Source organism: Lissotriton helveticus, chromosome 5_1, assembly GCF_964261635.1.
Source record: "Lissotriton helveticus chromosome 5_1, aLisHel1.1, whole genome shotgun sequence".
Classification (NCBI taxonomy): domain Eukaryota; kingdom Metazoa; phylum Chordata; class Amphibia; order Caudata; family Salamandridae; genus Lissotriton; species Lissotriton helveticus.
In genome coordinates this window covers 1,361,841,960-1,362,418,675 of record NC_136065.1, presented here as the reverse complement: position 1 = coordinate 1,362,418,675, position 576,716 = coordinate 1,361,841,960, and the positions used below count along the sequence as shown (strand labels likewise).

The window sequence follows — 576,716 nt, the reverse complement described above, 5'->3', positions numbered from 1 at the left end:
CCACCGAGCGCTAAGGTCAGTTGTGGCAAAGCGCATGAAGCAGCTTCTCCGCCTCGATGGTGGGTGAGGTGCTCTTATTGTAGATACATGTGACTGCTTTATTATATTGAACATATGCGCATTTCCTGTTTTTTATTGTCTATTGTATTTTCCATCCATATGTGTCCTGCCTGTAGGGTGCCTTTTGTGTTTGGGAGCTCTTATGGCTCTTTGTTGTCTTGCAGGAGGGTTGGGAACTATATATCCCATCATCCTTGGGGGGAGTTGCTTGGAGAGCGTGGCAGCGATGACATCATCAGCCACACCCCTTCCTCCGTGCTCACTATTCAGAGGAATTTCCCGAGAGCAGAGCTTGTGCTGCTGGTTCCGGCTTTCTTCCCCTTCTGGCACTGGTAGGCATTGGTATTTCACTCTGAGGCTTTAGAGTGGACGCCTCATTTTCGTTCAAGTTCCGGGATCCTTGGTTTGGATCCATTTTGCGCTGGGCTCCTTTCTGCACTTCGCTGGTTGGTGTTGGCTCCCGCAGGTCCCGCCTGGACTCCCGCTGCTTTTCACGGATCCGTGCTGGCTCCCGCAGTGTTTCCTGGCAGTGGGCAGCTAAAGTGCAACTTAGCAGAGTAGGTCCTACTCTGCAGGTAAGAGTTACGATTTGGTTACTCATGAACCATCGGGTTTTTGTTTTGTCATTGCAAACTATCGTTTGAACAACTACACCATCTGGGCAATGTTATTTTCGTTTGGGCAAATGCTTCACCAGGGCAATGTTGTTTGAATGTTTCTCATTGAAGAGATTTGGAGTCTTAGAAACACTGGTACATTACGAGAGCATTTGCATATTTATTTGTTTATAGTGGCACAGGACAAAATAGCGCAGAAAGGAGTTATTAAGAAGTGCCCTTCAGTTCCTTTGGTGTGGGTGTGTTGTTAACTCATGTGCAACAGATTACAAAGTTCGTGAGTGCAGTAAAACTTACGTCTAATAGCGCAAGATACGTGTGAGACAAAACTCAAGGGAGTTTTTGCAGTATTGTTACTTTTGTTTAAGTTGCTTTTGTGTTTTTAACCTTTTCCTTTACAGATCTCCTTCCCAGCTATTCCCATCCTAAGTACCCTCCTCCCCGCTTGATCACTTCAATACTCTGTTATACTAAGTCAGATTTGAAGGTATCGAGAGGTGGGTTCATTGTAGCTTCACGTCCAGATCCCGAGGAAGGAAGCTCACCCTGACAGTGTTGCAGAACAAGGTAGGTGCCCTTTTGGGTTGGCCGAGTGTTATAACGTGCGATAGATGAAAACGGAAGGGAATGAGGAAGTGGTCTGACCAGTCTACATGGACAGGGGGAGCAATAGTGAGCAGGTCTGCTTTAGATATAACAAGGTCCAGAATTGAGCCCTTAGAGTGTGTAATTTCCAAGCAATGTTGGAAAAGATCATTGGCTGAGAGAAAGGTGGCAAGCTTGTTGGCAGCTGATGGAGCAGGGGAGAGACATAACGTTTTGTGTACCCCTTGTAAAGTCAGACTCTCATAACTATAACGAAAACATAGCAGTGTGAAGCATGTAAGCTAACCAACAAAATGCACTTAGAAAATTTACATTACATGTGGGAAACCCATGGCCATTTGCAAAAATAATATAATATACTAATAATTGTAAACAGCTACAATCATATATATTAAATCAAATAAGCATGTGTATTTATGCTTTAAATAGTGTAATTATATGTTGTGGCAAGAGAAGAAAAATGCATTTGGTAAGTAAAATGACGCTACCTGTGATGCTGCTGCTAGGTAACAACTAACTGGGAACATTAGAATGGTGGGAGGTAAACAGAAGGGCTATAATTCTAAACTAATTTCTGCTATGTTTATTTTTGCATTAGTTCTCATTGAGGCCTATGCGGCCTGTCTGTGGAAAATGGCTGATATTTAAAATGTTGACATCAGTTTGAGAGAAAAGGCCTCCACGCTTGCACGTTGTGAAAACAGAAGTAAATACAATGGCCTATACCCGAAGCGAATGACGTTAAGGTCAGCTTGGCCTGGGGCACAGAAGTGTGCCAAAGGATGCCTGCATCTAAAACCGATTGAAAGGAACAGTGATGGAGAAAAATATTAAATTGTGTAACAAACGAAGAATGACAGGCATAAATCGGGGATGAATGCCATGAGAACGTTTGAAAGATGACTTTGCTAAAAAGTAAACTGGTTTAAGCGAGGATTGAATGAGGTGATCATCACCACCCCTCTAATGGACCAATCAGAATGAACTGTGGACCCTAAAAGTTTCAATTTTAAGTTAGTTAGTTAGAGAAAAAGGGTATAAAAGGGCTAGTTCGAGAGAGTGAAAAAAGCTTGCTCCACGGATTTTATTTTGCACCACGACATGCTGTCGGTTTGGACAAATGTTATGTTATGCTGCGTGTTGTTCCCTCCTGAGGCGGAAGCCGGGAGGTGGTGTGCTGAATGCTAAGCCTTCTCGGCTTTTATGTTTTATGTGCCTGACTGGAAAGCCAATACTTTTAAATTCTTGGTGTTTTTAAGATTTACTTTAAAAACGATTTAGTAATGCCACTTACTGACCTGCCCTGCTATTGACCAGCCAGCTCCCTAAACCGCTAATCCATCGATTCTCACTACTGGTGCCCAGCCGATTTAGGGCTGAGGCACACAAACTCTCTGATTAGCGGCGGCCATCTTAGGTGGGTGGGAGGATTCCCCCTGCAGCACTCTAGTCGCGAGCCCATAAAAGTAATGGCAATGCCTCCGCGCAGCGGACGCGCGGTGCGGGCGCGCCGGATCACCGCCGGAGTCACGCCAGAGTCCAGCCCGTCTGCGCCCGTCCGCGCTGAGGACGGGCTGCAGGGCGGGCAGGACGGTCTATACCACTCACCCACTATTTAGGAGTCGGGTATACTTATCACCCTGCTTTCACAACGACCTCCTCCCTTGCTGTGTCACCATACCATCCTGTCAGAGGGTATACCTCTCCACAAATGTGGCTGTAATCCTCCCCCATCTGTATATCCTAGACCACCTAGGAAACGCCAGACTAAGGCTAAGTCCACCGACCCTCCGACAAGTCTAGCTGGCTTTCTCATCAACGCCAGATCGCTGATTAAAAACAAGACAGCATTCAATGAATTTGTAACACAGAGGAAGCCCTCTTGGGTTTTTATAACAGAGACCTGGGGCTCGGTTTCATCTGGCCCTGATCTGGTCGAGGCTATTCCTGATGGCTATGCCCTGACCAGAATGGACCGTACTAGGTGCAGGGGTGGAGGACTGGGAATTATGTGTAGGGATGGCTTTACTTGCCGTATCGACCCCCTTTCATCCTCCACGGAGAACTATGAGGCACTGCACTTTACCATACAGTTAGATCCCTCTGCTTCCTTTGTTGGTATTCTTTGTTATAGGCCCCCTTGCCCTAGGACCAATTTTAGTCATAATTTATTCACATTACTAGAACCGTTCATTAGTAGGTCTAATCTTACTCTCCTCAGTGACTTCAACTTTTATTTGGAATCACTCGAGGATAATAACACCAAAGCTCTTCTCGAGGGACTTGCATCCTGTGGGCTAAACCAACTTGTCGGAGGCCCCACTCATACTGCTGGACATACCTTAGATGGTATCTTTTCAAATGACACCAGACTGACCATCGGATCTTCGATCCCTCTGTCCTGGTCTGACCATAGGGCAATTCCTTTCTTTCTTAAGTTGACTTCCTTTGGTCCTGATCAAGCCAACAGGAAAGGTTGGGAGAACAGAAGAAATTACAACATGATCTCTAACACTACACTCTCCCCCTTCCTGACTGACTTTCTCCCTCTCTCTCTGTCCGATGTAAATGAAGCTGCCCTAGGCCTGTCAGCTGCTCTCTCTAATGCTGTGGACTTGTTAGCACCCCCTAAAAAACACTACTCGGCCCGTAAACGTCCCTCGTCACCCTGGTTCTCGGGAACATCTTGGATCACTACGGCAGAAATGTAGACAGAAGGAGAGAGCCTGGTATGCCTGTCCTGACCTCCAAGGGAAAAATCTACATAAGTCAGCCCTGAAAAAATATAAAAAGGCCATAGCTGAAGAAAAAAAGAACTACTTCAGCAAGATTACCACCTCACTTAAATCATCCAGAGAGCTTTTTAAAGTCATTGATACCCTATCAGCACCTAAAGCTATTGAATCAGTGAACGAGTCCCAGGAGCTTTGCGACGATATCACAAGCTTCTTCCTTACCAAAATCTCTGACATTCATGTCTCTCTAACATCCCTTAACATTGAACTGGATGCCAATAGGGCACTCCTGTCCCTTCCCTCTCTCTTTCCTCACAATGAAACCGCTGAATTAGGCCTGTCGTCTAATTTCTCTAAATTTCCCCATCTGACACAGGATGGCCTAAATCGCCTCCTTGATTCCATCAAATCATGTTCGCCGCTTGATCCATGCCCCTTAAAGATAATGAAGTCATGTAGAGAGACGGTTCTTCCTTCTCTTCTGCAGGTTATGAACATGGCCATAGATGAGGGGTCCTTTCCAACCCCGTGGAAATCAGCGGTTGTTAAGCCCCTTCTAAAGAAACCTTCCCTAAACCCTGAAATTTTAAAAAACCTCCGGCCAATATCTCTGCTTCCTGCCCCGGCAAAGATACTCGAGGCCCATCTTAATTCTCATATTACTACCTATCTGGAGACGATGGGGCTTCTTGACATCTCCCAGCATGGGTTTCGTGCGGCCCATAGCACCGAGTCTGCCCTCACTGTCGTAGTTAATAACATCCGCTCTGAAGTGAACAGAGGGCAGACCCCATTACTGGTGCTACTTGATCTTACAGCAGCATTTGATACCCTATCCCCTTCTATCCTGGTAGACCTGCTGAAGGGGATAGGGGTAGGGGGAACTGCTTTGAGTTTTCTATCTTCTTTCCTCTCTCAGAGACAACAAAGGGTCCAGCTTGGTAGTTTTCTGTCCCTCTCCCAGGCCGTGCAATGTGGGGTTCCTCAGGGATCCTCCCTGAGCCCCCTGTTATTCAACATCTACGTAACCCCACTTGCTGAGGTAATAAGATCTTTTGGGTATCAAATACTGTCCTATGCAGACGATACCCAAATTATCATTTCCACCACCTCACCGGCCACTGAGGCTGCCTCCAAATTTCGATCTTGTATGGAGGCAGTGTCGCAATGGATGGTGCGAAACTGCTTAAAGCTCAATGGGGAGAAGACGGAGGTCCTAGTCTTTGGAGGAAACCACGACATCTGGTCCGTAGACTGGTGGCCCCCTTCTCTGGGAGACTGCCCTAAACCTTCCAACTCGGCCAGAAACCTTGGTGTCCTCATAGACTCGGCCCTCTCTTTCGACCTTTAGGTCAACAGAACAGTATCCACCTGCTGCAATACCATCCGCATGCTGAAAAAGATCGCCCCTACTTGTCATTTGATGCCCGTAAGCAGGCAACAGTCGCCCTGGTATCCTCCAGGCTCGACTACTGTAATGCGTTGTATGGGGGCATAAATAAGAAATCCCTCCATCGTCTTCAGATGGTTCAAAACTCTGCTGCTAGGATGGTCCTAAATCTACCCAGGCTTACTTCTGCAACACAAGCCAGGAACGATCTCCATTGGCTTCCCATGCATGCCAGGATTTCCTTCAAACTCATCTGTTTGACCCACAGGGCTGTGTTTGGCTCTGCCCCCGAAGGTATAAAGACTCTTGTTAGTCTTTATTCTCCCAAAAGATCCCTACGTTCATCCTCACGAAATCTGCTCGTCGTCCCCAGATTTAAAAAGGTCAGATGGGGTGGAAGAGCCTTTTCTACTCTGGCTCCCAAATTGTGGAACAATCTCCCCCCGAACTCTCCAACCAACCCTCTTTGGCCACTTTCCGGAAGCTTCTGAAGACTTGGCTCTTCTCTCAGGCTTATCATTAAAATCCTTCTGTATTTGTATAAATGTTTACGTGTTGACTGCGCCTTGATGCCCGCTCGGCTAAGTTTGCGCAATACAAATTAACTTTCATTCTTCATTCATTCATGGTGCTAGAGACTTTGAAATATTTTGGGACTTTAACTTTTGATGGAGCAAATAAGATTATCGAATGCAGAATTTTTACTTTGGAAGGGAGGCATTGAGGAGAATAGAGAGACAGTTTGGCAACCTGGGTGAATCTGTTTTTTTCATATAACAGACGGGTAGTACATTTTTCTAAATTTCATTTTCTACATCATGTACTAAATAAATTGCTTAACTTTGCTTGTCATAATAAACTTTAAAAGTTTGTTTCCTTAAATGGAGTAGATAAAATTTAATTCAATCTTAAACTCGAGTCTGATTATGTTATTTTTATTTTGAATAAATGTCATGACAGAATAGTAAATGTTAAATGTTTACAGGACTATTATGATTGAGCTGGTCTTAATCGCCATCAAATTACTTCTACTAGCTTTTTCTATTGACCAAATTGGCGGAGTACTTTGATGTATATGTGTCCTATTTTCAAGTTAGCATGATTGATCAAAACTTTATAAATGTATATATTGTATAAAGTGTAGAATCTAGGTACCCTGCTAACCAGCAGCTCGCCTTCTTTTTCACTGACTTTGGAGCAGTGTGATGTGTGTGTATGTGTGACTCGTGGTGTTATGGGCCCAACGATGAGTATGAAAAGTTGCTCCTGAGTTAAGTGGCATGAATATAGAGGGTTGTTGGGGAGCTCCGCTGGATCAGGTTTATTGGTAGTAAAGGTCTGGTTGCTACAGGTCAGTTTAGAGTTTATTGATGTTTTATGTTTAACACTATATGTTGGGTTAGTATAACGTTATATGTAGTCAAAAAGTTTGAAGCTTCTGAGAAGTAGGAAGTTGGTTACCCTGTATACAGGCAGGGGGTAGTGTGTGGCAAGTGAAGTCACACTTTACATTGTCTGATTTCAAGGTGGTAACATTGTCGTGTGTTATCGTTAGGGACATTTTCCGTGTGAAAGAGGTGAATGTATAGCGAAGGCAACCTGTGAAATTTCAGCCTTAAGCACAGGAGTCAATTGTGTACTCTGCCTAAAACTGATCCCTGGGAGAGTAACAGGTTTTCCCCTATGCTTGAAATCAATCAATCAATCAATCAATCAATCAATCAATCAAAGTACTTTTAAAGCGCGCTACTTACCCGTGAGGGTCCCAAGGTGCTGAGGGGAGGGGGGGGTTGCTGCTACTGCTCGAAGAGCCAGGTCTTGAGGAGCTTTCTGAAGGCGAGAAGGTCTTGGGTCTGCCGTATGTGGGTAGGGAGGGTGTTCCGGGTCTTGGTGGCGAGGTAGGAGAAGGATCTGCCTCCGGAGGTCGTTCGTTGGATGCGGGGGACAGCTGCGAGGCTGGTGGAGCGGAGCTGGCGGGTGGGGGTGTGGAAGCTGAGTCTGCTGTTCAGGTAGGCTGGTCCGGCGTTGTAGAGTGCTTAGTGTGCGTGGGTGAGGAGCTTGAAGGTGATCCTCTTGTCGACTGGGAGCCAGTGTAGGTCTCTCAAGTGGGGGGTGATGTGGCTGCGTCGGGGGACGTTGACGATCAGTCGGGTGGAGGCGTTTTGGATGCGTTGTAGTCATAGTAGGTGTTTGGCTGATATTCCTGCATAGAGTGCGTTGCCGTAGTCCAGTCTGCTGCTGACGAAGGCCTGTGTCACTGGTCTTCTTGTTTCGGTCGGGATCCACTTGTAGATCCTGCGGAGCATACGGAGGGTATTGTAGCAGGAGGAGGAGACGGCGTTGACCTGCTTTGACATGGAGAGGGAGGAGTCGAGGATGAATCCTAGATTGTGTGTATGGTCGGTGGGTGTTGGTGCTGTTCCCAGTGTGGTCTACCACCAGAAGTCGTCCCAGGCTGAGGGGGTGGGTCCGAGGATGAGGACCTCCGTCTTGTCCGAGTTCAGCTTCAGACGGCTGCTCCTCATCCAGTCGGCGACGGCCTTCATTCCCTCGTGGAGGTTGGTTTTGGCGGTGTGTGGGTCCTTGGTGAGGGAGAGGATGATCTGGGTGTCGTCGGCGTAGGAGATGATGTCGAGGTCGTGAGGGCGTGCCACTTGGGCGAGGGGGGCCATGTAGACGTTGAACAACGTCGGGCTGAGGGATGAGCCATGGGGATGCCGCAGATGATGTCGGTGGCTTCGGATCGGAAGGGTGGGAGGCGGACGCTCTGGGTTCTGCCGGAGAGGAAGGATGTGGTCCAGTCAAGAGCCTTCTCTTGGATTACGGCTTCTAGGAGGCGTGTCTTTAGAGTGCGATGGCAGACCGTGTCGAAGGCGGCTGACAGGTCCAGGAGGATGAGGTCTGATGTTTCGCCGTTGTCTAGTTGGCGCCTGATGTCGTCTGTGGCGGCGATGAGGGCTGTCTCGGTGTTGTGGTTTTGTCTGAATCCGGACTGGGACGGGTCCAAGATGTTGTTGTCTTCCAGGTGGCGGGCCAGTGAAAGAAGGGTAAAGTAGAGGCAAGTGTTACGTTATCAGCGAAACTAAATTCTGTAGTAGAGAAGAGGTAAGCGCTGTCTACTGGAAATACAGACTTCTTGTGAGTTTGAGCAAACTATCTCTTTGGTTTTAGTGAAATAGACAATGGAAATGTTTTGTGTTGTAACTAACTGATTTAAGTTGTATAAAAAATATACATATTGTACCGATAAATTTTGTAAGGAGGGGGTCATTCGAAGCAGGAGCGAAGCTGACATCAGCAAAAGTCACGCTAGGATAGGTACACGTGACTGTGACGTAAATTGTTCTAATCGGTGCGTTAGTGTAAGATGCGCTGGGATTGGTCAGAAATTGTGTGACGTATTTTGCGCTGATTGATGGGTTAGTGTGAGACGCGCTGGGATTGGTCAGAATAACGGTACGGATTGAAGGAAGTACGCGATCGTATATAGAGAGAGAAATCCGTGAAAATTGTGGAGAAGTGTGGCCCAATGGTTAGATCGGCAGACCCTGATGCAGAGGTCTGGCCGGGACTAGGGTTCAATTCCCGCCTCGGCGGGTCTTGGGCTCAATTTCCTCGGACCTGATAATTCTCGCCTCGGTGCCTATTCTAATCATGGGTCCCACTCTGCAACTCTGGGCAATAGCTTGCTTAATCTCCACAACGGCCCCAACAGCGCTGGGATGCCTGGCTTCACCTTGGGGGTGCCCAGGAGTGGACATTTCACAGGGAAAAGCCAGGAAGGGTTCCACAGCGGTATGCGTTACAGCGCCAAGACACCCATGGGTATTAGTGCGCTTTACAAGTACAAATTACATTTACATTTACAAAAATTGATTATTATTATGAACAAGATAAAGAAAAACCTTCATGGTTTAAGAAAATAAAGAATTTGTTTAAAAAGGACAAGAAAATAGTAACATGAGAGGGAAAATTGCTTCATCCACCGAAAACGCCAGCATCATATATGATGACAAAATATGGCTATCATACTTGTATATGGTTGGAAAACTGGGCGAAATACACTAAAAATGATGGAGTATTGTTATTTCCAGAAACAGGTTCATTTAGCACAGCATTGTTACGCATTCTAGGAGAAAAAAATTATGAAACTTGAGCCGAGACCTAGGCCAACACAATTTAAGGCTCTAATGGAATGGGAGGTTGAAATGTAAAAAAAAGAGAGAGAAATATTCCAAGATGTAAGAGAAAGTAGAGGTAGTTCAAGAGGATTATGGGGAACGACTCATGAGAGTAGAATGAGAAGATGCTGATATGTGGGATGATATGTATCCAATGCGAACAGTAGAAGAGTATGTAGGTAGAAAATGCAATGAAAAGAGAAAAAAATCAGGTTTCAGAGGGAAGTGGATATGGAATGAGTGATACAGAGGACGAGGTGCTGGAAAGCATTCTGAATAGAAGATCCCCGCAATATCAGTCAACTTCTGCAGGGGTGACTCCAAATGCACCGCCAATGGAGAATGACATAACAGAAACCCCGAAAAGACACTTAGAAGAGAAACATATTTATGAAAAGTCAGAATTTATACAGGTTGAAAAAACAAGTACATCAGAATTAGAGAGATCAACAAAAGAATTAGCTGAGAAAATTAAGGAATTACCTAAAAATGTAGAAGCTGTAAAGGTACCAGTAACTATAGGCCCTGTAATACCAGTTTTTGAAAATCAGAAAATAGATGAACATTTGTTAACTATTCCTTTAAATTCAAGTATGCAAAAAGTCGGGAACAGATATACCCAGATCTGAATGAAACTAGGAATACAACTAGGATGACACCACTTAATTTAACTATGAATCGGAGATTGGATAAAATCACTACAACAAAAAGATTTGGAATCTAAAGTTTTAGATATGATTAGATTAAAGATAGATATGGAAGAACTAATAATTGGAACAATTGGAACAGAAAAATTAAAAACATACCAAGATGAAGAATTAATGTTTATGAGTAAAAGTATAACATGGAGAGCTAAAAATCTACATGATAGATTGGAAGAACTTGAAAATGAATTAGGTATAGAATTTGCAAAGGTAAAAATGTTACAAAAACCATACAAGTGGATTTTACTGAGAAGGACACAGATAATATGAACACAGCAGGAAGATTGACCTAAATAAAATAACTAATTGTATTATTGAGAAAATGGGGAGATGTAGATCGATGGAGAAGTAGATGGACAAAGAAAAAGGAAGAAGCCGGTGACAAAACAACATTAGCATCCCTGTTAAAGAAAAAGAACCAGTGGTAACAACAGAATACCCTATGAGAGAGATACCAGGAGGAGGATATGTACATGTGCCCTGGAGTAGACAGGATATATTGGGCCATATGTATCAAGCTAATTTTTAGTTGCAAACGCAGTGAATCACAAAACACAGCATTTGCTACTAAAAATGTGCTATTCCCAATGTATGAAGCACAATCGCATTGCAAAATGAGAAATCGCTAAAATAGCGATTCCTTACGTTGCGAGACCCTGAATTCTGCGATTTCCCTAGCGATTCCTTATTTTGCGATTACCTTAGTTAGCGAAAATCGCAAATGGGGTAATCGCAAAACAAGGAATCGCTATGGAATGTATGAGAAAATCGCAATTAGCGATTTCACGAAATTGGCATTTTAGATAATCGCAATTAACACCAAGTAGGAGCAGGTGGTAACCAGGTGCAAACTATATAAGGAGTCCCACAATGCACCAGAGTTTTTTCCACAATGGCTGGGCTTTACGTGATAGCCAGGAGGCTGCGACTCAGAGCTGCTGCACAGAGGAGGAGACGCCAGGAGAAGATATTCCGTGCATGCATTACCATCTTCCAGCGCATTGAGGAGGACATCCATACACACTACAGGCTGGATGAAGAGAGCATCCTTAATTTAATTCATGAACTCAAACCCTTCCTTGTACATCCCATACGCAGGACACACTCCATCCCCACCCACATCCAGGTCCTGTGCTAACTCCACCTCTTGACATCTGGTAGTTTCCAGGGGGTGATTGCCTCTGTAGGAGGGGTGTCACAGAGTGCACTTTCGCGTTTTTTCCACGCATTCCTTCATGCCATGGTACAGAGGCTGCATCACCACATTCACTTCCCAAGCACCCCACAGGCACTAGACCAGACTAAACAGGACTTCTATCAAATAGCCCAATTTCCCCACGTCATCGGATGCATAGATGGGACACACGTTGCAATATCCCCCCCTTCCCAGAATGAGTACGTGTTCAGGAATCGCAAATCCTACCATTCCCTGAACATACAGGTGGTGTGTGATGCCAAACAAATCATCACGGACATTGTTGCCAAATACCCTGGCAGCACACACGACTCATCTTCCGTCACAGTGGGATACACCGTAGACTCACAAGTGGGGACTTTGGCGAGGGCTATCTACTAGGTAAATTCATTTGAACAGAGGCCACACTTTTTAAGGACAGCATGTGCAGGACAGTTTTTAACCATATTCCTCCCACCCCACAGGTGACAGTGCATATGCGGTCCGTGACTTCATACTGACACCCTACCTGAATCCAGCCAACGCAACGGAGCGGTGGTACAACAGCGCCCACATAGCAACTAGAGGCACCATTGAGAGGACATTTGGGATACTCAAGAGCAGATACAGACGCCTACACAAGAGTGGAGGGGCACTACAATGCAGCCCACAGACCTGTTGCAAGATAGTGGTAGCATGTGCCATGCTGCACAACATCGCCACCAGGAAAAGGCACACCGGTGGAGCTCAGTGAATCAGACTCATCAGATGTGGAGGGGCCAGCTCCAGGACGCATGCCAGCCGGTGTAGTTGGTGCAGCTGCTGGGCGCCAGAGGCGAGATGAGATTACACGCAACTATTTCTAGGTAAGAGAAAATGACACAATGCTAGATATCAATTGTCAGACTGTTTTATTCCTTAACATCAGGATTATTAACGTCACACAGGCTGAGTGACACACAATGTCCATCCATATGTTCAGCACATGTTCCTGCACAGTGCAAGTCTCCCATCAGGGACAAGTGTCCATGTGAAGTGGGTAGCTGCACCCATCCTGTGGTCCCATGTACTACTCCTCACAAGCGGCGCTGTCGGGAGGAAGACCCTTTTTAGGGATGCACAGTGCCCCCCTCACTTGGGCCACTAGGCCTACTGTTACGGCCACTACGGCGCCTATCCATGGTGGGTGGGGGGGTGACGCTGCTCCTTCCTGATAGGGCGTCCTCATTAGTGGGAGTCAGGACTCCTGGCCCAGTAGTTCGGACTGCCCGCAGCTCATCCACAGCCGTAGTAATTTGGAGCAGGGCCCTTGCCATGTCCTGGCTGTTGTACGCCACCTCACGCTGCATGCAGATGCTGCGCCTTGATAAAACATTGGTGGCAGAGATCAGGCGGTTCACCGCCCGTGTGTACAAGTCTAGGCGCTGCATCTCCCTGCGCCTAGCTGCACGGTCGGCCTTGAGTTCAGTACAGAGTGCCTCCATGGCACTTGTCATGCCCCTGAAGCCTGCCCTGACTTCCCTTTGTAGTGACTTTATATTTTGTGCTTGCAGGCGCTGTACCTGCAACATATGCAGCTCCAGTCCGCCAAACACAGACCCATCCCCTGGATCTGCAGCACTGATGGAAGCATGCGCCTGGTTGGGACTACTGGTATCGGATCTGCACGTGGGCGGTGTTGTGGTTCTGGCTGTGTAGTGTCAGTTTGGACATCGCCATCAGTGTCCTGGCCCTTGTCCTCCAATAGGGGTAGTGGTAGCACAACTTTCCTCCTGCGGCGCTTGGGAGGGTTCACTGGGCTAGCCTCCTCCTCTGTTTCATCCTCCTGCCCTGCCGCTGGTCTGGTAGGGGAATCGCCCTGTCTCCCACTGCCTGTTGCCTTTGCAGTTGGTGCTGTGGATCTAAAAGCACACATTAATTTACTGTTCTGACTTGCACTTGACAATTATTAAATATCACTTGTTGGGATTACATATATCTTGTTTTTTCCTTTCCTGATGTGCACATACATTTGGGGATTGGCTGGGTGTAAATGCAACACTGTAATGTGCATGTGACTACATCTCCCATAATGCATTGCAGTGTGTGCTTGTGTACCTGCACTGGACTTCTAGTTTTGTCCTGCCCCTGGGTCGCTGCTGGGTGTGTGGGGGTATTTTGGGGGGGGTCCGGGATGTGATGGCATGCTTCTTACCTTGTCCTGGTCCCGGGGGGTCGGAGCTGTCCAGGTTGGCCACGCCCATGACGCTTTCGGGAAGTAGGGTTCCCTCCACCAGTTTCTCCAAAGATGTTGAGTCAGTGGCAGTGGAGGTCCCTCCACCAGTCTTCCTGGCTTGCTCCAACCTGGCAGCCACCTTCTCCTTGGAGCGCTAGCGCATGTGGTACCAGCGCTTCCTTAAGTCTTCCACGCTCCTGTGTGTTACCCCAACAGCATTCACCTTCTGCTGGATGTCTGCCCATATGCGCCGCGTCCGTGTCTCAGGCACCCTGAGTGATTTCTTTCCAAAAAGGGGCTCATGGCTTGTAACCATTTCTTGAATGAGCACCTCCAGCCCAGCTTCTGAAAACTTTTGCTTCCTCTTCCTCTGGTTTTCACCCTGCTGGTGCTGGGGGGTGTCCTGGCTGGGCATGTCTCCTGTGTCCTGCATTCTTTTCTCCACTGCAGAGTTACCTCTCCACCACTCCTTCTCTCTGTCTGTGATTCAGAAACTCAGGTACAGCATGGGTAGTCACACTTCCTGGTTGTGATGTCATCAAGCTGCACCTGAGTTTCCGATTCTCAGATTTGCGAAATGCGCTAATTTGCAAATTTTTCCGTTAAGGAATCGCTATTTCAGATATCGCAATGAAAATAGCGATTTTTGGGGGAATCGCAATTTTTTTGCGATTTCTTACATGCGATTCTGATTGTGCAATTCGCGAAAAATCGCTAATTCAGAATCGCAAAACGGGACCTTGATACAAAAGGCCCATTGTCATTTACAAATGATTTTCTAAGACTACGAGAAAAACCAGTGGAATGGTACAGGCAAGTGGATAGGTTTGTAAAGGTTTCAAAAGTATTGTGGGAAGATTTAGATGGATTGTTTGATATAGTTGTACCAGCTGATTTATGGACTGAATGTAAAATTACTGTAGATTGGCCAAAAGAAGAATAACCAAGAGATGTGAAAACAGGTGCTCCAGGTCCAGAAGTAATGAGAAAATATGACCAAGTAGTAACGTTTTTGAAAAATAAAATTCCACCAAAAGAAACGGATTGGTTAAAAATTGATAGAACTACACAATAACCTAAAGAATCTGTACATGCTTATTATGAAAGATTGCTTTTATTTTTTAAACAATATAGTGGTTATGAGAATCTAAGTGAAAAAGATATGAGTCATTTCGTGTATAGGTTTGTGTTTGGTTTAAGACCAGAAATAGGAGATATGATAAGACATCACATGATGTGCTGGTAGTCCAGCTCAGTGGATGATGTTTTGAGATATGCAAAGTACTGCAGTGATGATATAGAAGCTAGTCAGCATAGGTTGAAAGAAAAGGCAATGTGGGCACAAGTAAAGGTCGCAGAACAACAAGAAGCACAGATTATTAATCAGAATAATGATGGGAGTCAGGTGAAATTTAAAAATATGAATAAGGGAAAAGGACAAATGAATATTGATGAGGCTAAAATGAAATGGCCATGTCATAATTGCGGAAAAATAGGGCATTGGAGAAATGAGTGTAAATTGCCCCCAAAGGTTAATCCGGAAAATAAATTATTGAATCCACAGGTGCAGAATGAGGTAAATCAACAGTCTCCACCACAGCAGCAGGTAGTCACACAGCAGATTCAGGTGCCACTACCACCTCTCCCACAGAGTGTAAATCTTCAGAAATACAGTGCAGAGACAGGATTCTACGGAAGAGAGCAGGTAAAAAGATCACCGCATGTGACTGCTGTTCCACAGTTTTGGTTAAGATTGGATGGAAATTAATCAGATGAAAGCTTCTGACGGTGCCTAGGAGAGGAAGGGGAGTGCGTGCTTGGTGCAATTCTGGAGGTAGATCAATCTGGTCCTTTTGAGAATGGAAAGGTGAATGGTGTAAATGTTACTTTCCTAGTGGACACAGGTGCTACCCGCTCTACAGTTAGATCAGTAGAAATTCAAAACCTTCCTCTCTCAGGAGAAGTAATCCAAGTTGTAGGTGTGACAAACAGATAGATTAAAACCCCACTAACACAACCTGTAGACGTGGAAATTGGTACTTTCAAAGAAATGCATCGTTTTGTAGAATGTGACAGAAGTCCTGTAAATCTACTTGGACGTGATATATTTTGCAAGATGAACTGTGCCATTCATTGTTCACCAGATGGCATAGCTTTCCAAACAGCTGATGATGATAGTCTGTACAAAATGACCATGTCAATAATTGAATCAGAAAGAAGTGAAACTTCCCCGATGTTTGACAAAGAGAAAATTCCTATTGAATTAAAAGAAAAAGTTAAGGAAGAAGTGTGACACTCACAGGAGAAGAAATAGGACTAGTGAAAGGAGTAAGTTCTGTAAAAATAACGGTAAAAGAAGTTGCCATACATCCAAATGTTCCACAATTTAAATTGACACGCAAAATAATTGAAGGAGTAACAAATCAATAACTGTAGAATTTGATATAATATTACTGCTGGATTTGGTACAATTGGACAACATGGGACAACTATTTTGTTTTCTTTTCTGAAATCTTGTACTATTCTAAAATTGCCATTCGGCTTTTTCAAACCCATAATTGGTGAATTACATGGACAGCTCATAATTTTTGTTAGAATTCCTTGCTCAATCATTTTATCATATGAGAAGTAACAAAAAGTCGAAACACGATTGGTAAGAAATCCAAGTGAGTATAAACTCATGTATGTGTATCCGGATAAAAGTAGTGTTTATATGTCGAGCCATGATGTGGTGAGCGCGCTCATAAGCGGCTGATAAGTCTGCTGTAAATATCCCGAAAGTCCTATAAACATGCTAAACGGGTAACGAGCAGAGTGGGTGGACCACTGATTGGAATACGTGTTATCCGCACGAGCAAGTGTGAGATAGATAAAGAGGTGAACTTACTGGTGTGTGGTCAGAAAGATAGAAACACGGCGTGGTAAAATCATGTGGATCAACGATCCCAATTAGCGGTACTGAAAGAAGATATAAAGGGGAAAAGTCTAAAAACCAGTAAGAACGAAATATCCCAACTATCACATCTGCGAGTACACCGGCCGGTGTATCTCAAACTGGAGGACTTACCAAGGTTCTGGAGGGGTGCGTCAGAAAGCAGTGTCTCTTCTGTGCGCCGGATATGGTCACAGAAAGTTACCTCCGGATGCGAGAATAAGTGCCCCGCCCAGTGGGCGTGGTGCTGACCTGAATCGGGAGAGTTAGACTACTAGTCGAGAGGAGTGTACACAACTTCCGTTGCCCACGTCATAAAACTAGAACGTGAACCTGAAATGTCGTATGGTGTAATAATAGGACTTGAGTACGTGCTGCGAGCGCTAGGAATGACAACAGTCACTAGCAAGTTGAAACGAAAATGAAAACACAAGAAAACTATTATGTACGCAGAGTTGTAACGGGTCAAAGACTCAGACGAGAAAGGACAACTACAGACAGAAACTGAGATCAGGCAACATCAGGAAGTAACAGAGCCCACTAACAGTGAGGTACAGGTTATCAACCTCTCATCCAAAACCCTTTCACCAGATATGATTTCCCTCTTGAGTAAAGGTCTTTCTTTTAATCCTTAGTCTATTGGTGATGTCTGCCGGCTAAAGATTGATTTATTCAAATTTATCAGAAACTTGAAACTGAAAAGACATTTTGCTTGTAATCTGTCTTCTAATAAAGCAGCTAAAAACATTCCCATTCTAGTTGACTCTGATGTGCTCACCATCAAGGATGTGCAAGCCACACAACTTCTTTGTCCATTGCAGAACAAGAGCATACACCATATGACATGGAACTTTTATTGGAAGAACTAGACATAGGGGTTGACCGGTCTATAGCTAGTGGTCTTAGGTCCAAATCTAGGTGGATTCCCACTCTTCCGGGAGGGTATCCCATTGACAACTTTTACAAAAGAGTGTTGGAGGACATTGACAGACCGAATCAGCATCGTAGCAAGAACATCTTCAAATACAAAGATAATCTTACCAAAAGCGAAAGAATTGCACTATCCTCACTAACTAATGACCATAATGTGATCATAAGAGAAGCCGACAAAGGAGGCAACGTAGTAGTTATGGATAGAGCAGCCTATCAGGCAGAAATACTGACGCAGTTGAGTGATGAAACATGCTATGAACATCTTACACACAACACTATTGGACCCCTCACGATTGAAATTAACAGACAATTAGGTACTTGGAAAGAAGCGGGACTTTTAGATAATGATGAATATTTATATCTCAAGGTGTCACGACCCACTTACCCATGGCTTTACACACTACCTAAGGTACACAAAAACATGCCATTTCCAGCGGGTAGACCAATCGTATCGGGAATAGAGGGCCCCACAGAAAGGTTAGCTGAGTACGTAGACCTTTTTCTTGGACCTCTGGTCCGTAACTTACCTTCCTATATACAGGACACAAAGCACATTCTCAGCACTCTGGCAGACCTACAATGGCAACCGGGTACTATTTTAGCAACCCTCGACGTGGTTGCTCTATATACGAGCATTGACCCAGAGCTAGGCTTGAATGCTATCAAACAGACACTTTTTAACAGACCAGCCTCCATGTGGCAGCACACCACCATGCTTATCTCAATGATGGAAATTATTTTAAACAACAATTTCTTCATCTTTGATAAAACCTGGTACAGGCAAACCAAAGGGGTGGCTATGGGATCCAAATACTCACCCTCTTTCGCTAATCTTTTCATGGGGACCCTAGAAGCAGATCTGATCTGGGGACCCAGAGGATCTGAATATATCGATTCCATCATTTTCTGGGGCAGGTACATAGACGATTGCATTCACATATGGTCTGGCACACAGAGTCACCTACAGAGATTCTTCGAATATCTCAACAGCAACCACTGGCAAATGAGCTTCACAATGAAATCTAGTACTGAGAAATTAGAATTACTGGACATAGAACTATATGTCAAATACAACAAACTGTACAGTAGACTATTTAGAAAAGAGACAGCTTGCAATGCAGTACTGCACGCCACTAGCTCGCACCCCTCACATCAAATACAATCAATTCCGTACAGAGAATTCATAAGAGTCAGGAGAAACTGCAGTGAAGATGATGAATTTGCATATCACCTGTCCGACACACGAACTAGGTTCTCCAAAAGGGGATACTCATCAACGACAATTCACAAAGCTGAAGAACGAATTAAAAAAGTACAAAGGGCCGACACTCTTCTGACACAACCTAAATCACAATCCTCACCCAACACTGTATGTATGATCACAGATTGTAACAGCCTACATCGCAATATCCACAGGAGTTTCTTGCAACATTGGGAGATATTTAAGGCGGACAAAGGTCTCAGTGACTATATTTCCAGCCATTCCCAAATCACATACAGGAAGGGACGCACGCTGAGGAACAGGCTTAGTCCCACAATTTATTTATTTATTTATTTATGGGTTTCTATAGCGCTGGAATCGACTCCAACCGGAGTATCTCTGCGCTGTGATACCAGATAGAGTCCAACACTATGCAGATGAGAGAATGGGTCTAGATTTTATCGGTGAATAGCAGAGTTTTGAGTTGCTTCCTAAACTTTAAATGATCTGTGCAGAGCCTAAGGGTCAGGGGCAGTTTGTTCCACAGTGTGGGCCCCGCAACAGATAGGGCTTTCCCTCCATGTCTAGTTTTTTTTACACGAGGTACAGTCAGCAGAAAATTCTCACTAGATCTCCAATGCCACGGGGAACAACCACCAGCAGTTGGTTGACTACACACAGTATTGGTTTTTATAAGTGCGGGTTTTGCTCTATGTGTAGATGGGCAAAACAAAACACCAAAGATTTCATTAGCCCCAACGGAGAGAAACACACGATCAAAAATAACATCAACTGCACCAGTAGATTTGTCACATACGTAATTGAGTGTACCTGTGGTAAAATGTATGTAGGCAGCACAATCAGACCGTTGAAAGACAGGATCACCGAACACATACGTGCAATACAAAAACAAGATCCAAGATACCCGGTTGCTTTGCATGCGGCTGCATGTCAGGCATCCAGTGATGATCACCCAAAGGTCAAGTTCTTTGGCATAGACATCACCCCTCCCAACATTCGGGGCGGCAACAGAGAATTACAACTAAGACAGAATGAGGCCATGTGGATCATGCGCATTCGTTCAGTTGAGTGCGGTCTTAATTTTGATCATGAACTTCAGTACTTCCTAGGGGATTAAAATACGTGTTACTGATGATGTCATTTTCGTTTCTCGCATATTTTGTATTTTAAAGAAATGCTGCCAGTCTTCCTTAAACTACCAGTAATTACCTACAATCGTTCTAAAACTGTATGTGTTATCTACTGTACATATTGAACATACTTCTATGCCCACTTTGTTACACTGTTCACTTGTATATGCATTCATAAACGAGCGTCATGAATATCCTAGGTTAAAGGCGACCATGCAATATATATAACTGTGTTGTGGGGCACATATTGTTTGAACTGTTCACGTATTCCGTCCAATGATTGAATAAGGTATGCATAAACATTTAGCTCAACCTGTTGAATATTTGCCATGTGAATACGATGAGGTTGGCTACTATATTGTCCGCTTATAACATGAACAATTTGTGGTTGCGCATGCTCACTTTACACTAGGGTGTCTTCGCAGCCTCTTCACAACCTTTTGTTCTGAAAATGCACGTAATCTTCCCCGTCTCCACCAATCCCCTTTTCTTTCACCACCACCCCCCCCTTTGTGTATTACTTTCACTCGTATCGGTACCTTTAAACTTTTATTTTTGTCTCCTTTCTCGTCTGAGTCTTTGACCCGTTACAACTCTGCGTACATAATAGTTTTCTTGTGTTTTCATTTTCGTTTCAGCTTACTAGTGACTGTTGTCACTCCTAGCGCTCGCAGCACGTACTCAAGTCCTAGTATTACACCATACGACATTTCAGGTTCACATTCTAGTTTTATAACGTGGGCACTGGAAGTTGTTTACACTCCTCTCGACTAGTAGTCTAACTCTCCCGATTCAGGTCAGCACCACGCCCACTGGGACCATCCGGAGGTAACTTTCTGTGACCATGACCGGCGCACAGAAGAGACACTGCTTTTGGACGCACCCGTCCAGGACCTTGGTAAGTCCTCCAACTTGAGATACACCGGCCGGTGTACTCGCAGATGTGATAGTTGGGACATGCCGTTCTAACTGGTTTTTAGACTTTTCCCTTTTATATCTTGTTTCAGTACCGCTAATTGGGATCGTTGATCCACGTGCTTTTACCACGCTGTGTTTCTATTTTTCTGACCACACACCAGTAAGTTCTCCTCTTTATCTATCTCACACTTGCTCGTACTGATAACACGTATTCCAATCAGTGGTCCACCCACTCTGCTCGTTACCCGTTTCGCATGTTTATAGGACTTTCGGGATATTTACAGCAGACTTATCAGCCGCTTATGAGCGCGCTCACCACATCATGGCTCGACATATAAACACTACTTTTATGCTGATACACATACGTGAGTTTATACTCACTTGGATTTCTTACCGGTCATGTTTCGACTTTTTGTTACTTCTCAAGTACTACATCACATAGCGAGCTCATCGTGGGCTTAGCACCCCACTCCCCCCACACGGCTCGTCCCTTTCTAATTAGCATAAGATTGGTTGTCTCTTTTCACCATCATAGCCAATGTTGGTTGTCACACTATTGACAGTGTTAGCAGAGTTGTTCTTCTCGGCTTTTCCGCTTTTAATTCTGCCTTTCCTCCCTTTCTGTTCTTTCTAGAATTGAACGCTAAAACTAAAATATATCGTTTTTTATGACCCTACTGGATAACTAATAGGACACTTCCTTTCTGGTAAGCGGTCACAATTGTGCTACATCTCAACCCAGTAAGAGGGCTGTTTGACCTGTACACCTTAGCTAGGTGTAATTCTGTACTTACTTTCGTTTGTATTATTTAGGTATTTATCTATCGTCAAGACAATTATTATCCGGTCCATGGCCCTGTCGGGTCGGAATTATCACCGACAGAGCGGTGAGATATTCTATGATTTATTTTCCGCTCACTCAATAACATATCTTAACTGACCTACACTCCACTATTAGCCATCTGGTTATAGTAGTTCACCTTTGTGTTTTACAGACCTTCTCATCCCAAACTCTCTTTGTACAGGTACGATCGGCCATTGGCAACACGCCTCAGGCACACGGGCATTGTTTGGTCTAGTTTATTCACAGCACTGTTTTTGACTCCCTTGGTCCCCATCCTGACTATGTCACTATTTATCACCCTCACCACTGTATACTGTTGTTTAATTCACAACGTTCGTCATAACTCACCTCAGTTGCCCTGGGGTGATTTCCAACATTTACCCAGGGACACTCCACATGGTTCCCTAATCCGACCACGCCCTTCACCAACACGTATCGTGATTTTTTCGTTTGGCATCTCCGGTTTATACAGTAATTATAATATTACAAAGTATTAGTTTAACAATGCTGTTATATATCCCAAAATGTTCCTCCTTGTATCCTCACCCAGCCCCGAAGAGTCGCAGGCTGATTGTGCCACACGCGACGAAACACGTGTCGGCTGGATTTTCCGTGTCTGAACATTAAAAAACACTTCACATCAACGCCTGAATCGTCTAAATATTCAATCATTATTGTGTGTTTTCTCAGGCCTTTGTCTCTGTAATGGTTCACAAGCCGATACTGATATTACTGTCTAACTTATTTTAGAGTGTATGGGTATTTTGTTTTGAGTTGTCCCATGTTGTCCAATTTTACCAAATCCAGCAGTAATATTATATCAAATTCCACATGATGCAGAATGGTATACAGTTATTGATTTGTGCAATGCATTTTTTACAGTTCCATTACATCCAGATAATCAACCGATTTTTGCATTTCGGTTTGGAGACCATATTTAGCATGGTGCCGAATTCCTTAAGGGTGTACTGAGAGTTCTTCGATTTTCAATCAGATACTTAAAAAATCATTAGAAAGTTTGAACATGCCAGAAAAATCAGTATTAGTGCAACATGTTGATGACCTATTAGTGGCATCAAAGACCAAAGAAGGTTGTATTTCAGATACTATTGCACTGCTGAACCATTTGGCAGAAGGAAGACATAAGGTGTCGCCATCAAAATTGCAATTTTGTCAACAAGAAGTACAATATCTAGGTCATAAGATTGGAAAGGGAGTAAGAAAAGTGACCTCAGAAAGAATTACAATTACCAGAGGGATGAATCCACCAAAAACACAGAAACAAGTAAGAATGTTTTTGGGTATGGTTGGTTACTGTCGACAATGGATAAGTGTTTTTTCATTAATTGTAAAACTGTTAAAAATAGCAATGTGTATGTACATAAGCGGCGTTCATTTGTGTTCATAGCACCCCTTGTTGTAAGCAGAACGGATATCGCGAAAACACTGAGTGTGTTATTCCGCCAGCATAGATCCATGCACACATGTACATGACAGCCATTTTAGGTACCATGGTCTCCCTGTTCACGATCGCTCATCAGCGCACTTCCCTGACCCTGCAAGCATTCCGCCATGCACCCTGACTGCCCCTCTCCCACATGCGCGAGTCATGAGCCCACCCCTCCCGCATGACTCTGTCCCTAAGAATCGCACCCCGCGCCTGACCAACACCTCCTGCCCCTCCGTGAATACCCCTCCTTTGATGACCTCTTCCTCCGAGCCTGAATGTTTGCACGGACCGCTGGTCATCCCTTAGCCCGAGGATGCGGTTTATTGCCCACTACTTTATGCACTCGTCTCTCTTGGAAGAAGCTACTATTGATCATGGCCACCCCACCCCCTGAGACTCGATTAGGCACACACATTCCAATGGAATCAGCAGAACACTCAACCGCATGATAGCCCCCTCCTATTGCATGGAGAATAAGGGCCCTACTGTAGCCACGTGTTGGAATACCTCCATACTATACAATGTGTTGATTGTAATAAAGGATGCCTGTGTGCCATAAACCTGTGTATAAAAGACGAAGCCTCAGAGAAACTTGTTAGAGCACCTCCCGAAGACACCATGCGAGTGTCCCAAAGGACATGCTCTCCTCATGAGTAATAAACTCTGTTCTTGTTTTCCTACTTCCAGTGCCCGTCTCCTTATTTGGTAATTATTCAAGGTGAGAACGAAGAGTCACCCTGCACCAGCAGCCTGGGCATCGGGTGCGATAGGGGCTGACTTTTTACAATTGGCGCCCAAAACGCGGGGCCCATCAGCGACATAAGGTCCGGTAAGAGAGGTCCAGACAATGGGGTGAACATCTAAATGATTGGAGTATACCTGCCTTGAGAGGGCCCTCGTCCGGCTGCCGATTGAATGAGCTTCACCGATTCCGAACGGACCTCTCTCAAGCGACCTATTGTCCTGACTGGAATCCCACAGGAATGCTGCGGTAAAAACATGGAGAAAGAGAACGATCGGGCGCTGGAAAACGGAAGGCGAAGAACTGTCCACATAGTCCAGTCCGGGTAAGGTCGTGACACACGACAAATTGCGAAATTGATTGATTGTTTGAAAATACTAGTATTGCCTATTGATTGCTTCTGGGAGATTCTCTATTTGCAAACAAACACAGAGTCGCCATACTCTGTTTAATCTTTGCAGATAGTGAAGGGTAGGCAACGCAAAACTTTAACACGTCGTGCCTATTTTTTCCTCCCCATTGATTGATTGATTGAATCGAGCATTAAATTGTTCGAAGTTGGTTCTCTTAAGGATCTTCTCTGCCTACAAACGGGGAAGAATAGGAATATTCTCTCTCCCTTTGCCGACAGTGAAGGGTAGGTAACGCAAACCTTTAACACGTCGTACCTATTTCGTTCCTCATTGATTGATTGTATGTCCAAACATTGACTGTTTGGAATTGGTTCTTTTTGGAGGTATTCTCTATTTTTGCAAACAAGCACAGAAGTCACCATACTCTAGTCTTTGCAAGTAGTGAAGGGTAGGTAATGCGGACCTTTGTCCCCCGTTGTAATCTGTCATACCTATCTACTCCCCACTGGCTGATACGCCAGTCTCACCCGGACCATTTACTGGAGGTAGGTCACCTGGCCTGACCAGAGAACACCCCTAGTAAAAAGGACATATACAATAATAACGAAGTGATCACTGTAACCTGTTAACAGAAAAACTTTAGCATGAAACAACCTGGAAAGAAGGGAATAGGAAAACGAATTCAGTAGGCCACTGATGAAAAACGAACTTTTTATTAAATAACGAACAAGGAAAACGATAACAATACTTAATGGTAAAACCTATTCAGTAACCCGTAATAAGAAACCTGAAAACAATAAGAACGATAAACTGGGGAAAATGCAAGTCAGCAGAACATCCGCCCCCACTCTAGAAACTTCCAAAGTGGAGCAGGGTTGCGGCCACGCCCAGCCGGAAGCAACCCATATAAGGCGGGTCCTGCTGCCAACAGTCGGCCAGGAGATCGTAACGTAGGGTGTAGCCGGAGGAGAGGCCGAGGCCAGCGGGATCCGGTCAGGGGATTGCCTTGACAATGCCGGAGAGTTGCAGGGGGGGGAATGTCTATGTCCTCGACCCTCCCCTCTCTCTCCCAGTCCGGCCGCGGTGGCCCTTGAGAGTTGCAGGTAGTCCCGCCACATTCTCTCCCGGCCACCAACGACCGGGGGCCGGGGCCGACGAGATCCGGCTGCAGCCGATGAGCCAAGGAGCCCGTTCATGGGGCCAGAGCAAGGGGCGTCCGGCCGACATCCACCGGAGGCCCGGCCCAAAGACGGACGGGACATTGTTTCTTTTCTCCTTCGTAATGGCAGCGACAACACGCCAGACATTTCTTCTTTCTTCAATAATTGCTGCGACAACTCTGGGGGGGGATGTCTTGCACATGCCTCCGACCCCCCCCGTCCTCATCGCCTGGTCCGGCCATAACAAATGTCAAACGAGACGCCGTGGGGTGCACTGGGAGGGAGAGACGGTGCGAACAGGCCTCTCCCGCCTCCCCAGGTGGAGGCTTCCCAACTGCACCCTCAGCGCTCCAGGCGCCCGGAAAAGGGTTCTTCCACTGTGGCAATGCTGCAACGCCTCGCCCGGCAGGTAGGAGCCCGTCCGCTCATTTGACCCCGCGATCGCCGGTAGCTGCCGAACTCTCAAAATGGCGATCGACCTGGCAAGAGCGGGCCCAGCATGAAGGAATGGCCCGGTCACTTGTTGACTCCACCGTCATAGTTCTCCACAACCTCGAAGATTCTAGAGGAGCCACGGGAGTCCCCGACTCCCGCAAATACCCCCGATGGGGAGTGACTGCCATGATTGCCCACGGAACGATGGAAACGTAGCCGCAGGACGTCGGCGCTCCCATGCTGGCGCCAGTCTCAGTTTGAATGACTAGAGTCCTATAGACCACAGTTCGGATCAGTTCCGGTGGAAGCACAGTATGACCCGGTAGGAACATTGTTGCCTCCCTCCCCCTCTTTTTGACTGATGGTTCAAACCACCGATCCCTTCTTTTTCCCTTTAACGGAACTTTGGACTGCCAAAGGAAGCTCTGGGCCAACCATGACTTAGTAGAGATTTAGACTATGCCTGAATCTGCCTGACTGCACTCAAAAATGGCGCCGATGCAAATGAAACTTTCAACTCCTTGTTGTACCCCGATTGTTCGGCCCTGGTGTCATGAGATATGTATGAAGGTTTTTTTTTAACCACATGAATTGATATAGGATGTGTACAGATTATATGTTCGGACAATTAATGGATTCAGGATGTATACTGTCAGTTCGGGAAATGAATTGATATGGGATGGGTACTGGTTATAGGTTCGGACAATGAAGTGATATTGGATGGGTACTGATTATGTGTTCAGACGGCGAATTGACATCACATGGGTATTGATTGAACATTCAGACAATGAATTGTTGTTTAAAATTTTGCACATCATGATTATTGAAAGTTGGAAGCCCAACACTTATGACACTCGCTCACACTGAAGTCTCGACATGATTTTATTGCGCTTTTCGCACTTTTATTGTGAAATAAACGACCACCGACTCCGCTCCAGCCTGCTCCGTGGCCGGTCCACGGGGTTGTAGGCCCGTATTTATACATCGACATTCTTATTAAAGATTTTTTGAGAAAGCAACTATAGTTGTCCGTGTAAATTGATAAAGTCTTGAATGAATAATCCCTATTTTTCGATATAACTGAAATGTAGGTGGAATGACTAAGCTCGGTTAGATAAAGGGCTGAAAAAGGTATAACGCGTAGAAATATTACAAATATGAAGGGTCGAATTTTAGTTGTGTATTTTTCCTTTTTATACAGCCAAAGGCAACCGCTGGAGATCCAGGTATTTAGCCCACACTTTATATGCTACCTGTATAAGAAAAATCACACTAACAGTCCACCTGGGCTTAAACGCCCCAGTTGGCAGTGACTGCATCCTGTGGAAATAGGCCGAGTACGCAGTAAGTAAAAACCTTTCTGGGTTTATGCGCGCGAGTGCGTATCAATATAGCTTGCTCTCCCTTCCCTCCTTTTCTCTCTCTCTCTGCAGGTCACCTCGGAATGCCGACGAAAACGGCGATCCAACAGACGAAGAGACGGGAAAAGGGGTCTGATTATAGTACCTAACCACGACAAACCCCGAATAAAGTAAAGAAGAATAATGTACACACATGATTAAGCGTTCTTACGTTTGACTAAGTAGGGAAAAGTTTAGGGTATTTCGAGGTAGGGGTTACACAAGTATCCTCCGCCGAGAGGACTAGGGATATTGCCAATATTTGAAAACCTACTACCTCCTTTTCCACATCCTCATAGGCATATAACTAAAAGCTGCCCCATTGCTCTCCAATTGACACCAACTGTTGTCTCAGCCTGAAAATGCACTTGCCGTGAGCATTAGCCCGACCAGGTTAGTCCATGACCAGTTGCCAAAGGCGTAAGTGTGTACAATCAAAGTCACCAGCAAGAGGCAGCCAACGAATAAAAGATAAGAAAAAGGTAAAAAGAACTTAGGATGTTAAAGATGCTCAGCTCACAGAAAAGGATAATTGTGGCCAATAACTGTTTTATGTTTTGTCTTGGATCTTTTTATGTAATACCTGTACTGTCTCCCCGTCTGAGTTTGTGTGTACGTGATGTATGGATCTACGTCGTCCCTCCACTTGTGTTTACGCATTACTTAACCCCTGCCGTTCTAAGTTGTGTGCGCACTGAATGGACCATTATTGTACACGTCTCTCTCTCCTCACGGCATACGAGTACCGAATGGTTCGTTTAGAGTACGACTCTCTCTCTCTCTCTCTCTCTCTCTCTCTCTCTCTCTCTCTCTCTCTCTATCTCTCCCTCTCTCCAGAAGCCCCCCGTTTCCTCTTTTCCTTGTATGATGGCATTGTGTCCCTCCGACACAAACATAATTGGGTTTCCTCGAACGCAAAGGTGTTCAGCAAAATTGACCAAACCCAAAACGATTGAGACTTACCATATTACTACCTCTCCCTTCTACAAACAATAGAACCCGAGTTGGTAATGAAGGAAAGGACGGGTAAGACGACGGATGTCCCCTAATCTGGCCTTTTATAGGGGAACTATAACGTCAATGGTCTTCTGTTTCTCAGTTCGTTAGAAAATGCGATCCCCAATGTCCCGATTGCCCCACCCCCTTGCACCTAAGTGCGGATGTCCAGAGTACCCCACTTCCCCCGATCGACCCTAGCTCTCTGTCCAAAAGCACCCACTCGCCCCCGATCAACCCTATGATAATGCCCCTGCTTGCAAGAATTAGCCGACCCCGAAAGGAGATGTGATATTGTCGATACTTGGGTTAAAGGGAAGAACGAGTCTCTCCATAAGGACTCGATTTTTTGTAACGTAATACATTGTGTACAAAAGTTCAATTTCTCTTATCATATATCGCGAATGAACGCCAAACAAGTCTATGAATTCAATATGCAATGCCCTTCTACAGACTCCATAAATAACGACCTCTGACTGTGACCGATGAACCTATCCCCCACCTACTCAGGAATAGGGAAGGAATTGAGATGTATATCTGTTCTCCCGACCAGTTTGTCTAACAACTTGTTTTTCACCCATTCAAAGATACAATCGCCAAAGGAGAGGAGCTGGACGTGACGCACAGCCTGGCCACAGATCATGGAGCACGTGTGACGACCAAAGGTGGAGCCGCAGAGCAACGAGACGCGGGACGAGGCACAACTTTCAAGTTCAGCTGATGAAGGAATAAGGGGCTGCCTTGAAGCCCTCGACTTGCTGACCCACTCGTGCCTGAAGTCCCCGTCCCTTTTTCCGACTGATGGGCCTGCCTGCTCATTGTCCTTTGCTCCCTTGGTCCCTTGGTGTGTTCGAAGATCTGGCCCCACTCCGCCCTCTCCTCCCTCGATTGTTCAACAAACTCTTTCATATAAAATTTGACTATGGACTGGGATTTTGTCACGGAAAAGGAAAGACACGCAGGTGCCCAGCATAAGGCACCCCTAAGACAATAAGTTAGGAAACAGGACTGTGATCTAACAGCAGAGGACTAATCGCACCCTGCAACGTGTAAGGACGAATCCGAGCTGGACCTATAGCTCCACCGCCGGTGCTCAGCAGCGCCAACAAAAGAAGACGGACTATGTTAAAAGACATTGCGACAAAGACCCTCCCCCCTTTCCAGAACTTTCTATTCGCCCCTTGACTAAATTACTTGTATCAAATTGAATACCTCCCTCAACCATTTTGTATTGCCTTTTAAGAAATGTTTCGTCGGTCACTCATGTGGTTAGTTTTCCAAAATCCCCTATAGTACTGACAAGTCGGAAGGTATCAGAGCGTTCTTCCTGTATGTTGATGTCACTAGAGAGAAAATGTGAAGCTGATTTTTATGTATCGGAACATTTTTCTTGGTTCTACACCGACTAAACATTATGCCGATCTCTAGGCTTGTATGAAGAACCCGACAGGTGTAAATTAACATGTATTGCATTCCGCTAATCACATCGACTAGGTAGAAATTGTACTTGCTTATGTAAAAAGCGGCGACTGTTAAAAATAGCAATGTGTATGTACATAAGCGGCGTTCATTTGTGTTCATAGCACCCCTTGTTGTAAGCAGAACGGATATCGCGAAAACACTGAGTGTGTTATTCCGCCAGCATAGATCCATGCACACATGTACATGACAGCCATTTTAGGTACCATGGTCTCCCTGTTCACGATCGCTCATCAGCGCACTTCCCTGACCCTGCAAGCATTCCCCCATGCACCCTGACTGCCCCTCTCCCACATGCGCGAGTCATGAGCCCACCCCTCCCGCATGACTCTGTCCCTAAGAATCGCACCCCGCGCCTGACCAACACCTCCTGTCCCTCCGTGAATACCCCTCCTTTGATGACCTCTTCCTCCGAGCCTGAATGCTTGCATGGACCGCTGGTCATCCCTTAGCCCGAGGATACGGTTTATTGCCCACTACTTTATGCACTTGTCTCTCTTGGAAGAAGCTACTATTGATCATGGCCACCCCACCCCCTGAGACTCGATTAGGCACACACATTCCAATGGAATCAGCAGAACACTCAACCGCATGATAGCCCCCTCCTATTGCATGGAGAATAAGGGCCCTACTGTAGCCACGTGTTGGAATACCTCCATACTATACAATGTGTTGATTGTAATAAAGGATGCCTGTGTGCCATAAACCTGTGTATAAAAGACGAAGCCTCAGAGAAACTTGTTAGAGCACCTCCCGAAGACACCATGCGAGTGTCCCAAAGGACATGCTCTCCTCATGAGTAATAAACTCTGTTCTTGTTTTCCTACTTCCAGTGCCCGTCTCCTCATTTGGTAATTATTCAAGGTGAGAACGAAGAGTCACCCTGCACCAGCAGCCTGGGCATCGGGTGCGATAGGGGCTGACTTTTTACAAAACCTTTCCAAAGATTAACAAAAGGAGATGTAAAAGATCCTATAGTTTTGAATGAAAAAGAAATGGAAGCATTTGAAAAAATGAAAAACAGCCTATGCGAAGCACCAGCATTAGGTATGCCTGACTATGAAAAAGAATGTGAACTGTATTGCAGTGAGAGAGAAGGATATGCATTATCGGTTCTGATTCAGAGACATGGAAGAATGAGAAGACCTATTGCATATTTTTCAGCAGTGTTGGATCCCGTTGCAAGAGCATTGCCTGGGTGTCTGAAAGCTGTTGCAGCTACAAGAGTGAGTTTGGAACAAAGTGAAGGTATTGTGATGGGATGTCCGGTTAAGGTGTATGTGCCGCATTCAGTGGAGATACTCCTTACCCGGACCAAAACACAATACACACCAATAATCGTCTGACCAGGTATGAAAAGGTAATTTTGGGTGCAGACAATGTGACAGTTGCCAGATGTGTCAATGTGAATCCTTCCCCTTATTAACTAATACTTTTTATATGAAAGTGAAAGATGATATTGATCACAAAAGTTTGGATGTGCTTGAATATTGTACCAAACCAAGGACTGATATTAAAGATGAACCTTTGGAGGAATCAGATTTTGTGCTGTTTGTGGATGGTTCCTGTTTAAGAACAGATTAAAGAAATTTGAGTGCTGCATATGCTGTATGTACAGTGTCAGATGTCATGGAAGCATCTTGTCTGAAAGGAATACGTTCTGCCCAAGTGGCTGAGCTGATTGCTTTGATTCGAGCATGCAAATTGGGAAAGCATGTCCGAGTTACCATAGTGACTGATAGTCAGTATGGATTCGGAGTTGTCCATGATTATGGACAACTGTGGTCTCAAAGAGACTACATGACCTCTGGGGGATCGCCCATTAAAAATGGTGAGTTTGTGAAAATGTTGCTTGAAGCGATACAGCTGCCTAAAAGTATTGCAGTGGTGAAATGCGCTGCACATAAAAATGGAGATGATTACGTCACTGAAGGTAACTGATTTGCTGATGCAATAGCTCAATATTGCGCCAGAAATTTAGCTTCAATTAATCGGGACAGAGAAAAAGAACATATTTCAAGTCCTTTGATGCTCACTAATATAGTTGAAACTTGGCAGGAAGTAAAAGAATTGCAGGATGAGGCCAGTGATGAGGAAAAGGATAGATGGATAAAATAAGGTTGCAGACAAAGAGAGTAAGATGGAATTTGGGTATACAAGGATGAAAGACCAGTTATGCCAGATAGCATAATCTAAAATATGGCCCGAATGTACCATTGTCAAGCACACATAGGTAGGGAGCGCCATGATTAGGTTCTCAAGCAAACTTGGTATAATCCCAAGTTCAGTGTAATTGCCGAAAATTTGTGTCAACGATGTCTGACTTGCCAGCAATTGAAAGCAGAAAGAAAAACTGTTGAAAGCTTGGGAACCATAGGACGGGAGGGTAGTCCTTTCACACGAATGCAGTTAGACTTTATTGAGATGCAATAAACTGTGATATGTCCTGGTGATCATTTGTTTTCAAGATGGGTAGAGGCTTTCCCAACAAGGAGAAATGATGGAGTGACTGTAGCAAAACTCTTGTTAAGAGAAGTGATACCGCGCTTTGGATTTCCAGTAACAATTGAAACAGACAGAGGGAGCCACTTCCAGAATGAATTGATACAATTGATTTGTGAAGCACTAGATATTCATCAACAATTACATTATGCTTACAGACCAGAGGCATCTGGGGTAGTTGAACAAGTAAATGGAACAATTAAAAACAGGCTTGGGAAAATGTGTTTGGACTAAAATGGCCTAATGCTTTGCTACTTGTTTTAATGACCTTAAGAAGCATTCCAGACAGAAAGACTGGCTTAAGTCCACATGAGATACTGATGGGACGAGTAATGAGACAAGCATTTGTACCTGTCAACAAACTGCTAGCTATAAATGATGATATCATATTGGATTACTGCAAAGGCCTGTCTGACGCCGTCAATTCTGTGTTTCACCAGGTTAGAACTGATGCGTGTACTCAGGAAAAACCTCCAACTCACGATTTGAGTCCTGGAGACTGGGTCCGAATAAAAGTACACAGAAGGAGAAATTGCCTGGTCCCTCGTTGGGATAAAGCAAGACAAGTGATTCTGGTCAGCACTACTGCAGTGAAATGAGCAGGCGTTAAAAGATGGGTTCATGCAAGCCACACCATCCGAGTACCAGAACCTGAGAATCAGCATTTGGAAGAAGGAGATACCAGTTCAGATTTTCATGCGGAAGGGGCGCTAGAGGGCGCACTGCAATATGGCCGCACATAAGTGAGGCTCTTGCTGCCTGGATTTCTAATCCTTCTTTTATCCTACCTTAACCACCGGCTGGAGTGCTGGCGTCCATGTGTTCCGAAACGGGACGATCTGCTGTGCTGCTGGCTGCAGTTTGACTGTGCTCTGCCGCCCCTGCCCGGAGATACACGCGGCTGGAGTTCCGACCGTCCATGGGCCTGGAGTGCCCGGATTCGCTGGCCGGCTTGCTGTGGTGCTGGGGGCCGCGGCGCACCACGAGGCGTCTAGGCCCTTCCTGACCGCGCTGCTGCTGAGCTGCCGGGTGAGCCCCCTCTACCCTCAGGGTTCCAGCTGCTGGTGGCGAACTGCTGCGGCCTCCAGACTGTAGTGCGGGCTGTTCTGGATCCTCGCCGGACATTGAGGAGCCACACCGACCTGCCCAGCTGCCGAATTGCCCTGCGACGCCCTCTTACCGCCGGCGGCCCTACCGGCGATATCAGCTGCAGCTGCGGAGTGCCACAGGTGAGGCGGGGTTGTCCCTCTACCTGCTCGTGCCCCTGGTCACTGTCATGGACCGTGGTTCCTCTTATCCTGCCCAGTATCATTCTGTGGGACCGGCCGACCTGGGGCCCTGAGAGCGGACGCTGCCTGCTGCACTGCGGGGCTGCCGGTAAGCCGTATTGAGCTGCAGAGTCCGATGGTGAGTGGCGGCTGCGGTGGCTGAAGGTGCTGGGGCCTTGTGGGGATCATTCCTGACTCTGGATGGCTCACTGCAGACGTCTCTTGCTTGGCGTCTGGTGAAGTGGCGGCTGGAATTGTGGTGGGGCTACAGACTGTGCTTTTGGGAGCTGTGCCCCTCATTTACAACTTTGCTGCCTGCTGTGGCCCCCCCTTGCTGTGGAGACCTGCCTGCTGCCTCCTGAGTGCTTGCTCGCTGACGAAGGGGGGCTACACTACCTGCGCTTCGCTACACTTCGCTGCACTTCGGCGCTACTGGCGCTCTACCACTTGGTGCTGGGGACGGGTCCCTGCACTGTGCGACTGGCCTGCTTCAACCGTGCCTTTGTCTTCTGCTACCTATCTTGTTCATAGCGACCCGGGGGTCATACCTCAGCGGTGCGGAGACGTCTTTACTTCTGCCGACTCTCCGGCTAGCCTTCCTGCAGGGGGTGTCTGCTGCGTGGCTGCGGAGGCAATCCTACAACTGCCTGGACTAGACCTTGCGGGGCGATTTTGAGTTGCGATACTGTGCCGGAGACTGGGTGCGATTGCTTCTGGTGTTAAGCCATGGGTAAGCCGGATAACAAACAACCAAAGCTATCTTTTGACTCCTCTGCGTCTAGGAGAACCTCCCGGGTTGTACAGGATGCGGGGGCGTCCCGATCCCCCCCTGTGGTGCATGATTCTGCTATTCAGCCTGCTGCCCCTGACTTCCAGCAAATGCTGCAGGAAATGCGACAGGGTTTCGCGACCATAGTGGATAAGGTGGATAAGCTATCGTCACGTATGGACACAGTGGTACAAAAATTGGACGTTCATGAGGAACGACTCACGGCGGTGGAACAACGCGTTTCTGATCATGACGATACGGCTGCTACCCATACTACTCAACTGGCACGGATGGATAATGTCCTCCGAGTAATCGCAGCGAAGAATGAGGAGTTGGAGGCCAGAAGTAGGCGTAATAACATACGCGTGATTGGCGTGCCAGAGACGACCAACGTGGGTAGGATGGAAACCTATGTGGAGAAGATACTCATCGGAGCGATTGGTGAGGAAGCCTTCTCTAAGCAGTTCATCGTGGAGAGAGCGCACCTATCTCTTGGTCCGCGACCGGCCACTGGGACACCGCCGCGACCGATAATCGCTCGTCTCCTCAACTATCGGGACCGGGATACGGCCCTGCGAGCGGCACGCACGGCTCGCACGCTTTCTTATGACGGAGTCAATTTCACCATCTTCCCGGACTTCACGCCTGTAGTACAGGAGCAGCGGCGTAAATTTCTGGATGTGAAGAAGAAGCTCAGGGATCTTCAGGTGGACTACGCCCTACTGTACCCTGCCAAATTGCGAGTGACGCATCAGGCGAAACAACTTTTCTTTACTAACCCACAGCAGGCAGAGGACTTCGTGAAACGGCTTAGGAGAGAACGGGCTGCTGACCGACGCGGTGGAGATGATGGCCAGGAGGGGATCCAATCCGCCAATGAAGATGAGTGATATAGCAAGGTCCTTGGTTGTGATGTCTGCTGGGTGCGCATGGGGGACTGATGTGAACTGGTCCCATATCCTATAGACTTCTGCTTAGCTGCTCCCCCCAGCAGAGAACTGCGAGGTGGGATTTTTTTTCTCCTGTCTAACTGTCACATGACGCATGCGGACGCTGGACGTGCTCCGGACCTTGGTGGTTAATTAATCCAGGCGCCCTCCCCCCGCTGCCTGGGCCGCGCCTCCTTGAACTATGCGGGCCGATGGTGAGGCATGGGGGGTAGTTCTGTGCGCCCCTAGACTGCACCCTGAAGGGTATTCCCCATGCACTTTGCTCTTATTGGTGCTACTGTTTTGGTTGGGGATGTATATTGTGGGAGGGGGGTGGGTGAGGGGTCCTGGCAGGTTGGGATTGCTCAGGTGGGTGGTGGGAGGGGGTACAAGTACTCGTGAGCGGCTGGCTCCTTTGCTTGTTGTCTTATTGTTTGCTATTGGTATTGTTGCTGTGCTTTTGTTTGGGGTCCTGCTTCACAGTATTATACTCTACAGCGCGCTAACGGGCCTCTACTACTGTAGGTCCCTGTTGCATGGTTCTGCATTTTTGGCGCTACTCCGGTTAGTTTGCCAGGGTTGTTGTTGGATGCTTGCTGTGAGTGGGGGTACAGGTTTCTGCAAGGGGGAATGTACGACGTTTGCACGGATGCTTAGCGGCTGCTACGCGCGTAGTTACTGCGATTATGGGATGTGTTGCCGCCCCTGTTTGCTGACGGGATTGGGGTGGGATGCGGGGGAAGGAGAAAAAGGCGAGTTGGGGTGGCCTGTGTGGGGAGTTGGGGGGGGGGCTGGGGGGATGTTTGGGGGTTGCATGTACTAGTTGAGTGCGATATGCAAGAGCGGAAAGACGAGATGGCATGTTGGAGTGCCGGCAGCGGAAGACATGATTATGCTTCATTGAAGATCTCGGTGGCGCACTTTTGCGTCCTACAGCTGGTTCGACTGGCCTTGTATAGGCGCAGGGGACGTTAACAAGTGTAATTTCATGTCGTGGAATGTACGAGGGCTTAAAGATGCGCGTAAATGTAGACAGCTCATGGCCTACTGGGACAGGCATGACGTTCAGGTGGTCATGCTACAGGAGACCCACAACCCACCGTCGACTGCCCCTGTGTTCGGGGGGCGGTGGGCGGGAATACGGGTCTTTTCAAATTATTCCTCTTATGCTAGAGGGACGGCCATCCTTGTACATCGGGCTCTCCCGTTTACACTACAGGGTCAACGCATAGATAGAGAGGGGAGGTATGTGATTCTGTGGGGGAGGATGGGTGGGGTGTCAGTTACCCTGGCCAATTGTTACGCACCTAATGTTGATGACCCTGATTTCTTCTCTGCACTATGGGGAGCTGTGATGGATGTGGGCTCTAGTTATCTAATCTGGGGTGGAGATTTTAATGTTGCTTTGAACCCGAGGTTGGATAGGGCTGATGGATGTTCAACATATCACCCCAGGGCAAGAGATACCCTTCGTGGGATAGTGGAAGAGGGAGGCCTAGTCGATGGCTGGAGACACCTGCACCCTGAACACTGTGACGGCACACATTTTACATCTTATACGGGTACTTGGGCGAGAATTGATTACATATTTGTGTCTAAGAACTTAGCACCGTCTGTCCTGAATGCCCAGCACCTGCCCAAGACGCACTCAGACCACTGCCCGGTTTTGTTAACCTTAGATATGCCCGGGTTTGCTAAACCACGTCCACCTTGGCGACTACACCCTAACATTCTGGTGGACATGGTCTTCCGCGAGGAACTCAGGGGCGATATTGAGGAGTTCTTTCCCCGTAACAAGGATACCGTGGATAGTGTGGAAACAGTGTGGGAGGCCTTCAAGGTTACGGTGAGGGGTTGGTGCATTGCTAAAAGTTCCGGGGTCCTCAGAGACATACAGCGTACACTCCATAGGTTAGAGGGGGACCTTAGGGCCCTTGAGGGGAGCATGGTGCAGGGGGATGGGGGGGAGGCACAGCGGGAATTCAGAGCTAAACTGTCAGAATATGAAGCTGAGGCGCAGAGGGAGATGCACTTCAAGGGAAAGCATTGGAAGGCCCGCGTCTACAATGAAGGGGGGAGGCCTGGTAAGGCACTGTCAACGATAGTCCGGGAGGCACGCGGTTCGAACACTATTTTAGAACTCACGACACCTGAAGGAGAGGTACGAAGAGACTCAGCTGGTGTACTGAGCACTCTTCGAACACACTATGAACAACTATACACTTCTCGGGCGGGCGGTGACGTGGATTTGGATGGCTTCCTGGGGGATGTTGCGCTTTGCTGGATAAGCGATACCCACAGGCAGTTCCTAGGGGCGCCACTCGAGCTGGACGAGGTACGGGATGCCATCATGTCCCTGAGCAACGGGAAGGCGCCGGGCCATGATGGGCTTCCCGCCGAATTTTACAAGTGCTATGTGGATATTATGGCTCCGGTTTTGCGGGAGGTATTTGAGGATGCCTTAGAGGTGGGAGTGCTGCCACGCTCCATGAGAGAGGTGGTAATCACATCTTTACTTAAGCCTGGTAAACCCGCCATGCACTGTGATTCTTATCGCCCGCTGTCGCTCCTGAATTGCGATGCCAAGATACTGGCCAAAGTGCTCGCCACGAGGCTCTCCTTACTCATGACCACACTTATTCTCCCCGATCAGTCGGGATTTGTCCCTACGCGTTCTACCTCACACAATCTCCGTACGGTGTTCTCCCTGATACAGACGTAAGCCCCGGAATACCTCTTGCCGCGATTTTTTGGGACGCATCAAAGGCCTTTGATTCTGTGGAGTGGGAGTTCTTATTCACGGTATTGCAGAGGATGGGCTTTCCCCCGATTTTTGTGAGCTGGGTGCGGTTATTATATACTGCTCCGACGGCGAGGGTGCTAGCGAATGGCTGTCTGTCTGATGCGTTTACTATCACGAGGGGTACCCGCCAGGGGTGTCCCCTCTCCCCATTACTCTTCGCCATCGCGATAGAACCGCTGGCTTGCCGCATCCGCCAGCTACACAAAGACAGCGCCTTTAATTGCTTTCGGCGACAACTATCTATTTCCCTCTATGCGGATGATGTCACACTGTACGTTAAAGAACCCCAGACCACCTTGAATGCCTTACTGAGGGAATTTGTCGCCTTTGGGGGCCTGTCTGGCGTCACTATAAACTGGGGAAAATCCCAACTTTTCCCCCTAACACCTGCTGTGTCTGAGTTCCCACTTGACTATCCTCTGGAATGGTGTTCCTCGGAAGTGCGCTACTTGGGGATACAGATATCACGAGATCGGGAAGAAACGCTACGAATGAACTACGGCGTAGCTGTGTCGAAACTGTCTGATTCGGTGACACGATGGATCGCGCTGCCCCTCTCCATGGCGGCTAGAGTCTCCCTCATAAAGATGGTGGTCTTGCCGCGCTTCCTGTATCTCTTCCTCAATATTCCCTATCATCCGGGTGCCTTCTTTTTCAAAACCTTACGCTCTGAACTTATACGACTAGTATGGGGGGGCAAACAGGCGCGACTCCGCTGGGCTGTTATGGCGCAACCTTACAACGTGGGGGGGTTCAATGTCCCCGATTTCGAGGTGTACTATTTGAGTGCCCAGGCTCATTACTTGTACCATTGGGTAAAACCCGCTCCTTTTATGCCACAGGTTGCAGCGGAGGACTGGATAGCGCGTCCACTGCCATTAACTGGAGTGATTCATGCCCCCGTATCGGCATTGGAAATGCACGCTAATACAGTGACGTGTACAATGGATGCTTGGCATAGAATTGGGAAGCGGTTGAGTGCCTCATTATTGTACACGGCCAGATTGCCACTGTCGTATCACCCACGGATGACGCTTTTCCAGGAGGCGGGATTCCGCCGCATGTGTCTTCGGCTGAAGATACTAACTTGGGGCGACTTATTCCAAGACGGCGTGTTTCGGTCTCGTGACAATTTCTTTGGGGAATTTACGCCCAACCCCCTGGAATTGTTCTATTACATACGGCTGCGAGAGGGCTTGAAAGCCTTGCTACCTGAATACCCTCAGGAGCCGCCCACTATAGCCCCGCTTGCGGTTGTGTTGAATAGCACGGATGGTGCACATCTAGTGTCCAACATCTATAAATGTCTTCGGAGGGAACTACCTGTAGTGGAGAGTGCGGCTAGAGCACACTGGTCCTTGGATCTTGGTAGTGAGATCACGGAGGACCAATGGGGGTACTGTTGTGACCTATCCGGAACTGTGATGTCTAGCTGTCGCTTCAAAATGATACACTACAAATTCCTCCATAGGCTTTATTACACGCCGGTCAAGAAGGTCAAATTTGGCCTGGCGGACTCGGATAGATGCGACAGGTGTGGACACGAGGGGGCGGATTTCTTCCACTTGTCGTGGGGTTGTCCGCAAGTTCATGAATATTGGTTACAGGTCTGCAGGGGTCTCTCCCTCATGATAGGGGTTACTCTAGATTTGGATCCACTGCTGTTCCTACTGGGTTATACCGCACAACTGGCGCGGACGATACGGAAATTCACGAATGTTGCGCTCTTATTAGCAAGGCGACATCTGGCTTGCAGGTGGGGTCGAGGCCGGGCCCCGAAATTCAAAGATTGGGTGCAAGACATGTTATATTGTCAGGAACAGTATGGAATATTCGTAGAACTGCTGCCTCCCGGCTCTAGGCCTGCTGATATCTGGGGCCCTCTGCAGATATACCTTCTCACACCTACAGTTCAGGGGGAGGGGGAGACCGACGCTGCTGGCCTATCCATGGCTTCGGACTCGGAATAGATACATGTGCTTTGGGTGGAGCGATGGCGGAGGAGGGGCAGTGTAGAGACATTACACTGACATTGCCCTAGGGGTGGTGAGGACTCCCCTCCCCTGACCGATGTCTCTACGTGCTGGTGTGGACATGCAGGTGTGATCAACTTTCAGGGTTCTGCTGGTTAGCTGTTGAGCACTGTGTTACTGATACGTCCGGAGGCCTACCTGGCAGCTGTGCATCAGCCCTGCGCTGTCGCTCCTCCTTGGGGAAACTGTGGTGAGTTGGGCCTGAGGACTGCGGTGCTGACTACCCTCTGTATTGTACTGACCTTGCTGATGTTTGTGCTGTTCCGCATGCTGTGTCCCCGCTACCCATCGCCCAGTTACAGATGGGCAGGCTGTAAGAACTGTCGTATCTTTGCCCAAATACAATATTATGCTAATGGATGTTCCCGATGACTGCCCCTATGCTAATCTTTGAAGACTTTCCTGTTGCGTTATTGATTGTGTATCGCTGCCGGCCTAAATATGGTTGTAGGCACACTGCTGTGTATATTCGCACGAATGACAATAAAAAACTTTTTAAAAAAAACAAAAAAAAAGATTTTCATGCGGAAGAAATAAAAGACAAAGTTCCAGATGAGAAAGATCGACCTGTGAGGCGACATTTGGAAATATCAGATACAAGTTCAGCATCAGAAAGAGAATGTGAGCAAGATAAAGCTGGTAAAAGTGAAAATTCTGAAAGTCAAGTAGAAAGTTCTAAAAGAAGGAATATTGATCTTGAAACTGGAGAAAAGGAAGTAACTCATGATAAGGATGAGATTCCAAGTACCAGTTACGGAGAAATTCCTTGCAAAAGAACTGAATTGATAAGAGAAAAACAAGACTCAGAAGCTGAACCAGAAATAATAAAGTTTAAAATAAGAGGAAGTGGAAAGAGATTCGAAACTGAGTCTGACGAAAGTGACCGAGAACTGAGAAGGAGTCCCAGAAAAAGGGCTTGGAAAGTTGAAAGTGAAATAGTTGAACATGTGATTAAAAAGCCCAAAAAGGCAGGAGCCACGTGCGAGACCAAGATGGCCGCATGAGTGCTCGGCTCCGCCGACCTCCGTTACCAGCCTCCACATCCTGGCATTGATCCTGTAACACAGCCCCGCTCCCGGAAAGCTTTGGCGAAGCGACGACTCCCGCTGTTTCTCCGGGCCACCTACGGTGCTCGTAACTGGAGTTACGCCGTGCTGCGGTCTGCGGCCTACCAGCATCTGAAGCAGGGGGCTCGAGTAGGTGAGGAGCCGCCGCCAAGTGTACAAACATCGGGCCGCAGACCGGAAGTCACCGGTCCGGCCCCGTGAAGTACCCAAAATGCGCATCCGACACTGCGGCAGACCCAGCGGAGGTGGAGTGGGGGCGGTGCGGGTGTGGCCGCGGTGAGGCCATGACGCCGTGAAATTCTTCTGGCCTGCCCTGTGAAGCACATGAGAGGGGCCGCCCGGCGTGGATACAAAGCACCGCGCTGCGGGGAGACGAGCCGGGGCCGGCAGTGTTTCAGCGCGATGCAGAGGGAGAGAGGAATCGAGCACTGAGGCTCCAGTGGGCAGTGTGTTGGTGGTGCTGGTCCTCCTTGCGGCACATACAAAAGCCCCGTGCTGCCCGTGTACGTGGAGGAGCCGATGAGGAGAGCAGGTTACAAGCAGGTGGTGCCCATTATACTGACTGCGTGGCGAGTTGTGGTGGCCAAGTCGGTGCCCTGTTCGGGTGTTAAGAACTGCGGACTGTGGGAAAGTGGCGCCCCGGGGAAGTTCTTGCAGGCAATGCCCTACCTTATCGCTGTGTGTCTACCCTGCCAATAATGACATAGGGTGAGGCGAGTGGCTGATTGGAGCCGTGGCACATGTACAACCCCCAGTGATCCATCCGGTCCTAGGTGCTGGCCGTGGGGGTCAAGTGAGAGGTCGTGCTGCTGTTGAGGAGAAGGTACGTCTGAAACAGTGTGGCCCTGTTAAATTGGCACTGTCTGCGCCCAGCATCTGGACAAGTGACTCAAGCGGCCCGCTCTGTGGGAGGAGGGGTGGGAGCTGGTGATTGGTGATTTGTCCTTTGTGTGCTGGCTGCCCAGTGGTTGTGCACGATGCCCCACCTGCCTGTTGACTAACAGAGCTGGATATTGATCTGTTGAGACTCCTGGGGGCACTGCGAATGGCCAGGTAGTCCTGGAGTGACCGGACAGCGCGCAGGGGGCCCCGGGACCCTAGACATCGAGGGTACTCCTTTTGCCATTGATAGCCAGCGACGCAGTAGCGGCGTTAGGATGGCAATTAAGCCAGAAACCGAAAAATCCTCCTTTAGGTCCTCCAAGGGGTCCAGAAACATTCAAACCAATAAGTTTGACCGATATACCATGCCTAAAGGGTCCCCCACAGAAACACAGAGAGCTCAATCGGCGGGGGAGACGCTACAGGCCCTCCCACTGAATCAACTTTGACAGATGTTATGGCAGCTATAAATGGGGTCCAGGCATCCTTGGGCCAAAAAATGGAAGCTTTAGACGATAAGTTGGACACGGTCACAATTGAGGTGAACTTGATACGGGCAGATCTATCAAAGGCGAGTGAGAAGGTCAAATCGCTTGAGCTCAAGACTACTAGTCTGATTGATGACGTGGCATAGTTGCAGCAAGAGGTGAGGGACCTGAAGACCTCAAGAACCCTGATGGATCGCAAGCTTGCGAATATGAGGGGAGGGCTAGGCGTAACAACATTCGCATTCTTGGGGTGCCCGAAAAATCAGAAGGCCCAACCCCGGACCTGTTTGTTGAGGATATTGTCCTTAATCACCTTCAGCCCAAGGGACTGAGTAATCTTTTCACAGTCAAACGCGCACACAGAGTGCCGGGGGAAGACCAAGGCCTGGGCCCCCCCCCACTAGCCCGATGATCGCAAGGGTCCTGAATTTTCGAGACAGGGACGCGATCCTCCAGGCGGCACGATTGGGATCCTCCTTGCGGTATGAAAATGCGACGCTCTCCTTTTTTCCGGACTTTACTCAAATGGTGCAGAAACAACGACAGAGCTTCCTGCCGGTAAAGAAGAAACTCAGGGACAAGGGACTGAAATACGCTATGATGTTCCCAGCCCACCTGCGGGTGGAACTCAAAGGAAAGGCCTGTTTTTTTTATAACCCTGAGGTGGCATTAGACCGGTTGGACAGCAAGCACCCGAGCGAATCGGAGGATCGAGATCGTGGTGGAGAAGACGAGCAACAGGAACGAGAATAGATACAGCTATGGGAGCTATTGTGCAGTATTGTACATCGGGGGTGTGGTGGCTCCACAGCCAACTTTTTGTTTAGACCTGTTTGACTGAAATTAGTGTAGAATGACCCAGATTCGAATAAGTGTTTTGGGAGACGGGGGGGGGGGGGTTCTCTGGCCCTCCTTCCATTTTCTACCTTTAGTTAATTTGTAGATTAGTGTTTGGGCGACGGGCACAATGCTAGTTGGGGATGGCCGTCAGCCATATGCATGGGTGCAGGGAGGGGGAGGAGGGTTAGGAGCGAAGGGGGGTTTTGGTATTGGGATTGCCTTGTATGCAGTTATATTTGCAAGTCTTTTCCATTTTTTTCTTGCATCCGGTGACATAGCTATGATTGAATTGATTCCGTACCATTATAATGTCTGTTGTTAAACGGGGATCAGGGATAAATGTGCTCAGTTGGAATGTAAACGGTCTAGGGGATAAAATTAAGAGGAGAATGGTAAACCAGCTGATTAGGAGACATTCCCCAGATGTGGTGCTACTGCAGGAGACGCATTTGGTTGGTAATCGTTGCATGGCCTTACACAAGGGGGGGTTACAAATTAATGGCTCATGCCAGATTCACTACGGGATCTAGAGGGACGTGCATCTTAGTTAAAAACTCCTTTCCCCTGACCATCCAGGCCAGATGGGCTGATCATCGAGGCAGATACATTAGCATATCGGGGCTGTGGGAGGAGAGAGCCGTTACTTTTATGTCTATATATGTTCCAAAGGGTCTGCAGGCAGACACTTTCCGAGACCTGAGTGCGATCTTTCTGACGCTGCCCGTGGGCCTACTGATGATGGGTGGAGACTTCAATGCGATGATAGATGGTGAGAGAAATAGACACCCTTCCCGAACTCTAAGGCCGTCCCAGAAGTGGCTTTCAGACTTCCTAGAAACAACTGGGCTTACCGATGGTTGGAGGTCGAAAAACCCAAACGGGGTGCACCACACGCACCACACCCTCTCTAGAATAGATTATGTACTGATACCGGCGGCTCAGGCGGTGACGGTCCGGGAGGTGTGTCACCTGGGGCATGGAATCTCTGACCATTCGCCGATTTGGTTCCGGGTGGAGGTTGGCCAATCTGATGTGGGTAGAATAGCCCCCATTAATGCATGGCATCTAAGGGACCACGCCACCAAGAAGGAAATCGTCACATGTACGGAAAGGTACTTTCATGAGAATGCGGGATCTGTCGACTCTGCTCAGACCCTGTTGGAGGCGTACAAGACGGTTATTTGAGGGGAGGTTTTATCATTAGTAACGGGAAATAAGAGGAAGAGTCGAGCCGAAGTAGACAGGGCAGAGGCGGAGGTGACCAAGATGGAGATTGAGGTGTCTAGTGATGTGTCCCCTGAGGGTACACACTGGTTGAAACTCCTTCAAGATGAATACAGGGACCTAGCTAGGGATAGGCCCAAAGCACAACATGCAGATACTCAGAGTAGGATATATGAACATGGTGATAAAGCAAGTTAACTGATAGCATGGCTGGAGAGGAGAGAATGGGCGTTGAGGCTGGTGCCAGAGTTGCAGAACAGTGATTTGGATAGGATAACTGACCCAAAAATTATAGCTAATGAGTTCTCTGACTACTATAGTTCAGTGTATACGTCAGCAGTGGTCTACACTGAGGCAGACAGTGCGGACATGATACACAACATTCATATGCCCACACTATCGGAAGATGATCGGAACTATTTAGATTCCACTCTCACAAATGATGAACTGGCACAGGCCATCAGAGGTGTGCACTCCGGGAAGGCCTCGGGCCCGAACGGAATCCCTTTAGAGTTGTATAAACTGAGTGCGAATAAACTTGCTCCGTTCCTTCGCGCCATGTTTGTAGATAGTACGGAGGGGGGTCAGCTCCCCTATGATCAGCGAGTAGCTAATATTGTCGTTGTCCACAAAGCGGGAAAGCCCAGGACGCTCTTCTCCTCATATAGGCCCATTTCGCTACTAAATGCTGAGCCTAAAGTGCTGGCGAAGCTCCTGGCAACGAGACTAGCTAAAGTCATTACCACCCTGGTTCACCCGGACCAATCTGGCAAACGGCCCTTAACTTACGAAGGCTACATGGTATACTGGGCGGCACCCAGAAGATACACGAACCGGCGGTCCTGGTGTCATTGGATGCCACCATGGCCTTCGACAGGATTGAATGGCCCTTCTTGTTCGCAGTTTTGGGAAAGATGGATATCGGCCCTGAGTTCATCAACTGGGTCAGGTGACTTCCTTCTGGGCAGAGGCACTAGACAGGGGTGTCCCCTGTCCTCACATCTTTTTGCTCTGGCTCTTCAGCTGTTGGCGGCGTGGGTCCGGTGGGACAGGTCTATCAGAGGGCTGCGTTGGACGCCGGAGTGGGAGGACAAGATCTCGCTCTACGCAGACGATATCCTGCTTTACCTTACCTCTCCGAAAGAATCTCCTATTTGTTTTCTCGATGTACTAGCTATATTTGGGAGGTACTCTGGTTTCGCAATTAACTGGTCGAAATCAGTACTCTTTGTTCTTAGTGGTGATCCTCCAGTGGTTTGAAGTTCCTGCCAGGTACAAATTGAAACGCAAATAACTTTAGGAATGATTGGGCGAGATGGAAGGCTACCGCTCTCCCTCCTGGGTAGGGCGGTGCTCTTCAAGATGATGGCCCTTCCCCGATTCCTATACGTGCTTCAGAATGCAATGGACCCGGTGCCGTTGTCCTACTTTAAGGAAATTGAGGCCCTTCAACGGCAGCTTCTTTGGGAGGGCAAGCCTTGCATCGCCTTCTCTAAACTTTCTCTCCCCTGGTATGATGGGGGAATCGGTTTGCTGGATCTGCGGAAGTACTACTGGGCCTCCTAACTAGCGGCGGTAAACCACACTATTTACGGGTTTCCCGGAGACCCCGGATATGCAATGGACTGCGGGCAGGTGCCAGGGGGCGACTTTACGAGGGCACTATATTCCAGGGCCGGCCGATTTCCCCTTGTTGGCCCACCGGCCCATGCAGTACAGGTGTGGCACGCGGCTACTGGACATCTTAAGTGGGGAGGTAAACTCACCCTTGTGACCCCATTATGGAACTCGGAGAGATTGGGTAGCTTGTGGAAAACATACAGTTTTGATAAATGGGACCTCATCAGGATCTCACAGATTAGGGACATTTGGGGGACAGACACTGTGCTCACATTTCGGTGCTCTTCAAGAAAAGTATCAGCTACAAGAGAGTGAGCATTATCGATACCTCCAAGTTAGACACGCCCTACTCACCATATTCCCAGAGGCACCGCGCTCCCAGACACCTCCCCCCTGGAAGATCGAGTGTTAGATGGTCACCTCTCGGAAAAAACCATATCGTTGATATATACAAAACTAATAAATAATATGGGAGACCCGCTGGCAACCATTAGGGCACAATGGAGAGCCGTTGGCTTGGAATTAGATGATGAGGACTGGAGGGAGGCTGCCTCCTCTCCAAAAGTAGTGGCTATTCAAATGAGACTCATGCTTGTGCAATTAAAGATTCTCCACAGGTCATATGTCATGGGGCCCCAACTAGTGCACATGGGTCGGGCGGAGAGTGGGGAGTGCCGGAGGGGGTGCGGGGAGATTGGAACCCTATTGCAGACTTTGTGGCATTGTTCAGAAATACAGGAATACTGGGTCAAAATTCATGATAAGATGCGAGAGGTGTTGGGAGTGGAGTTACCACTGGAGGCTCAAAGATGTATCCTAAATGTCTGGGAGCCAACAGATTTGAGTGTGTATGGGAGACAGTGCGTGACCATTGTGTGTATGATTGCTAAGCGTAACATTGCTCAGTTGTGGGGCGCCTGTCAACCGCCCCGGGTTGAGAAGTGGATGGAGGACCTGGATTGGTGAGTGTATAGGGAGAGGACGGTCTACATAGCTAGGGGCTGTCCTGCGAAGGGGGGGAAGGTTTGGGGAGCCTGGAACAGTTATCGTGGGGATATATGTGTTAGGGACGAAGAGGCAGCGCATGAGTCCCTGTGACCCCGAAAAATGCTATCCTGTATGTATTATCCTGTAGTACGGAAATGTATGTATGACAAATGTGGAAGCGGTAAATGTCACCTGATGCCTTTTCTTTTTGATTTTGTTAATAAAAAGATTTTCACAAAAAAAAGCCCAAAAGGGAGATAATTGGCCAACAGAAACAAAGGGACTAAAGTTCAAATTGATAAATATAAATGGAGAACAACAGAACTAATAAACAAGCCAAGGAAGTAAAGAAGAGAATAATAAAGACATTTTACAAAGACCTAAAAGAGTAAGAAGACCAAATCAAAAATACAAATCACCTAAGAGGGTGTACATTTCATTACCTGACATACCAGAAGTTGAAAGTAACTTAGAAAATCAAAGTGACTCTGGTGAGAGAAAAAGGCAGAGGAAAAGAAAAGAATTGTGTTAAAATTGAAAAGGTAACAGTGAAAACTGAAAGAAAATTTGAAACTGAACAAAGATAAAGAAACATAATTAAATAACAGATATAATGGACATATATTCTCGTGTGGAAAGTAGCAAAGAGACAGTATAGAAAAAAAATGCCTGCAAGTAATATGTCCAAATGTGGTATGTTACGTAAATGGTGTAGAATGTGGTTAACATGTACTGCTTTATTAATGCTTATATAGATTATTTTAGCAATGTTGATTCCATTTCATTCAAGTTATGAGTATTCATATAGAAATCAAGGTAATAATAATAGTGAAAAGATACATAATACAAAGAATGATGTAGAGTTAGTAGATAACACTGAATTACATAAAGATAAATCTATTAATGATTTTTCAAAGAATGTTTTTTCTAGACTGTTAAAAGAATATGTAGAAACTATGGATGTCCAAGACTGCTACGTCTGTATGCAGTTGCCTGGGCCTGTATCAGATTGGGTAACCTACCATCACCTTCCTTTGACTTATGGGATGACTTGTAGTGTAATAGCTAGTTTGTTTTACAAAACTGGGAAATTAGAGTATTATTATTCAGATGTTGATGACATTTTTGCTAAGGGTCCTGTAGTACATAGAATGAACAAAATGAAACCTGCTAAAGTTTTAGGTGAATTTTTCTTAGAAATTAATGAATTGACAATAGACTATGGGGAAGATTTACAAGCCCCTTGCGCCACTTTTGCGTCACTTTTCCCATGTTAAAATGACGGAAAAGTGGCACAAGGGGTTTGTAAATCTGCCCCTGTGTGTTTAAGAACAAGTTGACATGTAAATTGAAGAAAGAAGAAAAAGCATTTTTAGAAATGGCAGAAGACAGGAGATTAGTTTATCAAAGAAAAGCCACAGCAAGTGAAGTGAAACCATCCTCACTGAATTATGATGAAGAAAATTTTGTAAAAAATGATGCTAATGTTGCGTTAGGTATAGATCTTCCCCAACAGGGAAAACGTTGTATTCAACGAGATAATACAGTGTAGGATAATTAATTTGTGGGAGCAAGTAATTGCAAAGACACTATCAGAATTATTGGGGGATGGGGATTTAAAGGGAGAAATGATCCTGTTTTTTCATGGATTGTATTTTATACGTGGTAACAAAGCTGATTATAGGTTGCCTGACCATTGGTATGGGACATGTTATGTAGGTTTGGTCTTTCCTAAAAATTTTCAAGTAGATAGAGGTACTAATGGAATTCATGAGATAGGTAAACCATTAATATGTAGGAGAAGGGAAAGTTTTCTAGAAATAGTAGGTGATATTTTTGGAGCACTGATACCAGAAGTGGGTATATCATTTAATGCAAACAAAATTCTAAAATTGTCAACGATAGTAGATCGTTTATCGACAAGTACAGCTGGAGGATTTTTAATGGTAAATACAGACATGGTTGCCATGAGAGCTATGATATTGCAAAATAGACTTGCTCTTGATATTTTATTGGCAAAAGAAGGAGGAGTCTGTGGAATATTGAAAGTAAGACATTGTTGTACTTACATTCCTGATAAGAGTCAGAATATTCAAAGATATATTACAAATATTACTGAATTGCATAAAGAAATTATTCCACTGGAGGTTGATGGTGTTCTAGAGAAACTTGGTAAGAGGTTTTCTAAGGTAAAGAATTGGTTTGCTGAAATAGGTAATGTTGTAGTTATGCTTGAGTTGGTACGTTCCGACCACCCCTTCCTTTCCCCTCCCATAGGTATCACCTGTGAGAGCTCACGTCAGAATGTTGTGAGCGAAGAGTTGTTGGAGACCAGGATGGTTAAAAAAGTCACATCATAAGACTCCTGCTCTTGTCATTTTTCAACTTCCAACACTGGCGACGGCTACTGCATAGGGGGCAGTTGTGACCATCTCCCCTCTGTATATTTCTCCAAACCCCCTTGCTGCCAGATTCTTCGTGTACATTTAATCCAGAAAACCGCGTGGGACCCTCATTCATCGTTCGTGACCTTGGTGGGAAGTGACCCATGTCTATGTGAGCGATGCTCTGCCGGCAGTAGAAGAATAATTTACATTGGAGCACAACGTGAGCAGGATAGCTCCTGTGCAAGCTCATCGGTTGATGTAGGTTTCAGTCAGAGTGCTGTCACGGAGTGTGTTGTGCCTTCCGCACAAGCAGTGAAAAAACAGCGGCTACGTCGGGATAATATTACTGAAAGCATCTAGTCAGGCGGATTGAAGAGGTCATATGTGTCGAGAGCTGCAGCTGCACATGCTAATTGGGCTGTCAACGCTATGGCATATAGCAAATCCTGACTTTAGGGGCAGAGTGCGCCGGAGCTGCACTCCGCAGCAACCGTGAGGGAAGGTGCGCTGCATTCTTGTTCCTCGAGCGAGACATCAATCCTGACTCTCTGGGGTGAGTGCGCTGGAGCTGTTCCCCTCAGAAGTGTATGTCCGTGAGGGAAAGTGTGCCACATTTTGGTTCCTCGTGTGAGATGGACCGGATCGCCTCAGCGTTATCCTGGCAGCTAAGAGGTTTCGTCAGACATCATTCCAGCAAACTGGGCTAATCTGATGACCGGCGGCTGTCTGGATTTTTAGTGTACACCATGTTTTGAGGCGTTTGCAGTCCACACATCCTGTCAGCGATACCGGAATCTCCTGTCAGAAAGGGAAGGTACGTCAGTTTCACCTTCCCTGAGTCCACGGACTAGGTGCAGTTCCAATTTCAACCTGATAGTGGGAGTGCTTTACTTCGTTGGGTTTCCGTTCCCACACGGACCGTTTACTTGGAAATCTCCTCAGTACAGTACATGGCGGAGAGTACTAATTTTGACTGGTTTGTTCTGCAGTGGCCCTTAAACATAGTATATAGCCTTTGCTATTGTGTACATCGTAGTAAGGTACTGTGTGCTAACATCTCATATCTCCACGTTTAGACTACTGGGCAGTTCACATTCCTTCCCGGCTATTTTAATATCTTCTCACCTCCTGTAACATTTCCCTATGTTTCAATATTAGTTCTCTATCAGTGTTATCTGGTGGGTTTTAGCCAGTTTCTTCAGAATCCTCCACTCTCTGTGGGTGGTAGCTCCACCCTCCCACTCCAGCTTATTTACTCCTGTAAGGTTACACCTGGTTGGTGGGGGGGGGTGTTGGTGTGTATCTTGATACCCCTGGTAACTTTCGTGGGTCCAGAGTTTCCACCTGGGACCAGCTGAATTGAATTGAATTGGTATTTATATAGCGCATGGCTACCCGGAGGCATCCCAGCACTTTACAGTGACAGAGGCAGATGAACAGGGCGAATTAAGGGAACAGCCACGTCTTAAGGGATCTGCGGAAGGAGAGGTGGTTGGGTACGGCCCGGAGATGGTGAGGGAGAGAATTCCAGAGTTTGGCAGTGTGCAGGGAGAATTGACGGCCTCCACTTCTGGCTTTTTTTGATTTTAGGAATGGATGCCAGGTTTAGAGACTTGGATCGGAGTGCTCTGTTGGGCTCATACCGCTGGGCTACACAGCTATACCCTACCATCCTCATGATGGCGGCTGCAAGCATGAGCCAACCACCCCCTTTCCTAAATGAAATAGGTGAACCGGAAATCTGTTGGAAGGAATGGTTCAAATTATTTGAATCATACATTATAGCCATTGTGGGAGAACATTTCACACCCTTGCGTAAGCAACATATACTTCTCCACAATTTGGGAATACATGGAAGAAAAATCTATGAAACTTTACCTGAACCTGCTGGCGGAGGGGAAGGGGAAAATATAGATGTGTTTATGTGTACTGTGGAAAAATTAGAAACGCATTTTGGAGATAAAATAAATGTGTTCCTGGAACGCCATAAATTCTTTAACATGGCACAAGGTAAACAAGAATCAGTCCAGAATTACATTGCTGCTTTGTGGGGCCTTACACAACTGTGAAAGTTTGGCAACCTAACAGATTCACTCATAAGGGACCAGTTGGTGCATTGCACTAATAATACACGCATCCAAGAGAAACTTTTAGCAAAGAACCCCTGCTTAAGAGAAGCTGTGGAGATTGCCAAATCCATTAACCACACTGCCAAGTGCAAAAAAAAAAATGAAGCCTAGCAGCGAAGTAGTAGCAAATGTCAAGGAGAAAGACGAAGAGGGTGGAGTGTACAAAGTAAAATTTAAGGAAAATTTGAACAGCAGAGCAGCTGAGACAGAAAGTAATTTAAAGTGCTACAGGTGCGGTAGTAGTAACCATTTTGCTAATAACCTTAAGTGACCTGCGAGAAGCATAACATGTAAAAAATTTAACAAGAGGCAGCATTTTGCAAGAGTATGCAGGGAAGGGGAACCCCATATAAGAAACAGTGAGAAAGAAGGAGTTAGAGCCCAGATTAAGGAGGTAAATTGTGTGTCACCTAGCGAGAAGAAGTATGTCCTGCAACTTAAAAGTAATGCAGGATCGAATAACGCCATCTACCCTAAATGTGAAGTACTATTGAACAACAAGAATGTCACCATGTACGCAGATTCATGCTCTCTTTTCACACTAATAAGCAAAGAAGACTTTGAGAAACTAGGGGAAGAATCTATAACATCCTTACAGGAACCTGACATCTCTCCCACGGGGTACAGCAAGGAACCTATACCCCTGATGGGGATGAAGGAGATGAAAATCCAATTCAAAAACAGGAGAGCAGTTGGAAAAATATACATCATAGAGTCTGGTTCAAATCTATTAGGGTGGCATCACCAGAAGGCACTAGGTATCATTCTGGACCCCAATAGCAAAGAGCAAGTTCTACTCACTGGGGAAACCAGCAAGGGTGACACCATCTGTGAAGAGTTTCCCGAATTGTTCAAAGAAGAATTAGGCTGCCTCCATGAATTCCAACACAAGATTAAACTCAAATCTAGCGCGAAACCTGTAGTCCACAAACTGCGCCCAGTGCCACAACTAATGAGGGAACCCTTAGAGGAAGAACTGAATAAGCTGTGTGACATGGGAATCATACAACCTGTAGATTGCATGGAATGGTTGGCCCCTGTGGTCATCGCAGCCAAAGCCAATGGGGAAGGTATCCGCTTATGTGTGGACTTACGCAGTCTCAACGAAAACATTTGGGTGGAGACTCACCCTCTACCCAACATAAACGAAATGCTCAGCACCATGGGACGGGCAAAATTCTTCAGGGTGATCGATCTGTCAATGGCGTATCACCAGGTGGATCTGCACCCAGAGTCAAGGCCTCTCACTGTGTTCATAACCCCCCATGGGGCGTTCATGTTCAAGAGGATGCTTTTCGGACTAGCGTCAGCTGTGGTGGTCTTCCAGAAAATAATGCAGCAGATCTTAAATGGAGTTGACCAGTCGATGAGTTTCCAAGACGACATCTTGGTCTATGGACGCAGCGTAGAGGAACATGATAACACCCTTAGATTGGTATTCAAGAAGTTAACAAGTGCTGGACTAACGGTACGAAGGAACAAATGCAGAATAAGAGTGGATACCGTTGATTATTTGGGACACTCAATTTCAGAGGATGAGTTCAGGCCAAAAAACAACTTACTCAAGGCAGTAAAATATGCACCTTACCCAAAGAACAAAGAGGAACTCAAGTCCTTCCTCTGGCTCATTGAGTACATGACCAAATACATCGAAAATGTTGTGTCAAAATGTGAGCCGATACGTGACATATTGAAAAAGAACAGGGAGTTTGTATGGGAAGAGGAACACAAAGGTGGTATGGACGGACTAAAGGAGGAAATCCTGAACTCACCGGCATTAGGTACTTTCGACACCAGGAAGAAGACCATCCTAGCAACAGACGCATCAAACAAGGGTTTAGGGGCAACCCTCATACAAAGAGAAGGAAAAGAAGAGAAGATAGTTGCGTTTGCTTCCCGTTGCCTTACTAGCGCAGAACACAATTACTCCGTAATTGAGAAAGAAGCGCTGGCATGTTTCTGGGCGGTGAGATTCAGATTCTTCTTGTGGTGTTTGCCATTCACCATCAGGACGGACCACAAGCCTCTCACCTTAATCTTTACTGGGAGAGGAATGGAGAACTGTACTCCTCGCATAAGTAGATGGATATTAGGGCTTGAGAACTTCAATTTCTGAGTGGAGTACTTACCAGGAGAAGAAAACAAAATTGCTGACTACTTATCGAGGTCACCCCTGCATACAGAGGTGCAAGAAGAAATACTGGATAACCCCGTTATGGTGGTAGATGGCCCGGCCATCTCAGAAGGAGAATGGGACAAGTCTATGGAAGAAGATAAGGAGCTACAGAGGCTCAGAAGCAAGTAAGTAAGCAAGTAAAGGGATGGCCAGAAATGAAAAAAGAGCTCGAGGAGGAACTCAGGGAATACTGGGAAATCAGAAACGAGCTGAGCATCATGGGGAACAGAGTGTACCGCCAAGGCAGAGTGATACCACCAGCAGGGATCCGCAAAAGGATTATAAAATTGGCGCACAAAGGACACTTGGGGCGCAGCATCACGAAGCAGAGAGTCAGGGTGACATTTTGGTTCCCCAAGATGGACACCATGACAGAACAGGAAGTCAAGGAATGTGTAAGCTGTGCCAAAAGTGACAAGTCCAAGAAAGTACATAAAGCACCATTATCTCCAGTCAGGATACCGACAGAACCATGGAACAAACTAGCTATGGACATCATTGGACCAATGGACAACCTGGGTATTCAAAGGCGGTTCATGATCGTCCTAATCAACTACACCTCACATTGGATCACCCAGAAGTTTGTGCATCGTGCCGATACTCATACAGTGCTGGAATTCCTGAAAGATGCATTCTCTAAGGAGGGCATACCTTCAACTCTTATCACAGACAATGGGGTGCAGTTCACCTCACTAGCCATGAAGGAGTTTTTAGACAACTTGAACATAAAATATGAATTGACAGCACTCTATTTCCCAAAAGCCAATGGCCTTGTGGAACAAGCTAACAGGATGATAAAAGAACACATTCAATTAGCTGTGGCCAACAATCACGATGTAGAACGCCACTTGGGGAATTGCTTGTGGGCCTACCACTCCTCCCCTAACCCAGTGTCAGGTGTTTCCCCATTTGCCTCACTCCGTAGGTGAGAACTATGCACCAAGCTCAACCCGGGTTGGCTGGAGGGAGGCAGGGAGGCAGCTCTTGACCAGGAAGAAATCAGTAGGAAGGTAGAGCTGCATCTAACAAAATACTAAAGGTGGTATGATCAGAAGCACGTGGTAAAATTACCAAGGTGGGAAGCCGGCGATGTGGTACAGGTTAAAAGAGATACTAAGGACCGGCACACCCAGAGTAAGTTCTATCCCCGTGCCGCATTGTCAAAGTTTTTAACAACGTCGTACAACTCGAGAATGGGCAGTTGTGGAGCTGCGATAAAATTGTAAGATCTGTATTGTGACTGTAATGTTCTCCTTTCTCATATTCTCTGATGTATATGTTCCTGTGCTTCCTGCTTTCCCCTGCCAACTCTAGCAAGGTTACGCTTTATGTACATCCCCTTCATTGTATAGGAAAAAAGGTGTGTTGTAGTTATGCTCGAGTTGGTACGTTCCGACCACCCCTTCCTTTCCCCTCCCATTGGTATTACCTGTGAGAGCTCACCTCAGAACGTTGTGAGTGAAGAGTTGTTGGAGACCAGGATGGTTAATAAAGTAGCATCATTAGACTCCTGCTCTTGTCATTTTTCAACTTCCAACAGGTAATTCATTGATAGGGAAAACATTAATACTAGCAACAATAATAGTAATGATAGCATTAATGATAATATTAGGATGTGTCTGTATTAGAAGAAAAAGAGCTAAGAGAAAAAGAAAAAGAAATATAGAAAAAAGTAAGCAAAGAGAACGTGAAATGGAAGAAATTGAGTTGGAGTAGTTAAAGGAGAAAATGTATAATAATTCAAGAGGTCAAATCATAAACGATACTAAAGTTTAAAACAGAAGACCCCGAAATATGTTCTTAAAGAACATTTAGGTGTGATGAACGGGGAAGTTGATGGAGCAGGGGAGAGACAAAAAGTTTTGTGTAGTCTTGTAAAGTCAGACTCTGATAACTATAACGAAAACATAACAGTGTGAAGCATGTAAGCTAACCAACAAAATGCACTTAGACATTTTACATTACATGTGGGAAACTAATGGCTATTTGCAAAAATAATATACTAATAATTGTAAACGGGTCATACTAATATAGAGCTATAATCATATATATTTAATTAAATAAGCATGTGTATTTATGCTTTAATTAGTGTAATTATATGTCCTGGCAAGAGAAGAAAAATGCATTTGGTAAGTAAAATGACGCTACCTGTGACGCTTATGCTAGGTTACAACTAACTGGGAACATTAGAATGGTGGGAGGTAAACAAAAGGGCTATAATTCTATACCTAATTTCTGTTATGTTTATTTTCGCATTAGTTCTCATTGAGGCCTATGCGGCCTGTCTGTGGAAAATGGCTGATATTTGAAACGTTGACATCAGTTTGAGAGAAAAGGCCTCCGAGCATGCGTGTTGTGAAAACAGAAGTAAATAGAATGGCATGTACCCGAAGCGAATGATGTCAAGGTCAGCTTGGCCTAGGGCACGGAACTGTGCCAAAGGATGCCTGCATCTAAAACCGTGTGAAAGGAACAGTGTTGGAGAAAAATATCAAATTGTGTAACAAACGTAGAATGACCAGCATAAATCGGAGATGAATGCCATGAGAACGTTTTTAAGATGACTTCGCTAAAAAGTAAACTGGTTTAAGCGAGAATTGAATGAGGTGATCATCACCACCCTCTAATGGACCAATCAGAATGAACGGTGGACCCTAAAAGTTTCAATTTTAAGTTAGTTAGTTAGAGAAAAAGGGTATAAAAGGGCTAGTTCGAGACAGTGAAAAAAGTTTGCTCCAAGGATTTCATTTTGCACCACGACATGCTGTCGGTTTGGACACATTTTATGGTGCTAGAGATTGTGAAATATTTTGGGACTTTAACTTTTGATGGAGCAAATAAGATGATCGAATGCAGAATTTTTATTTTGGAAGGGAGGCATTGAGGAGAATAGAGAGACAGTTTGGGAACCTGCGTGAATCTGTTATTTTCATATAACAGACGGGTAATATATTTTTCTAAATTTCATTTTCTATAACATGTACAAAATAAATTGCTTAAACTTTGCTTGTCATAATAAACTTTAAAAGTTCCTTTCCTTAAATGGAGTAGATAAAATGTAATTCAATCTTAAACTCCAGTCTGATTATTTTATATTTTATTTTATTTTATAAATGTCATGACAGAATAATAAATGTTAAATGTTTATAGGACTATTATGATTGAGCTAGTCTTAATCGCCATCAACTGACTTCTACTAGCTTGGTCTATCGACCAGATTTGCGGAGTACCTTGATGTATATGTGTCCTATTTTCAAGTTAGCATGATGATCAAAACTTTATAAATGTATATAATGTATAAAGTGTAGAATCTAGGTACCCCGCTAACTAGCATCTCGCCTTCTTTTCGCTGACTTGGGAGCAGTGTGATGTGTGTGTATGTGTGACTCGCGATGAGTAAGAAAAGTTGCTCCTAAGTTAAGTGACATGAATATAGAGGGTTGTTGGGGAGCTCCACTGGATCACAGTCAAGTCTTCCAAAGAGCACCAGAGTAGATTGAAGTCACCCAGGAAGATCTGTCTGTCACTTTGAGACAATTAGTTACTGATAAAGTCGGTGAGTTCCTCCAAAAAGGGAGAGCCATTACCGGGTGGATGGTAGATGACATGGAACCTGAAAGGTGAGCCATGATGTGCTAGAAGTTCTAGGGTTAGGCATTCGAATGTACGGAAGAGGATGGTAGAAAGGGCTTTAATTTGAAGGAGTTTCTGAAGATGATGGCGACACCTCCCCCAATTTAATCAGTTCTGTCGTTTCTGAGGATAGAGTAGTCGGTAGGTATTAGAAGATCGAACAAAGTATGAGAGGAGTGATTAAACCAGGTCTCAGTGAGGAAGAGCATGTCAAGATTGTGGTGGGTGATAGTGTCGGATATTTCCAGTTTGTGCTTTATTGCAGATCTGTAGTTGTGGAGCAAACAATGCAGCTCTGACACAACTGTTTTGGTGATGGGGTGTTTGGGCTATTAAGGGAGATAGGGATAAGATTCTTGTTTGAGGGTGCCAGCGAAGAAGAGGGAGGCTGGTTAGATCTGAGAGAAGAGATGGTCTGAATAGAGAACTGAGTAGGATTATTAGGAAGGGAAAGTAGAGAGGGATTGACGTTGGTAGTCTTGTAGCTAGCCAGTAAGTTGGCGATGTCTGTAGAGGACAGACTGTGGTTGGCTTTATTGGGGCGCAGGAGCAAGGAACTCCTCGGGAGGTTGTTAGGGAAGTGGGATATCTTAGCACTTAGTAGTGAGATGGAGGCTACAAGCTAGGAAATGGAAGAGATGAGAGAATCAAGTTTATTTTCCAGGGAGAGGAGAGCTGAGCACGAAGTGTTGGGCGGCTCGCTGGTTAAGGGAGGGAGTGCAGTAGACGAGGGAGGACAGGGAAAATGGGGAATGGGGGTTTTGGGGTGCAGGGGTAGAAGATAAGGAAGGATGGTGGTGGAGAGATGTGGATGGTGTTACAGTGATATTTTTACTGGGGTTAAGCATAGGGGTAGAGTAGAGATCAAAAGTAGGAGGGGGCAGTTTAGGAGTGGAGAGGAAGAGCGGGGGGAAGGAGGGTGGTCAAAGGAAGGCCGGAGATATGGGAGGATGAGAGAGTTGGGGGCATTGGGCTAGTTGGGGGAGGAGTATGGGACTGTAGGGTCAGAGGGAGGGAAGAGGGTGGAATTACCGATAGGGGAGACAGGGTTGTGAAGCATAGGAGGAGTTAGGGGAGGTAGAAGAGAGATGGAAGGTGAAGGAGAATAATTGAGGATAGGAGGGAAAGGGAAGAGCGGAAAGGGATGAGGAGAAGGAAAAGGGAGGAAGAAAGAGGGACGGTTGGGAAAGTTGACCGGTAAACCAGGTTGTAAGAAAAGTGGATTAAGTAGGGGGAGATGGGTAAGATTAGGGGGATTAGAGGGCTGGAGATGGAATTGGAATATTGGCAAGATGCAGGGTGGGGAGGGGGAGCCGGAGGTAAAGCAGATGAGATGGGGGGAAAGGTCAGATTGGGAAGGGGGGAGAATGGGAGAGGAGGGAGCAAGAGAAGGGGGAAACAAGAGGTAGACCTGTGTCTCCCGGGAGAACGGCCTGAAGGAAGAACTACATTTCCCAGTGGGTCATGTACACTCACATGATTTGAGCCACCGTGGCCATCTTGGAACTTCTGGTATAACTTTCTTTGTTGTGCTTAGAGTACTTCTAGGCAATTGTGCTGGAACTGGACCTGGCTACATGGATGTGAGTATTGAAGCATCAAGACCTCTCAATCATAAAGGGTTACATTATGGACATTAGGATTTATACAGAAATATCCTGAAGTTGTGTGTGGTTTGAAAATTAACTTTCAACTGTTCTTATCACACTTATCTGAAATGTAAAGACTGGGTTTGTATGTTCCGAAACAGTTCCCCATCCCAACTAGGATGGATTCTTAAAAGGAAATTTCACATGTCTAGACATGTTAATTACCATTATGTATAAGATATTACATTTCCAGACTGTGTATATATTGTTAACTGTAGGGAATCACAGAATGTTAATGATGTTCCTTGGAGGGCATTATTTGCGCATTTCCATACTCTACTTCAGGCAGTACCGGGGACAATGTTCAGTTTGATGGCTAAACGCATAAGTGACATTCTAACAGAGTCTCTTTTCTATGGATTCCTGAACTACTGACATCATATCCAGGTTATTATCTCTACGACACCTTTTCCCTGTAGCTGGAATGTATGGGTATGGAGAATATGCACCAACCTAACGCTATCATAAAATATCTTGTGTTTTATGGACCTCTTTTCCTGAGTGTTCCACACCCTTGCTTCTTCCCATACTGCATCCTACACCCAACAACCAAATGATGTCCCATTCATATACATCCCTTCTATTTTTCAGGTAGAGATCAGAACCTAAGGGTGGGCGTGGGTATACGGGGGACAGATACATTTCATGAGTACTGACATCCTTCCATTGAAGGTGCAGCAGCGCAGAGGGACTACTACTCCGGAACACCCAGGACCGCCTCCCTCGTGCCCCAGTCTTCTTCCTTGTCCGGGTAACACATATTCACAAGTAATAGGAAAGGGACTGTGGAGTTGGTTCATATCGTCTCTTATGATGCCACATCGCAGGCTTAAGGTAAGGTTCGCGGTGGCTTGACAATGAAAGACTGAAACTTTGTTGAAGCTTCCTAGGGGCCATTCATGTTCTGTATGATGATGCCAAAGGATCATCATTTCATCACAGATGAAACTTTGCATCTGGCCAATCTGAAGCCTAGGACTTCTTCTCAGAGAGCACTGATTCCAGTCTATCCGTAGAGTAACTCTTATATCTAGCTTGAGGTAACACCCTGCTAAATTTCTTTAGACTGACTCTCCACCTCATTACCATCAGCGAAGATGACCAATCAGAGACATCTACAACCAGATCTGAGGAGAAATCTTGGGCCACAAAGTAACTCTATCAGAAGGTCACATAGGCTCCTGCAAAAGAGAACATGCATTTCACCTCCAGAAGACTACTTGGGTCAGCAAGCATGTTGCGTTGAGAGACTGCAGAGGCTTCTTTGAAATAGTGCACATCTCCACTGCTCCCAAATGTAACAAACCGCGTGCTCACGTGGCATACAATGAGGGAGGAATTTCAGCAAAAAAACAACAAGCATATATAATGATCGACAATGAGCTTTCGAACTGCACAAATAATTGACAGAGACCTGCACCATAGACCCTAAATAAATTGAAGGAAGTGCTTATCAAAACTGGTTGGTAATATCAGAACTGAACACGAGACACAAAATGTAAATAAAGTGAGTAAGTAGAGCTGATACACTTAGCACAAAGTCCTGTGTCCAATATGGGGATATTTTTAATTTGTGTATAGGTAGAACAGATTGTGTCCTGAAGAAGTTTTTGTCAATTATTGAAAAAACATATATATGTTGACATTTCTCAAAACCTGGTGTAGCAAGCACTTTGTTAGGTGCAGAAGAGTCCATTGACATAAAACCCATTGGAGGAGACTGTGCAAACAACACACTTGTAGCTAATGTGATGGGATAAAGTGAAAAAGTGGCTCACAGAAGAACGGCTCCTCCGTTGAGGTGGAGGAGAGTGGCCCTACTGCCTTTCAGCACGGCAAAAAAGGAAAAATAAAATGAAATACTTCCGTGATGTTATCATTTTATTTTTCTGTGCTGAGGCAGTTTTGTGGGCTGGGCTGGGCAGCAAAGGGGGGAAGAGTAGTGGCAACCTCATAAGTGCACATGAATGTTTGCTCGCCCTCTGGGTCCGTCCGAACATTCGTGCACATTTTGCATGTTCTCCACCCAGGCTGCATTACAGCCTGGGTGGAGAACATGCCCAGGCTCCCATTCCCCATATGAGCGTCAAACCATGGCACTCAGAATAATCACACTGCTGCATGGCAGCATTGTGATTGATTAGGGGAGTCCTGGGTCGAGAGCCTGCTGCTCTCTGGGGCCTGAAACAATGCACATCCTGAGACGAGGTGCCAAGCCTCCTCCCCAGGATGGGCAGGGTTCATGAAGGGGAAGCTTCAAAGGCTTGCAGCCTTTGTGAGCTTGCCCAGGCTACTTGCTGCTCTCAGCAACTGGTCCCTACTGGTTCTGACCCCCACTTTGGGCGGGAGAACCGGCGGGAAAAACAAGTGAGGAAGAGAGGTGTGCCCACCTCTGCCAACTTCGCTCCTCAGGTGGGGGAGGCGAGGTGAGGCACAACTCTCAGTCCACGCCGTCTTCAAGACGGGGGACTCAGCCAACCAGGGATAGGCTCTTGACTCCCTCTCACTGGAGGGTGGCATAATAGGGGGTGTACCCACCCCAGGGGAAGGGACCCATTGGTCCCTGCCTTTTACCTACCTGTAACGCCCCTAAATCTAGTATTTAGGGGCACCCCTGAACCTTGCTTGCTCAGACAAGAACTTGCAAGAAGAAGGAGAAGGACAGAACATCCGTGCAGGAGCTAACAAGACGAAGACGCCCACTGACTTGGCCCCAGCCCTACCGGCCTGTCTCCACCTCGAACCTGCTCCTGGGAAATCCCAGTGTGTCCTGCATCCAGCAACCTCAAAAACCCCGGAGGACCAGCCTGCCTTCAACTCCAAAGACCGAGCTCGAGTGGGCAAACACCACGAGGAGGTCACCCCGGTGATCCTGACCCAAGATCCGGCAACCCCTGACATGCCTCCAGTCGATGCCTGCAGCCTAAATCCAGAAGGCCCCCCTAACCGTGACCAGGAGCTGGTAAGAAGATCCGACCCCAAAAGGCACCCCTGCACCCGCGGCCCCACAGCCTTGTGTGCCCAAACCAATGGTGCCTAGCCAACCCCTAACTTCCCAACTTATCTCTCGAAGTGGTCATCGCACCCAGAAGAACTTCGTCTCCCTGCCTGCAGTGCTTTTGCAAACTGGAGGTTCTCTATTGAAACCAACAGGGCGTCCAACGTCAAAACAGCACCCTGCACCCGGCCGCCCTAGTGCCGCTGAGGTTGCACCTTTGGTGCTAATTTGTTTCCCATTTGCCCTGAGCTAAAGTCCAGGAGCTTTGCTCCCACAACCTAGTGGTCTGCTTGCCAGCAGCCACCAAACGGATGCCCCCTATACCCCATTGGATAACATTGGGCCTCAGCACTCTGCACCTGCCCATCCTAGTGCCGCTGAGGGTATAACAAGAATGCATCCTCAACCCTGGGGGACCCCTGAGTCTACCACCAGAACCTCAACTCCCACTACCAAATACTTATTTCAAAACCGATAACACTATTTTCCTCCATAGGATAACATTGACTATTTTTCTGTGAAAAGTTTCGAAGTGTCGAGTTTAAGATACTAAAGAAATTCTTTATAATTGCATAATTTAACAAAAACGATTTTACTTACCTGTTTTCAGGAAATGTCCCACAGTAGTATCTAGGTATACTACTCTGTGTAAGCCTAGTAATCTCAAAAGTTACTTACCTGCTATTTTACTAAAAACCTATTCAAGTCTATGAACTGGATTTACTAAGTATTGCATTTCTCTGCATCCAAACTGTAAATCAAATCAAAGTGCATATACAATTATCATTCAAACTGTATTTCAATTGCGTTACTATTGTAAAGTACTTATTGCTTATGTGTGCCAGGCTTGCTTGGTTCCAGAAAATAAAATAACTACAAGAATATTTTTATACAAAAACAATTGGTCTGAAGTTCAGTATTTGAGTGTGTGAATTTATTTGCTGACTGAGTGTGTACAACAAATCCTTAACACTGTCCTCTGATACTGCCTTACAGCTCGACCACACTATCACAAATAGAGAGTAAGGTTCTAACTAACTGTACCTCTGCCTACCTTTGAAATTTCACTGGACTATGTGCACATTCTACTTCACTTTCGTGTAATATATACAGAGCCAGCTTCCTACACAGTGAGCATGGACTCCCGTATGCGCATACCTGTCGTACTGAGCATATTGCACTGAAAGACACAAGAGGTGATGCGTTGAATTCTTGAAATAACTTTAGCCATTGGTAATTACTTGGGGTCAAATACCAGTTCATTGTTGTTTTACCCACCACGCCACCTAAGACTGGAATCAGTCATATACAAACCCGCCTTGCTCCTGCTGCAATAGGAACAGTGCAACTTCCTTTCGGATTGGAAGCCCAAGCAACCCCTGACCAGTTTAGGCCTAGTTAGGCCTCATCAGTGAGGTATAGGTTGAGTCCAATGGCACAGTGAGGAAGGGACCCACATCGGGGCATATCCAAAAATGGCTTAAAAAAGGTTTTAAGGGTAATCAAAAAAAGGTGTTTTTTGTGAAAACCCTGTAGTACAGCTATGAGACTCTGCTCATTTTAATCTTCTACATTTTCCTTTCGGTAGGAGCATTACTTAAGACCAAGTGTTCAGATCTCCGTCTCCCGGCTGACATGTTGAGAACTGAATTATGCTCTGCGTTACATTGTTTGTGAAAAACTAGCTAATTTCCAACACCAAGTTGAAAGATTCCGCAGCCTGGTCAATGACACTGATAGAAGGAAACAGTTCAGTATTGTATGATCTTTAAGCAGTTAAGATAGAATTAAAGAGGATTTTTGATTGAAGGACATTCACCCAAGGGGCTGATCATGAATTACTAGACCCTAGGCAAGGTAAAAGAGATTTTTTTAAAGCATGTGACAATTCCAGAAATTGATTGCTGAAACTAGTCGGCCTGAAGAAAAAAGAGCTACCATTTTTATAGGGGTCTAAATGACAAATTAAAGGGCATCTTGTCTCCGAATCCAGACATCCCGAAAAGTGTAAAGGACCTAATTGACTTAAATGTAAGAATAGATGAAAGATTTACATATAGATAATTTGATAGGAAAAGATCCACATTTAGAACAGGAATGGTCAAGAGAAGTTCCAAGACAGTTAGAACCACCCTTTCCCCTCTTGAACCTATGCAAATAGGCACAGCACATCCACCCTTATCTAAGGAAGAAAAGATCAGCCAAAGCCTTAACAACTAGACAGATGTAGTGGTCATTTTTGTCTCAGACTATACTTTTGTTCTGTCTTTCAGACCAAGGCAACACAATCAGAATGCTGTCTCATAGAAGTTGTGACAGTGATGAGAAGGAACAACCAGTTTATCCAATAATGTCAAAAGAAACAAAAAAGTGTTATCCATTTCAGAGAGTATTGAGAGAAATATGTCAGTGTCAGAAAAGGTGGATTGGGTAGACAAGGATGAGAACTGAAAATCAATTACCATGGTTTGACCAATGTCTATAATGAACTACGGTGGAAATTGGAATTCAGGCACTGAAGAAAGTACATGATTCAAAGTACATGATTATCTTTTTTTTTTTTTTTTTTTTTATTTTATTAAACTTTTGACATTTTTCCCCAAGAATCCAATGAATGTTACAGCACACTTATACAAAATATATCATTTTGGTCATGACACATAAATTTACAAGTTGCTACAAGTTAGTTCATTGCACAAAGAGAGAAGAATTACATTTCCCCCCCCCCAGGTCTGTATGACAGGTGTATTGGCACTAGCGCCAGTGGTCTCCTACCGGTTAGTCAGCACATTTTTCCATTTTGCTATAGGTTGCCATATCTTCCTGCCCAGAATTCTAGCTCTTCTTCCCTTTCTATCATATATTGCTTTTTCCAAATTATAAGTTGATAATAGCCTAGCAATCCAAGTTTGGAAGGTTGGTGGTACCCTGTCAAGCCATGATGTGGCTATACATATTGGAAACACTGCGGTTACCATAAACATAAACTCCGTATGGATATCGGCTGTCCCTATCTGCACCCCCAGCAATAATAACTCATCTGAAAGCTTAATTTTTAAGCCCAGTGATCCATCAATAAAATGCTCAATATCATTTTTTAAAGAATACAATTGCGGGCATTGTGAGAACATATGAACAATGTCTGCATTCGTTGAGTCACAACGCGGGCAAGTTATTCCCGTATTTCCTCCCCATTGTGCAATCCTAGCAGGGGTATAGTATAGTGAGTACAGGGTCTTATAATGTTGTGACTGTAGAGTTGCTGAGCATAACACTGTACGGCCCAAGTCTAGGGAAATCTGAAATCCCTCTGGCTGTAATCCCACTTTTTCGTCCCACTTCGTGGCAAATTTAGCCGTGTCATCGCTTTTGTATACATAGAGTTCTGCGTACAACTGCCGAATTGTGCAGTGAGTGCAGCGCTCTATGTAATCCATTACGCGACATGTGCCGAAGCCAAGTGCACCCCCCTGTTTATTTAATAAATAGCTTCTTATTTGAAGATATTTAAAGAAGCTATTACTTGCTAACTTAAATTTTATTTGGAGCTCCTGGAACTGCAGGATTCCCCCCTGTTGGTCCATGAGATTCCCAATCTTCTTAATCCCTTTATTGTCCCAGTCCCTCATAACCGAGTCCCTAAAAATATCTCCAGGTAGGGAATGATTCGTGAACAAGCGTGTATAACTGTTGTGCCTACCTAGGCCCAGTTTTTTTTATATCGCCTTCCAGATGTTATACGCAGCTCGTAAAGTTTTGAATCTTGTGTGTTTGAAGTAACTAAAATCGATTGTGTTCAAAAACCCGTTCTTAGCCCCGTGCCCCAACAGTGCAATATATACATTAGTGAGTCCAGGTGTGACGTCCCCTTGCTCTGTTCCCTCGCTCCCGATTAGCCCCTGAAAATACTGCATAGCTACAGCCCAATAATAGAGCCTAAAATCCGGTGCCCCCCAGCCCCCCTTTTCCCTTGGAAGTGTAAGGTGTCGATAGGCTCTCCTGGTCTTACCCTGTGCCCAAATAAATGTATTAACTATTGCTTCTATTTTGTTGAACCATGAATGGTCAAAGAACAATGGAATGGCTCTAAATAAATACAAAAACTTTGGGAATGTGATCATTTTAACCACATTTATGCGTCCCATCAGGGTTAGATGTAATTTATGTATCCTTTCGGTGTTTTCTTTTACTTTATTTAGTAATGGTCTCATATTAAGCTCTACTAAGTTGTCTAAAACTGCCGTGACTTTTATTCCCAGATATGTTGCTTCATCTACCACTCTGGTGTCATGATGTATCGTAGCGCTATTCTGAACTATTTGGGCTTTCTCTCTATTGATCCAAAACCCTGAGATTGCTCCAAAGCATACTGCCTCCCTCTCTATCTCCTGGAGAGCCCTTTCTGGGTTGTTTGTAATGATGGCCACATCGTCCGCATACGAGAATACTTTATAGCTTATACCATGTAGTTTAACTGGTGAGATCATAAAATTCTTTTTAAATCTACGCAGAATAGGGTCAATATACAGGGCAAACAGAAGCGGTGATGCTGGGCATCCCTGTCTTGTTCCGCGTTTAATCTGGACTGCCTCAGTGTAGCCTTTATTAATTCTTATTCTAGCAGAAGGGTCTAGGTATAATGCCTGAATTGCCCTAATATAGCCATTGCCAATACCAAACCACTCCATTACCTCCCGCAGGTAGTTCTAGGAGACCCTGTCAAAGGCCTTCTCCGCATCCAGGAATACAGCCGCGACAGGGTCCCCTGCAGCCCCCATGGCGTCCAAAATAGTGATCATTTGCCTCGTGTGCTGTGTGGTCCCCTTCCCTGGGATGAACCCGTGTTGCGAAGTACTAACTACTTGCTCTATGACCCGACTTAATCTTTGTGCCAGTGTTTTCGAGTAGATTTTTGCATCTGCGTTCATAAGCGTTATCGGTCTATAGGACCCTGGTTCTAGCGGGGGTTTGTTCTTCTTGAGTATCACAATGATATCAGCCCCTGCCCATGAATGTGGGACTGATTTTCCTGCCTGTGCCTGGACGAGAGTCTCATGCATATCCTTTCCCAATATATCCCAAAAAGTTCTATAAAATTCTGCAGGGATTTGGTCTGGGCCTGTGGCTTTCCCCAAGGGAAGGTTTTTCACCGCTTCCTGCACTTCATGTGCTGTAAATATAAGGTCTAACTTTTCCTTCTCTTCGCCCTGTAGCAATACGTGTGGTATGTCCTTCAAATACTCCATAATTTCTAGTTTTGTGTTACTAAGGGTCTGTTCATAAAGCGTGACGTAGAATTTCCTAAAAACCTCCTGTATATCGTCTACCTTATTTACCATTGTTTATTTCCTTTATTTCCCCTGCCGCTATATTTTGTTTAGTCCGGATTGCTAAGAGATGGCCTATTCTCTCGTTATACTCGTAACTTTTCTCCCTTTTGGCTAGATAATTAGCTGCCGTTCTCCTGACTATGCTCTCCCCAGCCTCTGCTTTATTCACCTCTATATCTAATAATAGATCTTCTATTGGGTCTTGATTGGAGATGGCTAAAATTAAGCGGTCTTCTAATTCTGCTAGGTCCCTTATCTTTCTAGCCATTTCGTCTTTCTCCCTCTTAGTCCTTTGAAGTGTGTAGCATAGGGTCTCCCCCCTGATACCAGCCTTAAAGGCATCCCAGACAACACCCGCTGAGGTTGAGCCTCTATTAGACTCCCAGAATTGTCTGATCCAGGTACGCATTCTCTTCAGATACTTTTCATCTTTTAGAAGCCCTCTTTCGAAAGTCCAGATATAAGGCTTTCTTTCCCCCCCAGTGAGCTGCGGGAGAGTTAATACGAGCGGATTATGGTCCGATAAAATCTTAGGGAGCCTCTCCAGCTGACTAGCACCTAGCAGAGAGCTAGATATCAGAAAGTAATCCAATCTAGCCACCATCCTGTGTGGCGCCGAATAATATGTGCTCCCCGTCCCAAGTGGGTTTTTCTGAGCGCACACATCAACTAGTGCGTTATGCTGCGCTAAATTACATATAGCTGTGCAAAATTTCTTCTTTCTTCCCGCATATATCCCCCCTCCCGTCATACCAAAGCCCGTCAAACCGTTAATATTAAAATCCCCACAACAAATAATTGGTTCCGGCCACAACGATAGCTCCTGGTCTAAAAATTCAAAAGTCTCTGGATCATCATCTGTGGAGCCGTAAACAGAAACAATAGTACAACATCCTGCCGCTGATTCTCCCTCAATCATAACCCATCTCCCCCATTGATCCTCTTTTTTTCTTTTAATTTTGAAAACCCCCTTCTTGGCTAATATAGCAACCCCCCTTCTTCTAGAATCTTGTCTAGTGTATGCAAGTACCTCAAAGCCCATTTGATCTAACACATATTTGTTTTTTCCCTCTATGTGCATCTCTTGAAGACAAGCTATGTCTAATTTCAGCAATCTTAGCATAGTAGCCACTTTCTGTCTCTTCCCCCCATCATTTAGCCCGCAGATATTTATAGAGGCGATCCTTAATGCCATTTAGATTTGTTATGCCTTCCCTTTCTAATATGCCAGTTGCTCCTCTCGTCACCCATTGTGTGCAATACTTTACCCTCGAAGACCTTGTGTCTGTGTAGTTCCTCCCCACGTGCTGTTTTTACCAAACAATCATCCATATTCCCCTGCCCCCTCCTGTTCTCCCCCCTCCCTCTAGACTCCCCCCCTTTCTACGGGCAAATAGGTCAATTATGACCTATGTGTAGCCTCTATGTCGCTGTAGTGTCGCCCCTCTCTCCTACCCATTCCTCTGTGTTTCCCATTTACGCTGGTAAGACTGTATGTACCCTATGGTGTTTTGGCTGGGCTTCTCCCTCTATTATTCCTCCCCCTATGCTGTTCTGTAAGTTCCGCCAGGAGCTCCCCAGCCTTGATTTCCGAGAAAAACATCCTGGTCACCCCCCCATTAATAATCTTTAATCTTGCAGGGTACAAAAGGTATGCCTCCACGCCTACTTTCTGGAAAGGGGTGATCAGTTGTCTTAACTTCCATCTTCTCTCAACTGTTACGTGACAGAAGTCAGGCCTAGCAAAAAACGTAACACCGTCATGTGTTTTCCTCGAGTCCGGCCTGGCTCTGTCCATGATCTCCTGCCTTGCGAGGAAGTTCCCTAGAAACACAAGCATTGCCCTAGGTAGTGCATCTTGCTGGCCCCCTCGTTTCTTCTTCAGTGTTAGTAGGAATCTATGGGCTCTCTGGACTTCCATCTCCCACTGCCACTGGGACTCAGGAAAAGCCCCCTTCCGGAGCTTGATGACATACCCGCTCGGATCTTGCCCTTCGACCCCTTCTTCTAGGCCAAGGAGTCTCACATTGTTCCGCCTCTGGCGGTTTTCAAAGTCTTCAATCTTCCATTGGAGATCTTCCCCAATCTTTCCTTGCTCGGTTTTGAACTCCTGCCAATCCGTTGTCTCGTCTTCCAACATCCTAGTACGCTCTTCCACTTGGGTAACCCTCTCCTCAATGTAGCATCGTGCTACAAGTAAACACAGACACTTCTGGTTGTATGACTGGAGCTTTATTCTATACATCCAGTACCTTCCCTGTCCCTACTCTAACTGACCCTCATCCTGTCCTGACCCTCCTCTTCCCCACAGCCCACCTAGCTCCGCCCCCCTAACTACTAGACTGTTAACTTCATTACATCTCCCCTTTTCTTAATCAACAAACGAACATGGTTTCAGTCCATCTCTTCAATGAGTCTCTTTGGTGGCTGGATATCACGACGTGGTCGCAGAGACATGGCTGCTGTGGACGCTGTCGGCGAAAGTCCAGTCCGATGGTCTCTGCTGTCTGTATCGCAAGAATCACGTTCCTCAGGTGCAGGTGAACCAATGGGGCTCATCAGTGGCTCATCCGTGTCTCGAAGGCACCTCTTGAAGTGAGAGACATTCCTGGTGATTCGACGTCGGTCAGATTCGGCAGTCAGCATGGTGCCCTTTTGTTGGGTGACCAGTAGTGGCTCATCACGAAATCTGCTGTTCCTGCTTGACGAGGACATAGTCTCCTTCATGTACGGATGGAGACCTCGCCCTCCTTTTGGCATCGGCGTATGACTTCATTCTGTCCTTATTGTGTTTGTCTGTTGCAGCCAGTTCATGGTGGTCGTGACTCGGCGACACAGTTTGCAAGGCTCCTTCCCATGTTGGGATGCGATTTCTCATTGGTCGCCCTAGCATGAGGGTTGCAGGGCATTGTCCTGTCGTAGAGTGTGGGGTCGTCCTGTACGCTCTGAGGACCTCGTTCAAGGCAACCTGCAGCTCCTTCTTCTCAGCTGTGGCGTGCTGAAATGTCTTTTTGATTGTCGCCATAAACCTTTCGACTGTGCCATTCGCTTGTGGCCAGAGCGGGGTGACCTTCCTGTGCTTGAAGTCCATGTGCTTCGCAAAAGCACTGAATTCGTGCCCATTGAATGGGGGACCATTGTCTGTCTTAACCTCTTTGGGGACACCCCACGTTCCAAATACTTCATCCAGTACTTTGAGAGTGCAAGAAGCACTTGTAGACGACACTATTTTCGCAATGGGAAATCTAGAATATTCATCGATTATGGCAACTACATATTTTCCGGACTGCAGCGGTCCGTAGAAGTCCATGGCGATTTCTTGCCACACTCCGCTGGGCAGGTTGGTCATCTGTAGTGGTGCCGGTGGATTGCTCTTGTTAGTCAATTGGCAGAGATGACAATCCTTTAGAGTCGACTCTACCATCTGGTCAAGAAAAGGAAACCAAACGCGTTCCCGTAAGGCTCGTTTTGTGGATACTACTCCTCTGTGGCCTTCATGGGCTAGGTTGACAACTCCCTGCCGGAGTTGGCTAGGGATCACGAGCCGTTGACCTCTCAGGATGACTCCGTCATCAGTGACTGACAGTTCGTCACATACATGCCGAAATGCCTGTATCTCTTTCCGGACTGTGGGGTCGGTGTCTTCTTCATGGGGGTTGTGCCTCCACCGATTGGTTTGAATCCGGCGGCGTACCATTTGCAGAACAGTGTCTTGCGCAGTGACCTCCCGGATGTCGTTCATGGGAATGGCAGGTGGTAACGCCTGGTCAGCCACAAAGTGGATATATTCCTCAGCAATCGATGGTTTGGATCCAGATGACGGTTGAGGGTGGCGGGACATGTAGTCGGCCGGGTTCTCTGCCTTCCCCGGTTTGTGAACTATGGTGAAAGTGTACTCCTGGAGCCTGAGACCCCACCTCTCAATTCTCGGGGGCATTTTGGATCTTGGGTTGCCGTAGATGGTAACCAGCGCCTGATGATCTGTGATCAAGGTAAAGTGCTTGCCATATACAAAGACGTGAAAGTGTTCACACGCCCAGACCACAGCGAGACTTTCCTTTTCAGGTTGAGAGTACTTCTTCTCAGGATCGGACAGGCTGCGACTGGCATAAGCAACAATCCGTCTCTGGTCAGAGTCATTATCGTATTGAGCCAAGATGGCCCCCAAACCAACGGGGCTGGCGTCCACTGTGATCTCGGTTTTCCTGTGAGGGTTGAAGTACGAGAGGCTGTCGGCCGATTCTACGGCGCGCTTGATGTCTTTGAATGCTCGTTCGCACTGAGGGGTCCAGTCGAATGGCTGGCCGAGTTTGGTGAGGATCCGAAGAGGGTGGCTGACGGTCGCATAGTCACGAATGTAGCGGGCACAGTAGCTGGCCATCCCCAAGAAGGATCTCAAGTCGTTGACGTCTTGTGGACTCTTGGTATTGTTCAGAGTTGCAATCTTTTCCGGATCCGGCTTCATACCCTCATCAGAGAAAATGTGGCCAAAGAATTTCAGGGTGGCCTGATGAAACTCACATTTTTCCTTGTTCAATGTCAGGTTGGCGTCCAACAGTGCGTGACAGACGCGATCAAGAGCGATGTCGTGTTCACGAACATCCGACCCATAGACCAAGATGTCGTCGCTATAGTTCAGAGTGTTGGGGATGTGCTGGATTATCTGCCGGATCGCTTCCTGGAAGATTTCAGCAGCGGATGAGACACCAAAGCTCAACCGTTTGTACCTGAAAAGACCTAGGTGCGTTGCAAACGTGGTGATGTAGCGGGATTTGGTGTCCAATTCCAGCTGGTGATAGCCCTTGTTTAAGTCCAGTTTTGAGAATACTTTGGCACCATTCAGTGCAGCGATCATGTCACTCAGGTGTGGACCAGGGTGCCGCTCCCTTTCAATCGCAGTTTTGGGTAGGCGCATGTCAACGCACAGTCTCACTTTGTTGGGAGTCCCTTTCTTAGGTACAATGACCACCGGTGACACCCACAGGGTCGGGCCATCTGTGCGCTCTATGATGTCTGCTGCTAGGAGCTCCTGAAGCTCGTCCTCGATGGCACTTTGAAGTTGGAATGGAACCCGTCGTGGGTGCTGCGCAACGGGTCTGACTTGTTCGTCAATGTGCAGATGGATTGGACGCCCTTTTAGCTTGCCTAGGCCTTGGAACAGTTTGGGAAATTTACTGACACAGTCTTGGTTGTCAGAGACTTTGAATAAAACGTTCACCAGACGAAGACGTTCCGCGGTGGGGAGGCTGAGCAGGCAGTCAGCTTCCGGCCCCTTGATGACGTGTATGACCGTAGGTATGGTGATGTTGTCATGAGTGAGTGTCGTGTGGAATTTGCCCAGACACTGGAGTGTTTTTTTGGACATCCACGTGAAAACACGGACTGGTGCAAAAGTCAATTGGGGCTTCGGGATCATTTTTTCGTGTTCTGTGACTGGGATGTAGTTCAGCGAAGCCCCGCTGTCCATTACGAATTTAGTGACATGGTTTCCCACATTAATGTCTAGGCGTGGGTACCTTTTGAGTTGATCAGGATCCGCAATCATGTTTAAATATTCTACGGTGTAGGCAGAGTCCCTGGACGAAGATGATCTCGAGTCACGCGACGGGGATCTGCGTTCCCACCGCCACCTGCGTGATTCTCGGCTGGAATGCGATGAGTTTTGGGACCGCATGGGCTCTCCTTGAACAGCTCGTATGTGATGCTTCCTGGTATCAGAGCGAGACGGCCTTGAAGTTTCACTTCGCCTTTCTTTGTGATAGTCTCCACACATTGCTTCGAAGTGATTCGACCGCCCACATTTCCTGCAGCGTTGACCCATTGCCGGACAAGCATCTATGTGAGGATAGTCATATCCACAACGATAGCATCGTCTGGTTCTTTCTGGCTTTCGGTCCTGTCGCCCTGGATCTCTCCTCCTATGTTCCGAGCGTCGTTGGCGAGATGACTGCCTTGGCTTCCACTGTTTTCGTGCGAGTATTTGCGTCTGCTACTGTGTCGCTCTTGAACACGGTGTGCTTGTTCGTGACTTACACTGTGACCGGTTTCAATGGTAGCAGCGTGTTCCTCCGCTTGGTCGTAGACGCGAGTCATTTCTTCTATTTCTTCCAGTTCATGGGGCTTCCTCAGCAGTCGCCTCCTGAGCGTTTCAGAGTGACAGCCGGTTATGATTTGCGATTTGATGGCAGCGTCAGGCAAAAAGGTTTCAAATTCGCAGTGTCTCGACAGCCGTCGTAACCGGGTAATGAATGCACACATTGCTTCCTCTTTCCCCTGACGTGCCTGGTGAAACGCATGGCGTTCATAGTCCACGTTCCTTTTATGGAGGAACTTCTTGTTTAACGCCTCACGTACTTTGTCGTATGTTCCCGCATCTGCAGGCGGAAGGTCCTTGATAATTTTGCTTATTTCTCGGCCCGCTAGGTTGCGGAGGGCAATTAGCTTGTCCTTGTCTACTGTCACTTTGGATCCCTCAACGTAGTCCTCGAAGTCTTCTAGCCATTCCTGCCACTTGGGGCCCATGCTCCCTCCCGTGGTCACAGTCAGGGGCTCTGGAGCTCGTAGGTGTGATCCTCCCGCCACAAGGGGCTTGACTTCATTCCGCTGCAGTGACACGTCGGGGGTCACCATCGTTTTGCTATTTCTTTCTCGCTTTTCCCTCTGCCAATGCTTGTTTATTTGCGTTTGTCAATGCTTGTTTGTTCCTTTCCGCCAATGCTTGTTTATTTGCTTGTGCCAATGCTGGTTTGTTTATTTTCGCCAATGCTTGTTTGTTCGCTTTTATCAATGCTTGTTTATTTGCTTTTATCACTGCTTGATTATTTATTTTCGCCAAGGCTTGTTTGTTCGCTTTTGTCAATGCTTGTTTGCTTCTTTCTGCCAATGCTTGTTTGCTTGTACTTGTCAGTGTTTGTTGAAATTGCAGAATGCCTGACTTCAAGATGGCCGCCCTACTCTGCAGGTTCCCGCACTTCTACGCCGATAGCATGCCACAACTCACGCATCGGGGGTGAGGTTTTCACCGTCGGGGAATGCTCGAGCCCCGATTTCAGCGCTCTCAGCGGCGCTTGTCAGCAGCACTTCCCGGACGTTGTCCACTGCTCTGGGGGCGCTTCTTCCTCAGTCTTGGGCGCCACACAGGGTCGGAGTGGGCTCCCGATCTCTGTATTCGTGCCACTCACCCGGGGCACACGCTTCCAGCGTGAGACGCGCTTCGGCGCGATCGGCTCCTTTTCTCTCGAGCGGTTCAGCGCTCGGTCATGCGGCCCCTCTCAGCTTCCTCCCGGTCTCTGGAGGAGCAGGGTCACCGGCTGCTGGCCTCGTCTCATCAGGCGGCAGCTGGGCTCCACTCGGCAGCGTTTTCTTCGATGCTGCCTGGGGACAGGTGTTCACTCAGGGTGCTGCAGGCAGTGAATTCAGCATCCCACCCTCGTCGCCAGTTGTAGCATCGTGCTACAAGTAAACACAGACACTTCTGGATGTATGACTGGAGCTTTATTCTATACATCCAGTACCTTCCCTGTCACTACTCTAACTGACCCTCATCCTGTCCTGACCCCTCCTCTTCCCCTCAGCCCACCTAGCTCCGCCCCCTAACTACTAGACTGTTAACTTCATTACACTCAACTTCTTCATATTTTTTGTTTAGCTTTCTGAGTGATGCTTGTATTATTTTTGTATCTCGCCTTGCTCTCCGGCTTTCTGTCCTAGCCTCAGACTGTATCTGCTTTAATGTGCTAAACATCAGGTCCATTGTTACAATCTGCTGTGTAGGCCTTAATGTCGGCCCTCCACTTACCCCTTCTTCATGACCGCTTTCTTGGTATACCCCTGAGGTGGCTGAATAATTCCATGATAATTTTTTGTTCATACTGCTCGGGGCCCCCCTCCGTTACGCCTTGCCACAAACTTCTTTTTCTTCTGTGTGCCTTTATCCCTAGAGCTTCTGCTCACATCTGAGTCTGTGGAAGCGTCCATGGAGCTTTCTCCCTCCTGGTCACTTATGACGGTGGAGTCCGACCCTTCATTCACAGTATAGAATTCGGAAGAGCCTCCTCTAGTTCCCTTGCTCCCAGCTTCGACTGACAACAAGGCATCTAGCATTTGCGTATTATTCTGCCTTTCCAGTTCCTCCCCAATCCCCCCCCTGCACTCCCCCGCTCACCGTGGGTATAGTCCTCTCTTTTCCTGCAGAACCGGCGTTCTCCGCGTGTTGCGTGATGGCATTGGACGTCTCTGCCGGTTGCCCGGCAACCGTGATGCTTGCGTCCTCGAGGCCGGCTATCTCTGCTTCCGCGTTCAACGCGGGTAGGTGATTCTTGCCGCCGGCTGTCTCCTCATCCAGAGTCGGGGGTTGGGGAGTATCTTGACCGAAAAAGTCTCTGCTAAGGTAGGCTGCCTCATAGTGACTATGTCCTTGTTAGGAGGGGAGGGTGTTCGCCCGCTGGGATCTATCTGTTTCTTTCCCAGATAAGGCACCGTCCTGCTGTATCTGCATCTCTTTTTGTGCCTTGCTCACTCCGGTCGCGGTCAGCCTTGTCTCGGGTTTCCTTTCGGCTCTCTCTGCTTTCTTCTGCTGAGCCTTCGAAAGTACGCTGGATGCAGGGTTCTGCTTCTTGTTCGTACCTGGCATCTTTGGTATAGCTCCCGGGCATGAGCCGTCTCGCAGTACTGGGCCTTTAGTCGTCCCGGTTGCGGTCATCAATTTCTCCTTCTCCTTCTCATGCTTTGAGCGCTGTGACATCGCGCCGATTGTTATAGCGGCTCTGAGTAAACTCCTCCAGTAGTTCCTCCAATCTTGCACTACTGATAGAACCACTCGTTTAAACCGGGACTCTGTTCCACTGGTACCACTTCCTCCTGTAGAAATGAGGGTTAATCCACCATGTAGCTGCATATCATCGTTCAGGATACCAGCATCTTAATCTTTAAGCAGGAGAGAGAGTGATGTGCGACTTCACTCTACAGCGCTGTAGCGGCCATCTTGCCTCAAGAAGATCATTTTCCAAAGTACATGATTCTCTAATGTCAGGTCATCCAGGTGTTACCAAAACAGCCAAATTAATCAAGAGACAATTTTGGTGGGTAAACATGAATATAGATATAAAAGAGTATATTTCCACTTGTGACATTTGCTACAGAAACAAGAATTATCATAATACGCCAATGGGATTGTTACAACCATTGGAAGTCTCCAAACAACTCTGGCAAGTTATTTCTATTGACTTTATTGTAGATTTTCCATCAGACAAAGGATCACAGTAATTGTTGATTCCTTTTCATAGATGGTTCATTGCATACGCACCTAACAATTGCCATCACAGTTGGAGACTAGTCTTCTGTTTTTACAACATGTAGCAAAACTTCATGGTGTACCCCCATTAGTGGTTTCTGATTGTGAGCTCAGTTCCTCTCAAAATTATGGCAATCATTTTTGTAAAACATTGAAATTGGAGACCAGGCTGTCATCTGCATATTACCACCAGACAATTGGTTAAACTAATAAAGTTAACCAAGAGTTTGGAACATATTTAAGATGTTTATTCCAAGATCAGAAATCATGATTGGATCATTTGTGGTAGGCTGAATTTTGTCACAATATGTCAGAAATCTAGCAAGTTCAGGATTATCTGTCAAGAACACTAGCAGAGTTCAGAATAAGGATCCTCAATCTGCTCCCTCTTACAGCTTCAGCAGGTCTCCTGGACTCTGCCTGCTGGCTTTTGCATCTGCGCTGTGTGGCATTGTTTCTCCTTTGCGGCGCATCCTTTTGCTGCCTGTGTTTTGTTCATTTTATTGACTGCCTCTAATTTTGCATGATTGCTGCCTGTAAGTGTGCTACCTGTACATTTACACATTTATTTAGACTTACTGTTTATCCTGTAAGTGTGCTACCTGTAAATGTATTCAAACCAATTGATTAGCTAGCCTCATTGTTTAGTTAGCCTCACTGTTTAGTCAGCCGTAATGTATATTTAGCCTGATTGTAATTGTACTATTATTGTGCACACCCTGTTGTAACCACGCCATTTACAATGTGCCGTATTTACCCAGTAGCTGGCCCACCTCGCTGTATGCTCCTTTCCTGCCGCTTCCACATCCTACCACCCAGCGCCCCGCCCTTCCCCGGCCATGACCTACTTAATGGAGGCCGCAGCATGTTGCGCAGCGGACGTGTGCAACGGCTGCGCTGCCACTCCTGGACCGCACCCAGCACCAGGAACCCTGGCCCTCCTACCACCCACATATACTTTGCCGCAGAGATACTAGCCCTGGTCCCCAGATACCACAACAACAACTGCTGTCTCACAGCTCCTCGATCAATGGAAGGACCTTTTACCTGCTGCCTCGGCCTCTTCACCTTCAACGCAAGACCTTTTGCCATCATGGAAACCCTCACCACACCCACCACGACCGCTCCAGACTCATACACAATGCCAAATAACTCTGCAAACTCTGCCACTGAAATCTGGGGCACCTTCGCCACCCTTGCCCCGACATCATCTTCATCACAGAGACCTCGTTCAACCCCAAATCCACCCCCGACATCACCACTGCGATGTCCAATGGCTACAAGATGATTCGCCAGGACCACAACAACAAACACGGAGGAGGCATCACCATCATCCAAAAAGAAACCATCCACTGCACCACCACCAAAGACGACATTACACCAATCATGTAACACCTCAACTTCCAACTCCAAACCAACGACAGAACTACCATCAGAGGCACCCCCCTCTACAGACCCGATGACCATCCCCTGGCCAATGGTTCAGCGATCAGCTGCCCCTCAACATCAACATAAGCCCACTCTACTAAGGTGAGATATTTTTCTAGACTTTTATGGCTACCCATCACTGCCTGTTTGCAATGTCCCCGGACCACTACCTTCAGTGCTTCCCATTCTACTGACTTCGAGGAGGCCGAGCCATCGATATTATTAAAATAGCCATTGACCTGGGTAGCATGAGTGTCCTGGGATACCAAATCCTCAAGCATTGAGGACGGGAGACGGTAGGTGGCGATGGGCAGGAGGAACTGCCCAAGTCTATGAGAAGCATTATGGAATTGTGATCAGAAATATTTCTGTCTAGGTAGCCTGAGGAAGTAACATGCAAGCAGAGTTTCAAAGAAAATACCACCCTATCTAAGCAAACGTACTAGGCATGCATGGAAGAGTAAAAGGAATAAAGGCGAAAGGAAGGGCTGTGGAGTCTCCACACATCCAATGGTAGAGCCAGTGTGATAGAATTTCTGCATTTTAAATTGTTGGAGCCCCTGAAAGCAGAGGTGGCTCAATCCATGATTACATCAATGAAACAATTGAAGGATACACATTATCCCAGTAGCCAGGATATGTGTATCCAAGCTGCAGGTGAACAATTGGTTCAGGAAAGCCTGCTGGTTGGTGTGTGGGGAGTAGACACTACCTATGAGCGATGGGTCACTCTCCAGCCTGCCCTCCAAAAGTACACAACTGCCTTCAGTATCCAATATGGCTGTGGTTGCTATGAAAGAGACACCAGATTTAAGCCAGATCAAAGGCTCTGTGGTGCTCAGCAAGTAGTCAGTGGTGGAAACTTGAAATCTCCAAAGCTTTTGAGGTTTAACACTTTTACATGCTATGTGGGACTCCTGAAAGAGGGTTATTTGGATACCCTTATGTTTAAGGAGGGCATGAATCCTAAATAGCTTAGCTGAGTTTGCGCATTTCCCTAATATTCCAAATAATGAAGGCGTAGCTATTTAATGATGCATGAGTGACTATGGTGTAAGGACTATATCTCATGGGTTAAAATTCTCTCTCAAAATTCCCCCCTCCTGCCTCCAGTTCCAACCATGCCATATTTCATTGTTAAGGTGGCGGAGCGATCCATATTTCCAACTTGCAAAGAGAGGAAAAAAAGGAATCAAAATTACCAGTTGAACTTGAGGGGCAGACTACAAATGGCTGTCCGTCCAAATATTCTGAAGCTGCAAAATGCTTTTTCAGGGTGTGTAAGCTGCAAAGTCCAAAACAATAGAGGGTAAAATGGTTTCTCAGCTCTCTTAAGGCACAATAATAGATCAACAAGTTACTCGAGAAAACCGGTTTTTATCTCTGGGGGCAACGGGACCCTCAACGAACCGCGGCACAAACGAAATGAGGGAGGGAGGAACAGATGGTATGGAAACAGGTCAAAGGACCAATGTGTTTAACTTTTTATGATAAAGGCCTCCTCATTATATCCAACTGTCGGGACCACAAACCTGGGCAGATCCCAGGCCATTTAATTTGTAGTTCCAGCTAAATTGGAGGTTTGTGTGTGTTGTCAGGACAACTGGGCACCTACAAGAGGACACCTGCAGTTTTGGGATTTACTCAAGGGGTCATCCTATAAGGTCTGCAATGGGACCAGCATTGGTGAGGTTTCTTTGTCTTCCAATGATTCTGACAAGGTTATCATTATTTCCCTGGGAGAAGGATCAAAGTTATTAATGTTCACTTCCTTTCATCCTGGGTCTGCTCCTGTGATGGCGGTATTGCACTGGATTTTGATTTTCCATGCTTTCTAGTGCGGCGATGATTTATCCAGGCCTCATATTTCATCTATCTGGATCGATCCTCGAGCTGCAAAGGCAGTTGTAGTAACCACAAAGAGAATCACACGAAATTATGGTGGAAAGTATCCTTTACTGGAGCAATCCAAGAAGCATCCAAACAAGTCATTATCCAGTATTCAAGTGCCTAACTGTAATTCAGAATGTACATGCACCAACATACTAAACACTCTAAGAACACTATTACATACTAAACATTCTGTACTAATTAAATAATGAATACATCTTACCCAATACTACACATCTTCCCCTTTATATAAAAAAACAAGAAAAGAAAGAGAAAGAGAAAAAAATTAAAAAAAATAAAACATTAATAACACACAAATTCAGTATACCTCTCAGGTCTTTTAACAATTCTTCCACTGGACGTTTGAACAATATGTGGTTGAATACCAGGTTCACAAGAAGGAATTACATTAGAATTTTCTAAATCATAATCCCTAATAGTACTTCCTTTATCATGACACCAAAACGGAGAAACATTGATGAGCTGATGAAATTGAGTCACTCATATTTGAATTTGCCAACGCTAAGCGACTCATGTGCCATGTTTCTCCATTATCTAGAGTAACAGTTTTATGATGAATTTTAGAGATTTTCCTAGGTTGAGAAAATTTACTAAAACCCTTAGGGACCTTGCGAGGATTTCTAATACAAACAAATTGACCAATTTTCAAATCAGCAGGACGAGTTCCATGCTTAATATCATAATACAGTCTATTCTTCTATTGAGAACAAGATAGGGTATCCTTAACTTCACCAAGATCACAAAAGGACATACCTCCCCTCTTCATCCATCCTGGGTTGGTTTTAGAATAAGGAATCCTGCAACGCATTAAAGAAAAAGGACTTTTACCTAAAGAAGGATGGATAGTAACACGATATGACCACAACATTTTTTTAAATTCATCATCCCAAGACAAATTGGACTTCCTACACAACTGCACCGTATCTTTTACAATCCTGTTTAGTCTTTCCACCACACCATTGCAAGATGGATGATATAATGGAGTGAAATTCTGCTTGATACCATATTTAGAAAGAAACTGTAACATTTCATGTGATTTAAATTGTACACCATTGTCTGTTAGTACAGATGATGGAACACCTTCTTGAAGAAAAATTGATTCTAAAAATCCAATCACTGATTTAGTATCCACCTTATCTACAACTTTAAGTTCAAACCAACGTGAAAACACATCTACAAGAACAATAATACATTTATTAAAATCATCAAACCAAGTCATGGGACCCATAATATCCAAAGCAACCTCATCCCAAGGTAAATCTGGAGAATGCACAACTCCTAAAGGAGGATTAAACGTCTTCTTGGACTTATCAGAAGTCTCACAATTAATACAATTTCTCACTTTAATCTCCACAGATTTATCTAAACCCGGCCACCAATAAGAATCTTTCACCCTAGACTTAGTGCTTGAAATACCCGGGTGTCCTTCATGGGAAAGTAGAATTATTTGTTCTCTCAAAGACACAGGCGGAATTACTTTGTCACCTCTTAAAACAAAATGATCATCAACAGTAACTTCATCCCTCACTTTCCAATAAGGTTTCAAATTGTCAGAAAGATTCTTTTTATGAAGTAAGGACCAACCATCAATAATTCTAGACTTTACCTCAGACAATACTAAATCTGAAGAATCTGCCTCCAACCACTGTTCTTTAGAAATGCAACTTCCTGAATTTCCATTGAAAACAATATTAGCAACAGAAAAGTCATTCCAAGAGCTAGAATCAATTTTGGTAATAGGTAAAGAAAGTCTACTTAAGCAATCAGCTACCACATTCTTTGCACCGGGTACATACTGAATATCAAATATGAAATCTTGTAGTCTCATAGAGATTCTAGCAATTCTTGCAGTCGCTCTATATAATCCATCTGTAGTTAATAATTTAGTAAGAGGCTTATGGTCAGTTCTAACACAAAATTGCTTACCCCATAAAAATTTCCTGAAATGCTCTAAACTCCATACCACCGCTAAAGTTTCTCTTTCAATTACTGAGTATTTTTGTTCAGACGGAGTAAGGGACCTGGATGCAAAGGCAACAATAACTTCACCATTATCTTCCGTAACTTGAGTTAATACACTACCTAAACCGTTAGCACTTGCATCAGTGGTCACACAAGTAGGAGACATGGGATTAAAACCCTGCAGATTTGGAGCATTGCAAACAGCTTTCTTGATCAAGTCGAAGGCAAACTGACACTCATTAGACCAAGAAAAGGAAACCTTACTCTTGAGCAAATCTCTCATAGGTTGTGTTTTGCTTGAAAAATTATTTACAAACTTTGAATAAAATTCGGCTAAACCAAGAAATGATCTTAATTCATCCTTAGTTTTTGGCGAAGGAGCATCTAAAATTGCTCTAACAAGTTTAGTCTTTGACCTGATACCAGATTCCCCAGTTTAATGGCCTAAATAAACAACTTTTGTTTCTGAAAATTTACACTTAGAAGCTTCTGCTGTTAAACCATATTTATCAAGAATTCTCATTACATCTCTAAGTCTCAAATTATGTTGCGTAACATCTTTACCCATAATAAGGATATTGTCTTGAAAAAATGTAATGCCAGGCATATCACCAAAAAGTTGTGTCATCAATCGCTGAAATACTGCAGCCGCAGACGCAAGGCCAAACGGCATACGTTTAAAAAGAAAGCAACCAAATGGTGTACAAAAAGTAGTTAAACTACGACTGGAGCGATGCAAAACAATTTGGTGATAAGCTGACGACAAGTCAACTGTAGAAAAATACTTATAACCTCTAGTTAACGATAACATTTCATCTATTCTCGGCAAAGGAAACTAGTCAATAATTATGTTGTTATTTAAATTTCTCAGATCAACGCATAGACGGGTTTTCCCATTGGCACGCCTCGCTACCACCAATGGAGAAATCCACTCTGATGCCTCGACTGGTTCAATAATACCACATTCTTGCAACTTGAGAAGTTCTTTCTTAACTTCATCTCTTACAATAAGAGGCACATGCCTTACTTTGTGTATTTTAGAGACAGCATTGTGTTTAAGTCTAATACGGTAAGATAATCCATCAAGTTTGCCAATTTGCCCTGAAAAAACATTAGGAAATTCCTTCACAACCCAACTTTTAGTGGTTTCACTATCACATGCCACAAGAACTTGTTCAGGGCTATTGGGGTCGAGTATGATATTCAACGCTCTTTGGTCTTTCCAGCCTAAGACAGAGGGACCATCCTGGGCTATATACAATTTACAAATGGCAAAGCGACTTTTAAAGTAAAAAACCAAGGAGCGAAACCCTAATAAATCAATTTTGGCCCCCGTGAAACTTTCAGGAAGAACATCAGGAGGTTCTAAATGAGGACCAAGATCCTTGACTAGTTTAGTTTCCCAAATATCTTTAGCTATGATAGTGAAAGGGGATCCAGAATCTGCTGCAACTTGTAAAGGAATCCCACCAAATTTAATAATACATAAAGGCTTTCTACTCTTTTTGCTATTGATATTTAACACAATGTTACATTTTCTTTGATCTTGGACATCAGAATCACAAGAAGAAGTGTCAGAATCACTTTCATTTAAACATGAAACCTTAGGAATCTGAACAGATTTCCTTTTGCATGACTTTGAAAAATGTCCCACAATACCACAATTGGAACATTTCGTTAACCTAGCAGGACACTTATCTGAACTAGCATTATGTGATTTACTTCCACACCGAAAACAGGCAAATGATGTAACATCAAACGTATTAAATTTAGGCGTATTGTAATTTTTAAAATTTTGCGTGTTATTTGAAAATTATTTCTTCTTCAAGTGATAATCTTTTTCCTTTTTTAGATTCAGAAACATTGTTCACAGAAGTAGAGGTTGAAGATTCATTTTGTTCAGAAATTGCTTTATTGCTCCTTTCTGATAACTCAGCTTTCTTAACTAGAGCAATAACATCCTTAAGGTTGGAATCACCCTCAATCCATAGTCGGTCCTGTATTCCTTTGTTCTTAGAACATACAACAATGATCCCTTATCAATTCATCATGAAGAGTGCCGAATTTGCAATGAGCTGCTAGGATTTTTAATGCGGCCACAAACTCCAGTAAAGGATACTTTCCACCATAATTTTGTGTGATTCTCTTTGTGATTACTACAAAGAATTTGGCGACGAGGATGGGATGACATTGGAATTGGATGCTGACGCTGTAGCACTTTCAGTCATGTTGAATCAAAAAGAAAAAAATGTAAATACACTACTGGGTAACAAAATATCTTACTTGAATACCGCTTACTGTTAATTCCAAAATATGTAAAAAATGTGAAGTGTAAAACCATGAAAATTTGAAGTGTAAAACCAAGTGTAATACCAGGATTGATCGGTGCTGTCTCCGGTAAATAAAGCACAACACAAAATGGCGCCTTTCGTGGGTCACGTAGCATGACCTTACGCGATGACTCAGCGCGTATGATCAATGACGTTCAATGGCGTCATTCACAGCACGAAGCCAGCCACAGCAACAGAGCGTGACACGAGCCAGGAACGCCCGTGCAATGGAGTGTGCCTCGCGACGGATGCCTGCTCAACGCCCACTCAACTTCAAATGATGCACAGTAAGTTGTGATGAGGCGCTAGGCCCCCAATCAATGCCGCGGTGGATAGAAATCCCACACCGTAACTCAAATCGAAAACTGATACTCACAGAAAGTAATCCGTACTTCGAGCAGCACTGCGATTTTTATCCTTGAAATCCTACGATCTCACATAAAACACGCAGAAGTTCCTTTAAAAGATCCATATCTTCATAAAAATGAAGGACGAAGCAAAAAAAATATAAATATATATCCCAAAACGTCGCCAAATTCTTTGTTGTAATCACAAAGACAATCACACGAAATTATGGTGGAAAGTATCCTTTACTGGAGCAATCCAAGAAGCATCCAAACAAGTCATTATCCAGTATTCAAGTGCCTAACTGTAATTCAGAATGTACATGCACCAACATACTAAATACTCTAAGAACACTATTACATACTAAACATTCTGTACTAAATAAATAATTAATACATCTTACCCAATACTACAGGGGTCCTGTCTCTCAGCCCGGTCCCAAGCATCTGTCAGGTTTGTGAAGAGATAAGTCTTCTGGATCATCAAGACTTTTCCGTGGCTGGAAATAACAAGGAATACTGTAAGCCCAGGTTGAGCAATTTCTTTTTGACCCCTATGATGGCGGCCTGTTGCCGCTGGATCCCCAGTGTATTGCCTGGAATTGTAAAAATTAGATGACTGTCCTTTTGAAGCATCGCCACCTATCGGGCTTCTCTAAGAATGGCGTCTCGGAAGTGAAGTATTCTGGAAAGTATTTGTTTTGGGTGGGCCCTGGGGGGTGGCCGGAAAAGATGGGATGGGCCCTTTCTATCCAGAAGGACAACAGGCAATGAGCTGCAGTAAAGCCTTTGATCCAGAATTCACGTCAGTCAATAATGTCTTACACCTTTGCTCCCCCATTTATCCCGATGACACAAAACTTCTTCTTTCTAGAATGTCCCTCTGCGTCCTACACCTTACCCTTAAGAAAATGCAACCACTCTGTCAAATTCTGCATTTGTTGGTGAATGTTCGCTGCACGGGGCTTTAGCTTGATTATAGTCTTCTCCATGTCAGTTAACCTGTCTACCAATTTGTGGTGTTTATAGCGCAATAGATTCAATTACGTCACAATGAGGCCCACTTTGGTCTCCAGGAATGTTGTGGAACTGTTGACAGCCAGCAATATTTGGTCTAATTTGTCAGTTTCTGTTTTCATGGAAGTTACTGCCCCAATATTTGTTCTTCCCTGTGGCAGCGTGATGGCTGTTTCTGTTTGTCTCATTCACCCAAAGATAGTGACTTCTATGAACTGGCAGGACTGAAGGGACCATGCAATTGTTTCATAGTGAATCAGGAAGGGAACAGTATCCCTGTGGGTATTGGTGTTAGCAAGCCTGTAGTGATTTCAAAGTCCTCAGAGTTTAGAGCCTTCACAATGGCAACATTTGATCTACTGATGTAGAGGAAGGGCTGGGCCTTCTCCCTTAGCTTCTTGACCAGTCCTGTGGTTCTTTTCTTAGGGAGACAATTGCATCCACCGAAATGCTGGGCAGCACAAAGGTAGGAATCTGGACCTGTATCTACTATACCAAAGTGAGGCATAGTGTGCACAGAGTCCAGTGGAACCCCAAAGGTAGGCAGAGGTAAAAGTAGATAGCACCTTACTCTCTATTTGTGGTAGTGTGGTTGAGCGGAGGGTAGTGTTAAGCATTTGTTGTACACACTCAATCAGCAAATGATATCACACACTCAAAGACTGAACTTCAGACCAATTGGTTTTGTATAAAAATATTCTTTCAGTTATTTTATTTTCTAGAACCAAGCAAGCCTGTCACATGTAAGCAATAAATACTTTACAGTAGTAATGCAGTTTGTAAACAGTTTGAATTGCAATTGTATATGTACTTTGATTTGATAACAGTAGAGATACTAAGTAATGCAATGCTTTTGATATACTGTACATATACCTTGTATTGGCTTTTTAGTAGAATGTCTAGTAGATTACTGTACAGATTACCTTTCTTACACAGTGCAGTATACCTGGATACTGCACTGGTATATTTCCTGTAAACAGGTAAGTAAAAGTGTTTTTGCTATTTAGTTACACTTTTAAAGGGTTTCTTAGATTTCCAACTCCACACTTCAAAACTTTTCACTGAAAAACAGTTAATGTTATCCTATGGAGGAAAATAGGGTTATCGGTTCAAAGGTAAGTATTCGGTTTGGGAGTTGGTATTCTGGGGGTAGACTCGGGGGTCCCCCAGGGTCAAGGATGCACTCTTGTTACACCCTTAGCTGCACTAGGGCAGCCGGAGGCAGAGTGCTGAGGTCCAATGTTATCCAGGGGGGGATAGGGAGCCTCCAGTTGGTGACTGCTGACAAGCAGGCCACTGGGTTGTGGGAGCAAAGCTCCTAGACTTAAGCTCAGGGCAAATGGGGGTTCAAGCCAGAACAAAAGGTGCACCCTCAACGGCACTAGGGCGGCCGGATGCAGAGTGATATTTTGGCGTTGGGCGCCCTGTTCGCTTTCAATGGGGAGTCTCTGCTTTGCAAACACACTGCAGGCTCGGGAACGAAGGTCTTCTGGCTGTGACCACCACTTAGAGAGGTAAGCTGGGATGCTGGGGATTGGTTAGGCACCATCGGTTGGGCCACCCAAAGCCGTAGGGAGTCGGGTGCAGGGGTGCCTTTAAGGGTCGATCTTCGTACCAGCTCCTGGTCGCGGTTGGGGGGACCTTCCGGTTTGATGCTGGTCTGGGGTTACCGGATCTCTGGTCAGGATCGCTGGGGAGGCCTCCTCTTGGTGTTGGGCCACTCAAACTTGGGCCAAGGGCATCGGGTGCAGAGTGGTGCAGACTGCCGGAGCTGGAGTCTGTTGGTAAACAAATCAATCAATCATATCATTTGTAAAGCGCACTAGTCACCCGTAAGGGTCTCAAGGCTCTGGGGTGGGGAATGCTGCTACTGCTCGAAAAGCCAGGTCTTGAGGAGTTTTCTTAAGGTCAGCAGGTCTTGGGTCTGCCGTAGGTGGATGGGGAGGGTGTTCCAGGTCTTGGCGGCGAGGTAGGAGAACGATCTGCTGCCAGAGGTCACTCTTCGGAAGCGGGAGACTGTGGCGAGGGCGAGGTCGGCGGAGCGAAGCTGGCGGGTGGGGGTGTAGAAGCGGAGTCGTCTGTTGAGGTACATTGGTCCGGTTTTGTGGAGTGCCTTGTGTGCGTGGGTGAGGAGCTTGAAGGTTATCCTCTTGTATTTAGCGCTTGGACGCCTCCGGGCAGCAATTCGGGCTCTATAAATCTACATCTAAATCTAAATCTAAATCTTGTTGACCGGGAGCCAGTGCAGGCCTCTCAGGTGGGGTGTGATATGGCTGCAGCAAGGGATGTCGAGGATCAGGCGTGCAGAGGTGTTCTGGATGCGTTGGAACCGTCTCAGGAGTTTGGCCGAGGCTCCTGTATAGAGGGGGTTTCCATAGTCCAACCTGCAGCTGACGAGGGCCTGGGTGGCCGTTCTTCTCGTTTCAGTGGGGATCCACTTGTAGATCCTGTGGAGCATGCGGAGGGTGTTGAAGCAGGAGGAGGAGACGGCGTTGACCTGTTTAGTCAAGGAGAGGGTGGAGTCGAGGATGACCCCTAGGTTGCGAGCGTGGTTGGTGGGTGTTAGAGCGGTTCCCAGTGCGGTCGGCCACCAGGAGTTGTCCCAGGCAGAAGGGGTGGATCCGAGGATGAGGACCTCCATCTTGTCTGAGTTCAGCTTCAGTCGGCTGTTCCTCATCCATTCAGCGACGGGCTTCATTCCTTCGTGAAGGTTGGTTTTGGCGGTGTGGGGGTCCTTGGTGAGGGAGAGGATTAGCTCGGTGTCATCGGCGTAGGAGAGGATGTTGAGGTCATGCAGACGGGCGACGTGGGCGAGTGGTGCCATGTAGATGTTAAACAGAGTTGGGCTGAGGGATAAGCCCTGGGGTACGCCGCAGATGATTTCGGTGACTTCGGAGAGGAAGGGGGGAAGGCAGACGCTCTGTGTTCTGCTGGAGAGGAAGGAGGTGGTCCAGTCCAGGGCCTTCTCTTGGATGCCGTTGTTGTGGAGGCGTGTTCGTAGTGTGTGGTGGCAGACCGTGTCGAAGGCGGCTGACAGGTTCAGGAGGATGAAGGCCGCCGTTTCTCCATTGTCCAGCAGGGACTTGATGTCATCGGTGGCGGCAATGTGGGCAGTCTCGGTGCTGTGGTAGCTGCAGAACCCGGACTGGGAAGAGTCCAGGATGTTGATGTTCTCGAGGTAGTGGGTCAGTTGTTCGTTGACGGTCTTCTCGATGACCTTTGCCGGGAACGGGAGCAGGGAGATGGGCCGGAAGTTCTTGAGGTCCTTGGGGTCCGCCTTGGGTTTCTTGAGTAAAGCGTTGATCTCGGCGTGCTTCCAGCTCTCCGGGAAGGTTGCTGTCTCGAAGGATGTGTTGATGACTTTCCGGAGATGGGGTGCGATGGATGTGCTGGCTTTGTTGAAGATGTGGTGTGGGTATGGGTCTGACGGAGATCCGGAGTGGATGGTGTTCATGATCTTGATGTTGGTCCAGGAGAGCAGGCGGTTGGTGCGGATGGTGGTCGTGAGGGCGGAGGTCTCAGTGGTTGTCGGGTGGGCGTGGCGTTAAAGCTATCGTGGATGTCTGCGATCTTGCGGTGGAAATAGGTGGCCAGCGAGTCGCACAGGTCTTGCGAGGGTGGGACGTCGTTGGTGTTGGATCTGGGGTTGGAAAGTTCCTTCATGATGTTGAAAAGCTCTTTGCTGTTGTGCGCATTGTTGTCTAGGAGGTCCTTTTGGCGGATCTGAAGAGGTGAAGGTGTCTGTGGGAGGCGTTCTTGTGGACTGTGTGGCCGTCTGGTGTTCGTTCACAGAGCCAGATCTTCTCCAGCTTTCGGCAGGTTGGCTTGGAGGCCCGTAGGTCTTCAGTGAACCAGCTGGCTTTCTTGTTGGTGTGACTGTTGGAGGGTTTCTTGATCGGGGCGAGGGTGTTGGCGCAGTTGTTGATCCACTGTCTGAGGTTGCGGGCAGCGAAGTCGGTGGGGTCGGCGGGTAGGCTCTGGGCGAGAGTGGTGGTTAGCTGTTCTTCAGTGACTTTGCTCCAGCAGCGGCAAGGCATCTGTTGAATGCGGTGGTGCGTGGTGGGTTTCTTGAAGGTGAAGTGGATGCAGCGATGGTCGGTCCAGTGGAGTTCGGTGGTGTGGTTGAAGGAGACGTGGGGGCTTGCGGAGAAGATGGGGTCAAACGTGTGACCGGCGGAGTGGGTGGGTGTTGTGACGAGTTGTCTGAGTCCAAGGTTGGTTAGGTTGTCGATCAGGTTGGTGGAGTTGGTGTCGTTGTTGTTCTCAAGGTGGAAGTTCAGGTCCCCGAGGAGGATGTAGTCCGTGGAGACGAGGGCGTGTGTGCTGACGAAGTCGGCGATGGAGTCGCTGAACTGTGGTCAGGGTCCGGGGAGTCTGTAGATGAGGGTTCCTCTGAGGGTGGTGTTGGGGTCGGTGTGGATCTAGAAGTGCAGGTGTTCGGCGGTGCTGAGGGTGTCGTCGGTGTTGGTCGAGACTCTGAGAGTGTTCCTGTGGACGATGGCGATTCCTCCTCCTGCTCCATTGGTGCGGTCCCTGCGGGTGATCTTGTAGCCTTCCGGGACGGCTATGGCTATGTCGGGGCCTGAGGCGGGGTTCAGCCAGGTCTCTGTCAGGAAGGTGCCGTCTGGGGAGGTTGAATCGAGTAGGTCCCACAGTTCAATGGCGTGTTTGCGAGCGGAGCGGTGTTCACGGGAGACAGAGTCTTTTCTTTTGAAGGCAGGGCAGGCTAGATCGTTTCAGTGTAGATAGGGTCCACTTACCCCTGAGCCATATGCTCACATTTTTTGCAGTTGTCAGGGACATTTAAATGTTGGATGGAAGGAGTCAGGCCCTGGTATGTATGTGACAATCGGGACAGGCACAGGGTTCCAAAGGGACTACGTGCACTAAGGATCGGTGTGCAGTTTCCCAGAGGGGGAATCTGAAGGAGAGTGTAGAAATGGGAATTTTGCGTATCCCACCGGTACAGGGACACCCTCAGTTTATGGGTTCACAAATGAGGATCGACACTGTAGTGAAAACAAAGTACAATTTTATTACACTCATGAGCGGGCTGCGTCTTACAGACACTGCAAATGTCTGAGCGGGAACTGTTAAGCATACATTTCAATGCCACGTTTATACAGTTACTTCAAGCCTTAGTGCAGCATGACACTCACTGGAACTTTCCTGTCCTGCCCAAATGCAAAGCTGCTAACTCTTGATAAACCCCCACCCATGGTTTTTCCATAGATAGATAAGGAACGTTTACAGGCGTTGGTGGTTAGGAACATCTGCGTGCTCGGGCATTTCAACAGGGCCAAGCCTTTATTCTTGCACGCAAGTATGTTGGTACAACCAGTTCTTGGAAGACACGTGATTACCTGGAAAGTCCCTATCTTCGCAAAATCCCTCATAGAAACACACAATGGGTGTCCGTAGGCAAAATGGATGGCAGCATAGGCTAACTTAGCATGATACATAATATACTGCTTAACAGACCCTCATTTTAGACGATGCTAAACACATTTTGTCTAATCAGGTGGCAAGGCAGTACGATAAGAGGATTGGGCAAGTGAAAGCATGCAAGCATAAGAAGCATCGGTACGGGTGGCAAGTGAGGTAAGAGTGTGTGGTTGTACTGCGATAACTTGGGCCACTTCCCCGGCCTCATCATATTGACTTCCTATATCTATATTCATAAAATCGTCTACCTTTTGCTGAAGCATAAGCTGTCTGTTAACATCAGGGATATTTATTTTCTTAGGGATACAGGGCATACACAAAGAGGTGGAGAGGGAGCAAAGGATGGGCATACCATGAATACAGAGGCAACTGCCTAGGATACAACCAATAGCGCAGGCTTCCATAATGAGTCATTTCCACCCCCAGGATGTAAGGATACCCCAGAACCAACTGGACCAGGTCCATGTTCCGGTGTCTTGGTGTATTTCGGCCACCATCATATGTAACTTGGAGATAGCCTGGTAAAGGGAAGGTGCGTTATCAGATAAATAAACACAACAATTGACCCCTATAATGCGTTATGCACCACCACGATCCGCAAGGATGACATCTAGAACTATGCGGTTCTGCAAAGCCACGAGTCTAGTAGCTTGGAGTTCCTCAATAATGTTGCTGAGAGCTGTTGTTGTCTGGTTAACTGCTGCTTCAACTACCCTGGTGAGTCTTCGTATGTTCCTTTTATTAAGAGGCGGGCCAACAAAGAAAAAGATACCTACATTTATATCAATGTACTCGTGTAACGAAGTGTCAGTCTGATCTACTGCACTGACATCTATCATTCTTTTGGACCTGGCTAAGGAAGGACTGGGAGGCTGTAGTCGGGTTCTGTGATAAGAAGCAGGGGCCAGATAGACCGGAGGGACGAGAAAAGACACACAGCATGTCCCCGACCACCCCTGTGGTAGTAAAAAATAACCCTTATTTCCGCAAATAAAATATGTATTATGAGATGCCAGAATACTACTATTGTTGGGGCCTGTCAACATCAAAATGGTGCTGCAGTTGCTATTACCTATGGGAATGATGCTGACATTCCTTACACACAGGGGGTCCACGTTTCTGTTACTGTTATAACCGGGAACCCTTTCCCTAATTTAGTTTGTATCTTTCGTGGTGCAAAAACGTATTTGGTGGTAGAGTTATGGCCAGCGCATTCCTCAACCTCTAGGTCTGATCACCTGGCCTGTGGATTGCCCTCTCCATCTGGGTAGCAATGCGTATTGAGCGGTTTGTTGAGGCCCCATACATCAAAAATAGAAACGTTGTTCACAAATGCCGCCCACAGGACCCCAAACCCGTTATAAGAGGTGTTCCCCCTTTTTCCTGGTGTGCAGGTAGCATTCCACACACCCAACAGTTCGAAATATTGACAATGCTGTGGGCATAATGCAATATTTGGATGAATGAGTTGTTTACGTAAGAAAGCCTATGCCTTCCCTCTAGCGGCGGAAAGGTGGATTGGTGATGTTCTGGGGTGTGGGTGTTGGGGGTATAAGTCTGTGCACAGGGAATTTTGCATGCAAAAACCAAGCTATCACAAAAATACATACGACACAAAGGGGAGATGTTATCAAACAAATAATTGTCCGCTTATGCTTGAGCCACCTAGATGTAGGGTGTCGGATAATCAGGCGATCTTCCTCCATGGTGGACAACTGCAATGTTGAGTTGGAATGTCTCTAACCAGTTTGTTACTTACGACTTGTAGAATAAATCTGTAGATGTCCCTTCTCAACCTTTGCAGTCGGTGCCCAACATATATGGCATTCAGTGGGAAAGATGAGAAGAAAAATTAATCATTGAAACAGACAGACGCAATTTTGTTTTGTGGCGGACTTCCAGGCCAGGAGCCAAACAAAGTCGTTGGAACTTGCGGCCCAGGGGTGTCTATGGTAATGTAGATGTATATTCTATCTGGTGTCCATTTGGCAGTATTGGTCAATATCTGGGTCATTTGGAACGTTTATTCAGGAAAGGTCTTCCACAAGTTCATCTGCAACAGCCCAAAGGACCGTCAGGTATATTGCACTCTTCAAAGGGTGCAATTCGGGCCCTGTATAATATCCAGTCAGGTCCGGTATGGGAACTGATGATGGGGTCCGAGGCAGGCAACGGCTATTTTACTATACACTGGATTCCTTGGCCAAGTAGTTGAAACTGTACATTCTATTTCCAGTCCTGGACAGAGTATTGTAATGCGAACACCGATTGTGCCAGTAGTGTTCTGCATTGTGAATCTTCTTATTCTTTCCATTCAGATACTGCAGGACGGATACCACAAGTCTGGGGATGGAAATGCTGAGAATCAGGGTATCTCATGGTTTCGGGATGCTCAGGTCACAAACCGCACCGAACCTACTTCGGCTGCTTCCGTGGTGCAGAGTTTCCTGTCAAGTAGGCCCTCTAACTGGACCAGACTCGCCGGACCCTTTTTCCCTGATGTCTCTGTTTAGTTGCTGTCCCGCGATCTCAGGTTGTACCTGTCTCTTCCGATTGTTGTCAGATCTGCGAAGAGTAGTTCACCGGGTGTGGCAAGGTAGTGGTCCGTCTTTTCCTTGTTGCTAAGAACGATATGTGTAATTTCTGCGTTCTCAGTTTCCTTTGTCTGAACCAGGTCCATTGGCACTATTTTGCAGTGCGAGGCGTGGACCCAATTTCTTCTGTTGGTGACTCGAAGTGCCGTCCGTGTGGCCAATAGGACCTGCTCGGGCACCTTCCAGGAAGGCTCCAGGTTCTTTGAGCGCTGAAAGTTCCGGGTCAGGACCCAGTCCCCGGATTGTAACAGGTGCCTAGGACCTTCAGATTTGTCAGGCAGTGAATCGTGTACCTGTATGTGAATCAAAGAAAGATTGCCTGTCAGTTCCTTCATATGATCTAGCAAAATAGGATAATCAAAGTTATTTTATTTTCTTGGGACGTGGAGGACCCCATACGTTCATTGTTCTTCCAAAAACGATTTTCATAGTGCGTGAGGCCAGATCTACTATGTGCAACAGCGCAGGTCGACATGAGTGCTAGGGGTAGAGCATCTGGCCATTTAAGTCCTGTTGATGCCTGTATTTTGGCTAGTTTGAGTTTCAGAGTTTCAACATGTCTTTCCACCAATCCCGCAGATTGTAGATGGTTAGCAGCGTGAAACTTCTGATGAATGCCTAAACTCTCAGTAATCACTTTGATGACCTGTCCAATAAAATGAGGTCCATTATCACTCCCTAAAATTCTACAAATTCCAAATCCTGGGAAATATTCTTTCAAGAGTATTTTGGATGTGGTGAGTGCAGTGTTATCTTTTGTAGGATAATCCTTGACCCATTTGCTGAAAGCACACACTATTACCAAAACATATTTCTGATTATTACATCTTTCGAGTTCAATGAAATCCATCTGTAGGACCTCAAATGGTGCACTGGGTGGGGAGAACGCTTTTGGGGTGGCTACTCCTTTTCCCGGATTGTGTTGCAAACAGACCATGCAATTTTTAACATAATGTTTAGCTGTCCTTTTGATGTCTGGGTGTTCCCATACCCACTCTAATTGTGTGACTATGCTTTTTGCACTAACGTGGGCTGGACCGTGCTCCAAGGTTACGAATGGCAATACGTAGGAGCTAGGTAAATTCCACCTGTTCCCATCCGGGCCTTTTCTCCAACAATTTTCACTATCCAATATCCCTGTCTTCAGGGCCGGACTGACAACCGGGCAATTTGGAATGCTGCCGAGATGGGGGCTGATTTCACTGTGGTGGGGGCTGATTTTGTTCATGGAGACCTGCGTGTGCTTCGAAATAATTAAAGCTAAACGAATTTCGTTTAGCACATGCAGGTCTCCATGAAGGTAATCAGACCCCAGCTCAGCAGCATTCCAAACTGCCCGATTGCCAGTCTGGCCTTGACTGTCTTATCGCACTGTTCTATTTCTTTTCCTGTTGCCATCTGTTGGATCTCCCTGACTTCTTCGTTCACATTAGTAACTTTCTCTACGGTAGAGTACATCACATACATTTTTTCTGTTGGCTGCGTGCTGTTTCTTTTGCTGTACTGTTAGCAAAGGCATTGCCTCTGCCTACATCAGCTACTATTTTCTGGTGAGCACTACACTTAATGATGGTCACTTGTTTCAGTAATGTAGTTAACAAGTTTTGAACTAATTCCCCATGTTGTATCTTGGTGCCATGTGATGTCAAGAACCCCCTCTCCTACCATAGGCGTCTGAAAATGTGTGCTACTCCAAAGGCATACTGGCTGTCTGTGTAGATGTTTACAGTTAAACCTTGACTGAGCTCACAAGCCCTCAAGAGTGCAATGAGTTCTGCTGCTTGCGCAGATTTGTAGGGGATAAGAGCTGTCTCCACAATTGTTTGCAATGTAGCGATAGCATAAGCTTCTGCGGAGGTGCCGTCAGGTAACTTAAATCAGGATCCATCTACATATAGGTCACCTTGGGCATCAGGCAGAGGGGTATCAGTAAGGTCCACTTGACCCTTCATTTGCTCCTCAGTGGTAAAAATGCAGTCATGTATGTCACTAGGTTGTTTGGAGGGTAATGGCAACAAGGTAGCTGGATTCAGGGTCAGATAGCGTTTAAGTGTGATGTGTGGTGCTAGCAAGGTGAGTTCGTACCCAGTGAGGCTAGCACTTGTCAGGTGTTGTGTCTTTGTCTGGTTTAGCAACACATCACCCGAGTGGGGAACCAGAGCTGTCAATTTGTGGTCCAGTACAAGTCCTACTGAATGCCTGATTGAAATGGCAACCGCAGCCACAGCCCTCAGGCAACCAGTGAGCGCCCTGGCCACGGGGTCCAAAACTGCGGACAAATATGCACAGGGGCGTTGTTTATCCCCATGTGACTGCGTTAGGACGGACAATGTGCAACCTTTGCCTTCATGAACGTAGACAAAAAATGGTTTAGTGTAATCAGGTTTTCCTAGTACAGGGGCAGAACATAGTGCTGCTCGGAGTTGTTGGTAGGCACTTTGACACTCTAAGGACCAAGGCAAAGGGAATGGGATATTTTTAGTCGTGAGGGCAAGAAGGGACTTGATAATGAGGGAGAAATTCGGAATCCAGTGTCGACAATAAGATGTTATGCCGTAAAATGCCCTAACCTCTTTTTGTGTTCCAGGAATGGGTGTGTGTAGGATGGCTTTGATTCTGTCTTTAGTCAATGTTCTCCCCTCCTTCGACAAGAGGCGACCTCTGCTTGACAAAACTGTAACTTTTCTTTGACACTTTGTGGCCCAATTTGGAAAGGTGATGTAATAACATCATCGTAACCTTGGTACACATTTCTGTGTTGTTGGCTGCTATGGGTAGATCATCGACATATTGCAACAAGGAAGCGCCTGGTGGTAACTGTAAGCTATCAAGTTGACATTTGAGGGCTTGGCTGTAGATGCTTGGGCTCTCTGTATAGCTTTGGGGAGCGTGACAGAAGTGAAAGGACCGTCCTTTTGAGAGAACCCAAACAAATACCTGCTGAAGGGCGCAATGGGGATGGAAAATAATGCATTTTTGAGATCAATGACAGAAAAATTGCACGCTGTTGGTGGGATCATTGTCAATAGTGTAATAATGTCTGGGACTACTGGAAACTGTGGCACTACTATTTTATTTATTTCGCACAGGTCAGTAACAAATCTATAAACTTTATCCTTCGTTTTATCTGAGGTGGAACATTTTAAGAATAGTAAATTAGGACTATTACAAATATTGCTGTCTGTTTCTTCTACCACCCCTCTGGCAATTAGTTCTTTTATTATTTGGACTAATGCACTTTCACCGTCCTGTGATATCTTGTACTGTTGTATTCGAGGCAAAATGACATTTTATTTAACCTGTATGTGTACGGGTTCAATTGATAATAGGCCAACATTAGGATCACCATCTACCCACACAGATGGTGGCACGGTGGACAGTTTGTGTGGTAATTCATTGGTAACGTACCACAGCCAGGCTTACCAAACATGATATAAACACCATCCGGTGAACCATAAATGCGTGCATGGAAATGTTTGAGTAAGACTAATACCAGCAGATTGTCAGGCCAATTTGGTGCGAGAAGGAATGGTGTGTTGGTGGTGAAAGGACCAATAGTAATATCTAAGGGCTTGAATACGCGACTAAGAATTGGTTTTCCAGTGAAACCTAAAGACAAGTTGTTATAGCCAGACAAGGGAGTCCCAGGGATCAGTTGTTGGGAAATTGCACTTTGTGTAGCCCCAGTATCTACCAGAAACTGTTGCAAGGTCCCCAATATTTCAGCAGTAACATATGGGCCCGCCTGATCTACCGGTATAGGAACTGATCCCTCCTCTTGTCCTACGCTGTGGTACTTAAAATACATGCCTGTGACATCTGAGTTATTAAAGTAATCTGCATAATAAATCATTGTCGGGACAGTATTGTCAAAGTAATTTCATATGCCACTAACAAGAGGTCGTTGTAGTGGACCTCTTGTCATTTCTCTTCCCATTCCTCTGCCTTGTTGGCGCAGTAATGGGCATTCGGAGCGCTAATTTCCTTCCTTTTTACAGTATGTACATTGGTTTGGCCCTAGTGGGTCAGCTGTCAGGGAGTCTTGCATGAACCTTCTCGGGGGGTCAGCCTTGGAAGCCCCTCAGCCCCTACCTCTCTGCAATCCATAGGCTTGTTGTGATAATATTTTTGCCTTTAGTTCCATAGTTTTACCTTCCTTTTTGTCTCGTTTGTCATTAATTCGATTTTCATTATACAAAGCCATGTCCAGAATTCCAGTTGGAGTGGAAGTGGCCCATGTACTCTCGGCCAATCGTACATTTTGTGAAATATCAGGCAACAGGTTGGCTACAAATTTGTCTACGAATAGGTGTTTGCCTGTGTCAGAGGCGGTGTCCTGACCACTCTAGTCATGGAAAGTCCCCTCGAACCTGGTAAAGAAATCAGGGACCTACTCATCTTTCCTCTGCTTACAAGCTACTAATTTTGCCACTGATATCTTCTTCGGGGACACTACCGTCTTCATTTGGGTAATTATCTTATCTGGTAAATGTAGTATGACCTGTGGTGGTTTCTCCCCTGGTTTCCTATCGGCATCAGCGGCTTCTAGTTGTGTCCAAGCGCCACCGAAGTCTGTGTGGTCCTGTCTTCGAACCATATGCCAGAGGTCAGGGGGCAATGTGAGTCCGAAAAAGATGTTAATGTCTGCCAGGGTCATGACACAAGAGGTCAATGCAACACTCATTTCTTCATAGAATGCTCTTGTGTTTTTCCTAGAGTTGGGCAAGGAAGCTTTAAGGGTCAATACGTCCGATCTCTTCCAAGGGGAGTAGATCCATTGAAACAAAAACCAGGCCGCATTACCACCCTGACCATCTCCTGAGGCTGGCTGAAACACAGGAGTCGCTTCCTGTATAGGGAAGGCTCTGGTTGTACCCAACATGATTTTCTTTAGCCTCTTTTATGAGTAAAAATATTCTCCACCGCTTGTTGTAAGGGAACAGTAGTCAACGTGCCTTCATTCGACATTCTCCATATTTTACTCAAAACTTTAGGGGCCTCCTCACCAGTAGTGGTCCGCCAGCCCCCTATTATTGCAGTGGCCATTTCTCCTATGATATATTGCTGAGCCATTTTTGGGTGTTGTGTCAGGGACATGAGAACCCCATCCAGACGTATGTCATCATCTGGGACCCAGTCATGGGCCCGAGTCGCCAATATTAATGTGTCGTTTTCTGTAAGGGCGGATCTATGACTTCGTCTATGGGTGGTGGGTGTAAGTCCTGGTGTGGTAATCCTACTTTCGGACACGAGAGTTGCGTCAGGAGTAGTGGGTAATAGGGAATACATTGGTGGTATTTGGATTGGCGGAAAAGGTGCTGTCGGGCCGCAAAATCCCTGTTGGGATTTGGTGCATAAGGGGGCGGAGATGGTTGACAGACTAATTCTTCAAATTCCGAGTCTTCATCGTCTAGACCCTGATTCACATTCTATATTTTCTTCTTCTTTTTATTTCAATCCTCTAATGTTCTGTAAAATTCTTTGTTCTTCGGACTTCTTCCTATCTCTTTCTTCCTTAGTTTGTTTCTGTTTAATTTGTTTTCTCCACAATCCAAGGGTGTCAAACATACTTCGTCTACTCTTTCTCTTAAAGAGTTCTTCTTCATATTATTGTAATTTATTTAAGTCAAAAGTACCATAAAGTGGCCACTGTAAGCTTTTATCTGCTTTTGTATATTTGTTCCATAATGTACTGAACAATATGGGAGAAATACCGTGTTTAAGATACATTTCATGATTTGGAGTACCTTCTATAGGCGCCGGCTGTCTTTCTTCAAATATTCTATTTTTACTACAACAACAACACAATGTACTAACTTTACTAAAAATAGGCATGTTTGTCGACCCCTTATTAACAATATTGTCCAGAGAATCTTATATCAAAACAAAACGCGAAATAAATTCCTCACATTACCTGCCTAAAACATTTGCAAATGTTTTATCAAGACAAAGTCAAAAAGACAACCAATATGATCCTACCTGATCTCAATTCTTCAACTCCCACCTGTCAATCCTCTGATCAATAGATCACCATCAGATTTCAACCGAAGAGCCTCAGTTGAAACCCACAGCCGCCACGAAGGTTAGGTCGATTGGCTGAAAAATCACCTCAACCGTGAGAACAAGTCTCCTTTTGCGGGGCACCCCTCGGTGTTTCTGTCCTTTCGAAACAACCTCTTTCTGGTCCAGCCGCGGTCTTCAGTGGGGCCCCGGTTGGGTGCCAATTGTAGAAATGGAAATGTTGCGTATCCCACCGGTGCACCCTCAGTCTACGGGTTCACAAATGAGGAACGACACTGGAGTGAAAACAAAATACAAGTTTATTACACTCATGAGCAGGCTCCATCTTACAAACACTGCAAGTGTCTGAGAGGGAACTGTTAAGCATACATATCAATAAAGCATTTATACAGTTACTTCAAGCCTTGGTGCAACACTCACTGGAAATTCTCTGTCCCGCCCAAATGCAAAGCTGCTAACTCTTGATAAACCCCCACTCACGTTGTTTCCATAGATAGATAAGGAACGTTTACAGGCGTTGGTGGTTTTGTGGTTAGGAACATCTGCATGCTCGGGGCATTTCAACAGGGCCAAGCCTTTATTCTCGCACGCAAGTATGTCGGTACAACCAGTTCTTGGAAGACACGTGATTACCTGGAAAGTCCCTATCTTCGCAAGATCCCTCATAGAAACACAAAATGGGTGTCCGTAGACTAAATGGATGGCAGCATAGGCAACCTTAGCATGATACATATTTTACCATTTAACAAGAGCTCCACTGTGGGTATGTAGGAGAGGTCCAAATCCCACCAGATCGGCCACCTATAGGCCCCTCAGAGCTCTGTACCCCAGTCAGTACCACTCACTTGCCTCTGCTTTACAGGAACGTTTGTTGGCTTGTTGTTACTAGTGGGGCGCCAGGTTCTGTATTCAGGGCTGGCCGTGATGGGATCAGTCCATGAACAAAGTCACCTGTTGATCTTGCCTGCAATCAGTATGAGGACGTGGTCAGATTCATCAGGATATCAGATATAATGAACTTCAGCCAGGAGCTTATCATAATTGCATCCCCCATGTTGGTCTACTTGACCACTCCTTCTGCCCATCCCACATCTCTTGATTTGTAGATATGTAAGACAATAGGATTATTAATTTGCTAGTATAGCCAATCTACTCAATAGTAGGAACTGATCAAGATGAAACTCTATTTATTTTACTTGAACTAGTTCCTCTTGTAACGATTGTATCTGATTCTGCAAACATCTGTTTTATCATGTTGCAGCTGTTGAGAAGATATTAAACTCAACTATGTCCTTATCGGAATTACTTGCATTAAAAAAACACATCTCAGTGGTATGTGATATTTGTATGGCTATGCAGGATGATTTGTAATTATATGTCAATTAGCAACTTTATTTTCCTGGTCCTATTGTTGGTATTTTTTGCATGTTTCTATTTTCCAGGCTGAAAAGTGACTAGTGTTGCAAACCATGTCAGCTGCATTTTTAGATTTGTATATTTTTTTGAATTAACTGTATACAACATGCACAAATTACTTTATATGTTTGGTGAGATCCATTGGAATAAAAGCCATTTTAGAAAACTGCAGAACGAAGTCCACTTAAATAATCCATACGAAACAGGAAAGCAACTTCATTTGTCAAATGAATTTGGGCAAAATAAGAAATTAAATCTTATTTCTACTATAAAGAATTACTGTGAATCTGTAAGGAAATATTCTCTTCATTACAACTGTTGGTGCCTTAAAACTTTTGTAAGTAATCTCAATCTAAACTTGAGCCAGGGCGGTAATTGGCTCATTTTAGAGCCTGATATGTAGTTAGGTGAATGGGTTACAAATGGGGCGGATATCCATTCTGCTGTATTACAAGTGCATTGTAGGCAATGGCACTTGTAATAAGGCGAACATGGATATTCTCATGTTTTGGAGGAGTAATCTGTACAACAAACTCTAAATCATACTCTTAATTGCCCTGATTACATTGGATTTCTTAGACTGTATTCGTTTGATATAGTTTCATCTTATTACCAATAAATATTTTCAGATAAACTGGTTGACCTTGCACTGGCCTTATTTAAGATATTGATCACCATGATTTGGAAGGCTGCTCGACCACCCACAGCACTTAACTGGCTTAAAGTGACATGTAAATAGGCGCTGGCCGAAGTGGACAGCATGGTGTCTGCTGTTCAGCTACGATGGGGTGTCGAAAGTGTCGCCACTCTTTGGGACACCTATGTCCTTAAATTGTTTGATAAAGTAAATCCACCTCCCCCTTTAATGCATGTCCTAAAAATGAAATGGTCCTGTCGATGACTACACTGCCTGGTCAGGGTAGACCTGCTCCGATACCACCTGACTTGGTACTTACACTTTTCTCCATGTTAATTCCCATAGGAAACTTTAGACATGGCTACAGTCCGGGTGAGAGGAGGTCTATCACAAGGATGATGTCATCAGTGATGTCATTTGAGATGTCATCAGTGATGTCATGAGTGATGTCACTGACCATGTCATGAGTGATGCAACATGTGACATCATCAGCAGTGCATTGCGGGTGCGCGAGTTATAGTTAGCTGAACTAACTATAACGGGGAAATTTCTCTGGTTTTGTACGAGTAAAATGTCCAACTAACTATAACACCCCTGAAACCTATGTTTTTTTCAGTGCATTTCTAAGGTTTTTTAAATGCTCATTTCTAACTATAACGTGCCTGAAACCTATGGTTTTTTAAGTGGAAAAAATATATATATATATATATATATATATATATATATATATATATATATATATATATCAACGCTCCTGCACACCAATTACGAGTCACTCCTGCAGCGGGTGCCGTTTTTCGCGGTGGTGCGCCGCGATCGAAAATGCTTGCTCCACTCACTCCAAATTCTCCCAGCCGGGATTGAAGATAAAGTAAGGCACTCACGGGTTCATTTAGCTCAGCAGCAGTATTTATTTTGCAGACGCGTTTCGGGAGAACGCTCCCTTCGTCAGTGTTTTACAAAAAGCGCGCGCAGTGGCAGCATATTATATCATTTCATTTCCGGTTTACAGGCATAGACAAAAACATAGGACAAGCTTCGAATCTAATCGTGCGCTCCATCTTGTAATGTCCAATGTTATCTTTTGCAATAGTGGGTGTGTGGCTTCACGGCGAGATTATGACAGGTAGACCGGTTGGTCTGCAGTCGCTTTGCACTATGTCGGTGCTTGTAAATACTGGCAGCTTTATTGCTGCCATAGCCGATCCACGGCCACATTATGACCACCTATTTAATTAGAGGGTCACAAAACACGCATTATGGCGTTCTTAAAGTGTTCACAATTTTAACTTGTGAATTACCAGTAAGCATCATGGCCATACACATTGAATAAGATGAATAATAATTTTCATTTAGGCAATTTGGTTGGATGAAGCCACACACCCACTATTGCAAAAGATGACATTGGACATTACAAGATGGAGCGCACAATTAGATTCGAAGCTTGTCCTATGTTTTTGTCTATGCCTGTAAACCGGAAATGAAATGATATAATATGCTGCCACTGCGCGCGCTTTTTGTAAAACACTGACGAAGGGAGCGTTCTCCCGAAAGGCGTCTGCAAAATAAATACTGCTGCTGAGCTAAATGAACCCCGTGAGTGCCTTACTTTATCTTCAATCCCGGCTGGGAGAATTTGGAGTGAGTGGAGCAAGCATATATATATATATATATATATTATGCCCGGGCTTTATGAGTGCTGGGTCCCTCCAGTAATAATTAGAAACGGGCACTGAAACGGGTCCCTATCTTGTCCTTTCTGTCATGACCTTAACTGCAATGGCAAAAAATATTGGTCTATTTTTGAACAACGGATGTGAACAACGTTTAGGTCAAAGATTTGTATTTGGTTTATATTTTCCATTTTACTTAATAGCATATTCCCTGAATGTGTTAGCTATTACCAGGATGTTGTGTTTCGGGATTTTGTTTTGTTTAGCATATTACACTTGTATAGGTCATACTATAAACTGCTCCTACTCCATGTATTTAGAACTGCCACAACTGAGCGCTCTGTAGTTGAGGCTAAAAGCAGAGCCAGTTTCTCACAATGGGTCAAAACGGTGTTCAGAATTTCAGAATAGATGGTCATCCAATCCTTGGCCTCTCTGCACAGGGCACAGAGCAATGGTCACGTATTCAGATGCAATTCTACTACTATGAGGATGTGTGTGAAGGCCGTGTTAGACCTGTCAACTTTTGGGTGGTCTCCCCCTATTTTTTTCTCTCTTTCTGCCTCACATTTTTCCCACCAATTTTTTTTGTGTGGCCTTAGGTCTCCGTGCGCCTTGCCACTGCCAATCAGTGCTGAGGCGCAGGTGCGCCTTTCTAAAATGGTGGAATGGGTGAGCTTCGTAAAATGGTCGCATGTCAGAAATTACCTCAGAGCTCTAGCCCATAGGATAGCATTAGGGGGTTCCAGAACCTTCCAGACCACTCTAGTGACCTGGGCCCAGCCTATATAAGGGAGGGTACTGGGCGGCCATTTTGTCACACTGCTGGGTTGGCTGGAATGCGGACTACAGCGTCAGGGGGATTGTGTCACAGGCTAAACTGACTGCTCCCAGGGGCTGCGGGTTGGTCTGAGGGTGCTGCCCTCCTACCTGTTGATCTGTCCCTGTCTTAGAGAAGAATAGAGAGAACAACGCCCCAGTGTGTCCACATATTAAGCGGACTGCTCCTTTTGGACAGCTGGTGAGAGAGACCTTGACCCGGCCCCGGGAACCTAGGAGGATAGGCGCTGTGTGCTGAGGGGGCATTGGACTGTCCAGAAGGGGGAGGGTGAACGCTGTGCAGGGTTCCCTTTCTGCAACCACTGAAGTGAGGCTGGGACCCAACTTTCACCCTTGCCTCCTGTCTGCCCCTTGACGTTAGTGCGCTGTCATTGCGCTGCGTGTAAGCCGCCAGCCTGATGTCCTGTCAGCACACCTTATCGCCAGCGCTGCACTGTTCAGCACCCCCCCCCCGAGCGCTGAAGCGCAGAGACTGGTAATTACTTCACCACCGCTGGCCAGGGTGCTGTGAGGGGCCGAGCCGTGTGGTAGAGGAACGACACGAAGTCTGAGGGAGACGCTGGGCGGGGCCGCTTAGCAACCGGAATCCCGCCTAGCGCATCACCTCCCCTGTCTCTGAGCCGGAGCTTCCTCCCTTCAGGAGGCCGGTCCAACTGCCCTCCGAGGGCTCCGGAGGGCAGGAGAAAGAGTGAGAGGAGGCCCACAGGCAGTGGGGTCTCCATTGGCAGCGGCGACACAGCTTCACTGCAGCCCCTACCCCCGCCTCAGGCGAAGTGCTGTAAGGCCTGAGCAGGAGGACATGGGAACATTGGCCCTTCAAACTCACCCCGAGAAGATTAACAGAAGAGCCGGACGGGCGCAAAGGTATCGGGGAAGGCCTGGCTGAGGGTGGGGTTGGAGAAGCTGAGTTCCTCAGAGAGAAGGGGTAACTGCTATGGACGGGGCTACTAAGAACTGAGCCCCTAAGTCGATCCACTCTCCCCTATGGTAGCGTGACCGAATCTTATGAAGAGAGTGGGTACCTGACCCCACCGAAAATTAAGCAACCTTGAGCACTTTCTTGCGCAGGAGCTGGGTGAATACAGCGCACCCTGACTAGAGAACCACTGATGAACTAAGCTTAATGTATTCCCTGCTTGGTCTAATCTATTGCATATACCTGCTAATTCAATATTTAATGTATTTACCTGCTTGGTTTAAACTGCTGCATGTACCTGTTGATTTATGCTTAATGTACTTACATGCTAATTGCCTATTTAATATATTTAAATACCTATTTTCTTTGACTACTGCGAGGTAATGCAATGCAATGAACTGATTAATTGATGCAGTGAATCCAATAATGAAATGACCGAAGTCCTAATTTATTAATTATTGGAAACTTCACCCCCTTTTTAATGCAAAAGGATAAAGCCTCTCTATTCTCTATTTAACTAAGATGGTGTGGTGTCATTTTTGGTGGGTTTGCACTGGGGTGTTGTAGTGTGTACTCCGCAAGTATGTCACAATTGCCTTCTGGATTTAGCCTTCCCACTCTGTGCCATGCTGCCCTAAGTGGGCGTTGGTCCCGGTTCCAACATTTGGTGCTCAGCGGTGGGATGGGATTTGTGCTTGCGTACACCCTACAGCAACTGAGTGTGCACCACGCACCTTACACCTAATTTTTGTTCTTTCTCTGACTGGCAATTTTGTTTTCCTAGAGTTAGTCTCTTCAATTGGTATTTGTGGTTTTTCCAAATTTCTCCCTGCAGTGGTGGTTGTAGGTAGCTCCTATTTAACGCCTTTTTATCAAGTGTCCCATCAACCCATTGCAAATGTCTGAGGGCCCATCTGGCAAGATGGAGTTTGCACTGGCTTAGATGGAAACCTACTCAGTGACGCAGCTAGGAGAATTTTGCCAGGAAAAAGGGGTGTTCTTTAAGTGTGGCGCAAAGAAGGCGGAACTTCAAGCCAGCTTGAGAGCATGGGTAGCAGCCCACCCGTACGAGGGAAGAGATGAGGGAGGACTGGAGCCTAACACCACTGAAGAATTAGACCCACTGTTCCAAACTGAAGGTAGCAACCTGCTAGCAGGGCCTGGGACACCTTCTAGGGCGGACAGTAGTGTTTCCGGGAGGAGCCTGTCCTCAGTAGAGTTAGCGGACAGGAGGGAGAAGAGACAGCTAAAATTGGAGCTAGCACGGTTGGAGAAGGAGCGGGAGGAGAGGAGGTTTGTCCATGAGCTTACTTTAAGAGAACTGGATCTTAAAGCCCTGCAGATAGGGACCCCCAGCAATCCCACTGGTGGCAGCATACCTAAGAAAGTTACCAGGGAGTCCAGACTCTACCTGCCCAAAGATGTAGTAGCCAGTTTTAGAGTAGGGGACGACATTCGCAAGTGGTTGGCTGCCTATGAGGTCTCGTTGAGAGCCCATGGGGTCCCTGAAAGTCATGGGGGGGTGGCCTGTATAAGTACATGCCCCCGGTGGGGAGGGACGCCCTTCTGGCCCTAGAACAGGAGGAACAGACCAATTACCCCATAATGAAGATTGCCTTAGTCAGGAAGTTTGGGCTGACCCCTGAAAAATACCGGCAGAAATTCTGGAACAGCCACAAGCTTCCCAAGCAAAACTGGGTGGATTTCTTGGACTACGCTGGTAAGGCATTAGAGGGCTGGGTGCGGGGCAGTGAGGTTACTGATTACGAGGGGCTGTACAATCAGTTCCTAAGGGAGTACCTCCTCGAGAAATGTTTTCCGAGCTGCGCCAACACCTGGTGGACCGCAAGCTGACTAGCCCTAGGAAGCTTGCAGAGGAGGTGGACACCTGGGCTAGTACCAGGGTGTCTTCTAAGGGATCTGGGGGAGACTCCCAAATGGCTGGTCAAGGTTCTTCCCAGAAGAAAGATGGGGGAGATAAAAAGAAGGAGTTCTACAAAGGCCCCCAAAATAGCTCGCATGGGAAGGAGTCAGGTTCCCCATCCAAATCTGGCCACCAAAAACCCACTTATCCTGACCGTAGTCAGCAGCCCAGAATTGTCCGGTGCTACGAGTGCGGCGAAGTTGGACACTATAAAGGAGATCCCAAGTGTCCAAAGAAAGCGCACCCTCCCACTGGAGGAAAACCCCCCGGGGTGGCGAGTGTGGTGCTTGGGGAGGAGCTGCCCCTAGATAAGGGGGGTGAGTGGGCAGGGCTGACCCTAGTGTTCCTAAGACCCATGTGCCCCCAAATACTACCAAGTATAGGCAGTGGGTCACCATCAACGGCCAGAGGGGGAGGCTCTGATGGACACAGGTGCCAGTAAGACTATGGTAAGAAGACAGCTGGTGTCCCCAGAGCAGGTGGTTCCCAACGTACTCCACTCAATTGTGATGGCTGACAACAGAGAGGGTCACTATCCCGTGGCTGAGGTTCCCTTTGAGTGGGGAGGGGTCGCAGGCCTTCTACAAGTTGCGGTGAGCCCTGCCATGCCAGTCGACTGTCTGTTAGGGAACGACCTTTAGCACAATGCCTGGACAGTGGTAGAGTTCAAGGCACATATGGAAATGTTGGGATCACCTGACTGGACCTATGCGAACACGCGGTCTGTGACTGCCCGGAGGGGGAGTTCACAAGGGCTGGAGCCTGGAACAAAGGCCCAGCCAGCTGCCAACAAGGGGAAGATCCGGGGACGGTTGAAACCTGCCCCGGCATCCATACCCCATGAGATAGATGGGGCACCTGAGGTGGTGGTCCCGGAGTCCACGGAGGGGGATGTTGTCTCCCTGGAGGACTTACCTACCCCTGCGGAGTGGCAGGTGGAGGGAGGACCTACCAGGGAGGAGTTTTGTCGGGCACAGAAGGAGTGCCCTACCCTTGAGGGCCTGAGGTGACAGGCCGAAGCCCAGGCAGCAGGTAATGCTTCAGGAAACTTTCATATCTACTGGGAGGATGACCTCCTCTACAGTGAGCCCAAGGCTCCGGTGCATGGTTCGTCCCGGGCCTTGGTAGTCCCTCAGCGTTAACGAGCCTTCCTTTTGGAGTTGGCTCACGAAATTCCTTTGGCAGGACACCTGGGCCAGGACAAGATCTTTGCCCGGCTTGTTCCACACTTTTTTTTTCTTGTCAAGCCAGTGGGAAAACAGGGGTTAAGCTGAAGGCTCCCCTGGAACCACTACCCGTCGTTAGCACCCCCTTTGAAAGGGTGGGCATCGACATTGTTGGGCCATTGGATCCACCAACTTCTGCCGGTCACAGGTTTATCCTGGTTCTGGTGGATCATGCCACCCGGTACCCAGAGGCTATTCCTCTGAGGACCATCACTGCACCTGCGGTGGCCCGGGCCCTGATGGGGATTTTTACCTGAGTGGGTTTCCCCAAAGAAGTTGTGTCCGACAGGGGCGCCAACTTCATGTCGGCATACATGCAGGCTATGTGGAAGGAGTGTGGAGTTACTTACAGGGTCTCCATCCCTTATCACGCCCAGACCAATGGTCTGGTGGAAAGGTTTAACAAAACCCTGAAGGGCATGATCAGAAGTCTGCCTGAGAGCCTGCGGAGGAAATGGGACAACCTCCTACCCTGCTTGTTGTTCTCCTACAGGGAAGTGCCGCAGAAGGGGGTGGGCTTCAGCCCCTTCGCTCTTCTGTATGGGCACCCTGTTAGAGGACCACTCAGCCTGGTGAAAGACGGATAGGAAAAGACTCCCAGGAGGCTCCCCCAGGATGTGGTGAGCTACATGCTGCCCTTCCGGAGCCAAATGGCTAAGTTGTGGAAGCAAGCTTCTGACAACCCCGAATACGGCCAGGTGGTATGACCAAAACACTCACCCCGTGGAGCTAGAGCCTGGACAGAAGGTGTGGGTCATAGAGCCTGGAGAGCTTAGTGCCCTCCAGGATTGCTGGACAGGCCCCTTTGAAGTGGTTGAGAAGAAGGGCAAGGTCACTTACTTGGTGGACCTTAGACCCCCAGGCAGCCCCACCGGGTGCTCCATGTCAACCGCCTCAAGCCCCACCATGAGAGGTCCGAAGTCACTTTGATGATGGTGACTGATGGGGCAGAGGAAGAGGAAAGCGAGCCTCTCCCTGACCTCTTTGCGTCCCAGGAGAAGGATGGTTGGTGGAAAGAGTGGTCCTCTCACCATCCCTTTCTTCCGAGCAGCAGAGGGACTGTCGCCAAATCTTGGAGCAGCACTCCTCGCTGTTCTCCCTTATCCCGGGGAGGACCCACCTGTGTACCCACGACGTGGACACAGGGGACAGCCCACCTGTGAAGTCCAAGTCCTACCGGCAGGCAGATAAGGTGAAGGCCAGCATCCACAGTGAGGTCACCAAGATGCTGGAGTTGGGAGTGATTGAACCTTCCGACAGCCCCTGCTCCAGTCCGGTGGTACTGGTACCAAAAGCTGCCCCACCGGGCACCACACTGGAACTCAGGTTCTGTGTGGATTACAGGGGGCTGAACTCGGTGACAAAGACTGACGCTCATCCCATCCCAAGGGCGGATGAGCTCATTGACCGGCTGGGAGCTGCCCAATACCTGAGTACCTTCGACCTCACGTCGGGGTACTGGCAGATCTCTCTGACAGATGGGGCGAAGGAGAGGTCCGCCTTCTCCACCCCTGAGGGCCACTACCAGTTCCGAGTGATGCTCTTTGGGCTCAAGAACGCCCCTGCTACCTTCCAGCGGCTGGTGAACCAGGTCCTCTCCGGTTTGGAGGCCTTTTCTGCTGCCTACCTTGATGACATCGCTGTCTTCAGCAGCAGCTGGGTGGACCATCTGTGTCACCTTCGGGAAGTACTTCAGCACCTGCAGCAGGCAGGCCTGACGATCAAGGCCAGCAAGTGCCAGATCGGGCAGGGGTCGGTAGTGTACCTAGGCCACTTGGTGAGTCGGGGTAAGGTGCAGCCCCTCCAGGCCAAGATTGAAACCATCATGGCCTGGGAACCCCCCCAAGACATAGACTGAGGTCCAAGCTTTTCTGGGCCTCACCGGCTACTACCGTCGCTTTGTCAAGGGATATGGTACCATCGTGGCTCCCTTGACTGAGCTTATATCCAAGAAACACTCTCGACAGGTAGTCTGGAACGAGACGTGCCAAAGAGCCTTTGCCACCTTAAAGCAAGCCATGTGCACGGTCCCTGTGCTCAGGGCCCCAGACTTTTCCAAAGAATTCATCGTCCAAACAGACGTGTCTGAACATGGCATTGGGGCAGTGCTATCGCAACTCAATGAAGAGGTTCTGGACCAACCAGTGGTTTTCCTTTCCAGGAGGCTACTCCCCCAGGAACAGTGGTGGAGTGCGATAGAGTGGGAAGCCTTTGCGGGGGTTTGGGCCCTGAAGAAGTTGCAGCCATAACTGTTTGGTTCGCACTTCCTTGTTCAGACCGACCACCGGCCCCTCCGGTGGCTTATGCAAATGAGGGGCGAGAATCCCAAGTTGCTAAGCTGGTCCATCTCCCTACAGGCAATGGACTTTAGGGTGGAACACTGGCCTGGAGTGGACCATGCCAATGCTGACGGTCTCTCGAGGTTTTTTAGGTCTCGCCTGTCGATGCGCATGCGCATCGAGCAAGGCGAGAGTATTGGCACTTATCCGCTCTTTATCCACACTGCAAGGAATCGTGGCGATTCCTTGCAGTGCACGATAAATTTAAGCTCAATGCGCATGCGCATTGAGCTTAAATGCGCGTGCACATGCCCCCAGCCGCCTACTCTCTCTCTCAGCATTCCCACAACTCCGCCCCCTCACTACTTGATTGCACGGCCGCTAGGCCGTGCCTCCCCTACTCTCCTCCCCCCTCCTCCTCTCCTCCCATGCCTGCCTGCCTGCCTCAACTCTCCGCCTCCCGATCTTTTCCTAGCTCCTGATCTTCTCCTGCCGGGGTTCCGATTTCCCTTGCACCCCCGATCGTCCCCTGATTTCCTCTTGTCTCTGCCCTCGCCGGATCCTCGGTTTCCTACTTCCTGGCTCCCTTTTCCCGGCTTCCTGGTTGCGCCTCACCGAACCCGGGGCATCTCCCGGGCGTTGCACCCTCCGGTCGGCGGAGCCTGAAAGTGAAACCACGCGGGCTCTTCCTCCTGACGCTGCTTTCGGTTCTGAAGGAACACGTGTGCAGACTACAGATGAAAGCCATCTGCCCCGCGCCCCCTCCCCCTAGCACCCCCAGCCCGAGGCAGCTTCCCCTGCACAGACCTGCTCTCGGAGGTTCAATTATCGATCCTGTTTCCGGTGCCTTTGTGTGTCTCCGAAAGTGGGAATTGTACTGAACGTGAGAAAAACACACACAGCTACTGCTGCCTTGGAAGACTGCCAAAAGGGCGCTGACGCTGGCCACAAACTTGTTTGTTTTTGTTTTTACAAAGTACTTGTCGCGTAAGTATTGACGCCTCCACAGGTTATTTTGTTCAGTGTTAACTTTGTGTACCAATCACCGTTAGTGCCCCTATCTTTCGCGTCGGCATCTTATTTATTGACCGTCCTTCCATTCTACAATGCCACTAACTGCATTTAGTGCTCTGGCGAAATGGCCAACTCGATTCGGATGTACATCAGCGTAATTCTTCTTTTTACTGCTTACTGAGATTAATCTATTTTGCCCTTTCCCTCTGCTAAATTGTAAGGTGGTGAATGTTTACTGTTCAACCCCAACATTGTTTTCATTAAGGCCAACCCAGAATTTGTTACAAAGGTATCCGTAAATAAACCAGTGGTTTGTGCTGGCACATTACGTAGTGAGTTTTTATTTCGATACATTTTGGTGTTATAGCACGTGTGCCTAAATAATAGCAATTTCCTTTTGCTTGCATTGGTGTAGTGCCCTTTCGGTGTTTGATGTATCCCTGAAGCACACACTTTTCACGTGGTTCTGAAGTTAATATTACAAACCTGAGTACTATCAATTTTGTAGAGCAAGTATCTCAACTTCTCCCAGAACATTCTACCGTTACCGTAACCCATCCTTCTCCCTCTCAATACTCTGGTAAACCCCCTTGATACATTTCAAACACACGTTTTGGTATCAGCCACCAGTCAGCCTTCCTCCTCAGGGCCTCCACACCATTGTTGCTGCGTAGCAGGATCGGTACAGCGCTGCCACCTCACCTCTCAATGCTGTAGGTCAGGGCGCAAGGTGCGTGTCCCAGCGGCCACTCCAGCATTCAGCACCTCCTCGCCTCACCGCCTCGGTCTGCCTCTCACCTTCGCCGGCATCAGGCCTCCGCCCGCATCCCATAACTGCCATCTTGGGAGCGTAGTGCACCACAGGAAGGTTAAGGCGATCTCGCCCTCCAGACTTCTCCCCCAGGACTGCCGCCTCCGCAGTTTTCCGCTGTGAGTCTGCACGCCGAATCGCCTCCCAGCCGCTCACAAACAGAGTGCACATCTCCCGTTGCCGCAGCCGGTGGAAGTCTCCCCCGCAGTGCGCTGCCGTCATTTTAGATGCGCAGCGCCCAGTGCTCAATCGGGTGATTTTGCTGCACTTACACCCTTGTAACAGCACCAATGCGCCCCAGCAGCAGTCCAGCTCATGCACCAGGATTTCCGCAACCAGTTTTGCAGTAAGGGGCCACCTTACAATCGCCAACCCCTCACCCTCAACCCCTCACCCTCACTCACTCACCCTCAACCCCTCACCCTCACTCACCCACCCTCAACCCCTCACCCTCACTCACTCACCCTCAACCCCTCACTCTCACTCACTCACCCTCACTCACCCTCAACCCCTCCCCCTCGACCCCTCCCCCTCAACCCCTCACCCTCACCCTCACTCACCCTCAACCCCTCACTCACCCTCAACACCTCACTCACCCTCAACACCTCACTCACCCTCAACTCCTCACTCACCCTCACCCTCACTCACCCTCAACACCTCACCCTCACACAGTGCAATAGGTCTCAGAGGATTTTTAGTTAAAGCTTTTACAATTGTTTATTGCTTTTTTGATTTGTAATTCTTTAGCATTGGCTACAAAAAATAAAAATGCAAAAGATTTACAACAAAAAACCCATAAACAATTCTAAACGCACTAACTCTAATGCTGCGAGACCTATTGCATTTCTAATGCTTGTCTGCCTTGGTGACGAGAACCCCCAAGGGATTGGGTAGCTCTCCCCACTTTCAGCTGGGGGGGGGGGACGCATGTTAGACCTGTCAGCTTTTGGGTGGTCTCCCCTATTTTTTCTCTCTTTCTGCCTCACATTTTTCCCTCCAATTTTTTTTGTGTGGCCTAGGTCTCCGGGCGCCTCGCCACTGCCAATCAGTGCTGAGGCGCAGGTGCGCCTTTCTAAAATGGTGGAATGGGTGAGCTTCGTAAAATGGTCGCATGTCAGAAATTTTCCTCAGAGCTCTAGCCCATAGGATAGCATTAGGGGGTTCCAGAACCTTCCAGACCACTCTAGTGACCTGGACCCAGCCTATATAAGGGAGGGTACTGGGCGGCCATTTTGTCACACTGCTGGGTTGGCTGGAGTGCGGACTACAGCGTCAGGGGGATTGTGTCACAGGCTAAACTGATTGCTCCCAGGGGCTGTGGGTTGGTCTGAGGGTGCTGCCCTCCTACCTGTTGATCTGTCCCTGTCTTAGAGAAGAACAGTGAGAACAACGCCCCAGTGTGTCCACATATTAAGCGGACTGCTCCTTTTGGTCAGCTGGTGAGAGAGACCTTGACCCGGCCCCGGGAACCTAGGAGGATAGGCACTGTGTGCTGAGGGGGCATTGGACTGTCCAGAAGGGGAGGGTGAACGCTGTGCAGGGTTCCCTTTCTGCGACCACTGAAGTGAGGCTGGGACCCAACTTTTACCCTTGCCTCCTGTCTGCCCCTTGATGTTAGTGCGCTGTCATTGCCCTGCGTGTCAGTCGCCAGCCTGGTGTCCTGTCAGCACACCTTATCACGAGCGCTGCACTGTTCAGCCCCCCCCTCTCCTAAGCGCTGAAGCGCAGAGACTGTTAATTACTAAACCGCCGCTGGCCAGGGTGCTGTGAGGGGCCGAGCCGTGTGGTAGAGTAACGACGAGAGGTCTGAGGGAGACGCTGGGCGGGGTCGCTTAGCAACCGGAATCCCGCCTAGCACATCACCTCCTCTGTCTCTGAGCCGGAGCTTCCTCGGGAGAGGGGAAACCACCGGGGCCCTTCAGGAGGCCGGTCCAACTGCCCTCCGAGGGTTCCGGAGGGCAGGAGAAAGAGCAAGAGGAGGCCCACAGGCAATGGGGTCTCCATTGGCAGCGGCGACACGGCTTCACTGCAGCCCCTACCCCCGCCTCAGGCGAAGTGCTGTAAGGCCCGAGCGGGAGGACAGGGGAACATTGGCCCTTCAAACTCACCTCGAGAAGATTAACAGAAGCGCCGGACGGGCGCAAAGGTATCGGGGAAGGCCTGGCTGAGGGTGAGGTTGAAGAAGCTAAGTTTCTCAGAGAGAAGGGGGAACTGCTATGGAAGGGGCTACTAAGAACTGAGCCCCTAAGTCGATCCTCTCTCCCCTATGGTAGAGTAAGCGAATCTTATAAAGAGAGTGGGTACCTGACCCCCCTGAAATTAAGCAACTTTGAGCACTTTCTTGCGCAGGAGCTGGGTGAAGATAGCGCACCCTGACTAGAGAACCACTGATGAACTAAGCTTAATGTAATTACCTGCTTGGTCTAATCTGTTGCATATACCTGCTAATTCAATATTTAATGTATTTACCTGCTTAGTTTAAACTGCTGCATGTACCTGTTGATTATGCTTAATGTACTTACCTGCTAATTGCCTATTTAATGTATTTAAATACCTGTTTTCTTTGACTACTGCGAGGTAATGCAATGCAATGTACTGATTAATTGATGCAGTTAATCCAATAATGAAATGCCCGCAGTCCTAATTTATTAACTATTGGAATCTTCACCCCCTTTTTAATGCAAAAGGATAAAGCCTCTCTATTTTCTATTTAACTAAGATGGTGTGGTGTCATTTTTGGTGGGTTTGTGCTGGGGTGTTGTAGTGTGTGCTGCGCAAGTACGTCACAATTGCCTTCTGGATTTAGCCTTCCCACTCTGTGCCATGCTACCCTAAGTGGGCCAGTGGTCCCGGTTCCAACAGGCGGTACCAGCGAATTTCCCATGTTATCGCCGCCTAAAACAGAACCAAATACTTACCATGAAAGTTGGGACATAGCGTGGCATACTATCCAGAGCCGCCGACTTCAGAGCAGGGGAACCAGGTTTGAGTCTTGGGGCCGACTCAACATCCTGTGATTCTGGGAAAATCACTTAATCTCAGCGTAAATGAATGTGTCCTTAACTTGTGCTCATGAAAAGCACCGGTGTTGATGATTAGGTACGGGTGCTGAGCACTGGAAATCACTGGCTCAAATTAAGCACTACGCATGTCACTTTAGTCGGTTGTCTTGCGACAGCCAGCCTTAAATGTGCATATTAAACACTCAAATCCAAGCTGCCTTAGACGTCTGGGTGGAGAGAATGCACAGGCCCACATTGCTTCAAGGAGCATCGAACCAGTGCACTCCAGCCAATCCTGTCACTTCTTTCATGCATGAGCAGCATGAGAGAAGCAGCAGAATTGGTATAGAAGAGTTGGCTGGCGTGAGCTCTGGGAGCCTGTGCTGCTGAGATGAAGAGGTTCACCGAACACGAGGCACTAGGTAAGTTAATATTTTTTTTTATCATTTAACTCCCTGACAGGCACTGTGGTAAACTCGCAGTGACTTCAGTCTGAACTCCAGAGCTTTCAATCGTGGCCTTTTATATACACTGTTTAAAACAGTCCACAATTGAGAGCTTTGGCTTGCGCCTAAGGGGACTGCTGGTTTTTATTAGTGCCTGCCAGTGGGTTAATATTTGGCCTAACTATTCTTATTACAGCTGGCCGCCACTCCATAGACCACAAGCCCATCCATAGGACTCAGTAATATTTAATTCACAGTATCCCTTTTCCAGAATTTAAACATTTTCAATATTAATTATTTTATACGAAATTGTTGTTGTTATTTATTTTATACAGCTAACTACCATTGAAAAAGCCAGTAGTCCGGGCTAATTTTAAGTGTGTGTTCGTTGTTGCGTTATATATATCTGGATGCAATAACAGGAGCACAGCAGGGAGCCAAAATACTGGTTGAGTGGCACTAGTGCTTTATATGGGAAGGTACTGTCCGGTACTGAATACCTGCACTTCTTTCATTTGGAAGGGAGATTACCTACACTTCTGCAATATTTTCAATGGGAGAATACCGGCACTTTTCAGTGCAAACAGGTACTTTAAAGAGTGAGTACCTGCACTTCTATATTTCTATTTAGAGCACTGGCTGATGGCACACTACGGGAATCATAGAAATTTAGTTAACGTGTTTAAGCCAGGCACTTAAATACATAGGCTTCTGTAGTATTAGGCATGTTATGCATTAATAAGTTCGAATTTAGACTGCAGAATGTGTTAGAATGTCGGTCGGTTAAGTTCTTATACATATTGTGGGGTTGGAATGTTAGGGTAGTTGGAGAGCTGGTGTTCAATCTGTAGGGATCTGCTTCTACAATCCTTCTTGAGGTTGTTCACAATAAAGAATCTTGAACTTTACCTGGATTTAAGTCGTTACTACAGCAATTTGACAATGAGCTGAAACAACCTCTGGAACTCACAGACTCGTATTTGGCAACCTTCATTTGGAGGCTACCGTTGATCAGATGAAGAACCATCACATGTATTGGTGAACTTTCTCCAATTACTACTGTTATTGGCAGATCTGGAGAACTTGTGAGAAACAGAATCATCAGATTTTACATCAGGCCATAACCAATGTGGAATTTTGACAATGTTGGACATATTCCACACATTACCATCAGATAATTCCACAACCTGACGTCCAACTCGTAGAACTCTCAATGGATCTCAAAATTTAGATTCACCGGATTTAACAAACCTACCTTTTTTTACTCTAACCCAGTCATTGACATTGATAAGAGTGGTTTTCACATTTCCACACTCAACAACTCTACCCCTCTTATCTTTATCTTCAAGAAACAGGTCTTTCATCCAAGATTGATACGTGTTGGATATACATTTCCTACCTCTCATTTTTCAAAAGGGGTTAGATCATTCATACTTCTAGGAGTATTTCTGTAGCACCACAATATTTCACTCAAAGTTTGTTTACAATCCTTCCCATGAGACATTGCCAATTGTAGACCTTCTTTAAATACTCTAATCCACTTTTCCGCAATACCATTACTTTGTGGGTAATAAACTGATGCACGTTTGTGAATGATCCCATGACGTTGTAAAAATTCTTTCATTTCCAAAGAAACAAATTGTACCCCATTTTCACTTGTGATGGATTCAGGAAAACCTTCTTTTTCAAACATTTTGTTTACAAATTGTATAACAACCTTGGAAGTCACGTTAGATACAATTTTTACTTCAGGCCACTGAGACATCTGATCAACAAGAATGATGGCATAGACTGAGTTCTTGTTTAAACACAAAGGACCTGCAATATCCAATGAAATGGATTGCCATGCACGATAAGGCCTTGACACTGGTGGATGCTCATGAGTAACAGTTTTCTGGGATTTATCACTTAGGCAACACTCCATGCAATCTCTGACTTTATGTTCTATTGTTTTATCCATGGCTGGCCACCAAAATTCACTCCTAATTTTCCTTTTCATACTTGACATTCCTGTATGCCCTTCATGAGCCATTTCTAAAATGTCCTGCTGCAAATTACATGGTACTATTAATTGTAACCCCCTAACCAAAAGTTCATTTTTTAGAGATAATTCATGTGCAACCCGAAAGAAAGGAAGAATATCTTCTGTCAAATCAGCCTTCCTAGGCCAAGATGATTTTACATATTCAATCACTTTCTTCAAGATTAAGTCATTATCGCATGACAATCTCCATTCTTTTTCCTGAATACAACCCTTAGACACTTCACATATCGAAATCACATTATCCAAATCGTCATCTTCTTCAACCACATTGTCATCAGGGAATGGTAATCTTGATAAACAATCTGCCAAAATATTTTGTATCCCTGGAAGATATTCAATTTTAAAATAAAAATCTTGCAATTTATATTGCCATTGTGCAATCCTAGATGTAGCTTTACCACACCCCTTTGTCGTGAATAGATCAACCAGAGGGCGATGGTCTGATCTTACCTTGAAAATGGTACCATAAACATATTTTCGGAAACACTCAATTCCCCACCAGCATGCAAGTGTTTCCTTTTCCAATGTGGAGTATTTAAATTCTGCTCCCCTTAATGGCCTGGATGCACAACGAATGTTAACCAAATGACCTTTTTGAACTTGCATCAACACCGCCCCTATGCCTACATTACTAACATCCGATACAATTATTGAACTATACGCAGTGTTAAATGTAGCTAATGCAGGAGCAGCAGAAATACACTTTTTCAGTTCACCAAATTCTTTTATAGAGTTATCATCCCACAAAAATGATGAGTTTTTTTGTCATGAGATTTCTCATATGTACTGTCTGTCAGAAAACAAAGGTATAAATTTCGCATAATATTCTGCAAGTCCTAAAAAGGATCTAAGGTGATCCTTGTTCTCGGGATCAGGAGCAGATTCAATGGCCCTAATCAAATTTTGCTTCGGAGAAATGCCATTTTTGTCAATCGAATGGCCCAAATAATCAACTGACGAAACCCCAAATTTACATTTCACTTTGGTAAGCTTTAAACCATTGTCTTGTAAAATACCAAGAACCTTGTGTAAAATATCTGTGTGCTCAGATGTATTAGCAGCAAAAATGAAGATGTCATCTTGAAAATATAGAAAATTTTTAACATTTTTGAATAAATTATGCATCACTCTTTGAAAAACAGATGATGCAGATAATAAGCCGAAGGGCATTCTTTTATATCCAAAAGCACCTTCGGACGTAATAAAAGAAGTGAGATGTTTACTTTCTTGATGCAACGCAATCTGATGGTAGGCATTAGATAAGTCAAGGGTTGAAAAAATGGATGCACCATTTAATTTAGTAAACATCTCATTAATGTTGGGTAATGGATGTCTATCGACCCACACACAGTTGTTCAGATGCCTTAAATCGACACATAACCTAACTTTGCCATTGGGTTTGTGAGCGACTACAACTGGAGATAGCCATTCTGAAGATTCTATCTCCTCTATGATATCTAGGTCACACAGTCTTTGAAGTTCAGACTTAACTGCTTCTCTAAGATGTAAAGGGACATTTCTCACTTTATGAACTTTGGGAATTACATTTTGCTTGAGAATGATTTTATGTACAAAATTTTTTAGTAAACCCAGTTTAGATGACGAAAATACATTAGGAAACCTTTTTACCCATTCTGCAGCTGGATCACTCTCTATGTGTAAAATTAGATCAGAATACCCTAACACTTGGTCTGGATAATTAGGATCCAACTTAATCATTAACTCTCTTTGTTGAGGCCAACCTAAAAGACATGAACCATCCTTCACTACATAGACTTTAGAAGTAATTGTTTTGCCTTTAAAAGTCAAAGTAGTAACAAAAAATCCTAAAACATCAATGGTTTTTTTTTCCATAGCCAACTAATCTAATATCGGGAGGTGATAAAGAAATGCTAGAAAACTCTTTTAACCACTCTTCCCCAATGAGAGTATGCCTAGCTCCAGAGTCAGTCATTATCTTTACATCAATGCCACCAATTTTCACAGTACAATAGGTGCATCTTTAGGATCAGTATAAATTTCATATACAGTCAAAAGATATTCATCATCATCACAATTGACTTCTCTTATGCTTTTATCGTTTTCACTTCTGCGATCAAAATTCTTATTCTTAAACCTGTTCTTGTTTCTCAACATTCTGGTGTAATGTCCTTTCAATCTACAGTATCGACATACTTGACCTATAGCAGGACATTTTTTGTCATTGGATAAATGACCTGGAATCCCACATTTGAAACATATATAATCTTTTTTATCATGAGTGAACTGACTTTTGTACTTTGCTTTACTAGCATTAGATTCATCAGAGTTGCTTTTTTTATTGCATTAACTTCAGACACTTTTTGTTCAGCTAATTCTTTCAAACCCAATTTCATGTCTTCAAATTTATGAGCTATATCCAAAGCTTTGTCGAGAGTTAAATCCTCCGCATCTAGTAATTTAGCTTGAAGTTTGACATCAGCCACTTTATGCACCATTTGATCCCGAAGCATTTGATCGTGAAATGTAGAATAGTTACATTTTGATGCTAGAATTCTCAAATTGTTCATGAATGAATCAATAGACTCATTGACGAGTTGATCCCTACTGAGAAATTTGTGACGTAACACAACTTCATTAATTTTTTTTATGTAACGTTTGTCCATTTGTTTAATAGCTTCTAGAAACACATCCAGCTCATCATCGGTTTGATTACTAATTGGTGGAAGGTGCTTCAAAATGTGTCTTCCTTCTGCACCCAGACAATGTTTCAAAATAGCAAGCTTTCGTTTGTCTGTAAAGTCATCGCCACCAATAGCTTCCAAATAAGCAAAGAATCCTTCCTTCCAACGTTTCCATTCCAATATTGGTTCCCCAGGAGAAGACAGAAAAGCTGCAGGCGCAGTTAGACTCTCCATATTTGTGTTTGAATAATATACACAACTGTTAGCAGGAATATTTGATCACAGGTTTGAACGGTGAGTAAAACTAGCAAATAATATAGTGTAAATAAAATGAACTTGGCATGAGAAGTGTATTTAACTTTTTTAAAATAAAATATCAAGCAAAAGAAACAATTTGTCACGTTTTTGTAAAGTTTCCACTATAAATACCGATATTTGCGTAAAAAGGAACAATTTGCCAAGATTTTAACAATTTTCTTGCAAAAGAAACAATTTGTCACGTTTTTATAAAGTTTCCACTATAAATACTGATATTTGCGCAAAAAGGAACAATTTGCCAAGATTTTAACAATTTTCTTCCATAGATGCTGATCGCGCGCTAATTCCCGTTTTTTTTTAATCCAAATTGGCCGCGACGTTGCGTGACGTTTTTCCCAATTCAAAATGGCCACCACGTTTCAATATTGAGACATTCTTTCTTCCCAATTCAAAATGGCCGCCGCGTATAAGCGTGATGACGTCATGCGTCCTCACGCATGCGCACTGAATGTCAAAAACGCCGATACCGGGAAAAACTGCTAAATTGTTAAAGTCTCTCACTGTCTTATCCCATAACACGGGGTTTTCACGAGGAGTGTTTAGGAAACACTGCCTACACTCCGAATTACCCCTCACCAGGAAATGATGCTTCAGAGGAATGGATTCCACGATCTGCACTCCACAGGACTCCAGGCTTTGACGCTCCGTTTTTGTCAGATTTCCTCCACAGGATCCAGTTGTTGAATCAATGGTTCCACCTCCAAATGTCACCAACACCCTGATACTACATACAAGGTGTTCGAGCCATTAGGTGAGGGAAAAAATAAAAAAAAAAGAACGGGAAGGGAAAGGAAGGGGTCAGCAGGGAAGGGAAATCTGAAATGACAAAAGGACACCTTCATAAACACCACTGATATACATAAATGCTACACTCATATATTCTCGCTAATAGGAGCCATGTATACCTGTTTAAAGAAAGAGAACCAGGCCCTTCAATGAAGCAACAATCTTCACTCTCCACTACTGCCTTAGTAATTCGTAGGGGAACATAAACGAGAAGCATATAGATATATTGTCACGTGCATTTATATGGAACATCTAAGCAAGTACTCAAGTGTGGGTCTATCACTGTTTAGGACCTACCGCTGAGCAGCATGGAGACATGTTAAATAAGGGATTCTGTAGAAATTAAAAGGAATGAACTCAGAATAGAACAATGCCAATAGTCAGACTTGCAAGATCAGGACACGGTAGTGTGTAGGAGGCAAAAACCACAACACTCCGCTCCTCTCGGTCCAGATAAAGTAACTACTTATCAGACACTGAATTAGACCCCAAAATAAGGGACGCTACAGCAACGCGTAGTTGCATCCACTACTGCGCTCTGCTCCCTTCACCCAATACACAAAAGTCATGCAAAACACAGCAGCACGTAGTTCCTCTCACCACAGCGCTCCGCTTTTGCTATTTGTAATCCAATGGTGATTAACTGTCCCAAAACACGGCAGCGCGTAGTTCCTTTCACCACAGCGCTCCGCTTTTGCCTAACATTAGCATATCCTCGACTTCGCTGTATATTCAAACGAGAGAAAGCACACTTTGCCAGGAAACTCTAACGAAACAGAACGCCAAAGAAACAGTCACGCCGCCTCTTTCATCAGAAGCGATAAATCAATTAGTACAACACCACAGACACCCGCTGTACTAGCAAACGGGTTCCGTGAAGGTACAGTTCCAGCAATTACCGGAGAATAATCCCGGAACTTCCGAACAGGGAAAGCACGAGCCGGTGAGTATCCAGGGGATTCCTACCTCGAATAAGGAAATCGACGGTAGCCCCGAACTTGCTTGGAAACCAGGAATCGACGTGCAGAGCAGCTGCTCTCACGCCCGGGGAAGAAACAGGAACCAGAATAACACGCACCAGGAAGCGTGTTCCATTCACTAAAGTAACTTCCTGGCTGCGCCTCAAAGGATCATGGGCAATGTAGTTTGAACAGTGTTTTTCCGTGATGCAGGCGCAGTTGAGGCAGAACCTGACAGTATGTCCCCCTTCCTAGCGCCTACCAGGCCTAGGCCACAAAGGAAAACGGCGATGGTAAGAGCGAATTGCAGCAGGAGCATGCACATTCCCCACAGGCTCCCATGAATTGTCCTCAGCCGAGTAGCCCTTCCAAGAGACCAGGTACCACAACACGCCCCTTTTTATCCTCGAGTCCTTTATACTCCAGACCTCATACTCAGACCCAGCATCACAGACCACAGGCAGAGGCGCACGCCTTCTAGCAGAATGAGCAGGCTTCAAAAGGTTGCAATGAAACACAGGATGTATTCTGAGCGTACCGGGCAACTTCAGTTTGTAAGCCACCGGGTTGATCTGCTTCACTATGGTGTAGGGCCCTATGTATCTGGGATGAAACACACTGCGTAGTTTGAACCTGATGTTGCGAGTTGATAACCACACTCTGTCTCCCACATGATAAACTGGACCCTTAATCCGGCGTCTATCCTCCCATTTCTTGTATTCCTTCTTCGCATGTAGCAGATGAACCCTGATCTTCCTGTGAATGTGGTGCAGTTTTTGCATCTGACCCAAGACGGTAGGTTGCCTAGACACCTCCTCAGGGATACGAACCGGAAGGATTCGTGCATCAAAACCATAGGTAGCAAGGAAAGGAGAAACCCCCACAGAACAATGCCACGCGTTGTTATAAGCCACTTCGGCCATCCACAACATAGAAACCCATGAATCCTGAACGTCAGTAGCGTAACAACGGAGATACTTTTTCAGCGTCTAGTTCAAACGCTGTGTCTGCCCATCAGTCTGCGGATGGAAGCTGGTGGAGAGCGAGGATTGGATCCGCAAAGCCTGGCACCATATCTTCCCAAATCTGGCAACAAATTGTGGGCCTCTATCCGAAACAATAACCTCAGGTACTCCATGCAGTCGGATAACATTGGTCAGTAGTAATTGTGCCGTTTGGCTTGCTGTAGGGAGATTCACACAGGGGATGAAATGCCCCAATTTAGTGAGACCGTCTATGACCACAAGAATGGCCGACTTACCCTGGTCAGGGGGTAGTCCGGTAATGAAGTCTAGACTGATATTCTGCCACGGTCTTATTGGTGAAGGCAAAGGCATCAATAGGCCTTTCTTTTTTCCAGTTAAATTTTTGGCTTGTGCACAGGCCTCGCACTGCTCTATCCATTTGGCTACATCGGTCTTTTCATTTTCCCACCAGAAATGACGTTTCATGAGTTGTAAGGTCTTTTGTACGCCCTGGTGACCAGCCAACGGGGAGTCATGGCACCAAGCAAATGCCTTCTTTTGCAACGCTGTAGTCGGGAGATACAGCCGGTTGTCCTGAAAAGGCAATCCTTGTTTCAAAGAGCGATTGGTACCCTTTGTAGCCCAAAGAACCCAGGCATTCTTATCCTTTGTTTTGCGAACAATCTCCAAAAAAGAGTCTGCCTGAATCACGCAAACCACTTTTCCTGGGTCGACGATGGCCACCATGGCATCGTTATTCTCCTCTTCCTCACCCTGATCTCGTCGGGAGAGGGAGTCTGCTTTCAGGTTATCCACCCCTGGCCAGTAAGTGATGGTGAAATCATACTCTGAGAAGAATAGCATCCATCTCATCTGTCCCTGTGTGAGATGACGGGCTGTCTTCATGAACTGAAGGTTTCTATGGTCTGTGAAGACTGTGACTGGGAATCTAGCCCCCCATAGATACTGACGCCGTTCTTGGAACGCCCTTTTTATGGCTAACAGGTCCTTCTCAGCTATGGTAAAATTCTTCTCTGGCGGGCTCAACTTTTTAGAAAGGTAAGCTACAGGGTGGAGTTGTCCTGTGTCTTTATCCCTCTGGGACCGGATGGCCCCTATGGCCTCATCCGATGCGTCAGCTTCTACAATATACGGATGTTCTGGCTTTGGGTGGGCAAGAATAGGAGCGGTGGTAAAAGCTTTCTTCAAATACTCGAAGGCTTCCGCTGCTTCTGTCGACCACTGGAATTTAACCCCTTTCCGGAGCAACCTTGTCAGGGGCACAGCCACCTGTGAGAACCGCAGAATAAATCTGCGGTAATAATTGGCAAAGCCTAAGAAGCTCTGTACTTCTTTCACACAGGTGGGGGTAGACCATTCCTGAACTGCCTGTATCTTTCTTTCAGACATTTGCAATCCCTCCTGACTTAGCATAACGCCCAAGAACTCAACAGTGGACACGCTGAATTCACATTTGCTGATTTTGCAAAACAATTTGTGTTCTCTTAACTTCTGCAGTACCTCCACCACATGTTGTTGATGCAATGAGGTGTCCTCAGAATATATCAGAATATCGTCTATGTACACCACTGCACTGATGTCCACAAACTCCTTCAGAACGTCGTTCAAGAAATACTGGAATGCCGCCGGAGCATTACACAGTCCGACCGGCATTACAGTATACTCGAACAAACCGTATCTGGTCTTAAAGGCGGTCTTCCATTCGTCCCCCTCTGGTACGCGAACCAAATGGTACGCGCCTCTCAGGTCCAGTCTGGTGAAAACCTTGGCATATCTTACTTGATCCAATAAAACAGCGATAAGGGGTAGAGGGTATCTATTTCTAATCGTGTTTTTATCTAGCATGCGATAGTCCACACAGGCTCTCAGATCCCCATTAGCTTTTTTGATGAAAAACAGAGGAGAAGCTACAGGAGATCTGGATGGCCTGATGAATCCTATGTCCACGTAATGGTCTAAATACTCTTTCAAGTGGGTTGTCTCTGGAACGGACAATGCATATACTCTGCATGACGGAATGGTGGCCCCCTCTATTAAATCTATTCGGCAGTCATAGAGCCTGTGCGGGAGGAGCTGCTCAGCCTTGCTCTCGCTGAAGACATCCCTGTAACTGCAATACTCATTAGGTAAGCACACTGTTTTCTCAGCTGCTGTGGACACCAACAAAGGTATCAGCATAGGGGATGACTGAGCAATCTTATGCCCCTCCATATGTGCCGTACATTCCGTGGACAAAAACTGTACTGTTTTTTCCTTCCAGTTTATCGTAGGGTTGTGATGACTAAGCCAAGGCATCCCTAAGATCACCTCATACTGGGGGGCTTCAATAATATTAAAAGACAACTCTTCCTTGTGTCTGCCTTCCTTTACCTCCACCGACAACGTTATCATCTCGGTTTGCTCCGTAATAAGACCCGAAGATAAAGGTTTCGCATCTACTGCTAGGACCTCTTCCGGAGTGTTTCGGGGCACTCTGTCCAAGGATAGAGAAGACACCAACCCACTGTCAATAAAGTTGCCTGTGACCCCGGAATCTATCATGACCATCACTGGATGAACCTGTAGTTCACACTCTAACCTCATGGGCAACAAGATATGTGACTCTGATTCCAACAATGCGAATATAGGGAGAGAAGGAACTTTGTAAATGTAAATGTAAATGTAAATGTACCGGTATTTATAGAGCGCACAGCTACTTCCCTGAGGTAGTGTCCCGGCGCTGTCCGTATACCGCTTAGGAACCCTTCCTGGTTTTTCCCTGTGAGTGTCCACTCCTGGGCACCCCCAGGGTGAAGCCAGGCATCCCAGCGCTTTTGGGGCCGTTGTGGAGATTAAGTAAGCTATTGCCCAGAGTCGCAGAGTGGGACCCATGGTTAGAATAGGCACCGAGGCGAGAATTATCAGGTCAGAGGAAATTGAGCCCAAGACCCGCCGAGGCAGGTATTGAACCCTGGTCCCGGGCCAGACCTCTGCATCAGGGTCTGCCGCTCTAACCATTTGAGCCACACTTCTCCACACTTTCCAGGGTTGAGCTTCATTCTGGTTAATTTTGGATATCCCGCTCGCCTCGTCCTGTGCCCCCACCACTGTGGTGGCTACTCTTTTGTTTCTATTCCATCCCCCTGAAGTTTTAGGTTTGGAGGGGCATTCTCTGACATAGTGACCCTTCTTGCCACAGTACATGCATAGCCCGGCCACCCTACGGCTTTCTTTTTCTTCTCTGGTGAGGGGAGCCCTAACCGCACCTATCTCCATGGGCTCTGAAGTATTCTCGGTGGAAGGCAAGGCCCTGCGGGGAGTCCAATCAGTTCTAGAAGGACCCCTATCCCATCTTCTCCTATCTCCCCCTCGGTCAGCCATTCTACCATCCAATCTCAGTGTCAAATTAACCATATCAATACAATTGGATGGTTGGGGATCAATCTGGGCGATCACATCTTTTAGACCATCTCTTAATCCCTGCTAAAAAAGAGACATTCTTTTCTCTTCCGGCCAGGAGGTCTCAGCCACTAATCTATTGAACTTGGTTAGATAGGTAATTAAATCGCTTCAGCCCTGCCTCAATTCTAACAGTTCCCTATCTGCGCTGAAGGTAGTGGCCCGTCTATCAAACACCCTTTCGAATTCTGTGCGGAAAGCCGACCAATCTGAGAGCACAGGATCGTCATTTCTTACCAAGGGTACTGCCCGATTGGCGGCGTCACCTGACAGATAAGAAATGGCAAACGCCACACGAGAGTGATTATTAGGGAAAGAGGCTGGCTTACATGAAAAGTGAAGCAGGATTTGAGTCAGGAATACTTGCGTTTTGGCAGGGTCTCCTGAATACCTCTCCGGACTAGCCAGAGGGATAGGAGGAGGGACAGTGACATGTATCTGTGGCGAGGAGGCATCAAAAGGATTTCTAGATAATCTGTCTACCTTTTCCCTTAAGGCCGCTGCTTCGGTTTTAGAGGAGGCTAACTCCTGTTGTACCAAAACCAGTGCCTGCATTACGTCCTCCATGGTAGCCATAGTCGAACAACTGGATCGGGTAGAGTAAATTTCTTGGGCATGTTATTCTGTCAGATTTCCTCCACAGGATCCAGTTGTTGAATCAATGGTTCCACCTCCAAATGTCACCAACACCCTGATAGTACATACAAGGTGTTCGAGCCATTAGGTGAGGAAAAAACAAAAAAAACAAAAAAAACAAAAAAAGAACGGGAAGGGAAAGCAAGGGGTCAGCAGGGAAGGGAAATCTGAAATGACAAAAGTACACCTTCATAAACACCACTGATATACATAAATGCTACACTCATATATTCTCGCTAATAGGAGCCATGTATACCTGTTTAAAGAAAGAGAACCAGACCCTTCAATGAAGCAACAATCTTCACTCTCCACTACTGCCTTAGTAATTCCTAGGGGAACATAAACGAGAAGCATATAGATATATTGTCACGTGCATTTATATGGAACATCTAAGCAAGTACTCAAGTGTGGGTCTATCACTGTTTAGGACCTACCGCTGAGCAGCATGGAGACATGTGAAATAAGGTATTCTATAGAAATTAAAAGGAATGAACTCAGGATAGAACAATGCCAATAGTCAGACTTGCAAGATCAGGACACGGTAGTGTGTAGGAGGCAAAAACCACAACACTCCGCTCCTCTCGGTCCAGATAAAGTAACTACTTATCAGACACTAAATTAGACTCCAAAATAAGGGACGCTACAGCAACGCGTAGTTGCGTCCACTACTGCGCTCTGCTCCCTTCACCCTATACACAAAAGTCATGCAAAACACGACAGTGCGTAGTTCCTCTCACCACAGCGCTCCGCTTTTGCTATTTGTAATCCAATGGTGATTAACTGTCCCAAAACACGGCAGCGCGTAGTTCCTTTCACCACAGCGCTCCGCTTTTGCCTAACATTAGCATATCCTCGACTTCGCTGTATATTCAAACGAGAGAAAGCACACTTTGCCAGGAAACTCTATCGAAACAGAACGCCAAAGAAACAGTCACGCCGCCTCTTTCATCAGAAGCGATAAATCAATTATCGACACTCCTGAGGCGGAAGCCGGGAGAGTCACTCGTGATTTTAAAAACTGTAAACTTTCATATGTTGTTTTTACCTGTATGCTTGTAGTTTTCTGGGCACTTTTCACTTTAAATTCCATGTGGCGAACCCCGCGCAGCAGATGTAAACGCTGCCGCGGGTCGGGATTTCAGTCATCGCCGCCATCACTAGAACAGCCCACAGGCCACGCCCACTGACGTGAGGCCACACCCCTTTTTACCTATTTAAGCCGCGCTGAGTACAAGCCCGTGCTTGAGGTTATCGACACTCCTAAGGCGGAAGCCGGGAGAGGCACTCGTGATTTTAAAAACTGTAAACTTTCATATGTTGTTTTTACCTGTATGCTTGTAGTTTTCTGGGCACTTTTCACTTTAAATTCCATCTGGCGAACCCCGCGCAGCGGATGTAAACGCTGCCGCGGGTTGGAATTTCAGTCATCGCCGCCATCACTAGAACAGCCCACAGGCCACGCCCACTGATGTGAGGCCACGCCCCTTTTTACCTATTTAAGCCGCGCTGAGTTCAAGCCCGTGCTTGAGGTTATCGACAGTCCTGAGGCGGAAGCCGGGAGAGGCACTCGTGATTTTAAAAACTGTAAACTTTCATATGTTGTTTTTACCTGTATGCTTGTAGTTTTCTGGGCACTTTTCACTTTAAATTCCATCTGGCGAACCCCGCGCAGCGGATGTAAACGCTGCCGCGGGTTGGGATTTCAGTCATCGCCGCCATCACTAGAACAGCCCACAGGCCACGCCCACTGATGTGAGGCCACGCCCCTTTTTTTACCTATTTAAGCCGCGCTGAGTACAAGCCCGTGCTTGAGGATATCGACACTCCTGAGGCGGAAGCCGGGAGAGGCACTCGTGATTTTAAAAACTGTAAACTTTCATATGTTGCTTTTACCTGTATGCTTGTAGTTTTCTGGGCACTTTTCACTTTAAATTCCACCTGGCGAACCCCGCGCAGCGGATGTAAACGCTGCCGCGGGTTGGGATTTCAGTCATCGCCGCCATCACTAGAACAGCCCACAGGCCACGCCCACTGACGTGAGGCCACGCCTATCTCCTCACCCTACAAAAATGTGCACATTTCGGGCGCGCCGCCAGCGCGCCAAAGGCGCGCCTAAGGCAAGCCCGTCTGCGCCCGTCCGCGACCGGACGGGGCCAGGGGCACAGCACTATGCCCATTCTGTTTCTTATTCCCCTGAAACACTGTGCGCATACCAAGGCCCTTGGGACCTAAACCAGGTAGCACTGGAACATATCATTGACGCTGGGATTTTAAGCTCTCATCCCCATTCTCCAACCCCACCCAATCGGCCTCAATCAGTTCGACCTCCCATTTGTCCTAGGTCTTCCACCTCTCAAACAACTGACTCATCAACCATCTCAGCCTTCTTACTAAACACCCGGTCGGCTGTAAAACACCATCTCGACCTGTTTATCTTCCTGGACACTCAGAAACCCAACCTACTATTCCTCACGGAAACCTGGTTTTGCCAGGACTCCCTGCCCAACTTGCTTGCAGCCCTGCCCTCATCCTATTATGCTCTTCGAGCAGACCGACCCCCCGGCTCTAATTATCTGCTCTGACCTACACTTTCAAGTATTATCCCACCCTCCAATTCCAGCAGTGGACTATCTAGTTGTACGTTCTAACTCTTTTCAGACACCCATTACATGTGTTTTGATGTATCGTCCCCCCAAAAATATGCCGCACTTTCTACCAGCTTTCCAGGACTTGCTAGCCACATTAGCTGTAAACAACTCGGCGGTCCTGGTACTTGGTGACTTCAATTTTTGGCCATCTGACCCAGCTGAAGACGCCCCCTCCAGAGATTTCACGGAATCACTCCAGAGTTTGAACTTTATATCTCATATTCACACCCCTACCCATGTCCAGGGTCACACCTTGGACCAAGTCTGGTCCCTCAATATCCCCATCCTTGCTCCTACTGTGACCCCCTGTTTGTGGTCCGACCACCACTGGATTTCCTTTTCCTTGAATTTAAGTCTGTCCACAAAACCCTCACTGCCCAAAAACACCTGGGCTCGTAACTGGGGCAAAGTTGACATCCCATCACTCTGCTCCTCCTTATTAACCTCTTGCCCAGCCACAGAGGAACAAGCCACACTGTTTCAAGCTGAAACTCTAAACAAATGGCTGTCCAACGCCTGCGATCAAGTGGCCCCCCTGAGACGCATTAGGGTAAGACGTGCCCACGACGTCAACAAATGGTTTAGTCCTGAGCTTAAGGAAAAAAAACTAGCTGTCCGCCGTGCAGAACGCGCTTGGAGACGCACCTACTGCACCGCCTCTAAATCATTGTACTCCTCCATCCAGGCCGAGTACAAGAAAGCCTTCCTAGATGCAAAAACCTGCTATTTTTCGAATAAAATCCTCCGGGCAGAGAACCAACCAAGAGAAATTTTCGCCCCAGTTTTCGAATTGGCCTCTTCGGACAGGACCACCTCTAAGCCTTTACCCTCCCAGTCCCTGTGTGACTCGTTGAATAACTTTTTTATCAACAAAATTGCAGATATTAAGGTCAACATCCCCTCTCCCTCCCCAGTTTTCGTAAACCCCGACTCGTCACCCAACACCCATCACCTTGATCAAATAGTCCCCTTGTCTAAAGAAACCTTTCTCTCCCTGCTCCCTTGCGTCAAATCTGGTTTTCCTTCTGACATCTGCCCAGCCTACATCTTGCGCGACATTTTTCTAACCTGCCCTTTCCCTGCCCTCACCTTTCTCAACGAGACCCTTAAGTCAGGCACTGTCCCCCCTTGTCACAAATCTGCCACCAACCTCCCAATCCTAAAAAAACCAGGCGCAGACCCAACAGCGCTAGCAAATTATCGGCCCATTTCTCTTCTTCTCTATCTGGCCAAAGTCCTCGAACGCCACTTCACTAAAGTCCTCAGCTCTTTCATCGAGGACAGCGGCTTCCTCGCTCCTTGCCAAGCAGGGTTCCGCCCCCTCTATTCCACCGAAAAAGTGGTGGTCTCGGTTTTAGACACACTTAGAGAGGGGCTAGACGCTAACCTCCCACAGGCACTGGTTCTTATTGACTTGTCGGCCGCCTTCGACACGGTGGACCACACCTTCCTCCTTTCCCGTGTCGAGGTGGCAGGCATCGGAGGTTCAGCCCTGGCCTGGCTCAGCTCATTTTTCAGTGATCGCTCCCAGGCAGTCCATCTGGCGAATTTCTCCTCCCAAGCTCGCAAAGTGCAATGTGGCGTCCCTCAGGGATCTTCTCTTTCCCCTCTTCTTTTTAATCTGTATATCTTTCCACTCATTTCTGCCTTACAGAGGATGGAGGTCACGGTGTTTAACTACGCCGATGACCTCCAGCTCATCTTTAACCTCTCTAATTCTTCTGACTCTATTTATAATTTTCAGTCGGTGATGGTCTTCATCAGAGATTGGATGAGCTCCAACCACCTCAAGCTCAACCCTGACAAGACTGAACTTCTCCTCACTGGCGGTAAACTCAACCCTTGGTCTCCCATCTTTTGGCCCCCCTCTTTTGGTTCACCCCCTTCTCCTTCTTCCTCTGTTAAGACACTGGGAATCACCCTCAATCAACAACTCACCTTACACTCTCAGATCAGCACGGTGGTTTCTTCCTGTTTCTTTACTTTGCGCACTATCCGGAAGATCTCACGTTTTTTTTCCTTCTCTGCTCTTAAATTGATTCTGATGGCCATGGTCCTTTCCCGTTTAGATTACGGGAATGTCCTGTACAACGGTGCCCCCGCGTACGCCATCTGATGGCTCCAACTGGTGCAAAACCAAGCTGCCCGCCTGGCCTACGGCTTACCCAAATCAAACCATGCTCCTCCCCTCCTAAGATCCCTCCATTGGCTCCCTATCAGAGAAAGGGCCCTCTTCAAGATAGGTTGCATTACTTTCCAGGCTCTTGCAGGAACAGCTCCAGCGTTCATCCAGTCCAAAATTAAACCTTATATCCCCAGCAGACAACTGCGTTCTTCTTCTTTGTCTCTCTTGGTGGTACCCAGGTTCAAGAAGAGCAGAATGGGAGGTTCCAATTTCTCCGTCCTTGCTCCACAATTTTGGAACTCTCTTCCTCTCCACATGAGATCTAAAACATTCTACTTGGAGTTCCGCACCACCCTGAAAACCTTTCTGTTCTCACAGGCTTTTTAAAATCTAAACCATCTCTCCATCCAACTCAGGAACCATTTTCCTCAACAGCGCCATGAAACCGCCTGGTGAACGTGCGCTCAATAAATACCTTTAAATTCAAATTCAAGTACAACACCACAGACACCCGCTGTACTAGCAAACGGGTTCCGTGAAGGTACAGTTCCAGCAATTACCGGAGAATAATCCCGGAACTGCCGAACAGGGAAAACACGAGCCGGTGAGTGTCCAGGGGATTCCTACCTCGAATAAGGAAATCGACGGTAGCCCCGAACTTGCTTGGAAACCAGAAATCGACGTGCAGAGCAGCCGCTCTCACGCCCGGGGAAGAAACAGGAACCAGAATAGAGCCCTTGCTTTTGCCACGGCTGATTTTAGTTCCAAATCCGGCTATTGGAAAGTGGGTTATTGGCAGGGGTATGTATGCATCTACTACTAGTAATAAGACCACTAACACAGTAGAAGGTCCAGTAAAGGTCTCAGTAAATTAGCCCTTTCCTCAACCCTTGGTAGCTGACCACGAACAGTCAGGCCTAACTTTAGGAGACAGGAGTGCAAAGCACGTAAAAAAACCAATACATCAAATAAGTAATACACAACACACAAAAAAAATCCAATGTAGGGAACCAGAGATATTATTTTTACAGATTAACCACTTCATAGTGCTTAAAAGACTATAGCGCCACTCTGGGACATCTGGTTGCGCTTGACAGGGACATATTCAAAGTTTGAGGCTGACCACGATGGAGCCCTGCTCGGATACACCAAGTGGGAGTCCCCAGACAAAATTTTACCTTCACACTTAGAAACTTTTCTGGAGCTTTTTCTTCTGATGTCAAATCCTGTAAGTCTGGAGCTTTCAGCGGTATGAACCTGAAATTCTGGCCAAGTGGCGGATGAAGGTGGCCGGCCTGACTCTTGACGTCAGGTCGGTCACCTTAAGGAGCTTTTCCCCAAAAGTTCTCCAAACTTAAGGAGGTGCTTCCTTAAGGTCTCCTTGTAGGTTTAACGTGTCCACATCATCAATCTAAAGGTCTGGAATCTCCTAGATCAGTGGTTCCCAAACTTTTGACTCCTGAGGACCCCCAATGAGTCACCACTGGAAGCGGGGGACCCCCAAGCAATTTGTAGGATTTAAATTTCAAACATTAAACAGTAATTCGGAAAAAATTAACACACGTGTGCACACAAAATGAATACTCGAATTACTAATGATTTTAGAGCATATTTACAAGCGCCTATCACGATGGGAACATCACTTTTTGAGACGTTCTCGTGGTGATAGGGGCTTCGCCTTATTTACAAGGCAACATTTGTGATGTATTCCTATAGGTTCTGAATCGATCCCCCTATTCCTGACCCTATTCTGGTTAAACAAACCAACAAGTTAACTAGCAGTCAGCCCATGAGGCAGAAAACCCCCATGATGCAGATACCGTTATCTGACGCAGTCACACTACGGCACAGGAACGTGTTATCTGATTAGGTCATAACGCTTGCGATCTAATTAGACAAGCGATATTCCTCCAGCCCCTGATAAGGCATACGGAGTTCTCATAACAAATCAAACCTATGACAACCTGGGCAAAACCCTGCGGCCATTGTTTTGATTTCACCGAGAACTTCAGCAAAAGAATGTGCTAACGAGCAAGTCGTATGACATCCTTATTGACGTATCTATGTCCATCCTTACGTCAATCTCGGCACCTTAAAGGTATAAATATTACCGATATTGCCCTAGGCAAATACACGCGGTGGTGACGAGACGGAGCAGCCATACTTGCCGAAGCCCAGAGCAGAGCAGACCCCGCTGGCACAGCCCCGCCTTCCTGACGCGCTGAGAACGAGACGCGCTGCTTTCTCCTGCCGAGAGATCCAGCACCGGCGCTTCCGGGTAGCCCTCGCAGGCAGCCTGGAATATCGAGACCAGAGAGAGAGATACCATCCCTCATTCATCCTTAATTCCAGGTACAGAACTGAACAACCCCTCGCAGAGAATTCTTTAGTTATTCACTTGGCAAAAACAAACGTAACTTAAACTGTAACTTTCTATTCCCGCCCACGTATTAGGCTTAGGTCAGGTACACGGGGTAGGCGTATTTAGAAACACTAGTGGAGTACGTTTAGTCAAATGTATATGTGTATATAATATATTTTATTCATTTTAAAACATCTTATGGCTTAGAAACCATATCAATGTTTTTACAGTATTATTTTATACTTCTGCTTTTAATGTATGCACTTTACTTAACTATAAGTATTGCAATAATATCGATCCATTTCTCTTGTATGAGAAAAGAGACTGATCAATAAAATAACACCTTTTTATTGAACACGCCCGTCTTTTCCTTTTCTCTACATTCTGATGAGACTAAGAATGCACGTACTGACTGAGTAAAATAAATTGCCTTTTGTTCACACGACTCTCGAGATACACTCTTGATTAGGGGAGAGCAAAGTTGTCATGTTCTATGGTTGTCAGAAACTAAATCCCTTCTTGTCTAATCAGGGAAGTTAATTCCTTCCTGAACATCCGAGAAAGTTTCTAGTGAACTCTGAGCTAGCTGGCAAACCCAAAACTTTAAGTCTAATATCGTCAGTAGTAGACCTAGTTAACGTCTGGTCTAGGCCTTTACTATTGAAGGTATTATTCCAATGCGCAGAGCCTATTGGGATAATAGGAACTACACTACATGGCGCCCAACGCGTTTGGAAAGGGCGATAAAACTAACTTAAGACATTTAAAGTAACTCAGTCGTGCTTTCTCACTCAGACCCCTTTCTCCCATAATACTCCAAAGACGTCTGGAGTGGGTAAAAGGTCATATCCGCCAGACCTCGCAGGAGGGAACTCCTATGTATGGTTCTTGGTATAGTCAACGTTGAAGGATACACTGTTCCAAAATATTGTGCATCTAATCTTTGTTTCCATAAGAAACCTGATCTGCAAACAAACAAAATAACCATCCTGTCGGTAAAATGGTAGACAGTGATGAAGAAAGAGAGGCAGTTAGATTAGCAACTGAACTCGCAGCAGCTGATGCTACCATACAGGAAGCAGACCCGGATATAATACTCATCCCGGTCATTAAAAGGAAATCTATAACCATAAAACTTATAGAAAATGGACTGACACCTAGAGGTGGTACAGTCATATTCGTAATTGAGGCACTCGAATATCGGCAGACAGAGGTATACTATTCATGGATACATTTTCCAGCAGCAAATCCTGTAACAAAGTACTTCCACTATTACAAAATAGAGGAACCTCCTGAAAATTACACTCCTTTCGAGGAGGTGGAAGTACCACTCAAATTTCAAGAGCATTTGCTCTTATTTGATGGCGCCCTAAAACATAATAATCACATCACCAGGCTCGGTCCTTTAGGTAGACCAGGAGCAACGTGGCCGGTCCTAGCCGGATACACACCACATCCAGACATCGACGGGATGTCTGCAGCTAACCTATTAACACAGCTAAAACAATTAATAAAAATACATAGACAATTAGTCCAGTATGTGATGCGGACTTCAACAATTCAGCCAGCGATTAAACTCCCACAGCTGACCCCTCACCAGGGGAACACAAATAAAATTACACCACAGAACATCCAGTCCTGCCTAGGTAAAGTACCGGCTAAACGGGAACAAATACCATTCTGGCTAGCGCAGAAAATCACCCAAATAGAGGCGGTGTTTCCAGACACCACCCAGCTAGAAAAGCACAGGATTCTGACTATCTGTCTTCCAATGGGAATCGCACCACACATTGAGGACTGTGACACTTGGGGTACAGTCTTTGCTTCCATCTACACAAAAACGCACGGTGTTCCATCCATTTCGGTAATACCAGATGTGCTAAAACAAATTCAAGACGAATACAGTCCAGAACCCGCTTTAACTCTTGGTATGAAATTACTAAAAGACTTCAAGCAGGTCTCGGCTATATTATTAGCCAACATAAAGGGAGAAGCAGCAAATCTGGCGATCCGCCAGAGGTTAAAGGAAACAGATATAGCAGACCAACCAGCTGAAATTGCCAGAATCATAGAAAAATCCTATGAGGAACTAGGTAGAGATAGTTTAGGTGGAATACCAGTAAAACCACAACTAATTGAAAGTCCTGAAAAAATATTTTTTTATAATAATTCAACATCACAGAAAAAGAGCTGGGATGGAAACAAACAATCCAATCCCAAAGAAAAGAAATTCCAGTCCAGAGGAAGGTCTCCTAGGCGAAGAGAGAAATCTCTGAACCAAAGACACAGGTCACCCCATAGTGACCCCTCTGGGAAAAGATATAACCTTAAAAATAGGGATAATATAAAAAAGCCTGATAGATATCAAGACATTGATACACGTCCCTCTCAATCTTTTCAGACTTCCTCGCAGAAATCGGAAAGAAGAGGACGATCAGAACAAAGAGAAGAGCACGCCAAGTCCAAAGACAAGGAACCTGCTCAGCTAAAAAAGAAATTACAATTTCCAAAGAAGAAGGTAGCCAGCATTAAAATAGTTAACAATGCCGAGAATTCTGAGGACACAACTGAAAAACGGGGAATGGGCTCAGACAATGCTAGACAGCGCAGCAGAAGTGAGCATAGCTCGCAAAGTCCTTATGAATCATCTGGAGACAGTGGACACGAATGAATATCTTCAAGTGGAAACTGCAGACACCAGAGTTAGCAAACCTCACAAAATATACGAAATAACATTACGTATAGAGGGAGATAAGACTAGGAAAATAAGGGGACTATTTTGGGATAATCTCTCCAAGGGCTATGATATCCTTCTAGCTGAAAAAGACTGGCCACCAGAGTTTGTCAGGGATTGCCCTCATGGCGAAGAAGTAATTATGCCTGCCTTCTCAAATCATATCCCAATTCATAAAAAATACACACTTGCTAGAAAGTGGGCAGTGGCTCTAGCTCCTGCTTTATATAAAAATCACGTGGGATGGGATGAGGACTCTCCTCCTCACAAAATCCAGTTAAAATCACAACCTACTGCACAAAGGCAGTACCCAATTAAGCAAGAAGCTAAAAAACAGGTAAAAGAAATACTAGATCAGCTAGAATACCAGGGGGTGATTGAAACTTGCACCTCACAAATGAACAACCCTTTGTTTCCGGTCTCCAAACCAGACAATTCATATCGTCTAGTTTTGGATTACCGACACCTTAACACATGTTGCAAAACTTTTGCAGTGCAAAATTCGCATAGTGCTGCACTAATGAATAACATAGTGCGCAAAAAATACAAAACAACATTAGACATCTCTAATGGATTCTTTTGTCAAAACATAGCACCAGAGAGCAGATATTTGTCTGCGTTCTCAATAAATGGCACTCAAAAACAATTCTGTCGGTTAGCCCAGGGGTACAAGAACAGCCCGGGAGTATTCTCAGCGAGAGTAACAGAATTACTACAAATATATGATGATGAAGCATTATCTTATGTCGACGACATTTACTTAACAGATGATGACTTGGAGACTCACTTGATGAGAGTTAACACCATAATACTTGGGTTCGCAGCAGAGGGTTACAAATTCAACTTTAAAAAATCCAGAATTGCCCATCTGACAGTTCTGTTCTTAGGATATGAATTATCAAATATAGCCTGGCTGACAATTTTCTAGAAAAATGTGCCGTACTCCAGAACTAGAAGAATTAAAAAATCTAGAATATGAGAAAACATTCCCTCTGCCAATCGACATTCTGCCTTTACGACATTACGCCTGTGTAATTTATACAGACGGACATGCTCAACCCCCCGTTTGGGGAGAACAGGCATACAACCCCACATGTGGGATTACAAAAGAAGTGTGGCGCGGAGGTAAACTAAAACCTCTATTAACAAAAACACACTCAGTAGAAACTAATTCAGAACAATAAACTGAAATACTAGCATTGAAAATGGCGCTAGATAATGCGGATCGCGAATTCCCGACACTTATAGTGTCAGATTCATATTACTGCGTCAAATCATATAACAAGGATTTGCAGACATGGATTCAAAAAGGTTACAAAGATGACACAGATGCACCAATAAAGCAGAAACTGCTCTGGGAACAAATAGCTCTTTTACAAAAAGAGCTACCAATGGCTCACGTGACACACTCACTGAGTCATCAGCGTGATGGCGTTCACGTTGCAGGGAATTCATTGGCTGACACAGCCGCAGCCACTAAATCAGCTCCCGTAGTTCGAAAAAAGCGTACATTAAAATACATTGACGGTGAAACAGTGCTGGCGGTGAAAACGTCATCAAAAGGCGACTGCTCAGCGCTACCGATCAACTATCCACTCAATTATACATACATAATCGATGCAAACTCCGTCCCTTTTGCTCGAATCCCTGGAGTGGGGGATAGAGTGATTCCAAACATGGACAGGAGAAACTTGTTAATCGCAGACGCACATATGGGCGAGGGTCTCAGACACCTCAAACTAAAAGATTCTCTGGAAGAATTACAATCACGGTACTGGTGGCCAGGCATGAGCCTGCGTCACACCATGTTTGTAAAAAATTGCCCAAACTGCAACAGAGATCGCAGTGGGGAGAGAAACAGTTTAATACCTCGTCGTTTTACTCCAGAAAAAATCAAGAGTAAAAAGGAAGGCTTGCGATTAACATATACAGGCTAGTTTCCACTTATAATGTAGATCACCAGCACTCGGCTGACGTCTGGACTGTTATACAAAGATTTGCGAGTCTAAATGGCATATACGCTAAGAGCATGCTACGTTTGACCATTGTTTTCACTCTAGCCCTCCAGCCTGATGGGAAACATGGCCAAATGAGCATAGCACAGCGGGAATCTTCTCACTTCCTTCCTGAGGGATACGGGATGGTGTAAAGAAAAAACCAAGGCATAAAGCAATCTATAACGGAAAGGATATTAGGTTCGGGAGCTGGGTGGGTCAAACATCTAATAAGTGTCCAACGTAGTCTAAATAACTTGCCAAGAAATTCTCTGAAGGGATTCAGTGCGTACGAATTATTATTTGGAACTAGGATGTTGATCTCTGACATTGATAGTCAGACTTCAGTGGTGAAAGAAAAAAGCTTTGATATCAAAGACCGTTTGGCTATTTTGCAGGACTTAAACAAAACAAGAAAAGACCTGAGCAACATAAAGTTGAAACAACAGCCAACAACCACTGAAGAACCACCACCTGTCCCAGCAAGACCTGTCTGGATTCCAAAAGTCGGGGATCTAGTCAGGGAAAAGATCGCGGTAAAGAAGGAATTTGGGCCTTCTTACAGGAAAGCAGTTCCTGTCTTGTCTATCAACGGGACAAGATCTGTTGTACTACCGCCACTTGCTGGTAAAAAGGAGAACCGAGTTGTATCCATCGACCTGGTAAAACCACAATCATGTGGCCGATAACAAACAGTAGGCCAAGTGGACTCCCAATAAGTAGCCGAACACCAAGGTTTGCTACCAGTACAGAGGTCCTAACGAAGAGGCTCATCACATTCGAAACGCCTACAGAAGAACAACAAGGACTATGCAACAATGCAATAGAACTCAGACCTCTGAAAACCCAAATAAAAACTTTTGGCAGAGACACACCAATCTACAATGAAGTACCAAGCGAAAATTCAGGAAACAGTAATCCTGAAGCAATTGGAACAATTGACAGAACTGCATCCGGCTACTTCATAAACTTCGATGATTCCTCTGAAGGCTTCAGTGAATCAAAGACACAGACATCATCAAAAACCTTTAAAGATAAAGCTAAAGAACTTTTGAAACAACTGAAAGAAACATATCTGATTTCTCCATGGATCGAATTTTGGGTGGGTTTTGGTGCATTTATCCTCATACTTTGGCTCATCATGGTACTTACTTTGGGACGCTTCATTGAGGGAAAATATGCTAAAATGGACACAGCAAGTCAGAAAATCAACTTGATCCTCAAACCACACACATCGTCACACGTCGAGAAAAGAGAACTTTCTTCAGTCAACTTCACAGCCAATCCGATACCGGGTGGGGTAGCCTGGGACAACACTGACTATGAAATTTATGGTCCGGTCGAAATCCTTAAATATCCACACCAAATTAAGATCTCATTGAGTGACTTTGCAAAACCAAGCTCATTTGCTGATGATTGGGACTTCGAAAGCATTAATAATATGATGTCTGACTTAGTAATGTCTGCTAAATTTACCAAACATGATTATTTGCAGGGTTCTACAAATTATGAAAGTATGTACTGTTATAACCACTATGGTAACCATTTTCTACATAGATCTGCACAACCTAGAAATGTTTTAAATTATAATCAATGGGAACATTGTGCAACCCCTCCAAAAGGAAGCTCAAGAACCTTCTATGACAAATATTCATACTTTTCAGGTTTTAACATAAGTAATGCTGAAGCATTTTATTTCAAATTGTCAAACAAGACAGGAACTAAGACCATGATAACAAACACAAAATTGATATATTCGGACTCATTTTTTGAAAAAATGAATACTTTCGGTTTTGATTATTGGGACAAAAATGTGGAATTGAAAAGTGTTTGGGGTACAAAAGAATGGCAAGTACAGGGTATAGAATCTTTGTTTAGAGCCTGCATGATCCCAGAACAAATGATATTTTTAAACGACACTGTTCAACAAACTACCTGTCTTGGCCTTGCCAAAATCAAAGACTTAAATAAACCGTCTATTCCAAAACCAACAATGTACAGCAATAGCACTATAGATGAAGAGATAGACGTAAATTATGTATTAAACCAAAACAGAACACATCCAGATTGGAAACAGTGGTTGATCTGGCCCACAGATACTAATAACTGTCAAGACAGATTCCTGAACAGAACACAGGGGTTCAAAATGACCAGGCCAGACCCTAGATATCCCCAAAGACATCACCCAGGGATAATAACCACCTACAGTGTGGGCAAATTATGCCTTCAGTGGCTACAAACTTCCACACTGACAGAGATTAAGCAACACCTAACTTTACTTACTGATGGTGCTGACTTGCGTGATTTCATTTTGGGACCACGCAAACAGCGTCAGAAACGTTTCATAGCAGCCTCTGTATATGCAGCATACAATGAGGCCTGGAAGGTTACTCAAATTGAAACAGCAGAGAGAATACGGGAAATTGACCGTATTAATTTGGAAAAATCACTTTCTATAGTGGACAATGGGTTAATGACTCTGTCCTCCAGAATGTTTTCTTTGGACAGCATTGAGTCTTCAGCAATCGACATATTATCGCAAGACTTACTGTTATTACAACACGGTCAGTCTCAATTGCGTTCTATTGTACAGCTTGGCTGGACGTTACAAAATCTGCGTTCAGGATATGTGCCTTGGCGTTTAATCAACACAACGTCACTATTCCAAATCTTTAACCTTACTGATAGACAAATCAGTATGGCACAAAAGGGTGCTGATTATACAATCTTGAGCATTGAAAAACTCGAAAGATTACCAGTGACAATGTCAGAACGACCTGTCAATGAATGGATAATACATGGGATAATAAATATTCCAATCTCAACCTTCAGGTTTCAATACTGCCAAAAATATATACAGGCTGGCATGTACGAGAAATTGGGAAAGGGGTACATTAAAACAACATGGAACCTGCCCTATTCACATGCATGTGTCAGTAATAAAGGACAGAAAGTGTTTCTTAGTCGCAATAATTGTGCGATGTCACTAAGCGGCACGCTTCTGTGTAACGGAATTAGTTTGCATGGAGCCTGTGAAGGGAATTCATACAACCTTTCATGTCACCAGCAAGGCGCACCTGCAACAGAGATAGAACCATTCTTTCAAAGACTCTATAATGGGAGTTACATTCTAATTGTAGTTTGCAGATGTTGTAGTCTTATGCCCGGGACTCCTTATCTCGTAACTACGACTGCGAAGGTCAAGTGCTGTGGACGCTTACTGTTCCCCAGCTCCTTTCCAGACAGGGAGGCAAGGGCATGGCCCAACTTGAAAATTACTTCTATTCGAATAGATACTTTAAGCAGAATGAAAACAGTGCTTCTTCAGACGCCTACAAGGCTCACGTCATCAAAGGAAGAGTATGATCTACAAGTCGCAAGGACGACTGCAGAGATACATTCATTGTTATCGACTAATTCCCCCTTACATTTCGCAGAAATCCTGAATGAAATCTTAAATATTTCTGATACCAATGGGGTCTCAAAGGTATTTAAGACAGTATTTTCGATGGCATTAACACCATTCAAAGCCATACTGGGTATTTTTCCAGATTTCGTCCATTCGATTTTTGGCGGACTTCCCCTGATCTTGGGACTAATTGCAGGAATACTATTCTTGGTCCTTATTTTTCGTTATGGCAACCCATGTCACAGACCAAACTCTTGCGACAAGGGAAGAAACAATCCTAGCCATTGGATACCGGGACCGGATATCAAAAATCCTGGGACTCTCCCGGCTTAGAGACCTGAACATGACTTGGTTTCTATCATTTCGACCAATGTGGCAAAGATGTGTTTTACCTGTATTAAGGTGTCTGCTATGCGGAGAAGAATGCGTGTTAGACACCTGTCTAACGCTACAATCGGATGCGCCAATGGATGCAGAAACATTGTTGAGCCCGATCAAGGTTCACGCTTTGTGCTGCCCTCAAAGGCTACCAATCCTGATGACGGCATTCGTGGAAGCTTCACCACTACGATTAAGGGGTAGTGAAGTTCAAGATGAAAGCAGCATCGAACAGGTACGACCTTCTGTCAGCAATGCGAATCAGAATGTCAATGGAGAAAATCATGCGCACGAATGCATGGTTACACCTTTTTCCGAGTTAGTGGAACTTTCCCAGGAAGCTGTTGACAGCTTTTTCGAAAGCCTAAATGATATGATGTTCTCACCAGAGCAGAAATAGAGACTTTTGAGCAAGCTCGCACACGGCGTTCCCTGAATTCGGCCTTCAACTTTAAAAATAAAGTCACATGAACAATTTTACCTCCAGTTCACGGACAGCAATTTTTCAGCAGCCCCAAAATATTTTTGCATATTTTTCGGGACACTATCTTCTGCTTAAAGTAAGAACTATTCTTAGAGAACTAAGGTTTCTAAATTTTAGATAGCTTATAGACATTAGCTGCCCGCTGGTATGTTCATAAATATTTTATTGTGTGATGGAATGGTCTCGAATTTTTTTTCTGTATTAAGAGCCATTTCATGTGTAAATTCTCATATAACCAAATAGCAATAATGTATACAAATGCGTGATTACTTTGGCATTATTCTACAGCTTGAGTGCATACAATACATATGATTGCAATTCTTCCGTATATTTGAAAAATTTCAAAATGCATTTATGTATTTTGGGGTGGTAAGGTATACACTATACTCTTTAGTATGTTTTTACTATGGATAGATTAGTAAATATGTCCATAGTTAGCGTGGAGTGGGTGTGATGTATTCCTATAGGTTCTGAATCGATCCCCCTATTCCTGACCCTATTCTGGTTAAACAAACCAACAAGTTAACTAGCAGTCAGCCCATGAGGCAGAAAACCCCCATGATGCAGATACCGTTATCTGACGCAGTCACACTACGGCACAGGAACGTGTTATCTGATTAGGTCATAACGCTTGCGATCTAATTAGACAAGCGATATTCCTCCAGCCCCTGATAAGGCATACGGAGTTCTCATAACAAATCAAACCTATGACAACCTGGGCAAAACCCTGCGGCCATTGTTTTGATTTCACCGAGAACTTCAGCAAAAGAATGTGCTAACGAGCAAGTCGTATGACATCCTTATTGACGTATCTATGTCCATCCTTACGTCAATCTCGGCACCTTAAAGGTATAAATATTACCGATATTGCCCTATGCAAACACACGCGGTGGTGACGAGACGGAGCAGCCATACTTGCCGAAGCCCAGAGCAGAGCAGACCCCGCTGGCACAGCCCCGCCTTCCTGACGCGCTGAGAACGAGATGCGCTGCTTTCTCCTGCCGAGAGATCCAGCACCGGCGCTTCCGGGTAGCCCTCGTAGGCAGCCTGGAATATCGAGACCAGAGAGAGAGATACCATCCCTCATTCATCCTTAATTCCAGGTACAGAACTGAACAACCCCTCGCAGAGAATTCTTTAGTTATTCACTTGGCAAAAACAAACTTAACTTAAACTGTAACTTTCTATTCCCGCCCACGTATTAGGCTTAGGTCAGGTACACGGGGTAGGCGTATTTAGAAACACCAGTTGAGTACGTTTAGTCAAATGTATATGTGTATATAATATATTTTATTCATTTTAAAACATCTTATGGCTTAGAAACCATATCAATGTTTTTACAGTATTATTTTATACTTCTGCTTTTAATGTATGCACTTTACTTAACTATAAGTATTGCAATAATATCGATCCATTTCTCTTGTATGAGAAAAGAGACTGATCAATAAAATAACACCTTTTTATTGAACACGCCCGTCTTTTCCTTTTCTCTACATTCTGATGAGACTAAGAATGCACGTACTGACTGAGTAAAATAAATTGCCTTTTGTTCACACGACTCTCGAGATACACTCTTGATTAGGGGAGAGCAAAGTTGTCATGTTCTATGGTTGTCAGAAACTAAATCCCTTCTTGTCTAATCAGGGAAGTTAATTCCTTCCTGAACATTCGAGAAAGTTTCTAGTGAACTCTGAGCTAGCTGGCAAACCCAAAACTTTAAGTCTAATATCGTCAGTAGTAGACCTAGTTAACGTCTGGTCTAGGCCTTTACTATTGAAGGTATTATTCCAATGCGCAGAGCCTATTGGGATAATAGGAACTACACTACACATTAAGCCACTTAACGTGGCTTAATGTTGCCTTGTAAATAAGACCCCCTTTCACCCAATGCTTGGCGTGAAAGGGGTGGGCAGTGGGTGTTGCGATGGGTGTTTCCCCTGCAACACCCATTGATTTTGACGCTGCCCCCTATTTTCAAGGGCAGCGTAAATTGGAGGCAGCGCCAAAATTACGCCCAGGGAAAACCTGGTCTTAACTTGGCGAAACAAGGAGAAATGCTTCATTTCTCCTCGCTTTTGCAAAACGCCTTGGATTGTTCATCAACGATCTTTAAAACAAAAATTATATTTAGTACTTCCATCTGTGCTGCATTAAGCAGCACATATAGTGACAAAACGACATTTCAAGATTGTTTATGTGCAGGAAGGGGACCTTCCTGTACATAAACAATCTTCCCCTGGGAAACACAGGGAAACACAGGGCTGCACCATATTCTTGTAAATATGGTGCAGCCCTGCATTTCTGAAGTGGCGGAGTGTGTTGTTAAGCCAAGGAGGCTAACAACACCCTTCTGTTGTATTTTATATTGAAAGAATTTGCGAGAAAACAAACAAAGTTGATGGAAAGGTTGGTGCTGCATCTCCGTGACTAACTTTTCGATGGTTGGTTTTATTTCGCAGTACGAGGTTCCTGCTCCTGCCAGGGCCAGACTGGAAACCCAAAGCAGCCCTGGCAAATGATTTCAGACCAGTCCCCATATGGTGCACACCATGTGCAGTGAGTGAGCCTGACCACTACAAAGGGGGATTTGGGAGGCTCTCCCCCCAAGAAAATTAGGAAACAATGGTGCGGTCTACAACACATTTATCATTATGTCTTGAAGTGTATTAGCTTTTAATGAATAGTAAATGAAGACCTGACTATGCACAAGAATATGACAATCTTTCTGGGGTTTCTTCAATGATTCCCCCACTATCACCCTCCAACAGTGTTTCTCATCTCCCCATAGCCTCTCTGTCACGTGTATTAAAATTTTATAACATCTCTCATACCATTTTAGGGTGTCAGAGCACTTTACATCACACACATATAGAGACAGTGAATCATACGTGTAAATCAGTGTATAGAAAATGTTACATAAGGCAAAGGGGACTATAAGGAGTAGCATTCACATGTCATTCATACTGGTTGGCATTTGTAAACAGGGCTTGGTCTGGAGAAGCACAAACTCAGGATACAGAACATAACACAGTGGTTAGCATTGACTTTAACAATAACAATGTATTTCCACCCAAATAAAGCTTTTTAGCAGCATCAGGATAATGAAAGACTAGGAAAAAACATAAGTCACCAACTTGTACCTTGCAGTTTGCAAGCAGCTGTTTGATGACAGTTTATAGGTCACTGTGCTAGATTACGATTGACACTTATAAACTGCATTGTAACACAAGAATCTCTCTGACAAAGGCAGTAACCCACTGACCTATGCATATAAAATACTGTTTTATAAAAATGCATGGTACACTGTTCTTTGCAGTAGGCACATTAACCCTCTGTGCTACATTAGATAAGTCAAAGCTGCCACTGGACAAAACTCTCATGTCTCTCCAGCAGGGACATTAATCACTGGTGTTATCTTGTCACTTTTATTGTTCTTTGAAAACTGCTAATTAAACAAGATACTTTGCAGTGCTTTTAAAACTGCTGCCTGCGGACCCCCTGGGAATGTGTCAGGGACCCCTGGGGGTCCGCGGACCACAGTTTGGGAAACACTGTCCTAGATGGTCTCTGGAATGCTTGGACCACAATTCCTACTATGCACCAGGTCAAATCCTTTAAAGTCCAATGGATACAATCCAAGGTGAGGACTCTTGGTGGAGATGATGCATATGGGCTCAGTTAACCAGTCATTCAGAGTGCCGGCTTTTGGGTGCAGATCCAGATTCCAGGAGGGCAGTCTTTCTTTTCGTTGCATTTTCAGGCAGCAGATCTGATAACTATTTTTTATTTATTTTTTTATTTATAAAGTTTTATATAGCATGAACTTGATCCCGAAGGATATCAGAGCACTTTACAATTTGAGGCAAAGGTAACAAATCAGAACATTAGTCTAACATTGGGAATCTAATGGGCATTGAATCAACTAGAACAAACCTAAGCAAACACCCGATTCTTCCAAGAAATGGGAAAATAAACAAAACAATAAGGCAAAGCTCAAGAACCCCACAATGGCAGTACATATTTCCATTTCAATCAGAGTCATGCTTGAAGCTCTCATGAGGTCTTAAAAAGTGGAGGCTATTCGGTCGGGCGACTGAACCCGTACCCCAAGGGCAAGGTCATGCTTCTGTGCAACTGAAGGAGAGAGCGCACATCCCTGCAATAAAGTAGAAGAAAAGGCCATGGCGAATCCTAAATCTGCACAAGCCTCCCATAAAACTGTCTATTGTGCTCCAGAAACCAGCCCAGTGGCTGGCCACATTCCACAATGGCCAGTAAGCCTGGTGACGGTGCCACAATCAAGTTCACTGCAGATTTTGACAAAACAATGCCTCGAGAACGTATAACTCTTGGTGAAAGGAACTGAAGGGTCTGAACTTTCCCAGGACGTGAAGTGATGCTTTCACTCTTTCCACAACCTGGTCAGTGGTACAGCTCTCCTCTTAGTGCTGCCAGGGAAAGAAAAGGTTTCCTTGCAACACTAACTACCACCCTAGGTTAGAAAGCGCTAGCAATGAGTCCAGCCATCCCCACCCACAAAGGTATGGCCAAATCGGAGATGGTTAGTTTGGTATCTGGACTGAGTAAGCATAGCCAACTAGGCACTGGTTAGTCTTTTGAAAAGCGGTATCTACCACCCGTAAAGGGACCCAACAGTACCAAAGATCCATCTGCAATGGGAAAGGCACCACCCTTTTTCTGCTAGGAAGCTCAGAAGACTGGACTACATGGCCACTGTATGTGACAGAATACAAATCCCATCCTCATACATTTCTTCTTTCCCTAACCACTCTTAAATCAGTGTCATGTTACTGTTGCTTGTAACAATTCATTCGGAAAAGGCCGGAAAAATACATTTAAGTGGGTTATACAGTGAATTTCTTCTACTAGAAGTAACATGTTCACAAACCAAATAAAAAGTAAGCAGCAAAACCTACTAGGGCGATTCTTTGGATGCAGGAGTGGTCAAAAATCAGGACTGTTGAGAAATGTAATGCCTGTCATTAAATTTTTTTTTTAATCAAACACCTGTTAGGGTGAATGCACATCAGTGGTGAAGGAGAGTGGGGTGTGAATGTTGCAGAGGTGCCATATATGGACGAGTGGTTAGCTGTGCCCCTTGGAAGGAATGGATTGGTCAAGGAAGGAATAGATTCAAATGGAAGGAAGAGCTTTCCGATGACTGAGTCCAAAAATAGGTGGGACAACTGGGAGGTGCCCTGTGGGGATCATGTTTGGAGCATGGGCAGAATGACATGGCACTGCCTAGGTCAGCAGTGGCAGGTGCTGTGCCCAATTTAAGAAACCAAGAGTGCAGAGTTGAAAAATCCTTACTGATCTGCTCTCTGTTTGAGAGTTTGATGTACCCAACCCTATCTACAGGACCCTTCCTCCCCAGCTGCAGAGCTCTCTCCATCTGCTCAGGCCAGGCCATTTGTCACCTAATCAAAGAAGCCTGGCTAAGCCTGACCAATCAGCAGAGACCACTAGAAGGCTGGATGTTGGCATACAGAAGAGAAAGTTCCATAACTTCTATTCTGTACTAGTTAGGATAAATTCAACAGTGGCAAGTTGTTGCAATTATGAACACCAATCTTTTAAATCCTGGAATGATATTTACTCCTTTCCTAGCAAAAGTTACATCTACATGAAATATTGCAATGTTTTCTGATTGAGCATAGTATCTACAATGGGCAGTTTTTCCTCGCCAGGGCATATACAACATATTTTATAATGTACCTGCTTATAGTTACAATTCCCCCCACCAACACACACACTCATCCCTGGTATACCTAGAGGAGACCAGGGGGTGCCTAATATGTAAAAATAAGGAAGATTATCACTTTTAAAGTACTATACGCCAAAGTCGAGTTTGCTCACAATTTACTTTTAAAGACAGTCTGCAAAGCCAGGCTTCCTTTAAAATGACAGCAAGCACTCAGCAGCGCACACAAGTGCAGGATATCTGCTGGGCTTCTAAACCTCCATGCCCCATTATATACTAGAGACTTATAGGTAGATTGCATCCCTGGGCCTATTATCTACTAGAGACTTAAAGGGTCTGTGTTTGCCAATTGGAAGAATACCCCATTACATGTACTTTTTTACGCAAAAGCAATGGCCCCACGCCTTGTTAGCAGAGCCCAGGGTACAGTCGAGTCAGTTAACAATAGTATCATTCATAACTGAATCATGGTTGGGAGATAATACGGCACCAGTCCTACATGAAGCCGTTCGTCTAGGCAATCAAACAATCACCCAAAAACGTATGGGCAAAAAAGGAGGTGGCCTAGCTGTTGTGTTCAGGCAAACATTACTTATCACTAAGGTTGACGACGTCTCCATAAAATATTGTTAGGCCCTTTTCACCAGATGCAATCTTACACCGTCTTCCTCCTGTAACTTCCTGCTCCTTTACAGACCTCCACCTAGCAATGCAACATTCCCAGACACACTTCCAGACACAGTTTCAAACCTGATAACACTACACTCCAACATATACGTTCTGGGTGACCTCAACATTTGGTTTGACAAACCCAATATGCCCCATCCCAAAACAATCACCGCTGGCCTAGATGCACTGTACCTGTATCAGGTCGTCCACAAACATCGCTGGACACATCCTAGATGTCATTTTTGCTAATACAGAACTAGTTATCTTTCAAACAATGACTTCAGTCACATGGTCGGACCACCATTTGCTTGCCTTCCAACATAAAACAACCCTAAGGGACGCACCTAAAACCACCTTACGCTCACCAACTATTGACCTTGGAACAAACTCAATTTGGAACACTTAGAAACACAATTAACACCCAGTACCGATCTAGAAACAATAAATGATGTTAAAAACTATATGAGTAGCTACAGGAACCTTTTGATATCCTGGTACCACTAAAAAGCACACAACAGAACAAAAGAAAACAAGCACCTTGGAGATATACAGAGATAAAACAACAAATTAGAAAGCTGAAATGTGCCTGGCTCAAAACAAACGCAAATCAAGACAAACTTTGCCTACAAAGAATTAATAGATGATACAAAAAGCAAAGAAAAGATACTATTAAGACAGAATTCAAAATGCTAAATGTGCAAATAAAGAATTCTATCAAATTCTCAATGAATTTCGTAAACCAAATTGCCTAGAAGGAGCTCATCCCATTACTTAAGATTCCACAGACAAACTGGAAATCATTACACAGACAAAGCAGACACGGTGGACTCATACTTAAAACAAAGACAAAGCCTCAGCATAGATTTTTTTACAAAAGAACAATCCAAGAATACTCTAACCCTGCCTCTCCGTTCTTTCCAACACATTTCACACAATTAATTTATGGACCTAGTCAAAGCAAGCAGGCCTGCAATCAGCCCTTCTGACTTGTGTCTACCGCAAACCTTCAAGACAATTCTTCTAACAACCTCTGCTGCCCCTTCAGTAAGAGGAATCATCAACAACTCCTTAACTACCGGAATATTTCAAGAAGAACTCAGAAAGTCATACATATGCCCATTAATGAAGAAAACAAACCTGGACCCGCTAAACACTGACACCTACAGACCGATTACAAATGGACCTTTCCTGGGCAACCTGATAGAAAAAGCAGCGTTCGTCCAGATGTCACAATTCATGGAAGAGAATGCCATACTTTCAGTCTTCCAAGCAGGATTCCATCCAAGAAGAGGCACACAATCTGCCCTCCTTGCTATCTGGGATAACCTGAAGAACACAGTTGACCGAAACGGTGTTGCTGCGTTACTTCTCTTGGACCTCTAGGCTGCCTTTGACAAGGTTGACCATAACACTCTGATACAAAGACTCTACAGTGTTGGCATAGAGGGGACTGCTCTAGACTGGAGCACACCCTACCTTCGCAACAGAACTAAAGCCATCCATACCCCTCCTTTCTCCTCCAAACCGTACTTCACAAAAACAGGGGTCCCTCAAGGCTCTAGAATCTCGCCCATGCTTTTCAACATCTACATGAAGTCATTACCTGCACTGATCAATCAGTTTCACCTCACATGCTATAACTATGCAGATGACATACAAATGCTCCTTCAACTGGAATGCCCCCAAGACATTGAATTTCAGAATGTATTTCATTTGCATAGTTACTAAAAACCATTGCAATACAGAAACTTCAATTAAAACGTAAGAACATAATAATATATAAGGTGCATATTTATAGTATCCATAAGCATTAAAAACTTTAAATAAGTTGGATTACTAAAAGTTCAAAAAAAGCACTTTGGTGCTAGTGCAGATTGTTGCTGGTGTAAGGAATGCAGTCAATGCAGTGTTTGTTGCAAAATCAATCACTGCAATCAGTGCAAAAAGGTACTTTAGGGTGTTTCTAAGCTGCTAACCACAATAGGGGCTTCCCAGTTCTCCCTTAGTTGGAGCGGTCTCTTTTCTTTAGTTGAGTAGATGGTGCTAGGATCGCCAGTGTATAAAGCTGGCGACAATTCTTAATAACTAGGCCTACGTAGAGTGATTACTGGTAGGTTTGCTCTGAATCCCAGGTAAGGCGTGATCTTTTGGTGACATTTTTAGCTAAACTAATGCAAAAAATCTTACTCGTCTGCAATTTAGTTGTGGTGTTCCTGGATCAAAGCATGCCAGAACTGCTTGCCTCCTTTAGCGAATTCCCCTGTGTTTGAAGGGGATTTTTAGCAGCTGTCTCCTTTCCTGCCCCATCTCCGTACAGGAGCATAGTAGATGGATGATATCTCCCTGGCCATTTTTGCACAGGATGCAAGAAGTTGGGGATGAAGCCCGCAGCCACGGTTGAAGGTTCTGAGTGCATGGGAGAATGCCAAGGCAAAATTTTAAGAATTTTATTTTCTGTGATTTTGGATATCCCAGGTTATTCAAACTCATCCATGCATGAGATCTGGCTAAAAAGGCGGCTTTATCCCCCACCAATGACAGTTGTTTTAGGGATTTCCAGACCAGCTTTTTAAAGCATGGGTGATGGATCTGCGTGTTCCAGAGAACATAGATCCCAGTGCTTGCCAGAGCCTCCTGGAGGTAGCTTCTTGCAGGGGAATTCTCCCTCTGTTGGATGTCTTGCCATAAGAGCTGTTTAGAGTGTTTGAGGCTGATAATCTGATCTTATTCCAGCAGATGATGTGTGTACCGTACCTGGCCCATGATTGCTTCAATAGGCCAAACTCGAGCCTTAGTTGCGCCGGGGAGGTGTAGTTTGGGAGGCTGACCATGATTCTGAATGCTTGACTAGAGTTTTGTCCAGTAACTTGGTGTTTCTGTCTCGCCTTATTTCGCTGCCATAGGATACAGTGGGTAGAATTTTTGCCTGTGCTACTTTCAGGAGGGGCTTTGAGTTGGACCAGTCAGTTTTGATGTTAGATTTTTTTATGTTAGTGCTAGCACCTGCCCTTTTCTTTTAATCTCTTCTTGATGTCATGCGAAGGATCCTTCTTTATCTATGTAAACGCCTAGGTACTTGTAAACCGCTGCTGGTTCTATTTGTGTGCCTCCCAGGTGCCAGGATCTTTCTTGTTTCCTCTTCTTATTAATGGTCCTTATCCTTGTTTTTTTAAGATTAATTGTCAATTTGTTTCCTTTGGCGTAGTCCTGCATTTCATTAAGATGGTGTTGCATGCCAACTGCAGTGTGGCTTAGCAGAATTACGTTGTCGGCTTAAAGGAGATTGGAAACAATTGTGGCCCCCCCAGCCTGGGCATGTGAGAATGGTTTGAGTTGATTGTTTGTGGGAGATCTGCCATAAATACATTGAATGAGGTAGGCGCCAGCACACAGCCCTGTTTCAGGCATTTGGTTGTTGTTACTCTTCTCGAAAGGTGGGTCCCTGTTCCCAGTTTCACCTGTACCCAGGTGTCTGTATAAAGAAGTGTTAACATTTTTAAGAGGGCTTGTGGAATTCCCAGTGGGCTAGCTACCCCACAGTCTTGCCCTATCAACATTATCGAATGCAGCGCTCAAGTCAATAAAACAAAGGTGCAGGTGCATTATCTTGAATATTGTAGAGAAATTGATAGGATGTTGGTTGTTGTGCCTGTTTTTTTGCAGAAGCCTGTTTGGTTTAGTGGTATTATGTTGCTGGCATCAACCCAGGCTGTGAGTTCCTCCAACACAGTTCCCGCAAAGTATTTGGCCTTTTTGTCAATCAGTGCCACCAGTCGGTAATTACCAGCCATGGCCTTGTCACCGCTTTTGTTGATTGGGACAATTGTGCAGTCTTTCCAAGAGTTTGGTATTATTCCCAGTGATCTCACTTCCGAGAACAGTGGTTGAAGAATGCTTGTCCCCACTGCCGCCCTCTGTTTGAACAGGGCCGGCGGAATTCTGTTCGGGTCCGGGGTCCCATCCTTTCTACCCCTTGCGATCTGCGGCCTAACTCGGAGCATCCCTACAGCATTTGCTCCTCCTCTGGCAGTTGATCTATGTCGGAAGATGTTTGTAGGACGCCCTCCTTAGTTGGAGTGCCTTCCGAAAGAACACCCAATAAGGCCCTGTTTTGGGAAATTGATAAGGAACCCGCAATTCTGTGATTGAAATGATCATATAAGAAACTGGCCCAGGTTTCCTCTAGTATGTGGGAAGAAGTGCCTCTATGCTACGGGTGCATAATAGTATTTACCATTTTCCAAAAGCGGGTGCTATTGTTATGGTTTATGTTGTTGAGGAGCTTTGCCCAAATGTCATCTTCGATATTTTTGTTGATGTCCCATTTCAGTTTCTTTAGCTTTGTTCTCTGTTGTCTCAGAGAAGAGAGGAGATTTGTGTTCCCTGGGTAGTGTCACAGGTATCTAATCGAGCCGTTTATAGTTCTTTTGAGGCCCTTTATTTTGACCAATTGTGCTGTTAGCCGTTTATCCTGCTTGGGTGCCAGGATGGTTCATTTTAATTTGCGAGGCATGAAGTTCTGTAAATGTGTCTGTAAACCGTTTCCAATTTGGTATATGACTCTTTGCTGACAGTGCGAGATTTATTGCTGATCCTGACAGGGACTCAATATTTTTCACCGCAAATGTAATTCTCTTGCAGTTTGATAGGTAGCTGGAGACCCAGAGTGGTGCTGGCTGAATGCAAGTAGTTACAATTGCAGCTATGGAGATTTCTTGTGGGCGATGATCACTGTCCCCTTTTGTCTCCGATTCTGAAGCAGAGTATGAAAGGAAACAGTGAGAGACTGACGAACGTATAGTCCAAAATCAAGCCAGTTCATCAACTTGAATAATGACTCGGTACGGGGGAGGGGTCATTGGCAAATCTTCCATTTAAGGCCCTGAGGTTAAGATGTTCTAGGTCCTCTAGAAGGCGTCTGCTTTTTTTGTTGTGCTTTCCATGGGTAGAGCCACATTGAGTTGGTATGTTAGAGTTTGAGGATTGGAAGCTTGTTTCATTGCCTTCTGACATGCCGAAGAGATAATGGTTCAAGTCCCCTGACAGAATGACGCTGGGTGTTTCTACACTACTTAATTAAGTTGTTATTTGGGCAATTTGCTTTGCAGAATCAGTTTCTTTATGTTTTGGATGATGTATGCATTAATAATCACTGCATCATCTTGTGCCCCTTGCAGAGAAAGAGTAAATGCAACTGCTGGAGCAACCTCTGTGGCAGGTCTCACTGTTGCTGCTAACACTATGGTAGTTGTAGATGTATAAGTTGCCAGCCGCCTGAGAGATGCCCATATTTCCCACCCTTTGTTGCTGGTGTGGCAAAGCATAGGAACCCTTGTAATTGTAGTGGTTCTATAAGCCATGTTTCCTGCAGCAAGATTATATCGAACGAATTGAGGTAGTGCAGGAATTCCAAGTCTGAGATTTTTGTTACCAAGCCATTGACGTTCCATGAACAGAGGCGGACCTCAGACATTGGAAACTCACTAATTTTCAGTTGTCTCAGAACCGTGAATCAATGCATGACGTGGAGCCATCTCAAATTGAGTGCTTCCAAAAAAGAAATACTCACGTGTGGCGATTGGAAACATTCTAACCCACTCGCCACGTGGCCTGAAGATCTGGGAACAATGCCTAAAGTATCGAAGGAACTAAGGAACCTTGGAATGACCATGGACTTTAAGCCTTCGATGAATGCCCAAGTGGAAAAACTAGCAAGATCAAGCTTTGTTACTAAAAATCTCTGCAATGAATCTTCCCCCATTTGGGATTTCGACACAAGGTCAGGCTACCATCTGCCTTGTCCTGTCCAAACTTGATTACACCAATAGCCCCTACTATGGATCACCTTTAACGACCATGAAAAGACTACAATGGATACAGAACTCGGCTGCCAGACGACTCTTATATATGGTCCGCAAGGCCACATCTCTCCTGCCTTGAAAGCCCTGCATTGGTTACTGGTTGCTAGAAGATCCACGCTCAAGCTCCTTTGTATCACCCAAAAAGCGATACATGGAACGGGACCACACCTCACCAGGAATCAAACCACTAAACATATTCAACAAAGGAACCTACGCACTAGAGTGGCACCTCGCCTCAAAATCTCAAGATACAAGAAAAAATCATGGGTGGCACAGCCATCTCTGTTCAAGCAGCCAAACTATGCAACTCTTTACCTCCCCCATCAGAAGATCCACAGATAACTACCTTATCTTCAGAAAACTACTCAAGAATTGGCTCTTACCCACATCACCACCATATGCAAACAGAAATATACCGCATATCTCCCTGTATATAAGCATTTATTTGTACTATAGATATGGACCTATATATGTGCATTGCTTTGTATAAACATGTAGAATAATAATGTTTTTTGAAAGTAGATATTCATTCACTCTGCTTAACAAATGTACTTATTACTGATAGTTACATTATTCTGTTTTTAACATGTATACGAGTGACTGCATAAATAAGAAAATCTTTTATCATAACTATTTATCTACAATTGGTGCACTAGTGATTTATAAATATATATATATATATATATATATATGAGTAAAATTAATTTTAAGTACAACACTTGATTTATTTAATGCATCTTTAATCTACGCATGTTACCTTCTTTTATGCAGCTATACACCTTCCATGCACTTATGGATCTATATATTTATTACTTTTTTTTTTCTTCTAATTCAGCATATGCAATGCACCACCCTATTTTTCACCCTATACCCCTCTCAATATATCATCTACCTCAACTCTCTGACTTATCTCAAACCTTTTCTACTACTCTTTCCAATACACTACCCTATACCTCTATCAAGATTTCCTCTACCTCCACTCTCTCATTCATTCCAAACCCCATACCACTACTATGATCCCCAAAATAACCTTTATAGACTCTTTCCTACTCTATTCCTCCTTGATTCATCGCTTACTGCTTTTACTATTCCAAGCTCCCAAAACAAGCCTTTCTAAACCCTTCATTCTGACTCTTCCCCTCCACATCCCTTTTACTCATCCCATGCCTCTCATACTTCTATGAGCTCCAAAACAAACAAAAACAAAATTCGAAATCCTTCCCTCTTCTATCCATCCACTATCCTTTTCAATCCAAATAACAGACTAACATATCCACCCCTCAAATTACTTTCATATTTTTACCATACTCATTCACCACTAATCCTTTATGGGTTCAGTTCAGGGGTAACATGCTAATCGCCAAAAAAGCACTTCACAACACCTCATCAGGGGTAGCAATCACTATATAAATGCAAACTTTTATCCCTCCACTATCCTTCTCAATCGAAAAAACTGACCAACATATCCAACACTCAAATTACTTTCATATTTCACTATACTAATTCTTCAAACTTCACTTTTGTTAACTATGCCCCATAGGCTCTCAGCCATTCTCATCTCAGAGTTGTGATTAGGAATCTGGTTTCCGTAATTAAATCTATGTGACAGAGTATCCGAGCAGCTCTGTTTCACGTTTATGCATCAGTATTCTCGCTGCTATATACGTTACTTTCGTGCGCTTTTCTTATTGTTTTCGCTCAACGAACCGCTCCCTCTACGTCGCCTCCGAGAATGCATTTAACGCATTCTCTCCATAGAGACGTCACTGTCCCTCCTCCCGGCTGCGTATTTGTAGTAAATCCTCCTGTCATATGATCAGCGTAGTCACTCACCCTGCGCCAAAGGCGTTACTACTTGTATTCTATAAGCTAGTTTGCGGCGCTGGGAGTGCGCGGCCGGGGCATGCGCCTTCTGTACTGCGGTAGTGAACTACGCACGTAGCGGGAAGACTACGATTCTCTGCAGCTGCGGCAGGCATTCTTCCCGTCAGCTGCCTTCATCGGATATGCGTGTTTTACGTAGCGCGACCCAAGATGGCGGGTTTGAGCGAGGAGGAACGGGCGGAGGAGACCAGGCGGCGGCTTAGGCAGCGTTAAGAGCGGTAAAGCCGGAGAGAGAGCAGCAAGGAGGGCCGAGCCTGACCTAGCGCCCCCGGGGCCTTCAGGCCTCCCCGTGGGGCTCCAGTGAGGTACTACCACCTGTCCGGTCCCAGTGCTCCCCCGGCGGCTCCTACCCCCTCCCTCGGCCTGTCGCCACCCACTGGGTCGTCCCCGCCTACAGTGAACCCCCTTAACCTGTTACTACTTCGTGCTCCCTCTGACCTGTCACCCTTATTACGGCATTCGTTGCCCAAGGCCTGAGTCTGCACTCGCCCGTTAATCAACACAGCACTGCCCTTCTACGTGGTTTACGACCCCCACACCCTAATCTAGTGCCAGCGTCTGTCCCATTTTTATTTTGGTTGCCACCCTTCCCGACCTTGTGCCTGCTTCTGTAACCGCCCCATTCAGCCCCTGGAGCTCCATACCCATCCTCCCTGTCCTGTTTATAACGGCCTACTCGTCTCCAGACCGCCTTCCTGTCTTTGCTGTCGGCCCTTTCTCTTTAAACCCGCGCCCCTAGAACGCCCTGCCCGTGTTCCCTTGGACTGCCAGTTCACACCAGCCTGTGCCCCGCCGCTAGAGAATGATGAAGCTGAAGTCCAACCAGACGCGCACCTACGATGGGGACGGCTACAAGAAACGCGCGGCCTGTCTGTGCTTCAGGAGCGAGAGCGAAGAGGAGGTGAGAGGTCACATGGGGCGGAGGGTATGATGGTGCTATAGGGCAATATATGGAGGGGAGAAAGGGTCCAGGATAACCAAGAGCTTCGGATAACCTCTAAAAAAGGGTGGGGCGATGGGGGCGGGAGAGGGGCCGTCAGTTCACTAGGGGAAGGTGTAAATGTAGCATGGAGAAAAAGTGGTCAGATGATGGTGTACCTGTAGGTGCGAGGGAAGGGGTGGGCGATAAGGTGAAGTGAACTGAAATGTATGTACATTTTGGGATGTTATGAGAGATCATTGTAAACGAGGAGACGGGGGAGCAGAGGGCAGTGGGCTGGGCTTGAGCTAGACATAAAGCATTGGTGCCCCAAGAGATGGAGGTGGAATGCCCCAAGAGATGGAGGTGGATAGTTGCGGAGGCGCTCTGACGGTGACACGTTTCCGTCGATTATGATGAAGTTGGTAGAGGAGCCTGGAAACAGATTCGTTGGTCTTGAAGAGTGGAAAAGATTTTACAGCGGTTGCAAGAACAGAGGGATAAATAAGTAAGGCCTTCCTGTGAAGAATCCTATGGTAGTCAATGGACTTATGTAAAAGTCCCCTAAAGGGAAAAGTGAAGCCTTAAAACATCTCCGATGAGAACAGAGAACGAAGCTGAAGGAAATAACAGTAAGTATGTAAAGGAATGCTCAGACAGTAGTTTAAGAGAAGGACCTATCTGGTGCTGTGATTACTTTGTGAAGGGAGTTGGGTAGTCAAACATTCATGGTTAGATCAAGAGAATCGGAGCTGGCACTAGGAGCTGATGAGTACCTTTGAGGGAGGGTACAATAATGCCAAAATAATTGTGCTGAACAAGGAGATCTTTCTCTGGTATGACCTAATGATATTAACTTCCCCCAGCGTCAACAAAATCTAATGTCCACGTTTTGCTACTGCTATTTGTCCAATGAGATGTAGGTCTATCTAGCAAGTGAAAGTAGATTCCCTTGCCCTCCATTTAACCCTTGCCCTCGATAATCAGACACGAGCGTTGAGATTTCAAAGGAATCTAAGTAGATAATAAGGTGATTAAATGTATGGAGTAGATTCATGTTTAAGGGAGATGTACATAAAAGGGATGCCAAGGAGATATGCCATGGTGCTCCTGAAACAATTGTATTTATAATTTGTGCCACATAGGTTCACCCATTTAGTGATGGTTTACATGGAACCTTGCTTTCTGTTATCTATATATTTTTTTTACACTGGTGTCGTTTTTCCTTCAGGTATTTAATGATTTACTTTTTATTACGTATGATAAATTTAGGGCAGATAATGTTTGCCATGTCAAATTATTTTACACTTTGCCCTACCTATTTTTAATACCACATGCCTGCCATGGAGTCAACATGTATCAGGTTTTTACTTTACCCATGTTTCTATCCTTCGCTTTATTGCTTCTTTAAAAAATGTTCTCTTCTTCAGACAGCTTCTTCTCTGATTTGTTAGCCTTTCTTAGACTCTATATACAGGGCGTTAGTATAACCGTAGGTCATCGGGGAGGAGACTTGCATGCCCCCTTAGGTTTACATATGAAAGTAATTGATTCTATCGTTGTTAAAAAAAAAAAAAAAAAAAAAAAGATATATCTATCCGTAGTTCCACTCTTAATTGTAAATGTCCAGGATGTTTGATCATTTTACAGTACTAAAAAAGGTACTGCAGCTATCTTGGCTTCAGTGGCATTGTTTTGCGGCGATGTCGGCATAATTGTTTGCAGATATGAAGCCTCTAAATTAATGTTAGCTTTACGACTAATGCATGTGCCCAGTAGCTGCAACCAAAACGGTGCTGAATCTCTGCATCGTACTTCTTTCGCTACCAGTTTTGTACAAAATGAAGCATTTTAACTCTGCATTTTGTGAAAGGTGGTTTCTACTAGGATAAGTTGTGGTACTGTCACATGATGACTGATAAAACCAATGTTTTACATTTGCCATTAATTACGCTTAGCATATTGACTTGTAGATTGCAGTACCCTACTGTGTACAAATCCCAGATGAAAATTCCCCAGTTTGTTTACGAATTTTGCCACACAACAGTAATCTATCTATTTGAAGCGAAACACTTTGCCACTCTTATTATTTTCTCCACTCTGATTTTTAGGCCTAGCCTAGACAGCTTGCATGCAGCGTCTACAAGACATTCTGTAATCACTGTATGGGCTTTCATCCTGCCTATTGGCTCTTTTATTGGTTGCTTGCATTGTATTTTAGAAAGCTTTGCTTTCTATTGGTTAATCTTTCGTTTTTTGTCCTCCCTTGGGTGCTTTGTTCCCTCCCAGCGGATTTTACTCATTGTACTTTTTTGTTTGCCACCTCAACGCGTTCACGGTTTCTCCTGGCGCAGCAGTAGTGTTTCACCCATTGTTCCTTTTTGTTCTTATAGTAAGTGTTTGTGTTTACGAGCTTCAATGCCTTTTAGAAATGTATTGAACTATTTCAGTGCATTTGTGTGGAATGGAAGTCCTCCCGCAGTCTTTTGTATGAATTCATGTTTCGCGGAGATGAAAGGCAGCATGTTTTTTTTAAAACTTTCATTTGCTTACATGTGCGCTACATTATTTAAAACATTTCTTCAAAGGCTGCGTTTGTGCAGTGATATAAAGTACTGGGTTATTTTACAGTGGTTTCTTACTTTTTAAACCGAGCATATTGGCACATTAGTTGAAAAACAGTTGCTACAATAGAGTTGCTCTCTTTGGTGATTGCTTTTGAGCATTTAATTATGGAAGTCGGCCCACAGTCTTTTGTATGAATTCATGTTTTACGTGCTTAGCGCAACCAGGTATCAATTTTGTTCTATAACACTTACTGCAGATTTGTGGCTTCGTAGCGCTGTAAATAGCAGGCGTGCTATTACCTGAACTAGCAACAATAATTATATCAACTTATGAATTTTTAGGCTGCGTCAGTCGTAATGCAAATCAACCCAGGAGCCATTCAAATGTGCATGCTTTTAGCTGACGTGCGACTTGCCCACCGAGTTATAAGACGAAATGACATTCCTTGTGAACCTTCCACATCACTTGTATGGGCACAGTAATGTATTTAGATTAAGTGAGTGAATAACAGTGTTGACATAGTACATATCGCAAACTGAATTGTTTCAAGGTGGTTATATAATGAGTATTGTAATTTTCAAATCGTGCAACCAGAAGTACAGCAAGGGTTTGGGAGGCTTTCGAGATTTGTACGTGTTACTTCTGTTTTGTGACCTTGTACACTATCCAAATGGGTTTTGAGCCCTGGATGATGAATACACATGCCTAGGTAGCCAATGGCAGCGCTTCATAAAGATAGATGTGACAGGTTGTGTCTGTGGGCGACTGTGTTTCACACCTGTAGAGTCATGTGTGAATATATGGCACAAGATTTATTCTTCGGAAATTACCAGATTGTGTCACTGGAGTGTGATGTCACCCACAGCCTGCAGCTCGTCTGTGTGCTACCAACTTACTTTTGTGAGTGAGTGTGCAAACTCCATGTTCATTCAGGCCACTGTCAGTGAATGTGCTGCTGAATGCCACTTTGGTGGTAGTTAATGCAAAACAACACCTGCCAGGCTGAATCTTTAAAGGAACAATCCAGTGTAGAGACAGATAACAGTAGTGTTATATATAGGCAATAGGCATTCCAGAATGTTCATTTGTTTGATGTCAGCTGGGGTTTTGAGACAAATTGTGACAATAATCATGTGTTGCCCTTTTGATATAATTTCAGAGTACTGAAAAATATCAACATTGCTAATGATGAATATAACTCATATTCGTATATGGTGTTTCCTGCTGCAGCCTTTGTAGTTCATAACTGCTGAGTACCATATTAGGCAATTGGCTGCATTGAACATATTAACTGCAGAATGAGCCCTGTTATGGTTCAATAAGGTGACCTAGTCTGAGCTCCCAGATATATGCAGATGTGCAACCGGAGCACTTTTCACATAATTATTAATTTGTCACACTTTCTACATAATCAACCATCTGTCACATATGTTGAAGAGTTGAACAAGTAGTTTCGAGCTCAAAGGTATCATAATATATTAGTATTCACAGCACATAGGTTCAGATACTGTGCCTGACAGTTTTTAAAGTTAACTGGTCGCCTTCCAGATGTTGATTGATGTAATTAGCCATTTAAAGAGGTGACAGTTTTGCCCAGATAGCAGGAACTTCTCCAATTTGATGATCTGGGAAAATGATGTTTGTCTCTCCAAACAGGATACAAAAAAACGAAAACAATGAAATATTTTGGTAAAAACAATCATTCCTTCTTAATGGTTACATCATGCACAGTTAACCTTAGACCGTGCTGATGCCGTCCTCTCGCCTGTGGGCAGTATATGGTAGGGCAATCCATGCACAATGGCAGGGACACATTGTGCTGATTTTTCATCGACTGCACACATTGGCCATTCATAGGCTTCTTACAAAGAGACCGCGCCTCAGCGTAGCGCTGCACCACCGGCCTCAGCGTGGCGCAGCACCACCGGCCTCACTGTCCCTCAGCATCGCCTGAGCCACACCTTAGCACCACTTCAGCATTAGCGCAGCATCACCTCACCTCAGCACCGCACCAACTCAACATCACTCCAACAGTGCAGCACCATCCACCTCAGCACCACAACATCACTCAGCATCATCTCCGCACCAGCTCAGCATTACTCGGCACCGCCTCCGCACCAGCTCAGCATTACTCGGCACCGCCTCAGTCTGCCCTTGGAATCTGGCATCTGTTGATTCTCCCCTAATGTTCATCCATTGATCATGTTGTAATTCAGGTAAGGTTTCCCAACTTCTACCCCCATAACAAAAAAACAAAGAAACTTAATCAAACGAGCACTAGAACAGGCAGGAAGAAGTTACTGGCATTAAAAGGACAAAAAAAGTAGAAGACATTTTTGTTAATTATTTTTTTAAAGGGGTCGTTCAGTTGTACATAATGTCTTTTTGGTTATATATAAGATAACACAAATCCCAATGACACTTTTTTATTGTACTTTTTCAACATAGCCACACTGCTCTGCAACATAGCTTAACCACTTGGCTGCTAAGGGTGTTCGATGAGCTCCATTGACTTTCCATTGAAATCAATGGAAAGTCCATGACGAGTTACCCTTGTCATTAGCGCTGAAGGGGTTAAAACATTGGCAAAGCCAATAGATCTGGCTAAACACTTATAAGGTCCCAAAGGCAAGACCTTTTGGCTATGCTAAAGCTTTTTTTTTTTTGGCAGAGAATGACAATTGTCTGTATGAAAAGTGTCAAGTATTTCACATTGGGTTAATGGACTTTCTGCAGTGGTTGGAGTGCAATTAAAAATATCACAGGTTCAGTTTGGAGATGGACAGGCCCAGCTTTTCACCCTTGAAATGAATACAATTACGATTTGGGCGCGTAATAGTTACATTTGTTTACCTTATAACTAGCATCATGCGGTGAGAGTGACTTTTGTTTACAGTGGCAACAGGCGCGCGCGTGCTGTACACAACACATTGGTTATTAATCATCGTGGCAGTGCTGTCAATACAGCCGAAATCTCCTTTACTGCATGGTAGAGCACTAGAGCACCGAAATGAGCAATGCCATACATTTGTACTGTGCACAGAAGACTGCGTCTTACCCTGCTTTCTTTGCTAAGTCTCAATGTATAGAAGTCGTTGTAGCCTTTGTCTTTCAGATGTTAACATTACCGGTGAGCTGTTCATTAGATGTTTGTGGTGAGCGCCCTTCTCACTTCCTGTTGAGGGGAAAGTCTCATAATTGAATATTTATTGTTATATCTTTGCTTCCTTTCCACCATTTACCGTGTTACCCTTAAGAAACACTGTTAACCAGCGATTCCAGTGCTCCATTTCTAGTCGTTTGTCTCGATATTCTCTAGTTTCATGTGCCTCCCACCGACACCCTGATGCAGCAATATTGTAGGCGATTTACTATTGATGTTCAAGGATTATGCCAATGTCTTCTAGTGATGTAACCAGTATTTTTTCTTCGTGTTATACATTACCCATAGGACCCACACCCAGTATTCATTTTCTCTCCACTCTGTCAAATGGCCCTCTTCTGCTTGATGTTTTGATAACATTTCAAAGTTATAACTTGCATTCTGTGCCACTTTTGATTTTTGCACTAAGCTGAATTTAAAATTGGTTTCCAACTTTTTATATTGCGTTGGCAGTTTTTTTCTTCAACTTTGTATGCGGCTTTTGCTTATGGCAGGTTTATTTTTTCTCTGAAAACCGTTATGACTTCCAACCCATACACTTACATAAATCACATCACGTAGGAAAGAACTCGTGACCCCTGAACCCTAGACTAAATTCTACTTGTACCCCACTTGTCACCTCGTTTATGAAATGGCTCGATTTCCCTGCACCTGTTGCCAGCTGTCATTGAGTCAGCACAATATTCGGTTTACCTCACTACCTTTCATCCCAAGGCTGCTCACGTACATACACGACCGTTCTCTGCAAACAGTTTCAAAGTTCGCGTTGTAGTCTGACTATAACACTCCAATTTCTGAGGCTTGTACCAATCTCCTAGTTTTACAGCCACAAAAAACACTGGGTTTGACCAGTACGGCTTTCTCGCTGGGAACCCTTGCTATTGTGCAGCCTCTAACTCCCTGATCTTACATTATTTGATTTTCCTTTTCTTTGCAAATGAGTCCGTTATTTTCCACAGCAATATTATCAGTTTGGTGGGACTATAGTGCTGCTTCCTCTATGCTCCCTGTTTTGTTATGGAGTACGTTTTCCGGTCCTGCACAAACTCTCCTCTCCCATATGAAAGCTGTATCCGCTTTATCTGTGGTTCCATGGCAGCTCTGCAAATAACTACCGCAAGCTCCCGCTGCCCTCTTTATTCGGCGTCGGCCTGCTTAATCGGAACCTCTCTAATGATTGATCATGGCGTTCTGGTGTAAACACTGAATAAAATGTATTGGTTCAACTGCTGTGTGTGTGTGTGTGTGTGTGTGTGTGTATGTATTTATTGTGTGTGTGTTTGTAATTGTTTGTTTATTTTTGTGGGAGGGACTTCTGAATGTGTTATCACAGCCTCAGTTTTGTCCCTCGACTTTCCACTTTCATTGATTTGACCAGTTTCCACATGTTTTTTTACTTATTTGTGTATTTTATAGAGCGAAATCAACAACAAGAGAGTCAGGGTTGTTAGTCACTCCTGTACCCCTAAGTATATCATAAACAACCAAAGAGTGACTATAGTGATTAATAAAACAAATTTTTAACACATTTAAAAAAAAAAAAAAATTTTGGGGGATTTTTTTAGACGGTGTGAACAGCTCACCCCACAGGCGAGTTATTCCTACTGGCAATATAATAATTAAACTAGACTATGGCAAAAAAAAACAAGAGGCATACCATGCCCTTGTGAAAAGGAAAAGCATTTCTTTTAAAAGAACCCTCACTCACCACTATTTGGTGACATGCTTCATCTCTGGGTTCCGGCTGGGGAGACCGAATGTCCCCCCCCCAGCGTGCTACTACGCCTGGTTACAGCGGAGCTGGTTCGTGTTGGTTCGTGTTGTGTGCAAACAGTGAAACGACTAATAAGTGATTCCAAACTGTATGTGCCCGATGGCCCGAACCGTTCGGGCCATCGGCAATGCTGCACTCAGGTATTCTGTGGGGAGTCGCTTGTGTAAAAATTGAGCACGGCGTGAAGGTTACCCTAGCCGCTTGAGCCCAGGTAGCGTGAATACGCTTCAGAAACGGTAACGGGCCCCAGAGAAGTCTGGTGAGCCACCACGGGTAATATCCGTGAGTAAATCTTTTCACATTAAGATCCTCACGGTAGGGTGCACCTTAGCGCGTGCATACCACCCACCGGTGGATCGTTTTTTAGGTCCTGACGAATGCTGAGCGAATATGAAAAAAATAAAGCAGAAACATGTTGACCAATCACGTAGGAGGACACGTGTTTCAACTAAGAGAACCCTGTATATTCCGTTTTTCACTGTTTTTAATCTAGTGCTGGTTGGCCTTTATTAAAATTTATACAGGTTACAGCGACGCATTTTTTAACATCACACACAGTTTAGAATCACTTATTAGTTGTTTCACTGTTTGCACACAACACGAACCAGCTCCGCTGTAACCAGGCGTAGTAGCACACTGGGGGGACATTCGGTCACCCCAGCGGAAACCCAGTGATGAAGCATGTCACCAAATAGTGGTGAGTGAGGGTTCTTTTAAAAGAAATACTTTTCCTTTTCACGTGGGCATGGTATGCCTCTTTTTTTTTTTGCCTTAGTCTAGTTTAATTATTATATTGCCAGTAGGAATAACTCGCCTGTGGGGTGAGCTGTTCACACTGTATAAAAAAAATCCCCAAAAATGTTTAAAAGAAAATGTTGTTACATTTTTTTTTTATTAATCACTATAGTCACTCTTTGGTTGTTTGATATATTTTATAGAGCGCGCAGCTACCCCAACGGGGTGTCCCGGCGCCATTGCTCAGACTACTAGATCGTACCAGAGGAAGCAAATTAACAAAAGAGGAAGGTTTTCAGGGATTTACGGAATGCCGGTTCATCTTGAATTTGGCGTAGAGAGATCGGTAGTTTATTCCACCGGGAGGAAGCACACACTTGGAATGTCTTTCCACCCGTGTGCACTTTTTTGAATCTAGGGATGACAAGGAGCAGCTTGAAATTAGAGCGCAGAGTTTGGGAGCTACAGTAGGGTCGGAGACTCGATTAGAGGTAGGCTGACCCGATACCTTTTGTGGCCCGGTAAGCCAGTGTCATGGCTTTAAACTCAACCCTTTTGTGGACCGGAAGCCAATGTAACGTTCGCAAATAAGGAGAAATATGTTCTCTGAGTGAAATGCCACAGACTAGCCGAGCTGCGGCATTTTGGACTATCTGAAGTCTGTGGCACAAGCCTGGTGCTAAACCAAGGTACAGGCTGTTGGCATAGTCCAGGTGAGATGTAATAAGAGCCTGGACTAATTTTTTCCTGGTGTTACTAGGCAAATAATTGATACCTTTTTTTATCTTTCTAATTTTTGAGAAACAGGCAGCCGAGACTGTGTGGATTTGGTTATGGAAGGAGAGACACTTGTCCCATCTGACACCCAGATTTCTAACTGAATCCTTGGGGAGGGGGGTGGGGCTCAGTTCTACCGGCCACCAGAGGTTCGAATTCAAAGGGGAGGGTTGATTGAAAAAGAGAACCTCAGTCTTTCCCGCATTCAATCTCAAAAAATTAAGATCCATCCAGTTTGCAATATCTCTGAGACAGTTTTTCAGTGGGTCAAAGGTGGCCAGATTGGAATCGTCGTAAGAGAAAAGGAGCTGGATGTCGTCCGCATATGATGTCATCTTAATTCCCGTCTGGGATATTAATTCGGCCAGGGGGGTAAAATAAACATTAAAGAGCAAAGGGCTCAGTGAAGAGCCCTGCGGCACTCCCCAATTAAGTGGGCGACTGGAAGAAGTGTAGTTAGGGGTATACACTTGTTGTGTACGGTTAGTCAGAAAGGAGGCGATCCATTTAAGTGCTGTGCCCTGAAGGCCTATGGCTCGAAGGCGGATGAGAAGGATCGGGTGGGAGACGGTGTCGAATGCTGCCGAAAGATCCAGCAGCACCAACACCGCCCTCGATCCCCGGTCCAAAGTCCACCGCACGGAGTCTGCCATTTCTATCAGGGCTGACTCAGTGCTATAGCCAGACCGAAACCCGTGTTGGGAATTATGGAGTAGGTCATTAGATTCAATGAAGCTAGCAAGCTGTTGGTGTGCAAGTCTTTCGAGAATCTTGGCCGGGGCTGAGAGTAAATAAATGGGCCTGTAGTTAGCCGAATTCTCGGGGTCGGCATTGACCTTCTTCAGAATGGGAACCAGAAGAGCGTGTTTCCACATCTCGGGGTAAATGCCAGAGCTCAGGGAAGCATTCCAAATGCTATTAAGGTAGGGGTTGAGAAATGCTGCTAAAGCTTTAACAGGCAGATGCATCAAAGAAAATACCGGGAGCAAACGGGCAGATTCTCAGAATCTGGCCATTTGCTCCCGGTATTTTTGCATTTGGGATGCATCATCACAAATGCAGAAATCGCAATTTAAGGAATCTCTAAATAGCGATTCCTTAAATTGCTCTTGCATTTAAGGAATCCCAAAATGAGATTCCTTAAATGCAATGCATGAAACCCAAAATAAAAGCGAATTCGCTAATAGGGGGAGCAAATTACCATGAAGTTGAACTTCGTGGTAATTTGCTAAAACTTTGAAAAATGCACTTTTGTGCATTTTTCAAAGTTACATGTTGCGCACACACATTCCCTTAGGGCATGTGTGTGTGTAACATTTGTGCACAGGTCCATTTCAGGGGTGCAACAGGGTGTCCTTTGGACACCCTGGCATCCTTGAAATAGCAGAACATTAGCGATTCGGTAATCGCTAATAAGGAATGGCATTCCCATTCATTCCTATGGGCTTAGGCCCATAGGAATGAATGGGAATGCCATTCCTTATTAGCGATTAGCTATTACCGAATCGCTAATAAGGAATTTTTAGGAATCGCTAATAACATTGCGATTCCTACATGCATCCCGTTTTGCGAGTCTTTAATAGCGATTCCTTAAAATTCGCTATTAAGGACTCGCAAAACATAACTGATGCATCTGCCAGTAAATTCTTTAGCCGGCCAAGGGTCGTTAGGTGACCCTGACTTGCATTTAAGTAATTCCTGGAGGGAACAATCTGCTGGGATATCCTGCAAGTATGCAAAAACGGGGAGCAATGTTGGGGTGACTGGGAGTATTTCCCCAGTGTCATGACCATCAGAGGTGGGAAAAGAATCCGAAAAAATCGGAGAGCTGATTACAGAGGGTCTGAGAGACTGGTGGGCGTCGATTTTAAGGGCCTGTGGGTCAGTAAAAGTTTTAACCATATTGAATATCTCCCTGGAGGAGCCATGAGCTTTGTTAATTCTTTCTGAGAGATGGCATCTTTTATAGTTTATGATCATTTTCCGATAATCTTTAAGGGCTGCTCTGTATTTAAGTTTACTTTCCGCCGAATAAGTCTGTCTCCATCGGCGTTCAAAAGATTTACAGACAGACTTATATTGTCGAAGGTCATCCGAATACCATGGTGCAGCAGGAGCTGAGCGATAAGTTTTGATGGGTCGGAGGGGGGCAATGGATTCGATGGCTGAGGTCACCCATTTGTAAAAATGGGATATTCGTAAATCTAGGTCCGGGGCTCCTGGGGGATCAGCAGAGGAAAGGTGTTCCTTCAGGCATTCCGGGGAGATCTTACTCCAGTTTCTCCCGTATTCTTTAGCTAATATCGTGGGTCTGTCCTGATGAGACATTTGGATAGCAAAAGGAATAATATAGTGGTCAGACCATACCACTGGGCTAGGGTCCCTGACTGTAATACCCGAAAGATTAGAACAAATGAGGTCCAACGTATGGCCAGCTCTGTGCGTGGGGAGAGTGACCAATTGAATCAATCCACAGTCAGCCAGAGAAGATATGAAATTAGTACTAGACGAGCAGGTTTCATCTTCCGCTTGAAGATTAAAATCACCTAGTAGAGTAAAGTTTGCATAGCGAGAGCTGGCTTGAAGAATGAAGTCCATAAGGCTGGCCAAGTGCGATGGGCTAGATTTAGGGGGGCAGTAAACCAATAGGCCTGAGCATGTAATAGTGGCGGAAAGTTTAATGCAAAATGGGAGCGCCTCAATAGTATCAATTTGCTTGTAATGGAATGAAGAGATTGTCCAAAGGGATTTATAAATAATGGCGATTCCGCCACCATGTCTGCCACTCTGACGGTTGGCACATAGGATGTTATATCCCGTGGGAATGGCCAAACACAGTGCTGGATTGGATTCTTCATCTAGCCACGTTTCAGTTAGGAATACTAAATCCCAGTCATTATCACTGAGACTGAAAAATGTCCAAGGAATGTTTTACTAAAGAGCGGCAGTTAATTAATCCAGCATTTAGTGTAAGTGTTACTTGAGGGGTCTGGGGTGCAGGAGGAGCAATCTACAATGGGCGTGTCTGTATAGAGAGATTGCGATTCCGCAGAGGATCACAGGCTTTACATTGGTAGTTACTAATAAACAATTCTGGAGAAAGTGACTGCATGTGGAGACACCCCGGAGGTCTGAGAGACAATAGTTCCCGCTGGCAATAAGTAATATTTCCGGAGGTGCTGAGACAAGCAGCGTCTCTGGCCCTGGTCGCAGGGAGGTCGCGGACGGGCGCAGATGGGCTTGCCTTAGGCGCGCTGTCGGCGCGCCCGCTGAGCGGTTGGCGCGCCCGCTGAGCGGTTGGCGCGCCCGCTGCGCGGTCGGAGAGAGGTGGCCGTTTGAAGCGGATGAGGGCGGGAGGGGACAGGCTACTGCACCGCTACCCGACCGATTCCCCCCCAAGATGGCAGCTAAAATCGATTAAAACCCCGTGTCAGCTCCTGAATCTGCTGCGGGGGGCCAGATGGGAGGAAATCAGGCTAACACTCCAGCAGGTGCTGGTGAAAGCAAAAGAGGTAATATACACTAAATAAAAATTCACACAATGTTAAAAACGTCCTCTAACCTTCCCGGCTTTCCGCCTCAGGAAGGGTCATCTTGCACCCCAGGCCTCCTTTACGTTTCTTGCCACGTTAGATATACATTTGTTCATCAGCTACTGTTGTTGTTTGGACTACCGAATGTTCTTTTCTTTTTGCTGATGATTATTTTAATATCCTTAAAACAATGCTGTAAAGCGCTCCGATGCCCACGGGTCTGGTCAGCGCTATACAAAACTCCTAAAATAAATACATTACTGCCAAATACCATAATACCGTGATGGCTTTTCAGCATTGATTTAATTGAACAACTTGGCAGACATTTTTGATCTTCTACACTGATTCATTTTTCCGAACGATTCAGGCCTTAATCCTGTAAAATCATTTAGATAGTTACTCATGTTTGAAATGTAAGTTGTGTTGCAATTAAGCCTTTCATTATGTTACCCATTTTATAAACTCTTAAACAAAGATTTCCCCGCTGAAAACGACACCCGCTTTTTTTTAATATGCAAGTCAATTCGCAGAGGAACATCAAGTATTATGTTGTTTACAGAAAGCTAGATGACCTCCATTTGCCTGGATTTATTGGTGTATTCCACAAATGTGCAGATGTGACTGCAAGGTCTAACGCACCCAAAATATCTAGCTGGTGAGAATCTGGAATTGCCAGCAATATTTCTTCAAAAGATTTGTTTGACTAATTGAGTATAGAATATTATCTTCAATATTCGGAAAGAAGGTCAGAATGAATGGCAGTTTCAGCACAGTACATAGTGCTGCAAACTGTGCATTTGACAACGGGAAGCCACTGGAGTATGCAGGAATTGGTATAACGAAATTGTGGCCGCTGAAATCAGTTGGGCGTCGTCCTTCTTGAAATTGCTCAAGTTTTTGAGCTAGCCGGGCTGCCTGAATACTTACATTTGTAGTAGACCAGTTTAGATGTATTCTTAGTTGAAGTCTGCTCCTCTCTCAGAACATGACAAGCGTGGATCTACTTCTAAGCATTTTCAGCTAAAAATGCAAGTTTAATACAGCATTCTTCTGAGAAGTAAAGAAAAGCTGACTTAAAAGAAATATATGGGCTGCATTCTTTAATTAAGCGGAGGTGGTGTGTGGTCCCCTTCCCCAGGTCATTTCCAGCCCTCGAGACCCCACCCCCCAGGGTCCAATTTATGCATAAGGGGAGGGAGGGGCCCCCCTTCCTAGCTTTCTTGTGGCTCCGGGGACCCATTCTTTGGTGCCCACAGTATATTTTAAGGGGAGGCACGCTCCCTGAGCCTTTTAGTCTGCTCCCAGGAAACAGCAGTTTCCTTGCCTGCACCAGCGCAGGCAGGTAAACTGGTCTTTGCTCCTGCCTGGTGGTAGCATTTTTAAAACCCCTGCCAAACGGGAAAAGCATAGTCTGCTCCTCACGGGACAGGAGCTTTAAAAAATGCTCCCGACTGGTAGGAGCAGACTTCAGAGCGGTTTCCCTGCCCTCACTGAAGCAGGCAGGGAAACAGATCAACTTATTGATACTGTTCGGAGGGAGCAGCTTAAATAATTGCTTCCTGCAGGCGGGAGCAGTGCTGGCATATCTCAGCATGCAGGGAAACGGCTGGGGCCTCAAAGGTCCTGGTACTACACCCCCCACGTAGTGAATGGTGGGTGCCCTGGGGGGCACCCACCTTGAAACAACGTGGGCACTTGGGTCCCCAGGGGCAATAGTAGGGTCATGGAGGGGGCCGCGCATGCAGGGAACCAGCTGGGGCCATGAGGGTCCTGGGCTTCCCCTGTGCCCCTCCCCAAGATTGTGCATGGTGGGAGCCCTGGCTGGGCACCCACATTGAAACAATGTGAGCACTAGGTATGGGGTCTCCAGGGCCATAATAGGGTGAGTGAGGGTGGCCGCGTGGCCCCCCTCTCCTTTAAAGGAGCTACTGATTGAAAAGTTGAGTCTAAGTAGAAAAGTAGGTACTGTACTGTAAACAGTGTTCTCTCTATGGAGATTTTACTTGGTACCACACAGTTTGCAGACAGTAAAACTTTCATGAAAAATACACCACAGAGTATTGCAAAATATCTACTAAGAACAGTTTACACTCTATGCAACAATTGTCAAAAATGACAGTATTCGCTTAAAATAACCAAGGTCTGACGGTGCTAAAGATTATACTACCTGCAGCCTTATAGTGTGGTGAAATCTTTACAAAAAGCCCATCATCTGAAGCAAATTTTATAGGTTAGTACCTGGTGTGCACATTCTTGCATGTTATGTAAAAATTGACGTGCTGTGACAATTCTGCCTAATAACTCAAGGCTGCTAACAGTACTTAGTATGTAGTACGTAAACCTATGTGAAACATGCTGAACACAAGTCTACTGCCCCCTACACACAGAGTTACTCTTTAATGCAAACATTAATAACAACATAGGCTGTACAAAATTAGGTATAAAAGTAATGTGGTAGCTAATCTAATTGATTATTTGTATTTGTATGTGTATGTGTGTGATATATATATATATATATATTCAGTCAGATTACATTTAATTTAGATATTTGTGCTGTATTTGACTTTCAGCCAGAACAAAGAAGACTGTCAGTCACCATTTGACTTGTGTTGATATGCATCTAATTTGCCTAAGTTTTATTGATGTATTCATTGTTCAGCGAACAAAATTCAGCATTTATGGTTTGCAGAGTGCACTCCATGCATGCCATAACTTGTGCCATGTGTTCCTCTCGAAAGCCTACCTTTTCCTGTGCCATGGGCAAAAGGCATATACAGGCATTGTGGCAGTGTGAGTTATGATGTGCATAGTTAACCATAATTTGCGAATTTCAGAGGTTTTGTACATCTCCATTCACTGAACCATAGCTAACCTAGAACAGTATTTTTATTGAATATTTTTTTAATTAAATATTTACTTCTCCTGCCATGATCCCATTTGTCCAGGTTCTGCGCTCAACCTGTAGTGGGTGCCGAATCCCAGTGTGCTATTTGGCTGCAGATCCTGGCCTTTGGCTAGGCCCTTCGCCCAACCTACAGTAAGCTTCTCAACCTTGTTGTGCAGCGGGACTTGAATGTAGGGCCTGAGATTTGGCCAGTCTCTGAGTCCAACCCCTGCTAAACACTGCCTTTGGCTTTGCACTGTAGGAGTTGCCCTCAATGTCTGGCTTTCTGGCCTTGCAGCATCTGCGGACTTATTTTTGGTATCTGTCATCCATAGACTTCTTGAATAGTGTTTGTGCTTCATGATCCCTTACTCTGAGCCATTTTGGGTAATGTGAGTCTGCAAACCATTTTCCAGATCTCCTGCCCTAAAACAACCAGGATGGTGCTTGGGATTTGTGGTCGTTTCAGGTGTTTGGGGCCACAAACCTGGTCAATATGTGGCAGACCCATTGAAACTGGCATTTGTCCTTCCCAACTGAGGCCTGAAGGTCGGGGTGTGCTAAACCTGCCCTCTTATATGGCCTGGCCTTTTACCTTTTGTTTCAGGATGCGTGGATTAAGCGCCGTGTCCCGGAGTGTGCCGCCAAAATGGAAATTAGCTTAGTTGACAGACTACACTAAGCGAGTGGCAAATATGGTGTAGAAATATCCGTGGGACAAAGTTTAACAGGAATACAAAAACCCCTTTTCACTGGAAAGTGCGTCTGAACAAGAACAACACAGTGATGGTATATTTATTATGAACTCTGCAACATTTCACATTGTTGCACCTCCCTTATTTTAATATTTCTTTTTGATGTTTTGCATAGCCAAGCAAGCACTATTTTTGGCCATGTTGGAGCACTTCGAAACTTCATAGTTTAAGAAGTGAAACAAATGGATGTAAAGTGACAAAAAGGCAAGACCAGTGATGTATTCCCATCTACTTTGTGCTCCACTGTTGCCTGGGGCATGTTGCATAACATATAGGGTGACAAATGAGCTAAACCGGTGTATACTCTGGTATAGTATTGTGTAGTGATGTTGCAGTGCAAATGACTGTTGTGTGATTGGTGCTGCAGACTAGTGTTATGTAGAGTATTCTATAGGCGTGATAATGTTGCTTGTTTGTGTATAGTTTGGTGAATTATATGGGATATGCTTGGGGTTAAGGTTTTGAACACTTTGGGGCCTATTACGATGTATTTCCTAAAGGCCTCCAACTTCAGGCGGAATTTAAACTGGTCGGTCATTCCGGCTGGCAACTGACTGGCTCATGGAGCCCGTTGGCCAGTCGAAACCAGCATGTAATCCAAATGGATGGCAGTTTATTCAATCTGGATTACGATGCATGGTTTCTGGCAGGGTTTTCCTGCCGGCCTTTCTGACACGTAAACCCTGTCGGAAAGAGTGTTTGGGGGGCCTCCTTGCAGGAGCCCTTTTCCCTTGCGCCCTCCGGTTGGGGGCTGTGGGGACACCTATGGTGCCCCCCTGTTAATCTCTGCACCCAGTGGCAGACACCATAAGGTACCTGCACGGTGTGCTGTGATTAACACCACCTCCCATTTCCCTATGGGAGCATGTACTACGACCGGTTTACGGCCGTAACACATGCTTCCATGGGGAAATGCAGGAATGCGACCGAACAGTGTTCGGTCTCCTCCTAATCAGGCGGTCCGGACCGCTGACCAGAGGTCGCCTGGTCCTGTTTTCGAGACTGTGTCAGGTAGGCGCACGTTAGCCCGACATTGTAATGGGCACCTAAACGTTGGGATTACCTATTCAATATTTTGCAGTATTTTGAAATGGAGTACCCTTTCCTTCCTTTCTTAAATTATGGAGTACAGTTGCATTTTTACATCTCTTCTACCACACAGCTTTTTTCATGTGTGCTCTTTTTGTGCAAATCCTCCTATTCATTTTATACTCTACTGGTGCAATTTTCTTCATTCTTGCGTTTTTCATGCATTTCTCTTTCTCCCTGAACTCGCCACAATTTCTTTAAATGTTAAGCATAGCTGGAAGAGAGGTATTGGTGTTGCAGCTACGTTATTTGTGCAACCAGCAACTGGATGAGCCACTTTCAAAATAAAGAGAAAGGCAGGAGTGCTACGTTGCTGCTGCAGAACTTATTGTTGTACTTGGCACTCGCCCTTAATATTGGACCCGCCATATTCTGGTTGGACCAGGTCTTCCGTTCTACAATACTTCAATCTGTATATGTCAGAACCACTAGACCTTTGGCACGTGTGGTTAATGCGGTCTATACCTATTCGAAAACAAGCTGGAACAGGAGAAGCGGAAAATCCACAAAAGATCGCACTTGGAGTGCTTTGCTGCAAAAGAGGAGTTCTAAGATGGCCGTCACGGTATAACGCGGTAGCGGTCTAGTTTTTATCCCCACACCTGTGTGTAGCCTTGGTGGAACGCACTCTCTAACAAGTGCACACTTCACCGAAGCGTCGCCCGAGTTCAGAGCTGAACTTCACTCGTTCCTGAAAAACCTTAGTAATTCCCTAACAGCAACTCCCAGGCTATAGCTGAATTACCTTGCACGTTGTTAGTGTTGTTTACCTCACTCCTTGCCCGATGTTATTTCTCCCTGTCTGGAAGCAGCAAGACATAATTTGAGGAATTCTCCACAACGTAACTCCTCCCGCTTCAGTGACTCATGATAGGAGTTAACCCTAGCGGTCGAGAGAAGAGGGAAAACGGAATCAGCATTTGAAAGCTAAGTTACATTTTTGTTTATCGTAGAAAATAACATAGAAGGTTACTTGAGAAATAAAAAACATAGTCACAGAAATAAGAAAGAACTTACCTGACTATTAAGAGGCTCTGCTTATAACCAAGCTGAAAAAGAAAACAAAGAATTAATAAATAAACGAAACTACTCGAAGACAAGAAAATTGTTGAAATAATAATCGCTAGAAAATCAATTCTAGTAAAGATAAGAAGACTAATATTACAACAAGTTGTCGCATTTAAAAAGAGAAGAATAGAAGATACTTCAATTAAAAAATACTGGTAGGTGAGCTGGTAAATATAATAATAATAATAATAATAATAATTAGGTTAGGCTTAACTTAATTAAATCATTGTATGCTCGTATACAGAACACCAGACTGCAAAACTTAACCACAACGAAGAGAGGCTAGTTCAAAAGGATTTAGGGGTACGTCATTTCCAAGGGTACACATATTAATATCTATAGGGTTTTAAATATATATATAGTAGACTAAGGTACTAAGTAATTGTGCTCTGTTAGCTTCCTCAGGTATCTTTCGAGAGATAGTCTATAGAACGGACTGACCAGAAAAGGGTGCTGAGGAGGAAATCTGGAGGTCCAGAGACAGCCTCTTCTGTTTGTTATTTTATCCACTCCCCCTTTGGAGTTGTTTGGAGACGTGATTTTTGTCGGTCTCTGAGGAATCCTAGAGAGGGAGTTGGGAACAAGCATCTCTGTTCCTGTGCAAGTATACGGTAAGGGTCCTCTGTTTTTAGTATCCTGACAATACGTGTTGACAACCTGAGTGAAGATTGTTCCGCTCACCTGAAAGAAAAGGGAAGTGGATGTGATTCACAATTTCACCAGTTGCTCTAATATGATGTGGTCAGATTGACGTTATTCGCATATGTTATCTAGTTATGCCCTGAAAAAGTCCATGTTGATGGACGAAACGCGTCGGCTGTTTTATGCATCTTGATCTTATTTAACCTGAAATGAATAAAAGAAGGATTTAAAAGAACACGTCATTGAACATAGATATGATTTTTTCCTTGTTGAAGTTATAGTGGTGCACCTTTGTTTTTGTTTGATGCTGAACTTATTGCTCAGAAGTTAACGTCCTCCTTGCACTGCCATGTCTGAAAATACGTTTTTTAAAAGTCTTATTGTGGACTTATCAAGAACATTGGAGGTCATGGAGCACACCCATTGCTTACCATTGGTTGGCTATTTTGTCCCTTTTATTTACCTTCTTATTGGTGTCCCAGATGGTCAATCTTATGTTTCTCCCAATGAGCGCAACCTCTTTACCATCTCATTTGATTACCTACCTGCTATGCTTCTACTGCTTGTTTTTCGAGCACTGCTATTTTTTGTATGTTTTTTTTCGAGATGAGTACTATATAGGAGGGAAGCCACAATCGAAGAGGGCAGGACCGTGAGGCATGGCGTGCCCCTCCTTTTAAAATTGAATAGAATCCGTACGGCAGAAATAGCCAGGCCTAGAGATAAGGCTCAGCAGTTTGTGGCCGATTGGGGACCGGCGGGGTGGGCAGAGAAGGAAAAGGACTCTTTTTCTTTCTTACCCAGGGAAGACCAGGACAGTGTCCACTTCTGCTGGCTGCCTCCCCCTCCCGTTTTTCCTCATCCTCTTATTCCCTCTATTTCTGATTCTGTTTTGCTCCTCCTCACTTGCTAAATGAAATCAGAGACTTCAAAAAACTGCTCTTACCCTCTCTTTCCTCTCCTTTCCTTCATGCGTTCCCCTGTGAAACGGATCCAAAAAAGAAAAACTCTTTTGCTGGATATTTTTATATTCCAAAGTGCAGCCTCGAGACAAAGAAGGAAAAAGATTTGAAAATTAGCTAAATAAAGCAAGACAGAGTGGTTGCAAAGTGACCAGATTGGTTTTATTCACACTCAAACATAATAGCGCCACTTTACAGAGTTTACCAGTGAAACATTACTTTTGTTTACTCTCTTCTTTCAACAACATTGTTTCCCCCGGTGGGAAAGTGCACCATTCCTGGAGGTACTCAATACCTGGTTGATGCATGTAGTGAAAAACGTTTAATGGGATCTTTATCAGCTGTTTTCCCTATTTTAGATTATAAAATGCGTAGAGCGGCTCTGTGTACAGTGTTTAGGTCTCGCCTACGTAGCGCATGCGCTATCTCTTTGAGACATGCTGTATTCAAAATATGGCATGGAGCACCGCCCTTCTTTTTAATTGGTTCCTCTTTCTGTCCTTTGGAAATGCCGGCTTTTGTTTGGTGGATAGGCTTAGTTATCCCTCCTTTTGGACTTTTGTATCCTCCCATGAGGATTGCCCCAATTATGTGTGCTTTTACTCGTCAGGGGTGTTTAGAGAACTTTGATTTCACTCTTTGCTTTTGTGTGCATGCCTCTGCTCCTTAAGTGTTCTGGCAGCTTCATTTGCCACACCCCCACCCTTCTACTCCTCCCACAACACTGCTTGCCCACCCCCACCACCTCTCGAATGTCTGCTTAGTTTTAAAAAAAATGTAAATACTGCTTCACACTTAATCTACCTGTGCTGTGTCTCCCCACCCTCACCCCACAACACTGCTTGACTGCTCCTCTGTGATCAGTTTTTATTTAATTTAATTCAAATTAGGAGTGCTTGTGCAGGAGATGAAGTGATTTGCCGACAATCACAGAATGTTGAGCCGATGCAGAGGTTCGAATACAGATCCCTAGCTCCTGAGTCAACCGCTCTAACTACACCACATTCTCTCCTTCTGGGGATAGCCTGCTACAGAATAACAGCTCTGAGCCTGAACAGAAATAAAACCTGTTTTCTATAGCTTACCTTGCTCCTCTTCTCTTTTTTTTTCCCCCAAGAGATTGCTTTTTTCCATTTAATTTAAAATACTGCTTCACACTTAATCTCAATGTGTCTCTCCCATCCCCCTCATCCCTCCCATAACACTGCTTGTCCGCCCCTCTGAGTTAGCTATTTTTAATTCTTTATTTTAAATTAGTAGAGTGCAGTCACGTGGAGAGATTGTAGAGGTGACGCTGTGTACACAGTTGGCTTTGCAATAAACAATGTATTTTAAAACTGTGCTGCACACGTACATTCAGTGTGTTTATAAATTCTTCTGTAAATGTGCTAGTTTCTCGGCGTACCTCTTTACACTTCATATCCTTGTGCTGTGTCTCCGAACCCCCTCCCTCAACATTGCTTGCCCATCCCTACGAGATCGTTTTATTTAGAACTGGTTCTTTCTATTGTAGTGTGTTTATCTAGGTACCTATATTGATACTCCTATTTCTGACCCTTGTCCGGTTATTAATTCACTAATGTCCATACAACGGCACAGAAACCCGTTTTCGGATTAGGTCATAGCGCATGCTGTCACATTAAGCAAGCACTATCCCTCCAGCCCCCTAGAAAGCACACCGAGTTCTCAAAACAAACCAAACCTCCAGCAGACCTGGGAAATCCCCCGCAGCTATTGTTTTGATTTTGCTCGAGAACTCCTGAAAAGAATGTAAGAACGACCAGTCCTTATGACATTCTTACTGACGTCTTATGTCCATCCTTACGTCAAACTCGGCACCTTTCGGGTATAAATATACCAACGCTGCCCTAAGCAAACACACAGTGGTGACGAGCTTGGAGCAGCGCTACTTGCCGGAGAGCCCAGCTGATGCAGAAAAGCCCACGGACGCTGCCCCTCCCTTTTGACGCGCTGAGAGAGACGCTGCCTTTTCTCCTGCCGAGAAATCCAGCCTCCGGCGTTTCCAGCCGCCCTCGCGGGTAACTGGGATATCGAGTCCTGAGACAGAGATACCAACCCTCCAGCCTTCTAAATCCCAGGTACTGAACTCACTAACCCCTTACAGAGAATTCTTGAGTCAGATTCTTGGCAAAACAAACTTAACTTAAACTGCTACTTATTAGGCTTAGGTCAGGTACACCGGGGTAGGCGTAGTTAGAAGCACCAGTTGAGTACGATTAGTCAATGTATATATGTATGCATATCTTTTATCCATTTTAAAGTATCATATGGCTAAGAAACCATATCAATGCTTTTACAGTATTATTTTATAATCCTGCTTTTTCTGTATGCACTTTACTTAACCTTAAGTATTGCTACTGTAGCGATTCATTTCTCTTGTATGAGAAAAAGAGACTGATCAATAAATAACACCTTTTATTGAACACGCCCATCTCTTCTATCTCTACAAACTGGTGGAACTAAGTATGCCCGTACTGACTGAGTAAAATGATTGTCTTTTGTTTTCACACAACTCTAGAGATATACTCTTGATTAGGGGGGAGCAAAGTTGTCATGTTCTATGGTTGTCAGAAACTAAATCCCTTCTTGTCTATCCAGGGAGGTTAAACTCCTCCTTGCCTATTCGAGAAAGTTTCTAGTGAACTCTGAGCTAGCTGGCACACATAACTTTAAGTCTAATATCGTCAGTAGAAGACCTAGTTAACCACAGTCCTACGTCTATACTATTGAAGATATTATTCCAATGCGCAGAGCCTATTGGGATAATAGGAACTACACTACATGGCGCCCAACGTTTGGTAAGGCGATAAAACTAACGCAAGGCATTAGAGTAACTCAGTCGTGCTTTTCCACACAGACCCTTTTTTCCCATAAAACTCCAAAGACGTCTGAAGTGGGTGAAAGGTTAAAATCCGCCAAACTTAGTAGGAGGAGACTCCTATGTATGGGTTTTGGTTTATTCAACGTTGAAGGATACAGTGTTCCAAAATATTGTGCATCTAATCTTTGTTTCCGTGGAAACCTGATCTGCAACAAAAACCGTTCTTGACAGTAAAATGTCAGAAACTGAAGAAGAAAGGGAGACAGCTAGAGTAGCAGCTCAACTCCTAGCGGAAGACACAAGTCTCCTACAGCAAGACCCGGATGCAATACTCATCCCGGTCAGCATAAGAAAAACTATAACTTTAAAACTTATAGAAAATGGACTAACACCAAGAGGTGGTACAGTCATATTCGTAATTGAGGCACACGAATATCGGCAGACAGAGGTATTCTATTCATGGATAAATTTTCCAGCAGCAAACGCTGTAACAAAGGAGTTCCACTATTACAAGATAGAGGAACCTCCGGATGAGTACACCCCTTCAGGGCTCGAAAAATTCACTCGACCGCTCGCATTTGCGAGTGAGATTGATTAAGGACGAGATATTTTAGGTCCTACTCGCCCTTCCTGGCGAGTAGGAATACAAACTTGACACTTGACCTCTGCCTCTGAAAGCAGAGGAAATGTGACAAGATAGCAAGATTTAAAGGCATCTTTATTGCTCATAAAGTAAATGAGCAATAAAAATGCTTTTAAATCTTGTTAACTTGTCACATTTGCTCAGTTTTCAGAGTTTGAGGTCAAGTTCATTTAAGTTCGGTCGAGGAGATTTTGTAGTCTACTAGACCTGCAGGTCTAGAGCATTTTTTATGATTTGTCGAGCCCTGCCCTTTCGAGGAGGTGGAAATACCACTCAAATACCAAGAGCACCTGCGCTGGTTTAAAGGCACCCTAAAACATAATGATCACATCACCAGGCTCGGTCCACTAGGAAGACCAGGAGCAACGTGGCCGGTTCTAGCCAGCTACACACCACATCCAGACATTGAAAAAATTTCAATACCAGAACTTTTAGTACAACTAAAACAACTGATTAAAATACACAGACAATTAGTCCAATATGTAATGCGGACTTCAACAGTCCAACCAGCTATTAAAATTCCACAGCTGACCCCTCATCAGGGGAACACAAATAAGATCACACCACAGAACATACAGTCCTGTCTAGGTAAAGTACCCATTAAAAGGGAACAAATTCCACTCTGGTTAGCACAGAAAATCACTCAAATCGAGGCGGTATTTCCAGATACCACCCCTGTTGAGAAACACAGGATTCTGACTATCTGCCTTCCAATGGGGATCGCACCACATGTGGAGGACTGTGACACTTGGGGTACAGTCTTTGCTTCCATTTACACAAAAACACATGGTGTACCGTCCATGTCGGTAATACCAGAAGTGCTAAAACAGATTCAAAATGAATACGGTCCAGAACCTGCTTTAACTCTGGGTATGAAATTACTGAAAGACTTTAAGCAGGTCTCGGCAATATTACTAGCAAACATAAAGGGGGAAGCAGCAAATGTGGCAATCCGCCAAAGATTGAAGGAAACAGATATAGCAGAACAACCATTTGAACTTGCCAGAATCATAGAAAAATCCTATGAAGAGCTAGGAAGAGAGAGTTTGGGTGGGAAACCAGTGAAACCCCAACTAATAGAAAATCCTGAAAAGGTATTTATTAAAAATAATCTAAACACTTCAAAAAAGAACTGGGATGGAAATAAACAATCCACTCCCAAAGAAAAAAGATTCCAGTCCAGAGGAAGGTCTCCTCGGCGGAGAGAAAGATCTCCGGACCAAGGACACAAGTCTCCCCAGAGGGAGCCCTCTGAGAAAAAATACAACCTTAGAAATAGGGATAATTTGAAGAAACCTGATCGATATCAAGATATTGATACACGTCCCTCTCGATCTTTTCAGACTTCCTCGCAGAAATCGGAAAGAAGAGGACGGTCAGAACAAAGGGAAGAGCACGTCAAGTCCAAAGACAAAGAACCTGCTCATCAAAGTAAAAAGTTACAATTTCCAAAGAAGAAGGTAGCCAGCATTAAAATAATCAAACATGCAGAGGATCCTGAGGACTCAGTTGTAAAACGGAGAGTGGGCTCAGACAATGCTAGACAGCGCAGCAGAAGTGAGCATAGCTCGCAAGATCCTGATGAATCATCTGGAGACAATGGACACGAATGAATACATTCAAGTGGAAACTGCAGATACCAGAGTTAGCAAACCTCATAAAATATATGAAATAACTTTACGTATAGAGGGAGATAAGACTAGGAAAATAAGGGGTCTGTTTTGGGATAACCTCTCCAAAGGCTATGACATCCTTTTAGCTGAAAAAGACTGGCCACCAGAGTTTGTCAGGGAATGCCCTCATGGCGAAGAGATGATTATGCCTGCCTTCTCAAATCATATTCCAATTCATAAAAAATATACACTTGCAAGAAAGTGGGCAGTAGCCCAAGCTCCTGCACTATATAAAAATCATGTGGGATGGGATGAGGACTCTCCTCCTCACAAGATCCAGTTAAAATCTCAACCAACTGCACAGAGGCAGTACCCAATTAAGCAAGAAGCTAAAAAACAGGTCAGGGAGATCTTAGATCAACTTGAATACCAGGGGGTGATTGAAACATGCACTTCACAAATGAACAATCCTTTGTTTCCTGTCTCCAAACCAGATGATACATATCGTCTAGTTTTGGACTACAGACACCTTAACTCATGTTGCAAAACCTTTGCAGTACAAAACTCATACAGTGCAGCACTAATGAATAGCATAGTGCGCAAAAAATACAAAACATTAGACCTCTCTAATGGATTCTTTTGTCAAAATATAGCACCTGAAAGCAGAGATTTTAAAAGAATCAATTGGACTCAAAAACACACAGAAATTTTGAGATCTTTACAAACAGACATGTTAGTTAAAACAAAACTGCAAACACGCGATAACACACGCAACCTTGTAATCCGAGTCATCTCAGGAAGATGCGGATTCACATACCTAACCTCTAATGAGGGAGAAACGGTACCAATAGCTTACAAATCACACTTGTACACAGAAGCGGAAAAAACATTCAGCATTAAGGAAAACATTTTTCATGCGGTTCAAACATCTGTAGCAAGAGAAAGATACCAAGCTGACGGCAGACAGATTACAGTCAGAACAGCAGAATCGGCCATTGAGGCATTACAAGCCCATGTAATTTACCTACTATGGCACTAAATCCAAAATGGATACAATGGGAAGATTCTCTTGCTACAGACAGAGTGAAATACTATTTTGACCTGGAAATGGAAAAATTAAAAAATCTAGAATATGAAAGAGAATATCCTCTGCCTAGCGACATTCTGCAGATTACAACAGTACGCCTGTGTAATATATACAGACGGACATGCTCAGCCCTCAGTGTGGGGAGAGCAAGCTTATAACGCCACATGCGAAATTACAAAAGACGTGTGGCGCGAAGGTAAATTGAAACCTCTATTTACAAAAACACACTCAGTGGAAAATAATTCAGAACAGACTGAAATAATAGCATTAAAAATGGCGCTAGATAATGCCGATCGCGAATTCCCGACACTAATAGTGTGCGATTCATATTACTGCGTCAAATCATCCAATAACAACTTGCAGAAATGGGTTGAAAACGGTTACAAAGATGACACAGGTGCCACAATAAAGCAAAAATCGCTTTGGGAACAAGTAGTTCTTTTACAGAAAGAACTACCAAAGACTCACGTGATACATTCATTGAGTCATCAGCGTGATGGCGTTCACGCTGCAGGGAATTTATTGGCTAAAACAGCCACAGCGGAGGCAACTAAATCGGCTTCCGTAGCTACAAAAAAGCGTTCAGGAAAAAACATAGACGGGGAAACCATGCTGGCGGTAAAAACGTCATCAAAAGGAGACTGCTCAGCGCTACCCATCAACTATCCACTCAATTATACATACATAATAGATGCAAACTCCGTTCCTTTTGCTCAAATCCCTGGAGTGGGGGATAGGGTAATTCCAAACAGGAACAGGAGAGGCTTCTTAATACAAGAAGCACATATGGGATTAGGTTTAAGGCATCAGACCAAAGAATCTTTGACAGAATTAAAATCAGAATACTGGTGGCCGGGGATGAGCGTGGATAATCACAAATTTGCAAAAAATTGTGAAAACTGCAACAGAGATCGCAGTGGCGAACCGGCCGAGGTAGTGCCAGAACACATAATAGAAAGCATAAAGCGATCTATTCGCATGATTAAACAAGAAACATGCGTCCCAATGTATATTGTTTAAGACTATCATCACTTAAAATGTAGACCCCAGCTCTCGGCTGACGTCTGAACTGTTATATAAAGATTTGCGAGTCTATAATGGCATATACGCATGGGGCATGCTACATTCTGACCATTGCCCTGCTTTTAGCTCTCGAGCTTATGAGGGGGCGTATGGCCAGCATGGGCATTGCATTGCGGGACTCTTATCACTTCCTTCCCGAGGGAGACGGGATGGTGTAAAGAAAAAACCAAGGCATAGAGCAATCTGTAACGGCAAAGGTATTAGGTTCGGGAGCTGGGTGGGTCAAACATTTAATAAGTGTCCAACGTAGTCTTAACAATCTACCAAGAAATTCTCTGAAAGGTGTCAGTCCGTACGAACTATTGTTTGGGACTAGAATGTTAATCCAGGACCTCGACAGTCAAACTTGAGTGGTTAAAGAAAAATGCTTTGATATCAAAGATCGTTTGGCTATTTTACAGGACTTAAACGAAACAAGAAAAGACCTGAGCAACATAAAGTTGAAACAGCAGCCAATAACCACTGAGGAGAAACCACCTGTCCCAGCAAGGCCTGTCTGGATTCCAAAAATCGGGGATCTGGTCAGAGAGAAGATCGCGGTGAAGAAGGAATTTGGGCCTTCTTACAGAAAAGCAGTTCCTGTCTTGTCTGTCAACGGGACAAGATCAGTAGTACTACCGCCCCTTGCTGGTAAAAAGGAGAACCGAGTTGTATCCATCGACCTGGTTAAACCACAATCATGTGGCCAATAACAAGTAGTAGGCCAAGTGCACTCCCAAGAAGTAGCAGAACACCAAAGTTTGCTACAAACACAGAGGTTCAAACTGAAAGACTAATCACAATTGATAAACCTACAGTAAAACAACAAGGACTGTGCAACAAAGCCATGGAACTTAAACCTCTTGTAACCCAAATTAAAATCTTAAATCAAGAAACACCAGTCTACAATGATGTAACCACAGACTATGCTAATGAAACAAAGAAAATTCCAAAAACAAAAAGGAATCCAGAAGCAATTGAAACAATTGACAGAACAGCATCAGGCTACTTCATCAACTTCGATGATTTTTCTGAGGATCTGAGTGAACCTGAGGAACAACCAACAACAAAAACTTTAAAAACAAAGAAAAGGAACTCTTTTATCAACTAAAAGAAACCTATCTGATTTCTCCATGGATTGAACTTTGGGTGGCACTAGGAGTATTCATCCTCATACTTTGGCTCATCATGGTACTATGCTTGGGACATTTCATTGAGGGAAAATATGCTACAATGGACACAGCAAGTCAGAATATCAACTTGGTCCTGAAACCACACAAGTCTTCACACATCGAGAAAAGAGAACTTTCTTCAGTAAACTTCACAGCCAATCCTATACCCGGTGGGGTAGCATGGGACAAAACTGATTACGAAATATATGGTCCGGTTGAGCTCCTGAAGTATCCTCATCAATTCAAGATTTCATTGAGTGACTTTGTAAAACCGAGCACATTCGCTGATGATTGGGACTTTGAAAGTATTAATGATATGATGTCTGATCTAGTAATGTCAGCTAAATTTACAGAACATGATTATTTGCAAGGTTCATCTAATTAGGATCAAATGTTTTGTTACAACCATTATGGTAACCATTATCTGCATAAATCTACTCAACCTAGAAATGTTTTAAATTTTAACCAATGGGAGCATTGTGCAACTCCACCAAAAGGCAGTTCAAAGACATTTTTTGACAAATATTCATACTTTTCAGGGTTTAACACAAGTAATGCAGAATCATTTTATTTCAAATTGTTAAATAAGACAGGAGTGAAAACCATGCTTACAAACACAAAATTGATATATTCTGACTAATTTTTTTGAAAAAATGAATACATTCGGTTTTGATTTCTGGAACAATAACATTGAAACAAAAACGATCTGGGGCACAAAAGATTGGCAAGTGCAAGGTATAGAATCATTATTTAGAGCCTGCATGATCCCTGAACAAATTATATTTTTGAATGACACAATTCAACAGACTACCTGTCTTGGACTAGCAAAAATCAAAGACTTAAATAAACAGTCTATTCCAAAACCAACACCTAACAGTAATAGCACTACGGATGTTGAAATAGACATTTCCTATATTTTAAACCAAAACAGAACACATCCTGATTGGAAAGAATGGTTAATCTGGCCCACAGACACAAACAACTGTCAAGACAGATTCCTGAACAAAATACAGGGGTTCACACTGACCAGGCCAGGCCCAAGATACTCCCAGAGACAACATCCAGGGATTGTAACTACTTACAGTGTGGGGAAACTCTGCCTTCAATGGCTACATACATCCACACTGTCAGAAATTAAGCAACACTTAACTTTACTTAAAGAAGGTGCTGACTTGCGTGATTTCATCATGGGACCACGCAAACAGCGTCAAAAACGTTTCATAGCGGCCTCTATATATGCAGCTTACAACGAAGCGTGGAAAGTAACTCAAATTGAGACAGCAGAAAAAATACGGGAAATTGACCGTGTTAATTTGGAAAAATCACTTTCTGTTGTAGACAATGGGTTAATGACTCTGTCTTCCAGAATATATTCACTGGACAGTATTGTATCTTCTGCAATCGATATAATAGAACAAGAATTACTGATGTTGCAACACGGTCAGTCTCAATTGCGTTCTATTGTACAGCTTGGCTGGCCGTTACAAAATCTGCGTTCAGGCTATGTGCCTTGGCGTTTAATCAACACGTCACTATTTAATATCTTTAACCTTACTGATAAACAAATCAGGTTGGCACAAAAGGGTGCTGACTATACAATTCTGAGCATTGAAAAACTTGAGAGATTACCATTGCCAATGTCAGAACGACCTGTCATTGAATGGATAATACATGGGATAATAAATATTCCGATAACAACTTTCCAGTTTCAATACTGCCAAAAATATATACAGGCAGGCCAGTATGAAAGGTTGGGTAAAGGATACGTTAAGTCAACATGGAACTTGCCCTATACACACACATGTGTCAGTAATAAAGGACAGAGTGTATTTCTTAGTGGTAATAATTGTGAAAAATCACTAAGTGGCATACTTCTGTGTCAGGGTATTAGTTTGCATGGGGCCTGTGAAGGGACTTCGAATAACCTTTCGTGTCACCAGTTAGGCACACCTGCAACACAAATAGAACCATTCTTTAGAAGACTTTCGAACGGGAGTTACATTCTAATTGTGGATCACAGATGTTGTGGCTTGCTGCCAGGAAAACCTTATCTTGTAAGCGTGACTTCCTGGGTCATGTGCTGTGAAAGAGTATTGTTCCCGAATGATGCTCCAGACAGGGAGGGAAGGTTATGGCCCAGTTTAAAAATCTCTTCTATTCGAATTTATACTTTAAGCAGAATGAAGACTGTGCTTCTACAGACGCCAACCCAGTTGACGTCATCAAAAGAAACGTATGACCTCCAAGTTGCAAGGACAACGGCAGAGATTCATTCAATGTTATCAACAAATTGCCCCCTACACTTCGCAGAAATGCTGAACGAAATCTTAAATATTTCTGATACAAGTGGTATCGCAAGTGTATTTAAGACAGTTTTTTAGGGGTTAGAGCTTTAACCCCATTCAAAGCGATCCTGGGTATTTTTCCAAATTTCGTCCATTCCATCTTTGGTGGACTTCCACTCCTGTTGGGACTCGTAGCAGGCATTTTATTCTTGCTACTCTTGCTTCGTTATGGCAAGCCATGTCACAGACAAGACTCCAGCAACAATGGAAGAAACAATCCTAGCTATCCGCTACCGGGACCGCATAACTAAAAGTCCTTGGCTTAGCCCGGCTACGAGATCTAAATATGACCTGGTTTCTTTCATTCAGACCCATCTGGCAGAATTGTGTTATGCCTGTATTAAGGTGCATGCTATGCGGCGAAGAATGCGTGTTGGACACCTGTCTTACACTACAATCAGACGTACCATTGGATGCAGATACTTTGTGGGTCCAGTAAAGGCTCATGCATTGTGCTGTCCCCAGCGGCTACCTATCCTGATGACGGCATTCGTGGAGACTTCACCACTACGATTGAAGGGTAGTGAAGTACAAGATGAAAGCAGCATCGACCAGGTACGACCTTCTATAAGCAGTTCTGATCGAACCATCATTGAAAGCAATCATGCGCATGACTGCATGATAGCGACATTTTCCAACCTAGTCGAACTTTCACCAGAAGCTGTAGACTGTTTTTTCGAGAGTCTGTCTGAAATGATGTTTTCACCGGAACAGAGAGAATGACTTTAAACAAACTTGCACACTGCGTTCCCTGAACTCTGAATTTGGCCTTCAGTCTTTTGAAAACAAAGTGACTGTGAACTATTTTTCTCTTCTCCCCTGAAAAGCGAAAACTTTTTTCTAATTCCAAAATATTTACCTTTTTGCACTGATCTTCTGCTTAAAGTAAAACTATTCTTAGAGAACAGAGCTTCTATTCTTAGGAATTCTAGAAACGTTGCATTACCTCAACCTCTAGCTTATATGCAATTCACTGTGTTTATATGTGATGAGATGGTCTCGCAATTTTTTCTGTATCAAGAGCCATTTCATGTGTAATTTCGCAAATCATTCATGCTGATATAAAATGTGCATCTCCTTTTTGAATGATTATACTGCTTGAATGCATACAGTACCTATACTCATTTCGTGCATTTCGCATACGCCATTTTTCAAATACAAAAAAAAAAAAATGTTTTTGGGGTGGTTCGGTATACACATGCACTGCACTGTTAGTTATGTTTACTATTGCTTAGGTTAGTAAATATGTACATAAAATCGTGGAGTGGGTGTAGTGTGTTTATCTAGGTACCTATATTGATACTCCTATTTCTGACCCTTGTCCGGTTATTAATTCACTAATGTCCATACAACGGCACAGAAACCCGTTTTCGGATTAGGTCATAGCGCATGCTGTCACATTAAGCAAGCACTATCCCTCCAGCCCCCTAGAAAGCACACCGAGTTCTCAAAACAAACCAAACCTCCAGCAGACCTGGGAAATCCCCCGCTGCTATTGTTTTGATTTCGCTCGAGAACTCCTGAAAAGAATGTAAGAACGACCAGTCCTTATGACATTCTTACTGACGTCTTATGTCCATCCTTACGTCAAACTCGGCACCTTTCAGGTATAAATATACCAACGCTGCCCTAAGCAAACACACGGTGGTGACAAGCTTGGAGCAGCGCTACTTGCCGGAGAGCCCAGCTGATGCAGAAAAGCCCACGGACGCTGCCCCTCCCTTTTGACGCGCTGAGAGAGACGCTGCCTTTTCTCCTGCCGAGAAATCCAGCCTCCGGCGTTTCCAGCCGCCCTCGCGGGTAACTGGGATATCGAGTCCTGAGACAGAGATACCAACCCTCCAGCCTTCTAAATCCCAGGTACTGAACTCACTAACCCCTTACAGAGAATTCTTGAGTCAGATTCTTGGCAAAACAAACTTAACTTAAACTGCTACTTACTTACTCCCACGTATTAGGCTTAGGTCAGGTACACCGGGGTAGGCGTAGTTAGAAGCACCAGTTGAGTACGATTAGTCAATGTATATATGTATGTATATCTTTTATCCATTTTAAAGTATCATATGGCTAAGAAACCATATCAATGCTTTTACAGTATTATTTTATAATCCTGCTTTTTCTGTATGCACTTTACTTAACCTTAAGTATTGCTACTGTAGCGATTCATTTCTCTTGTATGAGAAAAAGAGACTGATCAATAAATAACACCTTTTATTGAACACGCCCATCTCTTCTATCTCTACAAACTGGTGGAACTAAGTATGCCCGTACTGACTGAGTAAAATGATTGTCTTTTGTTTTCACACAACTCTAGAGATATACTCTTGATTAGGGGGGAGCAAAGTTGTCATGTTCTATGGTTGTCAGAAACTAAATCCCTTCTTGTCTATCCAGGGAGGTTAAACTCCTCCTTGCCTATTCGAGAAAGTTTCTAGTGAACTCTGAGCTAGCTGGCACACATAACTTTAAGTCTAATATCGTCAGTAGAAGACCTAGTTAACCACAGTCCTACGTCTATACTATTGAAGATATTATTCCAATGCGCAGAGCCTATTGGGATAATAGGAACTACACTACACTATAAGGGAACGTGTTTTGTTCTGTCTCAGTGCTGTGCCTGTTTTACTAACGGCGCACATTCTCTTTACAAAAACGAATTTGTGTTGCTTTTTTTTTTTTTAGGTGCTCTGGAAGGGTGTCACGCTTTCGCAGTTTTTTTTTTTTTGCTTCGCCAGCTGCTACTGCTTGCTTCAGTCGATGCCCGGCCCCTCCTGAATTGAAAGTGATCACATCTAGCAGTTTTGTGGTGCCATTTTAGGCTCCCACGCCATCACCTGAAGAGGCAAAGTAGCCGCTGTGTATCACTTCTACCACCTCACTATAACATCTGCTAATGGAGGACCTCTGAGTCTCATCCCTCATTTCTTTTCAATGATGTCTACAGTTATATGTATGATCTGGTCATGTTGTTGCCGTCATTTTCCAGTCATTCTAGAATATACTACGTCTGAAAGTATCTCCCTAATCCAATATTGGGCAATGTACCCTTATTTTGCCATACATAGGCTGACCGCATTGGATGCGAGAGTCAACAAAACACAGAGGGATACAAGTCTTTATATGTACCACTCACAGATTAGTTAGCAGTTTTAATTAACACAGATTATACTGTGTGTAAACAATGCATTTCTGTTTCCCTTTGTTTCTGACTGCTGTGTGTGTTTTCTATGCTGGGGAATGCTTACATTTAAATAACTGTGCCACGGTCGCAGTTTTTCTTCTAGGTTTGTGGCATATCTTGATTTTTCATTTTCAAAATTTGCTCATCGTTAACCCTGGGCGGTGAACTCCGCTTGCAGAGTTTGTGGAGTTTCCCCGCGCACTGCGTTACGCAGAGCTTGCGGAGTTCCGAAAAACTCCGCTTTGCAGAGTGGAGTTTTTTTCCCTCGCTCATGTTCACCAATGTCAAGTTGGCGAGCGCGAGCGAGCAAAATCCCCCTCCCGGCGAGATTTTTCCTTGTTTACGATCATCAACATGAAGTTGGCGAGCGTGGAAAATAAATCTCCCGGGGAGATTTCTCAACGTGGGGTGATCCGGTTTCTCATTGCGAGTGGTTGCGTATGCTCGCTACCGCTCGCATTGAGAAACTGCCCGTTCGTGTTGAGAAAGTAAAAATCCACGCGAGCAGCAGAAAAGGTACGCCTGCGCTGTTCATGGTCCTGTACGCAATGATTTCACAGTGCGGACAAGCATCCGGCACCGTGCAAACATAATTTTTCTACTGCACGCCCCCGCTCGCGGAGCGCCGCGTAGTGCGACAGAGGTTTTTTGCACTTTGCGTAGATTTCAGTAGTGCAACTCCGCGAACTCAGCCCAGAGGTACGCATCGTATCCTGTCACCATGATGAGATTTTCTTGCAGATATTGTCCTTTTGATAATCAATACTTCAGTGTTACAACACATCAGGAAGGGACCGCAGGTTTTGTAATTGACTTGCACTAAAGGTTTACCAACGTGCTCGCTACGAGTTATAAGCTGCATATTGATCTGCTTGCTATTACGGCAGAGTTTGTTTATTCTACATTTGCAAAATGAATAGTTCTCTTTTTCGTAAGTCGGTGCTGGAAATTAAGAATTGTTCGATAATGCTCTAGCTGTAGTGTAGCAAAGGCACCATAGGCCTTAATTCAGGAAATCAACCATGATTTGATAGGAAAAAACCCACTAATTTGATCAAAATAGGCACCTCAGGTCCATTTGCCCCGGTGTCACTCCACCTGCTACACCGTTGATAATGACATAATATAAAATAAATGAAATTAAATACAAACTTTACCTCCCCTATTCAAAAAGAAAAAAGCCTGGAACCCAAACAAAAATACTTTTTGGACGAGTAGATTAGCGATAGGGCTACTCAGTGTGTCCGTTGACATGAAGTACCTCATTTCTTTTATTGTTGAATAATAAATAGTAGTTAGTAGGTGACAGATATAAACGAAGTACAGGTAAATACAAGGATGTATTTACTGACTTTATACCTCACAGGCAATATGAAATTTTGTTGCTTATCATATAATACAAGTTACTGATGAATTAATCTGCATTTATTTATATTATTACTTGTGGACGTGTAACAAAATTCATAAGGAGAGATGAGCCAGAACAAGGCAAGGGTTTGACTTGGACCTAAGGGCCAACGTCCGAACTATCGCGTAAACCACACAAAATGTGACATGTAAAAATATGGCAAGACCACTTGGTGGCCCTCCCTCTTCAGTGTTCTCTCTCGCTCTTGTAGGTGTATTCCCTCCAAGTAACCAAAGGCTATTTATCTCCCCATTCCTGTGTTCCCTCTCTTTCTTGTAGGTGTTCACGCTTCCTTACAGGTGTCCCATATCTATCCACCCCTCTCCCGGCCCAGTGTTCACTCTCTACCTGACAAATTTTCAAGGGCTCCCTCTCACTGCATGCTGCCTGGTGGCCCCTTTGTTTTCCGGGTGTTCTCTCTCCGTATCTGGTGTCCAACGTTGGCCGCTTTATCTCCCCATTCCTTGTGTTTTCTCTCTCTAATGGCATTCACTCTCCCTTGAAGGTATCCCATACAGATTTCCTTTCCTTCCCTTCCCTCCCCCTTCCCTCGTGTTCATTCTCACTTACATATGTCCCATATTGAGCCACTTCACCCCGTGCCAGGTCTTCTGACAATCATTCATGATCTGCCTATCTCCTTGTGTTTGGTGTTCATTCTCTCTTCAGATTCCGTGATAAGTGCCCGAGGTCTGCCTGTTTATCTCCCCATGCCTTCTGTTCTCTCTATCTCTCTTCCAGTTGATCTCCCTGGCAGGTGCCCCCTGTTCTCACCCTAAGAGGTGTTTTCTTTCTTCTTATCATGCTCTCTCTTTCTGTCAGCTTTAGCCCCCAGCCCCTCGTGTCCTCTCTCCCTGGCATGTGCCACAGATTTAGTTCTATCTTTCCATATCATTTTTGCCAACCCTTCTCTTTCCTCTACCAGATTTCTCTTTTACACACTATGTTCTCTACTAATGATCACAGGCCCCTCTCTCTTTCCTCTGTCAACTGCCCTAAACCGCTCCGGCCAGATGTTCTCTCTCTTATATACAAGTGTTCTCTCTACCTCTTTCCTTCACACAGTAAGTGTCCTCTCTCCCACTCCAGGTTTCCCCAGTGTTTGCCAGGTACTGTCTCTTCATACCAAGTACCTAGGCATACCCATCTCTCTTTCTCTTCATGGCAACACTTTCAGCATGGTTCTGTCTTTCCACACCAAGTAGTTATCATAGCTAACTCTCTCTTCACATCCGAGGTGCTCTTTCTCTGTTGCTAGAGATCTCCGATTAGCTCCCTCCCTTTCTGCTAGGAACACTCCTCAACCTATGCCAGTGAATCCCTCCCCGATAGACGTATCAAGTCTCTCTGACTTGCCAGGTGCCATAAGTCTAGTTATTTCGCTGTGTCCATTGCTGTCTCTCTCTGCATCTTAGGGTCTGTGTCTCCTAGTATCTCTGATTCACTATGTCTGCACCTCCCAAGGTCTGTCTTTCCCAGTGTCTGCGGGTTCTGTGGTCCATCACTTTCATTGTCTCCCGGTGTTTGTGATTCTCGTGTGTCTGCCTCTCTCATGTGTATCTTCTATGTGTCTGCATTTCCCAAGGTCTGTCTAGGATTCTGTGGCCCGTCTCTCTATCTCTCGTAGTGTCTCCCATTGCCTGTGATTTCCAAATGCCCATCTCTTCCATATGCTTGTATCTCCCAAGCGCTTGTCTCTCCCATGTACCTGTATCTCCTGTTGTCTCTCTCCCCCAGTGTCTGCGGGTTCTGTGGTCCATCTCAGTGTCTCTGCATACCACTCCACAACATACCATTCCACATAAATACACTCCATAATACACAATCCTACTCCACATAATTCCAGTACACTCAGTACCATATTACTATCCACATATCACTGCATACCATACCTCATAATTCCACTACACAAATCCACTCCATTTCACAACTAACCATTCCAATACAAGCCATATAATTCCAGTACACACCACATACTTGCACATCATATCACTTGGGTAAAAGACATTGTCATTTACAGCTCCAATAGCTCTAACTAAAGCAAATGTGAGACAGATTGCATTGCAAATGCTTGTTAAACCATACTGCTTACCTTTTGTAAGGATATGAGCAATGGACATTGCAACAGTTCCCTTCCGGGCCCTGTAGTCAAGCCCTTAACTTTTCAGCCAAAAACGCTCTTTGATTTCTGAAAAATGAGTGTAAAAGCGTGAAGGTAACAAAGTTGTTCCTGCTTACGTTTCACATGCTTTACTTACTCTTTTATTCCCTATGAGTGTTTGCTTTTTCCAGGGTGTTCTTTCTTTTTTTTTTTTTTCAATCTACATATTACTCCGGTCTAGTGTATAATTTGAATTGAGTCGCATCCAGGTGTTTATAGTGGGATACAATTGTGTTGTTCCTGAAATTCAGAACAAGTTTTTCTCAGTGGGGCAGTATTGTGTTCATTGGGGGAGAGGATGTGGCACTATGGCCAATTTTGCAACTGGAGAACCAGGTTCTGCCTTCATGACCAGTCCACCAGACCACACTCCTGAGGCAGCACATTCCTGTGCTAGACCTTAGAAGACCCAGCAAGACCTTAGAATCCCTGATGTCTTAGCACCAACAGGTGTACTCTTGTGTTGGAACGTGTGGGTTAACCTTGAAGGCCTGTCCACCACTATCTATACTGATGCTCACTACCTTGTGGGCAGGCCTACGAAGCAGCACACCCTGGAGCGACAGTGACTCAGTCAATGTGAACACTGGACCCTTGAGGCCAGTCTGCCTCACCCATTGGTACCTCTGTTGGCCTTGTTTCAGCAGTAGTAGTGTAACTCACCAGGGATCGGCAATGCAGGATTTGCATGCAAAGTTCATGGGATCTCTGCTCCTTGTACAAACACTTTTTAACTTGTTCTGCCTGCTTTGGGGCAACTGAAATTATGCCGCAATGGGGGGCAAAATTATGTCGCAGTGTTGACTAAATTGTGCAACAAAAGAAGGCTGAAGCGTAATGTAGTTCATTTTCTGATACTTAATTGTTTTGAAATTTGTACTCTACTAACAGTCTGTGCAAAGAGTTTTCCTCCGTATCAGTGTACCATGCAAATGCAGCAGTGAAAAAGGTCCCCAGTTAACCTTTGCAAAGAGCTTTCCACTTCGTAGGAACATAAGTTACATTTTTTTCAATTTTAGTTGAAATTGTCAGATTGTGCAGTAGGTGATGAATTATGTGGTAAATATGACAGAGCCATAATTATGTGGAAAACGTTTGCAAACTAGGATATATTGCCATTAGTGTTTGAACTGGTCTTGTGAAAAAAAGGGAAAAGTGCTGATGATGGCATGGCTCGGATTCCACTTTTAAGCATACTTGGGACATTCTGAAATAGGAAACATAATCCACTTTGTGAATGTAATTTAATGTCCATTACTTATATTAAACCTTAAACATGTGTATCCCATTGGTTGAATTAAATAACATAATAAGCTGTAACTTGTCAGTGAAATGCCAAACAAATGATAAAAATTGGCATGTTTTGCTCTTTTCGGCCACACCTCTAACTCCGCCTACTGACCCAATCCTCCGGTTATTCCCACACTCTGATTCTTCCTCCTACTTTCTTCCCCCTACTTTCATCCCCCCACTATGACCACTGTGTTGTGCAGCTGTCTCCCTTGAGTACTTCTCTCCCCCCCTGCAGTGTTGCTCACTGTCACCAGTGTGCTTCTCCCTTCCCCCTGCATTTTGTGTACCCTTTTGTGTCTTTCGGTGTTTCCCTGCTCGTGTACTTCTCCGTGCTTCATGTTGCTCTCACATGTTGCTTCTCCTCCCCACCCCTGTCCTCTGTTACTTCCGCCCCCCCCTCCCGCCTGCCTTCTGTCTCCCCTCCTCACCCAGGGCGAGAAAGCAAAAGACAAACAATTGATGGACTGAATGCAGAACAAGTCAAAACATTCACCCCTAGTCAAGAGATCTGGGTTAATTCCATCATTATTTTGCTTACCATGCCACTCCAGTTTGGACCTCGCCATATGCAAATCAGTCTTGACCCTGTTCGTCATGGGAACAGTCCAGCCCGAACTACCAATCCAGATCCTCCCTGGACTGGAAACAAGCATCCTAGGACCGGTTTCGGAGTTTCACGCCTCATCAGCCAAGATAGCGTGAATCCAGTGGCACAGTGAGCCCATCTTTCTTTTGCTCACCATGCCACCCCAGTTTAGACCTGGCGATATGCAAATCAGTCTTGACCCGGTGCCCTCTTTTTCTGTTGCTTTTCCACCTCACCCCCCATGTTGCACTCCTCTCTCCCCATCCAACTATGCTCGGCAAAAAAAAAAGAACAAAAAAAGTAGCTGCATAATTTTGTAGGTGCTCGCATGCATGTTGACTACATGCAAAATGATGCTCCTGGCCACGTGATAGACATTTTTTCATATTTAGCCACGCAGAACAGCAACAGGGAAACTGTAAGGCATTGCTAAAAAACCATTGACCAAGCCAATAGGCCTCAGTTTAGACCTGTTGGCTTTGCCAATGTTTTTCTTTTCGCGCATAGACTTAATGGAAGTGCATGTGGTTTTTTAGGTCTCGCCTTTTCCATTCCGAAGGAATGGGAAATGGAGAGAATTCAAGTGCTCAAAATCCTCGTGAAACCAAGGGCTTTTTGGTGCGGTTTTCTTTGAGTTCACGTGAATCACGTGACCAAACAAGCACGCGCATCAGCCTCCCTCCCTCCCTCCCTCCTAATTGCATTTTTTCACGGCCGCACAGCACATCAAAGGGCTTCTCCCAGCGTGTGCTGTGCGGCTTCTCCTCCCCTAATTATTCATGGCTGGCCGGTGGCCGGCCGTACTTTCAGTTTCCCGGCCGCTCTTGTTTCACTCTTATCTTGGACACACACAGACCGTGACAGACATCACGAAGTTCTATCATGTTTCGAAGGCCTACACATTTTGCTATGCTTGACACACAGACACTTGAGTAGTGCTCAGAGAAATTACTTAAAAGTTTAATTACCAAAACTGCTTGAGTGACGTTTCAATGAACTTGTGTGTCAGCCCAGTGAGAGATGATGGCTGGGATGTATTAATTATATTACCTATTTAAAAAAATGTATGAATACATGAAAAAACAGTGAATGTACCAATGAAACATTTGAGCTGCAGCAGAACATTAATTATGAATGTTAAATATTTAATACAGCTTATCTGATCCTCAGAGAGTCAATGAATGCAAGCACCACATGACTTAATGAATGAGCGACATGTTGTGATTTCCATGCATTCAACAATGCCAAAGTTAACGACTATAGACATCTTTGGCCCGGGCCAGAATGGATACGTTGCAAGGCATAGGCTGTAGTAGGAAGATAAGCTATCGCTAGGGCTGCAGTGAAGCTCCGTTTCTTTGTTATGGTATGCCTGTTTGAGCATTCCAAACCCCCACCCCTCCAGCCTCCTACCGGGAACCTCTTGTGTGTGTGTATTGGTGGAGGGCTTCATCTAACTGGAGTGTAAGTGCTGTTTGAAGTGTATTGAAGTAGCTCTGCCTGTTCGAATTTTGCTCTTTTTTGTGCCCAGTTCAGAGGCCAGGGAGGGGGGGGGGGAAGAGGTCATTTGGTGCCCTGTTGCATTGAAGACGACACATATCATGCATGGGGGCACACTTTCCATTTAAAGCCTTTCTTATGTCTGGCAATTGGTTCCCTTAAAAACAAGCATTGGCATAGCCAATAGGTCTCGCTTTTGGGACCTTATAAGTATTTAGTTTTTCAGCACAATATCCTTGGTGCAACAACATCAGCTGTTGCATGGCTAAACCTTGTACCTTATAAGTGTTTAGCCAGGCAACAGTTGATGTTGTTGTTGCACCAAGGATATTGTGCTGCATAACTAAATACTTATAAGGTCCCAAAAGCGAGACCTATTGGCAATGCCAATGCTTGTTTTCCTTTGTCTCCCTTGTATTCCATGTTGCTTGAGGGGCCTGTGTGCGTGCTTCTCCCACTCCCTGCCATGATGCCATCGCCCTCATGTCGTTTCCACCCTGACTTCCTTTTGCTTTCTCACCTGTGTGCTCCCCAGCCCATCCCAAGTTGCTTTTGCCCATTGATTCTTCTCCCTATTCTCTTCCTTCTTTCTGCCCCCGTCCTCCTTCCCATTTCTTCTCTTCCCCACCCATGCCATTCGTGTTGCTTCACCCCACTCGCCTTCTGTCACCTTTTGCTTCGTCTCCCCATTACTGCCCTTTGTTGCTTCTGTCTCCCCTAGTGTCTACTGCTTTTGCACTTTTTTTTAAATTCACGGATGCAACTCGATTAAAACAAGCACTTGTCATTTTGTAGGCAGGTGCATGCGTGGCGCGACCCCTGTGACATAGCGTCTTTTTATATATATTTTAGTTCCGTTTTTTTAGCCATGCTTCACAGCATATGGGATGCTGTGCATTTAGGCTTAGAACTATTGGCAAAGCAAATAGGTCCCAAAGGTGGGACATATTGGCTTGTCAGTGCTTGTTGTGGCATGGTGCAGCATCCAGTTTCAGGAGAATAATTGAGCAACACGAGAGTCCTCAGCAGTTGTGTAGTAATGGCAGTTTCGATGGTGTAGCACTTGCTGTACAATTTACACATTTTAGAGGCAGTGTGTCGTTGTAGGATATTGATTCATTGTGATTGGTTGGTAGATTATTGGTTTAGCACAGTGTGTAGCGTGACCTGTTGTAAAGTTTTAGCTTAATAGCATGGACTGACTTATCGTGTAAAAGTATGCACAATCCGGGGTTGATAGGGTGGCACATTACGAATGATTAGTTGTCAGTCTGGTAAAATCCAATTGCATGGGTATTGCACAAAGGGTTATATCTTTTATCTCCGTTTATAGAGCAATGTATTGACTGACTGCCTGAATGAGAATATACAATATATGGTCAACCGCACCAAAAGGTTTTCCCTGTGTTACCATGAACGTACTAAGTTTATTGAAGTATTAGCACATCGTGTACGTACGGTATGCAGTTATTTGTTTTCTCCCAGTTGTTGTTAAATAGTGCAAACTCGACCGAGTTATTGGAGCGCTTCATAGGAGCACCAATTACATTACACTAGGACACATTCATTTTTTTGTAGGCACAGGAAGATCAAGTGATATCCCCAGGATCACATGTTAAGCTGACGCTGAGACTCGAAGCAGCAGCATAGTCTGCAGCTCTGGTCGTAACGCCACATCCTCTCCCTGTAAATATTGTTTGGGATAGGTTCTATGTATGTTGTTATGGACGTTCATATGAACGTTTTCCATCTCATCTTATAGGGCATTCTGTCCCCTTTCATTACACGAACATTTCAAGCAAAAATTATATGAAAGCTACTGTAGTGATATAAATCTACTAAATATGTATTTATGCCAATTCCTCGATTCGCGCATTGTGCAGATCAGTATGCACATAAGGCCCGGTTCCAGGAATTTTTATCTGGATGGGCCAAGGGTTCGTTCAGGTGGGCCAATGTGGGCCCAATTTTTTGTTGATTCTGTAGGTAGCCTAGAAGCCCAAGATTACATCACATCTTGTTCCAAACCGGCATATAGAGCACCCAGAAAGTTATTGGAGAGCAAGAGCTGATGCCTATACTCAACAGCCAAACTCTTATAATTTCCAGGAGGCTAGGCTTTAGCACTAGGATTCCAAGCAGATTGAATAGTAGTTCAAGATTAAGGAGATCCCTTTTCCACACTTAAGCCTTGGCATTTCGCCCTACGAAGACTGGCACTGAAATCTGGAGCCTGAAGCATGGCTCTGGCTCAGCTTGAAGTCCTGTTGGAACTTCGAGCCCATAATGAGCTGAGCGTTCATTTAGCTTCTGCCTGCCACCCTCAATCTGCCCAGGATGTGGCGTTAGGGCGAGAGCTTCCAACTTTGGAACTGAACAAGCTAGGTTAGAGTGTCCGTGTTGGCTCAAATATCCTGTGACGCTGGGCAAATCTCCAGTGCCTAAAAGAAATTGTGACCTTGTATAATGTAACTGGTGTTAATGTAAAGCTCTTCAATATCTCCAGGTCGAGTTCACACTATATAAAAACAGCAGAAAACCGCACAAAGAGGTAAAAACAAAGTACTAACATAAAAGGCAGAAACCAATAGAGAGCCATTTAGTAGCGGATGTGTATGAAGTGAAAACATAAAACCTGGATAAATTGCAGATTGTGTGAGCCTGGTCAAATATTTTATTTCACCAAAACTCATTTTTCTTCATATTTGCACATGAAAGGACATTCAAATACATGAAACAGAAATCCAATTTACAAAAACCTGTTGTGTTTGATTAAATAGACTAATGTTGCTCTATATTAATCTGGGGTGGCATGGTGAGCAAAAGAACGATGGATTTAACCCAGATCTCTTGACAGGGGGTGAATGTATGATTTATTCAGCATTCTGTCCATTATTTGTTTGCATAGCACTTTTAACCCTAAGTGGGATGGGTATGCCCAGACGTAGTCCCTTGCTCACTGTGCCACTGGATTCAAGCTAGCCTGGCTGATGAAGGGTAATACCCAGAAACCGGTCCCAGGATGCCTGTTTCTGGTCCAGGGAGGACCTGGCTTGGCAGTTCGGTCTGGACTGTTCCCATGAGGCCCAGGTTCAAGACTGATTTACATATGGCTGTATCTAAACTAGGGTGGCATGGTGAGTAAAAGAACAATGTATTTAACCCAGATCTCTTGACTCTGGGTGAATATAGCATTTATTCAGCATTGCATCCATCATTTGTTTGCATAGCATTTTTCACCCTAAGTGGGATGGGTATGCCCAGACATGGGTCCCCTGCTCACTGTGCCACTGGATTCTAGCTAGCCTGGCTGATGAAGGGTGACATACCCAGAAACCCGTCCCAGGTTTCTTGTTTCCAGTCCAGGGAGCACTTGGATTGGCAGTTTCGGTCTGGACTGTTCCCATGAGGCCCAGGTTCAAGACTGATTTACATATGGCTGGGTCCAAACTGGGGTGGCATGGTGAGCAAAAGAATGGATTTAACCCAGATGTCTTGACTGGGGGTAAATGTTTGATTTATTCAGCATTCTCTCCATCATTTGTTTGCGTAGCACTATAATATTCTGGGCCACATACAACGTCCACGTGGCAACTGCCTTACCTGTTGGTTCACTAATGCCACTGCCACCAGTGTGAGTCCGGGGCAGGAATGACTCTAGGCTCACGTTTAAAAAAACTATCATTTAGAATAAATACTTTTTAGTGCAGCGCTATATTGTCACATATAAAAGTCAAAGCTTCCATGTGTTAAAAGAAATACACTTTTTTGAATTTTGAAGAGACTATCATTTTGTACGTGATGTTTGTTGTATATTTTACGTAGCAAACATTTTCAGGGCTCGGCATGTACATGAGCTCAAAGAATCCAGCCAGAGCCCTACCTCGGCTCTCCAGGTTAATGTATTTGCTCTTCCACCTCTACCCCTAAAACCCAGCGCCCAATTTCAGAGATTCAAGAAGCACTTAACAAGTGTTTTCTCCGTGGCCGTTTCTGCAGTGACTGGGTGGGCCAAAGGTCATATTTGGGGGGCCTGGCCTACCCACTCCCCCCTGCTAGAACCGGGCCTGCTGCACATTCCAGAATAGTCACAGTAAGGTTTGTTCTTTGTGTGTAGTCTTTTACAATCAAGCAGTGGTACTGTAGGCCATATGCAGTGAAGGACGGATTGGTTGCATTTGTAGTAACGCGGCTTGAGCGAATGAGGGCAGTAAGCTGATTGGTAAAGTTAAATCTCCACAGCAAGTTGAGCGATGCTAAAGAATGTCACTGTGAAAAGCCGGTTTCTTTAACAGTGGAATTTATCTTAAATGCCATTGCCTGCAGTTAAGGAAAATAATCCTTTAGCGCTGACTTGCGTACTATAAAGACGTTTTCTATTTGCGTAGTTACAGGAAGAATGAAGTAGGAACACTAGACTGTGCTTTTATTTGGCTCTACCTAGATTGTAGTGCAATGAGTCAAGTGGGTGTAACGCTTCTTAAACGTTGTTTTGGAAACCGTATCATTTTAAAGTGCAAAATATTTGAAGCACCTCCGCCAGACCTTGGCCCTTGTATAAAGTTAATGATATTGTCTCTTCCGACGTGAGAACTTAAAAACCCCGCAATGAAGAATGGGCACTCGGCACTCCAAACAAAGGCACAAACTTTGATCTAGATATTCTTAGTCCTTAGCTAACTAGACACGTGGTAGACTTCTTCATATAATAAGGTGGGAAATGCTTTGAAATAAGAATATTCCTTATTTCTGTTCAAGAGCAAGCTTATTTCTGTCCGCCGTTTAAGAATATTACAACATTTATTAGGTCTCGCACCTGGCGATTACAGTGCAAAGCGCTGTCTCGCCTGTGAGACCTATAGTCACCGGCTATGCTTTCAAGGAGACAGGAGATGGGCACACGGTGCGTGCCGGAATTGGATCAGGTCGCGCACTTGAATACGCACTCCAACTGAACTGTTGCTGTTAGCTTTGTAGCTTTCAGTTTCGTTCACGCGCCTCCTAAAACTGGCTCCCTGGCATGACCAAGAAGCCACCCGCCCACCCGGCCAGAGGAAACTGGCCCCGTCAACGCGCACCATACACGCGCCTCCTAAAACCGGCTCCCTGGCACACCCACGACCCGCCCGCCCAGAGGAAACGTGCAAACTTCTGCCAGCATGCAACCCCAGTCATGGGGCTGCTGTGCAGACTGTTCTTGGCGGCCTGCTCGGGGTGCCAATGCGACGCTCTGCAGGGCTCCCTCAGCATACTGGAGCCCTGCAGAAACACACCCCACCTCTCGGACTTCTGAAGACTTTCATCGATACCGCTGGGCTCTCCCTTCCTCGTGGGAGCCCTGCGTGAACGAGCACGGCCAGACTCTTCCGGCCGCATCACAGGCCCTGCCCATGTCACGGGCAAGGATGCCTGACTTCCTGCTTTTGCCCCCGGGCCGCAACGGTGAATTATTGCTTGTTTTAAACTTCTCATCGTTTTCTTAGTAGGTTGGTCTACTTATATCACCTCTACTAAGTCATTAGGACGGCTGCTCTACAGTACGCACTCTTTCAGAGCTGTCTTGAATGGTGACAGAAAAGTTACAGCCCATGTGTCAATGAAAAGAAATATGCCGTATAAGGGCCCCAGCAACAACACAAACCAAAATATGCATAACGCGTTTAGTGGTTTAGCGAAGTAGGGCTACATTTTATGCTATTTAACCATTGATTGGTTAGTATTTTGCATCCGGTTGGGCAAACACAAATGTACATTTTTCCACTGCAATCTAGTCGGAAGTGGAATTCTTCTCTGTGTCCTATAAATACAGGCACAAACGTTCTAAGAATTCTTCCAGGCGGGACTGGCTCATGTAGGAAATATTTTGTGGGACTCATCGCCTCAAACCAGTCTCCTCATGGCATTTTGCAACTTTGAACACAAGGTATGCCTGCCCTTCCGGCGCCCGTCTGACCCTCGCACACCCCGCAGAGCAGCGCCAGAGCAGCCCCTGGTGGCAGAGAGGAGCCATGGAGCCCCCGGCAGGCAGCGCGTGGCCCGGGCATGGCCTGCGGAGCGACCCTCAAAGCGGACTCTGGACTTTGACCCTCTACACAGCCCGGGGTCCCCCAAGTGCAGGCGCTGCGCCCCTCTCTCCGCGCCCAGCACCCCCTCATCCTCTGGGGCCTCTGCACAGAAGTACCTCCGCGTGCAGCAGCCCTCGCCCTTTGGAGAGGTGTTGGCTAAGCCTACCACAGGTGAGATCTTGGCAGTAGGGGTCTGGAGAGGGTCGCACGCTAAAGGCTCCTGGATTGATAATCTCATTGTTTCTTCCTATGAGTTGTAGACAATCTCAGACTATTACATGTCAATCTTCTTGTTTCTTCCAACGGGTTTGTAGACAATCTCAGACAATCGAATGCCCATCTCCTTGTTTCTTCCTGGTGGTTTGTAGGCAGTATCACACTATTGTATGTCTTAGATGAGAGCAGGGCATGTGCAGCTGTAGAATGCCACCGGGCGTTAGTGGTGCTCTGCGTCTCTTGTGCAGAGGGTTGTCTTTTACTGACCCGTTTAGCGCTTAGATTGGCGGATGCTGTGCAATTTCATCTAATCAAGCCCTTTTCCCGAAGCTGTGAAGTTAACCAGGCCCCTACATAGTTATTGCCAAACTGAGAGTGGTGTGACCAGTATGTCATGCTTCTCACCAGGGCTGTCTGCAAAATTATAGCACTTCGCCGAAACCATCAATTTGCCAGATTGATTTATGCAGGGAGAGAACCTCCTTCTCTGCACATGTCCCACTTCGACTTTTCGATCAATTATGATGATGTTTCGGTAATTGTGTGAAACAAGTGCAGTGTCACGCACCCTTATGTGCTTGTTGATGCATCACCGTAGAGCGTACACTTTTGTTACACCCTGCTATGTTGCATCACTGAATTGCACGCACAAAACAGATCCCGTGGGACTCTTGTCGGAAGCGGTTGCACCTATGACAAGCATTTGCAATGCAATAGGTCTCGCATTACTGAATGTGTGAGCTATTGGCGTTGCATTATTATTAGCAATGCCAATAGCTCAAACTTTAATAATGCGAGACCTATTGCATTGCAAATGCTTGTCTCCAAAAGGCACCTAACTTAGGACATTCCACAGCCCCTCTTGTACACTGAGCATTACAAGACCCTTTCATGTCCCCTTCCCCCAGCCCCGAACCTCCACTTGCCCCAGTTCTCGTTAGTGTGTGGTTAGCACTTCTGTGCAACCTACCTTAACCCTCTCGTGTGGACTGCTGCCTTTTGAAGCGCACATAGAAAACGAGAATCGGCAAAGCCAAAAGCAGGGCTACTGGAATTATGCGGCAGGAGAGGACCAAATTATGCGGCAGAGCTGAGTAAATTATGTGGCAAGAAAAGCCATGTTATGCGAAATGTTGCAGTACATTTTGTAATAGTATCGCTTCATAATTTTTAAAATGTTTGCACTTGGTAACACTATGGACATTGGTTGCAAAACTATGGACCTTGGTTACCACCCAAGTATAGCAATGAGCAACAGAATGGTGACCAGTCCAGCTTTACAAAGGGCCTTCCACTGCACGGCACCATGTTTTGCTGCATTGTTAGTAACTTTTGAACCGTTTGAGCTAGAAACTGTTTTTCTTTGTGAAAATCAGCGCATTGTGCAGCAGATGATGGCTTATGGGGCAAATGTTGGAAATCTATACTTATGCAAAAATAGCCGTACCATACAACTGCATAATTCCATTGGCCCTGGACAGAAGTTCTCACCGCTATAATGCGAGTGCCAACCTCTTGGCTTTGCCAATGTTTGTCTGTAACTTATTCTTTAAAAAAGTAAAAAGAAAGTTTGAAAATGCTGGCGGAAGAGAAAACGCGTATCTTATTATATTATAATATCTCAAAACTGTATAGTAAATGTAATGCTTTAAATCTTTATTAGTAGCATGGTTTCTGTTTCAAACAAATGCATTCTAATAGATTGCTGAATGACAGAAAAAGTTCCTTAAATGTGAGAAGTAGGAGGATACATGTGTTTCAGTCAAAAGGATCTTAACCAAGCAATGCTCCAGGTCATTGACAATCGCAAGAAGAAGTAAAGCCATCCAATAAGAAGCAAGGCAATCAAGGTGACAACAAAGGCAACCAATGATGAGCAATAAGTGGACTTGAAAGCTCATTACCGAGGCAAGACCTATTGGCTGTGCCAGCCTGTGTTTGTCTATTGTAACTCTGGTGCCTTTTTGCTGTAGTGAAAAAATCATGAATCGAATGAGCACTAAGCTAAACAGAAGCTCATCATAACCAGCTTGCAGCAGAAGTTCAGTCCATCACTGTGGTGACATTGTGGTTCATGATCTGATGACTTGTTTGAAATACCGAAAAAGTTAGTGATGAGCTAACTAAATGCCATTACACTGCAGCTGTCACATAAGCTCATTCTTCAGACCCTACATAAGAAACTTTAGTCACTATAAAACACTGTGACAGCACAGCAGCCAGACAGATATCAGAACTGTAAAAGAGAAACCTTTATTACCCTGGCCACAAGCAACCTGGGAAAGTACACCAAAGTCAAGACTTAACAAGCATTGGCAAAGCCATAGGTCTCGGCAACCAGGAAGCTGTTAACCAGGTCATTGTCTTTTTGCCATGTTGTATAGCAGCATGGCTGGTGTTCATCATGACAGTCATAAAATAAAAGCACTAGGACTCGGCCAGTTCTTACCGAATTATGAGATAGGGCTGCCATTACCACATGTTTGATTATATGTCACTATGCAATAGTGCAGTATGACTGTAGATATGCTTCAACTTTGAAAATGTCAGCATTCACTGAAATGTAAATTAATGGTAGATTGCATGAGTTACTTTACTGACCTGAGGCTTGAAAGAGTGGGCAAGTTGATCTTTGGCAATGCTTATGTCTATTATGAACAAGCATTTGCAATGCAATAGGTATCGCATTAGGAAAGTGTGAGCTATTGGTATTGTAAATGACAATTTTTTTTAATGTGTTGACTTTGAAAATATATAAATTAATAGCATTGTTATTCACAAAGCCAATAGCTTACACTGTCCTTATGCGAGTCCTATGGCAATGCTTATTGGAAGCAAGCAAGGACAGTGCTGTTGTGGTTCTGAGTGATGATGTGGTTGGGCTGAGTGATGATGTGGTTGGGCTGAGTGATGATGTGGTTGGGCTGAGTGATGATGTGGTTGGGCTGAGTGATGATGTGGTTGGGCTGAGTGATGATGTGGTTGGGCTGAGTGATGATGTGGTTGGGCTGAGTGATGATGTGGTTGGGCTGAGTGATGATGTGGTGGTGTCCCTGAGTGATGTGGTGGTGTCCCTGAGTGATGTGGTGGTGTCCCCGAGTGATGTGGTGGTGTCCCCGAGTGATGTGGTGGTATCCCAGAGTGGTGCCCTGAGTGATGTGGTGGTGTTCCCGAGTGATGCCCCTGAGTGATGTGGTGGTGTCCCCGAGTGATGCCCCTGAGTGATGGGGTGGTGTCCCTGAGTGATGTCCCTGAGGGATGGGGTGGTGTCCCTGAGGGATGGGGTGGTGTCCCTGAGGGATGGGGTGGTGTCCCTGCGTGATGGGGTGGTGTCCCTGCGTGATGGGGTGGTGTCCCTGCGTGATGGGGTGGTGTCCCTGCGTGATGGGGTGGTGTCCCTGCGTGATGGGGTGGTGTCCCTGAGTGATGGGGTGGTGTCCCTGAGTGATGTCCCTGAGTGATGGGGTGGTGTCCCCGAGTGATGGGGTGGTGTCCCCGAGTGATGGGGTGGTGTCCCCGAGTGATGGGGTGGTGTCCCCGAGTGATGGGGTGGTGTCCCCGAGTGATGGGGTGGTGCCCCCGAGTGATGGGGTGGTGCCCCCGAGTGATGGGGTGGTGCCCCCGAGTGATGGGGTGCAGCATTACAGAGACTGAAGCTAAGAACACGCAGGGTTGAGTGCTACAAAGCGCGTTCAGTTTATCAAAGCACAGAATGATGGAGCCGGGAAAAAGCAAGGGCAAACAGGAAAACAATGGGAGAGTGTATAATGATAGAGGCAGCGAGAGCTGGGGCTTGGACAGCAATCAAGTACGGGGTCGAGAAGGCGCTGAATGGGAGAACATGGAAAACACCCAGGGCCAAGGGAGGAAGATGCAAGCACACGGGAGAGCAGGCGGAGACCAGAGGGCAAGGAGTAGCAAGCAAAACAAGTTCTCTGCATTGCTGTGGCAGGGGGGTGGGGGAGCGGGAGCGCATTCCTTTGAAGTCTGATGCGGGGGCGCGGCAGCCGTTGAATTCTGATTGGGGGGAGCGGCAGCGTTTGAAGTCTGATGCGAGGCACAGACAAATGGTGGTGTGTGACGTGGCTGGCGCTGTGCACGCGCATAGATCACATGAACTGTGTCTAATCCGCCGTTTTGGTAGACTGTTCTTTTCCCCTTACTATAATCTCGCCGGAGCAATGCGCAAGCGCATTGGCTCAGGCGAGACCTAAAAATGGTATTCATTGGAAGTGATCAAGAAAGAGAGCATTAACCCCTTAGCTGCTGACCCCCTCCAGTGCTGAGCCCTTTTTTTGACTATTTGGGGTGGTTCGTGCTCGGGCCTCCATAACTTTTTGTCCACATAAGGTTTCCAGGGCAGGCATGTGTCCTTTTTTCCAACATCCTGAACATTTTTAAAGGTATCGCAGGGTTTGCGGATTCTCCTGAAGGTGACCGAAAAAATAACCAAAATATAGGGAAAGTTTAAGTGTTTTTTGGGGGGAAAAATAGGAAAAAGTGCTCTGGATAAAAGTGTCTGGTTTTTCTCATAAAAATGGCATCAACAAACTGTTTGCTGTGCTAAAGTCACCATCTCACCAGCTTTCAGGAACATGCAGAACTAAAACCTTTTTTTTTTTTTATAACCACAATTTTGAAAGAGGTAGCCTTTTTTCCCCTATTTTTGTGCTACTACTACTAGTTTGTGGTGAAAATCAGTGTGAAACCTATGGGTGATCCAGGAAAGCTATGTATATTTGAAAAGTGGACACATTTCTGAATCCAGCAAGGGGTCATCTGTGTAGATCCCTCAAGGTTTTCCCAAAGAAACTACGTTTTGAGCTAAATGAATATTGAAAACTAGTAGGAAAAAACAGCCGTTTGTGACAGTGTTTTAATCTGTAACTTTGTGTCACAATGGCTGATTTACAAAAACAATATACCATTATGTTGGCTAGACCCTTCTGGTTATAAGGATATATAGTGTTTGTTGGTTCTCCAAGAACCCGCGGTACCCAGAGCCAACTGACCTGCACTATACAATGGTTTTTCACAGAGTGTAGACCAATTCTTATGAAGAAATATGTAGAGTGAAAAATAGGTACCAAGGTAACCTATGTATTTCTGAAATGGGCACAAGATATGGAATTTAGGAGCAGTGATTATTTGTAAATCGCTGACTTTGTGAGTACACATAGGAGCACATGATTTAGAGGGTTTTATTCAAAATGTCTTCTTTCTTACACACTGGCTTACATTTGAAAGGCACAAATGCAGCCAAATGTAATTGTCAAGGCCAAATATCCTACTGTTCTTTGCTCCCATAAGTCTTTTGGTAAAAAGTGGTACCTCACTTGTCTAGGTAGGCCTAGTGCCTGTGACAGAAAACAGCCCAAAACACAACAGGACTACATCACAATTTTCCACTCAAAACAGACCTTTTTTTTGCAAAGCGGGTCGCAGTGGATTTTGGGCCCTAGCTAATCCGGCACCTAGGGAAACGTAGCAAGCCTGTACATTTTTGAAAACTAGACCCCCTAGGGGAATCCACAATCGTGTTGACTTGCTTGACTCTCACCAAGTTGTTTTTCCCAGAATCCCATGCAAACCTCAAACTTTGACTTAAACAATTTTTCCTCAAATTTCTGGGGTGGGAAATACTGGCATCTGCGGGGAGGCGCAAAATTCCGTCCTCTCAGAATTCCCCTAAGTCTTTCTATAAACATGGTACTTCGCTTCCTAACGCTCATGACAGGAAACGACCCAAAACGCAACATGGATACATCACATTTTTACCCTCAAACTGACCTTTTTTGCAAAGTGGGTAGCTGCAGATTTTGGGCCCTACTTAGCTGGCACCAAAGGAAACCTAGCAAACCTGCCATTTAAAAAAAACTAGACACCTAGTGAAATTCTGGATGGGGTGACTTGTGTGGATCCCCTATTTTTTAAATTATTTTATACTGTACTGCCAATGCCCTTGAAACCTTACTTGAAATCACAAATTTTTCTTACATTTCTGGGATGGAAACTTCCAAAACCCTCAAGAGTCCATAAAATTCGTACCACCCAGCATCACCCCACTTGTGCCGATAAAAATGCTGCCCCACTTCTGTGGTTGGGCCTAGTGCCAGTGATAGGAATAGATCAAATCAAGGTCAGTGGAAGCCCTTGTGTGACCTTTATTTTGTTACTGTCGCGGCACTATGCTCAATCACACAAGTGGCACAGTGTTTTTATCCGCACACGTGGGCAGTACTGGGTTGTAAGAATTTTGTGGCTTCCTGTGGATTCCAGAAGGTTCCATCACAGAAATGTTAGGTAAATGCGTGATTCCAGCAAAGTTTGAGGTTTGCGGGGCTTTATGGGTAATAAAATGGTGTGGTATACATGCAAAACACACCACCCTTGACTCTCCCAGAGGTCTAGTTTTCAGGACTGTTTGGGTCCGGTAGGTTTCTCCAGGTGGCAGCCTACCCAATCCCAAATAGTTCAGCTGTTCACCATTGTAAGTGGGATGATACTGGGAGTTAGCCAGACTCTCTTGGCCCATATGTAAAAACACCCAAAAGGATCAAATGTCCTCTTGCTTGCCATTGTAATGGGATGCTTTAGTCCACGGGGGAGCAGAAAGACTGATGAAGTTTTATGGGTGAGGGTAGGGCCTGATGTAAGGATGGGAAAGGCCCACCCCAATATTTTACTAAGTATATATATATTGCCCCCCACAGGAACAGATTGTGGGTAATTTCCCCCATGTGCCCCCTAGGGGGCAGAAAGTTTTGACCCCTTTAGTTGTAGTTGAGGCATGGCCATGCCCATGTGGGCATTCCCCACCAATCTATTTTTTTTTTTTTTTTAATCCCTGGTGTTTAGTGGGCCTTCTGCCATGCAACCCCCCCCCCCCGCCGGGTGGCATATCAGTGACAATTGCCACATCTGTCCCCCAGGATCGTAGAAAGACTATTTACACTTTAATTAGGGGTAGGAGGCATGGCTGTGCCTATTCTAGGCAGCTCCCATACTTCTATTTTTAATTTGAAAATACATCCCTGGAGCCTAGTGGACTTTCTGCCCCTGAGGGTCAGATCAGGAGCAGTCGCCCCCCCCCCCAATGGTGGCAGAAAGACTCTTAACCCTTTTATTAGGGGTGGGGGCATTTTGGGCAAGCCCCATCCATCTATTCTATTTTAAAAGTAAATCTCTGTTGCTTAGTGGGCTTTATTCCACACCCCCCCCCCCCTGAGGGGCAGACCGGGGGGGGCAGGCGGGCAGAGAGGCTGAAATAAAAAAAAAATGCCCAGGGGAAGCACAAACCCTTGTCCTAGGGGCTGCCCTACCATTTATGGTGGGTAGTTGGTCGCTACCCTGCTTGGGGAGAGTGCTCTTCTGGCCATTCCCCCTAGCAGGGATCCACTGGGCAGAGGTACCTTTGGAAAGGGGAGATTCTCCCATTTGCAATGATACCGCTTCCATCACAATCTGTGCGGAGAGAGCCCGAGCACCTATTCAGTGAAAGTAAAACAAGCCCATTGTCTTGTTTTACTGCAGTGACGTCCACCCCCCTGTGCACCGATCATCATTTGTAGAAGAAAGAAAAAGGATCAGACTGCTCAGGGAGCTTTTCCTGAGCAGCCAGGTAAAAAAAAAGTCATTTGCAATGCAATAGGTCCTGCGAGTTTAAGCTATTTGCATTGTAAATGACAATGCCTTTTATAAGTAAAAGCCATTGTCATTTACAATGCCAATAGCTTAACTTGCTATTCGAAACCTATTGCATTGCAGAAATACATGTTTAAGTTTAAAACTGAGCGCAGCGCTGCTTCAAGGGCACTTCGCTCGGTTTCTTTTTTAGTTGTTGTAACTTTAACCCTGAGCACGGTGTCCTTAAAGCGGGCGCCGCGCTCAGTTTAAAAGTAAAAAAGTTTCAAAATAAAGAATCAGAGCGCGATGTCCTTGAAGCGGCGCTGCGCTCAGTTTTAGAGTTAGAAAAATAAATAAACCGAGCGCAGTGTCCGTGAAGCGAGCGCCACACTCGTCCATAAAGTTAAAAAAAGAAACAAAACGGAGCACGGTGTCCCTGAAACGGGCGCTGCACAAAACATTGTAGTTAAAATTAAATGAAACTGAGTGCAGTGTCCCTAAATCGGGCGCCGCGCTCAGCATGCGATTCCTCCCAAAATCAATAGTCTAAAACAAAAAGCGCCCGCCATTGTCCTGTGTGGACACGCTGCGAATGCAGGAAGCAGCTGCTGTTGTCCATATCGGTAAGTTACAAACAAAATAGTGCTCAGAGACTTAAAACGGAGAACATGTAACCAGCGAAGTAAAAGGTCCAGTCGTCATGGGCAGTAACTATGGCGACAAGGCGGTAACAAGGAGGGACTAACAAGCCTCATAATGAATCGGAAGCCAGCATTTACCACGGACAATGACACCAGCCAATGACAAATATGGGCGGAGAGGGGGGCGAGGCTTCCACAGCATACTCTACTACAGCATGTCTTACAGAGCGAGCTGTGCATGCGCGCTGCTGCTAGGCTCGACCTAAAAAGTACTCGGCACCAGAAGGGGCTTTAAGTGCCTCCCCAGTGTCAGCAATGGCTGACTCACGCACTAGGGAGGTAGTGCGGCTATCATTGGCCGACCCCCGTAACAAAGGGTTAAGGACAACTTTTCTTGAAAGCAATCTCAGAAGGATGGATGGAGGAGACTGCCTTTCTGAAGAGTGGAAATCTGAGACCATGCTGGCAGGATTTGAATTTATGACCTTCAAATCACAGCTGGTGTCGGCAGCAAGCGTTTAACTCAAAGCCTTTGAACCAGCATAAAAATAATGTGGTTTTTACATTCTGCTTCATATTGCACTTCAGTCACCTCGAACTACTATAAAGAACATGTTTTACTATTATGCAGTATAATAGCACTCCCTGGACCGACCATAAAAAGATTGAAGGCAGCTTTAAGCTTGACGTGACTTCTCGTTGCATTATAAGACGCAAGCCTTGTTTCAGTTCAATCATGCTATAAAGAAATGTGGTTGCTACTCACTCAGGACCATCTAGAGCACAACCTGTTGACTGTCGCTTTAAATTCTCATGTTCCGCTCCTGTGCATACATCTTTTTATTTGATTAACCAGTACAACGCAATAGCTTGTTAGATCTCGACTGGCTGCATGTCTTTTATTTTTTTTTTGTTTTAGATATTTATCGCCTTCCTCGCAGCCTTCCAGAGCGATGAAGGAGTGAACAACTGGTGGGCCTATAAGCGGACTGAAGCTTACTGAATTGTAAACAGCGTGTTACTTTGCGACAGCGCATGGGCGTCTAGCCGAGACCTAATAACTTTGGGAAAGGCGTAGATGCATTTTCCTTTTTTGCATTAGGGAGATTGTCATCCTGCTACTCGGATACCTAATGCATATTTATTTTATTAATCAGAATATATTTCTCGTTATTGGCTCATGCATTGCTTCTCTACATAGATAATGGAGTGCTGGGGGCTGGGTCTATTTTATAGTGGTGTTTCGGGAGCTGCAGACTGGAGGCGGGCACCGTGGGAGTGTGCATGTAAAGTGGAAGACTAGTATGGGCTCAGGAAGACGCAGGGTGTATTTGTCATGCCTGGCGGCACTGCACCTGTGGCCCACCCACTTGTCACCACTGGTGGTATTAGTAGCGCACATTATCTCATCATTCTGTCGGTACTTGGGATACCCTCAGCGGCTGCTCGTACTAGGCTGGGAACTGTACTGCCAGTTTTGTCATGAGGCCGCCTTAAAGACCGCCTTGTTGCCTCCCTCAGAAAGCTCATTATTTCCTATAATAAGAAATATCACGAAGGAACCTGCATCAAGGAAATAGTGAAGTTTGTCTAAAGTTATTGAGAAAGCGTCCTAAATAATTTTGTATCAGTGACTTACTGCACTCCCCTAATAACCGCAATGATACAGGGCACTAGATATAAGAATACTGGGTGACAGTAATGTCTGCAAATTACAGTGATTAGAAGCTGCTGGAGTGCTTTTTGAAGTACTATACACCAAAAAAGTATTACTATTATAGGCTCCGGAGCACGGATCGCGAGTGACAGTCTTACTGAAAACTCAGTGTCGTATATTTCTTTTTCTTAAGCGATCACTCTCTGCCAAACTTAAAGCTTAAATGAATCTGACTGGGTGTGAACATGATAGTTGTGAGAATGACTGGGGGTACCAGTGAAATCCTCAGGCACATGCTTGTTGCCAACTTGCTTGCAAAATACATTTCCTTTTTATGTTCAATTTACCAGCAACAGATATCATTTGTACAGCGCTTTAACCTCACTAAGACTTCCAAATATTGTATACCTCTTTCGTGGCAGCCTTTTTTTCCAGTTGCATGAAATATTAAGTTTTTGGGGGTGCTCTTGTGACAGACGAGGGACTAAACTAAAATGCAGGTGGGATCGGGGGCAAAGCAATGGAAAAGAATACCCGGAAAAGTCGAAGCTCGGCAGAAGTGGATATTGTCTTTTATTTTTCCCAAAAAGAGATGTTTGAAGAGCTGCCCTAGGAAGAGCCAGTTAACCAAGTAAAAATAAGCGTTGGGTCATTCAAGCTACGACAGGTGAGGGAGGGCGGAGAAACAAGAAGAATAAAAAGCAAGACCGATGAAGTACAACAATTAAGCAAATGAGCAAGATCAGTTCAGCACAAGCACTTACTTGTGTGTAGTGCCTAAAGACAAAGAAGAAAGTAGCTCCTGAAACTGGAGTAGTGAATATACACAAGTACTTGGTCCATGCTCTGGGTGATGGCCAAACTCATTCATGCTATGGACAAACAGAAATGCAGGATATGAGAGCGGCGAAGTAATGAGTAAATGATAAGCCTAGGGATTGGCTGAAGCCCACTGAATTGGAAACATGTCTCTTCAAGACTGCGCATGCTCTGTTTAGCCGAGACCTAAAAATTAGAATATGCATGTCTTTTTGGGGAAAATACATTTAAATGTTTTTTCGCAATCTGTTGCAGACCCAAAGATTTGTAAATCAAAATGCACTGTCACAAAGCAGACCAAAACGTACTTCTACTTTCCAAAGGTAAATTCCTAGAATATAAGTGAATAGTTGGGTCAGATGCTTTTGAGGTCCGAGCTTTGAGACAACTGTTGCTGCCTTTACCAGACTATTTGTTTTCCCCCAGAAAATAATACTATGTATCTGTGTATGTATATGTAAATGTGTATGTGTGTATATGTATGTATGTGTATATGTATGTGTGTGTATATGTATGTATGTGTGTGTATATGTATGTATGTATGTGTGTATATGTATGTATGTGTATATGTATGTATGTGTGTATATGTATGTGTGTGTATATGTATGTATGTGTGTGTGTGTGTGTGTGTGTGTATATGTATGTATGTGTGTATGTGTGTGTGTGTGTGTGTGTGTGTGTGTATGTATGTATGGGTGTGTGTATGTGTATATATAAATGTGTCATCCGACACCCTAAACAAACGTCCGTGCATCACTCGCCACATCGTAAAGGAGACTGACGGTTGCAGCTCTTACTGAAAGTGATCGCGACTGCGGCACTTAATCCCTACCCTCCTAATTTCGCCACCGGCTGGTGGTGAAATTTACTGCATAGATTGCAGAAGATATAACCATCCAATCAACATTTGTTTAGGGTGTCGGCTGGCACCCCCCTGCTCAGACAGTGCTAGAAGCAGGATACCTACAAAACCAACAGGTTGCCCCCCCCCCCCCCCCCCTTCCCTTGTCAGTCCTGATGAAGACCCGATACGGTTGCAAAAAAGCCAGCACCTTCTAATAGGGTCGAAATGTCGACGTTGTATCATAAATCAGTCCATACCAAGTTTCAACGATAAAAGAAAAATATTTGTATTTGTTGATATAATTGAGTTCGAATTATGGACTGATCCAATATTGTATATATATATGCTATTGTGTCGTCACACAGTTAGTTCATCACTTGTCACTACTATTCACCTGAGCACTTATCTGTTATTTATATATCTATGCCAATTATGTTTTGGACAGCCGACTTCTGATTTTACCTTGACTAATCAATGTCTGACTTTCAAAATAAGAAAATTCTGGTAAAAGTCAAAAATTTGGTGTGTTTTCCTTTTCCTTCCAAATAACGTTTTTTTCCTTTTTCTTTTAAATTAATTTTTTTTAAAGTATTTCCAAAATATAATTGTGGAATACTCCAACAGTGTTGTAAACGATTGAACCAGACTAAGAAATTGACTTCTCTCCCAACAAAGCCATTGTCTTTATACAATGTAAGAAATTAAAGCAATCCTATTAATGCACGGTTGAAGAAGGGAACTGATATTCCTCATCCACTAGATGGTCCTTTAAACGATTTAAGAAGGTGGGACTACCTGGAGACAACACAGGAACAAAGCAATGGATAGGAGGGCGCTGTTTTGCAGAACAGAGACTCGCGCAAAGATTCTAATCCGAAACTAGACCGCGTGCTCTGTACAGCTACGGGGCAAAATTTTCTATGCCCGCATGGAATATCCTCTGCATTAATTTCTTGGGTGGGAGAAGGAACTCGTTCCCCGCTAAGTGGGCAACATTGGTTTCACGTGTAAGGTTCCTAGGCTTGCACTTTTTGGAGTGCAGCAGTTGTCGAAGCCGTTCTATCAGGCCAACGTTTTTAGCAACGGAAGGAGGCATTCTGGGACTCGTGGTTTCGATTTTAAACTGCCCATTCAGGCAAAAAAAACCCACACAAAATAGGGTTACACGAAATGCCAGGATCGGGCTATGGCGCCCACTCGATACTGTTCCATTTTGTAGGAACACATCCGTCTAATGAATCAACTTGGTTCGTGGAATTCCTGCAACTGCTATTAAAAACACACCCTACGAGTAGCATCGTCATGCAACAAAAGCAATTAATAAATTGCGTGGACTTCGCACACTTTAGGCACCCTCCTCTTCTGGGGAACAGTGTACCGACACTTACTATAATCTACGGACCTGCACCGAGTTCCCAAAATCCATCAACCCACCCCACAACACAATTAACATAAATACCTTTGGCCATGATAGTTTAGCGCTAGCAGCAGACGTGAGTAACCGGCCAGGGAAGTTGACAAAAATAGCTGAACAGAAAGTAAAGTGACGCAGTCCCTTTAAATGTACCAAACGTAAGTGTCCACTCGATTCTTCGTTAGACCAACCATCTCGGTTATCATTGGCCGTTGCCCCTGCCTTTTAAGGTTGATTTAAAATTGTGGTTGGTTATAGGCAGTGGCTAATCTCACCTCTCCATAAGGTTAACGCCCTCCGGGTCTCGCTAGCCCTTTAACTCTACGCATGCCTTTTCAAATCCCCTTTCCCTTATCTGATTGGTTGTTGGTGATGAACGTAGAACAGACTCTGTTGCCATGGTTGAAAAGGATGTCTCTGAATAGTAAGACGTTGAGGAAATACCTATGCAGCGCGTGGAAATACTTTGAAATGGTTATAACCTTCAACAAAGCCAGCAACTTTGGCTTTTGCATAGTAAGAGTTGCCTCGCGCTCCACGTCAGGACGGAGACGTGGAATACTATGTCCGTGTTAAAAGCGTGGTTAATCGAGCACGTGGGAACGCAGAAGTCAGAACTACAAGAAACGAGTATTTGCAATTCAATAGGTCTAGCATTGAGTTTATTTTGGCAGATGTAAATAAATGCCACGCAATGGTCAAAAAGCATAGGGCATCTTACATAACGTAAGGTTCCATTTCACACTTGATTGCCAACAGATATGATGATAACCCTGTGAATTAAAAGGAATACTCACAGTGAATACAGGCCAGAGCCGGGCAGTCTTAAGGCAATGAACCTACCCAATGAAAAGCTCCTGTTCCTCATAGAAAAGACACCTTTTTAAAACCATGTTAGTCGTTTCTTAACTAAACAAGTGCAGCTCTTTTATTCATGTCTAGTCGTAATCAAAACTCATTTGAACTAGCATTTGCAATGCAATAGGTCTCGCATTATTAAAGTTTGAGCAATTTGTGTTGCATTATTTAGCAATGCCAATAGTTCAAACTTAAATAATGCGAGGCCTATTGCATTGCAAATGTTTGTTAAAGTTCCTGTTATAAAGACAGTAAAGCAACCTGTGGTGAGAGTGCTTGGTTAATTAGGGATTTATAATTTTTCCTTCACAAATAATAATACAAAATCTTGGTAGAACTGAAAGTCTTAGTATTTAAAAACTAACCAGTAGAAAGGCCACAACAGTAAATCTTTTATACGTTTATTTTTTTAATTACAATGAATCAGGGGGCATGTTTGAGTGGCAGCATGCTTTTTTTTTATTTTTTATTTTTTATTTGTGACATATTGTGCTTTAAATATATAATACAAATTAACCATTGCACCATCTTGCTAAGCCCATCTTATTTGTGTTGCTAAAGTTTGCTATAAAGTGAGATGTGTTTGGTAAGATCATTACATTTAAGGGAAATTGTTCAGGTTTGTGTGCATGATTTTTGTGCATTATTGTTATAGAATGGAAAGAATACCGAAATATATATATCGCATGAACAGGAGATCTCATCCCTTTATATTGTAATTATTTTCAAGAACTTCTAATATATGTCACAACTTCTCCAATTCAGAAAAGCCCTACAGACATGACTTAAGCAAATCCTAAATGAAGACAAAGAAGTTGTCTGACAATTCCTGCCTACAGACATAATTGCAAAGTGAGAAGTAAGTTAGACTCTGATTATAGAGCAATACAAAAATATGATCTAATACGTGCTTCATTCTATAGCTCAGCATTTTCCTTTGTTTTGTCCATTCTCCCGAAGCGGCAGTTCAAAAGGTGTGTTCCTGTTTACTAGCAGAACCACGAAGCTACACATTCTACTGTTACCCCTTAACACACTATTTGGTTGTGGGTGAAACAATGTCATCTTTCTTTGACTACACTCAAGAAGGGAGTATGTAACCTTGTGGCAATTCCTAATGCCCATAGAATGATGTATTCAGTGTCTTTATTTAAAGAAAAGCACGTGATATCACAGAGAAATACAGCTTTTACTATAGAACTGGTAATTCAGGTTTGTACAGTGTTTTGCAGAAACCAGCAAAAATTCGAGGACAGCAGATATTTCTGAGGATTTGTCTTTTTAATTGGAGGATTGAAGGTCTTTGAAAAGACCACTCTTACTATGTTTAGTTCTTGCCTACAGACTTTTATCTTGTTTGTTATACAATAGCTGGCCTCCCTCTTCTTCCTTATCTCTATCCTGGAGCATATTGTTTTAACCAGCCTTTTTGATTGGCTATCTTGTACCCTTCTACTGCTCAAAGTTACAGCGCTATTATTTTATATTTCATTCAGCGCTCCATTAGGGCGCATGTGTCTTTTTGCGCTCTCCCTCGTGTGATGCTTCACTTCTCAAATACCTGCCCCACGCTCTGTGTTGCCCCCACCCCTTCCAGCTTTTCTGTAAAAGCAGAGCGCCCGATTTATTTTTGTTCATAGGGAGCGACTGAAGAACAGATTTGGGGAGTTATTGTTTTATTCCTTGCATTCCACAAAATGGCATAAAAACCTAGGCCTTGCCACACCGACCTTCATGGAGCTGCCGCCACTCAGCCTGTGTTTGAGGTAGAAGGTAAGTAGCATGATGAAGAAAGTGATGTCTTTTCACCAGGAGACTCCTACATTTGCTGCCTGGTATACCATAAAGTGACAAATGGGCAGAGCACGTGTCAGTTTGAGTTCTGTGGAAATTAAGTTAGGCCATGGCAGGCGTTTTCCTTTAAACGTCCTTGTTCATTTAAAATACGCTCAGAGTTTCGTCCGTAACAGTGTTTGGGAAAAAAAAACATGCCATCTGTAAAGATTGAACATTTTGAATTTGTGGTACAGTTTTGAGAGAACTGATAGGTTTGCTTTACCTCCTCTAGTTCCTAATGTTTTTTTTTCTTTTACTTTTTTAGGCCTTGCTTTACAAATAAGCTTTGGCAAAGCCAATAGGTGTGTCCCATGTTGGATGGGGGACATGTGTGGGAGACAATGGCCTCCAAAAACTATTCTGCGCACATGGGTGGGATTGCAGATGAGGCATTCCATTTGATAAGCAGCTGTTCTTGATCTCACAAGTGAACACCGTGATTAAGACCCTGAACTGCCAAATTAACATGTTAAGAAAGATTCTCCCACACATATAGTATCTCAATTGGATTAAGATAGCCTGATGGGCTAACTGTAATCCGGTGGGCTCGGTTCAGAGATTACTGAAACTGCAAGATAAAACTGTCAGTTCTCAACCTGAAAGCGTACAATCACATCATTCCATTAGTGAAGTGCCATCTTTGGCTCCATTTTGGGGAACGAATAAAGTTAGATAGCATGTACTGCAGGTAAGAGCTCCTGAAGTGGAATCGTATTATACATGCACTAATTGCCCGCTCACAACAGCTATACTTTCAATCACTGCTTCTGTGCTTGCTTAATCTGCCCAGAGAGCTTCAAGAGCGAAAAACATGGACAAGGAACCGTCAGTGTAACGCATTCAGTACATCCTGAAATTCAGGCTTAAATCCCAGCCCATTTACCTACTCTTTATGATAATATTTAAGATCTGCTTGTTCGGATATTCGTTTGGCTGCCTGCTTGATTATTATTCCACCCCCACCCCGGTCCAATTCCATTTTTTAGGTCTCGGCCTAGCGGTACACTGCGCAGCAGTGTTCGCGCAGCCAGAGTCCTATTGTACGTGTTTTTAAAATGGACCTGTAAATTCCACACGCTCGTGCGTGGGTTTTTTCCTTTCCCTTCTCCTATTGGCCTTTGCGTGTGTTTTTTAGTTTTAAAGTGAGCATACCATAGGTCAGAGGCGGACGTGTAGCTCCGCCCTTGGCCTATTGGTGTCTGTTACGTGCATTTCCTGACATATGCTTTCAATTATCACGGCCAGACACTGGCGCGATAATTGAAAGCATATGTCGGGAAAGGCACGCGCACCACTCGCGGCTTTGTTTTTTTTCCCCCGATTTGCTTTCAGTTTCCCTCAGTGCGGCTCAGGCGGCCGACGAGGCACGGAAAAGGCAGAATGCAGAAGAGAGGTACTGTGCTTAATGTGAGCCTTTGGTTTCTGGTGCTGGGCACAAGCACTTAATTGGTTTCCGGTGTCGGCAGCACTTAATTGGTTTCCTTCAATAAATAAGTTCCATAAAAATCCCCACCTGCGTTGAAGACTCCTTCTTTATCAAAACACCACACACCTCCTGAGAGTTTCTGCATTGTTGGTAAGGGGTTTTAAAATCTTTGCACCAAAATGTTGTAGATGAGGGAAGGTCTTCACTCAAATGAGACAGGACACACTTTAAAAGATAACAGCTTTCTACCTAACGAAGGCCGGCTGCTATTCATGGGAGTGAATAACATCTTGAAATATACTTTTTCTGCTTAAACTTATCCTACTGAATTAGCAGTGTAACACAAAAGATACAATTAAAAGCAATTTATAGTGTATGGCTATTCGACTAAGCAAACTCCAGAATGTAATGAGCGTATACGTTTTGCTTATTTATTTTTATACTGCTTTCATTGGAGGTTACCAACCTCTCCTAAAATACTCAGGTTTGTTAAGTAATTGTAGGCCAGTGATTTTTATTTTTTAACGTAAAAAAGTTCTTTACATTACTCTCACTTTGGCCTATAGAGAGCAACGCATATGTTTGTTTAATCTTTCACCAGAAGGCCGCCGCGGGGCGCATTCGAAACGTGTCTGCAGGAGGAAGCGAACGGAAGGTTAAAGACGTGTACAGTGCGAGGCGGCTCAGGGGCACGCAGCAAAAATAGCAGCGCGCGCCAGATGACGCCATCTTACACTGGCGACAGCTGAGGGTCAGTTGAACATGCAGGCAGGAATGTGCCGCTGGCACAGGCGTCAGATATACTGTGCAGGTTCTGTGGTGCTTTGGGGGGAGGGAGAGAGGGAGTGAGTGAGTGTGGTTAGTGTCAAATCAACTAGCACATTAAGACAATTACACAGGGTCTCAAGTGAGCACTTGTGCAGTGCATAGTGAAACCAGTGTAACAGCAGTTTAATTTTAAACATATTAATCTAAAGCACAGCATGCCACCATTGCTACAAAAATAAATAAAAAAATGTTTTGCCTACAATTAATAGACTTGCAGTTGGTATTGCAATATTTAGCAATGCCAATAGCTCAAGCTCCAACTTAATTAACCTGAGACCTATTGCATTGTAAATGCTTGTTTTTTCAAGGTATCAGCTAGACCAAAGAGACGTGTTCAATCTGTGTGTTTCAGCTGGCTGTAAGGCTTCTCATTGTTCGCTCCATCGTCGTGCTCAAATCCTGTGATGTGATTGTACGCTTTCAGGTTGAGAACAACTGACAGTTTTATTTTGCAGTTTAAGTAATCTCTGAACCGAGCCCACCAGATTACAGTTAGCCCATCATTGTCGTGCTCAAATCCTTTGCCCCCTTTTTCCATGGCATTACTAAGTCATGCCTCTTCCCTCCCCCAGAAAAATGTCATCCCCTTTGGTATCGCTTTGTTCGCCCTCCCCCAGAGCATGGACGAAGTACTTGTGTCCAACTGCTTCTATTTCGGGCGTTACTTATTTCTGTTTTGAAGCACTCCATTTGAGTGTTTGTTTTCCCTTGCTTCGTCCTCAGTCTCCTGTTTTTTTTTTAATTTAATTTTGGTTTTACATAGGCCGAACACCTGAAGGTGGTTTTGGAGTGCTTTCACTTTATACTAGTTCACATTCTGGAGCGCGCTCAGTTACTTTACATAATGATGGATGCATTTTTGTAGGCACAGGGTAAGTAATTTGCCCAGAATCACAGGATGTTGAGCTGAAGCAGAGACTCGAACCTGGTTTCCCAGCTCCAAGGGCTGCATCTTCCTGTAAGCGGGAGCAGCTTCAGGCCTTGGGAACATCAGGTGACTGTGATCCCTGCCCCTTTCAACTCTCCTCCTTATTTGGTATTCTCGGATGTTGCTGGGTCTTACTCCGCATTGCTACCCCTTCTAGCCTGGTAGGATCAGTGTGTGTGCTGACAGTAAACATATTTTTACAGCGTATCCATCCCCTGTGGTTGACATTCCGCTATCTTTGTTGTGCAAATCTTGCTACCTTCTAACTTGCTTTCATTGGCCCTGTGAATGCAGTTTGACCACACGAATAAAGTGAAGTGCATCCGTTCTCCTTACATTATGGCAGCCCCGCCGTCAAAGTAGCTGCTCATAAGAGCATTATTAAATGTCTATTTTCATTATTCTTTACGTGTCGCTTAACTCTTGGCAGATTTCCAGACTAGAAGAAGATAAAGATATATATGCCAAGTGAGCAACTGCATGTGACTAGATGGACCACTGTCCCCCCTCAGATGCTTACAAGACTGTAAAGCGCTACAATGCACGCTGTTAATACTTGGTGACTGCAGTTGAGCTTGGACTGCTAATTCCAGCCTCTTCCATGCTTGCAGTCGTTGTGGGTTGGCATTTGCGGTTTATGCTTGATATTGCTTTTCCACTCTCGTAGTGTTAATGTTCCAGTGGTAATGGCCAGTAGCGAACGCAGTCATAACGAGTTGCTGTGTCTGCCGCCCCCCCCCGCCCCTCCTACTTTTCTTTCCCGCAGACTGGTAAATTTTCTTATGTGACTCCGGCATTTTTGCAATTATTGAATACACTGGTGTTGCTGCTCGCAGTGAGATCACTCCAGAGGGTGGGCAGGGAGGAAAAGGATTCGACTTTAAACGGTGCCAGTTATGTCACTGACACCCAGAAAATGAGAATAAATCTCTCGTTCCCGGATTAAATTGTGTGCTCTTGGGGTTTATGGCTATAAGATGTTAACATTAGCAAAGCCAATAGCACTCACGTCACCGAGACTAATTTGGCTTTGCCAATGCTTGTCCTATAAAAGGGCCAGATCCAACCAACTACAACTCAAATTGTGTGTGTCTTTTAACAGTCCACCCCAATCAACTGGGCTACCTTCCACCTCATCCCTCTTCCAACTAAAATTTGCTTAGAGGTAATCAAGTCCAACAGTTTCTCTAAAATGGCACACATCTAGATGCATAAAGAAAAGAAAATCACTAATTTGAGGATGTCTTCCAAAGACTGAAATGAGTCCATATAAACAGTTTGATTCAAGTTGCACTTTATAAAGTCACTTAAATAAATTAACATGTTGCGGAAAGAGATCTGTGTTGTGCAACAAGAGGCCTGATTCATTTCCAGACTTTTAGGTAGGAGCGCTTACTTGAGGTGCTCTATTTTGCATTTAATATTAATGTAGCTTACTTTATGCTGTTAATGGTTAGTGACATGAGTGAAGCTTGATTTTAGCCTCTGTGTTGTCTTAAAATTTAGAGTGCACATGCTTGAAACAACTGTTAGTCCAGAGCATTTGATTGTGAATCCAGTATATTCTGCCGGTTCCTGTAGTTGTATGATCTCCCATTCTATTCTATGGCACGAGCTTCAAGCAGTGATCATCCTGTACACTTTTTGTGGAACATGGCATGAAATATTAGAGCGCATTTAATGAGGTGTTGCACTCCAAAGATCACTTGGTGTAATAGTTGTGTTTTTTGTGGAATCGTTGTAGATCAGCCTTGGTTGGAACAGGCCCTAAAATTTACCTGGACCATCGCCAAGCCGGCTGTCGGTCTGGCCTCCGAAGTAATGACTGCTGTCTTTAGTGTTGACACTACCTAGAGGAGTTTGCCAGCTTGTTTGGCAGGGGTATTGATGTGCTATTTTTGATCTATTTTACAGTTTGGCTCATTAAAGAGGAGCTACATTTATAATAAGCAGTTATCTTATTTAAACTCTATTAACGGACGGCCTAGTGTTTTGGTCTGTTTCGTAGTGGTTTTAGGGCTTTAAAATATGCAGCTTAAAATTTCAAGGCAACATGTGATGTGTACGCCTTTCATGATTACGCTTTTGTGGGCTCAAGTGTGCCACCAGGGTGGGAAATATTTAAATCTGTGCCTGTATGCTACTTTGGTCTTCCTAAGAAGGCTCAGGAAATCTCACTGACGTCCTTGGAATACAATTTAAAAGCAACACAGCCATTTCAGTAAGTAAGTGCAACTGGTGAGGCACTCTGATTATCATAATCAGGTTATAGAATGAACAGGAAGTACATCCGGTTTGTTTTTATGTCCTGCCTAATAGAGCACATGCGCTGTGCTGTGAGACTTCTTGTTTACCATTCAGAAGGATTGCAATCCACCTGCAGCATTGTTTTTGTTGTCACTCATTTGCATCACAACAAAGAAAGGGAAAGAAAGGAAGGGAAGCTCTGTAGGCTACCCTTCCTTTCTTTCTCTTTCTTTCTTGTGTTGGCTCCCTCTTGGAGCATGGACCAAGTGCTGTGTTTTTCTTAGTCTTTGTTCTTCCTCAATGTTTTGCAACATGCCATTTTTTTCGGTATTATTTCTGGATGTGTAATTTGCTTTCTTACTTTTAACAGTGGCATATTGTTTATTTATGTTGCTTTCATGCTATCTGCCTTGTCTATCACACCAATGGGCAGAATAAATTATGCTTTGTACAAGGATGACAAATGCTCTAAAAAAAAAAAAAAAAAGTACATTTATTTTGAAGAATGCTTTCAAAAGATGCACTTTTATTTACGTGTTTTTTTGGTTTTCAGAACGGTTTTATTTTACATTGGGTTTTGTTTACAATTTGGCAATTCATGACACTGCATATATTTGTGCGATCTCTTTAGTTACATACACCCACAACTGTACTCCGCCACACCGCTCTTTGCCATGCCACTCTGCACCGTGCCACCATAAGGCACTCTACGCCTCTCCACACAATTCCACTATATGCCACACTCTGCTGTGCCACTCTTCTCCACGCCACACCACCAACAAAACGTCTTAAACACATCGATAACGCCAATAAGTTTCACATAGGTGAGACCTATTGGCTCTGCCAACGCTAGCTGTGGTGACACAGATTGCACACTCTTTTTGGCAAAGAGTGGAGAAAAGTCTTAACTATTCTCCTTTTTTTATGTCTTATACCTTAGCTTAAAAAAGAACAAAAGGTGTTACCCCCCCCCGTCCCCCCAAAAAAAGAATGCTGGTACAATTTCTTATAAGCCAAGTTTAAATAATGGCCGGAATCCGAATAAAGGTTTTCCTGCCTGTATACTTTTCACTTACATGAGTAGATACACTTCGTTAAACATCTTAGGAAGACATGACATCGGGGTCAAAGGGGAGGTTTATTGAACATGTAAAAAATATTTGGTAATAAAGAAATCCATTGAAAAATACATGTTCTGCAGTAAAGATTGGAACACTTCTCTTTGGTATAGTGGGTGAAAAGGAGTTTTCAGGGTCTAGAAGAGATAGAAATTGCCAAGCCGTAGTTCATACTGTGAACACTTATATTGAAAACAAATTTTAAATCCGAATCATTATTGCCAAGATCGTTCAAGGGTGTCACATCTGGTTAATGAACAGGTGGCAAGTTGGTTTTTACTAGACTTAAATTTGTAAATTTTCCTGGAAAACTTAATCTCCAACTTATTATTATTGAAACCATAAGGTTTTGGAGTTTATATAGCCTATTTTTACATATAAAATACTCATCAATTTACTTGAGACGTTATGTAGGGACATGAAGGCTTTCTGGTTCCAGTCAGTTTACCTGCCTGCATGTGAATGAGTGTAGTTCGGATACAATTTGTCCTTAAAAATGGGAAACCCATTTAATGGATTGGTAGAAGAAATTGTCGAGGACAGTGATGTTACTCTTAATAGTACACCAGAATCTGTGTCATACATCGAAAGTTAAAGACAGTCGGAGACAAAAAACAAAAGCTCAGCAATTATTCAATTCTCTTTGATTCTTCAAGTTTATTTGATTGCATATATGGAACTAAGGCGAATTCCTAAGTAAGTAACATACAGCCAACACTTGTTTCCCCTCTATGGCCCATAAGCCTAGGTATTTTTCAAGGCTGTAAGAATAACAAACCCATACATCAAAAGATTAATAGGAGCACTGAAATAATCCATGTATCCAATTGGAACAAGTTTGTCAAGACCGGTATACAATGAGCATACAAAAACATGGTTATCCATCTGTAGCAGTGTTCCATAAAACGAAAAAGAAGAAAATGAAATATAAGAAACTGAACAAACGGATTAACCCACTTACTGGGTCTCGGCGGCGGGGGAACTGCCCAAGCCTTCCATACCCTTCATACATAGTAAAAGGAGATACAGGAGCCTTCGTCTACAGGAGGAACCCAGATTTATTCAAATAGCCTGGGCTATGGAACAGAGTCCCAAGCTCGTCAGAAACAAGACAGAGGAGGCCGCTGCTTTACTCCGCAGCTTACAAGCCTTTTATGCTTTTTCATCTCAGTCTTTTGGCTGTTATTTCATTGTACAATCAGGGTAGTGTTTGTAGTTGATAACCAGATCCAGACGACGTTTGTAGATGGTGACCTGGTCAAGGCTTGGTACACAAATCATTGTTCACTCGGCTTGATCAAGGCGCACTCTTTCAGGTCATTGTTTAATCACCTTGATCAAAGCCCGGTCTTTCAGGTCATTGTTTAATCACCTTGATCAAAGCCCGGTCTTTCAGGTCATTGTTTAATCACCCTGATCAAGGCCCAGCAGTCAGACCATTGTCCAGATAACCTGATCACGGTGTCAATGAAGTTTACCAGGCTGGGAGCAGGAGATGGAAAATAAATCATTTACACAGGGTGTGAGTGTCTCATGGCTTTCTGCTGAACTGCAAGAACAGGGGGGGGGGGTTGAGTGTGTGACAGTTCCTGGGCATGAATGCAGGCTGTAAGATGGCTGTTTTCGTGTTAGTTAGATTTTCCTCAGCATCAGCAGAAACAACCAAGTGGGTTGTGTGGAAGTGTTTGACACGAGATGGCCATGAAAAAGCAATGGAGTCTCGGTACAAATGATGCCGATCAGAAGAACACTTTTCCTCAGAACAAAAAGAAGGAATACAGTGAGGAAATGAAACATTGAAAGTTTGTACGATTTTAAAAAAAAATTTTTAAAACTGTTGTGCATATCCTCTCATCCACTTCTTTCTCCCACCTTCCTACCCTCCTCCTGAAGTTCCTCTTCATCTTTCTAGGACCATCTTCAACCCCTTCTGCTTTATTCCTCCTAATCTGTGCCTTTTGATGACCATTCTCCTCCCTACTGAGCTTCTGCCTGTGTCCCTGCACTTTCTCCCTCTGCTCCTCTTTACTGCAGTGACCCTTACCGCTTCGGTTTACCTCATCCTTCTCAGCACTCATTTCACATCATGCCATGCCTCTACTCCCTCTTCTCTCTTCTATTGTGATACCCTTCCCATCTCAGCAGGCATTTTATAGGTGCTTTTGCCCCACCTCATCAAAATCAGTGCCACATACCTACTGCTCTAACCTTTCTTTCTTCTACTACAGCTATACCCACCTCAAGCCAACATTTCACTTCCTGTCTTAATACATTCACTTTCTGCCGTTTTCATACACTCAATTCCTCCAAATGCATGTTTGAATATATGCATGCCTATTTATCTAATGCTTAAACCATTCATTGTTCACAACTGTTCTTGCATTAAGTTGAAGCAGCTAATACCACCTGGGTGCAGCAGGCCGTCTTCACTGCATGACCATCTACTTAGCTTGTAGAGGTGATGCATCTGGGAGTTGTCCGTAGTTCAGATATAAAGGTTTATAGTTCGCCTGATTTAGCTGATGTCATGAGAACTGTGGACTCTGGATCACTGTGAACATTTTGCCAGCATTATTGTTCTCATAAGGTTATTTCTTTTGGGACTCTTAAAGCAGGTGGGGTGGGGATTGAATAGAGTACAGACAGATCTTCAATATATTAGATGCAGCAGCACAAATGTTTGCTCCAACAATTGGCGCTGCCTTCTATTGCTGTGTTTTAATTGCAGTATGGGTCATAGATCTTTGATTACCATGTGGCTTGACAATTTTTTTAATGGTATTTGGACAGTCAGTGTTTTTTCATTTTAGCCTGAGAAAAATGGTGCCTCCCTGTGACTTGATTTAATATTTGTTAGGCGCACAAATCATCCCGAGGGGATCTGTCTGCGCCAGAGCATTCCGAAACAGATTATAATCCCATAAAAAGATAAAAAATCATACAACCAAGTTTCAAGAGTTTCTTAAAAAGGATTAGGTTTCGACAGGAGCGAATGGGCAAAGGTAACTGGTTTCAGTGTTTGGGGGCCAAAAATGAAAGACTGGCCACCAAATCTAGGTCTATGAATATGTTTCGGGTATAGTAGTATTTCTTTGGACATTGCGGGCCTTTGTTAGACATCGTATTTTCAGTAAGTAGGCCAAGGTAACTGATATTCTTATAGGCCACATTGGCTTCAGTGATTGCTACGTGAGTGGGGGAAGGTTACAATGAGCCTGAGAGATGAGGTTATGAAATGTAATACAGTTGCTAAAGGAGACGGTCCCTGGTGACAAGCCTCAGAAACAGGGTGGTCGGGAATTACCTGAACTGGAAATATGCTGGATACCCATATGGGGCTCAGATCAGCCCGCAGTGGGAAGTCTGGGTCTCATGGTTGAGTGCTAGTTTCCTTCACTGGGCTCAAATCAGCCCAAAAATGGAGATTCACTGGCAGCATGGAGCCATTTTAGAACGAGTTCTCAAAGGAGCCCCTTTGAATTTGCTGTAAAGGGCTGTGCAGTTCTTGTTTTTTGATACACTTGTTGATCATGATTTATCACTTGAGTGTATCACCTCTAAAGAGCACTGAACCTTAATTATTCACCAACCTTCACTATGCCGCTGTATGTCTCTAAATATTTCATAAACTCCATTTGGTTCTTTGCATCTAAAGTGTGGTTTTTCTTATATTCATCATTTTGTAGGCATGCACATGCTGTGGTGACACGTGCGCTCCTATGAAATGACCAGTAGCAGCTGCAGCAGCGTGCCTTTTTAGAGGGAAGCCTATCAGACAACACATCTGTCTGGTTTGCCAAAGACATCTTTGGAACATTCAGAAAACTGACCTAGGAATGTATTTCACCCGTTGCTTACCATTGGCTTTGTGGTTTGTAATTCCCATTTTCTGGCTTTCTATTTGCTTGCTTTATTTGTTTTAGGCTGTTCAGCTTGAGTTCGTCCCTTACTTTGCCCAACACTAGTTTACTGTATTCGTCCACAAACTCGCATTCTGTAAACAGGCCTTTAAATCTTGTTCTTATCTTCTCACATTTGCTGTGCATTCAAAGACAGAAGTTCAATGTCAAGCTGTTTTCCTGTGGGAGCTTCTTCTTTTTCTGACTTCAAATAGTGAGATTTTGTGACAATGTAAGAGGAGAGGGTGTAGGGTGTTTTTTGTTTTTTTAGCACACGGCAAAAAAACTGCTGATGTTTCAGAATATATCAGAGAGTACAAATGAGGCAAATTTCTTTTTGTAATTCTGAAGTGTGGTGGACACATTTTTAAATATGATTGAAACACATCAATACGCTTGGTGATGACATTTGCACACCATTTGTGTGCAATAAAAACGTATTTCGGTGCAAATCTGATGGTTATTTAAATTGCAAATGTGTAGTCTGTAATGGCAGTGCGCTCTCTCATCATACATACTACACCACTCCGCGCTACTCTATGCCCTTCCACTCTATGCCACAAAACTCAATTCTACGACACTCCACTCTGACATGCCACTTGACTCCACTGTGACACACCATGCCACCCTAGTCTATGCCACTCACTCCACAGCACGTCACTCCATGCCCCTTCAATTGACACCACTTACTCCACTACTCTCTACACCACTCCAATCTACCCAAATATATTCACTCCACTTCTCTACAATCTACCCCAATATACTTCACTCTACACCACTCCAATCTACCCCACCCCACTCAACAATCAACTCCACTCTCCTCCACTCCACTCATCCCACCCCACTCCAATCTATCCGGTCTACCCCTCTCCAATCTTCTACTCAAATCTACCCCAATCCAGTGTACCACAATCTAACCCACAGCACTCTACTGCACATCACTCCAGTACATGTTACTTTACCACATTCCAGTTGACCTCACTCCCTTCTCCAATCTACTACACTCAAATCTACTCCAATCTACTGCACTCAAATATACCCCAATCCAACCCACTCCAGTGTACCCCAGTCTAACCCACTCCACTCTACTGCACAGCACTCCAGACCATTTTACCTCGCTACATTCCAGTTTACCTCACCCCACTCATATCGGATCTCCCCCACTCATATCGGATCTCCCCCACTCATATCGGATCTCCCCCACTCATATCGGATCTCCCCCACTCAAATCGGATCTCCCCCTCTCCAATCCACTCGATCCATTCTACCCCACTCAAATATACCCTACTCGTGCATATGCGATCTACTCCCCTCCCCAGTCTACCCCACTCAACCCAGTCATCCACATCCCACTCCAGTCTACCCCACCACACCCCAATCTTCTTCACTCCGCTCAAATCTACCCCTCGCTGCTCCAATCGACCCACTCTACCCCACTCCAGTGTACCCCAATCCAATCCAACCCACTTCACTTAATCTACTCCACTCTGCAGCACTGCAATCTACTTTAGTTCATTTTACCCCACTCTCCACCCCACTCCAAACTCCACTGCAATATGAAAAGAAATTTGTATTTGTAAAGCACACTTATACCCGAACTGGGGTGTCCTGGTGCTGTAACGCATACCGCTGAGGAACCCTTCCTGGATTTTCCCTGTGAAATGTCCACTCCTGGGCACCCCCAAGGTGAAGCCAGGCATCCCAGCGCTGTTGGGGCCGTTGTGGAGATTAAGCAAGCTATTGCCCAGAGTTGCAGAGTGGGACCCATGATTTGAATAGGCACCGAGGCAAGAATTATCAGGTCAGAGGAAATTGAGCCCAAGACCTGCCGAGGCGGGAATTGAACCCTGGTCCCGGGCCAGACCTCTGCATCAGGGTCTGCCGCTCTAACCATTGACCCACACTTCTCCACATAATTGAGCCACACTTCTCCAATATAACCAACTCCTCTCCACTCTACCCCACTCCACCACAATCTACACACCTCCAGCCTACCACAATCTACCCACCTCCAGCCTACCACAATCTACCCACCTCCAGCCTACCACAATCTACCCACCTCCAGCCTACCGGAATCTACCCAGCTCTATCCTAACACAATCCATCCCACTACAATCTACCATACTCCACCACACTTCACTCTACCCCACTTCACCCACTCCACTCCACCCTCACCCCCACTCCATTAGTCTACCACACTCCACTCCAATCAGGAAAGTGGAATTCCTATAGCGACTTCCCAGAACATATTGTTTGGGGTCAAGGGCAACAAGTTTTCATGTGTATTTTGTCCTTGGGACAAGTAGGCCCAACCCCCTGCAACACAAACACTTCTGCTGCCAGTTTGCAGTACCACATTATGGAACAGGCAATTTCTGCAGTTAAGGTAATATTTTTGTCCATATGTTAATGCGGTTCAAACTGGAATTTATGATTCATTAATTGAAAGCCTTTATTATTAAGGTGAGCACTCCAAGTAAATGTTGTAAGCTCTGACTGCACTACTGACAGTGGTTCCAGTATAAAAATGTGTACACATCTTTTCAAAGTTTAGCAGTATGAGGCTATGTTTAATGCTCCCAGAATGCTCTCTGATTTGATGCAAATATTTGCAGATGCTTGAAAGCAAGACTGTTGATACTTTGCTTTCAAAATAAAATGTTCATAAAAAATGAAAGCAGAAAAAAAACATTTAGCTAAACTACTGTAAAATTGCAGGTACAATTTCTTTGCAGCATCATTTAGTAACGTGTTGGTGCAGGCTAGTATTTCCCAAACATATTCATAATGGAAAATCAGTGTAACCACTTTCAATAAGATTATGGGAAACAAAAATAAACTAGCATTGGCAAAGCCAGTAGGTCTGAAATTGGTAGTCCACCTTTTTTAGTTTTGTCAATGTGTGCATGGTTTTGGCATCGTTTTTGTAAAACCTTATTGGTGTGGGAGCTGCCAGGCCCTCACCATAACCAACATTGGCAAAAGCAAAAAATGTTTTTGGTCTTAAAAAGCACACACTGCCACAGTAGTTACTGGCACTGAACAAAACTACTTGGTGTGCCAATATGCTCCTTGTGAAAGAGCAGCATGCTGTCATTGTAAAGCCAGCCGACACAGAGAGATGGACAGAATTTTAACAAACTCATGGGGTCATGGTCAACACCAGAAAAAACTAGGGGCCCCGTTTTTAAAGAAAGTCTCAAAAGTGCACCAATGGTATATGCCCTTGTATTCAGTGCAGCTATATGGCTTTCGTGAATTCCCAAGAATGTACAGAAGTAGGACAAGATATAGTACTCCTAGAAAATATTTGTGAACTGCATTTTAGCAATAGCAAATGTGCATGTGAAGATTTGCTCATGCGAAAATCTGAGTGTTTGCAAGTTCACTTTCCTTCCGACCACTTTTTTCCCAACTCTGGAAGAAGGTATACATCTGCCATCGTCAGGAGTACATTTTCTCAGTATGGGAAAATATTAGAGAAGAGTTGTTGAAAACCCTTAAGACATGCAAGTTAGTAGGTTTGCACAGACTCAAAAGGGCATTCTAACCCTGTACCTATTGCTTACCACTACCATCAGCCCCAGTATGTAGATCTGCGGAAACGTGGCAACATAAGGGAATTGCAAATATTTAAACACTACTATGGTATGAGCCCTGAAATAATCAGAGAGGCTATATCAGAACTCTTATACAATGAGATTGCTACCATAATTTGTCGCCGCACTACATGGCACCATAGGGACAAGTGGATTTTCTTACAGGGCAAGTAGATTTATGAAGCAACCTGCCTCATGGACAAGTAGATATTTTATTAAATTCCACACCTCTGTCCAATCTACCACACCCCATTCTACTCCATTCCACTACAATCTACTCCACTCAACTACCCCATCTCCCCACTCCAATCGGCTCTGCACCACTCCATTCAATCTAGCCCAGTCAATCCCCGTACAATCTGTCTTACTCAAATCTACCCTACTCCAACCAAATCGACCCCACTCTGCTCCAATCTACCTAGTTTACTCCACTCCAATCCACCCACTCCAATGTACCCCAATCCAACCCTCTCCACTCAATCTACTCCACTCTACTGCACTCTACCCTACTCAATTCACCTCGTTCCACTTCAAACTCCACTGCAATATAGCCATCATCTCTCCACTCTAGTCTACCCTACTCCACCACAATCTACCCAGCTCCACTCTACCACACTCCAATCTACTAAAATCTACCACACTCCTCAAATATACTCCAACCCAATCAGCCCCAATCCCCCTCTCCCCAATCTACTCCGACTACACGCCAATCTACCACATTTAACCCAAAGCAGCCCACCCCACTCAACCCCACTACAATATTTTCCTCCTTCTGGCAGCTGTTGCATCACATCACCAAATCTATTGGCAACGTCAATAGTTTCCTAAGGTCAGACCCATTGGCTTTGCCAGCCCTAGTTGCAAATGTTAATACTGTACATGCAAAAGTTTCACCTCTGTTAATATCAGTTGAATATCTAAATACAACATTCTGCAACTGCACTGCATCACGTGGTAGGTTTTCTAGCACCCTCCTCTCCCCCTTCTACCCTCCTCTCCCCTTCTACCCTCCTCTCCCCCTTCTACCCTCCTCTCCCCCTTCTACCCTCCTCTCCCCCTTCTACCCTCCTCTCCCCCTTCTACCCTCCTCTCCCCCTTCTACCCTCCTCTCCCCCTTCTACCCTCCTCTCCCCCTTCTACCTTCCTCTCCCCCTTCTACCCTCCTCTCCCCCTTCTACCCTCCTCTCCCCCTTCTACCCTCCTCCACCCCCTCCTACCCAACCACCAACCCTTTTTCCTGACCCGTTCCCCCGCACACACACATAATACAAATATACACACACACACACAAACCCCCACACACATACACACCCCCCCCACACACATACACACACAGTATTATACTATGAATGGGTATTATAAACCACTATTACGCTTTTTAGTAGAAAATTATTAAAAATATTTTTTCAACTGAGATACTGTTGTCAGATAGTGATTTACGTCATGTCACATATTTGAATATATCTCCATTACAAACTCTTGGTGAATATATGTCAGACTCCCAATGACTTGACATATGGTCAGTATAATTGCAGATGTAGCTTCTATTACAGTGAGAGGAAGAAAGACTATATACAGAGCATTATTGGCTCACCCCCCGTATAGTTAAAGGAAATCATTGTCCTGACCAAAAAATCCAATTCATGTCATGCTGAAGAAGAGAGGTGGCGTTCTTAGTTTTGTAGAATCAACCTCTGTTTTTGAAGATGTTGAATGGTTGTTTCATTCTGTTGATCTATATGAGATCGTATTGTCTCCAGAATAGTTATTTGAGTCATCTTTACTATGTCAACACCATAATATATTTTACACAAACAAGTGTTCAGATGTATAAACTGTTGTACTCTTGACTAGACTGGTCACGGTAGTGCCACTTCCATTTAAGATAATAGATTCCAGTACTGTCTTCTAAACATACATTCACAGCAGCTCAAAGGAACTTGGATGTGGATGGGCGAAAGAGAAGAGGCAAAGTACAAGAAAAGCATTTCGACTGTCTATTCAAACAATTTTGAGCTGAAAACTCTCCTTCCGCAGGGAGATGGTACCCTGCCAGTATATTTCTTCCCCCTGTGCCTCTCCCACCTTATCCTCCTACCATGCTTCTGATCGAACCACCTAGATTTTTGGCCCCAGTTACGGGATCCGACTATAAAAAATTTCAAGTCTTCAACCAGCCCATCTACAAAAGTCTTATTTTACATTTTTCTATAGCACTACTTGTTGACATGCTTTACAAAGAAACAAAACCATTGAGAATTATACAGGTGCATTAAAATAAATTATAGGCACAGAAGCTGACAATGACCGGTTAATTAGAAAGAACCATTCGAACTTTGGATGGTGGTGAAATGAGCGAAGAGGGACTAGAGAATCCAGGAGTTGGGAGAGTGGTTATATGACTGCAGGAGAAAACAGATATACATTAATGCAGGAGAACAGAGAGTAAGGTAACGGGGAGAAAAGGCACTGAGGAGAAGGAAGTGGAGTGATCAGAACTGTACTAGGCAGTCGGGGTTAGGTGGGGTTGGGGCCAAAGGGGCAGGGTAGATGGAGAAGTTGAGTGCAGGAGGAGCGATGGAGAGGAGAAATGGTGGCGTGAGAAAGGTGGGTAAGAGAATTGGTAATGGTAATGCTGGGAGGTTCAGTATATGTGGACTACATAGAAGAGAGGAGCAGCAGCAGATAGGCAGGTTTAGGTAGAGCAGGTGAGAAGAAGGTGCAGTGGAGAGGAGGAAGCAACGGGGGAGAGGCTTAAGTGCCAGGGAGGATAGGGAAAAGGTGGGGTGAAGTAGAGAAATAGATATTGGAAAGGCAGGAGGACCAGCGAGGGCAACCATAGCTGCTTCCACTTGAGAAAAATGCATATATCCGACCCTGAGAGCACTTTCAGTTCTGCTTGGTCAAAGTCTCTGTTGATGGTCTGGGAAGAGCAAAAACCAACCCCTAAATGTCACAGCTTTCCTAGGTGTAATTGTCAGCAACACACATTCATAGATTTCGATGGAACAAAGACTGGTATTTCTCCAATTAATATGAAGAGGGAATCAATATTTCTAATGGTTGTATAAGCTTTATTCGAGAGAATTCTCATAAAAGCACATAAAATCAAACAATACACAAAATACATAATCAGAGTAAAAAATCATTAAACACAGTGCAGCTCATACAAAGTTAAGCATAAAACAATTTTGTACATTGTACATAAAAGCTATAAAAAGGGAATCCCTAATTACCCGCTGCCCCCCAAAAATCGTCGTCGTATCGCCCACGCCCAACCCATATATTTCGCTACCCCCATAATTATCGAATCCTGAGTTGTTGTACGCAGGATTCTTAGGGCCACTACACTATCTCGTGTCCCCAGGTTTCTACATACCGGCGAGAGCCATTTTCTCCTCGGATTTGCATAAGCCTGACATGCGAAAAGAAAATGGCCTATACTCTCCTCCGCATTCTCACAAACGGGACATAGGTTATTAGTGGGACTGTGCCAGCCTGATGTCAATTTCTTAAGGGGGATAGATCCTGCCCTTAGCTGAAAGACAAGTTTCCTGTCCATAGGTACAGTAATGTCGACCCAGTATTTTTCTAGGACAGGTAACATTTTAGTCTCCAAGAAGCGGCCAGACATAGAGCCTGCCCTGGAGTCATTCAGCATCTTGCCTCCCACCCAATCCCAATATTGCTCCTTGATGGCTTCTTTACTTGGGAAGGTTTCTCCCTCGGGGTTATTCCACAAATTCGAAAACCCTATATTAGCCAACATGGTCTTCAGATGTTTTAACCATTTTATCTTGTGGAAGATATCTTCCTTGATTATCCACAAAAGGCCCTCCGCGTACTGTCTTATTTCTGGAGTCGTCCAAAGGCGTCTCCAGTAGAGAACTGGTCGCAGTCGGGCTCTGTCGACAATCGTACGTCTGCCTAACTCCAGGAACAATGGGATTAGGGGGGTACTCTGTGGAAGTCCGGTAATCCCGCGCATGAACTTGTTCTCGGAAGTCTGGAGAGCCACCAGACTGTTCCATGCCCAAAGTTCCGCGCCGTATAAAGTGGCACCCAGGACCTTCGCATCGTAAACTGTCATTACAGGTTTTATTGGTTTTGTTTTTGATTTACGATGCTCCCCCCTTAGAGCACCCGAAAGCTGCTGGTGCTTTAGGACTACTTTATTCACGTGATGCGTCCAGCCATCCCCCCCCGCGATCTGCACTCCCAGATACGTAAATTCCTTAACTATATCAAGCCTGCTATTATTTAGTGTTATATTTGGGTTGCTCTTACGTCCTGTAGAGAAAACCATTAATTTGGTTTTTCCTACGTTCACCTCTAATCCATGCTCCAAGCAGAAAGCATCAAAAATGCTTAGTGCACGTTGCAATCCCATGGGGGTCTTAGACAAGATAAGAGTGTCGTCAGCGAACATCAGGATCGGAACCCTGGTGTCCGCTAACGATGGGGCATCTACACTGGCCTTCAACATTCTCTCTACTATCCCGTTAATGAATAACGAGAAAAGTAGAGGGGCCATGGAACAGCCTTGCCTGACACCCCTTTCCACAGGGAAGTCCAGTGTTGTTTCACTACTTCCACCCCATTGGACTCTAGCAGAATTGGATTCATGTAGCCGCATGATTAGTGTTAACAGTTCAGCAGGAATACCTAGCTTATAAAGGACCGACCATAGCTTATGCCGGGGGACTAAATCAAACGCCGCCCGTAGGTCGACAAACGCGACGTACAGGCTACCCTTTCCCAGCTCAACGGTCTTCCACCGCAATATAGTGAAGCGAAAGACCTGGTCAATGGTGCTAGTTGCTTTTCTAAATCCCGCTTGGTATGGGGAGAGGGCGCTATTATCTTCTACCCAGTCCATTAGCTGATTTACTACCATTCTCCCAACAATTTTCTGTATGGTGGCTATTAGACTTATAGGCCTGTAATTAGCAGGTAGTGAGCGATCACCTTTCTTGTGAATGGGGATGATGGTTGCACCCTTCCAAATATCTGGAACCACTGCCCCCCTTGCTAATGCATTTGCTACAAGATGGATGTATCTAGCCCATCTAGTCACATCATATTTGAAAATGTCGGGTGGGATACCGTCTGGACCTGGCGCCCTCCCACACTTCACTGAACAGATAGCAATTTCTGCCTCACTAAGGGAAAATAAATCTTTTGTTGCATAAACCGGTATTATATTATCAACTACCATGGATTTATTACTTTCCGCGTACTGTGGCCCAAAATAATTAACCCAGGCTTCCACTGGTACATTGCTATCGGGTTTTACTGAGCCCACACCACTGCCCCACTTGATGATTTTCCAAAATAACATTGAGTCTTTATCGGAGGCTTCTTGTAATTGGGCCCAATGGTCTTCGTCCCAATTCTTTTTGACACGATAAATGGCCAGTTTGTACAATTTCCTATTTTTTACCACTGCGGCATGGTCCCTGTTCCTTATTGCTTTCCCCAGGTTTAAGCGTGCTTTTCTGCAGTGCTTGTCAAACCACCTGCCCACTTCCTTAATTCTCTTCCCTTTTCTTTTCTTAGTGAAAAAGCATGGTCTTAAAAGGGAGAATAGCTTGTTATGGATTTCAGTGGTACCGTTGTCCCCAGGAACGACTGGGACGGCTGCTTCAATCGCGGAAATTGCACTATTGACCTTGTCGGTGATATATATCATGATGGCCTCGTTTGCTAGTACCCTGGGCCATTTTAACCTTCGCTCATCGTTACTTAAAAATGGGGTTTCGTCGTGTGTCTGAGATAAGTTTCCGGGGCTGGTATTCCACCACCTGTGGGACACACATAGGGGGTTGTGGTCACTTTCAACCCGAGGCCTGACAGCCATATCAACAACCCCGCTCCACAACTGGAGGCTACATAATATATAGTCGATTCGACTCCTGTTGATACCATTATCAAAGGTGCAGCTACCCTCCATGTCACCAGGTGTTCTACCGTTAAGAGCTCTAAGTCCGTGTTCTAAACAAATGCCATTTAACAATAGAATCTCTTTGGTCCACCGCTTCACAGGTTTTAGATTAAGAGAAGGTACTCCCCAGAGATTTTCCACTTCACTATCCATAGGGTCGTTTGCGCAGTTCAAGGGTTCAAAAGTCCTATTTAAATCCCCAACGACTATTTTTGCATTTTCCTGGGAAATAGCCTCTATTGCATCAGACAACAACTCAATAGTGGATGGATTTGTTACTTTATCTCCTCTCACATAAACATTATATAAATCAATTGATTGACCATTAACATCCGAGATTCTTAATGCTTGTAAGTCAATACTTCCCACGTCAATATTTCATTAAAGGCACAGAGGCTAGCATTATGCAGACATCTGTTGTGCCACTCCCTGCAGCACCTTTAAAGAACTCCATAACATCGCAAACAGACATATTCCAAAGCAGAATGCACCACAGTCTATATCCTCTTTAGGCTGTGACGAACGTCGTAACTTCTTGAAATCTTTGCTGGAATAAAGAAAAACATCTACACTCTGGAATAAAGAAAAACATCTACACTTCAAGAATAATTTCTATGATGACTTCTACTGAAGATTTTCTGAAATTGAAAAAGCTACTTTAAACAAACACTTTTTTTTAAAACAAAAAAAATACCATCCTGATAAATATAGCCAATATTACTTAATCTTACTATTCCCTTTTTTTTTATATATTTCTTTTTATTGAAACTTTTAACAACATAAACAAAAAGAAATAATCAAGGCAGTGCAATCAATCGAATGGCGGTGCGTCCTGCGGGGAGGAAAGCATAAGATCATACTACAATCAATGACATTGCAGGATGGGAGGATTGAGGGATACAGCAAGTCCTGAGACAATAAAAGCAACATGATAGCAGGAATGTCGGGTCAAGGGGAGGGAGGATCCGCCACCAAGTGTGTGAAGGGGGTGTACATATATCTCCCCGGTAGGAATTCCATTGACCCCAAATCTTACCCCACCTGCGGGGCCTGCCACGGGCCACATACACCGTCTTCTCCCTGAACATACACCAATCCATATTCTCCTTCCATGCCAGAACTGTGGGTGGCCTCTCGGAGCCCCACAACTGGGCGATATCCCTCTTGGCAACCATATTGCCAAGGGTCACCCACCGAGTCTGTGACAAATCATAGTCATTCGATTCCCACACATTCAACAGGCATCGTCTAGCTTCAGGCAACAACGCAACACCCGTGACCTCTCCCATTACAGCATGCACTTGATTCCAGAAACGAACAACCGCCGGGCATTCCCAGAGTATGTGAAGAAAGGTGCCCGGAAGGCCACAACCACGCCTGCACAGCCCATCCGAAGCATAACCCATACTGACCAAGCGCGGACCAGTAACATAGATCCTGTGAAGAATCTTAATCTGCACAAACCTAAGGCGGGACGGAATTGCGACCTCTTTCGGCGAGGATATGGCCGTCTGCCAGTCTTTGTCGTCCAACTCCAAACCATCGCCAGTCCAAGCTTCCCTGAGTCGCCGTAAAAGGTCAGTCCTATCGTTTATCAACTTTTTATAAGTAAGCGATATCGTACTGTCAGGAACGTGCCCATCCAGCACCCGGTCCTCAAGTGGTGACGCCTCCGGAACATTAGTACCCGGAGGGAAAACCGCCATCAGCGCGTGTCGGATCTGAGCATATCTAAAAAACTCCCTGTCACTCAGGTCATACTCCAATCTCAACTCGTCGAAGGTTTTAACCCTACCCTTAGTCCACACATCATTCACCCTGCATAAGCCAATCACGTCCCATCTATCAAAGCCTTTCGTCTGCCATAGGGATCCCAGCCTCTCGGAAGCATAAAGCGGAGTAGCGCGTGTAAGTCTTTTCTTCCATCCCATGGCATCATTCGCACGATGCCACACTTGCACCGCTATCTTGGTAGGGCCAGTGAGCAGCTTCCCTGCAGATTTCGTATAAAGCGCCCTATTGTAGTCACCACCAGGCAGCAACCATCTATCCATTTCGAACGCGGGGTTCGACGCGGAATCATACGTGCTGTGATTAATCGCCCCCAGTTGGGAGGCCCAGTAGAAGCGCTTAATATCCGGGAGAGCAATTCCACCGTCATACCAAGGAAGTGTCAACTTGGCAAGTGCTATGCGAGACCGTCCACCCCATATCAGTTGTCGCTGCAAGCTCTCAATCTCCCGAAAATAGCTGGCTGGGATGGTATCACAAGTATTCTGTAGGGCATATAAAAATCGGGAAAATGACATCATCTTAAATAGAGCCGCACGCCCGAGCGGGGACAACGGAAGCCTACGCCATGCCACTACATCGGATCGCAAGCGCTGAAGTGGGGGCAGCAGGTTACGTTTATAGCGAACCACAGGATCCAAGGTGATAAACACCCCCAAATATTTGAAACCCGCGTGCACCACCTGTATTGGGCACCCACGCGGCAAGAGAGGAGGATCCCCCGAGAGAACGTACACGCAGGACTTGGACCAATTGATCACAAGGCCAGAGTTTCTACAGAAGGAAGTCAAGACAGCGAACAGCACCACCAGCGACTTCCGAGGCGACGTGAGATATAACAGGATGTCGTCAGCGTAAAGTGATATCCGGTCCTCGAAATCAGGGGTCCAGCGTATTCCCTTCATTGACGGCTCCCAGCGCAGCCAAGCCGCTAAAGGTTCCAAAGCAAGAGCCAAAAGAAGCGGAGACAACGGACATCCCTGGCGAGTACCCCTTCCGAGAGAAAATAAGCCAGAAACACGACCGTTAACAACCACCTGAGCCAAGGGGTCTTGATATAATAGTTTCACCCAACTGATGAAAACTGGGCCAAAACCAAACTTGGCAAGGACAGCCCAGAGATATGGCAATTCCAGCGCATCAAACACCATTGTGGCGTCCAAAGAAGCCAAAATGGCCGATTCACGCAGCGAAGACGCTCTCGCGAGGGCGCCATGTAGACGCCGAAGGTTAAGCTCCTTGTTCCGGTGCGGAATAAACCCGGACTGATCCGGATGGATCAGGTCGCAGACGACAGAGATCAAACGATTAGCAAGCACTTTTGCGAGGATCTTAGGCTCAGCGTTTAAAAGCGAGATGGGCCTGTACGACGCGCAGCAATCCCGCGGCTTCCCTTCCTTGTGAATCACGATGATAGACACAAGCCTCTGATCAGATGGAAGGGTACCCGCGTCAAGCGATTCTAAAAACATCGAGCGAAGATGTGGTGCTATTTTGTCTGGGCGCAGCTTATAGAGTTCGATGGGGAGACCCTTCGGACCCGTGGCCTTTCCCGATCTCACAGAGCGGATTGCGGTCGCGACCTCCTCAACAGAGAGTGTCGCGTCCATCAGTTCCCTATCAAGATCCGAAAGGCAGGGCAAAGCAATGTCTCTCAGAAGCAAATGCGAATCCTGTTCCGGTCTGTCCGATACAGGGGAGTATACGGTTTGAAAATACTCAGAAAAACACTCCACAAACTCAACCGGGTCAGTCACTCTCACTCCATCCGCCCTAACAATCAAAGGAACCACACGACTAGCCCTCTCCTTGTCCAACCAAGCTATCAACTTTCCGGCCTTATCACCCACATCATACAGGCGGCCTTGCCGCTCTCTACTCATCACCTTGGCGGCATCAGTGACCAATGCTCTATAGTCAGTTTGTTTGAGGCAAAGAAGGTGCAACCTGTCCTGGGTAACATCAGATTCCAGCTCTCTTTCTATGTCTGATATCTCAGTTTCAAGTCGGACCACTGCCTCGCATTTACGTTTCTTAGCGTCCTGAATTAACGATAAGGCCTGGCCGCGGACGACCGCCTTATAGGCTTCCCATAGCGAGACAGACGAAGACACAGACCCCACATTCTCAACAAAATAATGGTCGAGTGATTTGATCAGTTCCATACGGATCTTAGGGTCACGGAGATACCATGGGTTGACCGAGGCTACCCGGCCCTCAGTTCCCTGACCTGTTCCCATTACAAGCCATAAGGGGGAGTGATCCCAAATACCCCTAGCCAAATGTATGATCTCCTTAACAAGAGGGGCCTGTGTTGCGGGCATCAGGATATAGTCAAGTCTGGAAAGACTACCGTGTGCACCAGAGTGGAAAGTGTATTGTAATTTTCCAGGGTGCAGCAGCCGCCAGCAGTCTATTAGATCCAGAGTGTCAAGGAAGCCACCCAGCCAGGACTGTGACCTCCCAAGATCTCTGGGTGGGTAGCGGTCGACATGTCCGGAGACCACAGAGTTAAAATCGCCACCCATCACAATTATGCCTTCCGGGAGCCCCAGTATCACCCTCCCCAGGTCAGCAAAGCTCGTAGTTTGAAGGTCAGGCGGGACATAAATGGAAAGCAAAGTGACGACCTTTCCCTCCTACTGTCCCGTGATGGCACCATATCTCCCCCTGTCGTCAAGGATGACCGCATCGATCTCAAGGGGGAGGGAAACTCTAACCAAGATACCCACCCCCCTAGAGCCAGTGGTAAAGCCGGAGTGCGCCAGAAACCCCAGAGGAGGAAGAGACTCATTCCCCCCGCCACCCCTGGAGGGCCACCGCAATTAATGAAAGTTAAAAGATCCGCAAACCATGCCGAAAGATCTACGTGCAGTCCAGCGAACCAAGTCACATTACTATTCCTGGTCCATCAGTCCACCCTCAGCTCCACCACAATGCGCAGGGTGTTGCTGCTGCCTGGGCAGCGTGTCGAGCCAGTCACTTGCAGCCTCAGGGCGGTCGAAGAAGAACGTCCGATCCCCATGTTCCACACGCAGTCGGGCTGGAAATAACATCGCGTATTTCATGTCCCTGTCTCTCAATCGTCTCTTCACTCCTTGAAACCCCATTCTTTGCTTCTGTACCAGCTGAGTGAAGTCGGGATAAAAACTCAGTCGTGTTCTCATATTTTGTGGGGCCACCCAAACGCGATGCCTGCAGGATAGCATCCCGATCACGGAAATGAAATATCCTGGCGATGATGGGCCGCGGGGCAGCGCCCGGCACTCTGTGAGCCCGCTCCACTGCAAAGAATTTACTCAGGCCTTTGGGTGCAAGATGGTTGACGATGAGGTCCTCTACAATAAGATCGACATTTAAGTTGTCTGAATTCTCAGGGACACCCACAATACGAACGTTGTTCCGCCTACAGCGACTTTCAAAATCTTCCAGGCGACGGGAGAAGGAGTCATTAGAGGACTGTAGATCGCGGACCTCCGTTTGTAGATCGGAGACATCCACCGTGAGGCTGCAAGTCTTCAAGTCCAGGGATTTGACTTTTTCGTTCGTCTTAGCCAAATCCGCCCTTATCAAGGTGACATCGATCGCCACTGTATCCAGTTTTTGCGCCAGGGTTTCATACTGCGCACCCATGGAGGCCTGCATACTTGCAATGGCGCCCATGATATCGTGCAGAGTCAGGTCCTCGTCCGCCGGAAGGTCATCTCCCTTGTCTGCAGGAGGCTTGCCAGTTCCACTGGGGGACCCCTTGGACGAGCGTATCTGTCCATGACATTAGATTGTACGGAGCCCCCACGGTGAACAGCCTTGGTCTTCCGCTTGTCGACCTCCGGCTTGCCGGTCATCTTGGATGCTGCGCCACCGAGGGGACCCCGAGATCTGGTGAAAATGGCTACGTCAAAATCACCCACAGACGCTCAACCAAAGGACGGCGTGTTCCGAGTCACACACCGAGCGGTGATATACAGTCCCGGTCCTAGAGTGGGACTGGGAAGTAAAGTGATCCGGGAGCGGCGGGGCCAGATCTGCTGCATAAAGGGGTCTGGGCCAAAAGTGAAACCGAAAGCCAAGTCCAGGGTCGAAAGTGGGACCAGGGAAGCCGCTGTTGTTCAGCAGGCCAGGAAAGTTCAAATCACCATAAAATCGGTTTTCTTGGACCAATTCAAATTTTGAAAGCAGCTATCACATCAGCTGGGTTTCATCTGCGATGGTCCGTAGTCATATCCAGGATTATAGTCAGGATAAGTGCCGGAGGTGGCGAAGGTCCGGGAGCCCTGTGCTCACGCGGCCATCTCGGTTGCGCGCGAAGCTCCTCCTCCACTATTCCCTTTTTTGGTAAAGATCTTAAACAGTCCTATTTAAAAAAAAAAAAAAAAAAAAAAAAGGGAGACGAGGGAGGGATAATGCTAGCCTCTGTGTTTTTAGTGGAATCATGATTTTGTCTTCAAATGGAGAACTGCCATTTCACTACGCGACCAGAGGCTATCATCCTGCATGTTGAAAGTCATTGATGGCTATATTACGAATATGTTCAAGTCTCAAATAAAACATTTTGCTAAAATATTTGTGTTCGACCAATATGCTGCTTTCAAATTCTCACTACAAACTTTTTTCCAGATGAAAAAAAAGTACTCTACATTGCTCTTCCTGACTAATAAGCCCCAAATCTCGACTGATCACACCTGCTTCACTCAGTACACATCTCACCCATCTTGAAATAATAGCTGCTGAAACTGCTTTAGTCTTTCCTTAACAAATCAGTAATTTATCCACCCTGTATGCTCTGAACTCTTGTATCCTGTTTTCGTAAACCTGAATGCAATGTACCACACATTTCCATGCAGTCATTAAAAATAGAATAAAATATACTTTCAGACATAGTGTTCGCTCTTCTCCACACCTCAAAATGTACACCTTCTGGACCGTAGTATCTACTACTAACCTCAAGAGCCCGGAGTCCTGATATCAGAAACTCTTCTTTAAATAAAACTAAAGCCTAGTGAAGTGACCAGTTTGTGGCTCAACTGCTTTCAGTAAAATAAGCGTTACCTGGCCAAAAACAAAACCAATAATAACAGATTTACATTCCAAACAGAACCATAACCCTGTATGGAATTCTAATTCTGTAGGAAAGCATCTACTGCTATTGCTCCTGAGTCTGGTCCTCAACTGTAATAATTCTCCACCTGGAAAGTTAATCTGCTAGCAAACTAGTCCACAGCCGCGGTCGGTAGCGGAGTACCTGCCGGGGCGGTGGCCTGGGGAGGGGGATGGGCAGGGTGGGGGTTAGTAATGTATGGATAATGGAGGTTTGCAGGTAAGTAAACATTTAAATAAATCAAACTAATATCGTTGCGCGCACTGCATCCCCAAATGCAATGCAGTGCGCGCAACGAAATTCGTTTGATTTATTTAAATGTTTACTTACCTGCAAACCTCCATTATCCATACACTACTAACCCCCATCCTGCCCCTCCCCCTCCCCACGTCACCGCCCTGGCAGGTACTCCCCGACCGCGGCTGCAAGACCATAGTCTTTGGGACCCCATTCCTTCACTACTCTCCTGAAATATACTGTTAAGCTTCCAACTGCTGAAATCCTTGAAAATACTTTGTTTCAATCTGCAATCAAATTATCTTTCATGATCAAATATTCCGCTCTCTAGCCAATCCTCCGCTCTAAATGGAAATGCTAATTTTCTTAAACCAAGTATGCTAATTTCTTTGATCTGCATCCGCCCAATTGATGTCACCGTAGATATATTGTCCATGCACATCAAAACTATAGTGTTCTTCGATGTATCCCAAATGCTCCTATAAGTATTCAGACCTGCTATCCTCTCCAAACAATTTATGTTAAACAATTCTTCTCCTTTGACAATCTACCACCAGTTTCCGGACCATCCAACTGAGCACCCAAACCTAAATTGCTCGTTAACGAACCAGGCATGGGTCAGAAGTGAATCCCTTTCCCTTCCCCAACCAGACCTCATGGTGGTTACGATGCATCACTTCTAGGATGGGGCGGCCACCTGGGAGAGGCGGAGATCAGAGGAGTCTGGTCTGTGGCGAAGTCAGGGCTCCATATCAACCTGTTGGAGCTTGGGATGATTCGCTTGGCACTGAAGGCATTCCCTCCCTCAAGGGGAAGGCAGTGCAGGTGTTCAGACAACACCACTGCAATGTAATACTGCAATAAACAAGGCGGGGTGGGGTCGTGGACCCTTTGTCAAGAGTCTATTTGCCTTTGGACATGGTTGTAACATCATGGCATGATCCTGGTGGTTTAACGCCAGAGCGGACAAACTCAGCCGTCGGTGCCTGGTGGATCACGAAAAGCGTCTTCACTCGGAGATTGTGTAAGGTCTCTTTCAGCAGTGTAGATCCTTGGGTAGATCTGTTTGCCACCGAAGAGAAGGCAATATCAGCAGTTTTGCGCTTTGGAGTTTCCAAGGCGGCACTCGCTCAGCGAGGCTTTTTGTCACGAGTGGAAGTACGGCCTCCTGTACGCCTTTCCGTCTGTATCACTTCTGCCTCGAGTGCTGAAGAAGATCAAGCATGACCGGGCCCAAGTCATTCTTGTGGGTCCAGACTGGGCATGAAGAGTCTGGTACCCCGAGCATGGCTATCGATCCTTTGATCAGGCTGCCCCTTCGGGAGGATCTTCAGCAGCAGGGTACAGTCCTCCACCCGAACCTGTCCAGCCTCCACCCGAACCTGTCCAGCCTCCACCTCCTTGCATGGAGATTGAGCAGTGGCAGTTGACCGCTTTTGACCTTCCTCCCATAGTCTGTAATGTCATTTTGGCAGCCAGGCGTCCCTCCACTAAGATGGTATACGCCTGTTGATGGAACAAGTTTGTGGCATGGTACACAGCTAAGGCTGTGTATCCCCTCTCCACCCTGCTTTCTGAGATTTTTTTGTTCCTTCTTTTTTTGGCCCAGCAGGACTCTGCTCTGGGCACTCCTAAAGGCTATCCGGTAGCCATTTCTGCCTTTCTTCAGCTCTCAGATCAGCCCTCTTTGTTCCAGACCCCTATTGTTAACATGTTCTTGAAGGGCATTTTTTACCTCTTTCCTCCATCTCCTTTCATAATGCCCCAGTGGGACTTGAAACTTGTCTTGACTTGCCTTGTGTGTGCTCCTTTCGAGCCTCTTCACAGCTGTCCTCTCAGGCTCCCCAGTCTGAAGACTGTCTTTCTTGTTGTCATCACCTCTGCTCGCAGAGTGAGTGAGCTTCAAGCTCTTCAAAGCCTCCTTTCTTCTGTGCATCCGGAGAAAGTGGTGCTTCAAACGAAATCCTCATTCCTTCCAAAAGTTGTTACACCTTTTCACATTGGACAAACCATTACTTTGCCCACCTTTTCCCACCTCCGTACCCTTACAGAGAGGAGAGACTCTGTCTGGACCCTAAATGTACGTTGTCCTTCTACCTTGACCGCACTAAGGATTTCCGGGTGGACAATCCACTTTTCCTTGGCTATGTAGGTGCCAAGAAAGGGCAGGCTGCCCAAAAGCGTACCATCTCAAGATGGATTGTCCTTTGTATAAAGATTATTTACTCTTTAGCTAAATAGCCATTTCAGGTGGTGCAGCGGGCTCATTCCACAAGAGCCACGGCAGCAACTCCTGCTTTGTCACGTGGAGTCCCACTTATTGACATCGGCCAGACAGCCACGTGGTCATCTATGCACACGTTCACCAGACATTACTGCCTGTATAGTCCGGTCCGGAAGGATAACTACTTTGCCCTTTCTGCCCTCCAGGACTTCCTGGTGTGAACTTAGTGCGCAAACCCTCCTCCGGAGGTGGTATTGCGGAAGTATCTATTCTAAGGTAAGTAATCTATAACGAACCGTCGCTTTCAAATGAACAAGTTACTTACCTTTGCTAACTATGTATCTGTAAGCGACATATGTTAGTTATAGATTCCTTACTCCCCCCCCACACATCCTCCCCGCTCTGCGAACCGACTTCTAGAGATAGTGACTCCCTTACAGGGCCCTAGTTGTGGCACTCCAGTGGTCAATGTCTTGCATGGCTCTGTGCTTCTGGTGTAGAAAGTCTTGTTGGAACTAACGTCAGCAGGGACGGCGTCTAAGTAGACACTGCAACATCATCCCGGCGACCACGTCTCAGTCAACGAAAGCGGAGTCGACCAACGCTACCTATCGACTCTCAGGGGTACTGCTAAGAGAAAAAATTCTCCTGATCCTGTCTAATGGCGGGTGGTATTTCTAAGGTTAGGAATCTATAACATGTGTCTCTTACAGATGCATCGTTACCGAAGGTAAGTACGTTGTTCTTCAATTTCCTTTGGTTTGGCGGGGAGGCTGCCAGCCCTGCCAATTTGTTCTCCACTTTTATGTCAATAGATCCGTCCTGCTCACTTAAAATCCTTAAGGCTTTGAAGTCAGGTTCTCCAAATGATCCTTGTGCTGCCAGACGTCTGGCTGCTGCCGCGGACATCATTAATCCAGAAGTCAATTTAATGGTTAACATGTCTCTTCGGGAGGCCGCTGTCCCGGTGTCTTGGAAGCAGGCACTCATTCTTCCTCTTCTTAAGAAGCCATCTCTTGACCAGCTGCTACCCTACCCGGTAGCCAAACTTGGCAGAAGCGAGATAGGGCAATAGTTAAGGTCTGCGAGAAGGTGGTTACGAATCAACTTACCAGTCATGTGGAGGTATCTGATCTGCTGCACCTGGCACAATCTGGTTTCCAGCCATTGTACAGCACAAAGTCAGCATTGCTAGAGGTGTCAGAGGCGATCCAGGAGTATCTGGATGCCGGCGGGAGAGCAGCTCTGGTTATGCTAGATCTCTCGGCGGCATTCGACACGGTGCCCCACTCCTTGCTTCTTGATCGTCTCTCGGAGATAGGCATATCCAGGTCTGTGCTGCGTTGGATCAGTTCTTTCCTGGAAGGCCGGTCACAACAGGTCTGGCTTTCTCCGTTTGCCTCGGTCCTCAGCAGGTGGCCACTGGTGTCCCACAGGGGTCATCCCTTAGCCCCCTTCTTTTTAATATCTGTCAATCTGTTGGTTTATCTAGCAGAATCATTAGGGGCTAAGGTGATGGCGTACGCTGATGACACTCCGCTTCTGTTCTCTTGGGGTAGGGACGATGACTCAGTCCTTGCTGTGCAACATTGCCTGTCCTCTGTTTTTCACTGGCTTGCTCAGGCGCAGCTGAAGTGTAATGAAGGGAAGTCTAAGGTTCTCTTATACGGCTCATTTCCTGCCAACTTCAGAGAGAGGCTGTGGCACCCTGGCTTCCCCTTGCCTAGTGCAGGGAGAAATGCTGCAAAAAATCTGGGCGTTTGGTTCAATAAAAATTTGAACTTTTCAACACAGGTTAAGAAGCTGGCTGGGACCTTTTTCGGCACTTTGAAAGCGCTGAGGAAGTTTCTTCCTCTTGTTCCTAGACGTGCCAAAGAAACAGTGGTTCGTGCCTTGATCTTGTCCCGCCTGGACTATGCGAAAGGCACTCTTTGTTGGTATCCCTGTCTACCTCCTAAAGAAACTGCAAGTAGTCCAAAACTCTGCAGCTAGACTCCTACTGGGCCTGTCAAATAGGTGTAGTGTGCGTTCTCATTTTAGCACCCTGCACTGGATCCCAAGCGGGCTTGGCCTGGAACGCACTGCCATTGGCACTGCGTGGGATCCAGGATCTTATGATATTTTAGGAAAAAATTAAAAACCCTTCTTTTCTAGTTACTGTTTGGCTTTAGCTTCCTTTTCCACAGCATCCGCTGGGACTACTCTGTTGAGTAGCCGTGCGTGGTAGAAATAAATATAACAACACCTGTATTAATTACTAAAAGATACTGTTTTTTAAAGTCTAAGGATCTTCAATCCCCTATTACATCGGTGGCTCCTACGAACATAGTATGATGGAATAGTAGGTAGGTAGGTAGGTAGGTAGAGAGTACCATATTAAAAGGTTATTCTCATCTGAAATTCTGTAGAAGGAAGACAAATCTCCCACTTGAATAAGAGTTGATGATTTCCTTCTTAGTACTATTATAGAAAACTCTGTCTTGAAGAAGGTGGTTGATCCATGTTTCACTGAAACGCTGCGTCGACTGCTTTGTACTTTTCTTAATTTTTAACCTAAATGTTTTTGTTTGTATCTTATGATATAACTATCATTCTGTGCTCAATATTATGAAATTGCTAATTTAACTTTTTTTGTGTAAAATTATTGTTAAATGTTTTAATCATGAATAAAAACTGAATTATTTTATATATTGTTCCTGTTTTGAATGTTCCATTCTAATTATGTTAATTCCATTGCAACTGGTATCAGAATAATCGCTGTACTATTACTAATATTGGTAATACATTACAGCAATAACTGCAGTACCTGCGGTATCAAGGTAATAATAATAAATCTCCATATTGCTGCTTAATTTATCCAATAAATATCCATTTTAAATAGGTTTTTAAATTCAGGCATTTTTCTCCATTCAACTGCTTTAGGATTTTCTGAGAACACATTTTTGTGTAATGAATTATGTAACTGTTTAATTGATCTCGAAAATTGAAAAAAAGATTTACTAACCACCATAACACATAATCCAACCACTATAAAAACAAGCATTTACAATGCAACGGTTTCGCCTTTGGAAAAGTTAGAGCTATTGGCAATGTAAAGGACAATGCCATTTATTTATCTGTTTTCAAAACCAACACATAAATACAAATTTTGTCATTTACAATGCCAATAGCTCAAACTTTTCCAAAGGCGAAACCGTTGCATTGTAAATGCTTGTTTTTTCAGGTTAATGATTCAACAGGGGTGTGTTGTCCACAGAACCGACAGCCTAAGAAAAGAACGAATTGGATACAGCTGACAGAATCTGCAAGTCTCCCTGCTAGCTGGATAGGTCTTGGAAAAAATACCAAATACATCCATTGCTCATCTTAGAGATGTGTACTATACAGAGCACAAGATCCTTACCTTATAGCCTTGTGATCCCCTTTAACGCAGCCATGCAAGATTCTATTCATTGCCACCTTTGCGCCCTATTTTCCACACACACACACACACACACACACACACACACACACACACACACACACACACACACACACACACACACACACACACACACACACACACCCTCTCTTTTTCTTTCCACTTTTTATAAAAAAAATACAGTTGTTGCGCTGCTTAAAATAGGGCTTTAGGTTATAGTACTGAAGAGTCAATAGTAGCTTTTCTTTGCACTAATAAAAATCATACTTTTGTGTGCAGTGTATTAAATATGAAAATTTAACCTAAACCAATTCTAAGTCACCTGACTGATAGAGAGCACAGTGACTGTTAAGTGATATGCAAAAGGTAAACCCGTTTTTGTATTTAAATGTATTCTTGCTAGCTTATGGTTACCACATACTGGAGGCATGTATCCTTTTTGGCCATATGATTACAATACTTTTAAATGAACGGCTGCACCATCTTAGCGAAGGCCACACCTAATGGATTTGCCAATACTCGTTTCATTAGTGCAGCTTCTTGATTCCACCCTGTTATTTATTTGCATTGGGCTCAATACTCAAATTCTCGCATGTCGCACACCCACAGAAGCACTAGCACACATGCACCTACAAAGAAACCCACACACTTCCCTCAAAATACCCTCTACAAGTGTCCAGATTCTTTCTCTTTCTTATACACACATAAACGCACACAAAATCAGTTAAACACTCACGAGCAGTCGAGCAGTCAAACACTCACGCAAAAGGCTCACTCAGGGTAAAATAATTTTAATTAACTCCTTACTTTCCGTGGCGTCCTTAATTCCAGCTGTCAGCAGGTTGCCTTGTTTCCAGTGTGTGCACAAATGCACAGATAGTGTGATGTGATTGACAAAGCAGGTATGTGAACGAAGGTTCACTCATGTTGAACAGAACAGAATTCCATATGGGAATTACATTCTGCTCAGCTCATGACCGGGGTCTAAACAGATTTGAAGAAAGGTGGTAAAATTAGAACCTTGATGGATTCCAACCCCTAACAGTAGTAGCATTGTAAGCAGTCACTGACAACCAGGAGAGACTGAAACAGTAGAGGCTGTCACTAAAGGTTATAGGATTGCCAAATAAAGGCAGAAGGTGGTAGCGCAGGTGTGTGTGCAGGACGTGTTGGCCGCAAGTGAGCAGGCTCTAGGCTATTCTGCACAATGCTAGACTGTAGACACTCAGCCACTCTCCCGCATGACGTTGCTGTCTCCGCAGTCACAGGCGCCTCCTGCCTGGCTGCGGAACATGTTGAAGTCGTGTCCGGCATGCTCGCCCTGGTGGAAGCACTCCGCGCACAGGGACATGCAGGGAGAGATGCCGCAAGTCCGGCACCGGTACGCCACAAAGTTGGTGGTCCAGGCCGCAGAGCGCAGCGCTGTCGTAGGCTCTCACGCCCCGGCAGAACACCTCAAAACTATCTCCGCCAGCTACAAGGCAGCGGCACCACTCCAGCACGTCCTCCTGTCCCGCAGCCGGCGGCCGCCCAGCAGAGAGTCCAGCAGCTCCCGAAGCGCCCCGTGTGAGCTCTGCTTTGAGCTGGGCGGCAGTGGCTCTCTTGTCCACGGGGAGCAGAGCCGCCATGGCAGCGGCTCTGGGGGTCCTGTCCGACCCCTCACTTTCTGCTGTTGCTCCTCTGCTACCAGCTGCCTCTCGCGTCTTCTCGCGATACAGGCCCCTGTCACTGGCTGAGGAGGCGGTCGTGAGAAGAGGCGTGGTCAAATGTCGGCGTGACATCCATGTTAGGGTCAGGCAAAATAAGTGTCTCTGAATTGGAACCATATAGGGTAGTTTACGCCAGGGACGGATTGCCTGACTGTGGTTTGAACGTCACTCAGCAGACGACCCCGCCCACGCGCAGTCTTCAGGAATAAAATGTTTTGGATACGGGAGCATCTTACGTAAGAAATGTAGATGTACCCGTTATGTTTTGAGAAAGTTGCGACTTGAACAAGGCAAAAAAAGTCTAAAATTTTAATATTTTAAGTAGAAGAGAGGGAGAATCAATTTGCTTTTATTTTAACATTTCCGCCTACAGAAGTGTGTTCTAATTTGTGGAAACCTTTCGAAATTATGCTGAAGATGGTTTCTCGTGGAAATGCAACGCCTTGCGCTTTCGTTCCTTAATAGGACTAAATATCTAAGAAAGGTCACGTAAAAAGTATTTTTTAAATGTTAGTAGTATAGTGTTGTAATATCTGTACAAATCTTATTTAATGTTAAAATTTTCATAGACTGTGAATTTTATTAAGAACAAGGGTGTAGGTTGTATATGTAATACTCTTTTACGTGATAACTCTCGGTAGCAACCATTATGAAGGAATGCAGTGTGATGTCAGAGTTACAAGGAGTCAGTTTCCCTAGATACGGTCAATTGTGTGCCCTCAGGGAGAGAGAACGCTAATGTGTAATCAACAAAACGAAATACAGAAACAACAAGCCAGGTCCCGGGCCGCGCTGTGATTGGCTGACGTCACGGGGGTGTCCCGGGCCGGCAGCCAATCACAGCGCGGCCCGGGAATGACGTCACGGGGTGTCCCGGGCCGGCAGCCAATCGCGGCCCGGGACAAAGGGGCGGGGCTTTAAAAAAGCACCAGAAACGCCCCCGAATCGCGTTTTCAAGAGAGAGCGCGATTGACAGCCTCTGTCTCCCAATGGCTAGCCTCCATTTATGGAGCTAGCCAATGATAGACAGAGGCGGGTCATCACCCGACATAGAACTCAAGAGGTTTTGCTAGCGCATGCGTACTTCGTACGCATTGCTAGGCAAAACCTAAGAAAAAGTAATCTTCCACACTTAAATACTTTCAATGCCTTTTGGGAAAATGATTTCTTCAACTTTATCATCATAAGCAAACCATCAGGATTACCTTCAGAGCCAGCACCTCCAGATGTTTTTAGAGATTTCCTTTGTGCAACCTGTGCAGGGAAGGTAGCTAGTTACCTACTCAACAAGTCCTTGAGACTGCATTCTTTCCAATCTGAGCTGAAAATCTCCTTTATTAAACCATTCCTCTGACCCAATAAACTACAGACTAACACCTGATGGCCCATTTCTAGGAAAATTATTTAAGAGGCATTTTTACTCCCCCTATTCTATAGAGAAGTCTAGCCGCAGATTCCTTAGCTTTGCATTATCCCCAGGTACCAGACTGGATCCGGAAAATATTCTGCAGCATACCTCTGCCTATCGGCAGAGGGTGTCAAGCGACTCTATAACAATGTTGTCCACCAGATATGACAATAGTCCATATAAGCCCTCCCCGATGCGCTGACGTCAGTTTTTCCTTTCCATGCTGGTCTGGAAAGTGGTTGCTTTAGCCATTTTTGGCCCCTCTCACCGTTTTGAAGAAGACTGTGTCCTTTTTAGGTTTTGCCTGGCGAAAAGATGCGCTCTGCGCATCTTTTTCGCGCAGGCGAAAACCTGATGAGAACTGTAGTGTGGGTTTGGGTTGGCCCTCGTCATTCATTGGCTGGCTCCATAAATGGAGCCTAGCCATTGGACGAGGGGCCTGTCCGTCAATGCCGGACCAGATTCGGGGGCGTTCCCGAGATTCTTTGGCTTTTGCCGACGTCACGCGACGTCAGCCGAAAGCCGGGAACGCCCCCGAATCTGGTCCGGCATTGCCGGCACTTCTGCGTCTCTCCACTCTCAAACACCATACCATTCACATTGTGCCCACTTGCAGCGCTTCAAAGCCTCAATAGGAGGCGTTGCTGATGGTGACCCGAGTAGTTGTGTAAACCTGCACACTCGTAGCTTTACCAGGCAATGAAAAGGTGTCATTTTAGGATTATTTCATCATGTGGGTAACACAGAATCCCTGGTATTAGCATATTTGATTATAATGCATCCTGTAAGCGCCCGGTCAGCCTCCACCTATGGATCTAGTGAGTGTGCCAGGCAGCTGAGTGTCCCCCCACCAGGTCGGGATGCCTGTAGGTCCTGCTCAATCGACTCCCCGGACTCTCTGTTCGCTCCTTGTCCACAGAAGCGTCTTCCACTTTTCTGCTCCCCATCGGGCCGCCCCTGGGAGGGGCCAAGGGCGGGCCCTCCAGCACCGGCAGACCCTTTCCAATGTGAACAGAGCAGGATCGAGGCAGAGCCAAGGTAAGAGGGCACGGAGTGTGTGTGTGTGTGTGGGGAGGGCTGGCTGAGAGGTGACATACAGGCGCGAGGGCATGGGCACCGGAGATGGGGTACACGGTAGGGGGGGGGGGCACGGGTACCAGGGCATGTGTGATGCACCCAGCTGTCAGGCCGTGCCCAGACCGCAGTAGTGCACCAAATTACAAGGGCCAGGCAGGGCATGTGACTTGTTCAATTTATGCCGTATAAGCTTCAGTTACTGGTGGCGGGGGGCATGGCGCTATGGGAAGGGTGTGTCGTAAAATCAGTGCGCTGTGCTGGTACCCCACAGTGGGCAGGTCTCCCAAGGACTTCCAGAGGACGCCTCAAATATCCCGTCACCTGAGGCGTTTACGGTGTGTTCATCCTAGAGTGCCCACTGAGCCTGGCATGACTTGGCACCATCTCTTGCAGGGGGGTACCGCGCCAACTTAGTACCAGCGTGGCAGGGCCGCTCCAGTATGCCTCGTGAACCACATAACTTGCGAGCAGGGACAACGCATGTGGGCATGACGTGTAGAATCAGTGTACATCACACGCCTGTGCAGGGCACTAGCATAGTGCTGCAGAGTAAGAATGCCTACTTGTGAAATTGTGCTGCACATCAGTAGCGTTGTGCTTAGATCCAAGCCCTTCCAGCTGTTCTTGCCCAGGATCACACTGTGCGACCGGCGGAGTGCATGGCACGCCCCACGGTTTCCCGCACGGCCTCCCGTGACAGGTAAGGGCTGTGGTGGATGGGCCATGAAGGCGGGCACTGTCTGCCGGCCTCGTGTCTACGTGTACGGGTTCGTCTGCCGTGTTTCGAAGCGCCCCATCCCTCGAGTCCAGCTTCAAGGCGCCGCTCGAGAACGGTCCATGCCCCCTCTGATGTGCTTCAAATGTCAGGTTATGCTTTTAAGAACATGCTTTAATTGTAGAAGTTTTTGGGGGAAAGTAAGTACTTGTTTTAATACAGAACAGTACAAATGCTTATTGTAAACTTTCGATATATTCCTTTAGAGCTCCCTAGCGGAATGGTCTGGCACAGTTCTGACAAGGGGGTGGCGGGGTCGCAAGCTGTGTCTGTGATGAGGCGCCCATCCCCCACACCTGACTTTATTAAAAGCTAAGATATTGGATTTCTATCCCGCAGCCGGGTCTCTCCAGCGGGGTGTGATTTGGGGGACCCATGTGAGTTCCCCCCCCCCCCCCACAAGCCTGCATTCCTTCTCCGCCAGAGCGGGGAATTAAAACACGGGACACCCGCGTGCTGCACGGAAATGGAAAGGTCAGCCCCCGCCGCGTTCTCATTTCGACCCCCTCCCCCCGGTCTTTAATAAAGCCTGTAGCTTCTGCTGGGTTAATCGGTCTGGTGCGCAAAATCTGATCTGTCGGGTGGTACATATGTACATCAAACGTGATGTACATATATATCCTTTCAAAGCTTACATACCACCATACTGCAGAGGGACCCGTATGACAGACCGTGCAGCGCTCGGGGATAACATAAAGCGCGCGTTCACCCCAGGGGTGCTGAATAATGGATGTTTATTGTTAACCCCTCAGTGGTACTGATTTTATCGACCTCCAGAAGGATGAAAGGCTGAGAGGGTCTGTCGGGATTTGAACCTGTGACCATTAGGTGGCACACGGGTCCCTGCAGTGGGCGCAATAGTCCACAGACCTCCAGGGGCGCGAGTTGCAGGCGCTCATATGTGTACACCTTTGCGGAAGTGTCACTTTAAGGATTTTGAGGGCCCTGGAAAAACCTACTTGTGCCTATGTGTGCCCCTGTTGCCTGCTTGTGTCTCTGTGTGCCCCTGTTGCCTGCTTGTGCCTCTGTGTGCCCCTGTTGCCTGCTTGTGCGTCTGTGTGCCCCTGTTGCCTGCTTGTGCCTCTGTGTGCCCCTGTTGCCTGCTTGTGCCTCCGTGTGCCCCTGTTGCCTGCTTGTGCTGTGTGGGTGTGTGGGGAGGGCTCTGTGTGGCTGTGTGTGGCTGTGTGTGGGGGTGTGTGTGGGGGGGCTCTGTGTGTGTGTCATTTGCGAGAGATAAAGCTAGTGGCATTGTAAATGACAATGCCATTTATTTATGTTAAAAAAACATAAATAAAAATAATGTCAAGAGCAATGCCAATAGCTCTAACTTTAACAAAGGCAAAACCATTGCATTGTAAATGCTTGTTTCTGATGTCCTCCATTGTGACCAATGTTGACCCTGGTCCCTTGTAGTATTTGTATGTGGTGTCTGGTTTTCAGTGTGACTCTGAAGAGTGTGACTCATGTCTTCCGCTTTGGCAGTCAGCACTGCAGGAGTACCGCATGACTCTCCTAGCGGTGCGGTGGTTGCGGGCCCCCACGTCGGTCGCAGTCTTCTTGTTCGGAGGATCGCTCGAGGCCCTGCTCAAGGAATCCTTCCAGCGAGCCTCCTTTGTCCTCAATATCGACTGGTAAGCCACGATTTAAGCAGTCGAAATCACGGCCCTCTCTGCCTTTGCCGCATACATGTGGCATTTTGGATGTCCCTCTACGTCCTCGGGTAGCGGAGTCAGATATTTTCCAGGCTATATTTAGTTCTCTGCCTCCCAGTGGTGCATGTCACTGCCCCCAGGAGGCCAGAGGAGTCTTCACTGAATTCACACAGGCCGTGTCTCGCCGGCATCAGTGAGGTCCTCTGGCTTTGTGGTCGGATCAGTCTCTGCTCCGGTGCACAGCCCCTTTGGGTTCTCACCTGTGCCACCAGTATCTGTTCAGCCGGCTCCTCAGTCGTCCGCGCCAGGCTGCGCTACTGTATCTCTCCTTTTCGACGTCGAGGTGTTGCCACATCGACGCTGAACTACGTTTGGAGCAGCGTCGCCAGAGCGGATCACCCCGGGCTACCTTCTTTCTTTTACAGAGGAGCACCCAGCTATTTTCACTTCGGGAGACCGGTATTTTAATGGTCTGTGATGTCATGAGTGACACTGCTCTGCTTACTCTGCAGTATCATTGGTTGTCTCAATTTGGTGGCGCTAGTGGCTCAAAGAGTCTCTCCTTCCCCACCCCTCAAAGCTTGTTTTCTCCTACTAATGCTTTTGCTGAGCTTCTGAGGAGAGTTACGGTGGTTCTAGAGCTGCAGTTCACTTCTTTGGAGCTGGCCATTGATCACTTGAGTGAGGTATTTCATCAGGGCCAGATGGGGGGGCCAAGCTTGTGCGCCCTGTCAGTGAGGCCCTAATTTATATTTTGCTGGCCTCTTAGGCTAAGCCCGCTTCAGGGGCCCTGGTGGGACTGGCCTATAGCCACCGTCCTGCCCCTGGAGACCCGGTCTGCTTCCCCCGGCAGCCTAGTCCACGCAGCTTTGTGGTTGTGGCTGCTCCAGCCTCCCCTGACATGGGCACCCTTCCGCGGCTCCCTCCAGACAGGTTGTCGAGGAGTCTCGATACTCTTAATCAATATATCTTTTCTGCCACCTGTTCCGCTGTGCGCTCACTTAATACCGTTTAAGTTCAGGGACGTTTTTCTCACATGTTGTGGGATTTGGTCTTGTGCCTCTACTCTCGCTCCTTCAATGAGTCCCGGGCCGCTGTTACCCTATTTCACCAGGATGGCTGACCGACCGCTAATTTGCTGATTCAATAGGGTATTGATAACTGGGATTCTATAGAGCTTTCCATGGCTCTGTCAGTGGCACATTGTCAGTGATCCTGGCTACGCACCTCTGACTTTCGAGAAACTGTTCAAACCACTCTGGTGGATATACCTTTTGATGGTCACCATCTGTTTGGCGCTCACGCTGATTCTACTTTACACCGTTTTCGGTTAGTCTGGATGGAGCAGGATATTAAGCCCTGTTTGCTATACTGTCCTCTTCTTTCCCCGTAGTCAGCCTGTCCAGAGAGGACTCTTTGATTTCTGTATGAGCCGTTCTAGGGCGATGCCCGTTGGCTTCTTCTTTTCCCTCATCACCTATGAGTGGCATTCGGTGTGGTGTTCCTTCCCCGGGCAGGTATTTTCTTTTCTTGCATTCTTACCTTGTCAAGGACAGATTGTGGTCCCTGATTGTATTTTTGGATGCCTCTTATTTCTCCAGTATATCATCTTTTATAGATTCACATGCTTGAATCTTTCCCGTCGTCATGGTGGGAGTCTCACAGTAACAGTACTGAATACATTACATAGACCTCCATAGAGAAAATTCAATTGAGCACTCTATCAACCTCATTTTTAAACAACCAAAGTTCAGTTAATCATAGCAGATACCCAAGAGTAACCCTCTCCACAGAGCCATCACACCTCAGATTTCTTACCGCATGTTGTGTGATTGGGAGTCTCTGAGCTCTGCTCCGTCCCTTGGTTTGTTCAACTTTTGACCTCCAGCTTTCAGCTCAAGGTATTTCTTTCTGTGACTTTCATAATGCCAGATTAAAATGGGTTGTTTAGGTCCTATAAGTCTTGTGGCACATCCAGACTTTTCGCAGAAGATTCCCCACAAGCAATGTCTCTATTGCCTCTACCCTGACCATAAGCCTAGGGAATGCAAATACTGACGCAACTTCTCGGCCAAAACCCTCAAGGATAGCTCCAAGGATGGCTCTGACACTGAGGAAAAGCCCCACTCTTCCTCCAGGATAAGTAAAGAAGGTAGCTCCTCTTCTCACCAAGGGGACTCCAAGAGATCAAAATCACAGGAGCTGGAAAGATCTGAAGAGAAACGCCTCAGAAAGCAGACTGAAGGAATTCTAAAAACATAATCTGCTCCAGTTTCTGTTTCTTTAAGACCTGTGAGAGATCTTATTTCTCGTCTGTCGATGGAGTCGTCAACGAGAGCTATTCCTGTTGGAACGGCAGTAATTCCTTTGCAGACGGATGCTACGACGACCATGTCGACGGCCGTTGCGTCGACGGGCCCGCAGTTAGCCCCGACGACGGCGTCACCGTTGACAAGAGCATCTCCGACGACAAAACCTTCATTGACGAGCCTTTCTCAGTCGGCGAGAATTTCTCCGTTTACAACCACTCAGTCGATGACGTTTTCTTCCTTTCTGCCGATGGTCGTGGTGTCCACTTCGACACAGTCCAGCATCCATTTGGGACTTTCTAAAGTACAGGACTATTCAAAAATGTCTCCGCTACCACCTACTTGTTTGCTTGACGTCCAGGAGTATGAGGATGACCGTGTTTGGCCCTGCATTTAGTCCTTCCCAGCTAAAAGTCAAATGTCAGGACTTTGATGATGATGAGGACATAGAGGACGTTAATCCATCCAAGAGCACTCTTTTACTGACTCGACTACCGTTCAGCAGCCAGAATCTTTCCAGGAGCATTATCCCTATGAGGAAGAGGATCCTCACCATTTCAGGAAACCATCCATTAACGTTCCAGTGTCATTGGTAACAGACTTGCGTCACATGCTAAATGACTACTATAGACTCTTTCCCGAGACAAATGCTCCGCAACATCCCCCTCCGCCTCAACAGGCCCCGGTGGACCACGCATAACAGATGACTTCTAGACCCATGAGGGAAATAGTTTTGCTTCCTCCTATCGTTATTTCTGATAAATCACAGAATGTGGACCAACAACAGATAGAGGAAGGAAAGATGAACACTGATGTTGAGACACTGGACGAATGGGATGATTATGTGGTTCCCACACAGTCATCTCATATCCCTCCTCCTGCAGACTCTCCTCCTGCTGACATTGGGAGCTTTGATGACCTTTTAGAACATGCCTCGAGGTGCTTTGATCTACCTATGCCAGTTAAACAGAGTGTTTCTTATATGACTTGAGGCCGGGCACAATCCATTAGGACAATTTCCATAGTGGATTTCTTATGGCAGGAGGGTCTAAAACTGATGTGGATACCAGCTTCTAACCCAGTGGTAATCCCGAAGCTGGATAAAAAGTACAAGGCCCCGGATAATTCACCCATATGCCTCGTCGGTCATCCTAGACCGGATTCGGTAATCATGCAGGCTGCTCAAAGAACAGCTAAAAATCTGGCATCTCCATGTTCTGTACCTCTGGATAAAGAAAGATGTCGGCTGGACAACATAGAGAAGAGGTTTGCCGCCCTGGCAGCCACTTCTATAAGAGCCTCCAATGCTGTGACCATTCTGGGTAGGTATGGCCAACAGATGTGGTTGGACATCTCTTCGCTCCTAGACCATCTTCCAGAAGATAAGAAGAAAGAAGCAGAGGATATCTTATCTGAAGGGGAAAGAGCTTCCACTGAGATGATAGAGAATGCAACGGATATCTCTTCGACTTCATTCTGGCAAATGGCAGGAGCAGCTGTGTTGAGGTGTCAGGGGTGGCTGAAGGCAACTAGCTTCCGTCCTGAGGTTCAGGCTAAGGTGCTAGATATGCCTTTTGACGGCTAATGCCTATTCGTAAATCATATTTATGAAGCTCTTCAATCTATAAAAAAGGACACAGACACGGCTAAATCCATGGCAACTCTACAACAACGTAGTTTCCAGTCATTTCGGGGCAGAGTTTGAGGGCAGTACGCATCCAGACCGCAGTTCCAACAGCTGTTCCAACAATACCCTCCAACATCTTATCAGGCGAACAACCAGCTTTATAGGTCCGGCACTGCATCATCCTATGTGCAACCTGCCGGTCGTCAAATGCAGCAATCTGCCGGAAGACAACCGAATTCTCCCAAGTGGCAATGATTTTCTCCAGGCCCCGCCGCTACAGGCCCACAACAATTCAAACCAACCTGCTTAAAATTCTTAAAAATTGGATGTACATCTCGTCGGACAGATAGGTTTTGGATGTCTTCCGTCACGGTCATACCCTAGAGTTTTAGTATCCTGCAACTACCCCTCCTCTTAAGGTATTACATCATCTGCCAGATCTCAAGCGGAAATAAAAATTCTTCTCTCCAAACGCGCCATAGAAAAGGTACCCTTAAGTCAGTGCAATCAAGGATTCTCTTCCTACTTTTTCTTAATCTTAAAGAAGATATGAAAATGGAAGCAGGTCTTGGACCTTCGGTTACTGAACAAATTCATCAAAAACCAATCTTCAAGATATTGTCTCTGCAGGACATCCTTCATATGGAAAAAGGGGATTATCTGTCATCTCTCAATCTTCTCAATGCTTATTTTCACATCCCCATTCACCCCAAGCATCGAAGATATCTCGGGTTCGAAGTGGCGGGGTGCCATTATCAGTTTAGAGTGCTTCCCTTCGGTTTGAAGTCAGCTCCCATAGTCTTCACCAAATGCATTGCGCCGAGATCTGCCTTTCTGAGATGCTCAGATCACCAGGTATTCCCCTACCTGGATGAAAAGCTCCTTCATTTCAGGCAACCAGGAACTCTTCTCAAACTTGCCGGAATCTTTTTCCAGTCTCTGGGTCTCCGCCTCAATCTGGAAACCTCCCCTCTCATTCCTTCCAGTACTCTGACTTTCCTTGGAGCTCGCATCAATACAAATCTCGGCAAATCTTTTCCAACTCTCGAAATGGTCTTGCGTCTCCAGGGAATGACATGCCTTTTATCATCAAAAAGGTCAGTTTCTGTCAAAGTACAAATCTATGCTGGGGATGATGCCCTCATGCATTCAACTAATTCCCAATTGCCGCCTTCCTATGTGCCCGCTGCAGGAGCAACTGGACACTCCATGGGTTCAGTCCAAGGGGTCATTCAATGACATGATTCAGTTCTCGACAGCTATGAAAGCTTCAATGTCTTGGTGGAAGATCGAGAAAACTTGACTCCGGGCCTGTCCTTCATTCACTCAACTCCTCAGTTTGTAATGACGTCCGATGTGTCCATGAAGGGTTGGGGACTCATCTCCAAGAGCTTCAAGTGCACGAGAAATGGTCCAAACAGGAATCAAAAAACCTTCTTGAGTTAAGAGCGGTGTTCTTGGGCCTCAAAGCATTCTTGCCTCGGATTCGAGGATCTCCAGTTCTGGTCCGGATGGACAACACCACCACCATGTTGATCTCCAGAAACAGGGTCGCACAAGATCTCAGGTTCTCTCTCTTCAAGCGTAAGACATTTGGGAATGGTTTCTTCTCAACCCAACCAAATTTCACTCAGAGTGGAGCACGTGCCAGGAATCAACACAGTGGGCCGACTCTCTCAGCAGGGTGTCAAAACAGTGCCACAAATGGGAGCTCAACAACAAGATGTTGCAGATGGTCTTCCGGTCTTAGGGCTTTCCAACATTCGATCTATTCACTATGTACCTAAACAAAAAGTGCGCCTTTTACACAAGCAGGACTCCTCAGCCGGGATTGTGGGGAGACACTTTTCTGCTCTCCTGGACAGCAAAGTTTGCCTACGCCTTCCCCCCCGTTTCCTCTCATTCCTCGAGTTCTCCAAAAATACAACGGGAGCCGTGCTGTATAATTCTGATTGCTCCTTGGTGGGCAAGGCAATTTTGGTACACAGAGCTTCTTCGCCTATCAGAGTGCACTCGGATTATCATTCTTTCAAAGGAGCACCTTCTTTACATGGACAAGGGGCAAGTGATTCATCCGCAAATCCCTTCTCTTCACTTACCAGCTTGGCTCCTCACTTCATTGAATTTGAGAGTTTGAACATACCCAATGATTGCAAATCAATTTTGCAAAATTCTCGGGCTCCTTCCACGCTCAAATGTTACTCTGCAAAATGGAAAAGGTTCTGCGTGTGGTGTAGCGCTCATTCTCTACATCCTCTATCATCCACACCGAAGCAAGTGTTACCATATCTCTTACACCTAGCTAAGGCGGGGCTCTCACATTCCTCCATTAGGATCAACCTTGCTGCAATTTCTAGATACAGACGACGTCTGGATCAATGTTCATGGTGGTCTCATAGACTTACTAGAGAATTTCTACAAGGCCTATTCAGGACCTACCCTCCAGTGAAATCTCCTCCAGTGCTATGATAACTAAATACGGTCTTATCACAACTATGTTCTCCATTTGAACCTATACACAAATGTGACCTAAGATTTCTCCCCTGGAAGGTGGCCTTTCTCTTGGCCATTACCTCAGCCCGACATACCAGCGAGATTCAGGCTTTTTCTTGAAAAGAACCATTTCTTAAATTTTTAGCAGATGGGGTTATTCTGTGTACGAATCCTTCTTTCATACCTAAAGTACCATCATCTTATGACCTCAACGAGCCTATAATTCTCCCTACATTTTTTCCATATCCAACTACGATGGCGGAAAAATCTCTCCATTTTCTGGACGTCAAACGCTGTTTGAAATTTTACCTGCAAAGGACAAAATGCTTTTGTAAGTCTTCTCAGCTGCTGGTTTCTTACTCTGCACCCAGGAAGGGACACGCCCTAACTAGGGCCAGTATTGCTCGCTGGGTCACTTCAGCTATTGTTTTCTGCCAAGAGAAGGCTGGACATCCATTGCTTGCAAGAGTGCAGGCCTGTTCAATGAGAAAGGTCACAACGTCTTCAGCCTTGTTTGTGGGTGCTTCTCTCCCTGACATTTGCAGGGCAGCAACATGGGCAGGCAAGAAACCCCTCAGATCCGACTCCTGAGGATCGAGGCTGCTCACGTTTTATTTTAGAAAGGAAAACGATCTTTTTATCTTTTTAATCTTGCTGCTACATAGCCCTAACTGTTCTGCTGCTAAAATTGTTATTTTGCACATCGTTGATTACGAACGTTTTTTTAGTTGCACTGTGATATAACTGTCAGCTGCTTACCTGTCCTGCGGTGCCCCCTGTTCCGTCGCGGCTTGTGCCGTTTGTGCGGAGGGGATCACATCATCTTGGAAGTGCCGCTCTCCCTGGAACAAGCAGGGTCAGCCTCCTAGCCCTACGCTTACCGCTGTATGAATAAAGTTATTTCCTTTGAGTAAGTTCGGCATTTGTTCGTGATTTAAAGCATTATGCCGAACTTACTCAAAGGAAATAACTTTATTCATACAGCGGTAACTACGTGTCCCATCATTCATTGCATGTGGCATAGGATGGAAATGCTACTGCAGGGGCATGTGGGTAAATAAAAACCGGAAACTTACCTGTGTGAATGTCGGTGTTGTTCGTTAGCTGCCCATGAAGAAGGGGCCTTTGTGCCTTGAAACGCGTCGGCTCAACAAATTAAAATTCAGAGAAACCCAGGCGAGCTGCATTTTAGGCCGGATGGCTGGGGTGATGTCGAGTGCTTCCTTAAAGCTGACGGACACTTTGGTGATTCATATATATATATATATATATTTGCACACTTGTGCTCGAAATCTGAGGTGTGACGGCTCTGTGGAGAGGTGAGGTCTCTGCTGTGATTGGCTGAACTTTGGATGTTATAAAATGAGGTTGATAAGGGTATTCAATTAAATTTTCTCTCTATGGAGGTCTATGGAATTGAATTTTCTCTCTATGGAGGTCTATGGAATGTATTCAGTACTACTATTTGTACTGTTAACGTGGGACTCGCACCATGATGACGGGGAAGATTCAAGCATGCAAATCTATAAAATATATCAATACTGGAGAACCACAGTGTACAGGTAAGTAACTTGTTTTTTACTTTTTTGCCATGTTCATTTTCTATGCGTGTGGCTGCATGGTGTTCTTTTGATTTCTACCCAAGTTCTGATTGTGGTATTTTCATGGTATTATGCGAATGCACTGTTTCCTTGTTCCCTGTCCTACAGAATACTTCGTCTCTCTGCCTTACAGGTATTCCCCCATATGTTCGACACAATGGTGCCCCTTTGGCCTTGCTTTAGTGCCACAGTGCAAGTTGGAAGATGGTGCAGAGGGGTTTTTCTTGCTCCTGCCCCCAACCCCTCCCCTTGTGTGTTTCTCCACACTAGCCAGGGGGTTCTTTCCTTCTACCCTATCTGGTGCCCTTCTTTCCTAGCAGACACCAGAGAAGAGGCATGGTTCTTGGCCTAGGGTGCATTGTCTGGTCCTGTCGTAGGTGGTGTTCCTTCTTTACTCTCTTCAGGCATTGGCACTTGTGTTAGTTCTCACTACACATGGGCAAGACATGCTTCTGCCCTTTCTCTCTCTCTCTCTTTAAGTTCCTTGCGGATGTACCTTGTCTGTATCTTGGCATGGGTGGCCTACTCTGCCGACCCTTTCTCTGCGTTGCCTGTTTTAACCGCTTCTGCCGTGCACGAAGCTGCTGTTGCTTTTCGTTTTAGGACAGTGTTTTTGTGCATGTTGGAGATGTTTCCATCACACCTCCAATACTAACCCTAATGTTTGGTTACTGACCTGGCTGTTCTTCAGATACGCCTTCTACCCTTTTTAGGTCTCACCTGGCAACGCAGCGCGAAGCGCTGTGGCCAGCGAGATTATTGTTACTGAGTTATCTCTCATGGGAGACAAGAGATGGCCACGCGCAAGAGACGGACTGAAAATGTGGACGCGCGCGCGTGAACACGCGGTAGCATCCACTGTGAGTCATTGCTGTTAATTGTGTTTCAGTTTCATTGTTAAAGTTGATACAGCTTGCACGTGTACGCTGGTGCTTGTGAACACACACACACACACACACACACACACACACACACCCCCCCCCCCCCCCCGTCGTGCACGCCTACTTAATCTCCCAAAAACAAACTCATGCAGCCCCCACGTTGTATGGCAGCTACCGCGACAAGGCCTGTTTGCATAGGTTGTCATTCAGCTAACGCACTTACTCCTCTCCTGAAACAAAGCTAGCGGGAGGCAGGTGCCTTTTGGTGAATGGTCCCCCGATTACAAAGCGTGTTCTTCAGTAACAGATTCAATGCGGTCCGTGTTCTCGTGCTTATGTTAGTGTGATTTTATTTTCACTCTAATCTGTGCTTCGAGATCTGATTTATTTGTCCTGTTATTCTGGAAGTTGAATCCATGTGTGATTGTTCTGTTGCTTTTTATTCACCCCCAGGTGTATCACCAGGTATTTACATGTTGTATAAATTAATGTGTGTTAGTCGATATCTTTTACATGCTCTCAAGGAAGCCGTGAAAGATGATACCCAGAAACATCACCCAGCTATTTTGTTCTCTGGCTTAAAAAGTAAACTTTCGCTAACTTCCTGCAAGGAAGGCTCACTCTCGCATTTCTAGTCCCCCCCCCCCCCCCCCGCCACCCCCCTCCCCCCCCACGCATTCCCAGGTGGTCAAAGTGCATTGGGTGAGTGAGATGGTGAGGCTCGCTCTGGAGAACTATTGATTCTCAACCACAACGGGAGTCTTAAATGCAGTAAATGATTATGAAGGTGGTCAAAAAAAAGCCCAACATCGCCCTCATGTGGACATTTTTGGTGATATTGTTTGTGTTCAGTGGCAATGGGCCTTATGCACTCCTGTTGGTTTGATTTCTGGTCGTAACAAGCATTTGCAATGCAATAGGCCTCGCATTTACTTTTCCGCTATTGGCATTGTAAATGACAATGCCTTTTTTTATGATTTGATTTTTAAACATAAATCAAAGGCATTACCATTTACAATGCCAGTAGCTTAAAATCGCGTAAATGCGAGACCTATTGCATTGCAAATGCTTCTTTGGGTTTCTGGCTATTTTTCATCTTCTGTTTCTTCTCGAAAATGCGAGACCTATTGCATTGCAAATGCTTGTTTGGGTTTCTGGCTATTTTTCATCTTCTGTTTCTTCTCGAACATTGGTTCCTTGCCCACCTACTCTGGGTTGGTTCATACGGAAGTTGGTGATCCCTTGGGATTCTTTTCCGGGAGATTCCTTCACTTCTTGTGAGCACAAATACAGTTCAACTCCTTGGGAAGTTCATTCTCCCTGAATCTGACTATACCAAATGCGATCTTGGGTGATGTCAAGATCCTCACTCATGATGTTACATGGCTTGTCCGGGCACAAACAGGAACCCTTTTTGCTTCTGGCCTCCACGCTTGTTAGACTGTAAGCACTGCCTCTCTACCGGTTACGCGAGTTCTTTACACCGGTTCTTTGGTGTGGACCTTCACTTGTAGCTTTGGTCTTACCATACTATTTCCTCTGTATTTGTCCACTGCTCCAGCCAGGTCCCTGCTTAGTCTGCTGTTCTTTCTAAGATGGGGACTAGTTATCTGAATAGCTGTCTCCGGAGTTGGCCTTTTTCAATTCGACACTTTACACAGTACTCCATAGTGGTCTTATTTCTCTATTGTAGTGGGATTGTTTCTCCCCTGCTGTTTTCTTTTCACCTGTCTCTTGGCTGCCTTTGCGAAACCGTTCAGTCTGTAGTGTCATTATCTGATAGAGACTACTAGCCGCAGATTCCTTGACGTAGAATTATCCCCAGGCGTGTAACTGGATACGGAAAACTTTTGTCACAGCATTCCTGCGCGCCACCACGCGACTCCACCCAGGCATCAGCGAGGTCACATAAGACCCACCCCAGCGCGCCTACTTCAGTTTTTTCCTTTTCCGCATGCAACGTGGATCCGGTCCTTGCTACCGGCCTGTTTGGGCCCTCTTTTTTCTTTCCATTATCCCTTCTTTTTGTGGAACAGTGTGAGAATGCCTTCGAGCTTCAAGACTTGCACTTCGTGTGGGCGTCTTATGTCGGTGACAGACCCTCACCTCATTTGTATGTGGTGTTTGGGGGAGGATCACTGCACCACTCATTATGCGGCGTGCCAACAGTTGAAGCTGAATTCGAGTCGGGAGCGCCAGATGAAACTTCTCTCGGCTTCTCTCCAGGTCGACGTCCTCCCCTCGGTCTGTTTCAGCGGATGGCTTTGGACACGGCCGTGGTCGTCGTCCTCGCCCTTCTCCGATGTCACGTGAGCGTCGCTCCCTGGTGGGTAAGTGTCACAGTTTTGCAGCGTGAATCATTCTGGATTCACTATGCTGTGCATTATTCCGCGGTCTAGTGGTTGGAATCGTAGTCTTTTCTTTTTTTTTTCGTAGCCCAGGTGGGCGTCGACGTCCCACCTTTTGGTGTCCTTCCTGTGACGTCGGCATGCTTCCTGCGGAAGCTCCCACCCTTGGGCGCCATCTTCAGATTAATTTTTCCGCCTTTGGGTCTGGATCGTTCCCGAGAGGGCTCCAGAGATTTGGAGAAAAGAGAAGCCAAGAACCAAGTTTTTGGGAAGAAAAGACTTAAGATGACGAAGTGAGACTACAACATCGAAGGGGACGACGAAGGAAGAAGATCTTCGAGGAACTTCGACGTCCAGAAGAGAATGCGCAATCGGGAGGCCCCCTGAGCGCAAGAGATGGACAACACACCATTCAAATTCTGCCGGAACTGCCACCACAATTATGCGCAGAAAGACCAGCGCCCAGTTTGCAACCTTTGCCTGCCGATGGACCACGAAAACAGGGACTGCAATGTCGGCTCCGCCTTCACGCCGAAGACCCTTCGCGTGAGAGAGGTAAAGAAGAGCTAACTTCGCCATGCAGGGCAAGGGCCAACCTCCGTCTCTTCGAGACCTGGGACTATCGACCGACGAGGAGGATTGCGTCGCCGAAGAAGACGGCTACACGGTCGTAGAGACCGATAATACGAAGACTCCAGAAAAGGTAGGAGACGCCCCAAAAAGACCCGAAAGACTCTAGACAGTCTGCCCAAGACTCTTGAAAAAACGAGGGCAAGACCCCGAAAGCGCCGACGCCGAATGCTCCGGCGTCCGCAGCAACACCCAGGGCCAGCGGATCCTCACAGAAGGACTCCCAGGCAGCGAAGGGCGGCGACCAGCAAAGGTCGTTGAAAAGCGTCCACGAAAAGGAACGCTAGACGCTGAAGACCTCTTTGACGTCGACGAAGGACGCAAGACCAGTCTCGACGCCGAAACCCGTCTCTACGCCGAAACCCGTCTCGGGGCCATCAAGCCAGACGAAGAGACCGTCACAACCAATCAACGCGTAACAGGCGGCTGAGATGGAAAGAAAGAAGAGAAGACTCTAGGCAGAGATGGAGAACATCCTGCAGCAAAAGAAAGATTTTGACGACTGGATGAAAGCGTATACAATCCCGTCGAAGCCAAAGCCACCGGCGGTAGAGTTCGTCGAGGAAGAAGGAGTTCGAGGTCGAAGGACAGTCGGAAAGCCAGGAAGATCTGGAATATCGAGAAGAGACCCCCTACTACGAGGAGGAGGAAGATGACGACCAGAGGACCTTTCAGGGCTCGTCATACTCAGACACACAGGACCTAGAGTGGCAGGACCTCGAAGCCGAGAGTCCAGAAGAAGGAGTGGACACCTATCCGGCGAGGTCCTCGCCGCCCGACGACATTGGACTTTACAATGAAGTCGTCAAGAACGCAGCAGCAGCGTTCAAAGTAAAACTAGAGGAGGAACAGCCGAAGGCGGATTTCCTCCTGGAAACACTGCTCCCAATACAAACTAGGAGCCAGTACCTGCCAATGCTCGAAAGCATTAAAGGACAAGGGAGAGAGGCCTTCAAAGAGCCTGCGGGGGCCTTGCAATTCAGAGGAACAAAGTGAGGAACCCCGTCACGGAGACCAAACTGGAGAGGGGGAAACCAGCCAGGAACGTCGCACCAGACCTTCCACCAGTCACACCAGGGCGACACTCAGACGCAACAGGGCCAGCAAAAACAACACTGGCAATACCAACAGAGGGGCCAGTCCTTTCGCGGGAAGGGGAATGGCCAGGGGAACAACAGAAGAGGTGGACAACAACCCACCTCCAAGTGACTCTGCCACACTATTAGTGCACACCCTCTCAACAACTCCAGGGGTGGAGCACACATACAACAAATAGTAGTAGCTTGGACTACACATGCAAGAGCACGTAACACCGGTGGGAAGAAGATTGAACCGTTTCTTCCAGGAGTGGAAGAAAATAACTACAGACAGATGGATTCTCAACACCATACAGTACGGATACTGCATAGAGTTGGAAAAAACACCACCAAACCGAAAACCAAAAAAAAGAGCACTAGCAAAGAAGGAACTAGAGCTACTTCAAAGGGAAGCACAAGAACTCTTGTTGAAGGAGGCTATCGAGCCTGTACCTCCCGTAGAGAGGAACAAGGAGGTGCACGTATTTCCTGGTACCAAAGGTAGACGAAACAATGAGACCCATCCTGGACCTAAGGTTCCTCAACAAATACATAAAAACCCACAAATTCAAAATGACGTCCCTGCAAGAGGTCCTTCCACAGATGCAAGGCGGGGACTTCATGGTCACCATAGACCTCAAAGATGCCTGCCTTCACATCCCAATGAACAGGCGGCACAAACATCTGCTAAGATTTGTCATCAACACAAATCACTATCAATTCACGGCACTGGCATTCGGACTAATATCAGCACCAAGGGTATTTACAAAGTGCCTTGCAGCAGTCGCAGCACACTTAAGAAGGGAAGGGATCGACTTGCTAGTAAAGGCAAGATCATACAAGACATGCAAATGGCACGCACAGCGAGTGACAGATACACTAATGCCCCTGGGTTTCTCCATCCACTGGAGAAAATCCTCAATGAACCCAGAACAAGTAAAAATTTTCCTGGGTGCGCAGATCAACACCGTACAGGAGAAGGTGTTTCTCCAGTGAGAACAGAACGCTGGCACTGGTGAAGGAGGCGCGCCTCTACCAGAAGGGGCTTCCTCTGACAGTGAGGACGGCGAGCAAGATGATGGGCATGATGGCCTCATGCATACACACAGTTCTGAATGTACGACTCCACATGAGGCCACTCCAGGAGTGGCTACAGGACCAATGGTCACAAGCTACAGGTTGTTGGGAAGATCTAGTGGTTGTAACGCACGCAGTGCACGAGGAGATATCATGGTGGAACAAAGGAAACATAACAAAGGGGAAGCCTCTAACACCACCAACACCAACTGTGACCATCACCACAGACGCATCCCAGAAGAGATGGGTAGCACACATGAAAAAACTCGGAGTGAGGGGTCTGTGGACACCAGCGGATGCGGTCAAACATCACTTACCTGGACCTAAAGACCGTGTTCCTCGCACTAAAGGCATTCCAGACGAAGCGGTACAACCAAACCGTGTTGATCCAGACAGACAACACAACAGCGATGTTCTACATAAACAAGCAGGGAGGAACACAATCGCCCCCGCTGTCAGAACTAGCGCAGGAAATATGGAAATGGGCCATCCCACTAAAATTAGATCTACTGACGATTCACCTGCCAGGGAAGGACAACGTGGAAGCGGACTGGCTCAGCAGACAGACATCGGCTTCACACGAATGGGAGCTCAATGCCCAAGAGACAAGGAGACTGTTCGACAGGTGGGGAACTCCATCAATAGACCTGTTTGCAACACGCCAGAATGCAAAATGCCAACACTTTGCATCCAGGCAACCAGGGGAAGGGTCACTGGGGAATGCCCTATGGATCCCCCTGATACACAAGGTACTCAGCAAGTGCAGAGTGAGCAACATGACCCTGATACTGGTGGCACCACAGTGGGTCAGGCAGACCTGGTACTCGCAGACTATGGAGATGACACAGAGTGCACCACACAGATTTGGGAGAAGGAAAGACCTACTCTCCATGCAAAATGGAGAGGTGTTGCATCCAGAACCAGAAAGCCTAATCCTGGCAGCCTGGCTCCTGAGGACATAGAATTTGCACACCTTAAATTACCTGAGAGCACCCTTAGGGTACTTCCAGAGGCAAGAAGACCTAGCACGCGGAAGTGCTACGTGGCCAAATGGAATTGGTTCACACTGGTGAAGAAAGGAAAAGCTGCACAACAAGATGACAAGTGACTCAACAGTGCTTAAATACCTCACGCACCTGCTAGAGGCTAATCTGAGCTCATCCTCGCTAAGGGTACACCTGGCAGCCATAGTCGCTTACACTAGAGGAGAGACAGGGAAAAGCTTTTTTACTTCACAAATTGTAAAAATATTCTTGGAAGGGGCAAAAAGGATCGCACCACCAAAGAGGTTACCAGCACCAGCGTGGAACCTCAACCTAGTACTGAAGGAACTCATGAAAGCGCCCTTTGAACCGATCCATAAGGCCTCCCTACAAATGCTAACCTTGAAGACAGCTTTCCTGGTGGCAATCACCTCGCTGCGCAGGGTGAGCGAGCTACAGGCGTTAACGCTACAAGAACCCTACATTCAAAAAGGCGGTGTCTAAGTTCCACATCAACCAAACTATTTAAATACCTAGTTTCTTCCAAAAACCAACGACAAAGGCAGAAAGGGCACTGCACACTCTGGACGCCAGACGAGCTGTCATGCACTACATAAAGAGAACTAAGGATCACAGAAAAACAAAACAATTTTTTGTGTAATTCGCAGACAGTTTCATGGGAAAAAAGCAGTTACTAAGGGGACAATTGCACGATGGATCGCGCAAGCAATACAATTCTGCCACAAACAAGCTGGGCAAGAACTCGCAGAGGGGCCACGGGCCCATTCAACCAGGAAAAAGGGAGCAACAATAGCCTTCCTGGCTAACACTCCCATTCAGGACATATGCCTTGCGGCAACATGGGCTTAAGTGCACACGTTCACAAAACACTACTGTGTGGACATACAAATGGACAAAGCAGCACAAGTTGGACAGAAGGTGCTTCAGCACATATTCAAAAACCAAAGCTCGTCTTCCACCCAGCCGCCACAATGATGACAAACCGCTACAAAGTGGATGCGCAGCATAGTGAATCCAGAAAGATTCATGCTGCCAAACGAATAGTTTCATACCTGTCGGTGTAGTTTTGCAGCTTGAAGATCTTTCTGGATTTACTAGCAAACCCACCCACCTTCGCCAGAGAGATGAGACTGGAATAAGAGGTGGTAAAAACGGGGCAAAGACTTTAACATACTTGAAGGAAAAAGCGGTGAAACAAATATTCAAACATTGCCATACTATTCGGAAACAAAACACAAATGGGGAAAAAAAGAATCAAAAGATGGCGCCCAAGGGTGGGAGCTTCCGCAGGAAGCATGCCGACGTCACAGGAAGGACACCAAAAGGTGTGACGTCGACGCCCACCTGGGCTACGAGAAAAAAAAAACAAAGAAAAGACATCGATTCCGGACCCAACCACTAGACCGCGGAATAATGCACAGCATAGTGAATCCAGAAAGATCTTCAAGCTGCAAACTACACCGACTGGTAAGAAACTATTCGTTTGTCCCCGGGGACTGGGTTCTGGCCTGCCGGTGGCGTGGGCTCTCCGCAGGTGATGCGGCCCTACGTGTCGTCCTATCCACCGTTTCCCGGTGCTGGGGTGTCGAGATTCCAGATGGAGACATATGCGGCGGCTTTGCAGGCCTCACTGGCGTCCCCCCCCACCCCCCGGGGCGTCGGCGGATCCCTTGCCTCGAGCGGGGCCCTCCGCGGCGCCGCTGGCAGCTTCGGCACCGGCGCTGACTGGTTCGGATCCAGGCTTGGAGGATGTAGTGCGGCTCCTCTGGGGCACCTCCTTTAGACCACGGCGTCTCGGCCTCGCTGCAAACTCCCGCAGGATTCCCTCTGGTGTCGCAGGAGGTCGCCGGGGCTTGGGTCGCATCCCTGAGCCCCTCTCGGTCCTTTGACAAGGTGGTCCTGTCTAAGGCCGAGGTGACGCCGCTACGGTGCCGGCAGTAGCTGGACCATGCGGAGCCACAGGGGTCGGTGGACCCTCCTCGTCCCGCTCCGGGTCGTGGCTGGGTGGGGACCCCTCATCCCTCTTCAAGACCCTCTTGTCCCTCCCCACGGGCGGCTGCCTCGTCTGAGGGTGAGTCGGAGGTTGAATCGTCCCTGGCGCCGCCACATGGGTTGCCGGACGATCTCCGCCACATTCTAGGCCGTGGCTGGCGGAAGGCCTCTTGTCACTCCCCAGACCCTTCTCGTTCCTCCGTGCAGGTGGCTGCCTCGGCAGGGGTCGAGTCGGCATCGCTCCAACTCCATCCCGAGGCCAGTTCGGCACCGGCTCCACTCTGGTCCCCTATGCGGTGTGATTGGGTGGAACCCTGTCCGGCGACGCCGGGTGGTGGCGATGTTCTGCCTCAGGCGGCGGACTCTACAGCCCCACGCAGGAGTCGTGCTGCGAGTTCGTCTTCGGACGCTCCGTCTTCTCCGGAGGCCGGCTGTATAATGGTGTCGTCCTCCCTGGAGACTGGTCGCCGTGTGGTATCTTTTTCGTCGTCGTCATCGAAGGGCAGCACCCTGCCTTTACTGAGGCAGTGGTGTTCGTCGGAAGAGTGGCAGGTCCCTCATTCTTCCTCTCCCTCTGACTTCAAGGTCTGGCCCTTGCCCGTACCGCTTGGCTTCGGGGACGGCTGCTTTAGTTTGCAGCAGTCGCCCACGGAGGAGCTGCTTTCTCCACCGCAGGGCCCTATGGAGGCGTGTGCGGCCTTTGCTCACGCGGTGTCCACGGCCGTGGGCATTTTGCGCATGGGTGACCCGGTTGCTTACTTTCCGGCAGACCATCTCTTGGAGGTTCTCCACCAGGGCTCTGGTGGGAGGGAGATCTTATTTCCCTTTGAGGGTTTGCTCCTTTCTTCCCTGGCGGGGGCTTGGAGGCGTCCCGCCTCAGGGGATCTGGTGCCTCACCACCGACATCTTCCGGCGCCACGTGACCTGGCGTGCCTTTCCCTCCACCCCTCTGCTGCCAGTCCACTTTTATGGACCGCCTTTCCCTCCCTGCCGCCACTATTGACTCCGCCGTCCTGGGAGGCCTGCTGGCTGGATTCTTGGGGGCGCAACATGTTCGCCTCGACCAGCACTGCCCTGCGGCCCCCTAACACCTTGTGTGTTTTGGCTAGGGCCTCCTTGTTTGTGAGACTCGGCTGAGTCTCTGGAAACCACAGCCTCCCTTGAGACCGTCCAGGTGGACTTACGGCATCATGCTGTGGATGGGCGGAAGCTAGTGGCGTTTATTCTCCACTCCGCTCTAGACATCTCAGAGGTGCCGGGCCATGGCTTCCTCAGTCCCCCTCCGTCACCATGCTTGGCTTCGGGACGGCGTGTTCCTTGAAAATATTCGGGAGCGGCTCATCGATCTTCCGTTTGACGGCAGCCTGTTGTTCCATGCCCCGGCTGACTCCGCCATCCAAAGGTTCCTGGCAGGGCTTGAAGAACCGGGTTAGTTAATACCCAGCGGCGCCAGGGGCACGCCCAAAGTCTTCGGGTTCCAACTGTCTTAGAATACAGAGACACGGAAACTTCTTGGTGGCTTCAAAGATCAAATGTATTGGCTGCAGCCAGTAACAGAAGCCCTAGAAATCATCATGGTATGAGTTCTCAGGAGACTGCTCAATTTTACAAAGCAAGTCGTCCCTTTTTATGCCAAAAATCACATTCCAGACAAATACCTAACATTTACAAACTGTCCAATCACATGTATCTACACCAGAGGTATCGCATGACAGTAAAACCCACTTTTCAGTTGCCCAGCCCATGATCAATCATCGGTCAAACCCAACATTCTTCTTTTAGACAGGTTGAACGAACCCATAATAAAAAAAGGCCACAACCCAATCATAAATAGACCATAAAGAAAGGAGCAGAAACAGGTGAGAGTAGGATAAGGCATATTTGTGTGCAATAAAACTTTACGATGTCCTGTGCTCTGATCCTTAATCTTGATCAGCTAAAGGGCAGGAACTGGTTTAACAAGGTCAGCTTCGGGTAACAGGGTCAGGTCACTCAGGTCAAACAGGAGTCAGCACAAAATGGAGCTAAGGTGTACATGTCCTTAAAAAGACTAGTTCAGCCAGTGTCATCGGCCTATGTGAGGGCAACCACAAAATGGCTGCCATACACAAAATGGAACCCAAGGGTTCAGAACGAAATCCCTAAATACGTAGTGAATCCATCGGTCTAACGTGATGAAAACACTCATACTTGCCGCACTAACTAGTTACGGTTCGCTAATATCAAATTCGTAACAAAACCATGACCTTTATGAAACGGGTCCAGAATTCACGGAACCTCAGACCCTCCTTTTGCCCTTACATAGGCAATAACCTAAACTCACGTCAATCTGAGTCCAGGTCTATATTCATCAGATCATCAAGATGTTGCTGGAGCATAATCCTATTACTTAGTACCTCTCTTGGGACAGGTCTCCTTGCACACGTAGTAGCACAGAGGCCACATATAGCAGGAGCGCACTGCACACAAAGACAGAACAGGAAAAGAATTGCTAAAGCCATCCCAATGATCATCAGAATCTTCCATCCCCAGGTCGATAACAGTTCCCAAAACCATCCAATCAACGACCAATCTCCTTTATCCACATTTATAGACTCAGATCTTATGTAACTTAGAAATGGCCTGGTATATTGTAGGAGCATTGTCTGGTATGAAAACGCAGCAACTCGATTGGATCACTTTACATACCCCACCTCGATCTGCAAGTATGACGTCTAAAACCATTCGATTCTGTAACATCATAAGGCGATCCGCTTGAAGCTCAGCGGTCAGATTACTAAGGGCACCAGCAGTTTCATTTATGGTGGATTCAACCACTCTTGTCAATTGCCGTATATTTATACTGTTTGCCATAGGTCCCCAAAACGGTAGGAAACCCTTGAAAAAGTCTCCCACTTCTTGTCCCGTAGTATCTTCCTCACTGAAGACACCCCTAACAACTCTCGTTCTGTGGTAATCTACAGCAGCAGTATACGTAGGAGGCAACAAATATGCAACATAACATGTTCCCGAAAAATCAGGGGGCAACCATGTATATGCTCTATCATAGCAGACAAAATACGTGCCCTTAGCTGCTAAAAACGGTGGGGAAGTTTGGGATGCAAAGACATACGTCTGAGTACAAACACTCTTCCCTAACTGAGCTCTCGGATTCTTGCCTTTCCCTTGCAGACAAAAATGACCACGATGGGGTACAATCCAAATCGAGCTGAGCCTCTTGCCATCTTTTCTTGATCAGCGTAAACAAACGGTTAAGTTGGGTGACTTTCTCTCCCCTGTCCAGCCTGTGCAGTGTGGGGTCCCTCAGGGCTCGTCCTTGAGCCCTACGCTCTTTAACATCTATGTGGCTCCACTCGCCAGGCTTGTGAGGTCGTTCGGGCTGGAAGTCCTATCATATGCCTGTAGTGTAGTTCCTATATTCCCAATAGGCTCTGTGCATTGGAATAATATAAACAGCAGTGTAGACTTAGGACTGAGGTCGACTAGGTCTCTACTGATTATATTAGACTTAAGGTTTGCCAACTAGCTCAGAGGTCACTAGAAACTTTCTCGAATAAACAAAGGGGAGTTTAACTTCCCTGGATAGACAAGAAGGGATTAGCTTCTGACAACCATATAACATGACAACTTTGCTCCCTCAGAATAAGAGTGTATCTCTAGAGTCGTGTGAAAACAATAGACGGCTATTTCACTCAGTCAAGTGTGCATACTTAGTTTCACCAGAGTGCAGAGAAAAGAGACGGGCGTTTTCAATAAAAGGTGTTATTTATTGAGCAGTCTTCTTTCTCATGCAAGAGAAATTAATTGCCACAATTGCAATACTTAGAGTAAAGTAAAGTGCGTACAGTAAAAGGAGTAATATGAAATAATACTGTAAAAGCATTGATATGGTTTCTTAGCCATATGTTACGTTAAAATAGATAAAATATATACATACATATATACATTTACTAACGTACTCAACTGGTGCTTCTAAATGCGCCTACCCCGGTGTACCTGACCTAAGCCTAATACGTGGGAAGGAGTAAGTAAGTAGCAGTTTAAGTTAAGTTGGGTTTGCCAAGGAATCTGAATCAAGAATTCTCTTTAAGGGTTTAGTCAGCTCCGTACCTGGGTATTAGAAAGCAGGAGGTCTGGTATCTCTCTCTCAGGACTCGATATCCCAGTAACCCGCGAGGGTATCTGGAAACACCGGAGCTGGATTTCTCGGCAGGAGAAAAGACAGCGTCTCTCTCAGTGCGTCAAAGGGGAGGGGCTCTCGGGCAAGTAGATAGCCGCTCTGCTCCAAAACCACTGTGTGTTTGCTTAAGGCAACGTTGGTATATTTATACCTGAAAGGTGCCGGGTTTGACGTAAGGTTGGACATAAGACGTCAAAGATGTCACTAAGAACTGGCCGTTCTTACAGTGCTTACAGGAGTTTTAGGACGAAATCAAAACAAAAGCAATGGGGAATTCCCAGGTTGCTGGAGGTTTGGTTTGTTTACAGAACTCGTTGTACTTTCTAGGAGCCTGGGGAAGTAGCCTTGCTTAATTTGGACAGCATGGGCTATGACTAAATATGGATATGATTCTTATGCCTTTATAAGGATATTATTTATTATAACCACATAAGGGCATACATCAGGAATATTAATTAGGGTCCTAGATAGAATTACAACACCCACTCTACGATCTAATGTCCCTCATTACTTAAAACTAAGCAATAGTAAACATATAATGATGCATGTGTTTTCCAACCCACCCCAAAATACATACATTTGCATTTGAAATGGTATATTGTAAATACACGAAAATGAGTATTGGTACTGTACGCTTTTCAAGCAGTTGTATCATTCAGTTAAAAATCCATATATATATCAGCTGAATGAATTGCGAAAATTTACACATGAAATGGCTCTTAATACAGAAAAGAAGGTCGAGACCATTCCATCACATAATACAAATTCTGTACATATGCTAGAGGCTGAGGTAATATATTGTCTCTAGAGTTCCTAAAATAGAAGCTCTGTTCTCTAAGAGTAGTTCTACTTTAAGCAGAGTACATGTGCCAGAAAAAGGTAAATATTTTGAAATTGGAAAAAAATAATTTTGTTTTCAGGGGAAAAACAGTTCCAAATGTTTTTAGTAGCTTTTGTTTATCAAAGCTGAAGGCCGAATTCAGAGTTCAGGGAACGCTGTGTGCTCGTTGCTTAAAAAAGTTATTCTTTCTGTTCAGGGGAGAACATCATTTCAGACAGACTCTCAAAAATTTGCTCTATGGCTTCAGGTGAAAGTTCGACCAAGTTTGAAAATGCCGCAACAGTACAGTCGTGAGTATGATTGCTATCATCGATGTCCGGATCAGCAATGCTCACAGAAGGTCGTACCTGGGTGATGCTGCTCTCACCTCGTACTTCACTGCCACCTAATCGTAGTGGTGAAGTCTCAACGAATGCCGTCATCAGAATGGGTAGCCGCTGGGGACAACACGATGCATGAGCCGTTACAGGACTTAGCAAAGTATCTGTATCCAATGGTACTGCTGATGGTAGTGTAAGACAGACGTCCAACACGCATTCTTCTCCGCATAGCATACATCGAAGCACAGGTAAGATGCAATTCTGCCAGATGGGTCTGAATGAAAGAAACCAGGTCATATTCAGATCTTTTAGCCGTGCTAATCCAAGGACTTTAGTTATGCGGTCCCGATAGCGTATAGCTAGGATCGTTTCTTCCATCGTTGCTGGAGTCATGTCTGTGACTCGGCTTGCCATATCGGAGCAGAAGGATCAAAAATAGAATTCCTGCTACGAGTCCCAAAAGAAGTGGTAGGCCGCCAAAGACAGAATGGACAAAATTAGGAAAAATGCCCAGAACTGTTTTGAAGGGTGTTAACAGTCCTGAAAAAATTGTCTTAAATATATGTGGGATACCACTGGTATCTGACATATTTAGGATTTGGCTTAGCATTTCTACGAAATGCACGGAGCAATTTGTTGATAAAAGGGTATGTATCTCTGCTGTTGTCATTGCGACTTGCAGATCATACGTTTCTTTTGCTGACGTTAAGGGCACAGTTGTCTGTAAAAGAACAGACTTTATTCTGCTTAAAGTATCAATTCGAATAGAAGAGATATTCAAAGAAGGCCAAATTGTTGCCTCCGTATCTGGAGTGCTGTTTGGATACAATACTTATAAACAAGAAAGAAACCTAGGGGTCTAGAAGAGGAGATAATCAAATTATCTCAAGGCGTCAACATTAGTATTCAATACATTAATGACAACAAAACTATAGTGAAAATTGTAGGACAATATCTATCAAACACTACGTCTACAGTAATTTGTGAATAGAACCCAAGAGGTATTAGAACATTAGGTTGGGGATAACAACTGTAGTGCGGGTATTAATGCACTGGAGAGGGGAAAGAGTTGTTTTACCCCTATGCAGTTATTTGTTTAACACTGCTTTCTTGCACTGTTCTTGGTTTTAACTAGGAAGAGGTTAGACCTCTATTAAAATTACTTTCCTAATCCTCTATCCTTTTTTAAACTCACCACTTTCATTATTTTTTGCACTGCACTTTTTCCCATCATCAGGTTATCACTTGGCCTAAGAAATAGTTGTGGGCAGTGATCCTACTGTGGTACAAGGCAAGATCATGTTCTCAGTGATCAAGAGACTTAATTGCCTTGGTTGGATGACCAAATGATAACATTGATCATCGCAAGTCCTTTGATGGGAGTCCAACGAATACCTCTTGGGTTCTATTCACAAATTACTGTAGACGTAGTGTTTGGTAGATATTGTCCTACAATTTTCACTATAGTTTTGTTGTCATCAATGTATTGAATACTAATGTTGACGCCTTGAGATAATTTGATTATCTCCTCTTCTAGACCCCTAGGTTTCTTTGTTGTTTATATTCTGTTTAGGGGGTGTTAACCTAGGCTTGGTCTTAAAAAAATTCCCTCAGACCCTTTCCTCATCGGTATGTTATGCTTGGATACAATACTTGCATACAGCAAGTGACCATGGAACTCACGCTGACGAGATAGGCTTTTCCATGCCACAACAGCCACAACAGCTGTGGTCATTTATTAGAATATAACTCCCATTAGAAAGTTGTCTAAAGAATGGCTCTATCTGTGTTGTAGGAGTGCCGTGCAGGTGACATGAAAGGTTATTTGAATACCCATCGCAGGCCCCGTGCAAGTTAATGCCTTCACAAAGAAGTGTACCGCTCAGTGATCTTTTACATTTGTTACCACTAAGAAATACATTTCTTTTCTTTTCACTGTAGCATGTGTGTGTATAAGGTCATTTCCATGTTGACTTGATGTACCCTTTACCCAACCTTTCATACTGGCCCGCTGGTATATACTCTTGGCAGTATTTAAATTGGAAAATTGTTATCGGAATTGTAATTATTCCATGTATTATCCATTCAATGACCGGTCTTTCTGACATTGTCAATGGTAATCTCTCAAGTTTTTCAATGCTCAGAATCGTATAGTCTGCTCCTTTTTGTGCCAAACTGATTTGTTTATCAGTAAGGTTAAAGATAGAGAATAAGGACGTTGTGTTGATTAAACGCCATGGTACGTAGCCTGAACGCAGATTTTGCAACGTCCAGCCAAGCTGTACAATAGAACGCAATTGGGACTGACCGTGTTGTAACATTAGTAAGTCCTGCTCTATTATATCAATAGCAGATGATACAATACTGTCCAGTGAATATATTCTGGAGGACAGTCATTAACCCATTGTCCACAACAGAAAGTGATTTTTCCAAATTAATACGATCAATTTCTCGTATTTTTTCTGCTGTTTCAATTTGCATTACTTTCCAAGCTTCGTTGTACGCAGCGTATATACCGGCCGCTATGAAACGTTTTTGATGCTGTTTGCGTGGTCCCATTTTGAAATCACGCAAGTCAGCACCGTCTTTAAGTAAAGTCAAGTGTTGCTTAATTTCAGCCAGTGTGGATTTTTGTAGCCACTCAAGGCATAGTTTGCCTACACTGTATGTTGTAACTATCCCTGGATGTTGTCTCTGGGAGTATCTTGGGTCTGGCCTGGTCATTTTTAACCCCTGTATTTTGTTCAGGAATCTATCTTGACAGTTATTTGTGTCTTTGGGCCAGATCAACCATTTTTTCCAGTCAGGATGTGTTCTGTTTTGGTTTAAAATTTTAGGTACGTCTATCTCCATGTCTGTAGTGCTATTATCATCAGGTATGGGCTTTGGAATAGACAGTTTGTTTAAGTCTTTAATTTTGGCTAGGCCAAGACAGGTTGTCTGTTGAATGGTGTCATTCAAGAATATTATTTGTTCTGGGATCATGCAGGCTCGAAATAATGCTTCTAAACCTTGTACCTGCCAATCTTTTGTACCCCAGATGGTTTTTGTTTCAATGTTGTTCTTCCAGAAATCAAAACCGAATGTATTCATTTTTTCATAAAATGTTTCAGAATAAATCAATTTAGTATTTGTCAACATTGTTTTCATTCCTGTCTTATTTAACATTTTAAAATAAAACGTTTCTGCATCACTTGTGTTAAACCCTGAGAAGTATGGGAATTTCTCATAAAATGTTTTCGAGCTGCTTTTAGGTGAAGTTGCACAATGTTCCTATTGATTATAATTAAAAACATTTCTAGGTTGAGCAGATTTATGCAAATAGTGATGTGCAAAGTGATTATAACAATACATTTCTTCATAATTGGATGAACCCTGTAAGTAATCATGCTCTGTAAATTTTGCTGACATTACTAAATCTGACATCATATCATTAATACTTTCAAAGTCCCAATCATCAGAGAATGTACTCTGTTTTACAAAGTCACTTAATGAAACCTTGAACTGATGTGAATATTTCAAGAGCTCAACCGGGCCATAGATTTCATAATCCGTTTTGTCCCATGCTACCCCACCGAGTATTGGATTGGCTGTGACGTTCACTGATGATAGTTCTCTTTTCTCGATGTGAGATGACTTGTGTGGCTTTAGGACCAAGTTGATGTTCTGACTTGCTGTGTCCATTGTACTGTATTTTCCCTCAATGAATTTTCCCAAACAAAGAACCATGATGAGCCAAAGCAGGAGGAAAAGTACACCGAACACAATCCAAAATTCAATCCATGGAGAAATCAGGTAGGTTTCTTTGAGTTGATGAAAGAGTTCAGTTATTTTGTCTTTAAAAGTTTTTATTGCTGGCGTTTCTTCCGGTTCGCTTGGATCTTCAGAAAAGTTATCGAAATTGATGAAGTAGCCAGATGCAGTTCTGTCAATTGTTGGAATTGCTTCCGAATTTTCAGTTGCTTTTGGATTCTTCTTTGTTTCACTAGCATAGTCTGAGGCTACATCGTTGTAGACTGGTGTTTCTTGACAAACTGTTGCAATTTGGGTTTCAAGAGGCACAAGTTCCATGGCATTGTTGCATAGTCCTTTTTTATTCACTGCAGGTTTATCGAATGTGATTAGTCTCTCAGTTTGAACCTCTTGTATTGTAGCAAATTTTGGTACTCTGCTATTTCTTGGGAGTCCACTGGGCCTATTACTTATTATTGGCCACATGATTGTGGTTTTACCAGGTCGATGGATACAATTTGGTTCTCCTTTTTACCAGCAAGGGGCGGTAGTACAACTGATCTTGTTCCGCTGACAGCTAAGACAGGTACTGTTTTTCTGTAAGAAGGCCCAAATTCCTTCTTCACCGCGATCTTCTCTGACCAGATCCCCAATCTTTGGAATCCAGACAGGCCTTGCTGGGACAGGTTGTTTATCTTCAGTGACTGTTGGCTGCTGTTTTAACTTTACGTTGCTCAGGCCTTTTCTTTTTTCATTTAAGTCCTGTAAAATCGCCAAACGATCTTTGATATCAAAGCATTTTTCTTCTACCACTGAAGTCTGACTATCAAGGTCCTGAATATGCATTCTAGTCCGGAACAATAGTTCGTACGGACTGAAACCTTTCAGAGAATTTCTTGGCAGATTATTAAGACTATGTTGGACACTTGTTAAATGTTGGACCCACCCATCACCCGAACCTAATACCCTCGCCGTTATAGATTGCTTTATGTCCTGGTTTTTTCTTTCCACTACCGCATTTCCCTCAGGATGGAAGGGACAAGAGTACCGCAATGCAATGCCCATGCTGGTCATGGCCTCCTTATAAGCCCGAGAGCGAAAAGCAGGACCCTGGTCAGAATGTAGCATGCCAATTGCGTATGTGCCGATATGGACTCGCAAATCTTTGTATAACAGTTCTGGCGTCAGCAGAGTGCTGGTGTCTGCATTTATAGTGAATCTAGTCTTAAACATTAATGGGACTCATTTCTCCTATTGGATTTCTGTGTATAGATAGCCTTATGCTTTCTAAAAGAAGGGTCCTGGCAATACTCCGGTCGGTTCGCCACTGCGATCTCTGTTGCAGTTTGGACAGCCCATTGCAAATTTGTAGTTCTGCAGGCTCATCCCCGGCCACCAGTATTCTGATTTGTAATTTTTTAAGAGATTTCAAGATCTCTTGGTGCCTTAGACCTAATCCCATATGTGCTTCTTGAATCAAGAAGACTATCCTGTTCGTGTTTGGAATGACTCTATCCCCCACTCCAGGGATTCGAGCAGAAGGAACGGAGTTTGCATCAATTATGTATGTATAATTGAGTAGATAGTTCACGGGTAGTGCTGCACAGTCGCCTTTTGAAGACGCTTTTACCGCCAGCATGGTTTCCCCGTCTATGTATTTATCTGAACGCTTTTTTGTGGCTGCGGAAGCCGGATGAGCTGCTTCCGCTGTGGCTGTGTCAGCCAATGAATTCCCTGCAACGTGAACGCCATCACGTTGATGACTCAGTGTATGGATCACACAAGTCTTCTGTAGTTCTTTCTGCAAAAGAACTACCTGTTCCCAAAGCTTCTTATGCTTTATTGTGGCACCTATGTCATCTTTGTAATCGTTTTGAACCCAGTTCTGCAAGTCATTGTTGTAAGATTTGACGCAGTAATGCGAATCGCATACGATTTAGTATGGGGAATTCGCGATCGGCATTTTCAAGCGCCATCTTTAAGGATCTTATTTCAGCTCGCTGAGTTGAACAGTTTCTGAGTGATTCAGTTTTGGTAATTAACGGTCTGAATTTACCCAAGCGCCAGCGACCTTTAACAATCGCGCACGCTACGTTGTAGGATTTTTTCTCTACATCGTAGTGTTGTGCAAATCTGTCCATGTAGATTACACATGTGTAATGTTCGAGAGGCAGAATTTCGATTGGCAGAGGATATTCTTTTTCATATGTTAGATCTTTCATTTTTTTCATTTTCGGGTCAAAATAGTATTTCACTTTCTGCAGCAAGAGAATTTTCCCATTGTATCCATTTCGGATCTAATGCCACATTAGTCCGATTGCGTTGGCTTGTTAATGCCTCAAAGGCTGATTCTGCTGTTAAAACAGTTATCCTTTTGCCTTGTGCTTGGGCTCTTTCTTTTGCTACAGCAGTTTGAACGGCATTTACAATATTTTCTGTAAGACTGAATGTCTTTTCAGCTTGTGTGTACAAGTGTGATTTGTATGCTATTGGTAACGTTTCTCCCTCATTAGAGGTTAGGTACGTGAATCCGCATCTGCCTGGGATGACTCGGATTACAAGTTTGTGTATGTTTTCGCGAGTTTGTAATTTTGTTTTAGCTAACATGTCTGTTTGCAATAATCTTAAAATCTCTGTGTGTTTCTGAGTCCAATTGATTGTTTTGAAATCAGGTTTTATTAATTCATAGAGAGGTTTAACCCTCTCCGCATAATTTAGAATGTATGTTCTTCCGAAATTCAGGAAACCTAGTATTGATTGTAAGTTCTTCAGCGTTTTTGGTGCTTGGAGTACAGCACACTTCTCTAAGAAGTTGTCTGCTAGGCTTTTGCCTTCACTTGATAATTCATATCCTTAAAAACAGGACAGTTAGATGGGCAATTCGTGACTTTTTAAAGTTGAATTTGTAACCCTCAGCTGCGAACCCAAGTATAATGGTGTTCACTCTTTTCAAGTGAGTATCCAGGTCATCATCTGTTAGGTAGATGTCATCGACATAAGATAATGCTTCATCATCATATATTTGTAGTAACTCTGTTACTCTTGCTGAGAATAATCCTGGGCTATTCTTGAATCCCTCTGGGAGTCGACAGAATTTTCTGTGACCCCATTATTGAGAAAGCGGTCAAATACCTGCTTTCAGGTGCAATGTTTTGACAAAAGAATCCATTAGAGATGTCTAATGTCGTTTTGTATTTTTTGCGCACGATGTTATTCATTAGGGCTGCACTGTGTGAGTTTTGTACTGCAAATGTTTTGCAACATGAGTTAAGGTGTCTGTAGTCCAAAACTAGACGATATGAATCGTCTGGCTTGGAGACAGGAAACAAAGGATTGTTCATTTGTGAGGTGCATGTTTCAATCACCCCTTGGTATTCAAGTTGATCTAAGATCTCCCTGACTTGCTTTTTAGCTTCTTGTTTAACTGGGTACTGCCTTTGTGCAGTGGGTTGACATTTTAACTGGATTTTGTGAGGAGGAGAGTCCTCATCCCATCCTACATGATTTTTGTATAATGCAGGAGCTTGGGCTACTGCCCATTTTCTTGCATATAAGGATTTTTTATGAATTGGAATATGATTTGAGAAGGCAGGCATAATCATTTCTTCGCCATGAGGGTACTCCCTGACAAACTCCGGTGGCCAGTCTTTCTCAGCTAAAAGGATGTCATAGCCTTTCGAAAGATTATCCCAAAAGAGACCCCTTACTTTCTTGGTCTTATCTCCCTCTATACGTAAATTTATCTCGTATATTTTATGAGGTTTGCTAACCCTGGTATCCGCAGTTTCCAACTGAATGTATTCATTCGTGTCCACTGTCTCCAGAAGATTCATCAGGATCTTGCGAGCTATGGTCACTTCTGCTGCGCTGTCTAGCATTGTCTGGGCCCACTCTCCGTTTTTCAGTTGTGTCCTCAGTATCCTCGGCATGTTTAATTATTTTAATACTGGCTACCTTCTTTCTTGGAAATTGTAATTTTTTATTTTGATGAGCATGTTCCTTGTCTTTGGACTTGACGTGCTCTTCCCTGTGTTCTGACCGTCCTCTTCTTTCCGATTTCTGCGAGGAAGTCTGAAAAGATTGAGAGGGACGTGTATCAATATCTTGATATCTATCAGGTTTTTTCAAATTATCCCCATTTCTAAGGTTGTATCTTTTCTCAGAGGGCTCCCTCTGGGGAGACTTGTTTCCTCGGTCAGGAGATCTTTCTCTTCGTTGAGGAGACCTTCCTCTGGACTGGAATCTTTTTTCTTTGGGAGTGGATTGTTTATTTCCATCCCAACTCTTTTTCGGAGTATTTAGATTATTTTTAATAAAGATTTTTTCAGGATTTTCAGTTAGTTGGGGTTTTACTGGTTTCCCACCCAAACTATCTCTACCTAGTTATTCATAGGACTTTTCTATGATTCTGGCCAGTTCAAATGGCTGTTCTGCTATATCTGTTTCTTTCAATTTCTGGCGGATCGCCACAGATGCTGCTTCTCCTTTTATGTTGGCTAATAATATAGACGAGACCTGCTTGAAGTCTTTCAGTAATTTCATACCCAGAGTTAAAGCAGGTTCAGGACCGTATTCATTTTGAATCTGTCTTAGCACATCTGGTATTACTGCCATGGACAGAACACCATGTGTTTTTGTGTAAATGGAAGCAAAGAATGTGCCCCAAGTGTGTCAGTCCTCCACATGTGGTGCGATCCCCATTGGAAGACAGATAGTCAGAATTCTGTGTTTCTCAGTAGGTGTAGTATCAGAAAATACTGCCTCTATGTGAGTGATTTTTTGTGCTAACCAGAATGGAATTTGTTCCCGTTTTGTGGGTGTTTTACCAAGACAGGATTGTATGTTCTGTGGTGTAATTTTGTTTGTGTTCCCCTGATGAGGGGTCAGCTGTGGAATGTTAATTGCTGGTTGGACTGTTGACGTCCGCATTACATATTGGACTAATTGTCTATGTATTTTAATTAGCTGTTTTAGCTGAGCTAAAAGTTCCCGGTCTGTCATTGTATCAATGTCGGGGTGTGGTGTGTAGCTGGCTAGAACCGGCCACGTTGCTCCTGGTCTACCTAGTGGACCGAGCCTGGTGATGTGATTGTGGTGTTTTAGGGCGCCTTTAAACCAGAGCAGGTGCTCTTGGTAATTTAATGGTATTTCAACGTCCTCGAAAGGAGTGTATACATCCGGAGGTTCTTCTACTTTGTAATAGTGGAATTCGTGTGTTACAGCGTTTGCTGCTGGAAAGTTTATCCATGAATAGAATACCTCTGTCTGTCGATATTCATGGGCCTCTACCACGAATATGACTGTACCACCTCTTGATGTCAGTCCATTTTCTATAAGTTTGATAGTTATAATTTTTCTTACATTTACCAGAATGATTATAACATTCGGGTCGTTTTCTCTGAGACTTGTGTCATCCGCCAGGAGTTGAGCTGCTATTCTAGCTGTCTCCCTTTCGTCTTCACTTGCCGTCATTTTTACTAACAGAAAGGTTTTTGTTGCAGATCAAGTTTCAAGGTAACAAAGATTAGGTGCACAATATTTTGGAACACTGTATCCTTCAACGTTGACTAAACCAAAAAACTATACATAGGATTCTCATCCTACTAAGTTCCGGCGGATTTGTAACCTTTTACCCACTCCAGACGTCTTTTGGAGTATTTACGGGAAAAAGGGTCTGTGTGAAAAAGCACGACTGAGTTACTCGAACGTCTTGCGTTAGATTTAGCGCCTTACCAAACGTTGGGCGCCATGTAGTGTAGTTCCTATATTCCCAATAGGCTCTGCGCATTGGAATAATATAAACAGTAGTGTAGACGTAGGACTGAGGTCGACTAGGTCTCTACTGATTATATTAGACTTAAGGTTTGCCAGCTAGCTCAGAGGTCACTAGAAACTTTCTCGAATAAACAAGGAGGAGTTTAACTTCCCTGGATAGACAAGAAGGGATTAGCTTCTGACAACCATATAACATGACAACTTTGCTCCCTCAGAATAAGAGTGTATCTCTAGAGTCGTGTGAAAACAATAGACAGCTATTTCACTCAGTCAAGTGTGCATACTTAGTGCCAGAGTGCAGAGAAAAGAGAGACGGGCCTTTTCAATAAAAGGTGTTATTTATTGAGCAGTCTTCTTTGTCGTGCAAGAGAAATGAATTGCCACAATTGCAAAACTTAGAGTAAATTAAAGTGCGTACAGTAAAAGGAATAATATGAAATAATACTGTAAAAGCATTGATATGGTTTCTTAGCCATATGTTACTTTAAAATAGATAAAATATATACATACATATATACATTGACTAACGTACTCAACTGGTGCTTCTAAATGCACCTACCCTGGTGTTCCTGACCTAAGCCTAATACGTGGGAAGGAGTAAGTAAGTAGCAGTTAAAGTTAAGTTGGGTTTGCCAAGGAATCTGAATCAAGAATTCTCTTTAATGGTTTAGTCTGCTCCGTACCTGGGTATTAGAAAGCAGGAGGTCTAGTATCTCTCTCTCAGGACTCGATATCCCAGTAACCCGCGAGGGTATCTGGAAACACCGGAGCTGGATTTCTCGGCAGGAGAAAAGACAGCGTCTCTCTCAGTGCGTCAAAGGGGAGGGGCGGCGTCCATGGGCTGTCGCATCAGCTGGGCTCTCGGGCAAGTAGATAGCTGCTCTGCTCCAAAACCACTGTGTTTGCTTAAGGCAACGTTGGTATATTTATACCTGAAAAGTGCCGTGTTTGACGTAAGGTTTGACATAAGACGTCAATAAAGATGTCACTAAGAACTGGCCGTTCTTACAGTGCTCACAGGAGTTCTAGGACGAAATCAAAACAAAAGCAATGGGGAATTCCCAGGTTGCTGGAGGTTTTTTTTTTTTTTACAGAACTTGTTGTACTTTCTAGGAGCCTGGGGAAGTAGCCTTGCTTAATTTGGACAGCATGGGCTATGACTAAATATGGATATGATTCTTATGCCTTTATAAGGATATTATTTATTATAACCACATAAGGGCATAAATCAGGAATATTAATTAGGGTCCTAGATAGAATTACAACATGCAGACGACACTCAGATTATGGTCTCCCTCTCACAATCCGTTAATATCACGGCCCAAAATTTCAGGAATTGTATGGAGGCAGTCGCAGGCTGGATGATAAGGAATTTCCTTAAATTAAACGGGGAGAAAACATAGGTTCTTATTTTTGGAGGCAAACAGGAGATCTGGTCGATGGACTGGTGGCCCTCTGTCCTTGGAGCCTGCCCTACGCCCTCCTCTTCGGCCCGTAACCTGGGTGTTATCTTGGACACTACCCTTTCTTTTGACAAACAAGTCAGCAGGACGGTCTCAACATGCTACGGTGTCCTGAGAATCATGAGAAAGATCACCCATTATCTTTCGTTTGAAGCCCGAGAACAGGTTGCGGTGGCCCTGATATCCTCCAGGCTGGACTACTGCAATGCACTGTATCTAGGGATAAACAAAGGGCTGGTCCAACGCCTTCAGATGGGGCATCTGCAACAAACCGGGCAGCTGCATTATGCACTGAGGCGTTCCTCAGGCTCCTCCCTTAGGAAGGATTTGCATTGGCTCCCTATGCAGGCCAGGATCAATTTCAAGATCCTCTGCCTCACGCACCATGCTCTGCAGGGTTCTGGTCCCCAGGGCATTAGGTCCCTGGTGTCCTTTTATGCCCCTGGCAGGGCTCTTCGCTCTGCAAACAAAAATCTTCTCGCTGTCCCCAGAGTCTCCAAGGCCAGATGGGGAGGAAGGGCTTTCTGCTCTTTGGCACCGAGACTGTGGAACTCGCTTCCAGTTGACCTTTAGGGTCTTAATTCCCATGTGCTCTTCCGCAAAGCTCTTAAAACCTGGCTCTTCTCAGAAGCCTATTTGTAACCGCCCTGCTTTCCCCCCACTCAAACAGTTGCACCATCAATTGCGCCTTGATGCCTTTTGGTTTAGTTGCGCCTTACAAATCCTTCATTCATTCATTCATTCATGGCCGACTGGAAATCTACCCGAACACAACAGCCGAAAGTCATGCTATGAGGTTGTGGTAAGCACACAATGCTGATTTCTAACATCATAAAGTGCTCGTCCGAACAGAAATACTCTCGCCTGCACTTTTATAGCGCACAGTGCAATCTATATTAAGGCGCTACATTAGCTATCACTTACGCCCAACTCAGTCGTCCTCGTGTTATTGACTTCTCAAAAAAGAAAACACTGATTGGGCGCTGCTATGAATAGAACTGTTATTTCACCCGAGAAGTGCGGAACCGACCACTCTATTACATTATGCTGTCGGACCTGCGAATGTCCTCGCTTTTGGCTTCATATTTATTTTGTCTGACAGCGTGTATAGAAAGAACGCTGTGGCACATATCGAAAGAGTCCCCTCAAATCTATATCACGTTAAAAATTAGTGCAAATTTTCACGTTTATTTAGCGGTACGCACCGATAACGTTTTTAAAGATCGGAAAGAGTGCAAATGTAGAGCGAAAGAGGGGACGGGCCAAGATATAAAAACTTTAGGGACAAACCCACTTCCGTAATCACCCGGCTCTTTTATCTCCTGGTTCAAAGAAAACAATTAATTAACTTTAAAGCCAACATGTACTAAGAGGAACATGGAGTGGATTTCTAGTTCTACCTTTTGCTGCATTGTCTACCAGAGTTTTGGACTTCTTCTCAGTGATAGCGTCCCTGTGAAGTCAATGTCTGGATCCACATTATTAAAACCAATAAATGCTTTGGAGCACGTTTGGTCCTAGGTTTATTTTTCTCCTTCTCTATCCTCCACACTACTCCCGCAAAGGGTTTAAATGCCCATTGTTTTTATTGAGGAAGGCCACATGGGCAGTCTCTGGAACACCCTATCCTCCCAACACAAGTGCACATCTCCCGGAAGTCTATTGCTTCAATACGGGCCAACACTCCCTGACATACATTCCTTGCCCCTCACCTCCGAAAGAATTTAAAATATGTTTGACCTCCGACCTTGCTTATCCATCCCAGTCCCCATCTGTTCTTAAATTCAGTTTCCATACCCCTGAACATTAACCGTTTTAAAACCACACAGCGGATACTTATACTGGGCAGTAACCTGCCACGTCAGGAATTGGTTGATGTGGTCTGGGGCGGTGGGGGGGTTGTGCCACGCACCCTGCAGAGCCTTATTGCATCCTTGTAGCTTCATGTGTACAATCTGGGTTTAAGAGTTGCATAAAATCGGTTGATATAAATGTAAGTTTTCAGTTTAAGCTTGAATATTAGTCTTGAGATAAATGAGACTGTTCGCCTTCTTAAGTCTGGCTTGAGGACACTGGTATGTTGAGTACTTGTTAATAATTCTTTAAAATAACAGTAAGGGGCTTGTATTCGGGCTAGAGGAGCATTTCTCTCACCAGATGTTATTGGCTGTTCTGCATCTCCTGTCCTGTGATTCTACTGTATACACCTATCTGACCATGCCATTACCTAACCAAACTAGACTGTTAATATTTAGTCATGCCAATTTATAATTTGGTTATGCATCATGATCATTAGTCTTCCTGACTGATGCATATTGTTCTCTTTGCTCTGCAGTGCTAGTAACATACACTCGTTGCTATTTAAACTATCCTTGAATGTTAGTCTTTAGAAGTGTATGCCGCGCTGTTTTGCTTGTGTATATCATGGCCAGTGCTGCCACAATTTGTTCATTATTCTTTACTCCCACTATAACACAGATGCGCACTGATGCTCCGAGTACTGGGTCTAATAGTTCTGTATCAAACTACTGCAAATATTAGGAGTCCTTAAATATGTCACACACGTACTGGTCTTTGCAGATTCTAAACGGTTTCCTCTTCTCCCCTAGTGTTGGCTTCTCATTTCATTTGATGCATTTCTGTACCTTTGCATTGTTTCTGCCTCCTGAGAAAGTTGAATGACCTGTCTCGTTGGTTAGGGTTTCCCTGCAGACATTTTCTAATGTTTTTAATGTCTCTGTATACTGTCAAAGTACATTTATATTTCTCTAAAAATCGGTGTTACCGATTTTTTGCCCCTCTGGCTTGTCTGTTGTGACCTGCAAGGCAACATGCAACACACCACATACCTCCAATCCACACCACAGATTTCCACATAATGCCACAAAATTTAACAGCATACCACATAATGCAACTCCACGACATGCCACTCCACAACACCAGTACCATTCCACAAAATAAACTCCATAAAACACAAACTCCACATAATTCCAGTACACTCAATACCATTTAATCAATTATACACATAATTCCACAGCACACCATGCCACATATTTCCACTACACAACTCCACACCACACAATTCCATGCCACACAATTTCACAAACAATTATAATACAACCCATCTTTCTCTCGCTCTTTTACAAACCCTTGCATTCTCTCCCCTGCACAACCACTGCCCCTCTTATCTTCCCCCTCACACTACTCCCTCTCATCTCGCATCTCGCAAGAAGTGTGGCTCACTGGTTAGAGGCGGCAGACCCGTAAGCAGAGTACGGCCTGGGACCAGGGTTCGATTCCCGACGCGGCAGGGTCGTGGACCAGGGTCAGCGGACTCGATAATTCTCGCCTCGGTGCCTACTCTAGTCAGAAATCACACTCGGCAACTCTGGGCATCAGCTTGCCTCATCTTCACAACGGCCCCCCCAGACCGCCGGGGATGCTTGGTCGCACCTTAGAGATACCCACCAGGAACCATCTCTCAGGGTGAGCCAGGACGGGTTCCCCAGCGGTCGAAGCGTGGAGATACTCCTCCGGGAGTCGATTCCTAGCGCTATATAAACCCGCAATTAATTAATTAATTAATCCCACTACCTCCTCTCGCAACCCCACTGCTCCCTCTCATCTTGCAATCCCACTACCCCCTCCATCCCTCCCTCACACTCCCTCTCTCCTCTCTATACTGCCTGTTCACACATGCTACACTGCTGTACCTCCTCTTGCGGTGCACTGGTCCACCTCTTGCCCCCATACCTCTAGGTACCACTCCCACTCATCCCTCCTTGTCACACTCACTCACTCTTCCTGCCTTTCGCATATGGTTGACTTCATGTTTTCAAACACATTTTCTTTACCATGCCTTTTCAAGGTTTCGGTCCCTCAAACTCACGCTCTCCTCCTCTTGTAGGGTGCTTTCTGCATACACAGTTGCTCCCTCAAATGCATCTGTGGCCTGCTCTCCCCTTATTTATTTCTCATACTCTTTTTGCACCTCTATATAGAGTTTACCACTTCATGCACAAACTACCTATTCCTCACTATCTTCCTTTCTATCTAGTCTGTGCAGCTCTCACTGCTATCTGTTCACCATACCACATAATTAAACTACACAAATAGACTACACACCACTCGATCCCAATCTAACCCACATCATTCCACTCCACACCACATACATCTGCTCTACTTCAAACCAAAACACACAAGTAAAAGACATTGGCTTTTACAACGCCAAAAGCTCTAACTCTTGCAAATGCGAGACCTATTGCATTGCAAATGCTTGTTCTTTAGGTTTTCAAGATTGTTAGCTCTCCTTTTTAGTCTGTGATTGAGGACTTTCCCTCAACAGTCTCTGAATCTCCTGCGCTTTATCCTGCATGCAGAGTGTGTATGGTTTTAAGTCTGTTTGGAACCACAGAGCAACAGGAAATAATTAATAACTCATTTGCCTTCAGTGAAGTTGGGTAGTCACTGATGCCAGTGTTCATGGCTTATACAGAGTGGCACATGGGGGAATCTTGAAATAATTCCATGGACTGGTCCTGGAAATATAGATGGTCAATTTGCCTTGCGTCCCTTGTCATCATATTCTTTAGTGGAGAGGAGCCCGCCTGCGTAAATTATTTCACTCCGTAGTGCCCCAGGTGTGCCCTCTCGATGAGCCCGGACAATACGAATCTTGTGTGTCTGACCCTCCTTTACTACAAAGCGTAACAGAAAGTTGAGGATAACATCACCTTCATTTTCTGAACAATGCAGATTCACCCATTCTAGTCTTGAACTGTCCTCTAGGTCCGTGTATTTGTTTCCAAAGTGCCTTGATATTTTATTTCATTTTAATGTGGGAGTCTTTCCTTTTATTGAAATCTTGACTCCTGGCGGCAATATAATTTGATCATACAGGGCTTACATTTTCTTGGTTACTTCAGAGATGCCCGAAACTGGCTTTCAGAGCCTGCATTTGCGTGCTAACCATGTTCGATAGTTTGTTGTATAACTATCCGAAGTAGTTTTGTAAATCTTCCTTTGTTATGGATACCCCAGAGACTCTTTTTGGAGGTCATTGCTGCTCGTTCAAGTACTTGAGGTGTTCCAGATGTTGTCAAACTGCGGTTGTCCCTTCTGTGCTTTCGAACTTTTCGTCATTGAGTGAGTATAAAGCCGGCTTGCGTTCCAGGATAAGATGTTTTATCCTAACTTAAAAAAGGATGCCAGAGGCTTGGGGGGGGGAGAGAAGGTAGGCTTATTAACAAGCATGGAGCGATATGTGGCACTTGAAGCAATTGTTTGATTCATCCATTAATCGTGTAGACCAATGGTTCTTAACCTTTTGACTTCTGTGGACCCCCATTTAATATTATTGGAATCCGGAGAACCCCACTTAGTCATCATTGGAAGGTGAGGGTCCTGTCTGAACATTTTTGATGATTTGAACTGCAAAACAATCCACAAAAAATACTGAAACGAGCATTTATCAAGCACAAGCGGAAATAATGAATTCCTTTATTCAATTTACAAACATCGTAAATTTAAATAGGAAGGTGGAAGCATTTCTAATTTCAATTGAGACCACTCCTAGTTCTTACTATATTCTGTTAAATGTATTTGCAAAGCTCCAGCAAATCAATCTGAGGATTCTAACTTAATTTTTAGCCTCCTTTTTCAAATTCCTACACACAGGACATTTACATTTTTTTTAATTGACATCTTGCCTTTTTATTTTGTATACACTTTATTAACCTTTTAATGTTATTGAGTTTTCTAAGGAGTCACAACCCCCTAAGAAGGCTTTGTATACCACCAGGAGCAGAGCTTAATTTGTAATGTATGTGCCAATGCCCTACCCATGAGGCTACTGCAGCTTACACCCCCATCGCCCCTGTCATCTCTGCAAAAACCGTTCTAACCAACTCTCTCGCCTGCAAGTGAGACCATTCAGATTATTCCAGGTCCCCAAAGCTAAAGGAATGGCTGGGGAAGCAGGTATTAGTAATTTTTAATGTACATTGTATTCATAAACTACAGTTGTTCCACTCGTCACTAAATTAGATGAGTAGCGCCACCATGTAGCAGACTGTCATAAATTGGGTGTTAGCCAAATCAAGGCCAGTGCCAGGCGCCGGAAACCAATTAGTTGCGAGTGCCTAGCACCGCAAACCATCGGCTCAATTTAAGCACTGCCCAGGTGTCCCCGGACCTCAGAATAATAACAACTGATGTAGAGTTTAACGCTTAAGTGTGACACAACTTACTGGCCCATTATGATGGTAGGTCCCCTCCAGTGAAATTCGTGGGTTGAGGCATTTGGAAATCTAGGACATGAGGCATCATCTGAATCTAAATCTTACTGTTGAGAGAGATTGAACTTTGAAACCACTGGGGCAAGATGGCGGCCGTGTAGAACGGCCGGTCAGCAGCTCGATTGAGGAGGTGCGGGAATGAGCGAGTGGTGACTCCACCGGATCGTACCGTCGGATTATGCTGCGGTGTTGTCACGGTGCATTCAGATGGTAGATGCTGCACACTCTACCTAACACTCTACCTAGCGGAATGAGGCTGGACACAAGACGCGGAAGACCCGAGTAGTGGCGGCTCGAGTGACCCGAGTGAGCCGGAGGGGAATCCTGCTGATGAGACTGTTTGGCCGTCAGCCGCTTAAGCGGCTGCTATTGGATGTGCTGCAGGTCGCAAGGAGGCTGAGAGGCGGGCCAGCTGTTTGGCTGCGGGAGGAGGCTGCGGAGTTCGCCGAGTCGGCTCTCACCAAGCAAGCGGTCCGGAGCCGGCTGACAAAACGGAGCCGGCAGCAGTGTAGTTTGCTCCGCTCAAAAGGATTTTGGAAAGGAAAGACCCGTTCGAGTCTGCAAGCTACCCTTGCACAAAAGGTGGAGGGGGATAGACTGAACGCCCTGGAGGCTCCGTTGGGCTTGAACCGGTTGGCCATTAACGGAGGCGAAACTACTGGCAGTACTGGCGGTAAGGAGCAGTTTGGGCTGGAGGAAAGGAGGAGGGAAATCATGGCTCCCAAGTCTAACGCAAGTGCCAAAGCCGCCGCAAGGAGGAAGGCGGCAGCAGCACTTGCGGATTCTGCGATGGAATTAGAAGGCAATAAAAAGAAGCAAGTTTCCCCAGTAAAAAAACCAGTACAGCAGCAAGGGGGCGGTAAAGTGAACCCAGACTCGCAGGGTACCACCCCTATCTCCGACATATTTCAAAAACTGAGTAAAAATAAGGACATGAAATTCTCTAAGGACCTCAATACTGAAGGTACTCAGATAGTGGCAAAGTTGGAGGAGGGGGCTCCTGATATCACAGGAGAGGCAACCATTCCACAGCTCAATGCGGCCGGAAATATTGAGGGGCACGAGCAGGAGGGGGTGGATCCTGTAAGGAGTCTCGAGGTTAATGTACTGTCGATCCCCCGAGTACTAGAAGAGATTTTGGAGGATGATACTGGAGGGAGTAGCTGCGATAAAGAGGTTCCAAGTGAGGCATTCTACTCAGTATCAGAGGGTGGCGAATGGTCGGAGGAAGAGGAAGAGGAGGACAGCCTGGACCAAGAAGCCAGCGGCCCTGATACAGACAGTGACCTGGAGCAAGATGAAGCTAGCCCCCCGGCTACGGCAGTGAAAGCCACGGTCGGAGCAAAATCACATTGCCTGAAAACAGTTCAATCACCGATTAAACCAACCTCAGACAGCCCTGGTGGAGAATCAGCCCAAATGTCTCTCTTGGAGGTCATTCACCAGGAGATTATAGCGCACAGGGAGGAAGCAAGACAGGAAAGTCGTAAATCGCAGGCGGCAGTCAGAAAAATGCAAGGGGTGGTTAGGAAGCTGTCTAAGGTTTGTGTGAACTTGGGAGAGAGGGTCACTAACCTAGAAGACAGAGTTGTTTCAACTGAGGCTGAGTCAGCGGCAGCGTCCAGCAAGGTTGATATGCAATCACAGCAGCTTACAGATATACAGTGGAAACTCGAGTCGCTGGAGAACAGATCGCGCCAGAATAATTTACGCATCCTTGGAATACCGGAAGGATCAGAGGATACAGACATGAGAGCATTCGTGGTCAAACTCTTTGAGCATGCCTTCACCGACCTGAAAGAATGGGATTTCGCCAGAGAGGTTCAGAGGGCACATCGTATCCCTGCCAATATCAATAAGTACGCGAAAGAGGGAGACAAGCCCAGAGCGATCTTAATCTTTTTGGGCAATTTTAATTTGAGGCAAGCAATCTCTGAGAGGGCGAGACCAGACAAAAAAAAGTCGGTTGATGGTTATTCTTTCTTTGTTCGTCCTGACTTTTGTCATATTACGGTGGAGAGGCGCTGGAGATTACGGCAGATGATCAAGCCGTTTCAGGACAGGGGCATGCAGGCTTACCTGATAAACCCCGCCCAGTTGAAGATAATCAAAGACGGAAAAACATTATATTTTTCATCCGAGGTTAAGGCCAAAGAATTTTTGATGTCACAGGGGGTTTAGAAAAATGTTTAGATCAGTTAGATGTGGGTAGCTCCGATTGATAATATTGGTGCGTAATTGTAATCAAAATCACTAGCTTGGCTGTTTTGATAAGAATTGAGTCTATATCAACCGTATGTAAAACATATAAGTAGGAATAAGTAGGAACACAGAGTGTGGGGTGAAGGGTATTGTATATGGTGTATATGGTGGAGGATCACAGGAAATAAAAAGTGGGTACTGGATTGTATTTCCTCAATCAGAGCTGCAAACCATCACGTGCACAGACCATTTGTCTGAGCGCCTCTGAGCAAGGGGGGTGGGTGACGGGGTACTCCGTTCTGGAGCTAGGTAAGGGGAGGGAGAGGGAGCAGGGGGTGAGGGTGGGGGGGAAGGGGTGGTTTGAGTGAAAAACTTGGAGATGGAAAGGAATATGATTCGGGCTAATATCAGCTACATGGGTAAGAGTCAACGTAGGAAAAGCAATCGTGTTAATAATGTCAGACATTAGGATTTGTACCATTAATGCAGGTGGCCTAAACGACTGGAAGAAACGGCAAAGACTGAGTCACTTGGTTAAATCAAACAGTATAGACATACTCTGTATTCAGGAAACCCATATTCCCTGGGCTAAAAGGAAGTTGTTGGAAATTTATGGGTATACCTTGATTGGTTGCTCCTCGCAATCATCTATGATTAGAGGTGTCGCTATTTTGGCAAAAAGTAATCTGGGCGGGGTGAAACGTAGTAAAACAGATGGGACTGGCAGATGGGTATTAGTTGAACTTAATTTGGGATTCACATTATGTGTGATATATGGTCCTAATGAAGATGACCCATGGGTTTATGATAAATTGGAAGAAGAGTTGGCTCATTGGTCAACCCCGATGATAGTATGTGGTGATATGAATATCTCAGCAGACTGGCAACAAAGTAGCAACTATATTGGTCGTAAACGCAAGGTAAATAGAGCGATAGGCTCCTTGATTCAGTCGCATGGTCTGGTGGAGGTATGGGGAGAAAAAGTGCCTGGAGATCGAGGTTACACATATTTTTCCCACCCGGCACCAAAATATTCTAAACTGGATTCTTTTTTTATCACAGCGGGTGAGATTGGTAAGGTTAATATAGTCAAATTACCGAGAATAATCTCCGATCACAACCCTTTGATTTTAACTTATAAGGTTCCCAAGGTACAAAGGAAAACATCAAGATGGACCTTTGAAAGGAAACTTCTAAATGATGATAGGTTCGTAGGCCATATTAAAAACTGGACGAAGGAATTTTTTGAGCGCAACAGATATAGCGCTTCCAGAAATACAGTTTGGGAATCCTTTAAGGCTGCATTAAGGGGGGAGACGATTAGTTTTGCAGCAAAATTAAGGAAAGAAGATAAAAGTAAGGCTGAAAAACTTATATCCGACCTAGCAGAGGTGGAGAGATGTCATATAGAGGAAATAGCCTCAGGTAAGGATAGTGGTGAGACTGTTAGAAACATGGCTCGGGTCAAGGGCGAGATTTTAAAAATAATCACGCAGAAGGAGATATGTGACTACCAAACTCATAGAGCAAGGAGGTATGAGACTGGTGAACAAGCTGGGAGAGCATTAGCGTTGCGTATCAGGCAGCAATCAAATCGTAACAATATTGGTAAGATTAAGTATAATGGGGTAGAACATACAGATCCAGAAGCAATAATGGGTGTATTTGAGAAATTTTACCAGAAACTTTACGATCAAGAGCCAGGGTTGGCACCTTCCGTACAAGAACAGGCCCCCCCAATCCCTATGGTGGAGGAGGAGGATAGGGTCCAATTGGAACAGGATATAACAGAGGAGATAAGGAGTGCTCTGAATGAACTGGCTGCGGGTAAAGCAGCAGGCCCAGACGGCTTACCAATAGAAGTATATAGGATTTTAGGCGATGAAATCCTTCCCTTGCTTGAGGATCTATTTAACGGAATAATTTGCTCAGGCAATGTCCCAGATACCTGGAAACAGACCAATATTGTAATATTCCATAAGAAGGGAAAACCGGAGGAGAACCCCGGCTCATATCGGCCGATCTCGCTGATAAATGCGGACACCAAACTGTATTCTAAAGTATGGGCGAAAAGGTTAGGACGGATTATTGGTCAATTAGTCTCACCCTGGCAGCACGGGTTTGTCCCAGGGAGGGGCACCACAGAACACACAGCGCGGGCAATATCACTATTTGATGCTATGGCCGCTAGGGGCGGGGATATGGCCATGATTCTTCTAGACGCCGAGAAGGCTTTCGACCGTGTGGTCTGGGATTTTATATGGGAGGTACTGGTCAGAAGGGGCTTTGGGGAGAAATGCAGGGAAGCAATTAAAGCAATGTATAAGGATCCCGTAGCCAGGATTACCACAATGGGACTCCAATCGGACGAGGTGGTGATTAGAAGAGGCACCCGTCAAGGATGCCCCTGCTCTCCCATCCTTTTCTCACTCTATATAGACCCGTTAATTAGGAAGATTCTCGCATCTGATAAAATATCTCCTGTTATCTCCCACGGGCATACCACCAAGCTATTGGCGTATGCGGATGACCTGGCAATTGTTACCACCAATCCCCATACGGCTATACAGGAATTAAACCATCTGGCTCAGGAGTTTGGGAAGTATTCTGGGTACAAGCTTAACACGGAAAAAACGATAATAATTTGCACAAATAACATCCGCAAAAGGGATCAAAGGTATGTGGACTCTGCGGTCTATTTAGGAGTAAAAATAAATGCAAATGTAGGCAAAATTGTCCAGGAGAATTATGTGCCCTTACTTACAGCTATAGATAAAGAGCTGAGAAGAATTGATGTATTACATCTGTCTCTGATCGGAAGGGTGAATGTTCTGAAAATGTCAATGTTTCCAAAATTGCTGTATTTATTTCGTGCTATACCACTATTAGTCGATGAAGGTCTGATGAAGAAAATGGAAGCAGTGTTTTTGCAATTTTTATGGCAATATGGTAAAATACGGAGATCACTAGCCCGACTCTCTACACCATTAGAGGGAGGAGGATTATCTGCACCTAATTTAAGGCTGTATCACTGGGTTTGTTTAATGCTACATATGAATCATTTATTGTGCTTTGATGTTCCTGAGAGGCCGCCTGGTTTCCATAGAATCCCCACAATATATGAATTATTAATTGGTGAAAGGGCTAGGGGGATCCTAACACGGGAAATCAATGTTTTGTATTTTAAAAGAAGTAAAAGCAAAGTGATGTTAAGTGTGTGGGGCACATGGAAGGCGATACTGAAATTCCTCAAGATCCCTAAGATCAATAGTATAATTGATATCTGGAACTCAACCCCATTCATGCATCTCGGTCAGAACAGAAATAGTGGTTTATGGAAGGGTCTGGGCATCAGATGTTTGGGGGATGTTATGTGTAAGGAGGATCTTTTAGGCTTTGAAGTTTTACAACAAAAATATGGTATTCCTACGAACCATTGGTTTTTATATAAACAACTGGAGCAAACTTTGAATTCACTAAGACCTAGGATCTTTATCCAGGAGTTAAATCCGATTGTGAAGTACATAATGAATGGGGGCAAGAAGATCAAAATTGGGTATGGATATCTTTTACAGGGCTTGGGAGAGGACATCGGTCAAGTGGAAACTGCCTGGGCTCAAAGAATTGGGGACTCAGATATAGATGTAGATTATGCTCTGGCATTGAATAGAAAAGTATTAAGAGCAACCAACTTAAAAGCACAACACTATAAGATGGTGTTCAACCTTTACTATACCCCCGCCAAGTTGTTTCAATGGGGCAAAAGAGACACTGATAGATGTCCAAGGTGCAATCAGGGCCCGGCGGATCTGCTACATATGTTTTATTCTTGTCAGAATCTTAAGCCAGTTCTATCAGAAATGGAAAAGTTTTTATCGGGGCTGCTAGAGCGTCAAATTCCTCTATCCCCTACTATTGTATTGATTGGCAGGGACGAAAACCTTATAATAAGTAAGGAAGCCGAAGCTTTTATCTTTCTGTGTGTTGCTGTTTTTAGAATTTTAATTGCGGCGGCTTGGAAAGACCCGATAGCTCCCACTTTTCAGATGTGGCTCACGAGATTGCTCGGAACTCATAACATCGAGGAATGTTTGTATAGCTTTAAAGGCAAAAAGAGGAAAGAGTACGGTAAAAGGATCTGGGCTCCTCTTAGCAACTGGAGGAAAAGGAGATGAACAATTTGAATAGACTTTGAGCCACCTCTGCTGCTTTGTAATGTAAACTCTCTTTACAAGGCAAACTCTTGGTTAAGCTCTTTGGGTGTTTGCTAAGAACCGGAAGATGCGGAAGAGGTTTATATGTATTTATATTGCTGCAGAATTTTAATTCTAATGTCTGATGTAATCATGTTTTTTATCCAGCTGATATTTGTAATTGTGTATATTTTCTTTTTATATTCCGATCCATCTCAATAAAAAAAAAAGAAGAAAAAAAAAAAATGAACTTTGAAACCACTTCGAGCATCTCAATCCTTGGAGGATGGCCTATCCTCTTGTTCTCTCCAATGTTTCTGAGCCTCTTGCTTCCTCTGTGAGGTATCTCCGAAACCATATGCAAAGTTGGGCTTGTCCATCTGCCACTTTTGCCTTTTCCTGGTTGCTGCATTCATGCAAGTTCCCTCTTGCTTCCGAGTTCACATTATATCTATAGGCCCCAAGATGGCCACCGCTGTTCTTGCTCTCCTTTCAAGCTTAGTTTTTCACTTTCGGGGGAAGGACAGCCCTAGAGGCACACCTTCTCTGCTGGTGCAGTTGCATACCGGGAGCTGTTTTATATCTTACCACGCTTTTGGTGGTTTCTGTAGCTGATCTTTATGGCCATTACAGGGATTCTGGGATTGGGGCTCCGCAGTCCGATGCCATGAACGTCTGGCTTCTGGCAACACCCCTCCCACCAGCAACTTTTGACTAGGTCCACCACTACGCGCTCCATGAAGTCTGAATATTTGAAAATGCTGTAAAGTGGTTTAGAAACCACGCCTAGTATAAATGCCACCTTTCACATCTGCCTCTCACATTTAAGACTGTAGTAGCCTCTTTTAGTCAACTTCTACCTAGCCCCCCTACCGGACCTGATCACATCTTTCAGGTTCACCTATTAAAACTATACAGATGACGCAGAAATCATTCTAAAAATGGATGGCCTGGAAGACCTCTACAACTCAAAAATTTACAACTGCCATTGATCAATAAAAGCATGGATGGTCCGGAATCCCCTAAACTCTGTACCACAAAGATATGATTTGGAGATGGTAGCAAAAAAACAACCTACTGCCAGATAGCCCAAGGAACTTGGGGCCCTTCCAACAACATCAGAAGATGTAAGAAACCTAGAGAACGATTGATTCAGACCTATCCTTGAAACCACATGTCAACAAGGTGACAAAGAACACCTTCTACACAATCAATACACAGCATCGCACCTTCTTATACCATGGATACGCAAAACAAAACTTGAAGCTACCTTCACATTTTTAACCTCCGAGCTTGAATATGCCAACAGTCTATGCCTTGCTACCCCGAGTTTCACCATACAAAAAATACAACTCTTCCTATATGTAGAAGACCAATGTTAACCCCTTGCATGCTGGTGACGTACCCCAGCCGCCACGCTCCGCGGTGCTCGTGTGCTGATGACGGCGGGGGTTCGTCACGGCCCCGCCCTGTTCGTTTGTTTACCGCACAGCGGCGGAAACAGGCCAGCATTGAAGGGGTTAAAGGTAGTCTGCATTTTCTATGGAGCATCCAAGCATACGTGGAAATTATTTGGATTTAGAAGAATAATCTGTTTGTGGAGAAGCCTTTGAGTAGAGAAAGCACCTCAAATTCCCTACTCAATCCCTCACCATCAATAATGAAGATTGTTGAACATCCCTCTATCTTCTTTGTCTGTTTTTTGTTTTTACTTATTCACTTGATGGCCATTTTACTTTCAACAAAAAGTTTGACCTGAGTAGTCCATGAAGTGCAGGCAAGAACAGGTGCCTGCTTACGGAGAATGTCCGCATATCCTGTACTCTGATACGTCTGTCTTTTTGTGCTGTAGAGCTTGTTGAAGAAGAAATGTTTGTTACAGTTTTGCTTTGCTTAAGTTTACACCACATAACTACCTTGCCTCTATTTCAGCTTACTTATAGATGCCCCAACCAATTTACATTTACAAAAGCATTTTTTAACTGAAGATATGACTATAGCAAAATGAACTGTAAGAGCGGGAATTGTAATGACTGAATGTGTCTCTAACAGAATGCTTCTAATCTCTGGTGGCTTTCTTGGTCCGTGTATACTCTGAGCATTGCCAGCTGTTCAAGCCTTGATATACTGTTAGAATGAAAGCTGCTAGAATGCCAAGAGTGCCCTGGGGGTAAGGCTGTCCTGATAAGCAAAGGGAGGCGCCCTACCGTTGACCTTTATTGTGCCTGGAGTTTTTAGTCATTAAAGCGAATGGAAGCTGCTTCTACCTCCTTCTCATCGTAGTATCCCCATTCCTGTCCTCATTGTTTTGAAACGGTCATATGGATACATAGCATTGCACGTTTGTATTACGGTTCATTGTACTGCATTTATTATGAAAGTCCAGTCTTCTTGCAACGACTAGTGATTACATTCAGTTGCGACAGGCTACTGTGTTTTAAGTTTGTTTTGGCAAGTGTTCAGTCTGGAATGGAGACGGAGATTGATTTTACAAATGAATGTTTGAGAATTGTCAGACTCGTAAGATTTTGACTGCATTATGTCACACTGCAAAAACTTATTCTTGGAAAATAAGCCTACTGGGAAACTACAGTACAAGCTCTCACATTTGGTACATAAGACTTAATGCATGCAATAATAGCAGTTTAAGCTTCCAGCACACACTAAACTGAACCAAGTGTGAAATGGGAATGATGACTGCCTACTGGCAAGTACCCCAACCGTAGGGCATTTTTCATGCTAAAACAGATGGCAATGTGTGATTTATTTATAGATATTTTTTGCTGAAGAGCTAGTTTTTTTTAGGTCTGGCCTAAAACCGCATTTCCGAGAGCTTTCGTTACTGTACAAGTTTAATCATTCACCCACCGGCTGAAACACTAGTATAAAAAATGCAGGACAACAGTATACCTGTCATATTACCTGGTATCAACTTTGTGGGGATGTCCTGTCCTCTTCGCTAAATTGTAAGATAATGACAAGACTAGATGAGTAGTAAAGAAACGTATCGGGAGAGCGAGCAGTAGTACAGCCACACAGCTCCAACACTTATGTTCTATATTACAGTGCATGCACAAACTTTCTCTCTTTGTCCCTAGTTACTTTTCCTTCTGTCTCCGCAAATGCAATGGCCAGAATGGAATGAGTATTTCTCAACTATATTTCTGCACTGGAAGAGGAAGAGACTGAGTTTTCTCCTACAAGGAGGAACAAGAAAACGTATTTTAAGTGCAGAGGGATTATGGGTCTGTAGGCAAATGGAAAAGAAACTTAAATCGTCTGGCAATAGAGATGTCTTTGAACATGCCTTAGAAGACTTAAATAGTTATTACCAACAAGCTGTTTGTGCTGCTATCGGCAGATATCATTTTTTCAAAGGAAACCGAACAGGTTGAAAAAGATGAAGGGTTTTGTCTGTCCTTAAATTTGCAATTTAATGCACATTTTGTTTCTTTACTGGAGGAACATTTCCGTGATCACATTATAAGGCATACAAACAATTCTAACAAACAAATTATGGGTGTGTGGTGATGCATGAAGGAAATGATTGTGATTTGAAAGAATGCGGAAATGTCTAAAAGATGTGTCCAGGTTGCTATTAAGAATCCTTAGGCTTCTGAATTGGTTTCAGTGTGTAAAGTTTCTGGGACCTCCTTCAAACAAAAAAGAACAAGAATTGGAAACAGTTTGGAAAAGGCCCTATTGCCAAGGCTCCTGATGACCACTCTAGCAATGACCAGCAACCAGGCTGTTTCAGATTTGGGAACTGAGGACATTTGACCAGATACAAGAATTGTCCTGCTAAGACCAAGTGTTCTTTTTGTGGAATATTGGGACATTTTGCTAAGGTGTGCAAGAAAGAGCGGAAGTGCGAAAGTGAAGTGTGTTCTAGATGGTTCAGATGTTGAACAGAGGAATGATCATTTTGAGTATTGATAGTCCAGGACGTGTATGATGACAATTGTATGTGTGGAGATAAAGATTGTGGCTCACTCAGGCTTAATATACACCATTGAGCAACAATCAGTGAGGTAAGACTAGTGTGTAAAAGGTCTGGGGGTTTAGGTCTACTGATAAACACCCCTTCGCATTCACAGGTGAAAGAATCCCCATGTTCGGTTTTAGGACTCTTATCTTGGAATATAAAGGTAGGAGAACAGAATTTTATGTGGTGGAGAGGTCCTTCAGTTTTAGGTTGGGTTGACAGAGGCATTAGGAATCACTCTTAATCAAGATCAAGTCTTTTTGTTAAGGGACCTGGTGGTGCACATCGAGGAGTAGTTACGTTTTCCCAAGGTATTTCCAGGTACTGTGGTGAAGTTGTGAGGGTTTTTGCACAGGATTGTTTTGAAAGATGATGTGGAACCTGTGTCAAAGAAAGGGTTCTGTCCTGGTGTGTGTGGAATGATATGGCAAAAGGGTTGGACAGACTAGAGAGAGAAACAATTATTGATGCTTTAGAGCGCACATAATAGTTGGTGCCCTTGGTGGTGGCCAGGAAGTTCAATTATGTTATAACTTATGATTAAGATTATGCATTGATTTTACAGATCTAAATGAGAATTTAGTTGTGGAGAAGTTTCCACTCCCTAAGATCAAAGAACTCTTGCCAAAATCCATGGAAGTCAAGGGGTATTAAACATTGTTGTATTTGGCTGAAAGGATGGATGTTCACTCTATTGGCTTTTTTAATAAAATTTGTGAGAATAATATTGGCTAATGTTATGTTTATAATAGTTGTCACTCAAATGCTATATTTTCTTTATATTTTATATTTCCATTGTTATGCTTCTATGCAGAGGAACGTGGAAGTGTTAATTGTTAGGTGTGCTTTATATTTTGTAGGGAGTGTTGTAATTAGTGTTACGGAGTGACAGGAGTATTCTGTAATGTTGGGGAAAGGTGGAGTGGGGATGCATTTGGAAAAAAGATTGAATCTGTGTGGATGTACTACTGCTCACTCTGACAATCTATTACCGTACAACTCATCCAGCCTCTGCATTATCTTACAAGCGCCCCCTTGTTTTATTAGACTTCACGTGTATTAGACTTCCTGTTCGTTCTCCGTACGAGTGAAGGGAATTACCTGGACAAGTTAACATTGCGGTAATCTGGGCACAAATGCTAGGAAAATTAGTGGGGGGCTAATTTCCATATTCAAGTAAGTGACATCCCAGGTAATGATGTCACAAGCCATTTAATAATCCTTTTTTAAAATTGAAGGGGAGTATTTCTAGAAAACAAGGTAACAACTATGCAGAAATGTGATCGGTCAATGTTTTGATTTTTACTACTTACAAATCACTTGTAGATTTTTCTCATCAGTGTGTAACTGAGCTCCGAAATGGATGAAAAAGCTGCTATTTTTAAAAAGATGTGTAGAACTTGGTATAACCTCCTTAAAGTGCGTTTAGAGAGTAAACAAAAAGTGCTTATGTATTTTTTTGGGAGCACAAACTTGGTGTTAATGCTTGTTTTCGGTTGGTGCTCTGTATTCACCTTGAGAGCACAAATGCCTTCACATTTGCAAATGGAAAATGGCTCCTGGATAAAGCGAGAATGAGGGATGTCCCTCTTTGCCCTCTCTCTGTGCTGTCTCAAATAAAGGCAGGAAGGAGCGCCGGTAAATGTGCACCACAAAACTTGGATTCCCTACCCAAAGGGGACAGGGAGCCAGGGGCAAGGTGAGGAGCCTGCAGTGGTCAATAAACCACTGTGTTCTGCGGCCTGCACAGCTGTCCAAGAAACTTTGAGGATTTAGAATTTAAAATAAAGCGTACTCTTGTAAAGTCCTTAGGTGATTTAACTTCTTAATTAGCATTACTAAATGCTCTTACCCTAGCAGAAACCTGGCTATGTAGTTACTACCTTAATAGTATTTGACTTCTTTTTGTGTTCAATTGTACACTCGTGATAAGTATTGGGTTAGCAATGTTTTAGATCTAGACTCGAAAGTGAAGACCATAAGCGCTAAACAGCTCTGGGTCTGGATTGTTGGCTCCAAAAGACTGCTGGTAGACTTTTATCTCACTCTGTCCCACTATGTGTGTGAATGTTATGTTATTTAATTTGATAAAGCTCAGCTAATTCCCAAAGACGTCCTTGTGCTAAAACCTAATTGAACTAGATACAAGCGCAAAGAGTTAAATTACATAGATAATGAAATCTTCAATCTTTCAGACACTGCCACTGTTATTGGCAACTCCTAAAGGTCTGATCACTTGACTGTGTAACTCATTCCAAATCGAGGCCCCAATAACTACGCCCCAACCCCCCACCCCCTCTTTGGACCGATGGAGCAAGCCACTGGACCTGCCACTGACTGATGTGGACTGGGTATTCTATTGGTCCCAAACTGGAACAATAACCTCAAACTGCAAATTACTCCTCCATTCTAAATACTTAAACCAATTCCACCAAACTCTGAGTCTTCAGAGGTGTGAGCAGAAGGGAAAAAGCACAATGTGCAAAATGTGTGACATCTGGCACTGATTTCAGACATCTAGATGGTACTGTCCCAATGTCATGCGACACAGCCGTATTATTATCAACACATTGTCAGTCATGATTTCAAATGTAGTGGTTGCCCCCTCCTCCCCCAGTCCCCTTTTATTCTCGCATATTCTCAATTCTGTGTTTGTTGGGAATGCGTAAAAATATACCTCTGACGATGAAGAAATGTGTTGCTGCTATTGCACTCCTCATGGCCAAAAGATTAGTGGCAATGTACTGGGGAAAGGGGAAAGTACCAACTGAAAAACAATAGCTCTCAGATCTTTCATATTGGAAGGAGCAAGTAGAAACATGCTGTGGAATTACCGCTGCTGTCTCAACTCAAGCACCTATAACAAAGCTTACCACTTAGAATGCTTTAAATACTGGCACCAAATTACTGACTACACTGACTGAAAATGACAGGCCGCTCAGGTGAGTTGAATCCTGCTGCTTCTTTGTGCAGTATTCAATTGTAAGGCAGGGGAATAATAATTCTTCATTGCGGCTACGCAATTCACAGACTCCTCTGATGACACGCTGCCCTGTCTGATGTGTGTTGTGTATCAGGGCAACCAATGTTATGAAAATTTTATAATTGATGCACTGTATATTTTGGGTAATGCAAAATACAGTAAAAAAAAATAGGAAAGTCTTCAGGTTTTTTTAAGCTGCAATGATTAGAAGTAGCTTTCAGCGAGAGGTGCATTTCAGAGCGTGGCTAAAAGAAATCAAAAGGTACAGCCACTGCTCACTTTTCAAAAATAAAGAATCAGACAAATGTAGTTACGAGAAAAAAGAAGCAATCCATTTGAAGCATTTCAGAAATTTGTCCAACAAATTTTCAGAATCAGACTTATTTACTGCATGTTAAGTAAGATGTAATATTTGGAAAATAATTTTTTTTTACATGGTGAGCCAGTGCAGTGGGCACCTGTCAGGGGAGATGGGAGCCTGGCGGTTGAAAATGAAAACCATGCACACTGCTGTATTGTTTAGTAAACCGTTTCTCTGGGGCTACAATGTACAGGCTATTGCAGTAATCAAGTCTGGAAATAATAAGAGCCGGAAACAACTGTATATGGCAATCAAGTAGAATACCTAGATTAATCCATTTCCCCATTTTGAAGAAAAAACAGGTGGAGGAGATCCTTTTAACTTGTGAGAACCCAGGTTTCTAACCATGGAGCTGGTAGTAGAGGGAGCCTGGCGGATCTGAAGGCAACTAGTCATCTGATCAGATAAAGTTGGATTGCCCCAGAGCCAGCACTTCAGGTTTGTCAGTGTTGAGCTTGACATCATAAGGGGTGTTAAATTTGATAGGATAGTTTCTTGTCCATGAGACAGGTTGCTTCTTAAGTCTACATTTCCTTTAACAATTCCACTTGTCCCTTTGGGGCCATGCAGCGCGGCGTCAAATTATTGCAGCATTCCCTTTACATTGGTGCTGTGATAGCCTTTCTGATTATGTCAAGGATCATACTATGGTAAGGTTTGAATACTAGCAATTCGATTATTCTGCTACTTTCTGCAGATCTACATACTGGGGCGGCTAGAGTTGGCAGTAAATAATAGTTTCAGAGTTGGAATGCTCTTTTCAGTCTGTGCAAATCTACTAACTTGCTTTTAGGGGTTTTCACCAGCACTTCTCTAATCTTTTCCCATACCGAGGAAAGATTGGAAATTAACTCCTGACAAGGGCAGAAGTAAAACGTCTGCCATAGTTTGGGGGGGGGGGGGAGGGGGGAGGGGAAAGGGGGGAGGGAAAAGTAAACTTGTAAACGCTCAGCTGATTTTACCATACACACACTCACACTCTTTTGTTTAGTGCCAGGGACTCTGTAGCAATGTGTGCTTTTTTTTTTAAACCTAAAAATATTTTTGCTTTTTGCCAATGTTTGTTCTAATGGTGAGGGCCTGGAAGCTCCCACAACCATAAAGTTTTACAAAAAACATATCTAAACAAGACACGCATTGGCAAGACCAAAAAACTGACTGCAAATGTCAGACCTATTGGCTTTCCAATGCTTGTTTATTTTCAGGTTTTCCATAATCTTGTTGAAACTGGTTACATTGATTTTCCATTATGAATATTTTTGGAATTACTAGCATATATCAACACATTCTACTAAATGATTCTTCAAAGAAAAGGTACATACCGTTTCACAGTAGTTAAGCAAAACATTTTTTTTTGTCTAGTTGCATTTTTTTAAACATTTTATTTTGAAAGCAGTCATCAATCTTGCTTTCAAGCTTATGCGAATATTTGCATCTAATCAGAACATTCTGAGAGCATTATACGTAGCCTCGTATTGTTAATCTTTGCAAACGGGTGTACACGTTTTTATACTGGAACCACTACTGTCAGTAGAGTAGTCAGAACTTACAACATTTCCTTATAGTGCTCACCCTTATAATAAAAGCTTTGAATTACTGAACCATAAATATAAGTTCAAAGAGCATTAACATATGGACACAAATATTACCTTAACTGCTGACAATGCACTTCTCGGATCCAAATGTGGTAGTGTAATCTGGCAGCCAAAGGGTTTGTGCTGCAGGGGGTTCGACCTACTTGTCCCAATGACCAAATAAATATGAAAACTTGTTGCCCTTGACCCCAGACAATATTTCCTGGGCTATAGGAATTCGACATCCCTGAAGTGACTCAGAGCAACCAGCTGCAAAATGGGGTCTATTGGGAAGATTTGGAACACCAAATCCTAGGTCCACCAGAGACTGTTAAGATGGCACACACCCTACATTTGTTTACATCCTGGATGACCTCTTATCTCTAGGGCCATTTACCAGTAACTGAGACAGAAACAATATAAATGATTGGCTTGTCATATGCTTCTATTCACAAACACAGCCAACTCTCATTGTGAACAGCTACAAACAGCTACATTGATTTATTTTAATGTGCTGATTGTTTTTTGCATATATCTAATGCCACTGAAGTCCACCCACCATACTAATGGGCCCCTTAGTTGTCTGGTTTTTTTTCTGACCTGAAAGTTATTTCACAGAAATGCACCAGGAAGGAAACTGCATCCTGCTGATGTACCGAGAAATAGCACCATGAAATAAGCATTAGAAATGCAATAGGTCTTTTTTTCTTTGCGTTCGGGCTATTGGCATAGCTCAACAGCTAGCAGACAAAAAGTGCCACTTTGCAGGTGCCGATCAGACCATTGCTCCGCGAAATGGCCTGAAAGTCTAAAACAATGTTGATAGCCTACAAAACAAGCATTTGCAATGCAATAGGTCTCGCATTTACACGAGTTTAAGCTATTGGCATTGTAAATAAAAATGCCTTTTATTTATGTTTTAAAAACTAAAATAAAAATAAAAGGCATATTATTATTATTTGCAATGTCAATAGCTCAAACTCGCGTAACTGCGAGACCTATTGCATTGCAAATGCTTGTTTTAGTTTGCGTGTTGGAGACATAATTCCGAATGCTCACGGCCAAGCACTTCCATGGTAAGAGTTTCCTGTATTACGGGACAATCTTGTACGCTTCCCAGTAAAACCCCAAATAAAGTTTTGAACCCACATCCGCGCTCCCACCTCCTTCCCCGCTGTCCTTTGCAGCTTCCCCTCTCACTCTGGAGCAGCTGCAGTGAGTTTAGAGGTTTTTACGACATCCCTCATCATGTACCCTTGTTGGGGTTCATCCAGCTCTCCTTTACAAGCAAAGGCAATAAAACCGCGGGCCTGTTTACTAGCCTCCCCGGCCCAGCCCTCGGGGTTAACCTGCCTCCCTTGTTCTTCGCCCTCCCTCTCTCGGGGGTATTGCGCCATCCACCGCCCTGAGAGAAAATGCCTGCTCTGATTGGCAGTAAATGCAAGGGGCACAAAACTTCTCTGTACCCGCCCCAAAACAAAACCTCTGGGAGAAGTGGCCTGTCCCCGCCAGTTAGTGGGAGATACATGACGCAGGGGGGTCTTGAATCAGCAGATCCTTTGTTGGATTGCAGCTCATTCTTCCTGTGGGTTGGGAAGGCAGATAATGAAGTGGGGGGTGGGGGGGCAGTGTTCACAAGAGGCATCTGAGGCGCTGGACAAGACAGAGACTCACTACAGAGCCCTGCCTGTGCCCCGGTGCCATCACCTACTTTAAAATGAATGGTCTCTGGAATACCGCACATCAGGCTGGCGGAGCTGGGGCAGGATAAGTCGCTGTGCCATATCTCTGACCTTCTGCGCTGCCCGAGCAGCTTGTCAGAGCCCCTAACGTCTCTAGGTGTTCCTGCCGGCCAGGCTGCCTCTGCAAAAGTTCCCTCACCCGCACTGATCATCGTGGATTAAGAGGTGCTCTCCACTTCTATTATGACACCAGTCGATAGGTTTCCTTTGACGAATCGATGTTTTCGAGAACGACAGCCCAAGTAAACCAAACCAACACTGCAAGCGGTTTGTGACGGAGTGCGATGCTCGTGTGGCTTCGACCATGAGGAAGAGAGCACTCCCGTCTCGCACTGATCATTATGGACAAGGAGGCGCTTTCCACTTCCCCCATCCCCGAATTCCACGTACACGAGGGTGCAACACACACACTGCTGTTAAAACACACCCGCTACACACAACAAACCGGCATCACGTTTGTCATAACATGGGCACTCCCCCTCCGTTATCAGTCTGAGAGGCCAAAGAAACCTGCACCGCCTCTCCCCTACCTCCTCCACCGCCGAGGACCGCGCAGGAATGACTGCAAAAATGCACAAAAAAAATAAATAGCCGGAAACGCGATAATGAATCCCGCCCCTCCCGGACTGGTGACCTGACTCATTGTTGCCATGGCGATATTTTAGAAAATACGCCTGCGACACCATAAGTCACGTCACCCAGTCCTCGAGAGGCGGGATCACAGCCAGATAAATCATCCGAACACAGGCTTTGTCCAGTGGCAGGCCTCCGTTTGGCGAGGCCGGCAAATGGAAGAAGGGGCGTGGTTTCATGCCCCTTCTTGCTAACGAGAACTCTCGCCTGCGACAGCGCATGCGCTGCAACGCAGGCTTCGACCTAATAAAAAGGCAGATCAGGATGACCAGGAGGAACCGCGGACATATTGGGATGACCGACACAAGCAAACAATGAGTGAAATCGTCTGGGCGTGACCCAAGCATGCAAAGGCTGTAGAATCAGACCCAGTGCACCAATAAAAACCCAGCATTTCTGAATGGCACAACAACGAACAAATGGCAATTCATCGGCATGCCAAAAGCTGATAGAGGAGATAACTGTTCTTGCAGACAGCCATTCGCGCTGCTGAGGCTCGACCTAAAAAGGATGGTGTCAAGCACTGAGCATTATTCTAAATACTCATGTTTCTGCTCTAAATCATTATTCATTAAGATAAGTAACATTTATGCCACACAGTAATAGTAATAGAGATTATTATTGTCAAAGTTTTAGTCTGTCCATAAAATGGGGCAAATGATTGTTAATTAGAATGAGTGTTGTACAAGACAGGGTGGCAGAGCTTTCATACGATATGTATAACATGCAACGATATGTATAACATGCAAGACAGGGCTGATTATATGAAAAGGTGGCTGCATTTAACGTTAGAAAATGGATGCAATATGTGTAGGCCTTGAGCAAACTGTTTGAATGGTATTGCTAACGAGTCTGTGATCGCCATGTGTTTTTTTTTCTTTGAGAAACATTGTTTTCTTCGTCCGTTCATACGAACAGGTCAGAAAAGGAAACATTCCCACTTCTTTGGTGCATGTGTTGTAACTGAAGCTGCAGAGAGTAAGGCAGGGGTAAATAGTTGGAAAAGGAGATGATTTCTCAGTTGCCCAGAGGACAGCTCTAAGTTGTTGCATTGTAGGCCAATAGAGCCTGATGCAAGGACCTTACTTTGTGCTTAGGTGGAGTGAGGCGCGCCACTGGACCCCGCCTCCCCCTCCAGTGGGGAGGAGGTGGCTCACCCAGTAGTAGGCAAACTGATTAATGGATCCCTTCCTATGGAAGCATGCTGTGGTGGTCCCACTTAAAACATTTTTTTTTTAAAAGCAAGCCCTGTTGGATCCCACTGAGCCTGAAAATTGCTGTCCTGTTTCGCTGTTGGCATTATTTTCCAAAATCACTGAGTAGCTTGTTAATAAGCAGCTTTTGAGTTTTATAGAGTCAAAATGTACTCCACGTGACGCAATCAGGCTTTTACCCCTCTCACAGTACTGAATCAGCTTTGTTGCTGGGGCCCAAGTCGATCCGTCAGATTCTGGACTCCGGCGGTTCTGCAGCACTGATGTTATTAGATCTCAGTGCTGCTTTTGACACGGTCCCATAGCATCCTGATTGAGAGACTCTGGAACTGTGGAGTGAGCCATAAAACATTGAGCTGGTTCGCCTCTTTTCTGCAGGTGCGTACCTTTCAGGTATAAAAACTGTTCAAGTCAAAAGTGCTCCCATTTTAACGAGGACTGCCACAGGGCTTGTCTTTAAGTCCAACATTGTTCAATGTGTACAAGCGACTGCTTGTGTAGGTCATCAAATTCTATGGGTTTAATTTCATCTCCTATGCGGATGGCATGCACCTTATCATGTAATCCCAGAACTCTTCCTACATGACTCCATCCTTGTGCCTCTTACTTGTAGAGGTTGCCAGGTGGATAGATTGGAACTGTATTGAGCTCAGTGCTGAAAAGATCAAACATTGGGTCCACTGCATGGTGGTAATGGATTTGGGTCCACTGCCTAATCCGAATCCCAAGGTTAAAAACGTGGCTATTTGGTTTGATGGAAAACAGTTTTTTGACAGCCAAATGAATGCAGTTCAGGCCACGATTGTATTGAGGCTTGACTACTGCAATGTGTTGTATCTCCAATTCACAAAGGACCAGATCAAGAGACTCCAAAGAGTGCCTTATGCTGCTGCGCTTCTCTTGTTGAACCTTCCAATGTGTTTGAAGATGGAGGCCGCACTTAAGATTCTGGCTTTTGGTGAGACAGAGGTCTTCATTTAAAGCATTGTTATTGTCACAAGTAGTTTGCTAATAAAGGACCATGGTACCTTCAATCATTGGTTAGACCACATGTATCTACAAAAAAATGTAAGATCAGCTGGGCATACGTTGGTGTCTGTTCTTAAAGTAAAGAAAGCACGCTCAGGTGGAAGGTATATTAGTTACTTGGCACCAAAGTTGCGGAATGCTATGCCACTGGCAGTTCGTCAAGTTCAGTCTGAGTGTACCTTCGGAAAAAAACTTAAAACTTGGTTCTTCGTTGTGGGATCTAGTGGAATTTATTTGTTGCATTTAGGGCTGCAGATACCTGTACCAGGTGCTGTGGCACCCGATTCGAGGTAGCTATGCTCTTTAGAAAATGCATTATTATTAGTACTATTATTAAAAGCCCTTGTAACACAACCGGCCCTTACTCCTGAGCACTGTTATCATCTGTATTTTGCAAATACTACAAAGTACATGAAGACACCATACACGAGGGGGTCTCTCCCTCAGTCTTACTCCTTCCTCTACTGTCGATACGGACCAAAAACAGCCCGGCAATGCTATTTTATACGGCGTTCCTCACTATCACTGTCCCTGCGAATCTATACTGTTAAATCCTGGAACTCTTTACCTCTTAAACTTTGTGGAGAAACTTTCCTCTGTAGCTTTAGGGAACTGCATAAGACCTGGCTATTTCTGCAGTGCCGATCTTTCTTGCTCAATTCCTCCGCCTACTTATTCTTACCCTAGCTGCAGGACACCCGATTGGGTAGCAGCATGCTTTTTAACTTTCATTCATTCATCCCTTTTTAATGATTCCACCTGAAAATTAGGTATGTTCCCAATACTAGCAAGGAGAGGTTTTGGATTAAGAGATAAGGATGAATGCCTTTCTCACCTGTAGATGGGACTTCATGATGAATAGATCATGGTCGGAAGCTGAACGTTTCAGGTTGCTTTCTGGAAGTAATCTGGAGTAAACTCCTTTACGCCTTTAGATAAAAACAAGTCACTGTTACTATAATGTTCCCGAAAGAGAATCAGACTTGTTTTTGGTACAAATGCTGAACTCTCGCTCATGCCTCGAGGATAAAAATAGAATTGCCACACTGAAGAAATGCCACTGTCATCTATGGAGACTGTGCACCAAATAAAGGCAACTAACCTGATAATGTCCTATCGAGACTAATCTTTGATTTTGAAATGGAACCTAAATTTTCCAATTTTATGGAGCTGTGATCCTCTAAAATAGGCCCAAAGAGGCTCGAAGTTGAACATCCATAGAACACATTGCAGATAGAAAATATAGGTTAGAAATGCATAGTGACTGAGTCAGAGACTTTCGACAGTTCCACCAGAAGGTAGGTATTTTAATGATGTGGCAGGAAAAATCCCTCTATGCCTCTGAATTATACACTGGTGGTGCTGCTCTAAGCAGTAATGCAAACCAAAATCTTCTACATGTGACTGTGGGTATAACTTAATTCACCTACACAGTCTATGTGCTGCTGCAGAACACCAGTGATGCAGGCATGGAAATGGAATGCCTCTTCTGGTTTCTATTAGGTCATTGGGGACATATGACGATCATTTGGACTGTTACCCTGAATCATTAATATCCAATGCTGCAAATGCTTTGTTCAGTACCTGAGACCTTTTGTGTGAAAGAGTGAGTTCTCAGAAAGCTGAATTTAACTGCAAACTGAATTCAAACTGAAAAAGCTTTGGGAGGAAGACGTTTAGGCTGCCTCTCTTAGGAAAGCATTTAGTATAGTCCGTATGTGCCTTATCACCTTCTGCAAAGGTATAAAGTGGCTTCCCATAAATGGCAGTGCTCTAGGAAACAACTGAATCCTAATTTGTTAATGTTAACCAAGTCACTCAATTCTTCTGTAACGTTGATGTTAACTGGTAATTTGGGGGAGGTGTGCGATTTGTATCAGCTGAGTCAGTATGATAAAATTGCTCTAACTCCAGTTCATTTTACTTTGATAGGTACTTCTGGTCAGCAGCAGTCGTCACCCAGATCGTTGGATCGTTCCTGGAGGTGGCATGGAGCCAGAGGAGGAGCCCAACATGGCCGCTACACGTGAAGTCTGTGAAGAGGTATAAAACGTGCTGTAACAGCCTGCTTTTTTTAGTTGTGTGGACCTCTGTTCATAACTGATGTCTTTAGTTCTGCAGTTAGCATTGGAACAGACAAGAGCATTGTCTGTTTCTCTAGATTATTGTGGTTACAGAGAGTGCTATGTGAAGAAGATAATGATAGTCATCATGTGTAGACCGTGTAAATCGTGGGAGTACACAGTGACACAATCGGCCCAGCCTGTGATAAAACATCTTTGTAGGGTTAACGTTCAATGTTCATACTTACAAGCTGCACAGACTCAAAGCAGAGAAGGTCACATACACCCAGTGGCTGATATGGTTTAACTCTTGTGATAACCTAGGCAACTGAATTCTTGCTGTTGAATTGGGATGTGGCTCCTAATTAATATTCATGAGGGTGCAGGAAACTGCATTTACGCAGCATCCATGTGCGTGTTTGCTTGCCAAGTAATTTCAGAGAGGAAGCTCACTCCTGATACATATTGTAGAAACAATGGTAGTGTCTTTTCATTGTTGATATTGCTGGTGTACCAATTAATAAGTATTTGTCTAAAGCACAGCCAATGGATTAACTAAATTTATTTTATTTATTTGTGGATTTATTGAGCGCATTCGTATCATCCCCAAAAGGATCTCTCTGCGCTATACAAGGAGAAAGATGAGGAGGATGTGAATTTAAAAGAGCCATGTCTTTAGCAGTTTTTTTTAAATTGATTAGTTCCTTGCAGGACCTGAGATTTTGTGGAAGCTTATTCCAATTGTTGGCTGCCAGGTAGGAGAAGGCTCTACCTCCAATGCGTGCCTTCCGTATTTTCTGGGTACACAGAAAATTGGAGTTGCTAGATCTCAGCTGTCGGGCTGGCTGATACTATCTGATTTTATTCCTAAGGTAGGCCGGGCCCTTTCCTTAGAGTGATCTGAAGACTACGCAGAGCATCTTAAAGATAGCTCTCTTCCTCACCGGAAGCCAGTGTAGCTGATGCAGCAGTGGGGCTGATGGAGTTCTTGCCGGTTTATTGAGGGCAAATATATATATAGAAATATAAATATTTGCTGTGCACTGCAATGATCTTTTACCAGTGTAGGCCATTTAAGAAAGTGGAAGTGGAAACTGGAAGCAAAGAACAGTTGCAACGCAAATCCACTATCTCAACCCAATTTGTTTATTGTACCCATCCTCTGGATGCAGAAAGGGGTCGCTTCTGAAAATGTAAACATATGCATTGCCCATTTTTGATATCTTTCAGGGAGCAGTTGTTTATTTTCCGATTGTCTAAAAACAAATTCTCAACCGCAAACCTGCTGTTGAAGACCAGTTGAAGCAAGGCGGTGCAATAACTGAGCAGGTGGCTCTCACAAGATCTGCATGCTTTGTTTTGGGAATTTCAATCCATGAGTTCTTGTCCTTGTGAATTTGACCTCTTCTTTTGTCGAAAGAACCCCTCTTACTGCTGGCCACCATCAACAATGTGACGAGATTCTACTTGTCCTACTTCCTGAAAGATTAATTCAGGTCCTTCTGTGATACCAGTCTCTTTTTAGGGATAACTGAAGACTGCCTCCCTGGCTCTAGGGTGCCCTACCCACCCTTTCAAGAGCTAAACCTTGGTAGTACCTCTTTCATTGAAATACCAGGTTGCAAGACTGGAGGTCCTGGAAATGCATTCAGACTTCCTAAGGAAATGGGTTAACAAAGTGATGTGAAACTTAACATTTGCATTACTTCAGTGAGTCAGTCGTCCGAATTTAAAATAGTAGTGCGTAAGCAATATAGTAATTGTGAATGAGTGGATTATCAAGCTTTTGATTGAGAGATTGTTTGTATAGTGTATTAAATGCCTGTAGTCTTCTCCACGAGCATCATGCCACAATCTTTTACCAAGCCCAGTGACTAGCTTGTGATAAGTTAGCAGGAGTGGAGATCTCTGACGAAAGCAAGTGAGACCACAAAATACATGTTGGGTGTGGAAACTGGCTGCTTCCAGTTAGTCCTTTAGCTGTTTTCCATTCCTCAATATAATGTGGGCATACCGTGGTCACTATCAAGAGTATTATATTGTGAAAGTATGCCTCACAGAGTTCTGAGCTCAAATGTTTATATTTGTTATTAGTTTCAACCATATGTTAGGGCATGTAAGAATCTAATTTGTATTTCATTTACAAACTTTATTGCTGTTTTAGGCAATTCCTAGTGTAGTTTAAAGGCAAAATAAAAATAGCAGACTGTAACAGTTTTTTTCCACACCGAATAAATAGATATTGTTTTAGATTGATATTATGAAAGTCACTTAAAACCGTTTGAATGCAATTATTAAAATACTACTGGTAGCAGTCTAAAACCCACCTACCTAGTGTATTCTATTCACAAGATCTCCATGCACAGCAAAAAATGGTGAAGCAACAGTGATACACAACTTATTAACAAGCAAAGTCTGCAATTATTTCTGCTGCTCGAACTTGATATAACCATGTAAGGTGAATGTTGTTGCCCTGACATTGCAATATGGTAAATGTAGGTCTGACATCCTCGCAGTTATACAGCAGCTATAAATGTGTTTGTCATTTGTAATGTCAGTTGAGTAGATGATGTGGACAAGCAAACATCAGTGAACGTTTATTGGAATTTGGCATGAACTCAAATTTAAAACAATGCTTTTTAATTTATTGGCTATTATCACCCACGGATAACAGCCTTTTAGGTCGAGCTATTATATCCCGCAAGGGATTCATAGCTCGAACATATAGTAGGGAAAACAAACTCTTGAACAAGCGCGGATTCCTCCCAATGCATGTGAAGTATTGAAGCGTGACGCTTCGCCAGCGCGCGCTTCGCCTCACTCACACCCCATATGCTCGTTCCCTCCCACTCGCTCGCTCCCCTTCTCCCCCGCCCCCCCACCCCATCTGCCTCGCATACCACCATGCTCCTTCCCTCCCATTCGCTCGCTCCCCCGACCCCCCCCCCCCCCCCCCCACCTCCCGCTCCCCCCAGTCTGTGCATCGCATCAGGCCCCATTCATTGCAGTCAAGACATGATAACATAACAGACACCTATGACTCATGGGATGTACTTCTCCGTTAACTTAGCTGTGATTTCCAATACTTGACCGGGGGCAGCGATGAAAGGGTAGTGATACGTTTCAGGGTGTAGAGTTCTTTGTCACATATCAAATGGTGCATCTTAATTGCAAATTTAGCCTGGTAAGTTAATGTGAGGATTCTTTAGTTCGTAGCTACAAATAACTGAACTATTGTTACATTCCAAATGGGTCAGTTTAATCAAAGCTGCTCAACAACACGGACACTTTTATTTCAGTACCATGAAATTACTTAATAGTAATTATTCACGTAGACAACCGATCAACATTTTGAGAATTACTTGCACCAAAACCAATATGAACTATTTCTTAAATATCCGTACATAAATAATTTACACTCCACTGACTTTGAAAGTCTTCGGGATTATACATTGAAACCACAAACTGTATGATATTCATATTTGCAAGGAATATTTTGGCTTCCTAAAATGCAAAAATACATTAGTCGCCCAACGGCTGCTTTGCAAGAATGCCAAATAGTAGAATCACATGGTCATCAACAAAAGTTAAGACCGTGATTATCCTTATTAGGGGCTTGCTTATAAACGTACATATCATTGTTTAAATGTTATGTTACAGACGTGATGAACCTCCCAAGCTGCTTCCCTGCCATCCCACAAAGCAAGCCAAGAACATCAAAGCAACCGGCCGCTTTGAGTCCATTTGCCACCATCCACTTCACGCGCTACGCAGGTCATAAACAGGACCATCTGCTCGTGAATCGGGATGCTGACATGGTTGCCCAGCCCCTCTCCCAGCGCTGCCTTTCCTCTACCGGCTTGTTTTACAGTGGCATTTTGCATGCTAGGATATGTAGGTCCACAGTTTATAACGTGAAAATAGAACTTCAAATGCCAACATTCTGCGTTTTGTTGACTGTAAAGTTGAGACTGGTTTATTGTGTCTCACAGCAGGTAATGTGGATGGAAACAGACTGCAGTCTGTTACTCGTTTTGTTGGGCAACATTTATTTAATGATTTAAATACTAATGCACTCGTAAAAGATCTTTTTATTGCACAGAAAACAAAGAAAAACGTTGAGACAGCAGCTTGCTGTGCAATGTTAAAACACAAGCATACATTGGCAAATTTCCATCTGATCCCTGAAGCCCCCCTCACCCATCCCCCTCCCCAACCATTCAAAAATTAGTAACAAAGTCCAGATGTCTTTGGCCCTGAGCATCACTGTCAGTATCAGCCATAGGTGTACATAACTCTCCCCGATACGCGTTCCATTTCCCCTATATTTCAGTCCATTTGTTCGGACAACTCTTACTCTTATAGATTACCACGCCACAGCATCACTCAGCGCCACAGAATCACTCAGCACCATTGAATGCCACAGCGCCCCCTCAATGCCACAGCGCCCCCTCAATGCCACAGCGCCCCCTCAATGCCACAGCGCCCCCTCAATGCCACAGCGCCCCCTCAATGCCACAGCGCCCCCTCAATGCCACAGCGCCCCCTCAATGCCACAGCGCCCCCTCAATGCCACAGCGCCCCCTCAATGCCACAGCGCCCCCTCAATGCCACAGCGCCCCCTCAATGCCACAGCGCCCCCTCAATGCCACAGCGCCCCCTCAATGCCACAGCGCCCCCTCAATGCCACAGCGCCCCCTCAATGCCACAGCGCCCCCTCAGCGCCACAGCGTCCCCTCTGCGCCACAGCGTCCCCTCTGCGCCACAGCAGGCCACTGAAGGCCTCACTCTATCTATCTATCTGTCGCCCTCACTCTGTCTATCTATCTGTCGCCCTCACTCTGTCTATCTATCTGTCGCCCTCACTCTGTCTATCTATCTGTCGCCCTCACTCTGTCTATCTATCTGTCGCCCTCACTCTGTCTATCTATCTGTCGCCCGCACTCTGTCTATCTATCTGTCGCCCGCACTCTGTCTATCTATCTGTCGCCCGCACTCTGTCTATCTATCTGTCGCCCGCACTCTGTCTATCTATCTGTCGCCCTCACTCTATCGCCCTCACTCTGTCTATCTATCTGTCGCCCGCACTCTGTCTATCTATCTGTCGCCCTCACTCTGTCTATCTATCTGTCGCCCTCACTCTATCGCCCTCACTCTATCTATCTGTCGCCCTCACTCTATCTGTTGCCCTCACTCTATCTATCTGTCGCCCTCACTCTATCTATCTGTCGCCCTCACTCTATCTGTCTTTCTATCGCCCTCACTCTATCTGTCTTTCTATCGCCCTCATTCTATCTGTCTTTCTATCGCCCTCATTCTATCTATCTATCGCCCTCACTCTATCTATCTGTCTATCTCTCGCCCTCACTCTCGATCTATCTATCTGCCTCATTCTATCTATCGCCCTCATTCTATCTATCTATCGCCCTCATTCTTATCTATCTGTCTGTCTGTCTATCGCCCTCACTCTATCTGTCTGTCTATCTATCGCCCTCACTCTATCTATCGCCCTCTCTATCTATCTGTCTATCTTTCGCCCTCCCTCTAGCTGTCTATCATCCTCAGTCTATCTATCTATCGCACCACCAAGCATCACTCAGGGGCACCACAGCATCACTCAGGGGCACCTTAACATCACTATGCGCTACGACAGCATCACTGAACGCCACAGCATCACTCGTCGCCACCACAATATCACTCTGGTTCAAATATGTTCTCTCAATGTTTCAAGCTTTATTACAAATGTCACAAAAAGATGTTAATATTTCACTTCTGTTCTTGGATTTTTGTCACAATAAAATACACTGAACATAATCTTCACAAAAGTTATTTACTAAAGTTTAAGCTATTGCCATTATAAATTACAATAACTTTTATTTAAGTTTTAATTATTTAAAAACATTAAAAGCCATTGTTGTTTGTAATATCAATACATCTAAGTCACGTAAATACAAAACATGTTGCATTACAAATGCTATAGGTGTCACATTTGCAAAAGTTAAAAGTATTGGCATTGTAAATGACAAAGCTATTAATTTCGCTATTTTCAAAACCAACACATAAATAAAATTCTTTCCTTTAATATGTTCCTCCTAGTTTTCGATTTTTTTTTTGTATTCCTTTAAGATTGTCGTCCCTTAATATAGTTTTTTCTATGATTTGGTTTCCACCAGTTTGGTTTCTCAGTTTTCATTTTCCCATTAATTCATCTACACCAGTTTCAGTTATGGCATATAAGTTGATTGTATTAAGTTTTTCAGCTGCAGGCCCACAACCTGCCTATTCATTTGCAGGAGATAGATGCAGAGGGACTGGTTTACTTTCACAACCTCAAAGGAGCATTGCAGAGGTGGAAAGGAAGTGGTATAGTCTCCTTCCAAGGAGGTATGGTGGAAGATGAGAAATCAATGTCCTTCAGTGGATCTTCTAAAGAACTGGCAGGGCTGGAAAGTGTTGCCTAAGATGACAGGTTACCAAACCAGTTTATAGGAGACCAGCCGTGATATTCAATGGTAGGGAGCCACTGTAATAGGGCTAAACAAGAGCAACCCAGCTTTTGAACGTTACTATTGTAAATATTTGAAAAGCTTAAACTGACCACTTTTATAGTGAGGTCTGTGCCTTAAAGTTGAGACTGTCCTATGTGGTAGGTGTGAGAAATTACAATAGGGGGCATTCCTCCACACCTGTGCCAGGTGCTTATTTGTTGGTGTTTCAGTGAAAAGAGTTTCATTGAATTGAACTGGAGGCAGGAGTGTTGCCTCTGTTGTACATTTGCTTTAAAGTCTCGGAAACCTGAACCCTCCATATGAACTGGGAGGTGTGAAGGTTGTGTGGGACTGGATAGGTACTGTAACCAGAAAGGAGAACAGACTGATGTCTGAAGATAGACAGCCCCACACTGGTTTGCGTGGTGCTGGACATGGGAGCAAATCAAATCTGCTTGTACTGTAGATGGGAGTGTGACCCACCCCCACCACAACTTGTGGGCTGTGTTCTACAAAAGGTCCACTGTCAAGACTGAACCCCTGGTTGGCTTAACTGGATGATTAGTGAACTTCACCAAAGGACTCTTCATTTAAAGCGGATCAGTCGACCAGTGGTAACTAGTCTGGCATTGGATTTAGTGGGCATTTGTGTTTGGCACTGAAATGTGAGTGACAAAGCTACTTTAGACACTCTGTGAACTGGTATCCAAGAAGGGTACCTTTTAGAGGATTTTGGAGACCGCACCAAGGACTGATTGGGGGGCTGAGGAGGAAAGGAGTAGGGGCATTGCCAACTGGCTTAAACAGTCTGAGAAAGAGACTGTTTGCTATGGAGACACTCAAGTGTCGCTCCAACTCAGTGAAGTTTGGAAGCTGTGAACTGTGATCCTGTGCACAAGACTACCAATTTTTATTCATCCCTTTCGGCTTGACTTGACAGCTAGAGGCATCCTGGACTGTTCGTCATAATGGGTGAGGAAGGAGAAGCATCATGTGCCATTTGTGATTACTATGCAGGAATTTTCGTTGACTGTGTGCAGAATGGAGAAGCAATGTGGAATGGAACTTTAAGGAGCTATGCCTTTCCAGCGACCCATTTTTTTTGTAATTTTGGCCTTATTTTAATAATAAAATACTTTTTGGTTTTACTCAAATAGTCAGCAAGCTTTACTGAATGGTTTCTTGATGCAAGTGGTGTGCTGGTTCTGTTAACCCACATTCTCGGAAGTATCCTTTTCTCTTGGTCCTGGGTCTTCTAAAGGGTGGACGAAGCTGCCTTAGAGAAACAGTGTTTGCCTAACTAGGAGCTAGTTGTACACAGTAGTGAATAATTAACCCCACTGACTGGGCAAGGTGGTTTCCTACAGTTATGAACAATCGAACTACTTCATAGGTGGGCTGATATATGCCTGTAAAGATCACTAAAGGAGCATAGCCAAAGCCCTGGGGCCACCTTACTATTAGGCCCACATTGAGGTCAAAGCACATTCCTTTAGCTCTTAACCCCCAAGATAGGTAGTGAGGCACTGATCTCCAGTGCTTGCTTAGGAAAGTGGTGTGGAGCAGTAACATAGGACACTGCAAAATATACAACACTTAATAGATCAGTATCCAGTCAATGTTTTTACTTCTAAAAAGAAAAAATACTTTATTTTGTGTACAACTAAATATAAATGATAAAATTACACAGTATGCAATGAAACCCAGACCTTTGTAGCCCCTGCTGACATAGATATTTCAAAAAGGTATTCACTTTATTAATCAATCAAGGAATTGTAAGCATGCTACTCACCTGTGAGGGTCTCAAGGCTTTAATGGGGGGTGAGGGGTGGGGCTCAGATCTGTTTAGCCTAAGAGTCCGGTCTTGAGGGTCTTCCTGAATGTGTTCAAAGAGGGGGCACGACTGATGTCTGCTGGTAGCTGGTTCCAGGTCTTGGCTGCAATGTGAGAGAAGGATCTTCCGCCTGCTCTGGCTCTTTGGATGCGCTGGGATTTCTGCCAGTGTGAGGTTAAAAGATCGGAAGTTTATTTTGGGTACGTTGAAGTTGATTCTGTCGTTGAGGTATTTGGGTCCGATGTTGTGTAGGCATTTGAAGCGTGAGTGAGGATTTTGAAAGGGACTCTTTTCTCCATGGGGATTCAGTGGAGACTTCGTAGGTGTTGACTGCTGTGTTTGTGTTGGGGGATGCCGAGGACGAGTCTGGCGGCGGTGTTCTGTATTGTCTGGAGTTTGCGGAGTAGGGACTTGTTGATGCCAGCGTAGAGTGAGTTTCCATAGTCCAGTCTGCTGGTGATGAGTGCGTGGATGACTGTCTTCCTTGACTCAGGGGGATGCACTTGAAGGTCTTGCGGAGGATGCAGAGGGTGTTTAAACAGCTGGAGGTGACCGCGTTGACCTGTCTGTTCATGGTGAGTGATGAATCTACTACGATGCTGAGGTTCTTGGTGTGGTCTGAGGAGGTATGTGGGCTTCTGAGGGCGGTTGGCCACCAGGTGCTGTCCCATGCAGAAGGGGTAGTACCGAGGACGAGGACTTCTGTCTTCTCTGCATTGAGCTTCAGGCAGCTGATGATCATCCAGACTGCAACGTCTTGCATTCCTTCTGGAAGTTGAGTTTGGCTGTGGTGGGGTCTTGGGTGAGGGAGAGGATGAGCTGGGTGTCGTTGGCATAGGATACAATGTCGAGGCCGTGTTGTCAGATGATGGCTGTGAGGGGGGCCATGTAAATGTTGAAAAGGGTGGGGCTCAGTGATGAACCCTGTGGGACTACGCGGGTGATTTTCGTGGGGTCGGAGAGGAAGGGTGGTAGTCTGATCCTTTAGCTTCTTCAGGTGAGGAATGATCGGATCCAGACCAGGGCTGTTCCTTGTATGCCTGTGTCATGTAGTCTGGCGACTAGTGTGTGGTGGGAGACGGTGTTGAAGGCCGCTCATAGGTCAAATAGGATGAGGGCTGTGGAGTGGCTTTGGGCCAGGAGGGTGTGGATGTAGTCTGTGGCAGTGAGTTGGGCGGTCTCTGTGCTGTGGTTGCTTCGGAATCCGGATTGGGACGGGTCGAAGACTGCATTCTCTTCAAGTGAATCGTGTCAGTTTCCTGTTGACTGTTTTCTCTGCAACTTTGGCTGCGAAGGGGAGGAACGAGATGGGCAGATGGTTCTTTTGGTTGGTGGGGTCAGCTGTAGGCTTCTTGAGCATGGGTCTGACTTCTGCGCGCTTCCAGTCATCTGGGAAGGTGCCTGTTTTGAAGGTGGTGTTGATGGTACGTTGTAGTTCGGGTGCGATGGTGGCCGCAGCTCTGTGGTAGATGTGAGGCCCCCCGAGTGGATGCTTTTCATGGTGGAGGCGGTGTCTTCGGCCGTGATCGGCCATTAAGCAACGTAATGCCCCTTTCCTTTAGTGGTTATTACGATTTTCATAACGTGAAACCTCTTGCTGTCATAATTTTCACAAAACTGCACTATACAAAGCCCCGGTGTACTGCATTTGGCTTACAGTATTCTCAATGTTTCTTGATAAGTTATGAGTGTGCACCTACTTCATTCTTTGGCTAAAGCAATTGCTGCTTAGTCAAATGCCAATCAACAAGATGATCATCAAAGAGGCAGATATAAGCCCCTCTCTGCTACTCTCCATTATTGTTTGTGATTGTGAGCTCCCATTGAAGTCTAAAGCTTACTCAAGCCAAACGTAAAAAGGAGTAGGGTTTTATACGGCATACTTTTTTGTACAGAAGACGACCTGGGGTATCCGACCAGTCCAAGAACTTTATGAAATTATCATGTTCCCTCTAGCAGAATCCTAGCAGGGGATTTTAGCTGAAAGGTTAGAGGCCATAAAAATGGTCATGTTATGATGGGTACTACTAAACTCGGATTCCTTACCTTATGAATATCTTCAGGCACTAGACTGGATTTGGAGATTTTACAGAGCACTTCTCCCTTTCTCCAGTAAAGGTGTAATCTGCTTCATTCTGTCCTATAAGTGAGGCTGGATCTACATAAAATTGACTCCAACGTGCGCTCGCGTCCTATTTCCTTTCTGCATCTTTGCACATGAATCTGTAGCCCACTCTTAAACTTTTACCTCCTCTCTTGGTCAATTGTTTTCAAAAATATTTTTCAAATTGTGCAAGGGAGCATGTCCTTACCTAAAAATTACAGGATTTAAGTCTTGTAGTAATGGTCACAAACAGATGTTTTGGGCAGATTCCCACTAATTCTCCCTTTGATATTTATGGTCGTCACACAGCTCTAAGTCTTGCGGCAACCCCAAGACAATCTGGGATCCTGAAGCCAAACTCTACATTGTCGAACATCAAGGAAGGCATTGAAGTCCAGCCCCCAGTAGAAGACACGGACTCACTCTCAAGGCCATTCATGCAAAAGATCTTACTTACATTCAAAACTATTTGGTGAGTTAAAGTTAAAAAAGAATACAAGAAAATAAAGCCAGATTCTTCTCTGGCCTTCCGCTCTAAAATCAAGATGCATGGTGCCTTTAAGTCCTGGCCTCCTATTAAGGAACAGATTCCCCAACCTTTCTTGATGCACCCCAAATTCTCGGGTCCAACTGCGACTCCCTAACTAACAGAGGCTTTTAAAGAAGCTGTTTAGCAAGTTTTCAGCACCCTTCATGCTCCCTCTGGTGCACCTTCAGGCCCCATGGATCCAGAGAGGCCTCCAGTTGTATTATCAGCAAATCCGTCCTCCAAGCTGTGTCTGCCTCTCCGTCCCACTGTAGGGTCTGCCCTGTCTCTGGGGCTGACACCCACCCTGACTTTGAATCTAGCGCCACAGTCGACAGTGCGAGAGGAAGAGCAGATTATCTTATCTTAACCAAATCCGTCCCAACCTCTGCTGAAGTTATCATGCAGCAGTCCTGACTCAGCCAGTTCAACCTCATTCTGACTCAAACAGGACACTATCCCTGCCAGGGATTCACCTTCAAATCATCCAAATCTGGTTGGATCGGACTGATCAAAGCCCACAACTTTGAAGATTTGGTATGATGACTGATATTAAGTTGACACTCTGTACATGGATTTACAGGAGTCCAGTGGAGTTGAATACATCCCCTGACATGTATTTGAGTCCTCCCAGCCCCCCCCCCCTATCGTCAGCCCGGTCTCTCAATGGATGCATCAGCCCCTTTTGCTGTGGACTTCTGGAATTCAGCTGAAGTATTGGACGTACAGCTCCCATCTACTGGGGTCAAAACTAATGTTCTGACAGAAATTCTACTGACTGGGCAGGCATCTGTGGAACCCCATCTCCCTTTTAATAAAGCTCGCTTGGACACAGTAATGGACACCTAGGCCAAACCTTGCTCTTACTCCTCCATTAAAGAGGCAAGTGGCTAGACATTACTGATCTACCACAACCACAACATCCTACACCCAAAAGCCTGGTTGTCAAGGCACATACGAGCAGGCTGAGCTTGAACTTGTTCTCTACAACTCCTTGATAAGGCATCCAAATGTATGGAGGCATTTGGAAAAGAGATGTTTTTTTCAGTCAGATTCTCCCTTTGGTGGGCCAGTGTTGGCTACCTCTTAGAAAGACAATCATATGCTTTGTGGAATATATGGTCAGCGAGATGTTGGTGACAGTCCTGGACGAATTTTACGCCAATTTAGATCAGATCATCCAGGATCATCGTCATGATGTATCAACGTATACCATTTATTCTGTTCTGGACACTACCAGCTGCTTAGGCAAGACAGTTTGTACAAGTATGGTGCCATGTGGCGATGAGATCCGTGGGTTTTTCACGTGATGTCCAAGCATCACTAAAGAATCTGCCATTTGATTGCATTCGTTTTTTCAGAGATAAAGCAGACTCTTCACAGAAGCGCGTCAAAGAAAGCAGGACCATATAGCACTCCTTCGGTCATTTTAAACCCATGTAGCCGGTTCCCAGCATTTCCTCCCCTTTCAAGGCTCTAGAAGGGGTTTGAATCCAAGACCACCCCGTCCTTTTTGAGGCCGAAGTCAGGGATTTAGCAGTCCATGTCCAGGCCAATAGGGGCAGCTCAGTCCTTCGCACAACTGTCTAAAGCTTTCAAGCTACTTCAATTTGCCCTCAGCAGCGCATGAGCACTTTGTTGAAGGCAGGATGAGTTGTTACATCCAAGGGTGGTAGAGCATTAGATCTGAAATTGGTTCTATAAATAGTGCAGCAGAGTTATGCTCTGCCATTCACTGTGTATATTTCACCCATACCTGAGAAGCTTTTGGAGGACCATTTGCCTATTCTGCTGCAGTAAGTCCATGCTGTTTTGGCCAAAGGAGCTGTAGAGAGGATCAGGGCATCGGAAGTAGTGACTGGATGTTACTCAGTTATTTCCTGTGCGAAGGATGGAGACCTTCATCCTTTTTAGATCTTCACCATGTCAATTTCCTTCTGAAAAAGGACAAATTCAGGATGTTCATGCTGACCCAGGTTCTATCGGTTCTGGATTCAGGAACCTAGATAGTAGCACCTGTGGTTCAAAGTGGACAGAAGCAATTTCGGTTTTCCTTGGTCTTCTTTTGCCTCACCAGTGCCCCTAAGGTTTTTACTAAAGTGATGGTGATGTTTGTTACACATTTTTGGGGATTGACTATACTAGTCTTCCCCTTCTCAACAATTTGATGTTGAATGCCGACCCGCACAGTCAGTTGCAGACCACCTCCCGACAACCACTAGCCTCCTCACATCATTAGGTTTCTTGATCAATTTGCTGAAGGCAGATGGGACTCATTCTCAGAGCTCCCGTTCATCAGAGCCATACTGGTTACAGTGCAGTTTCAAGCCTGACCTCCAGTTCAATGTGTGCAGGACTCGCAATGTTTCAGCCTTGGATTTGCGTTAGTCACTCTTAAACTTCTTGTCCTCTTTCATCCTGCTTGTCAACTATGCCAGGCGGCACATGTGAGTTCTGCAGTGGGATCTTAAGTGTCAGTGGGCTGAGCATGAAGGGAATCTGAGATTCAATCTTGATGCCTTAGGAGAAGCAAAACATCTGTAGTGGTGGCTGCGGTTGGACCAGTGGCAGACCCCCTTCACATCTCTCCTAGAGCTGACTGTGGTGACTGATGAATTGCTGCTGGATTGGGTAGGTCACCTGGGAGAGGTGGGGATCAGAGGATTCTGATGTTTGTTTGAAGCCAATCTACACATCAACCTCTTGGAGTTGCTAGTAACTAGCTTGGCATTGATGGCCTTCCTACCCTCCATCACAGGGAGGCTGGCTCGGGTCCTCACAGACAACCCCTCCACCATGTGGTACTGCAACAAGCAGGTTAGAGTGGGGTGCTGGGTCCTGTGCCAAGAGGTGCTACACTACACACTGGTTGTTAATCATCTGGTGGTATCTTTAACTACCAGGGCCGACGAAATTAGCCTGCTATGATTAGAAGATCACAAATGGCAGTTACCTCAAGTGAACATAGGGCATTTTCCAGCAGCCCTTGCTCTATATCTTTGCCACAGGCAAGAAAATGCAATAACCGCACTAAAGCATGCTGGAGTTTCTAAGAGGACTATCTCTCAGACGCTTTCCGCCTAGAGTGGCCTTCCCAACACTACTGCTCTTGCCTCAAGTGCTGAAGATCAGGAATGACAGTGCCCAAGTCATCCTTGTAGCTCTGTATTGGGCCAGGAGAGGGTAGTACCTGGAAAATCTGGAAAACTGTTTCATGAGGATCTGCTGTGCAACTCCAGGGCAGGGTCTTGCACCCGGCCTGCGCAACCTACACCTCCAATGTGTGGAGATTGAGTCGCATGAGTGGACTGCATTCAAACTACCTCCTGCAGTCATGGATTTCATTCTGGCTGCATGAAGTCCATCCACGAAATCTGTTTATGCCTAGTGGGGTTCTTGCCCCCATACAGACACATTGCTAGCAAAGTTGTCTGATGTTTTGTTTTTATGTTGTCTTTAGTCCAGAAAGAACTAGCAATGGGCACTGGTAAGGGTTACTTGTTTGCCATTACTTGTTTGCCATTTGGCCTTTTTAAGTTGACCACACCAACCGTCGTTTAAGTTTCGATGCATTATCTGAAAGGTTTGATCCACATTTCCCCCAAGCCCCTTTTGGCCACAGTGGGTTCTTAATTTAGTTCTCTCATTTCTGATGTGCTCCCCATTCGAGCCAGTGCACAGCTATCCATTTCATTGTTTAACTCTCAGAACGGTCTTTCCCTTTGCTATTACTTAATCTTAGAGGTTAGGGTGGCTTTGATAGTAGGAAATGACTAAAAAAGGAAGTTAGAGCTGGTTCAGACGAAGAGGGGGATAACAGTGTAGAATTGGCAGTTTTGCTCAGGGTGAATTAACCTACTCACAGCACAAATGTATGTATGCCTTGGGACACCTAAGCCAAATAGGCTAGGATGTTGCTTCAGTAGTTGGCAATTGTGAGGCAAAATGGGCTGGGGCATGAGACAGTGTAAGTAGGTATTGAGGGTGGCGTCTTAGCATATGGCATAAGCTGTTGGGGTGTTAGTAATCTCATTTTTTAGGTCAAAGCCTTCCAGACAGCACCACTGTCTGGTGTGCTACCAGTATCTTAGGGAGGGTCCGAAAGCTTCTCTTGGCATGCATTCCACCCATTACTTACCATTTGGTTTGTATTTTTTAACTCACGTTTGCTTGCTTTCCATTTGCTGGCTTTATTTGTTTTAGGCTGTCTAGCTTGAATCTTTTCCTTCTGTGGATCATAGCCTATTTACTCTATTCCTCCAGATCTCGCTTTTTGTAAACGGGCCTTGCAATATAGTTCAAATCTTGTCACATTTGTAGTGCCTTCCAAGACAGAGGTCAGATGTCTGGTTCGGACTTCGAGGGACCTTGGTGTTTACCTTTCTTTCTCTGACTTTAAAGTGAGAGGATTTATGTGACAAACCTTGTGTTTACCCATGTGAGAGGAGAGGCTGTAGGATGATCTTGAACTGTTCAAATAGTTCAGAAAATATCAAAATTATAAAAGCACAAATGAATTACCTTATGTTTGTAATTCTGAAGTTAGGTGGAAACAAATTTTTTATTATGGTCTAATCAGTACACTTGGCGTTGCCATTTCCACACATCATGTGAGCGCTGTGTACTTTTTTCAGTTAAACTTTCTGTGCGAATAAAATGGTAATTTCAATTGAAAATGTGTTGTCTTTAACAACAGTGTGCTACCACACCATGCATACTCCACTCTACGCCAGTCCACTCTACAACACTACTCCATGGCACAGACACTTTCCTCTGTGCCGCTTTCCGCTCTCCTCTGTGCCGCGCCACTCCACTCTACCCTAGACCCCTCCACTCTACCCTAGACCCCTCCACTCTACCCTAGACCCCTCCACTCTACCCTAGACCCCTCCACTCTACCCTAGACCCCTCCACTCTACCCTAGACCCCTCCACTCTACCCTAGACCCCTCCACTCTACCCTAGACCCCTCCACTCTACCCTAGACCCCGCCACTCTACCCTAGACCCCGCCACTCTACCCTACCCTAGACCCTGCCACTCCACTCTACCCTAGACCCGCCACTCCACTCTACCCTAGACCCCTCCACTCTGCTGCACTCCAGACCCCTCCACTGCACTCCACTTCATACCACTCCATTTCGCTGCACTTCATACCACTCCACTGCACTCCACACCCCTCCAGTCCAGGACCATCCGCTCTAGGCCCCTCCCCTCCACACTAGGCCACTCCATGCCCCTACTCGCATCTCTACTTTACACCAAAAACGTTTAGCCTTGCTGAATAGTAGAGCAAGGCGAATACACATTTGCAAAGCCAATATCTTTTACATAGGCGAGACCTATTGGCTTTGCCAATGTTTGTATTTTCCAGCATTGCAGTAACTGCTATGAATTTCCAGCCTTTGTTGTAGGCCCCCCTTTTTAGGTCTCGCCTAGTGATGCAGCCCATGTGCTTCTCGCCTTGGCGAGTTCTATTGTTGTCTATTTCTTTGCCGAAGGGGGACAAGACATCTGCACGTGTACGGAGGACAGGTGATGTGCATGCGTATGACTTGTGGTGTTAGCACAAGGGACAGCAGATGTGCACGCGTACAGCTCGCGACGTTGGCACAACTCCTGCTCGTTCTCTCCCTCCGACGTAAACGCAACTCCTGCTCGCTCGCCCCCTCCCTCCCTGTCTCTATCAGGCCCCTTCTCCTTTCATTATATGCGGCCCCTTCTTCAAGAATGGCTGCAGCGCCTTTCATTTCTCTGGCGCGGCTTGCCCAACTCTATTTTTTCAATATTATGTGCTTTTAGTAGGCAGAGCGGCATGCTGCACTACTTATGAAAAACGTACAATATTGAAAGCATAGATTTTAGCGAGGCACACTTTTCTTTCCTCTGGCGCGGCTTGCTAAACTCTATTTTTTCAATATTATATGCTTTCAGTAATCAGCGCAGCATGCCGCTGGTGTCGTGCTTGCTAAGAAAAGCATATCATATTGAAAAAATAGACTAATATATCTTGTTTTATTTATCCATCACTCTCTGCCTGGGACTGACGCCTCTGAAGCACTGGTTCCTTTCCCTGTAAACAGGGCTGTTAAATCGTGGCCGGGTGGGAGTAGGTTGACTGCCTTTTGCTTGAAATCAACTGTGGGAGCTGCTTCCCCGGTCCGATTCGGCCCCTTACAGACTGCAACTCCTTACTCCTCAGCTCTGACTCCTGTCTGTGTCTTGCATTTCGATCCCAACCTCTTTCATCCCCCCCCCCTCCAAAGCCCAATGAGTGGGGTCATTCTCCTGCAACACGCGTCCAACTCTACAGCCGCCAAACAGAGCCATGCTGCCATTTGAAAAGTCTGGTGCCACAGAGGTCGTAGGTATGCAGAGAGCTTCACATCACACTCTAAAAGTAAACACCAAATAACAAAATACCCCGTAACACTGATCAGCCACCAGTCCTGCAATAGCACACCAGCAATTGACATACTGCACAACACTATCTAGCCGTGGCTCACTCAAGCCCCTGCAACATAATCCTTCGCCTACATGCATGAAACACCACAAGCCACGATAACAGTCAAAAACAAGCATTTGCAATGCAATAGGTCTCGCATTTGCAAGAGTTTAAGCTGTTAGCATTGTGAATGGAAATGCCTTTTATTTATGTTTTAAAAACAACACATAAGTAAAAGGCATTCTCATTTACAATGTCAATAGCTAAAACGCTCCTAAATGCGAGACCTATTGCATTGCAAATGCTTGTTTTCTCTGCGTCCATATTTTGTATGGGCGATTAAGTCCTTATTACTGTAGCAGCTAGTAGTGTTAAACTATCGTATAAATTAAGTGAACTGCCAATGCTGAAAATGCTTGTCGTGTCTTTTAAGCAAACACCTTGCAGCTGTTATGTTTGTAACTTTTAAAATGTTTTTTTTTTAAACAGGCTGGCGTAAAGGGAACCTTAGGAAGACTAGTTGGCGTGTTTGAGGTAAATTTGAATATGTTACTGTTTTTACGAAATGTTCCAGTTAATGCACTCAAATAGACCTCCATAGCTTCCATAACTGTTAGCTTGTTTCAGGTCTCCGGCTAAGCATGTATTGATGCCATAGTGTGAAGATATGCCATAGGTACGTACGTACCCCTTTACTTTTCTTGCTTAGCTTCCTGTCACCTTTTTCTTTTTAAATATTTGAGATACTTGGTCAGGAACACTGTACAAAGATTGACCTTGTTACAGCTGCAGTATTTAAGTACATGGGATCTATACAGCACCTAGTACCTGTTCTAAGGTAGGTAACTTTCTCTGATGTTGATTTCCATTTTTTTCCCAATTCAATTTCTATTTTTCGAGGGAGAAGGACATACATATCCTGCTTGTTTAACCTCAAATGAGCAGTCCAACGTTTAGATGGGTCTTTCAGCAGACTGACCCTGACTGTTAAAAAGTTACATCTTGCCTGCGGTAGTTTCTATCGACTTGTGTTCCATAGCATTAGATGTTCCAATGAAGCAGTGGCTTTAATCTGAATTTTTGTTTTTGAGATTCAGGGTGCCACTACTCCAAAGAATGCACTAATGTATGCACATGGACCATGGGTCCAAAAGGAACGGTTTGGTCACATATTTCAGGATTTTCTCTATGCAAATGATTTTCATTGAGACTTTTAGGAAATTAACTTTATTTAGGGGTCTTAAAATTACGTCATGGATCTGGCCCTACGATGGACCCCCATAAATCGGCTCTCCTTTGGCGAAGTGTGCGGTATAGTCATGTGTATCTTGTATATACTTTCATGCATCATTAGTAGTGACATAGTAAAGTTCTATGATGAAACATCAAGTTTCTCTTTGAGAACATTGATTTCAAAGAGAGAGAAGTCATTGGGGCTGGGTGTGATCTGGGCTCTGTGCTGTTACATACTCTTATATATAGATATATCTATAAAGAATACATTTGTTCATCTTCCTGCGACTACGTGATCAATACCACTTCAAAGTTGTTCACTGAAACTAAGTGTGCAGTGAAACAATTACTGTGTCCTTCAAATCTGCAGCCTGGATTTGTCACGGCAGGGCATTACTGCATCTTTTAATTGCAGTTATTGCACAATGTAACCATTCCCCTCTCAACGCTCTGATACCAGATACCTTTGGGTCAAGTTTGCGCTATATTAAACTCGGTTTAAAAAAAAAAAAAAAAAAAGCAGCTAGCAATGTATTAAAATCTTAACGATATATATGATGTGTGTGTGTATATAATGTGTGTATGTATGATTTGTGTGTAAATGTTTGTGTGTATATATATATATTATATATATATATATATATATATATATATATATATGTGTGTGAATGTATGTGCTTCTATTGTACATATTTGCCACTGTGTAGATCTGAATGTAACAGTGAGTTATAGATTCCTTACCTTAGAATTAACCCATGCTTCAGACTTGTTCCGGGAAGTTTTTCATCAGCAGTACCCCTGCGCGTCGAAAGTTGGCGTCCGTCGGCTCCGTATTCTTCGTTGGCATTGTGATTGCCGTAATGATGTTGCGGTAGCTCCTTAGACTCCGCCCTCGCGGGCTGATGTCAGTTCTTTCTATTTTTGTGCCAGTAGGTGCAGATCCGGAGAGAGCGGTACCCCCTGTCACTTTTTGACTGACTTTTTTTGTAACTTTTGTCGACTTTATTTTTGAGTCTAACATCGACTCCTGGTGCACGAGGGATGCCCGGTTTCAAGGCTTGCGGTTCCTGTACCTGACTGATGTTAGTGACGGATCCGCACCGCATGTGCCTCTACTGCCTGGAGCCGGACCAGGACCCCACGTAGGGCTCCGACTGCCGAACCATGGCCCAGAAGTCTATGCGGGAGCAGTCCAGAAAGCTTCTCTAAGCCTGGCAGTCGGCTCTGCGTCGTTCGGGGTCCCGGTCGCGTGGGAGGTCGAGGGACCGATCGCTGAGCCATCATCACTCCTCGTCTAAGTCTTCGCACTCTGGGCCAGGTAAGTTGAAGCACAGGAAGAAGTCGAAGAAGCATAAAAGCTCTTCGACTTCCCCTCGTCCACTGGCCGACGCAACAAAGGGTGCGAGTGCTGCCCCTTCTGGTGCTCCGCGTGCGGAGTCTATATAGGGTCGACTCCAGCCTAAACCTGGAGTGACCCCTGCCCAGCTTCGTCAGTTCTACGAAGCGGTGCATGCCATCTTTAGGAGCCTGACTCCGCCCGTGCGCCTTCGGCCCCCGCGGACTCGGCTGGGGGCCCTAGGCCTTCGCCTCCAGCTTCGGCACCTCAGGGACCCCTTGGATCCAGGCCCCGATCAGGATCGACGCCGGTCGACCTCATTACACCTCCATCAGCGCAGATTTCACCTGCACCACGTCTGCAGTCAACGCCGGCTGGACCTCCAACCGGCATCAACCAACGCCAGATCTGGCGCCAATGGGTACTTTTATGCCTGCATTCCACCCTGGCCATTTTCAACCAGTTTGGTAGGCAGAGGAGGGTGAGGAAGACTGGAAGGGGCCTGGTGACCCTTTAACTGACCAGTTGGAGTAAGACCAGGACTGAAGAGAGGAACTGGGGGATGCCAGTGATCTGGACACCTCACCAGACCTTGGCATGTTGTCTCCTCCTACTGTGGCTACAGAGGAGGGAGCGTCTTACACAGTGGTGTTGTGTAGGGCGGCCGAGGTCCTAAACCTAGAGCTAGCTACTGTGGCAGTCAGGACTAACCTCCTGACAGAGGTGCTTCAACCAGCAGCGAGCTCTTTGGAGCCCCTGCTGCCATTTAACAAAGCCCTCACGGACATCCTTTTGGGCACCTGGTCCAGGCCCATCACAGGGGCTCCTGTGAATAGGATGGTTGCCCGAAGCCACCGGGCGACCCCACTTTCCTCTTCCAACATCCCTCGCCCGAGAGCTTGGTGGTCCAAGCTTCAACGTCCAAAGCGCATTCCCTAACGCACCACCGGAGAGGGAATCCAAGAAGCTGGATCAGCTTGGGAAGAAGTTGTTTCTTCCTCCAGCAAAGGGGTGCTGTCGGTAAACACTGCTTGCCTGTTGGGCCGTTATTCCCACTCCGTGTGGGATACGGTGGCGCAAGTGCTGACGCAGTGTCCGGAGGAGGCCCGGGCCGTACCCTTGCATGCTATTGCCGAGGGGAGAGACGCAGCAAAGTTTACCATCCGCTGTGGACTGGACACTGCCGACTCACTGGGGAGGACCATTTCAACGTCGGTGGCTCTTCGTCGTCATGCCTGGTTGAGAACGGCTGGCTTTTCTGGGGATGTCCAGAACACCTTGATGGACATGCCCTTTGATGGCCTTCACCTGTTCGGAGACAAGGCAGACAGTGCGCTAGAGCGCTTCAAGGACTCTCGGGCTACTGCCAAGTCCTTGGGCCTCTCCACCACGCACCCTGCAGGGTCTGCTTTTCGCCCCTTTCGTGGCCACGGAAGGGGTGCCCCAACACATTCCTTTCAGAGCCACAGGCCAGCGCTAGCTGTTCAACCTCAACGCTGCCGGGGACGTGGGAACCACCGACATGGTTCTGGGGGCCAGCGGGCGTGCCAGTCCACCACCGCCCTCTCTGCAGCAGCCTCCAAGTCCTCCTAGTCCGACCTTTCAGGCCCATCAAACTACAGTGGGCGTCACGATCCGCCATCACCTCCTCCACTGGCGCACCATCGCGTCGGACAGGTGGATTTTGCAGATAGTCCGAAAGGGCTACTCCCTTCCCTTCAAGACTATCCCTCCAGCCATGCCACCCCAATACTATTGCATGTCTGGGGATCACCTGGCCCTTCTCCAACAGGAAGTGCTGTCTCTCTTGGCCAAGGGATCCATTGAGTGTGTTGCTGCCCCAGAAGTATGTCGTGGTTACTATTCCCACTACTTTCTGGTGCCCAAGAAGGATAAGGGCCTGCGTCCTATCTTGAATCTCAGGAATGTCAACCACTTCCTTCGGAAGGTGAAGTTCAAAATGTTGACCCTGGCTCAGGTCCTGTCTGCCCTTGACCCTGGAGACTGGATGGTAACGTTGGACTTGCAGGACGCTTATTTCCACATCCCTGTCCTGCCGGCCCACCGGCGTTACCTGCGGTTCACGGGAGGCCACGAGCACTTTCAGTTTACCGTGCTCCCCTTTGGCCTTACCAGCTCCCCTCTGGTGTTCACGAAAGTGATGGCGGTGGTCACCGCTCATCTGTGCAGATCAGGGGTTCCAATCTTCCCCCATCTCGACAACTGGTTGTTGAAGTCTAGCTCGCCCCAGGCAGTCTTCTCCCCCTCCAGACTAAGGCCTTCCTCCTGCATTCGCTGGAGTTCTCAATCAACGTGCCGAAGTTACACCTGACCCCCTCTCAGAAGCTCCACTTCATCGGAGCGGTTCTGGACACGACGTTGTTTCCGGTTTATCCACCTGAACAGCGAGTCCGAAATATTCGGGCTATGATTCCGACGTTTCAGCCTCTATCCCAGCTTTCGGTCAGGATAACCCTGAGGCTGCTGGGCCTCATGGCTTCCTGCATCCTGCTGATCGATCATGCCAGGCAGCATATTCGGGCTGTGCAGTGGGACCTCAAGTTCCAGTGGTCGCAGCATCAGGGGACGCTGTCAGATTGCGAATAGATCTCGGAGGGCACTGCACGACAATTGCAGTGGTGGCTAACAAATTAGGATTGGGTCAACGGCAGATCCCTCTCCCTTCCCCAACCAGAACACACAGTGGTGACGGATGCATCCCTTCTGGGATGGGGCGGCCAGATGGGAGAGGCAGAGATCAGAGGCCTCTGATCTCCGGCGGAGTCCCAGCGCCACATCAACCTTCTGGAGCTTCGGGTGATCCGTCTTGCACTAAAAGCATTCCTTCCCTCTGTCCGGGGAAGAGTAGTGCAGGTGTTCACGGACAACACCACCGCCATGTGGTACTGCAACAAACAAGGCGGGGTGGGGTTGTGGATCCTATGTCAAGAGGACCTCAGTCTCTGGACATGGCTGGAACATCAGGGCATATCCCTGGTGGTTAAACACCTGATAGGTTCACTGAACGCCAGGGAGGACAAACTCAGCCGCGGGTGCATGATGGATCTCGAATGGCATCTTTACTCTGAGGTGGTGCAAGGTCTCTTTCAGCAGTGGGGAGAGTCTTGGTTAGATCTATTTGCTACCGAAGAGAACACGCAATGTCCACAATTCTGCGTGTCGGCATTTCCAAGGCGGCACTCGCTAGGTGCCGCTTTTCGGCGCGAGTGGAGTTGCGGTCTGTTGTATGCCTTTCCACCTATACCACTTCTGCCCAGAGTGCTGAAGAAGATCAAGCGCGACCGGACCCAAATCATTCTTGTGGCTCCAGATTGGGCACGAAGAGTCTAGTATCCTGAGCTGCTCAACATGGCCATTGATCCCTTGATCCGACTGCCGTTTAGGGAGGATCTTCTGTCAAGCAGCAGGGGACGGTCCTCCACCCAAACCTATGCAGCCTCCACTTCCTTGCGTGGCGATTTAGCGGCGGCAGTTGACGTCACTTGATTGCCTTCTGAAGTCTGTGATTTATTCTTGGCAGCCAGGCATCCCTCTACTAAGACGGTATACGCCTGCAGATGGAATAAATTTGTGCCATGGTGCACAGCAAAGGCGGTAGATTCCCTTTTTGCCCCTCTTTCTGAGGTTCTCTTGTTCCTCCTGTCTTTGGCCCTGCTAGGCTCTTCTCTGGGCACTCTTAAGAGCTACCTCTTGGTCATTTCAGCCTTCCCCAGGCTTCCTAATCCACCTTCTCTTTTCAAGACCCCTGTTGTAAATAGATTTCTTAAAGGCATTACTGATCTTTTCCCTCCTATTCCCTTCTTAATGCCTCAGTGGGACTTGAATTTGGTTATTACTTATCTGATGTGTTCTCCCTTCGAGCCGCTACATAACTATCCTCTCAGACTCCTTTCTCTAAAAAAGCTTGTTCGAGGCATATGAGCTGCTGATTGTACACTATGCATAGATGGCCATCTGGTGTTGGACTATTATGCTTGCACTTTGTTGTTGTCTTGGAAAAGTCTTTTGTAGTCACGAGATGGGTGACTCCTCTCTTGGACGATAGTGCGCATGGGCATCGACTCCATCGTTAGATTGTTTTTTTCCGCTATTGAGTTCGGATGCAACTTTTGCACTCCAGTTCGGTACCGTATTTTCCAAACCTTTTCGACGCCCAACCTATCTACAACTCGACGGTATTGTTTTCGATCACGTGATCTTCGACGTGCATCTCAACTACTCTATGCCAGTAGTAGACGCGGACCACTGGGCCTATCGACGCCGTTCAGGCCTACAGCTCATGGAAAGGACTCCATTCAAAAATTAACCCAGTGTGGAGCGAAATTCCCACACAGTGACCATCACAAGGTCTGTAACCTGTGTGTCTCGCCGAGCACAACGAAAACCATTGCCTGGACTGCGCCTCTTTTCGATCCAAGAAAACCATCCGTGATCGCCGAGCCAGACTAAACATCATGGCGCAGCGAGCAGCTCTGGCATCAGAGGACATCTTCGACGAAGGCCCCGATGTTCCGGAGGAGGATTCTGAGGACCTAGAAATCGTGTCCGAAGCAGACGACTCAGACGACCACATCACTCCTGGTCAACAAGTGAGTACAACTGCCCCTAACCCAAATCCTCCTGTAAAAAAGAAGGCTCTGGTCAAGACTTCACCTGCTGGCCTCAGTCGCGACCGAAAACAAGCTTCAGAAGCCCTGCCCTTTGGCCTGGCTCTGAAGATGAAGGACAAGCCTTCTGGTAGCTCGGGATCGAGCAAACCACATATCCGTGTCCCGCAGGCGCCTTCGGCACTGAAGACAGGAGAGCAACCTACTCCCAAAAAGTCGGCACTGACCACCTCAACGCTGAAAGAAAAAACATCGGATCCGAAGCCAAAACCCTTCGGAACCAAAAAAGATTTCTGTCTCCATAGCCAAGCCAAAGGACCCCAAACTACCTCCTAAGACCTCCGAGCAGAAATCCAAACCCCGCTCGGACCTGAAGAAGTCTGCACCAAAAGCGGTTACCGAAGAGGAAGAACTTTTTCGACCGGATCCCAAGCAGAAAAAAACTCCATATAGACTCCAAAACAGGACTTGTACTGTTCCACACAAGAAGAAGCTGGACACACCAGAATCTACTGCTGTGCCTATAAAGAAAAGACTGTGCCCCTTCACCTATGATACCCTTTTCTCTTGTTCTTCCTCCTGAGCCTGTTCTTCCTCCTAAGCATGTCTCTCCACAGCCTCCAAAACTCCCAACTAATTCACCACCACCACAGGTGATGATAATTATAATTTAGGGGGTGGGGGAGGCAACAATGACCCTTTCACTGACCCTGATGATGACATGGACACACCACAGGACAATTGGGACGATTATGATGACCCAATAGATCCCCCAGACCTTCCTGATCCCCAGCCATATCCAACAAGACCATCTTCCCCAGATGACCATATTGGCTTTGGTCAGCTTGTAAATGGAGCTGCTGTCTACATGCACTTCCAAATCCACAACGATCCCAACACCACCCTCAGAGGAACCCTAATCTACAGACGCCCCTGAACCAGACCACAATTCAGCGACTCCATCGCCGACTTAGTCAGCACTCACGCCCTCACCTCCATGGACTACATCCTCCTAGGAGACCTGAACTTTCATCTCGAGAACAACAATGATGCCAACTCCACCGCCCTGCTCGACAACCTCGCCAACCTCGGACTCCGAAAGCTCGTGACAACACCCACCCACACCGCCGGCCACACGCTCGACCCAATCTTCACCGCAAGTCCCCACGTCTCCTTCAACCGCACCACCGAACCCCACTGGACTGACCACCACTGCATCCACTTCGCCTTCAGGAAGCCCACCGCACTCAACTGCTGCCCCGACGATGCTGGAGCAAAGTCACCGAGGACCAGCTCACCACCATCCTCACCATGAACCCACCAACCGACCCCCCCCCCCCCGCCAACAACGCCGCCCGCAACCTCCGACAATAGATCGACTGGGCCAGCACCCTCGTTCCGCTCAAGACTCCCAACAGCCACACCAGCAAGAAAGCCACCTGGTTCACCGAAGACCTCCAGTCCTCCAAAAGAAAATGCCGAAAACTGGAGAAGAACTGGTGCCGCGAACGATCATGGGACAGCTACACAGCCCACATGAAACGCCAACCGCAGCCATCACCAACTCATCAGAGCCGCCAAGAGGGCCTCATTCAAGGACTGCCTTGACAATGCACACAATAGTAAGGAGCTCTTCAACATCGTGAAGGAACTCTCCAACCCCAGCTCCAACGACATCCTGCCTTCGCAAGACCTATGCGACTCACTGGCTACCTTCTTCCACCGCAAGATCACCGACATCCATGACCGCTTCAACGCCACGACTGCACCAATGACTACCGCCCCCACCACCACCACACGCACCAACTATGTACTCTCCTGGACAAGTGTCAACAACTAGGACACCAGCGAGATCATAAAGACCATCCACTTCGGCTCACTGCTAGACCCATGCCCCCACCACCTCTTCAACAAAGCCAGCGCATCCATCGCACCCCATCTCAGCAAGGCGATCAACATCTCCTTCGAGACGGCAACCTTCCCGGAAGGCTGGAAACACGCGGAGATCAACGCCTTACTCAAGGAACCAAAGGCGGACCCCAAGGACCTCAAGAACTTCCGGCCCATCTCCCTGCTCCCATTTCCAGCTAAGGTCACTGAGAAAATCGTCAACAAATAGCTGACCCGCCACCTCGAAGACAACAACATCCTGGACCCATCCCAGTCCGGTTTCCGCAGCAACCACAGCACTGAAACCACCCGCATCGCCGCCACAATGACATCAGGACCCTGCTAGACAACGGAGAAACAGCAGCCCTCATCCTCCTGGACACAGTCTGCCACCGCACCCTACGCACACGCCTACACAACGCCGGAATCCGAGCGAAGGCCCTGGACTGGACCACATCCTTCCTCTCCGGCAGAACTCAGAGCGTCCGCCGCCCCTCCTTCCACTCCAAGACCACCGAGATCATCTGCAGAGTACCCCAGGGCTCGTCCCTCAGCCCGACGCTGTTCAATATCTACATGGCACCCCTTGTCCACATCGCCCGTCAACACGAGCTCAACATAATCTCCTACGCTGACGACACCCAGCTGATCATCTCCCTCACCAAAGACCCCCACACAGCCAAAACCAACCTCCATGAAGGAATGAAGGCCGTTGCAGAGTGGATGAGGAACGGCCGACTGAAGCTGAACTTGGACAACACGGAGGTCCTCATCCTTGGCTCCACCCCTTTGGCCTGGGACGACTCCTGGTGGCCGACCACACTGGGAACTGCTCCGACACCCACAGACCACGCACGCAATCTAGGGGTTATCCTCGATTCCACCCTCACCATGACTTAACAGGTCAACGCGGTCTCCTCCTCCTGCTTCAACATACTCCGAATGCTACGTAGAATTTTCAAGTGGATCCCCACTGAAAGAACAAGAACAGTCACCCAGGCCCTGGTCACCAGCAGGCTGGACTACGGTAACGCCCTCCTCTCAGGACCATTGGCCAAGCTCCTGAGACGGCTGCAACGCATTCAGAACACCTCGGCACGTCTGATCCTCGACATCCCCCGCCGCAGTCACATCACTCCCCACCTGAGAGACCTACACTAGCTCCCCGTCACCAAGAGGATAACCTTCAAGCTCCTCATCCACGCACATAAAGCCCTCCACGACACCAACCCAGCGTACCTCAACAGACAACTCAGCTTCTACACCCCCACCCACAAGCTCTGCTTTGCCGACCTCCCTTCGCCGCTGTCCCCCGCATCCGAAGAACGACAGCCGGAGGCAGATCCTTCTCCCACCTCGCTGCCAAGACCTGGAACATCCTCCCCACCAACCTACGGCAGACCCAAGACCTACTGGCCTTCAGAAGACTACTCAAGACCTGGCTCTTCGATCAGTAGCAGCCCTCCCCCGCGCCTAGAGACCCTCACGGGTATGTAGTGCGCTCTACAAGTGTCCTGATTGGCCTACCATGATGTTCACAAGCATTCAAACCCTGCAGACGAGGACTTCCTTCTAGACAACTTCAAACAGTCACAGAAAACTGTCCAAATCCTGCCAATGGTAAAAGGGGTCCTTAAACATGCCCCTGACATATTCAAAGACCCGGTGATAGCTAGAATTCTCAATCCCAGGATTGACAAAAAATATAAACCTGCCTCAGATGATCCCACCTACATCAAAGGGCAGCTACCCTCAGACTCACTAGTTGTGACTAACGCTAGGAAACGCGGCAACTCTCAAACCTCCGGTGACACACCACCTCTGGATAAGGAGTCTAAGTTGTTTTAATGCCTCTGGCAAAAGAGTTGCTGCCCAAGCAGCTAAGCACTGGCGCAAAGCCAACACCCAAGCATTACTTGCTACGTATGATCGGGCTCACTATTACCGACTAGAAACCCCATTACAACATTTACCTGATCAATACAAAACCTAGGCAATTGATTTAATTCAAGAAGCCTAATTAATAACCAACGCATCAATCAAGTGTGCCCTTGAATCAGCAGACACAGCCTTTAGGTCCATTAACACAAGTGTGCTACTCGAACGACATTCCTGGTTACACATTTCAGGCTTTAAACAGGAGGTACAAACAACTATCCTCAACTTGCCGTTCAATCAGGAACAACTTTTTGGACTGGCTGGAGACACCACTCTAGAAAAAGATGCAAAAGGACAGACTGCTAAATATATGGGAGCACTACAGTCTCTATCCACACGTGGGTCATTTCGTCGCTCCTTCTAAAGAGGAGGATCTAAAAACATTGGAACAGACACCGCCTCCTCTTCCTACAAAAACACCATGCAAACATCCCCAGCAGAGGATATTTTAGAGGCGGATATAAGGGAAATAACAAAGGGAGAGGCTGAGGTAACAACAACCCTCGCGCCTCCCTCACTAATAAACAGTGACTTCCCTCCAGACCATTCCACTCCAGTAAGGGAGAGGCTCTCACAGTTCCTACCTGTCTGGAATGCCATCACAACAGATAAGTGGGTTAGACAAATTACCCAGTATGGTTACTGCCTGAAACTTACAGCAACCCCACCCACCATACCACCCAAACAGCGTCCAATGTCCACAGAACACCTCACGCTCCTAAAACAAGAGGTTCTCTCACTGCTTCAAAAGCACACAATAGAACCAATTCCCTTACAGCATCAAGGAACGGGTTTATTCAATGTATTTCCTAATTCCCAAAAAGGACGGGACCCTAAGGCCCATACTCGACCTAAGACCCCTCAATCTTTATATAAAGTCAGATCATTTTCATATGATCACTCTCCAACAGGTCCTCCCACTGCTCCAAAAAGGCGACTTCCTTGCCACACTAGATCTCAAGGACCCCTACTTCCACATACCCATACACCCTGCTCACAGGAAGTATCGAAGGTTCATAGTGGATGGACAACACTATAACTTCAAAGTCCTTCCATTCAGGGTGACCACCGCACCCAGAGTGTTCACAAAGTGCCTTGCGGTGGTAGCAGCACCCTTGAGAAGACCACAAATCCATGTCTTTCCATATCTCGCCGACTGGCTAATAAAAGCTAAGTCATTCAACCTGTGTGTTAATCACACTCCTCAAACCATCCAGCTGCTACTCCACTTGGGATTCACAGTAAACTACCCCAAGTCAAATCTTCAGCCCTCCCACATACATCAGTATCTAGGGGCCACAGTACACACCTCCAGAGCTCTGGCATATCCAAATCCAGCTAGGATAGCCAGTATGCAAGCCCTAATCACCATATTTCAACCACAGCACTCCCTCCCATCAAGAGTATTCATGCAACTCATAGGAATGATGACCTCTTGCATTTTTATCGTACCTCATGCAAGACTTCAGATTTGCCCCTTACAGGAATGCCTAGCATGTCAGTGGAACCAGGCTCATGGGCAACTTACAGATCTGGTGTTGGTAGACAGCCGCACGCATCGCTCTCTGCAGTGGTGGAACACACGAAACCTGTCCAAAGGGCGGCCGTTCCTTGAGCCAGTTCCACAGATAGTGCTAACAGCAGACGCATCACTCAAGGGGTGGGGAGCCCATCTCCTAAACCATACAATTCAAGGCAAATGGACCACTCAATAAAAATTGCCCTATATCAATCACCTAGAATTACTGGCAATATTTCTAGCATTAAAATCATTCCAAGTACATCTACAGCACAAGACTGTCCTAGTCCGGACGGAAGACATGACAGCCATGTATTACATACAGAAACAAGGAGGCGCACATTCTTTGCAGCTGTCCCAGCTTGCACAAAACATTTTGAGATGGGCCCTTCCACAAAACATATACCTGATGGTAGAACATCTTCCAGGAGTTCACAATCAGATCGTGGATCTCCTACGTCTGCAGACACAGCAGATACACAAATGGGAACTTCATCCTCAAGTTCTTCAACCATTTTTCCAAATGTGCAGTCAACCAGTCATAGATCTGTTCGCCACACACGCAAATGCAAAATGCCCAACCTTCGCTGCCAGGTTTCCACACCCATTGTCCATAGGCAATGCAATATGGATGAACTGGTCAGGCAGATTTGCGCACGCTTTTCCCACTGATTCCCCTAGTAGTATGCAAGCTCAGACAACAATCTCTCAAGATGATCCTGGTGGCTCCCACATGGGCACGCCAACTGTGGTTCACAATCCTACTGGAACTCACAGTAGTTCCACACCAAAAACTATGCCTCTCCCCAACATTGCTAACTCAGAACCATGGAGAGATAAGGCACCCCGATCCAGGTCAACTGAATCTAGCGATCTGGCTCCTGAAGTCCTAGAGTTTGGTTATCTTAACCTTCCACCGTATGAACATCATTAAAGAAGCCAGACGCCCTACTACTAGAGCTTGCTATGCAGAAAAATGGAAAAGATTTGTCATCTATTGCAATAACAATCCTATTGATCCTCTGGATGCTTCTATCCAGGACATCATTTGCTACTTGCTACACTTACAAAGATGTAATCTAGCATATTCATCCATACGAGTACATCTAGCAGCACTTGCTGCTTATTTACAAAACAGACAACACTTGTCACTATTTAGAGTACCTGCAATTAAAGCCTTTATGGAGAGCCTTAAAAGAATAATTCCTCCCAGACTGCCACCCTCTCCGGTGTGGAATGTAAACATTGTTCTTACCAGGCTCATGGGTCCCCATTAGAACCTCTACATAAATGTGAACTTCAGTTCCTCACATGGAAAGTAGCTTTCCTTGTCACAATTACCTCTCTCAGAAGGGTAAGTGAGATCCAGTCTTTAACCATACAAGAACCATTCTTACAAATGCATCATAACAAAGTGGTTCTCCGAATAAATCCAAAATTCCTTCCCCAAGTCATCTCTGCTTTTCATCATAACCAATCAGTTGAGTTACCTGTCTTTTTCCAAAACCCAGACTCTGTGGCAGAGAGAGCTCTTCACACACTAGACGTCAAAAGAGCCTTACTTTATTACATTGACAGGACTAAACCCTTTCGATAAACAAAACCACTGTTTGTAGCCTTCTCCCCACCTCATAAAGGTAACCCCATCTCCAAAGCTGGATAGTAAAATGCATTCAAATATGCTACAATAAGGCTAAACTCACATTAACAATTCCCCCTAGAGCACATTGAACACGCAAACTAGGGGCTTCCATGGCATTCTTAGGCAACATTCCCTTAGATGGCATATGTAAAGCAGCAACATGGTCTACACCACACACCTTCACCAAACACTATTGTGTTGACGTGCAGGCTAAACAACAAGCTTCTGTTGGCCAGGCTGTTCTTAAAACACTTTCAAACCACTGCAACAGATACAGGTGACCACCGCTAAGGGAGACACTGCTGTACAGTCTATGCATTGTGTACAATCTTCATCTCATATGCCTCGAACGGAAAATGCTACTTACCAGTATGCATCTGTTCTTTGCATGTAGAGCTGCAGAGTTGTACACGCCCACCCCCTTCCCCGGAACCTGTATCTGTTCCAGTATTATCTTAATTAGATACATTCACATGGACATCTCTTACTTCTTACTGACTCCATCATGTCCCATCATGGCAAAAAACAATCTAATGATGGAGGTGATGCCCATGCGAATTATTGTCCAAGGGAGGAGTCGCCTATCTCGTGACTACAAAAGACTCTTCCAAGACAACAGCACAGTGCAAGCATCCAAGCCCAACACCAGATGGCAAACTATGCATGGTGTACAATTCTGCAGCTCTACATGCCAAGAACAGATGCATACTGGTGAGTAGCATTTTCTATCTGGTGGCCATCACCTCTGCACGCAGGGTGAGTGAGCTGCAGGCTCCGTCTTCCAAGCCTCCTATTCTGGCTCTTCATCCGGACAAGGTCGTCCTCAGAACTCAACCATCCTTTCTTCCAAAGGTGGTCACTTCTTTTCATATTGGCCAAACCATCACTTTGCCCACCTTCTTTCTGCCTCCGCAACCTTCAAAAGAGGAAGAGAGGCTCTAACGTCTGGATCCAAAATGTGCGCTTTCCTTCTACTTGGATCGCACCAAACAATCCTGGGTGGACAACCAGCTCTTTATTGGTTACTCGGACGCTAAGAATGGTCGGGCCGTGCACAAGCGGACCATCTCCAGGTGGGTCGTTCTGTGCATCAAGGCCTGCTGTTCTCTGGCAAAGGAAGATGCCTCCAGTGGGGCTACGCGCCCATTCCACCAGGGCGACGGCAGCTTCTACTGATTTGGGACGGGGTGTCCCCCCTACATGACATCTGCCAGGCAGCTGTGTGGGCACACGTTCACCAAGCACTACTGCCTGGACAGCCAAGCCCGGAGAGACGGCTTCTTTGCTCGTTATGTTCTCCAAGACTTTCTGGTGTGAACTTAGTTCGCAGATCCACCTTGTTTGTATTGCTGGGGTATCTATTCTAAAGTAAGGAATCTATGACTAACTGTTTCTTTCAGATGAACAAGTTACTTACCTTCGGTAACGATATATCTGTAAGAAACATAGGTTATAGATTCCTTACCGCCCCACCTATCCTCCCCGTTCTGCGAACTGACTTCTATGGTTAAGGACATCCTTTCAGGGCCCTAGTTTTGTGCACTTGTGGTCAGTGTCTTGCATGGCTCTGCGCTTCTGGCGTGGAAAGTCGTGTACAGAACTGACGTCAGCGCACGAGGGAGGCGTCTACTTAGCTACCGTGACGTCATACCGGCGACCACAACGCCAACGACGAATGCAGAGCTGACCAACGCCACCTTTCGACATGCTAGGGTACTGCTGACTAAAAACTTTCTGGATCCAGTCTGATGCCTGGGAGTATTTCTAAGGTAAGGAATCTATAACTAACCTATGTTTCTTACAGATATAGCATTACCAAAGCTAAGTAACTTGTTCTTATAGTTGTGACCTAGTTACCATTAGAAATAGATTTTGTTTGTTTTGCTATCAATTAATCACGTGTTTGTTGAGCGCGACTACTCACCTGTAAGGGTCTCAAGGTGCTGGGGAGGAGGGGAGGTGCAGGTTCCAGTTCATCAAGGAGGGGGATCTTTCGAAGAGCCAAGTTTTGAGGTTTCTTATGAAGATGGGGAGTGATGTCTGAGGAGGAGTGGTAGGGCGTTCCAGGCTCTGGCTGCAAGGAAGGAGAAGGAGCGACCTCCCGATCTGGTCTTTCTAGCGCGGGGGACCACGGTGTCGGACAGCTGGGCTGATCGTAGTGTTCTTTGGGGTGCATGGAAGTTGAGTCGGCTGTTGAGGTATGCTGGTCCGGTGTTGTGGAAGGCATTGTGTGCGTGGGTGATGATCTTGAAGGCGATTCTAGCCTTGATGGGGAGCCAGTGGAGTGTGCCCAGGTGCTGGGAGATGTGGCAGTGTCTTAATAGGTTGAGGACCAGTCTTGTGACGGCGTTCGGGATGTTTTGTAGCTAGCGGGTGAAGTTTTTGTTTATTCTGGCGTAGAGTGCATTGCCGTAGTAGAGTCTGCTGGTGAAGAGGGCGTGGGTGACGGTTTTTCTGTGCTCGACGGGGATCCTTTTCTTACTTACCATGTCTTACTTAGGAGGCAGAGGGTGTGGAAGCAGGAGGATGCGACAGAGTTGATCTGGCGGTCCATTTTGAGCTCTGAGTCTAGGATGATTCCCAGGTTGTGTGCGTGGTCTGTGGGGGTGGGTGGGCTTCCGAGGGCAGGGTGGTCACTAGGTGTCGTTCCAGGTGCCTCGGTGTGTGCCCACGATGACTACTTCTGTTTTGTCGGTATTTAGTAGTAGGCAGCTGCTGTTCATCCATTTGGCAACAGCTTCCATGCCTTCTTGGAAGTTGTTTGGCTGTGTTGGCTTCGTTGGGTAGGGAGAGGATGAGTTTGGTGTTGTCTGCGTATGAAACAATGTTGAGTCCATAGGTTCTGATGATAGGGGCGAGCGGAGACATGTAGACGTTTAAGAGCGTTGGGCTGAGGGAGGATCCCTAGGGCACACCGCAGTTGGTGGGTGTAGAATCTGAGAGGAAAGGGGGGGGTGGGGAGTCTAACCAGCTGTGTTTTGCTGGGGAGGAAAGAGTAGATCCATTCGAGGACCTTGTCCCGGGTCCCTGCGTCTTCGAGTCTGCGTATTAGGCTGCAGTAGGATATCGTGTCGAAGGCCACTGAGAGGTCGAGGAGGATGAGGGCTAGTGTTTCTCCTTTATCCAGTAGGAAGCGAATGTAGTCTGTTGCAGCAAGGAGTGCGGTTACTGTGCTGTGGTTTTTCTGAAGCCAGATTGGGATGGGTCGAGGATGTTGTGCTCTTCGATAAAGGTGGCGAGTTGGCTGTTGATGGCTTTCTCAATGATTTTAGTCTTGAAAAAAGTCCCCTTCGGGTAAATATCACACACAGTACATCACTTTGCCTCATACAGCCTTTATACACCAGTAGGATGAAAATGAGCAGAGAGGAAATGTAATCGAACAAAAAAAAAACATAAGTAAAAAAAATGCAAATGTATTCAGAAAATCATTAAAAAATAGGATCCCAGTATATAGTGTATTCTATTTCATTCTTGTACTCCCTCCCTGACATATGCAATGATATTAAAAACAATGACACTTGGAGGAGCCATGCTCGGGACCAAGATGGCCGCGTGAGCGCACTGCTCCTGAGACCCCATCCACCCCCTGCAATATCCTGGAACCCGGGTCCTATACGCTAGGCCACGCCGCGTTCTACAATTTTGCTGTCCAGACTATGGGACAGGGCGAGACAATACGCCCATGAAATTTCTGGCCTTCCGTGCATGTGAGCGGGATTTTCGCCAAGCCGTGCCTTCAACACACAGTTACATGGTTTGGATCTTATAATTGAATGATCGTGTGATTTCTTATGTGCCCTCTCCTAAGGCGATTATACCTTGGGGACCGTGAATTCCATCCGGAAGCGGAATGTCTGCTCGTGCAGCTTCTGGATATTAAATAAGCTATTCTACAGGACCATTGGAATTAACTTGGTCTCTACTTTTATCGGCGCTAATATCTGTTCATTACATCTCCTAACAATCTTCGAACTTTCATTGAACTTTTACTCTGATGTTGCCCTGAGGAAGCTCCCTGTGAGGGAGAGAAACGCGTTGGCTGATCTGTTTCAGAAAAGTAATTTTTTCTATCTGAAAGAACTTAAAAGAATAAAGAAGTTATTTTCTTATATTTCTGCCTCTGTACTTTGTTTGGAATTGTGCACCCCCATCAGTATTTAGAAATATCCTGGAACATATATTGAGCCCTAAGCCTGTCATCTGACGGCGGAGCTGGAGCAACGCTCCCTGTGGCGTTTCGGGGCCGGCTTCGAGGTCTGGGTTCCGAGTTATGCTGCTTACAAACCAGCGGCCTACCCGCCTCCCAAGCCGGGGGTTAAAGTAAAAGCTGTGCCCGGCCGCAAGTTGGTCAACAGCGGGGCCGGAAACTGGAAGTCGCTGGTCCGGCCCAGTCACTGTTTCGGAATCACCGGAGAGCGGGGGGGTGCCTGGCCTCACGGAGACACTGAATAAAGCTGCGGGCCAGCCCTGCTGTAGCTGCCGGTGGTGATTGCGGGCGTGACGCTGCCCGGGTTGCCTGCAGGGTGGAGACACCGCTTTGCGGCGGTCTGTATCGGTGGGGGGTGCGGTGGACTACAGCGTTCTCTGGCAAGGCCTGACTGCTGCGTGGGCCCCTGGGGGCGAGGAGATGCGGCTGTAGACCCTCGGGCCGGAAAACTGTGACCAGATAGACCTGTCTGGGTGAGGAGCCCCCTTAAATTACCAGAGGGACACCGAGGGGCACACGGCTGGAATTGAAGGTGCCGTAACCGAGATGCACACCGGCAGAAGCACCCGGCTGTAAAGAAGAGTGCGGTGAGATGTGCGTCGGATGGGCTAAATAAGGAGGCCGGACCAGCGCACCTGTTAGAGGTGGGGGAGACGGAAGGAACCGAGACCCTCGCTGACAGAGGCCGATGCTGGGGTGAGCCTACATAGTCCATATTGGCTGAAGTCAGCGCACCTGAACTTTTATGCACCACTCCCAAGATTCTGGCGCAGGAGGCGTCGGTCACCATCTCGGAGTGGGACTGTTTTTGTGCTGCATGCAGACGGCGTGGCCTGACGGAGATCACATCCCGGGCCCCCTCCCCACGTAGCGGACTGCTGCACATTGCTGGAAAGATCTACAGCCACTGTGAATATAAGTCTTTGTTGGGGTGAGGGGGCCACCGCCTGATGGTGGACCCTGCATGATTACACATGTCCCTGGGGGAAGGTTCAGTACCCTGGCTCCCTGACTGAGATGCGGAGAAGTGTGAGGCCCGAAATTCGGACCGAGTCACTGCGACGAACAGTGGGTGCCTTGCGACTGCCACGTTGGCGACAAAGCCGGACACGGACAAGACTCTGCCTAGGTCCTCGAAAGGATCGAAACACGTTCAATCTAATAAGCTGGACCGCTATACGATGCCAAAAGGGTCCCCAGTTGAAACTAGGAAGGCCCTCTCCTCAGGGGGAGACTCACGTGACACCCCCGTGGAACCCACGTCAACTGATGTCATGGCAGCGATAAATGAGGCCCAATCTTCGCTTGGGGAAAAATGGAATCCCTGGATAATAATCTGGACACGGTCACGATAGAGGTCAACCTGATACGTGCAGATCTTTCGAAGACTAGCGAGAAAGTTAAGTCGCTTGACATTAAGACTGCCAGCTTGATCGATGATGTGGCGAAATTGCAACAGGAGGTACGGGACCTCAAGACTTCTCGAGATGCCGCAGACCGCAAGCTCGATGAATACGAAGTGAGAGCCAGGAGCAATAGCATGCGCATCCTAGGGGTGTCCGAAAGGTCAGAGGGTCCGGCGCCAGATTTGTTTGTAGAAGACATTGTCCTTAATCACCTCAAGCCGAAGGGTCTCAGTAAATCTTTTACAAAAGAGAGGGCCCACAGAGTGCCGGGGGGGAGACCTAGGCCTGGGGCTCCCCCTCGCCCGATGATTGCTAGAGTGCTTAATTTCCGTGACACAGAAGCGATCCTGCAGGCGGCACGGGCGGAGGCTCCCCTGCGATTTGAAAACGCTACGCTCTCTCTTCCCGGACTTCACCCAGACAGTGCAGAAACAGAGGCAAAGTTTCCTACCAGTTGAGAAGAAACTCAGGGGAAAAAGGGCTGCGATATGCTATGATGTTTCCGGCTCGGCTGCGGGTGGAAATCGAGGGGAAGACATGGTTCTTTGACAACCCGGAAGTGGCATCCGACTGGATAGACAGCAGACCCTCGATCGGGACGGAAGAGCAAGGACTCGGAGGAGTAGAGGAATGATTGTAACAGTAATGTTGGAGGATGTGGGAACCTTTGCACAGTTTGAGAAAGTCGGGTGATGGGACGGTTCTGCAGCTAGTTACCACAGCTGTGAACTGTTTCAGGGCTCAAGACAGTGCTTTTGGGGGTGGGGGGTAGGGGCGGGGCAATGGTTGCTTCCTCGTTACTACCTTTAGTTAGTTGAGTAGGCGGGTATTGGGCGACAGGCACACTGCGAGTTGGGGATGAGCGTTCACCATATGCAGGGGTGCAGGGAGGGGGATGCAGAGGGGGGGGTGGATGAAGAGGTCTGTTTTGGTGATACTATTGTTCGCTGCATCATTTGCTTTGTGGATTTCATTAATTTTCTTTTTCTTTGCATCAGGTGACAAAGATGTGATTGTATTGTATCCATACTGGTTTAATGTCGAAGATTAGTCGGGCCGGGGATAAAAATGCTAAGCTGGAATGTGAACGGCCTGGGAGACAGAATTAAGAAAGGGATGGTCGGCCAGTTGATTAGAAGATACTCCCCGGACGTAGTCTTATTTCAGGAAACCCATCTCATAGGTAATCGTTGCCTGGCCCTTCATAAAGGGGGTTATAAGTTGGTCGCACATGCTGGGTTCACTACAGGGTCTAGGGAGGTTGTGATTCTGGTTAAAAACTCTTTTCCCCTGGACATGCAAGCCACTTGGTCTGACCGTGAGGCCGCTACATTGATGTATCAGGGCAGTGGGAAGGGAAGAGAGTTACTTTCTTGTCCATATATGTCCCACCCGGCCTTCAATCCGACACTTTTCGGGACCTGGCCGCTATCTTCCTGACTTTACCTTTGGGTCTCCTGGTGATGGGAGGAGACTTCAATGTGGTGGTGGACGGGGAACTAGACAGGCACCCGGCTAGAGCGTTGAGACCGGCGCAGATGTGGCTTCCCGATTACCTAGACATGACTGGACTGATGGATGGTTGGAGGGTGCTTAACCCTACAGCGCTACAATATACAAATGTGTCCGCTGCGTATCTCAGCCTGTCCAGAAATGACTACATTCTGATACTGGCGGCCCATGCTGCCGCTGTCCGGGAGGCGCGACAGCTAGGGAGGGGGATCTCCGACCACTCTCCCATATGGCTTCAGCTTGAGATTGGCTGATCTGCAGTGGGTAGGGTGGCTCCTATTAATGCATGGCACCTGAAAGACCCAGACACCAAGAAAGATTTTTGAGGTAACCGAGCGATACTACCAGGAAAACAGGGGCTCGTGGAGTCACCGCAGACCCTGTGGGAAGCTTATAAGACAGTTGTTCGGGGGAGGTTCTGTCCTTGATAGTGGGGAAGAAAAAGAAGCGCCTAGCGGACATGGAAAGGGCAGAGGCGGAAGTAATAAAGTTAGACGAGGAGGGAGCTAGGGCAGCAACCCCGGAGAGTATGCACCTCCTAAAATTGCGACAAGACGATTATAGAAGCCTTGCAAGAGACAGGGCCATAGCTCAGGACGCTGATACTCCGATCAAGATATACGAACATGGGGACAAGGCCGGTAAATTAATAGCGTGGCTTGAGAGGGGAGATCGAGCACCGAGGCTGGTGCCAGAATTACAGGGAACGGATTCTACGGTAATCACCGACCCACAGGCAGTTGCTTTTGAGTTCTCAGAATATTATGGCGGGGTGTATTCCTCGGTTGGCGGATACACATAGGAAGACAATAGTGCAATGATTAGAGTATCCAGATGCCTGTGCTATCGGACGAGCACCGAGAGTATTTAGATTCCTCCCTCACGGATGACGAAGTGGCGCAGGCCATCAGGGGGTTGCACTCCGAGAAGGCCACCGGCCTGAACGGAATCCCCATTGAATTGTACAAAGTAAGTGCTAATAAACTCGCCCCGTTTATCCGGTCTATGTTCCTGGAGAGTAGAGAGAGGAGCCAGCGCCCGTATGACCAGCGGGTGGCTAACATTGTGGTCATCCACATGGCGGGTAAACCCAAGACGCTTTGTTCCTCGTATAGGCCAATCTCACTGTTGAACGCCGAGCCCAAAATCCTGGCGAAGTTGCTGGCGACACGATTGGTCAAGGTGATCACCACCCTTGTACACCCGTATCAATCCGGGTTCATGCCCCGCCGTAACACAGCTCTCACCATGCGCAGGCTCCACGGGATACTGGGTAGGTCTTCAACGATCAAGGAACTGGCAGTATTGGTGTACTTGGACGCCACCATGGCTTTTGATAGAGTTGAGTGGCCCTACGTATTTGCAGTGTTGGGGAAGATGGGCTTAAGTTCGGAGTTTGCTAGCTGGGTAAGTCTACTCCATGCCAATCCACAGGCTAGAGTTGTAAACAATTGCAAGTCCGCTGATTTTCCCCTCGGTAGAGGCACCAGGCAGGGATGTCCCTTGTCCCCGCTACTGTTTGGTCTCGCCCTTGAGCCCTTGGCGGCATGGGTCCGGTGGGACCGCTCGATACGATGCCTGCGGTGGACATTGGACTGGGAGGATAACATTTTGTTATATGGGGACGATATCCTGCTTTACCTCACCAACCCTAGGGGATCCCCGAGTTGTTTTCTGGATGTGCTGGCTATATTCGGGAGGTATTCTGGTTTCGCAATAAACTGGGCTTAGTGGGTGCTTTTTGTCCTTAGGGGTGATCCACCGGTAATACAGCAGGCCCCCCGATACAGATTGAGCCGTTGGGGTTCAAATACCTTGGTATCTATATCACGCTCGATGCAATGTTAAGGTATGCTAACAACATGGAACCCCCTTTGATCCATCTTCGGAGAGATGTGGAGCACACTGGAAGGCTCTTCCACTCTCCCTCCTGGGCAGAGCGGTGCTTTTTTAAGATGCTGGCCCTTCCTAGATTCTTATATGCACTCCTGAACAAAATGGACCCGGTACCGGCATCCTATTTTAAGGCAATAGAGACCCTCTAGAGACTGCTTTTCTGGGTGGGACGGTAGACCCCGAAAAGCATTCACTAAACTCCCTCTTTCCTGGTATGATGGGGAAATAGGATTGCCGGACATACGGAAATACTATTGGGCCTCCCAGCTAGCGGCAGTGAACCAAGTCATATACGGGGCATCCGGGTTATGCTGTGGATCGCTGGCAGGTGCCGGGGAATGACTTTACCAGGGCTCTATATGCCAGGCCTCGCCGATTTCCCCTGACTGGGCCAACGGCGCACCCGTGAGCATTTGGCAAAAGGCTAACAGACAGCTTGGCTGGGAGGGGAAACTCTCACTTGCCACCCCCATATGGAGTTCGGAGAGCTGGGAAGCTTGTGGAAATCGAAGGGATTTGACAAATGGGATCTTATTGGGATTACGCAGATTAAAGACATATGGGGGACTGACACGGTGCACACATTTGACTCTATCAAACAGCACTACAGCCTTCATGAAAATGAACACTACCGTTCCCTCCAGGTTAGGCATGCTCTACTTACACATATCCCTAGAGGCACACGCTTTCCGACGCTTCCCCTCTTGAAGACCTGGTGCTGAACGGGCACCTCCCGGAGAAGACTATTTCTCTCATATATAGAAAGCTTGTATATAATATGTAGGACCCGTTGACGTCCCTTAGGGCACATTGGAATGAAGAAGGGTTGGAGCTAGATGAGGATTGGAGGGAGGTGGTCTCTTCTCCTAGAGTAGTAGTGATGCAGATGAGGCTCAGACTAGTGCAGTTGAAGATCTTGCATAGGTCGTATGTCACGGGGCCGCATCTGGTTCGCATGGGGAACTTGGCACCTTTATGCATCTTTATGCATATCTTGTGGCACTGTGCGAGGGTGGAGGACTACTGGGTGAAGATCCATGAGGCTCTGCAAAATGTCCTAGGAGTGGAGTTACTGCCGGAGGCCCGCAGGTGCATATTAAACGTTTGGGAACCCACAGATCTGAATGTGTACCGGAAACAATGGGTGACATTGGCTTGTATGGTTGCGAAGCAAAACATAGCACAGTTGTGGGGAGCCAATCAGCCACCCCTGGTCAGTCTATGTTGCCAGAGGTTGCCCTGAGAAGTGGGGAAAGGTACGGGAGGCCTGGAACAGACATCGTGGTGATATTTGTATGCCCCCGATATGTCAAACAGAAGTGGAGGCGCTGGAATCCCCGTGACCCATTTTTTATATTCTGTATTTCATATTCTGTACGTATGGAAAGTTATATTGACAAGTGAAAAACTGCCAGTCACCTGATGTTTTTTTCTTTTGATTATCATGTTAATAAAAAGATTTATTAAAAAAAAAGAAAAAAAATGACACTTATAAACAGACAATAGGTCTAATTACATTATAGATCTAAAAACAATTAAAAACAAGCTAAATTAATGTACACAATTGGGAACACAAAGGAAAAAATGATTCCTATTTTCAGAGAAACACCACATTAGTCAGGTATAGATCAATTGTGATCACTGAGATTATTATTCCAACTATTTCATTCAGTACAATTGTCTCCTCGGACTTAACGTAGTTTCCTCTTTTAAAAGCATCAATGACTTTCACTGGGAACAGGAGCAGGGAGATGTGTCTGTAGGTTTTGAGGTTGGTGGGGTCCGCCTAGCGCTTCTTAAGGGATTTTTTGATCTTGTGTGTTTCCAGTCATCGGAGAAAGAGGTGTTAGCCAGTGAGCAGTTGATGGTGTGGCGAAGCATGGGTGGGATCATGTCGGCGGCACTGTTGAAGATGTGGTGGGGGCAGGGGTCTATGGGATCCTCAGAGTGGATTGACCTAATGGTCTTCTGTGTGTCTTCGGTGGTGAGGGCTGTCCAGCTGTCAATCGTTGGCTTAAGGGTGCTGTGGGAGGCTGGTGGGGGTTTAGTGTGTTGGTAGTCTTCGTCGAAGTTGCCGTATATGTTCTTGATTTTGTAGTGGAATGTCAGTAGACTTGCTGGTGGGTTGGGCTAACTCCTTGATGATGATGTGTGCGTGTGTGGAGATTCTGTCTTTAAATGTAGTTTTCCTCGTGTTTCTGATGAGCTGGTGGTGGGTATTGGTTGCGGCTTTGACGTTGTTGTGGGCTTCTGTGGATTTGGAGTTCCTCCAGGTCTTCTTGAGGCGGCGGCAGGTGCGCCTGGACTCTCGAAGTTCGGGGGTAAACCATCTGGCCTTCGGGTGTAAATCATCTGGCCTTCTTGGCAATAACTTTGGTGCTGTTTTTGATGAAACTTTGCAACAAAAAAAGTTCATCCTCCTCAGCTTGTTCTTGGGAAGTTTCAGGCTGATCGGTCAAGCAGCTGCCAAGAAAAAGGGGACTTGGTCCCAGTGTACTGAAAATGAAAAGAATAAAGTATAAGGGGGTAGGCAAGGTGGTTTCTCTGTTTTGTAGCAGAAGTCTTTTCTGCAGTCACATGCTGTACACATCGCACTATTTAGTGGTTGTAGATGGAAGGTGTTTTTTTGTTAAAATCAAACCTTTGGGTCTGGCCTTTTGATTTTGCTAAGTATTTATGTATGTGTCAGTGTGTGTGTGTGTGTGTGTGTGTGCGCGTGTGTGTGTGTGTGTGTGTGTGTGTGTATATATATATATATATATTTATATATATATATATATATATATATATATGTCATAAGATGAATTTGTTTTACCTTCAATGTAATATCTGTCTATTTGAACTATGCTGCTTTTACAATCTTAAATGTAATTTTGGATACCTTATTAATTGGGTATTTTGATGAGATGTTTAATTGTATTTTGAATTGTACGAAATTTGGTGAATATTTATACTGTGTAATTAGGTATGTATTTATATTTGTGTAGGGTAATTTACTGCATTTTAATCTCCCTTTTATTGTGATCTTTATTGGTTATACTAGGTATCTGGTTTTACTAGTTTTGGTCTGATGATGGTGTGGTTTTAATGTTTGTGATGGGTCTTTTGCACACTGTTTAAATATTTATATCTCCGCAGTTATGAACCCATTTTGCACTTTAAGTTATGTCATTTCTCCATTTCTCTTCCATGCCTTTTTTCAAAATTTATTCCTTTGTTATTTACATGTTATTGACAATTTTGGGAAATCCTCACGGGATTCTTTTTAATGAGACATAAAATTGCATCCGCTAAATTATATTGTTTTTAATATGTCGCATCGACTGTGGGTTTTCATAGTCATTGCGTATCACTTTCACATTTTCACATTTTTGGTGTAATATCCCATTTTTTTGTCCAATTTGGAATTGTTGAAATGACTTTGATGTTGATTTAATTGGGCACTTGCCCAGTATATCTAGTTCAACTATGAAAAACATGAACTAATTGTATTTTCATGTACATCGTCCAGACAGGCTTAAAGTGATATTTTTTGCCAGTTAATTTTTAAGTCTTTTTTTCTCTATCTATGAACTGTTGGGGAGGTAACATGGTGGTAAATGGGAGTATTTAAGTCACGCGGGATTCGGGGCATGTCATGTGAACAAGACCGGGGAGACCTGGTCGAAACGCGTCATGTTGGGAAATGGGAGCAATAAAGCACTTTGATAATACCTTTGCCTGAGTGGTGGTCTGTTCCTGCCTTTATCGTCTAGCTGATTTTTTCAAGATGGACAGGATTTGGTGTTTTTTTATTTATATATATATATATATATATATATATATATATATATATACACACACACGCCCCTGTGATGCACTGCTTATGACCTTATAACCTCACATATGACATCACTCACAGCATGTTCGGTAACATAATGTTCGAGGCATATGAGCTGCAGATCGTACACTTTTGCCATAGATCGCCACCTGGTGTTGGGCTCGGATGATTGCAGGTTGTTGTCTTCTTGGAAGAAGTCTTTGTAGTCACGAGATAGGTGACTCCTCCCTTGGACAATACTGCGCATGGTCATCGACTCCATCCTCAGATTGTTTTTTTCCGCCACTGGGTTCGGATGAAAGTTTTCCGCTCCGGCTAGAAAAGACTTTTCAGCAACTTCGAAGCGCAAAAACTTTATACAAACATCATCGACATCGAATAAACCACTTTCGACATCAGCTACATTCTGGTGCGTCGACCCGGGCCATTGGGCCCATCGGCACCGTACGGCCTACGCCTCATGGACAGAACTCCATTCAAGAGAGGCCCGGTATGTCGAGCAAAGTTCCCTCATAGTGACCATCACGAGGTCTGCAACCTCTGTCTATCACCGGAACACGACTAGTCGACCTGCACCGCTTGTGCATCCTTCCGATCAAAGAAGACCATTCGGGATCGGAGGGCAGATCGACACGAGGTGAGATCAGCGCCAGCACCGGAGGCCATCTTTGAGAAGGAGATCGTCGAAGAAGACCTCTCAGAGGACGAGGCTCCACTCGTCACCGAGGAAGATTCGCCTGATCTCCAGATCATATCGGGGGCAGAGGACTCAGACGACTCGATTCCATCTCGACAACCCGTGAGTACCGTTACCCCTGCACAACAGACACTACCCAAACCAAAGGCAACGGTCCGCACTTCGCCCATGGGGCCCAGTCGAGACCGAAATATCCCCTCAGACGCCCGGCCCTCGGGCTCGGTTCCGAGGAAAACGTCTATGCCTTCCGGTGCCTCGGCACCGACAAAACGACATGTGCCAATTCCACCTCCTCCATTGGCACCGAAGCACACACATCCTTCGACACCGAAGGATTCTTCGACACCGAAGCCAAAACGCCCTTCGGTGCCCAAAGACATAAGATCCTTCGGCACCCAAACCAAAAGATGCATCGGTGCCGAAGCCGAAGACTACCGGATCCGAAAAGAGCTCCGACTCCAAAGCCTTCCGGTTCCAAAAATAAAGATGGAAAGCCAGAGTCCGACGCCGCAAGGCCAACGAGACCTGTCTCCACTCCAAAATATCCAACATCGGTACCAAAGACTCCTACCAAGCCGAAACCACCTTCAGCACCGAAAACTTTGCCAAGGGACTCAACGCCTCCTGCAGCAAAACACACAAAACAACCCCTATCGGCACCGAAAAAATCGACGCCGAAGAAGGTTGTAGAGGAGGAAAAACTGTTTAGACCAGATCCTAAACAAAGAAAAGTCCATATCAATCCAAAGACTGGACATGTTGAAGCTATTCCTTACAAGAAGAGACCAGCAGACACACCACTTCTACCTGTGGTTCCTGCCAAAAAGGACTGTGCAACTTCTCCAATGCACCCTTACTCTCCTTCACCTTCTTCCTCTCCTATCCCTCCTTACATTGAACCTACAGATTCTCCTGTTCAATCTCCTGCATCATCACACCACACTGACGAAGAGTATGATCTAGGTGGGGGGAATGACATACCAGAGCCACAGGAATACCCTTTAGATGTTTTTTTGTTTTTTTGTACTTGTATAGCGCACAGCTACCCGCAGTGGGTTTCCCGGCGCTTGTAAAGCAAGGGAACCCTTCCTGGCTTTCCCTGTGAAGTGTCCACTCCTGGACACCCCCATGGTGCAGACCAGGCATCCCTCACGTTGTGGGGGCCGTTGTGGAAACTAAGCAAGCTATTGCCCAGAGTTGCAGCGCGGGACCCATGATCAGAATAGGCACTGAGGCGAGAATATCCGGTCAGGGGAATTAATGAGCCCGAGACCCGCCGAGGCGGGAATCGAACCCTGGTCCCTAGCCAGAGCTCTGCATCGAGGTCTGCCTGCTCTAACCATTGAGCCACACTTCTCCACATGATGAAGATGAAGATGGCAATCGAGAATATCCTAAAGAGCACGACATATATGGCTTCCCACCACACAATGTGCCCGACATTCCTGATCCTCAGTCCTACCCAACAAAACCTTCCCCTCCAGAGGATAGTATTGGGTTTAATCATCTATTAAATAGAGCAGCCCTTTACCACGGGGTTTCAATGCACTCTGTCATTGATAAGGATTTTTTACTGGATACATTTGAGCAGTCACAAAGGTCTACGCAAATACTACCCATGATCAAAGGAGTCATTAAACATGCTCCAGAAATATTTAACTGCTACCGCGCTAGCGGGTTTTCCCGCTGTGCGCTGAATTTTGAAAAACGCGTGGTTTGTGACAAAGCCAGCTCGTCATCCACGTAGCGTAGGTAACGCCCATGACGAGCTGGCTTTGTCATCCGCATCGAAGGGGTTAAAGACCCAGTACGATGTAGGGTGTTAAATCCAATGATAGAAAAGAAATATAGACCAGCACCATCTGATCCAGTCTATATTAGGGAACACCTGCCACTAGACTCTTTAGTAGTGTCTAATGTACGGAAAAGAGCCAATTCCCAGACTTCTGGCGACACGCCCCCGCCTGACAAAGAATCTAAAGTTATTGATGCGTCAGGAAAAAGGAATGCTGCGCAGGCGACAAACATATAGCGCATAGCAAATACACAAGCCCTGCTTTCACGATATGACAGGGCTCACTACGACCAATTAGAAAAACGTATGGAGGACCTCCCAGATCAATACAAAGATCAGGCAACAGAGCTCATACAAGAATGCATATTAATATCCAATGCCTCAATTAAATGTGCACTAGATGTAGCTGACACAGCATCCAGAGCAGTCAATACTAGTGTAATACTCAGACGACATGCGTGGTTACGCATTTCAGGTTTTAAAACAGAGGTACAGACTACCATCTTGAACCAGCCCTTCAATCAGAACCAATTGTTCGGGCCAGAGGTAGACAACACACTAGAAAAGATGAAAAAAGACACAGACACAGCTAAGTCTATGGGGGCATTACAATCCACCCAGACTAGAAGTTCTTTTCGCCGCTCCTTTTATAGAGGAGGCTCTAAGCAAACCGGCGCAGACACAACATCATCTTTTAAAACACACACACACAGACCTCCTCTAACAAAGGCTACTTTAGAGGAGGATACAGAGGCAATAAATGTAAATGTAAATGTCATGGTACTTATAGAGCGCACTGTCACCAGACGGTCACCTTGCGGTGTCGCCTATTCGGCTTCCTGGCGCTGATACTCATACCGCTGTGGAACCCCTCCTGGCTTTCCCTATGGGGGGGGGGGCGGCAGGCAGGCAGAGCAGATTATCACAGTTCCTACCTGTCTGGAATTCCATCACAACAGACAGGTGGGTGAGACAAATTATCCAACATGGCTCCTGCCTAGAACTCACAGCAACCCCCCCAAACATACCACCCAGGCAGCGTCCAATGTCCACAGACCATATGACTCTGCTTCAACAGGAAGTTCTAGCACTTCTACAAAAGGATGCTATTCAAGTAGTTCCTCTAGAGGAACAGGAGTTTACTCCCTGTACTTCCTAATTCCCAAGAAGGACGGGACACTACGACCGATTCTCGACCTCAGACCCCTAAACCATTACATACAATCAGATAATTTTCACATGATCACTCTGCAACAAGTACTCCCACTACTACAACAAGGCGATTTCCTTTCAACACTAGACCTAAAGGATGCCTACTTTCACATTCCTATACATCCTGCTCACAGGAAGTATCTAAGGTTTGTCATACAAGGACAGCACTATCAATTCAAAGTCCTTCCATTCGGGGTCACAACAGCACCACGAGTGTTCACAAAGTGCTTAGCAGTAGTAGTGGCACATCTCAGAAGACAACAGATACATGTCTTCCCTTACCTAGACGATTGGCTCATAAAAGCAAAATCGTTCAGCCAATGTGAACAACACACAAAGCAAACAATTCAAACATTGCATGACTTGGGGTTTACCATAAACTACACTAAGTCGCACCTAGAGCCTATGCACGTTCATCAGTATCTAGGAGCTACCATAGACACATCTACAGCTCTAGCGTATCCCAGTCCAGCCAGGATACAGAGCATTCAGACCTTAGTCTCCATTTTTCAACACCAGCAATCTCTTCAAGCCAAAGTGTTCATGAGACTAATAGGCATGATAGCATCTTGCATCTTCATAGTTCCACATGCAAGACTGCAAATGCGCCCATTACAAGAATATCTAGCACAACAGTGGAATCAGGCTCAAGGTCAGCTCACAGACCTGGTGTTGGTGGACAGCCGTACATATCGCTCTCTGCAATGGTGGAACACCAAAAACTTGACAACGGAACGGCCGTTCCTAGAACCTGTTCCACAGATAATGCTCACAACAGACGCATCCCTCACAGGATGGAGAGCCCATCTCTTACACTATACCACACAAGGCCAATGGAACAACCAACAAAAACTGTTCCACATCAACCATCTAGAGCTGCTAGCAATTTTCCTAGCACTCAAAACTTTTCAACTGAAAATACAAAACAAAGCTGTCTTAATCCAGACGTACAATATGACAGCCATGTATTATATATAAAAACAGGGGGCGGGGCACTCTCTGCAACTGTCCCAGCTCGCACAGAACATTTGGAGATGGGCCATTCCTCAAAACATACACCTGACGGTAGAACACCTTCCAGGAATTCACAATCAGCAGATCTGTTGAGTCGACAGTCACAACAGATTCACAAATGGGAGATACATCCACAAGTTCTTCAGCCATTCTTACAAAGGTGGGGGCATCCACAGATAGATCTGTTTGCCACCCACGAGAATACAAAATGCCCAACCTTCGCCGCTAGGTTTCCACACCCACGGTCGGAGGTGAATGCAATATGGATGAACTAGTCAGGCAGATTTGCGTACGCTTTTCCGCCTCTCCCACTCATTCCACTAGTAGTGCCAAACTCAGACAACAGTCTCTCAAACTAATACTAATAGCTCCCACATGGGCACGCCAGCCGTGGTTCACCACACTGCTAAATCTCTCACTGGTTCCACATCAAAAATTACGGCTCACGCCCTCCCTGTTAACACAGAACCATGGAGAAATAAGACACCCGGAACCAAGCCAACTGAATTTGGCCATCTGGCTCCTGAAGTCTTAGAGTTTGGTTACTTAAACCTGCCACCAGACTGTATGAACAGAATTAAAGAAGCTAGGAAACCCACTACCAGAGCGTGTTATGCCGCTAAGTGGAAAAGGTTTGCAATATATTGCAACAACAATCACATTGACCCACTGGATGCTTCCATCCAAAATATCATTTGCTACCTTCTACACCTACAAAGGTCCAATTTAGCTTACTCTTCCATACGCCTGCATCTGGCAGCAATTGCAGCCAACATCTATCTCTCTTCAGAGTACCTGCAATAAAAGCTTTTATGGAAGGATTAAAACGAATAATCCCACCTAGGTTACCCCCTGCTCCAGTGTGGAACCTAAACGTGGTCCTTACAAGACTTATGGGACCCCCTTTCGAACCTTTACACAAGTGTGAATTGCAATTCCTAACATGGAAGACTGCTTTCCTTGTTGCCATCACCTCTCTCAGAAGAGTTAGTGAAATACAAGCATTCACAATACAAGAACCATTTTTTCAAATACATCCTAACAAAGTGGTTCTCAGGCCTAACCCAAAATTCCTGGCAAAGGTTATCACTCCTTTTCAACTTAACCCATCAGTAAAGCTACCTGTGTTTTTCCAAAACCCAGACTCTGTTGTAGAAAGGGCTTTACACACCTTAGATGTTAAAAGAGCCCTGTTATACTAGGACTTAGTCCTTCAGAAAGACAAAACAATTATTTGTATCTTTCTCTCCCCAACACAAAGGCTACCCCATCTCTAAGGGGGGAATTGCCAGGTGGATTGTAAAGTGTATACAAATATGCTATCAAAAAGCTAAACGTACACTAACAGTTCACCCTAGAGCACACCCCACTCGCAAACTAGGAGCCTCTATGGCTTGCTTAGGAAATATACCACTAGAGGACATATGCAAGGCAGCAACATGGTCTTCAATACACACATTCACTAAACACTATTGTGTTGATGTGCAGGCCAAGCAGCAAGCTGCAGTAGGCCAAGCTGTCCTTGGAATACTATTTCAGAATACTGCAACGGATACAAGCGACCACCGCTAGGAGAAACACTGCTGCACCATCGTTGCAAAAGTGTACGATCTGCAGCTCATATGCCTCGAACGGAAAATGCTACTTACCAGTATGCATCTGTTCTTGGCATGTAGAGCTGCAGAATCGTACACGCCCTCCCACCTTCCCGGGACTTGTATCCGTTCCAGTACTCAACTTACTTAGATGCACACGCATGGACATCCTTTTTTTCTCTTTACTTCTACTAACTCCATCATTTCCCATCATGGTGAAAAACAATCTGAGGAAGGAGTCGATGACCATGCGCAGTATTGTCCAAGGGAGGAGTCACCTATCTCGTGACTACAAAGACTTCTTCCAAGAAGACAACAACCTGCAATCATCCGAGCCCAACACCAGGTGGCGATCTATTGCAAAAGTGTACGATTCTGCAGCTCTACATGCCAAGAACAGATGCATACTGGTAAGTAGCATTTTCCTTATGACACCACTGATGACATTCAAATGTCTGCTCCCAGCGGGTGGGAGCATTTTTGAAGCTCTCGCCCTTGGTGGGAGATTTAAAAATGTCCAGCCCAGCAAGGGTAAAGACAGGGTTTCCTGCCCATGCTGCTGCATGTCACGAGGTGTGCACCCTGGGACCTAGCCTGGGAACCAGCCCTGAGGGATGGGGCACCCAGGGCCATTAAAGGCTCAGGGAGGGGGCTTCACAGCCCCCCTACCTTAATGGACTCTTCCCCCAGGAGTGGGCTCCCCAAGGACATTTCAGGCTTGAGGAGAGGGATGTGTGGCTTCCCTCCCCTATTAGTTAAAATCCCCGAGGCCTTTTCAGGTATTGGGAGAGGGGAGTCGCCCAGCCCACGTCCCTATAAAAATGTATGTTGGGCCAGGGGGTGGGTTCCCCAGGGCTTCTCGAGGCACGGGGAGGTGCGCCACCCTGCTCCATAAATATCGCCCTGGGGTGGGCTTCCTGTGGCCTCTAATTTCTCGGGGTGGGGGCTAAGCGTCGTCTGTCCCCATATAAATTGTTTAGGGCCCGGCAGTGTGCTACCTGGGGCCTTGCAACCCCCACCCCGAGGGTAGGCTCCATGGGGCTTAAAATGAATAAGGGTGGCCCAGACGCCATTTTTTGTGAGGTTTTTTCTTTTATGCCTCATAGGAGTCTCCCAACACATTTTGGATTTTTTTTCCTTTGGCCCTTGGAAGGGGAACAAAATATATATATATATATATATATATATATATATATATATATATATATATATATATATATATATATATATATATATATATATATATATATATATATATATATATATATATATATATATATATATATATATATATATATATATATATATATATATATATTACCTACTGGCGGTCGCCAGTAGGTGTATATATAGTTAGGATTTTTTCTCTATGGGTTTTTTGAAAATTCTATGTCTAATAACTTTGGCGTTTGTGGACGGAATTGGCTGAAATTTTCAGGAAAATGGCACATTTTGTTTCTGAGCAGCCCTTGAAAATTTGGGGGGGGTTCGTCCAGTGGGGGCCGAGAAAAAAGGGGGGTCCCAAAACGTGTTTTTAACATTGAGTTTTCCATAGGGCGGTTGGCCTCACTTTTAGCCCGAACGGCTGAATGGATTTGCACGAAACTTGGCAAAATTGTAGGGACTGGTAGCCCGATGTGCCTTTTGTAGGTCTCAATATATGTGCTCCAGTGGATTTTGAGAAATTAACGTTTAAAAAAAGATATATATCTGTAACAGCGGACCGGGCAGCGGCCCAGGACGCGTACTTTTCGCGCAACGGAGCTTTGTGAAGCGAAGCTGATTGGTTCTCTGGCGTCTGTCAACATTCCAAACAGTCCGTAGCGGCCGCCATCTTGTCTCTCGGTAGGATCGAGAGACAAGAGGAGGCCAAAGCGAAGGGGCAAATGACCATAAGGGGGAATAGTAGATCCTCGCTGACCCCCTAGGTTTGATGTGGAGGTTTTAAAAGGGCCCCGCGGGGCAAAAAAAAAAAATAATAATAATAATCGAACGGCTGAATGGATTTGCACGAAACTTGGCAAAATTGTAGGGACTGGTAGCCCGATGTGCCTTTGCTAGGTCTCAATATATGTGCTCCAGTGGATTTTGAGAAATTAACGTTCAAAAAAAGATATATATCTGTAACAGCGCTCCGCTTCGCGTAACGGAGGTTTGCGAAGCTGATTGGTCATTCTGTCACTGGGCTATAGTTGGGCTACATCTGGCTGATATTTGGGCTACATTTGTTTTTTTGTGTGTCTGGCGGCCATCTTTGGGCTACATTGGGCTACATTGGGCTTCATTGGGCTACATTCGGCTAATTAGCAAATAGCTCATCGCAAACTAGGAATGGTAAAGAATCGCTATTTATTCCTTAAAGTTCGCTATTTAGGAAATGCAAAAAACTTTGATATATATGGCGGTTCATCTCTAACAAGATAAGAAGCATAGGGATACATTTATGATGACTGGCGCATCACCAGGGATGTGTTAGTCATTCTGTGCCGCTGTTCCGTCACCTATGGTGTGCTGCATTTACAATGCGGCGCATCATGGGGCAAAAACAGCACAGATGCGTGACGTATCTGTGCCGTAAAGGTGGCGCATTGCTGGAGTTGTATCGCAAGTGTGATGAAGCTCCAGCAAGGGTCGGGGGTGCCCCTGTCGCAGGGTTTCTGTTCTCACACAGAACTGTGGACAGAGGATTGGAACCTCGGCGAATGCATTGCTGGAGTTGTATCGCAAGTGTGATGAAGCTCCAGCAAGGGTCGGGGGTGCCCCTGTCGCAGGGTTTCTGTTCTCACACAGAACTGTGGACAGAGGATTGGAACCTCGGCGAATTAGGGTGTCCCAAAACTCACGTTAGTAATCAAAAACTCCTTAGCAAGCTAGGTACAGTGTCACATTGGATATAACAAACTCTCAATGTTTAGACAATCCAGAATATGAACTTATAGTACCTCAGGATACGTGGAACTCATGAACAGTCGGTCGTTATAGATTTCTTAGAAACCAGAAAATGGAGTTAAGAAGAACAGATGTGTATTTGAAATGTTTATTTACTAATGCCGTCTTCTCAGGCGTAGTACCTTAGATAATAAAAGTACACATATTATCAGTAGCAAAATTACCAGCATAGTTACTAGTACATAAAAAGTGAATGGTGATAGTATGTTAACATGCTGTAAATGAATAAGAGTTAGCAACACTTATAAGCAGCCGCGGGCCGTGGAGGGAGTTACGGTGAGGCAGGGAGGCGGGGAGGGGGAGAAGCAGGGTGGAGAATACAAGTACACATATTATCAGTAGCAAAATTACCAGCATAGTTACTAGTACATAAAAAGCGAATGGTGACAGTATGTTAACATGCTGTAAATGAATAAGAGTTAGCAACACTTATAAGCAGCCGCGGGCCGTGGAGGGAGTTACGGTGGGGCAGGGAGGCGGGGAGGGGGAGGGGCAAGGTAGAGAGGGCTCCACCCTGCTTCTCCCCCTCCCCGCCTCCCTGCCTCACCGTAACTCCCTCCACGGCCCGCGGCTGCTTATATCTCACCCTCCCTAATACACATATTATATTATTTGCTAAGAAGGTCTCTTTGTGTTGGTTTAGGGCGTGCCCATACTTTAGTGTCTTAGATTTGAAGGAATCACATCAGCATACACCAGCTCTCTCTTCATGTGAACCGCATCAACTGTTGTGTATGTGTGTTCGGCAAAGCAATATAAAACCCGCCTCATGCCCAGAATTGGCAGAAGTTGCACTTATGTTATGAGTATGAAGTCGTGGAGATCAGACCTCATAACAATTCTGTATCGTGTTGTTCTTGAAACTTTAGCACTCGCTGTACAGATATAGTTTAACAAGTAAAGCAGATAGTAGACCAATAACATATTATTCTCATGTAAACCACGATGAACTACTAGGTGGAAAGCTCAAGCAACAACTAAGTGTCGTGTGCAGAAGTTGCAAAAAAGGAAAAATGGCGTTTAAACCGGTAATGAGCCCATGCTAACTTAACACGGTGTAAAGATATCCAGGACCTAGATGACACCTCCTCATGATCCGGAAACGAACTGAATAAGATAATAGAAGTGCCATCTCATGAGAGCAGATTGCAAGTTTATATGTGGACGGTCCGCAAGGTAAAGCATTAAAAACTAGGAAAATTTAATGCTAAAGAAAAATAAAACAGCCAAGTACTTTATCGAGTCTTAAGCCAATAGGCAAGGTAAATAATAAAAACTTGACAAATAAGTTAATGAATTGTCAATGAAATGCTAGTACTCAGCATATCAAACATGAAAAAGGTCTATGACATAACTGTGTATGCAAAATAAGCTGCAACAGCCTCCAATAGGAAGTCACCGTCTTCATCCGAAAACAGTTCAGCCATCCAATTTAAAAGCGGAAAAGAACATACGTGCTCTCCCAGCACCGGATCCTCTATCACCATCAGAGGACAGCTCGGTGGGTTTTCAAGAAAGCTCTGTTCCAAGAAAGACTGTGCTGCCGCCAGTAAATTCCAGGGACCAAGTAGTCCATGCATCAATGCCACAGCCATAATCCTTTCGCCAGGACAAACCAACTCGTGAGTAATGATAGGAGTCATCAGCTGATTAAAGTCGACGTCAGGAGAAACCGGTCCGCAGAGACACAAATCAATGGCCCAATCGAAATCACAGGTCAGGCAGTGAAATACAGGCTGGATACAGGTGAAGTAGGAGAACCGAAAAGATAATCCATATGCCGTGCTTAATATCGCCAACGGCATTGTGCCATAATATTCTAGCATGCGATTGCGGAACAGTGTCAGCAGCTGCAGGGTCGGAGGTTGCATAGGAGGGACATCCATATTTAAAAATGTAAAAAAGCACAAGAGCGTCCGCTGGTAATGCAAGTAAAAATGCCAATCCACGAACCAGAGTGCAGAAAATACAATGAAAGGAAGCAGGGATGACTCCAAAGATTTTCTCAAATGAAGTCACGAGGCCACTGGTAACAACTTTAAAAAAGTGTGTCAGGGACTTTGTGGAGGATGCGTTAAAGATAGTCGGAAACATGTTGCTGAAATTGAAAGGCAAATCTTAATTGAAAAGGGTGTGCACCTCTGTACGGGTGTTCGCTATGTGAAGTACGAAAGTTTCACGGGCCGAACTCAAGGCCACCTCTCTCTGAGACAAAAGAACTCTTATTCTTGCCATGCCGTTGAAACGTGTCCCAAGGTTGGTATTTGTGGCCAGATTGAAAACTCCCTATGTTCATGTGTGGGAGGAAATAGAACATTTCTGCAGCAAATAACCCGTTCACTTACTGTTACGATAAAAGGAATACTTTTAATTAACTCAGAACAATCTTCATTATTGAGCATCAAATAACTACCATTTTCCAACAACTTGAACGTGGGGATGATAGCAGGAACTGGCGTGCCTTGCAACACGCAAGCCATATTTGGTCGGTGTTTGTTGCATGAACCGTGTAACTGTATGTGCCTACACATTAGTGAATGATCTGGCGTCTCAGTGCATTCCTCTCCATTCAGATAAACTTCTTGATCATCTTTGAAACATCTGTATGTGTATGGAAGCGACCAGACCTCATGAAGAAAAGCACTACCTAAAGGTTCATAACGACCTATTGGTATATATTTCATACAATTTGAAAACTTATATAAAGCAAAAGGCAGCGTTATTAAACCGTGGATAAGGCATGTCAAAAAACCCGCAATCCTCTGCTGATGATGTCACTGAGCATGTCATGAATGATGTAATATGTGACATCATCAGCAGTGGATTACGGGTAATAGTATCTCTAGTTTACTCCCCTATAGCTGTCTTTATTTTAACATAAGTGTGTGTTTCCCTCCCTTATACTTACTGTTTTTGGTTCGCTTCCAGTTCGCGTACCGGCGAGCGAACTAGGAAGCGAACTAAGAGAAATAGAGGTTGGCACAGTTCCAAATATTGTACCAATTTTTTAATAACGGGGAGGTAGTTCTGAAAAGAACTTTTTTTTTTTATTTTTCTGAATTTTTTTTTACTGTTTTTGAATTTTTCGGAACAGTTTTATATTTTTTTGGGTTTTTCTTGGAGGGGGCAATGAAAACGATTCATTGTAAAGGGCTCAACAGGAGCAACAAAACAAAAAAAAGAAGTATTTATTATTTTGGGCGTTTCGGACAAACTTGCATATGATAGTCAATAGCTCTGTTGATCAGAGTGATGCTTCTTTCTCCGTAGGAAATGAATCCATCGCAAAATACGCAGGTGTGTTTTACTTCACCAAATCTCATTTGTATATTTGGCACCATCTCCCTGCCCTCTGGTCCCGTTACTTCCGGTACAACAGATCTTCTGGCCATAATAGGGAGATTATCTAGGTCGTTCCGAAACTGTGCAGCACTGTAGTTGTTAGGATGCCACCTAGTCATATGGCGATGCATTGTGTAGTTTCCGAAACTGTATTTTTTGTCGGTCCCTCTGGACAGTCTATCTTGACATATAAGGCAAGTTACGTATCTTGCATTTACTTTTTTCTGACCTTTGGGAATTTTAAAAAATTGCCAAATGAAGTTTTCTTTCCGGTGAGACGTCCTGGGCTGCTCAGGCAAAAACTGCCTCTCTTCGTGCTCGTCCTCCTGTTCCTCTTCTTCTTCTTCTTGTTGAATTATAACTTGAGCAGGTGGTCCACTCTTCCTTGGATGTGGTGGAGGTGGTGGGGAAGCACCAGCTGAAGCTACTAAAGAAGCCATTGCTCAGTGATCACAAAGGGTCTTTCTCTCACAATGATGAAAGTCAGAGTGAGGAAAGAAGGAGGGATTTTCATCATTTGGGAAAAACAAGAGTTCTCAACCAATCAAAAGTGTTCATTTTAGATTATATGACCTAGTCTTACATCATTAGGAAACCAAAAGTGAAATGAACCAATGAAAAGTGTTATTACCAAGTCACATGACTTGCTGTGTTTACGTTAAGCGCTTTGCAGGGCCTCCCGGTTTGCTTCCAGAAACCTGCGCTTTGCGACTCGCTTCGCGTACCAGTTCGCTAACGTAGTACGTCATATGACGTATCACGCGACAACGTGAAACGTCATGCGGACGGGAGGCGTCACGATGTTGTTTTGTAACGCGGCACTTGCGGTAAAGAAACGTTTACCGGCTCGCGGTCTATTTCGCGGCATCAAGGTCAGCTAACGGGAAGCTTCCCGATTTGCGAAGCGGGAACGAAGAAAAAAAAATATTTTAAAAAAAAATTATTCATAAACATATAAAATATATTTTTGGATTTAAAGAAGAATACATTTTACAGCTACAGATATTAGCTGTTAAAAAACCAATGAAATTCACAGAAAAAACCATAGGTTATGGACCATATATAGTTAGGAATTAGCATTTACAAAACCTTGAAAATTCACTGAAAAAACCATAGGTTATAGACCATATATAGTTAGGAATTAGCATTTACAAAACCTTGAAAATTCACTGAAAAAACCATAGGTTATAGACCATATATAGTTAGGAATTAGCATTTAAAAAACCTTATTTTACTCACACAAAACCATTGAAATTCCATATATAGTTAGTTGCACTAACTATATATCGTGCACCCGCAATCCACTGCTGATCATGTCACATATTACATCATTCATGACATGGTCAGTGACATCACTGATGACATCACTGATGACATCTCAAATGACATCACTGATGACATCACTGATGACATCTCATTTGACATCATTCTTGTGCTAATACGATAAACCTCTTCAGACTCTAATATAACCTTAGATACACTCAGTGTATACAGACACTCACACACTGCCACTCATCCATGGAGTTACTCACACACCCAGTCAGTCATGCAAAGAAACAATCTCACCTCCATTTCTTCAACTATACAGTTAAACACACCTTACTTATTGAAACATATACTAACACATATTTACTCTCTTATACAATCCCTGATACAAGTTCACAATGATCGATACAACCACTCACTCATTCAGTGGCTCTCATGCACAGTTATTTATATATGCCAACTCTCACATGTACTGTGTTTTACATATGTACTTACTATGACATGTAGCATTGAGATATCCATTCACTCATCAATACACTCATGCACACAGTCAACTGCCCATGTAGCTGTTTCCACATGCACTCTTGAACTCATACACCTAGTGAATAAACTGCTCACACATCTATGCATAGAGTCTCACACCTTCCAGCCACCCCCACACAAACTCAATCTCCCATAGAAATACTTGGGCAACCAATTAATAACACATATAGCCTCTCGTATAGCTAATGATCAACACATGCAGCAGTTTACAGAACAACAGACATAATGATGCACAAATTAAGACAGTTTAGTCACTAACCCATGCATTCAGTGAGACACATTTAATCACTCACTCATACAGTCAGTCATGCACCTACTAAATCCTTCATCCAGACACTTATACATCCACTCAAGACATATTTTAACTTTACAGAAAAATACAGTCACTGGATGTTGTCATCAGTGATGTCATTTGAGATGTCATCAGTGATGTCATCAGTGATGTCACTGACCATGTCATGAATGATGTAATATGTGACATGATCAGCAGTGGATTGCGGGTGCACGATATTAACTATATATGGAATTTCAATGGTTTTGTGTGAGTAAAATAAGGTTTTTTAAATGCTAATTCCTAACTATATATGGTCTATAACCTATGGTTTTTTCAGTGAATATATATATATATATATATATATATATATATATATATATATATATATATATATATATATATATATATAGAGAGACCCGCGCCCATTCGCTGCCACCTGCCTCCCAGCTGCTCCTCCCTCCCCTTAAAATCGCGCCCGCTGGCATGCTTAAGGAAAGCCCATCTGCGCCTGACCGCGCCCATCGCCAGAACCCCTGGCCCCCGCACCAGCCATGAAGACCGCTTCCGATAAGACGCTAGCACCCTGATCGCTCTCAACCCAGGAGGGACCCTCACCTGCTGCAGGGCCACCCTGAAGCGCACCCACGGTCCCTTCGCCTGCCAGAACTGCAGCTTCTCCTGCATCGAAAATGCAGAGACTCCCGCCACGACAGAACATAACCAGCTCCAATGCATCCCTATCAACACCCGCTCCGCACGCAAACATGCCGTTGAGCTCTGGGACCTACTCGACACCACATCACCAGACGTCGCCTTCCTGACCGAGACCTGGATGAACGAAGCTTCCTCTCCAGACATCGCCATAGCCATCCCCGACGGATACAGGATCGCCCGCAGAGACCGCACCAACGGAGTCTGAGGAGGAATCGCCATTGTCCACAAGAAGACCATAAGGGTCTCAACAAACACCGACACTCTCAGCACTGCCGAACACATGCACTTCCAGATCTACACGGACCCCAAGACCACCCTAAGAGGCACCCTCTTTTACAGACCACCCGGACCCGACCACAATTCTGCAACGCTATCGCCGACTTAATCAGCACGCACGCACTGACCTCCACCAACTACATCCTCCTCGGAGACCTGAACTTCCATCTGGAGAACAACAATGACAGCAACTCCTCCACACTGATAGACAACCTCGCTAACCTCGGACTAGAACAGCTCGTCACGACGTCGACCCACATCGCTGGACACACGCTCCACGCCATCTTCTCCTCAAGCCCCCATGTCTCCCTCAGCCACGTCTCCGAGCCCACCAGGACCAACCACCACTGCATCCACTTCACCTTTCGGAAATCTGTCGGACATCACCGCACCCTACAGATCACTGTCGCTGCCTGGGCAAAATTACCGAAGTACAACTACAGACAAACCTCGCATTCAACCCACCGACCAACCCAGACGATGCTGCGCACACCCTCAGATGATGGATGGATGGATGGCTGCGCCACACCTTAGCCTCGCTGAAAAAACAAATCCTCAAAGACACCAGCAAGAGAGCCAACTGGTTCATCCCGGAACTCCTAGTTTCAGAGCGCACCTGCCGGAAGTTGGAGAACATATGGCACAGCGAGAAGTCGCCGAGCAGCCGCGCAGCCCACAAAGTCTGCTGCTGTTCCGTAAGAAAATCAAGACCTGGCTCTCTCCTAGGGTATAACCCCCAGATGCAGTAGTAAGATGTCTCATGCTGGTATGACTTCTATTTTCTCACAGCTGATAGTCTCTTCTGATGAATCTCTTAGTGCCAGGATGCCCGTAGGATTACAGTGCACTCTACAAATGTCAAATAATAATAATAATCCGCAACCACCACCACCTCGTCAGGACCGCCAAGAGAACCTTCTTCAAAGACCGCCTCGACAACAACGCACACAACAGCAAGGAGCTCCTCAACGTCGTGAAGGAACTCGCCAACCCCAGCTCCAACACCGACATCCCGCTGTCACATGCCCTGTGTGAATCCCTTGCCACCTTCTTCCACAGCAAGATTGCAGACATCCACTAGAGCTTCAACCCCCGGAAGACCCTAACAGGCCCCAACACGCCGGACCCACCACACCCCACCGACCACGACCCCCTGACAACCTGGGCCAACGAGAGCATCAAGGACACAATCAAGACCATGGGCACAATCCGCTCCGGCTCCCCGTCTGACCCTTTTCCACACCACATTTTCAACAAAGCCAGCAGCTCCATCGCACCCCACCTGCGCAACATCATCAACCTCTCCTTCGAGACCGCAACCTTCCCTGAGAGCTGGAAACACACTGAGATCTACTACTGAAGAAACCCAAGGCGGACCAGAGTGAACTAAAAAACTTTCCAGCCCATCTCCCTGCTTCCGTTCCCAGCTAAGGTCATTGAGAAGACAGTCAACATCCAGCTCGCCCGCTACCTCGAAGACAACGGCATCCTGGACTCCTCCCAGTCAGGATTCCGCAGCAACCACAGCACCTAGACCGCCCTCATTGCTGCCACAGACAACATCAGGATCCTACTGGACAACGGTGAGACGGCGGCCCTCATCCTTCTGGACCTCTCCGCCGCCTTCGACACTGTCTGGCACCGCAGCCTACGTACACGTCTCCATGACTCAGGGATCCGAGACCAGGCCATCGACTGGACCTCCTTCCTCTTCGGCAGAACTCAGAGAGTCCGCCTCTCCCGTTCCGAAGCCTCTGAGATCTTCTGCGGCGGCCCGCAGGGACCCCCCTCAGCCCGACACTGTTCAACGTCTGCATGATGCCCTGCGCATGCATTGCCCGACATCACGACCTTAAAATAATCTCCTACGCCGAGCAACTGATCCTCTCCCTCACCAAGGACCCCTCACTGCCAAATCCACCTCCACCAGGGAATGAAGGCCGTCAACGAATGGATGGAGGATAGCCACCTTAAGCTGAACACAGGCAACAGAGAATTGGTATTGCGTAAAATGGAGTCAAGATATATAATTGATTTTGAATGTATGACTCCGAATGGGTTGAACTCAAATGAAGAACTGGCTGTGCACCTTGCTGAATGAAATTATACAATGTGAATATATAGTAGTTTTCTGCAGTTGGCTTTTCAGGTGTCTGATTTTATACTTAACTTTTTCTAGGTATTTTATGGAATCGGTTGGATCATGGCATGGGATTAGAACTTGTTTACTTTGGTTGAAGACCCGAAATGTGAAACATAGCGCTTGTTGATTAAATATTACTGATATTTTATGGATCTAGGGCAATAATGCCCAATTAGACATGGAAGATCTATAAGTCAGGCTGTTTTTCCTGATATTGCTGCAGTACTGGACTGGTGAAAACGAGAACTTTATTGAGTATTTGACTGATTATCAAGTAATACAAATGAATAATCGTTGTATAAATGCCCACTTGGGCATGGACTCCTCGATAAAATTGCTCATGCTGGTACAACTCGCAATTCCGCTTTGCCTGTATACAATGTATTGCTCTGTGAATATTTATTATGTGGGTTTGAATATGGAAACTTTTTTGAGTTTATTTACAAGCACTCATTCAACAGAGATCCTACAATCTGTAGATAAGAAAACTGTTACATATTATACTAATGAGATATTATTTGCGCAGTACGTATGATTTTTCGGCACATTTATACAAATTTTGAAATATGGTCTGAGTTTACGTAACTTTACGTGATATTTCCAATATTTGTAGGGGCATAGATTTAAAACTCTAAAGACCTTATATTATGGATGTATAAGTGAGAAATTTATATTTTACTATGTATATTTAACTTGTTACTAATGGCCGTCATGATCGTTTACTGTTTGTATACACAGAGGGTGATTAGTCCTATTTTTATTTTGAATAATGGATTAAAAGGACACACATTTGGTATAACGGCTGAAACGTGATCAAGCCGATAGGTGAAACGTGTTGTTTCCTGCCACAATACATTTTCGTGCACGAGCAACCCAAGTGTTCGAGTAAGTCTATTTCTACTAATGGAATGCCTGTTTGGAGATATGTGTGTGTGTGTGTATGTATATATGTATATATATATGTATATATATATATGTATGTATGTATGTGTGTATATATATATATATATATATATATATATATATATATATATATATATATATATATATATATATATATATTTATATTATGTGGGTGTGGTGGTGGTGGTGGGTGGTTGTGGGTGTTTCTCTTTTCCTCCTTTTCTGCATGACACATTCCCATTTTATGAAAGCATTCATTGCAGCTCACAAATTACTGACGTATTCATTAAAGCATTTTTATATCTGTGTAACCAAAACTTTAATTACATACAACGTTGTGCTCCATTAAACAATGCACAAAACGCCCATGTTCTTTCAAGTCTATCCGCTGGATGCTAAACATGTTATTTAAAAGCTTTCTTTGTTTTCACTTTAATCTTCCATTGGAAGATTGCGCCCACCTGCGGTATTTCCTAAACGTCGGACCATATTACATAAAGTTCTGCGCCTCTGCGAAAAAGAGATCCTTAGGTTTGCCGGGCTTTTACTGCTTGTATGTTAACCGCATGCGCGCTAGCAGTTTTCCCTCTGCGTTTTGAAAAAAGCCGCGTTACATGACGAGCTCAGCTCGTCATCAGCGTGCGAGCGGCGCAACTCATGACGAGCTCAGCGTCGAAGTGGTTAAGCAGAGACTAGTGAACGGGCTTCACACGAAACCTGTTTTCGATCATGCTTGGTAGAGGCTTATATCAAGTGCTTGATATATAGGAAACAGTATCCGATGATGTAGTTACTCGCCAGAATAGTAGTTCTACTATTTCAGATACACTGAGGACAAAAATATTTTTAAGTACAGTAAGGAGTACTCTGGTATGTACTCTTTCATCTGCCCCAGAACATGTAACTTCCTATTAGTCGCAGTTCCTATTCGACACAGTCCTTTCTATTCTAGGATATTCTATACGAATATTCCCTGAAGGTTCACATTTTAGATGATAGAAGCCAATTCACAGAAGCATGTGATAGTATGTAAAAGAGAATTACTGGAATCCTACTGTATGTGCTCCAAAGTGGCTTTGTAGATAGGCCCCACTGTGTATTATGTATATGCACAACCACCTCTCAAAGGCACCAGAGTGCTGTTAATTAGAATATTCAGAGAACGCTGCTGCTTGCATTGACGTGCACATTTATTACATGTAAAACAAGAAACAAAAATTAAAATAGCACAAAGTGGTCCATTTTCAAAATAATTTCTTTAATAAAATGACCTACATTTGCTTTTACAGGAACACTTGCAATATTTGAGAAAATGCCTAGTTTGTCTCCTCAGTAGTGCTGTTACCGGGCAAAAGGGCTTGGAATCGCCCCCATAAAACATTTGTGCTAGTGAAGTGAGAGAGAAAAATAATTTTTCGGCTAGTCTTAAAGATTCAGGTAATAATTACATATACTTCCCAAGCCTAGGAAAAACTTCATTGCCCAAAAACAACATACATTGCTATGGCAGGTTACTCATTGTTGCAAACTACAAATACATATGTGCTGAGGATTAATTTCCTTGAGCAAAGCTGCTTGGATTTTGAGCTAGGACCGAGGACAGGACAGAGAAATAAAATACCCATGAACATGAATGAACCTGTCTCTTAGAAGGAACACGTCTCCTGTGCCTTTCCGTTCCGGCAATGAATAAATGCAAGTTTGGGGCCCCATTTACACAAGCAAGCACAGATAATGAACGAATGGGGTAGGGGCACCTCGGTTGACAAGACAATGAAGGGGTACATTGGATGGGGCGCATGTTGGCTGCTGCAAGTGCTAACACAAACGAGTGCCCTGGTGCTAATTAACATCCATACAGACACACAATGCACGTCTGGAGGTATATAGTACCGCACCCCGGGAGCTCCAGAGCCCTTTTCTTCCACCTCTTCCTGCCTTAGCAGCTGCGAAACTCCGTTTCTGTTGGAAGAGGGAGGCGACACATCTCACAGGAGAGAAAGTGTGGGCAGAGGAGCTGGTAGATTGTGAGAATGATTGCAAGGAATAAGCGCAAGAGCATGTGCAGGAGACGATGCGTAGTTCGTGGGAACACGTGCAGTGGCAGCGCTAGCACCAGATTGGACGATGGTCGCGGGGTGAAGGTGTAAGGAGCTAGGGTTGCGCGAGCATGTGTGCAAGGGCGGAAAATCGTGTGGAGGGGTGGGGGAAAGCCGGTAGAGAATGTGAATGGCGACAGCTAAGTGTGGGCTTTTGCAGGGAAGGAAGTCAGCCCTGCATGCTGCCTATGGAATAGCCCACGGCCCTGTTCAGTATCAATATGCAACGCATTCGTGCTCAGCTTAACGTACAGTTGTGTGCAGCTCGTGCTCTACTTGAACAGTAAATTTCCACCGATCCCTAACTATTTTTCAACTTTAGTTATCAGAAATACTTATTTACCTCCTGGAGTCATAGAGGAGAGAGTCCCTCCTAACATAGAGCTGTAAGTCTGGCAGCGGAGACAGGTCTTTCAGGTAAAAAACTTTGGTTGGTATAGGTCGGCAAGCACTTGATTCGCAAGTGGAAGCAGACATGTCCACTTTTCTTTACGGATTAAAAAAAAAATAGAACAGGTATTAAAAAAAAGCATTCGAAATGCAATAGGTCTCCCATTTACACGAGACCTATTGCATTGCAAATGGTTGGCATCGCGGACAATCGGAGGGTGGGTGGACAGAAGGCACGGACAACGGGAGGGAGGGCGGGGGGGGTAAAGAAGGCACCAAAGCATGTTGTGCCTGCAGTAGGAGAGCCTCATTAAAGGAAATAGTGCTCAGTTTAAATAACACGCACGGTGTAACAACCGAAGGAAAGGGGCCAGTGGCCATTGGAGGTGACAAATGAAGGAGGCGGTACTAAGGAGGGACTAGCAAGCCCATTTCCAAATCCGAAACCATCATTTAGGACAGACGACACAAGCCCATGGCCAATATGGGCGGTGAGTGGGTGGGGTTTCTATTCGCTACTTCACCACAACAAGTCTCGCAGAGCAGCGCATGCCCACTGGCTCTAGGCTCGACCTAAAAACTGCTGTTCAAAAGGAAGCACCACCTATAAAGTCCAAAGTAGATATGGATTCTTAATCATATGGTGATGATCAACTACACTAGACAAACCTATTTGATGGAGTCATGGAAATGGCAATGCCTGTTCTTGATTTGGTTCTCCCCTCTAGGTCTGCTGATACAAGATTATTCTCCAGATTTGCCAACTCACCTTTGTCATATTCCCTTTTGGCAATTGAGCAATAAGTTATTACAGCCACTGTCCACATGAACACACCCACACAACGAACACACCCACCACACACTCACACACCACATTCTCTCTCACACACTCTGAGCCTGGGGCATCCAAAACCCTGAATGCCAAATATTTCACCCTGAAAAAGTAACCTCATGTGTTGATTATATGTCTTGAGGCATTTTCCTTCCTAGTTAGGGTAGCATTAAGCAGGTGAGTTAGATCTAGAGCCTATGGTGTCTTCAGTTCTGGTCAGTGAAGCAAACATATGGGGAAACTATTGGAATAGAAGTTATCAAAACACAATTATTTCTATGAGTCAGTTAAATTCTTGTCTGATCCTGTTAGAATTTCTAATAAGATTGAACCATGTATAAGATGACATTGTCTAAAAGCAGCTGAGGAATTGATCTGCTGGACATTAGAAGGTAAACAGGCTGCTGTACAGTCCCAAATGGTTAATGAAGACTTAAATGTACAGCCTGCACACTTTTTTGTTTGCTGTATAGGCACAGATATACCTTGTTCAGGCCATCATTGTAACAGAGTAAATGATAGTTGTCCTTATAGAACAAAGTTCAGTTTGCTCCAAAAATGTCTGGGAAAATGTAAATCTGGTGGTGTGATGGCTAGTTTCTTAAGCTCTGTAATTTCAATCAGCGAAAGCATACCTACCAGCCTTTTCAATATTATTAAGACTTGATAGACTTCAAATTTGAAGCAGTACTCTGGTAACAGTGCTTTCCTCAGGAATTACAGATGATTCAGACTCGGACATATGCCATTTAAGTATCCCCAAAAATCCCTCCGACCCGTTTGTATAGCACACATCCATTCCAGTCATCATGTAATAAAGGTTGAAGGGAGGTAAGCGGTGAACAAATGGGGAGGAGGTGGATATTTCCCATGTCAGACAACCAATGGGTTTTGAAAATAGTCTTAGAAAAGTCCTTTATTCTTCCTTCCATTCCCAGTCAGAAGTCCTTGCTCTTGAAAGCTATGCATTGGTTTTAGATAAGAGAAGAACTTGAGGTTTGCCCCTCAAAAACCTGGTGGAGAAGACATCAGGCCTATCTTAGACCTATTAGACCAGACAGCATTGCATTTTGGACACATTAACGTGGGCACTGAAGCAAAAAATGTGGAGGTGTTGCATAAGTGGTTAGCAACTGTAGACCTTCAAGGATTCTGCTTTCTTACCCCTTCAAAAGCATCTGGCAATACCTTAGTTTTGCTGTAGGTTTGAGATGTACCATAAAGTAGGGGTTCCTTTACTCTGCTGCATGCACACAAGCGGAGTAATAGAGATTGGGGACCAGGTCATGCATGATCTATGTGGGTCCTCAGTTATGCCTTCCTACATAATTTTGGTTTGTACATCTCGGATGATAATAATTTGACCAGGAATTGTAAACTATCCAGTTCTTGGCAGATCCTCCTAAAGAAATCTCAGGTTCCCTCCAGAGGCATTTTGAAACTACTACTACATAATTTCCTGATAACTTGGCAGCTTCTCCTCACTTCACAATTAGGTCAAAGACCTTTTTCTGACTAATGTGCATATCTTTAAATCAATAGCATTAAACATCTGTCTGAACACTAGGAACTGGACCACTCTGGGTTCTATGCAGGAACCCCACATTGTTTAGCTAGGAAAGATTATATCTTCTCCATTTTAAGATTTCTTGCAGAGCCTTTTCTCAAAGTTCTTTTTCGCAGACTCTTGGCTAGCCTGTAAAACGTTCACGTGGGCCTCCGCAATTCCTAACCATAGGTAAATGTAACCTCATGCGACAAATAACTGATAGATTTCACTTTCATTCATTAAACTAAAACATCAGTCAAATGTAAAAGACTTGTGTGTAAATGCACCCTTGTTACTTTCATATTATTTAAGACCATTAAAATCAAGTGCTACTAAACACGTATGCATTAGGAAGTGCTACCACCTACTTGGCCTGAAGCATTCAGGTTTGTGGTAACATATGCCTTGGTCAAACGATAGCGGTGATTTCACAGATAGAGAATCATTGCTACGATCAGTCTGGGAATGGCTGTAAAGCCATTTCCAGCCATTATGAACCCTATGATTCAGTTATTAGAAAGATTATTCAGAAATGAGAAAAGTTCTATAGCATTGTCAATCGACTCAGGAGTGGTTGTCTCAGCAAATTCACCCCAACATCACGCTATTTGGTGCTCTTAGAAATTGCAAAAGTACCAAAGTCACATCCATAGATGCACAGATCTCTGCCAATATAGTAAATGTTAAAGGACACAAATCTGCCATTGGGGAAAATACTGAACAAGTTCAATCAGGGGATTTATAAAGTGCGCTACTCGCCCATGAGGATCTCAAGGGGAGGGGTTGCATCTGCGGTCAGCCGAAGAGCCAGGTCTTGAGGCTCTTCTTGAAGCTGTGCAGAGTAGGGGAGCCTCTGATGTTGACTGGGAGCTCTTCCAGGCCTTGGCTTCGACGTAGAAGGCTCTTCCTCATGCTCTGGTTCTGCGGATGTGCAGGGTTTCTGCTAGTGTGAGGTCGGCGGAGCGGAGGTTTCTTTTGGGTGCGTGGAAAGAGATTCTATCGTTGAGGTATTTGGGTTCGATGTCGTGGAGGGATTTTTAGGCATTGGTGAGTAGCTTGAAGGTTACTCTCTATCTGACGGGGAGCCAGTGGAGGTCTCGCAGGTTTTGGTCCAAGAACGAGGACCTCCGTCTTCTCCGAGTTCAGTTTTAGGCAGCTGTCGCTCATCTAGGCAGCGACTTCCTTCATTCCTTCTTGGAAGCTGAGTTTAGTATCTTCTGGGTTGTTCGTGAGGGAGAGGATAAGCTGGGTGTCGTCAGCGTAGGTTACTATGCTGAGCCCATGTGGTATGACGATGGTGGTGAGGGGGGCCGCGTAGATGTTGAAGAGTGTGGGGCTGAGCGAGGATCCATGGGGTACCCCGCAGCTGATCTCTGTGGGCTCGGAGAGGAAGGGTGTGGGAGTCTGATCCGTTGGGTTCTGCCAGTGAGGAAGGAGCGGATCCAGTCGAGGGTGAGTCCTTGTATGAAAGTGTTGTGGAGTCTTGTTGCAAGAATACGGTTGAGGCGGTTTCGAAGGCCACAGAGAGGTCTAGCAGGATGAAGGCTGCGGGGTGTCCCTGGTAGAGTAGCATGCAGATGTTGTTGGTGGCGGTGAGGACGACTGTCTCGGTGCTGTGATTGCTGCGGTATCCGGATTAGGAAGAGTCAAGTATGGCGTTCTCTTCAATGAAGGTGGTTAGTTGTGTGTTGACTAATTTATCAGAGACTTTGGCTGCGAAGGGAAGGAGAGATATGGGCTGGTAGTTTTTCAGGTCTGTCGGGTCGGCCAAGGGTTTCTTGGTTAGGGGCTTGACCTCAGCCCGCTTCCAGTCGTCGGGGAAGATGCCAGCTTCAAAGGTTTCGTTTATGATGCGGCGTAAGTTCAATCTATATGTTCAATAGCTAAGGCTTAGCTGAAAGTGGAGAACGAAACAGGTGGATACACACCAGTAAATCTGTGACTGAATGGTTGGAAATTATAACATCTGAATTTTGGAATGGCCAATTCCAAGCCCAGATCTCAACCTTGTTTTGATTCAGTGGTACAATCTAAAGATCTAAAGATATCTGCACATAAACAAATGCCCTCAAGCATCACATATTGTAAGCAGTTTGGTAAACAGGTGTGGACTGGAATTTCTCAGAAGTGATTCGAGAGACTGAGAAAATAGTAAAACAAATCTTTACTTAAAGTTATCGATTCTAGAGAGGCCTCCACATGCAACTAAACCACGGGTTACATTTCCTTTTCACCCAAGTTTACTGAATGTTGGCCAAATTCTTTTGTATTTATCACATTAGATTTGTCTATTTATAGAACTTGGTGAGATCTAGATGGTCTCGGGAAGGATGTTTTTCCGTAAGTTAGCAACAAAACCATTTATTTACTGGTCTGCAACTTCTTCGCTTGTCGGCTTGTGGTAAACTTGTGCAAGATCACTTGAGGTCTATCTGTACTGCTTTGAAAGTAAGAAGTTGGCAACTTCAGGTGTCTTCTGTGTCAGCACTGGTATTTTGTGACTAACCTCTACCTAGTCACTTTCGACTTGCATAGGGAAAGCTGACAGTACTTGTGAGTCACTTGTTGCAGCCTGAATCTATAATTATATAATCAAGTTTTAAGTATTGAGCCATCTAGTGGTTCTATCTATACAGTTTTTTGTTCTAAAATAATTAACATCTTTTTTACTTTCTGTTTGCTTCTTGTTTCAAAGCCACATTCAGACTTGTTTTATTCTGCCAGATTTGTACATAACCCTAAATTCAACAAATAATCTCTACTATTCATTTGATCGGAACAGTTGACCAAATGCATGCTGTCGCATGGTAGGTGCTACATTCCGGACATTGAAAATTAGATCATGCTTCACATAAGAGAAAGGCACTAGAATTCAAGGTTTGAAATCAAAATAGCACTAAAAGAGTTTACAAAGTGTTTCAGTTAAACCGGATCTTGTTCCTTCCCTCCCAGTTCCACACCCCTTTAGCTCTCCTTGATGGAATGTCCTGAGTTTTAGATTTAGGAAGATACTCCATTCCACCAGGTGGGTATTAATTCCACATGAGTCCAAGACGTCAAGGTTTCCCTTGACAATTTAGGCCTCGAAGATAAGTAACCCACAAATGGTGCCACAGTACAGGTACTGACTCTAATTTGAGCAGTCACATTCATTCTTGTGCCTACAAATAGCCTTCTTACTTTTTATCACATCATAAAAAGTCAATATTTCTACAGGCATTTCACACCTTGATTATAGTTGAAAGTCTGCACTTTACAACAACTTTAAGATCCTGCATTTCTTTGGTACTGAGCTTTTTAGTTCCTACAAAGGAGCCATTTATGACCTGATTCAGCTAATTCATATGAGCCAACACAAAATATATGCCTCTAGAATTAGAAGCAGCCTTTCACAGTATTGTCCCACCATTTTGTTGACCCACCTGACCTATCAGCAGGTCCACAACCTTATAGTGTACTGCATGCATATATCTTTGAATTTAGTGTGGCACAATTGTTGTATGACTGAATCATGCATGTGTTTAGCATGCATGCTGTTACAACGCTGGCATTAGAACAAAAACGTTGTTACAACTCGTTCCTTTAGCACGCAAGTCATTAAGACGACTTGCCTTAGGGGGGGCGCTGGACTTTGGAATAGTATTTACTATTCCAACTCCAGTGTGCGCAACAGTAGGGAAGATGTTGGACTTAATATCCAACACTACTCCAGCAAAGCGTCCCTTAAAGCAAGTCATTGCAAGGATTTGTGTATTAACAAATGCATGGTAACAATGCATTAGTTTTATTGCCAGCGTTATGAAGGTACTGTGTGATTCCTGCTTCGTAATAAAGGATGTTTCCCGGCACAAACCTTGTGATTTTTGTGGGAATCTTTCAAGTATTTGCCCTATAATAGGTCCAAAGACTAGAACTGAGGCTTACTGGCGGTCATGAATAAATGACTAGTTTTCAGAAACTAAATTACCATAGTGCTGAATGTGGTAGAACTTTCAGCACATTGCTGTAATGTCATCTCCTAACTCTTTTCATCTTGGCTATGTCTTTTATGTGTAGTTTAGATGCTCCGTAAAGAATTGAGGGTTTGCCTTTCTCTTGATCCTCTTGATTTTGATCTCAATCAGACACTAAGGTTGTAAGAAGAAAACTAATGCAGAAATAATCAAATAGTTTGTCTTAACTTTCACAAGACGTGATACAGCGGGAGCTCAGGAAAAAAAGGCACACCCAACACCCTTTTGGCAAGAATAGCTTGAAGTCGACTTTGAAGGGGAGCGCAGAGCCTGACGGAGCAGTGGAAATTGGGGACCCAGGCATAGCACCTCAGCGGAGTCCGGCGCCTTGTGCTATCCAAGAGAGATTACCTTGTCTCCAGAGAAGGATTACCCGTACTCAGACGCACTGCCAGTGGGGAATTGAGGGACCCGAGGATTGGGAGGTGGGAGAGGCGCGCATGGACATGAGCGCCTGGGTAGGAGACACCTGGTGTCCCCCCCGTATGGACCAGAAGAGCGCGCTCAGCGCCCATGTGCCGGGAGAAGCAGGAGACCATGATCCTCATACGTAGGTCTGCACGCCAGTGCCGCGTCCTGCAAGCGGCGGCTCTGCTTGAGGGCGCAAGCAGCGGTGGGTCAGTGTGAGGGTGCAAGCAGCTGCGCACCTGGAATCTGCACGCTGGCTGAGGGTGCCTGGCTGCTCGCACCTTCTACTGTGGTGACTGAAAACCTAAGCCGTAAACAGCATATAGAAAACCTACACACTGTAATAAGAGACAAGACTCCCATCTACCCAGTGGATATTGCAGCGTGATGACAACCAGTGCAACTGCCTGCCCGTAGCAGTCAATGCATAGCCCCTGCGGGGCGCAACTGTTGGAGACTTCTGATGTTGGTGGTTGGGGACTCCCACTGACGCCGAGGGCCCCCCTGACATTGAGTGTGTGTGCCTCTGGAGATACCCTGCCTGATCCTAAAATAGCAGCCATTGTGCCTTGGAATCACTGTGCCCAGCTACCTGGGACTTGCCTGACTCTAAAATGGCGTCCAGACTCAATTTATGACTGAGACCCCATCTAAGTGTGGGGACCGTTTACCTTCTTGGGCCCCCACGAGGTTTTTTCCCCTCCCACTGCTGATCCACCACCCTCCCTCTTTCCTCTCCTGGGAACTTGTTTCTTCTGTCTTGGACTTTTGCAACTATTGTAACCATGTGCCCTTTACCAAAGCACTCCTTCTTCCCTTGTTGGGGAGGGATCCAACTTTTATACCCTGGAGTCTGAGCCCCCTCTGAGAGAGTCCACAGCATCAAGGTAGCCACACACAGCGGAGGTGTGGGAATGGCGCCCCTTGCCAAAGCACTCCCTCTCCCCTTGTTGGGGAGGGATCCAGTATGTATACCCTGGAGTCTCAAAGACCCCTCTGAGAGAGTCCACAGTGTAAAGGGAGCCACACACAGCGGAGGTGTGGGAGTGACACCATTTCCACTGGGATCACAGCACACCGGTCGTTGGACACGTTTTTTCGTAGTCTCCCGTTGTGTTTCTTTCACCCCTCCCCCCCTCTTTCCCGCTTTCATTCTTTGTCTACCTCCCCTACTCCTATCCCCTCTCCCCTGAATCTCTCCCCTTACCTGCTTTTTACCTTGCGTATATTTTTTAACGCATGTAACTAAGCTCCAGCAACTTGTAACTATGCTCTGAAACTGTGTAACTATGTAACCTGTAACTATGCTCTGAAACATGCTTGTCCTCATGTAAAGCGCTCTGATACTTCCGGGTCTAGCCAGCGCTATGTAAAACTTTTCATATAAATAAAATCAGCCACTCACCTAGAAGGAAAGAAACAAAATCCATGAGCTATAGTTGAAACCCGCCATCATGTTGTATATAATGATAATTCCCTTCATCAGGGACAGTCATTAACCACTTTCCAACATGGCAAAACATCAATATAGCTGAACGTTGTGGAAAATCCTTGTTCTCTGAGAATCAGTATTCCATGTACAAAATGAGGCACACCTCTTCATCTAAATAGACTGCTTTACGAGGTTTGAATACTTCTAAGTGAAGACTTGGTAACCAAGACACAGATAGGCAATGGAATGTATTTCTAGCTTCAATTAAAGAATGTAGCGTAAGAATTTAGACCTATTCCATAGCTAAAGACCACACTAGATGGGTGGAAATAGATAACTAACAATGTTGGTACTATGCCAGACTTCGCTGAACCTTCAGTAGGGAGCACTGCCACAATTCATATTTTCATACCTTTAATGAAACTAAGCATAATGAAGATTTCAGATTCATAGTCTACAACATTCTTTAACAAATTCAGAGGGCCCGGCTTTTCAGCCTTGAAGGCATCTTCCAGCATGGTTTCTGGAGGATAGGTGGTGGTAGTGACTTCTCTGGAAGATGCAGAGAACCCTATTTGGGCTTGCAAACTGGGCCAAGTTAACCCATATTTTATCCTGCACTTGATAATCAGGTTAGCGAAAGTTAGCGATAGCATGCTGAGGCTTCTCTGGGCGATTGTGTGTATAGGGGAAAGGGGGGAAGGTGACCTCAGAGCTGTGAACGCAGCAGTGAAACAGACACCATCAATGCATTGTCCAATGCCGATCTTATTAAAAAGAAAATATTTTATCACAGTAAAATGTAATCCTCATGGGGATTGTAAGAGTGAAGTCAAATACTTTCAAAAGGGAATCGTTGGGTCCACCAAGAAGCAGTGTATACAGCTGGCGAGTGATTTGAAACAAGTAGTCACAGCTTGATAACTCCCCTCACCCCTTCCCCCCCCCCCTCCCAAGGGAGGGGTGAGGGCTGGCCATATCGGACACCACTAGGTAGGATGGGGTACTCAATAAAAATCCATGGGCCTATAGTGTGTATATAGGCTCAGCCTAGAGCAATTGACCTGTGGCTCCGTGGGTATCCACTGCAGGGCCCCCCAGATGTTCCAAACTTGCAGGAGACTATGGCCAGAGATCTAGGCCAGGTTTGTCGGGTGCTGCCTTTTCCCCTGTTGATGTGAGGTGAGACTTGTGCCCCCCCTCACGGCACTCAGTTTGTCAGACCAACTGTACAAGAGGGGTGGGGTGGGGCATCTCTGGTCTCACCTCGAGAATCTAGTGGCATCTGCGTATTGTTGGGAAGGGCGCAGAAATTTAGAAAGGTAGATAATGATCAGTTACACGGGCTGTTGTAAGATCACATCAATGAGCAGTCATTAACAATTTAGCAGCTGGAGTGACCGGCCTTACCATGCAAGCACCCTGCCAGGATTTCAGCGCTTTGTAGAAATTAGCATGAGGGGTATGCATGGGGGGCAGCCATGTGTCCCCTGCTCTGGTCTCAGGCAGCCATCTAACTCAAATGAACGTTGAATCATTGCAGAGGCAACGTGCATTGTGCTCGGTAGGTGGTTGGGGAAAGGTGCCGAAAGGTACAGGACCCAAAACGTCTGCAGCAACCTCGACCACAGACCGCCTCAGGAGGGCTGTGCTTTCCCTGGCCTCCAGGTGCATCAACTCAGAGGCTCAGGGCTGCAGCACACCGCCGCAGCTGCAGATCCTATGGCCCATCCACTGTACTGGATGTGTTCCTCCAAGTCTATGCCTGGTTTGTGTGCCTCTCACTTAACTCAGTGTACTGCGAAGTGGTAAGGTCAGCCAGCTTCAAAAGACACCCCTACCTCCACCTTGGCTGAAAGGCCGCACTGGTATAAGTGTCTGATCCTTTGCCCTGCAGCTCCATTAAACATCAAAGCAGGTGATTATCGATTGTAGATAGTGGGCATTCAGCTGATGCTGGACGATAGCAGCTCTTGACAAAGGATTTTGATGGATGGTTCCCTCCAGCACCGAGAGCCTGTAGTGTATGTGTGGAAGTAGAATGTGGATAAGGGTAGAGAATAGAGAATGTGGAATGAGGGAGTTGTGAGCAGGGGTGGAGAGGAGGAGTCTGTTTCGGATTTATTATATAAATGATTTAACCTACCTATTGTGTACGTGATCACAACACAGTTTTGGCGATGAGATTGAGCTGGACAGCTGCAGACTGAAGGACACACATGGGCACAGATTTGATAGTAGCCTGTTGTGCGCACAGCCAACTATGACCTGCATACTTGTCTGAACGGATAGTTGTTGTCTAAAGAACAAGGACACTCTTAAGTAGCAGTGCACATGAGTTCTGTACTGGCCTAATTTTTCTTCCTTTTGAGAAGTCATTGGGTCTCACACGTGACACTTTGCGATCAATTGGAATGCTGCTTTGTACACGCAAGGAGGAATGTCGCAGTGCGAGACCACTGAGTACGTCATGGTGAGGAAGGAATGATGGGGAGTTTCAGACATGCCTATGTTGGCTCGCCAGTCAGGTCGCTGCCATTTTGGATCGAGTTCTTTCATATGACCAGTTTACACGTTAAGAAGGATCGTACAGATTTTTATCCTAATCGTTCTGTGTTCTTCATCGTAGTCATTTCTTTTGGATTACTATATACTGACAGTTACCAATATATTTATTGAGGTGAGGCTTTATTCTCTATGCATTGTTGAATATTCGGTGTTGAGCTACACCTTGCAACCTCAAAGCAATTGTAGAGTTTTTTTTTTTTTTTTTTTTTTTTTTTTTTTTACAGAATCACAGCTTAGTGGTGAAAAATGGACCAAGGATCTATAGGCAACCTTAGGAATAGTCCACTACTTCAGTTCTTTTCACAGTGGTGAAGAACAGACTAATGATCTTCCTCCAACCTTAGGACTAGTCCAATCTGGTTATCACAAATACAGTGATAACGTTTAATTCTTATGAAGAGTTTGTGTGTTCCTGGTGACCCCTTTTAACATGGTTCCAGTGGAAAGAATATTTCTTAATATACATTTCAACTGTTGACTTGGGTGGAACTTTAATGCCTGAACGAAAGAAATGGTTATTGTTACATGTGTTAGGTCCTGAGGGTTTAAGAATATATAGTCAGTCAACCAACGAAGGTGTAGTTGTAGATGGTAATATATTTTTTACAGAGGCGTTGGCACGACTAAATAATTATTTTTCACTTAAAGTATACTTTGGTATCACAAGTTTTAAATTGCTGCACAGAATTCAAGAAAACAATGAAACTGTTGATGAATATGTTACATCTTTAAGGAAATTGGCATTAGATTGTCGTTTGGTGCTCTGCAGGAAGAGCTGACAAGAATCTAGTTGTCCTTCACATGTATGATCTTGCAATACAAGAACATTGGTGGGTGAATGGTGATGCTAATTTGAAGAATGTGACAGCTATTTTAAGGAAAAAAGAATTATCAGGAATGTGTCTAGAGGCTGTTAAAACAAGCAGTGGGACTGTAGATCACGATATGGTGGCTAAAGTGAATTCCAAAATTCACTTTAGCCACCACTTTAGAAAGGTAGAATTAAATGGGAATTCCACCTTTCATTCTGCCACTTGCAAGAAATGGAAAGCTGATAAACATGTACAAGTAAAAGAAAAAACTAAAGATTCCTTGCAGTGCTAGCACTGTGACGGTACAGCCATTTTGCATCTAGTAAAGGGTGTCCAGATTTAAAACAGAAATGTGCTATTGTGGAAGAGTTGACATTTTGCACATCGTTGCAAAATGAAGGTGAAAGGTTATGAAAAAGTCAAGTGCGTTGTGATGGATGAAGCAGAATCATCCAGTGATAATTCAGGTTGACGAGAATTTTTGAACATTTAGGAAAGAGTAGTTCTAAATATAGTCGACATGACTAAATTGAGAAATGAGCCTTTGTGTCATTGAAATAGGGGGGAGTTATCCGTTTTGTTTTGTAGCAGATTTGGGTTCCACCTATATAAACATAAGAATTTGGAAGAATGATTGAGAGAAGAGTGATTCCTAAACTCTGAGGCAGATATTTCAGAACGTTATTGTGGGGAAGCAGTCGACATATTGGGGTACAGACATAGTATTAAATCCATTCAGTAAGGAACAAGTGTTAATTTTAAATTAGTCAGAACCAGCTGGGAAACGTTAGTAGATACATTTCCCAATGCATTTAATTGGGAAATTAGTTTACTTAATTACTTAAGAATGCTGATCCCAAAATTCATAGGGTTAGGAGCGTACCTATGCTACTCAGACGTGATGTGTCTAAGGAGTTAGTATGATGGATAGAAGTGGTAATAATAGAACCTATTGAATCTTCTTCCCCTGCCCTGGGCACCACTCCCAAGCCAACGGACCACGCACGCAACCTGGGCGTCATACTGGACTCCTCCCTCTCGATGGCCAGACAAGTGAACGCCGTCTCCTCATCATGCTTCAACACCCTGCGCATGCTCCGTAAGATCTTCAGATGGATCCCCACCGAGACCAGGAGGACCGTCACCCAGGCACTCGTCAACGGCCGACTGGACTACGGGAACACCCTCTACGCCGGAACCACAGCCAAACTTCAGAAAAGACTCCAACACATCCAGAACGCCTCCGCACGACTCGTCCTGGACATCCCCTGACACAGCCACATCTCCGGCCATCTAAGAGACCTGCACTGGCTCCCCGTCAGCAAGAGGATCACGTTCAGGCTCCTCACCCACGCACACAAGGCTCTCCACGACCTGGGCCCAAAGTACCTCAACGACCGCCTGACCTTCTACACGCCCACCCGCCAGCTATGATCGACCAGCCGCGCCCTAGCCACCGTACCACGCATCCGCAGAGCCACCACCGGAGGAAGATCCTTCTCCTACCTGACAGCCAAGACTTGGAACTCCCTCCCCATCCACCTTCGGCTGACCCAGGACCATCTCTCCTTCAGGAAGCAACTCAAGACCTGGCTGTTCGAGCAGTAACAGACCCCTCTCCCCCAGCGCCTTGAGACCCTTCCGGGTAAGTAGCGCGCTATACAAATACTATGATTGATTGATTGAGTGGATTGCACCATTAGTCGTGGCTCACAAAGCCAGTGGTAAAATCAGACTCTGTGTTAATCTTTGTGACTTAATTGACAATTTCCATTACCTAAGATAAATGAGATGTCATTGTCCAAGATAATGAAATTATTTTCTACAATAGAATGACCACAAAAATACACTGCATTTACAATTTGGGAAAGATGCTTCCAATTTAGAAGACCTTGACTTAGCATGTGCAGCAGCAGTCTTCAAGAGACTTATCCTCAATCTCTTTGGCAAAATGGAAAAGTATTGTTTCAGGATGACATTCTAATAATGAACAAAAAATAGTACTGATCACGGTTACAAATTGGAAAAAGTGCTTAGCATTCTGAATTATAAAGATTAACTGTGAAATTTGCTGGCGTTGCCGCGCCTCCTGTACATCCTGCAGAACTCCCCTTACCCGGTGCCTTATGGGGTGTTCAGGCATATATCACAGGCCTTGCGGACGTTGCTCTGGGACGGGGGCAACCCGAGAATCGCGCTTAATAAACTCACGAGGGGGGTGTATGACGGAGGGCTGGCCCTACCGTATGTGAGGCTGTACTATTGGGCGTCCCAGCTCCAGGTCATTAATGATTGGGTCTACGTGGAGGCCTCGGAGCCAGCCTACAGGGTGGACAGGTACGCCATGCCAGATGGCAACTGCGTTCCTCTCCTATACTCGCGAAAGCGGCTGGGTGACTTGCCTCCGCATACAGGGGTGGTTCTGCAGTGCTGGAGAGACGCCAATAGATTCCTGGGTTGGACGGACACTATCACTGGCAGAACGCCGCTCTGGTTCGGGGACCAATTGAAGGAGGTGAGGAGGCTTACGGGCTTCAAGGGCTGGAAGTTGATTGGAATCGAATACCTTGGGGATATCTGGAAGGGGGGGCACCTCAGATCCTTCGACTACCTAAAAAAGGAGTACCAAATGCATGACTCACAACACTACCATTATCTGCGTCTCTCATGCATTGCATGCCCACATCCCATTGAAGACATCAATTCCAGAGTACTCGCCCATGGAGGACAGGCTCCTGCCGGACCCCATCTTAGAGAAACCCACAGCAACCATCTACTGTAAATTGATTAAGAACATGCCTGACCCACTGCTGTCTCTGCGGGCAAAATGGGAGGGTGACATAGGCAGCCTGGAAGACGATGATTGGCAGGACGCCCTGCAGTGCCCACGGGAGATTGCGGTGCGGGTTCGGTTCCGACTGGTTCAATTTAAAATCTTGCACCGGGTGTACTACCCACGCACACACCTGTTCTCATGGGGCTGGATCCTTTCCCCCCGTGTGCGAGGAGCTGCCAGGAGGAGGGAACGTTCTTTCATATTCTTTGGGACTGTCCAAATGTGGTTCCGTTCTGGACTACGGTGGCTCGCACTATGGAGCTAGTTGTGGGTTTGCCGGTCCCGGTGAAGCCACAATGGTTTTTATTAATGATCAAAGGCCCGACGGACTGGTCAAGATGCAACGAAATTTGGCTGGCCTTGGCAGCTGGGGTGGCAAAAAGAAACGTAGCCAGGAGTTGGGGGGCGCAGGAGGCGCCGCAATGGGTCCAGTGTTTTAGAGACTTGGACTGGTGTCAGAGGGCAGAGGAGACAGTCTACAAGGCCAGGGGGTGCGTGAAGAAATGGAGGAGGATCTGGGGCCCCTGGCGGATGTATATAGGGGCAGGGGGGGAGGCGGGAGAGGAGTGATATGGGTGATAACGCTCTGTTGCTGTGTGATGTGCCCTTGATTGTGCAATGTACTGCTATAGGTTTTTTCAGATGACTGAACACTGCAATGTATGTTGCGAATCTGTGATCAATGTTAATAAAAAGATTTTTTAAAAAAAACTTTTATCTCCTGCAGAAAGGGCTCTGCACTTTTTTGTTGTAAAACGTTTCTTAACATTCTACATTCATAGAACATAAACCTTCAGAAAGGTGGATCAGCTTATCTCTTTTGCACCTCCAAGAAAGGGCTATGCTCTATCAAGGAGCAGTGTAGCTCAATGGATACAGTCAGTTATCACTTTTTGCCACGAAAAAGCGGGAAGACCACTATCTGCGAAAGTTGAAGCGCACTCCACAAGAATGATGGCTACTTCTACATCTGTTTGCTGGAGTATCGCTTCCTGACATCTGCAGAGCAGCAACATGGCCGAATGTACATACCTTCACCAAACACTACTGTTTGGATTTGGCACAGAAAAGTGATGTTGCAGTTGGACAGGCTGTCCTGAGTCACCTGTTTCATTAAGGTACAGGTTCTCAAGTTTTTCTATGACTAACAACTGCTTCAGATGTAATGTGATATATTCATGGTTTATGCTATACTCTTAAAATGTTTGCTATGGCAGTGCACATTTTTTTTACATAACTGGTTTACCTTAAACTTGCACACCTTTATAAGAGTGTCTTCGCCTAGCTGGCTTCATTTAAGAATTATTACTGCTAGCTACTCTGATTCAAGCATGTGAATCTATGAAAGATTCAATACTGGAGAAAAAACAAACTACTTATATGTACACTGTGGTTCTCCAGTATTAAAACCTTTTTCATAGGTTCACATGCATCCCGCCCACCTCCCAGTTTAGGTTTGCCACAATATACCTCATAAGATTATTCATTTATTCACACTTATGCTCGGAATCTTAGATATGGTGGCTCTGCAGGGAAGATGTGGTCTGGGGCTCGTCTCTGATCGGTTGAAGTTTGGGTCTGTTGTAATGATGTGGATTGTTACACAAATTCACTGGTTTTCTCTATACTTTCTAATGTACTTCTAATAGTGTTGCTTATTTAAGTACCGTGAAACTCCAACCATGACGAAGGGTAGATACAAATATGTGATTCACGTACCATTTCCTAACCTCCACCCTCCCGTTGTTTATGTCCCTCCCCCAACAAAAAAGGTATAACAAACGAGCATTAGAACAGATAGGAGGAAGTTGCCAGCATTGCAAGGACAAAAGAAACTGGACATTTTTATTTAATTTTTTTTAATAGGGTTGTTCAGTTGTACATAATGTCTTCTTGATTATATATAAGATACCAAAAATGCTTATAACACTTTATAATAACTTTTCAACATGCTGCATGGCAGCCACAATGTTCTACAACATAGTTTAAAGACATTGGCAATGTCATTAGCTCTGGCTAAACACTTATAAGGTCCCAAAGTATCCGCTATGCCAGTGCTTGTTTTCTTCTTACATATGTTTGCGGCATGTATTTCTCCAGAAATGTAAACTTTTCTGCAAAAAAATTAAGAATTGCCCGACTAATATAAACATATGCTCAGAAAAGACTTTTGGGTTTTGTATCCATGAGCTGAAGTCTCCAGTCAATAAAATCCTCATTCTCTGATGCGCTGTCTGATTTCTGTTGAGCATGTTTATGATGATACAATAGGTAACTGTGGCACCTGCAGCATATCCTAACGAGAACTTAATTTTGCCTCCCTTAGAATCGGGACAGGAAGCACCGGACATACGTCTATGTCCTCATAGTCACAGAAGTGCTGGATGACTGGGAAGATTCAGTGAACATTGGTAAGTTTGTTAAAATGCCCAATTCCTTTGTCTTACAGACTGACCTTGATAGAATTGTGATTGAGATTCCTGAGCAGACATGACTGGGGAAATACTCCAGCTACTGAAATGTTTCCTTACAATCCTGCTTAGAACAGTAATGCAAATTCCTTGGACAAGCATTGTATAATTTTTAGGGCCTCAAATCTATTCAAATCTGTCTCTCTCCCAAAAAAGAGTAATTGAAAGTGCTAGGCCAGAGTGATACCATGAATGCTTCTTCCTCATTGGCATGATCAGTAAGATACATATGTGGACTTATTAGCATATGTTTTGTCCCTTTCTATAATGCCATATGAAGGAAAAAATAATGCAACCTGTCTGGGTTGCAAGTGATAGCTATTTGGGTTAATTAGAATCTTAAGTCTGCGCTTTTACTCGTCCCATGAGTGGGAAACTCTGCAGAAAGCTTTCACCCCATAGTTGTTTGTGCCAAGGGTTAGCAATCCAGACATCTTTGCAACTCATTTGAGCAGCAAGGTTGAGCACTTCACTTTTTGAATGAGCAAAAGGCAAGATTCTATGGGGATGGCTCAATTTGTACTAGATGTGGCCATGTCTGTATTTTGCCCACAACCACACAGTGGGTCTTCAGAAGTTCATGGACAACCTAGGCATATTAATGGATTCACCCAGACCTCCCAGGTCTCACTTCTCCCACTCTTAGTTCTGCAGAGGGTCCATGTATGTTTCTCCTGAGTAGAGACCTTCTGTCCAGTGAGGAAGGAAGAGAGCTTTACTTTTTCACATCACTGGATTGAGGTTGGTTTGCAAGTGGACTCTTGACGTTTGTATTCTGTTAATGTGTGAATCTGTTAATAAATGTGTGTCTGGATCATGTTTTGCAGATCAGATCCTGGGCACTACCCCCATCTAGTGTTGTATTTGGAAATTGTCATGCTGTTAACTTCACAAGATTAATTTCTGAAGAATACATCTTCCTGCAGATTCCCCACTCTAGAAATTGTTCTTCCAGGCATTTGCCTAGCCTGGAAAAGGTTTTCCCTAGCAGTATCCCCCTGTGCTGCCAGGTAGCCATACAGGTTCAATGGTGACTTCTCTGGACGTGAACCTTGCCCTCTTCTCGAGAGTGTGGCGGTCCAGGCATCTGCCGGCAAAGTTAACACTCATGGATTTTCTGTGACTCCTCACTCTCCGAGAGGGAGTTGAAAAGGATTGAGTCGTTCGGAAAACAAATGTTTTCCTCAGCCAGCGTGGTGTTGAGATCTATCAACGCAATCTGCTTTTTTAGGTCGAGCAGACGTTTGTTATCCGTTTCTGGGAATGTAGACACGAGAGGGGCACGAGCGCAGATTTGACCTCATGGGCGCGCACGGCGCCGTGCCTATCTCGTGCCTCATATTCCCGTGCGCACACAGCCAACCCCTGCACACACACACAGGCACACGTACACACGCTGCCGCCCCCCCCCACCACACACACACACACACATACAGACACGCACGCATACACACGCCGCCGCCCCCTACACCCCCTGCACGCACACACAGACACACACCCCCGCCCCATGCATCGGGAGATCTGCCATCCCCCCGAATCTCGGTACTTACTGGTTAGGCGCCGGAGCGGTCAGCGGAATCTCCACCTCTTCCTCCTCGTACTCCGGCCCGTCTAGAGTCAGGCTCCTCTGCAGCTCCGGAGGCTCCGGGTGGAGGAGGCAGTGGTGGGAAGGCGGGCCCGGCTTCAGGGGAAGGACCGAGAGTGGCTGCAAAACCGGCAGCTTCCCCCAGACCGGGGGCGCATCCCCGCCAGCCTCCGCCAACATCGCAGGAAGCGGCGGTTGCAGGCCCCCAGCGTAGGAAACCGGCCCCTGCGGTGCACACACTGGGAAGAGGAAAAGGGGACGAGGCGCGCGGCACAGGGAGGCCGTGCGCGCCAGGCCTCCGTCGCTGCCTGGAACCTGTGCGCGCGCTCCCCAGCCTGTCGCGAGCACGCCTCCTTCTGGCTACTAGCGTGTCCCAGCCGCCGCGGTCACAGAGCAAATATGCCCATCCCTGGTGCAAGACTATTGGCGAGTAAATTAATTTTAGAGTATAGATTTCAAGTTGGGGCCCAGTTTACAGGACGTGGATGGTGGTTAAGTGTGTATGTATGTATGGTTTCAGTTTACACACACATAAATAATCCCAACATTTTAGTTTTATACCCAAAAATAACAATACATCTACGGGTGAAGTTCATTTTTTCCCCCCAAAAAATCAGGCTTCCAAAAATTGAACCCCGACGCTCTCTTTTTGATTGGGCCAAAAATCCCGTTTTGCGCTCGGAGCAATATTACATATCGCATTATATAGGCATCTATTATCGTGTTTTGCAACCGGGAAAACTTGCTGCACGTCACAGGAACATATTGCTCAAAATTCTATCGTACGCAACTTGCAATCGTTGGAATCGTGCGCATTAAAACCTCTTTATCAGCGCGATTGGCTGATGTTGAAGTCTGGTACGCAACAACTGGTTCAAATATGTTATCTCAATGTTTCACGCTTTATTACAATGTCACCAAAAAAATGTTAATATTTCATTTCTGTTCATTGTATTTTATTGTGACGAAAATCCAAGAACATAATCTTCCCAAAAGTTATTTACAAAAATTTAAGCTAGTGCCATTATAAATTACAATAACTTTTATTTAACTATTAATTATTGTAAAAAATAAAAGCCATTGTTCTTTGTAATATCAATACATCTAAGTCATGTAAATACAACACATATTGCATTACAAATGCTAAAGATGTCACATTTGCGAAAGTTAAAACTATTGGCATTATAAATGACAAAGCTATTCATTTCGCTATTCTCAAAACCAACACATAAATAAAAAAATTGTCATTTACAATACTAATAGCTCAAACTTTCCCAATGCGAGACCTATTGCATTGCAAATGCTTGTAGTGTTGTATGCATGCCCCTTCGTGGCAGTTCTGGAGGGGTTTTAAGCCTCTTTGGCTCAAACCATTCAAGACAGTCATGATGTAGCAATGCGCATCATTAGGGCTGGCCAGGATATAACTAACTGTTTGGGGCGTGCAGTGGGCATTAGTGTGGTGTTATGATGCTTGACTTGGACACAATCCACAGCTTTTTTGGGGCATACAAGCATCTCTAAATTATATACCTTTTAAGGGATCCTGACATTTTGGAGAAAAGGCTGATTCCACTCACAAGCGCTTTAGAGAAAGTAGAGCCGCGGTACACTGCTTGAGCCTTTACCATAGCAGTTCGAACCCTTTTGAGGCGACTCCAGGCTGCTGACGTTTATGCATTGCCAGACTTTGCTACCACTGCAGCAGCCATCTCAGTACTTTCGGGGAGGAGGATAGGGATCAGAGGGACATTAGGTAGGTCACCAGGGACACTGTTACACCCAATCCTCCTCCCCTGCGGCATCAGCCACTAAGGCGCTTTAGTTTGCTCTTATCTGCACACAACCACCCTGTAGGAAGCAGAATCAAATATTTTCTCCCAAGGTGGCAGGATTATTGATGGTCCAGCAGGTCTTTTCTTCCATTCCTTTCCGACCCTGCAACAAATGATGGACGGAATGCTGAATGATTCAGACACTCTCACCCAGTCAAGAGATCTGGGTTAAATCCATTGTTATGTTATGGTAATTTATTTTTATATATCGCTAAATCACCAACTGGTCCCTAAGCACATTTAGAGAGGGAGAGGCCAGACCCGTTGGCTGTCGTATCAATGGCAGCAGAGGGAGGGGATAGTTAAACGATATTCAAGGCCTCCTTGAAGAGGACAGTCTTGAGTTGCTTCCTGAATGGGAGGAGTGCCGGTTCCATACAAAGGTGATCCAGCAGCTGATTCCAAAGCTGTGTGAGTAGGACAGAGAAGGCTCTGCCCCCTTTGGATATAGTGTTGTAACGTGGAATATACAGGCGCAGGGCATGTGGTGATCGCAGCGTACGGCCTGGAACGTAGTTCTTGAGGCGGTCTTTGATATAGGTAGGGGCATTTCCATAGATTGCCTTATGGCAATACAGAGGCCTTTAAACTTCGCTCTCTGTTTAATGGTAAGCCAGCGTAGCTTACATAGAAGAGGGGTGGCGTGAGCTCTTCTGGGGAGCCTGACTATCATCCTGGCTGCGTCGTTCATCACCACTTGTAGCTTATGGAGGAGACTCTGGGGGAGGCCAATGTAAAGGGCATTCCCGTAGTCCAGTCGGGAGGCAATTGTGGCTAATACAATCAGCGGAAGTGATGTAGTTGAGAGAATAGGGACAAGCTTCCGCAGCTGTCTCAAGAGCCCTATACAGGTTCTGACCACTGTGGTGACTTGGTTGGCCATGGACAGTTGGGAGTCTATTTGAATTCCCAGACTTTTCATGACTGGTGCTGGTGTGGGTGTTGCCCACATCTTGGGGCCAGAAGAGATTGTTCCAGGGGTTGTTTTTTTTTTGGGGATCATATGGATTTCAGTATTATCTGGGTTGATTTTTAGTGAATTTGTTGTAATCCAATTCACTATAAATCTAAGGATGTTGTGCGCCAGCTCCTGGGAATGGGTAGAGTTGTCGATCCTAAGGATGAGTTGAGTGTCAGCCGTATAATTGAAGATATGGCAGTCCATGCTGGCTAGGGCTGCCACCAGGGGCTGTAAGTATATGTTTAAGAGGAGCGGGGATAGTGCAGAGCCCTGGGGGACTCCGCAAGTGAGAAAGCCCCTGTCCATTCTTTTGCCCACTGTGCCACCCCAGTTTGGACCCAGCCATATGCAAATCAGTCTTGACCCTGTGCCTCATGGGAACAGTCCAGATCGAACTGCCAAGCCAGGTCCTCCCTGGACCGGCAACAAGCATCCTGGGACCAGTTTCAGGGTATGTCACCCGTGGCATGGCGAGCAAAAAAATTATGGATTTAGGCCCAGATCTATTTACTATATATATAATGTATGACATTGTTCTGCATTCTGTCCATCAATTGTTCTTTTTGCATTTGTCACCCCGAGTGGGACGGGTATGCCCAGATGTGGGTCCCGTACTCTCCCTGCCACTGGTGTCAAGGTATACTGGCTGATGAGGACTGAAAGCCCAAAACCGGTCCTAGGATGCTTGTTTCCAGTTCAGGTGTACCTGGCCTGGCAGTTCGGGCTGAACTGTTCCCATTGGACGCAGGGTCAAGACTGATTTGCATATGGCTGGGTCCAAACTGGAATGGCATGGTGAGCAAAAAGATGATGGATTTAGGCCCAGATCTCTGTACTGGGGTGAATGTATGACATTGTTCTGCATTCTTTCTATCAATTGTTCTTTTTGCATTCCTTTCCGACCCAGCTCACCTGCTTCCTACATCAGAGCGGTTTTCGGAGATGCATCTATCCCTTTTGTTGCAAATGGTGCAGTCTCTGTTGGCCAAAGGGACCATCAAGAAGGTGCCGGTAGCTGAATAAATGATGGGTTATTACTACTGTTAGTTCTTGTGCTGAAAAGTGACTGAGGCCTTCATCATCTGAAAGCTTTTCTCTGTTAGCTAGAAGGACAAACTCGGAGAGTTCAATTTGGCCTATGTTCTCTCTGTACTAGATCTGTGCAACTGGATGGTTTCCTTGGAAAAGCAAGATGCATAACTTCAAAGTGCTTGTCCTGCAGTGCCACATACTTTACTTGTGGTTTAAAGTTGGCCAGGAGCATTTTCAGTTTGACGTGCGCCCCTTCAGCCTTACCAGTCCCGCCTCCCCCACGCCTCGAGTGTTGAAAGTGATGGGGGGCTGCTGCCTATCTTTGGAGCGCGGGTACATCAGTTTATGCTTACCTCGATGCAGTGATGAAGTCCAGGTGCTCAAGTGTTTGTCAGAGGCCACACCTACTTTTCCCCAGCCCCACCCACTTCCTCCACAGGCTCCACCCACTTACTCTATGGGCTTCACCTACATCCTCAACTGGCGCTGCTAAAAGTCAGATGTAATACTCCATCTGAATTTAAGAAGCAGTGACAGCAACAGTGCAAGATTCCCACGTCAAGTGTGAATCACATGCTGTGGCCACCACTGCCATGTGCTGCCATCCCCTTATGTGCATTACTTATGATTGCAAACTTTTAGAAGTTAAATTCATAATGCACATTTAATACAAGTTTGTACATAAATACAGCTGCACTAAACAACACTGCAGTCTACCCTTTACAGACTACAAAAGCACTCATGAAAGGCTGATGCCATCATGCTTTAATTACATCAACTGGGCTGGAGGGCATTTGCATTCTTTGAAGAGAGGATCACAACTTTGTATACGTAACTGGGGTGGTTAGTCACCCGGAGATTCTGTAAGGCAAGGGCAAAGTGGGCAATTAATCTGGACCCCGCCCTCCCCGGTATTCTTTCTCTCTTACTCGCTACAATTTTTCTCTCCAAATCTATACACCCTCCCCCCGGTCTACCTCTAACTGTGTTTCTTTCTCTACCTATCCCTCCCTCTACACCCTGGGCCAGATGTAGGTGGCCAATTACCGGTCGGTAACGGCCGAATTCGGCCGTTACCGACCGGTAATTGGATTTTGAGATGTAGGGCATGCATTTACAGAATCGGTATTTTACCGATTCTGTATTTACCGATTCGGTAAAATTACCGAATCGGTAAATACAGACTCTGTAAAATACCGATTCTGTAAATGCAGATGTAGCTGGCACATGTCAGAGTGCCACAGGGCTTTAAGAATCGGTATTTTACCACCCAATCCAATTGGGTGGTAAAATACCGAATCCAGGTGTGCATGCACACCTGTGCCATGTGACACAGACATGCCCTTAAGGCATGTCTGTGTGCCACATGGCGCACATGCCTATTTTTGGGGTGCCAGAGGGTGTCAAAGTGACACTCACTGCACCCTTGCTAAAATCGGTATTTACCGATTCTGTAATTACAGAATCGGTATTGCCCATTGATTCCTATGGGCTGCAAGGCCCATAGGAATCAATGGGCAATACCGAATCTGTATTTACAGAATCGGTTTAATACCGAATCTTAACGATTCGGTATTTACCGAATCTGAAATACCTACATCTCCCCCCTCTATTTTACCACCTCTTAAATACCGATTCGGTATGAATCGGTATTTAAGAGGTGGTAAATTAAAATTACCTACATCTGGCCCCCTGTCTTTTATAGATCTGTTCTTCTCTCCTCGCCCAACTGTTGCTCTGCCATCTTTCTTTCAGTATCTGACCTCACCACTCTTTACCTGTCTCTCTCTACTTCCTTCCTACCCTTCCTCCCAAACCTCTTATAAGTTATTCATCACCACACCTCACCTCCCTCTTGATCCATGTTTCTGCCTCTCCTTCTGCCCCACCTTTCTCTATGTAAGCTCAATCTTTAACTCTGTCTTGTTTACCTCACAAATCAAATCAGTAAATCCTCACCCTTCTCTCCGCTCATTTCCCTGTAGCTGTCTCTGACTACTTCCAGTTCCATGACACTTATCTGAAAGAAACAGGTTAGTGTTAGATTCCTTACCCTAGAATATCCCCAGGCGTCAGACTGGATCCGGAAAGTTTTGCGTAGGAGTACCCCTGCGCTTCGGAAGGCGTCGTCTGCGGCTCCGCGTCCGTTGTCAGCGTCGTGATCGCCGGGATGACGTCGTCTAAGTACTTAGACGCCGCCCTCGCGCACTGACGTCAGTTCTTCTTTTTTCCGCGCCAGCAAGCGCAGATTCGGGAAGAGCAGTACTCCTAGTCAATTTTTGACTAAACTTTTTGATCTCTTTGCGATCCTTCTCGAGTAGATTCCTTGACTCGCGGTGCCAATAGGGATGCCCAGGTTCAAACCCTGCGACGATTGTCACTGGTTGATGTCGATGACCGACCCACACAGTAGGTGCCTTTACTGTCTCTGGGCTGACAATGCTGACAAGTTGTGCCCCGACTGTCGGGCCTTGAACTCGAAGGCTAGGCGGGAGCTGTCCCGGTCCAGGAGGAGGTCAAGGGACCGGTCGCGGGGCCGCAGTCGTTGCCGCTCGACGAGTCAACACCACTCGTCGGGCTCAAAGTCCTCAGGTAAGTCGAGGCACAAGAAGTCGAAGAAGCGACATCGCTCTTCCCCACCCCCCTCTGTCGGAACCCGCAGCGGCGCCTTAGGGCCCTGTGTGTCTGTCTGGGAGACCCAGCGGGCCGACGGCTCCGGCCTCTGTGCCGTCGGGTGCTTCGGCCCCGGCGCCGTCGACGACCCCGGTCCCGACGCCGCAGGGCTCCTCAGGATCCAGGCCTGGATCCGTGACGACGACGGTCGACCTTACGACCCCTCCGCTGGCGCCGTCACCAAGGGTGTCGCCCCCAACGCCATCCCCGGACGACGACGTCCCGGTCCGGATCTGGCATCGGACCGTCGCTGTCCGGCGCAGTCTTCGATGCCGATCGGTGAGCCCTTCACCGACGACCCGGCTCCATCATTTATTCCTGACTATCAGGAGATGGATGACGAGGGGGACTGGGTGTGGTTTGAGGACCCTCTGGCACTGCAGTGCCAATTGAGCCAGGACTGGGCAGGCGAGCTGGGGGAGGCCAGTGGTCTGGACACTTTGCCAGACACTGGATTTGTCTCCCCTCCTACCGTGGCTACGGAGGAGGGGGCTGCTTACAGCGTGGTGTTGACTAGGGCAGCTAAGGCCTTGGCTCTTGAGCTCCCTGTTGCGGCCGTGAGGACTAACCACCTCACTGAGGTGCTCAAACAGCAGGCAAGCTCCTCGGAGCCTCTCCTGCCGTTTAACGAAGCCCTCACTGACGTTCTGGTGGGCACCTGGTCCAAGCCCTCTACAGGCCTCCCTGTAGATCGGAACGTGGCCCAACGCCACCGCCCGGCTCCGGGCGACCCCAGCTTCCTGTCCATTCACCCCACCCCCGAGAGCCTGGTGATCCAGGCCTCTACCTCCCAGACCGCATTCCCTACCGCTCCTCCGGATCAGGAATGAAAAAGGTACGATCAGTTAGGGAAGAAACTGTTCTCCTCACTCAGTTTGGGGTTGCGGTCTGTCAACACTGCCTGCCTTTTGGGCTGTTACCCCCACTCTCTGTGGGTACGGTTGTGGAAGTGCTGCCGCTGTGCCCGATGGAGGTCCAGGCAAAGCTTACCCAAGCCCTAGCAGAGGGAAGTGATGCAGCACACTACTCCATCCGGTGTGGACTTTATACCACGGACTCGCTGGGTAGGGTGATTTAGACGACGTGGCGGTTCGCGGCCACGCCTGGCTGAGGTCCGCCAATTTTTTGGGGAATGTCCAAGCCACCCTTATGGACATGCCCTTTGATGGCCGTCTTCTCTTTGGCGACAAGGCAGACAGTGCGCTGGTGCGTTTCCAGGACTCCAGGGCTATGGCCAAGTCTTTGGGCCTCAGCCAACGCGAGCAAACTTCCGCCTTTCGTGGCCAAGGAAGGGGCGCCTCACATGTCCAGCTAGCCACAGGTCGCAGAACCAGCCTCAACGCGGTCGCGGTAACCGCCGTGGCGGTGCCAGGGGACACCGGCAAGGTCAGTCCACTCCTGCCCCATCTGCCTCAAAACCCTCCGAGTTTTCAGGCCCATTCGACGCCAGTGGGGGGAAGGGTTCGCCATCACCTCCTCCACTGGCACTCCATCACATCGGACAAGTGGGTGCTGCAAATCGTCCAAAGGGGCTACTCCCTCCCCTTCGAGGCGACCCCTCCAGCCATGCCACCGAAGTACCACCGCATGTCGGGGGATCACTTGCGACTTCTGCAGGAGGAAGTTACGGCCCTCTTGGCCAAGGGGGCCGTCGAGCGTGTTCCTGGGCCAGAAGTAGGACATGGTTGCTATTCCCACTACTTTCTGGTACCCAAGAAGGGCAAAGGAGGCCTACGCCCTATCTTTGACCTACGGAGCGTCAACGGCTTCCTCCGGAAGGAGAAGTTGAAGATGCTGACTTTGGCTCAGGTCCTAGCTGTCCTGGACCCAGAAGACTGGATGGTAGTGGTTTTTCAGCCTTTATCCCGAGTCTCGGTCAGGTTGACGCTGCAGCTCCTGGGGCTGATGGCCTCCTGCATCCTTCTGGTGCATCACGCCTGGTGGCGAATGCGGGCTCTGCAGTGGGACCTGAAGTTTCAGTGGGCACAGCATCAGGGCCACCTGTCCGACCACGTCCGGATCTCGGAGGGCACTGCAAGACAGTTGAAGCGGTGGCTCACGATCCGCGATTGGGTCGGGGGCAGATCTCTCTCCCTACCCCAACCGGATCACGTAGTGGTGACGGATGCGTCCCTCCTGTGATGGGGGGCCACATGGGAGAGAGGAAGATCAGAGGCCTCTGGTCTCCGGCGGAGTCCCGGATCCACATCAACCTTCTGGAGCTGCGGGTGATCCGGCTTGCACTGAAGGCATTCCTTCCCTCTGTCTGGGGAAGTGTAGTGCAGGTGTTCACGGACAACACCACCGCCATGTGGTACTGCAATAAACAGGGCGGGTGGGGTCGTGGACCCTTTGTCATGAGGCTCTGCGCCTCTGGCAATGGCTGGAACACCAGGGTATCACCCTGGTGGTTCAACACCTGGCAGGTTCCCTGAACGCCAGGGTGGACGAACTCAGCCGCCGGTGCATGATGGATCACGAATGGCGTCTGAACTCTGACGTGGCGCAAGGCCTCTTTCAGCAGTGGGGAGAGCCTTGGTTAGATCTATTCCCACCAAAGAGAACGCGCAATGTCATCAATTCTGCGTGTTGGAATTTCCAAGGCGGCACTCGCTCGGAGACACTTTTCGTCGCAAGTGGAGCTCTCTGTCTGTTGTACGCCTTTCCGCCTGTACCACTTCTGCCCAGAGTGCTGAAGAAGATCTGGCGCGACCGGGCCCAAGTCATCCTTGTGGCTCCGGACTGGGCACGAAGATACTGGTATCCCGAGCTACTCAGCATGTCAGTCGATCCCCCTCCTCAGGAGGACCTTCTGTCGCAGCAGCAGGGGAACGGTCCTCCACCCGAACCTGTCCAGCCTCCATCTCCATGCGTGGAGATTGAGCGGCGGCAGTTGAGGCCATTTGACTTGCCTCCTGAAGTCTGATGTGATTCTGGCAGCCAGGCGTCCCTCCACAAAATCAGTATACGCCTGCAGGTGGAACAAATTTGTGGCATGGTGCACAATAAAAGCTGTGGATCCACTCTCTGCCCCCCCTTTCTGAGGTTCTCCTCTTCCTCCTTTCTCTTGCCCAGCAGGGCTCTGCTCTGGGCACTATTAAGGGCTACCTCTCTGCCATTTCAGCCTTTTTGGGGCTTCCTGATCAGCCTTCTCTTTTCAAGTCCCCTGTTGTAAATAGATTCTTGAAAGGCATCACGCACATGTTTCCCTCTGTTCCTTTCTTGATGCCTCAGTGGGACTTGAATATTGTTCTAACCTATTTGATGTGTGCTCCTTTCGAGCCACTTCACAATTGCCCTCTTCGTCTTCTGACTCATTAACACTGCATTCCTGTTGGCCATCACCTCTGCCAGGAGTGTGAGTGAGCTCCAGGATCTATCTTCTAAGCCTCCTTTCCTTTCTGTCCAACCGCACAAAGTTGTTTTAAAAACTTGTCCTTCTTTTCTGCCCAAGGTGGTTGTGGCCTGTCACATCGGGCAGTCTATCACCTTGCCCACCTTCTTTCCACCTCCGCATCCTTCGAAGGAGGAAGAGAGGCTCCACCTTCTGGACCCAAAACGTGTGCTATCCTTCTACCTAGATCGCACACGCCAGTTCTGGGTGGACGACCAGCTCTTTGTTGGTTACGTGGGCGCGAAGAAGGGACGGGCGGTGCACAAACGAACCATCTTTCGGTGGGTCGTGTTGTGCATCAAGGTCTGTTACTCCTTGGCTAGAATGGAGCCCCCTGTTTGGGTTGAGGGCCATTCCACTCGGGCCACAGCAGCTACAACTGCCCTGGGTCGTGGAGTCCCCTTGCAGGACATCTGTCAGGCAGCTACTTGGGCCTCACTGCACACGTTTGCTAGACACTACTGCCTGGACGGCCAAGTCCGGAGAGATGGCTTTTTCAGCCGTTCTGTTCTCCAGGACTTTCTGGTGTGATCTCGGTTCGCAGACCCACCTCCGGGGTTGGTATTGTTGGGGTATCTATTCTAAGGTAAGGAATCTAACACTAACCTGTTTCTTTCAGATGCACAAGTTACTTACCTTCGGTAACGATATATCTGTAAGAAACAGTAGTTAGTGTTAGATTCCTTACCGCCCCACCCATCCTCCCCGTTCTGCGAACAGATATCTAGGGTTAAGGTATTTCCCTTTGGGGCCCTAGTTTGATGGCACCAGTGTCGGTCTCTGGCATGGCTCTGCGTTCCTGGTGCGGAAAGCTATGTACAAGAACTGACGTCCGCACGCGAGGGCGGCGTCTAAGTACTCCGGCGATCACGACGCCGACGACTGACGCGGCGCCGCAGATGACGCCTACTGACGCGCAGGGGTACTGCTACGCAAAACTTTCCGGATCCAGTCTAACGCCGTGGGATATTCTAAGGTATGGAATTTAATACAAGCTACTGTTTCTTACAGGTATATCGTTACCAAAGATAAGTAACTTGTGCTTCTGTACCACCTTCCACCTTTTTGTGCCCCGCTGCCGCTTCATGTATCCTGTATATATCCTTTCTTCACTTCTCACTTTTCCTCTATATTTATCTCGAGATTTTTATGTCCCTGAGTACTGTACATCCCTCCTTTCTTTAGTTCAACTTTCTCAGCCTCACTGCTTTCTCTCAGGCACATCTTTCAAGTGAGCCTCTCACAATCTCACTTCTCGGCCAGTCTCTGTGCCCATCTCTACCCTTCGCTCTCTACCTCACCTCCCTGTCTGTTCTCCACCCTTCGCTGTGCACCACACTGCACTGTCACCATCATCTCCCTATCTAGCGTCCACTTTCCATCAACCTCACCCCTTTCTCTCAACCGTATACCTCTTTTCCCACACCTATCTTTACCTTTCTGTACCTCACCTCTTAATTTTTCTCACTTCTCGATCTACCCACTCTTTCTCACCATTGTCCCTCCCTCATTTCTCTAAGTTACACCTCACTCACTTCCTCATTTATTTCTACAGTCTACACTCACTCTCTCTCTCCTATCCTCTCAATTTACATCACCATTCATTGCGTACCTCACCTGTGCACTGTCTGTCTACCACTCTTCCCTCCACCTCTGTCTTACTTCTTTCTTACTACACCTCTCCTTCTCAACCTTTTTTTGTCCCTCTCTCATCTTTCTGTGCCCCTTTCCCAGTATCAACCCACTCTCCCTTTCTCACTGACACAACAGCCATCCCTCTACTTTTCCCTCTCCTTATGAACTTTGTATATCACCTCTTACTCTCTACCTCAACCACTCTCGAGCTTTGTTTCACCTTCAGCTCTCTTTCACTACCTCACCGCTGTCTTCTTGCTTCACCTCTTTCTCAACATCTCCTCTTTCTTCCCTTCAACCACTCTTGCTCTACCTTTATTTCTACCTCTCTTCTATTGAGGGCCCCTCTTCATGTTCCCTAAAATCATAAAGGCAACCTATGAAACTTACAGCATTTAAAGGCAAAGCATTCATGATTTAGTTTTGGCACCTCCTGCGATCACTGCTTGGGAGCGCTCTATGCAGGCCCGGGCCCGAGCCGATGGAGCAGCCTTACAAAGGCGGACGGTGCCTGCGGCAATACCTGCTGGCAGCTAGCTGGAATGCCACCCTGCCTCTGGGTGATTTCCACACTGCTTTGACGCCTGCTAACGAAACACCTGTGGCGCAGTGGCGGCCTAGTCTGCTACTAATCAATGCCATTAATCCTAAGGGCATTGTACTTGCACACGGTGCCCTGCTCTGTAGGCATGATTGCGCAGGGCAGGCCTTGGACTCGTCGCTCTGTGGTTTATTCACAGTTCACTTATACGTAAGCAGTGAATTGTGAAGTGAACCACCGAGTGATGAGTCCAAGGCCTGCCCTGAGCAATCATGCCTATGGCGCCGGGCACTGTGTGCAAGTACAATGCCACTGCCTGGCCAGGAGAAGGTTGGAAGAAGGGCAGGGGCCAGGCAGGGCCTTTAACTTAACCCCTGCCGGCCCTATAGGAATAACTGATCTCTACAAGCGTTTTTTTTTTTTACAGGTTTGCACAGTTTTTTTAAGTACAGTGAACCCTCGTCCAGCTAAGCTGTGGTTCACCGCTCTGGGGCAATTTAACCCTGTGCTGATGCTGGCGTAGGCCACTCCTGAGTCCCAACCACCCAGAGTTAATGTAATTTAAGTAAAGGAGGCTTTAATCATGTATTGAGTGATTGCTTTGTCTGTCCTGCACACATACACACACACTTAACCTTTATTCTGCCACACTTGTCAGTGGCAAAGGAGCAGCGACTTCTCTACTGCACTTCCAGAGGCCAGGGTCGGTCATCATAGATTCTTCATATGGAGAGGAAGCCGGAGCTACCACGCCAGTGACCGTCACAGCACCCGCCAGGCTCAAGAAAAAAGACAAAAAGCAACGCTGGTTTGGCAACGGCTACTACTTACGGCTACTGGTGGTGGTGGGTGGCCAAGCACTGGCCTGCCTTTATAAACTGATAGCGATAGCTGGCCTAGGCCTGCTGCTGCCTGCACTCCTCGGGGTAACCACCTGAACCGCTGATGACTCTTGGCACGTGTGCGGTGTGCCTGGGTGTAGCATGTTGAAACAAGCATTGGCATAGCCAATAGGTCTCGCTTGTGGTACCTTATAAGTATTTAGTTACAAGGATATTGTGCTGCAAAACAAAATACTTATAAGGTCCCACAAGCGAGACCTATTGGCTATGCCAATGCTTGTTTTTTAGTCCCAGCTCTCCCCGTTGAGCTGGAGGGCTTCGCCACCGTTTGGCCCCTCTGCCTAGAGCTCGACTCCCCCTCCCCTCTGCAGCTCCAGCCTCAGCTTGCACTGATGCAGGATGTAATTCCAGCCGGTATATGCTGACTCTGCCGGATACAATTGAGGACCCCTGGAAGCCGCGCTGGGCAGCTGCGCGCCTATCCCGTCGCAACTGCAGAGCGGCAAGAGAACACGGTGAGCCCGAGGCCCCCACCACACAAGCCCCGTGTATGACAGAGGGGCTGACGCAGAAGCCCACAAGAGAGCGAGTCACATTTCAGACACCAGAGAGCAGTTAGCTTGTGGCGACACACGGACAGTAAGACAGGGACAGGCATAGATAGGTGGGAAAAGGCAAACAAAAGGAGGAGTGCTGCTACGGGCTGGGGAGGGGGAGGAGAAATGAAAGGAAAGGCTGTGTTTGCGGGGTGAGAGAGGGGAGGTGCTGGTGTGGGAGGGGGGAGGTGCTGGTGTGGGAGGAGTGCTGCTACGGCAAGGCTGTGTTTGCGGGGAGAGAGAGGGGAGGTGCTGGTGTGGGAGGGGGGAGTTGCTGGTGTGGGAGGAGTGCTGCTAGGGGAGGAGAAGCCCTGGCCGTGAATGCTCGTGCATGTTCACGTGAACTGCAAGAAAACGCCGGGCTGAAAGCCCTTAGTTTGAAGAGGATTTTGCCGACATGAATTCTCGCTCTGCTCGATGCGCATGCGCGCATCGATGGGTCGCGAGACCTAAAAATCTAAGCACGCTGCCGCACAGCCCCTACCCGGCAGACCCAAACCCAAGGCCAATAGGCAAGATGGCCGACGGAGCAGGAGCTTGCTAAGAGCTCCCTGTGCTGGGGATCCCACTTGTTGGACTTATCCCTGTCAGCACCCACCGCTCCGTGAAACCGATTACGTGAGAGTAACAGGATTGTAACCAGCATACTTTTATTTATTTTTGCTCTTTCTACCTCGAACGGCGGAGGGCTGGAGCCAGCTGCTAGCCACTCGTCTCTCAGTCCGGATCGCCTGGAGACATCACCACCCCCAACGGAGGACTGTCGCGAGCCTACGGAGGGTCGGCAGTGGTTCTGAAGCTCACCCCCACCCCCCTCCCCCCCTGCACCGGACTGCGGAGCCTTCACGGAGGGCCAACGGAGGTTCCGAAGCTCGCCCCCTCCCCCCTGCACCGGATTGAGGAGCCTGCAGCGGACTGTGGAACCTGCATCGGATGGGGGACATAGTGAGTCTCCTGCCTGCGGATCTGAAGCTTCCCTCCCCCCCTACACCGGAGTGTGGACACCCTGCAGGGCTCTTGCTCCCGCCAAGCCTCGATCCTACGGAGGCTCGGCGGCGGTCGGCTTGAAGCTCATCCCCTCCACCGGACTGTGGATACCTGAAGGGCTCCTGCCCCTGAAGCCGACAACTTCCCCTAGCCCCACCGGCGGCCGGATGCGGGACGACGGCGCCATCCTCGTCCATGCCCCACCGGCTGCCCGCCGCTAACCTCTCGCCTCCCACAGTGCCGCAGTGGAGCGCAAGCCATCGAGGCGCCGGGCTTGGCCTTTGATGGTTTCGCTGGGAATGTATGCAGCGGGTGTCTCGCACCGCGGTAGAGCCGCTGCTGAAGTGAATTACCGGCTCTGAAGCTGGCCCCCTCCCTTGCACCGGAGTGTGGTAGCACTGTGTGCGGAGCGGTTATCCCGCTCTGCACAACGAAAAAGGCACCGGACCCTCCCCCACTGTCGACCAGAACCGGGACACGACAACGCAACCCCCCCCTCCCGCCCTCACCCAGCAGAGGAACGCTGACGGTCTTGAGGGCTGAGCAGGGCCTGGGACGCAGGTTGCCAGCAAAAACAGGCGCATCATCACACTCCCGAGCCGCGGACCCGCGAGAGCTAAGCACAGCTCAACAAACAAATAAAGAAGAACATGTTTATAGGAGTGAATGAAATACCACTTATACGAAGCGGAAGGGATCATCATCATCATGGGCTAAAGCATTGCTCCGTTATAACTCTACGGGCAAAATTAACAGGCACACAGAAACCTAAGGTATTTACCTCCCCCACCCGCCTGCTCTCTTTTAAAAACTAACTCCTTTGGTTCAAAATGGTTGGAGCCATAAAACTGTAGCAATAAATCCCCCACCTACCTCTGTTGTCCACGAGGCCCCTTAGCTCAACTCCCCCACACAGAGATAAGAATTCCTCCCAGCTAGACTTGAGCTCTGCCTGCTTAAACAGAAAGTGTAATCCCATCCCCGGTGCTCAAAGTAATAGCAGCAGACAGAGGACTAATGTCTCTATCTCCCCTTGCCTGCATGGTAGTGAAGGGAAGCTGCTCTTCCCTGCTATCGAAACAACTGCAACAAACAGAGGACTACTGTCTCGACCTGTACTACCTGGCGGCCATTTTAGACTAGTCTCTATTGGACTTTAGTACTTTAGACTAGTGTGAAAGAATGTCTGCCTATTATTGTAACTTTATACCTCTACCTATATTTTGATCATATGCATCGCGCAGATTGCTACCTCATATATGAAAGATTGTCTGCCTATTATTGCAGTATTACACTCCTAGCTTTATCTTATCTTGATCATTTGTAATGCACAGAATGTGAATACCTTTTCTGCATTTGACTTTTGTTTGCAATTGTATTTTGTTACTGACACATGTACCTCACATATTTTTGACTACTCACTACTGTCACTTTCGATTCAGGTATTTTACTACCTGCATAGGTATTTTATTTTTATTCCAATATATTATTTATATTATAGGCTATCACTAGCGACACTCACTAGTGTCTTCCTTGGCCCTGTAACTAGCGGCTGACAGCTTGTACTATCGTCCTATCTCCTACTCCTAACACCACAACCTCTCTAATATGGAGCTTAACGGCAAGCACACGTTTAGAATTAACTACCCCTCCACTCCGCTCTCCAAAAATGCCACTAAACGTTTTAAACACAACTTCTTGAGGGCGCACCCTGAAACACCCTTTGCCGACACTTACTTCTCACCGGGCAATGGAGCCCTGAACACTGACATTATCTTCCACACCTCACGCAGAGCCCAATGGAGAAAAACTTTCCTATCCCTACTCACAGTCTCCACCACCAGGAAAACAGCTCATGGCCTAACTCTCACCATCACACCTTCCCACCTCTTCCCTGGCAGGTCTACCATTACTATATACAATACCGGGATTGTCCTAATCCAATCCACGGACAAGAATCTGGAACTACTAGACAACCTGTTCCCCAAGTTCAAAGAGCACCTCTCCAAGCTGCGGACCCCCACTCAGAACTCCGCCAGCACTTCCACCCCTGACGTCGCAGCCACCACCTACTACACCTCTACCCCTAACACCCCAGTAAATGGCCCACCTGCTGCTAACGCCCACCACTCCCCTTGGACAGTCACAAATAACACCACCGCACATACTAGCAGCCCCTCTAACATGACCCTTCTTATCCCCACCCATTCCCCCTCCATCCCTCCCCCCCCGGACAGAACATCCCCCGCCCACAACACACCACCATCTGAACAAGCCACCGCCCAAAGTTTATCCACCCCCCCTTCCATCCCCCCCATGACAGACACCTCCCCCTCCCCATCTCCCTCCCTACTCCCACCCACGAGTCTCTCACACCTGACACAACAACTCCCACTCACAACACGCCTACATCTGCACACACCATCACTCGGAGTTTATCCACCCATCCCCCCCGCGGCAGACACCTCTCCCTTCCCTGCTCCCTCCCCACTCCCACTCACAACTCTATCTCCCTCCCAACAAAAGATACTGAACATACCTCCTCCCTTACCTTAGCATCCCCCGCTCTCCCACCTCCTATTCTCAGCCCTCACTACCCTCCGGTCTCCCCCACTGTCCTCAGCCTTCACTCACTCTTCTACTCACCGGCACCGTCTCCCACTGAAGTCACTACCTATGATTCCCACCCACCGCCTGTCTCACCTACATCACCCACACCCCTCGCCCACAAACACGGTCACACCGTGAATACCATCCCACTCAGTAGCACCGCTGAACCCCGCAACAACGCTAGTATACCCCCCCCCTGATACCCTGCCTGCTCCCCAGCACACTACTCAACCACTCACCAACGGCTCTCTCCACCAACGCCCTCCCCAATGTCCCTCCTGACCTGACTTTATCCACCCTCCAACAAGTCAAAGAGGAAATCTTACAAATCAAAAAAGACCCACACAATCAAAGACCTTCTCTCCTCACAGCCCAGTCTACCTCCCACCATCCCACTACCCTACAAACGACGCACCCTCGCACCCTCCCTACATACCCTCGACGACACCATCAATGGACTACTATCCCCGTTCGCAATAATTCCCGCCGCCCCCGTCGTGTTCTCAACCCCTTGTCGGACCGCGACCTATGCTCTCTCCTGCGCTCTTATGGCCCAGGTCCGGTAAAAGACTTGTCCAACTCGCACATCCCCATACCCACAATTCTTACAAACCCTCTAAGGCTCCCAACACTCAACAACAGAGGCTCCGTCCCTAACAACCTCAGAAAAGTTCCCCTCACACTAGAAAGCTCGTCCACCCTTCTCTCTCCCAAACTCAAATGCATCCTATTAAACTGCAGATCGGCCCAGAGACATTCCTCCGACATCGCGGATCTCGTCTCAGAAAGGGATCTGGACTTAGCCATTCTAACAGAAACGTGGCTCACTGAAGCCTCTACCCCGATTATGGACATACTAGTCCCCCCCAACTATCACATCATTAGGCTGGACAGGTCTCCTGGCAAGATGGGCGGGGGAATTGCATGCATTTTTAGGAGCAATCTCTCCGTTACTCAAGTCACCTCCCCCCCCCTTTCCTCCTGTGAACTACTCTGCCTCGACATCACCAGTGAGGGCAAACAAGTCTGTGCCTTACATCTCATCTATCACCCGCCTGGTGACAATCTCATATTCACCCAACAATTCATGGACCTGATCACCTCCAATGCCGGTCGGCAGACCACTCAAGTCTACCTGGGTGACTTCAATCTCCACTGGAACGATCAGAAAGATACCGTGGTGAATAGTCTAAAAACTTTCCTCAATGCGCTTGACCTCACCCAACTATGCGATAAACCAACACACGACAAAGGCGCGATACTCGATCTCATCATTGCCAAAGAGAACGCTATTCAACTAGAGGCGATTCTACCCTGCGATTGGTCAGATCACCACATTATCACCTTCTTTATCAACGAAAAAGTTAAACCTAACCCTACTCAACCAATCAAAACCAAAACATGGAAAAGGGATTTGAAGAATCTCAACCCCTCTACCCTACCTCCCCACATCGGCAACCTCCTCCTTCCCCCTTCAGGGGCCTCAGATGTTCAATCACTGACTGACCACTACCTTGACTCTATGAATACAATAGTCAATGAAGTCGCCCCTCTGCAACTGAAGAGAGTCTCCACCAAAATGTCTAACCCCTGGTATGATGATAGTCTCAATGACGAAAGGCGTAATATGCGAATGGCAGAGCGCACCTGGAGATCGGATCCCTCAGCACTGCATCTCAGAAAGCTTAAGAACAAGAGAAATGCCTACTTTAGGAAAATAAAGCGCACAAAGTCGGATTTCTTCAGCCGCCAGTTGGACCAAGCGAAGAACAGGCCAAGAAAGCTGTTCGAGCTTATCAAGACTCAAACAAAGGCACAACCCACTCAATCAAACAGCACAACAAATGACACCCCACACTGTGAAGCCTTCTCTGCTTTCTTTAAACTAAAGACTGACAACATAAGAAATGACCTCATCTTGGATGTAAGCAGATACCCCAACCACACCAGAATGGCAGACACTCAACCTAAAAACAAGGCCTCCTGGCAGCACTTCGATACCTACTCGGAAGAAGCAATTCACAAACTGCTCTACACCTTGAAGCCCTCTAATCACCTCTCAGACCCTCTACCTGCTAATGCTGTAAAAGACTTTATCCCCTTGCTCCTCCCTCTCTGGACCAAGATCATCAACAGCTCTCTGCAACAAGGCCACATTCCAGACTCCCTTAAGGTGGGGCAAGTCACGCCTATACTCAAGAAACCTACAGCTGATCCGGCTGACCTAAACAACTATTGGCCCATCACCAATATCCCCACCCTGGCCAAACTGCTGGAGAAATGTGTCCAACTCCAACTAACAAAACACATTGATCAATTTGACCTCCTCAACCCTCATCAATCAGGCTTCAGAGCGAAACATAGCACGGAAACAGCAATGACACACATAATTGATGATGCCCTCCAAATTCTGGACCGCAATGAGTCCTGCCTCCTCATCCTTCTTGACCTCTCCTCAGCATTTGACACGGTCAAGCATGAGAATTTGCTGGAGCTGCTAAGTACTAGAATGGGGCTATCGGGAACTGTTCTCAAGTGGTTTTCGTCCTTCCTTCACAACCGGTCTCAGAGGTTCAAGATCGACAATGTGCTATCTACACCTGTGCCTGCAGATCTAGGTGTCCCACAAGGATCCTCCCTCTCCCCCACACTGTTCAACCTCGTTATGGAACCGCTCGCCACCTTGCTTCAAGCATCCAATGTTCAATTTCATATGTACGCTGATGACACACAACTCTATCTAAAGTTACAATCCCCGGAAGATATCAAACATCTGAACTCCACGCTTATCAACACCCAATCCTGGCTGGCCGTTAATCACCTCAAACTAAATGCCCTGAAAACTGAGTTCCTACTCATCTCACCTCCGGCGAAAATCTCCACCACCCAGACCTGGCTCAACAACCTAACAGCACTCAATGTCCAACCTACCATCGTGGACTCGGCGAAATCCCTAGGCATCACACTCGACGCCAGGCTCAACATGCAGCAGCACGTCAGCAATGCCACAAAAGCAGCTAATTTCCAAATTAACACGCTGAGGAAAATTAAACCTTTCCTCCCGGCCAAAGACTTCCAAACGGCTGTACAGGCTTTAGTCATCCCTCGAATAGACTATGGAATTGCGGCCCTCAGCGGTCTCCCGCTATCCACAACAGCACCCTTAAGAGCCTCCCTGAACGCTGCCGCGAGACTCATTACTGGATCTAGAAAGCATTCGCACATATCCCCAGACTTAAAGTCTCTAAAATGGCTGCCTTTTGAAGCCAGAATACAGCTAAAAATTGCAGTGATGACACACGCGGCCGTACACCACAAGGCACCCAACTACCTCGCCCAAAAGCTGTCTATATCAGGAGGTTCGAGATCCAATAGGAGTACAAAAAATCTACTCCTGAAACCTCGTAGATTCCGGAAAGTGAAAACTTACAAGCGCTCCTTCTCAGGAATGGCACCCAGGATCTGGAATGCGCTCCCGCCTGAAACAAGGCTGATCTCCTCCACTGCACTCTTCAAGAAAGAGGTGAAAACAATCCTTCTGGCCAAGATCTCCTGATCGTTATAGAGGTTGGTTCAGAGACTCTGCATTGGTTCATGTCACTGCTCACCCTATCCCTTGGCACTATACGCTACTTGTTGGGGGCATTACTACGCTACTCTCTTACTACCGACCAAGACCGGATACACGTTGGTTTACTGATCCTCCTAAACACCTCTGTAGTGGGATCAATGACTTGTGCTGTCCTATATTACTTCCTTAATTGATTGTATTTGGATTGGTTTTATGTATGTTTTTATTATCCATGTTATTACCATGTTATTGACTATTATACTGTTCCCATTATCTCTACTGCCCCTACCCTGTCTTTGTGAAGCGCTCTGATATCTGTAAGGATCCTGTTCGCGCTATATAAAACTTTGAATAAATAAATAAATAAATAAACCCAGCCCAATCAGTGTCCCGTCCACTGGCAACACTGAACTAAGGGCCGCCACCTAACTAAAGCAAATCGCAATGTGCATCGTCACGAATGTAAACAGTAAATAAATTATGGTTGGAGTGAGTCCGGCGGTCTGGACCAGTAGGATGCCAGGTGCTATTGCTTCAAGAGGGTGTATTTGCTACTTCTCCAGTATTACATCTTTCATAGATTCACATGCTTGTATCTTCCCCGTCGTCATGGTGGGAGTCTCACGGTAACAGAATGACCAAGCAGTATCATAGAGAAGAAAAACTGCATAGAAAATCCCCATAGGGGCTGTATTATTTGGTAACCAGACCACATCTTTGTTTGGACCAAAAGCCAGCCAATCAGCATTGCTGCCCTGCCCTCACACTCCCCAGCAGAAGCTTCCTGCCTCAGATTTCCAACCGCCTTCGTGTGATAAGGAGTCTCCCTGAGCTCTGCTCAGTTTTCGTTCTGTTCCTGAGTGAACTTTTGACCTTTTGGAATCTTGTTTCCTGTCTACTACATTAAGGTACTGTGTGTACTTATTTCTCTTATAATGGCTGACGGCTCTAAAAAGAGGCTGTTCAGGCCATGCAGGTCCTGTGGGAAGGCCAGACTGTTCTCTGAGGACCCACATGAGGACTGCCTTTACTGTCTCTACCCTAAACACCTGGTGAAAGACTGTAAGTTTTGTAGAAAATTTTCTGACAAAACTAAAAGAGACAGAGAGGCTAGACTACTGTTATGGCTTCAGAAGAAGAAGGCCACATCAGGCTCAGATTCTGAGGAGGGATCTTCTCATTCAACTCCCAAGAAAAGAAAGGCTTCTGTTTCTGTGGAGAGAGCGGAGTCTAAAAAGAGTAAAACTAAGGAGAAATCAACCTCATCTCTTCCTATTACTCCTGTGGTGAAACAGTCCAGTCTTAAGGAACCTGGGTCTGCACCCTCTACCAGCTCGCTGGCTTCTGCTCCAAGGTCTGTGGTGAAGACTTCGGCTCCGTCAACGACGACTTCGTCGACGACTGTGGCTTCGTCGACGATAAGGTCTAAAGCTACGTCGACGACTGCGACGTCTACGATTACAACATCGACGAGTAAAATCTCAATGTCGACGAACAGGCCGTCGACGACGACCACGACGACTCCGTCGACGACAGGTTCGACGTCGAAGATGTCTACGGGGGCCCCGTCGGCGAAGGTCCCGTCGACGAAGGTCCCGTCGACGAAGGTCCCGTCGACGAAGGTCCCGTCGACGAAGGTCCCGTCGACGAAGGTCCCGTCGACGAAGGTCCCGTCGACGATGGTTCCGTCGACGATGGTTCCGTCGACGAAGGTCCCGTCGACGAAGGTCCCGTCTACGATGGTTCCGTCGACGAAAGGCCCGTCGACGACGGTTCCGTCGACGAAAATCGTGCTTTCATCCGCAAAAGCATTCAAATCACCGCAGTCGAAGACCATGATCTCGATCCGGTCTTTTCAGTCTACAAGGGGTTCATCTACCATCAGTGAAGCTGCAGAGTTCACCTCATGGACAAAGATTTCACCTTTGCCGCCGTCCTCATTGCTAGAGCAGGACTCAGATGGCGAGGAGTCCTCAGGTGCCGCCTACAGTCCTTCTCAGCTGCAGATAAAGAGCCAAGACACGGATGAAGAGGAGGTTTATTCCTTCAAGGACAGACCACAATCTTCCAGATATGAGTCATTTCAGGAATCTGGTGATTATGATGAAGAAGAGGAGGAGCAGCATGAGGACTCGAGGGAGGAAGATCATCAGGAGACGATGTCTATACCCCTCAACCTTGTCTCTGATCTTAGGTTGATGTTGAATGACTACTACCGTCGCTTCCCAGAGGCGAATTCCCCGCAACCAGCTAGGCAGACGCCTTCCTCTCAGACACCTGCAGCACCTGCTCACCAAGAACAGGGGGTGAGATCGCCGCAGGTTGTTACTATAAGGGACGACCTTACGGAATCCGACGAGGATGTGCAGCCTGAAGAAGGAGAACTCGTTCAGGATGCTTCAGGACAGGAATGGGACGAATACATTTTACCATCGACTGCATCGCCTGAACCACTCAAATCTACCTCCCCTCCTTAAGATATCGGAGGTTTTCATGATCTCATGGAAAGGGCGGCCAAAAGATTCAATCTGGATGTTGAGGTACAACAAACGGATTGTTTCTTGTATGACTTCAAAGATGAAAACAAGAGGTCGCTTCGCTCTATTCCAATTATCCCTCACATCTGGGAGGAGGGACTGAAGATCTTGAAAACACCTGCGTCTATAGCGGTTTCAGTTCCCCGCATTGACAAGAAATACAGAGCCCCAGAGTCCACAAAAGCCTGCCTCATTGGGCACCCCAGGCCTGAATCAGTTGTGACGCAGGCGGCACAAAGAAATTCTAAGAACCCGGTGGCTACTTCCCTAGTGCCACCTGACAAGGAGGGAAGGAGAATGGATGGAGCAGGTAAGAGGTTTGCAGTCATGGCTGCCTCTACCATTAAAGCGGCAAATGCTATGGCGCTGCTTGGACGATACAACAGGCAAATGTGGTCTGATATTGCACCCATACTTTCTGCTCTCCCAGAGGACAAAAAGGAGGAAGCGGCAGCCATACTTAAGGAAGGCTCTAAATCTGCTGCCGAATCTATCGACATCGCCATGGATATTTCGTCCATGGCCTTCAGGCAGATGGCTGGAGCGGTTTCGCTTCGCAGACAGGGCTGGCTCAAGGCGACGTCTTTTCGTCCAGAGGTACAGGCGAAAATCGTTGATATGCCTTTTGACGGTGAAAACTTATTTGGAAAGCATATCGATGAGGCGTTGCAAGGCATAAAGTCGGACACGGATACAGCTCGAGCGCTGGGATCGCTTCAGCAAGGAAGGTTTCAGTCCTTTCGGAAGAGAGGTTCAAGAGGTCAATTTAATCAAAGATCCTCTTTTCAATCCAACCGATATCAGCCGTACAATCAGCAGGGATATCGACAGTATAACACTAACAACCAATTCAGGTCCTCCAACTCCTCTTACCAACAACAGTCCAGAGGCAAATCTAACGCCAGGGGGAAACCTCAGCAGTCTAATAGACGTCAATGATTTCAGGCCGGCGCTCCCCACACAACGGATCCACGACAAAGACCACTATCTGTCTCAATTTTACAACAACTGGATGTCCATTACATCGGACAAATGGGTTTTAGATGTCATAAGCAGGGGCCACATTCTGGAATTTGTGGAGATACCTCCGGATCAACCCCCAGTACTCAGGCTCAACAAACATCGCCAGGAAATGCAGAAGGAAGTTCTCTCGCTTCTGCAAAAGGGAGCCATAGAGGAAGTGCCGCAACATCTCAGAGGGAGAGGCTTTTACTCGCATTTCTTCCTCATCAAAAAGAAACAAACCCGGAAATGGAGGCAGGTATTGGACTTAAGGGATCTAAATCGATACATAAAAAAGATACCCTTCAGAATGTTATCGTTACAAGAAATTCTTCTACTGATAAAAGAAAACGACTACATGGCCTCCTTAGATCTCATGGATGCGTACTTCCATATTCCAATTCTTCGGAAGCACAGGAAGTATCTCAGATTTGTTGTGGAGAGTCGCCACTTCCAGTTCAAGGTCCTGCCATTCGGACTCAAGTCAGCCCCGAGGGTATTCACCAAATGCATGGCCCCGGTGGCAGCCCATTTACGACTGCAAGGGCATTACATTTACCCATATCTGGACGACTGGCTGGTGACAGGTCCATCCTTCAGGGAGGCAGCAACATCTCTTCAGAGCTGCATCCGACTGTTTCAGCGATTGGGCCTGAAGACCAACTTAGAGAAATCCTCGCTGACTCCGGCCAAGGGCATCCAGTTCCTGGGGGCATGGATATGCACCAGTGCAGGGAAAGCCTACCCTTCCGAAGAACGAATGGGAAAGATCATGAGGCTAACGGCAGCTCTTCAAGCAAAAAGGTCCACTTCCGTGAGGATATACAAATCCATGTTGGGGATGATGTCATCCTGCATCCCTCTGGTGCCAAACTGTCGGCTTCGAATGAGGCCTTTGCAGGAACAACTGGACGAGCAGTGGGCCCAGGCCAAAGGTACCTTCGAGGATCGCATTACCATCACGAGCCATATGAAGGTGGCAATGTCATGGTGGAAGATTCGAAAGAACTTGGATCAAGGCTTGAGCTTCATTCCTCTAGATCACGACTTCGTGATGACAACAGACGCTTCGCTGAAAGGATGGGGTGCGCATCTTCAGGAGCTGGAAATTCAGGGCCTTTGGTCAGACTGGGAAGCTCAGCTTCACATAAACATGTTGGAGCTCAAAGCGGTGTTCCTAGGTCTTCAAGCATTTCTTCCCAGAATACGCCAATCGTCAGTACTGATCCAAACGGACAGCACCACTACCATGTTTTACCTACTAAAGCAGGGCGGTACGAGATCCAAACAACTGTCGACATTGGCGCAAAGAATCTGGAAATGGCTCATAACCAATGGAATTTCAATTCAGGTTCAGCATATTCAGGGAGTCCTCAACACACGGGCGGACGCCCTGAGCCGTACTACCAAGGCGATGCACGAGTGGGAACTACACCACACTCAGGTTCGCCTCTTGTTTCAAAGGTGGGGCACTCCCACATTAGATTTGTTCGCAACGCAAAACAACTCAAAGTGCGTTCAATTCGCGTCCAGATACCATCAACAGGGCTCCAAGGGAAATGCATTCCTCATGGATTGGACAGGAAGGTTTGCATACGCGTTCCCTCCCTTCCCGTTGATACCGCGAATACTGCGCAAAATGAGATTGGAACCGTGCCGGATCATACTGATAGCACCAGCCTGGCCGAGACAGGCGTGGTTTCCAGACCTACTTCTTTTGTCGAGGGGCGAGAAAATCCAGCTCCCGACATTTCAAGACCTCATCTCCATGCAAGAAGGGCAAATTCTGCATCCGAATCTACAATCTCTAAAATTGTCAGCATGGAACCTCACGAGCGGGAGTTTCAAAATCTAGACATTTCACAAGAATGCAGACATGTTCTCTCACAGGCTAGAGCTGTATCAACAAACAAAACATATGCAGCGAAATGGACACGTTTCTGCCATTGGTGCAGCAGACAAAACTTGCATCCGTTTGTAGTACCACCTGAAGGTATCCTCCCTTACCTGCTGTCACTATCTAAGGCAGGTCTGTCGCATGCCTCGGTCAAGGTACACTTGGCAGCAATATCGCGCTTCAGGCGGAAGCCAAATGAACCATCTCTCTGGTCCTCCAGGATAATAAAGGAGTTTATCAAGGGACTTTTTAGGGTTTATCCACCCATCCAACGCCCTCCTGTGCCGTGGCACCTCAACACAGTACTATCACAGCTTATGAGGCCTCCTTTCGAGCCTATTCACAAGTCAGATTTGCAGTTCCTGTCATGGAAAACGGCCCTCCTCGCCTTAACATCAGCAAGGAGGGTTAGTGAAATCCAGGCCTTTTCAGTGGAGGAACCCTTCTTACAATTTCGTCAAGACAGGGTTATCCTAAGGACAAATCCTACCTTTATTCCCAAGGTGGCAACATCTTTTCACCTCAATGAACCCATTATTTTGCCTACTTTTTTCAGCAATCCTTCATCGGAGGCAGAAAGAGCCTTACATTCTTTAGACATTTCCAGATGCCTAAAGTTCTACATTGAAAGGACAAAAACGTTCCGCAAGTCCAAGCAATTGTTCATTGCTTTTGAAGGGCAAAGGAAGGGTCTTCCTTTGTCAAGACTGAGTATTGCCAGATGGATCTCCGCAGCTATCCTGAAATGTCATGAAAAAGCGGGGAAGCCGCTAGATTCTAAGGTACATGCACATTCCACAAGGAAGATGGCAACTTCGATGGCCTTGTTTGCAGGAGTGGCGCTGCCTGACATCTGCAGAGCAGCAACGTGGAAGAGCGTGCACTCATTTACGAGACACTACTGTCTGGACACTGCGTGGAAAGAGGACACGGCAGTGGGACAAGCTGTTCTGAAACGTCTTTTTCAGTAAGGTATGACATAATGGCATGTTTTGTTGTCTATGCAATACTTTGATTTATGTGTCAACATGCATTTATCGTATTTCTTATATTATGATGTGTATTGTTATACCTTTGTCTTACGGCAGAGCTTCCTTTTTTAGTTCTGTCCTGGAAACGCTACTAATTTGGTGAGCACTGCTTACTACTCTGATACAAGCATGTGAATCTATGAAAGATGTAATACTGGAGAAGGAATTAGTTACTTACCTGTACACTATAGTTCTCCAGTATTATCTTTCATAGATTCACATGCGCCCGCCCGCCTCCCCGTTTCTCAGGCAGATCCTGTTTCTCTGTATTTATCCATGTCTCTCACTCGGGGACGGAAATCTGAGGCAGGAAGCTTCTGCTGGGGAGTGTGAGGGCAGGGCAGCAATGCTGATTGGCTGGCTTTTGGTCCAAACAAAGATGTGGTCTGGTTACCAAATAATACAGCCCCTATGGGGATTTTCTATGCAGTTTTTCTTCTCTATGATACTGCTTGGTCATTCTGTTACCGTGAGACTCCCACCATGACGACGGGGAAGATACAAGCATGTGAATCTATGAAAGATAATACTGGAGAACTATAGTGTACAGGTAAGTAACTAATTCCTTTTATACATGGACTGCATTTGTTCAATTAACCTTACCCGGCATCCCCCGCCCAGACCCAGAAGTCGGTAAAAGTCGACCTTAATTCTCTACCAGGCAATGCATGGATTTACCGCAGATACAACCGCCCTGAAACGCTGCACATACTTACGGGCGTCTTAGAGAATAACACGAAAAGCAAAGCAGACAATGAGATCAGACGTTCATTGGAGTAAGCACGTGGCATGGCCTATAGCGGCATGGGAGATGCTATAAGATTTTTACAGGCTTGAAATTTTAGTTGAAACTGCAGAACACGACATTGGAGGTATGTGTTATCTATTAGCTGGGGAGGGAGGGCAGCGCAGTGTGGTGCACACGGGGCACTTGGCACTCACCTTGGACTCCATCTCCTAAGAGATCTTTTCTACCACATTCTGCCAGTCTTGTCTTTGCACAGTGACTGTGACTTTGTCCAGCAGCTCCTGCATCATCTGGTGCAGCTGCTCATTGGTGGCGTCGAACTGCGTGTCACTCACCGTACCCTCCAGTGCGCGCTTGTCTGCTTTCCGAGGAAAGAAAGAAAGAAGGGTAGCTGGGGAGGAAGGGTGAAATGGGCACCCAGAGTTCAAGTTCTCGAACAAATCACAGTTTGACATGAAAACATTGCAACTGTTTTTGAAAGCCAAATAGACCCGAGCCACTGTCTGCTGCACACAGCAGGCACATTGGTGCACCATGGGAAGTGGCACTGGGGCCCAAGGCTGTGAGTGGCTCTCTGAACTCCAATTATGTCCAGCAATGAACCATACGTGATGCACCGAGTCAGTGAGGTTATTTTATATACTGTCTACGCCGCAGTGACATATGACGTGCAGAGTAGCAGACGCCTGGTGTAGACCTGGCCCTGATAAATAAGTGCCGGTGCTAAGCACCGGCACAAATTAAGTACTGCCTCGATGACTGGCTATTGATGGCAGGCTTGCCACAGTTAGTCATGGACCACGTTCCAAGTACAGCGAACCTCTTGACATCATTGGGGTTCTTGTTCAACAAGCCAAAGCCACACTTGACTCCTTCGCAGAGGGTTCTTTTATAGGCGGTATTTGGACACAGTGCACTTCTGGATCTTTCCTCCATCACAATGAGGCCATGACATTAAGGCTATGATCCTGATGTTTCAGCCTCTGTCCTGGATCTTGGTGAGAGCAGCTTTGAGGTTTCTGGACCAGTTGGCCCAATGCATCCTGCTTGTCCACTTCACCAGGTCGCGTATGCGGGCTCTGCACTTCGATCTAAAGTTGTCATGGGGCCAGCACCAAGAAAACCTGTTGTATGTCATACAGGTTTCAGAGGAGACTCTACGAGATCTGCAATGGTCTCAACTTGACCAGCTGCAGACCCCTTTCCCTTCCCACACTGACTTGACTGTTTTGACTGATGTGTCCCTGTTGAGCTGGGGTAGTCATTTGGTAAGAGATAGTCAGTGGACTCTGGTTGGATCTCTGCTCCACCTAAATCTGTTGGAGCTTCAATCTATTTTGTTCATGTTAAACGCCTTCCTACCATCCGTCAAGGGGAGGCTGGTACAAATTCTCACAGACCACCCCACTGCACAAGGAACGGCAACAAGCAGGCCTGAGTAGGGTCTTGCACTAAGAGTTTTTTGCCTCTGGAGTTGCCTGGTCTTTTCCCTGATTGTGAACCACCTGGCAGGATCTTTGAGCACCAGAGCTGACAAGCTTAGCCAGTGGTGCCTATCTGATGAACGGTGATCACATCAGAAGGTAGTGCAGGACATCTTCAAATATTAGGGTGAGCCCTGACTGGGTCTTTTTGCCAGTGCCCAAAATGTGTATTGTCAAAACTACGACACGTTTGAGTTCCCAAGAAAACTCTCTTGGGGAGAACCATTAAGGCTAGCGTGAAGCACTGGCCTGCTATATGCCGTTCCACCACTTTCTCTCCTGCTCAGAGATCTGAAGTTCAGAAACTACATTGCCCTTATTATCCTAGTGGCTCCAGATTGGGCTAGGAGATTGTGGTACCCAGAGCCTTTCAAATGTAGCATTTGTCCTCCGGTTAAGGTACCATAGCAGGAGAATGGTCTGTCACAGCACCAGCGAAGGACTCTGCACCCAAGCCTGCACAGTCTATTTGACCATACATGGAGATTGAGCAGCAGCAGTTGAGTACATTCGATCTTCCACCGAGGTGGTAGATGTCATCCTCAATGTACAGGCGTCTTTCAACAAAGTCTATTTACACTGGGTGCTGGGATAAATTTGTGGCTCGGTGTGAAATCTGCAAAAGAGACCCTTTATCAGCCAAACTTTCTAATATATTATTGGTGCTTTTGTCCTTGGCTAAGCAAGATCTTGCAGTGGGCAGTATTAACGGTTATTTGTCAGCTCTTTTAGCTTTTTTGCATTTGCCGGATCAACTGTGCTTTTTTAAATCACCTGTTGTGATGTGTTTAATTATTGTAGTCTCTCCCAAACCATTTTTGATGCCACAGTGGGATCAGTTTGGTCCTGACATGTGTGCTCCCTTCGAATCCATGCACAGTTGCTCAGTACCACTTTTCATCTCAAAACAGTTTCTCGTTGCGATCACTTATGCATGTTGTGTAAGTGAGCTCTAGGCTCCATCTTTGCAGCTTAATGCCTGATGAACTGATGTTGAGGACCAGGGCTTAATGCGATGCATTGAGCAAACAGTCACCTTCCCAATATTCTTTGCTCCACCTCATGCGAAAAAGGAGAGACTCCCATCGACTGGATACCAAGAGAGCTCTGAGCTTTTGTGCTTTTCTACCCGATGAGCTTTGGTGTGATAATCAGCTCTTTTTTTGGGACTCTTCATAACTAACAACGGCAAGGCTGTGCAAAAAAGGACTTTCATGGTGGACAGACCTCTGCATTAACACCTGCTAACAATAAGCCAAGACGCAGCTTCTGGAAGGGCTGAGGGCTCATTCCACCTGGGCCAAGGTTGCTACCACTGCATTGGCACAACACGGTCACAAAAAACTACTGCCTTGACAGCCTGGAAGGTCATTCCACTTGCTTACTCTTGCGGGACTTATTGGTTTGAGCCCACTTTACAAACGCCCTACCTTTGGGAAGTACTGTTTTTGGTGTCTATTCTAAAGGTGAATAATTTGCAGTTAAGCCTCCATCAGAAGAACAAGTTACTTAACCGTCTGTAATGCTCTTTCTGATGGATACTCTATCTAACCACAGATTACTCACAGCTCTCCCACCTACCCATTCTGTGGAGTTGTCATCTAAGTAGGTCCAGACATGCATACTTGTACCTCCATTTGTTTTTTTGTTGCTCCTCATCCAGGTCGTGGAAAGAGTCAAGCAAAAACTGACGTCAATGTGCAAAGGTGGCGATTATATGCAGCTTTTCTCTGTCATTTACCAGCCGCAAGAAAGCAAATGCGTAGTCGAACAACCCTACAAAGCAGCACAGAGTATCCACTAGACAGAGCTTTACCGAAGGTAAGTAATTTGTTCTTCTGGCAGCCTGACCCTCTGCTGTACTAATGCCTCCTGTACCCGAAGGTTTCATGGCTTGTAAGGAATTATTGGAACCTACAGGGATCATCTTGCCACATCACATAAACAAGCATTTGCAATGCAATAGGTCTCGCATTAGGAAAGTTTGAGCTATTGGTATTGTAAATGATCAATTTTGTATTTATGTGTTGGTTTTGAAAATAGCGAAATTAATAGCTTTGTCATTTACAATGCCAATAGTTTTAACTTTCGCAAACATGACACCTACAGCATTTGTAATGCAATATGTGTTGTATTTACGTGACTTAGATGTATTGATATTACAAATAACAATGGCTTTTAATTTTTTTTAATAATTAATACTTAAATAAAAGTTATTGTAATTTATGGCAATAGCTTAAACTTTTGTTAATACCTTTTGTAAAGATTATGTTCAGTGTATTTTATTGTGATGGAAATCCAAGTACAGAAGTGAAATATTAACATCTTTTTTGTGATATTTGTAATAAAGCTTGAAACATTGAGAGAACATATTTGAACCAGTTGTTGTTGAATGGTTGCACAGAGTGATGCTGTGGCGTTCAGTGGTGCTGAGTGATGCTGTCTCGTTCAGTGGTGCTGAGTGATGCTGTGGCGTTGAGTGGTGCTGAGTGATGCTGTGGCTTTGAGTGGTGCTGAGTGATGCTGTGGCATTCAGTCGTGCTGAGTGATGCTGTGGCGTTGAGTGATGCTGTGGCGTTGAGTGATGCTGTGGCAATGTAAAATGTAGCAAGGCGAGAGCTGGAGGGGCCAGGAACTAGAAACATTTGAAGCTAACGAGGATGGCAGAGAGCTGATGAAGGGGGCGCTTGTGGATGCCTGACGCTTGTGGATGTCTGATGTTTGTGGATGTCCGATGCCTGACGCTTGTGGATGCCTGGCGCTTGTGTATGTCTGACGCTTGTGTATGTCTGACGCTTGTGGATGTCTGACGCTTGTGGATGTCTGACGCTTGTGGATGTCTGACGCTTGTGGATGTCTGACGCTTGTGGATGTCTGACGCTTGTGGATGTCTGACGCTTGTGGATGTCTGGCGCTTGTGGATGCCTGGCGCTTGTGGATGCCTGGCGCTTGTGGATGCCTGGCGCTTGTGGATGCCTGGCGCTTGTGGATGCCTGGCGCTTGTGGATGCCTGGCGCTTGTGGATGCCTGGCGCTTGTGGATGCCTGGCGCTTGTGGATGCCTGGCGCTTGTGGATGCCTGGCGCTTGTGGACGCCTGGCGCTTGTGGACGCCTGGCGCTTGTGGACGCCTGGCGCTTGTGGACGCCTGGCGCTTGTGGACGCCTGGCGCTTGTGGACGCCTGACGCTTGTGGATGCCTGACGCTTGTGGATGCCTGACGCTTGTGGACGCCTGACGCTTGTGGATGCCTGACGCATGTGGATGCCTGACGCATGTGGATGCCTGACGCATGTGGATGTCTGATGCTTTTGAATGCCTGATGTCTGATGCTTGTGGGTGCCTGACGCTTGTGGGTGCCTGACGCTTGTGGGTGCCTGACGCTTGTGGGTGCCTGACGCTTGTGGGTGCCTGACGCATGTGGATGTCTGATGCTTTTGAATGCCTGATGCTTTTGAATGCCTGATGCTTGTGGGTGCCTGACGCTTGTGGGTGCCTGACGCTTGTGGGTGCCTGACGCTTGTGGGTGCCTGACGCTTGTGGGTGCCTGACGCTTGTGGGTGCCTGACGCTTGTGGGTGCCTGACGCTTGTGGGTGCCTGACGCTTGTGGGTGCCTGACGCTTGTGCGTGCCTGACGCTTGTGCGTGCCTGACGCTTGTGCGTGCCTGACGCTTGTGCGTGCCTGACGCTTGTGCGTGCCTGACGCTTGTGCGTGCCTGACGCCTGATGCTTGTGGATGTCTGATGCCTGACGCTTGTGGGTGCCTGACGCTTGTGGGTGCCTGACGCTTGTGGGTGCCTGACGCTTGTGGGTGCCTGACGCTTGTGGGTGCCTGACGCTTGTGGGTGCCTGACGCTTGTGGGTGCCTGACGCTTGTGGGTGCCTGACGCTTGTGCGTGCCTGACGCTTGTGCGTGCCTGATGCCTGACGCTTGTGCGTGCCTGATGCCTGACGCTTGTGCGTGCCTGATGCCTGACGCTTGTGCGTGCCTGATGCCTGACGCTTGTGCGTGCCTGATGCCTGACGCTTGTGCGTGCCTGATGCCTGACGCTTGTGCGTGCCTGATGCCTGACGCTTGTGCGTGTCTGATGCCTGACGCTTGTGCGTGTCTGGTGCCTGACGCTTGTGGGTGTCTGGTGCCTGACGCTTGTGGGTGTCTGGTGCCTGACGCTTGTGGGTGTCTGGTGCCTGACGCTTGTGGGTGTCTGGTGCCTGACGCTTGTGGGTGTCTGGTGCCTGACGCTTGTGGGTGTCTGGTGCCTGACGCTTGTGGGTGTCTGACGCTTGTGGGTGCCTGACGCTTGTGGGTGCCTGACGCTTGTGGGTGCCTGACGCTTGTGGGTGCCTGACGCTTGTGGGTGCCTGACGCTTGTGGATGTCTGATGTCTGACGCTTGTGGGTGCCTGACGCTTGTGGGTGCCTGACGCTTGTGGGTGCCTGACGCTTGTGGGTGCCTGACGCTTGTGGGTTCTGACGCTTGTGCATGTCTGATGCCTGATGCTTGTGCATGTCTGATGCCTGACGCTTGTGGATGTCTGATGCCTGACGCTTGTGGATGTCTGATGCCTGACGCTTGTGGATGTCTGACGCCTGCCGATGTCTGACGCCTGCCGATGTCTGACGCCTGCCGATGTCTGACGCCTGCCGATGTCTGCTGACGCCTGCCGATGTCTGCTGACGCCTGCCGATGTCTGCTGACGCCTGCCGATGTCTGCTGACGCCTGCCGATGTCTGCTGACGCCTGCCGATGTCTGCTGACGCCTGCCGATGTCTGCTGACGCCTGCCGATGTCTGCTGACGCCTGCCGATGTCTGCTGACGCCTGCCGATGTCTGCTGACGCCTGCCGATGTCTGCTGACGCCTGCCGATGTCTGCTGACGCCTGCCGATGTCTGCTGACGCCTGCCGATGTCTGCTGACGCCTGCCGATGTCTGCTGACGCCTGCCGATGTCTGCTGACGCCTGCCGATGTCTGCTGACGCCTGCCGATGTCTGCTGACGCCTGCCGATGTCTGCTGACGCCTGCCGATGTCTGCTGACGCCTGCCGATGTCTGCTGACGCCTGCCGATGTCTGCTGACGCCTGCCGATGTCTGCTGACGCCTGCCGATGTCGTCTGACGCCTGCCGATGTCTGACGCCTGCCGATGTCTGACGCCTGCCGATGTCTGACGCCTGCCGATGTCTGACGCCTGCCGATGTCTGACGCCTGCCGATGTCTGACGCCTGCCGATGTCTGACGCCTGCCGATGTCTGACGCCTGCCGATGTCTGACGCCTGCCGATGTCTGACGCCTGCCGATGTCTGCTGACGCCTGCCGATGTCTGCTGACGCCTGCCGATGTCTGCTGACGCCTGCCGATGTCTGCTGACGCCTGCCGATGTCTGCTGACGCCTGCCGATGTCTGCTGACGCCTGCCGATGTCTGCTGACGCCTGCCGATGTCTGCTGACGCCTGCCGATGTCTGCTGACGCCTGCCGATGTCTGCTGACGCCTGCCGATGTCTGCTGACGCCTGCCGATGTCTGCTGACGCCTGCCGATGTCTGCTGACGCCTGCCGATGTCTGCTGACGCCTGCCGATGTCTGCTGACGCCTGCCGATGTCTGCTGACGCCTGCCGATGTCTGCTGACGCCTGCCGATGTCTGCTGACGCCTGCCGATGTCTGCTGACGCCTGCCGATGTCTGCTGACGCCTGCCGATGTCTGCTGACGCCTGCCGATGTCTGCTGACGCCTGCCGATGTCTGCTGACGCCTGCCGATGTCTGCTGACGCCTGCCGATGTCTGCTGACGCCTGCCGATGTCTGCTGACGCCTGCCGATGTCTGCTGACGCCTGCCGATGTCTGCTGACGCCTGCCGATGTCTGCTGACGCCTGCCGATGTCTGCTGACGCCTGCCGATGTCTGCTGACGCCTGCCGATGTCTGCTGACGCCTGCCGATGTCTGCTGACGCCTGCCGATGTCTGCTGACGCCTGCCGATGTCTGCTGACGCCTGCCGATGTCTGCTGACGCCTGCCGATGTCTGCTGACGCCTGCCGATGTCTGCTGACGCCTGCCGATGTCTGCTGACGCCTGCCGATGTCTGCTGACGCCTGCCGATGTCTGCTGACGCCTGCCGATGTCGGCTGACGCCTGCCGATGTCGGCTGACGCCTGCCGATGTCGGCTGACGCCTGCCGATGTCGGCTGACGCCTGCCGATGTCGGCTGACGCCTGCCGATGTCGGCTGACGCCTGCCGATGTCGGCTGACGCCTGCCCACGTCTGCGGACGCCTGCCCACGTCTGCGGACGCCTGCCCACGTCTGCGGACGCCTGCCCACGTCTGCGGACGCCTGACGCCTGCGGACGCCTGATGCTTTGGGATGCCTGAAGCTTGTGAATGCCTGACGCTAAATGTGTGTGTGTGTGTGTGTGTGTGTGTGTGTGTCTGCCTATAAAGCGTGCCCCGACGGCTGTTTGTGTCTGCCTGGTGGAAGCGTGCACTGACGTCTAGTAATGTGTGTGCATGAATTAGCTGAAGGGTTATACATTTGCAGTCAGACTTACGATTTTTTACAAATAAAAATCACTCTGCACAAATATATGTGGGTGTACAATATTTAAAAGTTAGCCTATGGGGAAAAGTTAATTTCATGTAAAGACGCACAGAATCCTGTAAAGGCTGATGAACTGTAGAGGTGGAGCTAATTTCAAGAGAGAGCAGCGCTGTCTGCGGGCAGGAAGGAGGGTGCAAGCAAAGTAAAAAGCATTGGCTTATCCATTAGGCCTGACCATGACCAACAGGTGCCATTTTGTTCTCATTATAAGCATATACACCAAACATAAAAACAAGAAATACAAAAAGGTGCCAGGTATAGCGTGCAAACAAAATTAAAAAACATCAACTATTGCATAGCATTTTATTAGTTGTATAGTGCTTCTAGCAGATGTGCTTAGAACAGAAACACTTATTAAGCAGGAACATATGATTGGCACAAACATAGGGTACTATGGAGTTTGAATTACTTTAACTTTAAAGATATTAGTATGGCTCAAAAAATAAATATCAAGAATAAAAGCACTGACAATGTAAAGTATTGGCATACCAGCCCCAGCACTAAAGTGCAGTTATTTTTAGGAGGATGTGCACATGTGATCATGAGAAATTCCATCACTCACCGTGCAAGAAAAACAATGGCTAAAGGGGGCTGACCCACCGCCCTATGATGTGGCGGGCATAAGCAAAATATGAATGAGAGCTAAACAAAGAAACACATTGGGAGGGATACTGACCCAAAGACTCACTGTATATGTATAGAGCTTTGCACTTTTTATGAATACATTTTATTACTTGAAGCTCGAGACAAGCCTAAAGCTATCTCTGGGCCAGACCTAAAAAGGGGTCTGTCAGCAGGGAGGTGGGATGTGCTAGCAGTGTCTGGGCTGAAAATAAGAAATGGGCTTTAAGTCTTAAAAACTGTGCCAAAACTAATGTCCAGCATCTGTCAAGACAACATGGCAAGAAAGTGTGGCTGAGGCATATTCTCAGCAGTGGGTAGATAGAACTTGATGTAAACACAGGGCCAGCAGACCCTCAGCAGAGGGCGGATTAGGAGCAGTTGGTAGGGTTTAATCAACAGATGTTCCTGATGCATGGTGTCAGCAGATGGGGTGGGCATGACATTGGCCTTGGGTAAACTTGTAGTCGTAACGTCATCAAGGAGTGAGTGGGCAGCCATGGCGTTGCATGCGTGCTGGCATCAGATGGCAAGTTGTACAGGACTGGCACTCAGTGGAACTGGCTGATACGAATGCCTGCATGGAACTTAGTGGCAGCAGAGGGGGACAGGGCCTTGTGTCAGCAGACTGGTTATGTGGCAATACAGTCAGGATGTGGTATAAGCAAAGTGTGGATGGTGTTTGGTACCAGCAGAGGGACGATGTTGTTCTGGATTTGCAATTCTGACACTTTCTTACCCGGCAGGGTGCAGGGTAAGTGGCTGTTTTTGGCACAGGATGGTCTGCCATGACCCATTCTTATCACGGCCCTGTACAATGCCGGGCTACTTTGAACATTTCTGCCAGGGTTAATTTTAGCTTCCAGCCCTGGTGGGAAGGGTTGTCAGTGAAGGCAAGGAAGGTACAGTGATAACAAGAAGGCAGGCATAAAATCAGCAGGGGGCGGGAAATGTGTGCAAACCGTGCCTAGGGAAATCGAGGCAGTGTGCTTAGAAAAGTACTAATGCCACTGTATAGTAAGGCCAGCATTCCATTTGGTCACTGGACGTGTCAGCATGGCTAGGCAGTGCAAGGTGTGAGGAAAGTCTAGGTACATGGTGTTAGGAAAGAATGGTTGGACCTTTCCTTTATCTGCAGAAGAAAGTTTAATGCATGGTGCCAGCAGATGCATGGCGTCAAACAATGTTTAAGCGCATGTTGTCAGCAAGAGAGCGGATGGGGTTTATTGATTATTGAAATTGCGGGGCAAAGGCGGAAATGGGACTGCTAGTGCTCCAAGTGGCAAGGACGACTTTGAAAGAAATACTTCGATTCACTCAATAGGGCCTCTCGAGATCCTAGGGTTGCACACTTCAGTCTGTATGGGATATAGGTTTCCCCCCTCTGATACAACTAGGCCAGTCCAACAATTAACTATTCGATTATCAATTAGGCACGTGGCGTCGCTTCTAGAGACCTTGCCCTCACCTGTTTCACCGCTGCGCGCTCCAGCTCCCCCAGACTCCTCGTTTTCCTTGTGCTTTCTTCATACAGCTTCCCCCGTCATTGGTCAGAGAAGGCTCTGATTTCCGAGAAGGAGGCGGGCTGCCAGAAAGTCGATAGCTCGGAGGAACTTTACAGGGCATGCGCGTTCATGCCTCCCCACCTCTTTCGTGCCCCTACCTCGAACTTTTCATGACAACATAGGCTGCACGAGAAACGATGTATTGCTAAAACGACACGGAAAGGGAAATTAATAAGGTTTGATGACTGGAGTTTGGGATAACGTAGTTACATCTGTATTGTATGCTCTATGTAAAAACAAGGATAAGGAAGTGATATGGGGGAGAGATCTGTGCATGCAAAAGCGCGGCCATCGCCTGTCAGCGGGTAAGAGGCCCGCCTCCCCTTATCTGGCCCCGCCCATCAAACCTGCCTTTTCCGGTTACGCCTCTCCCCCCGGCCCCAAAATGGAAGTTCGGGAGCAGTGTGATGCGGCGGAGTGACGGAGCCTGAAACAGCGCCCTGAGAAGGAGGGAGGAAGAGTCCTGCTGCTGGCGCCTTCCACGAGGCACCCAGGAGTGAGGGAGAGCCTGTGGTAACCGGCATAGAGGAGCCCTGCAGCTGCCGATGAGAGGAGAGCCGCCCCACCAAGCAAGCCGGTGAGTGGGGCTTCGCCTTGTTGCTGAGCTGCGAGGGCGGGGGGCATGTGTGTGTGTGCGCGTGCGGCGGCGGGGGGCTCTGTATGTGTGTGTGCGTGTGTGTATGTGTCTTGGAGTCTGTGTATGCGTGTGTGTATGCGTGTGTGTGTGTTTAAAAGAGGCCGATGACTGTGGGGGGGGGAGGGGGTGTGTGTGAGCAAGCGAGTGTCTGTCTGTGTGTGTATATGCGCGCGCATGTGTGCCAACTTTAAGAAATGGGAGGGAAGTGCACGGCGCGGGACGGAACGTGCGCGTTCGCGCACCCAAATCCGGCAGAAAAGCTCGTAAAACCCTCTTGTCCCTCATTCCCATGAGACGGGCGGCTAAAGTTGTCGAGACTGGACGCATCCTTCGGATGCTAACTCCAGCTCGACCTAAAAAGCACTTAACCTTGTTGGTCAATGACAAATTGAATGTGTTTTAACATTACTGGAACTGTAGTCTGGATGCATTCCACTGGCTTCCATAGAGATGCCCAAGCCATGCTTCTGGACATAACCTTCAATGGTGAGTTGCTATTCATATACAGGAAATTCCTCCTAAAGCTGTTCAGAAACAGCTTTGTCTCTTGCACTAGACCTGGCCTCCCCAGCATGACAATCCCACTAACAAGCTGGAAAATGTATTAGTTACTCCAGGGCAGTATGTCCCTGCAGAAGCAAACTTCTCATTCTAGCTGTACACCTCAAGAGTTACACTAATGCTTTTGAGGCAGGAGTGGATCCAGGGGGGGATATCAACAGCAGCATACTCTTAGTTTGCCCCAGTATTGGAACTTTCATAGATTCCCATAGCTTGTATCATTCCCCGTCGCCGGAATGGGAGTCTGGGTAACAAAAATAACATAGCAGTAGGTACAAAAGAAAAAGGCCTAGGCCTCATTCCCTTTTGTAGCATATCTGCCTCTTTTTGTAAAAGAGACCAAACTTAGCCAATCGGAAGAGCCTCACCCCATAGAACCCTCCTGAAGGAACCTCAGCCTCAGATTTCCTACCGCACATTGTGCTTCCGGAGTCTCCTTTGAGCTCTGCTCATTTTCTACTCTTCTGAGAATTGTCTTCAACTTTTTCTTCAGGATTGTTAAGTGTTTCTTCTGAAATGTCCGACAAGGAGAAGGAGGCCCTTTTCAAGTCATGTTCCACCTGTGGCAAGAAAAGGCTGTATTGGAGGACAGGCATTAGGACTGTATATATTGCCTGTATCCCGATCATAAGGCTGCGGAATGCAAGATCTGCCACACCTTCTCTTCAAAGACCCTCCGGGACCGTGAGGGTCGCCTCCTCACTTGGCTCCAAAAATTGAAGTCCAGAAAAGAGACGGTGCCAAGTGACAGTGAGGACTCTTCTTCGGCAACATCATCCAGAAGGTCAGTCAAAAGGGGTAGGGTTTCCCCTTCACCTTCTGTGGAGCGTCCAGTTAAGGCCTCAAAATAGACCCCCGTGAGTCTGAGCGCCAAAGTCCTGTCAAATCTCACCATGGTGTAAAGGAGAGGGAGGGACCTTCTACACCTTCAGCAGTGGTGGAGACTGCTTCGACTTTCAAGAAACCATCTTCTCTCTCATCTGAGAAGTCAGAGAAAAGCTCAAAGTCGTCGACGATGCAGCAGAAGGCTCCGTCGACGAAGGCGTCTAAATCCAAGGTGACTAAAGTGGTGCTGTCGATGGCGCAGTCGTTGTCGACAGGAACGTCTACGACGGTGACAGCGACGTCGACGGGGATATAGACGACGGTAGCGGCGACGAGGATTTCGGGGACGCCGGTGCCGTCGACGAGTGCTTCGACGACAACAATGACGATGACGACGGCAGGATTGTCGACTGTTTCGTCAACGACGTCGATGCCCATCTCGTCGTCGGCGGTGACTCTTCCGTTTACGACATCGACAACGGTTTTATCTTTACCTCCTTCATCGACCACGGTACCGTCGATGATGCAGTCGTCGACGGAGAGAATAACTATTTCCTTGAAAAGGATAACTCCGGACATGACGTCTCCAAGGAGGGTTACCCCCTTGCCTCACGCTTTATTAGAAGAGGAAGAGGAGGATTCTGATGAAGATGATCAGGACTCTTTTGGGTATGCTCACAGTCACTCTCAACTGTTGATAAAGAGTCAGGAATCAGATTCTGAAGGCAAGTTTCTTCATGAATATTCTTACCAACATTCTTATCAACACCAGGAGTCCGCAGGCCAGGAAATGGTGTCTGTTCTTCCTCACTTTTGGCGGATCTCCATAGTATGCTGCAGGACTATAAAAACAGGTCCTCTCAGGTTGCGACTCAGGCTGCGTCTATCCAGGCAGTTAAAACTATACCTGCCCCTACAACTCAATTGATGATTTCTCCAGAGTTGCCAACCCAGGTGTTCTCGCAGCCACAAACACCTGCTTTGAATATTCCTTCAACACTACCGGACGTACAGGATGATTCCTCGGATGAGGATCAGAATATTGATAACAGGCCTAATCAGGGCTTAGAGTGGGATGAGTATGTGATCCCGGATCCAGCGTCGCCTAGTCCAGATCCGGTAGATTCTCCCCCAGCGGATGTCGGGGGTTTCCATAAGTTGGTGGAGAGAGCATCTAGCCGATTCAATCTGCCTATGCCTTCCGTACAGACGGAGTGTTTTCTCTATGATTTTAAAGAGCCCTATAGGAAGGTGACCCGATCTATACCCATTGTGGAGCATGTGTGGGATGAGGGTCTCAAGGCTATGTAAAACCCGGCTACTGTTATTCCAGTCCTGCCACGCCTGAAAAAGAAATATAAGGCGCCTGAAGAAGGCCCAGCGTCCTTGACAAGGCAACCTAAACCGGACTCTGTGATATCACAGGCGGCACAGAGTAAGTCCCGCAACCCTTCAGCACCCCTTACAACTCCTCCTGATAAGGAGGGCAGGCGTCTTGATAACGGAGGAAAAAGGTTTTCGTCAATGGCTAGCCTCCTGGTGCGAGCGGCAAAGGCTTTGGCAATACTGAGCAGGTATGATCGCCAATTGTGGTGTGACCTTTCACCTTATTTGGAACAACTTCCACAGGAGGAAAGAGGTGAGGCCAAGAAAATACTGCAAGAAGGGGAAGTAACATCGGCTGAGGTGATAGATTGTGCCATGGACATCGCCACAAAGACTTGTCGATCATTGGCTGGAGCAGCGGTTCTTCGTCACCATGGATGGCTCATAGCGACGTGGTTCAGGCCGGAGATCCAGAATAAGATCTTGGACCTCCCTTTCGACGAAGAGGCATTATTCGGAAAACACATAGATGATGCCCTCCAAGAGATAAAGAAAGATACAGAGACGGCTAGGTCTCTTGGTACGCTTCAGTACCGGAAAGCTCCATTCAGGGGTGCCAGAGGGAGGAGTACCACATCATACAGAGGCTCATACCAACAGCAAAGGTGCTACTCATATGGATCAACGTTGCAGTCGTATCGTCAGCCCTATCATCAAAAGCAAGGTCAAGCCTCGTCTTTCTCTAGATCGAATACGAGAGGGAAGCAGAACCGCCAGGGACGCGATGAGTCCAAGAGGCAATAGCGGCGTTCTGGCTCTGCCTGCTGTACCCACCTCCACGACAACATCTGTAGGAGGCAGGGTGTCTCAATTCCTCCGCAATTGGACTCTGATAACATCAGACCGTTGGGTGCTGAACATAATTCGAAAGGGCCATACTTGGGGGGTTCACTCAAATCCCACCTTCCAAGCCCCCTGCTGCCATTCCTTCAAAACATCTACGTCTCTTGCAGCTCGAAGTTCATCAGATGCTCCTAAAGGGTGCTGTGGAGCTAGTTCCCTTATCTCAAAGAGGGAAAGGATTCTATTCCATGTTCTTCCTGGTAAAGAAGACGCTGGAGAAATGGCGCCCTACTTTAGATCTCAAGGAGCTAAACACCTATCTCATTTCCCAATCCTTTCAGATGGTTTCCCTTCAGGATATATTGCGTCTCATCAATCCAGGGGATTTCATGGCCACTCTCGATCTCGAAGATGCGTATTTTCACATACCCATTCACCTAGCCCACAGGTTTCTACAGTTTACAGTAGCCAAGAGCCACTTTCAATTCAGAATTTTTACCTTCGGACTTCACTCTGCCCCAAGGATCTTTACCAAGGTGCTAGCACCGGTGGCAGCTTTCCTACGGAAACATTATTTTCAGGTCTCCCATACCTGGACGATTGGTTGCTGAAGCCCCGTCCAGGGAGGCTGCGAGGGAAGCAGTCAATGCATGTACAAACCTATTCCAGAATTTGGGTCTTACTCTCAACAAAGAAAAATCATCTCTGATTCCGTCCAGGACAGCGCGTTTCTTGGGAGCCATCTTGGACACGAATCTCAACAAGGCTTTTCCATCCTTAGAAAGGCAGGAAAAACTGCAATCCATGGCGCTGCTATTGAGAAAAAGAAAGTGTCTTTCAGTACGCCGTTACAAATCCCTTCTGGGGGTGATATCCTTATGCATCCCTCTAATACCTCACTGCAGATTACGGATGTGGACTCTTCAGGAACAGCTAGACAAACAGTGGAGGCAGGTTCACAGCTCATTTGACAACAAGGTGACGATAAAGGTTACTCTAGCAATGAAAAGAGCATCCTTGTGGTGGACAAAACAAGAAAACCTTTCTCAAGGTCTATCCTTCATAAGCAATCCGGCTCCTAAAGTGGTGACAATGGATGCTTCACTGGACTGCTGGGGTTTGGTGCTTCATGATCTTCATGTCAGCGGGCATTGGTTGCCCCAGCACCGTCTTCTTCACATCAACCTCCTAGAACTCAGGGCTATCAGGCTGGCATTACAGGCGTTTCTTCCACGGCTGCAGGGGTCTTCGTTTCTCGTCTAAACGGACAACACCACGGCCATGCACTAATTAATCAAGGAAGGGGGTAGCAGATCTCTTCTGTTGTCTCAAGAGGCCCAGAAGATTTGGGAATGGGATATTCTTCACGGAATATCGCTGCAGGCAGAACATCTACCAGGAGTTCTAAACGAAAAGGTGGATAGACTCAGCAGGCTATCGTCAGTCAGCCACGAATGGGAACTGAACCAAGTGGTCTTGGAGGAGATTTTTCAACGGTGAGGCAAACCCTCAATAGATCTATTTGCCACCCCGACCAACAAGAAATGCTGGTCTTACGCAAGCAGGCTTCACCATCAAGGGTCATTAGGGAATGCGCTTTTGATAGCTTGGTCAAGAGCATTTGTGTACGCCTTTCCCCCATTCCGACGATCCCGAGGCTTATCAGGAAGATCAAAACGGAAACGTGCAAGATGATCTTAATAGCTCCTGCTTGGCTGAGAGAGTTCTCGTTCACAGAACTTCACCTTCTGTCTCTCGTCCCTCCTCTTCCTTTGAGGAAGATTCCGGATCTTCTCACAATGTCCCACGGGCAGATTTGGCATCTGGATCCAGATTCATTACACCTGACTTGATGGCTCCTGAGCAGCGAGAATTCATGAACCTTCCCATCTCAAATGAAATGAGAGAAGTTCGGTCTCAGGCTAGAGCCCCTTCCACAAATAAAACTTACCGTTTGAAATGGAAAAGATTTTGCATTTGGTGCCGGAAGAAAAGTGTTGACCCTTTCTCTTCTCAGCCTCATCAACTTCTACCTTATCTCTTGTCCTTGGCTAAGACAGGATTGGCTCATTCATCCATAAAAGTTCACTTGGCAGCGATTTCTCGCTACAGACGCTCTGCATCTGGTCCTTCTCTCTGGTCTTCAAGAATAATTAAACAATTTCTCAAGGGCTTGTTCCGAGTCTATCCCCCGGTGAGGCCTTCGCCTCCTACTTGGCATTTGAATTTAGTTCTCACACAGCTCATGAAAAATCCCTTTGAATCGATACATCGGACGGACATGAAATTTCTTTCATGGAAATTGGCTCTCCTTGCCCTCACATCGGCGAGACGCATTAGGGAATTGCAGGCTCTCACAATACAGGAACCTTTTCTCCAGTTCAAACGGAATACTGTGATTTTAAGAACTAATCAGAGGTTCATACCTAAAGTGCCTTCAGACTTTCACCTAAATGAACCAGTGATTCTCAAGTCTTTCTTTCCTCACCCTTCCACATCAGCAGAGAGGTCACTTCATTCTCTGGATGTGCAGCGGTGCTTAAAATTTTATTTAGATCGCACAAAGGGATTTCCTAAATCTTCACAATTATTCATTGCTTTTGGTGGTCCTCGCAAGGGCCTTCTACTTTCAAAGCAAAGTATTGCAAGATGGATTTCCAGTGCCATTCTATATTGCCATTCAACAGCGGGTAAGCCGCTGGACAGCAGGATTAGAGCACACTCAACAAGATCCGTGGATTCATCTAAAGCTCTCTTCGCGGCAGTACACATCAGAGACATTTGCAGAGCTGCGACTTGGAGCAGCGTGCACACCTTTACGAAGCATTACTGCTTGGAATCCTTGACACAGGAAGACAGTTGTGGGCCAGGCAGTCCTGAGGAACCTCGTCCACTAATTGGTGAGCTTTCCCTGCTATTCCTCCTTCCTATTTCTGCACATTTTGTATTTACTGTTGATACAGGTTATTTCAGTATATGATTTACTTCTTCTTTCATGATGGTAAGAATACCAACATTTTTCTTTATTTATGTCACAAAATGTGCCTTATTTCTTACTGCTAGCTACTCTGATACAAGCTATGGGAATCTATGAAAGTTCCAATACTGGGGCAAGAACACCAGATAACTTAGCTGTAACTTTGGTACCCCAGTATTGGTAACTTTCATAGATTCCCATGCGCCCACCCTCCTCCCCTGGGAAAGCTCAGCCTTCAGCAGATGTGGTTACAGTTGCACAACGGCTACGCAAATCTGAGGCTCTGAGGTTCCTTCAGGAGGGTGCTATGGGGGTGAGGCTCTTCTGATTGGCTGAGGCTTAGTTTGGTCTCTTTTACAAAAAGTGGCGGATATGCTACAAAAGGGAATGAGGCCTAGGCCTTTTTCTTTCTCTTGTGTACCTACTGCTATGTTATTTTTGTTACCGAGACTCCCATTCCGATGACGGGGAATGATACAAACTATGGGAATCTATGAAAGTTACCAATACTGGGGAACCAAAGTTACAGGTAAGTAACTTGTTTTCATACTGCTAATTGAAAGGAAGAAATTATAGGACTTTTTTGTAGTAGTTGAAACCATATTATATCATTCATAGCTAGAAAGGAAGAACTTGCTGTAGGAGCTAGGAAATTATAACTTAATTCTTGCTCGCATCTTTGCCCCATGGTAACTGTTACGATCAGGAATATAAATATTGGGCCTACCTGCAGACCTCGGTTATGGCTGCCAGTATTTTATTTCCTCTGGAGTAATTTTGCACACAACTTTTACTGCTAGTGGGGAGTGTATTTTTCATATAAAATTATGTTTATAAATTGGTTTTTCTAATGTAATTACACATGAATGCCCCTTTACCGACTTGGCCCAAGGTAACTGTTTAAGTAAATGTGGGACTATAAGACGATTCCGCCACAAATGTTATTGATTTCTTTCTTTAGAATAATTTTCACATAAACGTTTGCTGCTATGTGGTTCGATTTTTGCACAAAACTGTAATTTTTATGAATTGCTTTTATATGGAAGTTATTGCAAATTGAGTGTGTGCTTAGCTCAGTTTATCTGTTGCAGCAAAGGATTGAAATATCTAAACTTAATTTTACTATTCTGTTATATTTGTGATAATCCTTTTGTATATTCTATTTTATTTTTATTCGGACCTCATTAGAGATCCAAATCTTAATAAAAGAATTAAATTGAAGTCTCCGCATCTCATGGCACTCCACACTCAGTTGCCACGTCCACTCCAGTGTACTCAGCAAGTTGTTCTTGCCCCCAATTCCCAAATGGTGGTTCTTCTCACATGGCTGTTGAGTGTTGCCATCTGGAATCCTGATATATTCCTTTTGCAGTCGCGGATGTGATCTTGGCAGCCAGGAAGCCTGCTGTCATATACCGAGGCAGCTTTTAGTGGTGCTTGTCAGAAACCTTAAAGTCATGTACATCTTGCCGCTCTGCCGTGTTGTGGTTTGTGTTGGTTTTTTGTCCTTTGTACTGTAGGGTCTGGCAGTAAATACAGTTTGGGGGCTATCTGGCAACCTTTTATGTTCATTCCTAAACAAACTTTGTCGTTTAAAACAGCCATTAGTTATGTGTTTTCTAAAAGGTTGACTTGACTCATCCTTATCAGTTTATTGTTCCTCAGTGTGATTTGAATTTTGTATTTACTTTTTTGATGGCATCCATCTTCAAGCTGATGCACAGTTGCCTCGTTTGACTTTTTTTTTTAACTTGAAGACAGTTTTGTTGATCAGAACAACTTCAGTACATAGGGCTAGGGAACTTTTTGCCCTCTCACGTTGTCCACCTTTCATAGATTTCTACCCTAAGTCCTTCACACCTGCCTATCATTCGGGCTTTCTTTTCTCCTCCTCATGCAACCAAAGAGAAGATTTCATAGAGAGGACCGCATCCATGCAGTGTCCCACACATTTAATACCATTGTTTTGACAGAGTGGATGATCATATCTTTGTAGGCTTTGCAGGAGCATAGAAGGGCAAGGTAGTGTACAAATGCACTATTTCTCATTGGATATTCCTTTGCATCAAATTCGGTAACGCCTTAGCTATTCATACTTTTTCCTTTGTGGCCCTGGCTGTTTCAACGACAGTCTCCATTCCATTCAGTGACTGACATCTGCTGTCAGGTTACATGTTTATTCTTGCTTACTTTTGCTAACTACTACTGCCTCACATCTATTAACAATACTACTTAATCACACCTCTCAGGGTGGTATTGCTTTGAGGCTCGATCATAAGGTGAATTTTTGGTGGATGCTCATGACCACAGATTTCTCACCTTGGCGAATACCCCAAGCGTTAGACTTAATTCTTTTTATTGTTTCAGCCGTTTCCTCACACTCTGGTAGGTGGCATTGTATGGCTCTGTGTCTGCCTCAGAAGTGAAGTCAGAGATGCATATGTTGCCACCCATGTGTGCTTATATCAGTTCCTTTCTTTCCACGCCTTCCGATGTAGAATTGTAGCTCGTTTCCTTGTTTTAGTCATGACGAAAACCTTGCAATTAAACATTTTGACAGTGTGCTAGGGACATATCACCCCCTTTTGGTTTGTTATAATCCTTTTAAGGATTTTCACAAACAAAAGTCTGAATGACCCTCACCAGGTGCGTCTCAGATGCTCACATGACTGAAAGTCTTGAGTAAACTGTTCTAGTATGAATCCTAAGGTGATCGGGGAATGCAAATCCAGAATCTATGTCTAAGTCGCCAATGAGTTCCAGCGACAGTCTTTCCACTCTGTCTTCAGGTAAGTCCAGATCAGTAAAGAAACATAAGTAGTCGAAGCGGAACACTCCTTAGCACCCACTTCATATTCTGAAAATGTTACAGGGATGTCAAAGTGCCACTCTGTCTTGGTCACAAAGTCGTACTGAAGAACCAATACCCCTGCGCTCTGACATAATCTCTGCTTTTTCAGCACCTTTCGGCTCTGGCTAGAGCTGCAATCCACATTTCTGAAGTGAAATGTTTTGTTCTCAAAATATCCATGGTGCAATGCTCGGAAACCTGACCCCTCGTTTAAAAAATAAAAAAAGGGCAAGTTCCAACCCTTCTGCAGGTGCATTGGACAGTTGTCCGTTAGTGACTGCATAACGATGATCTGTGGTGTCTTAGACAAGACTTTTTGACGTGCAATCTTGGCCTTTAAATGAATCTGAAGGACATCAAGAAACAAGATGCTAAGTTATTCATGGTCTGTTCCCGAGATGACCCTCCGGTGCGAGGTCCACGACTAGAACCAGGTCTCCTTCCATGTTCCTCATCCTCCCTTCTCTCTCCATACGGGAGGAACACATTCCTCAGAAGGAGGTCAAAGTATAGAACCCCACCTCTGGCTTCACTTCTGGCTCCTTCCTTTATGGAGCCATAGTTAGTGGGCATATCTCCCAAAGGAGCATGTTATTCTGGCTCCAGCTTAGCCATACTTTCTGGAACTGGGTGCCAACTAATCCTTTTTTCGGCAGGCAATGTTGGATATTCTCAGGAGGACTGTGGTCCCCTCTGGTGCACCTCCCTGTGCTGTTGGACTGTATGGTCCTCGCTCAGTAACTCTCCTTCATTGCAAAGCATGCCCCCAGTGTCCTATTATTTGTTCTTGCTGACGCCAATTGACTTCATTCAAATATCTGGACTTTCTGTAGCACCATGGTGCTGCTTACACCACCTTCACCCCAGGAACCTTCCCTATCACCAGCCAAGCACCTGATTTCCATAAGAGAGGTAAAGTGCCTCCTCAGGGAAGAGCACTAGAGAGAAGAAAGTTCCCAGAATAAATATTGTGATACAATCCCCAGTTATTCAGGTTGGACTCTGACCAAGGACATTCCATGGTGGGTTAGGGGAATATGGATGAAAGTGATCCCCTTGCGTCTCCACCTTCTTCTGAGGTATTGAATCTTTCAGTCCTCTGCAATACCAGATGGTTGGATATATCCCCTAATAATGATAATGGTCCATCTACTGGGCCAGCATCAGCGGAGATGCTGTCCTTTCGTGCAATCCTTAAAACAGCAGAGGTGGTCAACCTGCCTCTCACTTCTGTCAAGCACCACCCTACCATTCTTACGGACATCCTCCATTCAGCATCAGTGGAGCCGCTGCTCTATTTCAATGAGACTCTTAGGAAGGCTGTGAGAGAACCCAGGTCGGAACTTTGTACAGCAGTGAGCTGTACAGTAGCAAGGCTCGATAGACCAGTACCGGGAGACCAAGCCCATAGCTTCATCTTTCACCAAGAGATTAGCGGGCTAGGCCTCCTCCACACTTAAACTGAATCCATGATCATTCCCTACTTGTTGTCCTGACAGGAAATCCTTAAACTCACAAGGCTGGGTAAGAATGTGTTCTCTGCCAGCAACCAAGTTCTCCATTCCTTTGACAGCATGTGTCTCTTGGATTACTATTCTCATGCCCTCTTGTGTATGACCGGAATGATAGTTTCAAACTTGCCGGATCATCTCAGACCATTTTGCTGTGTTTTTTACTTATGTACCCCAATTGCATTTCATATGCATTATGCCCGGTCTGGTGGCGCAGTGGACAAATGCATCCACTGTGGGGGACCTGTGTTCAACCTCATGGTCACAGGTTCTAATCCCGGCGGGTCCTTTCATCCATCTGAGGTTGATAAAATGAGTACCATTGAGTTGGGTAACAATACCTGTTAATCAGCGCCTTGAGATTTCGGGTGATACGTGCGCTGTACAAAGTACATGTTATGTTGCATATTAATTTAAGTGCACGTTTCTCATTTGTAAATGTGTGCATCAAATGTAAGATTTTTCAGCTTGGGCCAGCTATTTGAATGTTTGCTTCAATTCAGCTATGCTCTCACCTAGTAATAGGCAGGTGGCCAGTCGAGGCAGAATGGCTCCTGGTGACTCCGATTTTCTAGCTACACCTCAAGTTAAGGAGTCCATGAGGCAAGTGCATGTTTTCTTCCACCAGTGACGCATTGATGTTTGTTTGCTGGGTTGTTCCAAACTTAAACAAATGGAGTACCACCACAAGACCTGTCAAGGTCTCAGAAAAGTGGGGAGAGAGAAGAGATGCACAAGAAAAGGGTATTGTCCTTTTCTAAAAAGACCCCTTACTCACCAACCTTGTTGGTGACCTGCTTCATCATTGGGTTCCCACCCGAACAGCCGAATGCCATCTGGGTGTGCTGCGACACCTGACTACAGTGGAGCGGGTTGTTTTTTGTGTAAGATTGTGAGTGAAAAAAATGGATACACAATTGTCCTGGTATAACTCAGTTGAAATTTCTTTTATTCTAGAGCTACTGGACAATATTAAAAAGGTATACCAGATGCATGTATAGGTATTACTGGCCCATTGGTATCTGTAAAATGTGAAAAAAATGACGGTCTACATGTTTCAACCTGTATCAGGAAATTACCAGGTTTTCGTCAGGACCAAAGTGTACGTGACCTGGGCGGTGTACACACGCTAAGGTGTACCCTACCCTCGATCACAAGAAACCAACCGTATACTCACAGTTGACGCCCCTTCATCCAGTATGAGAAAGAGAAAAAACCTGCAATAATAGAAAATACAATGACAAACAAATTACATGCCTGTAACACAGTGTCAGGATAATCAAGTGCTCCTTGCTCTCCCAGTGTAGAGTAATGCCTCAAAAAAACTAACTCCTTAGTGTCTGGCTCCTTAAATGAGACAGTGACACTTTTCTATATGTGCGTATTATTCTGTGACCGACAGTCACTCAGGGAGAAACATCCACTCTTAGATAGTTGGAGGTGGTAAATTGTGCCCAACAGGCAATACTAGCCGTGAACTGCAGTTGTAACTGGTTACTTATACGATATCAATTCAGAATCGTGCTTGTTTACTTATTACACCACTTTCATACATTACGAAGTGGGTGACTACGCTCTCAAGACATAGGTGAGGGCGTCATGAGCCATGTTAGCATGCCAGTCAACACAACATAACATTCGAGATAACAAAGAAACCGTGGAAAAAAAGGAAGCTTACTCGAATTTCCAGTTTAGTGTGTCTCATGGGAGTGTGGATCGTGACGCTAACTCTATTGACACGATGTAAACATTAAAGAGTGTGGTAAGTATCACAAAAGGGGGACTCAGGATAATGAAGAATTAATATTGAGTCCACAGTGCAAGCGGAGCCCTCGCCGCATCCAGACTACGAGCGGAGCCCACACGCATGAATATAGTGTGGAGCCATATCGGTACACTCGCCGTATCGCCCTGTAGTGAGGCGAGATGATCATAGTCCGTGCGGAGCCCACCCACATCCAGACTGTGAGCGGAACCCACCAGCATGAATATAAGAGTGTGGAGCCATATCGCTACACTCGCCGTATTGCCCTTGAGGGAGGCGAGATGATTATAGTCGGTGCGGAGCCCACCCACGTCAGAAGTGCGCGCAAGGCCTGCATGTTTCAAGAGTACTCACTGTGCCCAAGTTAGACATCCGCCGTTGCGCCTAGTAAGCGACCGCCGCTCCCCGTGGTAACCATTACCAGAGTGATACTACTGCTGAAATGCAGTTCGGATTGCTTCCGGGTGGGTGTGGCCACGTGGCTCACATCTAATGTGTCACTGCGGCGGTTGCCAAGGCAACGAAGGTAAACCTAAAACCTGTTGCGGGACGTCCTAAAGAAAATAAACAGACGCGTGTGGTTATGGACGCGTTCAGTGAATGCTTCCGCCCTCGAATATTGAGTTAAAGTCAGATGGAAAAGGGGGGCATATAAATAAACACGTGTGCTTACAAATGCGGGAAGTCGAGGTAAAGTCAGTGGGAAAAGGGTGTGCATAAAAGTACACGCGTGTGATTACAAACGCGTGAAGTCAACCCTCCAGCCCTCGAATCTCAATTCAGGGTACGAGGCAAAGCCAGTGGAGCTAATATAAATGGATTAACTACAACGGGTCAAGGGGCTGAGGGCATTTTAAGACCACAGCAGGAATTAGCTAATTTGCCAGGTTATAGATGGGAGGTAAATGGACCTTCAGCACATAAGCTAAAGTAAAAAATAGTGGCAGGTGTGGTAGGGAAGTTCCTTTAGATGATTGGTGGCCCACTCTGTGCTCAGCTCTATAGTTCTGATAGGGCATTTATTCAAGAGGAAGTGTCAGTGGGCTCATGTAGAGGCTGCAGCTGGAGACCCCTGTGGTGTGGTGCAGCATAGTAGTTGGCGCCTGGCGTGGAGGAACAGTAAGCGACTACACCATCGGGAAGGACAGGCATTGAGGAGCACTCAGGCCTGGAGAGACACCGGTGTATGCAAGACAAGCAGATGGAAGGCTAAGGTAAGCACGTTGAGGCCTTAATATAGCGAACATGGTAAAAAAACTCTACAAGAGCGGCCCCCATAAATGTAGGGTGCTACCCAAACCTGGACAAGAACAAACTGCCGATGTAATCAACTAGTTCCTTATGGGAGGGAAAATGTGAGGGGTGTACTGCACGTGAGGCAAGCCACAATGGGATCCCCCATTGAGTCTTATCTGTGCGTTCACGGATGTATGTATCGGAGAATAACCCTCAGGTGTCGCTTGTGAGCTTAGGCATGATACCTATTATACATACCGTACCGCAGATTAAAACAGAACAAGAGTTACTATACCAAATGTCCACAGGTTGCAGTCTTGTAGGAATTCCAGAGTGCAAAAACCTGCCTTCAACTTTATACAATATTATCTAAAGTGTGTGGTGTAACATCCGGAATTCTCATTGACACAGCGTCCGACAGTCCAGCTGCTGATGATTCCTCATCCTCTGAGGAGTGGGGTAGGGTATCTTCATTGTTGGTCAAGTCTGCAGCTTCAGCCATCTTCTCCGCTACTCGGACTGCTTCCCGCCTCTCCCACCTGATTTGATCTGGGCCGGGTGCCGTTGCGAGGCCAATGTTCTGCTTGCTGGGCTGCTGATGACGATTCTTGGTACCGTTGGCATAGCCATTCCTTCCTAGTGCTTGTTATGCCCGTTGGGTGCAGACCAGAGTACTGGCCTGTGGTCTCCCGTCAGTCCCGAGTATTGTGCGGGGTGACAAAGAACCTTGTTTTCCTGTCGGAAATCACACACAATTTTGCTGGATAGAGTAGTGAGTAGGAGACGTCCAGCAGTCGAGGTTTCTGTTTAACTTGCAGGAAGGAGCCCCGCTGATGCTGTACTTTAATTGTGTAGTCCGGAAAGAACAACATGTTTGTGTTTTCAACTGTGACCTCTGGCAGTTTCCTGGTTTCACATAGGATCATATCTGTCTCTGTAGTGTAATAGTTTATAGATGAGTGGTCATGCTCCTGCACCTGTAGCCTGTTTCCTTCCTGGCACACGAGGTGCTCTTTCTATAGTAAAAACATTAGGAGGAAGGCAGGATGACTTTAAGCCATTGTTTCAGAAAAGCTACTGCATCCTGACCTGCGCCCTCTGGCAGTCCTATAATGCGCACATTGTTCCTCCTGGAGCGGCCTTCTGCCTCTTGCACTCTTTCCTCCTGGTATCGTATTCTGGCTTCATGTGTGTTCTGTTGCGCTCCAAGAAGTCCGTGACCGGTTTCAGTTCTGTGATATCCTGTTCCAACATGGATACTCGTTCTTTAAGTTTCTGATGATCCGCATGCAACAGGGTAAGATCCAGCGCCACTTTGTTGATTTTAGATTCCAACAATTTCCTGGATCGCTCTATGGCACTGAGGATGGCTTCAGATCTGTCGTCTGGGGCTTCCTGTTGTGCCAATGACTGCGTTTGATCCATGTCTCCCGGACCTATGACATGTGAGGAGGCTCTCGACCCGGTACCTTTTGTGCGACCCATCTGTCTAATTAGGCACTCCAATTTCCTGTTATTTTTTTTAAACTTTATTTTTCAAGTTTTGTTGGACATTACAAGATAACCCCCACCCCATGGCATCATTAAAAACATTTGTACACAGATCGAGGGACTCATTATGGCACAGTTACGGAGTATGACAAAATCTAAAAGTACACAAGGCTAAGCGGTGGAATCAGCAGCTTAAGTGTGACAACGTGAGGAAACCAGGTCAGGCTCAGCTCCATGCACAGGTCGAGGAACCCCGCCCCTCCCCCTTCCCCCTCAGAGTCGTGCTCAGAGAACAACTCCCCGCTTGTCCCCTCAAAGTCACTGGGTGACGAGGGCCCCTCCGTCGCCAGCCCTGTCATGCACATGGCTCGCCACGCCAGCAAATCCTCCTGCAATTTCTCATCCTTCCTAGTGTGTTGCATGTGTGTTTCTTCCGCTAGTGTCCATTCCCTCACATCCCTAAGCCATGCATCTACGTCCGGGGCCCGCTGTCCCATCCACGTAATGGCAACCCTGCGCCTTGCCAGCACTAGCATCAATTGTAATAACTTGTAAGAGAGTTTCCGTTTCCTTGGCCTCGGGACCAACGGCAACAGGCAATGTACAGGTGTGAGCTCGATTTGGATGTCCGTGGTAGCCCTCACCCGGGCTATTACCGCTGACCAAAAGCTCCCCACTAACGGACATTCCCAGGCCAGGTGCAAGAACACCGCCCCCTCTGCACTGCATCTGGGGCAATTGTCCCTGCCGCTATCCAAGAATCGGCTGATCGACTTCGGGGTAAGGTAGGTGCGGTGCAGGAAATTGAAGTGAATACGTTTAAATCGCGCATTACAGGAGACCCGCCGCGTGAGGGCCCCCCATACACGTCCGCTGACTCTGATCCAGAGGCACTCCCAGATCTGCCTCCCAGGCCGCCCATGCCGGCGGCACCGGAGGAGCAGAATCCCGCTTCATAGCTGCATACAGCAAAGTTATCAATCTGCGTCCTCTGCCGCAAGACAGTATATGTAATGTATGGGTCATCGGAGGAATCTCCGGGCACTGCAGCCAGATCGAGCGCACTATAGCGCGCAGCCCTTGGTAATGTAGGTATTGTCAGCCACCAAGGCCAAACGACTCCACTACCTGCTCATAAGTCACGAAGCTCTCCTAAGGGTATAGGTCAGCCAGGACCTCGCAGCCCCCATTTCTCCACTCTCGGAAGGACATCTGACGATCTATCTCTACTATAGGGGCCAGGATCCAGAGCGGCAGATCTCTGGAAGGGGGCCGACCGTAGAACCCTTTCTATAAAACGTTGCCATACGCCCGCTGTGTGTCTGACCACGTAAGGCAGTTCGGCATCCGCTCCGGCCCCTCGCATCAGTGCCTGCTGTAGCTCCTGCACTGTCACCCGTCCTGCTAACAACCGCGTCTCCCACACATCCGCGTCCGCAAACCATCTGGCCGCTGGAAGAATCTGTGCTGCATAATAATAAAGATCAAATCGCGGGGCCTCCAGTCCCCCCTCATCAAAGGAACGCACAAGGGTTCGGAGGGCTACTCTGCTCCGCCGACCCGCCCAGAGCAGGGATGTAAGCAGGGTGTTGAGGGTCCGAAAAATCCTAGGCGGAAGCGGGCGCAACGTGTTCCGAAGGACATGCAGCGTCCTTGGCAGCATTACCATCTTGGATATGGCCAGTCGCCCCATTAGGGACAGTGGAAGAGTGTTCCAGAAGGACACGGAGCGCCGGAGAGACGCAATGACCTGATCTATGTTACCGGCCAGGGACTGCCCCACCGACGAGGTCACATGAATGCCCAGATAGCGGAAACTGGTGTGCTCCCATCTGAGCCCCAGCTCCGGCCATTCCTCCTGGGGGACCGCTTCAAATCCCAAAAGTGGGAAAATTAGGGACTTACTCCGGTTGATCCGCAATCCCGACGCCTCGCGGAATCGGTCCAGGTGGTGTAGCAATCTCGGGAGTGCCTCCCTCGGTGATGCCAGATAAAACAAGGCATCATCCGCATATAGTGACAGTTTGTTGCACGTGTCACCCACCTGTATGCCCCATTGACTCATTTCGGTCCGTAGTAGGACAGCAAAGGGCTCGAGGGCGAAAAGCAGCAGCGAGAGGGGGCACCCCTGTCTCGTGCCCCGCTCCAGCCGCCGCTCCAGCCGCCACTCCTCCGACCTCGTGGCTCCCAGACGCACCCTGGCTCGAGGAGAGCTATATAGGACTCTAATCCAACAGCAGAAGTTGGGCCCCAGGCCCATCTTCCTATGGACCTCCTGCAAGTAGCCCCAGTCAACAGTATCAAATGCCTTGGCCAGGTTTATAGAGACCAAGACAGTCTGCTCGTCCCTGTCTCTCACCTCATGCTGGATATGATTCAAGCGTCTTAAATTCATGGCCGTATTCCGCCTGGGAATAAAACCACATTGGTCCTGATGAACTAAGTGCTCCATGTGGGGCGCCAGCCGTAAGGCCAAGAGCTTGGTCAGTATTTTGACATCTGCGTTTATCATGGTTATCGGCTGATATGACAAGGGGTCATGCTTGTAACCCCCCCCCCATTGGCTTCAGGAGCATGCATATTTCCCCTTGGGCCATACTCTGCGGGATCACTCCACTATCAAACGCCTCATGAAAGACCTGGAGAAGGAGCGGAGCCAAAACTTCCTGGTAAAACTCGGACGGCAATCCGTCGCTCCCAGGCAACTTTGCAATCGGTAAACGGGCCAACGCCCCAAGGACCGCTGTCAACGTCAGGGCCGCATCCAGCTCCTCCCTGTCTGAATCTGAAAGGGTCGACACAGGCAGGTCCTGCAAATACGGGAGATATGAGTTCTCCGAAACGTCCGGGTTCGCTGTGTAGACATGCCGCAGATGGGACTGGAGGACCCCAAGGACGGCCTGCTCCGAATACACCACCCGTCCGGTCAGGTCCTTCAAGGCCACGATACGCTCTGGAATCTGCTCTCTCCTCAGTATCCATGCCAGGAGCCGCCTTGACTTATCACCCTCCCTGTGAAGGCGCTGCCTATCCTGGCCCAGTGTATATTTATCAAGTCTATCTAGTACATCGTGTAGCCTAGCGCGGGTGTCCAGTTCCTCCCGCCGTTGCAGGGCACTGTGGTCTTTTACAATCTGAGCCTGCAGTAGGGTGTCCTCCTCTTTCTGGAGATCTCGGAGGAGTTGCTTCCGAACTCCGTAGGTGAGCCCCATACAAGCTCCCCTCACCACAGCCTTCAGGGCCTCCCACCTAGTGGCTGCTGATAAGCTCCCCTGTCCCCAATTAAGGTCCACATTATCCCCAATGGCCTTTCCTACATGCGCCTTTCCTATTTGATCCTTGAGTAGATCTACCGGGAGCCTCCAGGCCCGAGGGCGAGCCGTCGAAGGCCCCCACTGAACCATGCACGCCACCGGTGAGTGGTCCGACAAAATGAGCGCCTGGTGAGTAACTTCCACTACCATGCTAAGCCCAGCATTCGCCACCAGGACTCTATCCAGGCGGCTGTATGTATTGTGTGTGGTGGAAACGCAAGTGTATACCTTTTGTGTTGGGTTCTGCTGGCGCCAAACATCTATCGCCCCTATGTTTCTCATGACCTCCCCGAGCTGCAGTCATACGGGGTTTCGTGCCCTCCCGGGGCGGTGATCTATCTAGGGCCGGGTCCAAAATGCAGTTGAAATCCCCAAACCAAAGTGTCGGGGTCCCCAGATCATGAACCATGACATCTTGCAAATCCCTAAAGAAGGCCGGGTCGTCAGTGTTGGGTGCATATGAGTTTAAAATGACAATCTCCCTGTTTAGCCCGTAGGAGCAGATATCGGCCGTTGATGTCCGCTTCCATATACTGCATGGTGAACGGTACCCCCGGGGCCACCCAGATTAGGACCTCCCGGGCATATGTAGAGAAGGACGCATGATACAATTGTCCACGCCATTTTTTGGCCAACTTCTGCGCCCCGTCATCCACCAGGTGGGTCTCCTGAAGACAAGCAATAGACACCCTATGTCTGCGGAGGAAGGAGAGGACCCTGTATCTCTTAATGCTTGTGCCTAACCCCTTCACATTCCAGCTCATAAACTTGTAACCCATAATGCGTACCCCATCCCGTCCCGCCACACCCTCTCGCTTCCAGAGCCACCCCCCTCCGGTGCCCGATCTGTGATACAATCAATGCCAGAAACAGTCCCCGTAAACATTCCCTTCAAGCAATCCCCCTACCCCCTCCCACGAGCAATATAGCCGCAACAACCAAACATGCCCATATGCCCTTTCCCTGCCAGTGCCAGGACGTACACAGCCACCCCATTCGCCCAACTAGGCAAAGTTACTCAGAAACAAGAGCAAGTTCCTATCGCCACCGCACCCCGACTCCCTGCAAGGCCCAATTCAAGACATCCTCACCGGGCTCATACCATCAATTACCAGACAATTTACTCTCCCACGTCCTCAAACCTTTACCACCCTCTACCCCTCACTCATTCCATGCCCACTGGAAAACCCTCCCGCCCCCTCTCACGTCATGCTTCATGCAACCTCCCCCTACCTTCCTGAGGCTCTCACAAAGCATGGAGCTCTTGTCCCATAGCATACGCTCCATATCCCCAACCACACAGTCAGTTCAAGAAGGATCCACCGTCTCAGGAGTCCCAACCTCTGCAGTCTCAGGGATCGCCGCAGCAGTCAGTGACACGTCCTCTGTCGGGACCGGCAGTGTGTCGGGGACCAGGACCTCTTCATTCCCCGTGGACGTCGAGGGCGCTGTTCCATTACCCCCTCCGGGAGGCTCCAGAAGCAAGGCTCCATCCTCTCCCACCAGCACTCTACGCCTCTCCCCGCTTGCAGCTGCCTCTGACCGCCTTCTTCTGTTCGTCCGCCTCCTCGGGGCTCGAGTTCCCCACGTGCTGCGGTTTCCTCCCCGTTCGCCAGGTGGCAGGTCGTCCCCTCGAATCTCCAACCATTCCCAGACCTCTTCCGGACATTCGAAGAAATGAGCCTTCCCCTGGGCCAGCACCTTCAATTTGGCCGGGTATAGTAACATGTACTGTAGGCCCATCTCCCGGAGTTTCTGTTTGACTCCCAGGAAGGATTTCCTTTGCTCTTGGACTTGCTGGGTGTAATCCGGGTAAATGGAGATACTGCTGTTTTCATAGGAGAGGTTCGCCGATTCCCTTGCCGCCTTAAGAATACAGTCTTGGTCTCTGTAATTCAGAATTTTGGCAATCATGGCCCGCGGAGGAGCCCCCGGCCGTGGCGGAGGGACCAGCGCTCTGTGGACTCGCTCTATTACGAAAACCTCCGAGAGACCCCTCGGGCACAGCTGCGTTCTAATCCAGTCCTCTAGGAAGCGTTCTGCATTTCCAGCCTCTGCCTGCTCCGGCACGCCTAGGACCTTGATGTTGCTGCGGCGCGCACCCCCTTCTCCGTCCTCCGCTCTTCTCTCCAGTTCTCCGGTCGTAACCTTGAGTTGAGCAACAGTTTCTTTGAGAGATGCTACCTCCCTTTGCAGCTGTGTTATGTTGCCCTTCGCATCGGAGACTTTGTCGGCCACCTTCCGTAGGTCCGTCCTCAGTAAATTGACATCTATTGAGACAGTCTCTATTTGGCGCTCCAGTGCCGAGTGCGAACCCTGGATCGCCTTCAAAAGCTCCGCACGGGAGGCCTCCCAGGGCGCCTCCGCCCCCTCTTCTTGACCCGACTGTCGCGTGATCCTCTGGGATGGGAGCCTTTGAGTGGTATACTTTGTTATGGTGTTAGGCTGCGTGGAGTGCGACATTCTGTCTTTACGCATTTTGGGTGCCTCGGGTATCCCTTTCTACTCCCTGGTGGGCTGCCAGACCTTCTGTGGTTATAAACTACACCCCCTTTAGGGCAGCGTTGGACCCCAGGTCCCAGGAAACCTCCACACAGTCCCACACGTATATCAGCCACCGCTACTCTTCCAGGGGCCAGTGACTGACCAGTCTCACTCCACTACATCGAGGTGAGTTTGAGTTTAAAATATTTCTTAAGCACGCGTACACAGAGCGGTTTCATGGCGCTGTAAAGTACTAAAAGCCTGAGGGGGAGAAAGACAGGAACACAGAAAGAGACTTTATGGTGAGAAGGCTTGTGTAAAGAGAAAGGTTTTGAGTGCCTTGCGGAAGGGTGTGTACTGGGGGCAGGATCTCAGGTGCGCCGGGAGGGAGTTCCAAAAAGCAGGAGCGAGTGTGGAGAATTTGGAGCCTCCCCATTTTTTGTGTTTAAAACGGGGAACTACGAGCAGTTGTTGGGTAGATGAGCGTAGCTCCCTGGGAGGAACATAGGAGTGAATTTCGGAAGTGATAAAAGCAGGGGCTGAGCCGGACCGGGCATTGAAAATGATGCAGCCCAGCTTGAACTGGGCTCGTTCCTGTATGGGGAGCCAGTGTAGGGACTTAAGAAGGGGCGTGACGTGGTGTGATTTGGACAGATTGAATACCAGGCGGGCCGCCTGGTTCTGGACCAGCTGGAGACGTCGCACGTTGTACGCAGGCATGCCACAGTAAAGGGCATTGCCGTAATCCAGGCGGGAAGTAACCATCGCCAGGACTATGAGTTTGAGTGCGGAGGGAGAAAAAAACCGAGAGACTTTGCGGATAGTGCGGAGGGAGAGAAAGGATGAGGATACAATAGAGCTGACTTGGGAATGAAGGGAGAGTTGGTCATTCAGTTTGAATCCAAGAGTTTTTACAGAAGAAGATGGAAGCGGGGGGCCTAAGGAGGGGGGCCAGAAGAGAGAAGACCAGGGACTGGAACAACCACCTGTCAGCACCAACTCCGTTTTGTCGGGGTTTAACTTCAGGTGGTTGTGATTCATCCAGTCCTGGATGAAGATCATGACAGACTGGAAATTGGATATTGACTCGGGGGAAGAAGATAGGGAAAAAATAAGCTGGAGGTCATCCGCATAGTTGTAGACGGAGACCTCCAGCTGTTGGAGGGCGAAGATGAGTGGGGCGATATACAAATGAATAAGCAGGGGGGAAAGGGAGGAGCCCCTGGGGAACCCCGCATTGAACCGCACGGAAGTCCGCCGAAAAGTCACCCAATCGCACTGCTTGGGTGCGGTCGCGCAGGAAGGAGGACAGCCAGACCAAGGCCGAACCTTCGATTCCCGCCGCTCTAACACGGGAAAGTAAGGTGGCATGATCAACCGTGTCAAAAGTGGCGGAGAGATCGAGGAGGACCAGGGCCTGAGGATGGTTGGTGTCCATACCCTCTCTGAGGTTGTCAAGTACCGATAATACCACGGACTCCGTGGAGTGTGCGGGACGGAAACCCGCCTGCCTGGGGGCTAAAACCCTGTTCTCCTCCACGAAGGTACTCAGTGTTCTGGTTACATGGCGTTCCAGTACCTTCGCCAAAAAGGGTAAGAGTGAGATGGGGCGATAGTTAATAGGAACCGAGGGGTCGGCGCCAGGTTTTTTGAGGATGGGTAGGATAACGGACGATTTAAGGGGTGAAATGACAATGCCCTGTGATAGTGAGCTATTAAGAAGGGTGAGGGGTGGCAAAACACAGGCAGAGTAGATCTGTTTCAGGATGTGTGCTGGGCAAGGGTCTAGAGGGGAGCCGGACTTAACCAAAGGCAGAAGAGAGAGGAAAGAATCTTCTGTAAGGAGAGGGATGGAGTTGAGGCGTGCTGCCACTGTGGGACACTGGGGGCTAACGAAGGAGGGGGATGGGGGGGGGATGTTAGCTTTGATAGTGGCGATTTTGTCAAGAAAGAATTGAGGGAGTCACAGAGGTGCTGGGAGGGGGAGGGTTTGAGGGTGGCCCGGTCGGAGTATGCGAGGTCGTGCACAATAGCAAAGATTTCTCTGGGCCGATTTTCGGCGGTTAGGATTTTGGAGGAGAAGTAGGCGTTCTTGGTTGACCAAATAGATTTTTTTGTACAAGGCCGAGAGGGTGATGTACTGGTTTCTAAGGATCGGGCAGTAGTCTCGCCGCCAGGAGCGTTCCGCCCGGCGGACGTTAAGTTTTTGAACCTTCAGTTCCTCGTTGAACCAGCGATTAGCGTCGTTGGGGCGTCTAGATGATATCCGCCTTAAGGGGGCGACTAAGTCGCAGCCAGCTCGCAGCCATGCGTTTATGGAGTCCGCTTGTCCGAGAGATGGCAACCCGTGAAGATCCGGGCTGGATGCGGAGAGTGTGGCGGACAGGGAGGCCACATCCACCCGGTTCCATGAGCGCGCCCAGATGTTTTTGGGGAGGGAGGGCTTAAGGGCTGGGCTGAGGGATAGGGAAAAAGAGATGGTGATCGGACCAAGTGCAGGGGGAGATAGACAGCGAAGTTACCGGGCAATTGAGGGACCAGATCTGATCAAGGATGTGGCCCTGGCTATGGGTTGGGGCGTGAACACCGGGGACAAAGTTGAGGGAGCGGAGAGACTCCGAGAACTCTTTTGATGTTGAACATTCGGCCGGGTCAGAGGGCCAAAAGTTGAAGTCCCCTAGTACCACGATGGAAGAGTTGTTTACTACTAGGGTGGCCACTAAGTCTTGGAAGATCGGAAGAAAGAGTTGAGAAGAAGGGGGAGGGCGGTACATAAGGACACAAGTGAGCGGGGTGCTGAAACTAAGTGAACGGGCCACTAAAAAGTCTGATGATCCAATGGAGGAGAAAGCTAGAGGTTGGAAAACGATATCTCTGCGGGCAATCAGGGCGACGCCACCACCCGGTTTACCGGGGGGGCGGTCGGCTCGGAGAGCATAGTAAGAAGCAGGAAGCATGGCTAATAAGGAGGGAAGGGAGCTGTCACAAAACCAGGTCTCTGTGAGAAATAAGAGGTCGGGTTTGTGGAGGTCCAGTAGAGTAAAGAGTTCATGGTGATGCTTGACTGCTGACCTGGTGTTAAGGTAAAAGGCAGATAACGCGGTGGGGGGGGGGGGGACGAGCTGCTGGAGCAGAGCCGGGACAGATGGCGGGTGACTAGGTTGAGGGATGGGAGTGGGGGGGGGGAGCGTGTGGGGGGGGGGACAGACCCAGCTTGTTGATTCGTGCTATCGCAACAATATCCAGAGGCCACGGGCCTTCGAGACTGGCCAGCTGCGCGGAAGAGTATTGTATAGAGTGGGCAGAGTGGCCGGCCCCTAGCCCCGTTCGGGCGCAGACGGGCTTACCTTTGGCGCGCAAACGTCGCGCCCGCTGCGCTCGTCCGCTGCGTATCCGAAAGAGGCACATGATTTATGGGTGGGTGAGGAGAGGGCGTGGCCTCCGAAAAGGGGGCGTGCCCTGCGACCTCGGCGGGATGGTGGCGAGGAGTGTCTGTCTCTGGTGTCAAGCAGCGCTCAATCTGCTGCAGAAACCAGAGTAGTGGCAGAGGGTGAGTGATTTAAAATCAAATAATAAGCAGTAAGATACAAGTTTTTAAAAAAAAGCAAAGACTCCCGGCTTCCGCCTCAGGAGTTAGTACATTCACAAATGGCGGCGCTTGCAATCAGCGAGGGATGTATAACGTTACAACGCATACTTTTACCACGCCTACCATTACCACGCATTTTTTACAACGCAGGATCCATTACAATGCATACCATTACCACGCATGTATTTACAACGCATATACCTTTACAACGCATACAATTACAACGTAAGTATTGGTAAGTATATAATATTTTTTAATATTTAATTTAATTAAAATTAATATAATTTTATTTAATTAATTTTATTTGATTTAATTTAATTTAATGTAATTTAAATTTAATTATATTTAATTTTTACCTTGTACCCTTTTACCCAAAAACCCAAAACTGACCCTGAACCCTAAAAATACCCCTTTACCCAAAAACCCAAAACTGACCCTGAACCCTAAAAATACCCCTTTACCCAAAAACTCAAAACTGACCCTAAACCCTAAAAATACCCCTTTACCCAAAAACCCAAAACTGACCCTGAACCCTAAAAGTACACCTTTACCCAAAAACCCCAAACTGACCCTGAACCCTAAAAATACCCCTTTACCCAAAAACTGAACTGACCCTGAACCCTAAAAATACCCCTTTACCCAAAAACTGAAAACTGACCCTGAACCCTAAAAATACCCCTTTACCCAAAAACTGAAAACTGACCCTGAACCCTAAAAATACCCCTTTACCCAAAAACTGAAAACTGACCCTGAACCCTAAAAATACCCCTTTACCCAAAAACTGACCCTGAACCCTAAAAATACCCTTTACCCAAAAACTGAAAACTGACCCTAAACCCTAAAAATACCCCTTTACCCAATAACTGAAAACTGACCCTAAACCCTAAAAATACCCCTTTACCCAAAAACTGAAAACTGACCCTGAACCCTAAAAATACCCCTTTACCCAAAAACTGAAAACTGACCCTGAACCCTAAAAATACCCCTTTACCCAAAAACTGAAAACTGACCCTGAACCCTAAAAATACCCCTTTACCCAAAAACTGAAAACTGACCCTGAACCCTAAAAATACCCTTTACCCAAAACTGAAAACTGACCCTAAACCCTAAAAATACCCCTTTACCCGAAAACTGACCCTAAACCCTAAAAATACCCCTTTACCCAAAAACCCAAAACTGACCCTGAACCCTAAAAATACCCCTTTACCCAAAAACCCAAAACTGACCCTGAACCCTAAAAATACCCCTTTACCCAAAAACGCAAACTTATAATATTTTTAATAAAATAATATACTTACCAATACTTACGTTGTAATGGTATGCGTTGTAAAGGTACCTGCGTTGTAAATACATGCGTGGTAATGGTATGCGTTGTAATGGATCCTGCGTTGTAAAAAATGCGTGGTAATGGTAGGTCGTTGTAAAAGTTGCGTTGTAAAGGTTGTATACCATCAGCGAGCCTATGTGGCTAAGGACAGTGGGAGGTGTCCTCCCACTGTCCTTAGCCACCACATCCGATGATCTATGGCCGTGCCCCCTCTCTGCTTCACTCACCACGCACCATCGCTTCAGGTGGGAGGAGGCCCCCCCGGGCCGCAGGTAGGCCTCACCCCTCGTGTGTTCCACTTGGTGTCTCCGCCGCGACGGGCCCCTCCGCCCGGGGGAGCGCCCTCTCCGCCAAGGTTCTTTGGGGGACCAGCCCAACCGCCTCTCCGCTCACAGCCGGTGCCCCCTGTTAGGCTGTGTCTTGTCAGCGAGCCCCTATGCTGAGAGCTCTTCGCCGGTCCTCCCTCAGAGGCGGCTTATACCTCTGCGTTGCGTCCCACGCCGCTGCCACTCTGGACCGTGTCCCCAGGCTGTGTGGCCAGTCCGAGCAATGCAGGGGGATCAAGGACAGCAGCCAGGTCCTACACCTGCTCCCAGGACCGACCGCGATCGGGGCCCGGCTGAAGGGGACTCCGCGGCAGTGCGTCACCCCAAACGTCCACTCACTCCAGGCCTCCCCTACCCGAGTCTGCCGTTCAGGGGCAGGTCCTGCACCTTGAACCGGCTCCGGCAACAGCCTGCTCCAGGATCCTCCAGGGGCGGTGCAATAGGGCCTATCACGACCTCCAGGCCCTTAAGGGCCGCTACCACCCCCTGCACCGGCCGGCGTAAGGAGTCGCCCCTGCACCACCGCGCCGATCGACCCACTCGCCTGGCCCTTACGCCCAGGGTCCCATGCGAGCAGCAGGCCCCCCCGCCGGCGGCTCCGATCTTCTGGTCCGGCCGCGAACGCTGTTGTCTGCTGATCCCGGGACCCCCGCCTCGGGGTACACAGGCCTATGTCCCGGGCCTCGCCCTGCGTCATGCCGCCACCACCGCCTCACTGCTTGGTCTGCCGGTCCCACGCACGACCTCCCCAGCATCCTATTGCACCCGCGGGGGGGGGGGGGGGGGGGGGGGGGTCGGGTTCCAGCCGTTATGCCCCTCCGTAAATCCGTGGCAGGTTCAGGGATTTTGGCAAGTCCTCCCGGGCGCTCCGCCGAGTGCGCCCACCGCTGCCGCGATTCGGGATGGGGGGGGGGGGGGGCTCCACCTACCAGGTCGGGACCCCCGCAAGGCTACTCAGGACCGTGACACTCCGAGAGCAGGATCCGGCGAGACGTTGATGCCGGTGCGGCTCCCGGATCCACTAGAGCTCCGCAGGTCCTCTCTCGCCAGGCGTTGTTTTTGTCTCCGGTCTCAATCCTCGGCCTCCCGTAATTCCCAGTCCTGGGCTCCTCTGCTCCGTGAAATCCCTTGTCGTCACCAGGCACAAGGTGCCTGAAATCTCTCCCGGAGATGCCCCCAGGCGCTAGCAAGTCGCGACGTGATCGATTCGGCCCCTCATGAGCCCTCACAGGATATTTTTACAGGATTTCTAGGCCGTTATGCAGGGAGCCGGAGGAGCTCACATCTTGTCGGCCATGCTGCTTGGCCAATTTCCTGTTATTTTAATGTGGTCAGCAGGAGTCTGTGATACAATGTTCTTTATGTCCTCTAGTAGAGTGCACAATCGCCTCAGGTAGTGGGGACTAGTTACGCTCCTCCACAGAGCATCACCCTGGTTGTGCGCCAATGGAAAGTTATTGAGGCTTGTCTCCACCTACACGCCTATTCCCCAGGGACAAGGATATGGGCCATTCTGGCAGCTTCTTTATTAATGTGGGTACTGATGCAGGGACACTCTGAGCTGGGAGAAATTCAACACAGAAGTGCTCTTGTATTGACTCATGTACTGGTGTTGGCGCACTCAATCAGTCAGGATTAGTGTTGCACGCTGACTAAGGCAAATATAACCCCCGGGATTATGGTTATTGCATCCTTTTGGCCCCAGCCTACCTCCCTAGGTTGTTTGCTGTATAAAGGCCTCAACGTGCTTACCTTAGCCTTCCATCTGCTTGTCTTGCGTACACCTGTGTCTCTCCAGGCCTCAGTGCTCCTCAATGCCGGTCCTTCCCGATGGTGTAGTCACTTACTGTTCCTCTACGCCAGGCGCCAACTACTATGCTGTACCGCACCACAGGGGTCTCCAGCTGCAGCCGACTCCATTGTAAATGTGCACTGCCATTACGGGAATTCCTTTGGCTGCTGCAATGCTGCACTGTCCGTCCCCTTACGCCTCGGGCAGCGCCTCTTGCCCTTTGCTCTCACACCATCAGGAGAGTCGCTCGTATTAACGACCCACTGCTGTGCGACGATGATTGCTGGCTGCTACCCCGCTCCTCTTACTGGCCAGGCTTTGTCATCCGCTCCGTCCCCGAGCTGACAGCTCTCAGCTTGCTAAACCCTCCGGGTGCAGGTATTTGTAGCGTATGGAACCCGCTCCTTGGGGTCCGTCAATGTCGGTTGCAGTCACGCCAGCGCCCACGATCAGCGCACACCACTGCAGCCACTGTGTTCCATACTTCCAAGAGTAGGCCCATGTCTGGGCCATTATCAGGGGCGTGCCCGGTTCTGTTTATCCCTGCGCCTCCAGTCTCTTCACACCTCCGGTAACGCCATGCGTAGGGCTCCCCCTCGCTATTTGTTGAGCCGCAGATGGCTCAGCATACGCTGTCAGTCGTTTCTTCAGCAGCCACAGACACTTGCTCAGAGCAGGCTTATCCCGGGCTTCTTCTGGGCTATACGCCTCTTCCCGGCCTCCTGATTTCGGTGCTACAGTTGCGGACTTCTGACAGTAATCTTGTGTCCGCCGGACTCCAGAGGGGTTCGTCGAGCGATCTGGCGCAGTTTTTTTGTGCAGGCACACCACGTAGATAAATTGCCCCGGCAAGCCCCCCCCCCGACCTGGTACTGTTTCATGGTGCTATTTTCTTTTATTTTTTTTTCAACTTCTGTTTTTCATTGATGTTATTGTCTGGCCAAAGATGACACAATAAATGTTTTTGGGCGATATAATCAGCATGCTAATTAGTGGTTTTGAAACGAAAAGTCTTGCATCCATTTTTATGCTCTGACTTAACAGCCCAGCTGTTGCCAAACAATTATGAGCATCCCTAGAGAGGGGCTGTATCTCTGTCCTCATTCATTTCTGGAGCCAGGAGTACATTATTTGATTGGGCATAAGAACTATTGGGTAAGTGGTCACCTGGTTTGCCATAGTCAGTTTAACGGAATCAAGTTCTAGATGTATACATGAACAATGCCCATGTGGAGTGGAATGAAGCCTATTTCCAAGCTACTGGGTGGTCCCATCTATGTGCATCGCATAGTTCCAAACTATCCTTAAGCCATTATTATTACTATCTCCTTTTTTCATCCTCCAACTATGCAGTGAGATAGATGCAGATTTTGTGTTATCTAATACACAATTGAAATACCCCCCGGCCACCTAAAGTCCTTCCTAATTACCCATCTTTAATGTTAGTTTAATAAAGATAGTGAGGATCATCGTGATTGGTAGCATAAGAGTACAGATTGTTCAGTGTGCTACCTTTGCTTACCTGTCCTATTTTAATTTTTCCTGGACTTCAGCTTTCACTTTAGCAGTCTGCCATGTTTTGTTACTCCGTGCAATCAGCTGTCACCCCTATTCGCTCTTTTGTCAAACTGGACAAACCGATGCTGGAAGAGAAGGGAAGTGCCCTTTTGAAAGACTAGTCCAAGGCAATTCTGTGTGATGTTCCTCCTGTCCCAGTACTACAGGGCGTGATTTAAAATGGAAACCATGCAACCAGCTGTTATGCTCCTGAATACTGACGCTCAATACTTCATGAGGTCTACACGACCTTTCTGAACAAGGCTAAACTTCCTTCCACAATATATTTTAGCTTTCAAGAGAGCAGTTCTGGGTTCTGAAGAAGCAGGTGCACCCAAGAACCTGCAACGCAGAAATACTGTTTTACAGTTATCTATCTAGATTGTATCCTGTGTCCTGCTCAGACTCCTTTAATCTATTTCTTTGAGAGCCTAAAAAGATGTTTCGCCTGTTAGGAATCCAGTGTAAATTAAATGTCTTAAGAGGCTGTGCACAAGGTGGCTGTGCAGTAGTAGTCTTGGCAAATGCCACTGTAGTTGCTATATCTGCTCGATGGGTGAGAGCCTCAAGAATGTTTTTCAATCCTAATAAGGTTTATCAGTGGATTCATCCTTGCTTGCGAAAGTTATCTTTGATTTTTTTCATATCAACTGTCACTGTCTTCTTCTTGATTCTAACCACCAGGGCATAAAGGCCCTTGCAAACGTTAGATATGAAGAGAACTCTTATTAGACAAAAAAGTAGCTCTTCATTGATTTTGGAGCTCTTCGCATGGGACTTGCCACCTCAAAAACGGCCATTGCTTGATTGGTATAGTCTCCGAGTCTTGTATCTTCATCTATCGAAAGGGCATCCACCTTTTGCAAAGTAAATCCAGGCCTCATTCCACCAGGGGGAAAGCCGATTTTTCTGCTTTGAGAAATGTGGTTCTTCCAAAATTTGCAGAGCTGCCACCTGATGATCAGGCCATACCTTTGCCAAGCTTTATTTTACGTAGAATCTTGATTCCAGAGTAGAAACTGTAGGGAAACCGACTTTCATCTGTAACTTCTTTACATAATAATTCTTTTGGTGGTCTTGGTTTCTCGCCTTTGAGGTTGATTTAGGCTTGCTATTCTGCAGCAACATTCATGCATTTTGGTGAGATTCTAATTATGAAAGAAAATGGGCATTCTCTCTCAAACTATAATTGTCACAACCTCCAGATGGTACAGTATAGTGTTTGATTGGGGTTCTTGCTGTATCCTCTCCCTTTGTATTTCGAAAACGTTGCTGCCTCCCAGCTGTGCTTTACGGGATTGATCAGTTTCCAGGACACTTAAAGCGGCAGGGGCAGTTTTTCACTCATGTACAGGAGCAACATTCCATGCCTTTTTCTTTTAACATGTATGATTAGTGTGGTAGTTTGAGTCAAATGTATTTTATTACGACTGATTTAGATAATTATGTGATGTTGAAAAATATAAATGATAAAAACACATATCTGAAAGAGACACGTTAGTGATAGATTCCTTACCTTAGAATATCCCCAGGCGTCAGACTGGATCCGGAAAATTTTGCGTAGCAATACCCCTGCGCGGCTCCGCGTCCGTCGTCGGCGTCGTTAGCGCTGGAATGACGTCATCGGAGTACTTAGACGCCACCCATGCGCGCTGACGTCAGTTCTTCTTTTTTCCGCGCCAGATAGCGCAGATCCGGAGAAGCTCGACCCCTTAGTCATTTTTTGACTAAACTTTTTTGATCTTTTGATCATTTTTCTACTCGAGTCTTCGACTCCGACGGTGCCGGTAGGGATGCCCGGGTTTAAACCCTGCTCCAAGTGCGACCGACTGATGTCGGTTACCGACCCCCATCGCCGGTGCCTCAAGTGTTTAGGCGTCTACCACGACGACCGCACCTGCTCCGACTGCCGGGCCCTGACGTCTAAAGCTAGGTGGGAGCGGCTCGAGCTCCGGCAGTCGGCCCCGCGCCACTCCAGGTCCCGGTCCCACAGGAGGTCGAGGGACCGGTCGCGGGGGGTCTGATTCCTCGCAGCTCCGGGAGTGGACATCGGTCGTCAGGATCCAAGTCCTCAGGTAAGAGGCATGAGAGGTCGGAGAGACGCCATAGTTTCTCCGACCCACCCCAACGCTTGCACGATGCGGCCGGGGGTTCGGGTGACTCAGACGGAGTCGCAGGCGTCGCCGCCTGCCCCACACCTTCGGGTCCCTGGGCATGATGCGACGCCAGAGGAGGTCGAGCGGTACCTCATGGCCATGAGCTCCCTCCCTTCTCAGCCGGGTCCCGTGGCGCCTCTGGGCCCAACGGCCCCGGCTGGAGGGCCTAGCGGGTCGGGTGCTTCGGCTCCGACGCCGTCTGGTGCTTCGGCCCCAACGCCGCCGGCGACTTCGGTCCCGGCGCCGCAGGACCTCACTGGATCCGCTTCCGGATCCGGGTCGACCTCACCGGCGCCGGCCCTGCGGGTGTCGCCCCCGGTCCCCACTGTGGACGCCGTCCCCAATCCTCCCTTCGGTCCGGCTCTGGTGCCGGAGCGGCGCCGCTGGGCGCCGCTCCAGACGGCCTTTGGAGATTTCTATTTCCACGAGCCGGCCCGTCTGTTGACCCTGATCTGCACGAGATGGGTGACGAGGGTGATTGGGAGGGGTCTGTGGACCCTCTGGCACAAGAGTGCCAGTCTCAACAGGACTGGACATATGAGCTTGGGGAGGCCAGTGGAATTGACACTTCGCCAGACACTGGATTTGTCTCCCCTCCCACCATGGCTACGGAGGAGGGGGCTACTTACAGTGTAGTGTTGACGCGGGCGGCCAAGGCCTTACACCTTGAGCTCCCCGTCGCGGCCGTGAGGACTAACCTCCTCACTGAGGTCCTTAAACAGCAGGCAAGCTCCACTGAGCCTCTGCTGCTGTTAAATGAGGCCTTGTGTGGCGTTCTTGTGGGCACTTGGTCCAAGCCCGCCACAGGTCCGCCTGTTGATAGGAACGTGGCCAGACGCTAACGCCCGGCCCCGGGCGACCCTTGCTTTTTGTCCACCCATCCCACCCCCGAGAGCCTGGTCATCCAGGCCTCCACTTCCCAGACCGCATTCCCGATGGCTCTGCCCGATCGGGAATCCAAGAGGTATGAACAGTTCGGGAAGAAAGTGTTCTCGTCCCTGAGTTTGGGACTGCGGTCTGTCAATACCGCATGCCTCTTGGGCCGCTACACCCACACCCTGTGGGACACGGTCGCGGACATGCTGCCACAATGTCCAGAGGAGGTCTGGGCTAAACTCGCCCAAGCCCTTGCGGAGGGTCGAGATGCAGCGCGATATTCCATCCGGTGTGGGCTGGATACCACGGACTCACTGGGCAGGGCGGTGGCAACGACGGTGGCGGTTCGACGCCACGCCTGGTTGAGGTCCGCCAACTTTTCGGCCGATGTCCAGGCCACTCTTCTGGACCGTCGCCTCTTTGGCGACAAGGCAGACCATGCGCTTGAGCGTTTTAAGGACTCCAGGGCTATGGCCAAGTCCTTGGGCCTCTCGGCCACACGCCAGCAATCGGGTGCCTTTCGTGGCCACGGAAGGGGTGCCCCCACACGTGCTGCCAGCCACTCACCGCAGAATGTTCAACAGCGCGGTGGCGGCCGTGGAAACCGCCGTGGCGGCGGTCGGGGACAACGGCGAGGCCAGTCCACACCTCCCTCCGCAGCTCCCGCCTCAAAACCTTCCTAGTCCGTGTTTTCAGACCCATGTGATGCCAGTGGGGGGCAGGGTTCGCCATCACCTCTTCCACTGGCGCACTGTCACGTCGGACAGGTGGGTGCTGCAAATCGTCCTAAGGGGCTACTCCCTCCCCTTCGAGGCGACCCCTCCAGCCATGCCACCGCAATTCCACCGCGTGTCGGGGGATCACTTGCAACTTTTGCAAGAGGAAGTCACAGCCCTCTTGGCCAAGGGGGCCATCGAGCGCGTTCCTGTGCCAGAAGTAGGGTGTGGTTGTTAATCCCACTACTTTCTGGTACCAAAGAGGGACCTACGCCCTATCTTGGACCTACGGAACGTCAACGGCTTCCTCCGGAAGGAGAAGTTCAAGATGCTGACTTTGGCTCAGGTCCTAGCTGCCCTGGAGACTGGATGATGGCGTTGGACTTGCAGGACGCTTATTTTCACATCCCCGTCCTGCCGGCCCACCGGCGTTACCTGCGGTTCACGGTAGGCCACAAGCACTTTCAGTTTACCGTGCTCCCCTTCGGCCTTACCAGCGCCCCACGGGTGTTCACGAAAGTGATGGCGGTGGTCGCAGCTCATCTGCGCAGGTTAGGGGTGTCAGTTTTCCCCTACCTCGACGACTGGTTGTTGAAGGCGGGCTCGCCCAGACAGTCGTCAGCCACCTCCAGACTACGGCCGACCTCCTGCACTTGCTGGGGTTCTCCATCAACGTGCCGAAGTCGCACCTGTGTCCCTCTCAGAAGCTCCTCTTCATCAGAGCGGTTCTAGACTCTGCGCAGTTTCGAGTTTATCCTCCTGAACAGCGGGTTCGGGATATTCAGGCTCTAATTCCGATCTTTCAGCCTTCATCCCGAGTCTCGGTCAGGTTGACGCTGCGGCTTCTGGGGCTGACGGCCACCTGCATCCTTCTGGTGCATCACGTCCGGTGGTGAATGCGGGCTCTGCAGTGGGACCTGAAGTTGCAGTGGGCCCAGCATCAGGGCAACTTGTCCGATCATGTCTTGATCTCGGAGGGCACTGCAAGACAGTTGCAGTGGTGGCTCATGGACCGCGTTTGGGTCAGTGGCAGATCCCTCTCCCTACCCCACCCGGAGCACGTGGTTGTTACAGACGCGTCCCTCCAGGGCTGGGGAGGCCACATGGGAGAGGCGGAGATCAGAGGCCTCTGGTCTCCGGCGGAGTCCCGACTCCATATCAACCTTTTGGAGCTGCGGGCGATCCGACTAGCACTGAAGGCATTCCTCCCCTCTGTCCGGGGGAGTGTAGTGCAGGTGTTCACGGACAACACCACCGCCATGTGGTACTGCAGCAAACAGGGCGGGGTGAGGTCGTGGACCCTATGCCAGGAGGCTCTGCGCCTCTAGCAGTGGCTGGAACATCAGGGCGTGACCCTGGTGGTTCAACACCTGGCAGGTTCTCTGAATGCCAGGGCGGACTAACTCCGCCGTCGGTGCATGATGGATCACGAATGGCGTCTGAACTCGGACGTGGCGCAAGGTCTCTTTCAGCAGTGGGGAGAGCCTTGGTTAGATCTATTCGCCACAGAAGAGAACGCGCAATGTCATCAGTTCTACGCGTTGGAATTTCCAAGGCGGCACTCGCTCGGAGACGCTTTTCGTCGCGAGTGGAGTTGCGGTCTGTTGTACGCCTTTCCGCCTATACCACTTCTGCCCAGAGTGCTGAAGATCAGGCGCAACCTGGCCCAGGTTATCCTTGTGGCTCCGGACTGGGCACGAAGATACTGGTATCCCGAGCTACTCATCATGTCAGTCAATCCCCCGATTCGCCTGCCTCTTCGGAAGGACCTTCTGTCGCAGCAGCAGGGGACGGTCCTTCACCAGAACCTGTCCAGTCTCCACCTACAAGCTTGGAGATTGAGCGGCGGCAGTTGAGGCCATTTGACTTGCGTCCTGAAGTCTGTAATGTCATTCTGGCAGCCAGGCGTCCCTCCACTAAGTCGGTATGCGCCTGCAGGTGGAACAGATTTGTGGCATGGTGCACAGCAAAGGCTGTGGATCCACTCTCTGCACCCCTTTCTGAGGCTCTCCTCTTCATTCTTTCTCTTGCCCAGCAGGGCTCTGCTCTGGGCACTATCAAGGGGTACCTTTCTGCCCTTTCGGCCTTCTTACGGCTCCCTGATCAGCCTTTCTTGTTCAAGTCCCCAATTGTAAATAGGTTTTTGAAGGGCATCACACACATGTTCCCTCCTGTTCCTTTCGTGATGCCCCAGTGGGACTTGAACCTCATTCTTACTTACCTAATGTGTGCTCCCTTTGAGCCGCTCCATAACTGTCCTCTCCGTCTTCTTACCCTGAAGACTGCTTTCCTGGTTGCCATCACCTCTGCCAGGAGAGTGAGTGAACTCCAGGCTCTTTCTTCCACACCTCCTTTCCTCTCTGTTCATCCGGACAAGGTTGTGTTGCGGACAAGACCTTCTTTCCTGCCCAAGTTTGTCATGGCCTTCCACATCGGGCAGTCCATTACCTAGCCCACTGTTAGAAATGGGATCCCTGGCTGGCCAGGGCTTGCGCCAAAGTCAGTCAGAGACCACCACTTCCACGTCAGGGCAAGGGAGTTACACGCCAAGATAACCCCTGCTCACCCCCTTGGTAACGTAGCACGAGCAGTAAAGCTAAACTCGGAGGCAATGTGAGTTAAGTGTTTGCGCACGCACCCCCAGCAACAACACCCAAGGCCCACCACAAAGGATACTCCACACATGGTTATATATAAAAATAGCCTTTGTATTACACCAAAACACATTAGATAAAAACACACACTTTACAATGAGCCAACAGGCACGGGCAGAATTTACAGGGGATATGTACAAGACAGGGCCACCTGGACTACAGCACTTTTAGAACTTAGCACTTAGAACATAGAATGTAAAATCACTGTAGCACAAATTAGCACACAACCAGTCACTACTGGTAACAGGTAAGTACCACCTACGCAACCCTAACCACCTTAGGAAAATATTGCGCAGGGAACTAGGACCTCACTAGCACCACCTGTACTAGCAAGAACAACCACCTAAGTATCAAAATACAAGTAGGGGTATAGGCACATTACACATGATGCATCACATACATTCAGAGGTGTAAGGAACAAGGCACATGACGCATTAAAAACACATTGAGGTGCAGGGGAGGAAAATGCATGATGCCTAAAAACATTCAGAGGTGTATCAAAGAACACAATTGCGCATTAATCACATTAGCCACAACCTGTGGCAGTCCCTAGACCAACTGGCCTCTCTAGGGCTAGGACGCCCTGTGTCCCAAAGTCAGGGGCCTAAATGTAGCAGTTGCCCAAAAAGTGCTGGGCAACTGGTGCAAACAATGGGGCCACACGTTGGAGCCTCGTGGGCTCAAGAACCAAACAGTGTGGCACTCCAGAGCCTCTCTCAGGGCTCTAAACAAAAAAATGCAGCCTCACTGGGCGGTGGGGTCCCTCACGGGGGACCCGTGAACACTTGGGGCGCCTTGAGCCTCTTCTGGGCTCTCAATACACATTTGGCGCTTCTGAGCTTCTTGGGCCTCTGGGCAACGGTGGCACTGCTTTGCTGGAGTCCCCCTCCTGGGGACTCACAAGGACAATGGCCCCCGGATCGTCGGAGTCCCCTCCCTGGGGACTCGAAATATCACAATGCCCACGAGCCTCGTGGGCTCTTCAGAAATGCCCCGGAGCTCTTGCACCAAATGCCCCACTGGTCGGGGTCCCGCTCGGGGGACTCGCCCTTGCCCTCCGAGGAACCCGCACTCACCAGGCTGCTGCGGCGGGGGCACCTCGTCGGGACTGCTTCTCGGCGGCTCTCTCCGCACTTCTCCCTCTCTCTCCGGGGCTCTCCCTCGCTCTTGGGAGCCCCGGGGGGGGAGGGGGAGACCAGGCGCCGGCTCTCTTTCCACCAGAGCGCGGGGTGGGCTCCCGTCAGCTTCCGGTTACAGGGGCAACACTTCCGGGTCGCGCTACAGCCAATAGCAGTGTGGCACTGGGGAAATGGAGGCGGGACTTCCGGGTCGCCGTAGGCAGCGCAGCGGCCCGGCAGGGTCTCCTGGGCTGCGGTGGTGATTTTAACACGTGGTGAGCTCCCGTGTTAATTAAATATAAAGCGAGGTAGGCACTCACTGTAGGCGGCAATGTCCCTGGTAGGGTGGGCACCTGCCAAGGGGCTTCAAAATATCGGCAATGAACGGGTCAGACGCAGGGTGGGCACCAGCTGTTCCTCACTCAAAATGCGGCAATAAAGCGGGGCAAACGCCGGGTGGGCACCGGCTTTGAATGAAAAGCGCTCCCAAGCGCTTAGGGGGAAAAGAAAGCGCTCCAAGCGGTAGGGGCTTGACCAAAGCGCTCCCAGGCGCTGGAAGCCAGCAAAAGTCCTTCAGGTAGGCAGGGGGGCAAGGGCTGGGCCCAGAGCCAGCTCACAGGGTCCTCCTAGGCAGGGAGGCAATCCCCAGTGGGGGTCCTCCTGGCGCCCAGCCGCAGCAGCAGCCCCCCTCTAGATAGGATCAAGAAGAGAACAACTTGTAAGGGGACACAGCCCCTTCTTATACTTGAAATCCCTCTGTCTCAGGGTGCAGGGTGGGGGAGAAACCAGTCGCAGCTGGTTTTGGAGCACCCTTGATGTGCTCAGCCCCTCACTCTATTCACTAGGGAGGCTAGGGTCATTAGACGCACCACAGGGGGTGGAGCCAGCATTGTGTGGGGAAAGCCCAGCCCTATTCAGGACCCAGGTGCAGCCCCTCCCTCACATCAGCATGCTAATCTCTCCATTCACCACCGGGGCAGACCCACACAGACTCTTGGAGCCAGGCTCCCCAGCCAGCTTTAGCCAATCACACGCCAGCACTCTCACAGCACACGCACAGCCATGTCTAGAAGTGGCACTTCCACACTAGACACATACATGCCACATACATCATCTCGCAGCATTCAATCACACGAGTCCGCACATACCAGACTCGAGCCTGTACACCCCACGCATCAGGAACTACCAGGGACACATACATTCCCTATCCATTCCTATGGGAGGGCAGGCCTATCTCACCACATGCACTCAGAATGTGCACGCACTTTCCACTGGGACACAGTGAAAGTGCGCAGAACCCAAAAATCACCATCACCAGGTCACCATTAAAAGCAAAAAGTTTAGGAGTGGACCTGCCAGAAGGGCCAAGTCCAACACCCACCTTCTTTCTGCCTCCGCATCCCTCGAAAGAGGAAGAGAGGCTCCACCGTCTGGACCCAAAACGTACGCTCTCTTACTATCTGGATCGCACACGCCAGTTCCGGGTGGATGACCAACTCTTTGTTGGTTACGTGGGCGCTAAGAAGGGAAAGGCGGTGCACAAGCGGACCATCTCTCGGTGGATCATCTTGTGTATCCAGGCATGTTACTCCTTGGCTAAGAAGGAGCCCCCTGTTGGATTGAGGGCTCATTCCACTCGGGCCACGGCGACTACCACTGCCCTGGGCCGGGGAGTGCCCTTGCAGGACATTTGCCAGGCAGCTACGTGGGCCTCGCTGCACACGTTTGCAAGACACTATTGCCTGGACAGTCAAGTCCGGAGGGATGGCTTATTTGGCCGTTCCGTCCTCCAGGACTTTCTGGTGTGATTATTGGTTCGCAGGCCCACCACCGGGGTTGGTATTGCTGGGGTATCTATTCTAAGGTAAGGAATCTATCACTAACATGTCTCTTTCAGATGCACAAGTTACTACTTGTGTAACGATGTATCTGTAAGAGACATTAGTTAGTGATAGATTCCTTACCGACCCACCCATCCTCCCAGTTCTGCGACCCGATATCTAGGGTTAAGGTCATCCCCTTTTAGGGCCCTAGTTTCATGGCACCAGTGTTGGTTCTATCATGGCTCTGCGTATCTGGCGCGGAAAAGCTGTGTATCAGAACTGACGTCAGCGCGCATTGGGCGGCGTCTAAGTACTCCGACGTCATTCCGGCGCTAACGACGACGGACGCGGAGCTGCGGACGACGCCTGCCGGCGCGCAGGGGTATTGCTACGCAAAATTTTCCGGACCCAGTCTGACGCCTGGGGATATTCTAAGGTAAGGAATCTATCACTAACTAATGTCTCTTACAGATGTATCGTTACACAAGTAGTAACTTGTGCGTTACTGTAGGCATTGTTTTGGGTCCTGCACATATGGAGAAATACTTTAGCATTCAGGTATTAAATGAGCATATCCATGGAGAGCAAGGATTACGGGTAATGTTTCCTGTTCATTAAATGAGGTTCATCACTGCAGGGCTGACAACAGTTGACAGCCTGATAGATTGGAAGTAATTTAATTTACGGTGTTCAAAGGGTCAACAAACCTCTAGAGACTGCTTATGGCCCATTGTACAATTTGAACATTAGTCCCCACTACCCTTTTTTAAGGAATGATCAAAATGCGCTCACTTGAAGAATATCTGCCTGGCTGCCAGTACAGAAGCTTAAGGCGCATAACTGCCTATTGTAATGAGACAACAGTGAGAATTTGCCTAGCTCAGTGAAGGTAAGTTTCAATTCTATTAAGAACTCCAAGGTGCTTTCCTTCTTTGCTTCAATCGTATATCAGAAACACAGCAGCCATTAAAGCACTATAAACGATTTTTTTCCATGAACACCAGGGAAAACAAAAGCCATAAACGTCCTTCTTTAATCTCTGCTGTCTCCCCAACGTATTACTGTCACTGCCCATTTTCCATCTTTCGTTGTGCTAATCACGCCTTAAGTTTCTTTTCACACCTCTTGTTTTGTTCCATCATTTCATGCAAAGACATGCTGCGTCAGTGACCATTCCATTACCCCTTTTTTTACGCAAGGACATCATCGGTCAAAAGGCTAGAGCCAACAATGCATTAGACAGTCATAGCTATTTTACTGTGAAACGTGTCCTTAATATTGCGTTGTAAATTGAAAACCAAGTACTCCAGATCGGGATGGGGTTGCGTCTGCCTTGATCGTTAAGTGGGATAATCCTCACCTTAGAGTCCTTAATGGAATTGAAACTTACCTTCACTAAGCTAGGCACATTTTCATTCTATGTTTGGACTGGAAGCGAGGATTATGCTAGTTCAGAGATACTCACCACCAATTGGGCCACATCCACTACTGGCTTAAAATAGAATAAAGTAGTCTGAAGAACAGACTGCTGCCCGCATGACATCCATTAAGTATGCCCCCAAACAAAAGGCTTTTTGCTTTACTTGCTGAATGTGCTCTGAACACGTTTGTGTCTATGCCAAGAACATCACCCATCGTACCCAATGTGTTTAAGTAGGGGAGGATACTGCTTTGTATGGTTTTCTCAATACAGTGAGAAGTTGTCTTTCTCCCGGAGGGCAAACCTCTTCAGTCATTTGCTCATATGCTTTGAGCCAGTGAACCACACAGAGTTTGGTTGAATCTGCAAAGGCTGGGTGAGAAATTGTACGCTTATTGGATTTTGTGCGCCTACTCAGTGTAAACCGCCCTCTCTGGGGGGAACACCTGGGCCGTTAGGACCAAAGCTTGAGCCTTCCAGGTAGGTCGCTCCCCCTCCACACAGCACCGCCTGTGCCCGTTCTCTCCCTCGCTGCACCCGTGTCTCTCTGCCCGGTTTTTCCTTCTGCTCCCCTCGCGGCCCCCGTGTCTCTCTGCCCGTTTTGCCTTCTGTTGCTTAGCTGCCCCTACATTTCTGTGACCTTTCTGCCCTTTCTTGGGACCTTTCTGCCTCTGTGCCACTCGTTTCCCCCCGTTTTTTTGTGACCTTTCTGTCCTTTCTTGTGAGCTTTCTGCCTCTGTGCCACTCGTTTCCCCCCGTTTTTTGGGACCTTTCTACCCTTTCTTGGGACCTTTCTTCCTCCTGTGCCACTCGTTTCCCCTTGTCTTTTGTGACCTTTGTGACCTTTCTTGTGACCTTTCTGCCTCTGTGCCACTCGTTTCCCCCCGTTTTTTGTGACCTTTCTGCCCTTTCTTGTGACCTTTCTGCCCTTTCTTGACCTTTCTGCCTCTGTGCCACTCGTTTCCCCCATTTTTTGTGACCTTTTCTGACCTTTCTTGTAACCTTTGTCCTTGCTCGCAGGCAGGTTGCCCCCACGCCGCTGCTCGTCACCTGACTGCCTGGTTTCTGCCTCCCTGCTGCCGCCTTGTTTCCTGGGTTTTTCCCTCCCCTCTGCCAGGTGCGCCAGTTCCCCCTGCCTCCCTGCCGCTCCAGTTCGGCCCTTTCCCGCCGTTGCTTCCCTGCGGCCCGCCCCCCCCCCCCTGCACACCCATTCGCCTCCCCGCTCCCAGCTGCTCCTCCCTCCCAAGCCACCTCATATGCAGGCCGAGAAGCGGGCGCGCCCAAGGCAAGCCCGTCCGCACCTGGACCGCAACCAGTGCCCGAACCCCTGGACCCCAAGAACGCCACGACACCAGAATCCACTACAACGCCAGCACCCTCCACGCACTCCATGCCAGCCGAAACCACACCTGCTTCCAGGCCGCCCCGAAACAGACCCACGGACCCTTCTCCTGCCACACCTGCAGCTTCACCTGCGACAGAACCACCAAACCTCCAACCCAACCACCTCCGCTGCATACTCTTCAACACCCGCTCGCAAACACGCCTGTCGAGCTCTGGGATTTGCTCGACACCTCCTCCCCAGACGTGGCCTTCCTGACCGAGACCTGGTGGAACGACTCCTTGGCGCCTGACATCGCCATGGCCATCTCAGACGGCTACAAGATCACCCGCAGGGATCGCGCCAACGGAATCTGAGGAGGAATAGCCATAGTCCACCCTCAAGGTCGCCACCCACGCAGACGACACCCTCAACACCGCCGAACACCTGCACTTCCGGATTCACAACGCCAAGACATCCCGCCCTCACAAGAACTGTCCGACTCACTAGCCATCTTCTTCCACCGCAAGATCGCTGACATCCACGACAGCTTCAACACCACGACCGCCCCGACTACACCAGACTCCACCTCCCCTGTGAACACCACCAGCGCCAACCGCCTGACCTCCTGGTCCAACATCAACCGACGACGAGACACGCAAGGTCATGAACCCCAACACCACCCTCAGAGGAACTCATCTACAGACCCCCCGGACCCCGGGCTCAGTTCAGCTACACCATCGCCGACCTCGCCAGCACCCACGCACTCGCCTCCACGGACTACATCCTCCCCGGGGACCTGAACTTCCACTTCGAGAACAACAACGACGCCAACTCCGCCACCCTGATTGACAACCTCGCCAACCTAGGCCTCAGACAACTCGTCACTGCACCCACCCACGCCGCCGGCCACACGCTGGATCCAGTCTTTTCCACAGGCTCCCATGTCGCCTTCGACCACACCACTGAACTCCACTGAACCGACCACCGCTGCATCCATTTCACCTTCAAGAAACTAACCACGCACCACCGCACCAAACAGTTGCCTCGCTGCTGCTGGAGCAAAGTCACCGAAGACCAGCTGATCACCTCCCTCGCCAAGAACCCACCCACCGACCCCACCAACCCAGACGCCGCATCCCGAAACCTCAGACAGTGGATTGACGACTGCGCCAACACCCTCGCCCCGCTCAAGAAACCCTCCAACAGCCATGCCACAAGAGCGCCACCTGGTTCACCGACTAGCTCCAGACCTCTAAACGCGCATGCCGGAAACTGGAGAAGACATGGCTCCACGAACGCACACCGGACAACCACGCAGCCCACAAGGACGCCACCCGCAGACACCACCACCTCATCAGATTAGCCAAGAGATCCTCCTTCAAAGATCGCTTGGATAACAACGCACACGACAGCAAAGAGCTCTTCAGCATCGTAAAGGAACTCTCCAACCCGAACGAGATCCCGCCCTCACAAGAACCGTGCGACTCACTAGCCATCTTCTTCCACCGCAAGATCGCTGACATCCACGACAGCTTCAACACCACGATCGCGCCGACTACACCAGACTCCACCTCCCCTGTGAAACCCACCAGGGCCAACCGCCTGACCTCCTGGTCCAACATCAACGACGACGAGACATGCAAGGTCATGAACTCCATCCACTCAGGATCTCCGTCTGACCCATGCCCACACCACGTATTCAACAAAGCAGACTCAGCCATCGCACCCCAACTACGGAAGGTCATCAACATCTCCTTCGAAACAGCGACATTCCCGGAAAGCTGGAAGCACGCCGAAATCCACGCCCTCCTCAAGAAGCCCAAAGCGGACCCCAAGGACCGCAAGAACTTCCGGCCCATCTCCCTGCTCCCGTTCCCGGCAAAGGTCATCGAGAAAATGCAACTGGCCCGCCACCTGGAAGACAACATCTTGGACCCATCCCAGTCCGGGTTCAGACGAAACCACAGCACCGAGACAGCCCTCATCGCCGCCACAGACGACATCAGGCGCCAACTAGACAACGGCGAAACATCAGCCCTCATCCTCCTGGACCTGTCAGCCGCCTTCGACACGGTCTGCCATTGTACTCTAAAGACACGCCTCCTAGAAGCTGGAATCCAAGAGAAGGCTCTTGACTGGACCACGACCTTCCTCTCCGGCAGAATCCAGAGCGTCCACCTCCCACCCTTCCGATCCGAAGCCACCGACATCATCTGCAGTGTCCCCCAGGGCTCATCCCTCAGCCCAACGCTGTTCAATGTCTACATGGCCCCCCTCGCACAAGTGGCCCGCCATCACAACCTCAACATCATCTTCTACGCTGACGACACCCAGCTCATCCTCTCCCTCACCAAGGAACCACACACCGCCAAAACCAACCTCCACGAGAGAATGAAGGTAGTCGTCGACTGGATGAGGAGCAGCCGTCTGAAGCAGATCTCTGACAAGGAGGTCCTCATCCTCGGACCCACCCCCTCAGCCTGGGACGACTCCTGGTGGCAGACCACACTGGGAACAGCGGCAACATCCACCGACCATGCACGCAATCTAGGATTCATCATCGACTCCTACCTCTCCATGTCTAAGCGGATCAACGCGGTCTCCTCCTCCTGCTACAACACCCTCCGCATGCTCCGCAGGATCTACAAGTGGATCCCGACCGAAACCAGAAGAACGGTGACACAGGCCCTCGTCAACAGCAGACTGGACTACGGCAACATACTACGCAGGAATCCCAGCCAAACACCTACGACGACTACAACTCATCCAAAAGGCCTCCGTCCGACTGATCGTCAACGTCCGCCGCCGCAGCCACATCACCCCCCACCTGAGAGACCTACACTGGCTCCCCGTCGACAAGAGGATCACCTTGAAGCTCCTCCCCCACGCACACAAAGCACTCCACAACGCCGGACCAGCCTACCTGAACAGCAGACTCCGCCTCCACACCCCCACCCGGCAGCTCCGCTCCGCCAGCCTCGCCCTCGCCGCTGTCCCCGCATCCAACGAACGACCTCCGGCGGCATATCCTTCTCCTACCTCGCGGCCAATACCTGGAACACCCTCCTTACCCACATACGGCATACCCAAGACCTACTCGCCTTCAGAAGACTCCTCAAGACCTTGCTCTAAGAGCAGTAGCAGCAACCCCCTCTCCCCTCAGCTCCTTGGGACCCTCACGGGTAAGTTGAGTACTTTACAAGTACTCTGATTGATTGATTGAAAGCTCGCATGTCTAGGACTCTCCTGCACAATCCAAAATAACATTGCCAACTTGGCCGAAGTTCTTTCCGGGACAGAAACTGATTCCGCTGCTATGACAAAAACAGTTCAGGACCCAGTTAATATCCCAAAGCACTGTGTACTGCGCTTCCGGGGGAAGATAGAGGAAAATGGCTCTAAGCAACCTGCAGACAAAGGGATGCTGTCCAATCTGGGCACCATCTAGGGGGGCATGTCCCACTGAAATCGCAGAGTGGAAAGCATTACTTGAGCGATACGCTAGCCTGTCATCTGCCAGTCTGTTGAAGAAATTAAGCACTTGGACTACATCAGCGCCCATGGGATCCACGTCCTGTCGCGGACACCAATGTACACATCTCGTTCAGGTCTAGGGGTAACGTTTAGCGTTACTGTCTGCAGAGGCTCTGGAGAGGAGGAACTCAGTGTGGCGTGAAAGACCTGGGAGTTTCCAGCATTCTCTATAATCCGCCAGGCCATCACATGTAAAGACCACTCCACCACCTACTTATGAGGCTTGAGATCTGAACTCTGCAGACTGGGAGGAAAGTGGGGGAAGTTGGATTGGAGAATCCCAACCAAGTTCCAGAAGAACAGGCAACCACACTTGAGACTTCCATATGGGGGTTATCATGACCACCTCCACTTGTTGCCTGCGTTCCTGAGAGGCAGCCTGGATGATCGAAAAGAGGGTAAAGCATAGTTCTTTTCCTGACTCCAATCTTGGAGAAACGTGTCTGTCGCCTCCACATGGAGATCCGGCCTCCAGCTGAAGAAACGCGGCAGTTGGTGTCTGAGGCGAGATGCAAACAAGTCTATGGAGAACAGACCTCATTAAGCGGCCAGTTTGCCAAATACCTGAGTCCAGTTTTCAAAGACTCTAATCCTGGAAGTGTCGGGAGTGCCAGTCCTCTATATGGTTCACTTGGCCTGGGAAATATTCTGCTGTGACGGAAACCTGATTCTCCAGGCAGAAAGTCCGAAATTCCTTTGCTATATTTGCCAGTGCTCTGGACCTGGACCTGGCTTAGCTGGCGCATAAGCCTTGGTGAATTTGGCGCATTCCCTAGCAATTTGATCAGAGAGGCGTTGTTTCATGGGCCATATGAGGTCATTCACCGCCCTGTAAATTGAGGTGTCAACAGCCTTGTGAAAATCTTTGTTTCGCTGGAGAAACTACAAGGAGTCATCCTCCTCATAAGTAGCCTGTGAGTGTTGCATTGTCATTCTGGCAGCAATGATATGGAGCACTGTGCACTAACCGCATGTCTTTAGGCACCTGGGGAGCAGCAAGGCCTAAGGCCTGACTGAATAAGTGGGCTGAAGAGGCCCTGTCAATACATACGCGTGCAGAGATATGATGATGACCCTGGGGACACAAACATCCTAAGATTTTAAGGGTAATTGAGCTGCTTTTGAGTGTGTCCCAGCACTGGCCTTCAAAGGTCTTAAACCATGTACAGACTCCACAGTGCTTCAGAAGAACCACTACCAAATACAGACCTCACAGGATCGTCCAGCAAGAAAAATTAGGGGAAATACAGACCCATCACTGAGCTGGGTGTCACCCTGAGCAGCGGGAAACAAGGCTCGGTCAGTGCCAGGCTGTGATGGAGCATGCCCCACTCCCGATGTGAGGGAGACCTGTGCGCGGAGCCAGAGCACCTCACCTGATGCAGTGCTCACTAGGGGTCTGAGGACTGCGTCGCTGTCGACAATGGGTGTAGTCTCGTAAGGAGCGCAAAAGTGGTCCCACAACTACCAGGGAATCTGAAAAGAGAAAGCGGGTGTGCGTGCATGTGTTAAGCAACGCACAAGCCTAAAATACCCTTCAGGAAAACACCAAAGCAGTTTTAAGTGAGAGCGAAATAAAACACTACTTAACTGGCTGCGGAGCAGCGAAGAAAGAGGGGGAATGGGCAGCGACAGAGGACAAAGTGGGGGGCTGGCTGCATAGGTGAAAGAAGGACTTATGGACTTTTGTTTTTTGTATTCCCTTATGTTCATGGGAAAAGTAGTTTGTAGTGCTTTAATGGCTGCTGTGTTTGATATGATTAAAGCAAAGAAGGGAACAATTCTCGCCTTTGATCCTGACATAGAATTCTTGGTTTTATGTTCTGATATACTTAAATATCCTGCTAAAAGGTGATACTGTCGACTTTGTTACACTAGTCACTCTTTTAGATTTAACATCCTGTACGTTTTGAAAAGAACATTAGAAAAAGTCTGTTATATTGATTTGTATACAAAAGGGGATGATGGACGGAGCGTTTGAGCAAATTAAACACTCACCCCCCAGTCAACTGATCTGGGTTTAATCCATCACCATTCTTTAGCTCACTCCGCCACCCCAGTTCAGACATGGCATTATGCAAATCAGTCTGACCCTGTGCCTCATGGGAACAGTCCAGCCTGAACTGCCAAGCCATGTCTTCCCTGGACCGGAAACGAGCATCCTGGGACTGGTTTCGGGTTCATAACCCTCATCAGCCAGGAGAGCAAGGGACTCACGTCTGAGCATACCCTGCCAACTTAGGGCGAACAAAGCGATACAAAAGGGGATGATGGAGGGAGCGTGGAGGATAAAAACAATCTGGAGACTGCCAACCTTTTAGACATATTTGCTAGCCATGAGCTGGAGCAAATTGTCAAGGACCCTACCCATATGGCAGGTCATAACTTGGATGGCATCGGCACCAATCGTCCTAGCATTGAACTAAGTAAAATAACGCCCATTCCTTGGTCTGACCATTGCGCAGTGCACTTTTCTATTACACTCATTACTATGTCTCACAGGAGGAGACTTAGATCTCCGCTCAGGAACTATCGTGTTTGGAAGGCAGTTACAAAGTCTGAGCTGATAGGGGCTCTTTATGACACATCAACGGGTTGGATAGATGCAAACCAGGCGGCAAGATAGTCCTAATAGAACTGCAAATAAGATAGCACCGGAGAGACTATTAAAATCTCGGCAAAAAAGGGCATTGTCACCTTGGTACTCAACAGAATTAAAAACAGCAAAAATCATAGTAGACAAAAAGAGCGAGCCTGGAGAGCACATTATGATGTAGGTCATAAGAAGAAATACTGTGCAGCACTCGAGGAATATAAAAACCTAATCATTCAAACTAACACTGTCTACTACTCAAGGAAGATACAAGATGCTGTGCATTCTGGAAAGGAACTGTTTCTAACAGTCTCTGTTGAAATGACCACGGGATGTAAATTTTAGTCCAGATCAACTGTTTATGGATAAACTAGCTTCCTTTTTTCAAAATAAGGTATAATCAGTATACAACGATCTGTTAAACGTAGTAAAGAGTCCAGAAAGCAACCAAGCTACGCAACCTGATATTAGCAACACTCAGGTGGGCCTGTCTCAATTCTCCCTTCTTGATGAGGACACCGTGGCAGATCTGTTGCTAAAAACCAAGTCAGGATCACCTATGGATCCGTGTTCGCCATATGTTCTGCACATGGCTCCAATAGAGATTAGTTCTTTATTAACTCCTGTTATGAACCTTGCCCTTACCTCTGGAGTTTTCCCGCTTGCTTGGAAAAGGCATGTATCCGTCCGCTGTTAAAAAAAAAAAATGAAGCTAGATCCCACTGAGGAAAAAAACACCCTATTTCCAGCCTACCTCTGCCAGCCAAACTATTGGAGAAAGCCATGAACTTGGAGCTCTCATCTTATCTTGAGATCAATAGCGTTCTCAAATACTCAACATGGCTTCCGTGGGAAACACTCTACGGAAACGGCATTGATCATGGTAGCAGAGGAGATGCGGAAGGGCATGGACGAGGGTGGCAGAGTTACTTTGGTCCTGTTGGACCTAACAGCAGCCTTTGACACCGTAAACCATGAGGTACTGATTCAAAGGCTTTGGGACACGGGTGTCAAGGCCATAGCGTTGGACCTCCTCACCTCCTTTCTGTCAAATAGAGAACAAGTTATCTTCTGGGATGGTTATCAATCGGAAAAATGTATACTTCCTGGAGGAGTTCCTCAGGGTTCCGCATTGTCACCCACACTGCTCAGCATCTATATTGCCCCTTTGGCAAAACTAATTAAACAACTAGGCCTTAAGCTAGTGTCATATGCTGATGACACTCAGCTGATAGTGTCAGTTTCTCATACAGTGGAAGCCAAGGCAGCTGATGTTTCCCTTTGTATATCTGAGGTTATGTCTTGGATGAATCATAACTTTCTAAAGCTGAATTCTGAAAAAACTGAAGTCCTTGAGTTCGGCCATAAAGCATCCATTTGGAATCCGCTCTGGTGGCCGAGATCTGCAGGGGCCTGTCTGATTCCAGTGGCTAAAGTCAGGAACCCTGGCATAATGTTTGATAAAGACATGTCTTGGAGGCCACAGATAAATCAAGTGGCCTCTGCATGTTTTTTTTATGTTAAAAGGATTAAAGATATTACCGTTTATTCCTCTTCCCCTTAGGAAAACAGTAATAATTGACACTATCTTTTCTAGAATTGATTATGGCAATGCCCTATATTTGGGAGCTGGTACTGCTCAACAGGCCAAGCTGCAATCAGTTTAAAATGCAGCAACAAGAGTACTTCTCAAATTGCCTAAACACCATCCTACTTCTCACGCAATCAGGCAACTACATTGGTTGCCAGTACGACGGCGGGTCGACTTCAAAGCATTATGCTTGGTTCACAAGGCATTGTCTGGAGAAGGGGCATACGATCTTAAATCCCTATTCTCCCGGTACCTGCCAACCCGACCCCTGAGGTCTGCCTATCAGGGTCTGGTCAATATCTCCAAGATACAAAGACTACGTTGGGGAGGCAAGGCTTTCTCCCACTTGGCTTCAAAACTGTGGAAATCAATGCCGCTACACATTAGACTGATTTCTAACCGGAGGATTTTCAGGAAGGAAATCAAAACATGGCTTTTCACTCAATGATTCACTGGTTAGCACCTGGTTCAGCTACCTCTCTCAGCGCCAGGACGCCTCGGCAGTAGTGCGCTTTAGAAATATATCAGTCAGTCAGCAAATCAAACTCACCCCCAGTCAACTGATCTGGGTTTAATCCATCACCATTCTTTAGCTCACTCCGCCACCCCAGTTCAGAAGTGGGGGTGAATGTTTTGCCATTGTGCAACATTCCGTTCATCATCTTGTGTGTTATATTGATTTGTATAGCGCACTAATCACTCGAAAGGGTATCCAGGCACTTGGGCAGGTGTTCAGGTTTGTGCTCCCTAAGGTGCGTATACGAAGAGCCAGGTATTCATCTACTTGTGAAACTCAAGAAGTAAGGAGGCTTTCATGTGTTGAGGGAGGTTGTTCCATGTTTTGAGTGTGGTGTAGGAGAATGAGCGACCTCCCGTTTCGCTTTTGTCGATGCAGGAAATGTTTGCGAGTGAGGCAGAGCATAGGTGTCTGGTGGGTTGGTGGGTTGGTAAAAGTGTATGAGGCTGTTGAGGTATTCTGTGTTGTATAGGGCTATGCATCTGTGCGTGAGAAGTTTGAATTGGCTGCACTTGTGAATGGGGAGCCAGTGAAGCTTCCTGAGGTGCAGTGTGAGTCAAATGTGGTGTTAGAGGTTGAGTATGAGTCTTGCAGCAGTGTTCTGGATGGGCTGGAGACTGTGTAGTACTTGTTTTGAGATTCCGGCATAGTGTGTGTCACCGTAGTCCAGCCTGCTGGTGTAACAGTCCGTCTGGTGTTTTGAGGCAAACATTTGAAGATTTTTTGCAGCATGCGTAGGATGTGGAAGTAGGAGGGGTCGTGTTGAGCCTGTCGATTAGGGTGATCCTTAGTTTCCTTGCGTAGTCTGTGGGTGTTAGTACTAGCTCCAACAGCCACTAGGTGAAGTCCCATGGGGAGGTCTTGTTGCCAAAGACCAGAACTTCCGTCTTGTCAGAGTTGGGCTGCAGGCAGTTGGTTTGCAGTCTGCTACCATGCTCCTGCAGTTGGTGAAGTTGGTTCTGACGGTGGTTGTTTTGTCGGTCAATGCGAGGATGAGTTGGGTGTCACTGGCGTAGCAGATGACATGTGTTATCTTGTGATCGGATGATGTTGGTAAGTGGTTTCATGTATATGTTAAAAGGGGATGGTGTGAGGGACGATCCCTGTGGGACTCTGCATATCATTTTCTTGATCTCTGATGTGAAGGGTGGCAACCTGACCCTTTGGGTTTTTCCTGTGAGGATGTATTTGTGGTATTAATAATGTATTGATACTAGCATTGCTTTAAAGGTAATAGTCTATAAGAATCAGTTGACTCCTTTATCCGAATAACCATCTTTGACTGAATAAGGGGGGCGTAAGACTTCCTTTGTGCTAGTTACAGTTTTCTTGTGTAGGGCTTATGCCATCCTTGGACTAGTTCAAGGCACTCATCCAGATCAGAAGATGAAAAAGGGGGATGGTGCGGTAAAAGAGCAAAGTAGATCATTGATGAGTGTGTCAGCAGAACATGTTATGCTGGTTTGTATGGCCCTTATGCATTCAGAGGCCACTTCTGATGTGGGGCGGCCAAAGACCGGGCTGGACAGGCCTTTTATTCCACTCTGCATTTCCCGCGTTGAGCTGGATCCCCTGGAGGCTAGTTTTGAAACCTCAGGGCTGCTAGTGGTATCTTGGTCACTTTCCCCTGCTCCCGTGGCTAATTGTAGTAAACTCTGGGTGGCTTCAAGACAAAACAAGCATTGGCATAACCAATAGGTCTCGCCTTTGGGACCTTATAAATGGACTACTGTTAACAAGTAGGCAGTAGCGCTTGTGAAAAGCACAGCACTCATAAAAAAAAAATATATATTAACATGCGCAAAAGCGGGCCCTTATCCTACTCGAAGTATTGAGATCCTGAAAAATACTCCTTTAAATGCACTCCTGCATCTGGAGTAAATTTATGATTTTCTATAATTCTTTCAAAATAGCAGAAGTACTTTAGGAAAGCTATGGCAATCACCTTTTTCACGTAGTTCTCACCACTGTAAGCATTTACAAAAGCCTATGTTTGTATGATGTACATTTAATGACTCTATAAATGCTTATCAAGAGTGCATTTGCCTATGTAACTTTTCTCTCCATTAATGTATGGCAAAACTTCTTACTCTAAACCACTGCCATTTGTGAGAGGTGTTCTGTTATTGTTTCCAACCAGGATAGCGATGTGCGCCTTCCTTTGCCTGGAGTAAACCTCTGACCATGGTCACAGTCCATGGTATCCTCACCCTGGAACACCCACTGCCTGGTCGTGGGAGTAAACTAACTCCCACGTCGAATTACACATTGGTGGTCTAATTGTATGCCTCAGTAGTTCAGTGTATGAGAGTGATTTCACGTTTTGGTAGTTTGCCACATATATGTACTCCCATAAACCATGTCCTTTGCGTACTTTAGCTGAATCTAGGTGTGTCAATGTGTTTCGGTCAAGCAGGCAGTGCTAAACCTGTTAGCAGAGTTTGCCTTCTTTCACCTGGACAGTCCACGGATGCAAATACCTCCTCAAATGTATAATTTGTTTGGGGGGTGAGGGTGTTTATGTATCGTGAACTCGACCAGAAGGTATCGGAGCGCTTTACACGAGCATCAGTTGCGTTACAGACTAACAAATTCATTTTGTTAGGCACAGAGAAATTAAGTCATTTGCCCAGGATCACAGGATGTTGGGCGTCCTTGCCCAGAATCTTCAGCTTCGAGGTCGACCGGTCTAGCTGTTAGGCCACATACCATTCCCAAGACAGGGTGGTTGCACTCAAAAACCTACGAGAGCAGGGGTGTGCATCATAAACCACAGGCAGGCCGCTCCAGAGCTGCAGATATATTGTAATTAGTAACCCAGCGGACTGCAGAGCGCGAATCCGGCAACTAAACTGCAAATTGCCACTCTGCTTACTTTGTCAGACAGATTTCTATACCAGGGCTGACGGAAGGCGTCCTGGGGCGCGCGCTGCACTCAGCAGAGGTTCTGCTGGCGAGCGATTTTTATTTATTTATTTATTTGTGCATTTTTATATAGCGCGGACTTTACCCGAAGGTGTCGGAGCGCTTCACAATAGGAACAGAACTGATACATGAGAACATTACAAGTGAGCAAAATACAAAAGCAAACGTTACATTAAATGAAGCAAAAAAGACAATTGTGAGCCAACAAAATACAAGAGGTAGCAAACGGTGCATTACAAAAGTGACAATCGTGAACCAACAAAATACAAGAGGTAGCAAACGGTGCATTACAGGAGGCAAAAGTGACGTGTGCAGGTGACAAAAGCGTACAAAGTAAACATAGAGGTATAATACTGCAATATATGGAGGGCACTCAAGCACAAGAACAAACGTTACGTAGGCCATGGTGGCACTTGTGTAGGTATAGAAAATAAACAAATGTAAGAGGCAGAAAACAGTGTGTTACAAGAGAAAGTGACGGGTGCATGTTACACACGAGTACCAAACACAGGAAGAAAGATAATACTGCAATAAATGGCAGACTCTCAAACCACAAGAACACACTGGGAAGACACTTCCATAGTCATGTAAAGTAGATTTTTCTATAATGGAAGGGCTTCCTTCAGATAATAGAGAGGGCATGGATTAAATTTGGAAGTGTCTTTGAAGGAGGAGAACTTTGAGGTTAGTTTTGAAGGCCTGGGAGGAGGTGGTGGTCTGGAGCTGTGGCGGAAGGGAGTGCCATATTTTCACCGCGTTGCCTGAAAAGGATTGTGCCATCGTTCTTTCCTTCTTGAAAGTGGGAGGTTCAAGCAGAAGATTTTCCGCATTACGTGATGGTCTAGAGCCTCCAGAGAGTTTGTTTATTCGGCAGGTAGCGAGTAGAGGAGGAGTGCAAGGCTTTGTGTGTGATACAAGCAGTCTTGTAGATGGCTCTAGCCTCGATTGGAAGCCAGCGGAGGGTGGATAACATTGGTGTGATGTGGTCGCTTCTTTTGGCCCCATAAATGATACTGAATGTAAAACAGATTAAAGGGGGGACAGGTGGGATTCGGGGAGGCCAGTAAGAAGCGAATTGCAGTAGTCCAATCTGGAGAGGACCAGCGATTGCACCTAAGGTCCTGCTCCGGGAAGAAGCGACGGATTCCCCAAAGAAGGCCCAGATGGTATCGAGCAGACTTTGCAATGGAATTGTTGTGGGGGGTTAGATTGAGTTTTTTGTCGAGAATGACACCCAGGGATTTTGCGCTGTTGGCAATGATGGGTTTAGTGTTCAGTAGATTCAACTGATCCATCCATGATTGCACCATGATTGGAGGAGAGATTGAAGAGGAGAAGAGGAGGAATTCGGTTTTGGAGGGGTTCAGAATCAGTTGATGAGTAAACATCCAGTTATGAATGGAGTCGAGAGTAGAGCTTAGGATAGAGAAGATCGTCAGTGGAGGCAACCTTGAGGTAGATTTGAGTGTCGTCAGCATAGAGATGATAGTGGATCCCGGATTTACTTAGGAGATTTCCTAGTGGTTCTAAATAGAGGTTGAACAAAGTGGGTGCAAGTATAGAGCCTTGAGCAACACCTTGACCTACCGCCACAGGAGATGAAAGACTGTTCGCTATTTTGATCATTTGTGATCTATCAGAGAGGAAGTAGGCAAACCATTTAAGCACAGTGCCCTCCATGCCCATTCTCTGTTTAAGAATGTTGAGGAGGGTGTTGTGATTGACAGTGTCAAAGGCTGCCGAAAGGTCAAGGAGAATTAGAAGACAGGACCCCCCCCCCCCCCCCTCGAGTCGAGGATCCTCAGAGCGTCATCAACCACTTGCAGTAGGGCTGTTTCAGTGCTGCAGTTTTGAATGAAGCCAGACTGGAAATTGTCAAGAAGATCATTGTCCTTGATATGACTAGAGAGTTGTTTCGCTACACATCTTTCTGTAATCTTCGCAAGAAAGGGTAAGTTAGTGATGGGGCGGAAGTTGTTGAGGTCAGACGCATCAGCAGTTGGTTTTTTAAGAAGCGGGGTGACCTGCCCAGTTTTGAAGGAGACAGGAAGGGAGCCTTGATAGAGGGAGAGGTTGACCAGAGTGGTCCAGTAAGAGAGGGAAAGGGTATAAAAGTCAATGGCACTGGGGATGGGGTCCAGATGATGGTTGGAGGGCTTTGTTTCGCGGATGCACTTGAGAAGGGCATCTTCAGAAATGGGGTCAAAGTTTTGCCAAATGGCTAAGGACTTGCACTCCTCTGGAGGGGTAGGATGAGCGACCTGATCCACAAGTGATTTCACTTTTTCGTCGAAGAATATAACGAAATCCGCTGCTCTCTTTGCAGAATCCTCCAACTTGGAGGAAGGGAGAGAGCGGTCAGGACTCTTGATGAGATCGAATAGTTTTTTGGGTCTATTTTTGGCTGAGTCAAGGAGGGTTTTGAAGTGCGCCGCTTTCCCAGGGAAGATGTGTTTGTGGTACTTGGATCTTGCGGAGCGAAGCGTGGACAAGTTATCGGTGGAGGGCACTTGCCTCCATTGTTTCTCCAGGAATCTTAGCTGCTTCCTTTCTTCATAGAGGGATTTGTTGAACCAAGGTGCTGAGGGGGTGGGCCTTAACCTTTTGCTTTTGAGTGGAGCGACGTTTCATTTCATCTGCAAGAACTGTGAGGCAATGGGAGGTGAGATCGTCAACATCTAGGTTCGGGTCTAGCCTTGGAAGTGATAACAAAGCTGATTCACAGAGGGGACCGACATCAATATTTTTAACATCACGGAACCAGGAGATAGCCCTCTTGGGTTGGCCAAGTGTAGTAGCGTGTGATAGTTGAATAGAGAATGGGATGGGGCCAATCAGCGGCCAGCCCCAGGGCACGGTGGCCATTCTTCATTAGTGATCCCTCTGGTTTCAAGGCTGGAGGTATGTGTCTAGAATAAGCACAGATCTGTTTCCTAGGAAATGATTTCTCATAATGATAGGGCTTGCAGGACTTTCTAGGCGGAACTGGTTGTTAATGTCTAGGTGGACGTTTAGTTGACTGGTTATAAGTGGCTTCTAATGGCTTTCTGTTTTTTTCCTATTTTTTTTTTTTTTTTTACACTCTGGCAGTATTGTGTTTTTAAAAACCAACGCAGGATCATATGGTGAAATAAAAAAAAAAAAAGTACTGTGAGACGCCACTAACTAGTCCCAGGATGAAACTGTAGTCAACTGCAGTGTTTTACCCTTTTTTGTAATCTTTTTTCTCTCAACATAAAGGACTGTTTACTTGCCGAAAAAAGTATTACAGCTATTAGGAACACTGGACATTATTGTAATCAGATCGCAAAGTTTGGAAAGTCAATTTAGCCTTGGAAAGACATTCAGCTGCGGCCGTGGAAGTAGAATCTTCAGGTTAGAGTAATTCAAAGCTGACAGTGCCATTTCTTTGCACCAGGATATATAACATTTTCCTTAGATGTAATTAAAACTAGAAAATATTTTTGTCTGATCCAGGTACACTAGTCTGTTAGGAAGCACCCAGAGTATTGTACATGATATTTGATTAAATAATATTAATTAATTGAAAGCATATGGCTGCCACATTTAGGAGGCGGCATGTGCTCTTATTTCCACTATTTTTGTGGCATATACTAGTAGGATAAAAAATCACTAGTTTGCTACAGCCAGACCAACAGACATAGATTTTGACAATGCTTGTTGTTTTAGAAACCAGTGGCTGTACCCCAAGCAGCTCAGGAGCAACCCCGCTCCACTCCCTGTATTTTCCTGTAGCATGCTGCTGCCCTCTGAGTGCCCACTTGTGCTGCTAGTTTTGGGCTGCCCTAAGCGGGCTGGTCTCTTTTGAGGAATGCAAGCCTCCAGTGGGGCTAGGGAGGGGGTGGATTTTCGGCACAGTGGTGGGAGGTGAGGGCCTTTTGAACTGGCGGGAGCTCTAAGCATCAAAGAGGGAGGAAAAGAAAGTTTAAACAAGCGCAGCAGCGAAAGTGAAAGCGACCGCTCTGTGATTAATTAGTAACATGAGCCACGATAAGGAAAGAATGCAGCTGGCACATTGTGCGCCGCTGCTCACTCCCAATAACCAAACGCCGTGGGAGGGAACCTTTGCAGAAAAGGTGGGACATGCACCCGCCTTTGGCCATTTGCGTGCTTTCATTATTGAATGCCACATGCAAAGGCCAATAGAATGTGTGTGATTTACCAAACTCACACGGAGAAGTTTAGGGGAAGTTGGAGTGCTCACAAGAAGCCTCCCATAGAGCAGCGCATGCGCTAGACTTAAAAAGAGGGAGGGAGAAAGTAGAGAGAAAGGGATCAGAGGGGCAAAAAAGAATAGATGGATGGAAAGAGACTGATTGCGAGAAGACGAAGGAAGCTTGTTTGGGTTCAGCATTTTTGCCAGTGTTGCTTTTAGTTCCTGATTCCGACCCCGAGCACGTCCAGCAGATGAGGCATATAGAATAATACAAAAGAAAAGGCATTGTATATTCCATCAAGACTAGATTGGAAGCAATTGCAGCCTGGCCATAAACTAAAATGAAGAGGTAATATGGCCAGGACAGTAGTTTGAAGGTGGCTACTTGTCACTTTCTACAGTCTGGGGACCAATGCTCATGTTTTGTTCTCTCTCATCAGTGCGTTTGAGCTGAAGTGCAATGGGATGAATATGTTAATGACAACACCTGGTGGCCTACCATGTCTACATGCAGCCTTTTCCCTCTGTTTTTGTGAGCTTCTAGTTACACAGTAGCATTGGTGACAGAGCAGCACAAGTCCACGGTGCTATATATGCCAAGCACTCCTGCAGCACAATGGGTATTGGCTAGGCACCAACGTGCCGTTTGTGGTCTATGGGGACTATTATAAGTTTTTTAGTGTTTGAGCACTGCCCTCTTGATTTCAGTTTAGAACCACAGGTTTCCTCTATCCAAAATGTTTTCTGCAGCATGAAGTCTGGTTGGCCTACTTTTTCTTGAATTACTACGATCTCTCGCTTGGTAATTAGCTTCCAACCCTTATAACTAAGAGGGAGCCAAATATAACAATAACAAGCATTGGCAATAACTGTAGGTCTGACTTGTAACTGAAAGTGCCTCTTCAGTCACTGTCGAGTTTAGGCAGTCAATAACTCATCATACATGCGCCCTTTACTCATCTATGCACTCATGCATCTGTCCATCCACCCCATTGCCTCAATCTTGCATTCACTAATGTACAATTAAACACACTCAACATGCATATGCAAGATACATTTGAAAAAAAGTAGAAGTAAGAATAAAGGGTGTAGCCTAAATGAGAATGTGGCAGTTAAATGCTTGCAATGATCGATAATTTAAAAATTCAACATAGAATCATTGGCATCTTGGGTTGATATTGTGCATAGTCTAGCCCACAATGTAATACCAGGCCTGCTGCCTTTATCATATGCTTTCCACAATATATATGTCAACCATACTCCCCGTTTCATAATTTTTCATAACAAACCGATTAGACCTCTGGCATTTCACATACCTTTTTCTAAATAGACCTCCAACGTTTTTCATTGGCTTTTCCCCATAACCCACTCATGCCTAATGTATTCTACAAAGGCGTCCCCCTAAGCAGCTATATTAGGTGCATATGCAGTCATAAAAATATGCAGAAAATTACAGTTGGCAAAACAGTAAAAAAAAAACTAGTGGGGATTGTCATGGTGTAAATCTTCTATCCATCCGAGTTGGATAGAGAGAGTAACCAACACAACACCCTTGCCTAGCACCGAATTTGCTAAGTTCCATACAGAAAATGAACAGTCTGCAGTCTATAACATAGTGTAATAATATTCTGCCGTAAAAGGCCTACTGCCGTAAGTAAATGCTTTTCATAATAAATAGTTTGGGGCCTACTGCCCTTTTTGTAATGTTCCACAATAAAAAGACTAGCTTTTGAACGGCCATGCTATCTGCTTTGAAAGAGCCTCCTGCAGATGTGGCATCTAGGGAGCCAGCCGGTTGAGCATGAGGTTGAAAATTGGGTTCTGTCGAGCAATGTACTTAGATCTCATAAACGAACCTGCTTCACGTTGCAAGTACATGCAACTTGCATCTTAGTACCCTTCCAGTATATTTGGTTCCCATGTTAAGAATACATGAAGATTTACAGGACTTTGTCTGATAAATACTTGCCCAAAATACTTCAAAGTTAACATCGGCTTGTGTATACAACTTCACTAGTTTTGTTTGAGCCCTTTGTTCCCCAGAGATATCTGCTGACAAAAGATTGCACTGCTTATCAGTCGTCGAATTGAGTATACATACCAACGTTAATCTGTTAACCTGTAGCTATAATACCGGCCAAGGGTATTCCTGTTCAACCCTGCATTTTTGTGGAACATGATTTAGAAGTAAAAAGTGCTTTGTTGTGCATTTGTAGCTAGGCCGGCTTGTCCCGTTCTCGTTATGGCGACTCACCACACAGCAATACCAGAAATAAAAAGTAGAGTGCATTAGAATGGTTCCTAAAACGTGTGCTTTTTGTTTCTTTTAATGCAGTGGATGATCTCTCTCCTCCCTCTTCCCACACAGGAAGGAAGAGGGAATGGTTCAAGGTGGAGGATGCCAGACAAGTCCTGCAGTGCCATAAACCTGTTCAAGCCTCTTACTTTGAAACTCTCCGGCAAGGTCGGCTGGCAAACAACGGCACGCCTTCATTGGGCTCCGCATACACCGCTTCCAGTCAGAGCTCGCTGTCCGATATCAGATGACGGAGAGTCTTCAGGAATCTGAAAACCATTTTGGATAAGACTGAAAAGCCTGCCTTTCCTATACCCTTCTTTCTCCTTGTCCCCTTTTACCCTGCCCCTGTGTTGGGCAAGACACAGGCAGGAGTCCCGCCAAAAGCAGTGTTTGTTGAGAATGTTGCAGTTTAGTGCGGAATGGAATGTCTCCCTTCCAGGGGCCTCGTGGCTTCCCATTCCCATTTCTGCGCTCTCCCGAGGATGATTTTGTAAAATAATTATTTGTGCATGAAATGCCCCTCTACCACACTATCCCAGTCCTGTGTGCTAGAAAAATAGAAAAGTATTACCTCTATTGTACCTTCCCCCCCTCCCTTCTTGAGACGATATTACCAACTCCTATGGAATGCAGCTTCTTTTCAGCGCCCCAATGCCAGTTTGACACCCGCACCACCTGTATGTGATGATAAAATCAGTTTTCTCTTTTTCCATCTTCACATTGTTGCCACCTGCTAGAGTCCTTCCTATCAAACTTGGAACTTAGCATTCTCCTTCTGTCTAACACTGTCTCTTTCAGGCATGTTAAGTCCAGAGCCGCCCCACCATTGACCTTACTCCCGTTTGATGACCTGCTGGCCACATATCCCTGCCTCATTCCTCTACCTATAATGCTAATGAATCCAATTCATGCAGTAACAGATATCTACAACACACACAAACTGGCCGTAGTTCTCCCACTCCAGCCCACCCTCTTCCCTGTTTCGATTTTGGGTGATAATTTTGGCAGATATTTCATGCACAGTCTTGAACTTTGTATAGTGGTGCTCCATATGAGCTATACAAACATGAAACTATAGTAACCCCTACCTTCTATGCATCAGGGCGGGATCTGAGACGCGAGATATTGAAGCACTCTTCTAGTCCTGGCACAGGGTACTGTAGAAAACATTAAAACTATGTAAATGCCTTTCTTTTTAATTTTTTTTTTGTGGTGAGTCCTTCCCCTTTAAATGCTTTGCTATTTTTTTGGCTCTTAGCAGGTGCTGGCACAATTGAACTACCCTCTACAGCGAGTGTTAACATGTTGCCGGCCTTTTCTGTGGCCAGCAGGGAAGTCTGCTGTTCCTTCATTTCTTGGTGCTGCGCGTCATTCGTTTGATCTTTTAGGATTTAGAGCTCCATTGCAGGGCCATGGTGCATCTCCCAAGAGGCATCTCCCAAGGGGCAACTAACCTCCTGAAGGCAGGGTTAGAATTCTAACATTGTATATTATTCTGAAGGCACCACTTCCTACTGCAGACCTATGCACTTGCACACCGGTCCAAGCCTGCTCCCGGATGCAGTTCTTTGGTGTTTGTATCACGGTGTACATGCAGCACTGCTTCTGGCGTAATTGCCGGAGGTGCTTTTTTTAATGTGAAATTCATGGTGTCTCTTTGCCAACAGTACTTTGGTCCTGTGTATGTTTGTGCGTGTGTTATGGTTGGTGGATGGACCGGTATCTTCATTTTGAAAGGAGGAGAGCGGTATACAAGAGTTGGGTAAAAGGAAACCAGTTTTTTTACAGTGAAGTTATTGCCTCCCACACCCCCTTTCTTCATACATGCTAAAGATGCTGCTCATAATTTTCATGAGAACGGCCATATCATCTTGCATCATTCAGATGCCAGCGTTATTGTGGCTAGAGTAGTGTGCAAAAAAAAACAGTCACTAGGAGTTTATTTTCCTTCACACGATCATAAGGCACCCTTTGTTTTTTAAAAATTATTAATACTCTGAAGCATGTTAAACCAAGGTCACAGAGGACACATATACTGTCTGGATTACTGTGACTTAAACAGCCAGCCAGGCACTCCATACTGACAACCTATGACATAAAATAAGTTTTGAACCACCACCTCCAAAATAGTTATTCCGTTGTCTTATAATATAAATGCTTGGTTACTTCCGACAGATTAAATCCTTTGATGGCCTAAGAGCCAATGGTAAGACATCTTTGATTCAGGCAAAGGATCCCAACGTGAAGTCAGGCTTCTTTTTTTGACGGCTTGAACCAAACTGGACTACTAACCTTAGCTACAGATGACTATTGAAATTCTATTTGATGCTAGTTTTGGCTGTGTCTGGAGCTTCTGTTTGTTCGGTGAGCAGTCTAGGTATTTTCATAATTTTAAAGAATCATTTAGGCTAAGTGAAGGTTGCATGGCTCACCTTACCCTAATCCTCTCTGTGCCACTGAATGTTGAAGCAAACAACATCCTGACCTCCCCACACCCAAGAGTTGTGATGCTGCCACTAAACACCTTGTAACAGTGGAAGTCATTTTCCTGTCTAAAATCAGAGATGATGGTTGTTTCAATACTTTTTACCTCAGTGAAAATTGTTCTGCCCTCATGTAATCCTCCTATTTAAGTAGTTCCTAGTCTCTGTTTAGCCCTGCATCGTAGTCTACTCTAGTTATGGGCTTCACTCCTAGTGATGTTTTGCAAAACAAATCTCACAAAAACTAACTGTTCAGCAGTACCTCATCTTAGTTATGTTTCATGGCCTGTTTAATATTTATGGGTACTACGTTGCCAGAATGTGTTAATTTGCTTTACCTTCCCCCACACCTTTATTCCCAGTTTAAAATGCTTGTTACAACTTCTCCTTGGCACACACAGGTTACATTTACCCTTCCTTTAAGTATGTGACTAACATAACTGATTTATAATTTGGAGCCAAGCACATGTCCCTTTTGTCTGGAAAAGTACTAGAATGTTCTGTCGGCTCAAAACATAAAAAATACTGGAAACATGAGATTGCCTGTGGAAAATTGGAGTAATATTGTGAAAAGGCTGCAGCTACTCCAGAATTTCCACATTCCTTTCTACTGCACGGATTAAGTCTCTTGCAGTGTAACTGAGCTTAAGGCATTCAGTATCAAAATACTCGAGGTACTCTTGGTATGGTGCTGCTCACAAGCCTCTCCTCGCTTTCCTTTCGGTACTGTGCTGTTCGAATCTATTGTGGTACCATGTTGCTTGATTCACTGTATGAAACTTCTAGAATGTACTCTCCACAATCTTGGTTCTACTGGAAGTGGTTAAAGGTGCATGCATGAATTCATGTTGAGAATTTCCATTGTAAATTGTCATGTAGTGGAAGGTCATTTGCAAGCAGGCTACTGTGGCATAAAACTGTATGCACACTGTTGGCATTCTGCCTCGCGTGTAAGATGAAGACTCCACTCTAAGATGTACGTGCATGTTCCTATATCAGTCAGAGAGCATCACATACTCGCAGCCTTAATCCTTTTTGTTGATTGTGTGTGTGCGTGTGCGTGTGTGGAGGGTCTTGGTAAGTAGGGCTGGTTGTTCCGATCCTCTCTCCCGCCTACAAAAATAGAATTTAAAAGTTAATTACAGCCTTCTCAGTGATACTAGGAAGGACTGCTGCTGATTTTTTTCTCTCATCATTAAAAAAAAAAAAAAATCTACTCTGGAACCTCTCCCGACCGGATCTCCCCACCTGTTTTTACTGGGCTGTGAACAGAAATGTTATATATAGGGTAGACTGTTGTTCGTTGACTTGCTAACAGCTTTTTGTTTTTGGGTCAAGACAATAAACTGTGCCAAGAACGTGTTTTTAACTTGACTGGCAGTGTTTATTTGGCTGGTGTGGGAAAATACTGACTGGTGCTGCAGAGGTGTGAGAAGACAGCTATTAACCTTCCAAAGTTTTTATTATGCTAGCCAGTGTGGCTAAGCCAAAGGCACATCAAAAATGTTATCTACACATTAACAATGATTTCACACTGTTTAATTTGAAATCGTATTTTTCAAAAGTACCATAAAACTGAAGCAGCACTCAGAAGGCAATTGATGGAAGCAGAAGGCTCTAGTTACAATAATTCTAATTGTTGTTCTCATCTACATCACTAGTTCGATTTTCCAGCTAGCCAGTTATCTGGCACCACACTGACCCTGGGAGTAAGCTCATCTTAGCCAGGCATACATACGCCAACTGTTTTTGGGATTATCATCGATATGGTAGCCCATTCTGTGCCATCCTCACAAAGTTAACACAAAAAAGGGCAACTGCACCATAGGCAACCATAGTGCCCTCCCCTGGTGTCGAATAGTACCAGTGAACATGTTCCAGCTAGTGTCCATAGTCCAATAGTAGCTCCACTGTCCATTTAACACAAATTTAAGTTCTGACCGAAAGGACCTGATAAAATATTAGTATCAGTATGTGCCTTTCCCTGAACTTCCAGTCTCGCAGTCTACCAAAGGAAACCATCGCCTCCACCTCTGTCACGGTTTTCATTCTTGCAAAGAATCAGTAAATCCAACAATACTGATTCAGAACCTGAGAAAAAACAATGTATAAGTATTGAAGATGTGAACTTTAACTGGCCACGGTATAAACTTTTGAAGCAAAAGGAATTAAACATAAAATAAATATTTTGTATCCAAAGTATAAAGCATCAAAAATGCTCTGTTTCAATAAATAAGATTGGCCTATGCTCCAAGAGCAAATCTATTTCATGCTCATAAGGTGTTTATGATAATTTTATATTCGTGTCATTTTAATATGTCTATGCTATTGGAATAAAAGCCCTATTATATGTATCCTACCTTATACGATGCTTAACTATGTGTGGAAATAAGCCACACCCAGACCTTGCTTTTCAAGGTACCAATGAAGTACTGTGCCTTTAAGAATTCAAGAAACTGTCTGCCTTCCATTCATGCAGTGGTAAGTCATGCAAATATTTTTATCAGGCTCACAGTGAAGGACCTGTAATCCTTTCTTGATGTTTATTTTTGACCGGAAATTAATGTTTGGTCGGGATTTGCACTTACTCAACACGTTTGATAGTTTGCTCTTAACAGCATGTTTTGTAAGTAAAGAGCCTTTCTTTTTCCTTAAGGGATTAACTCAATTAAGTGTAACGCATCAGTGTATATGTTTGCTCAGTGAGAGTTGCCTTTTTTGGATTGAAGTAGTCCTGCAAAGATTGGCATGATGTATGTGTTTGGCTTTGAGACTCGCTCCATAAACTGTAAAGTATGTCTGAAAGTGCCTTACAGGAGACTAAGGATAGGGAAATTGTGCCTTAAAGCATAGAAAGATACAGTGCGAGTTATCATTCATCAGGGTGAGGGAACTTTCAGTCACTCTTCTTGTACGCTCTGGTGGTTGCTAGGTCAGAACCCTTCTCCAGGATAAGAGACACTGCCCTAATAAGCAAGAGGTAATTTGACTACCTGCAGTGTGTTCTTGGGACTCTGATATGGATAGGCACGTCTACTTAGTATGAAAACTGAATTCCCCACTCCATAGGTTGTCTCTGCTGAATGATGTGTTAACTTTTCAGATAGTCACAAATCGTTGCAAAGATGCTTAATATTTCAGCAGTCTTGTGGTGTAAAATACATCTGTTTTTGAACTACTATACCTACCAGAGCAAGAATTGTACCTGGCATAAGTTCTAAGTTCCAGGACCATAGTAGCTTACCTTATGCACCTTCCTTTCTCAGCCTCCTAACTTACTGGTTATCACGGCAACCAAAAAGCATGAATTATCTAGATGTTTGGTTCTTACCCTGTGGTCCAAGGATCCCTGGGGTCTGCGAGGCCTACTCAGGGGGTCTGCAACTGTTTTAGAAAATTAAATAATATGAATACATTAAAGTTAATAAAGCATATACAATTAAGCAAAATCGAAAATGTGAAAACTTTGATTATATTTGAATGTGATATTTGAGTATTTGTGTGGCGTATACTTGTTTTTGTAGTTTTTTGCATTGTGTATAGGTTCAAATCATAGAATTGGCTTAGTAAGAGGGTTTCTGGCTCCTAATAATGACTAAGTGGGGGTTCCTGGATTTTAGTAATGATTCAGTAGGGGTCCACAGAAGTCAAAAGGTTAAGAACCACTACTCTAGATTAAACCTCTGTATACCCGCAGTCACTTTACTGCCTTCCCCAAGAAAGAAAGAACCACTGTTCACTTTCGAACACGCAAAAGGGAGTTGAGGATTTCAATATATCATTTCTTCAGTCTCCTTCCCAGAGAGAACTGTGATGATTTGAAGGATGTTAATGGCCTCTGACCAGACTGGAAATTGTGCCTAGAACTCAGCATTTCTAACGGCACTGGATATTGATCATGGTTTTTCAACCCACTATGTAAAGAAATTCAGTAATAGCAGTTGTGAGTATTTATGCACACACACACTAAATATGAAGTCTGCAGTAGCTGTAACTCATTTTACTAACCCTTCACTACTAACGCATGGTTACGGTTGCGCACCGCTTGTTGCTCATTGTATGTATATGTCTGAAAGAGACACATTAGTGATAGATTTCTTACCTTAGAATATCCCCAGGCGTCAGACTGGATCCGGAAAGTTTTGCTTAGCAGTACCCCTGAGCGTCAGTAGGTGGCGTTGTGCGGCTCCGCATCCATCGCTGGCATCGTGTGCGCTGAGATGACGTCACAGAGACTACTTACGCGCCACCCATGCACGCTGACGTCAGTTCTTTCTTTTTCCGCTCCGAAAGTGCAGATCCGGATTGAGCATGTGCCTCAGTCATTTTTTGACTACTTTTTGAGACTTTTTGTCTCCCTCTCTTGTCTCCTTGTGCCCGGCTTTAAGTCTTGTGTGTCGTGCCGCTGTAATATGTTGGTGGCGGACCCCCACGATGTCTGCCTCTACTGCCTGGAGACCGACCATGACTCCCGGGACTGTCGAGCCATGGCCCCGGAGGCCTTGCGGGAGTGGTGCCGTAAGTTGCTGGAGGTCCGGCACTTCTCTCACCGCCGCTCCGGGTCCAGGGGCCGTTCGTGGGACCACTCGCTGGACCGGAGCTGTTGGTCTTCGGGCTCAAAGTCTTCACCTTCAAATTCCGGTAAGCGAGGCCATAAAAAAGTCGAAGAAGCGTGTTCGCTCTCAGACGTCCCCCCGTCCCTCCTCAGAGGCAGACGAGGGGGACAGGGTCTCCGCCCTGCGGCTCCTCCGGAGCCTGGGAGTCCCCCGGGTCCGTCTGCGACTCCTGTACAGATGCAAGAGTTTCTTGCTGCCATGGACCGCCTTTTCAGGCCTCAGGCTCCCGCCTGTGGGTCCCGCTGTCCTGTGTCCAGATCCTGTTGGCCTGGCGGTACCGGCTCTGGCGCCAGCCCCGGAGCCACTGGATCCAGCGTCTTCGGCTCTGGCCCCAGCGCCACAAGGTGCAGTGCCGCTGGCCCCGGCGCTGCCCTGGACTCCGGCCCCAACGCCGCCACAGGCGCTGCACTGGGTGCCGTTTATCCCACCCCTGCCCTGGTTCTTGGACCCTTTCGTTCCTGCCTGGGATCCGCATTGGAATGCGGCTCCGGCTCGGCCCCAGCCGGCGCCGCTCCTGGCTCTGCTTGCCCCCTCTTCGGCCCTGCCGCTGCGGCCAGCTCTTTCTACTCCGGACGAGGACTGGGATGGCTCCGAGGACCCACTTGCGCGGCAGTGTGACTCCGAGCAGGATTGGGTGGATGACCTTCAAGATGCGGGTGAGCTTGATGTATCTTCTGACCCGGGGTTTGCCTCCCCTCCGCCTACTATGGAGGAGGGCCCGTCCTACACTATGGTGTTGCATCGGGCTGTGGAGGCTCTCCATCCCGATCTCCCTACGGTGGCCCTTAAGACCAACCACCTTACGGATGTGCTCCAGGTGGCGTCTACGTCGTCAGAGCCGCTGTAAGAGGCCCTTACCGAAGTCCTCTTGGGCACTTGGTTGCGGCCGGTCGGTCTCGGGGGCACCAGTGGATAAGAACGTCGATTGGAGTCATCGCCCGCGCCTGGTGATCCTGCCTTCTTGACCACTCCCCCCACGCCTAAAAGCCTGGTCATTCAGGCCTCAATGTCGCAGTGTGCCTTTCCCACGGCTACGCCGGAAAAGGACTCTAAGAAGCTGGACCAATGTGGCAAGAGGTTGTTCTCCTCAGCCATCTTGAGGTTGCGGCGGTTAATACCGCCTGCTTATTGGGCCGTTACTCCCACGCAGTGTGGGATACGGTAGCAGAGGTCCTGCCTCAGTGCTCTGAGGAGGTCCAGGCTGTCCTTTCCCAAGCGATTGCGGAAGGCAAGGATGCGGCGAAGTTTACCATCAGGTGTGGTCTGGACACGGCTGATTCCTTGGGCAGGGCAATTTCCACGACTGCGGTGTTGAGGCGCCATGCCTGGTTGCGGTCTACCGGGTTCTCACCCGATGTCCAGGGCTAGCTCATGCCCTTTGTTGGCTCCCGCCTCTTTGGCGACAAGGCTGACAGTGCCCTGGAGCGCTTTAAAGACTCGCGGGCCACGGCTAAGTCCTTGGGCCTTTCTACGAAGAGCCCTGCTATGCCTGGGTTTCGTTCCTTTCGTGCCCAGCGCATGGGCACTCAGGCATGCTCTTCCAGCAAGCTTGTGCAGAACCAGCCTCAGCGTGGACGCGGCCATGAATTTTGCAGGGGCGGGTCTGGTATGTATGCATGTATTTTGGATTTATAAAGCGCACTGTAACCCAACGGGCATCCTGGCGCTGCGGTACAAATGCTCCATCACCACAGATACCAGGCTCACTAGTAGCTAATCTAGGCCAGTTCTCTAGGGAAAAGCCAGGTTTTGACTTTGCCCCTAAACTTCATCAGATCCTGCATCTGTCTTAACTCAACTCGCAGACTATTCCAGAGGCGTGCTGCCGCATAGCTAAAGGCTCTTCCGCCGGATTTAACTTTCTTGATTTTGGATATATTCACCAGATTAGTCGTGGAAGACCGAAGGCTCCGTGTGGGATTATACCAGATAAATTTAGACTGCAGCGGTATTGGTCCCATCCCATGCAGTGCCTTAAAGACAATGCACAGTGACTTGAATTGAATCCTCTGGAGTATCGGAAGCCAATGCAGCTCCGACAATGCCAAGGATGTAGATGACCGTCGTGGTCAAGACAGGGCCAGTGTAGCCGCCACCGTCTGTAATCTCTGGAGTCTCCCAATCAGGTACCTAGGTGTTTCCAGCAGTAGCGCGTTTCCATAGTCAAGTCGACTCAGAATAACGCTCCTTACTACATGCGCTCGCACCTGGTATGGGAGTAACGGCAAGATCTTCCGGAGAGCTCTGATGAGCAAAAAACAGCTTCCCACAATTTTATTGACGTGGGTTTCAAGGTTAAATTTATCGTTAGAAACTGACCCCAAGATTGCGTACAGTCGCGACTGGTAGCAAAGGTGACTCCGTGGCAATGGGCCAAAAACCCAAAGGGAGGGAACAGGGGACTTTACCTGCTGCACAGCAGAGTATCACAGTTGAATTGTAAAGAGTTGTTTTTCAGCCAGTACATCGTTTCTAACATACAGGCATGGAATTTTTCCAGTAGGACTGCAAGGTTTCCCTCCAATGAGACAATAAGCTGTGTATCGTCAGCGTGGTTTACCAAGCTAACCCGATAGGACTTACTAATAGAGATCAGGGGGCTCATATAGTTGTTAAATAATATTGGGCTGATTGCAGAGGACTGGGGGAACCCATGCCTAATCTCCGTAAGGTCCGAACGATAAAGGGCAAGGGTGACTGTCTGTTTGTCAAGTATGATCGAAACCAATCCAGTGCTACACCTCTCACCTCTACTGTTTCCAGCCTGGTCATAAGAGCTGTGTGGTTAACCGTATCGAATGCGGCAGACCAGCGGGAGACCCTGAAACAGGGTGGCACGATACATGATGACCCACCATAGGGAAGGGATGGCATAGACCCAATTTATTGTTTACACTTTCTCCTTCGTTTCCAGACCCGGCAGCAAGGGGGGTGACGGGGGGGGAATTTGGGGGGGGGGGGGGTTGGGGGTAGGGAGGGGGGGAGGGGACGGGTGAGTTCCTAGGTTGTCCAATATTGATTTTCTCTTTTGAGAACAAAGTTATTGGGCGAGTGGTGGATAAAGCGCACTTCATTATCCTCACCATGATTAGGAGGCTGGCCAAATCCCGGCCATGACCGGCGGTCTATTATATATATTGTGATGCATGTTGTTGGACTCAATTGTGTGCATATCCATGGTGCTTTGTATTGGTATCCGTATGTAATCTTGCTCTGCAATTTTGTTTAATAAAGGTTTTTGAAAACAAAAAAAAAAAACTAATGCGGCAGACAGGTCCAGTAGGATCAAAATAGCTGGTTGTCCTCTGTCTGCTCGCATGCGAAGGTCTTCCAAAACGGTAACCAAAGCGGTCTCCGTCACATGGTCTGGGCGAAATCCAAACTGTACATCCTCCAGCTTGTTGTTACTCTCCAGAATCTGGGAGAGTGCCCTACTGACCAACCTTTCTATAATCTTTACTAATATGGGAGGAGGGATATCGGCCTGTAGTTTTTTGGGCATGTTGAATCGTGTTTTTTTTCTTTCAGCAAGGGTGTAATAATTGCTTGTTTCCAGCTTGCCTGAACCTGTACCCTGCTCAGTGATAGATTACACAGCTGTCAGAGTATGGGAAGCAGCTCACTTCCCAGCTCCTTCCAAATTCTTGGAGGGAGGGGGTCCAAAGGGGAGCCTGAAGAAACTCCTGAGGCGATCTTATTAAACTCTTCCTTAGAGGGAAGCTCAGAGTGACCCAAATAGATTGCCTGGTCCTCTGGCTCAACCCCTCTTTCCCAGCTCTTTTGCTTACCCGTAGACGGTTGTTCATCTACCTCGCCAGGGATACTCACTTCGTCAATTTCCAGCCCTGCTATGATTTTTCTTATTTTGTCATCAAAGAATGTAGCTAAGCTATTACACAGCTCTTGACTAGGTGGGATGCTGTTATTAGTGCATTCGGGACTAGCAATGTCCCTCATGATTTTAAAAATAGCCCTAGTGCTGGTAGGCGCCTTCAGGATAGTTGTGGCATCGTAGTGTGCCTTAGTATTCCCAATTTCCTTTTTATAATTGGCTAACTTCTCCTTCCAGAGGGCTTTGTCTATCTCTGCATATGCCTGACTCCATTGTCGCTCTGCCAATTTGCATTCCCTTTTTTTTGTCCTTAGTGTGTCATTATACCAGGGGACGGAGGGTCTCCCCAACTTCCTGATTTTCTTAGCAGGTGCAATCTGGGAAAGATTTTCAGTGATATGTTCGCAGAAGGATGCATAGTTTTGTTCCATTGATTTCAGGGGGTCCAAAACCCATTCGCCTTAAATATCGGAGATCAATCAGCCCTCTTTAAGAGGCTCTTCCAGTCCCTGCCTAGGAAATTTCTTCCCCTTACTACATCAGCTAGCCCTGCTTTAGGGATCACCATCCGAATTGTACCAGATAATGGTCCAACCAGCCCACCCGAACAATGTTTTCCACCTTAATAAATTCTTTCTCTGCAAAAATCAGATCCAGAGCATGGCCCTTCTTTATGAGTAGATTCTAGAACCTGTTGCGTTAGATTTAGATTATCACATGACTGTAATAGATTATTATACCCACAGTCAAGGCTCCCATTGGCCCAGAGATTAAAATCTCCCAGGGCCATTACTCTAGTGTGGGTAAGTACCATATTGCTAAATACATCAATCATGCCCTGTTGTAGTTGGAGACCGAAGGCCCCCGGTGGTCTATAATATAGTATACCCGTCCAACTAAACCCATTGCGGCCTTTAAGGCGGAGACCCAGCCACTCAACAATAATTATAATAATAATAAAGTTTATAAAGCACCTGGTTACACTTAAATCAGTGTGTCCCCGCGCTATGGATACAGACCAAAGAAAAAGAGCTGCAATAACTGTCCGACAGGGGGCACAGAAAAGGGGGCTTACCAGAAAATGGGCCTAACTACTTCGGAAATCGGTGAGTCTTCAGTTTCTGACGGAACCTCACCTCAGATGGTTCCATACGGAGCTCGATCGGAAGTGCATTCCACTGTTTACTGGCAAGGTATCTAAAAGAGCGACCGCCAATCCGTGCTCTGTAAATACGTGGGACCTGAAAAAGCATACTACCTAGGGATCTCAGTAGCCGCTTGGGACTATACATGGTCATGAGATTTTGTAGATATATAGGTCCCTTTCCCTGTGCAATGCGCTGTGCCATACACATAGTTTTGAACACAATACGTTCTTGGATGGGAAGCCAATGCAAGGTGGCTAAAGCACGACTCCCGGGGGAGATTCAGTGCCAACCTAGCAGCCGCATTTTGATCACACTGAAGTTGGTGCAGTCCTTTCTTACTCAGACCGATATACAGTGAGTTCCCATAGTCCAGGTGGGAGGTGACAAGGGTATGTATTAGCGTTTTCCTACCAGTAACAGGGAGTAGGTCCAGGGTTTTACGAAGACTTTTTAGAATGCCATAGCACTTGCCTGCAACCCCTCTGATATGATGTTCAAAGGAGAGGTTGACGTCCAGTCGTACACCCAGGTTTTTCACCTGCTCAGAGGGGTTGGGCGTGGGCCCTAATTCGGATGGCCACCACGCTGACAACCAGATTGACAGTGTTTTCCCCATCACTAGAAGCTCGGTTTTGCTCCCATTGAGGCGGAGGTAGTTGTTGTTCATCCAGTCTGATAATTCCCCAAGACAGGCGGAAAAGTTAGCCGCCGCCTCAACCAGGGGTTGAGATAGGGTCACCATCAGCTGAGTGTCATCAGCGTAGGACACAATCTCCACCCCGTGAGCTTCCACAATCTTCGCAAGGGGTTCCATGTAGAGATTAAATAAAATAGGGCTCAAAATAGAGCCCTGAGGGACCCCATGCTTTAGGGATCGTGCCTCCGATTTAAAGGGGGGACAGTGGACTTGGAACCTTCTATCCGCAAGAAATGAACACAGCCAATCATGGGCCGGCCCCACAACCCCCGCCTCTCTGAGGCGGGCGAGTAGTAAAGGATGCGAGACGGTATCGAATGCCGCACTAAGGTCAAGCAACAGCAGAGTGGCCGTCCGTCCTTCATCTACTTTCCTACGAAGCAGTTCTGTGGAAAAAAAGCAGAGCCGATTCCGTGGAGTGGTTGGCCCTGAGGCCTGACTGTGAGGGTTGGGGAAGTTGGCATTCTTCCATGCGTTTACCTATCTGGGCATTGACAATTTTCTCCACCACTTTAGCGCAGAAAGGTAAGAGAGAAATAGGGCGAAAATTGTCCAAATGGGACAGATTCAAATTGGCTTTTGTTTTAATCGGGATTACCTGAGCTGTTTTCCAATCAGGAGGCACTTAGCTTGACTAAAAGGATAGCTCTGCCAAACGTCCTATGTGAATTATAAGAAGTTCCAACTGGTTCCTAAAGATCTTAGGTGGAGCGGCATCCATTGGGGAGCCTGACTGGATACTCAGTGCTATCTTTATCAGTTCCGATTGGTCAGGGACTACAAACTGGTTAAGGCACTTGTCCTCCCTCCGCCTTATTTCCCCAGCTCTTCCTGTTTGTATCTCATCGACTCCTGTCGGAAAAGACCGATATATGGTCTCCACCTTTTGCACAAAGTAGTCCGTGAGCGCCTCGCAAACCTCCTTGGAGTAAGTGTCCGGAGCAAGAGTTCTGTTAAGTGAAGTAAGCTCCTTATATATGGAGAAGAGTTCCTTGGAGGAATTCTGCGCTAACTCAATTTAAAAAAAAAAAAAAATCTCTTTTAGTTTTCCTTATCAGACCATGGTAATCTTTCAGACTGTTCTTATATTCCAGATTGGCAGTCGTATCATAGTTTTTGCGCTTCATCGATTTCCATCCATGAGATATCATACATCTCCTTGAATATAATCCCAACCCCTCCTTCTCTACCATTAGTTCTAGGTTTATGTATAGCCCTATAGCCAGGTGGACATGTCCGGCCCAGTTCCAAATTGGACCCGGGTTGCATCCATGTCTCTGTCATAAACAGGATATCTAGCTGCTTAGTTTCTAATAACAGTTTGGTTTGCATATGATGGTTTTTTTTTTTTTGTTTTTTTTTTTGTGGTTAAAAACTTTTATTGAGCAATCACATAAAATTACATAGATGGGCCCACAACCACACGGGCTGGCCGCTAAGTCGCATAGTACGACACATGAAATAAGCAATCATTTCCTAGGTCAGGCCAAATCGTAGAACGAAATTGCTCAAGACATAGAACAGGATACAACAATTTTCTATATAAAACATGTAAATAACCAACACAAACATAAGGCGAGTGCAATAATCAAGTCAGCCCAAATAGCAGAGGGGGAGGTCACGAAACAGGAGAACAAAAATACATCAATGAGAGTCGGGAAGGCCGTGAGGGGGGGGCAGCAGGGAGGACAGGAAAATCCTAGAACAGAGCGAAAAATTTCGGGAACGTCAGCCTAAGGAGACAGGGTAACATCGGAGGTGGCAACCAAGGGAGGGGTACAAATTTCTCCACGGTATGCATTCCATTGACCCCAAATTTTCGTCCACGCCCCCGGCCTGCCCCTAGCCACGTAGACTGTCTTCTCACGGAACATGGACCAGTCCATGTTGTCCTCCCACACTGAAACATCAGGAGGTCGGGATGCGCCCCAGAGTTGCGCAATGTCACGCTTCGCGACCATGTAACCCAGGGTCGCCCATCTAGTCTGGGCCACAGAGTAATCGGAAGGTTCCCACACATTCAGCAGACATCGACGGGCCTCAGGCCGCAGGTCAACACCAGTCACCACAGTCATCAACGCAAGCACATCCACCCAATAAGCTGCCACCACAGGACACTCCCAAAGTATGTGCATAAAGGTAGCGCTCATCCCACAGCCACGCTTACACAAGCCATCCGGGGAAAAACCCATCACGACCAGACGCGGACCAGTCACATACACCCGGTGGAGGATCTTAAGTTGCACCAAACGAAGACGGGCGGGAATGGCGACCTCCTTCGGGGAGGAGAGTGCCGACTGCCAGTCCTAGTCATCTAGTTCCAATCCATCACCTACCCACATCTCTCGGAGTCGGACCAACAAATCAGCGCGATTATGAATCAGCTTCTTGTAGATGAGAGAGATGGTGCTGTCGGGCAAGTGTCCATCTAGTATACGATCTTCAAGGGGGGAAGACTCGGGCAGGGCCACATCAGGAGTCAGAACCGAGGCCAAGGCATGTCGGACCTGCAGATACCGGAAAAACTCTCTATCACTCAAGTCGTATTCTGCCTTAAGGGCCTGGAATGATTTCACGCGACCATTCACACAAACGTCACCCACTTTACAAATCCCAATCACATCCCAGCGGTCAAAGCCCTTAGAAGACCAGAGACATCCCAAACGTTCAGAAGCATAAAGCGGAGTCGCCAGCATCAGCCGATTCTCCCATCCCAAACTCACATTCGCTGCGCGCCACACGTTGACCGCTGCACTGGTCGGGCCCACAAGATGGCGCCCGGCCGATCTGGAGTATAGCGCTCTATTAAAGTCCCCTCCTGGCAACTGGAGCTTATCCATCTCAAACGCCGGATCGCGACCCGGCGAGTACATCGCATGGTTAATGGCCGATAGCTGGGCTGCCCAGTAGTACCTCTTGATGTCGGGGAGTGCCATGCCCCCGTCGTACCAAGGGATAGTAAGTTTCGCAAGGGCTATACGTGGACGCCCATCCCAAATCAATTGTCTTTGCAGACTCTCGATTTCTCTGAAATAAGTAGCAGGAACATCGTCAAAAGAGTTCTGAAGGGCGTAGAGGAACCGCGGCAAATACATCATTTTAAAGAGAGCAGCCCTACCCAGAGGAGACAGGGTCAGCTTACGCCAACGGGCCACATCCAGTCGCAATCTAAGAAGTGGGGGGAGGAGATTACGCTCAAACCGGAGGGAGGAATCCCGGGTAATAAAAATCCCTAAATACTTGAAGCCAGACTGGACCACCTGGATAGGGAATCTGGCCGGCAAAGAGGGCAAAACACCCGAGAGAACATACACACAGGACTTAGCCCAATTAATAACAAGGCCCGAGTTAGCACCGAACGAAGTAAGAACATCAAATAAGACGTTCAAAGATTTACGCGGGGATGTCAGATAAAGAAGAATGTCGTCCGCGTAGAGAGAGACGCGGTCTTCAAAGTCCGGTGACCAACGGATCCCTTTGAGGGAGGGTTCCCATCGAAGCCACGCAGCTAACGGTTCCAAGGCCAGCGCGAAAAGCAATGGAGACAGGGGGCAACCCCGACGGGTCCCTCTACCAAGGCTAAAGGGGACAGAAACTCTACCGTTCACCACCACTTGCGCTAAGGGTTCCACATACAACAACTTCACCCATCCAATAAATTCAGGTCCAAAACCAAATTTTTCGAGAGCTGCCCAAAGATAGGGCCACTCAACCGTGTCAAAAGCCATAGAGGCGTCTAACGAGGCCAAAATGGCCGGCTCCGTCAGAAGCCCCGCCCTCGCAACAGCGCCGTGAAGACGACGTAGGTTAAGAGCCGTGTTGCGATGTGGGATAAATCCGGACTGATCCGGATGAACCAAGTCGCTAATGACCGTCAGCAGGCGGGTTGCCAGGAGCTTAGCCAGGACCTTAGGCTCAACATTTAACAGGGAAATGGGCCTATAAGACGAACAAAGGTCCCGCGGTTTCCCGTCCTTGGGAATTACAACTATCGTAGCAAGACGCTGGTCATACGGGAGAATACCCCGTTCCCGGGACTCCAAAAACATGGCACAGAGATAGGGCGCTACCTTGTCAGGGCGTAGCTTGTACAGCTCAATTGGCAACCCATTCGGGCCCAAGGCCTTGCCCGAACGGAGCGAACGAATGGCAGTCGCTTTTTCATCCGTAGTAAAAGGGGACTCCAACGAGACACGGTCCAGATCGGAAACACTGTGCAAAGCTATATCTCGCAACAAAAGGCGAGAGTCAGCCACATCTCGTTCAGACACAGGGGTATACACCACACGAAAATACTCAGCAAAACATTCAACTATTCCAACCGGGTCTGTCACTCCGACACCATTCGACGACTGAATCACAGGCACAACACGATTCGCTCTCTCTTTCTTATCCAACCATGCCAACAATTTACCCGCTTTGTCCCCCACATCATACAATCGACCCTGCTGTTCCCGGAACATCAGTCTAGCCGCATCTGTGACCAAGGATTTATAAGCAAATTGTTTCAGACCCAGGGCGTGGAGTTTATCAGAGGTGATCTCAGACTCTAAGTCGGCCTCCCTCTCAGCAATCTCTATCTCAAGGTCCACCACCTCCCGATTCCTAGCCTTCTTGGATTCAGCAATTAGAGAAAGGGCCTGCCCACGAATCACTGTTTTAAAGGCCTCCCACAGGGATACCGCCGAGGAAACCGACCCCTCGTTGTCCAAAAAGTAAGCATCTAAAGACTTAGTCAAAAGGTTTCGGGTCTCAGGGGAGGCAATATACCAGGGGTTAATTGGAGCCACTCGGCCCACCGCCTCCACCCCTAACTCAAAACAAAGCCAGAGCGGAGAATGATCGGAGATGCCCCGGGGGAGGTGTCTGATCTCACGTACCGCCGGCGTCTGCGCCGCGGGCATCAGGAAATAATCCAGTCTAGACAGACTCCCGTGGGCCCCCGAATGGAAAGTGTATTGAAGCTGGGTAGGATGCAGGAGCCTCCAGCAATCCACCAAACCAAACGTATCCAAAAACCCACCTAACCACTGTTGGGCTAAAGGAGTATCCCTAGGGGGGTAGCGATCTTGTAGACCGGAGATCACAGAATTAAAATCTCCTGCAAGAAAAAGAGTACTATCAGGAAGGTCCAACAACACACGGCCCAAATCGGCAAAGGTAGAAGTCTGTAGGCCGGGAGGCCCATAAACAGTAAACAAGGAGAGGGTACGACCTTCATAGCGACCCACGAGGACAGCATAACGCCCCCGATCATCAAGGATCACATCATCAATAGCTAGGGGGAGGGAAGCCCGAACAAGGATACCCACCCCCCTGGAACCCGTGGTAAACCCCGAATGTGCAGCAAGGCGATACCCCCACCTATTCATCGCACGACAAGTATTGCCCACCAAATGAGTTTCCTGCAAGAAAACAATATCGGGATATAAACGGCGTAGACATTTTAACACCACACTCCGCTTAATGCGACCTCCCAGACCATTAACATTCCACGAAACAAGCCTCAACCCGCTACCCCCCAATCCCACACAGCAACCCCGAAACCCCCCCGCAATGAGCATGACATAAAAAGGAGCAGAAGCCAGATTGATTCGCCTTGAAAACATAACACAAAAACATCGAACATCCCAACCACCCACCCCCCAACAATCAAGAAAACACCCCCCACCCTGCACCCCTGCAAAATGCTAAATAGCCACCCCAACATGCAGTGTGCCTGTCGCCCAAGAACCCCCATTCTACAAAAAGAACCCCGGAGGAGGAAAGGCTCCGGCCCACCCGCCACCCCGAGTAAGACAGATAATGAGGAGAATACACAAACAGCAGAGGCACTAAATCCCTGAAGAGTTTACTCTATTCGAGGGCCCAGGCGTAGGCGAATTGTTCAGCTCTCCACACCACCCTCAGCACCACCCGGGTGGGCGGCGGACTCAGTCCCAGGAGATCGATCAGGCAGAGAGTCCATCCAGTCATTTACAGAATCAGGCCGATCAAAGAAGAAGTTTCGGTCGTTGTACTCAACGCGCAGCCTGGTCGGAAAAAGCATGGCGTAGCGAAGCCCCACGTCTCGGAGACGTTTCTTGACATCACGGAAGCCCATACGCTGTCTCTGGACCTGTTGAGAAAAGTCCGGATAGAAGTTCACCGTGGCGTTCTCAAAGGCCACCGGGCCCTTCACACGCGATGCTTGCAGGATAGCGTCCCGATCCCTATAATGGAAGAGTTTCGCAACAATCGGCCTCGGCGGGGCGCCTGGTTTACCCTTGCCCCCCGGAACACGATGGGCACGTTCCACAGCGAAAAACTTCGTCAGACCAGACGGAGAGAGGTGGTTCTGGATCAAGTCCTCAACAAGGAGATCAACAGAGTGAGGTTCTGGATTCTCCGGAACCCCGACCACGCGTACATTACAGCGACGTGCCCTGTTCTCAAAGTCCTCCAAGCGCCGGGTCATGAAGTCGTTCACCCTGCGAAGGTTGCCGACCTCCGTCTGTATCTCCAAAACGTCCTCCGTGAGACTGGACGACTTAAGATCCAGTGACTTCACCTTCTCATTGGTTTTCGACAGGTCAGCACGAATCAAGTTTACATCAATGGCCACGGTGTCGATTTTGTGGGCCAAAGCTTCATATTGTTGGCCTATCGTCTCCTTCATAGCAGAAATGGCGCCCATGATGTCCTGCAAAGAAGGCTCCGTTGACGCGTCCACAGGGAGATCAGCATTACTGGCTCCGGGCAGGGCGGTTCCGGGGGACCCCTTGGAATGGGTGTAGCGGTCCATCACGTTAGACTGGACCGGGCCCCCACGCAGGGGCGTCTTGGTCTTCCGAGTCTCTCGGTCCCCTCTGCCCGCCATATCAGAACTGCGTCACCAGGTGATTAACCAGGCTGGATGGAATGGCCACAGGAAAGTAGGGCCTCGGGACCAAAGAACCGCAGCTAGGGCACCACTAGTAGAAGGGCCAACAGATAGGAGAATAAGCTAGCCAAAGGCCCGACAGCCGTTCCGTGCCCAGACTGCAGCCCAGGCCAGGCTCCTCTGCCAGATGGCTCAGTCTGAGGCCGAAACGAAACCGAAACTTAAGAGGGGGACCCACAGGTCGAATCCCCCTGCCGTTGTTGTTCAACTTCAAGACGGCCACTGAGCCTCACCCAGTCCCGGGCGTACCTCGAGAGTGGAGCCCGAAAGTTCGAACAGACGTAACTCCGGAACCCCGGGTCCAAATCGAATTCCAAAAAGTCCAGGGCAATCAGCCCAGTGTCCTCTACACAAATCCTCGTAAAAAGTCAGGATAAGTTCAGGATATCATGCCGGGAGCGCTGTGCTCACGCGGCCATCTCGGATGCCCGCCAAGCTCCTCCCCTGCATATGATGTTTTGATAGTGACCTCACGTTGAGCAGCCCACATCTCAAAGACTCCATACTGACATAGTCTGCCTCTGGGTCAGCCGTTTTTTCCCCTTTCCCGTGTGGCCAATGTCTCTCAGTTGATGGCCTGTGTAGCTATGCTTTGTAGTCCCATTAACCTCACTAACCTGACTGGCAGCCTGCCTGGCGCTGAGCGCTTCCAGAGCGTGGACGGGCGCAGACGGGTTTGCCTTTGGCGCGCCCACTGCACGCGTCCGCTACCCGCTCGGTCTGACATGTGTTTAAGTACCCTGTGGTACAAACAGACTAGACTGCTCAGATTGCTGGAACCACGGAAACCGGAAGTGAGGGAAATGAACTGCCCTAGGTCCACCCTCCGTTGAAACGGCACTTGCCGTGACGGACCAGGGTGCAGGGGCAAGCCTACCAGTAAGTCAAGCTTCCTCAATTCACGTGAATCGCTTCCTCTGGAAGGAGAATTTCAAGATGCTCACCCTGGCTCAGGTCTTGGCTGCTCTCGATCCTGGAGACTGTATGGTAGTGTTGGGCTTGCAGGACGCCTATTTTCACATCCCCGTCCTGCTGCCTCACCGGCGTTATCTGCGGTTCACGGTAGGCCAGGAGCATTTTCAGTTTACCCGTTGTCCCCTTCGGCCTTACCAGTGCTCCTCGGGTGTTCACGAAAGTGATGGTGGTGGTCGCAGCTCATCTGCACAGGTCAGGGGTGTCTGTCTTCCCCTACCTAGACGACTGGTTGTTGAATGTGGGCTTGCCCCAGGTAGTAGTCAACCACCTTCAGACTACGGCCGACCTCGTGCACATCCTGGGGTTCTCCCTCAACGTGCTGAAGTCCCCCCAGAGTCCCTCTCAGAAGCTCCCCTTCATCGGAGCTGTTCTGGATTCGACGCAGTTTCGGGTTTATCGTCCCGAGCAGCGAGTCTGGGATATTCAGGCTATGATTCTGATCTTTCAGCCTATATCCCGGGTTTCCGTCAGGATGACCCTCTGGCTCCTGGGCCTGATGGCCTCCTGCATCCTGCTAGTGCGACATCCTAGATGGCATATGCGGGCTCTGCAGTGGGTCCTGAAGTTCCAGTGGGCACAGCATCAGGGCAACCTGTCTAATTATGTCCAGATCTCGGAGGGTACTGCACGACATCTGCAGTGGTGGCTCACGAATCGCGATTGGGTCAATGGCAGATCCCTCTCCCTTCCCCAACCGGAGCACACGGTGGTTACGGATGCGTCCCTCCTGGGATGGGGAGGCCACTTGGGAGGGACGGAGACCAGAGGCCCCTGGTCTCTGGTGGAGTCCCAGCTCCATATCAACCTTCTGGAGCTGCGGGCGATCTGACTTGCACTGAAGGCATTCCTTCCCTCTGTCCGGGGAAGTGTAGTGCAGGTGTTCACGGACAACACCACCGCCATGTGGTATTGCAACAAACAGGGCGGGGTGGAGTCCTGGACTCTGTCAGGAGGCTCTGCGCCTCTGGACATGGTTGGAACATCAAGGCATTACCTTGGTGGCTCAACACCTGGCAGGTTCTTTGAACGCCAGGGCGGACAAACTCAGCCGCTGGCGCTTGATGGATCACGAATGGTGTCTGAACTTGGACGGGGCGCAAGGTCTCATTCTGCAGTGGGTAGAGCCTTGGTTAGATCTATTCGCCACCGAAGAGAACGCGCAATGTCTTCAGTTCTGGGCGTTGGGATTTCCAAGGCGGCACTTGCTCGGATACGCTTTTCGTCTCGAGTGGAGCTGCGGGCTACTGTACGCCTGCCGATGGAACAAATTTGTGGCGTGGGGCACAGCAAAGGCTGTGGATCCCCTTTCGGTCCCTCTTTCTGAGGTTCTTCTGTTTCTCCTATCTTTGGCCCAGCAGGGCTCTGCTCTGGCACTATCAAAGGCTATCTTTCTGCCATTTCCGCCTTCCTTAGGCTTCCTGATCAGCCTTCTCTTTTTAAGTCCCCGGTGTTCACCGCTTTCTCAAAGGCATTACACACACGTTTCCTCCTGTGCCTTTCATAATGCCTCAATGGGACTTAAATCTTGTCTTGACTTTTCTGATGTGCGCTCCCTTTGAGCCTCTTCATAACTGCCCTTTACGTCTTCTTACTCTGAAGACTGCTTTCCTTGTGGCTATCACCTCTGCCAGAAGAGTGAGTGAGCTCCAGGCTCTTTCTTCTAAACCTCCTTTCCTTTCTGTTCATCCGGACAAGGTGGTTTTAAGGACCCGTCCTTCTTTCTTGCCAAAGGTTGTCACGCCCTTCCACATCAGGCAGACCATCACTTTGCCCACGTTCTTTCCGCCTCCGCATCCTTCCAGGGAGGAGGAGAGTCTCCATCGCCTGGACCCAAAACGTGCGCTTGCTTTCTATCTGCAGTGTACGAACTGACCATTTTCCGGTGGGTCGTTCTGTGCATCAAAGCATGTTACTCCTTGGCCAAGAAGGAGCCTCCTGTGGGGTTGCGTGCCATTCGACCAGGGCGACTGCAGCCACTACTGCCTTGGGGCGCGGCGTTCACTGCAGGACATTTGTCAGGCAGCTACTTGGGCCTCGCTGCACACGTTTACCAAACACCACTGCCTTGACAGTCGGGTCCGGAGAGACGGCTTATTAGGCCGTTCTGTGCTCTGTGACTTTCTGGTGTAATCCTGTTCACACCACCGGGGTTGGTATTGTTGGGGTATCGATTCTAAGGTAAGGAATCTATCACGAACATGTCTCTTTCAGATGCACAGCTTACTACTTTTGTAACGATATATCTGTAAGAGACATTAGTTAGTGATAGATTCCTTACCGCCCCACCCATCCTCCCCCAAGTTTTATGCACCAATGGTCAGTTTATTGCATGGCTCTGCTTTTCAGTGCGGAAAGTCGTGTACAGAACTGACGTCAGCGTGCATGGGTGGCGCCTAAGTAGTCTCCGTGACGTCATCTCTGCGCATATGATGCCAGTGACTGACGCGGAGCCGCACGGCACCACCTACTGATGCACAGGGGTACTGCTAAGCAAAACTTTCCGTATCCAGTCTGACGCCTGGGGATATTCTAAGGTAAGGAATCTATCACTAACTAATATCTCTTACAGATATATCGTTACACAAGTAGTAACGTGTGCATATATCCTGAACCTGTTAGCCCAACAGTAGATACATTGTGCTGACATACACCGATTATATGGCTTTCCTTCCCGTTGCATTACGGATGCCTCAATTATACAAACCAGCTGCTGGTGGCCACCACAGTTTGTGCACGTAACATTGGGGACATTTCAGGTAGGTCGCGCTGGCTTTTCTTTGCCAGCGGAGGGCAACTTGGGGCTGGGTCATTCTCTAGTGTGTGTTGTGAAAGGATTTCGCGTGTTTATTCCATCTTCTAAGGTTTCGTTGGAATAGCATCCCTCGTGCACTTTAACGCTTGCTTTTTAAATAATATGAATGCCAAATTGTTCAGGGAAACAAAGCTTAGTGAGAGAAGTGGATGTGCTTAGTCTTGTTTTCAAAGCTGCCGCGACGGTGGTTTCTGATTTACCTGTGTTCTTAATTTAAGTGACTGTTTTATTAAGTTATATTTACCGTACTTCAGGCTTTCACTCTATTTTTTTTATTTGCGTTACCATTAACACCATGCCTTGCTTGTTGGTAGTCCGACAGCATAAGGCTTTTCTTTTAAGGTGTGATTTGGTCCCTGCTCTAATTTATTTCTTTATAATGTTTTATATAGCGCGAACGTGACCCAAGCGGGTATCAGAGTGCTTTAAAGATGTACAGAGGTACAAACAGATTTGCAGGTAAAACAACAACAATGATAAGCGAGGTAATGTAGACGAAAGAGGAGAAGTAACATATGCAAGAGGAAATAGTGTAGCGTATAAGTGCAACAAACAAATAGCGGGGTTGAACATAAACCAGCGGAGTGGGCATAGCCAATGGAGGTAGGTGCCGTCAAACAAGGGCATTCATCCACAGGGCTTTCACTTCTTTTTTGAAAGACGCTGTAGAGGGAATCGGTCTGATGTGCGGAGGCAAGGAGTTCCAGATTCTTGAGGCAATACCCGAGAACGCCCAGTTATAAGTTTACTTTTTCTGGATATTTTTGGGGTTTCAGCAGCAGAGTGCTGGAACTCCTAAAAGATTGGCTCCCGCCAGAGACTTCCAGCTTTTGGGCTAGGTACATAGGGGTGTTACAGTGAAGGCCCTTGTGTGTCATGCACGCAATCTTGAGATCCATCTTAGCCTCCAACAGTAGTCAGTTTAAGGATTTCAGTATCGGCTTGAAGTGGCTACTTCTTCTGGAGCCAGTGATGAGCCTTGCAGCTGAATTCAGGGAAGCCATGAGTGGAGCCAACTTGTACCTGGATAGCCCACATAGAGTTGCACAGCCATAATCTAGCCTGGAGATTACTAGAGCTTGAACAGCAGACCTGAAGTCGTCCGAGGGGAGGAAGGGTTTTATCTTTCTTAGAATACTCATGTGGAAGTTGGCCCCTTTGGTGGCTGAGCTAATGTGTTCCTGCATGCTCAATGACTTGTCAAGTATAATTCCAAGAGACCTAGCAGAGTCAATAATGTGAGGGGTACAGTTGAGAGCTGTTAAGTGTTTCAAGTACTCCGCGATGATTGACGTCTTTTTGGTTGCTGCTATCAGGAGGAATTCTGTTTTGGAGGAGTTGAGCTTAAGATGTTGGGTAGGCAGCCAGTGTTGAGTTTTGAGAAGGGTAGAGGTAAGTGAATTGATGTTGTCTGAGGCAGACACTTTCATGTAAAGTTGGGTGTCCTCGGCATACATGTGATATTGAATGTTGGAAGAATTGAGTAAAACCGTTTGAGGCTCCATGGATAAGTTGAAGAGCGTAGGAGAGCGAGCAGATCCCTGAGGCACCCCAAGAGTGGATGTCAGGGAATTGGAAAGGGATTGATTGACTTTAAATCTTTGGGTTCTGTTGTTGAGAAAGGAGGTAAACCAGTTTATAACTTGGCCAGAGAGACCCATCATTCGGTTTAGTAAGTCAAGGAGGTTATAATGCTTGACCGTATCAAACTCTGAAGATAAGTCAAGGAGGATTAGAATGCAAGCTTCATTCCGATTGAGCATTTTTAGGGCTTCATCTATTACATGAGTAATAGACGTTTCAGTATTATGGCCCTGGTGAAAACCCGATTAGAATTGATCTAAGAGCTGGAATTGATTAATGTGGTTGCATAGTTGGACAAGAACACATTTCTCAAGGAGCTTCGCTAGAGTTGGGATGCTAGCGATAGGACAGTAGTTATTAAGGTCCTCTTGGTCAGCCATGGGTTTTTTGAGAAGGGGCGAAACCTGCCCTCCCTTCAGATAGTCGGGAATCATACCTTGATGGAGGTAGGCATTTACTATTTTGGTCCAGAGGGGGACTAAGGACCCTTTTATCTCATTGAAGAAGCTTGAGGGTAGATGGTCACTGAAGTGTTTAGAGGTTGTCAGAGTAGTAAGCAAGTTGAGAATAGAGCATTCATCATAGGGAGTGAATTGGCTCCAGCAGGCGTTAACCCATTTTCAAATTGAATTCTTTGTTCTGGTCTCAGCAAACGGTGCATGGGTCGTCTTCTACATTTCATTTGTGTACCTTTAAGATTACTAAGCTGGCTTCTATGTTGCACATATCTTGTCCTTAGATTATTAATGGCATTTTGACTGTCACATTCTTTTTTCTGAGCACATTTATATAGCATTTAAAATGTAAGCTGCAATCAAAGCACCAGCTGTTGTAGGGCTAAATAAGAAATCATTGCAAATTAAGTCCACTCTTGCGCCTGCTTCATTAGTTTGCGGGGGTGCATGGGCTGTAAGGGGTTGATTAACTCGTCTGTGTACAGCACCCAGGATACTGTGCTGCATGGGTAACCCATTTATTAGGTGACAAAGGGGATACCTATTGGCTATGCCAATGCTTTTTTTTAATGTTCATTATTGTTGGGGCTCTTATTGGGTTACTGGATATACATGGGTATATCATCATTTTGGATTGTATTATGAGGGGCTCTGGCATGTACATGGTAATATGAACAATACTTTACCATGGGCACCATCCATTGTTAAAAATGGAGACCACTTAAATAACTCTTTATTTTTTCGTATAAATCGGTTTCCTTCATCAGTATTTTAAAACACTACATCATGGTGGCTACATTCTCTTAATTTTTAGTAACTTTTCAACACCTTTGCCAACAGGTATTTAGCAAGAAACAACAAAGGGTTGGCTCTAATCAGTAAGGCTGAGCCGGAATATTTAGGAAACAAAAAGGGTTGCCAGTACTGATGTGATTTATTTAGAAAATTAAATATCTATCCTCAACTAGAAAAGAAATTCCAGAAAGGGAAATGCTAATTAATAGCTTTTTATTTTATCAAATTTGTAGCATCAAAAATTCAATAAATTTCTACATACACAACAAAAAATTCTTTTTACAGCGGACACAAAAGATATTAGAATATAACTGTACATTGATCATTCATACAAAATTGCATACATATCACATTCGAACATCCTGCATTCAAACTATCAAAAACATAATGTATAAAACTATTTATATACATTCAAGAGAAAAGAAGAAGAGAAGTAAAAAGGGGATGCCACGATCTGCATGGAATTAACAAAAGTTACATAAACTAATTAACTAAGGTATAGTACATTCCTACATATTGTATAACTAAAGCAATGCTCATTGGGAGTCCTAGTCCAAGGTAATGTACAACTCAAACTGTGGCACACATTCATTAAATGTCCAACAGTTCTAGCAGACCACTGTGGCGGGGCCTACGCGTTTCGAATCCCGCCGAATTCTTGGGGATTCTCTTCAGGGCCTGGTGTGTTCTCTAAAAGAAAAATCAAACAGAAAAGAGAAGAGAAAAGAGTTCTTTAGAAAAACATGGAATGAACAGCTGTCCTCATTACAGGGGAAAAAACCAAACATCAAAGGAAACAATGCTGAGTGACTGGGGGGCATATTAACTGGATCTTCAGGGGTGACATATGGAGAAGACTCTATAAGTCATGACCTAGGTTGTAGTTTTTAGAAAGGAATAACGTGACTGGTGAACAATCTTCCACCGGCAATGGAAATTACCCTTAGATACTCAATGAAAAGTACTCACCCTAAGTATGGAAAAAGAGTTCCTAATTTGAACGGTGTCCTGTGTAGCACAACAGATGCTGGAGTAAAAACTGCGGTCTATACAGGGATGGAACAAGGCAAGTTTTAGAAAGAATCGGGAATTACTGTGAACGCTAGCCTCGTCCAACTAAGAGAATCATTACTGTGCCGATCTGACTCACCTTACAAGCTTGGAAATGGAATCTTTGTTTGCTCAAAACCTTCATCCGGTAAAGCTTGGAAGAGGTCAGGGGTGGAACCTATTTAGAAGTTTGAAAGAACCTTTTTAGATATAGATGGCCTTAGTAAAATCCAATACACCTAAAAAGTGGGAGCTTGGGAGGTAACTCACCCCTATTTCACGGAGGAAACGTCTGGAAGAAAGGTCAAGTAGTGGGCGGGTGCCTGTTCTACAAACGATGTGACTCTAAAATTTGAATTGCTCAGTCTACGAGTGTTCGGTTTGGACCAGAGCCAGACGATGTCAAGCTGTAAGAACATAGTCGTAAACAGTCTATTTATAATTGAAACATGGAGGGGAGTGGAATTACGCGTTGAGTCAACCACACATTAAAATGATTACCTTGTATGACAGTTTCTGATAGAATTCCCCGGTTCTAGGAAGGGCTTGAGGTCGGGGTCCCTATGAAATTAAATAAAAATGGAAGTTACGAACGGCGCATGACAAGCATTGCAACTGACAAAGGCAGCGGGTGCTATGCACGAAATAGAAATGTTACTCCTTACACGCAAGTACTGGACACAAAATTGGAACTAGACAATATTATAGTCTAGACGTTAAAAACTTTAATATGGCAGGGGACGAAATGTACTTAATTCTAGCCCCAAGGGATCGAGCGAGTGAAAGGCCGGGGGTATGCCGCGAGTTGAAACTTACCTCGGTGAAGCGTTCAAGAGAACGTAGCGTTCCAGCCTGCACTAATCCGTGGCGCATGCGTCCTAAGGACGGAGACGGTAGGAGTCACTATTTGAAGGACTTGCTTCGCGGGGGGCGTGGTGAACACGGGGCGAGAAGGAGGATTCTTAACCGGCACTACTCGTTGGCGCAGGCGCAAACAAATGGGAAACTTGGCCAAAGGTTTTAAAGCGGAACCCAGATAGAAACGTGGGCCTGCCTACTTGTGATCATTCGGAATAGAACAAAGGAATTGAAAAAGGAAGGCGGAGTTAAAGGGGCGGAATCATAAGTGGCACAGTAACCATCAATATAACCCCGGTTGACGCATTGGGAGCCTAGTCAGGGGTCAAGTGTGAAACTGAGAGCGCATGTAAGATGGAACTGGTGCAGTTATGTCAAGGGCTGATGATCACAGTTTGAAGATTTCACTCAATTCATTCAAGCCCGTGGAGGCTGTATCAAATTTGACAATTAGGAATGCCTCTCTCTTAGATAACTTCAGGTTCCAGTCCCCTCCTCGGGGGTCTTTTTCAACCTTGGCGATTACTGTCCACCTAAGGTCATCAACCTGATGCTGCATACGTGTCCAATGATGGACCAAAGGAGCATTTTCCACTTTTCTTTTTAATCTCGATTTGTGCTGCGAGATACGTTGGCGAATCTCCTGGTTTGTCTTGCCAATATATAAACTCTTGCAAGGGCATATAATACCATAAACTACAAACTTAGTTTTGCAGTTGCTGAAAGCCTCGTGCTTCCACGAGATTCCATTATGCTGGAATAGTGACCCTTCCAATGTCGATTCACAGCACAGACAGGTACCACATTTGTGGTGTCCTGTCACAGGGGGCAATCCCATCATTTGGCGTAATGTGGGTTGTATTGGGGATGGCATAGCTGCTCTTATTATATGGTTGGATATACTCCTTTCCTTCTTGAAGGCAAAAAGAGGAAGTTCTTTAAGGCTGTTATCTAAGTTCTTTACTAGATGCCAATTTTGTCCAATCACCTGTTTGAGTTTATTAGCATTGGGGCAAAAAGTGGTCACACATACTTGTCGTTTCAGCTCGGGTTTGATTTTTCGTTCTAACAATGTCTCTCTCGGGGTCCACTGGGCTCTCTTCATGCAATTTTTAACCAATTTTTTAGGGTATCCCCTATCACATAGTTTGGATACTAAATTTGCGGCATGGTGATGGTAATCTTCAGTGTATGTGCAGTTCCGACGAACACGCAGGAACTGCCCATAAGGAAGGTTATCCTTAAGGCTTCTAGGATGATTACTGTTGAACATAAGTGATTTATTTCTGTCTGTAGGTTTTACAAATAGTGTGGTCGCCAATTTGCCTGATTTGGGGAAAACCTCTACATCCAAAAACGCTATTTTGATGGTCGAGTGTTCCATGCTGAATTTTATGTCCAGCGTTCTGGAATTTAACCATTGGTGGAACTGGGACAAGGTGCCACTGTCACCTGTCCACACCATGAACACATCATCGATAAATCGGAGCCAAATACCGATGTATTGGTTAAATGGGTTGTTATTGTGTATGTAAGTATTTTCATACAATGACATAAATAGGACAGCTAGCTCCGGAGCAAAGGGGCAGCCCATGGCTACCCCTTTCACCTGGTAATAATATTCCTTGTTGAAACAAAAGTAGTTTCTCTTTAATGCAAAAGATGCGAGATCTACAAGAAATTTAGTGGGTACTCGTGCGGGCCGAGGTCTGGAGTCCAAAAAATAGGTTAATACAGCTATTGCTTCATCTTGGGGGATCTGTGTGTACAGAGAAGTCACGTCTAGGGTGACTAAGGTGTCCCTGTCCTCACAGTAATTGATTTCTTCCAATTTATTGATGAAGTCAGTCGTATCCTGTAAATAAGATACTACTTGGCTCATGAATTCTTTAAGGAAGCAGTCTACATGTGGAGAAGCGTGGCTCAGTGGTTAGAGGCGGCAGACCCGGATGCTGAGATCGGCCGTGGACCAGGGTTCGATTCCCCGCCTCGGCGGGTCTCGGGCTCAAAAAAATTCCACGGACTCGACAATTCTCGCTCCGGTGCCTACTCGACTCACGGGGTCACACTCTGCGACTCTGGGCAATAGCTTGCTTAATCTCCACTACGGCCCCTCGTGGCGGGATGCCTGGCTTTCACCTTGTGGATACCCTGCCGGGGTATCTCACAGGGGAATACCAGGACGGGTTCCCTAAGCAAGCGCCTTGATACCTTCGGGTGATACGTGCGCTATATAAGTCGCAATACATTTACATTTACATTTACATACTTAGCAATAGGCTCAAGCAAAGAACCACATCCTGCCACGATGGGTCTGCCTGGCGGATGGTCTTGGTTTTTATGAATTTTAGGCAGTACGTAGAACATGGGTACTTTAGGATGTTTAATTTGTAAGTAATCACGTTCCTTGGGGCCTACAAACCCTTGTTCAAAGCCTTCCTGTATTAAAGCGAAAAGTTCGTTCTGTAATTCTAGAGTTGGATCTTTTCCTATTTTTCGATAACAGATAGGGTCATCTAGTTGTTTTTGCACTTCAGCTGTATAATCATTTGCGTCCCATACCACTATCGCACCGCCTTTATCGGCCTGCTTGATGATTATAGAAGTGTCATTTTTTAGATTATTGAGCGCAGTCATTTCATCTTTCGTAGTGTTAAATTTGACAAATTTTCTTTCCTGCTCCATCGCTGAAATCGCAGAGAGGACACTTCTTTCAAAAGTTAATAGTTCCTTAGGGATTTTATTAGCAGGCGGACAGAATGTGGACCTATTTCTTAGACCAGTAACCTCAACAATATTGTGGGTTGTGCTCTCCTTAAAGAAAAGAGTGAGTCTTAACTTTCTACAGAATTCAATAAATTCCGATTTCATCTTCACAAAGTCAGTCCTTTTCGAAGGGACAAAAGATAGTCCTTTGGTCAAAATACTTTCCTCTTACTGTGTAAGTATTTTTTTTAGAAAGATTGAAAATAGACGAAGTTCCTAACTTTTGTAATGTTGTCGTCGTGTTTTCATTTCCCAGGGGATCGTATATGTCACCCTGCCTCTGGGGCGCGTCTGGCCCCTGGATAAAAAAGGACCCGACCCGGAAGATTGATTGTGCTGTTGTTGGTCAGAATTCCAATTCCGGTTCCTATTAGGACGATTATATTTGCTATTTGTATCACTATCCGTCCCTGATGATGAGGTATCTGAGAAGGAGATAAACTGCTTTCTCGATCTACCTTGGTTGTCTTGAAGAAAACGCCTTGATTCTGTTTTAGAATAAAAATCTGCCTGCAAATATGGATATATATTATCCAATGAGAAGTTCTTTTTATCTTTCTCGAATTGGTTCGACTTCTGTGTAATGGTGTAGTCTTTAAATTCTTGTATCTCTTTGGCCACTTTTTCTAGTAATGCTTTCGCATCCGCTATAGTGGCATTCGTGCTAATTTCAGCTTCTAGTTTTTCAATTTCAGCTAGTTCTTCTTTAGAAATTCTAACGGCTGTCTCAACAGTTAAGACCATAAGGTCTCTACTGCACTTAGTTTCAATAAATGAGAAGCCTTTTTTGAAAATTGGGTCCTCAGTAAAGATAACTGGGATGTTTTTAATTTGTAGCCCACTTGGAATGGTTCCTTCCCTAAGGTGTTGCAATAAAAAATGACCATGAAGGTCTGTCCTAATCTGCTTCTTTTTTAAACGGAGCAGTTTATCAGATTCATTGAAAGATGTTGCTGTCTCACTCAAGGAAACAGACGAGAAGATGGGGGGGGTTTTGATAGTTTGAATGCAGGATGTTCGAATGTGATATGTATGCAATTTTGTATGAATGATCAATGTACAGTTATATTCTAATATCTTTTGTGTCCGCTGTAAAAATAATTTTTTGTTGTGTATGTAGAAATTTATTGAATTTTTGATGCTACAAATTTGATAAAATAAAAAGCTATTAATTAGCATTTCCCTTTCTGGAATTTCTTTTCTAGTTGAGGATAGATATTTAATTTTCTAAATAAATCACATCAGTACTGGCAACCCTTTTTGTTTCCTAAACAGGTATTTAGCAACATTTGTTTCCTTTGTGGGTAGAAACATAGAAAAAATGATAACAATTAAAAACTCTTTAAAAAAAAAAAAAAAAAAGTTGTTTGTTGATTTCTAGAGAAAGATGCTGTTGATTGACTTGTCCAAATCTCTGGTGATTTTATTAAACAAAGCAGCTTTCTTCAAGTTTAGGAGGTAGGTAATAAGTAAATGAATATTCAATAAAAGCAGGAATTATTAAAAAATGTATTCTCACGTTCAGTAATTAAATACCTATAAACAATGTTAGGAATTTTTCTATATCAACTTTCTGTTGTATTCAGAGAAAGAAAACGTTTTGGCATTGCAACAGAGAAAATTAATTTACTTGATTTTCTGCAAGTCCAAAATGTACATTTCGAAAGAATCCCTATTTAGAAAATAGCATGTGCACATTTCAACCTATCACAATACATTTGTGATAATTTAAAACAAGTTTAATAAAAAGCCACCTAAACCTAATTAGCTTGATCATGGTCAAAATGAATGAATGAATGAAAGGGAATTTGTAAAGCTCGGACTAAGCCCAAGGGCATCAAGACGCTCTGTACAGACGAGCCTACAGGCACAGCCAGCCTACATACTCAGACTCGTCTCGCAGGAAACAACCAAGTCTCAAGTGTCTTACGGAAGATTGGGTGAACTTGAGTGAAAGTGAGATGTTCTTTATTTGTTCGCAAAATAAAATGTTTATGTACCCAAGTCCGCGTTCACCTCATATTGTTAAGAGCTTTAGTATGGCAGATTTTATTGCAGAAATACATCTATTTAGATACTTATAGTAAGCAAATAATTAAGAAAAAATCCTTTCAGTAATTTACATTTGTAAAAAGACTAGTCTGAAAAATGTTTTATTCATGCAACCTACATTTGTTTCCATTTTTAAAGCCTGAGATTAAAAAATCGTGCATTCTTGTGTATTTTGTAATAGGGATCAGTATGTTATCTTTAATATTGAAAAAACAACAATAATTGTTTATGGAATCTTAAGTATGAATATTGGCCTAGACTTATTCAGTAAATATCAGTTTACAATGCTTGCCTTTTCACGGTTTTAAAGGAGCTTTCATGGAAGGTATCAAATGTTAACCATTTTCCCCATGGCAATTGTTTCAGTGGTTAGAAGATTAGGCATTATAGTCCATCATCACATCCAGATTCACCTTTTTTTTTTTTAAGAGTGAAATAGAGCTGCATATTGCTAGTACCAGAAATCATTGAAAATGGAAAAGGCATGTCTACATCACAATTAAGGAACTTAGTATTTTGGCAGCAAGTTTTATTGGACATCGATAAAAACACCACCAACAGTTGTCTATGCAACAGTTGTGTATGTAAACTTCACATAGATTGCTACCCCTCACAAAAACACTCATTCATAAATGTTATTCTCATTAAACAGACAATTGTGACTTAATCATTTGTATAATACGGCAGCAACATTTAGTTACTTTTTTAGCATCACCAAAACCTAATTGGCTTTAAAAGTGCTCCATTATAACAAAGATAGATAGTTTGAAGACAGATGATTAAAACCGGCTACCCTAACTGCTGACTAAGAAATTGCTGTCTCTAAGCATCAACCTCTCCCCTACAGATGGGTGCTAAATAGTGTTTCATTTGAAGCATGATAACCAGACTCTGGGTCTCTATTCAACTCTCTTTAAAGAGAAAACAAAGACTGTGAAATGTGCACACCAGAAAATATCTTCGAAAATTAATGAGGGTTCTAATATGAAGTATGGCATTGAAATTGTAAAGATTTACTTAAAAATACTTAGAAACAAGCAGCTTACAGATAAAATAACTGGTCCAGACATAATAAATCTTATGAGTGATTGGTAGTAGAAAAAAACAACATTAAGGAACTTATAGCATCTGTATAGTTATCATTTTGATCTCTTGTGGCTAACTGAAATTTCCGTATCTGTCATTATATTGGATCTTGTCGGTTAACCAGAGAAGCATAACATCACTATTAACCGCTGGCTGGTCGTTTAAAAAAACAAAAAGATATATTGCACCGGAACCTGTACCCACCCTCGGTCTCCAGCGAGGGTCGTGATCTCTCCTGCCCATTTTGCCGTGAGGAGGCAGCACCTGGGCATTCCAGGCACGACGTGGGGAACGGCCGGCGAAGTGAGTCGCTTGGGGTCTACTACATGCCCCATCAGCCTCAGCCCAGACGCCTGCCATCGCTGTCACCAGGCTGCGCCAGGGCTGTAGATAAGCCCAGCTGGTGCCACCAAGGGCGGGCCCGTCCTTGCCGGTCATCGCCAGGAAGAGGCGTGGCCACCCCCCTGACATTTCGTTTTTGGGACCTAAGGTACTTTATTCTAACTTGCACTCATTTTTATGGACCTTTTGATTCCTTCCTTCATTGTTCTCAAAGGGGTGTTTGTTGTGGAGGCTGGCACTTTACCTCTAAGCCATCGACCTACTGTATGCTTAATTCCACTTCCCATTGAGGTGGTATAGTTATCGCCATGGGTAAGAGGAAATCAATGAAGGGTGGGGGGGAGGGGCTCAGGTGGATCCTCTGGGGGCAAGAAAGGGACAAAGGCAAAGAATATAAGGCACGCAGCCAGTAATTGTGTACTAGATAGGATAGAGAAGATAGTCAGTGACTGTGAAGAGATTTTGGGGGCAAAAACCGCAGCTGTAGATATGCCCAATAGCAATGTCCAGGAGCTATCTGTCAGCAAATCTAAGCGAATAATTCCACCAATATTCAAGAAGACGTTACAGGAATTATCTAGTCCTATCCAGTCTGGCCCATTGCTCGACCAGCCCAAGAAATTGACCCTAGATGCAACCCTCTCCTCAACTGTAGATTTATGCGCCCCAGCAGATTCAGGAGGCCACGCCAGAGACAAACAGACTTCTTCTATTGTCTGTACAAATAGGTTTGCTGCCTTGGAAATAATAGATGAGGAAATCTCACTTCCCACATCATGCAAATTAGTGTCTAGTGATATCGCTGGTTCACTACACAAATGTAAATGTACAGGTCTAAACAAGGACTTAACACAGATAGTCATTTCATTACAAATGGAAGTGGACTCATTGAGGAAGCTGGTGGTGGAACTAAACCATAGGTTTGAGCTCCCCTCCTCCAGCTGTCCGATCCCAGATCCAGCCTTCCGACCCAGTAGACTCCACTTTTTTAAACGGGCCGCAGAGTAGTTCCTTACCCTGGGCGGGAGGTGGGATTCAACCAGAGTTGCCAAATCAGGCGAAAGCCCCTTATCTTCAGACCGCCATTCCAAACTAAAAAAAAAAATACTTTGTCGACCCGATTAAATCACCAGGGGCCCCTCCCAGTTCCCCCAACATTGATGTAATCTCTCATTACCAACATCCACCTATCGGCATGAATATCCAGGCTGGGGTCCATCAAAACTGATTCCCTGCGTTTCAGGGGGACAATCCTCCAATAGTGTACATGGTTAAAGTCCCAAAATGTTCTACTAGGCACGGGATTGAGAGTATTGAGTCCCTACGAAACAAAGCAGTACACCGGATATTCCATGTGCGGGGTTGTAGGTCTATAATTCAGGATGATCCTGTTAGTGCAAGGAGGCTCACATCGTATAATTCCCATTTTGATTGTTTAGAGCTCACCCTAACAGATGCCAATCTGGCTGAGAACTTGCTGGCCCTAGAGTTCCGTACTTCCTCCCCAGAGCCTTCTGCCATTCAAATAAGACGTTTTCCTCTCCCGTCACCATCCAGGCCGAAAGGCCAAGAAGTTTTAGGTATGCCGGGAGGTGAGTCCAGTCTGAATGTGGTCGATTGACTAAATAGGGGTCTAAATCAGACTAATGCCACTGAATTAAATTGAGTTAGCAGAAGGAAAACTACTCCAAGCTTAAATTCCCCTTCTATGGGTGGAAGCAAGGGAGAGACATCGACTGATGTCCAGTCATGCTCTCAGGGTTGTACTCCATGCAGCAAAGTTCCTGTCATTAAGACATTCAAATCTGCTTAAATTTCTTTCATGGAACATAGCTGGGCTCCAGAAGAAGGTATCATTGCCTGACCGGAACGAGTTCATTGAAAGGTTCGATGTATGCTTATTTCAGGAGACCTGGAGCCTAGTCCCCATATATAAATCTGGTTATACCTCCTATTTTGTGCCAGCTATCAGTTCAGGTAAGGGTCGCCCTTCTGGCTTATTAATTTTGATTAGTATTTCATTAAATTGGACAGTCACCTCACACACTTGTCTGTTTCCAGACATTCTCCACCTGACCATTAGAGGGCCATCTAATGGAGCAATTTTGGAGCTTTTCAATGTATATGTAAGGGGAACTGTGGGAGGACAAACATCTTTGACCCTATCCGCTCTGGAGCAAGAGCTGACCAATACTTTGCCACGCTCTAACACCATAGTAGCTGGCGACCTGAACTGTACATTTGAACCCTTGAGCGTAGATGACCTTTTGGGAACCGCTGAGGAGGACCGCAAATGGGATATCCTGACTCTTAACTTAGCCCCAATCAAAAAATGGTCGCAGATGGCAGTCCAAATTAACCTGCTTACCCAGGAATTCAATCTAAGAGCTGTAAATGGGAGGGCACGGTCCGATCTCATGGGTTCTAATACCTGGTTTATGGAGGGACCTTCTGGATATGGTTGTTAAACCAACCTCTGTAAGCGACCACAACCCGCTATGTCTCCTAATGAATAATGTCTGGTCATCCTTCACCACACATGCATCTACAACTCCTTTAATGTCTACAAGAGAAGTAATCCCCTCAAACTGCAATAGACGGCTCAAGTGTGTCAGGAATTGGTCAGATTCTTTCTCTCTTGTCGCAGTCCTGTTTCTGTGCTCATGCTTCCAGGTCACAAGTTCAGGGCTCCTTCCCTCTTTAATGTAGGTTCAGTGGTTCCTTCTTTGCTTGTTATGTACCTTTGTTACAGCCCACCTGAAGGATCCTGTGTTTTTGGAGACTAAGGTATTTTTGTGAGCCCTTTGGATTCCTCCCTACCTTTGGGAACCTTGTTTTTGGACCGCTGATTGGGAGCTCTTTGCTCTCCCTGTTACTTTGGCAGCCTTTTTGGACCAAACAATCGTGTTTTTTGGAACTGCTAGTATTTGGGGCTTTCATGACACTAATACCTCAGGACCTTGAAAGAAGAACCGCTTGTGTTTTGCACTGGCTTTTGGCAGCATTAGCTTGTTTTCTCCCTGCCTGTGAAGCTCGATTTTCAGTGCTCTTCCTGTATTTTTGTAGTAGCTCCACATCGTTATGTGGAGTTTGGGCCAAAACGCAAGTAGCTTTGTTGGGATCGCGTTTTCCTTGGTTTCTTATAGAAAACTATAGTGGCCACTATAGTAGAGAATAAAAATACATTTTTATTCCTTCCCTGCCTATAATGAGAGGGGTTTTTCTCTGATTTCAAGAGTTTTTTCCCCTGGATCTTTGAAGAGACTTGCTCAAGGAAGTCATTGCATCATGGGATATTGAGTACAATGAGAAATCCTTCTCCCGCATTTTCCTCCTACTTATTTTTGAGGAAGCTATCCCTGCTGAACTGGTGAGAGTATTTTCTTATTATCATTATCATACAGAGCTGGGATTTGGGATGCATGAGCATTGAAACTTTCTTTTCTGCATGACTTATGGTTGTTTTGTATATTAACTACAGGCGCAGTCTGACCCATGAATCCCAAGAGGGAAGGGGCCGCTAGCAGTGTTTCCTTTGGATTTCCTTGTTTTGTCTTTTCCCACCCTCTCCCGGTATCCCAGTGATTAGCGCACTGTGTTCATATTTCAGTGTGCGTTGCAGGGGCGCTGGAGGAGGACTGGGGTAATCCTCGTTCCTGCAGCATTTTGGCAGAGCTGGGCGTTTGAGCTGTGACAGAATAACAAGCCCACGAAAGGTACTGCTGCCTGGGCGAGGATGGACGAGACGGGGAATGCAATGGGTGAGGCTAGTCCTACATTGCAGGACCTTATGGGGGCCATTACATCATTACAGTCACAGGTACAGGATTTAAGGCAGGAGAATTTGGGTTTATGCCAGGAATTAACTGTAATGAGGACTAGAGATCAAACAAGAGGTCAGGGGCCTATAGTCCAACCAGCCACATTCCAGTTTGAAAGAGGGTCAGGGCAGGGAGCGACAGGGAGTACTCCATATCAGTCACTGTTAACACTCCGGTTGCTGTTCCTTTGGAGGTTCCCGAGAGGTTTTCAGGTGACAGCAATAAGTATAGCACATTCATGAACCAGTGTCGCCTGCATTTCATGTGCCGTCCCACAGCCTTTCCGGATGATTCAGCCAAGGTGGCATTCATTATATCGTATCTGGCCGGTACAGCAGCCTTATGGGAAGTTTCCTTGGTGGATAATGATGATCCTGTATTGTATAACTATGTGGCTTTTAAGGAACAGATGCGGTGTCTATTTGCCAAGCACGCCTTCATGCAGGCCAGTGATGCTGAATTGTTGAAGTTGAGACAGGGTAAACAGGATCTTTTGACGTATGTCTCATCATTTAATCGTTTAGTGTCAGAGACGCAGTGGCCCGCTGCTAAGAGGACTTCCATCTTTTATCAGGGTTTGTGTGAGGAGTTGAAGGACATTGTCTCACAAGTAGTGAACCCCCCTGATGATTGTACCGCTTTCATAGATCTGGTGGTGAAACTAAACCATTGTTTAGTGGAGAGGCGTGGGGCGCGGAATCTGTATCAGGCCTCACGGGTAATGCCAGTGAGACATGAAGTTAGACCTACTGTAGACGTTAAGCCCAGCTCCGAACCCATGGAAATAGGTGGGGTTAGAGGCCTATTGTCCAATGAAGAGAAGGGTACACGGCGAGTACAGACCCTTTGTCTATATTGTGGCAAAGGGGGTCATTATGCTCGCGAATGTCCAGTAAAGCCATCTAGTCTCCCGCCCAGAAATACTGTGGCATTTGTGAGTAAGCATGGTGGATTAAGAGACGTTGAAGACAGGAATGAATCATATGAAGTGGCTGGGGCAGTACAAGGTGTTCCACGACATTTCTTTATATCTGCTTGTTTAGTGGTTTCAAATAGTCACAGGATCACTGTGTCAGTGTTGCTAGATTCCGGGGCTACTGGGAATTTTATGGACATTCAGTTAGCAGATAGCCTGAAGGTTCCTTGTGTATTTAAAGAACAGCCAGAACCCTTGCGAGCTATTGATGGGACAGAGTTGTCTTCGGGTTCCATAACGAGACAAACGAAACCCATGTGTTTATTATGTGATAATGGACATTCTGAGTACATCTGTTTTGACCTAATTGATGCACCTTCCTTTGGGTTGGTTTTGGGGGTGCCTTGGCTACAGAAGCATAATCCCCGGATAGACTGGGTAAGGCGAACTGTTACATTGGATTCTGCCCATTATCTGCAAAATTGTTATCAGGTTACGACTGATTGGATTACGCCACTGATTTGTGCTGTGGGAGATTGTTCAGAGGTAAAAAAGGCAGTACCAACGCCTTATGTCCAGTTCAGTGATGTGTTTGACAAGGGCAGGGCAAATAGTCTCCCTCCACATCGTCCATTTGATTGTCGTATCGATCTGGTGCCAGGTGGTACATTACCATGTAGCCTTATCTATGCCTTGTCCGAGCCAGAGGAGCAACATTTAAAGGCATACTTGGATGAGATGTTGGCTAACGGTTTTATCCGTCCCTCCTCTTCACCGGTGTCATCTGCTATCTTTTTCATTCCGAAGGAGGGTAGTTTGCGGGCCTGTGTAGACTATAGAGCCTTAAACAAGGGTACAATCAAGAACAAATATCCCCTCCCGCTTATTCCAGTACTTATGGACCAGCTGAAACATTCTTCAGTGTTTACTAAATTGGATTTAAGGGGCGCATCCCACCTCATTCGTGTTCGTGCCGGAGACAAATGGAAAACCGCTTTTAGAACAAAGTTTGGTTTATTTGAATATTTGGTTATGCCTTTTGGTTGGTGTAATGCTCCGGCTGCTTTTCAGTTTTTTATTAATGAGGTTTTGAAGGAGTTTTTGGATTTGAGTGTTATTGTTTATATTGACGATATTTTGATTTTTTCTGAGTCATCTGCTGAGCATGAGTCACATGTGTACCAAGTATTGAAGAAACTACAAGAACATCAGTTGTTTGTGAAACTAGAGAAATGTCAGTTTCATGTTTCTAGCCTGGAGTTCCTGGGTTTTATAGTTTCCACTGATGGGATCAAGATGGATCCTCGAAAGATTGAAGCCATTGTAACCTGGCCTAGACCTAGGTGTGTTAAAAGACATTCAGGTTCTGTTGGGCTTTGCCAATTTTTACCGCGATTTATATCGCGGTTCTCAGATGTGGTTGCTCCTATGACTGCGCTGTTAAAGAAAGGAGTTTCTTTTGTATGGTCTACGAGTACACAGAAAGCCTTCCAGCAATTGATTGATGAGTTTACGTCTGCCCCTGTTTTGGTTCATCCTGATCCTGCGCTGCCTTTCTATGTTGAGACCGATGCTTCTTTATGTGCAGTGGGAGGGGTGCTTTCTCAGAGAGCTACAGAGACAGGGTGTGTGCATCCTGTGGCGTTCTTTTCTAAAACATTGTTGCCCGCAGAACGCAATTATACTGTGGCGGAACGTGAATTGCTTGCGATTAAACTGTTGTTTGAGGAATGGAGACACTATTTATGGGGGGCTCACCATTCGATCACAATCTATACAGATCATACCAAGCTAGAGTTCTTTCGTTCTGCTCGAGCTTTGACTCCGAGGCAGATGCGCTGGGTCTTGTTTTTTAATTAATATGATTTTATCATTACATACAGACCCGCAGCTCAACAGGTGAAATCTGATGCCTTATCTCATATACATGTAGACCAAGCAGAGTCAGGCCTTGAGAAGGAAATAACTCCCATGCTGGCAAGTGATAAAATAGTGGGGAGTGTGGAAGTGAAGGATTTTTTGTCCTTGTTTAAGGACAGTTTGAAGGGAATAGATCTTACCCCTTGGTTGTCGGTCCCTGAGTTCATAGTACAGGATGGGTTGTTGTATAGGGGGATCGGTTGTTTGTACCTCCCGAATTAAGGGACAAGGTTATTCAGTGGTGTCATTCTTCCTCCCTGTTGGCTCATCCAGGGATAGCAAAGACTAAGAAGTTTTGTGTACGCTGGTTTTGGTGGGATTCTTTGGCACATGATGTGCAGGTGTTTGTGTCCTCTTGTCCTGTATGTGCTATCAATAAACCTTCACACACTAGTCCCTCTGGCCATTTGCACCCATTGCCAGTTCCCCCCCTGTCCTTGGCATACGATTAGTATGGATTTTGTAACTGATCTTCCCCTTCAGTCGGGGTGTACAGCCATACTAGTTGTAGTGGATTCATTCACTAAGATGGCTCATTTTGTTCCATTACCTAAACTACCCACGGCAAAAGAGCTAGCTTCAGTATTTGTGGCATCAGTGGTACGATTGCATGGGTTGCCAGCAGCTATAGTGTCGGATAGAGGGGCTCAGTTTGTGTCCCATTTTTGGTCTGAGTTGTGTGCGTCTTTACAGATCAGTGTACGTCTGTCATCCGCATACCATCCGCAGACGGAGCGCACCAATCAGACTATGGAGCAGTATTTACGATGCCTGTTGACCTCCCTGACTAGCAATTAGGTAGAGGCTCTCCCCATAGCTGAATTCGCATATAATAAAAGCCTTGATTCAGCTCTGGGGATGACTCCTTTTTTTTGTTCCATGGGATATCACCCTAAGGCCATACCTATCTAGCCATCAGGGCTAGTTCCAGCTGTAGATACCTTGAGTAAATCATTGACTCTAGTATGGGAAAAGGCAAGAACACATCTACAGGCAGTTAAGGAAACAATGAAAAAATATGCTGAGCAACATAGGATTCCTGCTCCATTGTATGTGGTAGGAGATCAGGTTTGGTTGGCCACTAAGAACCTACATATGGGTGGGCCGAGAAAACTGCAGCCTCGTTATGTGGGTCCTTTTTCAATCATAAAGGTGGTTAATCCTGTGGCAATGAAATTAGGGCTGCCTGATGAGTACCGGGTGCACCCCGTTTTCCATACCTCCCTGTTGAAACCATATGTTCGCTCTACAGTAAGATTGCCACCACCTCCTCCTTTGGTGGTGGAAGGGAATGAGGAATTTGAAGTAGAAGCAATTCTGGATTCTAGAAGATGGAGGGGTGGGCTTTATTATCTTGTAGATTGGAAGGGTTATCCCTCTGAGGATCGGTCCTGGGAGCCAGCCGGTGGTGTTCATGTTCCCTTGTTGGTGCGTAGTTTCCATCTTCAGCACCCTTCCAAATCCCGCTCGGTGGGACGACCTTGGGTGGGGGGGTACTGTCAGGAATTAGTCAGATTCTTTCTCTCTTGTCGCAGTCCTGTTTCTGTGCTCATGCTTCCAGGTCACATGTTCAGGCCTCCTTTCCTCTTTAATGGAGGTTCAGTGCTTCCTTCTTTGCTTGTTATCTACCTTCGTTACAGCCCACCTGAAGGATCTTGTGTTTTTGGAGACTAAGGTATTTTTTTGAGCCTTTTGGATACCTCCCCACCTTTGGGAAACTTGTTTTTGGACCGCGATTGGGAGCTATTTGCTCTCCCTGTTACTTTGGCAGCCTTTTTGGACCAAACAATCGAGTTTTTTGGAACTGCTAGTATTTGGGGCTTTCATGACACTAATGGGAGCCTCAGGACCTTGAAAGAAGAACCGCTTGTGTTTTGCACTGGCTTTTGGTAGCATTAGCTTGTTTTCTCCCTGCCTGTGAAGCTCGATTTTCAGTGCTCATCCTGTATTTTTGTAGTAGCTCCACATCGTTATGTGGAGTTTGGGCCAAAACGCGAGTAGCTTTGTTGGGATCCCGTTTTCCTTGGTTTCTTATAGACAACTATAGTGGCCACTATAGTAGAGAATAAAAATACGTTTTTATTCCTTCCCTGCCTATATTGAGAGGGGTTTCTCTCTGATTTCAAGAGTTTTTTCCCCTGGATCTTTGAAGAGACTTGCTCAAGGAAGTCATTGCATCATGGGATATTGAGTACAATAAGAAATCCTTCTCCTACATTTTCCTCCTACTTATTTTTGAGGAAGCTATCCCTGCTGAACTGGTGAGAGTATTTTCTTATTATCATTATCATACAGAGCTGGGATTTGGGATGCATGAGCATTGAAACTTTATTTTCTGCATGACTTATGGTTGTTTTGTATATTAACTACTGGCACAGTCTGACCCATGAATCCCAAGAGGGAAGGGGCCGCTAGCAGTGTTTCCTTTGGATTTCCTTGTTTTGTCTTTTCCCACCCTCTCCCGGTACCCCAGTGATTAGCGCACTGTGTTCATATTTCAGTGTGCGTTGCAGGGGCACTGGAGGAGGACCGGGGTAATCCTCGTTCCTGCAGCATTTGTGCAGAGCTGGGCGTTTGAGCTGTGACAGAATAACAAGCCCACGAAAGGTACTACTGCCTGGGCGAGGATGGACGAGACCGGGAATGCAATGGGTGAGGCTAGTCCTACATTGCAGGACCTTATGGGGGCCATTACATCATTACAGTCACAGGTACAGGATTTAAGGCAGGAGAATTTGGGTTTGCATAAAGGGTCCCTTTGGGTAACCACAGAGGTGGTCTTACCTATATGGGGATGCCCTACCTTTCTCAGCAATACAAATCTCACAATGGGTCAGAACCTCCAAGGGTAGCAAAGCATAAAAATAGCTATAAACAAATAAAGAAATCAACACAGTAAAGCGGCTAATGGTCATGCATATAACAGTACAAATAATGCCTCTTATGGTGAGATTAAGCAAAGAGAGAGAGAGATGTTTTAAGTTATACATTTATGCGTTTATTCAAGAGGATTGTTGTATGGTCATAATCACAAGACTGAAAAAATACATTCATTTGTAAAAAAAAAATTTACACAGTTGGCTAAAAACAAAGTCAATCAAAAACATATAAAATACAATGTTAGTTAAAATGTTCACAAGAACAGGGGTCGACGCAGCGTTTCGGTTGAAAGAGACAATTAAAAACCTTCTTCAGGACCAGTTCTAGAAAGAAACACAATTACTTTTTCATACACAAGATCCATTTCTTTAGAACTATTACATAAACATTCTCTATTTGCTCTTACTACTAAATACTACTATCTACTAGCAGTTATCTCTTTTAAAGACCCATCTTATTGGTAGGTTGCTGTATTGGTATTGTCGAAAAGGGGTTATAGAAGGGCACAATTAGTGGACGCCAGACTCTATAGTTCTGGTAGTCTATTTTAACATAGTTGTAGATATATTCTCTACATGACGTATATTTACTGCAATGTCTTATTACCTGAGATTTAGTAACTCATCCACATTAATCATGGAAGGAAAAGGGGCCCGATTCAATGATCCGGGTTAAGTGGGCTTCATGCTTGTGGGTTCTGGATATAACAGAAGATTTCTGGTATCTATATATAGGCAATTGCAACAAAACAAGAGTATGTCTTACATTCATGATCATACTTAATTTTGGTGTTTACTCTTGTTTATATCTGCGACAATTCAAAAAGTAAATTTATACCTTCTAGTGATGCTGATGACACTCACGCTATTGTAATAGGAGCCACCGATGTCTGTTTATATCTCTAGTAGCGTTAAGCTGGAGAGAGAGAAGCAAGTACATGGAGTTTAACCCTATTATTTTAACAAGGGTTACTTCATAATGGTCTACAATTCGCTTCTGGTTACACTTACCCAGACTTTATTGAATGGCAAATCGCTGTACTTGTAGCTCTTTTAATTGGCTTTTCTTTCTTAGTATAGTGAATGTAGGGGGTTGTCCTCACACTATTAAATACAAAAAACGAAGTTGCATTTATAGTATCTCCCGGTATGTGGGCACGATTTTGCTCACTGTTTAATATGCAAACGCAGACTATATTCACTGGATCCTGAGTCATATTTATACAGTTCTGTTCGGGAGGCACCGCTTCTAGTCTGGCAGTATTAACAGAGCGGAATTGTTCCGTACGTTTGTTAACCACATAGCAAACTTGGGGATTAATATGGCAGCCCTTCTGATATAGCGGTTTTAGTTCAAAGGGGTGGTTCCTTGCGTTATTGTTAGCTGTATTGTACGGTCGGGGCTTATAGTTATACTAAAAGCGGCAGCTAGTCAGATTATTTTAACGATAAGTTTACTAATACGTATCAAATTATATAAAAAAAAACTCCTGGCAGGATCTGCTGGTTACACTACGGTTTGATCCATTCCCGCGTGTATCTTACCTCTTGGTATGGAGTCGGCCTCCCTGCTCCTATTCCGGCAGCGTTTCGGGGGTTCTGTATTTCTCGGATGTTTGCTAGGACGCTGCTACACGCCTTATATGTTAGGTGTCGCGCGATTGGGTGAAAGAAACCAGCCTTCTGATAGGCCCGTGTCCGATCACGTGATCGTATGGTTTCAAATTTCAAATAACTTTATCCCGTTGTTTCGAGTCGAATTTCACTATCTGTTCCCAAAATTGCATATTAAACAACAGTGCGCAAAATCGTGCCCACATACCGGGAGATACTATAAATGTAACTTCGTTTTTTGTATTTAATAGTGTGTGGACAACCCCCTACATTCACTATACCAAGAAAGAAAAGCCAATTAAAAGGGCTACAAGTACAGCGATTTGCCATTCAATAAAGTCTGGGTAAGTGTAACCACAAGCGAATTGTAGACCATTATGAAGTAACCCTTGTTAAAATAATAGGGTTAAACTCCATGTACTTGCTTCTCTCTCTCCAGCTTAACGCTACTAGAGATATAAACAGACATCGGTGGCTCCTATTACAATAGCGTGAGTGTCATCAGCATCACTAGAAGGTATAAATTTACTTTTTGAATTGTCGCAGATATAAACAAGAGTAAACAACAAAATTAAGTATGATCATGAATGTAAGACATTCTCTTGTTTTGTTGCAATTGCCTATATATAGATACCAGAAATCTTCAGCTATATCCAGAACCCATAAGCATGTAGCCCGCTTAACCCGGATCATTGAATCGGGCCCCTTTTCCTTCCATGATTAATCTGGATGAGTTACTAAACCTCAGGTAATAAGACATTGCAGTAAATATACGTCATGTAGAGAATATATCTACAACTATGTTAAAATAGACTACCAGAACTATAGAGTCTGGCGTCCACTAATTGTGCCCTTCTATAACCCCTTTTAGACAATACCAATACAGCAACCTACCAATAAGATGGGTCTTTAAAAGAGATAACTGCTAGTAGATAGTAGTATTTAGTAGTAAGAGCAAATAGAGAATGTTTATGTAATAGTTCTAAAAAAAATTGATCTTGTGTATGAAAAAGTAATTGTGTGTTTCTTTCTAGAACTGGTCCTGAAGAAGGTTTTTAATTGTCTCTTTCAACCGAAACGCTGCGTCGACCCCTGTTCTTGTGAACATTTTAACTAACATTGTATTTTATGTTTTTGATTGACTTTGTTTTTAGCCAACTGTGTAATTTTTTTTTTTACAAATGAATGTATTTTTTCAGTCTTGTGATTATGACCATACAACAATCCTCTTGAATAAACGCATAAATGTATAACTTAAAACATCTCTCTCTCTTTGCTTAATCTCGCCATAAGAGGCATTATTTGTACTGTTATATGCATGACCATTAGCCGCATTACTGTGTTGATTTCTTTATTTGTTTATAGCTATTTTTATGCTTTTCTACCCTTGGAGGTTCTGACCCATTGTGAGATTGGTATTGCTGAGAAAGGTAGGGCATCCCCTTATAGGTAAGACCACCTCTGTGGTTACCCAACGGGACCCTTTGTGCTTTCTCCTATGATTCCCCTGGTCCCAGACCCATAAGATAAGGGGGCCTCCTTCACTTTATATGATTTTTACCCAGCTTGTTAGCTGAGGAGGCATTAGTTAGGTTTATACATTTGCACACAGCATAGCAAACATTACTTTACCTCTGGTACCATCCCTCCGGTCCCCACATTTAACTAACAACATCACCATGGAAGGAATTAAAACACTCAGCTATACGGAAGATCAGTTTAATAAGATTATCAATGGCCCTCCTGTAAAAAACATCTCAACAGTCCGCCTTGATAAATCAGATGAACAGTGGCGCATCCTATGGAATTTAAAAAAGAAGGTGGTTAGAGCCGAACTACACGCCGAATTCCTGGTAGAGTATTGCAAGAAAGGGGTGATTCCTAAGGGTCTACAAGTGGTAAACGAACCAGGCATTTTCATAAATATTAGGAAATTTATAGAAAATTGGACATTGGTGGCAAATCGCTGCAGTCGCGATGCGATACTTCTTATCATTGAGACTGCCCACGAAGTTTTAGTGGTGGAACGTAAAGAAATAGAAGACTTAGAAACTCAACTCAATGATAACACAGCACTCTTAGAAGCTAAACAAAAACTAGAAGAAATAGAAAAAGATATTTCTGGCTATACTGACTATCTAATAAATAAGAAGAGTAATAAATTACGTAAAGACATCACAAACTATAATCCTGAATACGTTTATCCATATCTGCAAAAAGATTTCTATGATAGACCTAAAGAGAATTACCCACAACGTAGACAATGGCAAAATCAACCTCGCAATTTCCCAAAAAGAAAGGTGAGGTTCTTTGATACCTCATACACCAGCTCTGACTCAGAGGCAGAACAACAGAATGACAGTAGGAATACAAAAGAGAGAAACAGCATCTAGCTCCAACCCAGAGGGGCTTTCTTTTTTGGAACAGCGCCAACAGAATTTCGGCCCCCCGTGAGGGAGAGGGTGGGGACGTGGAAATTACAATGCAACACCTCAATTCCTACGACGTCCACACACACGGAGCCAGAAACATTGGTAATAAATAGCCACAAAAAAGCACCTATAATCAACCTTTCCAAACATAAATTAACAAATCAGGAAATCACACTGCTAGAAAAAGGCTTAGGATTTGCTGTTTCGTCCAAAATTGATAGATACTCATTAGAAAGAGACCTCCAAAGTTTTTTTAGAAAAATTAGATTAGCGATCTTTTTTGATGGTAAGGAAAGGCAACCCAGTCAAAACAAATCTGGCCTCAAGAAAAATTCTTCTTGGACCCCTAATATTAGCATGCTACCTAAGGACATTGAAGCCTTTGGGAGAAGCGTAGATAAGAGCGTGGATGACCTATTAAAACATAAACATTGGATCAACCATAATCTTAGCAAAGATGAGACAACAGCACTACAGGCATTGCAAAACAATGCCGACCTTACAATCAAACCGGCAGATAAAGGGGGAGGAATAGTGGTGATGGACACCCTTGATTATAACAATAGGATGCAATGCTTGCTACAAAATCAAGATCATTATAAATTAGCACATATGAATGAGTGGACATCACTCAAATCCTGTATCGAGACTCTCTTGAAACAAGCCAGAGATGACGAAATCATCTGTGAGGAGGAATATCTATTCCTCAACAACCAGAACCCTACCATCCCGGCCCTTTATGGACTCCCGAAAGTCCACAAAGATATCTCAAACCCCCCCATGAGGCCCATTGTATCAAGCATCGGCTCATTGACAGAACCACTCAGTAAGTACGCCGATGTCTTCCTGCAACCGCTGGTAGTCACACAGAAGGCATATATCAAAGATACATCAGATATCTTCCAGAAAATAGGTCTTGAATTCAACCCCAACTCTCAGTTCTTAGTAACGCTAGATATCGAAGCGTTATACACACATACCCCAAAACGCAACTATAGCAATGATTACATCCATGCTTAACACTGAAGACAGAGACCATACTGCTCATGAACTGTTCATCATAGACTGTATTACTCTGGTACTTAAACACAACCTGTTTCTGTTCAACAAACAGCTATTCAGACAGACCAAGGGCACCAGCATGGGGGGCTACCTGTGCTCCGAGCCTGGCCTGTCTATATGTATCTAATTTTGAAGATCATCACATGTACAATCCTATATCACCGTTCTATGAGAATATTTCAGTGTGGTCTCGCTATATAGACGATGTCTTTTTTATCTGGACTGGCCCCATAGATACCCTGAGGGAGTTCATTACCTGGTTAAATCTTGGCGATGACAATTTAAAATTCATCTCTCAGACAGACAAAGCTGCGAGTTTCTGGATCTGATTATTAAACACACCGATGGTCACCTAAATGTGGAACTTTTCACAAAACCCACCGACAGGAATACTATGCTACATCATGACAGTAACCATCCCCCCTGTCAGGTCCATAACATTCCATTTGGTCAGTTTCTTAGGCTGAAGAGGAACTGTACGACACTTCAAGACTTTGAAAAACATGCAATGGCTCTGAAAACCAAATTCTTAGAACGAGGTTACCCCAAACGGCTAATAAGGCATTCTTATAAACGTGCTAAATATTACGACAGAGAAAGTTTATTTCTACCTAAAGAAAAAAGAGGTCACTCCCCAGCCCATTATATTTGTGACAAACTACAATCCAATAAGTAACAAACTAAAAAACATAATAAACAGGAACTGGCATCTGATCAATGATAAACAACTAAAAAGACTACCTAAGCCTATGTTCTCCTTCAGGAGGAATCGTACGATTCGCAACAGCCTCGTACACACATACAGGGAAGTAAAAACTAATAATCAGCCTTGTATTGATAATGCACCTTTACCAACGGGCACATTCCCTTGTTCAGGTGGTGGCTATTGCAAGAACATTATCCGAGGCAACACTATTACCATACAAGATGTAGTCATTAAACCAATTAGCTTTATGAATTGCCGAACCAGAAATGTTATCTATCTCATCAGTTGCCCGTGTAATCTTATTTACATTGGTGAAACATCCAGAGAAGCCCGTATTCGCATCAACGAACACAGATCGGCCTTACGCACTGATAAGAAAGGGGCACCCCTAACTGAACATTGGAGGACAGCAAAACACGAGATCAAAGATCTTCGTTGGTGCTGTCTAGAAATTGTAACTATCAATGCCAGAGGGGGAAATTTGACCCAGAAAAGGAAAAAACGCGAACAGTTTTATATGTCACGATGCAACAGTGTCCGGATGGGCCTGAACAGTAGGGAAGATTGGGAACGGATAGTCTAAAATCCGAGAGAATTTGGTTTATCATGAAACTAACAAATGCTATGGTTTCTGTGCTTCTCAACATAGCAATGATAGTTTTCCATACATCCCGACGTCTCTAGTAAAGGAAATTAGAACAATAACCTTACTCATGATAAAAGATCGACAAATACCTTATAACATTATCTCATTTTTATGCCAATATATGCCAGACTCTTTGTCATCGTAATATTAATTCCAGGATACTACTTCCCCATATGAAAACATGTACGACTTTGCTACAGTTTACAACAAGACCCACAAACCAACAAGAGACCATAAACATATGAGCACATATACTGCAATCCTGTCATCAAAAGTAAAATGTGAAATTCGACTCGAAACAACGGGATACAGTTATTTGAAATTTGAAACCATACGATCACGTGATCGGACACGGGCCTATCAGAAGGCTGGTTTCTTTCACCCAATCGCGCAACACCTAACATATAAGGCGTGTAGCAGCGTCCTAGCAAACATCCCAGAAATACAGAACCCCCGAAATGCTGCCGGAATAGGAGCAGGGAGGCCGACTCCATACCAAGAGGTAAGATACACGCGGGAATGGATCAAACCGTAGTGTAACCAGCAGATCCTGCCAGGAGTGTTTTTTATATAATTTGATACGTATTGGTAAACTTATCGTTAAAATAATCTGACTAGCTGCCGCTTTTAGTATAACTATAAGCCCCGACCGTACAATACAGCTAACAATAACGCAAGGAACCACCCCTTTGAACTAAAACCGCTATATCAGAAGGGCTGCCATATTAATCCCCAACTTTGCTATGTGGTTAACAAACGTACGGAACAATTCCGCTCTGTTAATACTGCCAGACTAGAAGCGGTGCCTCCCGAACAGAACTGTATAAATATGACTCAGGATCCAGTGAATATAGTCTGCGTTTGCATATTAAACAGTGAGCAAAATCGTGCCCACATACCGGGAGATACTATAAATGCAACTTCGTTTTTTGTATTTAATAGTGTGAGGACAACCCCCTACATTCACTATACCAAGAAAGAAAAGCCAATTAAAAGAGCTACAAGTACAGCGATTTGCCATTCAATAAAGTCTGGGTAAGTGTAACCAGAAGCGAATTGTAGACCATTATGAAGTAACCCTTGTTAAAATAATAGGGTTAAACTCCATGTACTTGCTTCTCTCTCTCCAGCTTAACGCTACTAGAGATATAAACAGACATCGGTGGCTCCTATTACAATAGCGTGAGTGTCATCAGCATCACTAGAAGGTATAAATTTACTTTTCGAATTGTCGCAGATATAAACAAGAGTAAACAACAAAATTAAGTATGATCATGAATGTAAGACATACTCTTGTTTTGTTGCAATTGCCTATATATAGATACCAGAAATCTCCTGTTATATCCAGAACCCATAAGCATGAAGCCCGCTTAACCCGGATCATTGAATCGGGCCCCTTTTCCTTCCATGATTAATCTGGATGAGTTACTAAACCTCAGGTAATAAGACATTGCAGTAAATATACGTCATGTAGAGAATATATCTACAACTATGTTAAAATAGACTACCAGAACTATAGAGTCTGGCGTCCACTAATTGTGCCCTTCTATAACCCCTTTTCGACAATACCAATACAGCAACCTACCAATAAGATGGGTCTTTAAAAGAGATAACTGCTAGTAGATAGTAGTATTTAGTAGTAAGAGCAAATAGAGAATGTTTATGTAATAGTTCTAAAAAAAAAAAATGGATCTTGTGTATGAAAAAGTAATTGTGTGTTTCTTTCTCGAACTGGTCCTGAAGAAGGTTTTTAATTGTCTCTTTCAACCGAAACGCTGCGTCGACCCCTGTTCTTGTGAACATTTTAACTAACATTGTATTTTATATGTTTTTGATTGACTTTGTTTTTAGCCAACTGTGTAAATTTTTTTTTACAAATGAATGTATTTTTTCAGTCTTGTGATTATGACCATACAACAATCCTCTTGAATAAACGCATAAATGTATAACTTAAAACATCTCTCTCTCTCTTTGCTTAATTTTGCCATAAGAGGCGTTATTTGTACTGTTATATGCATGACCATTAGCCGCATTACTGTGTTGATTTCTTTATTTGTTTATAGCTATTTTTATGCTTTTCTACCCTTGGAGGTTCTGACCCATTGTGAGATTGGTATTGCTGAGAAAGGTAGGGCATCCCCATATAGGTAAGACCACCTCTGTGGTTACCCAAAGGGACCCTTTGTGCTTTCTCCTACGATTCCCCTGGTCCCAGACCCATAAGATAAGGGGGCCTCCTTCACTTTATATGAATTTGGGTTTGCGCCAGCCACATTACATTTTGAAAGAGGGTCAGGGCAGGGAGCGACAGGGGGTACCCCGTTATCAGTCACTGTTAACACTCCGGTTGCTGTTCCTTTGGCGGTTCCCGAGAGGTTTTCAGGTGACAGCAATAAGTATAGCACATTCATGAACCAGTGTCACCTGCAGTTCATGTGCTGTCCCACAGCCTTTCCGGATGATTCAGCCAAGGTGGCGTTCATTATATCGTATCTGGCCGGTACAGTAGCCTTATGGGCAATTCCCTTGGTGGATAATGATGATCCTGTTTGTATAACTATGTGGCTTTTAAGGAACAGATGTGGTGTCTATTTGCCAAGCACGCCTTCATGCAGGCCAGTGATGCTGAATTGTTGAAGTTGAGACAGGGTAAACAGGATCTTTTGACGTATGTCTCATCATTTAATCGTTTAGTGTCAGAGACGCAGTGGCCCGCTGCTAAGAGGACTTCCATCTTTTATCAGGGTTTGTGTGAGGAGTTGAAGGACATTGTCTCACAAGCAGTGGACCCCCCTGATGATTGTACCGCTTTCATAGATCTGGTGGTGTAACTAAACCATCGTTTAGTGGAGAGGCGTGGGGAGCGGAATCGGTATCAGGCCTCACGGGTAATGCCAGTGAGACATGAAGTTAGACCTACTGTAGACGTTAAGCCCAGCTCCGAACCCATGGAAATAGGTGGGGTTAGACGCCCATAGTCCAATGAAGAGAAGGGTAGATGGCGAGTACAGATCTAAGGCTGTAAATGGGAGGGCACGATCCGATCTCATGGGTTCTAATACCTTTAACAGGATAAGTTCCCCGTCCCGCATTGATTACATTTTAATTGATGTTGGTTTATGGAGGGACCTTCTGGATATGGTTGTTAAACCAACCTCTGTAAGCGACCACAACCCACTATGTCTCCTAATGAATAATGTCTGGTCATCTTTCACCACAGATGCATCTACAACTCCTTTAATGTCTACAAGAGAAGTAATCCCCTCAAACTGCAATAGACGGCTCAAGTGGCTCAGTGTCCCAGCATGAATCTAAAATAGAAAGCAAAAGGGATCAAAAGATCATGGAGCTCGAAGGTCTGCCTAGAGAAGCAGAGAGCCTATTGAAATTTCCTGCGGTCTATCTAGAAACAACAGATAGGATAGGATCTTTCTTTATTGTCGAAGGGAAACATGGCCCAAATAGAGGTCTGGCGCGGACCAGAAATGTATGGTACACACCAACATGCAGGGCAAAGAGGCAGGCTCTGACTGGAGCGCTTAAAAAGAAAGATCCCTTGGCGATTCGATCAGCGAGAAAAGCATATAACAAGGCACTTGCTGAAGCAAAACGTAGTTGGGACGGGGATCATTGGCAGGAACTCAAATATGCATCCAAACTGAGGGATTCAACCCTATTTTGGGAATTAATTAGCAGAGGAGATAGGAAAGGATTAGATCCCATCCCAAACCACATCACAGGGCAGATATGGCAAGCTCATTTTACTAAATTATATTCTGGCAACGAAGGTCCCCCTATAGTCCACACGGGGGCCTATATTTCTTCTCCTTCACCCCCCTCTCCACCAGATTGTTTAGAACTTTATGAGGTAGAATTAGCAATAAATAGCATTTCTCCCGGAAAAGCTGCCGGCCCTGACAGCCTCCCTGGAGACCTCCTCCTGCACGATCTGAAGCCTTGGGCTCAGTTCATTCTACTTTTAATGAATTCAATCGCTAGGGGGGCTGTGGTCCTCGACTCATGGAGAGGAGCTGAGGTCGTCCCAATCTATAAAAAAGGAGATAGGGAGGACCCTGCCAACTACAGGCCGATTTAGTTTAATCGATGTGATCCAGAAGGTGGTTGGCAGGTTTCTCCTTATGAGGATAAGGTCCTGGATTGTGGACGAAAATGTCCTCTCCCACTAACAAGCAGTCTTCAGACAAAAGGTTGGCATAATGGGCCAGGTTTTCAGACTGTTCCTGATTAATTGGAAAGTTGTGGTAATTGGGAAGGGCAGTTTGTGCCTGGCCTTTATTGATTTAAAGACTGCTTTCGATCTAGTACCACGGGACAAGCTCTGGCTGGTTTTACAAGAAATGGGTATCTCTCCACAGATCCACGATTTCGTCAAATGCCTGCATAAGGATAACTACGCCAGAGTTAGGTGGGGTTCACAGGGGCAGTTGACAGAGAGGGTCGAAGTGAACAGGGGCGTGCGCCAAGGGTGCGTGTTGGCTCCCACCCTGTTCTCTTGATATATGAACGGGGTCGTAAGCCACCTTAGAGAGGAACCGGCCGATGCCCCAATTTTGGCAGCGGAAAAAACACCAACGCTCCTCTTCGCCGACAACACTCTCCTGATTTCTAAATCACCCAGCGGCCTCCAAAAACTTTTAAACAGATTTAGTTATTTTTGTAAATCCCGTGGGACAATAATCAACACGAATAAAACAAAGCTCATGGCAATTAATCCATCGAAACACTTTAGGAATAACATCACTCCAAACGATACCATATTAGACACTGTAGAGTTTTTTGACTATCTGGGAATCCGGGTCTCCAATGGCATGAAATGGAGTTCCCATCTGGCCAAAATGCTCCTAAGTCACAAATGGGTTTCGGGGGCCATAGTAAGAGGGCAACATCTCTCTTCGAGTAGACCGGTAGCCCCTGCACTTGCGGTCTATGAGGGTAAAGCATTGCCTTCGGCCCTTTACGGGGCAGAATTATGGGGCTTCGAAAATGTTGGTGAACTTGTCAGATCGGAGAACAAATTTCTTAGAGATCTTACTTCCCTTCCGATTTCCACTCCGTTAAAACCCCTATACTATGACATGGGAAGGCGCTCTATTCAGGATATTGCACGTCTTCGTCCATTACTTTTTTGGGCTCGCACTAGAAGGGTTCCAGAGCTCGCCAACTATGCAGCTGCACTCAGCGAACTAATACTAGCCGATAGGGAACAGGATTAGATGGTTGACCAACCTTGGGCAGCTCCTAGCTGATATTGGCTTGGGGAGGCTTAGGCCAGTCAGATTCCACAGACTAAGCAGGAGCTTAAAAAATGCCTATTGGAAATGGGTACAGACTAGAGACACACGCAATCCTAAACTTGGGAAACTTACTGAGGAGTTCCTTGAGCATAAACCCACTCAAAGATTAGAACCCTATCTAGATTTCATACAAATACCTAGGGATAGGGTTCTTAACACACCATCTGAATTTTGCCCAGGCTGTGCTGCTCTAAAGAGTCCATTGCTCACTTTCTTTTTGCGTGTCCTGCGTACAGGATGGCAAGAGCCAAATGGCTCAAACCAGTATGTGAAGAACTTGGCTCTACGAACTATCGAGTTGCATTACGTATCCTAAGAACCGACACTTCTTCCCTAACTATGATTTTTGGCGTGGCCAAGTACCTGGGCCGTGCTTGGACAATAATACACAGGCTCCAATCTCAACTACTTCAGTAATTTATCCATACTGTTCTTTGACTTGTTTTTATAGTTGTTTTTCATGGTCTTAATTGAATGTTTAACTTTTACAATTGCACAAAAAATGTTAGGATGAATTTATTTCCTCTTTTCTATTTTAAGATTTTATAATGAGATTGTTATATGTAATATGCTTTTATGATTGTTTTATAGAAAAAAGCTGATTTGAATTAATTGATATATTTTTTTGAAGCAGCTACTTTTTACAGATGACTCACTGTGTCATAAGAACCGCAATTGACAGATCTAATTAAAGAGGCAGTTTTGGGGAACAAGTGGTGTATTGCGGTAGATGATTGGTAATGTTTGTCAGTAGTTTCAAAAAACGGAGTATGCAGTTCTTAAGAAGACAAAGTGAATAAAGTAGAATATGCAGGTGATTGTCTATCATAGAGGAGGAAGGGGAATTCCTCCTTTTGGATTTAGGGCCCTCACACACCCAGCCAGCTGGGTGTCATGCTTCATGATTGGGCATGCTCCTCGTAGGGTCGGCGCTGCAATACACGACGGGCTCCCTCGGTAGGGGCTCTTTGGCGGAGATCTTTCAATTCTTGCCGTAAGGGTGAGTGCGTGTGAGGGGCCCTATAGTGTAGAAGTGTAGTGAGGTGTTGTGTGAAAAAAGAAATTAAAACAAGGACGGGAGGATCAGAGTAACTGTTTTAATGATCCTGTCTCCCACCTTGATTAAAAACAAAGTGGTGGCGACTGTCTATAGTAATGTTCTAGTCAGTTGCTCATACGGTCAACATGTTTCTTGCCTTGTATGGATCAAGCGGCAATTCTTCAGGACATATGACTAGTAAATGTTCTACACTAAATGACTGATAGTGCAGTAAAGTAACCTGTATATTACCAGTCTTCTTGGAACCCATTGAGTCCAGGGTCTATGGGTGCAGCGGACAATCTAGGGGAAAGCACAATTATATCAAAACAGTAGTGTAAAACCAGTAGTCACTGATAGTACAAGGCAAGAAACATGTTGACCGCATGAGCAAGCGAAAGAGGAATTCCCCTTCCTCCTCTCTGATAGACAATCACCTGCACATTCTACCTTAGTCACGTTTTGTCTTCTTAGCAACTGCATACTCCCCTTTTTTAAACTATTACATGGGGCACGTATGCTGGACCTCTGTGAAAAAAGCCCTCCACCCTTGTGTCTCCTTTTTGATAATGTTTGTCAGTAACATGAAACATCTGTCAGTCGCCTTATTGAAATTGATCTTTAAGCAGGAAAACCATTGTAAACTTTCTAATGACTGCAAACAGAAAGGTAATTCTTCACAAGAGTAACTACTGTTAAGGGAATGCTTGCTTTATGCAAGTTATGAACAAAAAAATAGTTGTGCGAGATTGAGGAAGTCAGCATATTAGAACTATTAGAACTGGCCAGACTGCATACAAAACTTAATGGAATTTTAATTGTCTCTATTCAGGGAACTTTGTATTCAGATTTACAAAAGTTCATGAATAGTACTAATTTATTAATTCTCACCCAACACCGCTGTATTTGAACTGGTCTCTTAAAAATGGAGGGGGTTTTGTTTGTCTATGCAGTTTTAGAATGGGCTTCTGTTGATTAATGGAGCCTTTTCACAAACAGTAGAGGTAAAAAAATCTAGCCCATTCAAATAAATATGGAAACATAAAGAAATGCATTGCCAGCTGGGTTAAATACATGTTTTAAATGTTGTGCTTTAATTACAAAATGAATTGGGTCACAAATGAAATGCACCATATTTGCAGTTGAACATCTACTACAATACAAAAACCAAACACCCTCTACCTTCTTTATTGATGGTGTCTAAAGAGTGATTCAAAAAAGCTTTTTTCACTTGGTGTATGCTCCCTAGTTTCTACCTCCCCTGTTAAATGTATGCACAATTACTAAAATGTTATATCATTAATATCTCCTTTCTCGTTTTTAAAAGTATTCAACAATTGGATAAGGTGTCCCATTAAGTACATTCTACTATTCCTTCCATCTTTCTTTTAAGATATGTTTATGTGAGTCTACTATTGTAACGCACGTTTGATTTTGTTTGCATGTCCCAGTATTCGAAATGGAAAGTCCTTTATTCAGGATGGATTTCTTCAGTAGTCAGCACTCTTTTTGACAGATTAAAAATGAAATTGCTACTTATCCTTTCTGATTTTCGCACATCATTGACTTTGTAGCTGGCCCAGGTTATTTTTCTCTCATTGTTCAACCGTCTTTCAGTTTCGAGTTATCTGCGCTTTGTTTGAAAATGTATCCTTGTTTTGTTTAAATGATTCAGAGTTTAATCTTTTTCAGTTCCTCAAAAAAAAAAGAATGCTTCCTATTGGAATTGGACTTTCCACTTCTAGTGCTTGTGCTGCTTACATCCGAGTCTGAGACACTTCTATAGTTTTATTTAACACAATCTTTTCAATCATAGATTATGTGCTTCTATTATCATATTTTTGGGCGTATGAGCACAGCCCTTCCTTGTCTATAATCTCTCCTTGTCATGTATACATTTGCGTCCTTTTCTTTTTCGTTTATTGTGATATCTCTCAATTGCCACTTCAGGAATGCTTTAGGTTTGTAATGATTCTAGCTTTTCTTCTGCTTGATCAATAAGCATTTTCATTAAAGTGACTGAAATATTGTTTCACTGAAGGAAAGATGATGATTCATAGACCTCTTGAAATTCTTTCCACATCTTTATATTTCTTAAGAGTTCTTTCACACCATTTGGCAGATTCCTTCTTAGAAAGTTTTTCGAGTTTGAATAATAGTTGACTGAGCTTGAGGGACTGATCCTTAAGTTTCATTTTCTGTACCAATTTTATTTTAAGGTTTGAATATTTTTTCTGCCATTTCATCTTTTTTTCTTGTCTGCCATATTTTCTTAAATGGTCGCTCCACTGTGCCTGGTTGGAAATAAATGATTCTGTACCAAGTTTGGATAGTCTAAGAATTAAACCCAGCGATGGGATGCCGGTTCTTCAAAAGGGTGAAGAATACTTTGCCATGGACGCCTCCGGTGTATAAATGAAGACTGGATGCTCTGTTGGTGTAGATGATAGGCTTAATTTTCTCATATAAATTTGTTTCCTTGTTTAGTAACATTTGTAAATCCAAAAATGTTAGGTTTTGTCAACTTTTAGTAAATTTCCAGTGCCCATGCCACCACAATTTACAATATTTGTTTGTTTTTACAAGCCTGCAGGCAGAAACATAAAAAAGCAAAACAAATTGAAAATCAGATTCTGTCTCTTTCTGGTTTCTAGGAGTCTTTCCTAGATGTACGCTTTGCAGGCTTTTTCCTCTCTTCAAAAAGAGTTGGATGGGGCTGCCGAGTTTGGGTATATACCTTACATGTGGAAATGCCAGTTAACTGCCATCAGAGCAGGACAATGTGAGTGTATATGCTTGGTCAGAGACAGTTGCTACTTCTTGGCAGTAAAGTTGGTCAATAATGTTTCTGATGGCCACTTCTAATCGTAGTTTTCTCACCTTTTTAGTATCCCCTGGCAGCAGACTGATCTGGATCTGATCGGAAGTCCTCATCCTGGGATCTTCGCCTGGGACGAATCCTGGTGGCCCCCAGCCCTGGGCACCGCACCCAAGCCAACCGACCACGCACGCAACCTGGGCTTCATCCTGGACCCCTCCCTCTCGATGACCAGACAAGTCAACGCCGTCTCCTCATCATGCTTCAACACCCTGCGTATGCTTCGCAAGATCTTCCGCTGGATCCCGACCGAGACCAGGAAGACTGTCACCCAGGCACTCGTCACCAGCCGACTGGACTACTTAAACGCCCTCTACGCCGGAACCACAGCCAAGCTACAGAAAAGACTCCAGCGCATCCAGAACGCCTCCGCCCGACTCATCCTGGATGTCCCCCGACGCAGCCACATCTCCAGCCACCTGAGGAACCTGCACTGGCTCCCCGTCGACAAGAGGATCACGTTCCGGCTCCTCACCCACGCACACAAGTCTCTCCACGACCTGGGCCCCAAGTACCTCAACGACCGCCTGACCTTCTACACGCCCACCCGCCAGCTATGGTCCACCAGCCTCGCCCTCGCAGCCGTACCACGCATCCGAAGAGCCACCGCCGGAGGAAGATCCTTCTCTTACCTGGCTGCCAAGACTTGGAACTCCCTCCCCATCCACCTTCGGCTGACCCAGGACCATCTCGCCTTCAGGAAACAACTCAAGACCTGGCTGTTCGAGCAGTAGCATACCCCTCCCCCCAAGCGCCTTGAGACCCTCCCGGGTGAGTAGTGCGCTATACAAATGGCATGATTGATTGATTGATTGGAGAGATTTTTTGCAGCAATGATGTGTGTCCGAAGGTGGTGCCACAAGGCTCCACGCTGACTCAAACAGCAATGGAAGTAACTGAGCAGATCCACATCTAAGTGCAACCCCTGTGCATTGAGTATTTCTGTGCCCTCCGATACAGAGCCCGAGCTCTGCTCCCTTCAGTTTTCCAGTGACTCGAAATACTTTTCAGTGTGTCTGGGATCAATGTCCCCACAGAAAAACATGATTCAACCTTTACAACTGTCTGCAGAATTGATCATGGACCCGCACATGGTATGCCTGTGGTGCTTGGCCTCAGGCCACAAGTTTTCCCTTAAGGTTAGGTGGGATTGGGAAGCTAAACTGTCATGGAACACCAGAAGAGCTCATGGTCAAAGCAGTTCTAGGTTGTGGACCCAGTCATAATGCAGCTCCTGCAAAAAGTTAATCCTCCCCCTCAGTCCCCCATTAAGTCAGACTGTAGGCTCGAGTTTAAGAAGGTGAGGTGGAACCCAACCTCATCCCACCACTTGAAATCTAGCCAGAAGGTTTGAGGTTGTCATGATCAAAATTGCACTCCCCCCCCGAATCCCAGTCTGCTGGGTCCAAATAGATTCTTTGTTTGCCCCAAGTTGCCAGGGTATGCCCAGAGATGGATCCCTTAATCCCTTTGCCACTGGATTCAAGCTAGCCTGGCTGATGAGGGATGTTATCCTGAAACCGGTCCCATAATGGTTTGTTTCAGGTCCAGGGAAGATCTGGCTTGGCAGTTCTGGCTGGACTGTTCCCATGAGAAACAGGGTCAAGACTGATATGCATATGACTGGGTCTGAACTGAGGTGGCGAAATGAGCTAAAGAATGATTTGATTTATTTATTTGCAAAGCGCAGCTATCACTCCGAAAATAGCATCCTGGCACTGTGCAGAAATGAGCAAAGAGATTCCGACAGGCATGTGATGTATCGCAATTTATATGAGTGAGAAACAGATTGTGTCAGTAGACACAAAGAACCAGGTCTTCAAGACGTTCCTGAATTGGGTTTCTAATTCCATCAGCCTCAACTGTATAGGCATGAGGTTCCACGCTCTAGTTCCCAGGGCTGCCAAGGATTTTCCTCCTTTGGTTTTGTACCTAATGGTAGGAGGTTTTAACAAGCTTGCTGAAGAGGATCTAAGTGTCCTAGCAGTGACAAACAGAGTGAACCTGTCCGCTAAGTATTTGGGTCCTGATTCTCTAAAGGCTCTAAAAGTGATTAGCAGAAGCCTAAATAAAAATATTTTTTGAATTGGCAGCCAATGAAGGGTTCTAAGGGCTGCTGAAGTCGAAGAGCGGTGGGCAGTTCCTACACCAGGCAGCTGCGTGTTGTACAGTCTGTTGCTTTTTTAGTACTTGTTTACCCCTGCAAACAGGCTATTTCAGTAGTCTAATCTGGATAGGATACGAGCTACTGTCTACCTTGAAGAGTAGGGAATGAGATTATAAAAATACTACGTTAGATTCAACCCAGATCTGTGATTGGGGGGTGAATATCTGGAAAGTTTACGCGCTCTGTCCATCTCTTTGTGTTTGCTTTCCAAATAGATGCTGCCATTGATCCCAGTGTGCCCGGAGTTTCCCAGACCAGCACCGACCCCACAGCAAATAGCAGCATTTAAAGAATCAATGCTGAAGATCTTTATTGCGATTCCAGCTACCTCTGGTGCATCATTAGGTCCCCCGAAGCCCCAATTGTCTCCAGTTAGACCACCTCTGTGTCTGCCTCAGGTGCAGTCTGCCCCCTAGAGACTTGCTACAGGCCGGTACAGCCTCCGGTAGAGACTTCTACTCTGGCACCAAGGTCCACACAGGTTCCTTCCGTTCCGACCCATCCAATTGAGTATGCAGTGCTGATCTCCGACCTCTTCCTGACTTTGGCAGGCTCCAAGACCATGCTGTGCTACAAAATCTTCAAAGAGCATCCGGTGACTAGACAACCGAATTCAAATTTCAGGCCTCTGCTGAAGAACTGGGTTATTTAAGACCCGGCGGCGCCAGGGGCATGCCCAAAGTCTTCGGGTATCACCTGTCTACAAACACAGAGACACAGAGTCTTCTTGGTGACGTCAAAGATCGAATTTATTGGCTGCAGCCAGTAACAGAAGTCCTAGAAGTCAACACGATATGAGTTCTCAGGAGACTGCTCAATTTTACAAAGCAAGTCATCCCTTTTTATGCCAAAAATCACATTCCAGACAAATACCTTACATTTACAAACTGTCCAATCACATGTATCCAGATCAGAGGTATCGCATGACGGTAAAACCCACTTTTCAGTTGCCCAGCCCATGATCAATAATTGGTCAAACCCAACATTCTTCATCAGATAGGTCGAACAAACCCCTAATAAAAAAGGGCACCTCCCCATCATAAATAGACCATAAAGAAAGAAGCAGAAACAGGTGTGAGTGAGATGACATATTTGTGTTCAATAAAGGTTTTACGGTCCTGTGCCTTGATCCTCAATCTTGATCAGCTACTGGGAAAGGAACTGGCCTAACAAGTTTGGCTTCAGGCAAGAGGGTCAGTTGCTAAGGTCATTCAGAAGTCAGCTAAAGTGCACGTGTGCTAAAGACTCGTTCGGCCGCAGTCATCGGCCTATGTGAGGGCAACCACAAAATGGCTGCCATACACAAAATGGAACCCAAGGGTTCAGAACGAGTCCCTAAATACGTAGTGAATTCATCGATGTAACGTGACGAAAACACTCATGCTTGCCGTACTAACTGGTTACGGTTCGCTAATACCAAATTCGTAACGAAACCATGACCTTTATGAAACAGGTTCAGAATTCACGGAACCTCACTGCTTCAACATACGTATCAGCAGAGGATCTTTGGTTCCCATTCTGACCCAGCGCCAATGTCCCATAGGACACAGATAATGGAGACGCATAGCTGCTTTCTGATTATTCTGATGCATTTTTTTCTTGACTTATAAAATACCATTAGAAAAAAAATGCCTTTAGGCTTGACATGTCTCCTGGAACAGAGTTTCACTTGGCTCACTAAAGAAGCAAAGTTCTTTGTTTGCGATGGTAGTTGGGAGGGCAGATGAGCCACTAGAATTACTGTTCCCTACTATTGATATGAAACCAAATGTGTTAACGGAGATTCTTTAACCAGGGCCAATTTCATTGGATCCATTGTTACTGTTTCATGAAGCTCTTACTAATTGCTTTCTGGCTACATGGTTCAAACCATGCTCATGTGTGCCAGTCAGTCGACCCATCGCTAGGTGACCTAGACCTGCTCATGGTGACCTGAACTTCCTGGCTAAGAATACTACACTAGAGAGCCTGACTTTTCAACCTCAACAAGTGAGGTCAATCTAAATTCCTTATTGACTAATCCTCCAGATTAGGAATCTAATAGACCCAACGCTTTCTGGAAGAAAGTGTTTTCCTCATCTAGTCTGGCACTTTGCACTATCACTAAACTTTGTCTCTTTGGTAGGTACATCCAGGCTTTATGGGATATAGAAAGCAGCCTCTTGCCGGCCATCTTAGAGGACATCCGTGTCTCTCTGGTCCAAATGATTGTCTGCGTGAAGCCAAGAATGTGCTCCTTGAACTTTCAGGATGCATATTTCCATCTACCCATCATGGAGTCCTACAGCTGTTACCTCCGAATCAATTTGCCATGCTCCCCTTCGGCCACACAAATGGTGGTGTGGTCACTGCCCATCTTTGAAGGCTGGGAATGTGCACATTCCTGTATCTCGATAGGATGAATTTGGGCTTTCTGCAGTCAGTCGTTGATCACGCAAGTACGGCCACTCTTGATAACTTTGGGGGTTACTATCAATGAGCCAAAGTCCCACCTGAGGCCCACAGAGATGATTCTATTTATTGCAGCAGTTCTGGACATGGTGGCGTTAAGTCTCTTTCCTCCACTGCAAAACGTTCAGGGTATTCTGGTATGATGATGATGATTCAGTATCAGGCCTGGGTTTTGGTGAGGATAGCTGTGATGGTTTGCGCCCTTCTGGCTTCGTGTATCCTGCATCCTGAATCCAAAGTGCCATATGTGGGTCCTGCAGTGGGCTTTCAGATCTCAGTGGGTCCAGCAACAGGAATGCCTCTCTGACTCATTCAGCTCCCAAAGGTGGCCGCATAGGATCAGAAGTGGTGGCTGGTAGATGCAATCTGACCTGTGACAGGCAACTCTCTCCCCTGCCCAGAGTTCACATTGGTGACAGACATGTCAATTACTGGTTTTGGGAGGTTGTGTGTTTTTGAGAGAGGTCGAGTTCTCCAGACCTATGGAATCCAGCAGTGAGCCAGCTCCATATCCGTTTTCTGGAGCTGCATGCGATTGTCTGGCCCTTCCATCAAAGGCAGGCAGGTACAGGCCCTTCCAGACACAAAACTGCCTTGTAGTACAGCAGTAAGAAGGTAAGAGTGAAGTGGCAAAGGTGACACTATACCAGGAACAGCAGAACATCTTGCTGGTTGCCAACTACCTGGCAGGGTCCCTGAATGCCAAAGCGGGTGAATTTGTCCAGCAGACAATGAGTGACGATTCCATCATGAGGTGGTCCGGGGCATTTCTGATCAATGGGGCACTCCCTGGCTTGATATGCTTATCAATGTGAAGGTAAACACCCAGGCTAACTGTTGAACACACACCAGCTATGTGTACCACTGAAAATTTCCCAAAGTTGAAAACTTAAACCATAACATAAACAGACATATTGATATCAAAAATAGTATTTAATAAAAACAAAGATAAATCGGTACAATATAAATATACAATTATAATAACTTATTGGTGCAAAAATGATAAGTTTCCTAATTGTAGAAAACATAAATTTAAAACAAATTTGGATAGACACTGATACATATCCTTTATACAGTTATTGTGGCTGTCGGGTTTGAGTCAACGCGTTTCGACACGACGTGGTGTCTTCCTCAGGACAGTTTATACGTTCAGCCAATATGTCTACAAAGAACAAAATACTATTAGTTCTTCTATATTTGTTTAAAAATATAATGTCATGGTTTGCAGTTTCATACAAGAATATACAAAAAACATATTTTTTTATTTTAAACAAAAAAACTGATAGCATGATGTTTAAAAAGTCATTATCCAATTACTTATGTCGAACTTGATTATTTTCAACTTAACATGGGAATATTGATTGCATTCAATGTTTAGCTTTCAGTGTGTATTAATACACGTCATGGCATGGTACATTTCGATAGATATTCTCATACATTGAGGGTAACGTTAGGAGAAACGGCCTAGACATTTGCACGATATTGGTTGTTTTGTCTAAGATTTACAAACATTTTATTATTGATGTTCATTCGAGAGCTGATTTCCATTTTGATTTGATGACAATGTTTTTCTAATATTTCCCCTTCTATTCAAGGTCGGTAAATGGAGGTCACATTCAAGTTTAGAAAAAGAATAGATAAGTGAAAGAATAGATAAGCAAGAGAAACCTATAAAAACAGCAAAAAATCTTTTATTTCTTATGAGGGTTTCAGTGTTAATTAGGGCCATCTCTAAAGGCTGGAGTCCTAGCCTCTCTACGTTTCTGCATCTAGTACAGCATCCTTATCTGCGACAGTACCTTTCTATGTCTAAACTTCTCGTAAGTGGGTACCTATTCTCTTTTCCCAAAATAACAGTTGTTCTATAATTTTTACCTGACTGTGGTATTTCTTCAGGATTTGTCAGCCAAGACTATCATTTAAAACCAGAATGATTGAGGCACCGTTATTTTCGTTTTCATAAAATTCGGCATGTGTAACCTGTAAAATAGATAATTACGTATTTTTAAGAAAACCTTCTATTTATTATTTTTGTGTCTATAACACCCTAAACGGTCAAATAAGCTTTTTATGAGATATTTTATCTACCTTATTTTTAAGGGTTCACTGCTCCCATCTCAATCAGACTGTGTTCCTATAGCATTATGTGGTTATCTTCTTAAAAACGGGTTCCTTCCAAGCTAAAATAAAACCAACCCGTTATTATTATTAATTATCGAGGTTTTATAGTGATACAAAGTCTAACTAACACTCACATCGATCCTCACCTTAGTCGTGGAAAGAAGGCATTATAAATGAAGTTAAAAAACCATCTCGCAGTTGTTTGGTGATTATCAGCCCAAAACGAACATGCATTCAGGAGCTTCGCGCTTCCAGTGTAGAGTGGCAACTATTTAAAGTAGATGAAAAAACCACACTCGGTTGTAAAAAGATGCAAATATTTTCTATAGCTCCCGCTTAAAAAGAGAAACTGTTCGGGTCATAGACCATGGCCTCTCTTAATCCCTTCATACCTTAAGGGACTCCTGTTTCCTGTATACGGACCGATAGAGGTTGCTGCTTACAAGATAACGCTGCATATAAGACGAGTTAAATTGTTTGTTTCCTTCCCAAGGTGAATCCAGCCTCCAGCGCAGAGCGGCACCTGTGTGGAAATAATAAAGTATCGCGCATATACCAGTGTTAGGAAAGATATTATCATTCCCCGCTTTCGAAAGAAAAATGGGGGGAGGGGGGTTTCTCATTGGATGCGAAAGACGGCATGTCAACATACCTTTAAAATGTCATCTTTTCTTCCCGCGGGCTGCTAGAGATTTCCGCTGTTAAGAATCTCGCAGTTTCGGCGGCGGATTACCTCGTCCGGTGTCTTTACAATGCGGGGACTAATTCGCAGTGCAAGAGCGCATTTAATTGTAGATGGACTCTATCCTTTAAGTAGAGTACCTATAAGATTGAAAATTAAACTCCCATTAGTTTTGTGGGTTATTTACTAACCTCAAATAACAGCTATTTTAAACGAGGGAGAACCTTTCGCGTCTCACCTACCTTATTCGCGCTCTTTCTCCCTCTGTAAATGGGCCAATCAGCGGGCGGCTTGTAACACCAGGAAATCCGGAGGTTTACAGGTCATAGTTCTATTGGCTTTTATACTCTGACCTATTTGTCTCATTAGCTATGAAGCTCCTCCCCCGTTTAAAGGTGTAGCTATCCTTTTATCATTAAGACTTACTTCAGACAGGGAAAATGAAAGACGTCAGTTTCTTTTCGTACAACGATTTATTACCCTTTGGTACTCTGTCTGAATAAATGATTCTTTCAATATAGACTAGGAATATGTATATCCATGAATAAATGAATTTATAATGAATGTCAGTATAACAATTATTCGAGGTGATATCACCTAACAAAAAATAATATACTGATTCCATCAAATTATTGCATTCGACCAAGGGCAATCCAAATTCAAGCCGTGTTTATATGTATCAAGAGTGAAAATCCAATATAGTTCACGCTTTTTCCTGACTTGTTCCCCTCCTGTGTTATTCGGTAGTTGGATTTTCTCTAAAATACGCCACTTTATATCCTCGGGGGAGTGTCCGAAGTCCAAAAAGTGGTTGACTAAGGGCGCAGATAATTTTTTCGTTTTTATTGCTGACCGATGCTCAGTCAGCCTTGTTTTTATGGCTCTTCCTGTCTCTCCAACGTATCCTAAGTGGCAGGGACATGTGATGAGATACACCACATTCTGTGTGTTGCATGTCCACAAATCTTTTGCTTTTATTTCTACTTTGTTTAGGGTCATTGTCTCACCGCGAAGAATGTTATTGCAGGATTTACAAGAGCCACAGCTGGATGTGCCTTTTATAGGGTTATTGTTCTGAAAGGACCTTTGTACAAATGGTAAGTTTTCTGGGGTTTTACTGAATCGGGATCGAACAATTTGATCTTTTAGATTTTTATTGCGCCTATGCGCATACATAGGTTTGGGGATCTTTTGTTGGGAATCATTCAAGTTTAATAAATGCCAATTGGAATTTATGATCTGCCTAATGCTTCCATCTATGGTTGAGTGTTTTGTTATACACACCAACGACGAGGCATTTTTCGTTCGATTGGAGTTTAGGAGTGCGTCTCTATCGTAGAACCTTGCTCTTTTGTAAGCCTCTCGTACGAGTCGGCGTGGGTAGCCTCTCTGTAGAAATTTAATTTTCATTGTCTCAGATTGTAAATCGTAATCTCTTAACTCTGTACAATTACGTCGTACTCTCAAAAATTGAGAAAACGGAATACTATCCTTTTGGCACTTCGGGTGGAAACTTTTGAAGTGCAACATAGTGTTCCTGGCCGTGGGTTTGGTGAATAAGTCTACCTGCAATCTGTCATTGCCATTTTTGATTAAAATATCAAGGAACTCCACCCTGTCCTTGCTAGTATGCGCAGTGAACTTTAAGTTTGCATCTGCCTCATTCAGCCAAAGAAAAAATTCTCCGAGAGTCTGTTCCCCATTGGTCCATACAAAGAAAATATCGTCTATGTAGCGGTACCAATGGGAAACAGACTCGAAGAAGGGGGCCATTTCATTGAAAATATTTTTTGTTTCGAAGGCAATCATATAAATGTTAGCTATTGACGGTGCCATCGAGGCTCCCATGCTGACTCCCTTCGTTTGTAAAAACAGTTGTTCACCGAATTCAAAGCAATTTTCTGTAAGCACAAGAGTAAGGCACTCTCTAATGAAATTACTGCAGCAAGGAATCTGGTGTTCTTCAATGAACCATAACGTGGTTTCTATTGCTCCAATTTGCGGTATATTACTATACAATGACTCGATGTCAAGAGTCACTAAAATGTCTTTCTGAGGATTGAATTGGAGATTCTCCACTTTTTTTATAATGGCTCCCGTGTCCTTGATGTAGGAGGGTGATAGCGAGATGTATGGACGCAAAATGTTGTCTAGATACTTAGACACAGCCTCCAGAGGTGTACCTATTGTTGACACTATTGGGCGGTATGGAGGATCTTCTTGGTTTTTATGGACCTTAGGTAGTCCGTAGATACACGACATTTTACCTTCAGATCTATTAAGGTATTCAAATTCCTTTTTGTTTATAATCCCTGTTTCTAAAGCTTTAGTTGTTATCTTATTAATAGTTTTCACTATCTTGTTTGTGGGATTAAGCTTAATTTTCTTATAAAATGTCTGATCGTTAAGCATCTCCAACATTTTGTTTTCATATTTTGAGGTGTCTATTAAAACTATTCCTCCTCCTTTGTCGCTACTCTTCACAGTAACAGATTTGTTTGCTTTAAATTTCTCTATTGAGTCATGTTCATCTTTGGAGATGTTATAAATTGGTTTGGGGATAAACTTTAAAGTTTGGTCTAATTTGCTTAAGACTGCCTTCTCAAAAATGGCAATTTCTGGGCCTACCTGGTCTAAAGATGGTGTAAAGGTGGATGGTAGGGCAACTATATTAGGGGATATATTGTCCAGTGTTAAAGGGTCATTCTCTGCAAAATATCTTTTTAACCTGATTTTTCTGAAAAATGCATGAATATCCCTATACAACTCAAAGATATTCACTTGAGTATGGGGGACAAAGGATAATCCCTTTGACAAAAGAGAGAGGTCGGAGGGTGCTAAACTAAAAGAGGAGAGATTGAATATCGGGATTACATCCCGTTCCTCCAGTATTGTTTGCTCCTGGTTTCCAGGTACTGTTGAGGTTCCTGGGCATACTGGTGATTTTGATAATTCCCTCTCTGTGGATTTTGGAATCTCACTCTTCTCCGTCCTCCTCTCCCCCCTCTGTTCCCTAAAAAAGGTCGACGATTGCCTCTGTGGTTATTTCTTGGGTCGAAAGGTCTATCATCATGAAATCCCATTCCTCCTTCTTCTTCTGATTCAGGATCTGAAGAATCAGAGAAGGTATTAATTCTCTGCTGGGTTTCATATCTTGGTGCCCCAGATTGATAATCCGATTTAAAAAAACCTTCCACAAGGTACGGATAGGTCCGTTCTATGGTATAGAATCTTTTATCCTTGGAAAATTTTTCCTCTTTTCTCTTTCTTAGATAGTCAGAAAAAGAAGCAATATCTTGTTTTATGATGTCAAATTGTTTATTGGCATCCTCAGTAGTTGTAGATTTTTTTAGTTTATCTTCAAGTTCCTCAATTTCTTTTCGTATATCTGCAGCCAAATCTTTTGCTGTAGATATTATCAGGATCATTAAATCTCTGGAGCAGCGGGTAGCAATCATGCTCCATTTGTTGAGAAAGGTCTTAATGTCAACAAAGAGTCCAGGAATGTTCCTGACTCTTAGTCCCAGGGGAATAATACCATGCTTTAGATAATTTAGCATGAATTCCCCATGGGCTTCGATCCTTATTAGTTTTTTTTGAAGATCTAACAGTTTGTTTGTATCGCTATTCTTGAGTGAATTACTTGAGGAGCTGTTTCCAAACGAGGCACTAGTGCCTACAAGGGTGGCAAAGTCCTCATCAGAAAACCCAAAGGTTTGAAAATGAGCCATTAGTTGTAAATCAGACTACAGCAATTAAATGGTAGAATAGTAGAAGGATGAGAAAAATGGAAGAGTAGACGACAGTCAAGGACTCCACAGAGATAGATTTACCAAACTAGAAGGTTCGATCCTTACGTTACCTCTGAATTTATGTGACTCAAAAGGTGAAAAAGCGAAATAGCCCCACACGGATGAACCGTGGGTATAATATTTTGTAAAGTAACAAGGGCCCCCTGGTTAGGATAAAAATCCTGGGTCAGGGAAAATAAACAATGTGAAGGTAAACACCCAGGCTAACTGTTGAACACACACCAGCTATGTGTACCACTGAAAATTTCCCAAAGTTGAAAACTTAAACCATAACATAAACAGACATATTGATATCAAAAATAGTATTTAATAAAAACAAAGATAAATCGGTACAATATAAATATACAATTATAATAACTTATTGGTGCAAAAATGATAAGTTTCCTAATTGTAGAAAACATAAATTTAAAACAAATTTGGATAGACACTGATACATATCCTTTATACAGTTATTGTGGCTGTCGGGTTTGAGTCAACGCGTTTCGACACGACGTGGTGTCTTCCTCAGGACAGTTTATACGTTCAGCCAATATGTCTACAAAGAACAAAATACTATTAGTTCTTCTATATTTGTTTAAAAATATA

At 46.1% G+C, this 576,716-nt stretch overlaps 1 protein-coding gene across 2 annotated transcripts; it reads left to right on the top strand.

Annotated features, from left to right (window-relative positions):
- The first annotated feature begins 157,923 nt into the window (after positions 1-157,923).
- Positions 157,924-509,049, top strand: NUDT3 (nudix hydrolase 3). 2 transcript variants are annotated; one of them, XM_078644257.1, is made up of 5 exons: positions 157,924-158,922; positions 322,634-322,744; positions 340,649-340,693; positions 405,178-405,262; positions 505,234-509,049. In XM_078644257.1, the coding sequence occupies exons 1-5, from the start codon at positions 158,824-158,826 to the stop codon at positions 505,443-505,445; spliced, it is 552 nt and encodes a 183-aa protein (XP_078500383.1). In that variant the 5' UTR covers positions 157,924-158,823; the 3' UTR covers positions 505,446-509,049. The 2 variants fall into 2 exon arrangements, with proteins under 2 accessions (XP_078500383.1, XP_078500384.1); XM_078644258.1 differs by having other exon boundaries at positions 157,962-158,922; positions 505,267-509,049.
- Positions 509,050-576,716: the final 67,667 nt, after the last annotated feature.

Bases quoted from the DNA above. Each gene is read 5' to 3' on its own strand.
- NUDT3 (XM_078644257.1), top strand. From the start codon at position 158,824: ATGATGAAGCTGAAGTCCAACCAGACGCGCACCTACGATGGGGACGGC. The intron at 322,745-340,648 runs GTATAAAACGTG...TTTTTTAAACAG, and splicing joins CACGTGAAGTCTGTGAAGAG to GCTGGCGTAAAGGGAACCTT. The intron at 340,694-405,177 runs GTAAATTTGAAT...TGCCTCCCTTAG, and splicing joins GACTAGTTGGCGTGTTTGAG to AATCGGGACAGGAAGCACCG.